Source organism: Rhinoraja longicauda, chromosome 2, assembly GCF_053455715.1.
Source record: "Rhinoraja longicauda isolate Sanriku21f chromosome 2, sRhiLon1.1, whole genome shotgun sequence".
Lineage (NCBI taxonomy): Eukaryota > Metazoa > Chordata > Chondrichthyes > Rajiformes > Arhynchobatidae > Rhinoraja > Rhinoraja longicauda.
In genome coordinates this window covers 86,301,706-86,878,421 of record NC_135954.1, presented here as the reverse complement: position 1 = coordinate 86,878,421, position 576,716 = coordinate 86,301,706, and the positions used below count along the sequence as shown (strand labels likewise).

The 576,716-nt window shown below is 41.6% G+C and overlaps 6 protein-coding genes and 1 pseudogene across 20 annotated transcripts; 5 read left to right on the top strand and 2 right to left on the bottom strand.

The window, feature by feature from the left end:
* Positions 1 to 82,480: 82,480 nt before the first annotated feature.
* col1a2 (collagen, type I, alpha 2) lies at positions 82,481 to 133,564 on the top strand. The gene is made up of 52 exons (XM_078422753.1): positions 82,481 to 82,680; positions 86,461 to 86,474; positions 86,572 to 86,592; positions 88,929 to 88,973; positions 89,224 to 89,301; positions 90,493 to 90,540; positions 93,326 to 93,370; positions 93,529 to 93,582; positions 93,680 to 93,733; positions 96,524 to 96,577; positions 96,710 to 96,763; positions 96,860 to 96,913; positions 99,358 to 99,402; positions 100,019 to 100,072; positions 100,483 to 100,527; positions 101,484 to 101,537; positions 103,295 to 103,393; positions 103,497 to 103,541; positions 103,629 to 103,727; positions 103,832 to 103,885; positions 104,003 to 104,110; positions 104,626 to 104,679; positions 104,834 to 104,932; positions 106,194 to 106,247; positions 107,903 to 108,001; positions 108,560 to 108,613; positions 109,698 to 109,751; positions 110,251 to 110,304; positions 111,377 to 111,430; positions 112,703 to 112,747; positions 112,841 to 112,939; positions 115,213 to 115,320; positions 115,909 to 115,962; positions 116,062 to 116,115; positions 117,729 to 117,782; positions 118,872 to 118,925; positions 119,027 to 119,134; positions 121,102 to 121,155; positions 121,502 to 121,555; positions 122,766 to 122,927; positions 123,019 to 123,126; positions 125,658 to 125,765; positions 125,890 to 125,943; positions 126,078 to 126,185; positions 126,290 to 126,343; positions 127,387 to 127,494; positions 127,599 to 127,652; positions 127,747 to 127,854; positions 129,445 to 129,688; positions 130,864 to 131,054; positions 131,176 to 131,418; positions 132,594 to 133,564. Exons 1-52 carry the CDS (start codon positions 82,599 to 82,601, stop codon positions 132,738 to 132,740), a joined length of 4,101 nt encoding a protein of 1,366 aa, XP_078278879.1. The 5' UTR covers positions 82,481 to 82,598; the 3' UTR covers positions 132,741 to 133,564.
* Positions 133,565 to 148,944: 15,380 nt separating this feature from the next.
* Positions 148,945 to 231,066, top strand: casd1 (CAS1 domain sialic acid O acetyltransferase 1). Of its 3 annotated transcripts, XM_078422593.1 has the most exons (20): positions 148,945 to 149,241; positions 149,407 to 149,596; positions 156,829 to 157,008; positions 181,921 to 182,017; positions 184,165 to 184,285; positions 190,939 to 190,983; positions 194,221 to 194,283; positions 200,740 to 200,784; positions 200,876 to 200,999; positions 201,084 to 201,298; positions 204,367 to 204,780; positions 205,540 to 205,629; positions 209,841 to 209,960; positions 212,493 to 212,649; positions 213,266 to 213,345; positions 214,185 to 214,286; positions 216,546 to 216,686; positions 216,920 to 216,997; positions 217,091 to 217,183; positions 225,020 to 231,065. In XM_078422593.1, exons 2-20 carry the CDS (start codon positions 149,542 to 149,544, stop codon positions 225,281 to 225,283), a joined length of 2,484 nt encoding a protein of 827 aa, XP_078278719.1. In that variant the 5' UTR covers positions 148,945 to 149,241; positions 149,407 to 149,541; the 3' UTR covers positions 225,284 to 231,065. The 3 variants fall into 3 exon arrangements, with proteins under 3 accessions (XP_078278719.1, XP_078278729.1, XP_078278736.1); XM_078422603.1 differs by lacking the exons at positions 148,945 to 149,241; positions 149,407 to 149,596 and adding an exon at positions 159,495 to 159,604 and having other exon boundaries at positions 156,946 to 157,008; positions 225,020 to 231,066; XM_078422610.1 differs by lacking the exons at positions 148,945 to 149,241; positions 149,407 to 149,596; positions 156,829 to 157,008; ... (2 more) ...; positions 190,939 to 190,983; positions 194,221 to 194,283 and adding an exon at positions 194,606 to 194,680.
* sgce (sarcoglycan, epsilon) lies at positions 225,300 to 365,675 on the bottom strand. Of its 8 annotated transcripts, none has more exons than XM_078422624.1 (13): positions 288,151 to 288,295; positions 285,322 to 285,426; positions 275,089 to 275,214; positions 273,808 to 273,965; positions 259,907 to 259,979; positions 255,698 to 255,896; positions 251,029 to 251,191; positions 246,165 to 246,376; positions 245,662 to 245,688; positions 239,904 to 240,095; positions 237,898 to 237,941; positions 237,444 to 237,478; positions 225,300 to 235,038 (listed from the first exon to the last, which is right to left on the bottom strand). In XM_078422624.1, the coding sequence occupies exons 1-13, from the start codon at positions 288,185 to 288,187 to the stop codon at positions 234,991 to 234,993; spliced, it is 1,419 nt and encodes a 472-aa protein (XP_078278750.1). In that variant the 5' UTR covers positions 288,188 to 288,295; the 3' UTR covers positions 225,300 to 234,990. The 8 variants fall into 8 exon arrangements, with proteins under 8 accessions (XP_078278750.1, XP_078278759.1, XP_078278778.1 ...); XM_078422633.1 differs by having other exon boundaries at positions 237,444 to 237,475; XM_078422652.1 differs by lacking the exons at positions 285,322 to 285,426; positions 288,151 to 288,295 and adding an exon at positions 365,577 to 365,675.
* Positions 261,824 to 262,156, top strand: LOC144606517 (large ribosomal subunit protein eL33 pseudogene; annotated as a pseudogene).
* A 117-nt stretch (positions 365,676 to 365,792) lies between the features above and the next one.
* On the top strand, positions 365,793 to 493,539 carry ppp1r9a (protein phosphatase 1, regulatory subunit 9A). 5 transcript variants are annotated; one of them, XM_078422540.1, is made up of 20 exons: positions 365,794 to 367,719; positions 390,201 to 390,333; positions 398,829 to 398,949; positions 404,137 to 404,241; positions 404,574 to 404,709; positions 408,664 to 408,822; positions 412,539 to 412,592; positions 413,516 to 413,745; positions 413,822 to 413,918; positions 417,244 to 417,433; positions 421,712 to 421,762; positions 423,909 to 424,066; positions 448,918 to 449,230; positions 449,772 to 449,856; positions 452,180 to 452,263; positions 454,500 to 454,698; positions 475,319 to 475,438; positions 481,094 to 481,117; positions 482,759 to 482,941; positions 489,834 to 493,538. In XM_078422540.1, the coding sequence occupies exons 1-20, from the start codon at positions 366,262 to 366,264 to the stop codon at positions 490,041 to 490,043; spliced, it is 4,110 nt and encodes a 1,369-aa protein (XP_078278666.1). In that variant the 5' UTR covers positions 365,794 to 366,261; the 3' UTR covers positions 490,044 to 493,538. The 5 variants fall into 5 exon arrangements, with proteins under 5 accessions (XP_078278686.1, XP_078278677.1, XP_078278696.1 ...); XM_078422560.1 differs by lacking the exon at positions 475,319 to 475,438 and having other exon boundaries at positions 365,793 to 367,719; positions 489,834 to 493,539; XM_078422551.1 differs by lacking the exon at positions 481,094 to 481,117 and having other exon boundaries at positions 365,793 to 367,719.
* A 931-nt stretch (positions 493,540 to 494,470) lies between these two features.
* LOC144606507 (serum paraoxonase/arylesterase 2-like) lies at positions 494,471 to 528,232 on the bottom strand. 2 transcript variants are annotated; one of them, XM_078422716.1, is made up of 9 exons: positions 527,809 to 527,996; positions 522,085 to 522,155; positions 519,501 to 519,556; positions 516,160 to 516,325; positions 508,070 to 508,196; positions 504,386 to 504,586; positions 499,230 to 499,311; positions 495,741 to 495,869; positions 494,471 to 495,377 (listed from the first exon to the last, which is right to left on the bottom strand). In XM_078422716.1, the coding sequence occupies exons 1-9, from the start codon at positions 527,877 to 527,879 to the stop codon at positions 495,210 to 495,212; spliced, it is 1,071 nt and encodes a 356-aa protein (XP_078278842.1). In that variant the 5' UTR covers positions 527,880 to 527,996; the 3' UTR covers positions 494,471 to 495,209. The 2 variants fall into 2 exon arrangements, with proteins under 2 accessions (XP_078278842.1, XP_078278852.1); XM_078422726.1 differs by lacking the exon at positions 522,085 to 522,155 and having other exon boundaries at positions 527,809 to 528,232.
* A 15,802-nt stretch (positions 528,233 to 544,034) lies between these two features.
* On the top strand, positions 544,035 to 556,154 carry asb4 (ankyrin repeat and SOCS box containing 4). Its single transcript, XM_078422703.1, has 5 exons — positions 544,035 to 544,212; positions 549,680 to 549,979; positions 551,418 to 551,908; positions 553,901 to 554,014; positions 555,502 to 556,154. Exons 1-5 carry the CDS (start codon positions 544,035 to 544,037, stop codon positions 555,688 to 555,690), a joined length of 1,272 nt encoding a protein of 423 aa, XP_078278829.1. The 3' UTR covers positions 555,691 to 556,154.
* Positions 556,155 to 576,716: the final 20,562 nt, after the last annotated feature.

Below are 576,716 nucleotides of genomic sequence, written 5' to 3'. Positions count from 1 at the left end.
TGCTGCTGGGGGGAATGAATGTTCAGGGTGGCTGTGGGCTGCCTATCAAGAGTGTTGCTTACTCCTTGATGGTGTTAAACTACTTGAGAATTGTTGGACATTTTTCCAAGAAATTAAAGCATTCCATGAAACTTCTGATTTGTGCTGTGTAGATGGTAAAAAAAAACAAGCCTTGGAGTGTCATTAGGCAAGATCTCTGCAAAAGGATACCAAGCCTTTGACTTTGATAGTCATTGACGGAGTCATATAGCATGGAAATTTAATCCATGCCAACCAAGATGCCCCTTCTAATCTAGTCCCATCTGGCCACATTTGACCAATATCCATCGCCACCCTTGCTTGCTTCTGCAGGTTTTTTGTGACATTTCCAGTTATGGTCAAAGGTTTCAATGGGTGTTGATGTTGGGGAACTTGGCAACAGCAATGGCATTGAAGATTAGATTCTCATTCAGGGAATAGCTCAAAGCAGGTTGATCAATTGACCATTGAACAACCCCTGCTCCCAAGTTGTCTGGGTCTTGTTGCATGTAGGTAATGACCATCATTTTCCGAGGTGTTTTTAAATGTCAAATCAACAAATAAACAAATGATCCTTTGCGGGTCATTGATGAAGCCGTTGAAGGTGGTGAGGCCTCATTTGTTGCCCTGGAGAACGACCCTCCTGCAACAATATTCTGGGGCTGGGATGATTGACCTTTATCTTTCCTGCAAAGCATGATTTCAGATAGCTTTTCCCTTTCATGCTTTTTGACTACTTTTATGGTGCTGCGCCTCATTTTTAAACTTAACTAGCAAAGAGGGCCCGTTGGGCCCATTCCCACCCCCCCATTCTCTCCTCCCCCAACCCAAATCTTACTTTCCCCACAACCCCCCTTTCCCCAAGACCTCCCCTTTTCCCAGTACCCCTATTTCCCCCACCACCAAGCCCCCTCCGGGCGACCACTTTTCCCCCCCTCCCCAGTCCCCATTCTCAGACCCCGCCACCATTCTCTCTCCCCAGACACACTCTTACTCTCCCACACCCCCCCCTTTCCCCAGCACACCCCTTTCCCCTACTCTCTCTTGCCCCCAGCACCAACAGGTCCGGGGGGGGGGGGGGGGGGGTGGTGCGCATTAGTGAAAGTTCCGGGGGGGGGGGGGGGGGGGGAGCGCATCAGTGAAAGGTCCGGGGGGGGGGGGGGGGGATAGCGGGGAGAGGGTCTCCCGGGTGTGGGAGAGAGGAGAGAAGCAAGGGGAGAGAGGAGAGGGGAGCCCATACGCACAGCAGCGCCACGCTGAAAGCCTTCAATAAATCAGTAGGAGAGTTTTGATAGATAGATAGATAGATAGATAGATAGATAGATAGATAGATAGATAGATAGATAGATAGATAGATAGATAGATAGATAGATAGATAGATAGATAGATAGATAGATAGATAGATAGATAGATAGATAGATAGATAGATAGATAGATAGATAGATAGATAGATAGATAGATAGATAGATAGATAGATAGATAGATAGATAGATAGATAGATAGATAGATAGATAGATAGATAGATAGATAGATAGATAGATAGATAGATAGATAGATAGATAGATAGATAGATAGATAGATAGATAGATAGATAGATAGATAGATAGATAGATAGATAGATAGATAGATAGATAGATAGATAGATAGATAGATAGATAGATAGATAGATAGATAGATAGATAGATAGATAGATAGATAGATAGATAGATAGATAGATAGATAGATAGATAGATAGATAGATAGATAGATAGATAGATAGATAGATAGATAGATAGATAGATAGATAGATAGATAGATAGATAGATAGATAGATAGATAGATAGATAGATAGATAGATAGATAGATAGATAGATAGATAGATAGATAGATAGATAGATAGATAGATAGATAGATAGATAGATAGATAGATAGATAGATAGATAGATAGATAGATAGATAGATAGATAGATAGATAGATAGATAGATAGATAGATAGATAGATAGATAGATAGATAGATAGATAGATAGATAGATAGATAGATAGATAGATAGATAGATAGATAGATAGATAGATAGATAGATAGATAGATAGATAGATAGATAGATAGATAGATAGATAGATAGATAGATAGATAGATAGATAGATAGATAGATAGATAGATAGATAGATAGATAGATAGATAGATAGATAGATAGATAGATAGATAGATAGATAGATAGATAGATAGATAGATAGATAGATAGATAGATAGATAGATAGATAGATAGATAGATAGATAGATAGATAGATAGATAGATAGATAGATAGATAGATAGATAGATAGATAGATAGATAGATAGATAGATAGATAGATAGATAGATAGATAGATAGATAGATAGATAGATAGATAGATAGATAGATAGATAGATAGATAGATAGATAGATAGATAGATAGATAGATAGATAGATAGATAGATAGATAGATAGATAGATAGATAGATAGATAGATAGATAGATAGATAGATAGATAGATAGATAGATAGATAGATAGATAGATAGATAGATAGATAGATAGATAGATAGATAGATAGATAGATAGATAGATAGATAGATAGATAGATAGATAGATAGATAGATAGATAGATAGATAGATAGATAGATAGATAGATAGATAGATAGATAGATAGATAGATAGATAGATAGATAGATAGATAGATAGATAGATAGATAGATAGATAGATAGATAGATAGATAGATAGATAGATAGATAGATAGATAGATAGATAGATAGATAGATAGATAGATAGATAGATAGATAGATAGATAGATAGATAGATAGATAGATAGATAGATAGATAGATAGATAGATAGATAGATAGATAGATAGATAGATAGATAGATAGATAGATAGATAGATAGATAGATAGATAGATAGATAGATAGATAGATAGATAGATAGATAGATAGATAGATAGATAGATAGATAGATAGATAGATAGATAGATAGATAGATAGATAGATAGATAGATAGATAGATAGATAGATAGATAGATAGATAGATAGATAGATAGATAGATAGATAGATAGATAGATAGATAGATAGATAGATAGATAGATAGATAGATAGATAGATAGATAGATAGATAGATAGATAGATAGATAGATAGATAGATAGATAGATAGATAGATAGATAGATAGATAGATAGATAGATAGATAGATAGATAGATAGATAGATAGATAGATAGATAGATAGATAGATAGATAGATAGATAGATAGATAGATAGATAGATAGATAGATAGATAGATAGATAGATAGATAGATAGATAGATAGATAGATAGATAGATAGATAGATAGATAGATAGATAGATAGATAGATAGATAGATAGATAGATAGATAGATAGATAGATAGATAGATAGATAGATAGATAGATAGATAGATAGATAGATAGATAGATAGATAGATAGATAGATAGATAGATAGATAGATAGATAGATAGATAGATAGATAGATAGATAGATAGATAGATAGATAGATAGATAGATAGATAGATAGATAGATAGATAGATAGATAGATAGATAGATAGATAGATAGATAGATAGATAGATAGATAGATAGATAGATAGATAGATAGATAGATAGATAGATAGATAGATAGATAGATAGATAGATAGATAGATAGATAGATAGATAGATAGATAGATAGATAGATAGATAGATAGATAGATAGATAGATAGATAGATAGATAGATAGATAGATAGATAGATAGATAGATAGATAGATAGATAGATAGATAGATAGATAGATAGATAGATAGATAGATAGATAGATAGATAGATAGATAGATAGATAGATAGATAGATAGATAGATAGATAGATAGATAGATAGATAGATAGATAGATAGATAGATAGATAGATAGATAGATAGATAGATAGATAGATAGATAGATAGATAGATAGATAGATAGATAGATAGATAGATAGATAGATAGATAGATAGATAGATAGATAGATAGATAGATAGATAGATAGATAGATAGATAGATAGATAGATAGATAGATAGATAGATAGATAGATAGATAGATAGATAGATAGATAGATAGATAGATAGATAGATAGATAGATAGATAGATAGATAGATAGATAGATAGATAGATAGATAGATAGATAGATAGATAGATAGATAGATAGATAGATAGATAGATAGATAGATAGATAGATAGATAGATAGATAGATAGATAGATAGATAGATAGATAGATAGATAGATAGATAGATAGATAGATAGATAGATAGATAGATAGATAGATAGATAGATAGATAGATAGATAGATAGATAGATAGATAGATAGATAGATAGATAGATAGATAGATAGATAGATAGATAGATAGATAGATAGATAGATAGATAGATAGATAGATAGATAGATAGATAGATAGATAGATAGATAGATAGATAGATAGATAGATAGATAGATAGATAGATAGATAGATAGATAGATAGATAGATAGATAGATAGATAGATAGATAGATAGATAGATAGATAGATAGATAGATAGATAGATAGATAGATAGATAGATAGATAGATAGATAGATAGATAGATAGATAGATAGATAGATAGATAGATAGATAGATAGATAGATAGATAGATAGATAGATAGATAGATAGATAGATAGATAGATAGATAGATAGATAGATAGATAGATAGATAGATAGATAGATAGATAGATAGATAGATAGATAGATAGATAGATAGATAGATAGATAGATAGATAGATAGATAGATAGATAGATAGATAGATAGATAGATAGATAGATAGATAGATAGATAGATAGATAGATAGATAGATAGATAGATAGATAGATAGATAGATAGATAGATAGATAGATAGATAGATAGATAGATAGATAGATAGATAGATAGATAGATAGATAGATAGATAGATAGATAGATAGATAGATAGATAGATAGATAGATAGATAGATAGATAGATAGATAGATAGATAGATAGATAGATAGATAGATAGATAGATAGATAGATAGATAGATAGATAGATAGATAGATAGATAGATAGATAGATAGATAGATAGATAGATAGATAGATAGATAGATAGATAGATAGATAGATAGATAGATAGATAGATAGATAGATAGATAGATAGATAGATAGATAGATAGATAGATAGATAGATAGATAGATAGATAGATAGATAGATAGATAGATAGATAGATAGATAGATAGATAGATAGATAGATAGATAGATAGATAGATAGATAGATAGATAGATAGATAGATAGATAGATAGATAGATAGATAGATAGATAGATAGATAGATAGATAGATAGATAGATAGATAGATAGATAGATAGATAGATAGATAGATAGATAGATAGATAGATAGATAGATAGATAGATAGATAGATAGATAGATAGATAGATAGATAGATAGATAGATAGATAGATAGATAGATAGATAGATAGATAGATAGATAGATAGATAGATAGATAGATAGATAGATAGATAGATAGATAGATAGATAGATAGATAGATAGATAGATAGATAGATAGATAGATAGATAGATAGATAGATAGATAGATAGATAGATAGATAGATAGATAGATAGATAGATAGATAGATAGATAGATAGATAGATAGATAGATAGATAGATAGATAGATAGATAGATAGATAGATAGATAGATAGATAGATAGATAGATAGATAGATAGATAGATAGATAGATAGATAGATAGATAGATAGATAGATAGATAGATAGATAGATAGATAGATAGATAGATAGATAGATAGATAGATAGATAGATAGATAGATAGATAGATAGATAGATAGATAGATAGATAGATAGATAGATAGATAGATAGATAGATAGATAGATAGATAGATAGATAGATAGATAGATAGATAGATAGATAGATAGATAGATAGATAGATAGATAGATAGATAGATAGATAGATAGATAGATAGATAGATAGATAGATAGATAGATAGATAGATAGATAGATAGATAGATAGATAGATAGATAGATAGATAGATAGATAGATAGATAGATAGATAGATAGATAGATAGATAGATAGATAGATAGATAGATAGATAGATAGATAGATAGATAGATAGATAGATAGATAGATAGATAGATAGATAGATAGATAGATAGATAGATAGATAGATAGATAGATAGATAGATAGATAGATAGATAGATAGATAGATAGATAGATAGATAGATAGATAGATAGATAGATAGATAGATAGATAGATAGATAGATAGATAGATAGATAGATAGATAGATAGATAGATAGATAGATAGATAGATAGATAGATAGATAGATAGATAGATAGATAGATAGATAGATAGATAGATAGATAGATAGATAGATAGATAGATAGATAGATAGATAGATAGATAGATAGATAGATAGATAGATAGATAGATAGATAGATAGATAGATAGATAGATAGATAGATAGATAGATAGATAGATAGATAGATAGATAGATAGATAGATAGATAGATAGATAGATAGATAGATAGATAGATAGATAGATAGATAGATAGATAGATAGATAGATAGATAGATAGATAGATAGATAGATAGATAGATAGATAGATAGATAGATAGATAGATAGATAGATAGATAGATAGATAGATAGATAGATAGATAGATAGATAGATAGATAGATAGATAGATAGATAGATAGATAGATAGATAGATAGATAGATAGATAGATAGATAGATAGATAGATAGATAGATAGATAGATAGATAGATAGATAGATAGATAGATAGATAGATAGATAGATAGATAGATAGATAGATAGATAGATAGATAGATAGATAGATAGATAGATAGATAGATAGATAGATAGATAGATAGATAGATAGATAGATAGATAGATAGATAGATAGATAGATAGATAGATAGATAGATAGATAGATAGATAGATAGATAGATAGATAGATAGATAGATAGATAGATAGATAGATAGATAGATAGATAGATAGATAGATAGATAGATAGATAGATAGATAGATAGATAGATAGATAGATAGATAGATAGATAGATAGATAGATAGATAGATAGATAGATAGATAGATAGATAGATAGATAGATAGATAGATAGATAGATAGATAGATAGATAGATAGATAGATAGATAGATAGATAGATAGATAGATAGATAGATAGATAGATAGATAGATAGATAGATAGATAGATAGATAGATAGATAGATAGATAGATAGATAGATAGATAGATAGATAGATAGATAGATAGATAGATAGATAGATAGATAGATAGATAGATAGATAGATAGATAGATAGATAGATAGATAGATAGATAGATAGATAGATAGATAGATAGATAGATAGATAGATAGATAGATAGATAGATAGATAGATAGATAGATAGATAGATAGATAGATAGATAGATAGATAGATAGATAGATAGATAGATAGATAGATAGATAGATAGATAGATAGATAGATAGATAGATAGATAGATAGATAGATAGATAGATAGATAGATAGATAGATAGATAGATAGATAGATAGATAGATAGATAGATAGATAGATAGATAGATAGATAGATAGATAGATAGATAGATAGATAGATAGATAGATAGATAGATAGATAGATAGATAGATAGATAGATAGATAGATAGATAGATAGATAGATAGATAGATAGATAGATAGATAGATAGATAGATAGATAGATAGATAGATAGATAGATAGATAGATAGATAGATAGATAGATAGATAGATAGATAGATAGATAGATAGATAGATAGATAGATAGATAGATAGATAGATAGATAGATAGATAGATAGATAGATAGATAGATAGATAGATAGATAGATAGATAGATAGATAGATAGATAGATAGATAGATAGATAGATAGATAGATAGATAGATAGATAGATAGATAGATAGATAGATAGATAGATAGATAGATAGATAGATAGATAGATAGATAGATAGATAGATAGATAGATAGATAGATAGATAGATAGATAGATAGATAGATAGATAGATAGATAGATAGATAGATAGATAGATAGATAGATAGATAGATAGATAGATAGATAGATAGATAGATAGATAGATAGATAGATAGATAGATAGATAGATAGATAGATAGATAGATAGATAGATAGATAGATAGATAGATAGATAGATAGATAGATAGATAGATAGATAGATAGATAGATAGATAGATAGATAGATAGATAGATAGATAGATAGATAGATAGATAGATAGATAGATAGATAGATAGATAGATAGATAGATAGATAGATAGATAGATAGATAGATAGATAGATAGATAGATAGATAGATAGATAGATAGATAGATAGATAGATAGATAGATAGATAGATAGATAGATAGATAGATAGATAGATAGATAGATAGATAGATAGATAGATAGATAGATAGATAGATAGATAGATAGATAGATAGATAGATAGATAGATAGATAGATAGATAGATAGATAGATAGATAGATAGATAGATAGATAGATAGATAGATAGATAGATAGATAGATAGATAGATAGATAGATAGATAGATAGATAGATAGATAGATAGATAGATAGATAGATAGATAGATAGATAGATAGATAGATAGATAGATAGATAGATAGATAGATAGATAGATAGATAGATAGATAGATAGATAGATAGATAGATAGATAGATAGATAGATAGATAGATAGATAGATAGATAGATAGATAGATAGATAGATAGATAGATAGATAGATAGATAGATAGATAGATAGATAGATAGATAGATAGATAGATAGATAGATAGATAGATAGATAGATAGATAGATAGATAGATAGATAGATAGATAGATAGATAGATAGATAGATAGATAGATAGATAGATAGATAGATAGATAGATAGATAGATAGATAGATAGATAGATAGATAGATAGATAGATAGATAGATAGATAGATAGATAGATAGATAGATAGATAGATAGATAGATAGATAGATAGATAGATAGATAGATAGATAGATAGATAGATAGATAGATAGATAGATAGATAGATAGATAGATAGATAGATAGATAGATAGATAGATAGATAGATAGATAGATAGATAGATAGATAGATAGATAGATAGATAGATAGATAGATAGATAGATAGATAGATAGATAGATAGATAGATAGATAGATAGATAGATAGATAGATAGATAGATAGATAGATAGATAGATAGATAGATAGATAGATAGATAGATAGATAGATAGATAGATAGATAGATAGATAGATAGATAGATAGATAGATAGATAGATAGATAGATAGATAGATAGATAGATAGATAGATAGATAGATAGATAGATAGATAGATAGATAGATAGATAGATAGATAGATAGATAGATAGATAGATAGATAGATAGATAGATAGATAGATAGATAGATAGATAGATAGATAGATAGATAGATAGATAGATAGATAGATAGATAGATAGATAGATAGATAGATAGATAGATAGATAGATAGATAGATAGATAGATAGATAGATAGATAGATAGATAGATAGATAGATAGATAGATAGATAGATAGATAGATAGATAGATAGATAGATAGATAGATAGATAGATAGATAGATAGATAGATAGATAGATAGATAGATAGATAGATAGATAGATAGATAGATAGATAGATAGATAGATAGATAGATAGATAGATAGATAGATAGATAGATAGATAGATAGATAGATAGATAGATAGATAGATAGATAGATAGATAGATAGATAGATAGATAGATAGATAGATAGATAGATAGATAGATAGATAGATAGATAGATAGATAGATAGATAGATAGATAGATAGATAGATAGATAGATAGATAGATAGATAGATAGATAGATAGATAGATAGATAGATAGATAGATAGATAGATAGATAGATAGATAGATAGATAGATAGATAGATAGATAGATAGATAGATAGATAGATAGATAGATAGATAGATAGATAGATAGATAGATAGATAGATAGATAGATAGATAGATAGATAGATAGATAGATAGATAGATAGATAGATAGATAGATAGATAGATAGATAGATAGATAGATAGATAGATAGATAGATAGATAGATAGATAGATAGATAGATAGATAGATAGATAGATAGATAGATAGATAGATAGATAGATAGATAGATAGATAGATAGATAGATAGATAGATAGATAGATAGATAGATAGATAGATAGATAGATAGATAGATAGATAGATAGATAGATAGATAGATAGATAGATAGATAGATAGATAGATAGATAGATAGATAGATAGATAGATAGATAGATAGATAGATAGATAGATAGATAGATAGATAGATAGATAGATAGATAGATAGATAGATAGATAGATAGATAGATAGATAGATAGATAGATAGATAGATAGATAGATAGATAGATAGATAGATAGATAGATAGATAGATAGATAGATAGATAGATAGATAGATAGATAGATAGATAGATAGATAGATAGATAGATAGATAGATAGATAGATAGATAGATAGATAGATAGATAGATAGATAGATAGATAGATAGATAGATAGATAGATAGATAGATAGATAGATAGATAGATAGATAGATAGATAGATAGATAGATAGATAGATAGATAGATAGATAGATAGATAGATAGATAGATAGATAGATAGATAGATAGATAGATAGATAGATAGATAGATAGATAGATAGATAGATAGATAGATAGATAGATAGATAGATAGATAGATAGATAGATAGATAGATAGATAGATAGATAGATAGATAGATAGATAGATAGATAGATAGATAGATAGATAGATAGATAGATAGATAGATAGATAGATAGATAGATAGATAGATAGATAGATAGATAGATAGATAGATAGATAGATAGATAGATAGATAGATAGATAGATAGATAGATAGATAGATAGATAGATAGATAGATAGATAGATAGATAGATAGATAGATAGATAGATAGATAGATAGATAGATAGATAGATAGATAGATAGATAGATAGATAGATAGATAGATAGATAGATAGATAGATAGATAGATAGATAGATAGATAGATAGATAGATAGATAGATAGATAGATAGATAGATAGATAGATAGATAGATAGATAGATAGATAGATAGATAGATAGATAGATAGATAGATAGATAGATAGATAGATAGATAGATAGATAGATAGATAGATAGATAGATTCTCTTTTCTGGTGCTAAATGGTCAGGATTTCACTTTGTCTCCAACTCAGCAAGGAGAGTCTCACCTTGAACTGACCGTGCATGGCTAATGAACTCTGAACCAGTTTCTTCATCCTTTGTCATCACTGGTGAAGGCAGAATTAATTCCCTGTAAAACACTGCCCGCTGAATTCAGAGAGTACATTGAAAGGATTACACCCTTACAAATATCACAAGGCCTAAACATAAGACTAAAAAAATCAGCTGTCGGTTGCAAGCATTAAATGAATGTTTGAAAAGTGATCGCAAAGAACATAAAACTAATGGACTAACATTTGTTTCTTCCAATTGTAGGAAACCACCGGAGGGGCAGATGCAGACATTAAAAGCAGAATCAATAAGGCTAGAGTGGTGTTTAACATGCTCAGGAAGATCTGGAGCTCAAAATACATCTCAATCAACACCAAAATACGCATCTTTAACTCAAATGGGAAGCAGGTAATGCTGTATGGATCAGAGACATGGAAAACAACAAAACACACAACAAACAGGCTGCAAACATTCATTAACACCTGCCTCAGGAGAATACTAAACATCTGGAGGAGAGACAAAGTAAGCAATGTGGACCTGTGGAAAAGAACAAGCCAGGATCCCATTGACTTAAAAATTCGAAGGAGAAAATGGAGTTGGATTGGACACACCCTCAGAAAACCTGCCACAAACATCACCCGGCAAGCCCTGAAATGGAACCCACAATGAAAAAGGAAAAGAGGTCGCCCCAGGAACAGCTGGAGATGAGTCATCCAGGCAGAAATGTCTGGGAGTGGGCTCAACTGGGGAGATCTCGAAAGAACCGCCAACAACCGAGTGAGGTGGAGGACATTTGTCAATGGCCTGTGCTCCCTAGAGGAGCAAAGGGCTTCAGAAGTAAGAATAATTGTAGGATTAAGAGCTATTCTATCTGAGCACATATATTATCAACACCTTGCAAGAAGTTCCACTTGTTAATACATTCTAAGAATAGTTTATGATAGATAAAATATAAAAGGCATTATGAACCTTTTACCCAGGGTGGAATTGTTAGATTAGAGGGCAAATGTTTAAGCTAAAAGGGGGCAGAATTTAAAGGAGATGTGTGGGCCAATCCTTCTACCCAGAAGATGTTAGCTGCCTGGAACGCATTGCCAGAGGTGGCAGTGAAGGCAGTTACGATAGTTTCTTAGTTTCTATACAAAAGAGGCTTTTGCAAAGGCACATGGAAGTGCAGGGAATGGGGAGATGTGAATTATGTGCAGGGAGATGAGATTAGTTTATCGTGGCATCATGTTTGGCACAGATATTGTGGGGTCAAGGGCCTGTTCCTGTGCTGTACTTTTCAATGTTCCATGTCAGTGTTGGTCTGTTCTACAGGTGGAACCATTGTCTCAGCATGTGCCTGGGTACACCAGGCCTGAGTTCAATTTGCCACAGACTGGGGAAGGCAGCTCTATGCTAATTTCAGCAGAATTTCAGCACGCAGAAGGAACACAGAAATTCCATGTGAGGTTAGAAATGAGAACCACCCCACAATGCACCAGAACTAGCTGCTGAGGTTCTGAGCCAGGAACCAGGAGGCCTTGCATTGGGGCTCCACAAGGGAAAGATGAAATCAGTGCAGAAATACAGTTGATTTATATCAACATACAAAATTCAGGACCCATGTTTGATTTTGGTTCTGTACTGCACTTTTTATAGAAAGTTGGAAGGATTGTTTCAGCAGATATCATGTCCCTTAAACACACCTCTTTATCTAGTTCTTCAGCAAGATTTCAACACAAACAAAAAATTTAAAAGAAACACATGCAAGCGATTAAGAAACTTCCTTTGACCCTGAATACCTGGCAGTGGGTGTAAGTTGGCAATCTGCTCTCCCACAGAAACCTAAACAAAGACCATGGGAAGCAGATCTCTATCTCTATGATCTCTATCTCTCCTGACTCTCAGTCTGAAGAAAGGTTTCAACCCGAAACGTCACCTATTCCTTTTCTCCAGAGATGTTGCCTGACTCACTGAGTTACTCCAGCATTTCGTGTTTATCTCCTCTCTGATCTCTGATTCCCTTTGATTATTTTAGGCCAGGCTGATGTAACAGTTTGAGCTGGCATGGAACAAGAAAAGAAGCTGGGACGGGAAGTTCCAGAGGAAGATGGCATTGTCTAAAAGAGATCAGTTTAGTTTGGAGATACAGTGCGGAAACAGGCCCTTCGGCCCACCGAGTCTGCACCGACCAGCGACCCCCGCACATTAACACTATCCTACACACACTAGGGACAATTTACACTTATGCCAAACCAATTAACAATGGAAGGAAACCGAAGATCTCGAAGAAAACTAATGCGGTGGGAGCATACATATTCTGTACAGACAGCTCCCGTAGTCGGGATCAAACCCAGGTCTCCTAGCGCTGCAAGCGCTGTAAGGCAGCAACTCCACCGCTGCGCCACCGTGCCGCCCAAGTTCACCAAGAGGAATTAATTGACTGCAAAGTATGTTTCCCCAAAGGCAAATGCACATCCATTTAGGAGTCTTCAGTTTAACATTGTGGGTTAAACGTTCAAAGGTGCTTGGAAATATAAGGGTTAGGGAGAGTGCTGTACACGAGATGACGCAAAGAGCTTCTTAAATTAAAACAGTCCACATTCTTCACATTATTCTTTAATCCTGTGCCTGTTTGAGTATGTGGGAGAGGGGGAGTAGGAGTCTGGAGAGAGGTGATGGGGCAAGGTTTGTGCAAGAAGCAACACTAAGCTTCGATGATACCACCAGTGAGCTGATCTTAAAGAGGAGGTGATCATTAGCTGAAAACAAAGGGGTGCTTTCTCACGAAAGAACTGGCTGCAAAACCTTCAGAAAAACCATTGAGGTTCCCTGATGCGTGTTGGGGGTCCCTAGTCCAAATGCCAACAGGCAGAGGAATTTCCAGATTCCTCAAGGGACTGAGAAATCCATGACCAACCATCCCTGTCGATTGCTGGAAGAGTAACACCAGGTGGGGAGAGAGCGAATGGAGGGGTTACTTGAAATGAGAGAAATCAACATTCATACCGCTGGGTTGTAAGCTGCCCAAGAGAAATGTGAGGTGCTGTCTTCCAATTTGCATGTGGTCTCCCTGGAGGAACTTACTGGGTCAGGCAGCATCTGTGGAGTGAATGGGCAATAGATGACGTTTAGGATTGGGACCCTTTTCAGACTGGTCGTAAATATTGCATAAACAAGGCCCATTTTTCTTTAATACGCATAGAAGTATTAAATGTAACATTCAGAAATACTAACGTATGAACCTCAATCTACTGAGAATCTGTAATGAATCAATTCCATCCCATAAGCATAGTTTTCAATCATGCAGAAGAATCCATTTAAATAGAACATAGAATAGTACAGCACAGGAACAGATAAACTGATCTTCTCCGACAGCACATAACCCATAGCCCTCCATTTCTTGCACATCCATGTGCCCATTGAAAAGCCTTTTAAACGCCAAAATGGTGTCTGCTTCCACTCCCACGCCTGGCAGCATGTAACATGCACCGACCACTCTTTATGTAAAAAACCTTCTCCTTTGCACTTTGCCCCTCTCACCCTAAGGTTATGCCATCTAGGTTATGATATTTCCACCTTGGGAATAAAAGGTTATGACTGCCTACCTGCCATATATGCCATTCATAACTTTATGTACATCTATCAGATGTCCCCATCTCTGGATGCCTCCAACTCTCCAGAAAAAAAACAATCCAAGTTTATCCAACCTGTCCCAATAGCTAAATAGATCACATTTTTGTCTTATGGCCTATAAAATTCAATCTATTTGAAGCATCCCAGGTTCAACTCTTTACTAATCCTCAATTTTTCTCTGATAACTCTTTGTCATTCTCTTCTCATTGTTTGAGTGACAAATGTAATAGGCCTATAACTTATTATTGATACTGATATTCATACATATGCTGTTTGCCCTGCCATGTAGTTTGGTAAATTCCAGCAAATTGTTTTTTTTTGTTTAGGAAGGAACTGCAGATGCTGGTTTAAACCAAAGATGGGCACAAAATGCACGAGTAACTCAGCAGGACAGGCAGCATCTCTGGAGAGAAGGAATGGGTGACCCTTCTTCAGACTAGTCAGGGGAAAGGGAAACGAGAGATAATGTCGTGATGTAGAGAGTTTTAGAACAAATGAATGAAAGATATGCAAAAAACTATTGGATAAAGGAAACAGGCCATTGTTAGCTGTTTGCTCGGTGAGAAGTTGTGAATCTGTGGAATTCTCTGCCACAGAAGGCAGTGGAGGCCAATTCTCTGAATGCATTCAAGAGAGAGCTGGATAGAGCTCTTAAGGATAGCGGAGTCAGGGGGTATGGGGAGAAGACAGGAACGGGGTACTGATTGAGAATGATCAGCCATGATCACATTGAATGGTGGTGCTAGCTCGAAGGGCCAAATGGCCTACTCCTAGCACCTATTGTCTATTGTCTAGAATGGGAACCTGTGTGACTTGGGTGGGGGATGGATGGAGAGAGAGGGAGTGCAGGGATTGGAGAAATCAATATTATACCCCTGGGCTGTAAGCTGCACAAGCAAAATATGAGTTGCTGTTCCTCTAATTTCCGATTAGCCTCACACTGACAATGGAGGAGGCCTAGGACAGAAAGGTCAATGTGGGAATGGGAAGGGGAATTAAAGTGTTTGGCAACCAGGAGATCAGGTAGGTCCAGGCGAACTGAGCGAAGGTGTTCAGCGAAATGATCGCCCAGTCTACGTTTGGTCTCACCAATGTATAAGAGTCCACATCTTGAACAACGGATACAGTAGAGGTTGGAGGAGGCGTAAGTGAACCTCTGCCTAACCTGAAAGGACTATCGGGGTCCCTGGACTGAGTCGGGGGAGGAGGTATAGGGACAGGTGTTGCATCTCCTGTGGTTGCAGGGGAAGGTACCTGTGGAGGGAGTGGTTTGAGTGGGAAGGGGTGAGTTTTTGTTTTCTTGCTTTAGATTCTAACATCTGTAGTCTCTTGGGTCTCCAACTTATTATTGATGTTGAACTTCCAACATAGCTTTCCCCATTTCTCATATGTACCTCAAATTAAAACCAGAGAAGACTTTACAATTGCATTACTTTCTGAGAAACACAACTATTTGTGCAGTAGCATGAAATGTTCAACCTACAAAATTGAACAAACTAGTTATTTTAGCTTAGAAAACATTTTTGGTGACTGAATCAAGGAAAGAAACCAGTATGATTTTTGGAAAAGGAACAATTTATTTTAAGTAAGGAGGCTTTAAATAGGCACATGGATATGAAGAGAATGGAAGGACATGGATCATGTACAGGCAGAGGAAATCAGTTTATTTTTGGCTTTATGTTCGGCATGGACATCGTGGGCTGAAGGGCCTGTTCCTGAGATGTACTGGTCTATGTTCTATGTAATACTGAGCAAATGAAGCTCTGCAAGAAATATTTCAACTGTGGTTCAAAGCTGCAAGTTCTCAAACTTTGAGTGCTGTTTTGAATCTGCAAGGAAACCTCTCAAGCTGGGTAAAATATCAAACATTCTTCTGCAGTCTGTCTCAGGTCACTGAAGCTGGTCCACTGTTTATTTTGGCTGCACTCACCATTTTTCTGCTAACCACACACTTACGTTTGGATCCGTTTTGATCCAGAAGTAAATTGATGTTCACCTGAATAAATGTATTTTCGATAAGTTTAGTTTTTAGTTAGGTGGTCGGATTTTGTAAAAGGAGTGTTCTGAAATGGGTTTATTTTTTGTCGAAAATCGTAACTGGTCGAAGAAGAAGAAAGCACAGGCGTTTTCTGACGATGTAGAAACCAGCAGTATATTCCCTCGGGTTCCAGCTGGCAGTCTGCACGGAAACAATTGCATGCACCACTTATGTAGTCGGATAGACCAAATAAATAAGCTTCTCTGTGGTGGCTCAACCGCATTGCCGAGCTGCGGCTCTGAGCAGCCTCTCCATGTGAAAAGTTGAAAAGATGCAGCGAGTACGTTGCAGCATGGGTTTTTGTTTGCGTGGTATCAAAATTGTTAGACCATCCTGTTAACAAGGTTGTGGAGAAATGTAACTGACTGATAAACAGCGAGAGCAGAACACAGCCAGTTTGAACACAGCATAATGGCTGCTGGTATGTAGTCAGGGGCCTCTCACTCCCTTTCTCGCTCAGGCTCTCAGGAGGAGGCTGACATTATAAACATATGTGAAATGGATAAGGAGTGAACAAAAGCAGCAAAGCGTTTGATGCAGTTTAAAGCGTGTTTACACAAGCTTGCGACGTCCTGGATGTGTTTACCTGTGAACCTGGCTCGGAGGCGAATGATAAGAATATTAGAAGGGAAAAACTCACATCTTGGATTTGGATCTTTGGGAGGGAATAAATTAGAAAATTACTTTAATCCTTTTAAAAAACAAAATAAGGTGGTTAATATAAAGCTAATGGAGAAACAAGGTTCTGCAGATGCTGGAATCTTGAGCAAAACACAAAGTGCTGGAGTAACTCAACGGGTCAGGCAGCATCTCTGGCAGACATGGATATGATTTCACATCTGAAGAAGTGGTCCTGACCCAAAACGTCACCTTCCCATGTCCTCCAGTGAAGCTGCCTGACCTGCTCAGTTACTAATCAAGTCAATTCAATTTTATTTGTATAGTGTAGCGACCATAGAGAATGGTCCAGGTCGTCGAACCCTCGGATTGGCCAGCGAGGTCACGTGGGAACGCGACCATGAGGATTGGTCCAGCAAACGACATCGCTGATTGGCCAGCGATGTCAGGTGCGCGTTTGGCGCCCGTTTTAGCCAGTTCGGCGAAGTCTTCAAGGAAGACAGTAAGTTTATATTGGTTGTCCTGTAACTTGTTGTTTTGATTCTGTATTCGTGTATTGCGGCTGCAATAAACTTCGTCTACAATTAGCAAGTTTCGGACTCGCCATATTGGTGACCCCGAACGTGATCTGGACGATCACCAACTGAGCAGGAACCCGACGCCTCGTTGACGATGACCGAGCAGGGCACACCGGAGTCAAGCGCGGCAGGCGTTCATCTTCCGTTATTTTGGACGTACGCACCGCAAGCTTGGTTTATCCACGCCGAGGCTCAATTCCACATAAAGAAGGTGTCGGACGATGCCACGAAGTACTTCTACCTCGTCAGCGCTCTATCGCCGGACACAACCAAGCGCATGATGCGGTTTATCATAAATTCACCTGCGGAAGACAAATACGAAACCATGAAGAAGGCATTACTGCGAACCTTCGGGTTAAATAAGCATGGTGGTGCGGCAAAACTTCTGCACCTACCGGAGCTTGGAGACCAACTGCCTTCCGTCCGCATGGCTGAAATGATGGTGCTAGCCGGTGAGCATACGGATTGCCCGATGTTTGAACAGGCATTCCGCGAGAAACTTCCCGAGGATGTCCGACTGCTGCTTACGGATTGTTCTTTTAAGGACCCCGAAGCATATGCAGCGAAAGCGGACGCGCTCATAGCGGGAAAAAACAAGGCAAATGATTCCATCAACAAAGTCTCGACATCGGTGACCACGCCACAGCGACGGAAAGATGGCGCCACGTCTCCCGCCAATTCCCCGAAAGCCCGCCAAAAAGATCCGCACAAGCGCGGCTGGTGCTATTATCACCTACGATGGGGTAACGAATCCCGCAACTGTCGTTTGCCTTGTACCTTCGCGGGAAATGCCTCGGCCGATCGTACATAGGGGCAGTTACGATTGGCCAGAACCGGCGCCTCTATGTCCATGATCGATTCACGGACACAGAATTTTTGGTAGACACCGGAGCCATCGTCAGCATAGTGCCGCCGACCGACCTCAAAACCAGATCGGGTAAGACAGGTCCCACCCTCATCGCGGTTAACGGCAGCCCAATTCGCATTTTCGGCACACGGAAGATGTCCCTTGCTTTAGGCCTCCGCACGTACGAATGGCCATTCATCATAGCCGACGTCAAACAAGCGATCCTGGGCGCAGATTTTCTCTGGGCTTTTTCACTGGTTCCTGATGTCCGCGGTAACGACCTCCGACCCGCTGCTGAAGACGAGCATGTCGCTCCGGCAATCGCCTCCTCGCCCAGCCCTACTGTCCAGGCCGTCGTCGCGGCCCCCGACTCGTATGCTGCGATTCTGGCAGAGTTCCCAGAGCTGCTCGTCCAACGTTTTGACGCACCTTCAGTTAAGCACGGTGTGGTCCATCACATCCGCACTGAAGGCCCTCCCGTTTTCGCTCGGGCCAGGAGACTACCGCCAGACAAACTGGTGGTGGCATGGGCGGAGTTCAGGAAGATGGAGGAAATGGGAATTGTTCGTCAGTCTGACAGCCCGTGGGCCTCGCCGTTACACATGGTCTCCAAGGCATCTGGGGGGTGGAGGCCATGTGGCGATTATCGGCGTCTCAATGCTGTCACCACGGCTGATCGCTACCCCATACCGCACCTACAGGACTTTTCATCTGGACTGGAAGGAGCGGTGGTGTTTTCCAAAATCGATTTGGTGCGAGGATACCATCAGATTCCGGTGCGACCGGAGGACATACAAAAAACTGCAACTATTACTCCGTTCGGGTTGTTTGAATGGTTGCGTATGCCTTTCGGTTTAAAGAACGCGGCACAGGCTTTCCAGCGACTGATGGACCGCGTGGGCAGGGGTTTACCCTTTGTGTTTATTTATTTAGACGACATCCTGGTAGCCAGCCCCTCAGTGCAAGAACACCAGGCCCATTTGCGGACCGTGTTCCAGCGGCTCCAAGACCACGGGCTCATTATTCAACCCTCCAAATGTCAATTCGGCCTGCCTGCCCTCGATTTTCTAGGTCACAGAATTACCCCTGCCGGCGCTGTCCCTTTGCCAGAGAAGGTGGAGGCTATCCGGGCTTTCCCCAGGCCTACCACAGTAAAAGGGCTGCAGGAGTTCGTAGGCATGGTTAATTTCTACCATAGATTCGTTCCGGCAGCGGCGCGAGTCCTGCGCCCACTTTTCCAATGCCTTGCAGGTAATCCGGTAGAGTTGTTGTGGTCCCCGACCGCAGAGTCGGCTTTTACGGCAGCTAAGGCAGCCTTGGCAGACGCCACCATGCTGGTCCATCCGAGCCCCTCCGCCCCCACGGCCCTGACGGTTGACGCCTCTGACGTGGCGGTGGGCAGGGTTCTGGAGCAGCAGGTTGGTGGCCGTTGGCAGCCTTTAGCGTTTTTCAGCCGGCAACTAAATTCGGCCGAGCTGAAATATAGCGCATTTGACCGAGAGCTTCTAGCTCTCCATTTAGCTGTCCGTCATTTCAGGTATTTCCTCGAGGGCCGCCCATTTGTGGCATTTACGGACCACAAGCCATTAACATTTGCTTTTTTGAAATTGTCTGACCCATGGTCGGCCCGCCAGCAGCGGCACCTGACTGCTATCTCAGAATTTACCACAGATGTCCGTCATATCGCGGGTAAGCTGAATGCCGTTGCTGACGCCCTGTCTAGACCTGCTTTTCCCCCTATTTCGGCGGTGGACTGCGAAGTGGATCCCCAGGAGCTCGCGGAGGCACAGCTCCTGGCGGATACCGTTTCGACGTACCAGTCCACCACTTCGGGATTGAAGTTGGCCCAGGTAGCTTGTGGGTCGGAGGGCACGAAAGTCTGGTGCGATGTTTCTCTTCCTCGCCCCAGGCCGGTAGTACCGCCCTCCCTCCAGCGCCGGGTTTTCGATGCCATTCATGGGCTGGCACACCCGTCCATCCGCTCCACCTCTGCCTTGGTGGCAGCGAGGTTTGTCTGGCATGGCCTGCGGAAACAGGTAGCGGGATGGGCACGTTCCTGCGTGCCCTGTCAGACCGCTAAAGTCCAGCGCCACGTCCAGCCCCCCGTACAGGATTTCGAAGTCCCGGCTTTTCGTTTTTTCCACATCCACGTGGATTTGGTCGGGCCTTTGCCTTCCTCCCGGGGCTACACCCACCTCCTCACGGTGGTGGATCGGTTCACCCGGTGGCCAGAGGCTTTCCCATTGTGTGATATCTCGTCAGCGTCTTGTGCTAGGACTTTGGCCCTTCACTGGGTAGCTCGTTTCGGGGTCCCGGCAGTTATTACAACTGACAGAGGACCACAGTTCACTTCGTCCCTCTGGGCCGCGCTGGCGGAACTGTACGGGTCCAAATTACAACCCACAACTGCATATCACCCCCAGGCAAATGGACTCGTAGAAAGGTTCCACCGCCAACTTAAGGCGTCCCTCTGTGCAAGGCTTGAAGGCCCAGACTGGGTAGACCAACTCCCTTGGGTTCTGTTGGGCATCCGGACGGCTCCTAAGCCAGATTTCGGTGCGTCGTCCGCAGAGCTGGTATATGGCTCGACCCTTCGAGTACCTGGAGATCTGTTTCCGGACACTTCAGCCCTGCTCCCTACAGTCCCATCAGCGTTAGCAGCTCTCCGGGAACGGGTGGGCTCCCTGGCTCCGGTGCCGACTTCACGTAATGGGTGTCCCATGGTACATGAACCGTCTTCCCTGAAGGACTGTGAGTTTGTTTTTTTGCGTAAAGATGCCCATCGCACCCCGTTGCAGAGGGTCTATCAAGGGCCGTTTCGGGTTTTACGTAAGGGAACGGCTACTTTCACCTTAGACATGGGCGGCAAGAGTGAACTCGTCTCGGTGTCCCGGCTCAAACCTGCCCATTTGGACCCAGATCAACCAGTCCTGGTCGGTCAAACCCCTAGAAGAGGCCGACCTCCGTTAGTTCCGCCCAGTCCACAAACCCCCATTCCGACAGTTCCTCCGGGACCTCCAGTTTCGGCAGTTCCCCTAGGACCCCCCGTTTCGGCAGTTCCTCCAGGACCCCCCGTTCCGGTAGTTCCTCCAGAACCTCCCGTTCCGGCTGTTCCACCAAGTCCGGAACCTCCGGCTCCTGTGGTTCAGGCTGTCCCTCTCCGTACTCGTTATGGTCGCGAAATCCGGCTCCCTGCTAGGTTCCGCACCTCGGGTTCTGGGGGGGGTCATGTAGCGACCATAGAGAATGGTCCAGGTCGTCGAACCCTCGGATTGGCCAGCGAGGTCACGTGGGAACGCGACCATGAGGATTGGTCCAGCAAACGACATCGCTGATTGGCCAGCGATGTCAGGTGCGCGTTTGGCGCCCGTTTTAGCCAGTTCGGCGAAGTCTTCAAGGAAGACAGTAAGTTTATATTGGTTGTCCTGTAACTTGTTGTTTTGATTCTGTATTCGTGTATTGCGGCTGCAATAAACTTCGTCTACATTAGCGAGTTTCGGACTCGCCATAATAGCACATTTAAAAACAACCCACGTTGACCAAAGTGCTGTACATCTGATTAGGTACTAAGGAAAAAAAATGAAACATACAGTAGCACGCAAACAGTTCACAGCGCCTCCTCAATGAGCCTCAAACGCTAGGGAGTAGAAATAGGTTTTGAGCCTGGACTTAAAGGAGTCGATGGAGGGGGCAGTTCTGATGGGGAGAGGGATGCTGTTCCACAGTCTAGGAGCTGCAACCGCAAAAGCGCGGTCACCCCTGAGCTTAAGCCTAGACCGCGGGATAGTGATGTTGTGAACATTCATGTAATTCACAACTAATGTTGTGAACATTCATGTAATTCCATCTCCATTGATCCAAATTAAATGATACATACTTGCAAAGATTTAACTAGAGATCAGCATCAAACTGGCTTCCATTTAAAGGAGTGCAGTCCTCCCAAGAGGACTCAGCTGTGTGATCAGCTTTGTCCCTGTGATGGTGGAGAAATTCAGTCAAGTTACAGCTGCCTCAGACCAGACATCAACTAATAAGTGCATGAGTTCACCAGTGTGGAGTGAGTAGGAGGGTGGGCCACAGCACTTATTTTCCCTCTTGCTGATATATGTTGACTTATTGAGTCTCGCAACTCACAGATCTGTCTCCCCTTTTCTTCTCTCAGTCACATACCACAGAATTTCAGAACACAAAGAAAAAGTTCCAAACCATTACATCAATTCCTTTTCTGCTTCTCTTTAACAGTGCTTAACGCAAAGAAAATGCTGTTATCTGAAAGAAGATATAAAATAAGAAAATACATTGTGATTCAGAGAATTATACAGCTATTTAACATGCAGAATGGCCCTTCAACCCACCATGTCTATGCCAACTGTGAAGCCATCCTATACTACACTATTTTTTAGCATTCAGTTCTTGGCCAAATGTGTCTTTGTAATTCCAAGTGCTCAACTAGATACATCCTAAAAGTTGTAAGAGTACCTGCGTTTTCAGACAGTATGTTCCAGATTTCATCTGCCCATCTGGACGAAAAAAACTCTTCAGATCTCCTCTAAATCTCTTACCCTCCCCCTAAACGTATGCCCTCTACTTTTAGACACGTTGCAAAGGGGAAAAGTTTCCAACTATCTCCTTAATTTTCTGAACCTTTATCAGGTTCCTTCCTAGCCTCCTCCACTCCAAGGAACACTACTCTGCCCCCTCATTACTAAAATGTTCCATGCCAGGCAGCATCCTGCAAATCTCCTTTGCATTCTTCCTAGAGTGGGACAACCAGAACTGCGCACAGTACACTAGCTGTGACCTGATCAATCTATATACTAAAACTCTCGTTTGTTTGTTTGTTTGTTCCTGGACTACAGCCAAAATGGTACACGATAGCGCAACACTTTTAGGCCGACCTTACTCACCATCATCTCTTTGGTGTTAATGGAACAAGTTTCATTGAAATCGGTGTTATATTTTTAACGTTATTCACATTTTAAAGTTGAAATCTATTTCTTAGGGATTGAGGGAGGAGGGAGGGAGGGGGGGAGGAGGGAGGATCAGTGGGGTTGAGGGGGATGGAGTGGAGGGGGGAGGAGGAAGGGGGGTGGGGAGGAGAGGGTGCTGCACCAATGCAGGAGAGGTTTTGGCCCAAAGGGTCCACTTGGTCTAGTGGTTTATAAAACTGTACCGTGACCTAGAAGATAGACACAGAAAGCTGGAGTAACTCAGGCTGCATTTCTGGAGAGAAGGAATGGGTGTCCTTTCGGGTCAATACCCTTCTGATGACTTCCCTGATCTTATATTCTATACCCTGGCTCAGTAGGCAAAATACTGATTAATAATAGAGCAAAATTCCAACAAGAATGGAAAGAGAACAAATAGGAAACCCTGGTGGGAAATAGTCATGATTGAAGGAGAAACAACAGAGGTCAGGAATACTAAGGCAGACACAAAATGCTGGAGTAACTCAGCAGGACAGGCAGCATCTCCAGAGAGAAGGAATGGGTGACGTTTCGGGTCGAGACTCTTCTTCAGACTGATGTCAGGGCAGTGGGCGGGAGAGAGATAGAATGTAGTCGGAGACAATAAGACTGGTGGTAGAACTGGGAAGGGGAGAGAGAGGGAAAGCAAGGGCTATTTGAAGTTAGAGAAGTCAATGTTCATACCGCTGGGGTGTAAGCTACCCAAGCCAAATATGAGGTCAGCAATACTAGTTCCTCTCACAGAAAAAATGAACAGATTCAATGGAACTAAACAAAATGTTCACATGGCTGAAAGAAAGTGAAAAGTAGTGGACCAAAGAAATGACTGGGATTTATTAGACAATAGACAATAGGTGCAGGAGGAGGCCATTTGTCCCTTCAAGCCAGTGCCGCCATTCAATGTGATCATGGCTGATCATTCTCAATCAGTACCCCGTTCCTGCCTTCTCCCCATACCCCCTGACTCCACTATCCTTAAGAGCTCTATCTAGCTCTCTCATGAATGCATTCAGAGAATATGGAAGATAGGTCATTGATAAGCACTGAAGATGATTTAATCCAAGATACTGTCTCCATTCTGTTGAGTAGCAGGAATTCTTGCTGATTGTTTTCAAAGAAATAACAAACTCTATTGAAAGCAGTGAGATTGATGACTTCATCCACATAAATATCAGTGAAATATTTGACAATAGACAATAGACAAATTTCACTCCGGTTGATTTCTCAGCGACGCACTGAGATCCACTACGATTCTTGGAAGACTCTTCATGATCATGCCCGCGACACCCCAGTGAACTGTCAGCGACAGCCTAGTTGCCGACAGTCGCCTTAAAATCGCCTAAGTGGGACAGACTCTTAAATTAAATTAAACAACTATGTTATTTTTATTCATTTTTCTCAACCCAAAACAATTCTAAATTCTATCTGATATTCAAGTTTGCTCGCTGTCTTTTAGTTATGGAAAATGAAAGATCAATTTATTAATGGACAGAAAGTCCACAGAAAAACATAATTAGTTTACAACACCAATTTCTTCATTTGTGCATTAGATATATTTTGCTTTTTTACATTTAGATTCAAACAGCGTGAAGCATATTTTTATGTATCTCCTAAAATGTCTCCTACACGTGTTGAATCTACTTTAGCATTTAGACGAGTGTTCAGTGGTGAGGGGACCCCAACAATTTTGAGATCTCAGCCTCATTTACATCAGACAGGTCAGCAATGTGCAACCAAGGTAGTATTTAGTGACAGCCTGCTGAACTGAAAACCCCAAATCAAGCGGACAAGGTCCTCAGCAATCTAATGTTTGCAATTGGCCAACAATCTTCAGTGATTAGTGGTTTGGTGACAGCAACCAAGGCTTTTTGTGCCACTCCCACCAAGGCCAGCATTGTGACAATTGGAGTCAGAGAGTCATAGAGTGATACAGCATGGAAACAGGCCCTTTGGCCCAACTTGCCCACACTGGCCAACATGTCCCAGCTACACTAGTCCCACCTGCCTGCGTTTGATCTATATCCCTCTAAACCCATCCTCTCCATGTACCTGTCTAACTGTTTCATAAATGTTGGGATAGTCCCAGCTTCAACTACCTCCTCTTGCAGCTTATTCCATACACCCACCATACTTTATTTTATATATTGGCTGTGCAACTAACAGGCCCAAAAATCAAAGTACTCTTCAAGGCATGGTGTTAATTACAGAGCCTTCATTTCCATTGTGAATAGAGCCTATGTACAAACACTCTACAATAGACCCTTTTCAAATTGTACACAACACAAGCATTTACTGGGCAGTGAGGCTAGTGTCTTCATTTTAAAGTTACTAATACCCCAATAATTCTTGATACAAGCAGCTGGCAATGGGGCACCAGAGAAGCAGAGCATCTGGGACTTTGGTGAGCAACCGTAATCATCCACTGGCCTCTGTCTCACCACTTCCATCTTCTCTTTATACTGGCTTCATTCCCTCGCCAGCTTTCGTCCTGATGCGGGGATACAATCAACGTCAACAATTCCCTTACCCCCACAAATGCTGTTTGACCTGTTGACTTCCTCCAGCAGATTATTTATTGGGGTAAGCAGTATATTCAATGGTCCCAAAAATTAGACCAAGATTGTGATCTGGAATTAACCAGTGGACATTCATAGATGTGAGAGGGGGATAGTAACTCCTTGCTAACATTTCATTAATAAGCAATTTTAGTGCACTAAATACCTAACAATATGACAAAGTGGAGATACTCAATGCTTTGTGAATCACCAGAAGTATCAGGCTGATTTTGGAGATTATGGCGAGACTGGAGGTTCGTTCTTTGTTGAAGAAGTTTATTGCGACAGCAATATTCGATCACAAAGTATAACGAACGAGATTACAGACAACCATTAATTCTAACTGTTCACTTCGAAGAAGTCTCCTAACTGACTGGTTTTCGGCGCCAAAACCACACGTGACGACGCTGTCCAATCAGCAGGCTCACTCCCTGAACCAATCCCTACGGTCGCACCCACACGTGACCTTGCTGGCCAATCTGAGGGTTCGACTCCCAGGACCAATCTCTATGGTCGCTACATGACCCCCCCCCCAGAACCCGAGGTACGGAACCTAGCAGGGAGCCGGATTTCGCGACCAGAACGAGTAAGGAGAGGGGCTGCAGGAACCACAGGAGCAGGGGGTCCCGGGTCGGGTGGAATGGCAGGAGGACGGCCCCGCCGAGGCGGTTGGCCGTCAAGGACAGGGCTGTCCGGATCCAAGTGCGCAGGTTTGAGCCTGGACACAGAGACGAGCTCACTCCTGCCGCCCACATCCAAGGTGAAGGTGACCGTCCCTTTACGCAACACGCGGAACGGGCCTTCATAGACCCTCTGCAACGGGGAATGATGGGCATCTCTACGCAGAAACACAAACTCACAGTCCTTCAAGGCAGGCGGTTCGTGTACCATGGAACACCCGTGACGCGAAGTAGGAACCGGAGCCAGGGAACCCACACGTGCCCAGAGTGATGCCAAAACCGACGGAACTGAAGGCAGCTGACCAGAGGACTCCGGCAGGAAATCCCCGGGCACTCGAAGTGGCGAGCCATTTACTAGTTCCGCGGACGAAGCACCGAGATCCTGCTTAGGAGCAGTCCGGATGCCCAAAAGGACCCAGGGAAGTTGGTCTACCCAGTCCGGGCCTTCCAGCCGTGCACTGAGGGCCGCCTTAAGTTGCCGGTGGAACCTCTCCACGAGCCCATTAGCCTGTGGGTGGTACGCCGTGGTGTGCTGCAACCGGGAGCCGTACAGCTCTGCTAGCATGGCCCAGAGGGTAGAGGTGAACTGGGATCCCCTGTCTGTGGTAATGACGGATGGAACACCGAAACGGGCCACCCAATGGAGGGCCAGGACCCGGGCACAAGAGGCAGCGGAGGTATCGGACAACGGGAAAGCCTCCGGCCACCGGGTGAATCGATCCACCACCGTGAGCAGATGAGTGTAGCCCCGTGAGGAAGATAAAGGTCCAACTAAATCCACATGAATATGGAAAAAACGGACCGCCGGAACAGCGAACTCTTGCACCGGGGGCTGAACAGGGCGGTGAACTTTAGCATGGCATCAAACACCCGGCGCTGGAGGGAGGCCGGCACCACCGGCCTGGGACGGGGAAGGGAAACATCACACCAGACATTTGTGCCCGCAGGCCCGCAGGCCACCTGAGCCAACTTCAACCCCGAAGTGGCGGACTGGTATGCCGAGGCGGTGTCTGCCAGGAGCTGTGCCTCCGCAAGCTCCTGGGGATCCACCTCACAGTCCACCGCTGAAATGGGGGAAACAGCGGGCCGTGACAGGGCGTCAGCAACGGCATTAAGCTTACCTGCGACATGACAGACATCGGTAGTAAACTCAGAGATGACAGTCAGGTGCCGTTGCTGGCGGGCCGACCATGGGTCGGACCATTTGGAAAAAGCAAAAGTCAACGGTTTGTGGTCCGTAAAGGCCACAAACGGGCGGCCTTCTAGGAAATACCTAAAGTGACGGCAGCTAAATAGGGAGCCAGAAGCTCTCGGTCAAAGGCGCTATACTTCAGCTCAGCCGAACTCAGCTGTCGGCTGAAAAACGCCAAGGGCTGCCAAAGGCCACCCACCTGCTGTTCCAAAACTCCTCCCACCGCCATGTCCGACGCATCGACCGTCAGGGCCGTGGGGGCGGAGGCGCTCGGGTGGACAAGCATGGTGGCGTCTGCCAGAGCCGCTTTAGCTGCAGAGGCTGACTCAGCGGCCGCGGACCATTCTAACCCCACAGGTTTCCCCGCGAGGCACTGGAAGAGCGGGCGCATGACCCGTGCTGCTGCCGGGACGAACCTATGGTAGAAGTTCACCATGCCCACGAACTCCTGCAACCCCTTCACTGTGGTGGGCCGCGGGAATGCACGGATAGCCTCCACCTTCTCGGGCAAAGGGGTGGCGCCGGCAGGGGTGATTCGGTGCCCTAAGAAATCAAGAGAATGGAGGCCAAATTGACACTTGGAGGGTTGGATGATGAGCCCGTGGTCTTGGAGCCGCCGGAATACGGTCTGCCAGTGGGCCAGGTGTTCCTGCTCCGAGGGGCTGGCGACCAGGATATCATCTAAATAAATGAAAACAAAAGGCAAATCTCGACCAACACGGTCCATGAGCCGCTGAAAAGCCTGTGCCGCGTTCTTTAAACCGAAAGGCATGCGCAACCATTCGAACAACCCGAACGGAGTGATCGTGGCAGTCTTTGGTATGTCCTCCGGGCCCACAGGGATCTGGTGGTAGCCCCGCACCAAATCGATCTTGGAGAAAACCACGGCACCTTCCAGCCCAGACGAGAAGTCTTGGAGGTGCGGTATGGGGAAGCGGTCGGCTGTGGTGACGGCATTGAGGCGCCGGTAATCGCCGCATGGTCTCCACCCCCCAGATGCTTTGGAGACCATATGCAACGGCGAGGCCCACGGGCTGTCGGACTGACGGACAATGCCCATTTCTTCCATCTTCCTGAATTCTGCTCGCACCACCACCAGCTTGTCGGGCGGTAACCTCCTGGCCCGAGCGAAAACGGGGGGCCCCTCGGTGTGGATGTGGTGGACTATGCCATGCCGGGCAGAAGGGGCGTCGAACCGCTGGACGAGCAGCTCCGGAAACTCCGCCAGGACTGCAGCATACGGGTCGGGGGCCGCGACGACGGCCTGGACAGTCGGGCTGGGCGGGGTGGCGGCCGGCGGAGCGGCGGGCTCATCGCTGCTGGCGGAGGGTCGAAGGCCGTTACCGTGGACATCGGGGACTAGTGTAAAGGCCCAGAGGAAATCTACGCCCAGGATCGCCTGGCCGACGTCTGCGATGATGAATGGCCATTCGTACTTGCGGGTGCCGAAAGCCAGGGACATTGTCCGCGTACCATATGTGCGGATGGGGCTGCCGTTAACTGCGATGAGGGTCTTACCCGATCGGGTCTCGAAGTCGGTCGGCGGCACGATGCTGACTATGGCTCCCGTGTCAACCAAAAATTCCGTGTCCGTGAATCAATCTCGGACATAGAGGCGTCGGTTCTGGCCAATCGCAACTGCCTCTATGTACGATCGGCCGAGGCATTTCCCGAGAAGGTGCAAGGTAAGCGGCAGTTGCGGGATTCTCCACCCCATCGTAGATGGTAATAACACCAGCCGCGCTTGTGCGGATCCTTTTGGCGGGTTTTTGGAGAAATGGTGGGAGACGCGGCGCCATCTTGATGCCGCTGTGGCCCGCCCGCTGATGCCGAGACCTTGTTGATCGAAATGTTAATTTTTTTTTGGACCCCATGAGCGCATCAGCTTTCTCTGCATATGCCACGGGGTCCTTAAAAGAACAATCCGTGAGCATGAGCTTGACATCTTCGGGAAGCTGCTCTCGGAATGCCTGCTCGAACATGAGGCAATCCGTGTGTTCACCTGCTAGCGCCAACATTTCGGCCATGAGAACGGATGGCAGCCGATCTCCGAGATCCGGTAGGTGCATAAGCCTCTTAGCTCGGTCATGCCTACTGAATCCGAAGGTTCATAACAAGAGTACCTTCAGTGCCTCGTACTTGTCTTCTGCAGGAGGGTTGACGATGAACCGCATCACCCGCGCGGACGTTTCCGGCGGTAGGGCGCTGACGAGGTAATAGTACTTTGTCGCGTCCGTTGAGATGTTTCTTAGGTGAACCTGGGCTTCGGCATGGACAAACCAAGATTGTGGTTGATGTGCCCAAAACGACGGGAGGTGAACGCTGACCGCGCTTAGCTGCGGTGTGCCGGGCGTAGGAACCAAAGACGAGGCGTCCTGTTCACTCATGGTAAGTGATCGGCTGGATCACGTCGGGGTCACCAATATGGCGAGTCTGGAGGCTCGTTCTTTGTTGAAGAAGTTTATTGCGACAGCAATGTTCGATCACAAAGTATAACGAACGAGATTACAGACAACCATTAATTCTAACTGTTCACTTCGAAGAAGTCTCCTAACTGACTGGTTTTCGGCGCCAAAACCACACGTGACGACGCTGTCCAATCAGCGGGCTCACTCCCTGAACCAATCCTTACGGTGGCACCCACACGTGACCTTGCTGGCCAATCTGAGGGTTCGACTCCCAGGACCAATCTCTATGGTCGCTACAATATTGCTATTAACTTTGTGAAAGCAACATTCTGCCCTTATACTTGCTGCACGTTTTATAAAGTTACAGTGCTTGCACATAAATTGCTCATTAACCTTGCCACAGAATGTTATGTCCAGTGATTAACATATTAAGTACCCTTTTAACAACGTAATCATTGTTAATGGCGGCTAATAAACCTGTTGCCCTGGAAGTACACTATGACAAATATAGAGTTTGGCTTTATCATGTTGTGAGTTTATCAAGGAGCTACAATGTTATATTTAAATTTTAAGTATAAATTTTAAGTTTAAATTTCATTTTATTGCTTAAATTTACATAGACTTATTTCTCTCTCTCTCTTAATGCAGTGTATCTTCCATATTTTCCTTTCTGCACCTGATTTAGCATGGGATGTGGGTGTCGCTGGCGCAGGCAATGCTAACTTCTAAATTTCCTCAAGAAGATGATGGTGAGTCATCTTCTTGCGACAGTGGCAGCCGTGTCGTTAAGGTATTCCAACAGCAATATTAACGAGTTGCAATTTTTTTTAAATTCAAGTAGCATCAAAGGAATTTTCAGATGTATTCAAATCAGAGTGATGTGTGACTTTGAGGCAAACTTGAAGGTGGTGCATTTTCTCATGTCCCTCGTGTCCTTTTGAAGATAGTTGGTTTTAAAACCTCTGTTCGCCGATAGGATCAGATGACCATGATTACTGGCCAGTCGTGAAACCAATAAATTGCAGAAATGGACCAGAGTTTCTATGTTATTATTATCCATGTAGAAGGAGAAGCAGAGAAATCAGAAAAATAAGGTTGACAGTAAGAAACTTCTATGTTGGAAAGAAAAACTGCAGATGCTGGTTTAAATTGAATATGGACACAAAATGCTGGAGTAATGCAGCGGGTCAGGCAGCATCTCTGGAGAGAAGGAATGGGTGATGTTTCGGGTCGAGACCCTTCTTCAGACTGATGTCAGGGGAGGGGGCGGGCCAAAGATCGAATGTAGTCGGAGACAATGGGAGAACTTGGAAGGGGGAGGGGATAGAGAGGGAAAGCAGGGACAATCTGAAGTTAGGACACATCTATCCCTTGGTGAGGGTATTTCAAGAAATAATAAAGCATTTTATCTGGATGCATCACAACTTGGTTTGGGAACAGCTCCATCCAAGACCACAAGAAATTGCAGCAAGTTGTGGACGCAGCCCAGACGATCACACAAACCAACCTCCCTTCTATTGACTTAATTTATACCACATGCTGCCTCAGAAAGGCCAGCAGCATAATCAAGGACGAGTCACACCCTGTCCACTCCCTCTTCTCCCCTCTTCCATCGGGTATAGAAGTGTAAAAACGCACACCTCCAGATTCAGGGACAGTTTATTCCCAGCTGTTATCAGGCAACTGAATCATCCTACCACAACCAGAGAGCAGCGCTGAACTACTATCTACTTCATTGGTGACCGTCAGACTTTCCTTGATCGGACTTTGCTGGTTTTACCTTGCACTAAATGTTATTCCCTTATCATGTATCTATATACTGTAAATGGGTCGATTGTAATCATGTATTGTCTTTCTGCTGAGTGGATAGCATGCAACAAAAGCTTTTCACTGTACCTCGGTACATGTGACAATAAACTGAACTAAACTAAACTAAGAGGACATAGGTATAAGGTGACAGTATGTTGTTTAGAAGGATTTAAGAGAGAATTTCTTCATGTAGAGAGTGGTGGCAATTTGGAATGTGCTGGGTGAGGAAATGATGGAGATAAATACCCTGTAAAAAAGCTTCTGGGCAATCACTTGAATCACCAAGGCATAGAAGGCAGATGGGGCTAGCATCAAAATGTATAAAGGTTGACATGAACATAGTGGGCCGAATGGTCAGTGCAGTGCCATATAATTTTGTGATTCTATATCAAAACACCATAGAGATCTTGTGAAGCTGCAGTAGGATGATTAGGTGAAATATTTGGAATCTCATAGTTCATTGTGGAGACATTTTGTCATTGTGTGAGGAAAGCTCTCCATGCTTACTGTGACCATAAGGTCATTCTGGAGAAAGCAGTGGGTGGTACAAAGTAGCCCAGGATTTGTTTGTTGAGCTAGCAAGTACAAGATTTTTCAGCATGCTTGACGTGTCCCATATGTGTGACCGGCTCAACGTGGGCCTGTTAAAAAAAAGCAAATTGATGGTGCATTCCCAGAAAAACAGTGTTACGCAGATTTACCCCACAGGAAAATGTCTTTCTGGCCCATGGACCTGATGCTGAAAAGCACTCTTCGATGTCTGTATAATCAAGGGGATACTTTGGTTGCCGCAGCAACTGAGCAAGAGCACTTGAGAGGGCTTGAAAAAGGCTTGACAGGGTTTGCAGAGGCTCCATAGGCACAATATCAAATTGAAACTAAGCATTCCTTCAAGAAGAAAATATATATATATATATATGCCTAAAATTATGGACCACAGCCGTCAGTTTAGTTTAGTTCAGTTTAGTTTATTGCCACGCGTACCAAGGTACAGTGAAAAGCTTTTTGTTGCGTGCTATCCAGTCACTGGAAAGACAATACATGATTACAATCGAGCCATTTACAATGTACAGATACATGACGAGGGAATACTTAAGCAAATGTAACGCATGATTGTATATCTGCTTCTGTGGCTAGCATGCAAATCCCAGAACTTCCTACGACATTGATACCTCTCTATCAGTTATTATCAGAGGATAAATCCTGGCAAAGGGATACTGAGCAGCCTAGAGTGGCGATAAGTGAAAAGCATGCCTTAGCAGTGGCTCAGTAGCAGAAAGGTACTGAATCTTTCCTCTCGTGCCTCCAGCCATGGTGTTGTAGCTGCAATCACTCACCTTATGGATAAGGAACAGGCTCACAAAAAACACGAGGACAGATAGAAAAAGAGACATTAGGTTTTGTCTTTGGCTTTCATTAATAGCACTATCTCCTACTGAGATAGGTCCATACACTTGGAAACCACTACAGATCCTTGAGCCATTTTAGGACCAAAATCACCCATTCTCACAATGCCAGCTCTGAGACTGTGAAGATGTGCAACTCGCTCAGTGTCAAACTGACAATTACACTTCCAAACATTATGCAACCACAGATGTCCTGTGAAGACTGCTACACAACAAAGAAGCCATGGGAAATATAAAAATAACATTTTGCGTTGTAAAATATTGATGACAATTTCTTAGTCACAGCTGAAGAATCTGCAAAAGTGACTCAAAAGGTTAGAAACAAAGAACTGCAGGTGCTGGTTTACAAAAAAAAAGACACAAAGTGCTGGATTAATTCACCAGGTCAAACAGCATCTCTGGAGACCATGGATAGGTGACGTTTTGGACCAAGACCCTTCAGTCCACATCAAACAATACCTAACTCCAACACTGTATACTGTGAGTGAGATGCTGATGAGCTGTTGGCTCTATACATGGCTAAGCCCGGTGAAGCTAAACTTAGGCAGTAGACTTGAGAGGAGGGGTGATGCCAAAGAAGACATTTCCAGTGAAGACAGAAAGAGTGATGGTTTTGAATGGGTGACAAGATGTAAGTATTCATGTTTCAAGGCCAGACAGAGATACCATACTAGAGAGGACTCATTGAGGTATAAAAAGAGATAACACAAGGTTTATCAAGGTTCATGTGGATCGTTTACAATTTACACAGAAGGGGTGCCATGTTTCTAAATGAAGATGCCACTTTAGGTCACGAGAAAGCTGCGGATGAAGTCGTAACAAAGAGCACAAGAGCTCGTAGCAAATCCTGATGTGGGTGTTCAGCCACAATTCACAATGGAGATTGGAGATATCCCAGTGATACCAGGGCCGTCTTAACGCATGGGCCTGATGGGCACTTGCCCGGGGGCCCACGAGCATAGGGGCCCATGCTGATCTGTGTATGTTAAGTGACTTGCAATAAATAAATACTACTTTAAAAATGTAGGTTCAATAAGTGCTTTTTTCGCAACATTTTCGGTCACTATGTGCTTCTCACAGCGATCTGTAAGTGCTTTTCGCAACAATGTAGCACCCTAAGTCCATCGCTAAGTGCTTTTCGGTAAGTGCTTTTCGCCGGCACGACAGGGGGGGGCTGGTAGGGAAAGGGGGCGGGGGAGAGTAACGGTAGGGGCCCCAGTACACTGCTTTGCCCGGGGGCCCATAATGCTGTAAAAACGGCCCTGAGTGATACTGCGAACGATGAGAAGGTCCCAGGAAGTGAATAGACCTGAGTTGCAGCTGAAAATACCTGACTGTTCATTCAAATAACTCCTTCAGATTAACTCTGGAAGCTTCTATAAACATTACAATCTGGAGAGCAATCAACCACCTGACTGCGCTTGAAAATCTAGCATCTTTACAGTTTAATTTCTGACTGGTTAGCACGCAGCAAAAGCATTTGACTGTACCTCAGTACGTGACAAAAAACTAAACTGAATAAACTAAACTGAACTAATTTTCACTTTTACACTCTCTGTAAAATAAAAGAAAATATGTTTACATATATGTTTATTTATGTGGAATCTGGAATTCAATCTGTACATCTGTAAAGGTCATAGAGTTGTAGAGTCGTGCCGCATAGATACAGGTTGATGAATGGGGAGGTGCAGTTTTGGTTACTAATACCACTCATTATTTACCTAGTTACAGCCTGTCATCTTTCTTCTCTTCCTTGTTCCCCACCTCATGGGCAATCATAGAACATAGAATAGTACAGGCCAGGAACATAGATTCAGCCACTATGTCTATGCAGAACATCAAGTTCTATCAGTACTCATCCCACATCAGCAACTGGCCTGTAGTCTACAAAGGCGTCCTCATCGAAATGCCTCTTAAGTTATCTGTTGATGGGCATTTGACCTTTCTTTATACCTCCATGAATTCTCTCAGGGATGACATGTCTGTCTGATCAAGAAGCCTGAATACTTAATAATCTAATCAATTATTTCACTGTTTGTAGGAGCATGGTGTGCATAACAAGAGGGGCTACACATTAAAAAAATGTCACCGATCCATGCCTCCCAGAGGTGCTGACTCCCCCTTTGAGTTACTCCAGCACTTGGTGTTCTATGCAAGATTCCAGCATCTGCAGTTCCTTGTGTGTCCACCAAAACACTTAATTTGTTGTAAATTAGTTAGGATGGCCACAGACCACTAATGGTGCTATTCAAATACTGGTCTTCTTCCTGTTCTTGTCGCTGTGATCTTCAGACCCATGCATTTCACATGGTCATTGCTTGTATGAAGTTGTTCCTAAATTCACTTTGGACTTGAATGGCAGGAAATCCCCTGGTTTCCTCCACCAAGCAGATGGACAGATCAAGCCTCATCCACTTTGTGAATACCGTTCTAGCACTTGTCAGTATTGAATGTGATCTCATTTTTGTTTACATTTTTTGGCAAGAAAATCAGTTTTCAATGTGTGTCCATTTTATTTTTGCTTAGCTTATGCAACATGGAGACTATTTAGTGCTTTCTTTGTCTGGGAGTTGTTCTCCCTCTATCTGCAGATTTCTCCAAAGTCAGCAATTTAACAGAGGGTGGATGGAAATAAATGTGACTGTCTCTCTGAAAACTCCACTCAACTCCACACATACAGCCACGTTGCGCCTCTCAGGAGAGTTCAATAGTTCAGTCTTAATTGTCAAGTTAACTCTTTCCATACCTTGCTTGATTTGAGATTGTTTATTCTATCCGTCTTTAATCTGAAACTTCAATGTAAAAATTGCAAAGAAAACCTGCTGATGGATTCCAGAGGGAAAGAAGAGAAGAATTAGCTGGCTGTAAAAAAGCAAATTGAGTTCTGGGAACCAGAATTTTGTTATTCTTTTCTACCGCGCTAAGATATTTTTTTAAGTATCATTTGTGATTAGTGGAAGAGAGGCAGCATATTTTCTGCACTTCTGTAGTTTAGTTTTAACTAATAATTGACAGTATAATGCTACTAAGTTGACAGATAATGCATTAATTTGGATAGCAAATAAGAGGAGAGTTATAGTTCACATTATTGCAACAATATGGTGTGGCCCCAGCTGTAACTTGATATAATTCAGCAGCTTAATTCAGTGGGCTGTTTCCTCAACTGAAGATAGGTAAGCGGCAGTACTTTCAAATCACTGTTTTCATTCACGCCCAGTGTCATTTCAACCAGTTTGAAAACCTTCCCACATGATCCACTGAATTTGATTTTCACTTTTTAATCATTTCAGCATGAGCTCAAATAGTATTTGCCGAAGAGCAACATCAGAGCTGCAATGAAGCTTAGGTCTGCAAACTGTAGTCACTCTAACTAGCCATTGCTTTCCAGAAGCTTTCTTGAAAACGCTCTAAGTTTCTTTTGAATGGCTTTTAAGTAGACGGTGCCTGCATACCAGATGGCCGGCAGGTGTGAAGAAAATGCATCGATTGACTGGGCATCAGTAGTTTGGAATGTTTCCAGATTCTTTTTTTCTTGAGAAGTTCTTTATTATTTTTTTCAACTGCGCGAAGAGCTCTTGGAAATTGGGATGTCAGCCAGCAGATGGTTAAATAACTGGTGGAAAACTAGACCAATGTGCCTCAGACTATGAGGAATGTGATATCATGATATATTGTGCCACGTATTAGGAACCAATGTGTAATCACTTAACCCTAACAGTCACCATTTCAAAAGAGCAAGCCGACTGCAGTAGTTGCCGTACGCTGCTGCATCCTCCACTCTGTTGCAAACATATTTGCAGTTAACAATTAAAGCTAAAAAGGTTTAAATCATCTAGAGTCTATTAAAAAAAGGTACACAATTGGCAATTAGCTTGTCCTATAAAAAGTGCTGTGGACACAGGAACTGCCAATACTAGTTTACGAAAAAAAAGACAAAAAGTGCTGGAGTAACATTCCTTAAATGTGTTCCCTTAAAGTCAGAAAACTATAAATCAATTTGCTATTTTCAAACAATGTAACTAAAAGATCTTCTGGAAAATCAGTTTGAAATGTTAAACATGCCTTCAATTTTTTTAGTTGAGATTCAGGTCTTCTAATCAGAAAATGAAAATGTTTCTTCTAGAGCTTAGTATCGCATGTAAAACTTGGGTGCCTAAATTAACGGCAGCACTTAAAGGTGCCTGGTTCCACTTTAACAAGAGCTAAAGCGGTATAGTTTAAATCCAAAATCAAAGCCTGATCTGCCATTGGAGCAAAGCAAAGTGAAATGTTCTCCCTTAACTCAGCTTCACTTAATCCAGCTCCGCCCCTATAGCTGGGTTGGGTCCAGAATCTATCTTTTCATAGATAGATAAAATTCCTGCAGGGATTCTTGCAATCCGCTGCGATATCATCTTTGGAAAGTTGGCAGAATCTGCAGAGGTTTTGCATTAATGAAAGAGGTGTTAGAGAATACCGAGCAGGCAGGGTGGAAAAGTCCGGGGCTCCAAGAAAGGGTAAATGCAGCTCTGGAATGAGCTTAGCTATCCCACAGAGAATGGAAGCTTAATATCATAACAAACTACAAGGAAAATCTGGAGTGGTGCTTTAAATATTTTTCTAAACCTCAGGAGTAAATTGTTAATGGATGATTCACCAAATGTCAACCAGCATAGGCAGACTCCAGTACAAGTATTTTCAGGTAGAGTAATAGAATCGTATGGAAAATTCAGCCCTTCGGCCCAACTCACTTGTGCTGACCCAAGGTGCCTGTCTACACTGATCTCATTTGCCTGCGTTAGGCCCATATCCCACGAAACCTTTCCTATCCAAAGCAAACTTGATACCAGGATAAACTAATCACTCAGCATGCACGTGATCCATATTCCTCCTTTCCCTGCACATCCACGTGCCTATCTAAAAGCCTCTTAAATGCCAATCTGCTTCCATAATCATCCATTACCATATCTGCCTCCACCTCTGGCTGCATGCTCCAGGCTTCCACCACTCTCTGTGTAAAAAATCTTGCCCAACACATCTCCTTTAAATTTTACCCTCTTCACCTTAAAGCTATGCCCTCGAGTCTTTAACATTTCTATCCTGGTAAAGAGATTGAGGCTGTAAGTGGAGTGATATATACCATGGGGCTCACGTTGTCGACCTCCCCGTGGTGAACCCTGTCAACTGACCTCAGTCAGGCGAACGACAACAAACAGAGACAGCAGAAGCAGAAGCAGCTTCATAACTTCTGTTGCCTCAAATGCAAGAATATATATACCTTATGCCAGCAGGTGTGCAATGGTCAGCACAGACACTGTGGGCTGAAAGGCCAGTTCCTGTGCTGTATTGCTCTATGTTGCATACCATATGTTCTGTCCTATCTGTGAGCTAGGGAAATGTTTTTTCTTGGTACCTATTTTATTCTGCCAGGCTGTTTGATGTTACGTTCAGTCAAATGATGTTAAGAGCATTCAAACTCCCCCCTAGAATTTAACCCTTTGGATTATGTTTGGACCAAAGCTGCAATGAGTTCATTCTGATTCAATGATTCAATGATTCAATAATACTTTATTGTTACCTGTGCCCAGATATAATGAAACAGCAGAACTCACTCAGGCAGCACACAAGAATGGCCACGTTTCCGGTGTGACAAAGTTACCGAACCATCCTATTTTCTGCCTGCCGCTGGGTCCCCCTTTATTCTCTACTAGACCTATTGGACCCGATGGGCCCAAACCTCTTCTGCATTGGTACAGCACCCTCTCCTTCCCCCTCCCCTCTACCCTCCTCCCCTCTCCTCTCTCTCCTCCCTCCCCCTTGCTCCATCCTCCCCCTCCCCCTCCCTCCCTCCCCTCTCCCCCCTTCCCCTCCCCCCATCCTCCCCCCCCCCCCAACCCCCCCTCCCACCTTCCCGTAACCCCCTTCCCCTCCCCCCGCACTCCATCCCCCTCAACCCCCTTTATCCTCCCTCTTTCTTCTTCTTAAAAATACTCAGTGACTTGCCCCCCGTGGTAACGCATTCCACAGCTTTGGCACCTCTGAGTTAAGAAATGTCTCCTTATCTCCTGCCCTGTAACCTAAGATTGTAACCCTTTGTACAAGATTCCCAATCAGAGACAAATATATCCTTCCCATGAACAGTTTGTCTAGCTCTAACAGAAGTTTTAAAGTTTTAGTTGTATCCCCTTCCATTCCTGAAGATTCTCGTGAATACTAATCTGGTCGATATCATCTCTCCTCACACAGCAGGTGGGAGTGAGGAAGCCTGGATGACACGAGAAATTGAGGCTCTGGTCAGTGAAAAGTAGTAGACATTGGTCAAGTATAGGCAGCTGGGAGGAGTTTAGGGGACCGAAGAGCATACTTAAGAGGGTAAATAGGAGGGCAAAAAAGAGGGCAAGAGATAGCTCTGGTAGATAAGATTAAGGAGAGTCCAAAGATATTTTATGCATATTGAGATAAAGAGGGTAACTAGAGAGAGAATAGGGCCTCTCTGAAAGCAAAGCAATCATCTATGAACAGAGCCACCGAAGATAAGCAAGGTGCTCAATGAATATTTCTACTCTGCTTTTAATGTGGAGAAAGACATGAAGATTAGGGAACTTGGGATATATAATGCTGAAGTCTGGAGGACTGGCTCTATAATGGTTGAGGATGTGCTGGACATTTTAAGTGGTATGAAGGTAGATGAATCTACTGGGCCTGATCAGATATATCCAAGGACACTGTGGAAAGCTGGAGAAGAAATTGCAGGAGCTTAGGCTGTGATCCATGAGTCATTGTTAGACACAGGTGAGGCACCAGATGACTAGAGGGTGGCTAGTGCAGTGCCTCTATTTAAGAAGGTTTGCAAGGAAAAGCCTGGGAACTATACACCAGTGAGCCTGACATTTATGTAATTCACGTAAGTAAGTTGCTGTAGAGGATTCTGAGGGATACAGATATATATGCCTTTGGATAGACAGGGTCTAATTAGGGACAGTCAACATGGTTTTATTCGTGGGAGATCATGTCTTACAAATTTGATTGTGTTTTTTAAAGGAACCGAGAATGTAGATGAAGGCAAGGCTGTACATGTTGTCTATATGGACTTCAGCAAGGCCTTTCATAATATTCCCCATAGTAAGCTGTTCTGGAAGGTTAGATTGCATGGCGACCCATCAGAACTAGCTGCCTGGATACAAATTGGCTTCATGGAGGGATGCAGAGGGTGGTGGTGAAAGGTTGTTTTTTATTCTGGATATCTGAGACGAGTGGCGTGGCGATCGGTGCTGGGCCCATTGCTTCTGTGGTTTATATATATGAGCTTTATTGTCATTCGGTACCGAGATACCGAACGAAATTACATTTCCAACAGTCACAGAACACAACAAAAAAGAAAAGAACACAAGATACACGACCCCAACACAAACATCCATCACAGTGACTCCAAACACCCCCTCACTGTGATGGACGGCAACAAAACTTCCACTCTCTTCCCCCCCGCGCCCACGGACAGACAGCTCAACCCCTACCGAGGCGACCGACACGCACAGCCCCCGCAAGGGGATGGAAGTCCCCGCGGCCGAGCCGCACCGGGCACTGAACCGTCCCGCGGCCGAGCCATACCGGGCGATGGAAGGCCCCGCGGCCGAGCCATACCGGGCGATGGAAGGCCCCGCGGCCGAGCCGCGCCGGGCGATGATAGGTCCCGCGGCCGAGCCGCGCCGGGCGATGTTAGGTCCCGCGGCCGAGCCGCACCGGGCGCTGCTAAGTCCCGCGGCCGAGCCGCGCCGGCGATGTTAAGTCCAGCGGCCGAGCCGCGCCGGCGATGGAAGGCCCCGCGGCCGATGGAAGGCCTCGCGGCCGAGCTGCGCCCCGAGGAAGAGACCTAAAAAAGGAAAGGTTTCCCCCACCTATATGATATCTATATACTAAAACTCTTGTTTGTTTGTTTGTTTGTTTGTTTGTTTGTTTGTTTGTTTGTTTGTTTACAGCCAAAACGGTACACGATAGCGCGACAATTTTAGGTCCACCTTACTCACCGTTGTCCTGTTGCAGCTAATGGAAGATGTTTCATTGAAATCGATGTTATCTTTTTTAAGTTGTTCACATTTTAAAGTTTAAATCTATCTCCTAGGGAGGGAGGGAGGGGGAGGAGTGATGGGGGTGGAGGGAGGTGGGGAGGGAGGGAGGGAGGGAGGGAGGGCGAAGGAGGGAGGATAAGGGGGGCTGAGGGGGGTGGAGTGGGGGAGGGGAAGGGGAGGGGAAGGGGGAGGAGAGGGGGAGGGGTGGGGGTGGAGGGTGGAGGGAGGGGGAGTGGAGGGAGAGGGGAGGAGGCAAGGGGGAGGGAGGGGGAGGAGGGGGGGAGGGGGAGATGAGGAGGGAGGGGGAGGGGGAGGAGGGAGGGAGGGAGGAGGGGAGGAGGGAGGGGAGGGAGGAGGGGGAGGGGGAGGGGGAGGGGGAGGGGGAGGGGGAGGGGGAGGGGAGGGGGAGGGGGAGGGGGAGGGGGAGGGGGAGGGGGAGGGGGAGGGGGAGGGGGAGGGGGAGGGGGAGGGGAGGGGGAGGGGGAGGGGGAGGAGGGGAGGGGGAGGGGGAGAGGGGAGGGGGAGGGGGGAGGAGAGGATGCTGCACCAATGCAGGAGAGGTTTGGCCCCAATGGGTTCACTTGGCCTAGTTGAGTAGAGAAGTTGGGACATTGTGTTACAGTTGTACAAGACCTTGATGAGGCCGCATTTGGAGTATCATGTTTGGTTTTGGTCACCCTGTTATACGAAGAATGTCATTAAGTTGGAAAGAGTGCAAAGAAGATTTATGACCATGTTGCTGGGATTCAAGGGCTAGAGCTATGGAAAAGATTAAAGAAGCTAGACCCTTTTTCCTTGGAGCATAGGAGGCTAAGGGGTGATCAAGTAGAGGTTTACAAAATCGTGAGGGAATAGATAAGGTGATTGTGCAGAGTCTTTTACCCAGGGTAGGGAAATCAGGAGTATAGGTACATAGTTCTCTGAAAGAGGTGACACAGGTGGTAAAGAATGGTGGTAAATAAGGTGGGAAAGAATGACACAGGTTTCAGGTGAGAGGGAAAACAGTTAATAGGAACCTGGTGGTCAAATTTTTCACTCAGAGGGTAGTGGGTGTATTGAATGAGCTGCCAGAGGAGATAGTTGAGGTAAGTACAATAACAACATTTAAAAGATACTTGGACAGGCACAAGAATAGGAAAAGTATTAGCTTAGATGGAGCTCCTTGGCCAGCATGGGTTGTTGGGCCTATTTCCATGCTATATGACTCTCTGACTCTTTGACTATGACAGACTCTCCAGCACAGGAATCCATAAGGCAAATCTTTGTTACAGTTACTCTCTGGCTAATGTAGCCTTTCTGAGTCCAGATGCTAGAACTCCATACAATAAATATTCCATGAGGCTCACCAAGGCCCAAAATAATTGGAGTAAGGAGCATTATCTTTCCATCCATCTCTTCTTCTGCACCTTTTTTCGTGCTTTCTTTGATTTGGCTGTAGATGCTGATGTTGCCATTTCAGGAATTCTGTTGTTAGAGATCTTTTTCAACATTCACGGATGTCATGACAACTCACTATTAAATTGTGGGAGCTGATTGTTTTAATGGAGGGTTTTCACTCAAGCTGTCAACTGTAAGATCGCTGTAACTTCACTATGTGCGCTAAGTAAAGGGCTTTGCTGATACTGCGCTGGAGGCAGGGTTGCACCATCAGATAATACAACATTTGAACACTATCTTACGCATGTGACCTCCTGTTACATTAATATGCCTGCAAGGGCCAGGTGGGAAATACATTTGGGTAGTTTCAAAGGGATAAAACTGAAGGGGAAAAAAAACCATAAACCTCTGTTAACGAAGCAATTTCCCATCTGCCATGAAAAGTTTGGAACAGATGCCTCATTATTGCAATTCTCTGAATTATGAGTCCAGTCACAGAATGGCTGCATTGTTGTGGGCTTCAAGGGTTGCAGGTTAGTTATGATATTGGCACTTTGATAATGTGTCCAGCCCATAGTTAATGCTGACAGGTTGCAAAAAATCATGCAAGTGTCCAGGCAGTAGGAGGGTTGTGTGCTGGCTCCATTCCTATGAACAGGCATGGGTTAATTGCATGTCATGATCCCTTATCCAGTTAAAGAGCCTAGCCAATTCAACCCCTCTGATTCAAACATCATCTCGTTTTGGAAGTCCAACACTTTTTTAAACTATGATGCAAGAACATTTAGTCTAGGAAACGTGTAATTGTCCATGACATATATTTGTGGCTTCTATTTAGCCAGTAATAATTTGTGTAATGACTTTCCCCAAAATATGACTTTTTTTTGTTGCACATCATACATCAGACCTATGTTTTTTTTCACTTCATGTTACTGCCAGGAATGGTGGAGGAGGCAAATAGAATAGGGGCAATTAAGAGGCTTTTGGATAGGAGCATGAATATGCAGGGAATGGAGGGAGATGGATCAAATGCAGGCAGAGGAGATTAATTTCACCTCACATCATGTTCAGCATGGACATTGTGGGCTGAAGGGCCTGTTCCTGTGCTGTACTGTTCTACGTTCTTAAGGCACACCCAAGATATTGAAATGCTCTTAATTTAACTCCGTTCCACCCCATTGTTAATCTCTTTTCGTCAGATTCAGAGGACTAGCTGCTGTTTCCGTTCCTAATTGTAGGTTCGCAAATTATCCGTAATCTATTGCTCAACATTTTCATTAATGATCGGAACTATCCATACAATAAAATAAAATCAAGGTATATTGTTGACGATTGTGCAGAATAGAATCAATTGTTTTGGGCTGATTTTGCACACATATGCTATAGATCAAAACTGCAGAATAACATAAATTGGCCCGGCATTATTTCTGGGCAAACAGGAAATTCCATCGAAATGGAGTCACAGACATCATAAACTTTCAGCACAAACATTCGTTCATTTTGGCTAATATGAAGTAACAAATGTACGATAAAACATCATCAAAAAGAAAGAAAATACAAGTTCAATCAATATGTTGGCATGAAGTCCTATTTCTGAAACATATATGATGAAGGTGGAGATTTTTCAAATGGCAACTTCTGTTTAGGTGTGGCTCAAACTCTCCCGACAGAAAGCAAGAGAGAGCGGTTTCAAGTTCTGGTTCAGAATTAGTCCTCCCTTCCCCCAACTCCAGTGTTTTACATGCTCCTTTGCGGAAAGCTGGTATTCAGCTGAGATTCAACCCGCTCACTTAGTAACATGCTCTTGATTCATCTCGACAGTGTACACAAACAATAAGACAGCCACATAAATAATTCCACGTTCAAGACAATGTTATATTTTATCATGACTAATATTTTCAGTTCCTTTCATTATGATTCTTTTTTGTACAGGTCAGTGTGTGACCAGATCTAATGTGATTTGTTACTCAACGATGAAAGTTCTTAACCACAGAATCAGGTCAAAGTGTTGGACGCCATCAGGCAATTACCTACCTCTATAATTTCTCACATTCAGTGGAAGAGGTGAACCTATGTTAATAATTTGAAAATATTGGTGTTCCCTCACTGTAATAAATTGGCAATTAGTCACCATTCACAATTATGCATCAGAAATGTTTTTGAATGTTTTTAAAAGTTGCCTGACTTTCAGTGTCGGTTAATGCTGACTAACAATACTGGAAAAATCCATCAGACCTCCGATTCCCCAAGAACAATAAAGCAACATCTGAGGAAGGGTCTTGACCCCAAACGTCACCCATTCCTTCCAGAGATGCTGCCTGTCCCGCTGAGTTACTTCAGCATTTTGTGTCTATAAACGATAAACCTAACACTCTCCAGATATATTTATGTGAAACTAGGTTAAGTAGTTACATTATGATGTAAACAATTTGATGTTATGTCCACTGGTACTGGCCAGTGGAGTTGGATTCCTTTTTAAAAATAATTTGTCTTTGTCGTAAATAAAAAATAAAAGAATGGATGACCTATATCCAAAGTAAAGCGATGGTCTTCAATTCACCATTTACAAACCCCAATCCTATTTTAAATCACCGTCCTAGCAGAAACAATGAAGGGGAAAGGGGTATCTGCTAATGGAAAGAAAATACGCTGTATCCCCCATGTGTTCTTGACCCCACATTAACCTCCTGAAGTCTAGCAAGAAAAGGCTAACCAGTTAAAGGAGCAGAGTCCTGAACTAAGTGGCAAATCACATTCTCTGTACGAAATTTGTACTCCCACATTCCAAAGTCGTACAAGTTTGTAGTTTAAATGTCTTCAGTAAAATATTGTCCCTACTGTATAGGACAGTGTTCGTGTACATGGTGATCTCTGGTCGGTGTGGACTCAGTGGCTGAAGGACCCGTTTCTCCGCTATATCTCTAAAGTCTAAAGTAAAGTGAAAAAAACATGTGGATATGTAGAGAATGGAGGGGTATGGATCATGTGTAGGCAGAGGAGATTTGTTTAAAGTGGCATCGTTCAGTACGGACTTTGTGGACCAAAGGGCCTGTTCCTGTGCTGTACTGTTCTATGTATCTATCTAATGCCAAATCTGAGTGGGACAGAAAAGCCACTGCCTGGTTACGTTGGTACCATGATACAGTCTTAACCATTCCCCTACCTTTCCTTCCCGGTAGATTTTTTCCCATGTGGTATCAGCACACCATTGGGATTTAAAATTTCTCAAGCTTCATATTCCGGAAGCTGGGGAAGGAGTAAATTATGCTTAAGGATTAATGTAAGAACATTAAAAAAACATTAAAAAATGGAGAAGGATCTCGACCCGAAATGTCACCCATTCCTTCTCTCCAGAGATGCTGTGTGTCCCGCTGTTACTCCAGCTTTTTGTGTCTATTTTCGGTTTAAACCAGCATCTGCAGTTCCTTCCTACACATAAGGAATGGAGAAATGGGAGCAGGAATTGGCAACCTGGCTCTCCCTGGCTGATCCTATCTGTCAAGTGTTGTTTTCCTGCACTATTCCATACTCCCTGACTATCTTAATTCCAGAAATCCACCAGGTTTTTTTTCAAATGAACTCAATCGCTGAACCTTCACAGCACTCCTGGGTGGAGAATTTCAAAACCTCATTGCTCTCTGTGTGAAGACATTTTTTCTCCTCTCAGTTTGCATTGGCTTGGCCCTTAGTCTGAGATTGTGATGCCTGGTTTTGCTTTGCTCAGCTGGGGGAAATATTCTCTCTACATTTCGCCTGTCAAGCCAGGAAGAAATACGTACATTTCAAAGCAATCTAGCATTCACCTAAATGCTAAAGAATGCAGACCAAATCTTTTTAATGCTCATGCTCTCTGCATTTGTGGTAATTAGCCTTTGATCCATAGCACAAGTATCAGACTACAACAATTAAATGTTATTCAATTAAGCTACTGCTGATTAATGTCTACGCAGGAGGCTAGAAAAGACAGATGAAATTAATGCCCTCAGGCTAATGATATATTCAACTTCCTTTTCTAATCATGGCCCTTGAGATTTTACTTTCTAAATGAGTCAATAATGGAAGGATTGACTAGTGATAATTAAAGCCGGACTAGCAGAAATACAATGAAAACAGAATTGACAAATGTAAACACAATGTTAGTCAGTGTATAGAGACAAACACCATAGAAATAGGCTTCTTGGCACACCAAGTCCTTACTGACCATCAAGAACCCATTTACACAGTTATTGGTTTTGTTCTCTCCATATTCCCGTCAACTCTCCCACATGCTAACACTATTACCATTGAGAATTCACTAGAATTCAAATGGATGTGGTCAGGACAAATAATAAAACATCTTCCTCGGATCATCTACAAATGTTGATAACCATACGGCAAGCTCCCAGTGGGTGCCACAGAGCTGTGTAATGGCGGACCCGGCAGCCGGCCAAGAGCAAGGACGGACCTGGAGCCGAAGAGAACATAGACGAGGCAACCGTCGAGGATGAAGACCCAGCTCAGAAGCCCTGAAGACCAGAGAATCGTGGGGTGAGGCGCTGGCGACTATAGATGTGAGGATTGGGCTGGTAGGAGAGGGTATTGTCTCCAACACCTTCAAGGTCGGCTGCAGGAGACACCCCCTGTGACACAGAGGTGAACGAGTGAGCAGAAGTACGTCGGGTCGTGGACTTGTAGCAGCCTGGGGCTTACCTGGTCTTACCTGGATCGGGAGCGCTCCAGTACTTTCAGCATGAGGACTGAACTTTAGACTTCGGACTTTATCTTTTTCTTTGTAAATGGCTCCAAAATAGGGCAAATGTGCATTTGTGGTTGTTAAAGGAATTTCACCGTGCTGTGCACATGTGCCAATAAAGAATCATTGAACCATTAGTTTGTTTTTATGGGGGGTGTGGGGTTGGGGGAGTTGGTGGAAACTTTTTCTAATCTCTTACCTCGACGGAGATGTGATTTTTTTTCCGTATCGTGTTTCCGTCCGCACTGCGGCCTAACGTCGAGGAGTTGGCAGCCTTTGCTGGAGACAGATTTCAAGAGCTCCACCGCGGGGAACCTGTGGACTTTAACATCGCGGAGCCCTCGATCCCTTTGGAGGGATCGGCCTCGGAGCCCCAACCGTGGGAGCTTGCGGCCTTCACATCACGGAGCCCACGGTCTCTGGTCAGAGACAGACTTCGGGAACTCCAAGCTCCGGGAGTTTTGACCGCCCCGACGTGGGAGTTTCGATCGCCCTGACACGGGGGTTTTGATCACCCCGACACGGGGGCTTCGATCGCCCCGACACGGGGGCTTCGATCGCCGGCTGCGGGAGCTTTGATTGCCCCGACAGACGGTTCGATTGCCCCGACCGCGGGAGAATAAAGTGGAAGTAGATTGGACTTTTTTGCCTTCCATCACAGTAAGGAATGTCGGGGATCCGCTGTGGTGGATGTTTATGTTAACTTTTATGTAGTTGTGTATCTTGTTGCTTTTTTTTCAAATATCTGTATGGTAATTTGCATATCACTGTACCTTAATTGGTACACGTGACAATAAAAGACCTTTGAAACCTTTGAAGTTACACAAGGCAGTGAAAAGAAAAAGACTGCAAAACCAAGATAACAGTGCAAACACACAATTAGAAAACAGGTCCATGGTGGAGCAAGAGGTGGTCCGAAGTGTCCCATTGAAGGTATAGGAGAGAGACAGGACACTTTGTTGAACGGTGCACAACAACAAGCTCTCACTCAACATCAACAACAAGTTGGTGCAAGTTGTTGGTGGATCAGCAGTGGAGAGAGTTAGCAGCTTCAATTTCCTGAGCGTTAACATCTTAGGTGATCTATTCTGGGCCCAGCATGTAGATGTAATCATGTGGAAGGAGTGCCAGTGCCTCTGTTTTCTTAGAAGTTCAAAGAGATTTTGCATGTCAGTGGATATTCTAAAAAACCTCTACGGATGCACTAAAGAAAGCATCCTAACTGTTTGGAGTGCTAGTACATAGTTCCTTGAAAGTGACATCACAAGTAGATATTGTGTGCAAAAAGGCTTTTGGCATATTGGTTTTCATCAGTCAGAGTATTCAGTATAGAAGTTGGGAGGCCATGTTACAGTTGTATCAGACATTGGTGAGGCCGCATTTATTGTATTGTGTTCAGTTTGATACAGGAAAGATGTAGTCAAGCTAGAAATGATGAGGGATAATTTACAGGATGTTGCCAGTACTCAAGGGCCTGAGCTATAGGTTGAGCAGGCAAGGACTTTACTCCTTGGAGTGCAGGAGAATGAGGGGTGATCTTATAGAGGTGTACAAAATTAGAAGAGATATCATAGGTAAATGCAGAGTACTCTTTTGCTCAGAAAAGGAAAATTGAGAACCAGCAGGCATACGTTTAAGGTAAGGGGGAGAGGTTTAGTAGGAACCTGATGGGTAACATCTATACACAGAGTGGTGGGTATATGGAACAAGCTGCTGGAGGAGGTAGTTGAAGCAGGTACTATCATACATTTAAGAGACATTTGGGCAGGTACATGGGTAGGATAGGTTTAGAGTGTAGATGGAACATGTTGGTTGGTTATAGTATTATATACTTCTATCAGTGTATTATATACTTCCATCAGCCTCCAACACTCCAGAAAAAAACAGTCCAAATTTGTCCAAGCTCTCCTTACAGGTAAGACCCTTTAGGCAACATTCTCTCCTAGATTGGACCATCAGCAATGGGCATTGATAGCTGTTGAGGGGGAAATAGTTCGGGGGACCATCAGCAATGTACCATCTATGTACCATGCAGTCCTTAATGTTTGCGTGGTCTGGACCAATTCCCCCCTCAATAGCTATCAATGCCCATTGTCTCCACATTCATAGGCAGACCTATTAAACCCTGATCAATTACATTGTCACTTGCACCGAACAGTTTCCTGGGAAATGGGCCGATGATAGTTCCAGAGAAAGCAGAGAAAGCAGCTGAAATAGTGAATAATTCACCCTGTCTGGTGATACTCAGATGTTGGCATTCATAGCAAGAGGATTTGAGTTTAGGAGCAGGGAGGTTCTGCTGCAGTTGTACAGGGCCTTGGTGAGACCGCACCTGGAGTATTGTGTGCAGTTTTGGTCTCCTAACCTGAGGAAAGACGTTCTTGCCTTAGAGGGAGTACAGAGAAGGTTCACCAGATTGATCCCTGGGATGGCGGGACTTGCATATGAGGAAAGACTGGATAGACTGGGCTTGTACTCGCTGGAATTTAGAAGACTGAGGGGGGATCTTATAGAAACATATAAAATTCTTAAGGGGTTGGAGAGGCTAGATGCGGGAAGATTGTTCCCGATGTTGGGGGAGTCCAGAACCAGGGGTCACAGCTTAAGGATAAGGGGGAAGTCTTTTAGGACCGAGATGAGAAAACATTTCTTCACACAGAGAGTGGTGAGTCTGTGGAATTCTCTGCCACAGAAGGTAGTTGAGGCCAGTTCATTGGCTATATTTAAGAGGGAGTTAGATGTGGCCCTTTTTGCTAAAGGGATCAGAGGGTATGGAGAGAAGGCAGGTACAGGCTACTGAGCTGGATGATCAGCCATGATCATATTGAATGGCGGTGCAGGCTCGAAGGGCCGAATGGCCTACTCCTGCACCTATTTTCTATGTTTCTATATAACATTTCAATTTCTTCTTCAACAGCGTCAGACTTTTACTGAGTTATAAAAATGTCTATTGAAGTGCTGCCCCGGACAATTCACGAGCCCAAAACTACTTATGTGTGCACCGGGGTCAGGAGCACCCCCCTCACAATTTCATCTGGCATTGGACAGAAAGAAACTCCACCCAATACAGAAAGTGTTGGCCTAATTGCATTGCTGCTCAATTGCCATAAAAATGTTTGACTAACATATCTTAATTGGATGAGACAGTTCTTTATTGGATGAAATATGAAAGTATTTATTTTTCCCCAAGTAAGGCCTATGGCATATTTAATATTGGAAACTGAGGGAAGGTGGAAGATGGCCACTTTGACTTGCACTGGCACAAATACAAATAAGTCTTGGCACCCTCACCATACTGCATAAATTTGCTGGCACGAATAATAGATTATAATGAAGTTCCACTGTACATAAATTTACCTTCAGTTAAAATATTGGATGGACAGCCAGCAACCACTGAGACGTTTAACAAGTGTTCAGACTTACACAAGAAATCCACTTTCATAGCAATGATGATGTCCGTGAGTTTTCAGCTCAGGTCCATTAATGCGTTCAATACCAAAATTGTGTGACACAAATCCACCCTCAAATAGCATTCCATCTTAATAGGAAGTATGCAGTAAATTTATTTACTTACTATTTTAAAAAGTTGCTAGGCCATTTGGAAAAAAAAAAGATTACAACAGGGGTGGCACAGTGACGCAACAGTAGAGCTGCTGCCTTACAATGCTTGCAGCGCCGGAGACCCGGGTTCGATCCTTTAGAAGGATGAGAGGAGATCTTATCGAAACATATAAGATTATTAAGGGGTTGGACACGTTAGAGGCAGGAAACATGTTCCCAATGTTGGGGGAGTCCAGAACAAGGGGCCACAGTTTAAGAATAAGGGGTAGGCCATTTAGAACTGAGATGAGGAAAAACTTTTTCAGTCAGAGAGTTGTGAATCTGTGGAATTCTCTGCCTCAGAAGGCAGTGGAGGCCAATTCTCTGAATGCATTCAAGAGAGAGCTGGATAGAGCTCTTAAGGATAGCGGAGTCAGGGGGTACGGGGAGAAGGCAGGAACGGGGTACTGATTGAGAATGATCAGCCATGATCACATTGAATGGCGGTGCTGGTTCGAAGGGCCGAATGGCCTTCTCCTGCACCTATTGTCTATTGTCTATTGTCTATTGATCCCGATGATGGGTGTTGTCAGTATGGAGTTTGTACGTTCTCCCCGTGATCCGTGAGGGTTTCCTCCGAGATCTTCGGTTTCTTCCCACACTCCAAAGACATACATGTATGTAGGTTAATTGGCTTGGTATAAGTGTAAAAGTGCGTGTAGGATGGTGTTAGTATGCGGGGATCACTGGTCAATGTGGACTCGGAGAGTCGAAAGGCCTCTGTATCTCTAAACAAAATTAAACTAAACTATACAGCATGATGATCGTTTTTGCCGTTAGGTTAAAGTGCCTGGCAAAATAGCAATCCAAAGAAACTGCACTATTTTTCACGTCGCAATTCCCTCAATCTTCACTCGACCTGGAGAATGATTTTTATCGTCTGGCCTCATTTCCTCATTTGCAGAGCTGCAGGCACCAGCTGTGACTCCAGGTGCATGTAAACATTCCTGGGAAGTGGAGCGAAACGCTCCATGGAATTAGAATGGAACAGGGAGAAACACAACTGCTTTGCAATGATTTAAATAAAACTTTTCAAATTTCTCTGTTTCGTCCGCTAAGCACTTGTAGTAACTGACTATCACACTGCCTGCAGCTATTACATGCAAACCAGTCTCAGAAGTGAGGCCACAAACAGGCATTTATATTTTATGAGCCTAAGTCACAGATGTTTATGGAGGATTTTTTACCAATGGGGCAGGCACTGCCAGTGCATGCATTCTGTGTGCCGATACCTGGAAAATAGGTGCAGCAAATCTAATGTCTAAGCCAATTCTAATCATATATTTGAAGCTGAGCTTAAAAATGCATGGTCTGTATAATATCAATTGAACAATTCTGTCTGGATCTCAATTTCACCACTATTTTGGTTTTAATGACTACATGTTAGTAGTCACTTCAATGTATTAAATATCAGTGCTTCAGGATACTCAGTCTTCCCATTTAACTGAAATCTGAGTAATCAGTAATTTAGTTCTCAGTTGTGCTGAACTCTAAAATGTCAGTATTCTGAGGGAAGATTTTACTTTTGGGCAATATATATTTTAGCTTTGTGCAGGAAGGCATTGCAGATGCTGGATTGCTCTAGACATGGAGAAAAAGCAGGACAGGCAGCTTCTTTGGATAGAAGGAATTGGTGACGTTTTGGGTCAAGACCTTTCTTCAGACTGAGAGTCAGTGGAGAGGGAAATGAGAGATATGGAAGGATGAGGTGTGAAAACTAGAGATCAAAGGGAACGAAGCTCAAGGAAAATGCAGAATAGATAATTGTTAGCTAGGGGAAGGTATACAATGTAAAATTTAATCAGGACAGTCAGACTGGTAGGGGAACTAGAATGGGGGAGGGATGGTGAGAGGGGGAAAGCAAGGGTTATTTTAGCTTTAAGCATTTGGGAAATATATAAGCAGAAATTGCATGAAGCGGGACCAATCGGAGTGTTGTTTCAGTAAGCCACACAGCTTCAGTGGGCTGTCGTATAATCCTGTGCTTCTGTGACTGCATCCTCATCTGAACTTTCGACTTTTTCATTCTTCCATCCTGTTTCCATAAAATTTCCATCGTGGCACTTGAAAGGATTTCAAGTTACATTTCAACTGTTGAGTCACAATTCTTGCCTATCGCATGAGCCACCTTTTCTTTAAGACAAAGCTGCTTTTAACGTTTAAAAAGCAACAATCAGCAGGACGGTAGATTAATCCAAAAGTAGCACATTGAGCTTTTATACATTTATAAACTAATATACATTTAGCATCATGTATGAAAACATGAAATTAATCAATGTTCCAGATGTACAGTAGAAACAAAATTAAATGTTTTTTGCCCATTTATTTCACCGTGATAGAGCTACAACTGCATCAAAACTCATTTATTCTGATTTATAAACTCAATAACTCTGCCATAGAGTGGCAAGAATGAATATCCTCTCCATATGGAGTTCATTAAACAAAGCTCGTCTTATGTTAACTACTATATCAGGTCTCAGATCTGGAGAAAAATATCTTAATCTTTGAATTTAACCATTTAGTATCCTTGGAAATTTTTCTCCCCAATCTTACTTGTGAAAAGTGGTGTGAGACTGTGTTACATTCCCAGTTACCTCTTGGTGCATTAATCAGGAACAATGGTCTCTGCTCATGGGCTACAAATATCATGTCAAGTTTAGCATTGTCAGAAAGCTATGCTGTATGACTCTATGAGATAAAGTCATAGAGTCATACAGCATAGAAACAAGCCAAACTTGTCTATGCCAACGAAGTTGCTACTTGCCTGTGCCTATCCAATTTCCCTCTAGACATCTTTCCTGTCCATGCACTTAGTAGACACAAGGAACTTCAGATGCTGGTTTACAAAAAAATACACAAATTGCTGGAGTAACTCAGTGGGTCAGGCAGCATTTCTGGAAGACATGGATACGTGACATTTTAGATCGGGAATGGATAGGAAAGATTTGGATGGATATTGGAGGGTCTTAAACTGAAATGTCACCTATCTATGTGTTCCAGAGGTGCTGCCTGACCTGTTGAGCTAGACTGGCATTTTGTGTTTTCTTCTATTTATATACCTGTCCAATTGTCTTTTAAATATTGTAATTGTACCTGCCTCGACCACTTCTTCTGGCTGCTTGTTCTGACCTCTCTATGAAAAGGTTCCCCCTTGTTTCCCTTTTAAATATTTCCCCTCTCACCTTAAACCTGTGCTAAAACCTCTGGTTTTAGTGTCCACTTCCATGGGAAAATGACGGTGGCTATTCACTTTATATATGTCCCACATGAATTTATTAGCTGCTATAAGGTAGTGTAAGACAATAACTGCAGATGCTGGTACAAATCGAAGGTATTTATTCACAAAATGCTGGAGTAACAGCAGGTCAGGAAGCATCTCAGAAGAGAAGGAATGGGTGACGTTTCGGGTCGAGACCCTTCTTCAGTCTGAAGAAGGGTCTCGACCCGAAACGTCACCCATTCCTTCTCTCCTGAGATGCTGCCTGACCTGCTGAGTTACTCCAGCATTTTGTGAATAAATACCTTCGAGCTGCTATAAGGTCATTCCTCAACCTCCTAAGCTTGAAGATAAGACCCAGTCTTTCTAGCCACTGCTTATAATCCAAACCCTCAAAACCCAGTAATATCCTTGTCAATCTCTTTTGCACCATTTTATATCTTATGATTGAAAGAGTGAAAGATACAGCATGGAAATAAACGAGTACATGCCGACCATCATTCACCCGTCTCACTAGTTCCATGTTATCCCATTTTTGCATCCACTCTACACACATTAGGGGCAAGTTGCAGAGATCAATTAACCAATAAACACACATGTGCTTGGGATGTGGGAGAAAACCGCAGCACCTGGAGAAAGCCCACAAGGTCACAGGGAGAACGTGCAAATTCCACACAGACAGCACCCAAGGTCAGGATCAAACCTGGGTCTCTTGCCTTGTGAGGCAGCAGCTCTACCAGCTGCACCACTGTGCCACCCACACATTGCTAATTGTGAACTTGTCATCTGGTGTCTGAAGAGGAGGAAACCATTGTCGTACCATATAAAGCTCACCTAAAGGCCCCTGAAGCTGGATGCTCCTGGTTGACTTATTCATAGAGTGATAGAATGGTACATTGTGGAAACAGGCCCTTTAGCCCAACTTTCTCACACTGGCCAACATGTCCCAGCTACGCGAGTCCCATATCCTTTGTTTGGTCCATATCCTGCCAAATCTGTCCTATCCATGTACCTGTCTAACTGTTTCTTAAACATTGGGATAGTCCCAACCTCAACTACCTCCTCTGGTGGCTTGTTCCATACACCCACCACCCTTTGTGTGAATAAGTTATCCCTCAGATTCGTATTAAATCTTTTCCCCTTCACCTTAAACCTATGTCCTCTGGTCCTCGGTTCACCTACTCTGGGCAAGAGATTCTGTGCATCGACCTGATCTATTCCTCTCATGATTTTATACACCTCTATAAGATCACCCCCAATTTCACACCCTTTGTCCCATTGACACTTCCAGTACTTTGCTGATGATGAATATGGATGGTTGAGGTGACAACTGACAGGATTGGACCTGCCTGCCTTCTATGGATGTGATGGACTGGGGCAACTTTGCATCACAGCAAATGGGTTTAGTTGGCTGGTGGCAAAGCTAGTTGTGCTGCACAAATCTTAGCACCACACCACCACGGCTGGGCGGAGGCTGAGGCTGAGGCTGAGCACATCCAGTGTGCTCAGTCAACTCTCAATATCTGATAGAGTGAATCAAGATCGGCAGGAAACAGACTTATTTAATGGTGGGGGCCTTGGGATGAATTTCTGTTCAATACATTTGTCAGGTTCCTCAGTCATCTGTCACCAGCTGCTAGGTTCTGTCTCACTGGGGGTGGCGATGTTCATGGAATCTTGTCATGGCGTCTGATGTTCAACTGACCACCACAGCACAGAATGCATGTGGCTGGACTCGCTCTTGGTCAGAAGCACCTGGGCACCCGGGCGCAACCCGCTCTGGAGACAGTGGCAGGTGGGGAGTTTGACTGGGGCGGTACTCCTGTCACACTGTAATTTTTCTGTCCTATGGACAGAAACCTCCCATGGGGCAGAAGGGCAAAAGCTCACATGATCTTGATCTTCAATGCTTATTTAAATGGTGGCACTTCTGCGTAGTGGTAGAGTTGTTGCCTTAGATACGGTTCGATCCTGACTGTTGGTGTTGTCTGTACGGAGTTTATATATTCTGCCTGTGACTGCATGGGTTTTCTCCAGGTGCTCTGTTTCCTCCCACATCCCGAAGATGTGCAGGATTGTAGGTTAATTGGCTTCTGTAAATTGTCCGTAGTGTGTAGGATAGAACTAGTGGACAGGTAATTGCTGATCAGTACGTCCTCAGTGGGCCGATGTGCCTGTTCCTACGTTGTATCACTAAACTAAACTAAACTAAACAAAAGACTGCAGTCTCTGATTGGATTTGTTGGTTGTCTCTAACTTTAGATAGTTCCTCTGTCCCTCTCTTTCCCCTCTCCGTTCCCAGTTCTCCCACTGTCTTCCTGTCTCCACCTATATCCTTTCTTTGTCCCGCACCCCCACCCCCCCCTGACAGCAGTCTGAAGAAGGGTCTCAACCCGAAACGTCGCCCATTCCTTCTCTCCAGAGATGCTGCCTGACCTGCTGAGTTACTCCAGCATTTTGTGATACCTTCTATTCAAATGAGAACGTGGCTTGGTCCTTATTCCCACCTACACACCAGTGCTGAAATCCAGAGATAAGGAAAGACCAGCCTAGGGTGCATGTCAGGATCAAGGTCAGAATGGTAAGGCTGTTGGAGATGGTCTTGTGCCAATGTACCTATGGTGATAAAGTTTGCCTCAGGCTATTTACTATTTACATTTTCAAGTCTAGAAGCTCTGTGTCATTATCAGTATGAGTAAATGAGTATCAGTGCCGCAAGGCTCGGTGCTGGGACCCCAGTTATTTGCAATATATATTAACGATTTAGACAAAGGAATTAAATGTGACATCTCCAAGTTTGCGGATGACACAAAGCTGGGTGGCAGTGTGAGCTGCAATGTGGATAAATGTAAGGTTATCCACTTTGGTGGCAAGAACAGGAAGGCAGATTATTATCTCAATGGTAGACACAAAATGCTGGAGTAACTCAGCGGGACAGGCAGCATCTCTGGAGAGAAGGAATGGGTGATGTTTCAGGTCGAGACCCTTTATTATGAAAAGGGGAGGTGCAACGAGACCTGGGTGTGCTTGTACATCAGTCACTGAAAGTAAGCATGCAGGTACAGCAGCCAGTGAAGAAAGCTAATGGCATGTTGGCCTTCATTGCAAGAGGATTTGAGTTCAGGAGCAAGGAGGTCCTACTGCATATCATATCATATCATATATATACAGCCGGAAACAGGCCTTTTCGGCCCTCCAAGTCCGTGCCGCCCAGCGATCCCCGCACATTAACACTATCCTACACCCACTAGGGACAATTTTTACATTTACCCAGCCAATTAACCTACATACCTGTACGTCTTTGGAGTGTGGGAGCAAACCGAAGATCTCGGAGAAAACCCACGCAGGTCACGGGGAGAACGTACAAACTCCTTACAGTACAGCACCCGTAGTCAGGATCGAACCTGAGTCTCCGGCGCTGCATTCGCTGTAAAGCAGCAACTCTACCGCTGCGCTACCGTGCCGCCCCTACTGCAGTTATACAGGGTCCTGGTGAGACCGCTCCTGGAGTATTGCGAGCAATTTTGGTCTCCTAATTTGAGGAAAGACATTTTTGCTATTGAGAAGTGCAGCGTAGGTTCACCAGGTTAATTCATGGGATGGCGGGACTGACATATGATGAAAGAATGGGTCGACCGGGCTTGTATTCACTGGAATTTGGAAGGATGAGAGGGGATCTTAAAGAAACATAAAATTCTTAAAGGATTGGAAGGGGAAGATGCAGGAAAAATGTTCCCAATGTTGGGGGAGTCCAGAACCAGGGGTCACAGTTTAAGAATAAGGGGCAGGCCATTTAGGACTGAGATGAGGAAAAACTTCTTCACCCAGAGAGTTGTGAATCTGTAGAATTCGCTGCCACAGAAGGCAGTGGAGGCCAATTCATGGGATGTTTTCAAGAGAGAGTTAGATTTAACTCTCAGGGCTAAAGGAATCAATAGATATGGGGAAAAACCAGGCACGGGTTACTGATTTTAGATGATCAGCCATGATTATAGTGGCTCAAAGGGCCGTGACCTACTCCTGCACCTATTTTTCTATATTTCTATGTTTCTATGTAAATGCAGCAGCTGTAATTACTGTACAACATCAAATAATATAGTAGCTGTATGATCAGATAAAATATTCAAATAGACAATAGATGCAGGAGTAGGTCATTCAGCCCTTCGAGCCAGCACTGCCATTCAATGTGATCATGGCTGATCATTCTCAATCAGTACCCCGTTCCTGCCTTCTCCCCATACCCCCTGACTCCGCTATCCCTAAGAGCTCTATCTAGCTCTCTCTTGAATGCATTCAGAGAATTGGCCTCCACTGCCTTCTGAGGCAGAGAATTCCACAGATTTACAACTCTCTGATTGAAAAAGAGTTTTCCTCATCTCCGTTCTAAATGGCCTACCCCTTATTCTTAAACTGTGGCTGATCATCTAAAATCGATATGTTAATAATGTAATGTAATGAAGTAGACATATTAGACCTCCAAGGTAAAATATTAAAGAAGTTGTCTCCCTTTCAAGCCTTTTGGTTATTTGGATTGGCAAATTATTTCGCCTCAAGCCTTGATGATATTGGCACAGGGAAATGACATGTTTTCATTTTGGTTCAGGCAAGATTCCAACACTGACGGATTTTTTTCATACTATATACAACTTGGACCAATAGTGTCAAAAAGTAGCAGAAGTAAGGTGCTAATTCTGCAGTTCTCAGCACTGTCCTGCTAGATTATGTATTAAAATTATGTGATGGCAAACAAGAACAAAGCAACAATCATATCTCCATGGGCACATTCAGGTACGTATACATAACTGGCTTCACGTGGAGTTCATGAAATTAGATTTCTTCCACTCACGCATGGATTTGGAAATTTATTCAGAGGCAGAAAATACACATCGTGGAGATTGAGACATACCCAGCAATATCTAATAACTTTCATCCTTATCATATATATACAGCCGGAAACAGGCCTTTTCGGCCCTCCAAGTCCGTGCCGCCCAGTGATCCCCGTACATTAACACTATCCTACACCCACTAGGGACAATTTTTACATTTACCCAGCCAATTAACCTACATACCTGTACGTCTTTGGAGTGTGGGAGGAAACCGAAGTTCTCGGAGTAAACCCACGCAGGGGTTTCTGTTTAGAGACAAAATTTGCCTATCGAAGTCCCAATTGTTCTGTTTTTTTTTATAATAGACAATAGACAATAGACAATAGGTGCAGGAGTAGGCCATTCAGCCCTTCGAGCCAGCACCGCCATTCAATGCGATCATGGCTGATCACTCTCAATCAGTACCCCGTTCCTGCCTTCTCCCCATACCCCCTCACTCCGCTATCTTTAAGAGCTCTATCCAGCTCTCTCTTGAAAGCATCCAATGAACTGGCCTCCACTGCCTTCTGAGGCAGAGAATTCCACACCTTCACCACCCTCTGACTGAAAAAGTTCTTCCTCATCTCCGTTCTAAATGGCCTACCCCTTATTCTTAAACTGTGGCCCCTTGTTCTGGACTCCCCCAACATTGGGAACATGTTATCTGCCTCTAATGTGTCCAATCCCCTAATTATCTTATATGTTTCAATAAGATCCCCCCTCATCCTTCTAAATTCCAGTGTATACAAGCCCAATCGCTCCAGCCTTTCAACATACGACAGTCCCGCCATTCCGGGAATTAACCTAGTGAACCTACGCTGCACGCCCTCCATAGCAAGAATATCCTTCCTCAAATTTGGAGACCAAAACTGCACACAGTACTCCAGGTGCGGTCTCACCAGGGCCCGGTACAACTGTAGAAGGACCTCTTTGCTCCTATACTCAACTCCTCTTGTTACGAAGGCCAACATTCCATTGGCTTTCTTCACTGCCTGCTGTACCTGCATGCTTCCTTTCATTGACTGATGCACTAGGACACCCAGATCTCGTTGAACTCCCCCTCCTCCTAACTTGACACCATTCAGATAATAATCTGCCTTTCTATTCTTACTTCCAAAGTGAATAACCTCACACTTATCTACATTAAACTGCATCTGCCATGTATCCGCCCACTCACACAACCTGTCCAAGTCACCCTGCAGCCTTATTGCATCTTCCTCACAATTCACACTACCCCCCAACTTAGTATCATCTGCAAATTTGCTAATGGTACTTTTAATCCCTTCGTCTAAGTCATTAATGTATATCGTAAATAGCTGGGGTCCCAGCACCGAACCTTGCGGTACCCCGCTGGTCACTGCCTGCCATTCCGAAAGGGACCCATTTATCCCCACTCTTTGCGTTCTGTCTGTCAACCAATTTTCTATCCATGTCAGTACCCTACCCCCAATACCATGTGCCCTAATTTTGCCCACTAATCTCCTATGTGGGACCTTGTCGAAGGCTTTCTGAAAGTCGAGGTACACCACATCCACTGACTCTCCCTTGTCAATTTTCCTAGTTACATCCTCAAAAAATTCCAGTAGATTTGTCAAGCATGATTTCCCCTTCGTAAATCCATGCTGACTCGGAATGATCCCGTTACTGCTATCCAAATGCTCAGCAATTTCGTTTTTTATAATTGACTCCAGCATCTTCCCCACCACTGATGTCAGACTAACTGGTCTATAATTACCCGTTTTCTCTCTCCCTCCTTTCTTAAAAAGTGGGATAACATTTGCTATCCTCCAATCCACAGGAACTGATCCTGAATCTATAGAACATTGAAAAATGATCTCCAATGCTTCCACTATTTCTAGAGCCACCTCCTTAAGTACCCTGGGATGCAGACCATCAGGCCCTGGGGATTTATCAGCCTTCAGTCCCATCAGTCTACCCAAAACCATTTCCTGCCTAATGTGGATTTCCTTCAGTTCCTCCGTCACCCTAGGTTCTCCGGCCCCTAGAACATTTGGGAGATTGTGTGTATCTTCCTCAGTGAAGACAGATCCAAAGTAACGGTTTAACTCGTCTGCCATTTCTTTGTTAGAACTCGTCTGCCATAATAGCAGAATTCCAGTATCCCAACATATCCTCTCAATACTCTACAATAAAAAGGAAGGCAGCCACTCGTTGATTACTAGGGTGACGGGTTTTTATAAAAGGGGAGTGGAAAAGTTGAGGCGGTTGGTGTCCGGCCGGCAGTTGGAAATGATCAGGTCTAAAGAAGGTAGAGGGCCATCCAGGGGAGTCCAAGAAGATTGGAGAAGGGGTCATCACTGGATGGTGAGGACTCCTTCCCATAGAAAAAGGCATGGGAGGCGGAAGCAACGGAAGAAGAGCTCCACATTGTGGCGGACCCAGAACTCAGCTGAAGAAGGGTCTCGACCCGAAATGTCACCCATTCCTTCTCATCAGAGATGCTGCCCGTCCAGCTGAGTTACTCCAGCATTTTGTGTCTACCCACTCATTAATCACACATTCATTGTTGTAAATATCCCCCATAATAGCTTTTTTTTTTCTGAGGTCCTGTTCCCTCTTCAGAGCCTGTGATTGGGTCTCACAAATTTGTGGGTTACGTAGGTAATGGGCATTTTTCAGGTAATAATCTCTCTGGAGATGTACCTGAGTGCAGAGTATATCTGCCATTATTTGTTTTTTTTATTGCAGCATTTAGGTAAGTGTGAATTATTGTGCATGAAATAACTCAGATTTTATTAAACCACATGTAAGGCAACTTTTCTTATTAAAGAAAAGCTACAAGACTACGGGAATCTCAGCAGCCTCAGCTTAGGGGACTAATTTATTCCTCCTTATGGCAATGCTAGTGGCCCTGTGGGTTTGTTACCATACTTGCTATGATCTTCGCAAAGCCATCAAAACTGCCAAGGGACAATACAGGGACAAACTTGAGTCCTCGTATCATCATTCAGACGTCCATAGAACGTGGCAAGGTCTGAATATATAACATTGCTGCAAAGCAAAGTCAGGCAACATCGCTGGTGATAGTGTGACCCTACCTGATGAACTTAATGCAGAAGGCCGACGGGGCAATGACATCCGTTCCATCAGGCTTAAGTGTGCCTCTTTCCAGGGTCACTGTTGCAGGAGTTAGATCAGCCTTCCTGAAGGTGAACCCATGGAGAGCAAGTAGTCCGGACGGAGTCCATGGCCGCATCCTTAAGAACTGCACGAACCAACTAGCTGGAGTGTTCACGGACACGGTAGTTGTGGAATTCAAATTCACTTAGTAGTCAAGAAGTATTTCAAAAGGTTTGCCCTCGTCATGATTGTCATAAAAACGTACCTGATTTGCTGAGGCTCTTTGGGGAAGGAAATCTGCCACCCTTATCTAATCTAGTCTTGATGTGGTTCCAGGCACAGTGTGTGGTGCTCTCTGCAAAGATGTAGCATGCCATTCGGTTCAGTGTGCATATGGTTGGACATTAATGGTCCAATGTTTAATTGCCAAACCATATCAGCCCTAGGGCGAACAATTGGAAGCAGCTCTTATTCCATCCCCGCTTCAAGATGGGGTTTACACACATCTCCATTCAGGCTGCATTTTCCACTCTATTTACTTGCTCATCTCCTTACTTTAGCATTAATGTCCCTACTTTTCCCTTCTTAGTTCAAAATATAATGTTTCCATTTCTATGAAGGCTCAATATCAGCACATGTACTCAAAAGACTATCAATGAATCAGGTCAGGCAGCATCTCGGGAGAGAAGGAATGGGTGACGTTTCGGGTCGAGACCTTTCTTCAGACTGAAGAAGGGTCTCGACCCGAAACGTCACCCATTCCTTCTCTCCCGAGATGCTGCCTGACCTGCTGAGTTACTCCAGCATTTTGTGAATAAATCGATTTGTACCAGCATCTGCAGTTATTTTCTTAGACTATCAATGAAGATCCCTGAAGCCCAGAGTCAGTTCTGAGAAGAATACAAGTACCATCATAGAAAAACATCAGTATCAGTCCTGCAAAGAGTGGAGGAACTTAAAGTCAGGCAGTATCTGGGGAGAGAATAGACAGAAAACATTTTGGGCTGGGATCCTTCTTCAGACTGATTGGAAAAGGGGAGTGAAAGCTGGAAAAAAGAGGTGGGAAGAAGACAATGCTTGGCGAGTGATGAGGTAGAATCCCAGCAAAAGATACTTTGATGAGGCATTTACCTGCATGTCAAATGATGAAAATAAACATTACTATTTCACAATAACCAGCACAAACAAACATATGAAGAACTTCAGTTCCACGGCAAACATGACCAGGGCACCAGAGCTATGAAGAATCTCAATCAGATCCCAGAAAATCAGCAGCAATTCAAATTCTAAATGAATGACAGCTATTTGCTGCTTCTGATATAAACGTCATTGCATAAAAAATAATTAGTACACATCTAATATAGAGAGTATAAGTATCTGTCCTAAGATGAACATCAGAAGTATTCCTGAGCATTGTACAGATGCTCACATTGAAAAGAAGATTATTTCCTGGGCCAAAATTATTAATATACATGAGAAGAACCGTGGTTTGTTAATAACAATACCCCCAACTAATCCAAGCACTCACCACAATTCTGGAAAGAAAACTGATACCAATCTTGAGAGAAACCATTTTGGGACAGTTGAGAGCTGAATTAGTGGAGGAAGATCCAAGAGCAGTTGGGCAAAGTGTGGGGTCAAGAGACTCAGGACAGGAACAGAACATGTAACACATGTAATACAAGAACAAAAGCTAAAAAATAAAGTAAGTATGTGATTAGTTGCTGAGAATTACAATTTTTATCTCTCGCTCTAAATTAGAGCATTTCTTTTTCAGTAAAGAGCTGGGAAATCAAAATGGTAAATAAAATAACAAGAAGATTTTTGTTTATATCTGTTGAATGCTATAATCTCATAAGTAGAGGCAGAGAAGGGCATGTAGAAACAAGGAACTGCAGGGTTACTCCAGAACTTTGTGTCTTTTTTTGTTAACCAGCATCTGCAGTTTATTGTGTCTATGCCTTTACTTATGAGATGCCTTTAGTGGAGTAACCCAGCCGGTCAGACAGCATCTCTGGAGAACATGGATAGGCAACGTTTCTGTTCGGAACACTTCCTTAAACTCAAAAGGAAAGGCAACTCAGAAAGGCATTTCTGCTATTTGGAATGCATATCCTACACAGCCCCAAATGCAGGAAATGTTAGCCAGAGGAACTTGAGCTCCAAGCTGTGGAGCTCCAGCAATGGCTGACGGCTTTTGTCCCCCTCTTTCCCCTCCCCTTCCTGCCTCCTTCCTCTGCAACCCCCCCACCCCCCATTCCCTTCAAACAACACCCCTCCCTCCGGCTTAACATTTCACACCTCCTCTCTTCTCCTTATCTGACACTCCTTTTCACTTCTAGTCTTTGTCTTTTATTCCACCCATCTGCCAATTGAACCCCATCACCCTCACCAACCTATAGCTTGCCAGGCATCATCCCACCCACATCTCTCATTCCCAGCTTTCTCCCCCCTAGTCCAATCAATCTGCAGCAGCATCCTAACCCAAAGCGTTGCCTGTCCATTTCCTGACTTATGTTGAGGAAGGGACTGCAGTTGCTGGTTGACACTCGAAGATTGACACAAAATGCTGGAGTAACTCAGCGGGACAGGCAGCATCTCTGGATAGGAATGGGTGACGTTTCAGGTCGAAACCTTTCTTCAGACTCAGTTACTGAGTCACCCAATCCTTCTATCTCGAAGAAGGGTCTCGACATGAAACATCACCCATTCCTTCTCTTCAGAGATGCTGCCTGTCCCACTGAGTTACTCCAGCGTTTTGTGTTTCCCTTCGATTTAAACCAGCATCTGCAGTTCTTTCCTACACACTTCTTATAGACCAGGCCTAACGCTCTGCCCTTATCAACCTTCTTGGTTATTTCTTTAAAATCTCATTTAAATTTAAAGTCTCTCATCAACCCCTGCATTTCCAAATACATTTATATCTTATCCCTCATGCCAATTGAAACTGCACATTTGCCTTCATGTAGGAAAATAACTGCAGATGCTGGTTCAAATCGAAGGTATCACAAAATGCTGGAGTAACTCAGCGGGTCAGGCAGCATCTCAGGAGAGAAGGAATGCGTGACGTTTCGGGTCGAGACCCTTCTTCAGTCCGAAGAAGGGTCTCCACCCGAAACATCACCCATTACTCCAGCATTTTGTGATACCTTCGATTTGCCTTCATGTGGTGCATATCGTTAATTCCCTGCTTGTTCATGTGACTGTCCAAATGTCTCTTAAATGTTCTTATACTTCATTGGCCATTAGGGCAGAGAACTTGGAACAGAGCCCTCAAATGAAACCCCAGGCAATGCATTACATGCACACTGCAGCCCTGCCGGACATGTTACAGTTGAACACCACCAGTTTAAAGCAGCAAGCAACCTTCTTAATGCTGTTGAGATTGCTTATAACTGCAGATTTACAAATACAAAGCTTCCCTAACCTCAGAATCTGAAGGAGGAATACAGTTTTGCATGTTAGCTCATCAAATGGATTCTGCAAAGTAATCCTCCAGTCTACATTTGATCTTACAATGTTACAGAGACTGCATTGTGAGCAGCAATTACTAAAAACTGGCCAAAGAAAACTGGCACCCCCCCTTTATTGAGTGTCCCAAATCATGGAAAGCAAGGAATTTATAAGGATAGGTTTTGTTTCTCATGCGGCTTCACAGGAAGTGGTGGTTAGAAAGTTTGTTTGTGACTGAAGCCAGGCTTTTCAATCTGCCCTGCACAGCTTAAAACCAGAACATCCCTCTTTACTGAAGGGAGTGCTGTGGCTGCAGCAGGCAGTTGATGTGTTAAGGGAGATGAATGAAATGTACTGCAATGCACATGTCCCAGGAGACTGTAGGCTCCATGTTGTTTGGGACTGCACTGATATCCCTGGTGGAGATGCTACAGAGGATGAGAACTTATCTTTCCCCGGAAGCCATTCTGCTGTTTGTGGCATTCTTATTTCTCAGCATGAAGGACAACCTTCACATTCTTTTGCTATATGGAAGCTTTTCCATCCTTGGTACATTGAAGAGTGTCCCCAACAACTTCATTTGGAAATATTCTTTCAGGAAGAGACGAATCAATGATTGAACCTAAGTTTGTAGGTTAATTGGCTTGGTATAACATAAATTGTCCCTAGTGTGTGTAGGATAGTGCTAGTTGGTGGGGATTGCTAGTCAGTGTGGACTCAGTGGGTCGAAGGTCCTGTTTCCATGCTGTATCCCTAAACTAAACTAAACTGAACTGAAGGGGAAAATATTTTCAAAATTTTGTAGCATCCTCTTGAACTAGCATATTGATTAAAAATATTTCCCATTTTATTGCAACAGCTTCATTATGTTCACTTCCCTACCTTTCTGTATTAAAATGATGGTTTTCCAATGCATCTGTCTACTGAGTACAATTGAAAGATGCTCATGCAAATGGAGTCACAGCTTCACTTTGCATGGAACCAGACCCAGGGCGGCACGGTGGCGCAGCGGTAGAGTTGCTGCCTTACAGCGAATGCAGCGCCGGAGACTCAGGTTCGATCCTGACTACGGGTGCCGTCTGTACGGAGTTTGTACATTCTCCCCGTGACCTGCGAGGGTTTTCTCCGAGATCTTCGGTTTCCTCCCACACTCCAAAGACGTACAGGTATGTAGGTTAATTGGCTGGGCAAATGTAAAAATTATCCCTAGTGGGTGTAGGATAGTGTTAATGTGCTGGGATCGCTGGGCGGCGCGGACCCGGTGGGCCGAAGGGCCTGTTTCTGCGCTGTATCTCTAAATCTAAAACCTAAAAATCTAAATCTTTGAGCACAGCAAGTCTGTGTTGTCCATCAAACACTCATTTAAACTAATCCTGTACTAATCCCATTTACACTAATAATATACATTTAGCACAGAAAACATAAATCTGTGAATTATAACTTATTATATTACATAATTATTGTAACCCTTATATGTTAACCCTTGAAATAAATTAATTGCAGGAAGTCACATTTATTTTCTCATTAATTTTATGCTATTGTGTGTTGGAATTATATCACAATAAATCCCACCCACACACAAAATCAAACTCAAACCCAAGCACAGGAAGCTCTTTAACAAGGAAGATATTCTAAGTAAGCCACGTTGTGGCCTCCTGGGACTTCTCTGGGAGGATGTGGTGGACCTGAGGTAAAATCAATTGGCCAGCATTCTGTTAACTTTGGCTATGAAATCTTTTTCCCAGGTATGGCTCAAACTGAAGCCAGATCCATGTAAAAGGTGGCTTAAGTGGACTTGCCGTGCACTCAATATAAAGAATGACACCCTATTTTCTTCCAGTTCAAAATACTGATAACTCTTGTGATTCAATTATATTTTAGCATTGATGTATGAAATTCAGTATTATTTAACATTATTGGTGGTAGTCAATGCCTATTATCACAATGTTATTGCAAATTGCATCTGTCAGTGATCACAGGACTCTGGAGTTCAATTCACAGTTGCAAGCTGATTCAGTCAGAAACCACCTTACCAATGTGTCCTCACCAAATTGCATGGACTCCTTGGAATTAATACTGATCTGTTCTTTCATTTGTCTTTGTTACACTTCAACTAATGACCCTTTTGCTTAACACCCTGCCTCAGCTCCCCATTCATTCTCAATGTTGAAAGGCAATGGTCATCCCTTCTGAATGACATGACATGTCAGGTCCACCCAAGTTGTACTTTCAACACCACTTCCTCAGCGGTTTGTGCTTGCTCTTTCAAAGACCCCCTGTTGCTAAACAAACACAACATATTTGGATTATGCACTTTCTGTTGTGCTAACAAGATGCACTAATTCATTTATGTTTAAGAGGTTAGCAACTCACAAAATAGTGGATTACGGAATTTTATGCAATTGCAGGAATGATTTAGACACTGAAGTTGTGCAGTATACATTCCTGCCTACATTTAACATTATAATTAAAATTTATGCATGGATAATATCACTGGAAGAGTTAGCCAGTTTAATTCATTGCCACCAAAGCAGAATTAATATGGTGAATGTACAGAAAATACCATTGATGCAAATACAGAACTTACAAATACCTCGTTTTTAAAAGGAACTTCACTGTCAAGAAGTCTGAAGAAACGTCATCTGTCCATTTCCCTCCACAGATGCTGATTGACCCACTGAGTTCCTCAGGCAATTTATCATTTGGCTCAAGATTCCAGCATCTGCAGTCTGTTGCATCACCATTACAATGACAATGTTGTTTTGTGTTTCTTGATTAAGTGGAAATTAGATGGTGAAATGTATCAGCCTGAAAAGGTATCAGAAATGTAAATACCTTCCATTAAAATGTTCATTGTCAAATGTGACAATAAAGGAAACTGAACCGATGTACTGAACCATGGATCTTTAAAAAAATCCAGGTTGGATTACTGACTTGAAAGACCACATGTGATTCAGTTACACCATGTGTGCGATGAGAAAATTAGTGACCATGCACTGCGACATTAAATAGTACTAAATGCCCAATTAAAAGTTGTTTCCATAGAACTCAACCCAGCTTGAGGCTCACAAGCACTGCAGGTGTTGAACGATTAAAAAGGTTTTAACTAGAAGATTGTGGCCTGCCCCATCTTTAGTTAAAGGGTCCAGCTCTACCTGGGCTTTGATGGGAACCTTTGGTTTGCATCTTCTAGATAGCTGCCTTCTTTAAGTTTTCGAAGTTAGTAGTTGTGTCCCTGCTCCCCGGCTCCCCCACGCCCCTTCCCTGCTACCAATCCCTGGCCTCACTAATCATGTCCTTAATGCCTCCTCCCCTCCTAATCATCTTCTTGTCCTCCAGACCATCTTGCAACAATAACATCACGTACATCCCCTCAAAACAACCCAATATTCTGCCACCTCCCCCTCAAATCATCTCCTTCCCACTTGTCTCTCCCAGCCACAAAATTTCCCCATCTATTAGCTTCCTCACCTTACTTTCATTCCAATTCCAAGACACCGTTCGAGATCTTCACTTTACCTGAAGATTGGAGATTATGTAAGAAAGATTATGGGTAGACTGATGGGACTGAAGGCTGATGAATCCCCAGGGCCTGATGGTCTGCATCCCAGAGTACTTAAGGAGGTGGCTCTAGAAATCGTGGACGCATTGGTGATCATTTTCCAGTGTTCTATTGATCCAGGATCAGTTCCTGTGGATTGGAGGGTAGCTAAAGTTATCCCACTTTTTAAGAAAGGAGGGAGAGAGAAAACCGGAAATTATAGACCAGTTAGTCTGACATCGGTGGTGGGGAAGATGCTGGAGTCAATTATAAAAGAAGAAATTGCGGAACATTAGGATAGCTGTAACAGGATCGTTCCGAGTCAGCATGGATTTATGAAGGGTATATCATGCTTGACTAATCTTCTGGAATTTGTTGAGGATGTAACTAGGAAAATGGACAGGGGAGAGCCGGTGGATGTAGTGGACTTTCAGAAACCCTTCGACAAGGTTCCACATAGGAGATTAATGGGCAAAATTAGAGCACATGGTATTGGAGGTAGGGTACTGACATGGGTAGAAAATTGGTTGGCAGACAGGAAACAAAGAGTAGGGATAAATGGGTCCCTTTCAGAATGGCAGGCAGTGACTAGTGGGGTACCGCAAGGCTCAGTGCTGGGACCGCAGCTATTTAAAATATACATTCATGACTTGGATGAAGGGATTAAAAGTAACATTAGCAAATTTGCAGGTGACACAAAGCTGGGTGGCAGTGTGAACTGTGAGGAGAATGCTATGAGGTTGCAGGGTGACTTGGACAGGATGTGTGAGTGGGCAGATGCATGGCAGATGCAGCTTAATGTGGATAAATGTGAGGTTATCCACTTTGGTGGTAGAACAGGAAGGCAGATGATTATCTGAATGGTGTCAAGTTAGGAAAAGGGGAAGTACAACGAGATCTGGGTGTCCGAGTTCTCAGTCAATGAAAGGAAGCATGCAGGTACAGCAGGCAGTGAAGAAAGCCAATGGAATGTTAGCCTTCATAACAAGAGGAGTTGAGTATAGGAGCAAAGAGGTCCTTCTGCAGTTGTACAGAGCCCTAGTGAGATTACACCTGGAGTATTGTGTGCAGTTTTGGCCTCCAAACTTGAGGAAGGACATTGTTGCTATTTTAGATTTAGATTTAGATTTAGAGATACAGCGCGGAAACAGGCCCTTCGGCCCACCGAGTCCACGCCGCCCAGCGATCCCAGCACATTAACACTATCCTACACACACTAGGGACAATTTTTACATTTACCCAGTCAATTAACCTACATACCTGTACGTCTTTGGAGTGTGGGAGGAAACCGAAGATCTCGGAGAAAACCTACGCAGGTCACGGGGAGAACGTACAAACTCCGTACAGACAGCGCCTGTAATCAGGATCGAACCTGAGTCTCCGGCGCTGCATTCGCCGTAAGGCAGCAACTCTACCGCTGCGCCACCGTGCCGCCCTGAGGGAGTGCAGTGTGGGTTCATGAGGTTAATTCCCGGAATGGCGGGACTGTTATACATTGAAAGACTGGAGCGAACGTGCTTGTATACTCTAGAATTTAGAAGAATGAGAGGGGATCTTATTGAAACATATAAGATTACTAAGGGATTGGACACGCTAGAGGCAGGAAGCATGTTCCCGATGTTGGGGGAGTCCCGAACCAGGGGCCACAGTTTAAGAATAAGGGGTAGGCCATTTAGAACGGAGATGAGGAAAAACTTTTTCACTCAGAGAGTTGTGAAGCTGTGGAATTCTCTGCCTCAGAAGGCAGTGGAGGCCAATTCTCTGGATGCTTTCAAGAGAGAGTTCGATGGAGCTCTTAATGATAGCGGAATCAAGGGATATGGGGAGAAGGCAGGAACGGGGTACTGATTATCAAGTCAAGTCAAGTCAATTTTATTTGTATAGCACATTTAAAAACAACCCACGTTGACCAAAGTGCTGCACATCTGATTAGGAAAAAAAAAAAGAAACATACAGTGGCAGGCAGCCAAACACAACGGCGCGGCCATCTTGAACAAAATGTTTAACTAAAGCAGAATGGTGTCCCGCGGCCGTTTTTGTGCATGATAAGCCATGACCACGGTGAATGGCGGTGCTGGCTCGAAGGGCCGAATGGCCTACTCCTGCACCTATTGTCTATTGTCTATTGTCTAATAGAGTCATACAGTTATACAGCTTGCAGACAGGCCCTTTGGCCCAACTCATTCCTGCTGACCAAGTTGTCAATCTGAGCTAGTCCCACCTACATGCATTTTCTATGACCCATCTCCCAACAAACCTTTTCTATCGACGTACCTGCCTGTGTCTTTTTAAATGTCATAACTGTACCCATCTCTGCAGTTTCCTCGTGTTCCATACATGCATTTCCCTGAAGTCTTTTTTAAATCTTTCTCCTCCTACTTTAAATCTATGCCCTTTAGTTTTAAACTCCCTAACCCAGGTAAAAGACTGTGACCATTTACCTTATCCATGCTTTCATGATTTTATATATCTCCATAAGTTCAACCCTCAGCCTCCTTCTCTCCAGGGAAAACACTCACAGCTCATCTAGCCTCTCCTTCTAACTCAAGCCCTCCAGTCCTAGTAACACCCTCTTGAATCTTTTCTGCACCATTTTCAGCTCAATGACATCCTTCCTATAACCAGAGCTGCACACAATACTTCAAGTATGGTCTCACCAACAACCTGTACAGTTGTAACATGACTCTTGTATTCAATACCCTGACCAGTGAAGGCATGTATGTCAAATGCCTTCTTCACCACCACGTCATCCTTTGTTTCCAATTCCAGGGAACTATGGACCCTATGGATCTCTCTACATCATCCACATGGTCTCTATCATTTACTGTGTAAGTCCTGCCTTGGTTTAACTTACTAATATGCAGCACCTTGTACTTCTCTGGTTAAATTTCATTCGCCATTCTTTGGCCCACTTCTGCAGTGGATCGATATCCATTGTAATTTTACATAACCCTATTCACTGCCCACTATACCACCAATTTAGGTGGCATCTGCAAACTTACTAAATATGTGAACAACATTATCATAAAATCATTAATATACATGACAAACAATTTACAGAAGCCAATTAACCGACAAACCTGCATGTCTTTTGGAGTGTGGGACAAAACCGGAGCACCCAGAGAAAACCCATGCGGTCAAAGTGAGAACATATAAACTCCGTACAGACAGCACCCGTAGTAAAGATCAAACTCTGGTCTCTGGCGCTGTCAGGCAGCACCTCTACCATTGCGCCACTGTACCGTATATCTCGAGAAGGCAGCTCTTCTCTCATGAGACCTTGAGCATTCAGCACTAGCAAGGAATTGCCTTATTCTTGTCTTCTAACCTTGGGAAGCGATAAGCTGTTTATGAAGGAATGGCACTCTTTTTGCTTACTAAATTCTTCATGGATTTTCTGTAGATCTTTCACTGGCACGAGGATACAATGTATGAATTTCAGCAGCACTGTCCAGGACATTTTCCGCATTGACTCCTTTCCCAGGGAGAAGGAAATCAAATCAACTCTCCTCAAAAAGAGGCCTTCTGTAACCTCCCTAATCCAGCAGCGTGTTGTAAGTTGTTATTCGTATTCTCAACACCAGTCTGAACAGTGCAGAAGTACAGTTCAATTTCCTTCACTGCATCGAGAAGTTGTTTTTATCCTGCAGTACAGATAGTGCAAATATGTCAATAGCAAGTGCCTGGTATCTACAACTCCTTGAATTGCCAAAGTCTCCTGAAGCATTGGTCCACCACTGGCATTATAGAAGTACTCGCTGAAAGCCAATTTTGGTAGGTCCTCCTACTCAGAGTTCTTCCCTTCCACCTCTTCTCTCTTCTGAAATGCCACCCTCTTCCGCACCGCCGCCTGCTCCTCCCATATCCCGTGGTGATTATTTCCAAGTTCCCCTATCTGAATGCAGCTACAGTAAAAGTCAGCCTTGAACCACAGCAACTATCAGAACCTCTGATACTCCAACAATGAAAGACAATGGCATAGAAACAAACTGCTGAAGAAACTCAGCAGGTCAAGCATTATCTGTGGAGGTAATGGGGTGATTAATGTTTTGGGTTAAGACCTGCAGTTTTTGTGCTGAGCTTACTCACTGGAAGTAATTGGAAATAGTTTGTTTACAAGCCCAAAGTTGGAGATTGGCTAAGCAAAGGCCTTGACCTGACTACAAACCATTCGTCAGGTCCATGGATCACTTGGCAGATTGAAGCTCTTTAGCCAGAGTTTTAGATTTGTCACAGGAACATTATTAGCTAATGGTGTGAGTGAGCTTCCATCCTCGTGCCATACGATAGTCACAATGTTGCCCTGATGTTATTGATTGTAAGTGAACTGAAGAGATCTTCGGACACTGCAGACGTTGCCTGGTTAGGATTGATGTCGGAGTATTGCTCAGGGTATAGTAACTCTGACACAAGAGCCTCTGACGCAAGAGGTTTGATTCTCTTAATGTCCAAAAACCTATGATCCCTATTGGGATGCACTACGTGACTGACCCTCGTTGGGTCTCCGGAGCAGAGAATTACAAAAGCTCACACCCCTCTGGGTGAAGCAATTCATTCTCATCTCGGTCCACTGTTGACACAGTTCCCTTGGGTATCGACACCTCAGCCAGAGGAAACATTCTGTCTGCATTAACTCTATCAAGTCATTTCAGAAATAAGAACTGAGAATGCTGGAAACAGCAGTTTAGGCAAAAATCTATGGAAAGAGAAGTGGAGTTAACATTTCAAATTAAAGTCTAGATTGATGAAAAGTGATCATTCTGAAACATTAATTCTATTTCTCAGAATGCCTGACCTGCTGAGTGTTTCCTGTGTCTGTAATCTCTTTGATTTTCAAGGCAGGCAAGAGTGTTATATGTTTAGTTGAGACCACATCTGATTTCTCTGACCTCTAGTAAATACAGGTCCGATCTGCTTAATCTCTTATTATCAGACAATCCCCCCAACCCAAAAACCACTCAGGTAAATTTTTGTTTCATTCCCATTATGTTTCAGCTGTGATCTTTATCATTGTAATATAATGTCTTTAGTCATGTATTCAAATTTTCTCAAAATAAAACCCAACAATATGGTTTGCCTGTAATCATTTCCAGTGATTCATATACAAGGCTAACCTGGTCTCCGTAAATGCCAACTCTTTCCCATTTAAACATTTACTTCTAATTGTAATTTTTTGTACCAAAGTGAAATACATCACAAGCACATTTCAGTGATTCTCATTACTTCAAACCTTCAATTTCTACAAAATATCCTGCTTCATGTATCCAGTACATTTTTGAAGGCGACAATTGAATTTGCTTTCACCATGTAGATCATTATAATTTGTTGCATGATCAAACATCGCCTTTAATCACCTTTACTATTTTGCCAATCACTTTAATCTGTCATCTTTTTTTCACGTTGAAGTGTCTTCTTATCTTCTTGGGTGTTTCATCAGATCAAAGTAAGCAGATTCCCATTAGTCATTATCTGCATTTTTCATAATTTTGAACACATCCCTCATATCATGCCTTAACCTTTTCTGCTTTAGGGAGATTAAATACACCTTTGCCAATCTTCCTCTATGACTATAATCAGCTGTGCAACCATTCGAAGGTGTTCACATCCTGCTCTTTATGTGGTATGAATGTGGATTTACAGCCCGGTTACAGCTAAGGCCATTGTTTTACAAATATAATCAGAATTTCTTTGCTTTTATGGTAAATGCCTCTATTTACAAAACCCAAGGCCCATTTGTACTTTTCACCAATGTTTCAACCGCCCTTTCCAAATCCAACATGTGCGCACATGCCCTAGATCTGAAGGTTCTTGCACTTACTTTCGAACTCTACCCGGTTTAATTGCCTTATTCTCTTACTGCAAATTACAATTTCACCCTTTGCCATATTAAATTCTAGATGTCATGTATCTGCAAATCTCCACAAGCACTTTATGTTATTCACTCGCTTCCTCCAATTTTACCACACTTCCAAGTTTTGTCTCAGCTATAAATTTTGACGTTGTTTCCTGTACATTCAAGATCAAAACCATAATATATAAGAATGTTGGTAGTCCCATTACCAATCCCTGAAGTAAGTCTCTCCAAAATCAATGGTTGGGAGTTTCTCATTCAGGAAGGATAGATTCAGATGTTTATTGTGGCATGACCTAGAGTCACAGAGTGGTACAGAGCTCCTTTGGCCCACAAATCTGCACTAGCCATCAAGCATCCCACACTAACCCATTTCATTCATCCCAACATTCTCATCAATTCCTCGCAGATTCTACTACTCATCTACACACTTGGGCAACTTACGCTGGCCGATCTACCTATTGAGCCGCACGTCATTGCAATGTCAGAGGAAACCAGAGCACCTAGAGGAAACCAAACATTCGCAGGCAGAAAGTGCAAACTCTTCGTAGATGGCGCCCGAGTTCAGGATTGAACCCAACTCACTCGACCTGTGAGTTGTGCCACTGAGCTCCAAAATGATAAAAGTCATCATGCTGGATCTTTTTCAGATGTTAACATTGAAGATGTGATTGAATGTTGCAATATTCTCTACAGTGAAGTCCACCATAATACATTTGGTTAAGTGTGATTTTTTTTTAGAGTCCTGTAAAGGGCAAGACTGAACTTCAATGAGTCTAAAGTCAAGGAGTGATTTCAGTGGTTCAATGGTACTTTATTGAACTTCTGCAGACTTCTACAGTCTTCATTCCCTATTGTCACATCAACTCAAGTTAACCTTATTGTCATATGCACAAGTATGGTAAAGTACAGGTACAATGAAAATTTTGCTTGTGGCAGCATCAAAGACGTACAGGTATGTAGGTTAATTGGCTGGGTAAATGTAAAAAAAAAAAAAAAAAAAAAAAAAAAAATTGTCCCTAGTGGGTGTAGGATAGTGTTAATGTACGGGGATCGCTGGGCGGCACGGACTTGGAGGGCCGAAAAGGCCTGTTTCCGGCTGTATATATATGATATGATATGATGATATCATGGGCATATAGACAAACACACAAAAACATAAATTATACACAAATTACATGTAAAATTCTGCAAGACAGTATAAAGAAAAATGACTGCAAAAAACAACTGTTAGTACAAAACATATTTAGAAAAGATCAAGTTCATGGCAGTGCAAGAGGTGGACCATAGCATTGCATTGTCAAGGTAGGATTAGGGCTTTGCAAGTCAGTTTGCGAACCTGATAGTTGTTAGAAAGTTGCCATTCCAAAACCTAGACTTCTCTACTCCTGCTTGGTGGTAGAAACAAGAAGAGGGCATGGCCCAGATGGTTTGGAATTTTGAAGATAGATGCCTCCTTCTTGAGGCAGTGTCTCATGTAGATAGACTTAATGGTGAGAAGACACAAAATGTTGGAGTAAATCAGCGGGACAGGCAGCATCTCTAGAGAGAAAGAATGGGTGACGTTTCGGGTCGAGACCCTTCTTCAGACTTTTTTTTCTACATCGGGAAGGCGGTGAAGGTCGGCGGTGAAGGTCGGCGGCAACGGCCCCGGGGAGGTGGTGAAGATCGACGACATCTGCAGCTTTGGTGGTCCGGGCCTGGGATCAGCAAGGAAGGTGGTGAGTGTTGGTGCTGCTCATCGTGGCAGCAATGGCATCGCGGGTCTCGGCCTCGTGATGGTGGGGAGGTCCATGCCCATGATGGACTGGCTGTACCACACTCTGCAGCCTGTATTCATCTGTATTGGATTTGCTGTACCAGGTCATGATGCAATCTGTCAGAATCTATTTTACAGTATATCTGTTGAAGTTTGCTGGGGTTTTCGGTGACATGTTGAATTTCTTTAAAGTTTTAAGAAAGTAGAGGCACTGGTGTGCCTTGTTCATGAAGACATCAACTCGCTGGACCCAGGACAGGTCATCTGACATCCTATTTACTTCACTGATCTGTCTTGCACTGTGTGGCCAAGGATAGACGGAGTGAAAAGTGTAGAGAGATAATGGCGTTGTTAAACTTCTTGCACTTTCTAATATTCTTGAGATTCAAAGAGATATCTTTGTTGCAAATGTTACCTCTCTAAAGGGTCAGCAACTGCCCCAAAATGATTGAAGAAGAATTTGTGTAAGTTTTCCTCTCCGAAGTTTTTTTTTGGACATTTATTTGAGAAGACACATTTTGATGGAGGAAGACATGACATAACTGTTTGGATTCAGAACGGGTCTATTCATAGAAGACAAAGGGTTGTGATGGAAGGGTGTTATTCTGGCTGGAGGTCTGAGCAGTGGAGTCCTTCAGGGATCTGTGTTGGGACCTCTGTTGTTTGTGATATATTTAAATGACTTGGACATAAATGTAGATAGGTTCATTTAATAAGTTTTCAGGTGACACCAAAATTGGCATAGTTGCAGAATGCTGTCAAAGTATACAGGGGGATATAGATCAACTACAGAATGTGTGAAATGTTGCACTTTGGGAGATCGAATGTGAGGGGAAAGTATATAGTTATTGGCAAGCCCGTAACAGCATTGATCTTGTGCTCCAAGTCCACTGCTCCCTGAAAGTCTCAGTACAAGTGGATAGGGCGGCAAAGAAGGCAGATGATATGCTTGCCTTTACCAGTCTAGGCATTTAATAAAAGAATCAAGTAGTCAAGTTGCAGCTTTATAGGACTTTGGTTAAGCTACATTTGGAGTATTGCATGCAGTTCTGGGCACCCTATTACACAAAAGATGTGGAGGCTTTGGAGAGGGCATGGAAAGGTTTACCAGAATGCTGCCTGGATTAGATGTTATTAGCTACAAGGAGAGGTTTGACAAACTTGGATTGTTTTCCATGGAATGTTACAGGTTGAGGAGAGACCTGAAAGAAGTTTATCAAATTATGAGAGGCATATATAGGGTTGATAGAATCTTTTTCCCAAGGAAAAAAAATGTCAAAGACTGCAGGACATAGCTTTAAGGTGAGAGGGACAAACTTTAAAGGACATACACAGGGCAAGTTTTTTACACATAGAGTGGTGGGTGTCAGAACACACTGCCAGCAGTGGTGATGGAAGCAAATACAATAATGGCATTTAAGAGGCTTTTAAGAGGCATTTAAGAGGCACATTGATATGCAAAGAATGGAGGGATGTGGATGATGTGCAGGCAGAGGAGATCAGTTTAACTTGGCATTATGTTCGGTACAGAGATTGTGGGCTGAAAGGCCAGTTCCTGTATTGTGATATTCTATTTTCTGTGTTCTTTATCCTATGTTAGCCACAATCAATGCATGGCTATGTCAAACTGAATAGAGTTTTAGCATTTCATCGTTTCATTTCAAATAAATTATTTTGGATTTCTGCTACATTTCAGATGTGTCTTCACTTCCTGTTAAGATACATTAAGTGATGCATTAAGATTCATGCTAGCATGTCAGCATTTGTTATTGCTGACATTTGGTTAGATTAAAATAGACTTGTTGCTCATCAGACTTTTCCAACCCATGTCACGATGCAGCTTTATAGGACTATGGTTAGACTACATTTGGAGTGTTGTGTGCAGTTCTGGTCGCCCCATTTGAACGTGCAGAGCAGGTTTACCAGAATGATGCCTGGATTAGGGGGTATTAGCTACAGGGAGAGGTTGGACAGACTTGGATTGTTTTCTCTGGAATGCTGGTGGTTGTGTGGAAGACCTGATAAAAATATAGAAAATGGTGAGAGGCACAGATAGAGTAGTCTGTCAGAATCTAGAGGGCATAGCTTTAAGGTGAGTGGGGGGAAAGTTTAAAGGAGATGTGCAGGGGCAAGTTTTGTTCCACAAAGGGTGATGAGTGCCTGCTGATCATGGTGACTGAAGCAGATACCTTATTGGCATTTAAAACACTTTTGGATAGGCATATGGATATGGCAGGAATGGAGGGATGTGGGTTATGTGCATGTAGGTAAGTGATGATCTTGGCATCATGTTCAGTACAGACATTGTGGGCCAAAGGGCCCGTTCTTGTGCTGGACTGTTCTATTACAAAGTTGCAAAAGATTTCACACAATGCAACCATCAACGTCCCTGAACTATTTATTTTGTTGTGGAAAACTGATTTCTTTCAAAATGAAAGTTGCCTCCTTGAAGGTTTTCTCTTTATTTTTTGGAAGAAGAGGAGGATAGAAGAGGCGGATGATCTTTCTCTGTGGATTATAGTTATTTTGAAATGAAATCCAGATGCGTAAAAAGAATGAAGAGCTGATTCGGGCAGGGACGGAAAAAAACGTAACCGCTGATTCTATCATGTGCAGGGTCGAAAGGTATCCATGTGGCGAGCTGAGAAATAATTGCAATTAACAGTATCTCGCCGTTAATTAATGCTGAAATCGTAGTCTTGCCATCGGTGGAAGTGAAAACGTTTCCATGACTCAATCTCACATCTGCTTTATATCTTTACATTTATTTTCGGAAAGATAAGAAATCTAGCCTGCAAGAGGAGGTGGCGGGACCGTCTGCTGCTGTTCTATCTGTTTGTCTGGACATGATTTTTCTTGTCGTTGTTCGCTCCAGGCTCGAGTCCTTTGTGAAGAATTCGCTGATAAAACTGCGCATCTCCGAATCAAAGTCAGGTTGCATTCCAGCTTCTGAGAACGTTTCTGAAGCTGTGGAACTAACTCCACACGTTAAAGATTGGGGTAGTTTTAATCTAGAAAACTTTCAACTGTCAACTGAGACATGCAATGCAAGAGATGGACAAAGCGTTATGGATAATGCGGGATGTTACCAAGTAACACTGTATTTTTGACGTATATATGATGTATGCATCTGATTTCATATGTATATACTTAATAGACAGAAAGGAATTTGAGTATGTGGCATATTTTACATCCCTCGGGTCCTGATAAGAGGGGGGGGGGGGGTGGGGGGCGTTCCTGATCATCTGGGAAATCTCAGACACGATCACAGCTAACACCACAGTTTATATATAATGACGATTCAGACAGGTCGCAGTTTAAAATTAGCGGTCCTCTCTGAATTATATTTCAACCCAATTCGCATTGTGAATAAAATCACTACCTATAAGCAGTAGACAGGCTGCATTTGGTTTTAAAACATATTGGACATGTTCCCTTTGGAAGATACAGCCAAACCTCCGCAACACTGCACAGCCCTCCCCTACCCCTCACGAGTATAATTGGGTTCATGTGGTGTAACTTTGGATCTGTAGTCACAATTCCTTTTTTTTTAAGGTTAAGAACTGACAGTTAAATGCACTTCCGCCAAGCCACGAGTACACTTTGGATGCATTCTGTCCGACGAGAATGAAAGGGTTACCTTTCACGAATGCACTTTAAAAGATAACACTTGTCAGACCACCGGAGCGAGGGCAACTCCGAGGGGCGTTCGCTTTTCAGTGAAAAGGATACACGGGCAAATTTAACAGCAACATTATTTTTAAAGCGAAATATGCAAGCTTTCCAGGAGTCTATTTACGTTCAGCCTAACTGAGTGAATCTAACTGTTTTCAGAAAACTTAATGTAGTCGACATTTTGCGTAGAAGAACGAAATTATCCTCATCCGTTTGTAACCAATGAAATGATTTTGTTGGTTCAGTGTCTGTAGTCAACTTACAATCAAATTGTGTCAAACCATGAAAGCTGATGTCGATCTAAATTAAAAAGGAGATTCAACATTAACCGCGTGTGTATTGTTTTTGACGACATGTATGTTTTAGCTCGTTTTATTTTAAAATACACAATCTGGTCCAACTGCTGCAGTTTTGTTGACAACGAGAGAGAGAGAGAGGTAGCATCTCCCCACCCAATGCACCATAAACATCTTCATGTCAACTCTTCTCTGCAGAAATCCGTCTCTCCAGCATATGCTGATTTGTAATTTTAACTCCGGGCGTCAGATAGCTTGCATGCAAGATCTATTGTTAAGTCGATAATGATATTTAAGAAATATAAAGTCAAGGGATTTTAAACTCTTTTCAAACTGAACGCCAGATTGAGATTGAGACGAATACTTGGGATAAGGGCGAGATCTTCAGTTTGGCATCGTCTGAGGTGGTTGTTCTTTCTCCCCGCTAATAGTGTCGACGTTTCTATCAAATCCACTGGAATTTAATGGCTGGCAAGCAGTTGCCACAGACACCCGCATTTCCCGTTGTAAGTTACCGAGATGGTGATGAACAGAGCTAACATGCACCCAGAGCAAACAATTGAACTGCCTCTGCTCCTCGGGGTTCACACGCGAAGTTGTCCCTGATTTCTGGCCTTGCCGGTATACCGCGAGTGCCGGCAGTTTGTTGACATGGTCTCCCACTGTAGAAAGTGGAACAAGTATTAAATACCCCACCACAGCCCCCTAGCGAAGTGAAGCCCGAAATGACAAAGCAGAGGGCTGGATTCAATTAAGAGTTTCTGGAATCGTCATTCCAATGATGCTGTGCCAGAAATCTCCTGGCAGGCGGTGCACATTGGAACATGCTCCTCCAATGGATCTGTTAGGGTTGAGAGTGCTGGACCATTGGGTTTCTATTGGTTAAGGGGATGTCCTGACACACAGACAGGGATCCTCCTGTACTATAAGAAGGGTACATCACGCTAGAGATTCGGCAGGAGGGTTCTGTAAAGTCTGGAGTTATCACCGCCTCTGTTTTATTCTTGCTGGGTAAAAGTCTGGGCTATTTTTCACAAGGAGTCTGCATGTCTATTATTTAGACATGCTCAGCTTTGTGGATACACGGATTTTGTTGCTGCTTGCAGTAACGACGTTCGTAGCAAGAAGCCAATATGACGACGAATGTAAGTGCCCCTTTTAAATCTGACAATGTAATGTATTTGTGTGCTTGAGGCTGCAGCCCAGTAATATAAGGCATGCCAGATTCTTTCAGAAACCCGAAGTTCAAACTGATCAAAACGTAGAGCAGTGAAACAAGAATAATAAAAGTATAAATCCCGTTATAAATCCTGTAATTGCAACGAATAAACAAGTAACCTATACAATAGCAACGTATTTGTCAAGCGCATCTGCACCTTGCTTATCTTGTACATACTTTAAGAAAATACGTTCGTAAATATGTGCTTAAATTTAATTTGCAACGAATTACTCAGAAGCGGGTTAGACTAATGTTGGAAAGAAAGGAAATCCAGCGAGTTTTTTTTGTTTTGTGGGTGGCAGTTCCATCTTTTTTCTGGTTAATTGAGCCCAGGTGACATATGACTGTGGATTTAAGCTTTAGAAAGGAAAAAGGCAGACATTGAAACTGATCGGATTCCGGGCTGGGTGAAAGGGGGGAAACTTAATGGCAACAGATGTAAGTAATGTTTTCCATGACAACGTTGAGTTGTGTTAGAGGGAAGGGAACAGGTAGTTTGTGGACACTGCCACCCCGCGGTACTGCTTTCACTTTAATCCGCTTCACTGTCGATGCAGATTACGCTATAACAGGATTTTTAAGATGTTTCAAGAATTCCAGTTTATATAGTCCAGAGTACTGATTCTTTTGTTTTAATTAACCAAGCAGTGTTTTGCGCGCGTGGGTGTTTCTTGCTCTGGTTTCCACCCACATCTGATGTGGCTGCATTGTCCCGGGAGACTGTTGCAGATAAATCTGCGATGTGTCCAGTTTGAAGGGGGGGGGGGGGGGGGACCTCTGAATACTTAGTTTTCCAGCAGTACTTTTGTCAAACCCAAAGAAGGTGTGGCCTGTGAGTGGACGAATTGGTGGCAACGTGGGAGATCTGTAGTGATAATGAGGGAATATCCGCACAATCTCAGTACAGATCCACCTCACCATTTTCCTAAAATATTTAGATGCAAAACATATGTGGTGATATTTTTCCCATTTATAACAATGTTGTTTCGAATCTTCTAATATATTAGACTTATGTTAGTATACAATATATAGCACAATTTAATTATATATATGTAATTAAATTGTGCTATAGATTGTATATTGAAGGTAATGAAATTGTGCTATAGATTGTATATTAACATGAGTTTTATGTATGTATATACTTGTACCCACCTTGGCAATGCAAGGATCCGAAAGTTAACACGTGAACTTTGGAGCCTCCTGGTGGTAATTTGAAGTATCTGACTTGTTGGCTCGGGTTGAAGTTGGGGTCTGTGTAAGGGGTGGGGGAAGTGAATCCTCACTTCGAAAGGAAAGCTGTTGTGAATTGAACCGGTTAGCTATGTAGATGCAATAATACAAATTAATGTTTGTTTGTTTTTTAATTCATAGGAATCTTTTTTTCGTACCTCTGCCAGATGAATATTATCCCAAATATTTAATCTATTCTGCGCTATCTTCAAAACATTCCAGGAAACTTATCCCTGCCTTAATTTTACAGAGCCATTCTAATTTTAAACCCAATCTTTACAGTCATGATCTTCTGATGTGCAATGTGTCAATGTTGTCTTGTGCATCCTCTAGTGCCTTCACCTGTATCAATTGGAACTGGAAATCCTATCTACAGGTGCAAAACCAAATTTACAGAATAAACTCCGACTAAATCTTTCATGAAACATCTAGCTCAATGAAGTTGGCATAGAAACTTTCTAAAATATGATTTGGCATATTTGTGAAATTGTGGTTGAATAATTAAAAAACACTCCCACCACCAATCAGGTAGCTATATCCTGTTAAACAGCAGATGTGTTTGTACTGTTAAACATTTTAGGAATAATTTGGTCTCATTCCATTAAAAGTGTTTATATTTGTACGTGTGGTTTGTGGCACCTTGTCATCATCATACCGGCACAGAGCAGGTCTTGGTAATGGTGTAGGGTGAATCAAAGTGCAGGAAATTAAAGGCAAGGTGTAGAAACCTCAGCCTGGTTGGCTGTGTTTGTGTGACAGAGATTCCCTGGCAATAACATTGATGAGTAGCAGGGTCACTGCCAGAGTCATGGTGGCAGAAATGCCACCCTGGTGCCAACTTGACCCAACAACCACAAAACTTGGATTCTTCTCCAAGTCATATACTATTCTGTTTTCCTCCAATTTATTCGATAATCAATGTCAATATATAAGATGACTTACTTGAAATATAACGTATTTGTTTGCTTAAATAATTTCCTAAACTAATTCACTTGCCTAATTTAACTTAAATAGTATTAAATATGTTCTAATCTAATTTAGTGACAACGTTAAAGATTAGAAAGCTATTTAAATGTTCTTTGTATTCTTATAATAAGTATTTACGAATTAAAGAACATTGACCAAAATATAAAGTTTTCTATAATTAGCATCCTTTGAGAAAAAATTGCTGGCCTTGCTTTTAAAAAGGTGGACTCAAGAAAGGGACCTGTTATCTTGAAGTGAAATTAATGCTGCTATTTTAAAATGTATTTATTTGGACTCACATATTTCATGATCAAGATAGCTGCATGTCATGCTATTATCTTCTATGAAATAATTCAAGGAGAAAAAAAGACTTTTTATTGATTTCTGAAAATGTTCTGAAAATTCTGCCTATTGTTTGATAAGTACAATAGTCACAATGGTCTTGAGTTGCAGCGAAAAATGAATTTCTCCTCCAATTGACACAGTTTATCCCAAGTCATTATTGATCCAAATCTGAGTTATAACAAAAACGAATTGGATATCTGTTTTCGCACTATCTGGTTCCAGAGGTACTTTAGGCCACTGCATTCGGCTTTAATGTAATGAGTGAGGAGAACTAGCCCACATATTCATCTCTTTCAACTCTTTCCTTTCACAAGCTACATTGGTTAGTGCAATGGGGATCTGAAATTATATTGGGTTCTTCGGGACCTGAAGTCCGAAGTTGAAATCCAGGTTATTGTCTTAGTCATTCTTTTGGCACTGTTGCCAGTTAAGGACTCCATGTGAACTAATTTCAATTACATTTATTCTCGGAGTAAGGATTCAGATAACACAATCACCAAATTTATCAACGAATAGCAATCATGTTTATGATGTCATAAGGACAATAATTATGAGAAGATGGGTTCACCTGTAAACATGGGGTTCAACCATATATTGAATAAAGTCTTTCTCTACTTATCACAAACTTGATCTCTGACAACTAATGCAGGTGCCTGAAAGGAAAAAATGTTCTATACATCTTAAAAAAGATCATTTTTTGACAACATGCTTAGGATTCTAAACACTGCTTCTTATAAATATAAAGTGTTCCAATTACCAAGCATTTAGTTTAACCTTTGTCTACATCACAATGTGAATATTTGTTACTAAAACATGGTTAAATTCATAAATTGCCGTAAGTGAAAGATTTTTATTTACTGAGAATTAAACATAAACCACATTTTGTCCATATCTGAAAAAGATTGTGGACAGATTTCTACCAAAATCTGAAATCAAATTTAGAATTTCATGCTGGTTTATAACAAATAGTGAACAGAGAATATATTTCATAATTTTTCCACAATCATATAGCAACTTCCCCTCTGTAAATTCTACAAAATAAACCAGGTAGCACATTTATGATGGCATTTTTTTCAAATCTGGAATGTGTGTACACAATGTATTATCAAATCTACCTTTTTATATGGCTAATCCCTAATTAATGTCTTCTTTTCTTTTTCTGCAGACAATGGAAGTGATGTAAGTGTTGAAATCATTACAGTCTAATTCATAAAAATTCAATTCAATTTTGATTTTTTCAAGGTAAAGTAATTAAATGTATTGTTTCTTATTGCAGGGTTACCAAGATGAATTGATGGTATGTATAATTAAACAATCATGTTATTAGTGACAGTGTGCACTACATTTCATAAGACATTTCTATACGTTGCTGAAATATAACTAGTCTGATGAAGGATCTCGTCCTGAAACATCACCTATTCCTTTTCTCCAGAGATGTTGCCTGACCCGCTGAGTTACTCCAGCATTTTGTGTCTATCTTCGGTTTAAACCAGCATTTGCAGTTCCTTCCTATAGATAGGAGACCCATAAATTATCCAATTTCGAGCACAGACTCACAAACACACAAACTAGCTCAATTTCCTCATTCACTATCAGGTACTTCCAGATATCAGTTGCAATACATTTCTACTTCTTTGGAAGTTCATGAGAGCATCTATATCCTGTACCCTGTGTATATTTGCTCATTAAGGAATATTGCGTTCCCTTAGATCTATTTAAACAATTTTGTTTAATACTGATTCTTTAATGGAAACCAAAGGCTGATCCAGAGGCATGATTCATACTTGCCTATTCTTACCTTACTTATGTAATCACTGTCACTCACGGGTTAGACACATCCATTCATATCAAATGCGTAATATGCCACAGGTTCCTACATTGTGCCATGTATCGTGTTTTTGCCAAATTGACAGAAACAATGAAGTAGAAAAAAACCTCAATAACAAAAATAGAATAAAGGTTGATACATGGCTAAGACCATTCCAACTCCATGTCAAAATCCTTTTGAGAGTTGGCCCACCGGATCAATAGCACTAGAACTCCCTCCAATAAATCACATCTACGTAAAGTTTGAATTTTACATCAGGTGGCTCCCTTCTTTCTCACACATTCTCTCTGGGCTGGAATGCAGGATAGCCAGCAGCACAGCCTTATGGTCAATTGCCTTCCACCAAGACCCACTGGGTGGGACCATTTAGGTTTCTTGTTTCAGGAAAAACTCCTTATTAAATTATAGACATCTGCCTTTTCTAAATCAGACCAAGCAGACATATGCGCATTCGTACCCATTGCAATATGTTTCCAATGCAGAGAACAAACGCCAATATTGAACCCCAATCAAGTATTAGCAGAGCTGTCATGAAGGAAGAATGTAATAAATTATATTATCACACTTACCCAAGTTGTTCTGGTAATTCTCCTATTATTTGGATAAATAATGGAATAATTATAAAATTCATTTTGACACTGGTCACATTATTTCCATACAATGTCAAGGAGTCATAATGAGCAAAATTGGATTAGAAAATGAAAAATAATTACCTAGTGTAATCTACACTTATGTTTTAAGTGAAAAATGGTACACTGCAACAAAAGTCTCTGAACACCTTTCGACTCTTAGCATTTCAGTGTGCATCTATTTCATTCTAACATAATTATCCACCTTTTGTAATTGTTTTCATTAATTTTCTTTCCCAGAGTCTCTCTGAAAAAATCAATTGTAAATGCATCTGCTGGTCGAGGCTCAGCAATGGCACTTTTACCTCAAATTCAGTGGTAGTTTCAAACCCCACTCCACTGACTTAATAGTATGACCCGAGCTGAAATTTCAGTGCAGCATCATTAAATTGACAGGGAAACTTCATTTTGAATTATATAAAATCCTGGCCCATCAACCTTCACAAAAATGCTAAATATTCCTTTTTATTAATCAAACTTTCAGAGGGATTCCTCACTTGTCCTGCCCTCAACTAATAACACCAAAACTAGGTTACAGAAATATTTTATCAGAAAAACCTGCTCTGGGCATATTAACTGCTTAACTAGTATTTATACAGTGCTCTTCAGGATGTATAAATGTACTATAAAGCCAATGCAATACTTTTGAAAAAGAGTCATTGTTCTCATGCATACAATACAATAGCCAAAATGTGCAAAGCAAACTTTCATAAACAGCAATGTAATAGTGATTGGATAATCTGCTTCTAATATTTTTTGGTGGCAGATAGATATTGGTCACAGGATCTTCTGCATCCACCTGAGAAGGCGTACTGGGCCATGATTTAACCTCCTGCCTGAAAGATGGCACTTCACGCAGTGCCAGTTGAGATTTATGTGTTGAAACCAGAACCTTTTGCCTCTGAGGTGGGATTGTCACCTACTGAGCTTTCCAAGAAGGGACAAGGCTATCACAAGTTTGGAGATATCATAGATTTGAAAGATATCTTATAATTGCAGGCTCTGCTTTCCATCTTTCCCCTTAAGCATACACATAATAAAATGTTATCAAAGAAATGAACACAGGAACTGTAATAGATCAAAGGTGTAATTATATGATATGATAATGTGCTGGAACTGATTAAATTATGTTTCAGTTTCCCGTCTCTAACCAGATCCAAATATTTTTGTCTTCAGGGACCACAAGGACCCCCTGGCAACCAAGGCCCACAAGGAGACAGGGTATTTATGCTTTAATTGGTTTCATTGTTCAAGGAGATTTTTTTTGTTGTAATTAAATGTCATTAAACATGTTTTGGTGAAAATATTTCTTCTCCAGAACATTATTTGATACTTCAGTTTGTTTTCAGTTGGCGTTGATTTAACAATGCCAGATGCACCATTTTAATTCAATTCTTAAATATTGACTATCCACTTTGTATTTATTATGCCTTCCAGTGCAAAGTCACAATCTACATTCTTTCTATCATAGGGTCCACGAGGACCAAACGCCAACGATGGAATCCCAGGCAACTCGGGCTTTCCTGGACCTCCTGGACCACCCGGCTTAGTAAGTTACTAGCTGATCACATTTAGAGTGGCAACAGTTCACTGAACTGAATGGAAACATATTTTGGAACTGGAGCACAATCTTTGCTGCTCTAATATTGTGCATTTAGAGATAGTGACCAAGGAAAGGTATCTCCCTTAGCCAGTGTATGCTGGAGAGGAATAGTGTAAAGTAGGACTATCCCACGCTGTGTCATCACCTGAAACAGATGGGGCATCAATTACAAGATTTGGGATGTGACGTTGCAACTTTATAAAACACTAGATAGGCCAAACTTGGAGTATTGTGTGCAGTTCTGATCAGCACACTAAAGGAAGAATGTAATTGTCTGGATTGGAAGATTTAAATTATAGGGAGCATTTGAGAAGGGTTGGTCTTGTTTTCCCTGAAGTGACGGAGGTTGAGAGGGTTACCTGATAGAGAAGACAAGATTATGAGAAGCACAGATAAGGTAGATAGTCAAGATATTTTCCTCATGGTGGAGGTATCAAAAACCCAAGGGCTCAGGTTTAAGGTGAGGGAATAGAAGGGGAATCTGAGGCGTAAGTTTTCTACACCAGGAGTAGTTGATATCTGGTGAATATCTGCTGCCTGTGGAGGTGGTGGAATTAGATACAATTACTACATTCAAGCAAACAAGGTGAAGAAAGATAAGGTCCCCCTAATGCAACCAAATAGAATTGGTGTAGATGGGCAAAAAGGCCATCATGGATGTGATGAGCCGAAGGGCACATTTCTAATTTGTATAACTATGATGCTATGAAATGCACACAAGTATATTTCCAGGTATTCGAGGCAGATGTTAGATATGGTCACAGCCCAGTAAAAAGCAACTACCATCCTATTAGATATTCTTTCTGCCTTGCTAAACTAGCAAATGAGGCTCCATCCATTGTATTTGACAACCATTGACTATGTAGAAAATGACCCTAACATAAACAAGAAGAGTTTAAGACTGAAGTTTGATTTCTCTATTCCTTTGTATGGGATAGTGTTTTATATTGATCTTTCAATTGTTAATTCTAAAATAATATGTGTCTGCATGTGTCCAGATGTGTACATGTGTTTAACGCTCTCTTCAACCAGTGCAGCCATGATCTTTAAATGTAGCAAATATTCACAGGAGTCATATAAACAGATAATGTTAAGGCCTTTCATCAAGCAGTAATGTATTTCTGTTCTTGTTTTCAGAGCTATGCTGCTCAGTACAAACGAGACGACCAGACACCAGGAATCATCGTACGTATTTATAAACTCTTCTACAATCATCCCGCTAAACTTCGGGCGAAACGTTAAGATTAGACTCTCCTTGCGCAGAAACACAATTGTATACAAATTTATTGTTATGAACTTTCTTTTTCGCTCAATAGGTGTGAGCGACTTCAAAATGAGTGAAAATACTTAAAAATAATATTCAATTTGAGACATCAAAAATGAACAGGTGCAGTTATTCAAGTCAAAGTACCTGCAATTGCTGATGCGCAGTGGAACTGTGGGTTTATGGAACACAAGCTATTGAGCGGAAAAATACTTGTAGAGGATTGATTATGACAAGAAATGTTTAGAAATGTAACTTGTAGCCACAAGGTGCCAGAATATACCAGAACATGTGAAGCTTTCAAACTGAGCGCTTGCCTTGTTATTATAGAAGTGATAATCACCCCATATGCTACAAGGAACATTATTCCATCTGAATCAGATGTTCTACATAACTGCATCGCTTTAAAATGGCCCCTTTAAAGAACAAGTTTATTGGGAAAACATTTAGTATTCCCCAGCTATATAGGTTCATGGCATGAAGAAAACGTCTTTCACTTTGCGTGAAATCCATTCCTTATCACTGCATTCTCCTTGGATGCATTTCCAGTGATTAGTTTGCCAGACATTAATTCCCACTCAGTCCAATTGACCCAGTGAAATAGATCAGTCAAGATTAAAACCACTGTGAAAACTAGAATTTTGAAATGGAAACTAGACAGGATGCTAATTATGTGGTACTTAGGCAAGTGAAATGTTGTATTCTTTCAGCCTAAAATACAAGCAAAATCCAAATGGTATCCTCTTGTTGACTCTCCAAGTGTTATTAACCCATCTTACTGCATTATTCCATATCATCATATCATATCATATATATACAGCCGGAAACAGGCCTTTTTTCGGCCCTCCAAGTCCGTGCCGCCCAGTGATCCCCGTACATTAACACTATCCTACACCCACTAGGGACAATTTTTTTTTTACATTTACCCAGCCAATTAACCTACATACCTGTACGTCTTTGGAGTGTGGGAGGAAACCGAAGATCTCGGAGAAAACCCACGCAGGTCACGGGGAGAACGTACAAACTCCTTACAGTGCAGCACCCGTAGTCAGGATCGAACCTGAGTCTCCGGCGCTGCATTCGCTGTAAAGCAGCAACTCTACCGCTGCGCTACCGTGCCGCCCACGGTATCATATCATCCCCTTTCCAAACAAAAGACTGGAGACAGTGCCCGATAGAAGATATATGGAGTAATTTGGTTTTAGTCAGTAAGGTTAGTTTTGTATTGTTTAAATTAAAACCTGACAATGATTAAGCAAGCACAACTCAAAAAAGTGAGTAATAATGAAATTATTTTGTGTAACCTATCCTCTGATTCTAATCAGAAAACTTGGCTTTAATTGACAAATCTCATTGCAACAATGAAGGAAATTTACAACTTTACAACAGATACAAAAAAAAATTATTGTTTAAGTTTGTTAGGTTAGTTTATAAGCATGTCCCAATACACATTGTCACGAGAGGCCTTTAGATAGGCACACACATCTGCAAGAAATAGAGGGATATGTATCATGTGCAGGCAGGTGGGATTAGTTTATCTTGGCTTCATTTATTTACGGCACAGACATTGTGGGCTGAAGAGCCTGTTCCCATGCTGTACTTTTCTATGTTCTGTGGAAAGCTTGGTTTGTCTTGTTGCTCACTCTTCAGAAGACTTGATCTTCATTCCAGTACTTCAACAAAGCACCTAACCTAATACTAAATGCAATAATGCTGGAATGTTAAATTGTTGGAGGTGTTTCACTTCTGATAGGAACTAGCTTTTTGGTTTCCTTGCTTCAGAGCAAAATTGGTTAAAATTTTAGGTTTAGTTAATGGAGAACAAAGCTTTACAACCTGAACAATTGTTCCTCCCCCAACCACACCATCATAAACACACAAACCTGTCCAAAAGCAAACACTGAACAGAATCAGATCAGGCAGCAGCTCTCAAGAGAAAAACAGAGTTAATTATTTCTGGTCAATGATCATCAATGAGAACCCAGAACTTCTCAGATTCTGTATCTCTCTCTGCAGAAGCTGCCTAGCCTACTGAGAATTTCCAACACTTTGTTGTCATAACAGATTAACTAGTTATTTAATCCACTGCTTGCTTTGGCGGGATAATTAGCTTCAATTTTTATCATTATAAAGCATATTGAACATAAACGTAATATATAGTGAGGCTCTACCATCTGAAACACAATCAACAATGCACAGTGAAGGAGTTACACATGGATGTAGGAAATGGAGGGATAAGGATCACATGCAGATATAGGAGATTAGTTTAAATTGATGTCATGTTTGACACAAACATTGTGGGCTGAATGGCCTGTTACTGTGCTGTACTGTTCTATGTTGTAAGTTCCTGAATTAAATCACATTTTGCATTTCCCTTTAATTGGTAGAAAATGAAACATGAAAACACTGAATGTAACATTACAAGTTAAGATGCTCTCAATTTAGTTTCACAAGCTTAGATTCATTTGTGATTTAGTTTTTAAGGATTGTTGTTTTAAACTATGCCCAACTATTTTCAAAGGCTTGCCCTAAATGCAGCTAAAAAGATAAGACTTATTACAAGTCCATTAGTTCATCAATCACTCTTGGCCGAATCAGTCATGTTTCCTTCTCTGTTGTGTTTAGTTCACTGAATATAGATATTTTTTTGTTTTAGTAGTGACTACGATATTGTGTACTAATTTAAACATAATATATATTTTTCAGGGTCCAAGGGGAATGAGAGGCCCACAAGGAGGCTCTGGTGTCCCTGTAAGTATTATGATCTCTTGTCGTAAAATCCTTGCCTATTTATAATTGAAACTATGCAACACATTGTACTACCTCCATTTTAAATATTTGCCATTAAAGTTAATTTCGAAGACTTCACTTATGATGAATTGTAATCAGATGCACGTGCTCCCTTTCAGGGTTCTCCTGGATCTCCAGGAATGGCAGGCATTTCCGGTGAATCTGGTTCATCTGTAAGTAAACACCGAAGCCGATATTTCCTTCACTCTAAATTAAATACTGGGAACCTTTAGTTAATTTTTACTTTTCTTCTTTCCTTTTATTCTTCAGGGTACAACTGGTGCTCGTGGTCCTCGAGGTGTACCTGGAAAGCCTGGTGAAGATGTAGGTATACATTATGAATGATAACAATATGAATCATAACAGCATTCTTAACTTGTGATTGCTTCTCAACCGCAAAATAAATCTAAAGCAAAGAATTAAGGAAAAGAAAGCAGGAGAAGTTCTTAGTTGGCTCTTCATGGAAAGCCATCCCAGTTTTGGACTAGGGATTCTGCTAAAATCTTTAATAACCATGACTTTGATCCCACTTTTCCTTGTTTTGCATAAGCATTGATTCCCCTGTAAACCAACAATTTGTCTCCCAGCCTTGAATATAGTCAGGAACATGCTCTCCATAGTCTCCATGCTCAACCTACTTAACGTTTCATCGTAAGATGTCCTTTTACATTTTTATTTTTAACTTCAAAGTCAAAGCATCCTGCCTTCCTTGGTTAGAATCTATCAGAATCTCTATAGAACTGAGGTGGCTACTATGAAGATAGAAATATTTCTCAATGTCATATTGGTATTATCACATTGATAATTTGTGATAATAAATTCCCCATTTCAAAGAATTACATGGCTAGTGTTGCCTTCTTAGAGATTTGTGTTCTTTTGTATTCACCTAAGTAGCGATAATTTTGGTGAACCTTTGGGATCATAGATGGAAATGGAGAAACAATATTATCAACACAAAGATAATATTCCACATGTACGATTGACGCCCCTTGCAACAAGCATCTGTGTGCACTACACATTTTCAAGCACCAAAATATGAACATAAAGAACAGAAGCAAATGTAGATCATTCATCTCCTCTTCCCTGCTCTGCCATTCAACCAAGTCATATCTGATCGTTCATTTCAGTGCCATGTTATCCCATCCTTTGTGAATCAATTTTCTGCTATACCTTTAAAGTTCCGGTGCATTAAAGTCACATTTAATTTAATTAAAATTCATAATGGGTTGCATATTTGCTTTTCTTTTAAACTAAAAGCTCTTTAAGATATCCACAATAATGCAACAAGTCTCACTGATATTGCCATTGCAAAGGCGATACCAAATTACCTAAATGTTAAACTTCTACATTTGATTCCTATGCAATTAAAGAAATAATAATAGTGATATTCAACTATGCAATAAATAACAATGACATAACATAACTAGAATAAAATACCAATCTAAAATGCACACGATTAAGAATTGGAATATCTTTCATTCATTATAAATTCCTATACTAGGATTCCTATTACAGAACTTGCATTAGTAGATTGTTAAATATTTAGCTACTTCTAAAAACTCAGTAAAAGGTTCCAGTAATTCTTCATCTAAAATATTTTAAAAGGAATAAACTTATCCTTAAATCTAGAATTAACTTATATTTTTGCCAGATTTGTCCCGATTACAGAGAAGACTTTTATTACATTACATTGACAATGTGGACAGCAAGTCATTTTCTCACTGCCCCTTCAATACCCCATGTAACAAGTATAATGTTCACGAGGTCACAGTGGGTGTCATTCTTATGCAGCTGCCCCTTGCTACTCCCTGACTTTATGATTCCCATGGCAGTATTAGCCTTTGTTGTCCTGAGGGTCAAATCATGATCCAGGCCTTGGTGCTGGAGTGATCCCTGGAAGTGAAGCAGTCCATAAGCAATGACTAAAGATAGACACAAAATGCTGGAGTAACTCAGCGGGACAGGCAGCATCTCTGGATAGAAGGAATGGGTGACGTTTTGGGTCAGTTTAAACCAGTATCCGCAGTTTCTTCCTACACGTGAGCGATGACTATTCCTTAGGTGATAGACCTGAGGTCCTGGGCACCCTGAACATCCATTCCACTGCTTCTAAATGTTGGCTATTCAAAAACATTTTAACCATTTTGTTAAAATTAGGAACTATTTAAAGTAAAGCAATACATTTATTTTTAATTCCACTTAACTGATCTAAAATCATTAAAACAGTCAATATTAATTTTTCAAAAGAATTAAGTTTTTTAAAGAATTTGAAAAATTAATATTTACTGTTTTAATGATTTTAGATCAAAAGTGGAATTCAAAATAAATGTATTACTTTAGTTTAAATAGTTTCTAATTTTAACAAAATGGTTAAAACGTAGCACTTGCAAAAGTGCAAAATGGTTGCACTTGCTATCTAGGTCAGCTATCCCAGTTAAATAGATGGGATTAAACTGAATATGGTAGCCCTGGCTGAAGCTAAAGAATGTAACCAACGCCTCAGTCAGACATGACTGAGTCCACCCCTCGACTCATTATTGAGTACATATGCACTGACATCTGATCTTCAGTCCCTTCCTAACCCATTCCTCAAAATTCAGGCAAGGAAGGCAGCAATGTCTGAGGAATATCAATAGTTTGCATTCAAACCATCCGAGGATCTCAATAGATTTGGGTCCAATGAACTCAAGTCAACTTTCCGAATGAGGGCAAAATAATGTTAGTTTTTCTCTCTGTTCTGCAAATGGGAACGGGTGATATCAGAGGTGACCATGAAGCTAACCTGAACTTGATCTGTCCAAGGAATGTCTCATTCCTAATACAGCAGTCACTGATCCGGAAGACAACATTTAGGTTAAATCTACCAGATTTTGCTAAATAACATTATTCATGCAGGTAGCACTGAAAATTCATTCACCTGATAGATATTAGACAAGTTGGAAATGCCTAGCATTTAATTGGTAATTGTTATTTTAAGCATGTATATGACATAAATGATTCATTCACCTAAATACTAAAATGATGAATTAGTTCACCTAGTACAGTAAATATATGTAAAGTGCTTCGGTCATTGACATTGTGTGAAAAGTAAGATTCCATCTTTGTTTTATACAGGGTGCAAATGGCAAATCTGGCAAATCTGGAGATCGTGGTACTGGTGGACCCCAGGCAAGTGAAGTTGTTGCATGAGGTTTATTACCATTGAACCTGAAAGCATTAATCTTCCTGTACTAACAACGGCTTGACAATGTCTTATTGTTTTGATGATTCATTGATTATATTTTTGTTTCCTCTTTATAGGGTGCTCGTGGTTTCCCAGGTACTCCTGGTCTTTCTGGCAGGAAAGGACACCGTGTGAGTTGAATATTATTTCTTTGCTACTTGATTTGTAGCAAATTACTACTCTGTGTAATTGGCCTTCATTTTATAACTTTTTCCATTTCCTTACAGGGTTACACTGGCTTGGATGGAGTTAAGGGAGAACCAGGCACTGGTGGATTGAAGGTAAGGCTGTAGCCACAATAGCATTATAGTAAAGTAAGTCCAAACATTAGTTGAGAAAACATTTAGTGATATGATATAAAATGGAAATTCATTAATCAGCTGCTGTTTTTTATTTTGCTCACAATATAACCAGATTTTATATCAGAAAATCAAGGAGAAGCCTCCTTGATTAATTATGTTAATATTTACAAAACTTTATCTCTTGTTTTTTTTGTTTGAATTTTCTACAATTGAATATTCTTGAAAAAACGGAGCAAATGAAAATCCTAATTTCTACTTATGGCGAAAAATGTAATTGAAATATATAATTGATTAGGACCAGAAAATATAATTGCCATCCATTTAGGGGGAGGGATCCCGGGATACTGCAATTGTAGACTCCCTTGTAAAGAACATATAGAAATCTACCTAGCCTGACCCTTTTATTACTAATGTTATAAATAGGTAGTTCAGCCACTTTTTGTTTTCATTGTAATGATTCTTTTCAAAGCAGATATTTGCATGTTGTAATCCGAGTACATTAATCTCTGTCATTGCATAACCTTCCCATGGAAATCTTTGTTTTTATCTCGTGCCTTTTTTGTACGTTATATTACATTTCTGAGGTTTATCATTTTGGGCAAGTTAGGTTGCAAGTCGAAAATACAATGGCAAACCTCTCTATTGGATGTTAGTGCGTCTTATTAAGAAACAATATCTTATTAAACATGTTGTAGCAAAATATTCTAAAAATTCAAGTACAATAGTTTAAATTATCATGGCAAGAGATTTTTTTTTAAAAACTTACTTCAGTTTTCTACTTTCCAAACCAATGTTGGAATGAATAAATGTTTGGTTCTCAAATGCAATCTGTCCAAGATTTCTCAACAAGACTAGTTAGTGTCAGCCTTTACATCAAATAATGAAAACTAATTTGAATTTTGGGTAACATTTGTATTGCTGAAGAATTGGAGCCTGGTTGGACATTTTACCCACAATGGGTGTACAGGGAGAACAATTAAATTAAATAACACAAGCAAAAATCAAAATATAGCACCCACAGAAAGAAACTCCTGCTCCTTGCTTACTACCATAGTCATAAATGATTTGCCAAACAATGTATATACAAACCATCTGTGAAACATTACCTCCTTAGAAGAGTCATGAAGCACTCTGTCGAGGAACATAATTCAGCTTTAGTAGTCATGCACAACCCAGTACTGAAATGAGAAGCAGATTAATAATTTTAGGCCCAATAATTGTTTCCATGACAGAATGCAACCTAACTTACACAAATCACCTGTTGGCTGCTTCAACATATACTTAAAGAAAGGAAAGCTGCCTTGCGATTTTGAAACTGCACTGAAGAGTCCAATGCAAGACCTTCTTAAAACATAACTGGACATACTGTATCTTGGGTAGACACAAAGTTCATCGTAAAACCACGATAAAAGCTTCTAGCAGACATGACTCCTGACCAACTCAGCCAGATGTTGGTTCTGAGCATAGATGTGATGTTTCACATCTTATTATTTGATAACCATCCCCATTTTATCGACACAGGTGTATTCCACAAGAACAGAAAATTCATATTTACTATTGTAAGCATATCTTTGACAAGTTATGTAAGATAATATCACAGTTCTATTGAGAAGTTCACAGTCCCCACAACACTTCACTTATTAACGTCATGGCTGATAATAAGCAATTAGCATTATCCTTGGACTTTCTGTTGTTCTGGGAATTTAAAGAGAATTATTTCTTAAAAGAACCTCCCAAAAAACTATAAATTTATCTTTACTTTTGTTTGGTAAGACAAACCTCTTCATTTTCCCATCTTTTATGCCACTCTCTACTAAATTCTCACTCCAAAGGATGGATCAGTTTGGCCTTCTGTCATGCTTTCAGACCTTTCCTCTAAAGACTATTAAGGAAGAATGAATAGAAAAATAAAAGTCAATGATGATTTCAAACAATTATTTTTAAATGAAAGCATCAGTAGTTCCCTGAACCTAAGCAGTCTGTAATATATTTCTGCAAGACTGTATTATGTCAGGCCATAGTCACACAATCTAACACTAAAATTAATAATGATTTCATCCAACATTTATATTGCCCATGAATTGAAGACATTGATTCCTCAAGGATCTTGGTTATTTTTGGTTCATCTGTGATGTAAAAAATGGTTTCTTTGTAATACGTGTATCAAATAAACTATATTTTCTACAACAAATTGCATTGCTTTCCTTTCAGCAGCTAACATCAGTAGCTGAGACAAACCTGAAAATTGAAAATGACAATATTTTCAAGTGATCCCATGATGTGTGTTATTATTTGCAGATGTTTCTCACACAGAACTGTTTGACAAACATTGCTTTAGCTAATACTTATTGCAGAACATGTATTGTAATAAATACTGTGAAAAGTCAATCTAAAACTTCATAATTCTATTTTTTAAATTCCAGGGTGAAAATGGAAATGCAGGAACAAATGGTAGCCCTGGAATGGCGGTATGTGTTGCATGTTCAAAGTGGTTTTATTAATACCCTGGGTAACCCATTATGACAGCTTTGTCAATAATAGTAAATTAAGTAAATTTTTGCAAATCATTGCTTGATTTGGTCGATTTCTGTCGTCTCCAATCTGCTCTTTTCGCCGTCAACTTACAGCCATATTTTCTGCCGCTTAACAGGACCTAATGTCCTGGAACCTCGTTGTTGTGGTTAAGCTGTGAGGTTGAATGGCCATAGGTAGCGGCCTGATGTCAGGCCGTGGCTCTATCCTGGATAGGATGAAGCCATTACTTTTAAAATAATGTCAACTAAAAAAGAATAGACAAGCCTCTTATCTGCATGTGCTTACCTTTCTAATCGTGGCTCAAATGAGCTTGCATTGCATAAGCCAGCCATGACCAGCGTAAAGCTGAGGGACTGGATGTGAAGTGCATCCACTGCTGGGCCCAGCAGCTGAACAAGGGTGAGATATTCTGGCACGAAACTTTACCCTGCTCCCTGTCTTCCAGCGTTTCTCTGTGGAATTTGCTGGCTGATGATACAGGGGACAAAGTCATAATTTCACTTAAAAATCGACGTAAAAATAAGTTAACGCTTCTTCTTTTGCAAACAGGGTCTCCGTGGTTCTACGGGTGAGAGAGGCCGCGTCGGATCTCCTGGTGCAGTTGTGAGTGTCCTGTTTCTGACTCTCCTTCTATTTAGTTTATATGTGCTCTTTGTGGAGAGCCTTATTCACCCCATGGCTGGTCAGACATTGTGCTTGGTGGGCAATCTACCCGTCTTACCCATTTTTCCAATCATTGATTGTACATTTGCCTTCCCATTAAATGAGCCGCCAACCAAAATCTTGTAATATTTGTTAAAATTAAATTTGATTTTAACAGCATCAGTAATGGAAAAGAGTGATTTGCATCTTTGTGATAGTATGTTAATATATTCTATTTTGCCATTTTTATGGAAGAACATATATGTGTCTTTCTTTATCATCAATTTCAAGACCGATAATCTGTCTTGCAGTATTGTGAATCTTCTGATTATAAGTACGTTTATTAACAATGGTTTCCTGATTAATTAAAGGGTGCCCGAGGCAGTGATGGAATGTCAGGACCTTCCGGCCCTCCTGTGAGTATGCCACTTGCATATAGTTCTTGAGCGATCTATCATGGAAACTTGCCTTTCAGCTCACTAAGTCCACGCCACCCATCGGCCAACCATTTACACTAAGCCTGCATAAATCCCGTATTTTTTTCATTCTCTCCTCATTCCCCTCAATCCCCCCATAGATTCACCTGCACAATAGGGATCATTTACTCTGGCTAATTAACTTTCCAATGTTCATGTCTTTGGGATAGCGGAGAAAACAAGAGGACCCAGAGGAACCTTATGCAGACACGGGGAGAATGTCCAAACTCAATACACACATTTCTACCACCGTCCTACCACCCCCCCTCCCCTTCCCCTACTCTGTCCCCTTCCTCAGGGATGTTCATCCCCCTGGCTCTACATTTCTCTGCTTAGTCGACATTCTCTTCTCTTGCTTTCACCTCTAGTTTTTGTCCATCCATCTGCCAATCATACCATCCCTTATTGCCATGTTTTGTCCCACCCTCACCTCTTTTCCAGTTTCCCCCCCACCCCACATCACTGCAATCAGTCTGAAGAAAGGACCTGACCCGAAACATGACCTATCCATGTTCTCCACAAATCATGCCTGACCCGCTGAGTTACTCCAGCACTTTGTGTTTTGTTCCACATTATTTACCTGAAAGTATGATGTAAAATGATGTTATCTTATAAATGACTTCCAGTGAAATTAGTAATCCTTGAAATTATTTATGATAATAGATAATGTTGGAGTGCAGTGAAACTGATTCTGAAATACTATCTCTCCAAGAGCTTATACCTGATCTGAATGATTGACATTGAATGAATGTATCTATTTTCCTCGTGGCAATGGTCTTTTGCAGCATTGATTCTAAATGTTGCCCAGGCAGATATTTGAGACACAAGGAATATTATAGCAAATTGTATTTCTAAAATGTTCACAAGGTAAATGTTGTTATTTTGTTACTTTACAGGGACTCGTTGGTGTAACTGGTCCTCCAGGCTTTCCAGGCAGTCCTGGTCCCAAGGTAAGTCAGCATTTTATATTGTTAGAAATTGTGAATTATTTAAGAATGGAGTATAATACCACATAACTTTAATTGACGTGCGGTGTTTTAAACTGTGATAACTAAACATTAAAAATCATAGTTATACTTTAAATTACTTGTTTATCAATCATTCCCATCATAAATTATCATGCATTTAAAAAATCCTTAAAGCCAAGCAACGATTTGGATTGACTGAACATTGCTGTAGAGCAGATGATTCTCAACAAATTGCAATAATTGATTTTATTGTTTAAATGTGATTTTATACAGACCTTACATTCAATTTGTTGTTGCATTGTACAATATTAAGTTGCAAATTAATTAAGTAAATTAATTCCTAACCTTTTATCTAAAGGTCACCTTCTAGATAAGCCAGTGCAAGCAAGACCAATCATTAAGTTTAATATTATGATTGTCACATAGGGACCAATATGACATAGAATTCAATCTAAGGATGTAATAGTTAATACCTCGAACATGGCCTCTATTTATTAACTGGATTTCTCAGCTACATCCAGTGTAGATTTCTGTGCTTCTTTTATAGTTAGTTGTAAGGTCACATGACTGCTTTGGTGTCACTACGTACATAGGTATTTTATAGTTACTCAGCCACTCCATGTTAATAATGTAAAAAATACGTTCATTTATGTGTAAGATAACCTCTCATGAAATTATTATTCATGGTCACCCTCTAAATGGTCTATGATATAACATGGCAAGAAATAAATATCTGCTACGCCAATCTCACAGTTTTACAACTCTTCTAAGAAAATATGCGGAAACAAGGAGACACAATGTGGTTATTACTTGAAATATGAGATTATCCAAAATGAAATTAATCATCATGGTCATATCAAAACTATTAAGAGATTATTCCAATCATAGCTTATTTCAGAACATGAATGATCAATGCCCTTAGAATGGGTAAGCTCTCTATAACAAATGGTATGTTTCTCGGGTTTGTTATTGTGAAAATGATGTGTTTAGTTTTAAACTATTGCAGGTTCGATTTTTCATCACTGAGACTCAACATTAGTCGAAGGTGCATAAATTGATAGACTGATATATAATTTTAAAGAATTGTCCAAACAAACAAAATAAAATATTCTTTTCAATTTAATAAACTAAATAATTGTACTTGACTGACATAATTTATAATGTTATTCCATTACTTGATCAATAGGTTTTAAATGAGTTGTAAGAGATTCGAGTAAATGTTATTCTTATTTGGTGGTTTAGTGCTTAAAAGGTCTAAAAATGACTTCAAACCATACAGATACAAATATGAACAATATCATTTATTCCAAAATTTATACATAGACACCAAGTTAGATAAATTAACCATTACATCCTTAGATTTGCAGCAAAATCTTTTGAGTTATATACCATTTTCTCAACACTAACTGAAATAATCTTGCATACCAATTCATGTTTTTATTAGATGAGATTCCCTCCAGTTAACTTGCCAGTTGTTTATGAATTCTAATAAAAAAACAATATAATTAAATACAGCAGAAAATAATAATGTCCAGTGGTAAGCAAGGTCAATTGGTAATATTCAGAAATCATGTTAGATGGAGAGGATTATAATAGTTAATGGCAGACATGCCAGATGATGTATCACTTAGCTCAGAGCAAGTTAAGAAGTACGATATACCTGTGATAACAACCCAGGCTGAACTCACAATCCAGGCTGAACTCACAATCTGCCTTTCTTTTATTTTCATTTTACAAAGGGTGAGGTTGGACCAATGGGTGTTCGCGGTCCAACTGGAGCTCAAGGAACCAGAGGCGAGGCTGGTACTGCTGGTGCTGTTGGCCCAATGGGTCTTACTGTAAGTACTTATGGCAGCAATACCTTTCAAGCATTTTAAGAAATGATCTAATTCAAATAAAAATGTTGCTTTCTATATTCATTCGGTTTTTTTTAAATCCTAGGGAAATGCGGGCTCCAATGGTCTCACTGGATCAAAGGGTGCAATGGTTGGTACATTCAGCATACATCTGTGGTGCCTCTTTATTTAATTTCTTAGCCATCAAATATTTGACTTGTGTGCGTTTCTCACACAGGGTTCCCCAGGTATCGCAGGTGCTCCTGGATTCCCAGGAGCCCGTGGTTTGGCCGGCCCCTCAGGTGCAGTAGGACCTACAGGTCTTCGTGGACTTTCTGTAAGTAAAGCATGCAATCTAGCAGTCAAGCAATTGCCATAACTATTCCATCCGATGGGAGGAAATGACTACTTTTGATAACCCATTCCTTTTATCCTCTTCAGGGTGACCCTGGTGTTCAAGGTATCAAGGGTGAGACCGGTTCCAAAGGCGAGCCTGTGAGTGTTTATTATTTGATGTGTTTGTTAGTTGGGCATTTTCTGTGCAAGTTTGATGGTCTTGAGATTCACTGTCAACCGTCACTCATGTCTACACGTTCCTGTTGCTAAAATCAGGGTGAAGCTGGACCTGCAGGTGCGTCTGGACCATCTGGTGAATCAGGCAAGCAAGGTTCTCGTGGTGAAATTGGTCTTCAAGGACTTCAGGGAATTTCAGGCGAAAGGGTAAAGTTAACATTAAATTTTATAAACAAAACTGCTAAGCATTCGGACCTTCAGTTTTACAAATTAAATCAACGTTACCTAATAATAATGTTTACAGTTATTTGGTGATATAAGTAAACTTGTATCTTTTATTTGCAATTTTGAGCTCGCAACATAATATGGGAATATGGGCATTGAATGTGGGCATTGTTTAATAGTTTCAGAATTCTCACAAATGTAAATGCATTTGAATAGTTTTGATCGTTTTAACTCTTCAGGAGAACCTTTATGAATGTTTTGCATGTGGCAGTCATATACGTACAGACTGGGCTGTAATTCTTTTGTCTACGCAAGACCAGCCAATGTAATTTTAATGATTATGTGCATATATAAACCAGTAAAACTGCAATAAATTGGACAATAATATTTCTGAGTTATTTTTTTATTGGCAACTTCCCAATATGTTAACACTTACGAAATTCAATGAGAATCATGGTTGAGTACACTTTCAATCTTTTATTTAATTTTATTTGTAGGGTTCCCTTGGTAACCGTGGTGGCCCCGGACGTGATGGAATAGCTGGTGCCATGGTAAACTTTGCTCTTTTAATATTAACAAATCAAGTAAAATGAACAGCATGTAACTGTATTTTCTACAAACTGTGATGTTGCCTTGCTTTCTATGTTGGTTGATGTACGAGAGATATTCGGAAAAACTCTACTTTCCTTTCTATATCGTCTCTAGGGTGTTCAAGGCAGACGTGGTGAATCGGGTTCTGCTGGTGCCAAAGGGCCTGTTGGTGACATGGGACGTCCTGGTGAAAGTGGTATGCCTGGTCTACGGGTGAGCAATACTAAAGCAACAACTGCAATAATAACCTCAGCAGAAATGAATGCAACTACAAGTTTGCACAGTAATATTTATTTTATTTACATACTTCTAATTTTCACATTAAAAACAAAACTGATATGGTATTGTAGTTTATGTTAATAAACTGTTGATAACATTTTAAAAGAAGCTTCCAACACTATGCTGTAATAAAACAAAAAGTATGTTTCTCTTTAAATCCACTATGTAATCATAATCATAAGTTATTAGCCAAATATGTTTTGCAACATACAAGGAATTTGGTTTGCCATACAATCATACCAAAAAAGCAACAAGACACACAACTGCATAAAAAATTGACATAAACATCCCCCACAGTGGCTCCTCCACATTCCCCACTGTGATGGAAGGCAATAAAGTCTTATCTTCTTTCCTCCTTTCCTCCCGCGGTCGGGGGAGTCGAACCACCTGCAGCCGGCAATCGAGCTCCCACGTCAGGGCGGTCTAACCTCCTGCATCGGGGCAGTCGAACTCCTGCGGCTTGGAGTTCCTGGAGTCGGCCGCTAACCAGGGACCGTGAGCTCCGTGATGCTAAAGACCGCAGCTCCCGCAGGTTGGAGCACCAAAGGCCGATCCCTGGCAAAGGGATCGCCCGCTCCAAGATATTAAAGTCCACAGGCTCCACGGTTTTGGAGCTCTAGAAATCCCAGCAATAGGCTGCCAACTCCACAATGTTAGGCCGCTGTGCAGACGGAGATACGACACGGAAAAAGTTGTATCTTCATCGAGGAAAGAGATAAGAAAAGTTTCCCCCACCACTCCCCACATAATACAAAACTAAAGATAAACTAAAACATACATGTTACAACAAACTAAAAATACAAAGAAGAAAAAAGACGAGGACAGACCGGTTGGCGTGGCAGCCATTATGCAGCGCTCCCTGGTGGCAAATATATTATCTAATTTATATTTGTTATTTTAGCACAATTTTTAAAAGTGTATAGCCACCGGTTTTGCTTTTGTTGTTTCATTTCTTGGAAAATTATTCAATTATGTGTTACTTTTTTATTTCTTAAAGTCTCATGACCAATTCACTTCTGCATATGCTGATGAGTTATCATCATTTGGAATTTAAATTTGCCCTTGAGGGATTTTTATAGTCTTTACAGTTAGAGAATGAATAGATCAATTTGTTGACAATCTAATGTAATATAGCTTAATTGTATTCATGATAGAATGAGATGTAAAACATTTATGCTTTCCTCACTATTTATAGGGTCATATGGGACAACCTGGTAGAAGTGGTGTTATGGGAAATCAAGGTGTTCCAGTAAGTTTTCTCACCTTACATTAATGTGTTATTTTTCAGGGTATCGTAGGTAGAACTGGCATTATAGGTGCTCCTGGCAAATCAGGTCCTGCTGTAAGTTGGTTTTAGATTTTATGCTCCCCTTATTGACAGCTTATTCAATCTAATAAGTTTGAATAAAGCATGGCAAATTACATGGGAATATTACATTAGAATTATTTCCAGACATTTAAATAATGATCAGCCATTAATTATTAGGTTTTGCTAACTTTTAAAGTAACATTATTTTATTAAAATGCTAATTGATAACGTAGCAATTTAGTTTTGGTGCAGTAACTGCAAAACTCTGTGCCATTTAGTTCTACTAACAATTACTCATTTATGATGCAATAACATTGCATACTTATTACTTAACAAAAAAGCCCATTTTAACTTAACTATTTATTAATTAATTATGTGTTCAGCACAAAAATTGCAATTCATAATTAACAATAAATCAAAGAGATAACTGTTTTGTCTTAGTAATTACCTAAAAATGTAAGAATCCACGTGCAAATCATGTATATTTGACAACTAATATGGCAATTTGCTGATCACTTAGAAACAGTTTTACAACACAGCTGAAAAGTATCTAAGGCTGGCAGAACACAAGAACAATTTCAGGAACAACTTTCGCCAAACAAAAGGCAACACTTAACAATAACTTTGTTGAGAATGTATTGCCATTTTGATATTTGAAGCACCACGTGGGCAACATTTTGAATGTTATTTGGAATCTAATGAAGCATATGTGGGATGGCACCGTGGCACTGCTGGCAGAGCCGCTGCCTCACAACACCAAAAAAATGGTTTTGATTCTGACCTCGGGTGCTGTCTGAGTGGATGTCCACATTCCCCCCAGTTCCAGCGAGTGCTCTGGTTTCCTCCAACCTCCCAAGGTTTGGAGGTTACTTAGCCTTTTCCAAATTGCCCCTAATGTGTAGACCTTGCATACGGAAGTGGGATAACATTGAACTAGGGGAACAGATGATTGAAGGTCAGCGTGGACTCAGTGGGCCAAAGGGCCTGTCTCCAAGCTGTATATTTCAATCAAACAATCAACCAATCAATTAATCAATCAATCAATCGAACGCCAGGAATTCTGAGTCAAAATAGCAATCGCTATTAGCCACCTCATTTCATCTGCAGCTGTTCATTTTGATTCCGTTGCAATGCTTGTATGTATTCCAATCTAGTCATAATTTGATTGCTATTACTGTTGCAGTTTCCTGAAATAAATCTCACTATTTCAGTCCAATATATAGACACGTATCTTAAAATACAAATCTTGCTGAAATGTAGAAATCAGTGGAAGCAATACCCATTGAATACTTAGTGTGGATAGCATCCACAATTGATTTTCATATTTTGGTGTCTGAATCATGTTTTACTACAATATATAATTCGACTTTAAAAAAACTAAAGCCGACTAATGTTTTAGGGTTATGCATTTTATCTTATGCTATAATACCAACTACTATGTAATTAAAGATGAATAACAAACGTTGAGTTTTTATCTAAATATCTGCATTGATCAATAACATGCATGGAAGTAAAATAACAAACATGCATTTGCAAAAAGAATCCTCATATCTTGTGAAGAGCATTGTTTCATTGTCTAAGATCATATATTTTAGGGTCCAAATGGTGAGGAAGGTCGTGGTGGACCCCCTGGTCCTGCTGGGCCAAGAGGTCAGGCCGGAATGATGGGCTTCCCTGGTCCCAAAGGCTCTTCTGTAAGTAACATTATTATATAATGATTAGCAAATATATACCAAATGTCAAATGTATTATTGCAAGGCTTTCTGAGCAGTCTTTACCATTGATCTACTGTTAAAGCCTTTCCAAATTAAAATTCTCTCAGTGTTGTTTATAAACTATTTTTATTTAGTTCATTGTAATATTTTCCTTACTGTCGATAAGTATGTGTGCTTTGGTTGTAACATTGATAGCTCTATTTAGATAATCAAAGGCGGCTTTATTTAGATAATCAAAAAGAAGTGGTGGTTTGTGCCTTGGTGGTCAACTTCATGCTGACCATCGTCTGGTGTGGTTTATGAGCCCCACTCTGGCATTGTAGTCCCAATCCCACTTACTTCAACTCAATTGCAGAATTGTTGTACACGAAAGCACTTTTTGGATGTTCTTCACCTGCTCTGCAACCCTCAGTAGTTTAGGGGGCAAATTTTAATTTGGAACCAAATCTTGTTAATCATGTTAAACAATGAGTTAGTCACATTAATGGCTAAAAGTTTGCTTTCCAAAAATAAAAAACTGTTTGCCTTGTCTCCCAGGGTACGGGTGGAAAACCTGGTGATAGAGGAGCTGTTGGTCCTGCAGGCCCAAGGGTAGGTTTAACGTCATCACTACGTTTCACAGAGTTTTAGTGATATGGTTTTGTTCACGCACTGTGTTAAGCCAACGCATGATACACTCAAACATCATTATCTTTGTGCACTTACATTAAAGTTTATACTTTTTAAGACACATGTAGGAATAAAAGCTAATATTTTGATATCAGCAGATGAACTACAACTCTTTTTTCCAATATTTCTCAAAAGCAGAAGATTAACACATTTTAAATAGCAAGGGTAATGGGCTTATTGTAATGGGCTTATTGTATGAACATTAAGTGATTGTTGACTAAGGACAATGCTCTTGCTTTCCAGCCTTTAAAGTCCAATCTATCATTTCAAAAATTCCTCCAAGATTAATAATGCTGTTTAAAAATTGCGGAAAGCATATTGACTTCAACGGAAATAAAATTGAATGATCAATGTTGCAAAGGGAGAAATTTCAGTCAATGGAAACAGGATTTATAAACAGTTATTGCATGGCTAAATTCAGGCTACATATTTTCCCAAAAGAGTGAATAATGCCTTGAAGTGATGGGGTAGAGTTTCAGTTTCAGACATTGAGGTTGGTGGTTAGGTTGCAGTACCTGCTTATATCACAGTCTAAAACTGAAACCAACATGAGTAAAATGGTCACAGGATGGTAGTTTCAGATTGTAGAAATCATTTGTTTGCATACACAGTGGCCAGCAAGAAGGATCAGGCCTCCTCCCCCCCCCCCTTGTTCATTGTTTCTACATCGATATGATATGTTGATCTTATGAAATAAAGTTGCTAAACCTCTTAAACAAAAAGGAAAGAATAAAGAAGATCAGAAATACATTTTCAAAATTGCCTATATCTACACCTCCAGAGAAGGATATTGATTAATTATATCTCAAGTAAAATCAGTCATAGAACATAGAAACATAAGCATCTCCTAGAACAATATTGATGAAATTAATTTTACCCATTCATTCTTACGTTTAAATTAGAGTACAGTATTAAAAATACAGACTTGACAATCTCTAAAGAATGATAATAAGGAAGGTTCATTAATATAATGATAACATTTTCCTCTGGTCACTTTTTATTTCAGGGTGCACCTGGCAATGATGGTGAGAGTGGAGTTCAAGGTGCTGTTGGTTCCGTGGTAAGTAAGTCATTACAAAACCAGAAAACACCAGAGCAGATATAAGCTTTAACATCATGTTGCATGAAAGTTAATTACCAATGCTAAACATTATTAAGTAAATTCATTTTCCTTCACTTAATAAAAACCGCAACACATTTAAAATAATTTAGTTTAAAGTCAAGAAGTAAATGAAGGATGTATAAGTTCAACATATATTTATTAAAGTGAAATAATGTTCATATTTATGCATTGTGATTAAAATATATAATGAAAGATATTGTTTTAAACTAAGAAATACTTCTCGGTAATTTTAAGTTCATTTTATATATTTTTTAGCTAATAGACATTGGTATGTAGTGAACATAAACATTGTTGATTTTTTTAAAATGTCAACATTATTACAGTATGTTCATTTACTTTCTTTGATTACCAAATCGTATGTAAAGTTTCACAACATAGATACATTGACACTTAACAACTTGTTCATGCTGATGTTTTTCATGTTATTATTCTTCAGGGTCCGGTTGGATCTAAAGGTGAACAGGGTCCAGGTGGCAGTTCTGGATTCCAGGTCTGATTCTGAACTTGAATATCTTTTTACTAACATAACATTTATAACTTTGTTATAAATAACACATTCATATAATGGCCATAAAATGGGTAAAGTGATTTTATCATAAAACATATTTGTGTTGTAAATGTTTTCATGAAAATGAATTAAAAATAAATGATTCACATTTTTGCACAAATAGCAGACAATTGAAGTTCATACATGTGTGTAGAACAGCTTGATGTTGCTGTAGCAATTAGAGCAACAATAATTGAATCAATTTTCCCAAATTTTTGTTTTGCTTTGCAGTAACTTTTAGGTTAATAATGTCAATTATATGTAACAGGTTCACTTTGTAAGTTATGAAAGAGGAAGTTCCAAATAAGTAAATTAAGTGGTATTCAGGCTGAATCGCCTCAACTAGTTGCAGACTGCAGCTAGCCAACAGTAACCTCCTCTATCTATCTGGAGCTCATCCACGACAATTAAAATCCATTAGCAACATTTCCATTCCTCCTAGAGGAATCTAAATCTAAATCTAAAATCTAGATGCAAATGGTGTTTACAGCACTATAAAAAAACAGATATTTCTGATAAATACCATTCTTTCATTGAAGTAATCTGTTCTCAAAATGACAAAGGAATATTTAAATATTGCTGAAGGGTAAATGACTGATCAGCAACAAAGATGAAAGATTTTTAAGTTTGTTAACACTAGTCATAAACTGCATGGTATCAATGCACACACATTACCATCTGCATACTTAATTTCCTCTTTGTTTAAATACTTGTTCCACTGACAGATTATTGGAGGGATTGATCAAATTACATAACTCGTGCATTATCATTTTCAGCGGTATTTTCTACTACCTAAAGCTTTCAAAATTTAGTGCAGTTACTAGGCACTGACATGCGAGAATTGTCCATTTTTATTTGTAAAATGAAAAGTCAGTTTAAAGTATTTCATAAATGTAAAACACTAAAAAGGGGCATTGTGTGTCGGCTGCATGTGATTTTGTCAACATGAAAATCTTTGATATTTGTTAGTACTCTCACCAAATATTAATGGAGTTTTTTCTCATTGTTACTATAGGGTCTTCCCGGTCCTTCTGGTGCAGTTGGAGAACCTGGGAAACCAGGTGATAAGGTAAGGAGACAATTGACAATCTATAAAACTCTACATATAAGAAATAACGTATCATTAGCCATGATCACATTGAATGGCAGTGAAGGGCCAGATGGCCTACTCCCGCACTTATTGTCTATTGTCTATCTAAATATTTGAACTTGAATGTTTTGAAGGGGAGGGTAAACATTTATCCAGCTAAAGAACTATGATAAATACTGTACAATACATTTGTGATTTATGCTCCCCTCACACATGATTGTACTGGAAATGTAATGAGTCGGACACACAGGCCTTCAGAAGAACTGTTAGATATTCATAGGCAGCCTGTTTTAAAACACCATAACTAGACTGCAGATAGACACAAAAAGCTGGAGCAACTCATATAGCTGACTTTTCAGACCCAAAAAATTACCTGTTCCTTCTCTCCAGAGATGCTGCCTGAGCTGCTGAGTTGCTCCAGCTTTTTGTGTCTACCTTTGGTTTAAACCAGCATCTGCAGTTGCTTCAAACACATAACGAGACTGCATGCAGGTTTGCTCACTTAGCTCTCATAATCATAGTTAGATAATTGTAGCCAGAATACTTTTTTTAACTGATTCCAAGCAGTACTTTAAAAAACAAGAGGTCTGATCACATTCTAGGAAATACCCTTAGGAGCATGACCGAAGGTTCACAAAAACAGCTCACAAATCTGTGATCCTGATCTCACTAGCAGTGTGTACACATGCAATAGCACTGAACAAAATACATCCACCTACATCGAGTTATCGAAATCAGCAAGTAATTAATCAATCTTTTCTGCTAGTCTTTTATCATTGAATTAGAGCTAAATGCTTTAACACTAGTTAAATTTGTGTAAATTTAACTCTGTTGAAGAAATGTTATTTAGATTGTCATCTTCACTATCTGTGTGATGGTTTAAAGAAACACACCTGTCCAATTTTCAGTGCTTTGATTTCAATAGCAAGAAAATCAGATGGATTGTCTAATCCACAGGTCTGCTCTGATGGATGGCACTTCCAGCTGCCATTTATGTTATCAAGATTCACGCTAGCCATCTTATTTTATTACTGTTCACTATATAATTTTTCAGAATATGGTCTCCTTTTTGAACCATATCTCATAAATCCAAATAGTTTAAATTTAACCAAGAGGAAACAGAGGGAAAGCACATCTTGGTTGATAGACATAGTTGATAGTATATTTGTTTATTTTTGAATTTGAAATGATATTTTCATTTGCATTGTGATGTTAAAACATCTCACTTATCCCTTTCTTATTTCATCACAGGGTATCCGAGGTGATTTTGGTAGTCAAGGTTCTTCTGGAGCCAGAGTAAGTTCAAGTTTCTTTTTTGCTTTTGACCTCTAAAATAGCTTAGCATATAGCATCATTATTACAGCAATTTCTTCATATTTCCCTGCTTAGGGTGAACGAGGTCTCCCAGGTACACAAGGCAGTTCTGGTCTTCAAGGTCTTACTGGTACCCGTGGTCCCTCAGGTGCCCCTGGTGTTGATGGTTTAAAGGTACGTTGAAAGCAAATAATTCAATTGTTGCTGACGCTTTTTTGACAACGTTTTTTGACAACATGAAAGGTTTCTTGCCTTGCATTATGCAATCTAAATACAAATGTCACAAACTGTTTATTTTGTTCCAAGTAAATTCACTCACTAGCTAATTAGTGATTTGTTACATTGTACCAGAATACTTTCACAAAATGATAGTTTGTTTTCTAAAATTCACTCTGAATGAAAGTTCCACTGCAGTTTGTTTTACTTGCTATATAATACTGAGTTTTAAAAAAGCATCATTAGCAGGCAAAAATAATTTGAAGTATATTTTCCTTTAGTCTGAAGATCACATTAATTACATTTGAAGTGAGTGTTTACTCATGGTTGCAGTAAAGTAACCACTCAACCATTTGAGTAAAAGCATATTTGTATATCATCACTGTTAAATAATTATCTTATACCCACTCAGCGATTATTGCATTTTGCAAAGACTCAGTAGTTAGGGCAATTGTGTATTTGGTTGAGTAAAGTTAAGTCCAATAATACCATATCATATAGCTTAATTTAATTAAGGAAACATATCTTAAAATATATGGAGAGTACTGGAAACAAAAAATGTATGCAATAAATCAGCACAAAACAACTGGCCAAATCAAGACTGCGACAGCTCTCATCATGCATCCCCCTCGCCTTTGTTCGGAGGTTATTCCCCGCCCCCCCCCCCTTCACTGAATTAAACTGCATTCCCAACATAGCTGCTCCATTTGTATGAAGTTAAATATTTTTTTACTTCAGTAACTCATCACCCTTTATTTCCAACAAGTTATTTGCGTGCAAAAACCATCGGCTAGTTAGATATGTTATTTTGTTGGAGAATTATCATTTCCCATAGTTTTTATTGAATTTCTTTAAGATAATTTACACACATCTTGTCATGGATGCAAAGGAGAAAATATTCAAATCTCTCAATTTTTCTGGTCGACATCAGGCAGATTGTTTTGAGAAATACTGGTAGGCTCAAGGTTTCTACACATGCAGGCACAAATACTGAAGTCCCAAACTCTCATGGTTCTTCACTTGTGCATCTACAACTGAGTCCAGTGTTGAAGTGCAAAGTTGCGGCAATCACCTCTGGTGCAGGAAGTTCCCTCCATTTAGTCAATCACATCTGGTGTAGGGAGCTCTCTCCATTGAGACAATGGAAGAGGATGTCTTCAAAGGAATGAGCAAAGTATTCATAATTTTAGTCATTTTTAATTGCTTCAGTGAAGTTGAATGTTTTTAATTTTTTAACATTCATCTTGGTCACTTTTTTAATGTTTACATAATTTTCAATTTACATAATCACAGAGGGTCATGCACCAGTGAGCCAATCATCAAGCACTAATTTACACAAAATCCTATTTTCATTCTTCCCTCAATGCCATCAACCTCCTCCAAATGTTATCACTCGCTTACACACTGGCGGCAATGTAGAGTGGTCGATTAACCTATCAACCCACCTGTCTTTGGACTGTGGGAGGAAAGCAAAGCACTCTGGGGAAACCTATACATTCACTAGGAGAACATGGAAACCACACAAACGACACTGGAGATCATGTTTGAAGCCTTGTCACTGAAGCTGTGAGGCAGCAAGTTTGCATGATGCATAACATGCCACCCTCTCATTTAATAGTTTCCCTCATGTTTTAAATGGTTTCAACTTTTAATGTTAATTTTTTTATTTAATGTTACTCTAATTTTTTTTAATTGTTTAGTAGTTTGATTCTTTAAAAAAAAATAATTAACATCTTAATGTTAGAAATATTCATAGCAATTCACAGCTTTGATGATCAGTTAAGGTCAGGGCATAGGTTAGCTGGCTGTCAACATTATGCACAGCCAGTTTGTTGTTGGCACATCCCTCAGCATTCACCCCAAGTAATTTGATTTCTGTACAGGCTGCATAACCTCGGCACTGAGGTTGGAGCCAGCTTCTTCCACCAAACACATACCAAAAGTATGCCTAAATTTGACCGGGGGACATGATAACGGCAATAATAGGCAGGTCATTGCTGCCAGCAAAATCTGGCCTGCGTTTCAGTCTTCCATCTGCAAACTGCACTGGTGTTCATCTGACTCCTTTGCACAGACTCAGCCAATTTTCAGTTACACACCTTTTTGCATATGACAACTTGGTCCTACTTGGCAATTAAAATATCTTTGTAACAAGAAGCAAATGATTTGCAGTGATTAGAATACAAAATATTAACTAACACACAGCAATGTTGTTCATTGGCCCCGATTAGGGTGAAGCTGGTGATACTGGACTCCTTGGTCATACAGGACCTCACGGTTCTCAGGGTATGCCAGGTGAAAGAGGTGGTGCTGGGGTCTCTGGCATAACGGGTGAGAAGGTAAATCTTCATCCATCTTTGGTGATGTTAATTTTCTTTTAATACTTTATAATTTTCTTCATACGCTTTATTTCTTCCTGGCTGAGTGTAAAGCTTGAATAGTAACTGTGTGGTATCCGCCAATCTGAATGAAAACTACTGTTATTACATTGTATGCTTCCTGTTGATTGCATATTTACACCTCATTCTGTGGGCAAAAACATTCATCCCGGCCAGTTCCACCAAACTCTTTCTTCTGTGGTGGCAGCACTCAGCCCTCTGATGATACATTCCAATGGCTTTAGAAGAAGCAAGTTTCACAAGAAGAACACAAAGGACCGCTGCCTCTCTGTGGCATTATCCACCAGAGATGAACGTTCGGGTCAAAATGGGTCTTTCATCCAGTATTGCTTTTCATTAACATGTTAAAGAAGCGTGAACCAGAACAAGTGCAACTCACAGCCATTGGATATTCTCCACAAATGTACAAAAGCATGAGCAGTCTTGAAAGTATTCGCTAAAAAATGTATGAGATGTTAAGGTGCAATAATAATACTTCTTAATGTTACATTAGTATCATAGTCTGACTCATCATACGTATCTTTACAGGGTGACATTGGTTCACATGGTCCTCAAGGAAACTCAGGCATGGATGGTCCACGGGTATGTCTCAGATAACAATTATTTTGCCTCTTTTGTTTTTAATGCCACTTTAGTACAAACTGCTGAAACTGATGGCTTTGTATCTCCCCTATTCTGTAGGGTGCTCCGGGTCCTGCTGGTGCTCTTGGTCCTGCCGGCCCACCTGGTGACAGGGTAAGTTTCTGAAAACCTACATCGATCAGCTCTTGTCATCTTTACCATAACAATTTCTCTTCTCAAGTTCTTGTACAATTTTGCTATCCAGGTTACAGTCAATCATCGCCTGGCGAACATAACTGTAATTTGAGGATTTTTGTGAGATTTAGTTTAAAGGTCTAGGAAACTATTTGCAATGCACAATAGATGAAGACTAACATAAGAGGAATGGAGAACAGCGGGATCCAGGAGTACTTGACCATGGGCTGCTGAAAGTACCAAGACAGTTTAGCAAAGTGATTAAGATGGCGGAAGAGACACTCGCCTTAGTGCATCAAGGCACCCAAAATATAAAAATATGGGAGGTAATCCTCAAATATATAAAGCATTAGTTATTCTACAATCTGTACAATTCTACTCCGTACAGATCTGTCCACTGTACATTTCTGGACAACATATTAGAGAGACCACAGAGAAGATTAATGTGGGTGATATGGTGGCACAGATGGGGTGACATGGAGATGTGTGGTGCTATTGCCTCACAGCTTCAGAGACCTGGTTTGAAAACTGACCTCAGTTGCTGCCTGTATGGTGGGTGCACAATCTCCTGCAAAGTACTGTGGTTTACTTTTACATCTCAAAGATGAGTTGGTAGGTGAGTTAACTATTGTAAATGTAACCCATATCAAAACAACCAAAGGGAAGTTGATATGAGAGAGAGTAAACTGTTGGGAAAATGGGGAATGGGACTGATAGTATTATTCTGCTGGGAGCCAGCATGGACTCAGTGGGTTGAATAACCTCCTTCTGTGTTATAATAAATAAGTGACCAGGGTTAGAGAATGTTAGCTGTGAGTAGAAATGACCTATGCTGGAGATGTAACTGAGATATATAAAATCATGAGATATCTAGGCAGCTGAACAATTCTGCCATTCCTTCTCATGATAAGCACAAAAGCGCACTTTGTCAAAGAATTAGGCAATATTTGGGGATCTGGAAATTACTGCCTGAAAGTGGAAACTTGTAACAAGGGTTATGAATCTTTGAAATTTGCTACCCCAAAGATTAGACTCAATAAATACATTTGCACAAAGGAGGCATATTTGTCGACTTTATTAAATCAAGAATCATGTGGAACTAGTGAGGAAATGGAGATCGGGATCAGATCAGCTATGATCTGGTGGAATGGTGCTGCATTTCTTGTGTTCTTGCTGGAAAAGAGAGTAGCATGTAGAATAGCCCGAACACAGTGAGTCAAATGGCCTCCTTCTGTGCGTCAAATTTCCATGATCATTAAACTGATGGTTCTTCTGTAACTGCCAACATAAACACTACTGGAAGGTATCACAAAATGCTGGAGTAACTCAGCAGGTCAGGCAGCATCAGTCCGAAGAAGGGTCTCGACCCGAAAAGTCACCCATTCCTTCTCTCCTAGATGCTGCCTGACCTGCTGAGTTACTCCAGGATTTTGTGATACCTTCGATTTGTACCAGAATCTGCAGTTATTTTCCTACCCAACATAAGCACTACTGTTCATTTGGATCATGGACAAGATTTTCCTGTCGTGATAGTTTCCATTGGATCACTTTTTTATTCCTGTCATCTACTAACGTACGTTTTTCTTTGTCAGGGTGAATCCGGTTCCTCTGGCCCACCTGGATTATCTGGCGCACGCGGGGCTCAAGTAAGTAAAGAATTGAACGAGATATCGTGTTCCTCTCTGTTTTGTGCTGTGGCTTAGGATTCCCTTGGGGCCTGCATGAGCAAATTAAATGACTGTTGTGTGAATGGCCCGCAAGTCTTACCCAGGGGCTAGAGTAGAGCACACAAAGAGAGTGAGGATGGTCTGGTGCCTTGGCCAATTCGAAAAGCATGGGGAGAGAAGCCCAGAGTGGGGGTGAGGTCCTGGATCAGAAGGAAGACTACAGATGATTGTTGGGTACCAATGTTCATTGGTGGTAGTTGGGGAGATGATTCTGGTTGTCAATTAGTAAGGCTTTCAGAGAATGGGTAAGGTGGCACTCTGGTTTGGTGATTGGTGGGTGTGATGTTTGAGTTATCAGCAGCAGGCTCAGATTGAGTCATTGATGAAGCGGGAGGTTCTTAGGTTATCAATGGGTATTGGGGCACATTGATGTGACGGTTTGGGTGATTTGTGGTCAGTAGGTATGAGGCGAGTGGGAATCGGGTGACATGGCTCACCAGTTGGGAGGTTTGGGTGTCAGTACAATAGGCAGGGTTAGTGGGATCCTAAAGGAGAGCTGGCAATGTAAAGGAGACCCATCTCAGTCAGGTTCCTAGCCTCAACTAGAATCTGCATGGGGCCACTTTTCAGACTGCAGAAATAGGCCGGGCATTTGTGTTAGAAGCCTGCTTCTGCAGAAGAGCACACAGATCTCTTCAACATGAATTAAAATCCCTGTGGTGGTACCTGAACATCCATTGCACGCTTTTGGACACCACCACACGTATCCAGGGTGCTTTATGCACCACTTGTTCAATGCAAGAGGGAACCCAATATGAAAACTGCAGATTACATAGTTCATACAGTGTGCCATTGATCTTTGTTCATGTTACATTTTTCATAAGAATTAAATCATGTAGACCTCAAATTGCTCCCCATATATTTTTAACCAATTGCTGAAAATGCAACATAAAACCACAATAGAATTGCAATACATTTACAATTAGTCCTATTTCTAAGACTTTTTTCAGGCTGCTCTATGAAGTGGAATATTGGTGACATTATTTGCTTTGATCTTTCTCTGCCCAGGGTGAACGTGGAGATGTTGGTCGCGCTGGTCCCACTGGATTTGTTGGCTCTCCTGTAAGTCTGAAAACTCTCCTCCAATTTATTTAATGATTTTCATTTCATTTAATACCAGGCTCTCACACATTTATGTTGTTGATTCTTTTCTCGCTGTATAGGGTGCAGATGGACACACTGGACTTAAAGGAGAGAAGGGTGTGACTGGTACTAAAGGAGAAGTCGGCTCTTCCGGTGCTGTGGGATCTCATGGCCATGTTGGTGCTGCGGTAAGCCTCTGAATCTAAGGCATTAGACTAATGAGCAGTCCTACCCCAATTCATTGACAGTTAGATTCAATCGGAACCAGAAGGGAGCTTTTTCACTCAGAAGGTGGTGGGTGTATGGAACGAGTTTCCAGAGGAGGTAGTTAAGGCAGGTACTATAACAGCATTTATAGAATCTTACAGTCATATAGGTCACACTGACCAACATGTCCCATCTACATGTCCTACCTACCTGCCTGCGTTTGGCCCATATCCCTCTAAACCTGTCCTCTCCATATATCTGTCCCAATGTTTCTTAAAAAGATACTTGAACAGGAACATGGATAAGAAAGGTTTAGAGGGATATTGGCCAAAAGTGGGCAGGTGGAACAAGCTTATATGGGGCATGTTGATTAACATAGACAAGCTGGGCTGAAGGGCCTATTTCTGTGCTGTATGACTTTATAACATACTAGACCAAGTGGACCCATTGGGCCCAAACCTCTCCTGCATTGGTGCAGCACCCTCTCCCCACCCCTCCCCCACCCCCCTATCCCCCACTCCATTCCCCTCAACCCCCCTTATCCTCCCTCCCCCCATCCTCCCTCCCTCCCCCTCCCTCCCTAGGAGATAGACTTAGACTTTAAAATGTGAATAACCTTAAAAATATAACACCGATTTGAATGAAACTTCTTCCATTATCACCAAAGGGTCGACGGTGAGTAAGGTGGGCCTAAAATTGTTGCGCTATCGTGTACCGTTTTGGCTGTAGTTCAGGAACAAACAAACAAACAAATGAGAGTTTTAGTACATAGATGAAATATCTCTTCAAAAGATAAGAGTCTGTCTTAAAAAGGGACAGAGATGTGACATGATGGTTCAGTACCCAGTTTTCTGTTACCAATAACTCCTGTTGCAATTATTAAAGCTGTAATGAAATTATGAAACTTTCCAATCCATTGAGCTACTTTTGTCATTTTGTGATACCAACAATCGTGAGATTGAAGGGTCTGAATTCCCTCAGATTAGTTTACATTGGAATAAGTTGTTGAGATGCTGATAAGCAAATTAATTCTAGTGACATCATAACTGTTCAGCAAATTATACCAAGCATTTTATTTTTCTTAATGCGTGCCTCAATATTCTATCCATAGAATTTAGCTGGTCATGGTCAGGTATAAGTAAAGATTTTGAATAATTTAATTGGTACAATCAAGCACTTTTACGAGATATAAGTAAACACATGGATAATACCTAACAGATAGATTACACTTTCTTTATGAAACAGATGCACGGCAAGTTTGCCAGCTAGAAGAAATAGTAGTACTAAAAATACATGTCACATGACTACTAACATTTCTGTTAAGGTCCTTGAGTGAAGATTTTTGTCCCAAGAGCAATCAGTCACAGACCTGATGACACATGAATTCTCTCTTGTCAGTTGGATCCACCCCAAATTCTGTGTCAGAATATTTAGAGTTCTAGAATGAAGCACAAGTTATGGCCCTCTACATATTTTGTCACTTATTATTAGGAGTTCTTTCTCATGGCATAATAACTTGCAATCATCTTCTGCCTCTACTTATTGAGAAAGTGGCACGAGCAATAAGATAGATCCACTGGAATCTGCTGCTCCTCTAACAAAGCAATAAAAGGCACAAAGTGCTGGAGCTATTGACGAGTTGGTGAATTGTGAAGCTGGAGGAAGGAATATGGGTGGAAGGGTTGGATGGAGGGGAGTTTGGGTGGGGCATAGGGAAGGGAGGGGGTGCAGAGAAAGGTAGGCAGGGAAGAAGATGAGGGGGTGGTAGTTTCATAAAATTGGATTGTTCAGTGTTCATACCATTGGGATGTAAGCAATCCAAGTGGAATATGAGGTGCTGAATATGATCAGCAGGGTAGGCCTGGAACATTGTTGGTTACATAAATGTATATTAACTGTGAACACAACAGCCCTTTATGTTAATAACTAATTGCATTTCTCTCCTTAGGGTGCTGCTGGTGAGCCTGGTCTACAAGGAGCATTGGGTTCAACAGGTCCAACAGTAAGTTAAAAAATAATTGCACTGCAAATATTTAATTGAGATAAAAGTTTAAATGTTTGGGATTGGGGTCTTAATTTAAATGTAAGGAATAGGTCATTTAGGACTGAAATAGTTCAGATAAATTTTCACTTTAGAGGGTTATGTATGTTCAGTTGATGAGTATATTTAAGATTGAGATCAGTAATTTCTTGTATACGAAGAAAATGTAGAGGCACAGAAATGGGGTGCAAAGATAATGTATAACCTGATCTCATTAAATGGTAGAACAGTTTAGTATCCTAATTCTGCACCAATTTGAATAATTGCCTACCGTTAGCTAATTTCACAACTGCTTTACTAATTCTAGGGTATGACCGGCTTCCCAGGACCCGCTGGCCTCGTTGGTGCTCCTGGTCCATCTGTAAGTCATTTAAACCTTCAATAATAATGTTTAAAACATGATAAATCTGATGTGCAGTGTTCAAGTACTTAGTGTCAATATTAGAAATAATATTGGGATATTGTATATGAGACAAGTTTTATATTTGACAGTGAAACCCACATCAAATTTCAGTATTCATATTATTAATTCTTAGACTCAAATGATTTTTTTGTTGCATTTATTACCAAAGATTAGATGTGATGGAGATTCAAGAAGATAATTTAATAGATTATTTCACTTCCTCTTCTTATTCTGGTTGATCTGTAATTCTTGACTGCCCTAAACAAGAACTACAACTTTATGTTTACTCCATTCATTACGATCTGAATCCCAAACAGGGTGAAAACCAATATCATGCAGGTGTTTGTTATAAACCTAATTTAGCTCCAGGGGTCATGAAGCAGGGGGCAAGCTGGGCCACAGTCCCACTAACTGTACCTTAAAAATCATTAAATACATGAAAGAAATGCATATTTGCATTTAATATATGTACTTGCATATTTGCATCTAATATATGTACTTAACATACCCGCTACCAAAGCAGTCCTCAAGCACATGTCAGACTTAGGTTAGACTGCTAGCTTAATTGCAATCAAGTAGAAACCTCCAGATGAAGGAGGAAATAGAAAATCATGAACTGGGTTCCTCAATGTTCCTCAAACGTTTGAAGAAGAAAAGAAAGTAAAGTTAACGTTTCAGGTCCATTACCCTTTTTCAACCTGATGCAAGGTCAAAAAGTTAAAACATTCCTCCTCTCACTCAGATTGTGTATGATCTAATGAATGCTTCCAGTAACTGCAATTATTAATTCATGTTTGTTATCTGTGAATGAATTATTTGCTATTTGCTGGATATTCCTGGAGTAAACCCTACAATGTAAAAAAGAACTTGACATCTTTTGGAATTATTATATCCATGGTGACATCAATAAGATGTATCCCACTAAGGTTTGCACAATAACAGAGCAAACAGTGTGTTTTCTAAAACAGATGTTCCTTATTCTAAATTTACAAAATATTGTTTTGAAAAACATGGTAAATTGTACATTGCTTCCAAATTTTCCATCAGTGAGGGAATAATAGAAAATATTCTATTTTATATAAAATATAAAATTTTATATAAAATATCCAAGCATCAGAAATTCTAATCAAGTGCATAAATGTATATTATTTTCCATTTGTCTTTGTAGGGTCCCCAAGGTCCACTAGGACCTGTTGGTCCATTTGGTAATACAGGCCCACAAGGTGCAAGAGGTGACTCAGGTCCACAAGGCCGCTCAGGTGGAACAGGTCCTTCAGGTATGGTTGGTTACCCAGGAGAAAAGGGTCCATCTGGTGAAACAGGAAGTGCTGTAAGCAACATTAAACTTATATCAAAAATTATTTTTTATTAGGAATGCGACTTATCCTGACTTACCCACTTGTGTTGATCTTTCTGTACAGGGAATTGGTGGGTCTATTGGTCCTCGTGGTTTACTTGGTCATCTGGGCACAATCGGTCTCCCAGGAACGAGAGGCGAAATGGGTGTCCCAGGTGCCGTTGGTCAAAATGTAGGTATAAAGTTTTTATCAACCAGTTAACAAATACACTGAGTGGTACCACGATATGTTCATATTCTTCAAGGCTCTGTTTGGAACAAATATTACATAAAATACTATCATCTTAAAGTACAATATTTAAAAATATTGCATGCATTGGCTTTATATTCGATTTGAATTTTGTTTCATCCTTTATGTTATTCAGAGAGCTGGGTGAAATAAATGAAAAGCTGCTGAAATATTGGGGATTTAAAAGCCTGTAGATTGTGTTTGAGAGGAAATGTTTGGAGAAGATTGATCACTGTGCTTAAGGCAATTAATTTTAATTAAATTCATTTGAAAGGAAGGGCAGAGAAGATAGGGAACTCCTGACAGGTTAGCCTGACATAAGTTTCAGGAAAATATTGGAATCCATTTTTAAAGACCTAAAATATATGATCAAGCAGATTTAACATTGCTTAAGAAAGAAAAATGTGTTTGATGGATCTAAATTAGAGGATGTTTCTATTCAGGGTGGATAAGGGAGATCAATTGATTTTTAATAGGCTCTTATAAGGTGATAGACAGTATATTATTACATAATCCAAGGACAAAGTGTGGCTATCTACCACAGCTGAAAGTTTTGTTAAAAAATAGTAAACATAAACTACATGGATCCTCAATTAATCTATTTTTGTTGGTAAACTGGTATTTATGGAGTAGCAGAGCAATCAGTGCTGAGCTTTCTGCTACTTATAAACCAGATGAAGAGACCAAGCTTCATGCATCTGAGTTTGCTGATAATATTGATATTGGTTTATTATTGCCACATGTACTGAGATAGTGAAAAACTTTGCATTGCATGCTGTCCAGAAAAATCATACCATACATGAGTACAATCAAACCATGTACAACTACAATGGTTAGTGCAAAAAGAGAAAGGAAACGGAGAACAGAAAAATGTAGGTTTTAAAAAAAGTACAAGGACCTCAACAAGGTAAATTGGGACCTACATCCTTAGAATGGAGAGATATGCATCAGATGCAGGCAAATGAGATTAATTTATCTTGGTATCATGTTCGGCATGGACATTGTGGGTTGAAGGACCTGTTCCTGTGCTGTACTGTTCCATTTTATGGGAGGCCAGTTACAATGCTAAATATAAAGCTAAATGAGAAAGTGAACAATGATGGGAATGCAAAGTCTGCAGTAAGTAGGTTATGTAAGTGATCAGAGTGAGTATAATGTGGGGAAATAAGATGTTATTCATTTTGCTAGGAGGAATAGTAAAATCGTTTTTTTTTCAGATGGCAAGAAGCTAATTGACATGAAGGAAACAATTAGGAAGGCAAACAGCATATTGATCTTTATTTTAAGGGGATTAAATTAGAAGTGGAAAAGCTTGTTGCGATTCTACCTGCGGTATTGGTGATAACATATCAATCTCTGAACCACAGAATAATGATTTGCACCAACCATTGTAGATTAATTCTAGGATGAGGGAGCTCTGTGAAGAGAAATGAATGTACCAGGTCAATGCTCATTCACGTTTAAAAGTTGAAACAAAATTCTCCCAGGAATTGAAGAGAAAGTGCAGGCAACTTTTTCCCTTCAGTCAGAGAGGCTGAACCACGGGACATAATCTCATGACAAGCAGCCAAGCATTTAGAACTGAGCTGAGGAAACGTTTCTTTCCCCTCAGATTGCAACCCGTTGGAATTATTATTGCATGGATTACCCAGAAATATAGACCTGAGCCATGAACGTATTGGTCAGTAATAATGTCAGGATCTAATATTTAGAGACTTCCCACATCGGGTAACATTTGAAGTTATACTCTGTAATTTAGTAAATAAAGGGGGTTTTCAGTTCAATAGTATTTTCACCAGGAGAGAATATTTTGCAGCTATTTATATTATAAGGAGTGTGGTGATATAATGGTTAAGTTAAGATGCTTGAATATTGATCAAGAGACATATCTTTGATCCATCAAGCCAGCTGAGAATTTAAATTGAAATCATAAAATTAATCTGGAAATAAAAAAGTAATCTTCATAACAAGGAGCAGGAAACTAGGAGATAATCATTAATAACCCATCTGCTCTTCATGGAAGGAAATATGCCATCTTTGCATTCTGGGCCTGCACGCGACCCCAGTCTAGCCACTGTTGAGCAGCAATTAGAGATGGACAAAAACACTAGAGGGTTTTTATCGATGAACACATCCCATGAATGGGAAAATGAAAAAAATAAACATCACTTCAAGAAATAATAGTTGTTACGTTTCACAGAGGAGCTACTGGTCATCCACCATAACTCCACTGGCAAAGTATTGCGAAGTTCATGGAGAAATGTCATTGGTACTTGTTTAAAGCAGCAGATGGCATTTGACTGGTTTTCCAGTCCTTTTCTGTTATAACCTCTGCAGAATTCTTGTGGAACCCTGCTATAGTTGGTGCTGGAATGTTCCTTATAATTTGAAACGGTTGGTGTGCCTGTCAGATAAATACCACTCCCGGTCATTCCTTGGTGATTTAACCTTATGTCTTTGTTATTTGTTTGCAGGGTATGCCTGGTGCAGTAGGTCCTGCAGGTTCTGCAGGTCCACGGGGATCCGCAGGTGCCATTGGTTCTGCTGGCATGCTTGGTCGACATGGTGAATCTGGTCGCGATGTAAGTGCACCACTATCTCACTATTGCCAACACCGACACTTTATAACCATACACCTCGGAACGGCAGATCATACCCTGCACATCATACGTATAACCTTTTCTTTTTCTTTGTTTTGTTTTTCAGGGAAACCCTGGTAGTGACGGTGCTCCTGGCCGCGCTGGATTCCCTGGAGCCAAGGTACGTGCAGTCCTAATGGCTACTCTCGGAAAGCTACTGTTCCTTGACCTAACACCACATTGTTTCTGTAACAGTTTAAGTAGATTATCTTTTCTTTTGTAGACACAAAATGCTCTCTTATTTCCATTATGCAGGGCGAGCGTGGAGAAGGTGGCAGGGCCGGCTTTCCTGGTGCACTTGGGCAACCCGGTGCTCACGGCCATGCAGGTCCAGTGGGCAAGACTGGCAACCGTGGTGAGGCTGTACGTTTGCACTTTCAGTTCTTAAAGCGAGGTCCTTTTTATGAATTAATGTAAATCTTTCATTTCATGACTTGAAAGTAAATCTCTGTTTCCTTTTGTGTCAGGGTGTTGCTGGTGCAGTTGGTCATGTAGGTGCATTGGGTCCAAGAGGTCTTGCTGTGAGTACATCTTCATGTAGCCCAACTAATGTTCATGTTTACACATTATTAGGCTGACTTAAGTTTCAGCATCTTTCCTCGTATTCCTGGGATCAGCCACTCCACCAGAATGGCAGAATTATGGATGGGGAATTCAGTTCCCACCCTGAGGGGCAGAAAATGTTTACATCGAGATTAAGGTGTAGGGTCACCAAAGCCTTGGTGCTGATATAAGCATAGGTATTGGCAGCTCTCCCCCCCCCCCCCCCCACCCCCACCTATATGGGTGGTCATAGGTTCATAAGTGATAGGAGTAGAATTAGGCTAATCGGCCCATCAAGTCTACTCCAAGTCCATTCAATTATGGCTGATCTATCTCTCCTAACCCCCTTCTTCTACCTTCTCCCCATAACCTCTGACTAATCAAGAATCTGTCTATCGCTGCCTTAACAATATCCACTGACGTGCTCCACAGCCTTCTGTGGTGAAGAGGTGAAGCTGATTCAGATGCTGCCTTATAGTGCCAGTGCCCCAGCTTTGATCCTGACTTTGGGTGTTGTCTGTATGGAGTTTTCATGTTCTCCCTATGACTGTGTGGGTTTCCTTAAGGTGCTCCAGTTACCTCCCATAAAACCTCCAAATAAGTGTGGGTTTACAGGTTGATTGTCCTTGATAAATTGTCCGAGGTGTGTAGGGAGTGGATGGGAAAGTGGGATAACATAGAACTATTGTGATTGACCCCAGCGTGGACTCAGGCTGCATCTTTAAATAAATCCGCAGACAAACACCCTGTCACTGGCTCTCCCTCCTTGACCCAAGGGCTTAAGGTAGAAAAGTTCCAGGCAAAGGAGTGCCAGTAGGGAAGTATCGTTTCAATTGTCGGCACAAGGGTCGATGCCGCATACCCTTTCTATCTACTCTTCTCCAATAGCAGCTTGAAAGCTACAAGGCCAAAGGTTGCAGGCTTATCTGGTTTGATGATAAATTAGTAGCCCTTTATAGGTTAATTTGTCCCTTATTCACGTGTTGCCATCAATTAAAAGTGTTTATTCCACTCTTTGTAGGGCCCACAAGGTCCACGTGGAGAAAAGGGTGAACATGGTGACCCAGGTTCCAGAGGCTTGAAAGGATTGAGAGGACCTGGGGGTCTGCAAGGTCTTCCTGGCGTTGCTGTAAGTAACTGTGTTGACGCTTGATCCTTCTCCCTCCCCCTTCCAACCTTTCTTCCATTGTTTTTGATAACAAGTGTTTCTCATTGATTTCCTTATCTTGACAGGGTATTTCTGGTGAACCTGGTGGTCATGGTGCTGCTGGACCAAGTGGCCCAAGAGTACGTAAAGAACCTTTGTTTCATAATTCAATGGATCAGTTGTTTGAAGAAATACACCAGCTGAAAAATAATCTGCTCTACTCATTGCTTCCAGGGTCCCTCTGGTCCTGCTGGTCCTCCTGGAAAAGATGGTTCCTATGGACATGGTGGTCCCATGGGTCCTGTTGGCCACCGAGGTCGCAATGGTGACATGGGTCCCCAAGTAAGTTGACATTTAGAACCTGGACAATTTTTTTTCATCTTTTTATATGCTGGGGAATACTTGCATTCTAATTTAGCCTTTCATAAATTCAATATGTACCAAAGTGGCTTTGAGCTGAAAAACTACTTATAACGTGTAGTCACTTTGCATTATAAAGGTAGGTAACAGCTTGTTTGCAGACAGCGATTTTCCACATATGTCAATTTAGTACTTGCTATATTATCTGAATTCAGTGATACTGGTTGAGGGCAAACTGTTGGCAGGTTAATTTCCTTTGCTTTTATTCAAAATTATATCATGAGATCTGTTGCGCCCAAGCAACAGCGGAGATGGATCCAAACATCAGCAGTGCAGCTGTACTGTTTGTGCTCAGGTCTCTGGAATGGGATGTGCACGGAGCCATGACTGGCTCCACCAGAATGCTGCATTGGTCCAACAATTCTGAGGCAATGAACCTGCGGCCTCTCCTATGATGCCAATTGTGACTGAAGGGGAGGATTGGCAACAGGATGCCTTCGCTACAGTTATTATTAAACTCCTGCCCAGGCCCACACTTGAAGAGTGATCACATGGTCCTTGAGGCACAAATCCCTTTCTGAGTTCAGTTATCAGTTTATTGTCACGTGTACCGAGGTACAGTGACAAGCTTTTGTTGCGTGCTATCCAGTCAGCAGAAAGACAATACATGATTACAATGAATGCATTTCCAGTATATAGATACGTGATAAGGGAATAATGTTTAGTGCAAGGTAAAGCCAGCAAAGTCCGATCAAGGATAGCCCAAGGGTCATCAAAGAGGTAGATAGTACACTGCTCTCTGGTTGTGATGGGGTGATTCAGTTGCCTGATAATAGCTGAAGGTCACTTTGCCCATTGTTTAAAAAAAAAGGAAGTTCAAAAGAGAAATGAAATCTGAACAATTTGATCACATAATAACCTACAATTTCCTTAGAATAGAAACCACGATGCTTACTAGTTGTTTAAAATAATCAGTCATGGTCTTTTAAATGGCAGAGTGGGCTTCAGGAGCTAGGTACTTCTGCTCCTAATTTGTTTCCATAAGGTTTTCAACAACCTGAATTTAACATCTCAACATATACTTTCCTTAGCCAACCTGATTCCAGACACAAAGGACATCAAATGATTTGGGACAAGAGTGGTAATATAGAATTGAGGTAAAGAATCAGCCATGATCATACCGAACAGCAGAGCAGGCTCAAAGGATTGAAGGTACTGCTCCTGCACGTATGTGTCTGTGCACATAAGTCCTGAGATAAAGCAGGTTGGCTAAGCTTTCATTTGCCTTGTGCAGGAGAAATATTAATCTCCCTGCTTCAGTTACTTGGTCACTCAGGTCTTTGATCTTTGATCAAAACCTGCTGCAAATTAGACATGCAATTAACAAGAATTTCAGTGAATCTCACACTTTCTTTTCCTAGAAAGACAGTTAGCAATGAAGTTAGCAACGTTTCCCTACAGAGTAAAAATCACGTAAGATCCCTGAGGAGGAATAACAGACAATGGTGTGCAAGTGATGGTCGCATAATGGGAGGCAACTGAAAATAGACTTTGAACCTTGCCCTTTCTTAGGGTCCTCCAGGTTCTCCTGGCATCCCTGGATTCCCAGGCGCTACAGGCGGTGACTATGAATTGAACAACCAAAGAGAGTACAGAGCTGATCAACCAGCTGCAACAGAGAAGAATCTTGAAGTTGATGCCAAACTGAAAGTTTTGACTAGACAGATTGAGAACATCCGCAGCCCCGAAGGCTCAAAGAAGAACCCTGCTCGTTCATGCCGCGACCTGAGACTCAGCCATCCTGAATGGATGTCAGGTATGTTCATGCAGAAAATGATATCATTGGGCAGCACAGTGGTGCAGCAGTAGAGTTGCTGCCTCACAGCACCAGAGACCCATGTTCAATCCTGATTACGGGTATCTGACCTGCTGAGTTACTTCGGCATTTTGTGATACCTCTGATTACGGGTACTGTCTGTTCAGAGTTTGTACGTTCTCCCTGTGACCTGCGGGGTTTGCTCCGTGTCTCAGGTTTCCATCCATATCCCAAAGATGTACAGGCTTATAGGTTAATTGGCTTCTGTAAATTGCTCCTAGTGTGTCAGAAGAGAAACTGTATTAACATGCTCGATGTTTGCTGTGATCTCAGTGTGCTGAAGGTCTGTTTCCACACTGTATCTCTAAACGAAATGAAATAAAAAAATTAGCAGCTTTCAAATTCAAAAATCACTGCTGATGCCACATCGCTGAACACAAAGGTCATAATACACAATTGCTGTGTTGGGACCAGTATAACACCCAGAAATAAACGTTAAAACACTATCTCTACCATTTGTGGAACTTTTGTGTGGCTCCCAACACTCTAAGATAGAAATATCCGTTTCAGTTTTGTATTTGGTATGATTTCACCAAAGAATAATAATAATAATAATAATATATTTATTTTATATAGCGCCTTAACACATGCACAAAGCGCTTTACAAATACAATTAACATAGAAACAAACAGACAAACTATCCTGACGGAAAATGATCCAATGATCCAATCTGGGCAAGATTGAAATTTGAGCATGTGGCACTCAAGAAATGGATGCCACATGAAACATATTATAAGTCAACAATTTCATAGTCATAGAGTACGGGAATAGGCCCTTCAGCCCAACTCGTCCATGCCAATGAAAATGCCCCATCTAAGCTAACCCCACTTGCCAGCCTTTCTTCCATAAACCTCTAAACCTTTCCTCTCCATTTGTGTATTTATTCTTGATTAATGCAAAGATAAATTTCACACATTGTAATATGAAATTTCCCCTTGCTAATGCAATCTTATTCTATTATGTTTTTGTATTACAACCTAAATTTAATGTTTGAGATGTAATATTGATTTATGCATCTGCTTTTATGTTCCTTTGTCTTTGTGTAGAAATGTCCCTGATTTGAGTGATTATACCAACAAGAATGTTTGATTCAATGTTAAAATGTATTGCCTTAGGTTACCACTGGATCGATCCCAACCAAGGATGCATCATGGATGCCATTAGAGTTTACTGCGACTTTGTATCTGGAGAGACTTGTGTACATGCCAACCCTGACATCGTTGAACGTAGGAGCTGGTGGAATAACAAGCATCCCCAAGAACAGAAACACATCTGGTTTGGTGAAACTATTAAAGATGGTGTACAGGTAACTGAAACCCAGATGTAAAGTGTTACATATTATTTTACAGCTTTCCATAAAGTCAGTGCTCCACAACATTCACTTAACGTTCAAGATAGATTTCTTAACATGAATATCTTTATTCCAGTTCGCTTACAATGATGAACACATCACTCCATTTGTCATGGGAACCCAGCTGACCTTCTTGCACCTTCTCTCCAATGAAGCCTCCCAGAATATCACCTACCATTGTAAGAACAGCGTAGCATACATGGATGAGGAGACCGGAAGCCTGAAAAAGTCAGTTATTCTTCTTGGTTCCAATGATGTTGAACTCCGAGCTGAAGGTAACAGCAGATTCACATACAGCGTTCTGGAAGACGGATGCACGGTAAGTTATGGTAGTTGCATTTAAAGCTAACCATACTTAAATGTGTTAATTGTGAGGACATTGCTGTTATCAATTGGATTATCTCCTAGCACATTTTTAAGGTATGGGTAAAAGAGCGAGTGAAGCTTCAGAAGCCATAGGAGCAATCTTTAAATATTGATCTGTTTACTGCTGTCGTTTTCTTCAGTATTCCTGCCTTAATCCCTATATAATATTCTCAAAATAAGGTGCCTTTTGTACTCTGCCATAGTATATCTATTATGTTTTTTCTTTTTTTTCCCTTTTCAATGCTTTAATTATATAAAGGAACTTTAGCTACAAATGCCACAATAATATCTTTATTGATCTCAACCATATTTCAACATTATGTTACATCCATCAAGCACTTAGCATTAATTTTGCATTAAATTATTTACTTTTGATAAAACCTTACTTTCTTCCCACCATCACATTGCTTCTAACCTTTTTAACCTATAAGCATGGTAATTATTCTCAATGCTTCAAGTTAAATAAGAAGGGTCATATTATATTCTGTTGATTGTGTCTCAGAAGGCAAAATATTCTTAACAAAATTTAAAGATGTAATATAGATTAGTAAAACTTAACAAGAATCTGCTAACTCCAAAAATCATAACAATAAAAAAGTTCCACAGATATGTTCAGATATTTCCCAGAAGTATGTAATCTTCAGTAATTTCTGGAAATGCATTTTAAATAGCAAATATTCAATTTCCATATAAATGTTAGAACATAGAACAGTGCAGTACAGGAAAAAAAAAGATTGAATTGTGAACCACTTAATTTAAACTAACTTGTTCTTAAGAAGTATTCTGTCAAATAAAACTTGCTTTGAATGTATATGTGAAGTTGTTAACACTCGATTAAAATGGAATAAGCAGTGGGCAATAAGGTGGTTACCCCCCCACCCACCCATTTAACATTAGCTCACACACCTGATCTCTATGCCCTTGATCAGATAGATGCCTGTTCAAAACTGCCCAGAAATTGCATATAGTTAATGGGGGTAACTCCAGAATCTTGAATAACCACATTAAAAGTGAACCCTCTTCAGAATTGTTTTATTTATTTCTAATCATTTTTAGATTGCATGTTTAGGATTTTACCAAACGTATGCATTATCTCAAAATAACATTATTCTATCTTGCTTTTAACAGAGACATACCGGTGAATGGAGTAAGACCGTCATTGAATACAGAACACAGAAAACATCTCGCTTGCCATTTATGGACATTGCACCTATGGATATTGGTGGCCCAGAACAAGAATTTGGTTTGGACATTGGCCCAGTCTGTTTCAAATAAATGAACTTGAGCTAAATTAGAATACTCTCTGCATTTTTTCTTTTATTTTTTACATTACTGACTCATTCCATGTCTTCTGCTCATCCACTTGCTTAAGTTCTGGGCTTAACGAGAAGTAGGAAATCCAAAAAAAAGGAAAGTTGTTTTCTCCGTGCAATTTTAATGCAGTTCCCAACAACTTGGAAATTTGAAGAGATTATTGCAGGTGAAACCTTGCCATAAAGGTTGAAATCAAAACAATGGAAAGTAAATAAAAGAAAGTGAAAAAGTGTGTCACTTGTAGTCTTTGAATATTTTCAAAGAGGAAGTTTAAAACCACAGCTTCCCAAGGTTTAAACTACCTCATACTTATTTTAAAGTATTAAACACATAATTTCTTTCTCAAAATTAACTGTGGTACTTGGGGTTCATGTCATTTTGTAAAGGTGCTAAGTGGTATTGAATTGTGCAAATACCGTACTTGAAGTACTAACTGTGGTGCTAACTGAATGTCCCATGCCATCAATGAATCTGTCACTTTGTGAGATCACATTTCCAGTACTGTATTAAGTTGTACAGTGGTTTTTATTTCTCAGTAAATTCCATTGAATATTACCATGGAATCCTCTTGTCTATTCCCAAATTAAACATGTGGATACCTTCCTTGCCATTTCCATCTCATTACTTCAGGTGTTCATGCTTTTAGCCATGCACTTTCACTCCAACTGAATGGAAAAAGGAGGCAACAATTCTAAAATCAAAACAATAACAAAAAATGTTCCTATTTTGTATATGTGACAAGTGAGATGTTTTAATAATTGTGAAATAAAGCATGAAAATGTTCTGAAGTAACTTGTTTCATGACTCTAGTTCATGTTACAAATTTTAAAAAGTGAAATATTCCCCCCCCAGCAATCCTTAAAGGATCAATCTTCCAAATAGACAGAGGAATAACTGAGTCAGATGTTGCCACCTTTCTCACATGGAAATCTAAATTTGACTATTGTTAAACACCCGGTAACAATATCCACTTATCAGTTACTAATCTGATCTCACAAGTTTTACTTGAGTTAAATCAGAATCTCACTATAGTATTCAATGTGAATTACCTGAAGGTGTGGGAAAAGTTGGGTCATCTATGCAGTAAAATGTTTAAGGTAGTAGTTTACAATGTCAAGACAAATGGATAACTTGAATGGTTCACAACTCTGGGCAAATAGAAAGTATTTCTAGCACAGAAGACTTCATTTTGTGTTCATTTCAAACACAACAATATTCTTTGTTGGAAGTAAGAAAATATGCATAATTTAAAATGTTAAGTTTTCATCTCCATGACCCCATGTACATTTATTATTTTATAGCAATAAGCTATTAATGTTTCACATCACCTTCTCTTCCTGACCTTTTTTTAATCTCTACCACCTCACCTTGCTAATTACTTAAATATCTAAAATTTCCTCTTTGACTGTGGCTTTTATCTTCCATCCGTTTGAATTTTCCTACTGCTTTACTTTATCAGTTTCCATATTCACCATGTACACTCACTACTTGTGTTTTCTCCACCATTCTGGTGGGAAAATATGCTAAGGTTCATCACTGGAGGGTGATCTAACAAAGCAATGCATGCTTCTAAATCAAATATCTTAGACAAGACTTGTTCCCCCCCCCCATATTCCACTGAGGGTGAAACCATCTTTTCCCAGGCCTTTTGCAGGCCTTTACTCAAAATATTTAAATATATTTCCCTTTGGTTGGAGTTTCTGTGCACAGTGGAGAAGTTACACAGTTGCAAAGATCAGAGGACCATCAGCAGTATGCCTTTTTTCATGATTAAAAGATTTGGTCAAAGCCCGAATCTTTGATGCAGGAGAATTCTAATAGTATTCAGTAGGGCTAATACAGACAATAAACAATAGGTGCAGGAGTAGGCCATTCGAGCCAGCACCACCATTCAATGTGATCATAGCTGATCATTCTCAATCAGTACCCCGTTCCTGCTTCTCCCCATACACCCTGACTCCGCTATCCTTAAGAGCTCTATCTAGTTCTCTCTTGAAAGCATTCAGAGACTTGGCCTCCACTGCCTTCTGAGGCAGTGAATTCCACAGATTTACAACTCTCTGACTGAAAAAGTTTTTCCTTATCTCCGTTCTAAATGGCCTACCCCTTATTCTTAAACTGTGGCCCCTGGTTCTGGACTCCTCCAACATTGGAAACATGTTTCCTACCTCTAATGTGTCCAACCCCTTAATAATCTTGTATGTTTCGATAAGATCCCCTCTCATCCTTCTAAAATCACCTCTCATCCTTCTAAAATCCCCTCTCATCCATCTAAAGAGCTGAATGGCCATGATTCAAGTGGGAGACTCACCTTAAGCATCAGCGCTACAGCTGCACACAGGGCAGAAGTGAAGTAAGCTAGTGTGAGCCAGCACTATATAGTAGTAAGGAAGTAGGCAATAAACACTGAACAGAAACGCTGTATCTTTAAACTAAACTTGGGTGTAGGATAGTGTTAATGTGCGGGATCGCTGGTCGGCACGGACCCGGTGGGCCGAAGGGCCTGTTTCCACGCTGGATCTCTAAATTAAACTAAACTAAAATGGGTTAAATCGTTAATGTCAGCGATATGTTCCTACCAATATGATTTACTTTCATCCCTGCCACAGAGAAAATCACACCTCGACCTGGCTCAGTGTGGAAAACAGCTTTGCATGCACTCTTTCACAGGGATAATGTGGAGCACTGACCAAAGTCACCTGCTCACCTCCAGCACCAGGAATACCAACAATTACCAAGGTTTTATCAAAAGTAAATAATTTAATGCAAAATTAATACAGGCAAAAATGAGTAGCAACAATGGATTGATGCTTGTTCATTACCAAAAGCATTTCCTTAGATTCTGTTGTATGGTTCAATTTATGGAGCTTGATTTAGTTAGGGATCATCTTTGATTTCCAATGATTTTAAAACCACTTACAATCCAATTGCCCATCTTCATCCCAACTAAAACACAGGAAAGAGTTGGGCAAGGCAGGGAAAGCATTAACAAGGAAATTCATTTCAAACACATTCTCATATGTTAATATTTATGGTGGTAATGCAGGCATTGGTTAAGTATCACACAAAAAGCAGGAAGGAGCCAACCTCGGATTCAGGGTCATAGTGTGATGACATGAACACATCATCGAATGGTCTGCATAACCAGTTGGTGATTTCTACTGTAAAACAACAAACAATACAGAAGGAGACAGATATCTGAAGGAAAATTGAGAGGAGTACCCCCCATACTTATTAAAATGTGAAAAATAAAGCCTAAGCAGGTCAGGTAGTATTCATGCAGAATAAAAGAGTTTACATTTTAGATCCTTAAAGAGCCTTTAGGCCTCAGGCCTGGCTTGCTCACAATCTTCAGAAAACTCCCAGCTCAGTCATCCACTTATTTGGAGGGAATACTGTCCCTCCTAATAAGTGTTAGGAGGGAATTCTGTCCAGCCATGTCCAAGGGGACTTCCCTCTAATTAGTCACCTTGAGGGTTTGTTCTGACAGATTCGCAAATGGAGGCTCCCGCTGCTAGATTACCATTCCCACAAGTGACCTGGTTGTACAAGTTAGCTGTGTGTCAGATTGGACATTGGAAATAGTTATTCATATCAAAGCCCAGGCTTACGTTTGCAAGGGTAATGTATTCTAGACCTTTCAGGGTCCACGTTATATCTGTTACCACTGCAAACAAAAGAATCAAGGACATAGTCCATGAAAACAATCACTTATAAAGCATACACACATAAAATGGTGCATTTTGATCGTCAGTATCTGTAGGTTTCCCTGTGTAACCTGAATTAAACTTTAGAACTGATTACTGAAAGTAGTAATCTAGCAGTAAACTAGTAGTAGTACAGCTAGGTAGTGCCCAGAAGCTAGTGCTCCCAAGTGTGTATTGGAGCATGGTATTCTCATTGCCTGATGTATATGCTGCATAAAACATTTAGAGCCAGGTTATACATAAACAATAAATCTATAAACTGGACGGCAGCAGACAACTAGGCCCATCATTAGTCCTCTCGTCTCACCTGTACTTTCCGGGTGCAGAAAAGGTTCTTTTATTTTTAAGATGTTTGGTTTGGTTAAACCATCTACTGAGGAGGCGAAAGACAAATAATTAAAATCTGAGTGTTACACAGAAACAATAAACACAGTGCAAAGTGAATCTTGACACTGATAATAAATTCTACAGTAGCCCATTATGAAACTGCACATTCAAAGTGTACAAGTGACAAAGGAGTTATTGTCACCACAGGATTTCATCCACTCTCACATCATGACACCAGCATAAACCTTGAGGCAATGCTACCACCCAGGACCATTTTGCAGGGGATTTCAACAAAGTTGAGGGTGTACCCCAACTAGAAATGGATACCCAACAAACTGGCTAGTGTTGCCAAGTGTGGCAAGCGCATCATGAATTTAATCTCAGTGTTAACAAAGAATATTTAAATATATTACATCAATTTTTGTTCCCCATTCCAACCTTTACATTAACAACCTGAAGGAATTAATTGTTTCTGTTTCCAAGGATATCTCCCCTTTCTGCATTATTATTTCTTGTCCCTCCAAGATCTGACCTTATCCTCACATCTTCAAGTTTCTATTCATTTGTTAGCATTAGGATCAAACATCACTACCTCCCACGATCCTCAGCTCCTCACATTTTCAGGCATACTATAGTTCCTCGTAAAGCTAGATCTCAAATCAAATTCCCATCTTTAGTCATAAATATATTCATAAATCTTGCCCCCTCCAATAACAGTAACATTTTTCAGATCTTGATCCCCCCCCAATACTTTCACACAGCTCCAGTTCAGGGCTTTTGCACATCCTTGAATTTCATTGATCCACTACTGGCATTTAAGATGCTATTAGATAGGCATAGATATGCAGGGAATAGAGGGATATGGTACATGTGCAGGCAGAGGAGATTAGGTTAACCTGGCATCATGTACTGCACGGACCTGTGCTGTACTGGTTTATGTATTGGAGGCAATGCCTTTACCTGCCTAAGCCTGATGCTCTATAATCCCCTTCTTCAATTCCTCCATCTTTCCAACTATCTCCCCTCATTTAAAACCTAGCTATTTGGCCAATATTTCCTCTTTCTTCAGCAAAAAAAAAAATGCTTGAGGAACTCAACACGTCAGGCAGCACTTGCGGAGGGTATGGACAGATGACGTTTTGGATCAGGACCCTTCTTCAGAGTGATTTTCTCCAGTTAAATGTTATTGAATAACATTCCCATTCAGCTTGCTTTATTTCATAAAAGGTGTTACTTCAATTCTCTCTAAACCTTTCCTATCCATGGAACCGTCCAAATGTCTTCTAAATGCTGTTATTGTACCTGCCTCAAATACTTCTGTTGGCATCCCGTTCAACATACCCACCACCTTCCATGTGAAAAAGTTGCCTCTCAGGTTTCTATTAAATCTTTCTCCTCTCATCTCTAACCTATGTCCTCTAGTTCTTCATTCTCCTACCCTGGGAAAAAGCCTCTATGCATTAGTCCTATCAATTCCCCTCATGTTTTTATCCATCTCTATAACATCATCCCTCAGCCTCCTGTGCTCCAAGTAATGAAGTCCTAGCCTGCCCAACCTTTCCTGATAGCTTCGGCCCTAGAGTTCCAGTAACATCTATGTAAACCTCCTCTGCACCAGTTTCAGCCTAATGGCATCTTTCCTATAGTCATATCATATCATATCATATATATACAGCCGGAAACAGGCCCTTTCGGCCCACCAAGTCCGTGCCGCCCAGCGATCCCCATACATTAACACTATCCTACACACACTAGGGACAATTTTTTTTTACATTTACCCAGCCAATTAACCTACATACATAGTCGGGTGTGCAAAACTGAACATAATACTCCAAGTGCAGCTGACCTCGGCTGCTATCTATCTGGAGTTTGCATGTTCTCCCTGTGACCACGTGGGTTTCCTCAGGGTGCTCTAGTTTCCTCCCACATCCCAAAGGCGTGGATGTTTGTAGCTTAATTGGTCTCAGTAAGATTGCCCCTTGTGTGTAGAGTGGATGAGAAAAGGAGTTACAGAGAACTAGCATGAACAGGTGATCAATGATAGGCTTGGACTCGGTGAACCAAAGGGCCTGTTTCCACACTGCATATTTAAAACTAAACTTGTAATGATCATCAATGGAGATCTGACTTTACTGCCACCTGGAGGCCTAAATGCAAGACATTTCTCATGCAATATTGTAGTCAGTTAATTTGAATTAATGTGATATCTATTAAATATGTTTCTTGAAATATGGGGATGGAAAATTATTTCATTTTTCATGGTACTGGTATGGTGGTTAAATAAAAATTCAAGGTCTTCCTGAGTTAGTTGCATTTGGCCCAGATCCCTCGAAACATTTTCTATCCAATAATTTACCTTTTAAACATTCTACTTGTATCTGTTTTCACCATTTCCTCTGCCTGCTCATTCCATATACCCACTGCCACCTGTGTGGAAAATCAAAGAAGCCATGAGGAAATCCACGTGGTCACAGGGAAAATGTGCATACTCAACACAGACAGCACCCGAGGTCTTGATTGAACCCTGGTCTCTGGCGCTGTGAGGCAGCAGTTCTACCATTTGCTGTCGTATAGTTCACTGTATTGTCCTTGCAGCCCCTCTTAAATAAAAGCACTATATTATCCAACTTCTAGTCTTCCGGTTGCAAGGGAAGATTAAAACATTTCTGCCAGACTGATACATGCATCAAGATGGTGGCAGCGGTGGATGGAGGAGAGGATTGATGCCAGTGAACAGGCTGTGGGCTCACCTTCCACCCCCTTGGAGGTGCTCCGGAGGTGCCCCGTTGCATGGAGGCTGAGTGGTGGCTGCGGGAGGCGAAGGAATGGCATGTTCACGGGTTAATATATCCATGGAGTAGGCCCTGAAGCACCTGGGGAATCACGTCAATCGGGCACTGCTGGAGGACGAACGGAGATGTATGTGGATTAGACACGGCCTGCAGTGGCATGGAGTGGCTGAGCAGTGGTAGAGGACACCAACAGCATCACCAGGCCATGCCGCCGCCTGCAACACCGAGCCAGTGCGAGTGCACCAGGAAATGGGCCTTTAAAGCCAAGATAAGACTTTATACTTTTAAGAACTGGGGTTTGGGGTATTTTTAAAGCGGAGATTGGCAGATTCTTGATTAGGAAGGATGTTGAAGGTTATAAAAATAGATCAGCTAGGATTGAATTGCGGAGTCAACACATTGGGCCGAATGGCCTAATTCTGTTCCTATGACTTATGAACCTATGAATTGGAAGCCCAAACTTACAGTTACAACTTTGAAAGTATGTTCATAGAAGGCACTTGTAGCAAGAGACTTTTAGTCCGGTCATTCCTTCCTCACCCTGCTCCCCTCGGGCAGAGGATATGGAAGCTTGAATGCGCGCACCACCAGAATCAAGAACAGCATCTTTGCCCCAGTTATCAGGCTTCAGAATGTTCCTTCCATAAGCTACGTACGGTACAGTCTAATTCTCCACTACCAAATTGCAGGCATTGGACTTTGTCTCTGGAACTGTTGTGCTAAAATGCTGAGAACTATATTCTGCATTCTTCATCTTTCCCTTCGGTCTACCTATTGTACTTGAGTTTGTCTTGATTGTATTTATGTATAGTATCATCTGATTTGACTGGATAGCATGCAAATCAAAGCTTTACTGTACCTCGGTGCATGTGGCAATAATAAACCTAAACCAAAACCAAGCACGTGGAAATCATGGGTATGGAATTGTGGAAATGGTTTCATTGAAGACTGAAATCAGAAAGAAAGATCACATGTTAATGTCAGGAAATGTAGGCAGCACTGTTTTTTTAGAAAGGGTTATCTGAGGAAAGGGATTGTTGGATTCAAAAGAAAATAGGGATAAAGGAACTGAGATTAATTTTCAAATTACGAAGGATGCAATGTTGATGAAGGAAATGAGATAAGTTACCTTGGCGATAAATTATATTGTGCAAGAAGATTATCAAAAAAGGGCGATGCTAGAGGAGAATGTGTCAGAGGCATGTGGTAAGTATGACTCCAAAAAAATTTGCAGACATTCAATTCCAATGCTGATACAGGCCAAAGGACTGACTCACAATGCAGAAGTGCTGCCACCCAGTGAGAAAGTGAGAGAAGTGCGCTAGGCTCCAAGTGAGGTTGAATCAACATGGTTTCAAGATCCCCTCTCCCCGGCATACTAATGGCTAATGTATGGTCTGCAGAGAACAAGCTGGATGAACGTAAAGCCAGACTAACTTAGTGAACTGAGAGACTGCTGTGTGCTGTTTCACAGTCATGGCTCACCCCTAACATACCCAACTTTACCATTCAGCCCAAGAGCATATCCCTTCACTGGAGAGACTGTACAGCGTCTTTGGGCAAGGTTAGAGGGGATCGGGTAGGCTTTTTAATCAATACCTTGTTGTGCTCATACAAGCTCATGGTCTCCAAGCCTGGAACATTTGAGTGAAGTGCTGTCCCTACCACCTGCCAAGGGAATTCACCTCAGCTATATAATGAACTGTACTCTGCTATTAATAGCCTTGAGACAAAACAACCAAAGCTTTGGTAATTGTAGCCAGACAGTTCAATCACGCCAACCTCAGTGGCATACCACCAAAGTACTACCAACCAGGGGTTGTCCCACCAGGGGCCAGAAAAACTCTCAACCACAGCTGCATATCTGTAAAAAATGCCTATTGCTCTGTTCCATGGCCATATTTCAGGAAATCTGATCACCTAGCTGTGCTTCTGCTCCTTCCTACAAACAATTGAAGCAGGAGGATCCAGTACAGAAAGTTGTTCAATGCTGGTTGGCAGACACAGATGGCATCCTACACAACTGCTTTGAGTCAGTGGACTGGTCCATATTCGGGGATTCCACAGCTAACCTGAATGAGTACACCACTGCTTGACTGACTTCATCAACAAGTGCATAGAGTAGTGCGTGCCGACCAAGACATTCCGAGTGTTTCCTGACCAGAAACCATGAATGAACCGTGGGGTACATTCCCAGGTAAAGGCCAGGTCCGCTGCATAAATGTCAAACAATCCCGAGCGGTACAATAAAGCTCGCTATGATCCCCACAAAGCCATCAAGGATGCCAAGAGACAATACTAGGGCAAACTTGAGTCCCAGTATAATCATTCAGACACCGGCAGAATGTGACATGGTTTGAATACTCTAACTGGCTGCAAAACGAAGTCAAACAACATCAATGGTGATAGAGCGACCTTACCTAAGGAACTTAATAACCTCGCCTTGAGCGGAAGACCAACAGGGCCACAACATCGTCCCATCAGACTGATGTGTGCCTCTTCCCAGGGTTACTGTTACAGAAGTTAGATCAGCCTTCCGAAGAGTTAACCTACGGAATACTTGCCTGGACGGAGTCTGGCCGCGTCTTTAGGAACCACACGGACCAACTGGGGGGAGTATTCATGGACATCTTTAAAACCTCCTTACACCATTCTGAGATACCCACCTGCTTCAGAAAGACCATTGTCATTCCCGGTGCCGAAGAAAAGCAAAATCTCATGTCTTAACGACTACCATCCAGTACCCTTGACATCCACCATCATGAAATGCTTTGAGAGGCTTGTTATGGAAAGCATTAAATATCCAGTCTACAAGCAGCCTTGACCCACTGCTGTTCGCCTACCTCCACAACAGGTCCATGCCTGACACCATCTCCCAGGCCCTATACTCATCCCTGGAACACCTGGACAAGAGAGACACCCCACCTCCTCTTCTTTTCAGTCTATCCTTCCTGAATATTGAAGATCCCTGTATGTTTAGCTCCCAGCCTTGGTCACCCTGGAGCCATGCGTCCGTAATTCCAACTATATCATATCCCTTAACTAACTGCGCATTGAATCCATCCACCTTATTTCAAATGCTCCACGCATTAAGGCATAAAGCTTTCAGGTTCGTTTTTCTTATCTCCCTTCTACCTTTTGCTTCTGTCCTCATTTTATGGCCTTCTGTCTCCTTGCATTGGGTCCCATCCCCCTGCCCTGTTAGTTTAAACATGACCTTTCCTGCACTCTCCCGTTAGCTACACGGATACGCGTCCATGTTGTTAACTCCACCCCCGCCCCCCCCCCCCCCCACTGTTTATTTTAAACCCACCAGTGTAGCACTAGCAAACCTGCCTGCCAGAATGTCGGTCCCCTTCCAATTAAGGTGCAACCCGTCCCTTTTGTACAGGTCACCCCTGCCCCAGAAGAGATTCCTGTGATCTAGAAATCCAAATCCCTGCTCCCTGCACCAACTTCTCAGCCACACATTCAGATCCCCTATCTCCCTGTTCCTACCCTCACTAGCACGAGGTACTGGAAGCAACCAGAGATAACCACCCTAGAGGGCCTGCTTTTCAGCCTCTTACCTAGTTCTCTATACTCACGTTGCAGAACCTCCTTCCTCTTCTTACCCACATCATTTGTGCCTACATACACAACTACTTCCGGCTGTTCACCTTCCCTCTCGAGGACATTCTTAAGTCAGTCTGAGACATCTTGGACCCTGGCACCAGGGAGACAACACACCTTCCTCGAGTCTCGCCTGACGCCACATAATCTCCTGTCTGCACCTCTGATAATGGAGTCACCTACCACTATGGCTCTGCCTGATGTCGGTCGAGCCTCAGCGCCAGGATTCAAGTCACAGACCTGTCCGCTGCTCGGACTGGAAGCGTCGTCTGACCCAACAGCTCCCAAGAGAGTGTACCTGTTTTCAAGAGGTATTTCCAACGAGGTCTCCTGCACTCGCTTCATCCCCTTTCTTTCCGGTTCTATCTGTCACACCTCCTGCACTCTTGGAGTGGCAAACTGACTGTAGGTCCTGTCCAAAGATACTAGAGTACCAAAATAGACCACCCGACACTGAAAACCGTAGTAGGGCATGGGTAAATTTCAGCACCATTTTAGTAGGCAGATTCTGTGTGCTAGACTGGGCAGTGTTCATAACTCTCTGCGATTCCTTCGTATATAAAATGTTTGCAAACAATTATTTTTGTTCAACTTCTTAGATAAGTTGATGGTTGACATTTATAACTATTTCTTGAAGAGTTGCTGCTTTGTGATCTTTAAACTTTGGATATACTGATTGAATATTTACACTAGAGATTCACTCTGTCTGTATCTGGCCAATTGATCATGAACTGTTCTTCTTTGCTTTCTCTGTTCATTTTAATATCACCTCCATGAGCTGGGTCTCTTTTTGTTTTACTTTAAAAAGTCATGGAAGCAGAGATTAGGCATTTGCAAAAAATAGAACTCTACTGTATCCACAATATAATTGAAAAGACATTTAACTTAATACTTAAGAGCCAAGAAAATTTCAATTGGTGAATTGATTAGTTTAAAAACCCTTGACAGCCACTAAAATGACCAATGTTGCCTGACGTGGTACTGATGCATGAATCCAATTCAAATAGACACAGTGTTGGAGTAAATCACCGGGTCAGGCAACATCTCTGGAGAAAAAGGATAGGTGATGTTTCAGGTTGGGATCCTTCTTCAGACAAGGGGGGGGGGGGGGGGGGGGGGGAGGTGAAGAGCTTGTATAAATCAGGACCTGATCTTTTCATTGGTTAGCTGATATGCGAAACAGTGCAACCCTACATATCTCACACACAAAATAATGTAAATCTTACCATGAATGACAGAAATAAAAAATGGTATCCTTGCTTATGAAGTTCATTTTTGAATGAAGTAGAATTGAAGGGGGTTGGTGCAATATACTGCTTACCCACAAATGTTTCATTATGAGATATTTACATTTGAAAAATCCATAAATCACAAAAAAAAACCCAAGAAGGTGCCTATGTTATTTGACCAACTTATTGGTTGAATTTAAATATGAAATGTTTACAGGTTGTAGGGTAATGGGCAAGGATTGTGTTAATGCAAGTAACTAATTTTTCACAAAAATGAGGGTTAGCACTATATTGCACCGACCCCCTCAATTATATGTTAAATTCAAAACTAAACTATGGCAGTAATGTAAGTTATTCATGTCTAAAACTAGCACTTCTGTATCAGTGTAGTTATGTATGCATTACATTTTATTACACTAATATAGAATGAAAAGAATGAAAAAATATCTTGACATGTAATCATAATTATTTTATTCACAATATTAGGATTTCTGGCAATAAGTTTGATGTCACTGATTGCGAATGTGTATGGGTAGGCTCTAATGAAATGTATGTGAGAGAACAGTGATCATGATAAGGAGAACTATGTGCTGAGAAGTGTGTGCATGACTGATTATATTTAAATATATACTAAACAAATAATTAGGGGAAATCACAAGAAAGAAACTAGAGAGATATAGGTGTGCGTGTGTGTATATATATATATATATTGTAGGAGCCATTTTGCAGTTATTAGTTATTTTTGCTTATTAATATTATTACCTTGTATTCTGCTGTAGTTTGGACACTATAGAGTTAATGCAATGCTTACGTAGGGGCTGGGCGGAGCCAGAGTACGGGCAGTTGGGTACGTGCTGGCAAAGTGGGTGAGCTGGGAGGTGCTGACAGAGGGTCAGCTAGAAGCTCCGCCAAAAGATTTATCAGCCATGATGTAATCGCCTGTAAGTTTTATTAACTAGAAGATTAATACAAACTGTGTCGAAGTTATATCTGGCAATTCGTAACGATCGCATAGACTATGGTAAGATATGGAAGTTTACCTAGCAATTAATAACCAGTCGATGACAAGAGATATGCCAATATGTTTATTGCACCTTCAAATAAAGACGACTAACTATTAAACGTCTGGGAGGATTTCTGTTATTAGTTGTCCGAGTTATTACGCTTATCGCTGACCCGGTCTATGCAAGTAGCAGCTTGGGAGCTAATTGAGATAGACGAGAAGCTGGCCGCTACATATATTATACATGCATATATATTATACATAAACCATAAAGGTCAAATCACCTTTACGGTTTATGTACATCATGTGAAAAATAGATGAAGAGCGAAATAGAGAGTTGCTTTAAATCAAAGTTGCTTCTGATCCATGAGAAAGAACTTTGAGATCTATTTATCTCTATCTTGCCTCTCACAAACAAAAACGCATTTATATATATATATATATGTGTATATATATATATATAATAATTTAAATATGTGCGGAGTGTGTGTTTGAGTAATACAAGGGAAAGAGGGGGCTAGGAAGGAAGGATGGGAGGGAAATGGGCGGAAACAGTAAGAAATAATAAATTCTGATAATTAAGCAGGGGGAAAACATTTAAAAATAAAAACAACAAAATGTGAGTTGATAGACAAGGTATGTTCTGCATTTTAATGGTTTCATCACACATACTGTGCCCCCACAACACTGATTACACTGCAAGACGCAGAGCGAACGACAGGTTTTGCCTACTAAAATGGCAGCCGTTCCGCTCCTTTGCGTACTACACTTCAGTATTGTAAGAAAATAACTGCAGATGCTGGTACGAATCAAAGGTATTTATTTCACAAAATGCTGGAGTAATTCAGCAGGTCAGGCAGCATCTCGGAAGAGAAGGAATGGGTGATGTTTCGGGTAGAGACCCTTCTTCAGACTGATGTCAGGGGGCGGGACAAAGGAAGGATATAGGTGGAGACAGGAAGATAGAGGAAGAACTGGGAAGGGGGAGGGGAAGAGAGGGACAGAGGAACTATCTAAAGTTGGAGTAGTCAATGATCATAACGCTGGGCTGCAAGCTGCCCAAGCGAAATATGAGGTGCTGTTCCTCCAATTTCTGGTGGGCCTCACTAAGGCACTGGAGGAGGCCCATGACAGAAAGGGCAGACTGGGAGTGGGAGGGGGAGTTGAAGTGCTCAGCCACCAGGAGATCAGGTTGGTTAAGGCGGACTGAGCGAAGGTGTTGAGCGAAACGATCGCCGAGCCTACGTTTGGTTTCGCCGATGTAAAGAAGTTGACATCTAGAGCAGCGGATACAATAGATGAGGTTGGAGGAGGTGCAGGTGAACCTCTGTCTCACCTGGAAAGACTGTTTGGGTCCTTGGATGTAGTTGAGGGGGGAGGTAAAGGGACTGGTGTTGCATCTCGTGCGGTTGCAGGGGAAAGTGCCCAGGGATGGGGTGGTTTGGGTAGGAAGGGACGAGTGGACCAGGGAGTTACGGAGGGAATGGTCTCTGCGGAACGCAGAAAGGGGAGGGGATGGGAAGATGTGGCCAGTGGTGGGGTCCCGTTGTATTGGGGTCACTTCAGTATTGAGTGGTGGCACAGCAGGCGAGGTCACGCCCTCTGAGCCACGTTTTTGCCGCGCAGCGCCGTCTGGAGGGCACGCCCTGTACTGCAGACAAGCGCTCACTGGGGCGCGGGTTCCCAACCTTCGTCCTGTTTACCCCTGGCAACATTTCAAAAGTAAGTTTACCCCCACCCTGTTTTGTTCAGTAATTTGAGTTTACACTTCTACCATAATAAAGCAACCCACAAAGGGGAATTTTAAAAATACCGTTTTTAACATTATTATTTTAAGTTCAAATAACAATGTGTTACCTGGAGTATTGTGTACAGTTTTGGTCTCCTAATCTGAGGAAAGACATTCTAGCCTTAGAGGGAGTACAGAGAAGGTTCACCAGATTGATCCCTGGGATGGCAGGACTTTCATATGAAGAAAGACTGGATAGACTAGGCTTGTACTCGCTGGAATTTAGAAGATTGAGGGGGGATCTTATAGAAACTTACAAAATTCTTAAGGGGTTGGAGAGGCTAGATGCGGGAAGATTGTTCCCGATGTTGGGGAAGTCCAGAACCAGGGGTCACAGTTTAAGGATAAGGGGGAAGTCTTTTAGGACCGAGATGAGAAAGTTTTTCTTCACACAGAGAGTGGTGAGTCTGTGGAATTCTCTGCCACAGAAGGTAGTTGAGGCCAGTTCATTGGCTATATTTAAGAGGGAGTTAGATGTGGCCCTTGTGGCTAAAGGGATCAGGGGGTATGGAAAGAAGGCAGGTACAGGTTACTGAGCTGGATGATCAGCCATGATCACATTGAATGGCGGTGCCGAATGGCCTACTCCTGCACCTATTTTCTATGTTACCAATCGGGCTGTCAGTGCAGCGGGCCCGGCTGCTCTTCTCCCATCAGCGCGTCTCCGGCTCCCTCCCTCCCGGCGCTCCGAGTCCCGAAACCTCTCCCCCTTCCTGCGCTCCTCGCTCCCCCAGGCTTGGAGCTCCGCGCCTCGCTTCCTGCAGCTCTTCGGCCCCTCCTGTTGACCCTCCCCGCTCGCCATATCCGTCAGCCCGGGGCCCGCTTCCACTTGGCCGGCGCTCAACACCTCGAGGCTGGGGCCGCCGAACAGAGCCGTGGCCTGGTCCTCCACCTCGGCTCCCAGCGCCCGGCCCAGCTCTCGCTGCTGCTCGGCCTCCGCTGCCGATCGGCCTCTCCCCGATCCTCTTCGGGCTCGACACTCCGCTCCTCGCCTTCCACCGCCTCCTCCTCCTCCAAGGCCGTCGAGCACGGCTCCCTGGGCCCTTCAGCGCTCGTTGCTTCTGCCCCTGCAGACCTCCAGGCCCCTCGGCTCGGGTTCTTCCCGGCTGCTCCTCTCCCAGCTCGCTCAACCCGGTCCCATCCTCCTCTACTTCCCCCCCCGCCGGCCAGTCGGCAGCCCTCTGCTTCTCGGCCGTGCACTCCTGCCTCCCTTCCCGGCCCCCGCGTTTCCCCGTCTCCCGCCGGCTGGCCAGACGTCTTCCCAGCTGCTTCTTGCGTCTGCGGGGTTGGCAGCCCTTCTCCCGGTTCCTCTTCCTCCGCCGGATCCTCCAGCTTCTTGCAAGAATGCACGTGTTGCATGTGTTACCCGTGTATGCTGTGAGCTGCCATGTCCTCCAGATGGCTTGAGCGACTCCGTGCGTCATGTACTTTGACCTTACGTGTTGCATGTGTTACCCGTGTATGCTGTAAACTGCCATGTCCAGATGGTTTGAGCTCGTGCGTCACGCACATTGACCTTACGTGCAATCACCCCAATGGGCGATTTCACCGGAGTGGTTCATCTTGTTACTCAGGTACCTTTGGTCCTGACCAGGAAGCTTTCGTCATCCGGGATGGGCCGCAGGACATCCAGCTGCTGCTCCAGTCTCCTAACTCGGTCATTGAGGAGCTGCACCTGGACACAGTTCCCACAAGTGTAGTGGTGAATGACACCAGCAGTGCCCCTGACTTCCCATGTCCTGCAACAAATGCACTGCAATAACATTCCTGCCATCACAAGTTTAAATATTAAATTAAACACACAACCGATACAAGTGTAGCTTCCTGGCTTCAGCCTCCCATCGCCGAAGACTCGCACTTTACCTCGACAAGGCTGTTCCCAACAGCCTTCCCTCTGAACTTAACTTTATCTAATCAAGTCAACTATCCACTCAACTAATTCGGATGTCTCAGCCAATCCACTCACTCGCTGGTCTGGATGCTGCTGTTCTGCGATCTTCCAGGTAATAATTAACCAGGTTCTGGAGATATTTGACGCAGAGCATTGTTGCAACAATGTCATGCGAGATTTTTACTTTTGACGATTTCCTGCTTCAAAAATAACATTGTTTTCGAGAATTTGCTGTCAATTTACCTTCGCTGTGACATTGTGCCACTGCTCCTTTAAGACAGTGAGGGCGTGTCCTGACAGAGTCGATTGCGCAGACGGTGAAAGTTGGCTACCAAGGAAGTGAGAGAACAGGATTCTCCATTGTATCCACCTGCTACCGGTGAACATCGAGCCTCCTTAGAATCGTTGATAAATGGACGACAACGCTTGCAATCCACCAACAGAACAGAAATTCCCATCATGGGGAGGTGAATAAACTTTTTTAATACATTTCCATCATGGGGAGGTGAATAGTGTTATTTTTTTAATTAACTATCGAATATTTTCTGGTGGTTTTGAATTAGTAGTGCAGATTGTTTTGAAATAGTCTAGCTTGTCAGCGCCACGTAATTTATGCCTTGTAATGTGAATTTTAAAAGAAAAGTTAAGTCATTCTTCATGACTTGGCGTCATTGATTCTCGATTCTGTCAATCAGTTGTACTTTGAATGAAGTTTAAAGGTGTGTTATCTGTGGATCTTGCATTCCAATCCGATCTTAGCAATCGTGTTGTGCAACAGTGGTAGAATGTGTAATATGGTCGAATTCTGCATTAAGATGGAGGGTGACACGATAAATTCAGAGACTTGGGTCTTGAACTTAAAGAAAGGAGACTTTGATGGTATAAGCTGGGAATTGGCTAGGATAGACTGGCAAATGATACTTAAAGGATTGAAGATGGAGATGCAATGGCAAAGATTTAAAGATCGCATGGGTGAATTACAACAATTGTTCATCCCTGTCCAGCACAAAAATAAATTGGGGAAGACAGCTCAACCGTGGCGAATGAGGGAAATTAGGGATAGTGTTAAATCCAAGGGAAAGGCATATAAATTGGCCAGAGGAAGCAGCAAACCGGAGGACTGGGATAAATTTAGAACTCAAACGAGGAGGACAAAGGGGTTAAGAGGGGGAATAAAGAGCATGAAAGAAAGCTTGCGGCGAATATTAAAATCTGACTAAAGGCTTCTATAGATACGTGACGGGGAAAAGATTAGTGAGAAGCAGGTGAATTTATAATGGGGAAACAAGGAAATGACTGACCAGTTAAACAAGTACTTTGGTTCTGTCTTCACTAAGGAAGACACAAACAATCTCCCAGAAATACAGGGGGACTGAGGATCTAGTGGGAGGGAGGAACTGAAGGCAAGCCACATTAGTCAGGAAATGATGTTAGGTAAACTGTTGGGACTGAAGGCAGATAGATCCCCAGGGCCTGATGATCTGCATACCAGAGTACTCAATGAGGTGGCCCTAGAAATTGTGGATGCATTGGTGATCATTTTGCAATGTTCTATAGACTCTGGATCAGTTCCTGTGGACTGGAGGGTAACCACACTTTTTAAGAAAGGAGGGAGAGGGAGAAAACGGGGAATTATAGACCAGTTAGCCTTACATCGGTAGTGGGGAAGATGCTTGAGTTGATTATTAAAGATGTTATAGCAGCGCATTTAGAAAACAGTGATGGAATTGGTCAAAGTCAGCATGGATTTATGAAGGGGAAATCATGCTTGACTAATCTTCAGGAATTTTTTGAGGATGTAACAAGTAGAATGGATAAGAGAGCCAGTGGATGTGGTGTTTCTGGACTTTCAAAAAGCGTTTGACAAGGTCCCGCACAAAAGATTAGTGTGCAGAATTAAAGCACATGGTATTGGAGGTAGTGTATTGACATGGATATAGAACTGGCTGGCAGACAGGAAGCAGAGTAGGAATTAATGGGTCCTTTTTAGAATGGCAGGCAGTGACTAGTGGGGTGCCGCAAGGCTCAGTGCTGGGACTCCAGTTATTTACAATATATATTAATGATTTAGACAAGGGAATTAAATGTAACATCTCCAAGTTTGCGGATGACACAAAGCTGGGTGGCAGTGTGAGCTGCGAGGAAGATGCTATGAGGCTGTAGGCTGACTTGGATAGGTTGGGTGAGTGGGCAGATGCAGTATAATATGGATAAATGTGAGATTATCCACTTTGGTGGCAAGAACAAGAAGGCAGATTATTATCTGAATGGTGTCGAATTAGGAAAAGGGGAGGTGCAACGGGACCTGGGTGTCCTTTTACATCAGTCACTGAAAGTAAGCATGCAGGTACAGCAGGCACTGAAGAAAGTAAATGGCATGTTGGCCCTCATAACGAGAGGGTTTGCGTATAGGAGCTAGGAGGTCCTACTGCAGTTGTACAGGGTCCTGGTGAGACCACACCTGGAGTATTGTGCGCAGTTTTGGTCTCCTAATTTGAGGAAGGTTCACCAGGTTAATTCCCGGCATGGCAGGACTGACATATTATGAAAGAATGGGCCGACTGGGCTTGTATTCACTGGAATTTAGAAGGATGAGAGGGGATCTTATAGAAACATATAAAATTGTTAAAGGATTGGACAGGCTAGATGCAGAAAAAATGATCCCGATGTTGGGGGAGTCCAGAACCAGGGGTCACAGTTTAAGAATAAGGGGTAAGTCATTTAGGACTGAGATGAGGAAAAACTTTTTCACCTTGAGAGTTGTGAATCTGTGGAATTCTCTGGCACAGAAGGCAGTGGAAGCCAATTCACTGGATGTTTTCAAGAGAGTTAGATTTTGCTCTTAGGGCTAACGGAATCAAGGGATATGGGGAAAAATCAGGAACGGGGTACTGATTTTGGATGATTCATATTGAATGGCAGTGCTGACTCGAAGGGCCGAATGGCCTATTCCTGCACCTATGTTCTATATTTCTGTTCAAATCTTTCACTTTTCTTTAACTGACTAATTGAAAATGTGACACCCGACCTTTCCATTCCTTCTTTCTGTTCTTCTTGGTAAGTTTGCTGAATCCTCCTTCAACTTGTTCTCTCAATGAAGGGTAATACTTATCCCACCTCCAGTCCCTACAATCACACAACACAAGAGGGTATGCCATAGTTATGGAGTGGTTCAGCATGGAACCAGAACATTTGATCTACCGAGTATGTCCCTTAGAACTCAAAACGAATGTAATAAGCAGGTCATCCTCAACTCTGGGAAAATACATAAGAATATGGAATGTGATTCATGTGTTTCTCTTGAACAATCCATCCTACTATGTAGTATATCCCTATCTCCACTCACTAGTGTACCACTTTCTCAGCATCATATAGTTTTTGCCTCTCATGTCCCTTTAAGTCAAGTCGAGTTTGCACAAGTATGGTGTGGTTTTGGAACAATGAAAATCTAGCTGGTAGCAGCATTAAAGCCTCTGTTCCCTCTATTTGAGCTGAAATGTAGGAAAACAAGCAGAAAGTAAAATAATAAAACTACAAAGCAAGCATATGAAAGAATAGCCTTGTTAGCACACATGAATAATAAACATGTGACATCAGAACAGAGGGTCCAGAAATAAGATCCAGGTATAGATGGATGGGGTATAATCACACGAGTAAATATGCATTTTTCTTTAACAAGCAAAAGTAACAGTAAAAGAAGAAATGGTTGGGCGACTGGATAGGTTAAACATTGATGGAAATTAATTACTGGAAAGGCTGGCTTTATCAAAGGTAGATGCATAAAAAGATCTAGACAGGATGTAAGATTGCAGGGGAAGTCCGGGGTCAAAATTGTGGAGACATAGGGCATAATCTTCCAAGTCTCCTTAGAGGAAGGGTTATTGCCAGAGGGCTGGAGACTTGTAAATATGACGCCATTGTTCAAAAAGAGAATCAGAATCTTGCTACACAGAAAGGACCCCTTTAAGCTTGCCTCGTAAATGCGAACTATGATGTCTATCTCTGCTGATCCCTCTATATCCCTTGATGCCTTTCCTATCAAAGTATCTATATCTTTTAAACATCCTAATTGTAGCGGCCTGTACAACTTCCTCTGAAATCAGCAAACTCCATCCCCACCCCCCCTGAAAAACATACACATCAGATCTCCTTGAGACTTCTCTCACCTGAAACATGTACCCTGTAGTTGTAGGTGTTCCTGCTCTGGGGGAAAAAAGAATCTTGACTAGATCTATGCCCCCCATAGTTTTATAAAGCCTTACAAGGTCAACCCTCTTTACATTCCTGTGGAAATAAACCCATCCTATCTAATCTCTTCTTATAACTTCTGCAGTTTGTTTTTTTCTTTTTGGTATCAAGGGCAGCATAGTGGTGCAGCACCAGAGACCTAGGTTCGATCCTGACTACGGGTGCTGTCTGTACGGAGTTTGTACTTTCTCCGTGACCTTCTTGGGTTTTCTCCGGGTGCTCCAGTTTCCTCCCACACTCCAAAGATGTACAGGTTTGTAGGTTAATTGGCTTTGGTTAAAAAAATTGCAAATGTGTGCTTGTGTACGAGGATCACTGGTCAGCACGTACTCGGTGGGTCGGAGACCCTATTTCCCCGCTGCATCTCTAAAGTCTACATCCCTCTATTCCAGGCAACATCCTGATGAATCTCTTCTGCACTCTCTCTGTTGTGACTACATCTAACCTGCAATGTGATGAACACAAACATACACCATACTTCAAATGTGGTCTACCCAATGTTTTGTACTGCTGCAACATGCCCAACTCTTGTACCTAATGCCTTGGCCTATGAAAGCATGTATACCAAATATCATCTCAACTACCCCTTCCGTCTGCGTCACCACTTTCAGCAAGCTAGGTACTTGCATCCCAATGTCCCTCTGCATATCAATGAGACTCAAGTTCATGCCATTTATTCTCTATGTCCTATCAGAATGTGAATTCCCAAAGTACAATACTGCACACTTGGTGGATTAAATTCCATCTGATACCACTCCAACCAATTTTCCAGCTGTTCTCCTTTATACTTAAACAACTTTCATGGTAATCTACGGCTCCACCCATTGTTGTGCAAGCTGCAAACCTACTCATCTTTTATGAGAAAATAGGTTCTCACAAAAAGAAATAAACCCAAATCCAGCAACAGCAGGCCAATTAACAATTGGTTCCCAGCCAAAATTAAGTCATTTGGACAAATATGGAATATTAAATAAAAGCCAATAGAGTCTGATAGAAGCAATTTTTTCTTTTTTTCCCCATGAGACAAAAGGTTGATGAGGGCACTGTGGCTGGTGTGTCAATCTGCTTTCAAAAAAGTTTAAGAAAGTGCCATTAATAAGCTTTGAAGCACATTTTAAGCCCACATAAGAAAGGGAAAGCAGCAGCATGATTATAAAATTGATTAGGAACAGGAAACAGATTCATGGTGAATAGTTGATTATTGATTATACGAAAATAATGCACTAACGTGACATAAAAAATAGGTGCAGAAGGAGGCCATTCAGCCCTTCAAGCCATTCAATATGTTCATGGCTGATCATCCAAAATCAGTAACCCGTTCCTGCTTTCTCCCCATGTCCTTTGATTTTGTTAGCCCTAAGAGCTATATCCTTGTGCTTACTTTAATACATATGATTTCAAATTTTATGGAAGATGCAAAACTTGTAAATTTATGCTGATGGAGTTCAATTTAGAGATCATGCGGAAACAGGCTGTTTTGGTCCACACTGACAAGCGATCTCTGCATACCAACATTATCCTACACACACTCAGGACAATTTTGACAAATTACCGAAGCCAATTAACCCTACAAACATCTTTGGCATGTGTGAGTAAACCGGAGCATCTGGAGGAAGCCCACGCAGGTCACAGGGAGAACATACAAATTCCATACAGGCAGTACCCGCAGTCAGGATCGAACCCGAGTCTCTGGCGTTGTAAGGCAGCAATTTTATCGCTTCGCCACTGTGCCGCCCCAGGCAGGCGGTTAGGAAAACCAGTTGAAATTTAAAGTGTTAAAAGTACAAAGCAAAAGGAAACAATGACGGAGTAGAATTGCAGAGACAAACACCAGTGTCTACACGTGCAGAAACATTTGAAGGTAGGATATAATTAAACTGATTGTTTCGAAAAGTGTGCAGAATCCTAAACTTCATAAATAGAGCAAAGGGGATTATTTTGAAACAATACCAAATATTACTTCAGTTGTAATTAGCAACAATTACTTCGAATTCTGGTCATCATAGGAAGGACACAAGGATGAGAACACAATAGGTGGAGCAGAAGAGGGCCTTCCAGCGTTTTGGAACCATTTTGTTGTGCCAATCTCAATTTCCTGACCATGTTAATAGTCAATCAATGTTCAAATTTAATCTTTAATATTTCCCAAACTTTAAAGTCCATTGCTTTACTTTGAGAACATGACACATGGTTTTAGACACACCAACCAGAGAAAACACCTGTCCTACACCTAGCCTGTCCATCCCAATACAGAAAGTGCAGGGAAAAAAATTAGTTGAATATCCATGAGACGCAGAAGCTGCACTGGCATGGATCGACCTCCTTGGAACTAGCTCCCTCCGCCCACGCCCCCTCCCTCCACCAACATTTCCTCGCCTCTCCACCTATGTTCCCCCTCCATCCACCCACACCTCCCACCATCCACCCCTCCCCCACCCTCCACCTTTTCCTCCACCTCTCCCTCACTCCCTTCCTCCACCTACACCCCTCGCCCCATCCACCTACACCTCTCCCTCACTTCCTTCCTCCAACTGCACCTCCCCTCCACCTACAACTCTCCCTCCACTGCTCCCTCCCTCCCTTGCTTGCTCCCTCCCTCCCTTGCTTGCTCCCTCCCTCCATCCTCCCTCCACCCTTTCCTACACCTCTCCCTCACTCCCTTCCTCCACACACACCTCTCCCTCACTCCCTTCCAGAGAGGATGAGGGAGTTTCTTCTCACAGGCCATCAAGACTGTTAACTTTTTTTTATCACCAGGGACTAATTTACTGTATTAATTTATTTTTTGTGTTGTCCTTTAAAAAAAATCTATTCTGTTTGTAATTTTAGCACAATCCGCAAGCATTGCCACTTTCATTTCACTGCACATCTTGTATGTGTATGTGACAAATAAAGTAGACTTGACTTGACTCTACCCTTGACCCCTCCAATCTGACCCTGCTCAACCCCGGACCCTTCCAATATGTCCCTGTTCTACCCTGGAGTCCTCCAATCTGACCCGGTTCCACCCTGGAGCCCTCCAATCTGACCCTGCTCTACCCTGGACCCATCCAATCTGACCCTGCTCTACCCAGGAGCCCTCCAATCTGACCCGACTCTACCCTGGAGCCCTCCAATCTGTCCCTGCTCTACCCTGGAGTCCTCCAATCTGACCCTACTCTACCCTGGAGCCCTCCAATCTGTCCCTGCTCTACCCTGGAGCCCTCCAATCTGACCCTACTCTACCCTGGAGCCCTCCAATCTGACCCTGCTCTACCCTGGAGCCCTCCAATCTGACCCTGCTCTACCCTGGACCCATCCAATCTGACCCTGCTCTACCCTGGAGCCCTCCAATCTTACCCTGGAGCTACCCCTCTCTGTGCGGTGGCGGTGATGATTTAGCGTGGCGCACTGCCGGCCGCCGGCCCTCTGACGCGCAGGCGCGATCACCGCCTCTGCTCGCCTGTTGCAGGCTCCCTCCGCGCTCGCCTCTCACTCGGTTGTCATGGAGGAGCCAAGATGGCGGCGCAGGCCTATGCGATGGGCAGACGGGAGATTAATCAACACTTCAACATCAGGAACGCCAAGCTGCTCGCCATCGGCTTCGTGCTCATCTTAACCGCCGGCCATGGGATCAACCGGAGCTACGGAGGTAAAGGCGTGGAGAGGGGAGGGGAGAGGGAAGTGGGGAGGTCGGGTGGGCGAGTTCCGGGGGCATGTGGGTGGTCCCGTGCCGTGTTATTCACTTGGCCGCCAGTCGTGTACGTTCAGACGAAGCCGGGCATCGCCGTTAAGACTGGGCCCGTAGCAGATCCGGTGGTGGGCGAGGAGGAGCCGGGGCGTGCTGGTTTAATGTTTGTGCGGCAGGTTGTGAGCCACCAGCTCGTCCTCGCTGCCCGTGCCCGTGTGTTCAAAGCGCACCCGGATCGCCAGCCGCTGTCGGTCTTCGCTGCTGCTGCCGCAGCCTTTGTGTTTCACCAAAGATAGACACAAAATGCTGGAGCAACTCAGCGGGTCAGGCAGCATCTCTGGAGAGAAGGAATAGGTGATATTTCGGGTCGAGACCTTTATTCAGATTTTGCGTCTTTCTTCGGTGTCTGCAGTTCCTTCCTGCACATTTGTGTTTCACCAACTGCCGTTGCAAGGTGTTGCTTCCCTGAGCCGGTACAACAGAAAACCCAAACGTAACATTATAACCGACACTGGAGGCTGCGGAATCGCATCGCCCCATCCAAATGGCTTTTTTTGTTGCCCCTCTCCTTTGAAAGGGGTAAACACGGACGGAGTGGTGTTCTGTCATCTGACAAAATGCTTAATGAATGAGCATAGTTTGATTTATCCAGAGGCATTTTACTTGTAATGTTTGCTGTCCAGTTTACTTTTGTGTTGTAAGGCTGCAAATAGTCGTTCTGCAACATCGTATATAATTTAAACGTGCATAACTTTAAATACTGTGGTCTAAAGCTGCAAATGTAAAATGGGTGAGGGAAACCAATTAGCACTAATTGCAGTCAAATTTCAGCCTGAAGATTATTAGCACAGAAGATTATTTGGACTCTCCTGGCCCAACAAAACTCTCCTGTGTAAAAAAAAACTTGAGCTGCTGAAGGAACTCAGGGTAAGGTGACAGCTGTGGAGGAAAATGATCAGTCTATTTCCCTCCATAGGCACTGGCAGATCTGTTGAGTTCATCTATCAGATTTTGCCTTTTGCTCCAGATTCCAGCATCTGGCACCTCGCATGTCTTGGCCTCCATCCTATCACATGATAACGCACTTATTCCAGAGAAATCAGAAAATATACATGACCATTTAGCCCACCCTGTCAGGAGATGGATATATAGCTAACCAACCGAATCCCACTTTCCTGCACTTAATCGGTAGCCGCATAGATCACTGCTGTTCAGATACACACTCAAATATTGTTTATAGACAATAGGTGCAGGAGTGTAGGAAAATAACTGCAGATGCTGGTACAAATCGAAGGTATTTATTCACAAAATGCTGGAGTAACAGCGGGTCAGGCAGCATCTCAGGAGAGAAGGAATGGGTGACATTTCAGATTGAGGTTTCGCTTGGGCAGCTTGCAGCCCAGCGGTATGAACATTGACTTCTCCAACTTTAGATAGTTCCTCTGTCCCTCTCTTCCCCTCCCCTTCCCAGTTCTCCCTCTATCTTCCTGTCTCCACCTATATCCTTCCTTTGTCCCTGACATCAGTCTGAAGAAGGGTCTCGACCCGAAACGTCCAAGCTGCCCAAGCGAAACCTCGATCTGAAATGTCACCCATTCCTTCTCTCCTGAGATGCTGCCTGACCCGCTGAGTTACTCCAGCATTTTGTGAACAGGTGCAGGAGTAGGCCATTCGGCCCTTCACGCCAGCACTGCCATTCAATGTGATCATGGCTGATCATTCACAATCATTCCTGCCTTCTCCCCATATCCCTTGTTTGATTGAGGGTTTCTACCTTCACCCACTTTTTTTAATCAGTAAAGTCCAGCCACTTGCCACCATGTGGATAAGAATATTACTTCTAAACTACCCACTAATTCTCCTATCAATTATTTTAAATTTGTGTTAAATCCTTTGTTCTCCCTTCGCTTCTCTTGACATCTTAAAACTTGCTTTTACTTTCTAGTTCTAATGAAAAGCATAACGGTTAAATTAGAGGTCTAATTCAAAGACCAAGAACAACAACAATGAGTCTTAGGCTCCACCGGGGAGGCTGTGGAATTGTAAATTTGGTTATTAATCTGGATTTTTAAAAAATCTCTTTACTGATGACTGCAAAACTACTGGATAGTTGGAAAAACCCATCTGCTTTACTGATTTTGCAACAAAAGCTTTTCACTATACCAACAAACTAAACTGAAACTATGTCCGTGTGCATCTCCAGTTCCACATGTAATACATTTTTAAAATGCTCTCTGAAATGACACAGTTGAAGAGAATATGGGGATGGGCAATACATGTTGGTCTTGACAGCAACAACCAGATCTCAAACAATTAATTTGAAAACAAAAATTCTTTACTATCTGAGAACACCAACATCTTGATCAAAACATTCTTTCACCTACATCTGCAGTATGAAAACACACACCTCTAGATTCCGTGACAGTTTTCCCCCCATGTGTTTTCAGGCAACTGAACCATCCTATTAACAAACAGAGAGCAGTCCTGAACTACTATCTACCTAATTGGAGACCCTCGGACTATCTTTGGACTTACTGGACTTCATCTTGCACTAAATGTTAGTCATGCTATTCCCTTTATCATGTATCTATACACTGTGGATGGCTCAGTTGTAATCATGTATTGTCTTTCCACTGACTGGTTAGCACGCAACAAAAGCTTTTCATTGTAACTGACACGTGACAATGAACTAAACTAATAGTCTATAAATTATTTTTTCCATTCTCCCAAGGATTCATTTTTACCTTGCACCCATATTCTCATCTATAAGCTTCCAGGTGTTGGGAAATGTTTGATATTAATGACACTTAACCTACCTCCACCAGCTCACAACTTCCTGCAGTTTCTACATGCTATCAGCCTTTTTGTGCAACATTTAGATTAAGAGAATTATAACAATGGAATTATGTTATATGGGGCTGACCACTGACTAATGCTTGATGCTTATCTAGTTTCACATGATGTCAAGCCGAATATAGAAGTCTAAGATTAGCTGCAGAACCAGCGCAGACGGAAATTGTGAAATTACAATAAACAATCAAGGTAAATGCTAGGCATTAGACATTTTGAGTACAAAATATCTTCCATGTACAGGGGGTGAGCTTTATATAGTTTTGAAGAAAACAAATTTATAGTATAATGGCCGATTGTTGATTTTTGTGTCTTTTATTGAAGGTACAGTGCCCTCCATAATATTTTGGATAAACACCCATCATTTATTTATTTGCCTCTGTACTCCACAATTTGAGATTTGTAATGGAAAAAAATCACATGTGGTTAAAGTGCACATTGTCAGATTTTAATAAAGGACATTTATATACATTTTAGTTTCACCATGTAGAAGTTACGGCAGTGTTTATACATAGTCCCCCTCCATTTCAGGACATCATAATATTTGGGACACAGCAATGTCATGTAAATGAAAGTAGTCATGTTTAGTATTTTGTTGCATCCCCTTTGCATGCAATGACTGCTTAAAGTCTGCAATTCATAGACATCACCAGTTGCTGGGTGACTTCTCTGGTGATGCTCTGCCAGGCTTGTATTGCAGCCATCTTTAGCTTATACTTGTTTTGGGCGCTAGTCTGCTTCAGTTTTCTCTTCAACATATAAAAGGCATGCTCAATTGGGTTCAGATCGGGTTATTGACTTGGCCACTCAAGAATTGACCATTTTTTAGCTTTGAAAAACTCCTTTGTTGTTTTAGCACTATGCTTGGGATCATTGTCTTGCTGTTGAATGAACTGCCAGCCAATGAGTTTTGAGGCATTTGTTTGAACTTGAGCAGATAGGATGTGTCTATACACTTCAGAATTCATTATGCCACTACCATCAGCAGTTGTATTATCAATGAAGATAAGTGAGCCAGTACCTTCAGCAGCCATACATGCCCAGGCCATAACACCCCCACCACCGTGCTTCACACATGAGGTGGTATGCTTTGGATCTTGGGCAGCTCCTTCTCTCCACACTTTGCTCTTGCCATCATTCTGATATGTTAATCTTCGTCTCATCTGTCCACAAGACCTTTTTTCCAGAACTGTGGTTGCTCTTTCAAGTACTTCTTGGCAAACTGTAACCTGGCCATCCTATTTTTGCGGCTAACCAGTGGTTTGCATCTTGCAGTGTAGCCTCTGTATTTCTGTTGATGAAGTCTTCTGCAAACAGTGGTCATTGACAAATCCACACCTGACTCCTGAAGAGTGTTTCTGATCTGTCGGACAGGTGTTTGGGGATTTTTCTTTATTATAGAGAGAATTCTTCTGTCATCAGCTGTGGAGGTCTTCCTTGGCCTGCCAGTCCCTTTGCGATTAGTAAGCTCACCAGTGCTCTCTTCTTAATGATGTTCCAAACAGTTGATATTGGTAAGCCTAAGGTTTGGCTGATGCCACTAACAGTTTTATTCTTGTTTCTCAGTCTCATAATGGCTTCTTTGACTTTCATTGGCACGACTTTGGTCCTCATGTTGATAAACAGCAATAAAAGTTTCCAAAGGTGATGGAAAGACTGGAGGAAAGACTGGGGTGCTGAGTGCTCCTTTATACCTGCATTAAGGAGGCAATTAAACACACCTGAGCAATTACAAACGTCTGTAAAGCCATGTAAACCCAAACATTATGGTGCCCTGAAATGAGGGGACTATGTATAAACACAGCTGTAATTTCTACACGGTGAAACCAAAATGTTTAAAAATGGCCTTTAATAAAATCTGACAATGTGCACTTTAACCACATGTGATTTTTTTTTTTCTCTATTACAAATCTCAAATTGTGGAGTACAGAGGCAAATAAATAAATGATGGATCTTTGTCCCAAACATTATGGAGGGCACTGTATATATATATATATAGCTTGGAGGCAATGCTGCATTTCTTTGCTAGATTCCTGTAATTTGGTTCTCCTAAGAGTGGAGGTTCAATAAGGTTGGCCTGAACTTGTATAATGCTAGAAAAATAAAAAATGAATTTGTAGGGTTGTGCAAGATTCTGAGGTGATTAACAAGAGAAATGCCATCGGCATTTTGTTGTAGATTGGAGTTAGGAGGGATTGTTGGAAAACATTGAAATTCTTTAATGTGTGTGGATGGTTGTTAAGTTCGTTCAATCCTGGAATTACCCGAAATGTCAACGAAAGTGAGCTTGAGCACAGGAACAAATGGTCATGATTCCTTTGGTGGAAAAATGGTATTTGAGGTGTAATTATAGTTTTTCTAACCCCAACCCTATGTGTTGCAAAATATTTTTATTCAGAACAGCAATGACATAGCAATGAACGTGCAGATGTACATTTTAAATAAGTCAACACAAAGAAGAAAAGAGACATGTTAATAAGAAACACTCAAATAATACACAAAAGAAAAATACAAGAATATACAGAAACATAAATGAAATAGAAATAGAAATAATAAAAAAATATATAGTAATGCAAAATCCCAAGAATCCAACCATACCATCAGTCACACACCCCACCCTGGCTAATTAAGAATGAAGACTGCCCCTACACATACCAGAATTTAACAAACCAGCCCTTAGTCCGGCAGAACCTGCAAGTCTGTAGAGTATGCTAAAAAAAGGTTGCCATTTGTGAAAAAATGTATCAGTACATTCCCTCAATATATTTAATTTTCTCAAGTTTAAGAAAAAACATTTTATCTTTGAGCCACTGTGACACAGAGGGAGGGTTAGGAGATTTCCACTGTAGGAGTAGGCGACGTCTGGCTATTAAAGATGTAAAATTAATAATTTATTTTTGCACAGAGTTTAAGCGACCTGACTCATCTGGGGTCCCAAAGATGGCTATCAATGGACAGGGCTGTAGATGTATTCCCATTACAGTAGACATTATATTGAAGTAGCCGGACCAAAAATTATGTAATCGTGGACAAAGGAAAAACATATGGCTCAAATGACAGCGTGGGCCCGAACATCTATCACATGTATCCTCCACCTCTGGATAAATCCCAGACAGTCTTAATTTAGAAAAATGGATTGTTACATAATGGACCTAAAAGAGATGCAGCTGCAAATTTGAAATGTTTCCTGAATTGATACCAAATCTTTAAAGTATTGAGCACAACAGGATTTTTGATAAACAATGAAATCTTGGTTGGAAGAGAGGAATATTGTTCTTATCAAATTTACTGTCGTGCAATGCAAAAGCGAAATCTGAACAAGAACAAAATATGCTGGAAGTGTGTGGCATGCAAAGGCATTAACATTGCAGTCTGCTGACCTTCATCAGAACTGCAACCAGTATCTGATGCAGATTCAAATCCCAGGCCTAGATTAAGACCCTGATATGCTTATGAATATTTCATCACATCAGGAAACGTTTGAAATTAGTATGATAGAAGGATGCTCTGAACAAGTAAATGACATGACGTTTCACTTTTTTAAAAAAATGCTGCTTCCCACAATGCTTTTAGGGATCGGTGTTTTACAGCCAAAGGAGAGCTTTTGAAGCATAGCCAATTTTGTTATGTTGACAACAGTGACCAAGTAATTTGTTTTGGTAATGACAAGTAATGGGATGGGTATTTATTGTACAGGACTCTCAAGATTAATCACCTGTTTTTCTTTGAAATAGTATCGCATGAGATATTGGATGCACTTGAGAAAACAGATGAGACTTGGGTATAACATTTCATCCAAATGTTGACACCACTCTCTGCCTCACTATTGAAATACTGCCTTGGTGTGTCAGTCTTGATTTTAATGCACAAATCACTGGAATCGAACACACCCACCTTCCTTAGAGAGGAGAATGGTACCAATGAGAACCAGCTGACAGTGTAAATGTGTTTAATGCTAATATTGTTTTGGAGTGGTGTTTAGTAGCAATAAATGATGCAGAAATAAAAACAAATTGTAAATGTTGAAAGTGGACAATGCTGAAAATATGAAGCATTTCAGCAAAAAGAAAGATGGGGAAAAGTATATTTTGAATGCCCACTGGATGTGAAATAAAATACCATATCTGGAACATTTTAGTCTGCTTTTAATGGGAGATGTGCAGTACATTATTTGTAAACATGCACATTTAGTAATTTAGACAGATTTCTAGTATCATTTGGATTAAGTCACTTTGGGTGTCCTACTCGGGTCTTATTAGAGTCATACAGAATGGAAACAGGCCCATTGGCCCAACTTGCCCACACCGACCAACATGTCCCATTTACACTTGTCCCACCTGCCTGCGTTTGGCCCTTATCCCCCTAAACCTATCCTATTGATGTACCTGTCTAAATGTTTTTTACACGCTGCAATAGTACCTGCCTCAACTACCTCATCTGGCAGCACATTCTATAGCCCCACCACTGTTTGTGTAAAAAAAAAAGTTCCCCTTACAATATACAATACAATACAAACTTTATTGTCATTGTGCAGTGTACAAGTACAGAGACAACGAAATGCAGTTAGCATCTTAACCAGAGTGCATGTGATGGAATAGTAAAACATATAATATATACATATATGCACAGTAGCGTTAGTGGAAATTCCGGTGAACGAGATCAGTCACTGATGGGAGGAGTGCCTGGAGGGGGTGGGGGGGTGGCAGTAATCACTGAAGCGCAGAGTTAAGTAAGGTAACGACCGCAGGAAAGAAGCTGTTCCTGAACCTGCAGGTCCGGGAACGGAGAGACCTGTAGCGCCTCCCAGATGGGAGGAGGGTAAACAATCTGTGGTTGGGGTGAGAGCTGTCCTTGACGATGCAGCGCGCCCTTCGCAGACATCGCCTACTCTGGATAGACTCAATGGAGGGGAGTGAGGAACCGGTGATTCAGGTTCCTATTAAATCTTTCCCCCTGACCTTAAACTATGTTCTTTGGTTCTCGATTCCCCTACTCTGGGCAAGAGACTCTGTTTACCCAATCCATTCATGTCATGATTTTGTACATCTCTTTAAGATCACCCCTCATCCTCCTGCGCTCCAAGGAATAAAGTCCTAAATTGCTCAATCTCTCCCTTTAGCTCAGGCCCTCAAGTCCTTGCAACAACCTTGTAAATCTTTTCTGCATCCTTTCCAGCTTGACAACATCTTTCCTATAACATGGTGTCCAAAACTGAACAGGATAACCTAAATGTGACTTCACCAATGTCATGTATAACTGCAACATGACCTCCCAAAGTCTATACTCAATACTCCTGCACACTGAGATCCCTCCCTCTAATGAACACGCATGTCCTGGACTCCTGTCAGCACACTTTTAAAAACATCCCACTTTCTGGACCTTCCATTTCCTTCAAACAACCTGCTGCAATCGACTTGAGCGAGTTCCTACGTCATACACTCAAAGTTGACTTTGCCCCAATTTAGAATTTTAACTCGTGGGCCTACTGTTTCTATCCATAGCTATCTTAACCTTAACAGAACAGTGGTCATTTATCCAAAGAGGCTCATCCACGAACACTTCATCCACTTGCCCGTCCCAATTTTCCAAGACTAGATCAAGCATTGCCATCTCCTGTATGGGGGCCTCTACATATTGCCTGAGGGATCCCTCCTGAACACATTTGAAAAATTCTACCCTGTCTAAACCTTTCTCACCGTGACATTTCCAGTCAATATTCGGAATGTTAAAATACCATACTACCACAACTTAATTTGACCTACAGCTGTCTACAATCTCCTTGCATATTTATTCTTCTATTCCCGTTGACTATTTGGGGGCCTGTAGTACACTCCCAACAAGGTGAACATCCCTGTCTTGTTGATAGATGCAAAAAGCTGGAGTAACTTAGCGGGTCAGGCAACATCTCTGGGGAAACTTTCTTGTTCATCAGCTCCACCTATATAACCTCACTAAATAACTCGTTCATAATGTCACCTCTGACCACGGCCATGACATCCTCCGTAACCAATAACACAACACCACATCGCCTTTGCTGCCACGCCTATCTCCCCTGAAGCACCTGTTCCCTGGAACATTGAGCTGCCAGTCTTGCCCCTCTCTTAACCAGGTTTGCACAATGGCTACAATGTCACAGTCACACGTACCTATCCACCCATCCATGCCCTACATTCACTGCCTTACCTGTCAGGTCTCTTGCATAGTGCAATTTAAACCAACATTCCTTCTTTTGCTCCCTGAGTTTCTTCTGCATATTCTGTCTACTAATCCTTCTCTCATCACCCTCCATACCAACTTCTAACTTCTGTATCGGTTCTGAGTAGGATCCAACCCCCCCCCCCCCCCCCCCCCCACCTTCCAATCTAGTTTAAATCCACCTGTGTAGCACTAGCGAATCTGCCTGCCAAGATATTGGTAAGCCTCCAGTTAAGGTGCAACCCATTCCTCTTATACAGGTCGCCTCTGCCCCAGAACAGATCCCAATGGTTAGAAATCTGAATCCCTGCCCCCTGCACCAACTCTTCAGCCACATGTTTTAACTCCTCTGTCTTCCTGTGCCTACCCTCATTTGACACAAATGACATAGGTACTGGAAGCAATCCATCAAACTACCCTGGAGGTCCTGCTTTTTAGTCTTTTACCTAACTCCCTATACTCATTGCAGAAATAGGGAGAGAAATTTACGGCTTAATGTTTGGGCAGCTGAAGCTGCCCACTTGGACAGTTGAAACTGCCAGCTGTTGTGTGATTTCAAAATGACAAATGCACAAGAGGCAAGTTTTTGGAGAAGCATTTTAATCTTGGAGGATTTGAGAATTAGATAAAGGATGTAGGGAGATGCAAAGTCTGAGGCAATTTTGTAAAGGTTGAGAATTTGCATCAAAAATTGTGGTAGCTGATGGAAGTCAGTGGGCAAATAAACAATGGGTAAACAAAACCTTGTATAAAATGGGATTTGGGCAGATGATTTTTAGATTAACTCAAATTTATGAATAGATGATAGCCCAAAAATTGAAGTTCAGAGGTGTCAAAACCACAGCTGTTAGTTTCAGAGCATTGGAGTATTGGGAAGAATGGAACTGGGTAAAATAATGGAGTGGAACAATGGTTCAATGGTGCGTTATTGTCACATGTGCGAAGCTTAGACGCACGGTGAAATTCTTTTCTTACAAGGAGTCCAAAAGAGTGTTGCCATACCATCCCCGATTAGCAATTGTACAGCAATAGTCCACTGAGCCCGAATGCGAGGCGCTATGTTTTGGTACCATTTCACAAGTCCAGTCCACGCTCCAGTTGTTATGAGCGGTACTCGATTCAGGCAAGCACAAGGCTGCTGCAGGCCGCCAGCCGTCGCCTCCCTTCCTCCTCTTCTGTAGTGTATGTCGTCTTGGCCAGCTTCATCCTTCTGATCTTTGGGGGATGAGCAGCGGCAGCTCTGCGGGCTCCACTTCCAGGCCACGATCCGTCAAGGTCCTCCGAGCATGGGCCGGCTCAGTAGCTGGGCCTTGCGTTCTGCCATGGTCTGTCGGGATCAGCTGCTTCCCCTATAGGCTGTGGTGCCCTCCAGGAGCCTTCAGGGCGCGGCGTCCTCTGGGAATCTTTTTTGGGAACAAACTTGATGTATTTTTGGGTGTTGTTGCGGAGGGGCACCATGTAAATAAGCAACAAGAACAGGGAACATTGTAGATACTTGATGGACTTGTATTTAAAAGTATGTGATGCCTAATATGACAATTTAGTCTTAAGCTTTTTTCTGTAGTTTATGTAAGGGAGTGATTTTTAAATATCATTCGTAACCTCAAAATGGCCATTCGTACCAAAGTCATAAAGAAAATTAGTACCTATGAATCTACTTTCTGAAGTGCTTACTTTGTGAAATTATAGTTATTCCTGATATTTACCTGTACAAGGTGATATCCAATGTAAATTGGGATCACACAATATTTAGATTATGGATATATTCAAATTGTAGATGCCAGTTGTTGGCAATTTTTAAAAATCTGATGCATTTATGAATTTTGGGGCTCTTATGTCGGGCACGTAATGTTGTGACATGCCCAGCAGAAATGAATGTAACTAATGCTTCACTATTGGGGATAGTGATTGGGATCATATTTTACAGAGATATAGTTGGTGGTGTCTCTTGCTTGCTTTAATGTGTCTATTGTGAGTAATTCAAGCAAACAGAAGAATAGGGGATTACTGGTGATGAGTAGATCCTGAGGTTTGTGGCACAATTGAGGTCTTGGTTGTCGGTCACTCTCCCTTATGGGACCAAAGGCTATACTTGTACACTGAAAGCAATGATCAATTTCATCTTCAACATCTGTCTTTGCTGAGAGGTGGCTCTCGAAGAGTCATACAGCATGGAACCTGGTCCTTTAGTCCAACATGCCCACGCCGACCAACATGCCCCTTCTACGCTAGTTCCACGTACCTGTGTTTGGCCCATATTCTTCTAAACCTATTGTATCCATGTACCTGTCATCCTTTCTTTTCCCCTCATGATCTCCCCCTTCATCTTCCTGCGCGCCAAGGAATAAAGTCCTAGCCTGCTCAGCCTCTCCATATAGCTCAGGCCCTCGAGTCCTGGGAACATCCTTGTAAATCTTCTCTGCCACCTTTCCAGCTTAACAACATCAAGATATTAAGGCTCAGGACATCAAGCAACATCAAGGCTCTCAAGATATGGGAACTTATCCACATTTTTGAAGGCCTTTGTTGTTGAAGGATGGTAATGTGTAGCAAGGCACATTGGTGGAGGACCTTTGTTTTTCAAATGTCATGTTTTAGGCCCATCCTCAGTGCCAGAGAATGAGTCAACCAATATTTGCAAGTGACGAAGGGACATTCAAGGTACTATTGGGAACCTTGAGTTCACGTGTTGTGACTGCACACATGCCTGATGTTAGAGCAGTTGTGTTCTAACAGTTGTGTTCTAGCAGCTCGGCCGCGGGGCTTTCCATCGCCCGGTGCGGCGCGGCCACGGGACTGAACAGTGCCCGGTGCGGCTCGGTCGCGGGACTTTCCAGTGCGGCGCGGCCGCGGGACTTTTCATCGCCCGGTGCGGCTCACCCGCGTGGACTTTCCATCTCCCTGCGGGGGCTGTGCGGGTCGGTCGCCTCGGTAGGGGTCAAGTTGTCTGTACGTGGGAGGGCATGGGGGAAGAGAGAGGGGAAGTTTTTGGCCTCCATCACAGTGAGGGGGTGTTTGGAGTCACTGTGATGGATGTTTGTGTTGGGGTTGTGTCTTGTGTTTTTGTACTGCTGGCTAAGTAATCTTGTTCTGAACGAATGACAAATAAAGCTATTTTGGATTTTTTTGGATTTTGGATTTGGAAAGTCACTCTTAGAATTTGCAAATCACTCTCCTATCTTGATGCATGTGCAGATGATGTGGTTTCACCTTATGGAAAATTGCAATGCAGATACATTTCTAGGAACGCAAACTCCCTGTGACACATGGGTTGTCTGTTTAAGGAGTGCACAACAACCCAAGCATATCCCCTACCAGTATCAGAGTCCACAGATCCTGTCAGTCATCTCAAAATCCAAGAACTGGAATGGAATATAGTCATCATTAATCGTAAGGGACCATTTGTGAAGATGCTTTGTATAAAGAAATGCTTGACACTAGATTTAAAAGGACTTACATTTTGTTTGTTTAATCTCTCCCTAATGAGTTTTGTTTGAAGGGGTTGAACACTTAAATCTTTTTGTGCATCCTGAAACATTTCTGCTGTAAGTATTTTATGTGCTTATATCCTAGTTTTCTCCCCAATCCTTCCTAATATCTAATTTGTTCTTTGTCATCACTGCCGCTGTTGCCACGGGTGTCTTTGATGAGGGTTATGACCATTGAGACAATGTCATCATCCAGCCGACCACAGGTTCCTTCGTGTCACAATCATCCACTTCACCATGTCGTCTTCACTTTTAGTTCCATGTTCACAGCCTGTCTATACTGTAACAATTCCTCTTCTGAAATTGTAATGCCGTCAAAGCTTATTTTCATTCATATGATCATTAAATGTTGTCATTTGTCTTGTTATACCAAACAGTTTTCAATGTTGTCTGCATCACTGATCTCCACAGTTATGGTAACAAACCTCCAGGAGGAAGGTAATTCTGCAGTTTTCCAAAGGCTGAGTCCTCTGCCTTTACCTCCTTGACTGTCGAACCTTACGTCTATCCTTTGAGATTTGCTTATTACATCTGTAAAGAATGATTAAGACCTTTACACTCTCTTCAGCATTGCAGATGGAACAATGTTGGCTATTATCAACTGTTGAGGCTTGAGTATAGTAGGCGTGTTTGCACAGGCAAGGACAATGATTCCATCTCTAGCTTCCTCCACACTATTATTTGATCTTTACCAAGAAGGTGTGTTATTTTCAATGCAGTGCCAACACTGAACTGTCTCATCTGCATTATTAAGTTTGCTCAGGAGCAGGTTCTTCCCTTGCTAACTGCAAATAAATAAATGCAGCCTTTTTGCAATCAATTTATTGACACAAACTTTTAAAACAATATCTGCCATCATATGGCTAACGTTTTGAAGCTCTTAAGTCATGTGTTAATTTTTTATTGAGATTATTTGGCCTATCCACATAGTTGTGGCTCAGAAATAGGTTGTTACTCAGAATACTCTCCAGTAATTTTCCAACACAGATGTTAGGCTCACTGGCCTGTATTTTCAAAACTTTTCCCTGCACTTCTTGAATGGAGGCATGACATTTGCCACCCTCCTGTCTTCTGGCACCTCACCTGTATTTAATGACGACTGATAAATCTCAGCTGTGTCATCTGCAATTTCCTCTCTAGCTTCCCAGTCTCCTCGTATATAATCAGGCCCAGGAGATTTGGCTACCTTCATATGCGTCAGGACCTTCAGCATCTCTTCGACAGTAACACTGACTGCTCTCAAGACACTTCCATTGACAGCCCCAAGTTGCCCAGTCCACATGTCTTTCCCCACGGTAAAAAAAAGAGGAGAAATACTCATTGAGGACCTTGCCCATCTCATGCGTCTCGTCACAGATTTGACCTCTTTGATTCCTGAGGGAGTCCCATTCTTTCTCTGGTTACCATTTTCCCCTTTACGTACATAAAATCTCTTGGGATTATCCTTAATGCTATCTGCCAGAGCTGTATCCTGTCCTCTCTTTTGCTGCCCTGAGTTCCTTTTTTAGCTTGTTCCTCAGTTCCTGAAACTCCTCCAGGGACATGCTTGATCTCAGTTGCTTGTACCTGCCCAATGCCTCCTTCTTACTCTTGACCAGAGCCTCAATTTCCCTTGTCGTCCACGCTTCCTTATGCTCACCTGCCTTGTCCTTCACACTAACAGGAACATGCACGTCCTAGATGTTTGTCAGCACACATTTAAAAACATCCCACTCTCCTGACGTTCCTTTGCTTTCAAACAACCTGCTCCAATCAACTTGAGCGAGTTCCTGTCTCATACCCTCAAAGTTGGCCTTGCCCAGATTTAGAATTTTAACTAGTGTGCTCACTCTGTCTCTATCCATAACTATCTTAAACTTAACATCACAGTGGTTATTTCTCCCAAAACGCTCATCCATGAACACTTCATCCACTTGCCCCTCCCATATTTCCCAAGACTAGATCATGCGTAGCCCACTCTCGTGTGGGGCCCTCTACATGTTGCCAGAGGAAAATCTCCTGAACACATTTGAAAAATTTCACCCTGTCTGCAAATCATCTACTTCATAACTTCATTTTCACGTTTAGTTCCATGTTCACCCCCTTTACATATTGTAACAATTCCTCTTCGGAAATTGTAACGGGTATCAAAGGTTATTTTCATTCAAATGATCATAAATGTTGTAATTTGTCCTGTTCTACCAAGCAATTTAAAATCCTGCATCACTGATCTCCACAGTTATGGTAACAGGAGGAGGACTATTCTGCAGTTTTCCAGCAGACCCACAGTACTGCTAGGTTCTCGGCCTCTACCTCCTTACTATCGAACCTTGCGCCTGTCATTTGAGATCTGCTTATTACATCTGTAAAGAATGAATAAGACCGTAGGTCAGCATAGCAGGTTGAACAATGTTGACTGTTGAGCGCTTGAGTGTAGCAGGTGTATTTGCACAGGCAAGGACAATAATCCCATCTCTAGTTTCCGCCACACTATTGTTTGATCTTCACCAAGAGGTGTGTTCTTTTCAATGCACTGCCAAAAGAGAATTGTCTCATCTGCATTATTAAGTTTGTTCAGGAACAAGATCTTCTTTTGCTATCTGCAAATAAATTAATACACCTATCTGCAGTCTTTTTGCAACTTTTAATATAACACGAGTGCTGTCAAATAACTAAATTTTTGAAGCTCTTAAATCAATAAGTGTTAATATTTATTAAGATTATTTGGCCTATCCACACAGTTGTGGCTCAGAAATAATTAGTTACTTCACTCTATTGGTTAAACTATTCCTAACACAGCCCCACCCTGCAGATGGTTCTTAGCTTTTATTGAAGTTTTGCAGATAAATAGTACCACAGGTAATACTGTTGCTACACAGCTCCTGCCTTCGAGTAGAAACAAGGAACTGCAGGGGCTGATTTACACAAAAGGACACAAAGTGCTGGAATAACTTGGCGGGTCAGGCAGTATCTCTGAAGAACATGGATAGGCGATGTTTTGAGTTGCGACCCTTCTGCAGACAGCTGAAGAAGGGTCCAACCCGAAATGTCGCCGATCTATGTAACTCCAGAGATGCCGCCTGACCCGCTGAGTTACTTTAGCATTTTGTGTACCTTCCTGTCTTCTGTAAGAAGTGTGCATGAATTGGCTACTGTATATTGACTCTAGTACAAGTGAGTGGAAGGAGAATCAGGGCAGTGCTGTTATTGATGAGAGAACAGATTCCAGGAAAATAAGCGAAGGAATAAAACTGATGAGAATGCTGTGTGAGCCAGCACAGACTTAATGGGCATAATGTCAACTTAATACAGTGCCCTCCATAATGTTTGGGACGTTGCCCCATCATTTATTTATTTGCCTCTGTTCTCCACAATTTGAGATTTATAACAGAAAAAAAAATCACATGTGGTTAAAATGCATATTGTCAGATTTTAATGAAGGCCATTTTTATATGTTTTGGTTTCACCATGTAGAAATTACAGCAGTGTTTATACATAGTCCCCCCATTTCAGGGCACCATAATGTTTGGAACACAGCAATGTCATGTAAATAAAAATTTGTTGCATATCCTTTGCATGCAATGACTGCTTGAAGCCTGCGATTCATGGACATCACCAGTTGCTGGGTGTCTTCTCTGGTGATGCTCTGCCAGGCCAGTATTGCAGCCATCTTCAGCTTATGCTTGTTTTAGATTTTTTAGATTTAGAGATACAGCGCGGAAACAGGCCCTTCGGCCCACCGAGTCCGCGCCGCCCAGCGATCCCCGCACATTAACACTATCCTACACACACTAGGGACAATTTTTACATTTACCCAGTCAATTAACCTACATACCTGTACGTCTTTGGAGTGTGGGACGAAACCGAAGATCTCAGAGAAAACCCATGCAGGTCACGGGGAGAATGCACAAACTCCGTACAGACGGCGCCCGTAGTCAGGATCGAACCTGAGTCTCCGGCGCTGCATTCGCTGCAAGGCAGCAACTCTACCGCTGCACCACCGTGCCGCCTTGGGGGCTAGTCCCCTTCAGTTTTTTCTTCAGCATATGAAAGGCATACTCAATTGGGTTCGGATCGGGTGATTGACTTGGCCACTCAAGAATTGACCATTTTTTAGCTTTGAAAAACTCCTTTGTTGCTTTAGCAGTATGTTTGGGATCATTGTGTTGCTGTAGAATAAACTGCTGGCCAATGAGCATTTGAGACATTTGTTTGAACTTGAGCAGATAGGATGTGTCTATACACTTCAGAATTCATTATGCTACTACCATCAGCAGTTGTATCATCAATGAAGATAAGTGAGCCAGTACCCTCAGCAGCCAAACATGCCCAGGTCATAACACCCCCACCACCGTGTTTCACAGATGAGGTGGTATGCTTTGGATCTTAGCCAGTTCCTTCTCTCCTCCATACTTTGCTCTTGCCATCACTCTGGTATAAGTTAATCTTCATCTCATCTGTCCACAAGACCTTTTACCAGAACTGTGGTTGCTCTTTCAAGTACTTCTTGGCAAACTGTAACCTGGCCATCCTATTTTTGCGGCTAACCAGTGGTTTGCATCTTGCAGTGTAGCCTCTGTATTTCTGTTGATGAAGTCTTCTGCAAACAGTGGTCATTGACAAATCCACACCTGACTCTTGAAGAGTGTTTCTGATCTGTCGGACAGGTGTTTGGGGATTTTTCTTTATTATAGAGAGAATTCTTCTGTCATCAGCTGTGGAGGTCTTCCTTGGCCTGCCAGTCCCTTTGCGATTAGTAAGCTCACCAGTGCTCACTTTCTTCTTAATAATGTTCCAAACAGTTGATATTGGTAAGCCTAAGGTTTGGCTGATATCGCTAACAGTTTTATTCTTGTTTCTCAGTCTCATAATGGCTTCTTTGACTTCCATTGGCACAGTTTTGGTCCTCGTGTTGATAAAAAGCAATAAAAGTTTCCAACGGTGATGGAAAGACTGGAGTAAAGACTGGGTGCGGAGAGCTCTTATACCTGCATGAAGGAGGCAATTAAACATACCTGAGCAATTACAAACACCTGTGAAGCCATGTGTCCCAAACATTGTGGTGCCCTGAAATGGGGGGAACTATGTATAAACACAGCTGTAATTTCTACATGATGAAACCAAAATATATAAAAATGGCCTTTAATAAAATCTGACAATGTGCACTTTAACCACATGTGATTTTTTTCTGTTACAAATCTCAAATTGTGGAGTGCAAAGGCAAATAGATAAATGAAGGGTCTTTGTCTCAATCATTATGGAGGGCACTGTGCATAATAAAGCAAACGAACAATCATTTCTGAAGCCTTGAATTGCTCATAACACAAGACACCCATCACCAGTTATGTGTTTGCCCATTAATACTGTGTGATTTTTTTTTGTCACAAGTCCAAAACAATCCAAAAGTGTATTGAAATGCTTCATTAGACCTTCATTAGATTCAGCATGAATCTTAAACATTTTCACTTTTTGGATGTTTTCATATTAGTAAGATTCAGAGTTAGAAACCTATTGTTCGCGCTGACCATCGAATACTTATCTACATGAATCTTACACCCATTTTATTTTCTCCATATTCTAATCACTTCTTGCTTACTGATCCACCAACATGTCAAAGGCGTGGGAGGAAACCAAGGTACCCGAAAGAAACGCAGTCACAGGAAGAACATGCAAACTCCACACAGCGGCGGTCAGGATTGAACCCAGGTTTCTGGAGATTAGAGACATCCATGGCAAATATTTGGAGTAGAACTCTGGTGTCGTAAAATTGACTACATGTAAATTCAATTAAAATTGGCTCTGTTTTTATTCTGCTGCTGTCCTAATTAATTGTTAGTTTAGTTTGGATACAGCATGGAAACAGGCCCTTCGGCCCACCGAGTCTACACCGACCAACGATCCCCGCACATTAACACTATCCTACACACACTAAGATAGTGTAACACACATTGGGGCACTTATACCAAGCCAATTAACCTACAAACCTGTACGCCTTTGGAGTGTGGGAGGAAACTGAAGATCTTGGAGAAAACCCACGTGGAGAACGTACAAACTCCGTGCAGACAGCACCCGTAGTCAGGATCAAATCCGGGTCTCCGGCGCTATAAGGCAGCAACTCTATCTCTGTGCCGCCCTGTAAAATACTGTCCCCAGGTAAGACAGCATCTGCTTAGAGAGAGGGAAACTTATTTAATGTTATGAGTTGTTTACTTTTCATTGGGGCTAGGAAAGTAATCAGTGAAGGCAAATGTAATTTATAGTGAAGGAGGTGCGGAGGCAGAGAGATCAAAAGGGAAGTCTGTCAAATGACAGGCGTAAGGAATAGTGGAGTGATACAAGTAGGAATGGTTGTGTTAGCAGCATGGTATATCACAGAGATATCTGGAGGAGGTGTGTGTTTAATAAGATCTGAAATAATGAGGGAGAATAATTTGGATTATGGAAATGAGCTATAAAACTAGATTACCTGGAAGTTGAACTGTGATGGAAGATCATGGGCTGTTTGTTAAACTTTCACTGAGCCGAATGAAATAGTACAGGAGGCCAAAGACACATGTCAGAGTGGCAATGGGATGAGAATTCAAGTGATGGACAATTGAAACCATGGGTTATGTTCCCTAGTGGCATCAAAAGATTTTACTGTGCATCTTTTTATTCACAAAATGCTGGAGTAACTCAGCAGGTCAGGCAGCATCTCGGGAGAGAAGGAATGGGTGACGTTTCGGGCTCTTACTGTGCATCTTGGTGAGTTTCGGATGTTCAGCCATGTTAATCATTATATCTTTACCTCTCTATCTTAGCCAGCAGAGCCACAATCTTGAGTGTCATTTAGTATCTCATGTCGCCAATTTTTTACATCTTCTCATTTGTTCCCTCCACTCATCTGCCTTTTTCTGCAACTAAACACATTTCATTTTTTTGTTCACTGGTTTTGGTGATGCTAATTGGCTGGGTGTTACCTGATGTGGATTTCCTCTTTTTTGCTTGAGATTTTAAACACCTGCAGTATTTTGGTATAGGATTAAAGATAGAAAGAAAGGTATATGTGTATGATATTTTGATGTCGTTAATTATAACATGTACTATATTGCTAAATTTGTAAAACTGGCTAAGAAATGAGATCCAAAATTTAAGATCAGATTGCTCAGCAAAAACATCAACAGTTATATGGCATCCTGCTGTTCCCAGAAGATTTTATTAAAGGTATTATCAAGAAACATACTGCATGCTGGAGCACAACAGATTTAGGTTGGCCACGGAGTGCAGTTTATTGTCATTCATGTTTATTGTTCTAGTAAATACAAAAGACCAAAGCTGTTAGACGATTCAAAAATATCATATAAATTAATACTTTCTATTTGAGCATAGAAACATAGAAAATAGGTGCAGGAGTAGGCCATTCAGCCCTTCGAGCCCGCACCGCCATTCAATATGATTATAGCCTGTCATCCAAAATCAGTACCCCATTCTGGCTTTTCCCCCACATCCCTTGATTCCCTTAGCTCTAAGAGCTAAATCTAACTCTCTCTTGAAAACATCCAGCGAATTGGCCTCCACTACCATCTATGGCAGGGAATTCCAGAGATTCACAACTCACTGGGCGAAAAAAAAAAATCTCGTCTCAGTCCCAAATGGCCTACCCCTCATTCTTAAACTGTGACCTCTGGTTCTGGACTCTCCCAACATCGGGAACATTTTTTCTGCATCTACCCTGTCCAATCCTCTAAAAATTTAATATGTTTCTATAAGATTCCCTCTCATCCTTCTAAATCCCAGCGAATACAAGCTCATTCGACCCATTCTTTCATCATACGTCAGTCCCGCCATCCCAGCAATTAACCTGATGAACCCACGCTTCACTCCCTCAATAGCAATAATGTCATTCCTCAAATTAGGAGACCAAAATTGCACACAATACTCCAGGTGCAGTCTCACCAGGGCCCTGTACAACTGCAGGAGGAACTCCTTGCTCCTAAATTCAAATCCTCTCGCAATGAAGGCCAACATGCTATTGGCTTTCTTCACTGCCTGCTGTACCTGCATGCTTACTTTCAGTGACTGATGTACAAGCACACCCAGGTCCCGTTGCACCTCCCCTCCTCCTAGTCTGATACCATTCAGATAATAATCTGCCTCCCTGTTCTTGCCACCAAAGTGGATAACCTCACATTTATCCACATTATACTGCATCTGACATGCTTCTGCCCACTCACCCAAGCTATCCGTCACCCTGCAGCCTCATATCATCCTCCTTGCAGCTCACATTGCCACCCAGTTTTGTGTGATCCGCAAACTTCAAGATGTTACATTTAATTCCCTCGTCTAAATCGTTAGTATATATTGTAAACAACTGGGGTCCCAGCACCGAGCCTTACGTCATCCCGCATCACTGCCTGCCATTTTGAAAAGGACCTGTTCATTCCTACTCTTTGCTTCCTGTCTGCCTACCAATTCTCTATTCATAGTTCATCTGTACGGTCTTTTAATCTTTGCCATTGCATTTTCACTGTCAACCGACTTCATGACGGGCCGCGGCCGTAGACTGAGAACGCAGCCGGAGGCCTTTATCAAGGCGCCGTGGTGTCGAGGCCTCCCGGATCGCCGCGTAGAAGCCCGGGTCGGGGCTCGGCCGGGGCCTCGCGGGTAGAAACCCGGGTCGGGCGAAGCGGCCGACGGAGCTGCGGCTGGGGCCCGGATCGGCACCACGGATGCATGAAGTGGGGCGTTGACAGCGGTGAGGCCTCGGTTGCGGCAGCAATGAAGCCTTGTGACGATGGGGCCTCAGCGGTGGTGAAGCCTCGCGGCGGCAGCGATGCTTCGCAGTTCTGGCATACTCTTGTACTGTAGTCTTTAGCAAGTTAGTTTACTCTTGAAGATGATCTATGTTTATGGAGCCAATTGGACTGGTGTTTCAACTGTTGCAGGGAGCACAATGAGAAGAACACAAAAGGTTTAGAGTGTGGAAACAAAGAACTGCAGATGCTAGCTATTACACAAAAGGACACAATGTGCTGGAGTAACTCAGCAGGTCAAACAGCATCTCTAGACACTATGGATAGGTGACATTTTGGGTCAAGACCCTTCTTCAGACTGATTGTAGGGGAGAAGAAAGCTGGAAATAGGGAGAGGCAGGACAAAGCATGGCAGGTAATAAGTTGTCACACAGACAAGGGTATTTTTGACAGGCAGATGGTTGGAACAAAGGCCAGAGATAAGAACAGTAGCATGTTTGAAACGTGTTTGAAGAGTTATGGATTGTGAAGCTGGGGGGGAAGAGTTCAGTTCAGTTTATTATTGTCACGTGTACCGGGGTACAATGAAAAGCGCTCTTGTTGCGTGCTATCCACTTAGCAAAAATACATTACATGCTTATAATCAAGCCGTTTACAGTGTACAGATACAGCATAAAGGGAACAATGTTTAGTGCAAGGTAAAGTCCGATGAAGGATAGACCGAGGATCTCCATTGAGATAGATGGTAGGTCAGGACCGCTCTCGTTGTTGATCAGATGGTATAGTTGCCTGATAACAGCTGGGAAGAAGATTTCCCTTAATCTGAAGGTATGCTATTTCCCACTTCAGTACCTCTTGCCTGATGGGGGAGGGTAGAAGAGGGTGTGACTGGGTTGAGACTCTGGTCCTTGATTATGCTGGTGGCCTTGCCAAGCAGCATGAAGTGTTGATAGTCAATGGATTGTAAATTGGTTTGCTCAATGGTCTGGGCTACGTTTATAACTGCAATTTATTGTAGGCTTGGATGGAGCTGTTCCCGAACAATGCTGTGATACATCCTGATAAAATGCTTAGTACGGCACATCTGGAGAAGTTGGTGAGAGTTGTTGGGGACATGCCAAACTTCTTACGCCTTCCAAAGAAGGTAGAAGCATTGGTGTGCTTTATTAATCATTGCTACGAAATGGCTGGTCCAGGACAAGTTGCTGGTGATATTTGCTCCTTAGAACTTGGAGCTCTCAACCATCTCTATTTTGGCACCAATGTATACCGTGGATTTGCTTTCTGAAGTCAATCACAATCTCCTTTGACTTGCTGACATTGAAGGAAAGGTTGTTGCCTTGCCAACACGCTATGAGTTTCTCAATCTTCTTCCTGTAAGGGGGGGGGGGGGGGGAATGGAGGGGATAAATAGTTGGGAGTCCAGGTGGGGCCCAAGGGTATGAAGAGAGGGGATATTGGGGAGACAAGGGGGGTTGGTAGAGGTTACCTAAAATTGCCAATTACAACATTCATACAGTTGGATTATTATCTACCCAAGCAGAATACGAGGATGGCTGATGTATGTTGTTTCAGTAACAAACTTGCAGCTTACTTTAATATATGCCCAATTTATGGACCAAAAGATCTGAAATTATGTAAGAAAACTAGCATGAAAGTTGGAAAACGTGAACATTCGTCTCCATTAAAAAAAATTCCCTATCGTTTTATACATGAATGAAGTTATCCACAACTTTTTGGCAAGGTTAATCTTGAATTTACCATGGAGGAGAATAATGCTTGATAGGAGAAGTGACAAATTATAAAAGGCGAGATCAGTGTTGAGGTGAACATATAGTATTACGATTAATTGCGTAATTTCTCATACTTGCCTAAATGACTTTAATAATGCAAAATAGTTTATGTTGATTTTAGACTGTTGTATGCTGTGCTGTTCAGCCATCCAGTTCTCTTAAACATGAATCGTGGGCATATTTTCTTTCAAGTGTTTAACAATACAGTAAACCCTTATTTTTGCGGACCCCTTTATAACTGATTTCAGTTATATCGGACTGACCTACTGACCTTCACTGCCGGACTGGGCTGCCGACGCAACCGTGGCCCGTGCCATGTCTCCAGCTGCCTCCGCCACACCAACTGCAGTTACCGTTACCATTGCCACCCCTGTGGTAGCTACCATGGCCACCGCCGCAGTTACTGCCACCACCACTGCAATCATCCTGCCGTCACCACTGCCGTCGCTGTCACCCCATCCCAGTCTCCAGGGTAGCTGCCACCACCGTTACTACTACCATAACTACTGCCACCACCACCTCAATCACCCTGCCGTCACCAATGCCGCCGCCACCATCGCCACCATCACCACTGCCGTAGTCGCTGCCACTCCCGACCCTATTTTGCTCACCTGCCCTCCACGAGCCACAACGAATGACTGTGCCGATCATTGCATCTCCCACGCCATCCACACCTGGATTTCCGGTTGTGTTCCAGAATGAGAGACAGGAAAGGGTTCTGGACCCGAGACGTCGCCATACCATGTTTTCTAGTGATGCTGTCTAACCAGCTGAGCTACTCCAGAAGTTCATGTCCTTTTGTGTATTAATCTACAACTGTAGTTGTCTGTTTCTCCAAATTATACAATGATAATTCCTTATTCGGTTATAGTGGCCGATCGGCAATAATGGACACAACCTCCCCCCCCCCCCCCCCCCCCCCCCATGGCCCGTTATAATGAGGGTTTACTGTACAATAATACTCTGATAATGCAGCATTCCTCTGTTCAGAAATGCTGATGAACTGGCATCTGGCTTCTGACCTGAAGAACGGTCTCGACCCGAAATGTCACCCATTCCTTGTCTCGAGAGATGCTGCCTGTCCTGCTGAGTTACTCCAGCATTTTGTGTTTACCTTCAATTTAAACCAGCATCTGCAGTTCTTTCCTACACATTGGGATTAAACATACAATATCGTGGGAAGGTGAAGACCATGAAGTGAATTTGTATTACATAGAGATAAAGCTAAAAGTCCAAACTAGCTTGATAATAAACTATAGTGAGATTAGTATCTTCTGGGTGAATTTGCTCTTCACACTTTAAGTATTAAAGATAATTGGATTTGCTTTTCAACAACATACTCAGGGTTGAGCGATCTTCATGTTTGTGGTACGCTAGATTAGATCATAAGGAATAGAAGTAAAATTAGGCCCATCAAGTCTACTCCACCATTCAATAATGACTGATCAATCTCCCTTCTAACCACATTCTCCTGCCTTCTCCCCATAACCTCTGACACCTGTACTAATCCTCAGCAAAATATATATTTCTTTGAATATTTTTGTAGTGGTATGATCTTTTGTAGTGGTATGATTACATCAGCAAGATCACATCAGCCTGTGTATCCATATCATGATTTCCATCATTCCAAAGCACAGAAATGTGCAGTAATTGATCACCTCTGCTTTTCCCAATGATTTTTATAACTTTGTCATCTTCAATCATTACCAAACTGTATTCTTACTAGTTACATTGGTAGTATGTTTCTTCATTGACTTTGGTCACAATTATTGAAGATGCCCTGTAACAATGTTACAGTTGTGATCTCCGCATATCTCTTTCTCTTTCATTATCTAGGTGCTGATAGCTGTGAATGGCTCCTCTCTGGTGGCCGATTCCTGGGTGAAAATGTGTGGCAACCTAATGGTTGCATGATGCACAAGTACAAAATTAGGCAAGTAACTTTGTTCTATGTGGATTGTAGATATAATACAAATTTTGATAATTGAGGTGTATAAAGAAAATCAGTCCCCGGCCTTTTAGAGTTCTTGCTTCCGACCCCTCTCCCGACTTGCTGGTGCACCAGTGAGCACCTCTCCTGCTGCTGTTTCTTGCTGTCAGCGGTGTCTTTATCGGTTCCCCTTTCGACCACTGCCGTCTGCTTCCCCGTCACTCCATCCAGTTGGTCTCTTCCCTCCCACCTGCACCTCCTGGCCTCTCAGCTCCCACTGCCTCATCCTTCTCCCCCAGAGTCGCCAACATACTCCACCTTGGTAGTGACAGCAGGGGAGAGAGGAGGGAGACCCATGGTGACCAATCTTGTCCTGCCGTTGGCAGCGGCCTGAAGAAAGCGCTTCCTATCAGGGGCTACAATATGAGCCGTGTGAACGGATGAAGAAGGGTTCACTGGTGCAGACCTGCGGCATCAGCACCTAGTTTTAAAGTGATACGACACACAGTGTTAGAGTAAATCAGCCGGCTGAGTCAGTCTGAGGAAGGTTCCCGATGTCACCTATCCATGTCTCCAGGGATCCTGACCCACTGAATTACTCCAGCACCTTGTCCTTTTGTCTATTAACCATCATCTGCAGTCACCGGCAAAAACAGACACCAGTCCCTCCGCTATGGTCCGTTATAACGAGGGTTTACTGTTAACTAACTATCTATCTGGCTGTCTATCTATGCCTCTCATAATTTTATATATAGGCACCTTGGGTGTTTGATTTTTGTGTTTTTGAAATAACAAGTGTTCCTTTAATACCAAAGCTTGATTTATCCGCTGGAATTTTTTGAATAACGCACGCAAATTTACCGCTGACAGCATAGTCACATACATGTTTAATTTAATTTTTTTTTAATTGCAAGTAAAATGCGAGATGCCTGTACTTCTATCAAGCTCCCCATAACTCCCAACATTTTAGAGAAAACAATCCAAGTCTTTCCAATCTCTCTTTGTAGCTGACGCCTCATAATCCAGGCAGTATTCTGGTAAACCTCTTTTGCATCCTCTCCAAAGCCTCTGTAAAAAAACATTTAATTAAAGACTGAACCAGAGGTCTTTGAAAATAAACCAAATTTAATATATTTCCAGAGGTATAAAATTAGTTCGTTTGGTTATACATTACCTGGAATACAGATTACTGGTTGTTATCTAAAAACTGCATGATACTGGAATTGCAAGATTATATCTATGTAACCTGTTTTACTCACCAGAGTTTAAAAGGATCTCATTGAAATGTACAGGTTTCTGAGAAGAAGTGATGGGCTGGAGTTTCCTACTTAATAATTGGTATTTTTAAGGTTGAGATGAATAGATTTTGGCAGTCAGGTCGTAATGTTGATTTGAGATTGATTTGTGTAATGCATGGAGGAATAGATTCAAAAGGCTGAACATTTAACTCCAATTCCTGTTGTTCTTATCAGGGAAAACTGAGCAGGCCGAGTTTCTTTGCCCCTTTAAAAGTGAAATTTGTGGGCTGATTGAATGGTGGTCTTAAGATAAAAGAGTCATAGAGTTAAAAAGCATGGAGTCTGAAGAAGAGTCCTAACCCAAAATGTCGTCTCTCCATTCCCTCCACCTCTTTGTTTTGCTCATGGAAACAGACTATTTGGCTCATATTTCTCTAAATCCTTCCTATGGACAGGTACCCGTCTAAATGTCTTTTAAACATTATAATTGTACCTTCTCTTCAAGTTCCACCATCATATCGTTCCATAAAGACACTTGCCGCTGTGAAAAAGGTACCCCTCGGGTTCCTTTTAAATCTTTCCCCTCTCAATCTATGCCCTCTGGTTTTAGACTCAATTTTTTATATACAATGATGGTTTCCTCTTGTATAGGAGAGAAACATTAATGACAACCGGGAAATTCTGAAATAGTATTTTTCACGCTTTATCCAGTGATTGAAATGTGGAACTTTCTACCAAACGGAAGAGCAAAGAAAGCCAACCAGATATTGAAAGACATAGTTGAGAAAGGATGGGTTGAAGCTTGAGGTGCATAAGCATTGGGATGAAGTGGTTGGTCCAAATAGTTAATTTTCCATCTGCATATTCTATATTTGACTATAATCTTCTTATTGCCTTTTTTCTTTTCTTCAGTGAAGTAAAGAGCTGTCTTATGAACAAATATATAACTTTCATTGGAGATTCCAGAATTCGGCAATTGTTCTACTCCTTTATTAAAATAATAAGTTCTGGTGTTAAAGAAGAAGGTAACAAGGTATGTTTCTGTTTTCATTTACTTTGATTTGGATTGAGTGAATATTATAGGTCAGGGTTTAGATTAATTGTTTTCAAGTGACGTTATACAATCAATACTCTAGAGTTACCATTTTGGTTTTGATTTCAGAGATTTTTCCAAATTATTCAATTTAATATGGCTATAATATAAATATAATCTAATTTTAGAAATGCATCAAAATTAATTGGACAGTTTGGAAATGTCTGTTTTCTCTGCTCTTTAACAATCAGTTGTATTAATCACCCAGGAGCAAAGAAGTGTGAAAAGTATCAAACATTAGTAGAATTATCTAAAATATAACTGGTGAATTGTGTTGTCAAAATATCCAGGAATTCTATTCTCTGGTAACTGAGTAAAAGGGCAGGGATGGTGGAGGGCAAAATTAGCTGCTGCAAGATGGATAAATTCACGGGGCCTGAGCAAGGGCAGTTGGTTGGTGGAGCCACTGCCTCACAGCGCCAGCGACCCAGGTTCGATCCAGATAGCACCCGTTGTCGGGATCGAATCCGGGTCTCCGACGTTGTAAGGTAGCTACTCTACTGCTGCGCCACTGTGCCACCAGTTGATGTCTTTTTTCCAGAGTAGAAATGTCAAAAACTAAAGGACACATTTTTTAAGGTGAGAGGGGGACTGTTTAAATGAGATGTGCGCGGAAAGTCTTTTCACATAGAGTGGTGATAGCTGGAAGGCACTGCCATGGGATGATGAAAGCTGATATAATCACAGTATTGGAGGCATTTAGACAGACAGATGAACAGGCAAGGAGTAGAGGAATGTCACGTTCATCTCGGGCAATCTGCAGTTTAATTTGGCATCATGGTCAGCACAGACGTTCATAGGCTAAAGGACCTGTTCCTGTCTTGTATTGATCTGTGTTCTAGTTATTGGATTTCTGTTGCGTCATTTAGTATTTTATCCTTATGATCTCATTCAAGTATATTTACATCCACTTTCCAATTATTAAATTGCTTTTGGAATTCTATTTATAATTTCATCCTTTTTGTTTCAATGGGAGTTTGTTAATTTTGGACTATTTAATAGACAATAGGTGCAGGAGTAGGCCATTCGGACCTTTGAGCCAGCACCACCATTCAATGTGATCATAGCTGATCATTCTCAATCAGTACCCCATTCATGCCTTCTCCCCATACCCCCTGACTCCGCTATCCTTAAGAGCTCTATCTAGCTCTCTCTTGAATGCATTCAGAGAATTGGCCTCCACTGCCTTCTGAGGCAGAGGATTCCACAGATTTACAACTCTCTGACTGAAAAAGTTTTTCCTCATCTCCGTTCTAAATAGCCTACCCCTTTTTCTTAAACTGTGGCCCCTGGTTCTGGACCTCCCCCAACATTGGGAACATGTTTCCTGCCTCTAACGTGTCCAACCCCTTAATAATCATATATGTTTCGATAAGATCCCCTCTCATCCTTCTAAATTCCAGGCCTTCAGTCTGAAGAAGGGTCTCGACCCGAAACGTCGCCCATTCCTTCTCTCCTGAGATGCTGCCTGACCTGCTGAGTTACTCCAGCATTTTGTGAATAAATACCTTCGATTTGTACCAGCATCTGCAGTTATTTTCTTATACTTCTAAATTCCAGTGTATACAAGCCTAGTCGCTCCAGTCTTTCAACATATGACAGTCCCGCCATTCCGGGAATTAACCTAGTAAACCTACACTGCACGCCCTCAATAGCAAGAATATCCTTCCTCAAATTTGGAGACCAAAACTGCACACACTACTCCAGGTGCGGTCTCACAAGGGCCCTGTACAACTGCAGAAGGACCTCTTTGCTCTTATACTCAACTCCTCTTGTTATGAAGGCCAACATTCCATTGGCTTTCTTCACTGCCTGCTGTACCTGCATGCTTCCTTTCAGTGACTGATGCACTAGGACACCCAGATCTCGTTGTACGTCCCCTTTTCCTGACTTGACACCATTCAGATAATAATCTGCCTTCCTATTCTTACCATCAAAGTGGATAACCTCACACTTATCCACATTAAACTGCATCTGCCATGCATCCGCCCACTCACACAACCTGTCCAAGTCACCCTGCAACCTCATAGCATCTTCCTCACAGTTCACACTACCACCCAGCTTTGTATCATCTGCAAATTTGCTAATGGTACTTTTAATCCCTTCATCCAAGTCATTAATGTATATTGTAAATAGCTGCAGTCCATGTGCTCTAATTTTGCCCACTAATCTCCTATGTGGGACCTTGTCGAAGGCTTTCTGAATGTCGAGGTACACCACATCCACCGGCTCTCCCCTGTCAATTTTCCTAGTTACATCCTCAAAAACTGCCAGAAGATTAGTCAAGCATGATTTCCCCTTCATAAATCCATGCTGACTCGGAACGATCCTGTTACTACTGTCCAAATGCTCCGCAATTTCGTCTTTTATAATTGACTCCAGCATCTTCCCTACCACTGATGTCAGACTAACTGGTCTATAATTTCCCGTTTTCTCTCTCCCTCCTTTCTTAAAAAGTGGGATAACATTAGCTACCCTCCAATTCTCAGGAACTGATCCTGAATCGATAGAACATTGGAAAATGATTACCAATGTGTCCACAATTTCTAGAGCCACTTCCTTAAGCACCCTGGGATGCAGACTATCAGGCCCTGGGGATTTATCAGCCTTCAGTCCCATCAGTCTACCCAACACCATTTCCTGCCTAATGTGGATTTCCTTCAGTTCCTCCGTCACCCTAGGATCTCTGGCCACTAGAACATCTGGGAGATTGTTTGTATCTTCCTTAGTGAAGGCAGATCCAAAGTACCGATTCAACTCGTCTGCCATTTCCTTGTTCCTCATAATAAATTCCCCTGCTTCAGTCTTCAAGGGACCCACATTTGCCTTGACTATTTTTTTCCTCTTCACGTACCTAAAAAAGCTTTTACTATCCTCCTTTATATTATTGGCTAGCTTACCCTCGTACCTCATCTTTTCTCCCTGTATTGCCTTTTTAGTTATCTTCTGTTGCTCTTTAAAAGAGTCCCAATCCTCTGGCTTCCCACTCTTCTTTGCTATGTTATACTTCTATTTTATTTTTATGCTGTCCTTGATTTCCCTTATCAGCCACGGGTACCTCTTACTCCCCTTAGAATCTTTCCTCCTCTTTGGGATAAATTGATCCTGCAACTTCTGCATTATTCCCAGGAATACCTGCCATTGCTGTTCCACCGTCTTCCCTGCTAGGGCCTCCTTCCAATCAAATCTGGCCAGCTCTTGCCTCATGCCTCTGTAATCCCCTTTGCTATACTGTAATACTGACACTTCCGATTTTCCCTTCTCCCTCTCAATTTGTAGAGTAAAACATCATATTGTGATCACTGCCTCCTCATGGCTCTTTTACCTGTGTCCCCTGATCAGATCAGGTTCATTACACAACATTAAATCCAGAATTGCCTTCTCCCTGGTAGGCTCCAGTACAAGCTGTTCTAAGAATCCATCTCGGAGGCACTCCACAAACTCTCTTTCCTGGGGTCCATTACCAACCTGATTTTCCCAGTCTACCTGCATGTTGAAATCTCCCATAACCACCGTAGCATTACATTTGCGACATGCCAATTTTAGCTCTTGATTCAACTTGCACCCTATGTCAAGGCTACTGTTTGGGGGCCTGTAGATAACTCCCATTAGGGTCTTTTTACCCTTACAATTCCTCATTTCTATCCATACTGATTCTACATCTCCTGATTCTATGTCACCCCTTGCAAGGGAGTGAATATCATTCCTTACCAACAGAGCGACCCCACCCCCTCTGCCCACCTGTCTGTCTTTTCTATACGTTGTGTACCCCTGAATATTCAGTTCCCAGCCCTGGTCCTCTTGTAGCCATGTCTCTGTGATTCCCACAACATCATACTTGCCAATGTCTAACTGAGCCTCAAGCCCATCCACTTTATTTTTTACACTTCGCGCATTTAAATACAACACTTTAACTTCTGTATTCACCTCCCTTCTCACACCGGTCACAATTGGCCCTGACCTTACTATCTTATCCCATCTAGAACTTCCCTTCCCATTTATTCGAGAGTCCTTTGCAATTTCTCCTGTATTCGCTTCCCCTTTAACTCGCAGGATATTTATAATCTTTCTTTCCTAAGTTGCTTTCTCTAGATGTTTCCTAAGCAGCTGGCAATTATTGCTTTGTCAAAATTATCCTTGCATTTATACAGCATCTCTTCCTTGTGAAACATCTGAAATGCCTCCACATAAAATTCCTCCCTGCACAAATAGTTTATCAGCAAGCAATCCCACAAGAGTCTCTCAAAAGAAGGTCTCACAAATAGCAGTGAAGGACAAGTCATCCATTTCTTGAGACATTGAATGGAAAAGGAGCCTTGGTTATAAAACCAAATGTTTTCTGTTTATCTCAGCTATTTTAAGTTCCACAATTGCATTCATCCTTTCAATTACCAATGTGAAAACCTTTAAAAAAATTCAATGAAAATTTAAAGCAAACACTGCAAATCTAGAAACAGAAAACACTAAACACTCAGCAAGTCAGGCAACATCTCTGCAAAGAGAAACAGTTAATGTTTTGTCAGTATCAGTTTTAAGCTGCATGTAGTGTGGGGGAGGATAGGACGAAGGACATCTCTCTGATAGGGAGTTGCCAGGGTGGCGTGGTTATAAATTGGTGAGGAAGCCATCTGGTTGACACATTAATGAGTGCAGTTCGAGATAAAACAAATAAAGGGGCGTATATATCTGTGAAATGCAGGTCAAAACTGCGGGAAATGCCCAGCAGATGAAAGAGTGTCAGAACATTAATCTATCAAACAGGTGGAAGCTTCAACAGCCTTTCACCCAGGCAAGCCTGGTCTCATCATATCAATGATATTCCATTTATCCTCTTGCTACCATCCCCACCCTTTCTGCAATGTTTTCTCTCTTTCCCAGTTTTAATGAACACCATATTTTTGTTCGTTTATCTTCTATTCTCATGGTTGTTTTGCTTAAGACCTAAGGTCTAAGATATAAGATATCTGGGCCTTCACGTCTGCTGTCTGTCCATTCATTGGAATGAGGTTGAATAAGAGTTTTCTGTGATACTCTATATCCCTAAATTCCCTTAATTTTCAGAAATCTTCTTGTCTATTTTCAATGACATAATTCACAGAACTTCACGTTTCGATGGTGGAGAATTCCAAAGATCCATCATTCTTTATGTGAAAAAAAAAGTCTCCTCATCTTAAAATTGATCCCTAGTTCTAGATTCTCCCACAAGAAAACATCATTCCATATCTAACCTGCTTAGGTCCTTCCGGATCTTGTGTTTCAATCTAGTTCCCACAACCTTCTCAACTTCAGTGGATACTAGCCTGAGCAATCCAATCTTTCCTTAGAAGACATGGTGCCCTTTCCAGGTATTGTCTAGTAATTTTTTTCTGAACTGTTTCCAGTGCATTAACATTGCTCCTTGTATAAGATGATCAATACTGATCATAGAAGCACTTAATAAAAGTCCATTAGACAATAGGTGCAGGAGTAGGCCATTCAGCCCTTCGAGCCAGCACCGCCATTCAATGTGGTCATGGCTGATCATTCACAATCAGTACCCCGTTCCTGCCTTCTCCCCATACCCCCTGACTCCGCTATCATTAAGAGCTCTATCTAACTCTGTTGAAAGCATCCAGAGAATTGGCCTCCACTGTCTTCTGAGGCAGAATTACACAGATTTACAAGAGACCTCAGTGAAACTTACTGAATAGAATGGATGTGGAGAGGATGTTTCCACTAATGGGAGAGTCTAGGACCAGAGGCCTTAGCCGCAGAATAAAAAGACGTATCTTTAGAAAGAAGAGAGGAATTTCTTTCGTCAGGAGATGGTGAAACAGTGGACTTTGCTGCCACAGATGGCTGTGGAGGCCTAGACATTGGGTGTTTTTAAAGCGCAGATTGACATATCCTTGATCAGTAAGGGTGTCGGGGTTATGGGGAGAAGGCAGGACAATGGGGTTGAGAGTGAAAGATAGATCAGCCATGATTGATTGGCCAAATGGGCTAATTCTGCTCCTATAACTTATGAACTTATGAAGCTGTCTTCAACTTCAATTCTGTACTAATGTCACCTATTACAAAACTAATCCAAGATTTCAAGATCAATTTATTGTCACATGTACCAATTAAGGTACAGTGAAATTTGAGTTACCATACAGCCATACTAAGTGAAAACCAACAAGACACAGTCACATAAAATAAAATTTAACATAAACATAATCATCCACCACAGCGGATTCCACATTCCTCACTGTGATGGAAGGTAGTAAAGTTGAATCATCTTCCTCTTTGTTCATCCGCGGTCGAGGCTTTGAACCACCTGCAGTCGCCGCTGTTGACTGTCCAAGCCCTCGCGTCCAGATGATCGAAACGGTTGATCGATGATCGAAACCGGACGGTTGAAAAGCGGCATGGAGCTCCCAAGTCAGCCTTTTCTTACCAGAGACCGCGGGCTTCACAATGTTAAAGTCCACAGGCCCCGTGGTTGGAGCTCTCCACAGTCGATCCTCCGGAGTTTTAATGGTCTTAAAATTATCTGGTTGTTAAAAGTTAATTTTTCATGTGAATATTATTGTCTTAACTATTATTTATTTTTACTAATTTCCTTTCGACAGCATGAAAATATTTCCTTCGAAGATGGAAGTAATCCATTGAAAGTTGTAAGTCCCAGTATTGCTTCCATATTTTAATGCAGTGGTTGTATAAATTTTGAGTGTGTTGACTGTTGTCTTAATAATTCTTTCCCCTCTGTGTTCTTTGCTCTCAACCTGTTTCTCAGATTTCTAGAAACAAAGAACTGCAGATGCTAGTTTAAAAAAAGATGCAAGGTGCTGGAGTAACCCAGCGGATCATGCAGCATCCCTGGAGAACATGAATAGAACATGGAGAACATCTGAAGTAGGGTACCGACCTGAAACATCACCAATACATGTTCTCTTGGGATGCTGCCTGACCCGCCAAGTTAATCCAGCGCATCAGATTTCTCAGTTGTTTTCCTTGATGACTCCCTGTCGGGTTAGCCTACAAAATCTATTTGTTGAGGTCTTAAACCTATTTCTTGTAAACTGCCAACCACCCAATTTCCCTCCCACTCTTTTTTTAGTTTCTACTGCCCCTCAGCCTTTCAAATCAGCCATCATCACCTCTTCCATTCAAAATAAACTTAGTGACTGTCCTTACAAATTATTGCCCCCTTTCCAACCTCCAATTTCTCTCATATTCTTGAAGGTTCCCAAATTTGTGCCCATCTTTCTTGAGGCTCCTGGTTTGAATTTCTCCAATTAAATTTCCTCACCAGCCACCACAATGAGAAAAGGGTCAAAATAATCTTCAGCATGGATAGACACAAGTCTATCCATTCTTGTTCTTTTCAATCCTGTGCTGTCATTGGTGTTAACATTAACTGTATACTTGTATCTTTTCACCTATGAGTTGCCTCAAAGGGCTCTCTGTGCGCTTCCACAGAATTGCCTCGGGTGTTTCCCAAGGAACCTCCTATTGCTCATCTGCAAGCATCCCCTTTGCAGCATTTTCCACATATGCTTTGACAGCACTCACTTTAATTTTGCTATGAGTTCTTTTGATCCAAGCCCTTTTGTAAAATCTTAGACTCTTTGCCTTTTTTCCTTCATTGGATGAGTAGAAATTCCTTCCAACTAAACATGAACCATCACAAACTATATTCCCTCCCTTGTTATCTGTCTAAAACTGAACAAGGGTTATCATGTGTAGGAAAGAACCGCAGATAGTGGTTTAAACTGAAGATGGGTAATGCTGGAGTAACTCAGCAGTTCAGACAGCATCTGTGGAGAAAAAGAATAGGCGACATTTCTGGTTGGAACCCTTCTTCAGTTTGAAGAAGGGTTCCAACCCGAAACGTCACCTGTTCTTTTTCTCCACAGATGCTGCCTGACCTGCTGAGTTACTCCAGCATTTTCTGTCTATCTAAGGATTATCATCTTTGATCATTAAATAAACTTGGGAAGCACATCTATATCATTACTAAACTACTTATTTCTACCTCTGTTCTATCATGTAAATCTTCCATTGCTGCAATTCAGTTGCAGCTGCACTTGTATCTTTGTCTTTTTTTTCTGGGCTTGACGATTCCAATTCATTAAAGGTTGGGCTTTCTTGTTTCACTCTCAAATTCCACTCATCCATTATCCTTGTGTTTAATATCCTACTATAGATCCTACTTAAATATTTTTTTTAAATTCTAATGTGTAGTTGTATGTCAATAATCAAGCTTTAACTAACGTTTCTTTGAAGCATCTTGGGTGTGTATTGAATCATTACATATGCAATTTCAATGCAAGTTATTATCGAACCTTCATGTGCAGATATAGTTTTTATGCCACTGTGTGCTCGAAAGGTGCATTGTAAGACTTCCTTGAATCCCCATAATGGCTGTGAATAAATGCAGTATGTGTATTCATTCAACTGCACAAAGCAGTATGAATTTGGATTGATCGGTTTCCTGCACCGAGATACTGAATATTGCCAAGCTGCGAGGGCTACAGTTGAACTCCATGTTCCAAATTAGGGAGAGCCAAGGCACATTTATTTCGCTATATGCTTTTCCTAATATTTCTGGTTGACAGACAGAAAGCAAAGAGTCGGGATAAATGGGTCCCTTTCGGAATGGCAGGCAGTGACCAGTGGGGTACCGCAAGGTTCGGTGCTGGGACCCCAGCTATTTATGATATACATTAATGACTTAGATGAAGGGATTAAAAGTACCATTAGCAAATTTGCAGATGATACTAAGCTAGGGCGGTAGTGTGAATTGTGAGGAAGATGCAATAAGGCTGCAGGGTGACTTGGACAGGTTGTGTGAGTGGGCGGATACATGGCAGATGCAGTTTAATGTAGATAAGTGTGAGGTTATTCACTTTGGAAGTAAGAATAGAAAGGCAGATTATTATATGAATGGTGTCAAGTTAGGAAGAGGGGATGTTCAACGAGATCTGGGTGTCCTAGTGCATCAGTCACTGAAAGGAAGCATGCAGGTACAGCAGGCAGTGAAGAAAGCCAATGGAATGTTGGCCTTCATAACAAGAGGAGTTGAGTATAGGAGCAAAGAGGTCCTTCTACAGTTGTACCGGGCCCTGGTGAGACCGCACCTGGAGTACTGTATGCAGTTTTGGTCTCCAAATTTGAGGAAGGATATTCTTGCTATTGAAGGCGTGCAGCGTAGGTTCACTAGGTTAATTCCCGGAATGGCGGGACTGTCGTATGTTGAAAGGCTGGAGCAATTAGGCTTGTATACACTGGAATTTAGAAGGATGAGGGGGGATCTTATTGAAACATATAAGATAATTAGGGGATTGGACACATTAGAGGCAGGAAACATGTTCCCAATGTTGGGGAAGTCCAGAACAAGGGGCCACAGTTTAAGAATAAGGGGTAGGCCATTTAGAACGGAGATGAGGAAGAACTTTTTCAGTCAGAGAGTGGTGAAGGTGTGGAATTCTCTGCCTCAGAAGGCAGTGGAGGCCAGTTCGTTGGATGCTTTCAAGAGAGAGCTGGATAGAGCTCTTAAGGATAGCGGAGTGAGGGGGTATGGGGAGAAGGCAGTAAGAGGGGAACTGATTGAGAGTGATCAGCCATGATCGCATTGAATGGCGGTGCTGGCTCGAAGGGCTGAATGGCCTACTCCTGCACCTATTGTCTATTGTCTATTGTCTATTATCACTGTAAAATGTTTGTGAATAAAGTGCAATCATAAGATTTGAATGTAATACTACCTCAGCATCCCGGCATTTACCTTTATTGATGATTTGGCTTAAACGTTTGGAACTGCTTCTTTGTTTCTACATTAATAACCTTGCCAGTTATATTGAGGGATAGTAAAAAAAAAACTTTTTCTTAGTGTTTGTATTTTTTTAATACAGGACTTTTTGTGGTACCCAGAGGTAAACAACTCCATGAAGGACTGTTTTAAGGCCTGGATAGAGGTTTGTTTTCCAAATGCTCAATTATATTTATAAATTGTATTTGTATTGAAAAATTGCAATAACCTGCATGTTCAGTTATAGTAAAGATTCTTATGAAAACATATGCTAATGGTTTTAAGAAGTGAGCTCTACATATTGAATGAATAGCTAGTCTTTCAGTTTTTTGTATTCAACAGTGTAAAGGTATCACATCTGGACTCTGGTTCTCCATAATTCATTGTTATTAATTTAACAAGTTGATTGCTACTTTACTTTTTCCTTCATTCCCCATTTCCAGGGTCTCCCACTCTCCGGTGCAGTAATGGTGTCTTCCCAACCATGCATAATCATCTCTGATGTGTCCCATCTTTAACGTCCTTCGCATTTACTCACTAAATGCCACATCTCAAATACACAGGTACAAACACTCATTTTCCTTATCTGTGCCCAGTTTAATTATATGTTTCCATACAACCTGTCAGGCACATGGCCATTCACTATTGAAAAATTAATGGCAATTATTTTGATAGTGGAGATGCAATTATCTCTGAGTCATGGGTTTCCCCAGATGTGGCATTACTATTAACAATGTTCTATCGTGGACCAACCACATTGAGACAGCGAAGAAGACACACCGACACCTTTACTTCTTGTGTAGACAGGAAATTCGGCATATCCCCAGTGACTCCTACAAAACTCCACATAGAAAGCATACTGACGGGTTGCACCATAGCTTTGTTTGAGAACACCTCTGCCCAAGAACGTAAGACATTGAAGGGAGTTATAGATTAAGCCTTACCACCATTGACCCTATCTACACTTCATGCTGTTTCAGAAAATAATCAAACACTTGTCCCACATCGGACATTCCTCCTTCTTGCTCCTGTTGGGCAGAAGGTACAGAGGTTTAAAAGCACGCACCACTCGACTCAGGAAAACTTCTTCCCCTTTGTTATCAGACTTTTAAACAGTCCTAATATCAGCTGGGTGTAAGTTTCTCCTCTACCCCATTGCAAGCATTGGACTTTTTCCATGGATCTGATGCGCTATAATGTTGGGAATTATATTCTGCACTCTGTATCTTCCCCTTTGCTCTATCTATTGTACTTGAGTTTGCCTTGATTGTATTCGTGTTTGGTGTATCTGGTCTATTTGGATAGCATGCAAAACAAAACTTTTCACAGAGCTTTACATGTGATAATTATACATTTAAACCTAAACTTTCTGACTTTTTGATTTTTACCCCAGTGTCCTGCTACTGAAGCAGCCAGTGCACTTCTTGGCATTTTATTATACATTTTATTTATTTGAAAATCTACACATACTTGTCAATTATGGCTCAGCATGTTACTCTATTCAAAATTTGAGGTATATTTTATTTATAAATACAACTTTTAGTACCATAGATTCAAACAGCATAAAGAGGAACTGTTCAGCCCATGGTATTGAAGGAGACTTTTATTGGAAATGTTCCACTGCGTTTTACACACTTATCTCTAATTTGTCCTTCACCTTCCTCTATCAAATTCTATTCTGAAAGTTGCTTTTGAATGTTTGCTAAAAGCTGCCTCCAAGAAATTTCCCACTCAATCCTGGGAGCTCTGTCTCTGAAGGCTCAAAGTGAGAAAGTACGTTTGGGTTGTTATGAGAACCTCGAGGCCATGCATCAGGAGCATACAGACACCTTGTCTAAGGAGTGGGGTACACCACTAAATACCTACCCCTGTTGCCACACCAGGCAGCGGCTACCCCATCTGTGGAAGAATCTGTGCCACCCATATTGGCTGCATTAGCCATTTCATCAGAATGCAGTTATATTATCTTACGTACCGGAGAACTAACTGAGGAAAGAAGATTTTCTCTATTAAAATCCTTCATGATTTTGAACCTCCTTTTAAATATGCTTGAATATTTTCTCTCTAAAGAACAATACTAACTTCTCGTCTTTCTGCATATCTGAAACCTCTCATCCCTATAACTGTTGTAGTAAAAATAATCTTTCATTCATTAATACCCCTGAAGATCTAATTTCCTGACTCATCTCCACCTTGTTCTGTAGGTACTTGCACATCTCTTCGGAACTCTTCAGTGAATTAACAATGTTCTGTTCACTCCAAGTTTGATTGTCAAGTATTGTGAAAACTGCTGCATTTCAGTTAATAAGCAACTTCTCCTCTTCATCTAAAACCAGAATTGGATAAATAATGAATATTGTCGTGGGATTTAAATGTTTCTTTTATTTATGCTGTCTCCGTAAATTACATTAACATGCTGTTTACATTGCAGCTGGCTGGTAAAACATCCTGAGAGGACTCAAACAGAACCAAGTTCTGATTTTGTTATAATGCTTGGTGGTCCTGAGCCCATGCTAACGTGCTTATCTATATATTATTTTGGTAAAGGAGTAAAATGATGTGTCATCTGTGTAATGAGAAAATAGACTGAGATACATATTAACTTTAAGGATGAGAGTTTTTCCATGAAGATTATGTAATGTCGATGAAGGCAGTGCATTTGATGTGGTTTACATAATTAACAAAGTCCTAGACAGTAAATTGATCAGTAAAACAAAAACCTCATGTCATATAAGGGAAAGTCACAAGTTGGATTAAAAATGTGCTTAGTGGCAAAAGTAAATGTCAGTGGTTAGCTTAAGGTTTATTGACTGGGGAGCTACAGTGGAGCAGTGCTCAGAAATGGGTAGATAGAACTCCCTGGTAATCCAACCCGCATGTTCCCATTTTATGGCATGTTCCCGTGCAAATGAGAGAGAAGCACGAGCACCCCTCCCAACTCCGAATTTGGCAGAAAGTTTCCGCTTATTTATTTCATTTCTGCCATTCCAATTTTGCCTCCCATTTTTCCGCAAAGCAGTTGGTAATTGCAATTTGTCAATTCGGCCGCTAGAGGTCGCTAGGGGTTCCGCGAGAAATCCCCGCGCCCTGGAAGTCTCCCCGAAAATGTGGCACCTAGGCTGGGCAAGGCAGCCAATCTCGACCTCATCGGCACTTCCACGGCAGATCGGTAGGTTGAATTTGCAACCTGCGGCCGGGGCTCTGGAACTCCAGCGCAGCTGGAGCCAGCACATCTATCCTCATAGCCGACTTCCTTGGCCGGCTGGATAAACCAGCAAAGCTCTGGAACCAAGAGTGCCAGAAAATCAGTAGTGGAACTGTAATGAGTAAATATTATATTTAAGTGCAAGATTATATAACTAAATTAATTAAAATAATAAAAATGTTATTAGTATACAGTGACATATTCACATTATTTTGTAATGTCGGTTTTTACTTTGAAATGCACTAAAACAGGCTTGAAACTGGTAATTTTGTGTGTAAATTTTCAAAATGTTTCCAATTTTTTGACCCCCACTGTACGCCTTGCCGAGCGCTCGGCTCTTTTCCTCTTTTTTTTTTTACCTCACATGCCTGAAAAGTATAATAATCATAGGGAATATATTTAGTGATGTCTATATGGCACCAGTGTGAAACGGCCTTTAGTGGTCAGTGGACAGGAGCTGTTCATGACTAATTATTATGTAGGGGTTCCCTGAGACATGAAAATTATTTCAAGGGCTCCACAAGGGTAAGAAGGTTGAGAAACGCTGTGCCAGATGGTATAGGAGTGATCAAAATTACCGACTGTTTTCGGATGGTCAATATCGATGTGTTGTATTGCGATCCTTGTTAGCACGGTCACAGACTCGTGCTATGAAATCCTTCCGCATGCTTAGTTGAGTCGCATATATCAACTCTTCATAACTTAGTCATACATTTTATGACCATTGTTCTTTTATTCAATACCAAGAAAATTGGGATGTGTAAGGAAAAAGCAAAATAGAAAAAACAAAACAAAACAGTTTTTTCTTTGTGTTTCAGAAAGTATCTCTGTTCAATAACCTTTCTATAAATAGCAGAATATACTCATGATAGGTCTGACATTGTACATGTAGTCCAAGAACTACAGACTGTTGGAAATAATAAACGTTTTCCACACATGAATGCAGCGTATGCGCATTTGGCGTGCATACTTTATTTTTGCTGAAAAGTTGCATTACGCGCCATATTATGAATTTTGAGGTAAAATTCTGAATTTTGGACATCAAAATTATGAATTTGTAAAATCAAATGTTGGGAGGTTCTTACCAGCTTACCTTTTTCCTTTCCACCATTCTGAGGCCCAAGACCATAAAAATATAGGACCTATCATGAATTATGATCTTGACTAATCTACATTAGGGCTCAACTCTTCCTCTGCGCCAGTTCCTCAAAACCCCCAATCACCGATCTTTCAAAAATGTATCCATCTCCACTTTAAATGCTTCTCGTGATGTAGTTCTCTGCTGGTGGAGAATTCCAGAGATTTCTTGGGTAAAGGGACCAAAACTGCACAGTACTCGGGTGTGTCCTCATCAATACAGGTTTGGAGGGATATGGGCCAAATGCTGGCAGGTGGGACTAGTGTAGCTGGGACATGTTGGCTGGTGTGGGCAAGTTGGGCCGAAGGGACTGTTTCCACACTGTATCACTCTATGACTCTAATACCCTGCATAACTGTAACATAAGTTCCCTATTTCTAAACTCCAAGACCTGAACTGTAAGTGTTCCATCTTAACTACTTGTTGCACCTGTGTTTTAAGATACCAGAGTCCTTGCAGCAATTCACTTGTATTTCTTCCAATCTAATTCTCCAACTGAAAACGAACTTGTGTTTTCCCCTTCCCGGTTCTAATGACCCAAAACATAAACCTTCCTCCATCTATAGATGTTCTTGACTGATCTGATTTTTTTTTTAAGAACTTGCATTCTGTGGTCAATAATTAAAGCTAAATGTTTGGGCATTAGTTTGTATTTGAAGTTTGTTTTTGATACCAAAAAATGGCAGTGTGGTTTGAAGTCATGAAAAAGATGTAGACTGTTGAAAAGTAGTCCTGACAAGATAATAATAATAATAATAATAATAATGCATTACATTTATATAGCGCTTTTCAAACACTCAAAGACGCTTTACAGGGATTTCTAGAACATAGAGAAGTGAATAAATAGATAAATAAGTAAACGAACAGAGAAAGGAGACAGAAGGTGAGGTGACCTTCAGTGGTTGAAGGCAGTGCTGAAGAGGTGAGATTTCAGTGAAGTTTTCAATGTGGTGAGTGAGGAGGAGTCTCTGACGGTTATGATATTATGGATATGATATTATGTTTTCTCTTGTGGGAAACTCTAGAACTCGGGGTGACAGTTTAAACATAAAAAGTCATTCTTTTAAGACTCAGATGAGGCAAAATATTTTCTCTTTGGGTTGAGAATCTTTGTAACACTCCTTTCTCAAAGACTATTTGAAGCAGAGTGAAGAAAATTAACATGCAGGAAGATTCCTGATAAGATCGTCACATTGAATGGCAGAACAGGTTAAGGACTGACTGACTTGCTTCTGCATCTAATTTGTACATTGTACAAAACCACAATGAGGAAAATATGCAAAACCCAATTAAATATCAAATAAAACAATACTCACTTGTAATCCCCTTAAAATGTTAATTGTTGTCTGAGTTATACAGACTATCTTCTTGATTTTAAAGAATCGACCTTCTGTATATTCCTTCCGCTTTGTTTTCAGTGCGAATATGTTACCAAACATAAAACTAGATTTAAGGCAAAATGTTTTATTTTAACCATAATTTTAAAAGTATTTAAGATGATTTCTACATGACCGCATTGTTATAAAAAATTCTCAGCAATTCTCAGCAATTAAATGCATGGAATTTGAGTTTGAATAACTATAATTTCATAGGCTTTGAACAGGATGGATTTTATTCCAAAAATATTATATTTTATAATCTCCACAATATCAAATGACTATTGAAAATGCATTACATCAGTAGTGATGATGTCTATATAATAATGAATGTATTCTGTAATTCTTAGTACTGATGTTTCACAGTAGTGTAGCAGTGTTATAGCTCTTTTGTCAAAATCTAACTGTGAGAGTAGATTTAGCAAGTAGTTGTGTGATTTGACCAAAGAGTAAATAGACAAGTATATAAAATTATCAATATCCTAATAACTCTTCCATTGCATCTGTAGTTAAAATATGACTTGAGATTTTAGTTGCTTATTTATTCACATATTGTTCTTAAATTAAGTTGATCTTCATTTATCTGAAATATATAATCATTTAAATTCCAAAATATTTATTTTTAGTGGGATTTAAAAGGCAAGATCAGATGTCATAGCAATTAATTAAATTAATGTTTAAAATATTTGGGTGTATTTATTTGATTGTGTGTATATTTTCTGCATGGACGTCTTAGATACTAGAATGATTTTCTGAAGTGGATCTTGTAATTTTGTTTTATTGTGAAATAATATGCCAAGATCCTTTTTTGGAATTGTAATATAATGCTAATTATATTTCTTTCGTTATTATCTCTTTATGTGACTTCGTCTGTAGAAATATAATTTTTGCTTTTCCTTGCAGGGTACTCAACCGAAGCCCCATATTATTGTGGTGGGCGCTGCCACGGTAAATTAATTTAAATTAAATTGGAATGTGGAATATTTTCCAGATTTTCTCATGAACATTACATTACAAACAAATGTTTGTTCACTCACAGTGGTCAATTAAAATTCAAAATGGGAGTATGGAAGCTCTCGCACAGTATAAAATCAACCTTACATCAATCGCACCTCTTCTGGAGAAGCTAGCAGAAACCAAAGACATTTATTGGATTCTGCAAGGTAAATCCATCTTAATCATTTCTTTATTTCTTGATGTCTCTTTTGTTTTAGTGACTTATGTGATTTAAAATAAAATGTTTTTAGATCCAGTTTATGAAGATTTGCTGAGCGAGAATAGAAAAATGATTACCAACCAGAGGATTGGCTTATTCAACGATGCAGCTTTGAGTATTTTGAACAGCAGCACCAGAAATATGGCAGCGAAAGTCAAGATTTTCCGAGCTTCTAACTTAATTGCAGAAGAAACCATGGCAGGATCTTTGGATGGCTTGCATTTACCCGAAACCACAAGAGACATTGTAGGTATCTTGTAGTAATGGTTGTGGAAGTATTTAAGATTTATTTCTGCAGTTATTTGAAATTGCGCTACATATCTGTATATATTACTAAAACTCTCTTTGTTTGTTAGTCTTCTGAGGGATGTTAGTCTGAGGGATGTTTGCCGATGCCTGTGAACCGTATATTTGTGCCCCCATCACATGATAGCGCAACAATTTTAGGACCATCTTACTCACCTTTGTCCTGGGGTCCTTTTAATCCAAGTTTCATTCAAATTTGTCTTATATTTTTAAAGTTAGAGAGATTTTAAAGTTTTAAAATCTCCTTAAACTGATTTCTTGCCATGTTCAGTGTGTGACATCAAAATGAGACCCGCCCGAGTGACGGCCATTGAGGGAGGGGGGGCTTACAATGACCGCCGGGGGCGGGACCCGCCAGACTGACATCCCATGTGGGGGTTTCCCGCCCGCCACCGGCTTCTGCCCACAGCCCCGGGGGATGCTCCCCACCCGCCAACAGGTGGACGGATAGGTAGGGTTGCTGGGCCTGGCACGGCCCTGGGGGACACTCCCCTCCGCCACTGCGTCCCACCCATGGCCCTGGGGGACGTTCCCCACCTGCCGGATCCCCACCTGGTCCACCCCTGGGAACCGTTGATGTTGAGAGAGGATGGGATGGGGGGGTTTGGGGTGGGGGAGGGGAGGAGGAGGGGGGAGTGGAGGGAGAGGGGGGTGTAGGGGGGAAGGGGGGGTGAGTGTGGGAGGGAGGGGGGAGGGTGGGAGTGGGGGCAGAGGGGAGAGTGGGGGAGTGGGGGGAATTAGGGGTGGGGGAGGGTGGGTGCTAGACCAATGCAGGAGAGGTTTTGGGGAGTTTTAAGCGCGGTTGAGGGGGGGGAGGAGGAGGGATGAGGGGGGAGTGAGTGGGGGAGTGGAGGGTGCTAGGCCAATGCTGATGAGGCTTTGGGTCCACGGCTCGCTCTGGCTGCAGCACTGGTGGCACAGGGCCGAGGTGAGTGGCACCCTCTCCCCTTCCCTGTCCCCTCTCGCCTGCCCACGGTCCTGTGAGACACACCCCGCCCGGCAACGGGCTTTTTCAGTTGGAGAGGGTTGCCGGGGGTTGCAGGATCGTCAATTGGGGGAGGGTTGCCCCAGGAGTGGCCCACAGGAGAGATTTAGACCCAACGGGTCCACCTCAGCCTAGTTTTTGATTTAATTGTTCCTCTTAAGATGGATCCCTCTCGAAAAGGTAAGCTAATATAGTTAAGTAATGAGTGTAGATTCCATTTATACCTCATGCTGCCTCAGCAAGGCCAGTAGCATAGTCAAGGATGTGTCATACCCTGGCCACTCCCTCTTCTCCCCTCTTCCATCAGTTCTGCTGTTAGATTTTTCACATGTTAATAAACTTGTTTATTAAGCAAGTAACAGGCCCTGTGAAGAACGTAGATCATGGAACTATGCAGTGCAGGAACAGGCCATTTGGCCCACCATGTTTGCCAACTATAATGCCAATTTATCATACACATCTGCCTATACATAGTTTATATTTTAACATTCCCTGTATGTTATAGACACAAAAGTTTAAGGTAACACAGCGGTACAACAGCATCTCTGGATAGAAGAAATGAGTGATGTTTCGGGTCGAGACCCTTCCCCTGAGTATGAAGAAGGGTCTCGACTTGAAAACAGAATACAGAGCTTTATTTGTCATTCGGTACCGAGGTACCGAACGAAATTACATTGCAGTCACACACCAAAAAAAAGAACACAAGACACATGACCCCAACACAAACATCCATCACAGTGACTCCAAACACCGCCTCACTGTGATGGAGGCAACAAAACTTCCACTCTCTTCCCCACGCCCACGGACAGACAGCTCGTCCCCGACCGACCCGCACAGTCCCCGCAAGGGGATGGAAGTCCCCGCGGCCGAGCCGCACCGGGTGCTGAAAAGTCCCGCTGCCGAGCTGGGCGATTGAAGGCCCCGCGGCCGAGCCGTACCGGGCGCTGAAACGTCCCGTGACCGAGCCGGGCGATGGAAGGCCCCGCGGCCGTACCGTGCGCTGATAAGTCCCGCGGCCGAGCCGCACCGGGCGATGTTAGGTCACACGGCCGAGCCGCACTAGCGATGTAAAGTCCCGCGGCCGAGCCGCGCCGGGCGATGGAAGGCCCCGCGGCCGAGCAGCACCTGGCGCTGAACCGTCCCGTGGCCGCGCCAGGCAATGTTAGGTCCCGCGGCCGAGCCACACCAGCGATGTAAAGTCCCGCGGCCTAGCCGCGCCGGGCGATGGAAGGTCCCACGGTCGAGCCGCACCGGGCGATGTTAGGTCCCGCGGCCGAACCGCACCAGCGGTGTAAAGTCCAGCGGCCGAGCCGCACCGGGCGATGGAAGGCCCCGCGGGCGATGGAAGGCCCCGCGGCCGAGCCGCGCCCCGCGCCCCGCGCCGTGAGGAAGAGACCTAAAAAGGAAAGGTTTCCCCCACCACCCCCCACCCCCCCACCCCACACATACACAGCCAAAAAACAAAAACAAAAACCATCCCAACACATCCATTCCTACTATCCAGAGATGCTGCCTGCCCGCTTAGTTACTCCTTCATTTTGTGTCTACCATCGATGTAAACCAGCATCTGCAGTTCCTTCCTACACATTTCCTGCCTATTCCTCTTAAACATCACTATTGTATGACTAATCTAAATCAGTTTCAGGCTTCCATAGATTTTGTTTTTGACGTTTTATTCTGCAACTGTATCCAGATATATTTTAGAAGCTTGCTGTTGCTTTTCATTTCTGGGTTCATTTAGATAGTACTAAACATCTTCATATATGTGCTTTTATTATTGATGCATGAATGACTTCTGATAAACCAGTAAAAGTGCAACACTATTCAAAAACTGATTGTTGTCCTGATGGGTTTTAATCCATTGATGTCTAATGCATAAAATAATATTTGACATTTCATATGATGTGCCATTGGACTTGCATTACTTGAAGCAAATAACTATTGTAAATATTATTTGAATCTGTTTTATTACATAGAAGGTTGTTTTGTGAGAAATATTAGTTGTTAATTTTACTTTTTACAGAATGCTATGATTCTGATGAATTCCTACTGCAACAAGATTGTGAAGCCCATTGATGGTTCATGCTGCCTTCCCCGGGCTCCGCTCTCTCTGATTCAGAAATTGACTGGCTGCTTTTTCAGTATTTGCATAATTGGCTGCTTAATTGTGACTTACTTTTGTCATGCTTGGCAGAGAAGTAAACCTAATGCCGATGTGGAGAGTGAAGAGAAGAAACCTGTCACAGCTTCACTTTCTACTCCTGAAAAACTGCTGTTTTCCCTTTCCAAATTAGGCCTGATCATGGGCTATTTCTTTCTCTGTGACAGAGCTGATTTATTTATGAAAGAGCAAAAGTATTACACGCATTCAACGTTCTTCATTCCATTGGTGTATATAATCGTGCTGGGAGTTTTCTATAATGATAATACAAAAGAGGTATTTTTTAAATCTTTTTTCTCACAGCATGTATCCCAGCATTTTACAACATATTACTGTACATTAATTGCTTAGAGGAGCACTATATCACATTAAGAATGAAAGTGACTTATGATTTATTTCAAAATCAAATTTATAGTTTGAAGCTGCATAAAACAAATGCTTAAAAGAACTCGGAAATATGTTGTATAGGTAAATCCTGGATACGTTACCCATTATACATTTTGTAAAATACTTGATTGGATCCATAAGTTAAAATCAAATTAAATCAAAGGCATCTTGGGTACTTTATTTTTTTTGCCACTAGTCCAAACCTACTTATGTTCTAGCAGTTATGGTATTGAATCGCTGGTTGACCATTTCCCTTTAAGTTGAAAATCTTAGTGATATGGTGGGATGCAGTAATCGAGTGATATAAGATTCATATCTGTGCATTTGCATCCAAGCTGATTAAGGAGTTAAGAAAAGACTTCAGTCTTAAATTAAGATATGACTGCAGGAAAGTTTGCCTTTGTGCAGACCTGCAAGCAGAAGAGCTATATTGTAAGGGAGGAAATTATTTTGGTTGGAGACGAGGATGGGTGAACAAATTATTGTAATGCAGCCAAATCACTCTTGAATGACAGAAACAATATTATTGGAATTCAGCATTTTCGGATCAGAGCAATTTATTCGCTGATTAATGGTGGTGCCGCGGTGGGAATTGATAACTTCAAATGCATTTATATTTATGGATTGTTTTATTCTTGTTCTTGTCAGACCACTATGTTAAACAGAGAACAGACAGATGAATGGAAGGGCTGGATGCAACTAATAATTCTGATATATCATATATCAGGAGCAAGTACTGTAAGTGTTGGTTCTTATGGATTCTAGAAATACAGAGTTGAGGCAGTATTAGAGCCATAGACATTCAGCACGGAAACAAATCCCTCTGCCCCACTTGCCCACGCCGACCAACATACTCATTTATACCAGTCCCACTTCCCAGCGTTTGGCCCATTTTAACGTTTAAACCTATCCTGTCTACCCATCTAAATGTTGCGATAGTAGCTTAACGTTGCGATAGTAGCTGTCTCAACTACCTCATCTGGCAGCTCATTCCATACACCCAGCACTCTGTGTAAAAAAAGTTACCCCTCCGTTTTCCACCAAATCTTTCCCCCCCCTCACCTTAAACCTTTATCCTCTGGTTGTCGATTCCCCTACTCTGGGCAAAAGACTGCATTTACTCGATCTATTCCTGTCATGATTTTGTACCCCTCTATAAGATCACCCCTCGTCCTTCTGCGCTCCAAGGAATAAAGTCCTAGCCTGCTCAACCTCTCCTTATACCTGTGCCTTTGAGTTCTGGCAACATCCTTGTAAATTTTCTCTGCACCGTACCAGCTTGACAACATCTTTCCTATACCATGGTGACCAAAACTGAACACAATACTCTAAATGTGACCTCACCAACATCTTGTATAACTGCAGCATGACCTCCCAACTTCTATACTCATTACTCTGACTGATGAAGGCCAATGTGCCAAAAGTCTTCTTGACCACACCATCTACCTGTGACGCCATTTTCAAGAAACTATACCAGCACTACTGGATCCCTCTGCTCCCCCTCCCCTCCCCCCCCCCCCCCCCCCCCCCCCACTCACCATCAACAACACCACAGTCACATCTGTGGAGTCATTTAAGTTCCTTGGAACCATCATCTCCAGGCACCTAAAATGGGGGGCGACCATCGACTCCAAAGTCAAAAAAGCCCAATCCTGTGGCAGCTGAGAAAACACAATCTGCCTGCCACAGGCAATGATGGTCCAGTTTGATACTGCCATCATAGAGTCTGTCCTCGCCTTCTCCATCATGGTCTGGTTTGGGTCAGCCACCAAGCATGACGTCCAGTGGCTGCACCGCATCGTTCGATCAGCCGAGAAGGTTGTTGGCTGCACCTTTCCCCCCATTGACGAACTGTACACTGCAAGGGCCAGGAAGCGAGCGGGCAAGATCATCCCTGACCCCTCTCACCCTGGCCACAAACTCTTTGAAGTACTTCTCTCTGGGAGGTGACTCTGGATTGTCAAAGCCACCACAGTCAGACATAAAAGCAGCTTTTTTTCCCCGAGCAGTAGCTCTACTCAGCAGCCTCCTTTTGCTCTGGTATTTTATTTTATTTTTCACATGCTTAAATTATAATATTTTATTTTTAATTGTCCACTGCATATCGTGTTGTTATACTTGCGAGCAAAGCTCAAAGGCAAATTCCTGGTATTTATACATCCTTGCTAATAAAATGTATTCAATTCAATTCAATTCTACAACACTCCTCAGAAGCCTACCATTCACTGTGTAGGTCCAAAATGCAACACCTCACTTTTATCTGTATTAAATTCCATCAATCATTCCTCTGCCCACCTACCCAGCCGATCAAGATCCTGCTGCAATTTTTGACAATACCACCCATTTTTGTGTCATCTGCAAACTTGTAATCGTGCCATGTATGTTCTTATCCAAATCATTGATAGAGATGACAAGTAGCAATGGGCAGTAATACTGACCTTTCTCAAGACATTTCCATTGTCTGCCCCAAGTTTGTCAGTCCCTCATGTCTTTCTCCACCATATAAACAGAGGAGAAGTACTCGTTGAGGACCTTGTGGATCCACACAGATTTGACCACTTTGATTCCTGTGGGATCCCATTCTATATCTGGTTACCCTTTTTCCATTAATGTACATAAAATGTCTTGGGACTTTCCTTAATGCTTGAGACAAAGACGCGTCATTTATTTATTTGCCTCTGTACTCAACAATTTGAGATTGGTAATAGAAAGAATCACATGTGGTTAAAGTGCACATTGTCAGATTTTATTAAAGGCCATTTTTATACGTTTTGGTTTCACCGTGTAGAAATTACAGCTGTGTTTATACATCGCCCCCCCCCCCCCCCCATTTCAGGGCACCATAATGTTTGGGACACATGGCTTCACAGGCGTTTGTAATTGCTCTTGTGTGTTTCATTGCCTCCTTAATACTCTCCTTAAAGAGAGCTCTCAGCACCTAGTCTTTCCTCCAGTCTTTCCATCACTTTTCGAAACTTTTATTGTTGTTTATCAACATGAGGACCAAAGTTGTGCCGATGAAAGTCAAAGAAGCCATTATGAGACTGAGAAACAAGAATAAAACTTTTAGAGACATCAGCCAAACCTTGGGCTTACCAAATCAACTGTTTGGAACATCATTAAGAAGAAAAAGAGCACTGGTGAGCTCACTAATCGCAAAGGGACTGGCAGGCCAAGGAAGACCTCCACAACTGATGACAGAAGAATTCTCTCTATAATAAAGAAAAATCCCCAAACACCTGTCCGACAGATCAGAAACACTTTTCAAAAGTCGGGTGTGGATGACCACTGTCCACAGAAGACTTCATGAACAGAAATACAGAGGCTACACTGTAAGATGCAAACCACTGCTTAGCCACAAAAATAGGATGGCCAGGTTACAGTTTGCCAAGAAGTACTTAAAAGAGCAACCACAGTTCTGGAAAAAGGTCTTGTGGACAGATGAGACAAAGATTAACATATCAGAGTGATGGCAAGAGCAAAGTATGGAAGAGAGAAGGAATGTATGGCGGAGAGAAGATCCAAAGTATACCACCTCATCTGTAAAACACGGTGGTGGGAGTGTTATGGCCTGGGCATGTATGGCTGCTGAAGGTACTGGCTCATTTATCTTCATTCATGAGCCAAATGCTGATGGTAGTGGCATAATGAATTCTGAAGTGTGTTGACACATCCTATCTGCTCAAGTTCAAACAAATGCCTCAAAATTCATTGGCCGGCGGTTCATTCTACAGCAAGACAATGATCCCAAACATACTACTAAAGCAACAAAGGAGTTTTTCAAAGCTAAAAAATGGTCAATTCGTGAGTGGCCAAGTCAATCACCCGATCTGAACCCAAGTGAGCATGCCTTTTATATGCTGGAGGAATCTGAAGGGTACTAGCCCTCAAAAAACCCATAAGCTAAACATGGTTGCAATACAGGCCTGGCAGAGCATCACCAAAGACACCCAGCAACTGGTGATGTCCATGAATCGCAGACTACAATAGACAATAGGTGCAGTGGTAGGCCATTCGGCCCATCGAGCCAGCACTGCCATTCAATGTGATCATGGCTGATTATTTACAATCAAGCAGTCATGGCATGCAAAGGATATGCAACAAAATACTAAACAAGACTACTTTCATTTACATGACATTGCTGTGTCCCAAACATTAAGGTGCCCTGAAATGGGGGGGCTTTGATAAACGCTGCTGTAATTTCTACATGGTGAAACCAAGATGTTTAAAAATTACCTTTATTAAAATCTGACAATGTGCACTTTAACCACATGTGATTTTTTTTTTTTCTATTACCAATCTCAAATTGTGGAGTACAGAGGCAAATAAATAAATGATGGGTCTTTGTCCCAAACATTATGGAGGGCACTCTAACTGCCAGAGCTATCTCTTGTCCCCTTTTTGCCCTCCTAATTTCCTTTTTTAGCTTGCTCCTCAGTACTCGAAACTTCTCCAGGGATACACTTGATCTCAGCTGCTTATACCTGCTCCATGCCTCCTCCTTATTCTTCACCAGGGCTACAATTTCCCTCATCATCCAAGCTTCCTTACATTCACCTGCCTTGCCCTTCACTCAAACAGGAACATGCATGTCCTGGACTCAAGTCAGCCCACTTTTATAAACATCCCACTCTCCTGCCGTTCCTTTTCCTTCAAATAACCTGTTCCAATCAACTTGAGCGAGTTCCTGTCACATATCCTCAAAGTTGGCCGTGCCCCATTTTAGCATTTTTAATTTGTGGGCCCACCCTGTCTCTATCCATAACTGTCTTAAACCTAATAGAACAGTGGTCGCTGATCCCAAAAGGCTCATCCACGATCACTTCATCCACAAGCCGCTCCCAGTTTCCCAAGACTAGTTCAAACGCTGCACTTTCCTGTGTGTTTAATATTTTGATTTCAATATTATTGACTTGAAAATTATAATCTATTGAATCTTTTATTTTTAGTTTTTACCTGTGTACATGCATGTTCGTGTACTGGTGGCAGCATACCTGTTCCAAACAGGTTATGGACATTTTTCTTACTTTTGGAAAAGTGGGGAGTATGGAATCTCTCGAATTTGTCAGGTAACTAATCCTAAATTATACATAGGCTGCATGGTGTGTCAAATGATTGTACTCGCTCTCTTTGGTCTGTTAAATCAAATACTCAAATCACTTATGAAAGATATTTGCATTTTAAAACAAGAATGTAGAAGAGTTGAGCAGGATTGGATCTGCTCCATTGTTCATCATTATCCTGGTTACTGTTTCAGTAGACTGTTCCTCTCTTCTAACCATGCCCCTAAATCTGAGCACTGAGAAATATCTGTCTCCTTCATGAATATTTTTAATTACTTGGCTTCCACTGCATCCAGACTTTGAGAATTCCACAGGTTCATCATTCCTCTGAAACGTTTATCCATATATGATGCTATCACCTCTTGCTCTGGACTCTCCAACCATTCGGAACATATTCTGTGTCTAGCCCTGTTAGAGTTTTGTTTCTGAGGGATCTTCTTTATTCTTCTATTTCCCAGTGAATATAGTTCAACCACCCCAATCCTTCCTTGCATAGCAATACTGTCAGATATCAGTCCACTAAACTTCTGTTGCATTCGCTTTATGGTGGGAACAGCTTTCCTCTGATCTAAAGACCAAAACTGAATGTGGTATCTCTTCAATGCTCTGTACAGCTGCTGAAAGTCTTCCTTGCTTTTGAACTCGGAGGCTTATGGAATGAAGCTAATGTACCATTGATTTCCTAACTGCTTACTGCTGCTGAACACTTGCTATCAATGACTGGTGAACAAGGACACTGTCTTATTGAACTTCCCTTTTCCAAATCCACCATTCAAATAATAATCTGTCTTTCCATTTTTAAAACCAAAATGGATAACAAAACATTTTTCCATGTTAAATTTTATTTATCATGCATTTGTCCACTTGCCAAACTTGCCTAAATCATATTAGAGCCTCTTTGTATTATCTTCAAGTGCAGTCCCTTCTTCAAGTCATTAATGTATATTGTGAATAGCTGTGATTTGATTCCTATAATTTTCATTGACAGAAACAACCCATTTAATCCTATTGTCTGTTTCGTGTCTGTTATCCCCTAATCCTATGTGCTTTAATTCTATACACGAACCCCCTTATGGGGATCCTGTCAATAGCCTTCTAAAAGTCTGATTACTCATCTTCACCTCTAATCTCTTGGAACTATTCCAAAGTCTAAAACATTTTAGAGGATGAACACCAATAAGTTTGTTTTTGAATGTTTTGTTTTGAAAGTTTTAATTGTTTACCAAGCATAAAGCTCTGTGGTCCTCTCTTCATCTGTTGAAGAGAACTTAATTTAGCCATTTATTCACAAAATGCTGGAGTAACTCAGTGGGTCAGGCAGCATCTCAGGAGAGAAGGAATGGGTGACGTTTTGGGTCGAGACCCTTCTTCAGACTGATGTCAGGGGGGCAGGACAAAGGAAGGATATAGGTGGAGACAGGAAGATAGAGGGAGAACTGGGAAGGGGGAGGGGAAGAGAGGGACAGAGGAACTATCTAAAGTTGGAGAAGTCAATGTTCATACCACTGGGCTGCAAGCTGCCCAAGCGAAATATGAGGTGCTGTTCCTCCAATTTCCGGTGAGCCTCACTATGGCACTGGAGGAGGCCCATGACAGAAAGGTCAGACTGGGAGTGGGAGGGGGAGTTGAAGTGCTCAGCCACCGGGAGATTAGGTTGGTTAAAGCGGACTGAGCGAAGGTGTTGAGCGAAACGATCGCCGAGCCTGCGTTTGGTTTCGCCGATGTAAAGAAGTTGACATCTAGAGCAGCGGATACAATAGATGAGGTTGGAGGAGGTGCAGGTGAACCTCTGTCTCACCTGGAAAGACTGTTTTGTACCAGCATCTGCAGTTATTTTCTTACGCTTAATTTAGCCAAATAACCAGTGTTAGAATGTTTGAATCCTAAGTAATGAGCTTCGTTTGAAACCAAATTTTCTGGTTGTTGTGGAGTTTTGGGCACCTTTTGCCTTGTAGGAACTCGACAATATCATTGTATCTTGCAGCGAAATTTTAACAATTGAGTTAAACGCCTGGTCTAGCTACATATTGCTCTTAATGGGCATATTTTAGACTTTAAGTTCATTGCCAGGTAGATGGCATTTGTGAACAGTTCGGCTTACAAAGAGTTATCGGGAACAGAACCCCCTTGTCATAACCTGGAGAGGACCAATATACATGTGGCGCCTGCTGTATTTTGATAAGAAAGCAAAACATGCTTTTTCATTTACTAGATATTCCATTTGATTAACCAATAAATGAGAAATAATGATCACATATATTCTTTGCATTAAATTGAGGTTATGTTTCAAATAATTTTTTTAGCTGGGTTAAATATTTCAGTTATGATATCTTATCACAAGAATAAGAAGGAAAATTGGAGGTGCAAGTGGTAACCAAAAGTTAGAGAAATTCTTTGAGTTTAAAAACTAAAAGGAGTATATTGGATGATATTTATTATTCAGATTTGCTACCTGCAAAGTTGTGTTTTTGGTTTGAAGTTTTATGTAATAGTAACATTTGACAATGTTGAATTGTAATCTCTGATTTGGTTTTGCAGATATTATTTCGACTGAATTTCTTAGTGGTGGTGTTGTGCCTAGTAATGAATCGACCATATCAATTCTACTACTTTGTTCCATTAGTAACTTTCTGGTTCATGGTCATCTATGCCACCCTAGGCATTTGGCCTCAAACTGGCAAAAAAGATGAAAACGGTATAGTATTTGTTTATGTTTAAACATTTCCTCTAGTCAGGGGGCTTGAGAGCAAAGTAGAGAAAGATTTGGGCTGAGAAGATATGAAATTAATTCATGTTCATTCGTTACTTTATTTTACAAACGTACAGCATCAAATAATGCAAACATATGTTAAAAAATGCAAATGTTAACTGACAAAAGCACTTGCTGATTTATCACTAATAAAATGATAATCTGTTAATATTTTGCACTGGTTGTTAGATTTGAATAATCTGCAAGAAATTTGAATTCTCCACTAAAGTGGGTTTATCTACCACACAGGCTAGTTTTTACACTGGTACTAGGGATAAATGAGTGTTGCTAAAAATGTTTCTTGTAACCTGAAATGGCACAGATCATCAAGCTTGCAACAATAAAATTGTTTAGTGTGGTGGAACTACTTAGTCTATCAAAAATGAAAAGATAATGATAATATGCACAATGCAAATGCTTATATTTATTTCCTGTTAGTTAATCACACCAAATTTTAGTTAGCACTCACATTTAATAAATGTTATTGCAGTTTTTTATAGTTTGCAACAATCTAAAATTAAGTCTGTGTTGATCCGGTACATAGTTTCTGTTTTTATTTTAGGATCCTGTTCCCCCTATTGGGAAGTGGTGTTCAAATTGCTTGGCTTGCTATTATGTATATGCCTATTATCTGCTTCTCAGGTTAGTGAAAATTAAGATAAGGAAGAACTTGCTCTATCTTTTCCAGGCGTGAAAGAAAGGATTAATTTCTATATTTGGAATCAGGGGATAAAAAGGCATCACCGTAGGCTTATATTTAACCCATCATGTCTGTCGTGGTAAATGGTCCTTTTGGAAGAGTGTACTTGTGCTTTCTTCCATTGTCTTGAGTCGTTGCACAAGTTTTCAACTTCCCGTTTGAGAAACACTGATGTGCTGAACTTCGCAAACTGATTTATTTTCAGAAGCTGCAATCTATTTTTTTTAAATCCATCTAACACAAACCTGATTGTTTCATTTAATAATATTAGCATCATAAACTGGCTCATGTCTGTCTATGCTCAGAAACTGGCTCATGTCTGTCTATGCCAACCATCAGGTACCTATCTACACTAAGCTCATTTGCCAGCATGTGGTCTATATGCATGTGGAAGAATCCCTGCAAGCACTCCATGTACCCACCACTCTGAGTGGAAAAGGTTGCCCTGCAGTTTTGTATTATATATTGCCCCTCATCTTAAATCTATGTCCTCTGGTTTTTGATTCCTCTACCCTGGGTAAAAGTTCACTCTGTCTGTACTCCACATGATTTTATACACCTCTCTAAGATTACCTCTCAGGTGCCTGCACTCCAAAGAATAAAGTGCTCGTCTGCTCAACCTCTCCCTTGAGCTCAGGCCCTTGAGTCCTGGCAACATCCTTGTAAATCTTCACAGCGCTCTTTCCGTTTTAATAAACACGAATAAGAATTCTACACACATTTTAATGCAATTAACAGAATTGAGATATCTGACAGAATATTGATTTTTTATCTATTTCAGATTACTTTTGAAAATGCTTTTTCACTGTGGCCAATTTCAAAACTATTTGAATGGCAAGGATTCCTGCACGAATGGTGGTTTCGATGGAAATTGGACCGTTTTGTACGTGACCTTATGAGCTTTCACAAGAGCAGACTTCTTGTTAAATAATACAGTGGCTTAATTTTTTGAGTACATCTGTAAATATTTACTTAACATTTTTTATTCTACCAAACACATACATGCTTGCAGTTAACTTTATAAATCATATTTGGATCACACGAATGAAGTTGTCTGAATAAAAACTCAAAATATTTTACTCCATGGGATGTGCTGCTGTCATGGCTGAGTTACTAAGAAGTGGCTCACTATCACATTCTCAAGGCAAGTTAGGAATGGGGTTTTTCAACAGTTATCCACATTTAAGGAGGACTTGACAAGAAATGGTATTTTATATGTGGTAAAAAACGTGGATTTAGAAGGCGTTATTAAAGGAACAAGTTGCAGCAGTGCATTTTATAGATGGCATTTCACAAATTGTGCCGTTGGTAAACAGTATGCATTAATATGCTGAATGGCCTGTCAGGCACGCAGCTTTATCCTGGATGGTGAAAGCTGCTTCAGCCATGATCACATTGAATGGTGGTGCTGGCTCGAAGGGCCGAATGGCCTACTCCTGCACCTATTGTCTATTGTCTAATATTATTCGAGCTGCACTTACTGAATTCCAACAACACTGAGGATTTGACAACTGTATATCAATAAATGCCAAGAAGAGTTGCTTAGTCTCCCTTGCCTTTTCTCTTCCGCACCTTTCTTTCAATGCTCCTTTGCTCTCACTCTCTCCCAATGATTCCCCCTCTATCACACTCTTGATTTCCCCCTACCTCTAAAATCTAGCCCCATCTCTTGATTCCTTCCACTCTCCCCCTCTCCCTCTCTCTCCCCATTCCCCCTCCCTCTATAATTTCAATTGTGAAACTGCTTGAAAGAAGAAAAGCATTAATCTATTTTGAGATGAATGTGAACTTTTCCCCTTTCTAAAATATGTACTTGATGTTTGCCAATTAAATGGATTATCCTGCAAAGCAAAATGAGTAGTTATAAATGGACTTGGCAATTATTAACCCATCCACAGCAGGAGTTGTGCACAAAACCAGCCCATTTTCATCCAAAATCTCCATTTATTTCCCAGATTATTCTAAAATTAGTTGACTGGTGTGTGTGTCTATAAAATATATATACAGTGCCCTCCATAATGTTTGGGACAAAGACCCATCATTTATTTATTTGCCTCTGTACTCCACAATATGAGATTTGTAACATATAAAGTCACATGTGGTTAAAGTGCACATTGTCAGATTTTATTATAGGCCATTTTTATACATTTTACTTTCACCATGTAGAAATTACAGCTGTGTTTATACATAGTCCCCCCATTTCAGGGCACCATAATGTTTGAGACACATGGCTTCACAGGTGTTTGTAATTGCTCAGATGTTTTTAATTGCCTCCTTAATGCAGGTATAAGAGAGCTCTCAGCACCTAGTCTTTCCTCCAGTTGCCTTTGGAAACTTTTATTGCTGTTTATCAACATGAGGGCCACAATGTTGTGCCAACGAAAGTCAAAGAAGCCATTATGAGATTGAGAAACAGAATAAAACTCTCTCCTAAATCCATCCAGTGATCCGGCCAATGATCCCAAACATACTGCTAAAGCAACAAAAGAGTTTTTTAAAGCTAAAAAATGGTAATTTCTTGAGTGGCCAAGTCAATCACCCGATCTGAACCCAATTGCGCATGCCTTTTATATGCTGAAGAGAAAACTGAAGGGGACTAGCCCCCAAAACAAGCAAAAGCTAAAGTTGGCTGCAATACAGGCCTGGCAGAGCATCACCAGAGAAGGCACCCAGCAACTGGTGATGTCCATGAATCGCAGACTTCAAGCAGTCATTGCATGCAAAGGAAATGCAACAAAATGCTAAACATGACTACTTTTATTTACATGACATTGCTGTGTCCCAAACATTATGGTGCCCTGAAATGGGGGATTATGTATAAATGCTGCTGTAATTTCTACATGGTGAACCCAAAATATATTAAAATGGCCTTTATTAAAATCTGACAATGTGCACTTTAACCACATGTGGTTTTTTTCTATTACAAATCTCAAATTGTGGAGTACAGAGGCAATTGAATGAATGATGGGTCCCACACATTATGGAGGGCACATATAAGTGCCTATTGTCAGATTTTTTAAAAAGGCCATTTTTATATTTTTTATTTTCACCATGTAGAAATATATATACACACAAGCAAAATACTAACTGTTCGTGTGGAAACAGCTTTCTCCACTTATGTTGATGGTCTCTTCCTTTATAGGCAGTTCTACATGGTATGTTCTTTGCTTTTCTTTACGGTGCATTAAAGAAGAGTCATCTACTTTCTGAAGGCAAAGGAGAGACATTGTTTACACCCAGAATGTCATCCTTCTTACTTTTTACATCGGTCGTTGTATTTTTGGTGAGTTTAATGTTTAAGTAAATTATCCAAGGTTATGTACTATTGCATTTTTGTTAAGTAGAGCATGTGAAGTCACTTTCTGAAATAGTTTATTGCCACTGAACAATTAGTTAATATTGAAATACAGAGCACAGTTAATGTAACTAAATAATGTTATCAGAATATATTTGATGGAAATTTGACCTTTTCTGTGCATAATAGCAACAAATAAGCACTAAATCTTGTATTCACAGACCTATTCAATATGGTGTGCCAGCTGCAAAAATAAAGCTGAGTGCAATGAACATCATCCTTACTTCTCTGTATTGCAGGTAATTTTCCTGAATTTTCAGTTGCAGGATTCAATTGGGCAACATATTTTTATGAATATTACCTACTGAATATCTTCAAAACATCTTTTCCAGATTTTGTCCTTCGTTCTTATTAGGAACATTCCTGGTTATGTTCGTTCCGTGTACAGCTCCTTTTTTGCCTGGTTTGGCAAGATTTCCTTAGAAGTAAGTAAAACCATATAATGTATACATTAACTCCGTCTTTGTGAGTTTAGTTCTGAGTGTTCAACAGTAAGTATATCATTGCACTGTTTCATAGTCAATAGGGTTGGAGAATAGGAAAATGACTAAAACATGGTAGGGGAGATTAGAAGATGTAGATGGGAAGACTGCTCGGTGAAGGAACTAGGTTTTGAGCAGTCACACAGCACGGAAAAGGACCCTTCAGCCCAAGTCATCCATGCCGACCAAGATGCCTCATCTAAACTAATCCCATTTCCAGGGTTTGGCTCATGTCCCACTCAATGTTTCCTATCCATGTACTTGTCCAAATCTCTCTTAAATGTTGTTATTGTACCTGCCTCAACTACTTCCTCTGACAGCTCATTGCATGCAGCCACTACCTTCTGTGTGAAAATATTGGCCTTCAGATTCCTGTTAAACCTTTCCACTCTTGCCTTAAAAACTAGTTCTCTCCCCTAGGGGAAAAAAATTAATTCCTTACTGACTCTTTTAACAGTTCCTCTCATAATTTCATACACCTCTATAAGATCACCCCTCTGCTTCCTGTTCTCCAAGGAATAAAGTCCTAGTCTGCCAACCTATCCCTACAACTCAGGCCCTCGAGTCTGACAATATCCATATTAATCTTCTCTGCACCTTTCCAGCATAATGGCATCTTTCTTATGGTAGGGTGACTAAAACTGAACACAATACCCCAAATGCAGCCTCACTGATATCTTATGCAACTGTGGAAGTATACCGAATTCCTTGACTGATGAAGGTGAGCATGCCAAAAGCCATTCTTGCCTTCCTTTCAACCTATGACACACTTTCAGAGAACTATGTAATTGTACACCTAGGCCCCTCTGCTGTACAACACTCCCAAGATCGTACCATTCACTGTGAAGGTCCTGCCCTAGTTTGACCATCCACAATGCACCACTTTGCACTTATCTGAATTAAACTCTTATTAGCTACTTGATCTGCTGATCAAGATCTTGATAACTATCTTCACTGTCTATGATACCATCTACGTTACTGTCAGCTGCATACTTATTAATCATACCTTGTAAATTATCCAAATTGTTGATATACAGTGCCCTCCATAATGTTTGGGACAAAGAACCATCATTTATTTATTTGCCTTTGTACTCCACAATTTGAGATTTGTAATTAAAAAAATCACATGTGGTTAATAGCAACACATTGTCAGATTTTAATAAAGGCCATTTTTATACATTTTACTTTCACCATGTAGAAATTACAGCTGTGTTTATACAAAAATCCCCCATTTCAGGGCACCATTATGTTTGGGACACATGGCTTCACAGGTGTTTGTAATTATCATATCATCATATCATATATATACAGCCGGAAACAGGCCTTTTCGGCCCTCCAAGTCCGAGCCGCCCAGTGATCCCAGCACATTAACACTATCCTACACCCACTAGGGACAATTTTTACATTTACCCAGCCAATTAACCTACATACCTGTACGTCTTTGGAGTGTGGGAGGAAACCGAAGATCTCGGAGAAAACCCACGCAGGTCACGGGGAGAACGTACAAACTCCTTACAGTGCAGCACCCGTAGTCAGGATCGAACCTGAGTCTCCGGCGCTGCATTCGCTGTAAAGCAGCAACTCTACCGCTGCGCTACCGTGCCGCCCTGATCAGGTGTGTTTAATTGCCTCCTTCATGCAGTCTTTCCTCCAGTCTTTCCATCACCTTTGGAAACTTTTATTGCTATTTATCAACATGAGGACCAAAGTTGTGCCGATGAAAGTCAAAGAAGCCATTATGAGACTGAGAAACACGAATAAAACTGTTAGAGACATCAGCCAAGCCTTAAGCTTACCAAAATCAACTGTTTGGAACATTATTAAGAAAGAGAGCATTGGTGAGCTTACTAATCGCAAAGGGTCTGGCAGGCCAAGGAACTCTTCCACAGCTGATGACAGAAGAATTCTCTCTATAATAAAGAAAAATCCCCAAACACCTGTCCGACAGATCAGAAACACTCTTCAGGAGTCAGGTGTGGATTTGTCAATGTCCGCAGAAGACGTAATGAACAGAACTACAGAGGCTACACTGCAAGATGCAAACCACTGGTTAGCTGCAAAAATAGGATGACCAGGTTACAGTTTGCCAAGAAGAACTTAAAAGAGCAACCACAGTTCTGGAAAAAAGGTCTTGTGGACAGATGAGACGAAGATTAACATATCAGAGTGATGGCAAGAGCAAAATATGGAGGAGAGAAGGAACTGCCCAAGATCCAAAGCATACCACCTCATCTGTGAAACATGGTTGTGAGGGTGTTATGACCTGGGCAAGTATGGCTGCTGAAGGTACTGGCTCACTTATCTTCATTGATACAACTGCTGATGGTGGTAGCATAATGAATTCTGAAGTGCATAGACACATCCTATCTGCTCAAGTTCAAACAAATGCCTCAAAACTCATTGGCCGGCAGTTCATTCTACAGCAAGACAATGATCCCAAACATACTGCTAAAGCAACAAAGGAGTTTTTCAAAGCTAAAAAATTGTAATTTCTTGAGTGGCCAAGTCAATCACCCGATCAAAACTGAAGGGGATTAGCCCCTAAAACAAGCATAAACTAAAGATGGCTGCAATACAGGCCTGGCAGAGCATCACCAGCGAAAACACCCAGCAACATGAATCGCAGACTTCAAGCAGTCATTGCATGCAAAGGATATGCAACAAAATACTAAACATGACTACTTTCATTTACGTGACATTGCTGTGTCCCAAACATTATGGTGCCCTGAAATGTGGGAACTATGTATAAATGCTGCTGTAATTACTACATGGTGAAACCAAAATATATTAAAATGTCCTTTATTAAAATCTGACAATATGCATTTTAACCACATGTGATTTTTTCTATTACAATTCTCAAATTGTGGAGTACAGAGGCAAATAAATAAATGATGGGTCTTTGTCCCAAACATTATGGAGGGCACTGTATATGACAAACAACAATTAGTGGGCTCAGCGCTGATCCCTGAGGCACACTATTAGTCACAGGCCTGCAGTTTGAAAAGCAAATTACCATCTATTTCCTACCATGAAGTCAATTCTGTATCCAGTTATCTAGCTCTTCCCGGATTCCGAATCAACCCAAGGGCTTTCCAAATGCATGTACATCGTAACCCTCGGAATCCTCTCCAGCCCCTTTCCTACCACGGATATTAGGCTTACTGGTCTATACAGTAAACCCATGCTATAACGGACCACATGGGGGGGGGAGATGGTTATTGGCCGCTATAACCGATTAAGGGGGTTAATATGTACAGTTCCAATGGAAAAACAGACAATAAACATTACACAATAAACAGTAAAGGACACAACATGCTCAATGCCTTGGGACGGCACTGTAGCACCGCAGTACAGTTGCTACCTTACGGATAGGCACAACATTAGCCATCCTCCAGTCTTCTGGCACTTCACCCATGTCTCACGATTATTTTTTTAATCTTAGTTAGAAGATCTCTAGCTTTCCACAGTAATCATGATCATGCTTGGAGATTTATCTATCTTCATACATCTTAGGATGTTCAGTATTTCTTTGAATGTAATATTGACTGTCTCAAGACATCTTCATTAACTTTCCCAAGTTCTCCAGTCTTCATGGCTTTCTCTTCAGTAAAAGCAGAGGAGACGTATTCATTGAGGACCTTATCCATCTCCCAGGTCTCCACATATAGATGGCCACTTTTCTTTCTATGTTGACCATTTTCGCTTCGTTCATATTTTAAAAAAAATGTATTCATCTTAATTTTATCTGCCAGAGCTATCTCCTGCTCCCATTTTGCCCTTCTCATTTCCTTCTTGAGTATGCTTTGCAATCCCCAATACTCCTCCATGGATTCTTTAACCCAACCAGTGCCTTAATTTCTCCTATCTTTCAAGGCTGTCCTTCACTCTAACAGGAACCAGTATACCTTGAACTCACTATCGCACTTTTAAAAGCATTCCACTTTTGGGATGTTCCTTTGCCTCCAAATAACCAACTCTTATCAACTTTTGCAAACTTCTGTCCATTATCAGAAAAGTTGCCCTTGGCCCAATATAGACCTTTAATGTGTGGATCAGCCCTCTTCTAGTTATAACTATCCATAACTATTTTAAAGATAATAGAACTGTGGTCTCTGATACCAAAATGCTCGTCCACTGACATTTCAGTGCCTAATTCCCTTAGAGTAGGTTAAGCTTGGCTCTCTTCCTTGTAGGACCTTCCACCTATTGCCTGAGGAAACTGTCCTGAACACACTTGATAAATTCCACACCATCTAAGCCTTTGACACAAGGGCAGTCCTAGTTTATATCTATATACTAAAACTCTTGTTTGTTTGTTCCTGAACTATAGCTAAAACCTTGCACGATAGCGTGACAATTTTAGGCCCACCTTACTCACTCATCCCTTTGGTGCTAATGGAAGAAGTTTCATTGAAATCGGTGTTATATTTTTTAAGTTATTCAAATTTAAAAGTTTAAATCTATCTCCTTGGGAGGGAGGGAGGGAGGGAGGAGGAAGGATAAGGGGGGCTGAGGGGGATGGAATGGCAGGAAGGGGGAGGGAGGGGTAGAGGGGAGGGGGTGGGTGGGGGGAGGAGCGAGAGAGGAGGGGGGGAGGATAGGGTGCTGCACCAATGCAGGAGAGGTTTGTGCCCAACGGGTCCACTTGGTCTAGTAGGAAAAGTTAGAATCCCTCACTTTGGCAACCCTATTAGATTTAGATTTTTTTTTAGATTTAGAGATACAGCACGGAAACAGGCCCTTCGGCCCACTGAGTCCGCGCCGCCCAGCGATCCCCGCACATTAACACTATCTTACACACACTAGGGACAATTTTTACCCAGTCAATTAACCTACATACCTGTACATCTTTAGAGTGTGGAAGGAAACCGAAGATCTCGGAAAAAACCCACGCAGGTCACGGGGAGAAACCTCGTGGGTTTCCATACAGACAGCGCCCGTAGTCAGGATCGAACCTGAGTCTACGCGCTGCATTCGCTGTAAGGCAGCAACTCTACCGCTGCGCCATATTAGATTTGCAGCTGTCTGCAATCTCCTAGCATATATGTTCTTCTAAATCCCTTTGACTTTTTTGAGCCTGCAGTATCATCTCAACAAGATGATCATTTATTTTATCTCTCAGCTCCACTCGTATAGCCTGACTGGATGATCCCTCAGCAGTGTCACCTCATACACTGCTGTGATGTTCTCCTTAATCAGTAAATTCCCCCTCCTTTTTTACCCCCAGTCTCTATCTTTCCTACACCCTGAAACATTAAGCTGCCAGTTCTGTCCCTCCATTAGCTTTGTTTCCATAATAGCTATAATATCTTAATCGTACATACCTATCCACGCCCTGTATCCAACTGCCTTACCCACCAGACCTTCATGTACAGGTTATCTCTACACCAAAAGAGATCCCAATTGTCACCTAATCTGAATCCGTGCATTCAGCCACAAATTCACCTGTCCGATCTTCCTATTTCTGCGCTCACTAGCATGTGGCTCCAACAGTAATTTATAGATTACCACCCTTTAGGACCTGCTTTTTAACCTTTAACTCCCTGTATTCACTCTGCAGGACCTCAAATCTTTTCCTACCTAAGTCATTTGTGCTGATGCACACGACGACTCCTGGCAGCTCCCCCTCTACCTTCAGAATGGTCTGCTCCAAGACACCCTGGGCTGGGAGTCTACACGCCATCCTGGCATCCCTTTTACTGCCACAGAATCTCCAGTCTGTCCCCTTAACTAATGAATCACCTCTCATTGTTGCCCTATCTGATTTCATCCTTTCTGTGCCTCAGAGCCAGACCCTGACTGCTGCCGCTGTTCTCTGAGTGGTCATCACCCCCTCACAGTATTTAAGAGTATATACGTTTTGGAGAATGGCCAGAAGGGACACATGCACTCCCTGCCTACTCCCTTTACCTTCTGCCACATCTGCTTTCCTGCCCTCCTGCTATACGACCAGATTTTGACACAGACTCGCTACCACAGCCACATCTGCTCCTGCCCTCACCTATCTATGAAGCTCTTGTTTTCCTGGATGACCCTGAGGCCGTCCAGCAGCAATTCCAGTTCCCTCACTATCAGTCAGGAGCTGCACCTCCCACAGGTGTAGTCCTCATGTTATAGGAAAGATGTTTGCAAGCTGGAAAGGGTACAGAGAAGATTTACAAGGATGTTGCCAGGGCTAGACGGTCTGAGCTATAGGGAGAGGTTGAGTAGGCTGGGACTCTATTCCTTGGAGCGCAGGAGGATGAGGGGTGATCTTATTGAGGTGTATAAAATCATGAGGAATAGATCGGGTAGATTCACTGTGTCTCTTGCCCAGAGTAGTTGAATCGAGGAACAGAGGACATAGGTTTAAGGTGAAAAGATTTAATAGGAATGAGAGGGGTAACATTTTCCACAAAGGGTGTTGGGTGTATGGAACAAGCTGCCAGAGGAGGTAGTTGAGGCAGGGACTATCCCAACATTTGCGAAAGACAGGTACATGGATAGGACAGTTTTGGAGGGATATGGTCCAAACACGGGCAGGTGGGACTAGTGTAGCTGGGACATGTTGGCCAGTGTGGTCAAGTTGGGCCAAAGGGCCTGTTTCCACACTCTTTTTATAACTTTATGACTCTTCGTGACTTCCCACATCCTGCAAGAGAAGCATAGCGTTGCTATATGTGGCATTCCAATTGCACTAAGACCAAGGAAGTGTCGCAAAATGAAAAACAGATATTACCTTATCCTGCCATCGCTCTCCACCCAGCCTCACCAGACAAAGCTTTTACACTTGCCCTCAAAATCAGCACTTCAACCTCAACACACAGACTCTCACAGCATGGCTGCTTGCAATAGGCTGTTTTGCTAGTGCTTGCCTTCCTTTTTTACATCACTAGGAGCAGTCAATCCTAGATACTAAGGTCAGCTTTCAAACTTTCCTATGGTGGTCCCCCTCTCATCTGCATACTTGTTGCTGAGGAAACGGCAAATAAAAAAATTCCAATAAAGTGAGAGGAGTGAATGACATGAGTCTGCCATGAATTGGCAGTGAATTGGAATTCACTCAGAATTTTTAATGTGGGTTGTTTTGTAATTTCCATTAAATTGTGGATGAAATTTAAGACAAAATTCAGTTTATGCATTTTAAGTTTTGGAAAAGTAATAAAATTTGATAATCGCTAGCAAAAATAATTGTGCAACCTGGAAAATAATGCAGGTCTGTCAAACTGACAGTGTTTACTATCCCGCCCCACTGGAATAGTTCAGGCATTAGACAATCCACTCTGAACATGGAAGTTCTGAGCTTGTCGACTGACATCATTCAGGAATTTCTCAGCTGCACTCTGCATTTGGGCTCTAACTTGTGTTCAATGGTGAAGCACAAGCTTTCAGTGTTCTGTCCACCGAACCAAGGCCAGACCCGACACATGGAGAGCAAGTCCATTCCTGTGAATGTAGAGGGGAAGGGCAAAGATTTTTTTTTTCCAACTTGCTTTTGTTATGGGCTTGCTCAGATTTCAGCCCACAATGACATTGGGTAGCTGTCAATATTGGCGGATGTAGTGGTTTCTCGATCAGCGACACGTGTGCACTATTAGCAGGCTATGGCCTCTTCTGATTTGCTTGCAGCCTGTTTTTTAAATAATTAATGCAGTTGAGCAGGTTAGTATATTCACACCAGCTTGTAGGTTTCAGCAGACTAAAATGAAGATTACAAAATGCTGATTTTGCTAACATTTTGAATCTCTTGTAAATTATATTGACATATTGTATTACATGCTGAATAATTTTCTTTTCCAGCTCTTCATATGCCAATATCATATCTGGCTTGCAGCAGATACCAAAGGAATTCTTGTACTCATTCCTGGCAGCCCAGTGCTCAACATTATCATCAGCACTTTCATCTTTGTTCTAGTTGCTCATGAGATCTCGCAGATCACCAATGATCTTGTGCAAATAACCATTCCCAAAGATAACTACGTTGCACTGAAAAGACTGCTGTGTGTGGCTATTTTTTTATTTGGGATTCTCGCATTGTCATCTTTTGAACAAATGAACAAATAACTCAAATAATAACTACTTTGATCTTCATATTTAATGATGTGACCTCAGTTTATGGAGGCAAGAGAGCATATATAGGTGCAACACTGAAATTCAACACAACAAATCTGGAAACAAGCAGTTGCTGCATATGTACATAGTGTTTAAAGATGTTTGGCTATATTATGATTATTTGGAAGTGACTTTTATAAACAATGGCATGACTACTGACAAATGTGGCATTTCTAGAAATGCTATTTCATGTGATTTTCTTTTTGGATGCATTCTACTTCTGTGGTTTTTACTTCATTTCTACATCAGGTTTTCCATATTTTCACCTTTTTAAATGGCAATTATTCCAGTTTTATGAAGGAAACATTTTACAGCTTAAATTTGATCATAAAATACCTATGAATACATATTCTATGTGATTCAATACAGCCATATTTATTAAAGATCTTAATATTCTGATGCTGAACACTTAATGTTTTACCTTTTATGGATTGGTGGTGGTCATGGTGAAAAAGAAGAGACTTTGGTGTGTTATTCACTATAGGTGCAATGGTGGCATAATTACAGCTTTAATATTTATTTGACCCTCTCATTCCAGAGGTGTGTTTGGTACTTCTAAATCTGGTGTTACATTGTTGGTAAAATAGAGCTGACTGAAAACTGCACCCACTGGTAGTGCCTGGTTAATTTTATTGTGGAATGAAAGAGAGTCGACTTGTTCAAAACATGGCATAATGTTGCTATTGGACCGAAGCAGTGGCTAAATTAAGGACCTTTGTTTTGTGCGCGAGAGAAGTGATCAACTGTGTGTAAATTAAGCTGGAACAATTCAATCATCAGTTTCAATGTTAGTTTGTGATCAAATTGTATAATTAATTATGTTGTGAGATTTTTGAGAATTGTAAAGAAACAGCAACAATGTGCTTCAATTTGATTTCTGGGTAAAATGTAAATCAAGACAAATGCATTTGCTACTATTGAAATTTATTTTAGCAGGGATAATAAAGGGGGATGCAGGAGGAGCTGAGAAATTTTATTACAAAATTATGCCTTCCTCCAGCTTTCATATTAAATTTGAACTATAGCACACAATCTGCCAGCTTTCATCAGTCTAAATCCTTTTATGGAAATGGCCAAACTGAAAAATGTGCATGTATGAAAAAAGATTCTGTGATTTTAAAATAACTTGGACTTTGATTAGTTTTGAAAAACGATTTTTTATTCTTTTAGAATACAATTCTTTTGTTTCTTTCCAGTAACCATCAGGTGATATGTAAATACCATAATGTGTTTGTTTTCACTAGCTTTATAGTTAACATAAAAACATCATGAAAATGCCGTAAACAGTCATGAATTTCTTGTAATGATCAGGGTGCCATAAATCATTACTATTTGTGTCTTTGAAATCATGGTAAAGTTGTTTTAAAATATATACTTTTCCTCACTGTTTCAAGCCCACATGTATTGGGCCTGTGATGTACTATTTTAAAATTGTCTTTTGCACATAGTTTCTTTTTGAATCTCAATATTTCTGTGTATTTCACTGCAGATAGTCTGATGTCAGACACCTTTTTTAAAACCAGACATGCGGAAACTCAATTAGTTGAAGTATGACATTAACACTATTTAAAAAAAAATTAATACGTGGAACCCATAAAACATCTTATACAGGGTCTATTTTGACATGTTTGCTTAAGAGTAATTGAAAGCAGGTAAGATTAAGGTCAGCGATATTCAAAGTAATTTTCTAAATTCAAATTCACTGAAATTAAGAATAAAATGTGTAATCTTTTTGTTCAATGAAATCTCAGGTTTCCTCCCTACATAATAAGTGGGTTAAGCCATAGCCTGGTCCATCATGTATGAGTTAGCTGATTTGGGTTAAATGTTCTGCTTTGTCTAGTTGAAAAAAAGGTGCATGTGATTGTATTCTGCTTCAGTGCTCTGTACAGTTGAATACTTTGTCATTAATATCAAATGATGCACGTGTTCGAGCACAGAACTCTGGTTCAGCACTTAATGTTTTTTGAACTGAGTAAACCATGTGTTGAATTGGAATGTTATCACAGTGCAGCCAAATTTCCAGTAATAAATCTGCACTATTATTATGTTTGTGATTGCCAGTTATTTCAGCGTTATTTTATTAAATTGCTATTTTTATTAATTGTTCTAAAAGTCAAAAACATTAAGTGAGTATATTTTGCACTAAGACTCAGTTTATGATGTTTCCCTAAATGCATGTGCGTTACAGAATGCTTGGCTTGTGGATAATTTCTATGGTCTGTATCTCTTTCAAAAGTGGGGCATTTTTTATGATGAGGCCTTTGCGTTATTATTAAACTTAACTAAAAAGAATTTGGCTGAAGAAATAACTGAACTTAATCAGATTTCTGCCTCATATAAATTCCTGTAGTTATAGAAATTCCTATGTTACTACAAGCATAATACTAAATGTATCTTTTAGTGGTTATTATTGCACTTGGAAACAATGTTTCAGTATCACCATTCACATTTGGAGTTATGTTTCAGAAACTGATCACATTTTGTAATAAATTTTATTTTTGAGATTTTGCACTTGTGAAGCTGTGACTCCAAACTCAATGGAGTTATAAGTGTTGAACTTTTTCTGAAATAACTTAGTGCTACTTATTTTTTCAAATAAAACATTGAATTTCCATTTAACATTTTGACATTTGTGGCAGATTTCCAGTGTGGTGTGAAAAATGAAAAATTATTTGTTGTATAGTGTACATCTTTAGCTGAATTGTTTACAATTATTTTGTAGCTTTCTAAAATGTTGCCTGTGAAATATTTTTTGCCTTTTTCAAATTGGATTAGTGTTGTAAAGATGGAATATCATTCAAAAATGTTGGCCCTTACTCTTCTACAGGAGGCAAATTTCATATGCATTAATGTTTGAAGATTTTTAACACATTTTTATCCAACTTTGCAAAACACTTGGTTATGCGAAACATAAATAAATTTACTCCTGGCTTGAATGTACATTTAATACATATTTCATTGCATGTTCAGCTTGTCATGGAGTGAAGAGATTTTTCTTCTGATTTACCCGAATCTCAATAGTAACAGAGTAGATCCTTATTTAATGTGGGAAATTCATTGTTCTCAGCCCTGTAAATGAAGGGATCTCTCACATTTGATTGGGATGGCCAATGTAACTGCAAAATGTCAGCATTAAACAATTCAAATGAAATCAGTTTAATAATGGACACTTTTAAAAGATTGTTATTGAGTATACTGATGAACTATTTACTGATACCCTGCAGACCACTGATTTATTAGCATTCTTGGTTCTCTGATTCCCAAATACTGTCCCTGTGCTCTTGCTACCTTAGCAATGAATCACCCAGCAGCCGTTTGTAAGGGATGATGTCAGAAAGACTGATGTAAGATGTGTGGCTGCTCAAGGATCCTGGTCTATCACCTATTGAATGCAATGGAAGCTATTATTTTCCCCATCCCTGTGTTGAATGACAACCTGGCTCCTATTGTCTTTCCCCTCGGTGCCTATTGGATGTGATGGAAGTTGCTACTTCCACCCTCATTTGTTTGGCTACACAGTACTCCCAACCCAGATATCTCTGCATGATAACAAATCAATGGTGGTTGCTGGCCACCTAGCACATTGTCTAAGAGAAATCTCCAGGCTGGGAAGAGCTATGCAGCCAACAAAGTGAGAAGAAGGAGGTGGCAACTTTCATCGCAGCCAACAGTTGGTGAGAAGAGAGCCAAGCCACGTCTCTCTGTCAACACATAAAGCAGGTGCTCTGCTTGTCCCAGCTCCTCAACACCAGCCTCCGCAATGATGTGTGACTGATTTTTCTTATGGAGTCACACAAGTTGTTTGGTGCAGCAGCATTGTCAGTTTCATGTCTCAATATGTAATACTGTAATGACCCCTTTTGCACTCATTCCATTCTGAAGAAGGGTCTTGACCCGAAACATCACCTATTCCTTTTCTCCAGAGATGCTTCCTGATCCGCTGAGTTACTCCAGCATTTTGTGTCTATCTTCGGTGTAAAGCACCATCTGCAGTTCCTTCCTACACATACGTCATTCCAGTAACACTGGAAATATATTGGTATATTACAGTATATTGGTGTAATTCAGCAGGAATGGTTGACCATAAGTTGTTTACAGATCCTACAACTTGGTCAATCTTGGGTACATTAATAAACAATATCTGGTAAAGAACAAATTTAAGGCTGGAGCTTGGTGGAGCAATGCAGAATATTGTAATTTCTTCACTTTTCAATGGGAAATATAATGAAAGTTTGTATCGCTTCTGTTTCATGTCACTGATCCAAAAACATTATTGGTTTTTTTAAATTGCAGATTAACTGCCAATTGTCAGAAAATCATGCAAACATTTGAAGCAAATCGTTTAAAAATGCAACAGACCAATTAAAAGTAATTATTGAATTATTTCCTTGGCTGCTGAAGTAGCTAGAATTGAAATTCAATCTGCAATCCGAAATTGACACTTCTTTTGAAAGAGTTTCTTTATTTTTTAATTTGTTCAATAAGAGTGACATAAATCAATAAAGCAGACATTTTATTTCAATTATAAATGTCTAGATTATTGATTCACTCAGAACCACAACCTCCTTGCTCTGCTACGCAATTGTGAAGTTTAACTGGTAAAATTGAGATAATGATTGGATTACTCGGGTAACTTGCCAGCAGCTAACGTGAAGAACTAGTAGTTAACTGCAGTACATGCAGCACCTATGAAGGGTGGAGTGATCTACCTCTGTCTGCCCTAGGATTGACCATTGCATTATCTGATCACTTATCTTTACCTCAGCCACAACTAGTGCAGACCCATTCATATGACTAGGAGCACTGATAATCTCAAGCTAAAATGTTTTAATATTAAAAACAAGCTATTATTTATTTCAATTAACATTTGTTTAATCTTTTGCCACTATTTTGAAATAACTGACTATGAATGGAAATAGTGGGAAGGTCGTGTTGGGTCCCAGGTGAAGCCTTGCTTTTCATAGTTTAGGACACTTTTCAAGATAAAATACAAATCTTTGTCTCCTGATTCACAAGTCATGGTATTTTTAAGAGTCCCATTTTATGAATAATAACCAGTGCCAAATAGGAGGCTTTTACATAGAATCTCTCGTATGCTAACAACTGATTTAATGTGCAGAACAAATGGGGCCTAATAACATTCTTTGTTACTGAATTTGAGTGAGACTGCTCCTTGTGATGCAGTTACAATGCTTTGTATTCCTGTGATGGCATACTATACTGCTGTTCTTTGTGAAATGTATGAAAATGTAGGGTATCTGAATATTTTCAGTTGTTTAATACTAATAATGGGAAGGCATATTAAATTATTGTAGCTACACGATGCTCTATTTCTGTTGCAGTTTGCCAATTATACATGAAATAATGTAGATGTACATTAAGTTACTCAGTTACTGTCTGAATATATTTTCCTTCCAATTTATGTCTAACTTTAAAAAAGTGTAACAAAGATCAGTGAATGTGTAAATTTCAGACTTGGCCTTATTCATTGATGATTTGAATCGGTGTATGAAAAGCAAAAACATCTCTAAGTATTGTACACCTAAACTATTTCTTGATCTGTTTGCACTTGAAATGTAAAGAACGTTAACACCTGCCTTGTAAAATGTATCTTTTTTTGGTATGCTTTAGAAATTCCATCATAAAGTTCATGTGCAAAACATTTTTGGGACTTGTTTCTTTTAATATGGAATGTATCAAAGCAAATTAATCAATCTATTAGGTTTTAAATAAAGACAAATTTTCATTCAAAATTCTTGTTCCCTATCCTTATCTTGACAAAATGGGATTGTACAAGGCCCTGTATCCTTGCGTCAAATGTACATTCCTAACTAGTCAAAATAGCACTAGTCCCTAGGGAATCCACTTTTTAATAAACCTCTGGGCATCACTATGGTTTAACTGGATTAAATGACTGATTTTTCTTGCAGGAGCTGCTGCCTATTTTTTTAAAAATGTTTCAATGAGGCATTCTAATGCAGAGTCCCACAATTCAACCACCTCAGCCAATGGCAAAGTCCATTTAGTAAGTGGCCTGTTGTAGGGGATCCACACCTGCATTCTCAGCCTGCCAATTACAATTATCCAGAATTTCAAAGCCCTGCAAGCTGCCAGCATCTTGCGCAATCTCCTCTAACCTCATTAACTGCATCTGGTGTTCCCGATGTGGGCTCCTCTCGGCGAGACCAAATGTAGGACCGTGACTGATTTGCTGAACACTTGTGGTCTGTCTGCCAAGGCTTTGGACTTTACTTTAGACTTCAGAGGCATAAGGGATCTCCTGGTTGCCAACCATTTCAACTCTCCCTTCTTACCTTGCTGAAGCGATTTGTGTCAGCACAGATTTCATGTACAGTAATGCTGCAGCAAAAGTGTAGTTAACCACAAAGTACCCAACAATGCAGAAACAGTATCTAAAGTGGGAAATCTTCCCATGTCTCTTAAAAGGACATAAAAAGTGCTGGAGTAACTCAGGTCAGGCAGTATCTGGAAATAATGAATAATGTTTCAGGTCGGATCAGCTGTCTAAAGAGTTCAAACCCAAAACGTCACCTTCATAAGATAGACACAAAATGCAGGATTAACTCAGCAGGTCAGGCAGCATCTCAGAAATAGATGATGTTTCGGGTCGAGACCCTCCTTCAGACAGAGTCAGGGGAGAGGGAAAACTAGAGGTATTAAAAGGTTCAGAGCCGGCACTGATGACCACAGAAGAAGGGTCTCGACCCCAAACGTCACCCATTCCTTCTCTCCACAGATACCTGCCCTGCCGAATTATTCCAGCTTTTTGTCTATCTTTGGTTTAAACCAGCATTTGCAGTTCCTTCTTACACAAATGATCTCCATTGTTGGTTGTGGAAGAGGTAATAAAGGGTTATAACTGGAATTAACAGGACGACAGGTGAGGCGAGTGGGAATGCAAGAGTTACTTAAAATCAGAAATCAATATTCATACTGCTGGGTTGTAAGCTGCCAAGTGAAATATGAGCTGCTGTTCCTCCACTTCGTATGTGGCCTCATTCTGACAGTGGAGGAGGCCCAGGTCACAAACTGTCAGAATGGGAAGGGGAGTTAAAATGTTAGGGAAATGGGAGATCGTGTGGGCCAAGGCGGACTGAGCGTAGGTGTTCAGTGAAACGAACGCCCAGTCTGCGTTTGGTCTCACCAATACAGGAGTCCACACCAAGAACAATGGATACAGATGAGGTGCAAGTGAACCTCTGCCTCACCTGAAAGGACTGTCATGGCCCCTGGTTGGAGTTGAGGAGGTATGGGGACTGGTGTTGTATGTCCTGTGTTTGCTGGGGAAAGTAAGGATATATTGTATTGTATCTGGGAAGGGGTGGTTTGGGTGGAAAGGGATGAGTGAACCTAAAGATGCTGCCTGACCCAGAATTACTCCAGCACTTTGTTCTTTTATGTAAACCAGCATCTGCAGTTCCTTATTACTACATTCTTCTAAACTAACTTTGCCCTCACTTAAAAACCGATGACAATTATTGGCGAAACCCCTAGAAAAATCCATCTTCACATCAAAGACAGTGACAATCACTGCAACACAGATGAAACTCAGAATACAATTTTTCCAGGAATCAACAAGCATACCTAAAAAAATGAAGGGCAAATGCAGGCCGAAGCATTTGCAGTCGGCCATCTTGTACTTCTGATCCCTCTGTACTTTCTCCTGCTGTCCATTCATCTGTCAACTCTCCATAATGAAACTTGATTCTATATTGTTCCCACAAACTCATTTTATTTATTTCTGGTTGTTCAGTTATGATTAAGGCTAAACTTTTAAAAAAACAAAGCTTAATTTTTTTCTCAAACAAAAAACTGCAGATATGGAAAATTTAAAGAACACACACCTAAAGCATAGAAATCTGTCATTCGGCCCAATTTGCCTATGCCACCAAGATGCCCCATCTACACTCCACATTAGGCCCATATCCCCCTAAACCTTTCCTATCCATGTACCGGTCTTTTATATGTTATGCAACCTGTTTCAACTACCTCCTCTGGCAGCTCATTCCACATACCCGCTATCCTGAAAAAGTGTGAAAATGTTATCCCTCAGTTCCTATTAAATTGTTCCCCTCTCAGCTTAAATGTATGTCCCCTGGTTCTTGATTCCCCTATTCTGGGTAAAAGACATGCACTCACCCTATCTATTCCTCTTATGATCTTATACGCCTCAATTAGATCACTCCTCATCCTCCTGCACTCCAGGCATAAAATCCTAGCTTGCCCAACCTCTCCCTACAGCTCAAGTCCTGGGAACATTCTTGTAAATCTGCTTTCTTTCCAGATTAACATCCTTCCTCTATCAGGGTGACCAAAACTGAACACAATACTCCAAATACAGCCTCACCAATGTCTTGCACAACTGTAACATCGCATCCCAATTTCTATAAATACCATGACTGATGAAGGACAATGTACCAAAAGCCTTCTTGAACACCTTATCTACCTGTGACGCCACTTTCGGGCTAATGTACCTGCAATCCTAGACCTCTCTGAAGTACTAATTCACAGGAGCTAGGTGCTAATCAATGGTTTTCCTTAACCTTGCCTGAGCCGTAGCTTTGTAATTTAAATGGGAATTTTCAGCATCTGGCCCTATCTACAAAAAGACAATAGATACAGGAGTAGGCCAGTCGGCCCTTTGAACCAGCACCGCCATTTACTGTGATCATGGCTGATCATCCACAATCAGTACCCCGTACCTGCCTTCTCCCCATATCCCTTGACTCTGCAATCTTTAAGAGCTCTATCTAACTCTCTCTTGAATGCATCCAGAGAATCGGTCTTCACTGCCTTCGGAGGCGGAGAATTTCACAGATTCACAACTCTGGGTGAAAAGTTTTTTCCTTATCTCCGTTCTAAATGGCCTACTGCTTATTCTTAAACTGTGGCCCCTGGTTCTGGACTCCCCCAACATCGGGAACATGTTTCCTGCTTCCAGCATGTCCAATCCCTTAATAATTTTATGTTTCAATAACCCTTCTCATCCTTCTAAATTCCAGTGCATACAAACCCAGTCGCTCCATTCTTTCAACAGATGACAGTCCCGCCATCCTGGGAATTAACCTCGTTAACCTATGCTGCATTTCCTCAATAGCAAGAATGTCCTTCCTCAAATTGAGACCAAAACTGCACACAATACTCCAGGAGTGATCTCACCAGGACCCTGTACAACTGCAGAAGGACCTCTTTGCTTCTATACTCAACTCCTCTTGTTATGAAGGCCAACATGCCACACGTAGCTGGCTTGCCATATTCATGGGGTTAATACTGACTATGAGCGGGAGATTCAAAGGAAAAGGTTACATACATTGCAGAAACTGAATATGCAAGCTATTTATTAATGACACAATCTAACTCATTGTTTTGGATATTAGGTAATTGACAATTTTCTCTACATGCAATACAAACATTTCCCTTTTTTAACAAAGATTAAATAAAATTAATTAAATTGCTTGCGTAATTCATGTGCAAAATGCTGCTTTTTCTATGCTGGAATAAAATGTATAAAATATATTTGTGAAGTGCAGTGGCAGTATAGATTCAAAATAATACACGTTAGCACACAGTAAAAACAGATCATGCATTTGGTCAGTATACAGAAGAAGGACAACTTTCCAAAGTGGAATCTGACATCAGGTAAATGCTTCATTCAGTTTTCCTTCCTCAGGTTTGCCATTTATCTATTAAAAAGAGAATCATTAATTAAACATGAAACCTACAACAGTACAATCAAAGAAATAGCAGCTTTACCTAATCTATTGCACCCGTCATTGAGTTCTAGAGCAGCAATACTCATCCTGGGTGTTTTCTTTTTTACTTGTCTTGGTCAGGCAAATTCCTAATTACATGACCATGATGCTGGTCCTATGGTATATGGGTTTGCAGAGAATTGTTGAGTGAATTTGTTACAAATTGCTGATTCCTTGAAAAAAATAGTCTGAATGAGCACAGAGACAAAGAACAACTTATGAATTAAAGCTTATCATTGATGGAAACCTAAACACAACTGTGAACATCAACCCCTTCTCAGGACAAAGATTTACTAAAGATAATGAGGTAATGCCACCTACCCACCCAGGATCAGGACAAATAAGGAAGTGATACAACACGGGTGGATTGGATTTGAGCCATTATGAAGCACAGTAGAGATTGATAACCTAATCTTTTATAGACCTGTGGCTGTGTCACGATGGACTTTGTCTTGTCTTCCGTCTTCTGGATATGCAACATCTGCAACTTGTGAATAAAGAAACCTTAAAGTACCACCGGACTCTGAGTGTGATTAAAAACATGGTCTAACATATGACTAAATTGCAGCAGAACATTTCACAAAAACCTAGTATCTCATGGAGGGTGTGAGATTATCGAGAAGCCACGCCAGTCTCACACTTACGCCAGTTAACTCTTAACTATCTATGTTCCCAAGTTGAGTTTGTTTTCCCATGCGAGGTCTGGCTTCTTTCACAAACCTTCCCGCCCAATGGATTGCCCTTGTGCTCTATTACACTTCAATCTTTATGGAAAGGCAAATCATCAGATGCTTCATGGACAGATTACTGAATGATAATCCAGCTGTCAAGGAAATGTTAAAACTTTGTCTCTGGAGCTCAAGCAACCATTTCCTCTTATTCTGAAAATGAAATTAGCAACAACTCACTTTGAAGTGTACAGTCAACTCTAGGCAATGCTAGAAGCCTTCAATCAAAGAGGGTTGAAGAACGAGGAAGTAATTCTACAATTTTATACAGTTTTGGACCAACAACTGCAGGACTGGATACAATTTTAGCTCCAGGAATGATATGCTTACTTTATAAGGGGTTCAATGAATTCTATTTACTAAACTGATTCTTAGGCTGCCCTTGTGAGTAGAGAAAATAAAATGGATTTATACACTCAAATTTAAGAGATTATGGAATTTTGAGGGCTGAAGAGAAGATGTTGAGAAGCTATTTAACCTAAGGAGAAGGCGTAAGCCACTTAGACGAATAAATGTCTTCACTGAAGATTATGAATCTTTAGAATTCTCTATTCTACAAGGCTGTGTGTGCTCCAAGTATCTTCAAGACTTAGAGATTCTTATCCACTAAAATAACTGAAGGGCAGGAGTTAGGATCAGAAAGTGGAAATGACATAGAAGTTCAACTCTAATCATATTGAGTTGGTGCACAAGACTTGACACCAAACCATCAGCCTCATCTGCTCCCACTTAAATTATGATATTCCATGAACTGACCCATCCAGCTTTAAGTATAAAATGCTTATCTCAATCGCCAATTAATTTTTTTTTACAAACAAATTTTACAAACTTTAAAATATAGCGTTGGGTTGATTTTTACGGTCCGTAACAACACTGTTAATATGGAAGCAACAGTAACGATTTAAAAAATGTTTTAGCCCTAACATAAAATAAGGGATTCATTTTTTATTTTATAGATCATGGAATGCTTCAAAAAGACATTAAGACGCAAGGTTGGGAAAAATGGAAGTAGATTGCTCTAGTTAGAGAAAAAGTACTGATGTATGTAGCTTACGAATTAAACCACTGTTTACTGTGCTATACTACTTTTCATTACAGCCTCCAGCCGATAAAAATGGTTTCTCAGCCTTTTGTCCATTCCAATTAAATGTTCATTGACCACGATGTTATATTTATGTAGCAATTTTATGGGCATTCACATGCTCTATAGTTAAGGGTTTTTAAAATTGTAATTGCATCATTATACAGCAAATAGTTTTTGGTCAAACAATGCAGGACAAGTCTTGCGACAATTGCAAGACAGCAATTATAGAGCTGGATATCATCGCACAGGTGGAAACATTTTGATGTATTATACTGAAGGATAGGGTTTAGGAAACAGATTTATACCTGTAATGCATTGAATTATGTCCTTGTCAATTATTCAAACAAAAAAATCCAGTCTTCAATGTTAACATTAAACTAGTTACTGTGGAACCGTGTGAAGGAGTTTAATTTCCAAAACGCTTTTGTTCACAGTTTCTATTTTGCATATGCATATTTTGCAATAGCTTTGACAGTAAGAGAACTGCTAGAAATGCATTTTTGAATAAAATGATTTTCACTTGCCTCAAATTGCAGAAATGTCGACATACAAAATTCTCCTCCAATCAGGAAAGCAAAATGGAGGAAAAGATTTGAATATGGATTAAGAACTAAACATCGTGATTCATAAGACTGTGTGCACTTTGGAAAGAAAACAAAAATTTGCTGCAGTATCAATTGCCTTATTCTTGTTTTATGAAAATATATAAATAGAATGAATGTTTACATCAATGCACAAATCAGGTGATGGAAATTTTCTTTTCCTCTGTGTTCTGACATAACTACTCTTATTCAACAAATATTGGCTGAGCCAAGCCACATCATTTCAATTTAACAACATTAATACCACCAAAAGTTACACAATTACACTGAGAAGGGTTCTTTTTTCTACAGTTCAACTTCCATTAAGATACATGGTAATCAATGTGATAGTGGTTTGAACAGGTAATGGCTGGCGAGACAGATGTTGGATACTGACCTGCACCTTGCTGCTGGGGCAGCTGTGTCTGTAATGGGTGATTCCTGGAGGAAAAAACACAGCTTCATTAGATAAAACTCAGTTAGAATCAAATTTTGCATTTGAGGTGAATAACAACTTTTGTCTTTCTTTTCCCATTCTTAAGCTTCAGTTTTCTTGGTTTTACAAATCATTCAGTGACACATTAAAGGAAACCAATCAATAAACCATTTTCTAACAAAGCAAAGACCAGAAAGAATAACGTGAAACAGGATGAATCTTTAGATTTAGTAAAGGCTAAACACTAAAATCCAAATAGTCCTGTCAAATATTTAATATTATAACTTCATTCACCTTAACGGATTGCATGTTCTTTTTTCCATTATTGATTCACTAATAACGACAAAGAGAGTTGTCCTTTCTTTGAGAACAAAAGGTTATAATTTATTGCTCTATTTCTTTGGCTCCCATTGAGGTATGAACGTCACATGTCTGGTAAAGTAATCGTGCATGATTTATGGTTATCATCAAGATGTGGCACACCTAACCACTGAAATACAACCTGGATGAAAACATGCACTCTGCATTTTGTTATTCCTTTATGTTACTAACTTCCACACCCCTCTGAGCCTATCTTTTCTTGTTTTACATTCCAATCTTATTCTCCATTTCCCTCGTACCATAATCCTTTTGGCAATGTACAACATATCTTTCTTGCCTACAACCAATGACAGAATAAATATTTTGCTCCCCTCTTATATGCCTGTCTGAACTTACTGTAAACCTGCCACATCTCAAAAGTTTTTCCAGTCCCAATGGCATGAAACCATATCTACTTCTAAAGCCACTGCCCGACCTACTGACTAGCTTTGACATAATCGGCTTTTCTTATTTTTCCCCCCCATTTACTTGGTCTCTGTTCAAACTATTGCTGTACAGTAAGAGGAAGGAAATATTTCAGCTTCATCTGCGGTTCTCTGCAATGGTATTTTACTCTGCAAGATCACCACTCAGCCGACAACCTATTTTCACGTCCCCACAAAACTAAACTATTCTTTGAAGAAAACTTTAACTTCAGATTTAGTCCATACTGTTAGCCATATATTTTTACCTTGAAGATAAATAGTAAAAAAAGTTGTCAAGAGATTAAATCAGTAATAATTAGAGAACTCCACAAGCAAAATACAAATTGCTGGAGGAGCTCAGTGGGTGCAACAGAACCTGTGGAGGCAGAGAGATGGTCGTGTACAGAGTAGAGAGAGCCAGGATAAAGAGGGGAGAGAGGGGTGGGGTATGAGCTGATGGGCGATAGGCAAGAAGATGGGTAGACGGTACCAGGTGAGGGAAGGGAGAAAGAAATAAGGAGAGGATGGATCCAAGGAAGAGGAGAGCAGAGATGGAAATGGCGAGTAGAAGTGGATAGACGTATGGACTCTTGAGTTGCCTCTTATCACCTTCCAGCTGTTTCTAGAATCATAGTCACACAGTGCAGAATTAGGCTCATTGACCCAACTCCTCCATGCTGACTAAGATGCCTTATCTCTTGGTTGTCCCATTTGCCCACAACTCGACCAGCTGCATCACTTTGCTGCCCTTTTATTGATGCAGAGTGCTGACTCAAAATTATGAACATCATTCTGCCACCACAGATGCTGTATGATCCACTGAGTTCCTCTAACAATTTTGTTTTGCTCTTTATTACAGTAGTTGCAGTCTCTTGTTTCTCCAGGAAACTAAGTGTACGATAGGCAAAGGAAGCAATAATTAAGGGTGACTCTGGCAGTTCTGCCGACAAGAGGTGCGGTTCTACTTAGATCACGGAACCCAATCACATGCCAAACGACTGTTACAAAGAAATGGATGTATAAACTGGAGCTCATGGATTGATATTCCTAAACAGCAACACCCGTTATTTAAGCAAAGCCTATTCTCTAGTTGCATAGAAATACAAATTTTCCATTCTCTTGATCACTGTTGCACTGGACACAAAAACAAATCTAATAATGCACTATTAATTAAGCACTCACTGTTGTGTCTGCATCAGTGGCATGTTGGAGGTGTCACAGTTGTCTGAATGGTGAAGGGGTGGCATGATCTCACCAGTGACGGGGTTAAACACTGGCAGTGTGGAGAGAGGCCAAGCTGCTTCCCGGTTCTTCGACATGTTTCGAAGCTCCTTGGTAGACTTCTGGATGGCGCTATGATGCACCAACTGGATGCTGAAAAACCATGAAAATAAAAATGGGCCGATTACATATAAACTTTGAAGACTACCTTTGAAGTTTTTCTTTTGTAGACAAAGCTCTATGTTGCTCATTACTCTGTCTTTGGAAATTAGTTCTGGATTCTTGTTCACACAGCAAAAGGCTATAATATTTTAATGGAAAATTACAACTACACAAGGAACTCAATAGCAAACTAGATATAATCAACAACAGCAATAAATAGTTGCATAGGTGTGTAATATATTTGGATTAAATTCTTATGTCTGTTTTTGACACAAGTCAACCTAATGACGCACGCAGAAACTGGGCAGAGAAGTGTGGTTATTAAGCAGGTTCTTCTGAGTGTTATCTTCAATTTTTATATTAAAATTCTAATTCAATTTGCTTCCATGCTTCTATGCCTGAGACCCAAAAAGGTTATAATTTGAAATAATTATATATTCCACTACAATTTTTAACTTCTGAAAGATAGAAACCACTTTGGAAAACCTTGCATGGGAGGTCGAACATGCCCTATCCTTGTACTTCTGTAAAAATTCAAATAATTAGTCACAATGTTTTTAAAAATTCACTAGAACTCTCGTATAGGCCAGGTTGGAAACTGCTAGGACTAGGAATTAAATATGCATTTAGTCTTCCTTTATGCAAGGTCATAAAGAAGATACCAGGTCAGATTTTCTTTAGATATCCTAGCTTGCTTAAAATGTGGATAAAACCCGAGCCTAATGAGTTGAATCCTAGGCAACTCTGAATAAGAGCGAGGACATTTTGGGGCCTAGACAGATTTTTAAATCTTCGTTGGTCTCAGGTCAATACCAGACAGAAAGACAGAAAATACCAGATTAGAAGACAGAAAAATGTAGTATCTTTATTCAAGAACAGATAAGCCAGTTAATTGCAGATCAACTCTAAAGTCAATGGTGGGGAAGTTATTGGAAAAAAACTTGAGGGGCAGGATTAATCTACACTTGAAAGGATGAAGATTAATCAAAGATAGTCTGCACTATCTTTGTTAGAGAGATCTTGTATGACCAATCATAGATTTTTAAAAGAAGATGTAGCAAAGCAAGGGCAGTCAAGGACATTCAAGTTAATGTAGTCTGCATCGACTTTAGTAAAGCCATAACTGCATCGACTTCAGTAAAGCCAGAATGTAGTCTGCATCGACTTCAGTACAGCAACCATGTCTGTGCTGACCATATTGCCAATTTAAACTGCACATCTGCCGACACATGGTCTACATCCCTCCATTCTCAGTCTGTTCATGTGCCTGTCTAAAAGCCTCTTAAATGTTTCTACTTCTAACAGCTCACTGGCAACAAGTTCCAGGAAGCCGATGTTGAAAACCTTGCTCTGGAATTTCCATTAAACTTTCTATTCTCACATTAAACCTTTGACCTTTAGTATTCTACATTTCCACTCTGGGGGAAAAAAAGACTATTTACCAATTTATGCCTTTTATAACTTTATAATTTTCTATCACGTCATCCCCTCAGTTTCCATCGCTCCTGAAAAAAAAATGATACAATTTTTCCAAATCTCTACTCTCTAATCCAGGCAACATCCCGGTGAAGCACTTCTGCATCCTCTGTTTCAGTTCAGTTTAGTTTATTGTCACATGTACCGAGGTACAGTGAAAAGCTTTTGTTGCGCGCTACCCAGTCAGCAGAAAGACAATACATGATTACCTTTACAGTGTATAGATACATGATAAGGGAATAACGTTTAGTGCAAGTGCGAGAGGATAGGTCTATTCCAAAACCTTCACATCATTCTTGTAATGTAGTGATCAGAACTGCACACGATACTCCAAAAGGGGCTTAACTAAAGTTTCGTACAGCTGCAAGATTGACTTCCTGATATTTATACTCATGCCCTGACCAATCCAGGCAAGCATGTTGTATGCATTCTTTACCATCCTATCTAATTGTAATGCCACTTTCAGGGAGCCATGAATTTGTATGCCAAGATCTCACTGTACATCAAGGCTCCTAAACGTCCAGCCTTTTTCCCTTTACCATCCTCTTACATTTGACTTCCCAAAGTGCAACACCTAACACCTGTCAGTATTAAATTTCATCTACCATGTCGCTGCCCATATCCTGTGACAATCTTCCTCCCTATCCGCAACTCTGACAATTAGTGTGTCATTTGCAAACTTACTAATCAGCTCACCGAGATCTTTGTCCAAATTATTTAGATATACACACACACAAAAAAAATAATTAATTATCACAAGAATAAAGAGTGGTTAATTATCAAATGTACTGGCAATAGAACAATGAAATTCCTACTTGCTTACAATAGAGGATCCAGCAGTGATCTCTGTGGAACACCACAGGTCAAAGACTTCCAATCAGAATAACACCCCTCTACCACTACCTTCTTCTATGGCTAATTTTGAATTCAATCACCATGGATCCTAAAGCCTTATCGTTTGGATCTGCCTACCATGGGGGCCCTTGTCAAATGCTTTATTGAAGACCATGTAATACGACATCCTCTATCCTTCTTCAGATGAATCATCTTTGTTACCGCCTCAAAAATCTCAATCATTTTTAAAATGACTAAGAAGACTGTCAGATTTCAATCCCAAACATTCTATTGAGAAGTATCTCAACCATTTCAAAGCAACATACTGACATTCAAAGCTGAATGTAGGATGCAGTAGAAATCCTATTCGAAAGGAGCAGAAGCTTAAATATTTATCTTTCAGTGCAGGATTCCACTTGTGTTAATTTTTTTGAAATTAGACATCTTTTGAACTCTGCCTATTTAAATCTATTATAGCCCTTTATATAAAAAGTTTAATTACTGCAAGCAAATTTATTGAAAATAATATCCGTGGGTAATTAATAGTTAATTCTTTGTTTAATTCTAGGTATATGATATCTAATACTATAGATACCATATGTTTATGCTATTTACTACACCATATCCATAGTACATTTCAAGTACACAGGACGCCAGAGAATATAAAGAATACTTTTAACACTTGTGACAAAAAAAAATTCCCTGAGGTATATGAAAGTTATGTGTGTTGCTGCACACTAATGGGCAAAAAGTCAGGAGGTTAGAAATTCATTTCACCTCTCGTGCTAACTATGCAATAGAGCAAGAAATTCCAGGCAAAGTTAGTGGAACTGTACTTCACAAGCAGGAGACAATCACAAGCAATTACTGGATCATGCTTTTAGCCAGAGGAGACAAATTTTCCCTCAGTTTCCATTTAGAAATTCCAGCGGGAATTCCATTTAGCAAGGGGCCTGTGGCAAAAACATTCTCGAGCCTAGATTTTTTGTGTTTTTCCCAATTAAAGTGGCTACAATCCATCAAAGCAATAGTTGGCCTCAGGGGTAACGTTCACTCACTGTATTCTTCACATTTTCTTAAAAAAAACATCAAAGATCTTGTGAGGCTTGTCACCGTCTTTTCAAAGGTAATTTGGGGTAGGGAATAAACGAGGACCTTGCTAACAATGTTGACAGGTTATAAATTAACATTAAAAGCCGTTTCTTTTTAAAGCAAACCTAACCCATCATTAAAGTTGCTGATATATTCTTCCACAAGTCACACCAGAAAGGATAATTTCTTCCTCAATAGATATGAACCACTCATTGCCAAGCAGAGTAATGATTTTTTTGCATTGGATTGGTGAATTCAAGGAGTCCTGCTTTAAAATGATGTACACAAGCGGTTCACATTGTCCACAGACACATTGCCTGATGAGACAATGAATTGTAATGAATAATACAATTTCCTAAATTTTTGATGCCAACAGAAAGGATTTCAGCAAATGTCACTGCTATAGTAACTGGGTGTTAAAACAAAATTGGAACACAAAACAATAAAAGGTAGATTTATTCACAAAATGCTGGAGTAACTCAGCAGGTCAGGCAGCATCTCGGGAGAGAAGGAATGGGTGACGTTTCGGGTCGAGATCCATCTGCAGTTATTTTCTTATACTACAATAAAAGGTAGACTTGGAACCACCATAAATTTTGCTGTGTGGAAGTGGAGCAAGGGAGGGGGGAGGTGGGAGGGAAGCAACCAGGGAGAGTTTTTTTTTAAAATCAGGTGCACTTGAAGATTAGTGATAGCACAGTACTATGAATAGAAAGATTTAGACTGCTTCCTAGCATAACCAATATTCATACAGAAATAGAAGACCAAAAAGAATACTCAGAGTTCGAGCAAGGTCAATGTCGAGAAAGATCAAATTAAATTTTCAACCCAATAACCTTTTGGCAGTCATTGTTTGGAAACAATAACCTTTTCTTTCTCTATCCAACTGATTGTGCCCAACTCTGAAATATTTCTTGGGAGTTTTTTCTTTTAAGAAAGATCTTCAGAATCATTTGCCAAAGTATGTTATTTTGTTCCTAATTTTAAAAGACATGAGCCATTCCTGGCAGTGTATGAGAGCAGAAGTTGACAGAAACATCTCTCTCTTCACAACAGTTGCTTGGATGAAAGCCCAAAAGCTTGAAAGTTAATTGTCTATCTCCCGTTCTCTAATTGCCAAGAGTTCTCCAGCACTTTGCTTTTGCAGCTGTTGGCACGTTGGCTTGGTGCAGCACAAGTGCTGGCAACTGCCAACACCTGGGCACTGTGCCGGCAGCAGAAACCGCAAGCAAACAGGCAGGTTGATCGTGGGAGTTGTGTTTGTGTCTGTTGACAGCTGCCATTACTCACATGGCACAAAGCGATTAGGGCACCTTTGCGTGGACTAAGTTGCTCCTCACACATCAAAGTTCCTCACTTCAGAATCACACCCACTGGGAGCTGTCAAGCACAGCAACTAGGAGCAAGTTCATAGCCCAATGGAACAGAATACCAGCTGAAGACAGTAGTGATGCTCAGGCAAAAAGAATGCTCATGAACAAATGCAAGAAGCTAAAATGCATTTCAATTACAATTACAGGCAATAGGAAATAGTTTTGCTTTAAATGAGTAAAAATGGAATACAACTCTACTGCAACAATCAAAGCAAGTAGTTCGATGTGTGTAGGAAGGAACCGAAGATAGACACAAAATGCTGGAGTAACTCAGCGGGACAGGCAGCATCTCGGGAAGGGTCTCGTGCCGAAACGTCACCCCTTCTCTCCAGAGATGCTGCCTGTCCCGCTGAGTTACCCCAGCATTTTGTGTCTATCTAAAGCAAGTAGTTAGTTTCCCTCAAGAGAAATTCATTAGTTTTATTGGGAGTAAGAATAGTGAAGACAAAAGGTGCTCCATTTCATTATACATAGGCATTATAAATATACACCTTTCTGCATTGAAAAAGCTACGGCATAAGATTCCATGTGTAACTGAACAGGCAAGAGCTCACTTGCTATGCTAATAAAGGGAGCTGACTGCAATAACTGCAATCCTCATTATGGGTCAGCAATGAACAATGAAATGAACTATGAGAAGTGTAAAAACTCAAAAGGACACACAAGGATGGAACAAATTCTGAAGCCAACAGTAGCAGATTACGGTCTGAAAATTTAAAAAAACGTGTAGCTAAAAATTGAAAATGTTCAATTTGAAACATAACAGGAAAGAAGACACTTACTCTGGTGTTTGCATGTCTCGCTTTTGCCTAGGAACAAAACAAAATTAATGAATTAAATAATAGCCATTGGTATTCGAAACATCAAAAAATATTTGCATATTGGTGGACCGACCTTTGGCAGATGTTGAGAAGATGATCATTGAAAGCACTTGTCAGTATCTGCCTGCAAGTTTAGGGTCAGAGCAACTGCACATACAAACACGTGACAGCCAAACATAAATAGACATGTAATGAAACAGACTGAAAGGCTTGAGAAAATAAATTTGCATGGATGAAGTGGAATTATGAATTTGTGCCATGATATGGACAAGTCTATGTTTTCTACCTGCTTCTAACAACCTGTGATATTATTAGTCGGAACTGAAATAGAACAAGTAAAATACTTTCCCAGTAGATTTTCCTTTAGGGTATAACATAACTGTGTTTGGGATCTTTAAAAAAAAAAGATGTACTGCTTTGAGTGTCAGTGCTTATGCATTTTGACAGAAGTGTGAGGTACTTACACTCCTTCTCGACGGCAGAACATGATGTAACCAAGGATAACAAAGAGCACCAGTGCAACAGCAACTGGTACTGCCAGTGTAATAACAAAGTCTGTGTAATAATCCTTGCTCTTCAGGTTAGTTGAAGGAGGCTTATACTCTCCATCATCAGGCAGGATACCATCTCCTCGAACCTCCTTATAGGCCTCCAAAGGATTTTTCGTTTTATCAACCTGCCACCAAATTGCAAGAAAATAGAAATGTGTCTTCATATTGCTTTTTAAAATTATTTTTCTTTAATATACTGGTGCACCACAATTCAAAACTTGTGTGACTTGACACTGAAAATTGAACAATAAATTCAAGCATTTGTTGATTTTTATTGAACCAATACTCGATTGCACTAATACGGCATTTCCACATGTGGTGCATAAGAAATTCACCTATTAACCATTTCTGTTTTCTTTGACCTTCTATTAAGTCGTAAGAGCAGAATTAAGATGGCCCCTTTACCAACAACATTGTTTTATTTATTTTAAGGTAAAGTTAAGACATATCAATCTTGGTATAAAAATGGTACCATAGTACCTCTTTGTTTAATACAACTTACAGCAAGGTAAAAATGTAATTGTTACACTTGATCATAATATTTTCATACAAGAGGAGAACAAGTAATTGGAACATTTTCCTTACACATTAATTTGGTTAACATCAAGTGTTGAAAGAATGGTGAACCCACACGGTTGCTAAATACCAGACATTTCACCATACACTTGTGCTCCGTCTGACAGGCCAACGGGATCTCCCGGTTGCTAACCATATTAACTCCCCTTCACATTCCCATATTGACCTTTCTATCCTGGACCTCTTCCATTGCCACATGCAAGCTGGTGGAATAACACCTCATATTTTGTATAGGTCCCTTACAAATCAATGGTAGGAACACTGTATTCTCTAATTTTAGGTAAGAAACCTTCAAACAACTCCCCCCTATTCCCCTCCTCCCCCACCCATTTCTCCCCTTCCCCCTTGCAGTGCAGTGGAGGACACATTTTGAACACTGAATGCAGTGCACTGGATTGATGAAAGTGCAAGTGAATCGCTGCCTCACACAAAAGATTACTTGGGACCCTGGATAGTGGGAAAGGAAGAGTTGAAAGAACAAGTTGTTTCCAACAAGTTACTCATCCTCAAACATCAAACATGGGTGGAAAATTATAAAAAACTTATTGATACTCATTCATGACCTGGATTTCGATGTGGAAGCAATAACTTCAAAACTTGTACAAACCTTGGGAAAACAGTGAACAGCGAAGAGCACTGTGGACAAGCAACAGGAACAGGCAGGTGCATGTCAAAATAAATGTATTGCATGAAAATATAAATCCATTTTGAAAGGGAGACAACAATTGGAGGTAGACACAAAATGCTGGAGTAACTCAGCGGGTCAGGCAGCATCTCAGGAGAGAAGGATTGAGTGACCTTTCGGGTCGAGACCCTTCTTCAGACGATTGGAGGAATTTATTATAAAGAATACAATCCTAAAGAGAGGTTAACTAGACAAAAAACTAAATGTATGTGTATATGAATTCTTAAATGTGAATGGAGATGTTGAGAATATGGTTAAAAATGCATCAAGGATCATGGGTTTTATAAAGTAAGGGAGTACAAACATGCAATTTACAGCAAATCTTGAAAAAGGACAGGTTTGACAGCAACTTAAGTATTGTGTCCAATAGGCTTAATGGTGGAAAACAAAGGGGAGTAATGGAAGGTTGTTTTTCAGAATAGATGATAGTTGACTTGTTGTCTGTTGGACCCAATGCTGTTTGTGGTTTATAAAAACAATTTGTATGAGAATGTACAAGGTATGATCAATAAATTTGCAGATGACATGAAAATAGATGATATTGTAGACAGTGAAGATGGTTATCATGAATTAAAGCAGGACTTGATCAGCTGTGCAAGTGGGCTGAGGAATAGTAAATGGAGTTTATTTCAGAAGAGTGTGAGATGTTGTATTCCAAGAAGTCAAACCAGGGCAGGACAATTACAAAGAACATTAGAGGCCTGTGAAGTATTGTAGAGCAGAGGGATCTAGGAGTACACGTACATAGTTCCTTGGAAGTGGAGTCACAGGTAGATAGTGTGGTGCCACAATCCCCAGGCCCTACCGTTCATCAAACCTCTCCTACCACAGATGTTAGGATAACTGGTCTGCAGTTTCCAGGGTTTTTCTTTGCAGAACATTTTAAATATAGGCACCACATTAGCCACCCTCTAGTCTTCTGGCAACTCACTCATATCTTATGATGATTCGTATATCTCAATAGGACTCCTGTAATTTCCTCCCTAGCTTCTCAATGTCTTTGGATATAACTGATCAGGCCCTGGAGATTTGTCTATCTTCATGCTTCTTAGGATATCCAGCACCTCTTCTATTGTAATATGGACATCTCCAATAACTTTCCCAAGTTACCTAGTCTTCATGTCTTTCTCCACAGTAAAAACAAAGGAGAAATATGCATTGAAGACCTTGCCCATCTCCTGTGGCTCCATATATAGATGATCGGTTTCTGAGGGGCTTGATTCTCGCTTTACATTTACCTTTTTCCCCTTAATGTACATAAAATGTATTTGGATTCTCCTTAATATTATCTGCCAGATGTATCTCCTGCACCCCTTTTGCCCTCCTAATCTTCTTGCGTATGCTCCTCAGTCCCTTGCGTATGCTCCTCAGTCCCTTGCGTATGCTCCTCAGTCCCTTGCGTATGCTCCTCAGTCCCTTGCGTATGCTCCTCAGTCCCTTGCGTATGCTCCTCAGTCCCTTAAGTATGCTCCTCAGTCCCTGAAACTCCTTGATACGCTTGATCCAAGCTGGCCCATACCTAAATCTTTTTTTCGTGACCTGACCCTCAATTTCTCTCATCATCCAATGTTCTTTATTCCCACTCTGTCTTACCCTTCAGTCTAAAAGGAACATGAATAATTTGGTCTCTCACTTTTGCACTTTTAAAAGCATTTCACTTTCAGGACATCCCTTTGCCCGCAAACAACCTACTTCAATCAACTTTTGCAAGCACCTGTCTAATAATGTTGACATTACCCAAGTTTAGAAGTTTACCTTGTGGGCCTAGAACTGTGATCCCAAAAGGTTCGCCCACCGACACTTCAGTCACTTGCCCTGCCCAATCCCCCAAGAGTAGGACAGGCTTTGCCCTCTCCCGCACATGTCTCCTTAAGTACAGCCTGAGGAAACTCTCTTGAACACACTTGGCAAATTCCATTCTATCCAATCCCATTGGCCCTATGACAGCCCCAGTCTATATTGGGAAATTTTAAATCCCCTATGACAATCCTATGAGTCTTGCAGCTGCCTGCAAACTCCCAGCATAGTTGTTCCTCTAATTCCCATTGACTTTTTGGGGGCCTGTAGGACAATCCCAGCAAGGTGATTAACCGCTTTTTGATTTCTCCGCTCAACCCACAGAGCCGCAGTGGATGAACCTTAAGTAATGTCATCTCAGACTGTTGCTATGATGCTCTCCTTAATCGATAAAGCAACACCCCCTCCTCCTTTAAGCCCTCCTCTTTCTCCTCGGCAGTGCTTGTACCCTGGAACATTAAGCTGCTAGTCCTGCCCCTCCCTTAGCCAGGTTTCCATAATGGTTAAAACATCTTAGTCACACATAGCTATCCACGCCACCTTACTTGTCAGGGCTCTGGAATTGAAATAATTACACGTAGCTATCCACGCCCCGTGTTCATTCACCTTACTTGACGTCTGCACTAACTTCCAACCTCCCACCTGCCTCACTATTTTAATGGATCCTGTCCCCCTGACAAACAAGTTTAAACCCTCCCAAATAGCACACAAACTTGCCCACCAGGATATTGGTTCCCCCCCCCCCCCCCCCAGTTCAGCAGAAATAGGTCACCTCAGCCCCAGAAAAGATCCCAATGGTCCCAAAATCTGAATCCCTGCCACTTGTACCAATGGCTCAGCCACGCATTCACCCATCGCATCTTCCTTATCCTACCTCAATAGCACATCCCACCGGGAGTAATACGGAGATTACTCCCCTCAAGGTCCTGGTTTTTATCCTTTTACCTAACTCCCTGTATTCATTCTGCAGGACCTTGTCCCTTTTCGTCTCTATGTTATTCATGCCAATGTGCAGAACGGCTTCTGGCTGCTCCAGCTCTCCCTTGAGAATGTTCTGCAGCCGCCCCAAGACATCCTGGACCCCCATGTCATAAGGCCTGTGCAGGAAGATATCCAAATTATTGTAGTTATTGCCAGCAATCAGGGAGGCAACATACCATCCTAGAGTGTAGGAAGAAACTGCAGATGCTGGAATAACTCAGTGGGACAGGCAGCATCTTTGGAGAGAAGGAATGGGTGATGTTTAGGGTCGAGAGCCTTCTTCAGACTGAGAGTCAGGGGAAACTGACTCTCAGTCTGAACAAAGGTCTCGACAGGAAACGTCACCCATTTCTTCTCACCAGAGATGCTGCCTTTCCCACTGAGTTACTCCAGCATTTTATGTCTACCATCCTAGAGTCAAGCTTGCTGCCACAGAAACTCCTGTCTGTCCTCATAATGGGCTCAGAGGCATACGGGCTAGGTGCAGGCAAATGGCACTAGCTTGCATGGGGCATCTTGGTTGGCATGGATGAGTTGGGCCAAATGGCCTGTTTCTGTGCTGTGTGACTCCTGGACAACAAACAATAACATGAACAGTATGGGCCAACTCATAACATAAATGTAACATAATAACCCCATGTAAAGATAAAAATAAATATCAAATTGTACAAGAACCACTCCAAGAAAGTGACTGCAAAATAAGTTATATAAAATCACCAGCGATGATTTCTGACTTACCAAAGACAGTTTACACCAGTCAATGTCAAACTGGGCTCTGAATTTCTTGTCACAACTGATGCTGGGTTCCATCTCCTGGCTACACTTCTGCTGATTCTGAGGAGTTTCCACCTCTCTTAGACACGATGAAAACGTCAAGTCCGTACCCACCATGACGTAAACCCTGTGCAAGAAGTTGTCCATAATTGTAGTCATTGGTAATAACCAGGAATCTACAAAGTGAGCAACTAACTATGGATGGTCAACATCTAGTAATAATTGCACTTTAAAATAGCAAATTCATAAAAACCCATTTGCAACTTTATAAAGTTGCAACTAACGGCACAGTGACATAGCAATAGAGCTGCTGCCTTACAGTACCAGAGACCCAGGTTCACGGGTGCAGTCTGTACGGAGTTTGTACGTTCTCCCTGTGACCACATGAGTTTTCCCTGGGTGCTCCAGTTTCTTCCCACATCCCAAAGATGTACAGGTTTGTGGGTTAATTGGTTTCGGTAAAAACTTGTAAATTGCCCCTAGTGTGTAGTATAGTGCTGGTGTGTGGGGATCGCTGGTCAGTGCAGACTCAGTGGGCTGAAGGGCCTGTTTCCATGCTGTATCTCTAAAGTCTAAAGTAAAGTAAAATAGCAAGGCGTTAGGAATCAAAATATATCCTTTTATACTCAGTTAGAAACATTTTACGACTATAAATCTAAACTGTAGCACTGAGGGCATTACTATTGATTTCTGGCTGCCAAAATGACATCAAACACACTTATGGGGCGAATTGCAAGAGACATTATATTGGCATTTTTTCAGCCTGAAGAATGAAGAGTAGAAACATCATGATATTAATCAGTGTACTATACTGCTCTACGATCGTGCTGCTATTCTGATTTATTCAATGTTCCACCTAGTAATCTTACTTAGGAACACTCAACAGCAGGAGAAGGGGGCAATCAATTATTAAGTTGATATATCGCCACTTACATGTGAAAGTAAAACATTTCTTAAAGTTAGTTTCTGCCAGTGTTTGTTGGGTTTTATAATATTGTGGATGCAAAAGAATAATTTTGGCAAATTCAATTATCTAAAAAAAAAACGAATGTCCCCGATATGGATGATTTATCTGGTATTTCCTCCTGAAATACACAGCGACTGGGAGAATGATTAGATGTGATACATAGTGTAAGAAAATAACTGCAGATGCTGGTACAAATCGAAGGTATTTATTCATAAAATGCTGGAGTAACTCAGCAGGTCAGGCAGCATCTCAGGAGAGAAGGAGAGAAGGTGTGATACATTGATGGGTAAGCTGTTGAAAGGAGGAAGAAAGCAGAAACAAGGCGTGAATCATCAAGAAATAATTTGGGCCACAAACAATGAACAATGCTTGTCAGAATCAGACATTTGACTGCTTAATAATAATAATAATATATAATAATAAATTTTATTTGTCATATGTAGGTTGGCACAGGGTCAACGATACAATGAAATGTATTTGACAAGACAACGGGTCAACTCAGCATTAATATTCCAAGGATAAATAAGATATTAAAAAACGGCATTAGTAAGGTAAAAAGACAATATTAAAAATAGGTAAAAAGACAATATTAAAAATAATCAACATATATGATTTGAAATGTGTTTATGAGTTCAGAAACCTGATGGCCTGATGGTAGAAACTGTTCTTAAGTCTGGTGGTACGCGCAGCCATACTCCTGTATCGTCTGCCTGGCGGTAACAAGGAGAACAGCCTGCGTGCTGGGTGGCTGCAGTCCTTGATGATGATGCGTGCCTTCCGCAGGCACCGCCGGTAGAAAATGTCCTGAATGGCCGGGAGACAGTTGCCAGTGATGTGCTGTGCCGTCTTCACCACTCTCTGCAGTGATTTGTGGCTGTGGGCAGAACAGTTCCAGACTGTAATGCAGCCTGTCAGCAGGCTCTCGATGGTGCATCTGTAGATGTTTGTGAGGATGCTGGCATTCATGCCAAACTTCCTCAGTCTTCTCAGGCAAAAGAGCCGCTGGCGGGCCTTCTTTGTTATTGTGTCTGTGTGCAGTGTCCAGGAAAGGTCCTCAGTGATGTGCACACCGAGGAACTTAAAGCTGCTGACCCTTTCAACCTCAGCATCACCGATGTGGATGGGGAGGTGTCCACTCCCCCGTTGTCTCCTGTAGTCCACGATCATCTCTTTAGTTTTGCTGACATTGAGAGAGAGGTTATTTTCATGGCACCAGCTGTTTAGTGCCTTTGCCCTCCTCTCTGTAGGCCATCTCATTATTGTCTGTGATGAGGCCCAAGATGGTCGTGTCATCAGCAAACTTTAGGATGATGTTTGAGCTGTACTTAGCAGTACAGTCGTGCGTGAACAGGGAGTACAGGAGAGGACTGAGCACACAGCCCTGTGGTGTGCCTGTGTTGAGGATCAGTGAGGAAGAGGTGTGGCTGCTAATTCTCACCACCTCGGGCCTGCCCGTCAAGAAATCGAATATCCATCCATAGTGTTGAATGCCGAGCTGTAGTCAATAAAGAGCATTCTCACATATGTATTCCCTTTGGCCGGGTGGGTGAGCGCAGTATGTATTGCAATGGCGATGGCATCGTCCGTGGCCCTGTTTAGTCTATATGCAAACTGAGGGGGTCCAAGGTGTCAGGGAGAGAGGAGCAGATGTGAGTTTTGACTAGTCATTTGAAGCACTTCATGATGACTGATGTCAGTGCGACAGGACGATAGTCATTTAAACAGGAGGTTACTGGTTTCTTTGGAACAGGAACGATGATGGATGCTTTGAAGGAGATGGGAACCACAGACTGACTCAGAGAGAGGTTGAAGATGTTAGTGAACACCTCTGCCAGTTGATCAGCACACGCTCTGAGGGCCCGCCCTGGAATACCATCCGGCCCTGGAGCTTTGCGATCGTTGACCTTTTTGAAGGACCGCCTCAAGTCTGCCATTTGTAAGGACAGTGTGGTAGTCCCCCTGCACACCTGTGGACTCATGGTGGGCGCTGTGTTGTCTGCATTGAACCAGGCATAAAAGGTGTTAAGCACGTCCGAGAGTGATGCGGTAGGCTGAACAGTGCTCCTGTTTTTCCCTTAATGACTGAGGCTGGAGATAGTTGCAACATCTTGCAGTTTGTCATCTACAGTCATGGGTAAATAAAGTCACTGAGACTCCCTGCTCAAAGAAGGCATCAGCCCCAGAGACTTGAACAGATAAAAAGAAGCTTCTAATTGGCAGACTACACTCTGCACCATCTCTGTGCTGGCAACATTTTGGATTGACTTAATGGCAAGCATCAGCACGGCTGAACTGACTGGTGTCAGTTGACATGGTGCTCCATGGAGCCACTGCAGTTCCCATAAGATGGCTTCTCAGAAACCATTGTCACTGAAATCCAGTGTTCTAAAGCGCAATTCCTAATGGAGTTGCCCATCACTTCCACACCAGAAGCAGATTGTCTTCGGCCTCTGCACAGTGCTCTGTGCTAAATTCATCTCCAACTCCATCAGACAACGAAAACATGACAGCAATTTCATTGGCCACAACCCTAATCTACATCATGGGACACCCATGTTAGCAAAAGCAGCTTAGTTTCTACTAGGTAAGAATTCCAAGGCAGAAATCCACAATCCCTCAAATCAAGTTTGTTGGAAATGTGGCAGAAGAGCCCCAAATTGAGCCAGAATTCAAAATCCTTTTGATCCCATTCCTCCGGATCTGCTTTTGTCAGGCCCAACAGGGATGATTCCTCCCGCATGGCTGAGGAAACAGCTGGGGGAAAAGAACAGCAAAGCCAAGAAATTCTTATCCCAAAGGATTCTATGGAAGATAATACGATATTATTTTATGCATGATATTATTTGATATTATTTTGTACATTAGACATTGTTACGGTATTATTTTATACATTGTTGTTTAAGGTTTGTAACTACTTAGGCATTAGGCACCTCTCTGTAACTAATTAAGGCGCTCTAGACATTCCTTACCCTTGACACGTCTCTATAACATAACACTCCTTTGCTTTAGCTTGTACCCTTGCTTTAGCCTAGATGATAAGGGTAGCAGAATCCGAAGAGATGCAGACATTCATCAATGAATAGGATTTAATGGTGGCAAGAGAAGAGATAAGGAAAAACATAGGCCTTGGGGTGATGGATGGATGTGAGGGATGAACTAGCAGGAAATAAGGGAGGCGAAATATGAAGGGATGTGAGCATTGAGATAAGGATATATTACTAAATGGGATTTAATGGTGGCGGGACAAACAGGTACTACAAAGCAATGAAGGACTGAAGAAAGGAGTGTGGGTATCAGGTAATGCAAAGGAGATAAGGTTTAGAATAATCCTATAAAAATAGGCTGCCCGGTGTACTAAGTGGGCAGTCAGATGGTTGACATCCTGATTGTTCCAGCCGTTGTTTGCAAATAAAGGCTTTTAACTTCTTGAAGAATTCTCCGTGTCATCTGCTTCATTTTGAACACCGGTAACCACGACAATTCTTATCCCAAGCCTGCATCCCAAAGTGGTGTCATCAAGAGAGCAGGACCTACTCTGATTAGAATCATCCCGTGTAATTCATCCGCAAATGCACCAGTGTTCTGAGGAAGTCAAACTTGATACGCCAGAAGCTGATGGAAAGAAGTTAAACAACTGAGAATCAGACGCAGATCAATTGAACTCACCCTTCCTTCATGTTATTGATGGGAAGAGGCACTCGCCCACCACGGTCGAGAGCCGAGGTGATGTTGATAGCATTGAGATGAGCCGGCTGCCAAACGTTCTTCACTGCTCCGAGGAAATCACCAATTACCTCACTTGCTAACATCTCTTCCACGTTCATGTTCTTCACAAAAAACTCCGCTTGATATGGCAAAGAATAATCTTTAAACAAGAGGAATTTGAGTCAAGTTAAAAACTGTGGTTGCTCAAAAGACACATCCCTTATCAGGAAACATGATGCAGCATGATGGTTGCTGAGGCCAAATGCCTCAGATAATCCTGAAGCTAATTTTAACCAATTAATTATTAGTAAGTAGTTATCACTGGCAAGATCAACATTTCTGTCCATTCCAAGATATTATATTGATCAAATGGCTTGCTCGGCCACTTCACATAGCTATTCAGAAACTAGCAAATTAGAGTATAACTTGAGTCAGGTATAAGGACAACAGATATCCCTCCTAAAAAGTTATAAACAGATTAATCAGCTAATTTGTGTTCTGCCAAAAGACTAAATGTAGTCATAAAACTGAAAATGTTTGAAACATGCAGCAGGCCAGGTAGCATCAGTGGAAGGAGAAACAGCAGTAAGAGACAACATTTTAATGTTTTCTCTTTCCATGATGCTGCCTGACCTGCTACGTTTTTTCAGTATTTTCTGCCATTTCAGATTTTCAGTATCTGCAGTTTGATTTTGAGTTTAAACAATTGCTTCCATTGATTAAAGCTTTCCTGCACAAATTTTGCATTGTAGCTGGATTTTGCAAATCATTTATTTGCAGTTGCTTTAGAACCATTAAAATATTTTACAATTAATATTTACAAGTTCAAACAAGGGCTCTTTAACCAAAGGTCAGGCATTAAAGAAATCTGCTTCCTAATAGCTTCTCTGTGTTTCTTTGTATTATTTTCCCTTGTTGCTGGATTGAATCCAGATTTTTCATTTTACCTTCACCAAATGAACCTTTTCATTTTATAACTATTTTCCGTAAAGGCATTGAAAAAAATTAAAAAAGGGAAATGTACTGTCAACATTTCAGGTCAAAACCCTTTTGAAAGAGTAGAGGGAAGATAGCCAGTATGAGAGGCAAGGGAGAGTGGGGTACGGCAAGAGCTAGCAAGCAATATACGGTTACAGGCTAGGTGGGTTATCATATCTGCCAATTTCAGCTCTCCTTTTTTTGTCAGTGATAGGACAATTTTAACATTTTCTTTTCAATAGCTCTAAGATAAAATTAAGCCAGAACCGGTTTTAAAGGACAGACATATCCTGAGCCAGGTCTTTTTTTTTGAGCGATACAGTGTGGAAACAGGCCCTTTGGCCAAGATGTCCCAGCTACACTAGTCCGACCTGCCAGCATTTGATCCATATCCAGAGCTCCCAACATTGGATTTTACAAATTCAGAATTTTGATGTCCAAAATCGGGAATTTTACATCAAAATTCATAATAGTTCATTCGTGATGCAACTTTTCAGCAAAAAAACGCGTACGCGTTGCGCTACATTCACGTGTGAAAAACGACTATTATTTCCAACAGTCTGTAGTTCTTAGACTACATGTACAATGTCAGGTCCATCATGAATATATTCTGCAATTTATAGAAAGGGTATTGAACAGAAATACTTTTTACAACACAAAGAAAAAATTGTTTTGTTTTGTTTTCTCTATTTTGCTTTTTCTTACACAAAATGTAAAAGTTATGAAGAGTTTCATTTAAAACTGCACAAACCTAATTTCATTGAAGACATACTTCCTCCAGTGGTCTTCAACAGCAAATCACAACAGTCCGTGTGTCCCCCACCCCCCACTCCTCCCTACTACCCTCCCCACCACCCTCCCCCCACTCCCACTCTACCCCCACTCCCGACTCCCCCCCTACTCCCCCTCCCCCCTTTCCCCCGCCCTCCTGCCTACTCCCCGCCCCCTTTCCCCCCCACTCACACCCTCCCCTCCCCACCTTTTCCAGCCACCTCCACTCCCCCTCCCCCCCGCCCCCACCCCCTCCTAATGCCACTCCTCCCCCCTTCCTCCACCCCTACACCCCTCCGACCCCCACTCCCCCCTCCCCCGCACCCCATCCCCTCTCAACATCAATGGCATCGAGGCGAGCCCAGCGACAAGGTGAGACCGGGCCAGCAGCGAGTCGAGTCAGGGCCAGCAGCGAGGCGAGTCAGGGCCAGCGGCAAGGCGAGGCCAATGGCGAGGCGAGGCAAGTCGAGGCCAGCGGCAAGGTGAGGCGAGCCCAGCGGCGAGTCTGTGTCAGTGACAAGGCGAGGCCAGCAGCAAGGTGAGGCAAGCCCAGCGGCGAGTTGGGGCCAGCGGCAAGGCAAGGCCAGCGGCGAGACGAGTTGGGGCCAGCGTCGAGGCGAGTCGGGGTCAGCGGTGAGGTGAGGTGAGCCCAGCGGCGAGTCAGGGCCAGTGACAAGGCGAGGCCAGCAGCAAGGTGAGGGGAGCCCAGCGGCGAGTCAGGGCCAGTGACAAGGCAAGGCCAGCGGCGAGGTGAGGCGAGCCCAGCGGCGAGTTGGGGCCAGCGGCAAGGCAAGGCCAGCGGCGAGGTGAGACCAGGCCAGCGGCGAGGCGAATTGGGGCCAGCGTCGAGGCGAGTCGGGGTCAGCGGCGAGGTGAGACTGGGCCAGCGGCAAGGTGGGGCCAGTGCCCAGGCGATGCCAGCGGCTGGGCAAGAGGCAGGGCGAGGCATGTGTTTTGCGGAAAATTGTGAGGTGAAATCGGAAGGGCGGAAATGATATATGAAAGCGGAAACTTTCCGCCAAATTCGGAAGGGTTGGGAGGTTTGCATACCCCTCCAAACCTGTCCTATCCACGTACCTGTCTAAAGGCCCTGTCCCATTTAGGCGTTGTTTAAGGCGACTGCCGGTGACTGTCTTAGTCATAGCAGAACGCCGAAAAAACGGTGACTGGATCCCCCTACGATAATGTCTACGACAAGCTACAACAACCTACCACCTAGTCGATGTCAAGCTTCGGCAAGCTACCGAAAACCCACGACCCAATTGTCGCAAGTAGAACGTCCACCTACGGCCGCACCTACGACAACCTACGACCACAGAGGCGACAACATACGAGAACCGAAGTCAACCTACGACCACCCGCGACAAGCTACGACAAGCTATGACCCTGAAGACTGAAGACAACTGAAGACAATTTACGTTTCACCCACTTTCCCTATAAAAGGGGGTGTACGGTAGGGTTTCCAATCATTCTGCATCATGACTATTTGAAAGTGATGCCATGAGAAACTACTCTGAAATACAATAACATCATACATCAATTTTCTGTCAAAATGTCAAGAATTTCCTTTATTGATATACAAACAATTTTTTTTAAAGGTTGATAAGAACATACAGCAGTGCATACAAAAATATTGTAATAAACTTCAATAAATTTCAATAAACTTCAAACTTTAAACTTCAAACTTTAAACAGAATACAAGTGCAAAAGCATACAAAAACCTAACATCATTTATGGACACATTACACTGATGGATGATCAGATCAAGTCCACACTTGGAATTGGCCGATGTCAGGTCAGCACCGGCGACAACCTTAATCACCTGGTGACAACCTGGCGACAACCTACTTCACCAGGTGACAACCTGACGACAACCTACGACAGCGTTCACGACAGGAGACATCAAGCTACGCTCATTGGCGTCAAACCAACAGTCCCCGAAAAATTTCAAGCCTTCACAAAATCCAGCGACGACCAGAAAAATGCCACGACTCTTTGGAGACTAATCACGACCATGCCCGCGACACCCTGGCGGCAGCCTAGTTGCCTAAAAAATTGCCGAACTGGGACAGGGCCTTAACTGTTTCTTGCGATAGTTGCTGCCTCAGCTACCTCCTCTGGCTTCTCGTTCCATACATCCACCACCCTTTGTGTGAAAAAGTTACCTCTCAGATTCCCATTAAAATCTTTTCCCCTTCACCTTAAACCTTTGTCCTCTGGTCCTCGATTCACCTACTCTGGGTAAGGGTCTTATGTTGGGGAAAGAAATAATGGAGGTTCTGTTAGATTATGTTAACCAAAATCCTTTAGGCAAATATTAGTGCATGCTAGTCTCTATTTTTAAACATTGTTTTGGTTTTATTCCAAAGACATTACTCTCCCGATGCAATCCATAGAAATGCAAGCTGTATTGTTTCTCACCATTTGAAGCCATGATGTTGAGAATCAAAGAATGGCGTGCAGTTTCATATGTTCTTCTGTTATAAGCAGTGATCTGCCAAAAGATCAAAAAGCAAATCACCAAGTGCTTAAAAGTAACGAACAACAATTTAAATATATTTATATTGCAATATGTAAATTCCTATGCCTCCCAGTGTATAATCTCTGCCTTGCACTTGCTACTGTATCATTGGATATTAAATTAACACACTGAAACACTAAAATACTTAGAAGGTAATTAAACAAAAGGACATAAATTTAGGATAGGAGTGAAGAGATTCAAAGGGGTTATCGGAGGGCTTTTCTCACCCAGAGAGTGATGAGTACCTTGAATGCATGGCAGGGAGTGATTGAAGTGGGGTCGTTGATAGCATTCAAGAAGTCTCAAGATGAGCACTTAAATCAATGAGGCAAAGGAGGGTATGGGCCAAGGGTAGGGGATTAGTATGGAAATATGCGCACTTGCCGGCATGTATGTGGTGGGCTGAATGACCTGTATCCATGCTGTATATTTTTGACTCCATGAAAAATATGATTAAGTACACAATGGACATTTGTAAATTGTTTAAATGGGAAAGAAATGAATACATTCATAAGTCAATTTCTACCAGCACTTTCCGTGCTGAAACAAAGGAATAATTCACTCTTATGGCGAGGGAGTATAATACCAGCCATACATCAGTAATTAAACAACTGTAGAAACCCTTCAAATGAAAAACAAGTTGGGTTTTTTTTGCAATTTGATAAGCTCTTGAATACCATTTGTTTTTTGCAAATTGTATAAATGTATCTTTCCAAACAGGTGGTAACCTTTTGAGTGAGTGAAATTATTTTACTGAATGTAAATACCCAAACAGGAATAGACAATAGACAATAGACAATAGACAATAGGTGCAGGAGTAGGCCATTCAGCCCTTCGAGCCAGCACCGCCATTCAATGCGATCATGGCTGATCACTATCAATCAGTACCCCGTTCCTGCCTTCTCCCCATACCCCCTCACTCCGCTATCCTTAAGAGCTCTATCCAGCTCTCTCTTGAAAGCATCCAACGAACTGGCCTCCACTGCCTTCTGAGGCAGAGAATTCCACACCTTCACCACCCTCTGACTGAAAAAGTTCTTCCTCATCTCCGTTCTAAATGGCCTACCCCTTATTCTCAAACTGTGGCCCCTTGTTCTGGACTCCCCCAACATTGGGAACATGTTATCTGCCTCTAATGTGTCCAATCCCCTAATTATCTTATATGTTTCAATAAGATCCCCCCTCATCCTTCTAAATTCCAGTGTATACAAGCCCAATCGCTCCAGCCTTTCAACATACGACAGTCCCGCCATTCCGGGAATTAATCTAGTGAACCTACGCTGCACGCCCTCCATAGCAAGAATATCCTTCCTCAAATTTGGAGACCAAAACTGCACACAGTACTCCAGGTGCGGTCTCACCAGGGCCCGGTACAACTGTAGAAGGACCTCTTTGCTCCTATACTCAACTCCTCTTGATACGAAGGCCAACATTCCATTGGCTTTCTTCACTGCCTGCTGAACCTGCATGCTTCCTTTCATTGACTGATGCACTAGGACACCCAGATCTCGTTGAACTCCCCCTCCTCCTAACTTGACACCATTCAGATAATAATCTGCCTTTCTATTCTTACTTCCAAAGTGAATAACCTCACACTTATCTACATTAAACTGCATCTGCCATGTATCCGCCCACTCACACAACCTGTCCAGGTCACCCTGCAGCCTTATTGCTGTGAATCACGTGAGCACTTTGTTCATTTGGTTGGAAACGTGCCACAAATTTGCTGCTGCATTGCATGTGGAACAATGGTTTGATTAGCTTCTCCCAAAGGAAATTTACAGGGCGGACTGGTCCGGCTGCCTGGCACACTCTCAATGCCTGGAAGATTGTGGTGCAAAGCTGTTTTTACAGGCTCTAAATGTAGCCTTCAAAACCAAAGAGAGCATACAGCTCTACTGAAGATTGAGGGTGTTTATTGCTGTGATGAGACCGACTTTTACCTGGGCAAGAGATGTGCCTATGTCAACAAGGCAAAGAACAACACTGTCATCCTGGTGGTAAACCAAATAAAACCCGTGTCATTTAGGGTAAAGTGACTCGTTCTCATGGTAACAGTGGCATCGTTCGTACCAAGTTCAAAGGTAACCTGCCTGCGAAGGCTATTGGGCATAGGATTCGAGTGATGCTGTACCCATCAAGAGTGTAAAGTAAAGGTATACATAAATTGAAAAAAAATAGTGATTTGGTCTAAAAATAAGGAAAATTGTGGGTAATTCAGTTACACAAGAGAAGAATGGCCAAGAGGACATCAGTTGCAGGACATTGGAGAGTGAGATCAGACTAGTGTTTCTAGGAATGCTCACAATTCCAGATATCATAGGTCAATATTCAAAATGTTTATGAGACAAAATGTGTAGCACATTTAATGCAAATAAATTCACTTTATTAAATGCCAGTTATAGGAAATTATTTCCACATAAACATGAAGAGTAATCAGACTTAAAGCAAATTCTATCACAGCCAGACCGTAACCATCTACAGCGCCACTCTTCTGATGCTCTCTGTCAGCTTAACAGATTCCATTTTGTAGAATAAACTCTTTTTTATCAGAATGTGGACCATGCAGCTGCAAGAGCAACGCTGCATCGCCAAAGGATTAAATAATTATTTTCCTGGCCTCTGAATAGTGTGCTATTCCAAGCAGGGAGAGGGATGACAGGTCATCACGACCTTTGAACCCACACCTAACCCTCTGACGAAAGCATCGACATGTGGCACTGCCTCAAGAAGAGGGCATCTATCAGCAAGCATTCCAGCCATCCAGGCTATGCCCTCTTCACACTGCATGAAGAGGGAGATAAATAAACCTGAAGTCACACACCCAAGTTCAGGAACAGCTACTTTCCTATGATAATCTTGCACAGCTCTAATCCTACCTCAACAAAGAACAGCATTGATTACCTCTTGTACTACCAGACTTTTTTCCTATTTTATTTTACACAAATGCCTTGATTTTTTTTTGCACAGTCTTTTTTCTTTTTACTGTCTTGCAGAATTGTGTGTGTAATTCATGTCATGTATGCATGATTAAAGATAGTCCGAGGGTCTCCAATGAGGAAGAAAGTAGCTCAAGACTGCTCTCTAGTTGTTAAGATGGTTCAGTTGCCTGATAACAGCTGGGATGAAACTGTCTCTGAATCTGGAGATGTGCATTTTTACACTCCTGTACATTTGGCCTGATGGGGGAGGGAAGAAGAGTGAGCAACCGGGGTGAGACTCATCCTTGATTGTGCTGGTGGCCTTGTCGAGGAAGCGTGAAGTGTAAAAGGAGTCAATGGAAGGGAGGTTGGTTTGTGTGATGGACTGGGCTGCGTCCACAATTCTCTGTAATTTCTTGAGGTCTTGAATGGAGCTGTTCCCAAACCATGCTGTACTACATCCTGATAAAATGTTTTCTCCAGTGAATCTGTGGATGGTGAGAGTTGATAGGGTTCCTAAGCTTTCTAAGGTTGGTGAGCTTTCTTGGCCATTGCTTCAATATAGGTGCAGTTAGCAAAGGAAAAAGATAAAGGAAAAGCTTATGTCAGATATCAATTCAGCGGTAACCATGTACGAGTATAGAAAGTGGGGTAGTGTATATGAAAGGAAATTGACTGATGTTAAGCTAACTGACCTGTAATTTGATTTACTCCTTCCAGTCTTTTTAAGCAACGGCACAGTCTTAGTATTCCTCCAGTTCTCTGGCCCCATTCCTCAACTTACATTCTGGTCAGAGTTCTGCAATTTCTTTCCATTTAAAACAGTTTGAGATATATTCAGCCTGGTATTTGATCCATTCTCAAAGATAAATCTCTTAATACTATTTAGTTTACTATGTTTATTCCATTTAATGCACACAGATTCAGGGACAGTTTCTTCCCAGCTGTTATCAGGTAACTGACTCATCCGACCACAACCAGAGAGCAGTGCCGAATTACTATCTACCTCTTTGGTGACCCTCGGACTATCCTTGATTGGCCTTTGCTGGCTTTACCTTGCACTGAACGTTATTCCCTTATCATGTATTTATACACTGTAAATGGCTCGATTGTAATCAAGTATTGTCTTTTTGCTGACTGGATAGAACGCAACAAATGCTTTTCACTGTACCTCAATAAATGTGACAATAAGCTAAACTGAACTGAATAAATAAATAAATTAAATAATAAAAACAAAGAGGATATGAAAAAATATTGGCAATTTAACAATTCAGATTTATTTCAGAAACAGCATGATGATAGTAATGAGTAGGGCCTATCATGGACCAAAAAGATAGCAAGAGTGGAATAGGACCAAGGGTGAGATTCGCAATGAATATTTGGCAAATATCTTCATAAAACTGAAAGATGGTGTCAATGCTGTGGTTCAACTAAAACATGTAAAATATTAGATTAAATAAACATTTTTAAAGACAAAGAATTAAGGAATTTAATTTTGAAAGTAGATCAACTGCTGTTGAATATATCCCACCCAAACTGTGAAAAAGGAAAGAAATTGAAGAACCCCATGCATAATACAGGTTCTCTAGCTGCAGAGTGGGACCAGAGAACGGGTGGAATACTCACACTGTACTATTGCTTAAATGGATAGAAGAGCAAATTACAGGCCAGTTAGCTTAACATCAATTTATTCACAAAATGCTGGAGTAACTCAGCAGGTCAGGCAGCATCTCAGGAGAGAAGGAATGGGTGACGTTTCGGGTCGAGACCCTTCTTCAGACTGATGTCAGGGGGCGGGACAAAGGAAGGATATAGGTGGAGACAGGAAGATAGAGGGAGATCTGGGAAGGAGGAGGGGAAGGGAGGGACAGAGGAGCTATCTAAAGTTGGAGAAGTCGATGTTCATACCACCGGGCTGCAAACTGCCCAGGCGAAATATGAGGTGCTGTTCCTCCAATTTCCGGTGGGCCTCATTATGGCACTGGAGGAGGCCCATGACAGAAAGGTCAGACTGGGAATGGGAGGGGGAGTTGAAGTGCTCGGCCACCGGGAGATCAGTTTGGTTAATGCGGACCGAGCGCAGGTGTTCAGCGAAGCGATCGCCGAGCCTGCGCTTGGTTTCGCCGATGTAAATATGTTGACATCTAGAGCAGCGGATGCAATAGATGAGGTTGGAGGAGGTGCAGGTGAACCTTTGTCTCACCTGGAAAGACTGTTTGGGTCCTTGGATGGAGTTGAGGGGGGAGGTAAAGGGACAGGTGTTGCATCTCGTGCGGTTGCAGGGGAAAGTGCCCGGGGTTGGGGTGGTTTTTGTAGGAAGGGACGAGTGGACCAGGGAGTTACGGAGGGAATGGTCTCTGTGGAATGCAGAGGGGAGGGGATGGGAAGATATGGCCAGTGGTGGGGTCCCGTTGTAGGTGACGGAAATGTTGGTGGATGATATGTTGGATCCGCTGGCTGGTGGGGTGGAAGGTGACAACGAGGGGGATTCTGTCCTTGTTGCGAGTGGGGGGAGGGGGAGCAAGAGCGGAGCTGCGGGATGTAGAAGAGACCCTAGTGAGAGCCTCGTCTATAATGGAGGAGGGGAAGCCCCGTTTTCTGAAGAACGAGGACATCTCGGAAGCCCTAGTGTGAAACACCTCAACCCGGGCGCAGATGCGGCGTAGACGGAGGAATTGGGAGTAGGGGATAGACTTTTTGCAGGGGACCGGGTGGGAAGAAGTGTAGTCCAGATAGCTGTGCGAGTCAGTGGGTTTATAGTAAATGCCCGTCACTAGTCTGTCTCCTGTGATGGAGATGGTGAGGTCCAGAAACGGGAGGGAGATGTCGGAGATAGTCCAGGTATATTTAAGGGCAGGATGGAAATTGGAGGTGAAGTGTATGAAGTCAGTGAGTTCTGCATGGGTGCAAGAGGTAGCACCAATGCAGTCGTCAATGTAGCGGAGGTAGTGTTCAGGGATGGGGCCAGTGTACGTCTGGAACAGGGATTGTTCGACGTACCTGACAAAGAGGCAGGCGTAGCTAGGGCCCATGCGAGTGCCCATAGCTATGCCTCTGGTTTGGAGGAAGTGGGAGGAGTCAAAGGAGAAGTTGTTGAGGGTAAGAACCAGCTCTGGAGAGTGTTGGTCGATGGGGATTGGCTGGTTCTACGGTCGAGGAAGACACGGAGGGCTTCGAGACCATCCTTGTGGGGGATGGAAGTGTAGAGTGACTGGACATCCATGGTGAAGATGAGGGAGTGGGGGCCTGGGAACCGGAAGTTATCAAGGAGATGGAGAGCGTGTGAGGTGTCTTGGACGTAGGTGGGGAGGGATTTAACCAGGGGGGATAGGATGGAGTCGAGGTAGGTGGAGATAAGTTCGGTGGGGCATGAGCAGGCAGAGACAATGGGTCTGCCGGGACAGTTATGTTTGTGGATTTTGGGTAGGAGGTAGAATCGGGCCGTGCGGGGCTGGGGAACTATGAGATTGGAGGCACTGGGGGGTAGATCGCCGGAGATGATGAGGTCCGTGATGGTGCTGCTGATAAAGGTCTGGTGTTTATCGGTGGGGTCATGGTCCAGGGATAGGTAGGAAGAGGTGTCTGATAGTTGTCGTCTGGCCTCGGTCCGGTAGAGGTCAGCACGCCAGACTACCACAGCCCCTCCGTTGTCAGCGGGTTTAATGATTAAGTCCGGGTTGTTGCGGAGTGAGTGGAGGGCTGCACGTTCAGGAGGGGAGAGGTTGGAGTTCGTTAGGGGAGTGGAGAATTTGAGGCGGTTGATGTCACGCCGGCAGTTGGAGATAAAAAGTTCTAGTGAGGGTAGTTGGCCAAACGGGGGGGGTCCAAGAGGAGAGGGTCCATTGGAGACGGGAGAAGGGGTCATCAGTGGGGGGTGGGGACTCCTTCCCATGGAAAAAGGCTCGGAGGCGGAGGAAGAAGAGCTCCACGTCATGGCGGACGCGGAACTCGTTGATGTGGGGGCGGAGGGGAACAAAGGTAAGGCCTCTGCTGAGGACAGACCGTTCGGTGTCTGAAAGGGGGCGGTCAGGGGGGATGGTAAACACCCGGCAATGGTGAGGGTTGGGGTCGGATGGAGGCAGGGGGGCAGGTGGAGGGGGAGGGGATGTATGGTGGGGGGGGTGGTGGGTTAGCAGGGCAGAGGGGGGCATGAGGACCAATGTGGGAGTACTTGGGGTCGCCTGGCTGGAGGGGGAAGGGGGAGACCCAGTGGAACCCTTGCTGCAGTTACCTGTAGTAGGGGGTGGGCAGTAGGTGGGGGCTACAGGGACTGCCTGGTGGGGGCTGTGGGCCCAGCGCGGTGCTTAACATCAATGGTGGGTAAAACCACTGGAATCCATTCTAACAGACAGTGTAGAATTTAGGTTTATAAAGGACAACATTAATCAGGAACTGTCTGCATGGATTTGTCAAGTAAAGGCGATGTCAACTCAATTGTTTGAAGGTGTAACTAAGTGAGCTAATTAGGGAGTGCATTTGATATGGTCTACATACATTTTAGCACAACTTTTGACAGGATCCCACATGGCAGGCTGGTTAAAAAATAAGTTTGTGGGATCTAAGGGAGAGTTATAAACGACTTTAAAAATTAGCTTGGATTAAAGGATAATTTTGGAGAGTATTTTTTGACTGAACGGTTGTTATCACTGTGGTTCTTCAGGATTCAGTGCTTGGTTGTTTCTTTTTTTGTGACCTATACGATCGATTTAGATTTAGATACAGGGTACAGGATACTCGATGAAGAATTTTGCAGATGATAACAAAAACTGGCCATATGGTTAACACTGAAGAGGAAAACTTTAGACTGCAGGAAAATCTAGATATGTAATATGTAATCTATGCATATCATATCATATATATACAGCCGGAAACAGGCCTTTTCGGCCCTCCAAGTCCGTGCCGCCCAGCGATCCCCGTACATTAACACTATCCTACACCCACTAGGGACAATTTTTACATTTACCCAGCCAATTAACCTACATACCTGTACGTCTTTGGAGTGTGGGAGGAAACCGAAGATCTCGGAGAAAACCCACGCAGGTCACGGGGAGAACGTACAAACTCCTTACAGTGCAGCACCCGTAGTCAGGATCGAACCTGAGTCTCCAGCACTGCATTCGCTGTAAAGCAGCAACTCTACCGCTGCGCTACCGTGCAAAGTCTTTTGCAAATCATACATCAGGACACCCAGATCTTGGTCCATGATAGGCCCTACACTTTACTATTCTCTTGCTGTTTATATTCCTGAAACAAATCTGAAACATATCAGAGCTCTGCAATCCTTCATCATTTAGATAACATACTTCTTTATTTTTCATGCCAAAATGAGCAGTTTTACATTTTTCCACATTATACTTTACTTCAGATATCTTTGTTTGCCCATTCACATGTCTATACCCCTTTGTAGTCTCCTTACATTCTCTTCACAACTTACTTTCTTACCTTTCTTTGCATCTACAGCAACTTTAACAACCACTCTCTCTACCATATCAGTTATATAAAATGTTGAGATTTTCCTTTATCATTCTTTTGGTTGTCTAAGAGCAAGGCAGTTACATTAGAACTGTATGTAACACCAGATGGGCCACAATTTCAGTACTGCACACAGTTCTGGTCACCACATTATAGGAAAGATATTGCAAAGGAGAGTGTAGAAGTAATTTACAAAATTGTTGATGGAACTGAAAACCTGTAACTATAATAGAAGCAGAAACCCCCATCACATTTAAACAATTACTGAAACCTGGTTGAGGGAGGGGAAGGACTGGCAGTTCAATGTTCCGGGGTACAGGAGCTTCAGGAGAAACAGGGGCGAGAGAAAACGAGGAGGGGGGTTGTATTATTGGTTAAGGAGGATGTCATGGCAGTAGTCACAGGTGACATCACGGACGGTTCGTCTAGTGAGGCTACGTATATGGGTGGAGCTTTGGAACAAGAAAGGAATGATCACCTTGTTGGAGGTGTACTACAGACCCCCGAATAGTCAATGGGAATTAGAAGAACAAATATGCCAGGAGACTGCAGACAGCTGCAGGTCAAATAAGGTTGTTGGAGTAGGGGATGTTAACTTTCCCAATATTGACTGGGAAATAATCACCGTGTGAAGGGTTTAAATGGGGTGCAATTCCTCAAAAGTGTTCAGGAGAGTTTTCTCAAGCGGTATGTAGAGGCCCCCACACGAGAGAGGGCAACACTGGATCTAGTTTTGGGAAATTGGGAAGGGCAAGTTAATGGTGTTTGTGGAGGGACCTTTTGGGACCAGTAACCACAGTTTGATTAGCTTGAAGATACTTATGGATAGGGACTGAGAGGGTCCACATGTTAAAATGCTCAACTGGGGTAAGGCCAACTTTGAAGGTATGAGAGAAGGTCTCGCTCAAGTTGACTGGAGCAGGTTATTTGAGGGAAAGGAACATCAGCTAAGTGGGATGTTTTTAAAAGTGTGCTGACAAAAGCTCAGGATATGTATATCCCTGTTAGAGTGAAGGGCATGGCAGGCAAAAGTAAGGAAGCTTGGCTGACGAGGGAAATTGAGGCATAGGTCAAAAGAGAGTAACTAGAGAGAGAGTGGGATCTCTCAGGAATCAAAGCGGTCACCTCGGTGTGGAACCACAGGAAATGGGCAAGGCCCTCAATGAGTATTTCTCCTCTGAATTTACCAAGGAGAAAGACAGTAGGATGGAGGAACTTGGGGCAGTCAATGGAAGTGTCTTGAGAGCAGTCAGTGTTACCTTTGAAGAAGTACTGAAGGTACTATTGTGTATGAAGATAAACAAATCTCCGGGGCCTGATCAGATATATCCAAGGACATTGTGGTAAACCAGAGAGTAAAATTGCGTGAGCCCTGGTTGAAATTTACAAGTTGTTCTTAAATACAGGAGAGGTGCCGGAAGACTGGAGGGTGGCAAATGTTGTGCCTCTATTCAAGAAGGACTGCATGGAAAATGCTGGGAACTATAGGTCAGTGAGCTTAACATTTGTAGTTGGAAAGTTACTAGAGAGTATTCTGAAGGATAGGGGTATACAGGCATTAGGATGGGCAAGGACTGATTAGGGATAGTCAGCATGGTTTGGTACTTGGGAGGTCGTGTCTCACAAATCTCAATTAGTTTTTTGAAGACGTGACCAAAAAGGTCGATGAGGGCAGAGCTCTAGATGTTGTATACATGGATTTTAGTAAGGCATTCGACAATGTTCCGCATGGTAGGCTGCTCTGGAAGGTTAAATTGCATGGGATCCAAGGAAAACTAAATGGATAGCAAATTGGCTTCATGGAAGGAAGCAGAGGGTGATAGTGGTAGGTTGCTTCTCGGACTGGTGGCCTGTGACCAGTGGTGTGCCTCAGGGTTCGGTGCTGGGCCCGTTACTGTTTGTCATCTACATCAATGATTTGAATGAGAACATATAGGGCATGATTAGCAAGTTTGCTGATGATACAAAAGTGGGTGGATTTGAAGATAGTGAAGATGGTTGTTGAAAGATTGCAGCAGGATCTTGAATGATTGGCCAGGTGGGCTGAGGAATGGTTGATGGAATTTAATGCAGAGAAATGTGAAGTGTTGCATTTTGGGATGTTTAACAAGAGCAAGACCTACACAATGAATGGTAGGCCTCTGAGGAGTCTTGTAGAGCAGATGGATCTAGGAGTGCGGGTGCATGCAGGAACCATGCAGGTGCATGCAGGAACCATACAGGTGCATGGTTCCTTGAAGGTCGAGTCGCAGGTAGATAAGGCGGTCAAAAGGGCTTTTGACACATTGGCCTTCCTCAGAGAGTATAGAGTTTAGAAGTTGGGAGGTCATGTTACAGTTGTATAAGACGTTGGTGAGACCGCATTGAGAGTATTGTGTTGAGTTCTGGGCACCTTGTTATGGTAAAGATATTGTCAAGCTTGAAAGGGTTCAGAGAAGATTTAAGAGGATGTTGCCAGGACTTGGGGATCTGAGCTACAGGAAGAGATTGAGTGGGCTGGGTCTTTATTCCATGGAATGCTGAAGGGTATTGGGTGATCTTGTAGAGGTGTATAAAATCATGAGAGGAATAGATTGGGTAGAAGCACACAATCTCTTGCCAGAGTCGGGGAATCGAGGACCAGAGGACATAGGTTCAAAGTGAAGGAGAAAAGATTTAATAGGAATCCCAATGTTTAAGAAACAGTTAGACAGGTACATGGATAGGACAGGTTTGGAGGGATATGGACCAAGCACTGGCAGGTGGGACTAGTGTAGCTGGGACATTTCGGCTGGTGTGGGCAATTAGTTCCGAAGTGCCTGTTTCCACACTGTATGACTCTAATACTTGGATATGTATTTGGGGAACTACGACATGGAAGCTATGGACCTGATGCTAGATGATGTAATTTGGTTAGGAAGCACTTTATCAACCAGAACTAGTTTAACGACCAAAAGTCACTTCTTTTGCAACAAATATCCTGATTCTTTTATGGTCTATCTCCATCCTTTATTTGGGGCAATCAGTAATTCTACACTATTTCTGCAAAACAAATGCATGAATGGTATCCACTCTCCTTTGTTTTTCTCAATCTTGATCAATATATTCTCCCAAACTAGTTTACATTAAACTCTAGTTATTTCATAAAAATATAGTCAATATGCTTATATGATGGCTGAATACTGCTTTGATGTGGAAGGTGATCATCTCACCTCTTACCAAAGGTATTTATTCACAAAATGCTGGAGTAACTCAGCAGGTCAGGCAGCATCTCAGGAGAGAAGGAATGGGCGACGTTTCGACCCGAAACATGCTGCCTAACCTGCTGAGTTACTCCAGCATTTTGTGAATAAATACCTTCGATTTGTACCAGCATCTGCAGTTATTTTCTTATCTCACCTATTACACACAGTTGTTTTGACCCTTTTTAGACTGATTATAATGCAGCCAAATGGAACTGGCAGAACCAAACTGAGTATCACTAGGATATATAATTGAATGGATGTTGTACTTTAACCTTCTTCTTGATCACATCTAATCTGGAGATCATTAATTATCAGATTTTCCATCCTCTATTTTTATAAATTATGCTTCTGACTCTTTCTCCACCTTTCAGGACTTCTTTACTTTCATTCCCATGAATTCACTTTCCAGTTACATTTATTAGAAGTCCACCAAGTCATGTAACTGGGTTATACTTTCCTCCTATCCAACTTATTCTTTAACCAGACCCAGCAAAACAAACCAACCATTCAATTCTAAATGCATTGCAAAAGCAAAGAATTTATTTGGAATTGCTTTTGCTTCCATTCCTTCACTTGAGAAAGAGTGGAAATTCTGTTCTGTGTGACAAGGTGTGTGGAAGCATCTCACAAATAGATCGGGGTGGCATGGTGATGCAGCTAAAAGAACTGCTACCTCACAGCACCAGCAACCCAAGTATATTCCTACCATCCTGTGAGTATTTTTTATGTTCTACTTGTGATTGAACGTGTTTCCTCTGCCTGACCTGGTTTTCTCGCATGAGCCAGACTCACCACTTGGTAGATTAACTGGTCAATTTAATATTGTCACCTTTATAGGTGGATGCAGAATTGATGGGAATGTGAAAAGCATAAGTAACAGGGATGAATGGGATGGTATGGGAATATTCTGAGCCAGCAGAGACTTGATGGGACAAATGACCGCTTTCTATGCCATTAGGGAATATAGAACATAAGATAGTTTTATATATCCCTTGTGGCGGCTCCCGAGGGTCGGGCCATACCACTCACGACCCCTCGGCACGGGAATGGGTCGAGCCAAGGAGGCGGACTTCGGCCGGGAGTATAAAGGTCAAGGACCGCATGACTCTCATTCCCTTTTGGAGTTCCAGAGATACAGTAAACACGCTTTCGTTAACCTTGCCTACTTGTCGTTATTTTGGCCTACTTGGCCCACTACATTGGTGACCCCGAACGGTCCATTATAGAAAAATGGACAAGACATGGGGCTCAGCCTTCGCCTCGCTGTCCGAGGGCGCTACACCGGCTATCGAGGCAATTTCTGTAGCCCTCCCTACCTTTTGGACCCACCGACCCCACGTCTGGTTCCAGCAAGCTGAGGTATATTTCCAGCTCAAATCCATCCGGTCGGATGATACACGGTTTTTCTACCTGGTTGGAGCCCTGGACCAGGACACGGTCCAGCGGGTAACCGAGTTCCTCGCCGACCTACCGACCCAAGGTAAATACAAGGTGCTGAAGCACGGTGAGACAACTTTTGTGTTGGACATGGGGGGCCGACCGGAGGCGGTGTCAATTAATCGCCTCAAGCCAGCGCACTTGGACATTGACCAGCCGGTGCGGGTTGCACAGCCTCGGCCGCGCGGGCGCCCCCCTTTACAAGTGCCTCCAACACCGCACCCGCCGATCCCCTCATCTCGACCGGTATTTGTACCCCCTTCTCCGCCCCCGTTTGTCCCTCCAGCAGTGCCCCCGCCAGCCCCCCCGGTTGTCCCTTCAGCTGAGCCCCCGCCAGACCCCCCGCCGGACGGGTACCGTACACGGTTCGGTCGACTAGTGCGACCACCGGTGCGCTTCGTGCCTCTGGTTCTGGGGGGGGGTCCTGTGGCGGCTCCCGAGGGTCGGGCCATACCACTCACGACCCCTCGGCACGGGAATGGGTCGAGCCAAGGAGGCGGACTTCGGCCGGGAGTATAAAGGTCAAGGACCGCATGACTCTCATTCCCTTTTGGAGTTCCAGAGATACAGTAAACACGCTTTCGTTAACCTTGCCTACTTGTCGTTATTTTGGCCTACTTGGCCCACTACACCCTTATATTAAAAAATAGCTGCATCAGTTATGTTTTAGTGGATCAAAATATTTATAGACTGTGTATTTATAGAATTAATCGACTGAATTTCAGAACAACAATGTTACGAACATACCTCAATTATTGTTGGTTCGTCAGCATTCTCATTGGTTGGTGATCCATAAAGTACGCCGTCACTGTATGGAGTTCTTTGAATGTATCGCAACCAGCCAGGTCTGTCTGGGTATCCTTTCAGATTAGTCTTAAATGTAATTGGATCATTCTTGGCATCAGCTAAATCAAAATGTGCAACATGTGAGCCAAGTAATTTTAAACCACAGAAAATAAAATCTGGATTTGTTTATTTCAATCACTGAATTCTATTTTGATCCAATATAGTTTTATACCTGAGAGTGCATTCCATTTAGGATCACCAAACATGGTTACTATTGGTGCAGTAAATCAGACATGTAGATAATTGATAATCTCATTATAAATTAGTTCCCTTGGTGGTTCAGTTGAGTAATGCACTGGAGCATCAGTCCTTTACTCTGCCAAATTTGGTGATCTTAGTCAAGATAGCAATTTGATAAGAGACAAATAAACTTAGTATCAACAAACAAAAAAGATAAACTCTGTTGCAATATGCACTGTAAATGTTTTCCAATAAGTTCTAGCTACCTATTGCTGAAAATGTAATATTTGGGCATGAAGCCCATAGTCATATAATCTACATTCACCACCAAGGCACTCATGAGAACACAGATGAAAGAGTCAATGCCTTAAAATTGCTGGAAGTATCACATTTCAAAGCCTTTTATTAACCAGGCAAGCATAATCATTAAAAAGGTTTTTCTTTGACACATTTCTATTTAGTTATTTTCTATTTGAATGTGATGACTTGTACTCAGCGAAGTTACCATTATTCATGTATGATTCGTGACAACAAACTGTGGCAGTCTGATCAACTGTGGCAATATTGGGGCTAATATAATCCAACTCTGCTATTCACTAGCACAGATCTGTGATAATTGTACATGTACACAGAGATTTATAACTTAAGTACATAATTATAATAATTTACAAATTGGTAAATGTTAATAATTTGTGAAAGAGTGAGTTTTCACAGAAAAACTAATTTTAATTTTTGTATAACAAGAAGCATATGTAGCCAAAACAATGTGGATTCCTGTCCAGCGTCTCATCTCCAAAGCTTTGTGCAAATTAAAATTCCATTTGAAAACCGTCCAAAAAATTATATGGCAAAGCCCTTACAAAAAAGCTAATTTGCTTCAGAGGCCAAAATTACATTTCTCCTCAATTGTATATCAGACAAACAAAGCAAATGTATAGAAAGTTTAAACAAGTCTATGGTAAGTTTAGGGCAATTCAAAGGAATCAGCAGAAAGATACTGACCAAGTTTCATTGAATAGGGAGGAAATTCCCCTTTAAAGTACTCTCTCTTCAAAACGTGCACAAAAAGAACTCCAGAAAATGGGTAATGATTCCGATCTGATTGCACTTGTGAAAAGATGGAATAAACTAAAAGCAATGAGAAAAAAATATTAATAGCACAAATAAATCAGTTATATAATAAATTGTTTTATACTCATTAGTACAGGCTGTTTTGATCAACTGGTCAAGATGCACTATGCCTACTATATCTTCAGTATTTGGTCACTAAAGGAGCTCAAATTAAATAGTAAAAATGCTGTTTTAATAATACATTAAAAGATTCCGAAGTTAAATACAATTAATCAAATATTATTAAATACAATTAATCAACTATTTTCAGTTTAGCAGCTCACATTAATATTTTTGCTAACAGCCATGTAAATCTCTCAATTTTATGCCCATATCCCCATCCAAAAGAATTTAATATGTTCTCATGAAGATAAATTCGAGTTTCACTGCACCGTAATTGGTACATGTGACATAAACTGACCTTTGAACCTTTGAAATACTAAAATGTTACTGCTATTTTTCATGTCTCTATATATGCATGTGATCTTAAGACTACATCCTTTATCTGTACACTGTGGTTGGCTTGATTGTATTTATGTGTAATTTTATCTCTGACTGCATGCAAAACAAAAGCGTTCACAGTACCTCGGTACATGTGACAACAATAAAATAAACTTTTAAAATACTAAACTATCAGGAAATGTTGCATCTTTTTACTTTGGCATTAGCAAAGTTTTTGGCAACAGGTAGGAGCAAATCATGTACATGTGAACAACTGGGAAATATAACACCTTAATGTAATGCAACATAATTTTATTTAGCATTTATGCAAAGACTTAAATACATTTTAACATCACAAACAATAATGACCTATTATAATAATAATCATTTTCATTTAAAAGTAATCTGATTAGTGAATGATCCAAAACAGTTATCCAAGGTTAGGTCAGAATTTAAAAAGGAAACAAGTGAGGCACAACATAAAATTATTGATTAATTGTTTGTTAATTTTCATAAATGTTCTGCTAAAGTTGATATTCAAGAGCTATTGGAACTGAATTCAAGGACATCAGTGGTTGCAAAATTTTCAGGGGTAGCACCAACCCATTTTCTCTCAGGCATGGAACAATCATTTGCAATCCCAAATAATGTAAAGAATCAGATTTTACAGTTAGAATGTTTTATCTTAAAAAACACCACAAAGCAGTTTCCTCTGCCTCTAAAACAATGCAAAATATTTAATGTTTACTAGACCAAGTGGACCTGTTGGGCCTAAACCTCTCCTGCATTGGTGCAGCACCCTCCTAAAACGTTACTGTATAACTATTTTTTTTAAATGATTGGAGTGTTGACAAAATAACATCCAAGAGCCCCGAAAATCTGCTAGTCTGGCACACCAATGCCCGTGCATTCTGGGTAAATGGAGCTTTACTACACAATGATAATTAAGATGCTACACAGGCATAATTCTAAAGAGACCCAAACATAAGAAACATATAAAATTCTTAAGGGGTTGGAGAGGCTAGATGCGGGAAGATTGTTCCCGGTGTTGGGGGAGTCCAGAACCAGGGGTCACAGCTTAAGGATAAGGGGGAAGTCTTTTAGGACCAAGATGAGAAAACATTTCTTCACACAGAGAGTGGTGAGTCTGTGGAATTCTCTGCCACAGAAGGTAGTTGAGGCCAGTTCATTGGCTATATTTAAGAGGGAGTTAGATGTGGCCCTTTTTGCTAAAGGGATCAGGGGGTATGGAGAGAAGGCAGGTACAGGCTACTGAGCTGGATGATCAGCCATGATCATATTGAATGGCGGTGCAGGCTCGAAGGGCCGAATGGCCTACTCCTGCACCTATTTTCTATGTCTATGTTTCTATGACAACAGGGGGAGAGTTTGGAGAATTGTACATCAAACATCACAAGTTCTCCCCAAATATATCATGCCAAATTATTCATATGTTCTATCCAAATATATTGTGTGTGAAATGTATCATTTGTATTACTAATAAATCAAAATAGCTATCACTCCATACTTTGTGAATTTATTCAAGAGATTTACTATGTGCTCACTAAAATAATGAAACAGATTACAGTCAGCATGAGCAACCCACACATATAAAAAAAAGGCTTGGAGTTATTCCTACGTGGGAATTTACAGAGGACAGTGACAGTCATGAAAGAAGAGAACATGCAATTCGAAGGATCTACCAACCCAAAAGCAACAGGCTTTCACAACCTCTAGGAAAGCACCTCAGACAAGGCACAGGAGCTTCCCATGGAATGCCATCCTAAGTCATGGGAATCACAACAAACATTTGTTCCATTGCTGAATTCAATCTGCTATACATTGGCGAAACACTGGCAAAAATCTTAGAGGGTAATGACAATTAATATTCAGCTTCATCATCATTATTCCACCATATCCACTGATTTAGATGGAGCTCTAGGGGCTAGTGGAATCAAGGGATATGGGGAGAAGGCAGGCACGGGTTATTGTTTGGGGCCGATCAGCCATGATCACAATGAATGGCGGTGCTGGCTCGAAGGGCCAAATGGCCTCCTCGTGCACCTATTTTCTATGTTTCTATATCCAAACCAATATTTCCACCAATTTCTTTAGATCAAATACAGAGCATTCCATTTGACACCCAACAAAGTGAAACAACACATTGTAATCGTTTATCTGGACCCTTTTCTTCCCCGTAAATGGTGGTCACCATGCCCAACCTTCTCTTTCTGGATAACAAACCAATTTATAGAATTACTCCACAACCTACACTGAGCAGTGGAGAGGATTTCATAATTGCCTTATGCCTTCAAATGTCTGTCTATAATTTTGTAAACACCGAAAATAACTGCCTGGTACAGGTTATCTTGACGATTGGAAATCTACTGGATAATTTATTTGATAAATGAGCAGCGCACATACACTTTAGTTGCTTTCCTCCAGTATTATCATTATTAATCTTTATCTGGAAAACAGTAATGGTACTTCATGTCAGAATCTTAACCGGCATGCTTTGATTTAAGTACTTGATGCATCATTGTTGCATTAGGTTTCAGCCCAGTCTTGCAAGCCACATATGACTTTGCAAAAGAGCTGCCAATGTCTTACGTTTGTGTGATTCACAATATTAATGAATGATAAGCAACTTACATTTTAGTGGTAAATGTAATCCCAGAGGTATTTTCAGATTACATTTGGTATAGAGTCATTTAAAAAACATATTAAGATGGATTATTAATTGAATGGTCAAAGAGTAAATTTTAATGTGGGGAAAAGAGGGAAAGGAGAAACAGGTTTGCAGAAGAAATTCCAGAGCTCATGGCTCAGGCAGCTAAAGGTTCAGCCACCAATTAAAACAAAATAGAGCACTCAGAGTTCAAGAAGGCTGGAGGGAAGACAATCTTAAAAGAACAGGAAGACACAAGATCATGAAAGCATTTCAATACAAGAATGAGAATTTTGAAATCAAAGTATTGACAGACCTGGAGCTAATGTTTACAAGAGAAGAGTATGTGATATGATTTCATAGAGGGGCAGAATACTGCACAAGCTCAAACTTATGGAAGATGACTTAGAGAGCACCCTGGCAGAAGTAGCATTGAGTTCAATCAAGACTATATCTCAGGCCAACATCCTGGCCTCACTGCTGCTGCTGACCTGCAAATCGGACTGGTCCATGAGCCACAACAGATACTGAAACACTGGCCCTGGGTGAATGTTACCATATATATACCATATGTAATCATATTTTTCATATTTTCTTATGGCATAGAGGCCATCCAGCCCACTGAGCCAATGCCAGCTGTCAGAGCATTTCCATCTCTCACATGCCAATCATCCCTCTCCAAATTCACCTGCTATCCACGTACCGCAGGGGTCATTTATAGTGCTCAATTAATCTCACAAACAGCATGTCTTTAGGATGTGGAATGATGTCAAATAATCTGGGGAAAAACCAAGCTGGAAAGGAGGAACATGCGAACTCCACACAGTCAGACAAGGTCAAGATGGAATTTGGATTTCTGGAGGTGTGCTACCCAGATTAAAACTGCCAACAAACCCAGCAACTTTGAGGTGTTTACCCTGCAATTATTTGGTTTTCAATCCCGAGCAGCTCGTTAAATTGTGTTCTCTTCTGTATTTATAATTGACTGAATTTCAGTCCATTTCACTATTTGGTAAGTTTCAATGAGGTCCCCCCTCATCCTTCTCAACTCCAGCGAGTAGAGGCCCAATGTTGTCAAACAGTCATCATACAGTAGGCCATTCGGCCCTTCGAGCCAGCACCGCCATTCAATGTGATCATGGCTGATCATTCTCAATCAGTACCCCGTTCCTGCCTTCTCCCCATACCCTCTGACTCCGCTATCCTTAAGAGCTCTATCTAGCTCTCTCTTGAATGCATTCAGAGAATTGGCCTCCACTGCCTTCTGAGGCAGAGAATTCCACAGATTTACAACTCTCTGACAGAAAAAGTTTTTCCTCATCTCAGTTCTAAATGGCCTACCCCTTATTCTTAAACTGTGGCCCCTGGTTCTGAACTTCCCCAACATTGGGAACACGTTTCCTGCTTCTAACGTGTCCAACCCCTTAATAATCTTATACGTTTCGATAAGATCCCCTCTCATCCTTCTAAATTCCAGTGTACATATACAAGCCTAGTCGCTCCAGTCTTTCAACATATGACAGTCCCGCCATTCCGGGAATTAACCTAGTAAACCTACGCTGCACGCCCTCAATAGCAAGAATATCCTTCCTCAAATTTGGAGACCAAAGCTGCACACAGTACTCCAGGTGCGGTCTCACTAGGGCCCTGTACAACTGCAGAAGGACCTCTTTGCTCCTATACTCAACTCCTCTTGTTAAGAAGGCCAACATTCCATTGGCTTTCTTCACTGCCTGCTGTACCTGCATGCTTACTTTCAGTGACTGATGCACTAGGACACCCAGATCTCGTTGTATGTCCCCTTTTCCTAACATGACACCATTCAGATAATAACCTGCCTTCCTATTCTTACCACCAAAGTGGATAACCTCACACTTATCCACATTAAACTTTCCATCACCTTTGGAAACTTTTATTGCTGTCTATCAACATGAGGACCAAAGCTGTGCCAATGAAAGTCAAAGAAGCCATTATGAGACTTGAGAAACAAGAATAAAACTGTTAGAGACATCAGCCAAACCTTATGCTTACCAAAATCAACTGTTTGGAACATCATTAAGAAGAGAGCACTGGTGAGCTTACTAATCACAAAGGGATTGGCAGGCCAAGGAAGACCTCCACAGCTGATGACAGAAGAATTCTCTCTATAACAAAGAAAAATCCCCGACAGATCAGAAATACCCTTCAGGAGTATAGTGTGGATTTGTCAATCACCACTGTCTGCAGAAGACTTCATGAACAGAAATACAGAGGCTACACTGCAAAATGCAAGCCACTGGTTAGCTGCAAAAATAGGATGGCCAGGTTACAGTTTGAGAAGAAGTACTTAAAAGAACAACCACAGTTCTGGAAAGATGTCTTGTGGACAGATAAGACGAAGATTAACTTATATCAGAGTGATGGCAAGAGCAAAGTATGGAGGAGAGAAGGAAATGCCCAAGATATGCCCAAAGCATACCACCTCATCTGTAAAACATGGTGGTGGAGGCGTTATGGCCTGAGCATGTATGGCTGCTGAAGGTACTGGCTCACTTATCTTCATTGATGATACAACTGCTGATGGTAGTAGCATAATGAATTCTGAAGTAAATAGACACATCTGCTCAAGTTCAAACAAATGCCTCAAAACTCATTGGCCGGCTGTTAATTCTACAGCAAGACAATGATCCCAAACATACTGCTAAAGCAACAAAGGAGTTTTTCCAAAGCTAAAAAAGGTCAATTCTTGGGTGGTCAAGTCAATCACCCGATCTGAACCCAATATGCTGAAGAGGGCTAGCCCCCAAAACAAGCCTAAGCTAAAGATGGCTGCAATACAGGCCTGGCAGAGCATCACCAAAGACACCCAGCAACTGGTGATGTTCATGAATCACAGATTTCAAGCGGCTACACCTGCGGTCCATTTGTCTTGTGTTTTTGTTGTTTTTTTTGTCCTAATTGTAGTTGTGATGTGGTGTTTTTGTGTTGTGTACTATGTGTGTATGTGGGGGGGAGGGGGGGGAACTGTAACATTGTAAATATGTATCCCTTCCGAACGGAGACCCGACCTTTGTTTTCTGGGCCGTGTCTCCGTTCCATCTGCGGCCTACCATCGGCCCAACTCCTGGAGCTGGCGGCCTCCAGGGCTCTGGTTCGCAGAGCCCGCGGATCGGACTTACCACCACCGGAGCCGGCCGTCTTCGGAGGCTGCGGGAGCGGCTGCGACTCGCCTTAGGCTCGGGCCGCGTGGATGCCGACATCGGGAGCTCCAGCAGCAGCAGCGGGTTCGCCCGCCCCGGATCACGGGGCTTGGGTCGCGGACATTTCACCGTCCGGCGCGGCCTAAGATAGGCCGCGGGATATTTCTCTGCTGGGCGGGGGCTTCAATGTCGGGAGCCACGACCGCTCCGACGTGCAGCAACAGCGGCAGCAGCGTGTTCGCCCGCCCCGGATCGGACTTATCATCGGCGGAGCCGGCCGTTTTCGGAGGCTGCGGGAGCGGCTGCGACGCGACGCGCCTTGGGCTTGGCCCGCTGTGGACCGTCCGGTGCGGCCTGCAACCACAACAGCCTGACTGCGGGCGAGGACAGCAGGAGAAGGGAAAGACATTGTGGCCTTCCATCACAGTGAGGAGAGGACTGGAGGAGACTCACTGTGATGGATGTTTCTTTTTTTGTGTGTTTTTGGGGTTGGGTAATTTTAATGCCTATTTAATGCTTTTATTGTTGGACTGTGTTTTGGGGGTTTTGGGGTTGTGTAATTTGAATGCCTATTTAATGCTTTTATTGTTGGACTGTGGGTGACCGAATTTCGTCCAATATTGGATGACAAATAAAGCTATCTTGATCTTGATCTTGATCTTGATTCATTGCATGCAAAAGGTGTGCAACAAAATACTAAACATGAATACTTTCATTTACATGACATTGCTATGTCTCAAACATTATGGTGCCCTGAAATGGGGGACTATGTATAAACACTGCTGTAATTTCTACATGTTGAAACCAAAATGTATAAAAAAGGCCTTTGTGCACTTGACAATGTGATTTTTTTCTATTACAAATCTCAAATTGTGGAGTACAGAGGCAAATAAACAACTGATGGGTCTTTCTCCCAAACATTATGGAGGGCACTGTTTGTTATTCCTCAGATCATTGTCGTAAATCTCATCAGGACCCTCTCCAGCACCAGCACATCCTTCCTCTGATATGGGGCCCAGAATTGCTCACAATACTTCAAATGCGGTCTGACCAGCGCCCTATATAGCCTCAGTATTACATCCCTGTATTTATATTCTAATCCTCTTGAAAGTTAGTATTGCATTTGCCTTCGTTACTACCGAGTCGACTTTCAAATTAACTTTTGGGGAATCCTGCACCACCTCCACCCTAGTCCCTTTGCACCTCCGCTTTCTGATTTCACTCCTCATTTAGAAAATAGTCTATGCCTTTATTCCTACTACCAAAATGCATGACTCCACATTTTGCTACGCTGTATTCCATCTGCCGCTTCTCTGCCCACTCTCCCAACCTGTGCAAGTCCTTCTGCAGAGTCCCTGCTTTTTCTACACTACCTGCCCCTCCACCTATTTTCGTAATACCTGCAAACCTAGCCACAAAGCCTTCAATCTCCTCATCCAAATCATCAATGTAGAACGTGAAGAGTAGCAGCCCCAGTACCAACCCCTGAGGAACTCTACAAGTCACTGGCGGCCAACCAGAAACCCCACCCCTTTATTGCCACTCTTTGCCTTCTGTCATCCAGCCAACCTGTGGATGTGGAGGAAGTGTTGGAAGGAACTGCAGATGCTGGTTTATACCGAAGATAGACACTAAATGCTAGAGTAACTCAGCGGGTCAGGCAGCATCTCTGGAGAAAAGGAATAGGCCTGCCTTAACATTCATTCCTTCCACCACTGATGCACACACTAACCATCTCCAAAATGCATTAGTTACCCACACAAACTTACAACCTCTACCACCAGGAAGGACAAAGGAAGCAGGTACAGGGGGACATGAACACCTGCAAATTCCCCTCCAAGTTGGGGTGAAGTGCACGTCCCATCTTACACCAATGCTGCTTAAGTGGTAATGGTCAAGAGCTTCATGTTCCTACATGTAAATATCAGTAACGTGGTCACAGTCCCATCACTCTGATTCTACAACCAAGAAAACATATCAATGCCTCTACCTCCTCAGTTGACTAAGGAAATGTGGTATATTTCCAATTACTTTTGCCAGTTTCAACAAATGCACCACAGAAACCATCCAAGCAGGATGCACTACAGGACTATGCCCCTGTACACCACAGAAACCATCCAAGCAGGATGCACTACAGGACTATGGCCCTGTGCACCACAGAAACCATCCAAGCAGGATGCACTACAGGACTATGGCCCCTGTGCGGACCTAGACCTTCCCATCACTATTGTTCGCGATTGAAAATAAAGCCTGTTGTGTGGGTTGGCCTTGCTGCAAGTGCCAGTCCAGTCATTGTTGATCCGGTGTCATGACTGATGCCACACCATTTACAAAATATCATCCTCATTGCTCACCCTTCCATCCAGCCTTGTATCATTATTCAACCTGCATATATTATATCTAAAGAGATTAATATTAATTGCAAAAAGTCTGACAAACATACTAAAACATAGATCTTTAAAAACAAGTCCCAGTTCTCATCCTATTGTCACCTCATAGGCAATGTGAAGTTTAATTCAAGCAAGTGTGGTATGTTGCATTTCGGAAGTTAACTGCAAAGGAAAGTATGCAGTTAATGGCATGACCTTCAGCAGCTTTGATGTTCAGATGGATCTTGGGTCCAGGTTCACAGCTTCCTGAAAGTGGCAAAAGTAGATAGTGTGGTAAAGAAGGCAAATGACCTACGTCTTTATTGTTCAGGGCTTTGAGTACATGAGTCAGGAAGTCAATATTGCAGCTTTATAGGACTTTGGTTAGGTTGCATTTGGAGTATTGTGTTCAGTTTTGGTCGCCCCATTACAGGAAGGATGTGGCAGCTTTGGAGAGGGTGCAGAAGAGGTTTACCAGAATGCTGCCTGGATTCAAGGGTATTAGCTATAAGGAGGTGTTGGACAAACTTGGATTGTTTTCTCTGGAACATCAGACGTTGAGGGGAGACCTGCTAGAAGTGAAAAAAAGTACGAGGCATAGATAGGGTAGGCTGTCAGACTATTTTTCCAAGGATAGAAATGTCAAAGTCCAGAGGGCACAGCTTTAAGGTGAAAGAGCCAATGTTTAAAGGAGATATGTGGAGTAAGTTTTTATTTAAAAGAGAAACCGCTGCCAGGTGAGGTGGTGGAAACAGACACAATGGGATCATTTAAGAGGATTTTAAGATGTGCTCATGGTTACACAATAAATGGAGAGATAAGGATCACATGCAAGCAGAGGACTTAGTTTAACTTGACATCATGTTGGGTACGGAAATGGTTCTCTGTTAAGATTCTTTTCCTGAATGGAGCTAGAAGTTCTTCACCATCCACCTGAGCTGGGGGATACAGTCGCCACTGCTACACCAGAGTGTTAACTGAGATTGTTATCTGACAGCCTGTTCCCTCAGTAGTCAGGGCGTTATATCCATGAAAATGATGATACAAATAAATTGTGTTTTTTTACTCTCACCATTAAAAACACTATTGCCATTTAGCAATTATCCTTTGGAGTGAGTTTATTTTTAATCTGAAGTGTTCGCATTGCAGGTACACATTTACTGTACACAAAATGTGGCACTGGAGCACAGTATAGTATAAATCAAATGTCATCATGTCCCTCTTTATATTTTAAATACATTACACTGAAAACAAATGCTTGTACAGTGTAAAATGAAATTATAATTAAATTGAATTAAGCCAGTAAGCATATTTAGAAGAACTCATGTTATCAAAATGTCAGTGCTTTTCCAAATAGTTAGAAAATAAGGACGACACATTAGGTAAATATTATGACAAATTTGAAGTGTTAAAGACAAAATGTGTTACACTGACTCTATTAAAAACATTTTGACATAACTGGACTCACCCTCCATCACCTTAGCAGTCTTACTCCTGCTAACGAGATAACTGTTGATTCCATTATTCTCCCATATTTTGATTTCAATGCCATCTGTACAGCTTACGAAACAGACTTTTCAAAACAACACAACATTAAAAGGGTACTTATTGCTACAATGTCAATGGCCAAGAGTATTATAAAAAGAAAATCTAAGTGGAGTGCAAGTTATGCATCTGTGTGATATTGTCCTACGAGTGGCCAGGAATGGAATTAATTTTTAGACTTTACCATGATAGACTGCATTAATTTTATATGGATTTAACACTCTACAGGTTGGTGTTGTTGACTGAAATTGGCGAATTTGAAGAAGACGACACATTTTAGCTACCTAAAACAAATTATTGGTACAACTGAGCTTTGATTCCTCAAAAATAAACACATATTGAAAAAGGTATAGTCTACATTTGGTCTATAAACCTCTTAAGAGCTTCTGAAGCTACTATTCTCCCAGAGAACTCTTCCATGTTGCTCCTGTAACTATGATGGAGTGCTGCCAAGGCCAACTCCTGTTTCTAGCATTTGTTCCATTGTGCAATGCCAGTATTAAAGTCATTACAGACATCTAATACAACCAACTAGTCTAGGACATTCACTCAGTTGGTAAGAAAGATTAGCAGTTGCGGGAAAAGGAAGTGAATGCCTTGGAAAATACTGCATCACATAACTGTCTGCAAAGCCCTGGGAGAAGAGAATAAACAGTTCTGCATCTTGGGTGATTCGCCTCACACATGGAATTTTCCAGATGACAGGCTCAAGAACTCTCACTGGCATCTCCCCAAATTTACACTCCACCATCACATTTGACAACACAGGTGGCAAGAGCAGTAACTGTTTAGCCGATGAACCCATACCACAGCAGCTTCCCCACAAAATTCCATGGCCGTTTCTTTGATGCAGAGACCACGGTTCAACATTTTCCATCCCCACCTTAGATATCATATTTGCCATCTGCCCAAGCACCAAATAGTTTAAGACTTAATTACTTTGTAAATGACAACGGTGGACAAAAAGCAAAACGAGTCAGCCAATAAAACAGATTCATCATGCTTATTTATCTAGCTCCAACATATTATGTTTTATCTCCACTTTCCTATCGTATTAGGATTATTGTGCCTCGTGTTCCATCCTTGTAGCTCCTACCATCAATAAAGGCACTTTGTTCATTGTATGAATTCGTTCACATAGAAATTTATTTTTGACTTCAGTAAAGTGGCAACTTATCAAACAAAAGCTGAAGGACAATAGTGGTGTCGATAGCAAACAATATTTGTTGAACCAGCTGCGTGCCTTTGCCATTCACTTAATACCTCTTTCATGTCTTGACTGCAGAGCATTCTACACTCAGGCATCAGAGTTCATTCTACTTGGCATTTAATGTTTCGCAAAATTATTCAAATCTATTTATGAATAAAAACCAAGAATAGATGTCTTTTTGCTAATATTTAAAATAACTGAACTTAATCTGACTTACAAGCTTTTAAGTAGCAGAAATTGCAACAGAGCTATCTACTTTTGAGAAACATTGAATTGATGTTTGAAAGATACAGCATGGAAACAGGCCCTTCGGCTCACCAAGTCCACACAGACCCGTCCATACTAGTTCTAGGTTATCCCACTTTCTCATCCATTCCCTACACTCTAGAGGCAATTTACAGAGGCCAATTAATCTACGAACCATCACGTCTTTGGGGTGCAGGAAATCAGAGCTCCGGGAAGAAACCCACGCAGTCACAGGGAGAACATGCGAACTCCACGTAGACAGTACTCAAGGTCAGGATCCAACCCAAGTCTCAGGCGCTGTGAGGCAGCAACTCGACCAGCTGCGCCACTGTGCTGAATCATCCAGATTAATTTAAAATTTGCGCCATCCTAAATCACGCTACATCTTGTTACTACTCTGCCCTTATTTAAAAGGATTGTTTGTTTTTTTTTAATCAAATATTTAGCTATAAATAATAACTATTCATTAAATATTTATTGATAACACCACCATATTCAAGAGAGAGTTAGATTTAGTTCTTAGGGGCAAAGGTATCAAAGGATATGGAGAAAAAGCAGGAACGGAGTACTGATTTTAGATGATCAGCCATGATCATATTGAATGGCGGTGCTGGCTCGAAGGGCCGAATGGCCTACTCCTGAACCTATTTTTCTATGTATGTACTCATTATTTCTGTGTATTATGAAAGTAAGATTCCACAATTATTAAAACTGTATTTAGCAATAACATGCCATTCTGGTTGAAACTGATTTTAAAAGGAGTTGATCAATGTGGGGGCGGAACAGTGCTCGGATTAATGCGAAGGGGTCAAACATTAACATTGCATCGAGGGATCACAAGCCGGAACGACGGCTGTCCTTTCCCTCCACTGATGATGCCTCCCCAAAAGCCGTCCATCACTTTGTGTATTTATCCTACATCAGTTTCTAATGTCAGACAGAGAACGGGCAATCCAGCAAGCAAAAAACTGTTGATATCTTTCACATGCCCGAGTTGGTCAAAGGAGGAGCAACGGAAGGCTCAGCAGAGAACGGTGCCCGAGCTGCTGGGAGTGCGCTGAACTCTGCTGCGATGCGGGCGGTACCCGATGAGTAAATACCCCGATGCTACGACTCCTTCACTCCCAAGGAGCCGGGGACTGGGCCATGCAAGGCTGGGCAGGGCAGTGTTAAATAACGCAAGATGAAAGGCTGGGTTGGGTGGGAAGCATCAGTCCAACGCACAGCATTCCGGGCGCTCCTCTCCATCGACAGATGGTTTCGAGGTGTCCAAGTGAAGATAGATGTATGACTCACCAAGCAACAAGGCGATGCAAAAGGCGACGCTCGCCATCGTCCTGGGGCGTGGGCGTGGGCGTGGGCATGGGCGCGAGCCTCGGCAGCAGCAGAACAACCCCTGGAAATGGAATGTAGCCCGGAGTGCCGGCCGCTCGGCATCATGGGAACAGCAGCACGATTGGTCCCCGCGATGGCTGCAGAAGAGGGAGGCTGCAGAACAAAGATAAAGCAGTGGCGGGCTGCAGAGGGAAAGGGCTTCAAGGATTGCGATAGTGGGGCTGCAGAGGGAAAGGGCTTCAAGGATTGCGACAGTGGGGCTGCAGAGTGCGAAAGTCGGGTTGCAGGGTTTGCGATAGTGGGGCTGCAAGGACTGGGATAGTGGAGCAGCAAGGATTGCGATCGTGGGGCAGCAAGGGTTGCGATAGTGGGGCTGCAGGGAGCAAAGCAAAATGAAAAGTGCATCGCAAAGAAAGGAATGTCAGTCTTGCAGAGGACAAGAAGACGACAGAGAATTGGGAAGAAATTGCAGGTAAAGGAGTAAAGTGAGGGTTTAGAGGGGTTTCAAAGAAAGTGTGGAAAGAACTTTCAAAAGGCTTGAGGCAATTAATATAAACAGGGCAATCATAAGTCAAATAATCTAAATTGCCATTGTTTTTTGTGAATGTGACGAATTCAGTAAATTATTCAGCCGTAAGAGCCATCACAACCACTTTTCTTCCTGCGCAGTTGATTTATCCCTGCTCCATCGGAGATTTCGGCAAATGTTAGTGCATCACTACACATTATTATTTTGATTAACATCCCGATTGTTCTGTATTGTAAATATGAATAACTTTTAAAATTTTAAGAATCATAATATTGTCTTCATGAATACTTTTGTCTCAATTGGTATCATGCCTATTCTTTATATTCCATAATCAGTTTTTTTAATGCATTTCAGATTTCTGCATCAGTTTGTTTCCAGTAGTTATGTTAGTTATAAAATGGATGAACAATAATCTAAAGTTAAACACTGATATGGGACTTGATCTGCTTGAACATAATCAGATATTCAAGATACTATATTCCAGTAATTCTTCCAATGTTATAAAAACTGGTGCTGTTTGAATAAAGAGTATAAATAAGATATGGGAATGTTAATCCTGAATTATCTTTCACAAACATAAATGTTTAACTTGCACATGTAGCACATTTTACAATCTTAAGATGAAAGTATTTTCACAGGTGAATAAATATTTGAACTGCAATCTCTGTTTTAATGCAGGAAATGAAATAATCAATCTGTGAATGGATCATTTCTCAGAAACAAAATTTTAAAAAATGTCCTCTTTTAACGGTATTGCTTGTCAGGACACCACAGAGAAATCCACTGTAAGATGGCATTGTGCAATCTCTGTTTGCCAAAATGATTGTTTAAAATCTTATCTGAAAAATTATGAGTGCTCTGACCTTGCAACATTCATTCAATGTGAAGCAAGAACATCCAGCTAATATTAATCAATGAAAATATGGGACAAACTCGTGTATGATGGTTGTTTCATTGGTCTTCAAAGATATAAGATCTTATTCAAATGTGGGCAAAGTTCATTAAGTAAAGTTAAGAATTATTGTTTTTGGCTTGGTTATCCCCGTCTTTACTTCCAATGCTTTCCTCTCACACTAAAGGATTTAAAACCCACAATGAGAGCAGCACTATGCAGAAGAGCTGAAATAATTAAGAACAGGAAAGATTAAAAAAATCCTTGCACCATTTCCTCTTCATAATTAATGATCTACAGCAGTTCCTTGCTTTACTTTTAAACAGTGATAGTTTAAAAACCAAAAGCTCTCACAATTTGAATTAGAGGTAGGCTGCTCAACCTCTCAAGACCATGCAACCATTTAATAAGAATATGGCGGATCTGATTGTAATTCAACTTCACTTTACTGTCTCCCTTCAATCAACTTTAAACAAACCCCCCCCCCTCTCCCCCATGTAAATCAAGTATCAATGTACTTCTGTCTTAAATATAGTCAACAGCTCTGCTTCCACCATCCTTTGAGAAAAGAAGATCCAAAGTTTCAGAACTCTCAGAGAAAAAAATCATGCTTCGTTTCTTAAATGGCATCCTTTATTTATAAACAGTGTTACCTACTTCTAGATTCTCCTTTGGAAAAGAGCCATAGAAAAATATAACCTCCACACAGGAACAGATCCTCAATGTCTGTGCTGAATATGATGCCAAGTTAAACATATCTACTTATGTGACCTATATCCCTGCATGTGATCCATATCCCTCCAACAAGTGCATGTGCCAATCAAAAGATCTCAAATGCCACTGTAGTATCTACCTCCACGACCATCCCTGGCAGCATGTCCCAGGCACCCACCACTCTCTGTATAAAATAACCTACCCCGCGCATCTGCTTTAAATTTTCCCCTCTCTGTCCTTAAAGCAATGCCCTGTGGGTCCTTAACATTTCCAGCCTGGGAAAAAAAGGCTCTAACTGTCTACCCCAACTGTGTCTCACAATTTAATATACTTTTCGCAAGTCTTTTCTCAGGTCTCCCTCCCTCAACTTCAGGCATTCAAGATGAAACAATCCAAGATTGTTCAACCTCTCATTATAGGTAATACCCTCTAATCCAGGCACTATTCTGGTTAAGGTCTCGTGCACTCTCTCCAAAGCTTCCATAATCTTCCTATAATGGGACGATCTTGAGAAACATTTGCTCCTATTCCACCCTGTCAAGACCACTCATAACATCATATGTTTCAGTTAAGTCTTTCATTCTTCTGAATATTTTTGGATGCAAGTCTGTGGGTTGTTTTCTCACCCAGTGATCCAGATATGTCTCATTAAATTTTATCTCAGAAGCAGATGGATGAATCTGTATAGTTGTATAGTTCACAAAAGGATAGCATGCAGTTAATAAATTGTCAGGAATTTATTCTGTTAAAATTCAGAATATCCAATATTTCAGGTGTGTTTCACTAATGCCCTAATGCATTAATGAACCAAAACATTATTACCACTGACAGGCGAAGTGAATAACATTGATTATCTTGTTACAATGGCACCTGTCAAGGGGTGGGATATATTTGGCAGCAAGAGAACAGTCAGGTCTTGAAGTTGATGTGTTGGATGCAGGAGAAATGGGCAGGAGTAAAGACCTGAGTGACTTTGACAAGGGCCAAATTGTTATGGCCAGATGACTGGGTCAGAGCATCTCTGAAACGGCAAGGCTTGTGAGGTGCTCCCGGTCAGCAGTGGTGAGTACCTACCAACAGTGGTTGGAAGAGGTACAAACCACAAACCGGCGACAGGGTGTTGGGCATCCAAGGCTCATCGATGCGTGAGGGCAACAAAGGCTATTCCGTCTGGTCCGAACCGACAGAAGGTCTACTGTGGCACAAGTCACAGAAAATTTTAATGGTGGTCACGGGAGGAATGTGTCACAATGCATGGTGCATTGCACCCTGCTGCGTATAAGGCTGCACACGGAGGACCAACAGCATATTAGGCAAGTGGTCATAATGTTTTGGCTCATCAGGTCATAATGTTTTGGCTCATCGGTGTAACTGAAGCATCACCATCTAATTTTGTATTCAGTTTCCTTCATAATAAATTATATAATAATTCCCACATTTTACACAATTTGCTGGCTCCCTGACCAAAGTCGTAGCAGATCGCCAAAATTTTCTTTTACCCGACAACAATGGCGGCGACAATGCCGAGATAGGTCGAGATTGCACCGTCTTCGGAAACATCGCAAAATCCCCACGCTGTCAATGCTTCTCCGGCGTCCTGATTTTCGCTGAAATCACTGACAAGTCGGTAAGTACTTGAGAGTTTTGAACTATAACATCTTGTATGGGTTACTTAAAAACCAAGCATCACTGTAACAAGGCTTAAACTGGATTTACTTCCAGTTTACTAATAGCTGTATTAAAAATTTTTTTTTTAAAGTAGTTAAGTGGATTTTTGTGAAAAGTGTGGGCATTCTTTGAAAATGTACGGGAGATGCATATCTGGTTTCTGGGTTGCATATCTTGGTTGGGAGCCCACTTTAAATGGAATGGCTGATGGCCATAAACATTGCGAAATTCCCACGCTTACCTGACCGTCAAACTGTCGCCTCCAATCTACCTGTCAAATGTCCTGACGGTAAATAAATTGGTTAAATACAAGCATTTTATGGTATTTTGATATGACTTTACTTATTTTAATATTATGTGCTTCTAAATGCATTTAAGAGAACCTATCAAACCTGGGGACAGCAGGCGACAGCGCCCGCAATAAGCAACGATACCTGGCGACAAGCCAGCTGTCGTCGAGAAATTTCACTCCGGATGATTTCACAGCAACGCGCTGAGATCCACTATGATTCTTGGAAGACTCCTCAAGATCATGCCCGCGACACCCGGCGAACTGTCGGCGACAGCCTAGTCACCGCCAGTCGCCTTAAAATCGCCTAAAGTGGGACAGGCTCTTTACTGTATCTAATCCATTTCTATCCTTTTACAGCCTTCTTAATTTCGCTTCACAACATAATTTCCTATATTTGTAATATTACCATATTTCGCAAAAATGTACCATGGGTGCCTTCATCCAAGTAATTTATATACATTTTCACAAGTTGAAGACACTCATCAAACCCTAGATACTCAAAATGTTGGAGTAATTCAGCAGGACAGGCAGCATCTCTGGAGAGAAGGAATGGGTGATGTTTCGGGTCAAGACCCTTCTTCTGCTCCACCCCACTAAACCCTGTTGCATTCATTACATGTCACCAATCACAAAGGAACTATTTGCCCAGTCTCTGTGTCCTGATTAGCCTATCAATATCCATGCCACAAATAGCATAAGCTTTTACTTTTTGCAATAACTTTTGATGAAACAGCTTATCAAATGACAACTGGAAATCTAAACCGAGTACATTCTCTGATTCATCTTTATCCTCTTTGTCAAAGCAGATATTTTTCATTAAAGGGTGTTTGTCAATCTTCAGTGTTTGTCAAGGTGCCAGCGCGACAATCATAAGATTCTTCACTGAAAAGTTTGCTGAAGCAGTCTGTGCTTAATATTTTCAGTATAGATTCAGATCAGTTTATTGTTATATACACAAGAATGCAATGAGATGTCTTGTTCGCATGAAGCTCAGAGTTCACGGTACACGCTAATGATAGATACAACAGTGGAAGCAAAACAACAACATGGTGCAAAAGTTGTAGTGTAATCTGAAGTAGTGAAAGCAAAAATACCAAAGTGAAATTACAAATAAACAAATGAGGCAGAGTTAACTGTAAGAGAATGTGGCAGCACCTCCAGGAAAGGGGTGTGAAAGTGGTGATTGGTTCATAAATCTGAAAGCAGTGGGGAAGAAGTGTGTAGGAAAGAGCTGGTTTAAACTGAAGATTGACACAGAAAGCTGGAGTAACTCAGTGGGTCAGATAGCATCTCTGGAGAAAAGGAATAGGTGATGTCAGGTCAAGACCCTTCCTCAGACTGACAGTCAGAGGAAAGGGAAATGAGAGATAGAGACGCTGATATAGAGAGATGTAGAACAAATAAAGGAAATATATGTGAAAAGGTAATGATGATAAAGGAACTAGGCCATTGTTAGCTGTGGGCTAGGTGAAAATGAGTTACAGACTGAGATCCAACAAGATGACTTTGAAGCTAGTACGACTTGGGTGGGGGAGGGATGGAGAGAGGAGGGATGCAAGGGTCCCTTGAAGTTAGAAAAATCAATATTCATATCGCTGGCCAAGCTGCCCAAGCGTAATATGAGGTGCTGTTCCTCCAATTTGCATTTGGCCTAACTCTGACAGTGGGGAAGAAGTTCTTCTTAAGTCTGGACTTCTGGGCATTCAAGCATCTATATCTTCTCCCAGAACTCCGACAAGTATGAGGTATTGCACTTTGGTATGTCAAAACAGGGCAGAACATACATTCTGGAGACTGTTGCAGAACAGTGACATCTGGGAGTACGGGTGCATGGTGGCAAGCCGAGTGGACAGTGTGGTGAAGAAGGCATTTGGTACACTTCTCATTGAGAAGGATATTGTTGGCACATCATGATGCAGCTATACAAATTATTGGTGAGACAACACTTGGAGTATGGTGTGCAGTTCTGGTTGCCCACCTATAGGAAGGATGTCATAAGTTGGAAGGGGTGCAGAAGAGATTCACCAGGATGTTTCTTGGGCTTACAGGCATGAGTTATAGGGAGACGTTGGATAAGCAGATACTTTTTCCTTGGTGCTTAGGATGCTGTGGGGTGACTTGATTGAGGTGGACAAAATTATGAGGGGCATGGATAAAGTGAATGCTTACAGTCTATTTACCCAGGGTAGATGATTTAAAGTTAGAGGGCATAGGCTTAAGGTGAGAGAGGGGAGATTTATGAGGGACCTCAGAGCCAACTTTTTAATTCAGTGGGCAGTTCATATATATATTTTTTCATATTTCAGATACAGCGCGGAAACAGGCCTTTTCGGCCCACCAAGTCCGCGCCGCCCAGCGATCCCCGCACATTAACACTATCCTACACACACTAGGGACAATTTTTACATTTACCCAGTCAAATTAACCTACATACCTGGAAAGAGCTGCCAGGAAGATGCTATAAAACTAGACACTGTTATGACTTAAAGATTTTTGAAAAGATATATCTGAATAGGAAGGCTTTAGAGGGTTATGGGCCAAATGTAGGCAAATGGGACTAGCTCAGAATTGGTCGCCATGGACAGCGTGGGCCAAACGGCCTGTTTCTGCACGGTACAGCTCCATGAATCTATGAGTGGAGCAGGGCACAGAGCATGCAGCCTTGTGGAGCATCTATCGATTTCCTCGAGGTATCCATTTGTTATGGAGGAAATGTTATTCAAATTCAAATTAACCAAGGTCTGCCAGTCAGGAAATCTGGAATGCAGTTGCAGATGGAGGCCCCATGACCAAGGCCCAGAGGTTTAGAGACAAGCTTATTCGATGTTATGGTGTTGAAGGCTGAGCTATAGTCAATGAAAGTCATCTTGACATAGGTGTTCTTATTGTCAACGTGATCCAGAGCTGTAACCATGGAGATTCAGCTTAGGAATTGCTGCTGGCTTAACACCAATATTTTCAGCTGTACAGAGTGTTCTTTGCAACCAATCTTTATTTAGCAATTTGACTGAATCTGCAGAAACCTTTGAATCAGAAGGCCTACATGTGTTAGGTTGGATTGGCTTTATGAGAGTATGTGGAAGAATAAAATCAAAAAGCTTATCAAAAAAGGAAATAAATTACTCTTGCTCAACCCTCAAATATAATTCTAAAATTCTTAAAGGAAGAAAGGAAAGTGTGACTTTCTACTTTCTATTAAGGCATAACGTTTCTATAAGGCATTAAGGTTATCAAGAGAGATGTATATACACATGGACCATCTGTAAGTCAACTTGGAAGTACCAAACTGTTTATATATAGTTAGTATTCTCCGTACACAAAGAGAAGCTATGGCAGATACAGCAATTGTCTCTAAAATGGCATGTTGAAAGTTCTTAGGCTGTACTTAAGGGGCACAAGTGAGGCTTTATGGGGTGGTCTGTGAAAATACAACAGCTCCAGGAAAAGAAAATTCAGATCACACAATGAATCAATTTTAGCTGTCTTCCAAGCCCAGCTTGACACATATAAAGTATTCTATCTGCGCATTGCACACAAGCGAACAACAGTTTTATCTGTGGAACTGCAAGTCTCAGCTTAGCCATCAGAGGGCACAGACAAACTTTGTGATCAATTTGAAAAAATGATTCCACAGAGTTCTCAAACATTACGAGATGAGGTCAGAAAATTTGCTGAGTATTTCATTTCAGTTTTGTACATTAAAGCCAATTTTTGCCCACACTGGTGACCGTCGAAGAGTTAGATGCAAGTTTGACATATCTATTGATTTTCATGCACATTGATATTGATAATTATTGGTGTTAATTGTTGTAAGATCGATGCAAGATGGAAATCTGCGCAGCTGTAATTATACAGGTAAAAGAGGGAAATTATTTAATTATTTCAGATCATATTCAAAATAACAAAACCCAATGTCTATTCCATAATATTATTATCTCTAGAGAATTCTGAATACTGGAGAGATATCTGGACCCAAAAGGTATGCTTCAAGACACACAGAAATGTCGAGGTGAATAAATGCAAGTTTTCCTTGAGTACAGTTCAGAAGAAAATATATACTCAATGAATTGATTCTTCAGTTCTCAAGTGAAAGGTTAAGATCAATTTACCAGGAAACAATTAAATCATATTAGTGAGGATGCGAGGTAAGATGTTTTCACAACAAAGCGCATGGACATGAAAGTGTTTGAAAGTCAGTGAGGAACTTCTCAATCTATGCCAGGAGGAAGGCTATAAAAAGTTTCAGAATAGCAAGAATTTGTGTCTGAAAAGGATAATTGAGGAACATCTCAGGGAGCTCTGAGATCAATCTTCAAAGCTGCAAGATCTAGGAGGTATGGGTTTCCAATCCATAATTGTCTATTGTAATATTGTTCATTTTTCTGGTAGTTTTCAACATTATTGGGATCTGCACATTCCTGGAAATAGCCAGGGTGCCACAGTGCATCAAGGAGGCACAGATTGCAGCTCAAGAGATAGCGGAAGAACTAGACTGACAGGTGGTCAGGATCCAATTCAGTAGTGAGGCATGTGGAAGGCTGGAAGTTGGTACATTAATCAATTGACAGCAAGCACAGTTGACAGGGTGGCAAGTGGCATATCAGGGAGTCAGGAAAGATGGTTGTAATAAATTGCATTTATTTGAATGTAAGGACTGACCGGTAAGGCAGATAAACTCAAGGCATACTATACGATAGAACTTTGGGAAATTGGTCTGCCAACAGTCATGCAACAAGATACATGAAACATTAAATTACATTTAATTAATTAATTAAAGTGAAATAAACACATGCAACTAAGATATTATAGCCTTTTCAGAAAGCTGGTTAAGGAAGGGATAAGAGTGTCAGCTTAATATTCCAGGATACAGGTGATTATAGAGATGAGGGTACAAGAGGAGAGCGAGATATTTTATTGATTAGGGAGAACATGATGGCAGAGATGAAATTACGAAAGGATTGTCCTTTGAGGCTATTTGGGTGAAGCTGAGAAATAAAAAGGGGATGATCACTGCAGATAGTGTCTACATGAACTTCAGCAAGGACTTTGATATACGGATGGGTTTAAACTAAACAGTGGGGGGGTGGGGTGGAGTCAACAACGTGGAAGCGTATGCGTGCAGTTAACAGAAAAGAGAGTGGAGGAAAGGTCACGTTTAAATTAACAGGGCAGGGGGATGGGAACCAATGCAGGGAGGCAGAGGGCCATAAAAGGAGGACAGAAGCAAAAGGTAGAAGGGAGATACAGAAAACAAACTTGAAAGCTTTGTGCCTTGATGTGAGAAGCATTCGTAATAAGGTGGATGAATTGAATGTGCAGTTAGTAGTTAAGAACTATGATAGACTGTAGTTGGAATTACGGAGCCATGGCTCCAGGGTGACCAAGGCTCGGAGCTAAACATTCAATATTCAGGAAGGATAGACAGAAACTCAGAGGAGGTGGGGTGGCAGTGCTAGTTAAAAAGGAGATTCATGCAATAGCAAGGAGAAACATTAGCTTGGATGTTGTAGAATCGGTATCGGTAGAACAGCGAAATAGCCAAGTGCAGCAAACTCTTGTGGAAGTTGTACACAAACAGCAGTTGGGAGGTTGGGGTTAGCATCAAGCAGGAAATTAGGGATGCATGTAGCAAAGTTACAGTAGTTATCATGGGTGACTTTAATCGACATATAAATTGGTAGCAGCGCTGAGGAGGATTTCCTGGAATGCATATGGGATCGTTTTTTAAACCAATTTGTGGAAGAACCAACTAGAGGGCAGGCCATACTAGACATGGGTATTGTGTAATGAGGAAGGATTAGTTAGTGCTCTTGTTGTGCAAAGCCCCTTTGAAGGTATGAGATGGGAATTGGTTAGGATAGACTGGCAAATTATACTTAAAGGGTTGACGATGGTAATGCAATGGCAAAGATTTAAAGACCGCATGGATGAACTTCAAAAATTGTTCATCCCTGTCTGGTGAAAAAATAAAACGGGAAAGGCAGCTCAACTGTGGCGAATGAGGGAAATCAAGGATAGTTTTAAATCCAAGGAAAAGGTACATATAAATTGGCCAGAGGAAGCAGCAAACCGGACTGGAATAAATTTAGAACTCAACAGAGGAAGACAAAGGAGTTAATTAAAAGGAAAAAAGAGCATGAAAGAAAGCTTGCGGGGAATATAAAAACTGACTCTAAAATCTTCTTTAGAAATGTAAAAAGGAAAAGATTAGTGAAGACAAATGTAGGTCCTTTACAATCAGAGACAGGTGAATTTATAGTGGGTAAACAAGGAAATGGCAGAACAGTTAAATTATTACTTTGGTTCTGTCTTCACTAAGGAAGACACAAACAATCTCCCAGAAATACTAGGGGACAGAGGATCTAGTGGGAGGGAGGAACTGAAGGGAATCCACATTACAGGAAATTATGTTGGGTAAACTGTTGGGACTGAAGGCAAATAAATCTCCAGGGCCTGATGGTCTGCATCCCAGAGTACTCAAGGAGGTTACCCTAGAAATCATGGATGCATTGGTGATCATTTTCCAATGTTCACTCGACTCTGGATCAGTTCCTGTGGACAGGAGGGTAGCCAATGTAACTCCACTTTTTAAGAAAGGAGGGAGAGAGTTATAGAATTATAGACCAGTTAGCCTTACATCAGTAGTGGGGAAGATGCTTTAGTCGATTGTTGAAGATGTTATCGCAGCGCATTTGGAAAGCAATGATGGGATCAGTCAAAGATAGCATGGATTATGAAGGGGAAATCATGCTTGACTAATCTGGAATTTTTTGAGGATGTAACAAGTAGAATGGATAAGGGAAAGCCATTGGATGTGGTGTATCTGGACTTTCAAAAGGCCTTTGACAAGGTCCTACACAAGAGATTAGCGCTCAAAATTAGAGCACATGGTATTGGGGGTAGGTTATTGACATGGATAGAACTGGTTGGCAGATAGGAAGCAAAGGGCAGGAATTAACGGGTCCTTTCCAGAATGGTCGGTAGTGACTAGTGGGGTGCTACAAGGCTTGGTGCTGAGACCCCAGTTATTTACAAAATATATTAATTTAGACGAGGGAATTAAATGTGACATCAAGTTTGCAGATGACACAAAGCTGGGTGGCAGTGTGAGCTGCGATGAGGATGCCATCAGGCTATGGGGTGACTTGCATAGATTGGGTGAGAGGGCAGATACATGGCAGATGCAATATAACATGGATAAATGTGAGGTTATCCTCTTTGGTGGCAAGAACAGGAAGGCGGATTATTATCTGAATGGTGTCAGATTAAGAAAAGGGGAGGTACAACGAGACCTGGTGTGCTTGTACATCAGTCACTGAAAGTAAGCATGCACGTACAGCAGGCAGTGAAGAAAGCTAATGGCATGTTGGCCTTCATTGCGAGAGGATTTGAGTTTAGAAGCAAGGAGGTTCTACTGCAGTTGTACAGGGCCCTGGTGAGACTGCACCTGGAGTATTGTGTGCAATTTTGGTCTTATAATTTGAGGAAGGACATTATTGCTATTGAGAGAGTGCAGCGTAGGTTCACCAGGTTTATTTCGGGGATGGCAGGACGGACATATGATGAAAGAATGGATCGACTGGGCTTGTATTCACTGGAATTTAGAAGGATGAGAGGGATCTTATAGAAACTTGTAAAATTCTTAAAGGATTGGATAGGCTAAATACAGGAAAAATGTTCCCGATGTTGGGGGAGTCCAGAAGCAGGAGTCACAGTTTAAGAATAAGGGGTAGGCCATTTGGGACTGAGATGAGGAAAAATAAAATTTCACCCAGAGAGTTGTGAATCTGTGGAATTCTCTGTCACAGAAGACAGTGGAGCCCAATTCACTGGTTGTTTTCAAGAGAGTTAGATTTAGCTCTTAGGGCTAAAGGAATCAGGGAATATGGGGAAAAAGCAGGGACGGGGTCTGATTTTAAAAGATCAGCCATGATCATATTGAATGCTGATGCTGCTGAATAGCCTACTCCTGCACCTTTTTTTTCCTATGTTTCTATGATAAGGTTCTGCATGGTAGACTGTTCAAGATGGTTAGATGATGGTATGAGATCCATGGAGAGCTTGCTTACTGAATACTGAATTGGCTTCATGGTAGGGAGCAGAAGATGATGGTGGAGGGTTGTTTTCCGGACAGGAGGCCTGTGAGGGTGTGCGTCAGGGGTCAGTGTTGGGCCCATTGCTGTTTGTTGTCCTTATCAATAATTTGGATGAGAAGGTACAAGGCATAATTACTAAATTTGCAGATTACACTAAAATAATTCTCATAGCCAGTGGAGATGGTTATCAAGAATTGCAACAGGATTTTGGGCAAGTGGGCTGGAGACTGCTAATTGAGTTTAATTCAGATATGTGTGAGGATTGTTTTTGGGTGTCAAATTAGGACAGGACCTTCTCTGTGATTCTGTGGGGCCTTGGGGAGTGTTTTAGAGAAGAGAGATCCAGGAGTATAAGCAAAGTTCCCTGAAAGTGGCGGCACAAGTAGATGAGATGATGAAGAGGGCTTTTGACATATTGGCCATCATTAGAAAAGGAATTTAGTATAGAAATTGGAAAATAACTGCAGATCCTGGTACAAATCGAAGGTATCACAAAATGCTGGAGTAACTCAGCAGGTCAGGCAGCATCTAGGAGAGAGGCAATAGAAATTGGAATGTCATTTACAGTTTTAAAACACATTGGTGAGGTTGCACGGAGGTTTGTGTTCAGTTTTGGTCACCCTGCTATAGTAAAAATGTCATTAAGCTGGAAATGGTGCAGAGAACATTCATGAGAATATTGCCATGACTCGAAGGCCTGGGCTACAGGAAGAGACTGGCGGGCTAGAAGTTTATTCTTTGAAATCCAGGGAGCTGACAGATGATATTAAATGTTTAAAAAATAAATAAGGGGTGTATAGAATCATGAGGGGAGTGAAAAGAGTGAATGTGCAGAATCTTTTTCCCAGGAAAGGGGAATTATTAACTAGAGGGAATAGATATAAGGTTAGAGGGAGAAAATTTAATAGGAAGCTGAGGGGCAACTGTTTTACACAAAGAGTGGTGGGTGTTTAGAACAAGCTGCCAGGGGAATTAGTTAAGGCAGGTTCAATACAACATCTAAAAGACAGTTGGACAGGTACATGCATGAGAAAGTATGAGGGATATGGAGTTGCAGCAAATGGGATTAACTGAGATGTAGCATCTTGGTTGGCTTGGCTGAGTTGGTTTGAAGGACCTGTTTCCATGCTGTGAGACTACATGAAAGAGTATGAAGTACAGCTTTTCGATTTTTGGGCCTTCTTGACGTGCTTACTGTGAATAGAAATGTGACCCACTGATTATTTAGATCATGGAGCTTAGGAGTGTGCCTGGAAATAAGTAATATTGCAACAGCTGGCATCCACTTTAATGATATTGTTGTTTTTCAGAGCACTAAGCCAGTCAAACATGGAAGATGAGACCAACCAGCCAAGACCATGATCCAAAGTAACCAGTGTCAGTCCACAGAATTAGCAAATTGATATACCAAGAATAAATCTTCTTGATTGCTGGTCTAACTTCAACCCAAAACTAACGAGAACCATTGATCAGAAACTCAGTTAAACCAGTCAATAAATACCTTGTTCATTGGGGTACTTTCGTAGCTGCATATTTTCTCCTATTTCCCCACAAATTCCACCGGGTGGTGCCAGCAATGGCTGCCTCGCCAATAGTCTGTCTGTCCTTTCCTTCCTTGTTTCTGTTTTGTATGTGTTAAATGTATGTTTTTTAGTGTTCTTTAGCTTGTTTTATGTGGGGGGTGGGAGGGGGGTAGTTGGTGGAAACGTTTTCTAATCTCTTACCTCGACGGAGATGCGATTTTTTCTGTATCATATCTCTGTCCGCACGGCGGCCTCACATCGTGGAGTTGTAGACCTTTGCTGGAGATCGACCGGGAGCTCCATCACGGGAGCTGCGGATTTACCATTACGGAGCTCGCGATCCTTGTCGGGGGGTCGTCTTTGGAGCTCCAACCGTCGGAGGCTGCGGGACTTTAACTTCGCGGAGCCCGTGGTCTCTGGTTAGACCCACATCGGGGACTCCAAGCCACTGGTTTGACCGCCCCGAAGCGGGAGTTTCGATTGCCCCGAAGCGGGAGTTTCAATCGCTCCGACGCAGGGGCTTCGACCGCCGGCTGCGTGGGGCTTCGATCGCCCCGACTGCAGATGGTTCGACTGCCCCGACCACGGGAGAATAAAGAGGAAGGAGATTGGACCTTATTGTCTTCCATTACAGTGAGGAATGTGGGGAATCCGCTGTGGTGGATGTTTATGTTAAATTTTATGTAATTGCGTGTCTTGTTGCTTTTTTTTTAGTATGGCTGTATGGTAATTTGAATTTCACTGTACCTTAATTGGTACGTGTGACAATAACTGACTTTGAAACCTTGGATTTGCTTGAATCTTATTCCATCTATCTCTAACTTTTCCCGGTTCTGATTAAATGTCATTGAACTGAAACCATAACTCCTCCACTCCCCTGATACTTCCTAACCTGCTAAAAATTTTAAGCATTTGCAATATTTTGCTTTTGAAGGAAAATACACTCATCGATTCAAGATGGGGAAGTGATAATGCATTCACCTTCTTCCACATCTATTCTTAAGTTTTGCAGTTATAGTTTTCCCTCTTTTGCCTCACTCCCTTTTTGAACAGCAGAGTAACATTTGTAATTTTCCAGTCCTCTGGGACCATAGTGATTCTTGAAAGATCACTCCTCATGCCTCCGCAATCTCTAAAGCCATCTCTTTCAGAACCTTGGGATGTAGTCCATCTGGTCCAGGTGACTTATCCACCTGCAGACCTTTCAGCTTCCCAAGCACCTTCTCCTTAGTAATAGCAATTCCACTAATTTCTGCCCCTTAACTATCTTGAATTTCAGGCAAGTTGCTGGTGTCTTCCGCTGTGAAGACTGATGCAAAACATGTACTCAATTTTTCTGCCATTTCTTTATTCCCAATTATACTTCTCCAACTTCATTTTCCAGCGGTCCAATGTCCAATCTTGCCTCTCTTTTACTCGTTATATATCTGAAGAAACTTTGTTATCCTCTTTTATTTTATTGGCTAACTTACCTTCATATTTCATCTTTTTTCCACTTATTGCCTTTTTAGTTACCTTCTGTTGATTTTTAAAAGCTTTCCAATCTATCTTCCCACTAATCTTTACAATAGTATATGCCTTCTCTTTTATTTTTATGCTGTCTTTGACTTCCTTCTTCAGCCAGCATTTCTCCCCTTAGAATTTTTCTTCCACTTCGGGTCCCCTTCCAATCAGCTTTAGCCAGCTCCTCCCTCATGCTTCCGTAGTTACATTTACTCCACAGTAATACCGATGCATCTGATTTCATCTTCAAGTTGTCACCTTCTGCTACGTTTTCAGCACCATTTTTAAGAATGAATAGTGGCTGTGTGTAGGTACCTTGGAAGAATGGGAAGCTGGAACAAATATGTTAATAGCTTCTCCAGCACTGACACATAATCTCAGTTTCCCAGTGATGCAACAAAGACAATGTGTGGTATTTATGATTTAATTTTCTCTCCAGAAACAAAAATCCAAACAGGCTCAGATAAACTGTTAATGTATTTCAAAAGCAACAGGAACCAACTTATGTAGTTTGGTAGGAATTCAAAATGGTAAATGTTTTCACATTCTCCAAAGCCAAATCAACTAACCATTCACAAGATTTATGCTCCTTTCGGACTGTGGATTTACAGTTAAGTAGTCAGTAGTAAGGAATGCAAATGCAATGCTAGCATTTATATCAAGAGGACTGGAATACAAAAACAGATATGTAATGTTGAGGCTCTATAAGGTGTTGGTCAGGCCGCATTTGGAGTATTGTGAGCAAATTCCTGCCCCATATCTGAGGAAGGATGTGCTGGCTCTGGAAAGGGCCCAGAGGAGGTTACAAGAATGATTTCAGGAATGAGTAGGTTAGCACATGATGAGCATTGACAGCACTGGGCCTCTGGAGATTAGAAGATTGAGGGGAGACCTAATTGAAACTTACAGAATAATGAAAGGCATAGATAGAGTGGATGTGGGTAGGATGTTTCCGCTGGTGGGAGAGTCTAGGACCAGAGGTCATAGCCTCAGAATTAAAGGGCACTCTTTTAGAAAGGAGGTGAGGAGGAACCACTTTAGTCAGAGGATAGTTAATCTGTGGAACTCATTGCCACAGAGGGTAGTGGAGGCCAGGTCAGTGGATATTTTTAAGGCAGAGATAGACAAATTCTTGATTAGAACCGGTGTCAAGGGTTATGGGGAGAAGGCAGGAAAATGGGCTTAGGAGGCATGATTGAATGGCGGAGTAGACTCGATGGGCCGAATGGCCTAATTCTACTCCTGTAACGTGAACTTGTTAAGTGTATGTGTATGCCAAGGAGCAGAAAGGTAAATGCAAAGTAATGGGGTGTACTGTAGAAATTTTAATTATTTTAAAAAACACAAAACATTTGCAATACCTCTATTCTCCTACAAGACCATTGGTGTAAGAAGGAGTAGTGTTTGGGGGTCAAGCATTCTATCCATATATTTCAATATCCAGTTTCTCTGCATTTGTTTTCATAGTTCATAAGGTCTCGGAGCAGAATTAGGCCATTCGGCCCATCAAGTCAATTCTGCCATTCAATCATGGCTTATCTATCTTTCCCTCTCAATCACATTCTCCTGCCTTGATCCCATAACCCTTGGCACCCTTATTAATCAAGAATATGTCAATCTCTGCCTTAGAAATATCCATTGACGGCCTCCACAGCAGTCTGTGGGAATGAATTCCACAGATTCACCACTCTCTAACTAAAGAAATTCCTTCTCGTCTCCTTTCAAGAGGTACGTCCTTTTATTCAGCGGCTGTGGCCTCTGGTCCTAGATTCTCCCACTAGTGGAAACATCCTCTCCACATTCACTCAAGCCAGGCTTTTTCATCCAGATTTTCAGAAGAGAAATACAGAAAAGCCCACAGCTCTTACTACATTGCAGCTTATTTGGGAAGTGAATGCCTCCAACAACATAAGTGGTCACCAGTTCAACTTATGTATAAGAAAATAACTGCAGATGCTGGTACAAATCGAAGGTATTTATTCACAAAATGCTGGAGTAACTCAGCAGGTCAGGCAGCATCTCAGGAGAGAAGGAATGGGCGACGTTTCGGATCGAGACCCTTCTTCAGACTGATGTCAGGGGGGCGGGACAAAGGAAGGATATAGGTGGAGACAGGAAGATAGAGGGAGATCTGGGAAGGGGGAGGTGAAGAGAGGGACAGAGGAACTATCTAAAGTTGGAGAAGTCAATGTTCATACCATTGGGCTGCAAGCTGCCCAGGCGAAATATGAGGTGCTGTTCCTCCAATTTCCGGTGGGCCTCACTATGGCACTGGAGGAGGCCCATGTAAATTTCACCGGTGTGGGACGAATAAAGGAATATATTATTATTATTACTTCCTCACTTTAACCAGAACACCAGTTTTTAGGTTCCTTAAATCGGATGTAGTGTGAAACCAAAGCAAATCTGTGGTAAACCACAAAAAATTAACGCCAGAGGTAAAACAGAGACTGTAATTAATCTCAGGTTACCATTGAATACAAGGTGAAGCAAGTTCCTGCAGGGCTTGTCAATCAAAAGAATATGCAATCATATAGCAAACAGCAGTTGGATACGTGGCTTCAGAGCTATTAGGTTCACAGAAAGTATCAACATTTGTATTTTATTAAACTGAAGAAAAATATTACATTGACTATTGACTGGTTTGATTCGTGATGGGAAATTAAGTAACTTCACATTCAGCTGCCTCAGTAGTGGAAACACCAGACACTGCTGATGCTGGAATATTGAGCAAAAAGTAAATTGTTGAAGGAACTCAGTGGGCCAGGCAGCATCTGTGGAGGCAATGGACAAACAATGTTTTGAGAAGGGTTCAAGATGCTGCCTGGCCCACTGAGTTCCTCTAGTAGATTGTTTTGATCCTTATTCACTCCCTAAGATGCTAGAAATTATCAGTAAATTGACCTAATCCTAAATTAATCTAACCTAATAGATTTAAGAACCAGAGATAAACACAAGGGACTGCAGTTGCTGAGCTGAAGAAGGATCCCGATCCAAAACATCACCTATTCATGTCCTCCAGGGATGCCACCTGATTGTTGTTACTTAAGCTCATTATGCCTTTTAAAGAACCAGATGACATCTGTGTAATTGCTACCTTCTTAATTGCCTCCTTGTGGAATCTTTCATCACCAAATCCTGATGCAACATTAGTTCACATGAAATAACCCCTAAACCAGTGACAGTGTTAAAAACAATTATTGTCATTTAGTTATAAAATCATACAGTTATACGGCACAGAAACGGGACCTTTAGCCCAACCTGTCCGTGCCAACCAAGTTGGATACTCAAGTCAAGTCGAGTTTATTTGTCACATACACATAAATGTGCAGTGAAATGAAAGATTACCCACAGTCCAACAATAAGAGCAATAAAAATAAGCAATAACACACACAATCAAACAAAAAGAAACATCCATCACAGTGAGTCTCCTCCAGTCACCTCCTCACTGTGATGGAAGGCCAGAATGTATTTTCACTTCCCTGCCGTCTTCTCCCGCGGTCAGGTTGTTGAATTTGCCACGTGCTCCTGGCCCTGCGAGTCATTCCTATCCATGTAATCGTCCAAATGCCTTTTAAGTATAATAATTGTACCTGGCTCTATATTTACTCTGACAGCTTGTTCCAAATTAAAAAAGCAAAGAGTGGGGATAAATGGGTCCCTTTCGGAATGGCAGGCAGTGACCAGTGGGGTACCGCAAGGTTCGGTGCTGGGACCCCAGCTATTTACGATATACATTAATGACTTAGATGAAGGGATTAAAAGTACCATTAGCAAATTTGCAGATGATACTAAGCTGGGGGGTAGTGTGAATTGTGAGGAAGATGCAATAAGGCTGCAGGGTGACTTGGACAGGTTGTGTGAGTGGGCGGATAAATGGCAGATGCAGTTTAATGTAGATAAGTGTGAGGTTATTCACTTTGGAAGTAAGAATAGAAAGGCAGATTATTATCTGAATGGTGTCAAGTTAGGAAGAGGGGATGTTCAACGAGATCTGGGTGTCCTTGTGCATCAGTCACTGAAAGGAAGCATGCAGGTACAGCAGGCAGTGAAGAAAGCCAATGGAATGTTGGCCTTCGTAACAAGAGGAGTTGAGTATGGGAGCAAAGAGGTCCTTCTACAGTTGTACCGGGCCCTGGTGAGACCGCACCTGGAGTACTGTGTGCAGCTTTGGTCTCCAAATTTGAGGAAGGATATTCTTGCTATTGAGGGAGTGCAGCGTAGGTTCACTAGGTTGATTCCCGGAATGGCGGGACTGTCGTATGTTGAAAGGCTGGAGCAATTAGGCTTGTATACACTGGAATTTAGAAGGATGAGGGGGGATCCTTCTAGATAATTAGGGGATTGGACACATTAGAGGCAGGAAACATGTTCCCAATGTTGGGGGAGTCCAGAACAAGGGGCCACAGTTTAAGAATAAGGGGTAGGCCATTTAGAACGGAGATGAGGAAGAACTTTTTCAGTCAGAGAGTGGTGAAGGTGCGGAATTCTCTGCCTCAGAAGGCAGTGGAGGCCAGTTCGTTGGATGCTTTCAAGAGAGAGCTGGATAGAGCTCTTAAGGATAGCGGAGTGAGGGGGTATGGGGAGAAGGCAGGAACGGGGTACTGATTGAGAGTGATCAGCCATGATCGCATTGAATGGCGGTGCTGGCTCGAAGGGCTGAATGGCCTACTCCTGCACCTATTGTCTATTGTCTATAAATACACTTCACCCTCTGTGTGAAAAAATGCCCCTCAGGTCACTTTAAATCTTTTCCCTTTTACCTTAAAGCTATGTCCTCTTGTTTTAAAATGAGGTTAAGACTATGGCTATTCACCCTATCTATACCCTCAAGATGTTACGTACCCCCATAAGGTAAATTCCTTGGACTCCTATACCTCAGGGAGAAAAATACAGCCTACCCACCATTTTGTCATAACTCAAGTTTTTCAGTCCCAGTTATATCCTTGTAGATCTTTGCTGCACCCTTTCCATCTTAATGACATCCTTTCTACATAAGCAATAGGAATTACACAAGATACTCCCTGCAGTTGTTTCAAAGCCTTTTACACCTACAATATGATATCCCATCTTTTGTACTCAATGCCCTGACTGGTGAATGCAAACGTGCCAAATGCCTTCTTCATCCCTGTCTAGCTATGTCCCTTCTTGGTTCAATGGTGCTTTATTTGTCACAAGTGCAACTGCACAGTGAAATTCTCTTTGCATATTTATATATGCAGGCGTTGCAATATTTTGGCGACATTCCAAAGTCCGGTCCGCCCGCATGCTCGGTCTACTGGAGCAGTAAGATAAGCTGCAGGCTCCCGCAGGGCCTTCCTCCATCGCCTTCGACCGGATCAGCCCACAAACCAAAGCCCCTCTCTTCACTCGGCCATCTTTGTGTCCCAGAGGCGCTTCATGCAGCCCACTCTGAAGGCACTGGAGGTATTAGCCTGGTTCACCATCCTACCAGCCCTTGCTCCTTGTGTCCAACGTATCCAGCTGCTCCCTTCCTGTACCACAGTCCAAGCCTTCTGGTCCTCGGGGCGGGTTCCTGGTTCTGTGGCCGCAGCACCTCGGTAAGGCCTCCTTCCAGGGAACTAAGTGTTCACAGATCAATATTACATGTGACCCATGTGCCACCTAGCTTTAAATTTCGCTTAGTGAGGGGAGTTTTGAAGAGTGGATTAGTTGGGGTATACTCATGTCACATTTTTATTTGATGCCACCCAATTTGCTGCCAGACTACGGTCATGGTTTCCTTTCTAGCAGCTTTATATAATTGGTTTGCTAGGCCATTCCCATGGGCAGTTGTGAGTCAAACACAAAGAAAGAGCAGCAGGTTATGGCGAGTCTGGAGGCTTGTACTTTGTTAAAGAAGTTTATTGCGGCAGCAATATTCAATTACAAAGCATAACAAACGAGATTACAGACAACCATTAACTCAAACTGTTCACATCGAAGTTCTCTTCCCACTGCCTGGTTTTTGGGCCCCAAAACCACCACCTGACCTAGCTGGCCAATCAGCGGGTTCGACTCTCAGGACCAATCCCTATGGTCGCACCATCATGTGACCTTGCTGGCCAATCCGAGGGTTCGACTCTCAGGACCAATCCCTATGGTCGCTACATGACCCCCCCAGAACCCGAGGTACGGAACCTAGCAGGGAGCCGGACTTCGCGACCAGAACGAGTAAGGAGAGGGGCTGCAGGAACCACAGGAGCAGGGGGTCCCGGATCAGGTGGAATTGCAGGAGGACGGCCCCGCCGAGGCGGTTGGCCGACCAGGACAGGGCGGTCCTGATCCAAGTGTGCAGGTTTGAACCTGGACACAGAGACGAGCTCACTCCTGCACCCAACATCCAAGGTGAAGGTGACCGTCCCTTTACGCAACACGCGGAACGGTCCTTCACAGACCCACTGCAACGGGGAACGATGGGCATCTCTACGCAGAAACACAAATTCACAGTCCTTCAAGGCAGGCGGTTCGTGCACCATGGAACACCCGTGACGTGAAGTAGGAACCGGAGCCAGGGAACCCACTCGTGCCGGAAGGGATGCTAAAACCGACGGAACCGAGGGCTGCTGACCAGAGGACTCCAGAAGGAAATCCCCAGGCACTGTGAGTGGGGAGCCATATACCAGTTCCGCGGACAAAGTTCCGAGATCCTGCTTAGGAGCAGTACGAATGCCCAAAAGGACCCAGGGGAGCTGGTCTACCCAGTCAGGGCCGTCCAGCCGCGCACTGAGGGCCGCCTTAAGTTGCCTGTGAAACCTCTCCACGAGCCCATTAGCCTGTGGGTGGTACGCCGTGGTCTGCTGCAACCGGGAACCGTACAGCTCCGCAAGTGTAGCCCAAAGGGCAGAGGTGAACTGGGACCCCCGGTCGGTGGTAATGACGGACAGAACACCGAAACGGGCCACCCAATGGAGGGCCAGGGCCCGGGCACAAGAGGCGGCAGAGGTGTCGGACAACGGGAAGGCCTCCGGCCAACAGGTAAATCGGCCAACCACCGTGAGTGTAGCCCCTGGAGGAAGGTAAAGGCCCAACTAAATCAACGTGAATATGAAAAAAACGGACCGCAGGGACCGCAAACTCCTGCACCGGAGGTTGGACATGCCGGTGAACTTTAGCGGTCTGGCAGGGAACACAGGAACGGGCCCAAGCGGCTACTTGTTTCCGCAGGCCATGCCACACAAACCTAGCGGCCACTAAGGCAGAGGTGGAGCGGATGGACGGGTGCGCCAGCCCATGAATGGCATCAAACACCCGGCGCTGAAGGGCGGCCGGCACCACCGGCCTAGGGCGGGGCAGGGAAACATCACACCAGACCTTTGTACCCGCAGGCCCGCAAGCCACTTGGGCCAACTTCAACCCCGAAGTGGTGGACTGGTATGCTGAGGCAGTGTCTGCCAGGCGCTGTGCCTCCGCAAGCTCCTGGAAATCCACCTCGCATTCCACCGCTGAAATTGGGGAAATGGCTGGCCGGGACAGGGCATCAGCAACGGCATTAAGCTTACCCGCAACGTGTCGGACAACGGTAGTAAACTCTGAGATGGCAGTCAGGTGCCGCTGCTGGCGGGCCGACCATGGGTCGGACACTTTCGAAAAAGCAAAAGTCAATGGTTTGTGGTCCGTAAAGGCCACAAATGGGCGGCCTTCTAGAAAATACCTGAATTGGCGGACAGCTAAATAGAGAGCCAGAAGCTCTCGGTCAAAGGCGCTGTACTTCAGCTCAGCCGGATTAAGCTGTCGGCTGAAAAACGCCAAGGGCTGCCAACTGCCAGTTCCAATGGACCAGGTGTTCCTGCTCCGAGCGACTGGCGACCAGGATATCATCCAAATAAATGAAAACAAAAGACAAATCCCGACCAACATGGTCCATAAGCCGCTGGAAAGCCTGTGCCGCGTTCTTCAAACCGAAAGGCATCCCTATGGTCGCACCACCATGTGACCTTGCTGGTCAATCCGAGGGTTCGACTCTCAGGACCAATCCCTATGGTCGCTACAAGGTTTCGTTTCATTTTCGAGGTGAGTGCATCTGTCAACAAATAAAAGCCTCACAGCAGTCTTTACTGGCACTATATATTTTAGTTCCAATTTCATAATCTCAATTTAACCTTGAGTGAATTTCAAATTGTATTCCCTTAAGTAATTGCCATGCAACAAAATGTTACATGACATGCCTGTATGAACAAACAAGAAAAAGTTAATCAAAACATTCTCACAATGAGAAAAAAACCCATTAAAGTAAAATTTACACTTCAACTATGGAAATATTGTCCACACAAAAAAACAGCAGGATGTGAAATACATCTGTTAAATGACAGTGGAGATAAATTAGTTTACTGTGATTCATTATTGACTGGAGTTTAGTCGATTTAAAGCCTGTTATTTTCCCATGTCGACAAGGTCTATTTTAAGTGATAACATTTGACGTGGTACCGATGATAGGATTTAATTGCTACATTTTGCGAGTCAGGTCAGTTGTTTACAGATGATTGTATCATCTGATGACTGACAGAAGACAAGTTATGCGATAATATCTCAGAGGGACTGCAATACTGAACATCCTGCCACATCCATTTTCTACTTCTCAGTGAAAGAGGAAGTATTTAGTAGAAACTGTAATTTAAGCATCAAATGTCTTTGCCCAGAACCTGGCATTGAACCGTGATAAAGGATATGTTGAGAGCTCTGTGCATTAACCTGCTCCCTCTTATTTCTGTTGCTATTTATCCTCTATTAATTTTAGTGTTAATTAACTAGGTCAACTTTAAACACTGATTGTTACTCTCAGGTTAATTTGGTACCTATGTGAATTTGCTTTATATAATTTGCATAATATGATTTATTACAAACAAGGTTCACAGATCACTAACATATATCACTAATTGCCCTTGAGAAGGGGATGGTGAGCTGCCTTATTGAAAGACTGTTGCAGTCACAGTTCACCAATTACCTTTTATCTTAAGGTTAGCAGTAACAACATTCACTGTTAATCGCACAATACTCCATTTCATTCAGATTCTTGAACAAATAAAGCAAAAAATAACTGCAAGAAGTAAATCGTAAACATCCTCAGGATGTTAATAGCGGGGCCCTTGGCAAAGGTAATGACATTGATTGTCACTAGTAGATGGTTAGACTCTCTCCATTGGGAATGGTCATTCCATCGTACTTTTGCAGCATCAATTATATTTGCTGCAAGTCAGCTCATTTCTGAATGTTGGTCTAGGTTTTACTGAATACATGCATTGATTGCTTCAAATGATCATATGTGAGCATCCCCACTTGTGAATTTATAATGGAGAAGGCCATTGATGAAACAGCTGAATATGGTTGGAATCATAACATTGCCATGAGGATGCAGTAATGTTGAGCGATTGACCTCCAATGACCACAGCAATATTTATCTGTTCAAGGTATGGCTACAACAACTTGATGCTCGTTGACTTCCGTTTTTCCAAGGCTGCTTGTTGTAACACTGGGTCAAATGCTGCTTTGGCAGGAAGGGTAATCACTCTCGACTCATCGCTGGAATTCAGCTCTGTGGTCCATGCAGCAATGAAGTCTGGAGCAAAGTGGTCCAGGAACTCCTGCTAATATCATGACTAGTGATTGATACATTGCTAATTATTAACATCATATGGCACATCAATTAAGCGTTCTTGCTCTCTCTCTTTTACAAGACAAAGGTGCAGGTGTCCTTCCTTGCAACATACACAGCTGCTTCACAACATTAGCCAACAATGAATAGAAAAATATTATTTCTGCTTGATTAAAGATTTTGGTGAAGGCTTAATTTCTGGAACATTGAGAACTTCCCCCTGTGAAAATACTTTTCAGAACAAGAGCCGATGCTACCTTCTCCACAATGAGCTTTTCTGGTTCTATTGGAATGTTTATTTTAAGATTCATGAGGAGGCCTGATTTTCAATCTGTTGTCCTATTATAAATTACAGGTAAGTTATCTCAGTTGAGTGGTGTTAGTACTGGTTTTCATTTGCTGATATGCAAGATTTTAACAAAAGTTTATCACTACTTGTTTGAAAACATAAGTTGATTCTTGATTTTACTTTATAATTTTACTAACACAGTTCATCAAACTTAAATTGCTTGAGGGTAACAGGAAAATAAGAGTTAAACTTTGAAAGGAGAGAAAAGAGGGGGAATTCAGATAAATTGGGAATTTAAAAAAAAGTGGTTTCTGACAGTGAAAGATGTCAGGGAAACATCCAACCGAATCAGAGAGGAAATGCAGGGATTAATAATAATAACATTTAGGCAGATTTCCTTTGCATTGGAGGATTTTCTTAAAGTTTTTGTAATTAACAAAATTTCAGCTATTTTCGATTTTAACTTATTATGCATTTGCTAATTTATTGTATTTTTCAGTTTACGATCTACATTGAAGATCAATTAGATTTTTTACATCAGTAAATACTCAGTTAATGTTAAGGTTTTCTTTTACAATCCAAGTTCCTGCTAAATTTCCAGGGAGAAACTAAAGGGCCTGTCCCAGTTAGGTGATTTTTAAGGCGACTGCCGGGACTAGGCTGTTGCTGTACGTTTGTCGGGGTGTTGCGGACATGGTGTTGCGGAAGAAGGCGTTTGGTATGCTTGCCTTTATAAATCAGAACATCGAATATAGAAGTTGGGATGTAATGTTGAAATTGTACAGGGCATTGGTGAGGCCGAATCTGGAGTATGGTGTGCAGTTCTGATCGCCAAATTATAGGAAGGATGTCGACAAAATGGAGAGGGTACAGAGGAGATTTACTAGAATGTTGCCTGGGTTTCAGCACTTAAGCTACAGAGAGAGGTTGAACAGGTTGGGACTTTATTCTTTGGAGCGTAGAAGGTTGAGGGGGGACTTGATAGAGGTTTTTAAAATTTTAAGAGGGACGGACAGAGTTGACGTGGGTAGGCTTTTTCCTTTGAGAGTGGGGAAGATTCCAACAAGGGGACATAACTTCAGAATTAAGGGACAAAAGTTTAGGGGTAACATGAGGGGTAACTTCTTTACTCAGAGGGTGGTGGCTGTGTGGAATGAGCTTCCGGTGGAAGTGGTGGAGGCAGGCTCGATTTTATTATTTAAGAGTAAATTGGATAGGTATATGGATGCGAGGGGATTGGAGGGTTATGGTCTGAGAGCAGGTAGATGAGACTAGGTCAGAGAGAGTGGTCGGCGTGGACTGGTAGGGCCGAGCGGGCTTGTTTCCGTGCTGTCATTGTTATATGGTGTTATATGGTTATATGGTCGTGAGGAGTCTCCAAGGAGTCATAGCAGATCTCGGGTCGTCGCGGAAAATTTATTCTGATCTAAATTTTTCAGCGACAGCTAGCTTGACGCCAATGATCGTAGCTTGTCGTGGGCGCTGTCGCAGGTTGTCGCCAGGTGTGGTAGGTTGTCGCCAGTACTGAGGACAGATGAATTTCATTGGCGACTACCAACGTCAACCGGCGACAGGTACCGGGATCAGGAGAAGACATGTTGCGACAGGAACTGTCAAAACCCGTCCACAGAAGTTCAGCTGCAACAGCCAGCTGTGGAATGGGGGCGGAGATCGCGAGGCTGTCAAAGGGGGGGCGGACACCTAACCATACCGACAGCAAGATCCGGCCAGACCACTTTTTAAGGTATATTTTGTAATTGTTTGAAGTTTATTTTTTTTAAAGATTTTTGCATGTAATTATCCACCTTTCATAGGAATATAGTTTGTTTGAATAAAGTAGATTTTGGACATTTAAAAAAAAAATTGGAGTCTGGTTATTGCATTTCTAAGTACTTTCTCTTTCAAATATTCTAGTTTCATTTATTTTGACCAATGAAATAAACACTGACACAGGCATTACACTGCATTTAAAAGAGAACTCTTTTCATTTATTTAGATCAATGAAGCAAACACAAAGACAAGCAATTCACTGCAATGAAAGGCGAACTCTTTTCATTTATTTCGATCATTGAAATAAAACCAACACAACCAATGCACTGCATCGAAAAATAAACTCCTTTGGGAGGGTATTGGGGGCACTGAAAAAGGGCTTGGGTTGTGGTTTTTTGGGGGCTCTCTTCCTGGTGTGGTGGACCTCTGCTTGTGGAGTGGGCTGTTTGCTGCTGGTCTTGAGGTAATGCCATTCTGCCATGGTGCGCTGCCTAGTTCGGAGTTGTAGTAAGTGCAGGTTGACGTCGGTTGTCGTAGCTTGTCGTAGTCCCTGTCGTAGTGGACGTTCTAGGTCGCGAAGACTGGGTCGCCGGTTGTCAGCAGCTTGCCGTCGCCTAGGTGGTAGGTTGTGGTAGCTTGTCATGGGCATTGTCGTGGTCATTGTCGTAGACATTGTCGTAGGGTAAAAAAATCTTACGTTTTTCGGCGATCTGCTACGACTTTGACGGTCGCCGGCAGTCGCCTTAAAAATCGCGTAACTGGGACAGGCCCTTAACTCGGTGTCATTAACAACAAATGGCTTTCATGAGTGTTGAGGATACACATTGAATGTTCGCAGTCAATTCAACCAAATGTGCTCGTGGCTGTCAAATCCTGTTCTCACCCAACAGACACAAATGTACAATGTCCAACACACTTAACTTACAATTAGGTGAAGGAACACCAGCTAATTTACTTATCTTTCCAAAAGACAGAGTGCCATACCTCAGTGTACATTCTGATAACATTACATGGTTCACTGGAGACTAGAAACTATGCTGGACTCACAGGTTTGCAGAGCTTGGTAACTGTTAAGTTTAAGTTATTCTGAGAATTGAACTTCTGCAAATCATGCATACCAAATAATTCTTTCTTGCAAAACCTCTGTTAGTAACAAAGTGTTTGAAAACAAGTAATCCTCTGGTGTTTCAGAGATGTGTTAAGAAACCAAAGGGCACAGACCTAAATACCAAGTTTGTTTTACTTAAACATTTGATTTTTACTCTCAAGCTTATATCAACCATCCCCCCAGAATATATATATATTTTTTTACATATTAGTTGGCATAACAGCGAGACACAATCACAGGAATAATGGCAGCCAATTGGTTTCTCAATGCTATGTTGGAATTCCAATGTTAGAATTCAGTAGCTGAGAAAATGTAAGAAAATAAACTGCTCAGAAACTACTAATTTATTAGGCATACCCCTCGTCTCCTAGCCTACAAGATGGCTCAAAGAAGTTCCAGTTGTTGCTTGGCAACCTTCATCTTGGAAGTTGTGAATTCCTTGGAACACAGCCAAAAGTAACACATTTGTTGTGATTCTGTCCAATTAAGCAATTCCTGGAAAAGGGAAAATTGCAAATCTTCTAGACTCCTCTATAATGTTCTGAAGTTCCTGGATTAGTGTAAAGATTGTATTTAGTACACTTTGGGAGACCTCAGACAATTACCAGCGGTAGATAGATGGAATCTGCGAGGGAATTTTTATACTTTAACGATCAAATGATCTGTCAGGGCATTTTTCTATATTTCTGACTTCCAATCCTCCCATCTGTCCTAGGCCACTGATCTTTCATTGAAGCGACATGTCTATAGTTTAAGTGCTGATGTCCCCTTCATGTTGTTATTGCTGTCCACTCTCGTTGTCTGCTTAAATGAGTCTCAGAGACCAAAATTTAAACTACTCATGAATTAGCCCCAATTATTGTTGGTTTATAGACAAGAGGAACTCATTAAAATTCATCAATCTGAATGGATACATCAATGATTCGAGTGCGAGACATTTGTTGTATTTCTTTTTTCAAGTTAATTGTATTTCCAGTTTTTCCATTAAACTGCACTGTATTTTGAGACTTCCATATCATTTGCCCCTTTCTTGAGATGCCACAAAGGTTCTAAGCTCTTGAGTATTCACATTTTCCCATTGGAAGTTTGAGGTGCTTTAACATATTTGAAATGACATGTAACAATGCATGGCCAAAAATGAATACTTATGAATTCTTGGGATCGCAGATAATGCCAGACTATATAAAATTAATATTAAAGTGGTTCCAATGGGAATGTTCTTAGCTGAAATAAAGTCCAGGTCAATCAGAATCATGAGCTTGGAAAATATATTCCTCACAAATTGTGCTGATGCAGGCTGGAGGTGGTCCAAATCAGTTGAATACTTTCATTAGCTGATCCATATAATTTCATGAGACAGAAATCAATAGATTTTTGGATTTTAAGAGTATTAAGGGATATGGGATTAGTGCAGCACATTGATGGGGAAATAAATGTTCAACCATGAATAGCAGAACATATTGTATGCAAGAAGAGAACTCTCGCTTACTACAAATATCCTGCTGATTTATCCCATGCTGATGGCGAGCACATAAATTAGTTTAGCTGAGTTTTTTGAGGAAGCGACAGATAATTGATGAGGGTAGGACAGTGGACGTTATGTACATGGACATTATTAAAACATTCGACAGGGTTCCCCATCATAGGCTAATCCAGAAGATTATGTCACAATGGATCCATGGTGATCTCATAGATTGGATTCAAAATAGGCCAGTTTTGAGGGTGAGGGTGGAGGGGTAGTATTTCGACTAGAGGCCTGTAACCAATGGTTACACATTGCACATAGATCACTGCTGGGCCTCATTTGTTTGTTTAGAAGGATGAGGGGGGATCTTATTGAAACATATAAGATAATTAGGGGATTGGACACATTAGAGGCAGGAAACATGTTCCCAATGTTGGGGGAGTCCAGAACAAGGGGCCACAGTTTAAGGATAAGGGGTAGGCCATTTAGAACGGAGATGAGGAAGAACTTTTTCAGTCAGAGAGTGGTGAAGGTGTGGAATTCTCTGCCTCAGAAGGCAGTGGAGGCCAGTTCGTTGGATGCTTTCAAGAGAGAGCTGGATAGAGCTCTTAAGGATAGCGGAGTGAGGGGGTATGGGGAGAAGGCAGGAACGGGGTACTGATTGAGAGTGATCAGCCATGATCGCATTGAATGGCGGTGCTGGCTCGAAGGGCTGAATGGCCTACTCCTGCACCTATTGTCTATTGTCTATTGTCTAAACTATAAATGATTTGGACAAAAATCTAGGTGAGCTCATTAGTAAATTCAACCAAAAAATAAAGTCCTGGAGGAGCTCAGTGGGTCTGGCAGCATCTGTGGAGGGAATGGACTGATGATAATTAATTCCCTCCACAGATACTGCCTGCCCACTGAGTTCTTCCAGCCTGTTTTTTTTTTGGCCCAAGATTCCATCTTCTTGTATATCCTGATTTGTAAGTTTGTGAATGACACAAAAATTGGCAGAGTAGTGGATAATGGAGAAGTTTATCTAAGGGTAGAACAGAATATACACTAATTGGAAATAATGGACAGATAAATGGCACATGGAGTTTAATCCAGACAAGTATAAGGTGTTGTACTTTGGGAGGTCAAATGCAAGCATGAAAGTATACAGTAAATTGCAGAACTCTTGCAAGCATCGATGCATAGAGGAATCTGGGGTTCAAGTTGAAAAATGCCAATACAACTTGATAGGATTTATCACCGTGTAACATGCACGCCTCCATCGATTGGGATGAAGCTCAGCAAGTTATGTTGCAACTGTAAAAAAAACGTTAGTAAGGACACATTTGGAGTCATGTACCGAGGTACAGTGAAAAGCTTTTTTATTTTGTTGCATGTTATCCAGTCAACGTCCACAACTCTCTGTCATTTCTTGCGGGGTAGATAGTCTTTTTCCTAGGGTAGAAATGGTGAGTACTAAAGGTTATAGCTTTAAGATGAGAGGGGAACAGCTTAAAGGAAATGTGTGTCGCCAATTTTTTTCACAGAGAATGGTAGGTTCGTGGAACGTACTGAAAGAGCAGATGGTGGAAACAGCTATGATATAAATGTTTACGAGAACACAAACAGGCGATGATATAGACAATGTGTGGGGAGATGTGCATTTTAAATTGGCATCAAGGCTGGCGCAGACATTATGGGCTAAAGAGCCTGTTCCTATACTGTGATTTTACAAGTTCTATGTTCTATATGATTAGAGCAATATTTTATTTATGGGACTTAATTCAATGGGGCTTGAATGGTTTAATGGTGCTTTATTGTCATGTGTGCAAAATGCAAACACACAGTGAAATTCTTTTCTTATAGTTATTGGCATATTCATCATATTCATAGAGAAGAACAGAGAGCATAGAACAGAACAGCACAGAAACAGGCCCTTCAGTCCACAATATCTGTGCCAAACATGATGCCAAGACTAACTCTTATTCGCCTGCACGTAATGCATATCCCTCCATTCCCTGCATTTGGGGTAAGAAACAACCCAGGGATAAACTTTCCATGACATGTGACCTCAATATTGTGAAGATGTATAGTATTATTGCTGTTTTCCAAAAAATGTTAGATCTTTAGATTCAGGTTGGATTATTAATTTGCACTAGGTTGCAATGAAATTCCTTGATTGCATAAAGCTCATGGACTCAACAGTATATGCACAGTAATGATAAACAGAGCAATACATACATGTGCCTAAATGTAGAATGGTGCAGGAATTTAGTGCAATCTGAAGCAGTGAAAAAAAAATTAAAGTACTATAATAGAATAACCAAATGAGGTGGAATTAATAATAAGAGCATGTGACAGCACTTCTGGGAAAGAGATGTGAAAGAGGTGATAGGATCTGATAGCAGTGGGAAAGAAGCTGTTCTTAAGATTGGACTGCAAAGCTTTCAGGCTCCTGTATCATCTCCCAGAAGGCAAGTGAGAAAAGGGAATGGCCAAGATAACGGGCATTTTTCACAATAGTTCCAGCCTTCCTGTTGTAATGCCATGTGAAGATGGATTGGATGGAAGGAAGTGATGAGCCTGAGACGGACTGGGCTGCATTCACTGCTCTCCGCAGGTTCAAGCGGTCAAAAGAAATTTTTGAAATTAGTGGGAAGATATGCACCGATTTAATAACTTGATGAGCAACATGAAAGAAATGTGTGGCATCTCAGTAAAGTCAAGCCAAATTTAAAACTTATCCAATTATGGTCAATTTCTTTGATAGTTTTTTAATAGGTGATTTGTAGTCCTTTGGTTGGATTTTGTCATTTATTCAAATGTTCTTTCTACATATGTATGTGAGCAGAACAAATATTTGTAATATGCTGTGGAATAGAAATACATTTGAACATCAGCCCAAGTGCATCACAATTCCAATAGATTTCAAGTTGCATATTGATATCTTGTGCTGTCATATCCTGGGTATATTGCTGGATAGAAAATGAATGAAAAAGTAATACAAAGTATTATGCTGGTCTGGCATAAACCGAAGGAATACAATTTATTTTAGCCGACATTTTTGTAAATTAAAATAAGGCTGCTGTTGTTGCAATAATGAAACACCGGCACATAAGAAGAACCTTATCCGTGAGGCATTCAATTGCAATCAATATATTTGGACTGATGCCATAACTTTATGTGAGAGTGCGGAAGAGAACTGTTTACTGAGGCCAAACCTTTCACCTTTGCACCGTGGATTATTTGCCATAAAACAAGCAGCATCACTCAGAAGCCAGCTTTACTAGTCCTTTTCGTGACCTATGGACAGTATTGAATAAGACACAAGAAAAAAAAATTTGAAACAGCCACAGATAAGCAGCATTTGCAGATTTCCTTTAATTGACTTCTCCTGGTTAAACTGTGTGCATGCGTAAACTTGACACTAGCAATTAAGAGATTACGGAAAATGAAACCACACCTTTCCGGTTATCTTGAATGCCTGCAGTAACAAGAAGGCCAAGAATTGCATTTTGTTGATGACAGACAATAGACAATAGGTGCAGGAATAGGCCATTCGGCTCTTCGAGCCAGCACCGCCATTCAATGTGATCATGGCTGATCATTCACAATCAGTACCCCGTTCCTGCCTTCTCCCCATACCCCCTGACTCCACTATCTTTAAGAGCTCCATCTAGCTCTCTCTTGAAAGCAATCAGAGAATTGGCCTCCACTGCCTTCTGAGGCAGAGAATTCCACAGATTTACAACTCTACAACTTTACAACTTGATACTTCAGTTTTCTGACAAAACACAGGTGGAACAAGTTACTAAGAGGGAAGACATTTTATGGTGGATGGGTGTCATGTTCCACAAAATGTTACAAATCCATTTGCCAAGAGATTGTCACCTTGCACATTGCTACCCATGGATTGGACAGACTAACAGTTAATAAAAATACTGAGCCAAATGAGCAGATAATTTATTTCACTGCTGTTCGCAAAGATTTATTTTCTTTCCAGTAGCTAAGATAATATTTAGGGTGGTAGGCAATGTCAACTGGCACACTCACAAAGACAGACAGAGAAAGTATTGCTGTTTACCACCTGGAGAATCCACATCTCTACTCATTTTAAATGGGGGCCAATGGTTCAAATTACATTTGTCTGGCCTGTTCCCACATTTTTTCATCCTTGATGGAAGAACGGGTTGGTGGTGTGAGGTCACGCATTTTCCTTCCCATCTTCCTGCAATGTTATTGGAGCTCACCTTTCAATTGTCATAAGGCTGTGGAGTGCTGTTGGTGTATTGATCATCTGCATTTATTCAAAAGATGCAGATGGATAATGTGAAAGTATACGCCAATAACTCATTTATCCCACTTTTAAAAACACCATAATTTTGACTGCATTTCCCACAAAATATGCAGGCCCAGTAACAGTAAGTTAATGTTCAAATTTACCGAGCACTTCATGATATCCGCATGAGCTTCCTCCACTCCAAGGAAAACAACTCGGCCTAACCAGTCTTTATTCATTATCGACTCACTCTACCCCAGCCAGCATCATCCTAATGAATCTCTTCTGCGTCCTTTCCAAAACAATCATGTCTTTCCAATACTATGGTAACAAAACCTTCAAAAATATTGAAGCTACAGCTTCATCAATGTTTCATAAAGCTGTGCTATTGCTTTGTTGCTCCTATAGTCCTATATTGCTCTTATGTCCCAACTAACGAAGGATTAGTGTCTTACATGTTGTCTTTACTACCTTATACCTGTGCTGCCACCATCAGGGATCTTTAGACTAAACTTGTACACCAAGGTTCCTCTGTTGCCTAACATTCAGGGTCAACCCTTCATTGTGCATGGCCTACTCTTATTGACCTCCCCCAATGCATCACTTCATACTTATCAGAATTATCTTCCATCGACCATTGCTCTGCCCAATTTCCCAACTGATCAATATCTTACTGCAGCCAACATCTATCCTCCTTGATATCAGATACACAACCCATCTTTGTGTGATTTGCAAATTTCCTAACAATCATAATGGCAATCGTCCACACAACCACTGTCTCCTATTATCAGGCTAGTTTGGGAACCAATTTGCCAGTATACCTTGAATCCTAGGGTGCTAACCTTAAAGACCAGCTTTCCCTGTGGGATCATGTCAAATGTCCTTCCAGAGCAGTGCAGGCAAAGGAAGGCGTTGATGAAAAGTTGAAGGATGAGAATATGATACTTACAGTGAACTGATGCACACAATTCAGACAAAAGTCATGAACCATGTCAAGTGATTTACTGGTAGTATAGGGAATACATATTTGCAGTTGGGGAATCTAAATTCAAGTAGTTAATATCTTAAATGAATTAATGCTTAAAAAAGAAAATATTTTATCCTGAAACTACCAGATTGTGGTATAAATCTATTTGGTTCACAAAGGGTGGTGCACAGGGATTCATGCTCGTTGGCTTCTCAAGCACTGGGTCCTTGCTGTGCTTTAAGTGAGACATTTATACCTGCAACGATCCCTTCTGTTCTTTCTCTCCAACTGGCAACTTTTCAATTCCATCTGGACTCTCGTTAATTTCCTGGTAATCTGCAGATCTGTCAGGAAGGCCGAGCAGGCTTTTCACGGATGGAAAAAAACTTTATTTCAAATGCTTTTAACTATGCACCAGTCAGAACACACATTCAATTTCAATTGCAGCCAAAAGAAATAATCCATCAACTAACCTATAAGTGATTCTTGATCCTATTAAGTCGAATAAATGGGCTATCTTTCAATCTGTTGAGCCCATTTTCAGCAGCGTGGTTAGGACATGACCTGGATTTTCCAATTTGATGATGCCAAGTAATGTCGAATTAGTATTGTACATTGGTGGATGCCACTCTCTGATTGCTTGCCATGATGCCAATATGCTTGGATGCATACTCAAAATCTGCCATATGAAGATTGCATTGTGCATGTCCCATTGGAAGTCTGTGCATGTGATCCAGAAGACGTGCTTTCCTGCTCACTAATCACTCTTCTCCCAACTAGAAATATCACTGGACTGCCCAATGCTTCCCCCCCCCCCTTCTTTTCAAATGCACAGCACACTGCCAGAACTCACAGAGTGCCTCCTTTAAATTCAGCTGAGTCGCTCCAAGTTCTCCACCCTCCGCCCAGGCAAAGTGGATCACAAGGTGGCATGTGTTGAGCATGAAAATGTGAAACATCTATTTTGTTGTGGCCCTGGTAGCAACTGAATATTAATGCAGTCAGATAACAACTAAGCCGGTCATAGTTCCACCACATGAAAGCCATTGCAGCATATTTTTTGGAGCATGCTGGAATTTCTGGGCACTGTAGTTAATGTGTTTATGTATGCAGAATAGCTGCATAAACTAAACTACAATTTCAAAAATTTAATTATAAAGTTTTTTGTGAACATTACTTTGTAGTATCTGCTTAAATATGTACATAAAAACAGACTAATATGTAAAAGGAAAATATCATATTAACAAAACCACCTTTGTTCATTAAAATAGTTGGTCGTGTGTTGAATTGCAATGAACGATTTTCTCCTTCACTATTTTCAGTTGCTTGGACACGTCATATAAACCTTGAAATATAACTGGTGTCATAGCAACAGCAGCACACAAAATCACGGCATTTGCATTGTTAGACAAATAAAGTGATTTGCCAAAACTCAATGCACTATTTAAAGGCAGTCTTTTAAGCTATTTCTGTTTTTTAGATTGTGCTCGGAAAGAATCCAAGTTTCCATCAATAATATAAAATAACTTACTTAGAATGCAGGGCTGATATATTTTCAAGGACAGCTGTATCAATGGTTTAAAAGATACTGCAGTATTTATAATAGTTTAAAACTGATCATTGTGAAAAAATGTGCTATTTACATCTGCTGATTATGTGTGTCATATAATTGCAGAATCATACAGCATAGAAACATTGCCTTTTGGCTCACTTCCTTGCCAACAGTGATACCTATCTACACTGATTCATTTGCATGCATTAGGCCTGTATTCCTCTATGTCTTTCCTATCCAAGGAAATAAATTATCCTAATGTTTATTAAACATAATTGTATCTGCCTCTATCACCTCCTCTGTTGGTACTTTCCAAATGACCAACACTCTCTGTGTGAAAAACATACCCCCCAGATATCCTTTAAATTTCTCCCCTCTCATCTTACACGAATGCCCTTGAGCTCTAGACCACACTGTCCTAGGGAAAATAATCTGATTATTTATTCTAAATATGCCCCTCCAATCTCTCCTTTTAAGCACAGCCCTCAATTCCAGGCAACATTTTGGTGGATCTCTCTTGCGCTTTCTCTCTTACGACCATATCCTTCCTGTAATATGACAATCAGAACTGTACACAATACTGTTTAACCAATGTGCAATTGGTTATGCTCAATGCAATTCTTATAGTGGATACGTTGATCTATGAAGACAATTATACCAAATGCCTACTTCACTGCCCTATCCAAATGTGTCACCATTTGCAGTGAGCTATAGATTTGCTTCCCAAGGTCCCTCTTTGCATTAATGCTCCTAAGGTTCCTTCCATTTTCCATGCATGTCCGATCAGAATGCCACTTCTCAAAGTTCATTACTTCAAACTGGTCTGGATGAAATTCCATCTGCCACCACTCTGTCCAGCTTTCCAGCTGATCCATGTCCTGCTGTATCCCAAAACAACCTTTTTCACTATCTACAACTTCACAATTTTTCAGGACATCCGCACTTACTAATCAGACCACCTATATTCTCTTTACCAGATATATATTATCTATATATATATATATCTATAGACTTAAACTCTTGTTTGTTTGTTTGTTCCTGAACTACAGCCAAAACGGTACACGATAGCGCGACAATTTTAGCCCCACCTTACTCACCGTAATTTAAAGTTTAAATCTATCTCCGAGGGAGGGAGGGAGGGAGGGGGGTGGAGGGAGGGGGGAGGAGGGAGGATAAGGGGGGTTGAGAGGGATGGAGTGGGGGGAGGGGAAGAGGGGGGTGGGGAGGGGGAGGGGGGTGGAGGGGGGGTGGGAGGGGGGAGGAGAGGGTGCTGCACCAATGCAGGAGAGGTTTGGGCCCAATGGGTCCACGGTCTAGTATATCTTTTATACTACTAAAACTCAGAAGAGTATATATGTTTGTAACAGTGATTTCGGCTGATTTCGGCAAAACGGTGAAACATAGCGCCACAATTTTTGCCTTAATCACCACGCTGGACGCTTGTCGAAAATGATATTTTTATTTAATTAGGTCGTGTGTTTTTTAAGTTACAGAGGTTTTAAAGTTAAAACTTTTTCCCCCTGTTATTTCGGCTGATTTCGGCAAAACGGTCAACCGTAGCGCCACAGTTTTTGCACCGCCTTAATCACCACGCTGAACGCTGGTGGAAAATGATATTTTTATTTAATTTGGTCATGTATTTTTTAAGTTACAGAGGTTTTAAAGTTAAAACTTTTTTTTTTAACCGCTTTATTGAGCCTTCAGCGTGTGACGTCAAAATGCCCATGTGACATGACCTCGATCTGCCCCCCTCCTACTGATTTATTGAAGGTTTTCAGCGTGGCACTGCTGTGCGTCTGTGCGTATGACGTCAGCACGCACGCGCGGCCTCTCCTCACTCGCAAAAAAAAGCGGAGCAGCCCGCAAGCGATCACCGGCTCCCCTCTCCTCTCTCCCCTTGCTTCTCTCCTCTCTCCCACACCCGGGAGACCCTCTCCCCGATATCGCCCGGACCCAGCGCGCCGCCGCCCTATCCGTCCCAGTAGTCCGGGCTCGGCCACGCCGCAGTAACAGCCGCGCTCCGCAGCTCCCTCCTCCTCCCCGCACGATCCGTAAGTGCTTTTCGCAGGGACCACAGGGGGGGGGGGGGGAGAGTAACGGTGGGGGCGACGGGGAGGGTGGGAGGAGGAGAGAGTGGGGGTGGGAGGAGGCAGAGTGGGACTGAGTAAGAGTGAGAGTGAGTAAGAGTGTGTCTGGGGGAGAGAGAATGGGGGGGGTCTGAGAATGGGGACTGGGGAGGGGGGCAACAGGGGTCGTGCGGAGGGGGCTTGGTGGTGGGGGAAAGAGGGGTACTGGGAAAAGGGGAGGTCGTGAGGAAAGGGGGGGTGTGGGGAGTAAGAGTGGGGCTGGGGGAGGAGAGAATGGGTGGTGTGGGAATGGGCCCAACGGGCCCTCTTTGCTAGTATATAACTAAAACTCTCATCTTGTATGTATTTTGCCAAATTACAGCCAAAACGGTACATGATAGCGCATCAATTTTAGGGGCACCTTACCATTCACCGTGCAGTATCAAGTTTTGTTATATTTAAAAGTAATTCACTTTATAAACTTTAATAAACTTTATACTGTGAATGGGGCAAGTTTCAACGTGGCAGTTACACCTGCGCAGTGCGCTCCCACTTGCCGGGCCCGTCAGCCGCGCCTGCGCAGTTGAGGGAGGGTTGCCGGGCCCGGCGGCAGCGCGCCCAGAAGGAATGAAGAGACGGAATTTGAAATAACTGAACGTCTCTTGTGCCACAACGGGAACCCAACGGGTCCACGGGTCATCTAGTAAACGATAAAGGTCCCAACACTTAGCTCTGTTGTACACTGCTTGTTAAAGGCTTACACTCAAGAAAACATCCATTTGCCACTCCCTTTGCTTCCTACTACTAAGCCAATTTCAATCCAGTTTGTAATATGCCTCAGATCCCTTGTGCCTTAACCTTTTGGACCAGTAGACCATGCAGGACCTTGACAAAAGTCTAATATCACAAACAATCTAAATAGAAGTATAGCATAAAAATAGACGACTGGAATCTGATGATGTGGACATTTTGTTTTTGGTGAAAGGGTAAAGAGAAGTTTGGATGAAAAGTACCAATAGAGAACAGTAATAAGTTAATAAAAATTTGGAAAAGTTATTGCATGGAAGTGACTTGGTGGAGATGGGGAAAATTGGAAATGGATGAGTAGAAAGAAATTGATTGGGAAATTTATTATTTTAGCAGATATAAAGACAGGGAAGAATGATACTGGAGAGTGCAACACCCAAAGGGATAGAGGTTGTCAGGGAAGATCAGCAGGAGCTGGAAGCTTAAATAAATAGTCCAAAGTGGACGGAGAGACATAGTGAGCAGACTGAGGGCAGTGGAGAAGGGGGAGGATATGATTTCCAGCTATTTATATAAGTTATTTATTCCTGTTGAATTTTTTTTAATTGAATTGAATTGTAAACATTCACCTACAAAGTACAGAAAAGCTAACAACTCAAAATGCAATTAAAAATTAGCCCTGACTAAAGCCCACAAAAAGGCCAGTGATGAAGAAAACCTGATGTTGAGTTAAACATTGCGTTAGAAATATTGAGTTAAATTAAAAATTGATATAGAGTTAAATGTTTTCATTATCTTTGATATTAGGACTTTACTAGTATGTTAGGTTTAGGTTTATATTAACATGTTAAAAGCATGTTCTGCAGTTTTGTGAACGGCAACAGGCAATGTTAACCATTCGCTTACAGAGTAGGAATACTCCTCATTAGGTGGCAATCTTGGTTCTCAGTCAGCAGGTTTTTGAAATGATAGCAGAAAATATAGGCTGCTGCATTGCTAGGAAATGCATCACTGATGGAAATGTTGGCTTATGATAATACGTGGATGTGAAAGATCACAAGCACTTTTATAGTATGGGCAAAAATCTTACTACAAAGAATTAGCTAAAGGCAAAATAGTTAACTGTGGTAAATGCCATAAACTACAAATGGAAGAAAAGGCATGAAAGTATGAAGATAATTAAATGCAAAGTAAACATCATAAATAGTATTCATAAATACATCAGCATAATAAAAAGTGTTAAGAGGGTAGTTGGGCTATTAAAAAAAACATGCGAAAAGTGTGTTAGCTGATGAAATATTTTGGTGCAGTAATTAGAGGGAATGAGGAAAATCATACTTATGGCTTAGAAAGTAGAGCAGGACTAGAAGCTTTTAAATCTTTTTTTCTCATGGGATGTTAGAGATAGATTATTATCCAAACTGAGAAAGAGGTTAATGAGGAAATAGTATAAGGATTAACCTATTATTGCAAAGTTCATTAAATAGTGGACTGGAATTTTTTTACTGGATTTCATTTTTACCAGCATTACGCCCATTTCCACCGGTACCGACATAAATTGCAGCTGACAGCTGCAACTTGCAACTATTGTAAACAGTCTCGAGAGAATTAGGAGCAAGTACAATGTACTAGATTGTTGTATTTTTCAAATTTTAAAAGGACTCTCTGCTGATATCAGGAGACCTAACTGGACATCTTCAAACTTCCTATATATTGCTGCTCAAAGTACACACAGGGTGCTGTAATTTATAGGGATTTATTTTCCCCATATTTAGTACTACAAGAGACATCATTATGGATGGGTCTGTGACCTCAGGCAGGAGATAAAACACGGACCAAGCACAAGACCCTGAGAGACTTCAGAGGCCCCACATCCGACCAGGATATGTTATATGAACAATGTGTTTACAAGCTCATGGTTTCCAAGGTTATCGTCAATGAGATATGCAAAATTTGATGCCAAGATCTTTGGCCACACTCCTCTTCTTAGACTGGTTGTGGGTGGAGTTACAGGTCATGTTGATTCTTTATTTCCTGATGCATGATCTTTCTGAGTGGCTACAACAGATTTATAGGGATTATAGGCACATGTGTAACCCTATACACTACACACTACAGCATCAAATAGATGACACAAACTCCGTAGGCAAAGAGAAATAATTGTATTTATTTTAATTTCAGTGAGGAACAGGTAAGACCTTGGGCAATGGCATTGACCAGTGATTACGATGACTACAAGTAATGCCTGACGAAACTCGTGCACATAAGGGCTCCCTTTACGTTACTCAGAGCATCTTTTTTATGAATAGGAAAGATTTCCACTCCCTCAATAAACAGGTGGTCATGAATCACATTTTAAAAATCCTCACGATGAATGCCCATGTTGTCCAGAAGGAGGAATTCCTTTATCATGAGAAAGTAGTGGCTGGAGAGATGGATCCTGGGGGAAGAGTTGCTCTTTGTTTCCCTTGTTCCTCAAAGATGTGCTCTCCCAACCAATACTATCATATCATCATATCATATCATATACATACAGCCGGAAACAGGCCTTTTCGGCCCTCCAAGTCCGTGCCGCCCAGTAATCCCCGTACATTAACACTATCCTACACCCACTAGGGACAATTTTTACATTTACCCAGCCAATTAACCTACATACCTGTACGTCTTTGGAGTGTGGGAGGAAACCGAAGATCTCGGAGTAAACCCACGCAGGTCACGGGGAGAACGTACAAACTCCTTACAGTGCAGCACCCGTAGTCAGGATCGAACCTGCGTCTCCGGCGCTGCATTCGCTGTAAAGCAGCAACTCTACCGCTGCACTACCGTGCCGCCCTAACTGCTGCAAACAGACATGATCCTTACAGATATCAGGACATTAAAGAAAAATATCAGTGGTCTCGTGGGCAGAGATTTTATTAACTATATCAGTCCAGTTCACCTGGCAGAACATAGCAAACATTAAGGAGACTTCCTCATCATGTGTTGCGAGCTGCATAATTGGACAAACAACAGACAGCTGCTGGTGCCAGAGGAAGCGCAAAAATCCGGCCTAGAGTCTGAGGAGCATGAAGAGCAGCGTGGAGAGCAGCAGGAGCAGGAGGAGGAAGGCTGCCAGGGGGAAGTCCATGCTCAGCATCCATGCCTCATGTAACTGACTGAAGGCCGATCACGTTGGGTATAAATGATATCCTAATAAGGAAATCATTTAAATATGGATCCTACAAATGATGTGACTCCCGCCCTTTCATATCCCTGAATAACATCGAAGTGCACCAAAGCAGGGAAAGCCCAGATAATGTGTTTCCTGTGCTTAATATAACACATGAATGCGTGTATCCCTGCTCTAATTGCTGAATTAGCTCAATAACACATATGTTTCCTGTTGAGAGGCATCTAAATGAACAAACTCCAACCTCCACATAAGATACAATTGCTGAGAGAATCCACACTCTGTAGGTGTGGACAGTGATGTGCAGACAGCCTGACATATCTTGTTGGGATCCTAAGATTTCTTTCAGAATTGCTCTATTGTGAGAATTTCACCCCTGGAGGAGTCACTGCTGCAGCCACCCTCCTGCCAGTTTTGCTTATGGTGGCCTGGTAGATCTCTTCCACATTATTACACTAACCTCCCAAAACACAAGACTTCCCTCCTTTCATTGGCAAGGACTTGCCTGCTCTTTGATTGATTTCCTGTGAGGTGGTTAACATGAAGAGAATTAAGTTGCATAAAATTGGAAAAGGTCCTATATTGACCCAAAATTGAGAAAGGGAATCACGTAAGTCCCACTTTAAAATGTAATTCTGATTCAAATTATTGCCATTTATTGTGGGGTCTCCAACTGGACATGAGCATTATATGCAGTCATGTTTTAGCACATCATAAATATGTGCAATCAAAAATGTTAATGCAAGAATAGTTAAAAAGGTCTAGAGCCGTAAAATATTGCATCTTTGCACAAAAGATGTGAGCCTGGTAATTCTGGTGTATTTATATTTTATTTATGTATGATTTTGACTATTAGGATAATTATTTATGAATTAATCAATTAACAAGCCAATAAATTATTAAATATATCAATATGGATTTGCGTAAGGTAAGCTGAACCTTGCTGACCTGATTGGATTGGAAAGAAAACAGTAGCCAATGTAGTTTATAGATTGGCATCACAGGACTGGAAGAACAATTTTCTAAAGTTTTGGAAATGCAGCCCATGTTTGTGTATCTCTCCTTTTAAATTAACCATTTGATTCTAGGTATAAACCGATAACTGCTGTAGTCTTTCCAAGATTTGAATATCCTTGGGTGGCATGTCCAGAATTGGAGATAGGATTTCAGGTATGTTCTAATCAGGATATAGTAATGATAAAATTCTTTACTTTGGTGCATTAAAAGCCCTTCATCCTTTACCTCTTGGAATAATCTGCAAACTTTTCAAACACACATTTTTGTTTTGTTGTTGACTATGTGAATAAAATATATCTTTACTATTCAAAATCCTATGAGGCAGAACATACAGAAAAGATTGGGATCCATCAAATCAAATGGATGTTGGTCAGATTTCTTCTAAGCTATTTTTCTTTCAATTTTGGCTTGGATTTTATCCCAGAATGGTTGGATGATTGGAAATGGCTAGCATACATGAGAAATGGTAGAGAATGAATAGTTGAAACACACATAGCATCATAAAGTCACACAGCACGGAAATAGGCCCTTAGGCCCAACATTCCCATGCCGACCAAAATGCCCCATCTATTCTAGTCCCACCTGCCCTCATTTGGCCCATATCTCTCCAAACCTTTCCTATCAATTTACTTGTCCAAATCTCTTTTAAATATTGTTATAACATCTGGCTCGGCTACCTCCTCTGGCAGCTCGTTCCATGTACCCATTACCCTTTGTGTGCAAACTTTGCAGCTCAGGTTCCTTTTAAATCTTCCTCTCACATCTTAAACCGCAGTTCTCTGGGTCTTGATCTCCTACTCTGGGTAGGTTTCTGTGCATTCACCCTATCTATTCCCCTCATGATTCATAAGACACAATCTCCCACACACAAAATCATGCTGGCTACTCCTAATCAGGTCCTGCCTTTCCAAATGCATATATATCTTATCTCTCAGAATTCTCTCCAGTAACTTGCCTACCACAGATGTTAGGTTCATTGGTCTATAGTTCCCACGCTTTTGCTTGCAGAACGTTCCTTCAGAAGCTATAATGATTGAGTACTAATCAGAGTTGTGTAACATCAGTGGATTTCTCTACATGAAGACAAGGAATACAGCTTCCTATTAAACATCCTTTATAAAAGGTTAACAATATTTAAGGTACAGTTGTGGCTGAAACAAAAAATAGTTGAAGATTACTTAAAATGGTACTTACAATTTTAAAGGCATATACATGCCCAACATACCGCTACAGTTTTCCTAATGAAAGAAAAGTAATGAACACCCAGAGCAATTATCTATCTCTAAATTTTGAATTATTCTATCAATTAAATGTTTGCGCACTTTTAAATAATACAAATTACTAATTATTTACAAACAAATTTATTTTCAATCAGCAATTGCAGTTAAACATAAATCTACATATTTTCTAATTCTTACAACGACAATATAAACTAAACTTAACAATTCTACCTATGTATCCCTGATTTCAAGAACCCCCATAAATGAGCTATTTAATTAACTCCATAATCTAACAGAGCTTAATGAGGTAGATGTAGGGTTCATGATTTTTCCTAGCTTGGGTGTCAAGAATCACAATTTATTATAGACAATAGACAATAGACAATAGGTGCAGGAGTAGGCCATTCAGCCCTTCGAGCCAGCACCGCCATTCAATGCGATCATGGCTGATCACTCTCAATCAGTACCCCGATCCTGCCTTCTCCCCATACCCCCTCACTCCGCTATCCTTAAGAGCTCTATCCAGCTCTCTCTTGAAAGCATCCAACGAACTGGCCTCCACTGCCTTCTGAGGCAGAGAATTCCACACCTTCACCACTCTCTGACTGAAAAAGCTCTTCCTCATCTCCGTTCTTAAACTGTGGCCCCTTGTTCTGGACTCCCCCAACATTGGGAACATGTTTCCTGCCTCTAATGTGTCCAATCCCCTAATTATCTTATATGTTTCAATAAGATCCCCCCTCATCCTTCTAAATTCCAGTGTATACAAGCCCAATCGCTCCAGCCTTTCAACATACGACAGTCCCGCCATTCCGGGAATTAACCTAGTGAACCTACGCTGCACGCCCTCCATAGCAAGAATATCCTTCCTCAAATTCGGAGACCAAAACTGCACACAGTACTCCAGGTGCGGTCTCACCAGGGCCCGGTACAACTGTAGAAGGACCTCTTTGCTCCTATACTCAACTCCTCTTGTTACGAAGGCCAACATTCCATTGGCTTTCTTCACTGCCTGCTGTACCTGCATGCTTCCTTTCATTGACTGATGCACTAGGACACCCAGATCTCGTTGAACTCCCCCTCCTCCTAACTTGACACCATTCAGATAATAATCTGCCTTTCTATTCTTACTTCCAAAGTGAATAACCTCACACTTATCTACATTAAACTGCATCTGCCATGTATCCGCCCACTCACACAACCTGTCCAAGTCACCCTGCAGCCTTATTGCATCTTCCTCACAATTCACACTACCCCCCAGCTTAGTATCATCTGCAAATTTGCTAATGGTACTTTTAATCCCTTCGTCTAAGTCATTAATGTATATCGTAAATAGCTGGGGTCCCAGCACCGAACCTTGCGGTACCCCACTGGTCAATGCCTCCCATTCCGAAAGGGACCCATTTATCCCCACTCTTTGCTTTCTGTCTGTCAACCAATTTTCTATCTATGTCAGTACCCTACCCCCAATACCATGTGCCCTAATTTTGCCCGCTAATCTCCTATGTGGGACCTTGTCGAAGGCTTTCTGAAAGTCGAGGTACACCACATCCACTGACTCTCCCCTGTCAATTTTCCTAGTTACATCCTCAAAAAATTCCAGTAGATTTGTCAAGCATGATTTCCCCTTCGTAAATCCATGCTGACTCGGAATGATCCCGTTACTGCTATCCAAATGCTCAGCAATTTCGTCTTTTATAATTGACTCCAGCATCTTCCCCACCACTGATGTCAGACTAACTGGTCTATAATTACCCGTTTTCTCTCTCCCTCCTTTCTTAAAAAGTGGGATAACATTTGCTATCCTCCAATCCACAGGAACTGATCCTGAATCTATAGAACATTGAAAAATGATCTCCAATGCTTCCACTATTTCTAGAGCCACCTCCTTAAGTACCCTGGGATGCAGACCATCAGGCCCTGGGGATTTATCAGCCTTCAGTCCCATCAGTCTACCCAAAACCATTTCCTGCCTAATGTGGATTTCCTTCAGTTCCTCCATCACCCTAGGTTCTCCGGCCCCTAGAACATTTGGGAGATTGTGTGTATCTTCCTCAGTGAAGACAGATCCAAAGTAACGGTTTAACTCGTCTGCCATTTCTTTGTTCCCCATAATAAATTCCCCTGTTTCTGTCTTCAAGGGACCCACATTTGCCTTGACTATTTTTTTTCTCTTCACGTACCTAAAAAAACTTTTGCTATCCTCCTTTATATTATTGGCTAGTTTACCCTCGTACCTCATCTTTTCTCCCCGTATTGCCTTTTTAGTTAACTTTTGTTGCTCTTTAAAAGAGTCCCAATCCTCTGTCTTCCCACTCTTCTTTGCTATGTTATACTTCCTCCTTAATTTTTATGCTGTCCCTGACTTCCCTTGTCAGCCACAGGTGTCTCTTACTCCCCTTAGAGTCTTTCCGCCTCTTTGGAATAAATTGATCCTGCAACCTCTGCATTATTCCCAGGAATACCTGCCATTGCTGTTCTACCGTCTTCCCTGCTAGGGCCTCCTTCCAGTCAATTTTGGCCAGCTCCCGCCTCATGCCTCTGTAATCCCCTTTGCTATACTGTAATACCGACACTTCCGATTTTCCCTTCTGCCTTTCCATTTGCAGAGTATATGAAATTTTGGAATTCTTTATTCCAGAGGAAGATGAAGGCAGATCCATTGAATATATACAAGGCCACTGCATTTATATTACAAGGGAATCAACATGTGCGAGGAGAGGGAGGAAAAGTGGTGTTGAGACCATTACGATCAAATATGCTCTTATTGAGAGTATGATTGAGGTGCCAATTGGCTTAATTCTGTTGTTGTTTATGTTCTTTTGTTCAATGCAATCCTCCCTCAAGGGATTAAGCTAGACCTGTGGCGGAAGGAACTGCAGATGCTGGTTTAAACCGAAGATAGACACAAAATGCTGGAGTAACTCAGTGGGATAGGCAGCGTCTCTGGAAAGAAGGAATGGGTGATATTTCGGGTCGAGGTCCTTATTTAGACCCTGCTAAACCTGTTCCTAGTTCAAGCCATTTAGCAGTTCTATGAACAGCAGTCATCTCCCAGACTTTATGCCCTTATCCAAGTCTTGTACTGCTTCAGTGGCACCAAGGAACTTAATGAAAGTGACTTCATCTCAAGCTTTTCTCCTTCCATCTTCCCAGTTGATCCTGACAGTGTACAGCCATAGTCCTGACACCAATCATGGCAGTCTTTTATCTTCTACACAAATCTTAAAGTCAACTTCCAGACTACTCACAACTGAGGACTGTGAATACTTCCATCACTCAGATAAAGCAAGATTACGCTTCCACTGTGCCCTAGACCCAGGACTGTTCCCCACTCCACAATCTCTCACTCTGATCTGTATTTTTGCCTCTCATGACACCGTACTCCGTAAGATTTCCCTTTCATCTCAAAGTGCCTCCTGGAGATGTTTCTACCATAGACACCTTATATTGTACTGCAATATTTGTTCTGCTGCCGAGTAAACATGTGCACAGGTCTTGCGGGAAAAAACTTGTGCAGTCAGCACAGCAAATCCCTGAGTTTTGTTAACATATCAACTATTCTTTTAATGCCTCGGTAGCTACCTATTTTTCATTCTCTTATTGAGTTATTGAAGTTTCTTTCAGACATATTTTGCCCTTGCAGCAGTATGCAGATTCAAGTGCCTTCAGGTGATAATGCTTGTTTAACTTTGTTGCAGATCTACTATAAATTATTTTAATGTATCTGACTGCATTTCTTCACTCTACAAATCTAGCTCATAACTGTACCCTGCTGGGACTGTACGATCCTTTTGGCACTTTGCGTCCTAGACAAATGGAAACTACCATCCTTTCCAGCACATGCCTTCTTCAACGACCTAAACACTCAAGTAATATGTAAATCAAGTGATGATTAAGAAATGTGAAGTCCTGAACATGCAATTGAAGATCATGTATCTTTCACAGTGAAGCCTTCTGCCATTCTGACCTACCCCTTCCTGCTTCTGGCATGAAACATCAGCTCCTATAAAATTGGCTCCCAGTGGTTATAATTTGCAAACTGGAAGATACTTGGGTTTCTTTTGGGGCAGACTGCGAGTGCGGACGGGGCCTCCATACTATGGAACATCTCCTGAGCTGTGACATGCTGCATGACACATGCACTGTAAAGGATCTTGCAGAGGCCAACGACGTGGCACTAAAATTTGCTTGCTATTGGCAAACACGTGTGATGACACAAAATAATAATTTTGGGGAAACTTCAGATAGCGGCTTTGAGCAGTCCTGGGCAAAAGTACAGAATTTTTATGCAAACTGAAGAAAATCTGGCTATGCTACCGATGTGTCACCACCAAGGACACTGGCAGAGTTAGTTGCAGGAGAGCAGGCATGCTGTCATCCTCAAAGATGAAAGCAGGTACTACTTCTCCTTGAACTGTGACTCAGCATTCCTATGGTTTTCCCTGTTGTGGGTGTAAAATCTGGAGTTTTTCCTGCAGTGTGTATCGGGGAGTTAGAAGTGTGAGCTGTGCTCTGAGTAATTTCTCAACGAAGCAAGTGAGGAGTCTGTCTGGACATGATCGAGCCTACATTTCCAAACACTCTGCAAAACCGAGTGGTCAAAAATCTACTTACAAAACATTGAATGGTCAAAATAATTTATCATTATTTTTAAGAAGAGTGTCTGGTTCAAATAATATATGTAAAATAATACAAAAGCTTAAAACATTATTAGAATTGTGAAAAGCTAAGTTATTCAAACAGTATTATTAGAAATATAAGAAAATAACTGCAGATGCTGGTACAAATCGATTTATTCACAAAATGCTGGAGTAACTCAGCAGGTCAGGCAGCATCTCGGGAGAGAAGGAATGGGTGACGTTTCGGGTCGAGACCCTTCTTCAGACTGATGTCGGGGGTGGGACAAAGGAAGGATATAGGTGGAGACAGGAAGATAGAGGGAGATCTGGGAAGGAGGAGGGGAAGGGAGGGCCAGAGGAGCTATCTGAAGTTGGAGAAGTCGACGTTCATACCACCGGGCTGCAAACTGCCCAGGCGAAATATGAGGTGCTGCTCCTCCAATTTCCGGCGGGCCTCACTATGGCACTGGAGGAGGCCCATGACAGAGAGGTCAGACTGGGAATGGGAGGGGGAGTTAAAGTGCTGGGCCACCGGGAGATCCGTTGCGTTAATGCGGACCGAGCGCAGGTGTTCAGCGAAGCGATCGCCGAGCCTGCGCTTGGTTTCGCCGATATAAATAAGTTGACATCTAGAGCAGCGGATGCAATAGATGAGGTTGGAGGAGGTGCAGGTGAACCTCTGTCTCACCTGGAAAGACTGTTTGGGTCCTTTGATGGAGTTGAGGGGGGAGGTGAAGGGACAGGTGTTGCATCTCGTGCGGTTGCAAGGGAAAGTGCCCAGGGTTGGGGTGGTTTGGGTAGGAAGGGACGAGTGGACCAGGGAGTTACGGAGGGAACGGTCTCTGCGGAACGCAGAGAGGGGAGGGGATGGGAAGATATGGCCAGTGGTGGGGTCCCGTTGTAGGTGACGGAAATGTTGGTGGATGATATGTTGGATCCGCTGGCTGGTGGGGTGGAAGGTGAGAATGAGGGGGATCCTGTCCTTGTTGCGAGTGGGGGGAGGGGGAGCAAGAGCGGAGCTGCGGGATGTAGAAGAGACCCTAGTGAGAGCCTCATCTATAATGGAGGAGGGGAAGCCCCGTTTTCTGAAGAACGAGGACATCTCGGAAGCCCTAGTCTGAAACACCTCATCCCGGGCGCAGATGCGGCGTAGACGGAGGAATTGGGAGTAGGGGATAGACTTTTTGCAGGGGACCGGGTGGGAAGAAGTGTAGTCCAGATAGCTGTGCGAGTCGGTGGGCTTGTAGTAAATGTCCGTCACTAGTCTGTCTCCTGTGATGGAGATGGTGAGGTCCAGAAACGGGAGGGAGATGTCAGAGATAGTCCAGGTATATTTAAGGGAGTATTATTAGAAAAATACTTTATTTGTGATAAGATAACTCTAACTATTCAAATAGTATTATTAGATAAATTATTTATTTGGAATAAGGAACTGTAACTCTAAATACTACTAAATGTAATACGGTGCAGTGTGCATCCCAGGTTATCTGTAAGTTAGAATATTTACCAAAGTCACAGTATGTAAGCTATCAACCTGAGAAACGAATGGCACTTAATTTGAGTAATGCTGAGATTTTTCATTTTTATGTCTTATTCAGGAGTTAATGCCCAAATTAATTTCTAAATAGTGTGTTGCCAGGCTGTTTTCCTTGGTGGCTCAGAGAGTTTTATATAACAGTTTCTCATGCTCTGTGCCTTACATTGATTTTCTCATTTTGGGCCATATCCAGCTCTTAGATGCTGGAAAATAGTTTGTATTTCTCCTTCGTGGCTGAAACTTATTTCCTCCTAACAAAGGTGTTCACTTACTAAAATAATAGTTTTATTTTAGTTTCACATTACTGCAGAGTGTACTTTATTGGCTGGGAGCTAACTCATTATTGAAGGATTAAAGTATACCTAAAAAATATTGCTTTCCTTTGTCTAGTTAATCAAAGGCTGATAACAATGCCAGCTTGGATTATACAGTGCCTATAAATGATCTGTCTTTCCATAGGCACACAATTAACACCAGGCCAGTTTGTGAAAATTGCATTTAATCAATTTGATAGAAATTTTGATGAGGTGGCATTTGATGAAAATAATGTCAATGTGATGTACATGAACTTCCAGAGACTTTTGAAAAGGTCTTATGTAACAGACCTATCAGCAAAATTGAAACACAGTTGAAGCACGTGGCATATTGATTCCATGGATACAAAGTAACAGGCAACAGAAACCAGTGGTGAATGGTTGCTTACCAGACGGGGGAAGTAGAACTGTGGCCATCCCAAGGATCAGAGTTGGAGTACTTTTATTTATGTCAATAACCTGGACTTGGGATGCAAGCCATAAAAATCATCAGTACTATAAACTGTGAGAAGGGTAGTGACAAATTGCAGAAGAATGTGGATGGTGAAATAGAAAAATGTATGGTAGATGAAGCCTAATGTGGAGAACTTAACTTTTGGTAGAAAGATGATTTAGAATACAGGACACTGCACTAATACGGCACAGGAGTCAGAGGAATCTGAGATTTTGGATGCACAAGTCATAGAAAGTAGCAGGGCAAGTTGATAAAATGGCAAGTTGATAAAATGGTAAACAAGTGTAGAGAAATCTAGGCATTATCAATAGAAACGGAGTAGAAAAGCAAGAAAATTGTGTGAACCATTATAAAACACTGGTCTGGCCTCAACTAAAGTATTGAGTTCAATTCCAATCAGCTTGTTGTAGCGACCATAGAGAATGGTCCAGGTCGTCGAACCCTTGGATTGGCCAGCGAGGTCACGTGGGAACGCGACCATGAGGATTGGTCCAGCAAACGACATCGCTGATTGGCCAGCGATGTCAGGTGCGCGTTTGGCGCCCGATTTAGCCAGTTCGGCGAAGTCTTCAAGGAAGACAGTAAGTTTATATTGGTTGTCCTGTAACTTGTTGTTTTGATTCTGTATTCGTGTATTGCGGCTGCAATAAACTTCGTCTACAACTAGCAAGTTTCGGACTCGCCATATTGGTGACCCCGAACGTGATCTGGACGATCACCAACTGAGCAGGAACCCGACGCCCCGTTGACGATGACCGAGCAGGGCACACCGGAGTCAGGCGCGGCAGGCGTTCATCTTCCGTTATTTTGGACGTACGCACCGCAAGCTTGGTTTATCCACGCCGAGGCTCAATTCCACATAAAGAAGGTGTCGGACGATTCCACGAAGTACTTCTACCTCGTCAGCGCCCTATCGCCGGACACAACCAAGCGCATGATGCGGTTTATCATAACTTCACCTGTGGAAGACAAATACGAAACCATGAAGAAGGCATTACTGCGAACCTTCGGGTTAAATAAGCATGGTGGTGCGGCAAAACTTCTGCACCTACCGGAGCTTGGAGACCAACTGCCTTCCGTCCGCATGGCTGAAATGATGGTGCTAGCCGGTGAGCATACAGATTGCCCGATGTTTGAACAGGCATTCCGCGAGAAACTTCCCGAGGATGTCCGACTGCTGCTTACGGATTGTTCTTTTAAGGACCCCGAAGCATATGCAGCGAAAGCGGACGCGCTCATAGCGGGAAAAAACAAGGCCAGTGAGTCCATCAACAAAGTCTCGACATCGGTGACCACGCCACAGCGACGGAAAGATGGCGCCACATCTCCCGCCAATTCCCCGAAAGCCCGCCAAAAAGATCCGCACAAGCGTGGCTGGTGCTATTATCACCTACGATGGGGTAACGAATCCCGCAACTGTCGTTTGCCTTGTACCTTCGCGGGAAATGCCTCGGCCGATCGTACATAGGGGCAGTTACGATTGGCCAGAACCGGCGCCTCTATGTCCATGATCGATTCACGGACACAGAATTTTTGGTAGACACCGGAGCCATCGTCAGCATAGTGCCGCCGACCGACCTCGAAACCAGATCGGGTAAGACAGGTCCCACCCTCATCGCGGTTAACGGCAGCCCAATTCGCACTTTCGGCACACGGAAGATGTCCCTTGCTTTAGGCCTCCGCACGTACGAATGGCCATTCATCATAGCCGACGTCAAACAAGCGATCCTGGGCGCAGATTTTCTCTGGGCTTTTTCACTGGTTCCTGATGTCCGCGGTAACGACCTCCGACCCGCTGCTGAAGACGAGCACGTCGCTCCGGCAATCGCCTCCTCGCCCAGCCCTACTGTCCAGGCCGTCGTCGCGGCCCCCGACTCGTATGCTGCGATTCTGGCAGAGTTCCCAGAGCTGCTCGTCCAACGTTTTGACGCACCTTCAGCTAAGCACGGTGTAGTCCATCACATCCGCACTGAAGGCCCTCCCGTTTTCGCTCGGGCCAGGAGACTACCGCCAGACAAACTGGTGGTGGCACGGGTGGAGTTCAGGAAGATGGAGGAAATGGGAATTGTTCGTCAGTCTGACAGCCCGTGGGCCTCGCCGTTACACATGGTCTCCAAGGCATCTGGGGGGTGGAGGCCATGTGGCGATTATCGGCGTCTCAATGCTGTCACCACGGCTGATCGCTACCCCATACCGCACCTACAGGACTTTTCATCTGGACTGGAAGGAGCGGTGGTGTTTTCCAAAATCGATTTGGTGCGAGGATACCATCAGATTCCGGTGCGACCGGAGGACATACAAAAAACTGCAACTATTACTCCGTTCGGGTTGTTTGAATGGTTGCGTATGCGTTTCGGTTTAAAGAACGCGGCACAGGCTTTCCAGCGACTGATGGACCGCGTGGGCAGGGGTTTACCTTTTGTGTTTATTTATTTAGACGACATCCTGGTAGCCAGCCCCTCAGTGCAAGAACACCAGGCCCATTTGCGGACCGTGTTCCAGCGGCTCCAAGACCACGGGCTCATTATTCAACCCTCCAAATGTCAATTCGGACTGCCTGCCCTCGTTTTTCTAGGTCACAGAATTACCTCGGCCGGCGCTGTCCCTTTGCCAGAGAAGGTGGAGGCTATCCGGGCTTTCCCCAGGCCTACCACAGTAAAAGGGCTGCAGGAGTTCGTAGGCATGGTTAATTTCTACCATAGATTCGTTCCGGCAGCGGCGCGAGTCCTGCGCCCACTTTTCCAATGCCTTGCAGGTAATCCGGTAGAGTTGTTGTGGTCCCCGGCCGCAGAGTCGGCTTTTACGGCAGCTAAGGCAGCCTTGGCAGACGCCACCATGCTGGTCCATCCGAGCCCCTCCGCCCCCACGGCCCTGACGGTTGACGCCTCTGACGTGGCGGTGGGCGGGGTTCTGGAGCAGCAGGTTGGTGGCCGTTGGCAGCCTTTAGCGTTTTTCAGCCGGCAACTAAATTCGGCCGAGCTGAAATATAGCGCATTTGACCGAGAGCTTCTAGCTCTCCATTTAGCTGTCCGTCATTTCAGGTATTTCCTCGAGGGCCGCCCATTTGTGGCATTTACGGACCACAAGCCATTAACATTTGCTTTTTTGAAATTGTCTGACCCATGGTCGGCCCGCCAGCAGCGGCACCTGACTGCTATCTCAGAATTTACCACAGATGTCCGTCATATCGCGGGTAAGCTGAATGCCGTTGCTGTACGCCCTGTCTAGACCTGCTTTTCCCTCTATTTCGGCGGTGGACTGCGAAGTGGATCCCCAGGAGCTCGCGGAGGCACAGCTCCTGGCGGATACCGTTTCGACGTACCAGTCCACCACTTCGGGATTGAAGTTGGCCCAGGTAGCTTGTGGGTCGGAGGGCACGAAAGTCTGGTGCGATGTTTCTCTTCCTCGCCCCAGGCCGGTAGTACCGCCCTCCCTTCAGCGCCGGGTTTTCGATGCCATTCATGGGCTGGCACACCCGTCCATCCGCTCCACCTCTGCCTTGGTGGCAGCGAGGTTTGTCTGGCATGGCCTGCGGAAACAGGTAGCGGGATGGGCACGTTCCTGCGTGCCCTGTCAGACCGCTAAGGTCCAGCGCCATGTCCAGCCCCCCGTACAGGATTTCGAAGTCCCGGCTTTTCGTTTTTTCCACATCCACGTGGATTTGGTCGGGCCTTTGCCTTCCTCCCGGGGCTACACCCACCTCCTCACGGTGGTGGATCGGTTCACCCGGTGGCCAGAGGCTTTCCCATTGTGTGATATCTCGTCAGCGTCTTGTGCTAGGACTTTGGCCCTTCACTGGGTAGCTCGTTTCGGGGTCCCGGCAGTTATTACAACTGACAGAGGACCACAGTTCACTTCGTCCCTCTGGGCCGCGCTGGCGGAACTGTACGGGTCCAAATTGCAACCCACAACTGCATATCACCCCCAGGCAAATGGACTCGTAGAAAGGTTCCACCGCCAACTTAAGGCGTCCCTCAGTGCAAGGCTTGAAGGCCCAGACTGGGTAGACCAACTCCCTTGGGTTCTGTTGGGCATCCGGACGGCTCCTAAGCCAGATCTCGGTGCGTCGTCCGCAGAGCTGGTATATGGCTCGACCCTTCGAGTACCTGGAGATCTGTTTCCGGACACTTCAGCCCTGCTCCCTACAGTCCCATCAGCGTTAGCAGCTCTCCGGGAACGGGTGGGCTCCCTGGCTCCAGTGCCGACTTCACGTCATGGGTGTCCCATGGTACATGAACCGTCTTCCCTGAAGGACTGTGAGTTTGTTTTTTTGCGTAAAGATGCCCATCGCGCCCCGTTGCAGAGGGTCTATCAAGGGCCGTTTCGGGTTTTACGTAAGGGAACGGCTACTTTCACCTTAGACATGGGCGGCAAGAGTGAACTCGTCTCGGTGTCCCGGCTCAAACCTGCCCATTTGGACCCAGATCAACCAGTCCTGGTCGGTCAAACCCCTAGAAGAGGCCGACCTCCGTTAGTTCCGCCCAGTCCACAAACCCCCATTCCGACAGTTCCTCCGGGACCTCCAGTTTCGGCAGTTCCCCTAGGACCCCCCGTTTCGGCCGTTCCTCCAGGACCCCCCGTTCCGGTAGTTCCTCCAGAACCTCCCGTTCCGGCTGTTCCACCAAGTCCGGAACCTCCGGCTCCTGTGGTTCAGGCTGTCCCTCTCCGTACTCGTTATGGTCGCGAAATCCGGCTCCCTGCTAGGTTCCGCACCTCGGGTTCTGGGGGGGGTCATGTAGCGACCATAGAGAATGGTCCAGGTCGTCGAACCCTCGGATTGGCCAGCGAGGTCAAGTGGGAACGCGACCATGAGGATTGGTCCAGCAAACGACATCGCTGATTGGCCAGCGATGTCAGGTGCGCGTTTGGCGCCCGATTTAGCCACTTCGGCGAAGTCTTCAAGGAAGACAGTAAGTTTATATTGGTTGTCCTGTAACTTGTTGTTTTGATTCTGTATTCGTGTATTGCGGCTGCAATAAACTTCGTCTACAACTAGCAAGTTTCGGACTCGCCATATTGTTACCTTTAACTTCGAAATATTCCTACTATGTTTGAGACCTCAGCAATTATACCTTCAGGCCTATGTAGAAACAAGGAACTTGCACAAAAGGACACAGAGTACAGGAGAGCTCTCCCAGCTACCTCCACCCTCCCCCCCCCCCCCCCTCCCCCACCCTCCTACAATCAGTCTGAGGAAGGGTCTTGACCCAAAACATCACCTGCCTGACCCGCTGGGTTACTCCAACACAAGGTGTCCTTCAGGATTCAACACCGGAGCCATCACAATGAACTTCTATATCTCAACCTCATTCCGGGCTCATGTATGGGATATTAATTCAGCAAAATATGCTCACACTACTAAATTATAGATACAAGCTGAGCAGGTTTAGAAGTTGTTAAGGCTTGTGTATTTCCCATTGGTGCATGCACCATAAACTGCATTGCCCTTGAGGACAATATGTAAGGAACCCAAGATGTATAAGATCTACAAGGGACCTCACATAGCTACTCTTCCTAAAGAACATAATAATGAATGCCCCATTCTGATGAAACAGCTTCTTTAGCCATTGTACACCCTGCCATTATTTACACCTAGGGAGGCCGTTTCTTCAGCCAAGGTACACTGCACCAGGGCCCTGTTTATCCCATTAGAGACACATGCTCACTGTTAACACCAACAGGAAAACCTATTTATCTTAGGATGGTACACTGTACCTACTCTTTATGTTGAGCAAGCAGTCTATTTATTCTTTGTTGGTTCGCTGCATTCATTATTTATACCATGGGAGCGGCCTGTTTATCCTCTGGTGGTGCAATGCACCCACTATTTATCCCTGGGGAGCATCTGTTTTTGCAGTGATAGTGCATTGTGTCTACTATTCATATAGAGCACGTAAACTGTTTATACTGACAGTACCCTGTGCCTCAACTTTATACCTAGGAAATAGTCTACTAATCCAATGGCAGTACACTGTTCTATTTGTATTTAGGGTGTAGTCTGTTGTCTGCAGTCTGCTGTCCAGTGACGGTACACAACAGCTTTATTTAAACATAGGAAACTGCTTGCTTAGCTAGTAACATTGTACTGTGCCCACCATTTATAAGTAGGGAGCAGCCATGGAATTCTACATTGGTACACTGGACTCAGTATTTATATTTATGCAGCAGCCTGTTCACCTAAAATTGGAGAACTCAACTTTAATTCCATTGGGTTGTAAGCTACCCAAGTGGAATATAAGGTGATGTTCCTCCAGTTTGCATGTGGCCTCACTCTGCCAAGGAGGGGGCCCAGAAAGATCAGTAAGGGAAGGGGAAGAAGAGGAGTTAAAATGGTTGGCAACTTGGAGATCCAGCAGGCTTTTGCGGACAGAGCACATGTGTTTGCCAAAATGATCGCCGAGTCTACACTTGGTCTCATCAATGTACAGGAGGTCACAGCAGGAACCTTTCCGGCCTTGTGTTGTTAAATTTGGAGCCCCAGGCCCAGGGCATGAAGCGAATGTTGGGGAAACTATTGCTGGATAGACAAACTGTGTCCTAAGACGCATTAAATTCAGGAATGTTGAAGGGCAAGGGGAGAGGGTGTGGGGTGGTGCTATCATAATTTCCATTGCACTCCCAACTGTGGAGCAGTCCATTCTAGGCCCCGGTGTAGGAGAGTTGTGTGTAGTCAAGGATACGCACACACACATGGACTACAGGGTTGAGATGAGGGAAAGTGGCAAAGTTTAAAGAAGATGTGCGGGGCAGGTTTGTTTTACACAGAGGATGGTGTATGCCTGCAACATACCTCCTGGGGTGGTGATGGAGGCAGATATGGCAGTGGTGTTTAAGATGCTTTTGGATAGACACATGGATATTTAGGTAATTGAAGGATATAGATTATATGCAGGCAGATGAACATTGGTCTTGGCATCATGTTCAGCACAGGCATTGTGGGCCAGAAGGCCTGTTCCTGTGCTGTATTGTTCTATGTTCTATATTCTATCTTGCAACATTGAACTGTGCCCATCATTATAAAAATTGGAAGCAAATGATTGATGCAGTGACAATATATTGCACCCACTATTTATATTGAATGAGCAGCCTGTTTACTGTGCAACAGTGCACTGTGCCCATTATTTATACCTAGAGAGTAAATTGTTTATCCAGTGACAATGCACTGTGCAATCTACTTATCCTGAGTGAGTAGCCTGCTTCTCCTGTATCAAAATACTAGAATCACCGTTTATACCAAGGGAGCATCTATTTATCCTACAATATATTACCAAAGAGGAGGTACAGGTGATTTAAAGTGCATAATTTTCCAGATTTAACCATCCTTGGAGATTAAGGGAAGTTAGGGAGGAAATTATAGAGGCCTTTGCAGACACATATTCATCATCTTCAACCACAGGTAAGTTCCGAAAGACTGGAGGGTGGCTGAGATTGAACTGTTAATTAAAGAGGACAGCAAAGACAAGTAGGGAATTACAGGCTGGTGAGCCTGACGTCAATGATGGGAAAAGCACTGGATGAGTTTCTGAGGGGCAGGATCTATCAGTTTTTGGACAGGAAGGACTGATTAGAGATAGTCAGCACGGCTTTGTGCATTTCACTATTCTGAGAAAATGTTTTTGAAGAGGTCGCAAAAAAGATAGATGAGGGCAGGGCAGAGAACATTGTCTGTATGAACTCTAGCAAGACCTTTGCCAAAGTCCCGCATGGTCGGCTCATGTGGAAGGTTAGGGCGCATGAAATCCAAGGTGTGCTTGGCTTGGTTTGGTTTCAAAATTGGCGTGGAGATAATTGACCTTGTGGAGGGTGTTTTTTTCCGATTGGCAGCCCATGGCCAGAGGCATGGTACGGCAAAAATTATTTGGGGTACCTGGTGGTGAGTCACTTACCTTCCATCTACTCTTGTAACTTTGAAATTTACATGGCTAATCAGTTGAATTTCTGGTTAATCAGCTTAAATTTACAGCAGTACAAATTATATTGAAAATTTAGCCATCCTAAATTATACTGATTGCTTTTGCTATTTCTTTTACCAGTAACCTATATGGCATACAATGAGTTGATTGCACTTGCAATGTGATGGTGGGTCACAGCAATGGTCATGCCATGGAATGGCAAGACAAATAATTGAATTTTCACTTATTGGAGTTAATCGTCACCTTGTACTTCTGTGCCATCAATGTTTCTTGGCACAGATCCAAGACAAAATATTGTTTAGTCTTGTTGCATGTACACGTGGTGTATTTCATTGCGGAAGTGTGAATAGAGTGGTGTGATGGAAGGTCATTGATAAGTAGCTGAACATTACCCTGAAGTATTCATGTGGTGATATGCTCATGTGGTAAAATCATGTTCACTGATGACTGGTCTCCAACAACAATTATATCTGAAATAGAAACAAGGAACTGAAAATGCTGGTTTATAAAAAATGTCACAAAGTGCTGAAATAACATTTCAGGTTGGGATCCTGGCCCGAACCAATTATGTCACATTTGCAAGGTATGATTCCAACCATTGTTGTATTTTCTTCTTGTTGCTGATTTACTTCAGGTTCAATAAGATTTGGCTGAGGGCACTGCTCTAAAAAGCGTCCGTAGCGATGTCATGAGGCTGGTATGATGTATGACTCCACAAAAGTGTTTTCTCCTTAATTCCCAATTACGTCGGCATTACTTGGGCTCCTTGATATCACCGATTGTAAAATACTGCTCTGATGTCAAAGGCAGTCACCCACACCTCACCACTAAAATTCAGCTTTGGTCCATGTTTGTGCATGATTAGTGATTCAAGATTAGTGATCAGCATGGCTTTGTCCATGGAAATTGTGAATCACAAATCGGACAGACATTTTTGCAGAAGTCATCAAGAGGATTCATGAGGGTAGGACAGTGGTGAAATTGGATATTGGTGATTGAGTTAACGTAGCAATCATGCCACTTGATAGCACTATTGATACTGCCTTCCATCAATTTTATCACGATTGCCAGTTGATGGATTGAGCACTAGTTGGCTGGGTTAGATTTGCCTAGCTTTTTGTGAACAGGACAAATTTGGGCGATTTACCACATTGCCAGGAAGATGCTGGTACTGAAACAGCTTGGCTAGTTTTAGTTTAGTTTAGTTTAGTGTACAGCTACAGCGTGGAAACAGAACATTCAGCACACTGAGTCTGCACCAACCAGCGATCCCCACACACTAACATTATCCTACACACATTAGGGACAATTTATAATTTTACTGAAGCCAATTAATCCACAACCCTGTATGTTTTTGGAGTGTGGGAGAAACTGGAGCACCCAGAGAAAACACACACAGGTCACAGGGAGAATGGACAAACGCTGTACAAACAGCACCCTTGATCAGGATCAAACACGGGTCTCTGGCACTGTAAGGCAGCAACTTTACCGCTGCTCCACCGTGCCACCCCACGCAGCACCATGCCGCCCTACAGTTCTTGAGTGCAAGCCCTCGGTAGTGTCGCCATATTGTCTAGAAAAAGTGCTTGCTACATCCAGTGCTGTCAACCATTTTTTGATATCACATGGAGAGAATCAAATTCACTGAAAATTGGCTACTGTAATGTTGGTAACCACAAGAGGCAGCTGAAATGGAACATCTATTCAGCACTCAATGTACATTAATATGCACTAATGCAGCTTCCACGCTAATAAAATATTAAAGTATTTTTTTCCAGATTCTCTTGCCAAGAATATTCTTAATCAAGCAAAATGTTACAGCATATTTTTGAGATTCTCCAACGTATTAAAGTTCAGGCAAGGGGGTTTGTAGATCATACATTCTTTGGCACACCCATGTGCATTCATAAGGAGTTGCATTAATAAACTGTTGATATTAATAGATGCTTGTAAATCTGAGGTAAAAATGGCAAATTCTGAAAATAATCTGCAGGTCAAGGAGCATCTGTAGAAGGAGAAACAATGCAGTGTTCAGGGTGATGGCCTTGCATCAGAAAAGGGATAAGGGAAAGTTATAAAACATACCTTTTTAAGTTGCAAAGATGGCGAAGAGTGAGATAACAAAACAACTCCCTATGGTAGGCTAGAGACCACAAAAGCCCAAGTGTGATGTGCTGATCTGGAGGAGATGTAAATAGAGGAGATGAAAGAATGAATGAATGAATGAATGAACATATGCACGGACCAATCTTTCATTCCAAGTGCACTATGTGAGTATAAAATACATATATATTTTATTTTACTACTAGTTGTGTTTATAAAATATAACATTTTTACATGTTAATGGCATCTTTCACAAACTTTACCAAACACTACCATTAATGAATCATTTTTGAAATGTAATCACTGTTGTAAGAGAGGAAGCACAGTTGAATTACATATGACAAGCAGTCACAAAAATCAATAATCTGTCCTTGCCATGTCAGTGAGGGATAATGTCAGTCCGGAAATAAGGAAAAACTCCCATGTTCTTCATGGAAATTTTGTTCACATGAAGGAACAGTTGAGTCTTGGTTTAACGTCATACACAAAGAATGGCATCTCCAAGAATGTAGCACTCTGTCAGCACTGCCTGGAGCATCACCTGAGATTTGTATACTGTTAGTCTCTAAAGTGGGACTGTAATCCACAATCTTGTCCCAGACATAGATTATCACAATTTACATTTTTATGTCGCATTGGATGTTAAAGATTCATTGCAAAGAGCAACACCACGATATAATAAATTATAAAGTAATTGGAAAACAGCTTGTTTCGTACAGAACTGAGCACATGATTAATTTATATCAGTCTGAAGTTCTCTTACAGAGGACTTTAATCACAGGACATATTACAGTAACACATTTCTAGTACTGCAGGATGTAAAAAGGGAAGCAGGATGTGCTGACTCAATATCATATTCTGGTTAGTTTTAGCAACTGTGAAATAATCTGAAGGTTCATCTCAGAAAACAGGACACAGTCACGGATACATAAACACAGCCACTGGCAGACATTTCGTTCTTTTTTTATGAAACCAGGATTTAGGTTTCTTTTTAAGTCAATGCAGTGCTTCAGTAGTCTTTTCCACAAATGGTTTTTATACCCTCTTTGGAGTTTAATGGTAGTAGTTTTGATCATGAAGAAGGTAGGTTTTGGCTACAGAATAATATTGATGAGAAAATTAATCTAGGAAAATGTAAAGTGATGCATTTTTGGGAGGACTAATAAGGCTAGTATGAGGAAAAAAGGTATCTTGATATCCATGTAAAAGATCCTTGAATGCAGTGTCACAGATAAATATGTTAGTGGAGAAAGCATGTTTGCCTTCACTAACATAGGACATAGAATATGAACAAAAAGATACAACTATTTACAACAACGGATAGATCACAGTTGGAGTATTGAGTGTCGTTCTGATCACCACACTGTAGCAAGGGTGGCACAGTTGGTAGAGCTGCTGGCTCACAGCACCAAACATCCAGGTTCGATCCTGACCTTGGGTGCTGTCTGTGTGGAGTTTGTATGTTCTGCCTGTAACTGCTGGGTTTTCTACAGGTGCTGCAATTTCCTCCAACATCCTATAGACACGCGGGCTTGTAGGTTAATTGGCCTTTGTAAATTGCCCCTGGTGTGTAGGGAGTGGATATGAAAGTGTGAATGGGTGCTAGATGGGAGGCGTGGACGCATTGGGACGAAAGACCTGTTTCCATGCTGTGTCTCTAAACTAAACGTGATGACTCTTGTAGAGTGTGCAGAGAAGAGTCACCAGGGTATTGCCTGAGTCATAGAGTGACACAGTGTGGAACCAGTCTTATCCATGTACCTGACTAACTGTTTCTTAAACGATGGATAGTTCCAGCCTCAACTAACTCCTCTGGCAGCTTGTTCCATACACCCACCACTGTGGATCTACCCGATCTATTCCTCTCATGTGAAAAGGTTACCCCTCGGATTCCTATTAAATCTTTTCCCCTTCACCTTGAACTTATGTTCTCTGGTCCTCGATTCCCCTACTATGGGCAAGAGACTGTGCATCTACCCGATCTATTCCTCTCATGATTTAGTACACCTCTATAAGATCCCCCCATATCCTCCTACACTCCATGAAAAAACTACCCAGCCTACTCAACCTCTCCCTGTAGTTCACACCCTCTAGTCCTCGCAACATCCTCGTAAATCTTCTCCGAACCCTTTCAAGCTTGACAATATCTTTCCTATAACATGGTGCCCAGAACTGAACACAATATTCTAAACGCGGTCTCACCAATGTCTTATACAACTGCAACATGACCTCCCAACTTCTATACGCAATACTCTAACTGATGAAGGACAAAGCGCCAAAAGCCTTTTTGACCACCTTATCTATCTGCGACTCCACCTTCAAAGAACCATGCACCTGTACTCCTAGATCCCTCTGCTCTACAACACTACCCAGAGACCTACCATTAACTATGTAGGTCTTGCCCTTGTTCGACGTCCCAAAATACAACACCTCACACTTCTCTGTATTAAATTACATCAACCATTCCTCTGCCCACCTGGCCAATCGATCCAGATCCTGCAGCAATCTCTCAAAACCAGCTTCACTATCTGCAAAACCACACACTTTTGTATCATCAGCAAACTTGCTAATCTTGTCCTGTATGTTCTCATCAAAATCATTGATGTTCATGACAAACAGCAACGGGCCCAACACCGAACCCTGAGGCACACCACTAGTCACAGGCCTATAGTCCGAGAATCAACCTTCCACCATCACACTCTGCTTCCTTCCATGGAGCCAATTTGCTATCCATTCAGCTATCTCTCCTTGGTTCCTATGCGATCTAACCTTCCAGAACAGCCTACCATGTGGAACCTTGTCGAATGTCTTACTGAAATTCATGTACACAACATCGACAGCTCTGCCCTCATCGACCTTTTTGGTCATGTCTTCATAAAACTCAATCAGATTTGTGAGACACGACCTCCCACGTACAAAACAATGCTGACTATCCCTAATCAGCCCTTGCCCATCCAAATGCCTATGTAACCTCACCGGCTCATAGTTCCCAGCATTTTTCCTGCAGCCCTTCTTGAAAAGAGACACAACAGCACGGTAGCGCAGCGGTAGAGTTGCTGCTTTACAGCGAATGCAGCGCCGGAGTCTCAGGTTCGATCCTGACTACGGGTGCTGCACTGTAAGGAGTTTGTACGTTCTCCCCGTGACCTGCGTGGGTTTTCTCCGAGATCTTCGGTTTCCTCCCATACTCCAAAGACGTACAGGTATGTAGGTTAATTGGCTGGGTAAATGTAAAAATTGTCCCTAGTGGGTGTAGGATAGTGTTAATGTACGGGGATCGCTGGGCGGCACGGACTTGGTGGGCCGAAAAGGCCTGTTTCCGGCTGTATATATATGATATGATGATATGATTTGCCCCCCTCCAATCTTCCGGCACCTCTCCTGTATTTAAGAACGATTCGTAAATTTCAACCAGGGCTCCCACAATTTTCTCTTTAGTTTCCCGCAATGTCCTCAGATATATCTGATCAGGCCCTGGAGATTTGTTTACCTTCATATACGACAGTACTTTCCGTACTTCTTCGACGGTAACACTGATCTCAATACACTTCCATTGACTGCCCAAGTTCCTCCGTCATACTGTCTTTCTCCTCGGTAAATACAAAGTCAATACTCATTGAGCACCTTGCCCATCTCCTGTGGCTCCACACAGAGATGACCGATTTGATTCCTGAGAGGACCCATTCTTTCTCTCGTTACCCTTTTCCCCCTGATGTATTTATAAAATCTTTTGGGATTGGCCTTAATGCTACCCGCCAGAGCTATCTTCTGGCCCCTTTTTGCCTTTTTGATCTCCTTTTTCAGTTTACTCCTTAGTTCCCGAAACTCCTCCAGGGATGCACTTGATCCCAGCTCACTATACCTGTCCCATGCATCCTTCTAGTTTTTGACCAACGCCTCAATTTCCCTTGTCAGCCAAGCTTCCTTACGTTTGCCTGCTTTGCCCTTCGCTTTAACGGGGATGTACATATCCTGAGCTTTTGTCAGCACACTTTTAAAACCATCCCACTTGGCCGATGTCCCTTTCCCCTCAAATAACCTGCTCCAGTCAACTTGAGCGAGACCTTCTCTCATATCCTCAAAGTTGGCCTTACCCCAGTTGAGCATTTTAACACGTGGACCCTCTCAGTCCCTATCCTTAACTATCTTAAACCTAATCGAAATGTGGTCACTGGTCCCAAAAGGCTCCTCCACAAATACTTCATTAACTTGCCCTTCCCAATTTCCCAATACTAGATCCAGCGTTGCTCTCTCACTTGTGGGGGCTTCTGCATACTGCTTAAGAAAACTCTCCTGAAGACTTTTGAGGAATTGCACCCCATTTAAACCTGATAGAGGGATAAAAATTATGGCCGATGTAAGTGAGAAACTTATTCCCTTGATAGAGAGGGTCTAGGTTTAGAAGAACAAGGAAAGGGTTTTGAAGGGAGTTCAGGATGATGTTTTTACCCAGAGGATAGTTGATATCTGGAAGTGGAGGAGGGAGGTGCTCTCACAACATTGAGAAATATTTCGATGAGTACTTGAAATGCCTAGAAGATTGAGTGATGGAAACTGGGACTAGTGTAGGTTCGTACGGAAAGGCCAGAATGAACACAGTGGACTGCAAGGGCATCTGTGATGTATGACTATGTGATTCCATGTGATATTACTCATGAGAGATGTAGGAGTATAAGGCTGCAGAGAGGTCCAGAAAGGGGAAGAATTGTATTCACAATCACAACCAACAATTATTTATAGCTATGGTTTGTACAATCTTCCTTACAATTAAATTGATATTATATGAACTCTTTTAAAAAAGTATGAAAAAAGCAAACAATTCTTATAATTTTGATAATTTTATATATATTGCTTGCAAATTTTTTGAAAGGAATTAATCTTGAATGGACAGTGCGCTTGCTGACTGAAATGTACTTAAGTCAATTTTCTCATTGTTAAAGGATTTTTATTCATTATTGGCTAGTATATTGTTTATTTTTCAGTGAAGTAGAACATTTAAAAATATATGGTATTATGGTAATTTTTCTATATGGCAATAAGGGAAATATTATTTTAAAGTCGGGAGTTTATTTTCCTAGTAATTTATTAAGTCCTCTTGTTTTTAATCTTTTTCACTCTCAAACTGAAAATCCAATTTTTGAAACAGTTCTACTTTTTTTGCAGATTTTTTCCCTGTCCAATTAATTTAACTTTTAAATCATTCTTTTTCAACTTTTAATCACTTATGATTACTTGTCTTTTGCAAAATAAAGAACTTGCAAGGTCACCAGAATTCTAATATTAAATTTGATATAGTGGTGAGTTATATCACCTTTCTTTGGTTTTTGTAAAGTGTTAAAATAGCTACCTTATGTTGAAAATAGAATAATATAGAATTGCTATGATAACCGAATGCTAATTGGTTGAGATATACTGGATATCTCACATCCTTGAAAGAACATCATAAATATGCATAATGCTGCTTCTGATTAGTTAGGAGTAATGAAATCAAACAGGAATATCTGATTTAAATTATATAATGATTTTAAAAAATAAAATATTTTTAAGCAGATAAAATTTAGTGAATTTGTAAGACTAAGTTGAGAAATCGTACAAATCTGTGCAAAGGCAATGATGGGTTTTATAACATGAAGGGTTTGAGTGAATTTCGGTCTATATTGAAATTCAAACTTGGTTGCACTCACAGCTAGATAAAATAGAATAAAATAGATAAATAGAAGACGCAGTAAAAAGCAAACTGCAAAAGGAACTCAGCGGGTCAGGCAGCATCTATGGAAGGAAATGGATAGATGATGTTTTGGGTTGGGATTCCAGGTGTGGTAGTTTGCACAGACAAAGTGTGTCTATCTATAAATAACTGTTCCTGATCAAATCTTCAAAATCGCACTTTATTACCTCAAACAAGTGCCAATGATAGTGGTTCACAGATGCATGCAAAATTCTTCACATCAAATGCATTGCATTGAAATCTAGTGAATATTATCAGGCAGGAAAATACAAGAAGCAATCTGGCCCAGGCAAGATTCTTCAATATGTAGATAGATGGTCAACAAGCTAATTTGTTTTAACTAAATAAATAAGGAATGTTGACCAAGAGCCAGAGAATTCCTCCGCTATTTTTTAGTAGGAGTTTTGCAATCATTAATGGCAGAACGGATCTCAGTTTAACATTCCCTTCAAATGCCATCGTTTCCAGAAGGACAGCAGTCCTTTAAAACTGTAAGTTTAGTTTATGAATTTAGGTACAGGGATTTAAATCATTTTAATTCAGAGAAAAGCCCACATTTGATTGCAAGCAAGAAATGAAAGTGCAGAAGAGAGATCATAATTCTTAGTTTTTTTTAATTTACATTTATTTGTTAAAACAAGTGGTATTTTGTAGCAGTGAAGCTGGGTTTCATAAAATCTTTTGCAATTAAATTAATGTTAATCGATAACAAAGTGACGATGAGGCAAACCTGGAATCATCCATTGATTTTGGAACAAGCACGTGCACAACCATATCTGAGACTTCTAAAGAGGGTAATAGACTGGAGTGACTAGGCGTGTATACACTGGAATTTAGAAGGATGAGAAGAGATCTTATCAAAACGTATAAGATTATTAAGGGGTTGGACACGTTAGAGGCAGGAAACATGTTCCCAATGTTGGGGGAGTCCAGAACAAGGGGCCACAGTTTAAGAATAAGGGGTAGGCCATTTAGAACTGAGATGAGGAAAAACTGTTTCAGTCAGAGAGTTGTGAATCTGTGGAATTCTCTGCCTCAGAAGGCAGTGGAGGCCAATTCTCTGAATGCATTCAAGAGAGAGCTAGATAGAGCTCTTAAGGATAGCGGAGTCAGGGGGTATGGGGAGAAGGCAGGAACGGGGTACTGATTGAGAATGATCAGCCATTATCACATTGAATGGCGGTGCTGGCTCGAAGGGCCGAATGGCCTCCTCCTGCACCTATTGTCTATTGTCTATTTCTGAGACAGAAATACAGAAGGATATTGGTACAGCTGCTCCTTGGGTACTGCATGAACAATGAAATTACCTTAGGGTATAATGAAATCTACAAAGTGGGAGAAGCAAGGCAAATAACATTGATTTAAGATTTTGCTTTTGCCCTAGTATGTGGCAGAATCATGTTCATAAAATGAAATTCTGTTCTAGAAACAGAAAATAGGTGCAGGAGGAGGCCATTCGGCCCTTCGAGCCAGCACCGCCATTCATTGTGATCATGGCTGATCATCCACAATCAGTAACCTGTGCCCAACTTCCCCATATCCCTTGATTCCACTAGCCCCCAGAGCTCTATCCCACTCTCTCTTAAATTCATCCAGTCATTTGGCCTCCACTGCCCCCTGTGGCAGAGAATTCCACAAATTCACAATTCTCTGGGTGAAAAAGTTCCTTCTCGCCTCAGTTTTAAATGGCCTCCCCTTTATTCTAACACTGTGGCCCCTGGTTCTGGACTCCCCCAACATTGGGAATATTTTTCCTGCATCAAGCTTGTCCAGTCCTTTTATAATGCTATATGTCTCTATAAGATCCCCTCTCATCCTTCTAAACTCCAGTGAATACAAGCCTCGTCTTTTCAATCTTTCCTCGTATGACAGTCCCGCCATCCCAGGGTTCAATCTCGTGAACCTACGCCTTCATAGGTAACTGCCTCAATGACAAGGATGTCCTTCCTCAAATTAGGAGATCAAAACTGCACACAATACTCCAGATGTGGTCTTACCAGGGCCCAATACAACTGCAGAAGAACCTCTTTAATCCTCTACTGAAATCCTCTCGTTATGAAGGCCAGCATGCCATTAGCTTTCTTCACTGCCTGCTGTACCTGCACGGCAACTTTCAGTGACTGGTGTACAAGGACACTCAGGTCTCGCTGCACTTCCCCCTTACCTAACCTGACACCATTGAGATAATAATCTGCCTCCTTGTTTTTGCCGCCAAAGTAGATAACCTCACATTTATCTATATTATACTGCATCTGCCACGCATCTGCCCACTCACTCAACCTGTCCAGGTAACCCTGCAACCTCCTAACATCCTCTTCGAAGTTCACACTGCCACCCAGCTTTGTGTCACCTGCAAACTTGCTAGTGTTACTTCTAATTCCTTTGTCCAAATCATTAATATATATTCAGACCTCCCAACATTTGATTTTACAAATTCAGATTTTTGATGTCCAAAATTCAGAATTTTACATAAAAATTCATAATATGGTAATGCAACTTTTCAGCAAAAAAAAAGTAAGCACGCCAAATGTGCGTACGTGTTGCACTACATTCACATGTGAAAAACGACTATTATTTCCAACAGTCTGTAGTTCTTGGACCACATGTACAATATCAGGCCTATCATGAGTATATTCTACTATTATCGAAAGGTTATTGAACAGAAATACTTTTTACAACAAAGAAAAAATTGTTTTGTTTTGTTTTTTCTATTTTGCTTTTTCCTTACATATCCCAATTCTCATGGTATTGAATAAAAGAACAATGGTCATAAAATTATGACTAAGTTATGAAGAAAGTTGCATTTAAAAAACTGCACATACCTAATTTAATTGAAGACATACTTGCTTCAGTGGTCTTCAACAGCAAATCACAACGGTCCATGTCCCCCCCAACCCTACTCCCCCCCACGTCCCCTCTCCCCACCATATACACCCCCCACTCCTCTCCCCTACTCCCCATTTCCCCCCAAATCCACTCCCCACCCCTCCTCCCCCATTCCCCTCCCACCCCACGCTCCCCCTCCCTTCCTCCACCCCCCCGACCCCCACTCCCTCCTCCCATTCCACTGCCCCACTGCTCCCCTCCCCCGCACCCTAACCCCCTCCCCCACATCCCCTTTCAACATCAACGGGCCTCATGCTCCGCAGCGAGGCCGGACGAGCGGCGAGAGGCAAGGCCAGCGGCGAGAGGTGAGGTGAGGCCGGGCCAGCGACAAGGCAAGGTCGGGCGAGCGGCGAGGTGAAGCGAGGCTAGTGGCAAGCTCGGGCCAGCGGCGAGGCGAGTACAGCGGCGAGGCGAGACCAGCGGTGAGGCGAGTACAGCGGCGAGGCCGGGCCAGCAGCGAGGCGAGGCGAGCAGCGGGGCACATTTTGCGGAAAAATGTGAGGCAAAATCGGAATGGCGGAAATGAAATAAGAAAGCGGAAACTTTCCGCCAAATTCGGAAAGGTTGGGAGGTCTGTATATGGTAAACAGTTGCGGCCCCAACACCAAGCCTTGCGGCACTCCACTTGCCACTGCCAGCCATCCTGAAAAGGACCTGTTTACTCCTACTCTTTGCTTCCTGTCTGCCAACCAATTCTCTATCCATGTCAACACCCTACCCCCAATACTATGTACTCCAATTTTGCTCACCAATCTCCCATGTGGGACCTTATCAAAGGCTTTCTGAAAGTCTAGATACACTACATCCACTGGCTTCCCTTCATCCATTTTACTTGTCACATCCTCAAAAAATTCCAGAGGATTAGTCAAGCATGATTTCCCTTTCATAAATTCATGCTGACTTGGACTTATCCTTTTACAGCTATCCAAATGTACCGTTATTACCTCTTTAATAATTGACTCCAGCATCTTCCCCATCACCGATGTCAGGCTAACTGGTCTGTAATTCCCCATTTTCTCTCTCGATCCTTTCTTGAAAAGTGGGATAACATTAGCTATCCTCCAATCCACAAGAACTGATCCTGAATCAATTGAACATTGGAAAATGATCACCAATGCGTCCATTATTTCTAGAGCCACCTTCCTGAGTACCCTGGGATGCAGACCATCAGGCCCTGGGGATTTATCAACCTTCAGTCCCATCAGTCTACCCAATACTATTTCTCACCTAATGCAAATTTCTTTCAGTTCCTCTATCCCCCTAGATCCTCTGTCCTTTAGTACATTTGCGAGATTGTTTGTGGCTTCCTTAGTGAAGCCAGATCCGAAGTACCTGTTCAACTCTTCTGCCATTTCCTTGTTACCCATAATAATTTCACCCGTGTCTGCCTTCAAGGGATCCACATTTGACTTTGCTACTCTTTTTCTCTTAACATATCAAAAGAAGCTTTTACTGTCCTTCTTTATATTCTTGGCCAGCTTCCCCTCGTACTTCATCTTTTCAGCCCGTATTGCCTGTTTTGTTACCTTCTGTTGTCATTTGAAAGTTTCCCAATCCTCTGGCTTCCCGCTACTCTTTGCTGTGTTATACATCTTTAAGCAATTTTAATTTCTCTAAGCAATTTTACTGCTGAGGATATCTACATTCTTGTACAAATTAATTGAATCATGGGTTGATCTTGCTATTTTTTCCATATGATGAGTTTCTATGCCACCATTTGTTCTTATATTTAAAACCAATAATATTCAAAATAAATTAAAGACAAAATAACAACCTTACACCAGCATTGCATCAGTATTGCATCAACTGTCCACTGTTTTATCATTGTTTGAGAAGAACTCGTCAAGTAATTCATAAAATGGATATCAAGCTTTTTGCAAAATGAATAGCACTCCAAGGAATCGAATAAAGATCATAACCTTGCATCAACATTGCACAAAATCAAAGCAAGAGACTGTAAAGTTGGTAGGGGTGAGCCAGACCTCTATGTCCAGGATTGACAACAAAGGGTCTGAAACTGGATCACTGTTGCCCAAAAGGACGGGCAGGTATCGCCGTAAAAAGAATACAACTCCAAGAGATGAGATCTTGGTGATTTGGGAAAGTATGAAGGGACGAGAAAGACAAGCAATGCCCTGAGAATAATTTGGAGGCAGCATGAGTCTCGAAAAGCTCAAGCACCAAGTGCCAATGCTTTACTGAAATCGATTTTAGAGTCTGAAGACCTGTGAAAAAACAACTTCTAATTTTCCGTAACATATTAATGTATTGCAGAGAAGAATACTGCCGGGGATGGCAAAGATTTTTCCTGCTTGATCTGGGATATTCCAGAAGACCTTGCACCATGTCACACATCAAAGATGGTGACCCAGTTTTTCCAACAGAAAAGAATACGTGTCTTAGACTGACCTGGTAAGTTGTCTCAACTGAATCTGATTGAGAATTTGTGGTCAATAAGCAGACACTGAGGAAAGGACTGTACCATGACACAGAAACTCATTGAGGCCATAATTCAGCTGTGGCATTGAGATGAAAAAAAACTTGTAAACTGTTAGAAACTGAATGATTCAATGCCAAATTGTGTCAAAGAATTGATAAAGAACCAGGGTGAACAAACTGTATGTAATAAAGACTTTATGGTACAATGATAATCAATAAAAGGTAGCCCTGTGACGTATATTGACTTATTATATCTGAGTGTGTGCCCGATTCAATTTATTTGAGCTAGGATGTACATAAAAGACGAAAGAATGGCCAATCCTCTGCAATAAGGGTAGAAATTCAATAATTGTCTTGTTTTTTGATTTTCATAAAATTTATTTCTGTGGCATTAAAGCTGTCAAAGCTGCAACATGGCATTGCCTAGTTATCTGAGGTTACAAGGTTACCTTGTATGTACGTTGTAACCTTGTAACCTGGTGTCAAGACAACAACCTTTCTTTCAATGTCAGCAAGGCAAAGGAAAAAGGGATTGACTTCAGGAAGCGATACACATCCCCACATTGATGGTGCCGAAGTAGAGATGGTTGAAAGTTTCAAGTTCCTCGGAGTAAATATCACCGACAACTTGTCCTGCACCACCTATATTGAAGCAATGGCCAAGAAAGCGCACCAACGCCTCTATTTCCTCAAAAGACTTAGGAAGTTCGGCATGCCCCCAACAACTCTCACCAACTTCTACAGATGCGTTGTAGAAAACATTTTATCGAGTTGCATCACAGCATGGTTCAGGAACAGCTCCATCCAAGACCACAAGAAATTGCAGAGACCATTGTGGATGCAGCCCAGACCGTCACGCAAAGCAACCTCCCTTCCACTGACTCCATCTACACTTCATGCCTCCTCGGCAAGACCACCAACATAAGAGGATGAGTCTCACCCCGGACACTCCCTCTTCGCCCCTCTCCCATCTGGCAAGAGGTATAGAGGTATGAAAATGCATACCCCCAGATTCAGGAATACTTTCTTCCCAGCTGTTATCAGGCAACTAAACCTTCCTGTCACCAACTAGAGAGCGGTCCTGAGCTACCATCTACTTCATTGGATACCCTCGGACTATCTTTAATCGGACTTTACTGGACTTCATCTTGCACTAAACATTTTTCTCTTTATCCTGCATCTGTATACTGTGGACGGCTCCATTGTAATGTATTGTGTTTCCACTGACTGGCTAACACACAACAAAAAGCTTTTCATTGTACCTCTGTACACATGACAATAAACTAAAAAGCATAGCAGATTCGCAGAACATCTAAATAGTTCATCAGATTAATTTAATAGCAAATTGCCAAGGAGAATGAGTAAAACTGTCCTTTTAGTTTTGCATTAAATTAAGCTTAATATTATTGAGTTAGAACCAGCAAGAAGTTACAAGTTGCACTGTGATATGCATTGGGCATTGAGTGAGACTCAGGACTCTATAATATGAGCTGTGTGATGGTAAAAATGCTAAATAAATGTCAATGCTTTAGGTAGAGCAGAATTTAAAAAAAATAATGAATCTTAGATAACTGAAATCAACAGTATTCAGAGATTGGTAGCCAATAAACAGATAAGATCACAACTGTTAGGTTATTTTGGACATGAAAGTATTAACTTGTTTGTGTATGGGTGTACTCCCCTATTATTCCTGGTCTGTTCTTGATTTTATCTTTCCCAGTAAATTCCTCAGTGGTCGAGATGAACTCTTTCCTCATCGTCGAGCAGGAATTAAGCCTAAGTATTCTCTTTATCTCGTGTTACTCAATTACATTGATAAAATGAATGTGTCCAGTATCTACAGATTGATTTTAATATACGAATGTGGGATAATGCATGCTACAATGACAAATCACCCGAAATGTGTGCTGTGAAGGAGCTTCTGTTAGCAAAAAATGAATGCATTAATGTGATTACTTCTCATTCACTTAACAATCCCATTTAATAAAGTTGTTATTAATTATATAGCTAGGGTTAAACTATAGAAATCCATAAGAATGTCATCTGATTTATATTCCCTTCTAACCCCATTAATCAAAAGCTTTTATCTGCGCAATTGTTTTAGCAGAGGTTTAAATATACAGTGCCCTCCATAATGTTTGGGACAAAGAGCCATCATTTATTTATTTGCCTCTGTACTCCACAATTTGAGATTTGCAATAGGAAAAAAATCACATGTGGTTAAAGTGCACATTGTCAGATTTTATTAAAGGGTATTTTATACATTTTGGTTTCATCATGTAGAAATTACAGCAGTATTTATACATAGTCCTCCCATTTCAGGGCACCATAACGTTTGGGACACATGGCTTCACAGGTATTTGTAATTGCTCAGGTATGTTTAATGGCCTCCTTAAATATGGTATTTTCATTCTTCATCCCTCATAATTACAGACTGCTGAAAAAATCTGAAAAATTATCACTCCTCCTTGTCTGTGTTTATATTTTCTTATGCTTCATAAGCAGAGTGAAGCCACATCACGAGTGTCGAATGCAATAGACAAGGTTGGAATAACTTCACATGGACTGCAGTACTGCAAATAGTGGTGAATACTGCCCAGTGCATCCCAGGTTCTCCTCACTATCAATTTACAGGAGTCGCTGCCTCAAAAAGACAGCCAGCATCAGAGATCCACTCCACCCTGGCCACACATTCATTTAACTCCTGCCATCGGAAAGAAGATATAGGAGCCTGAAAACTGTAACGTCAAGGTTCAGGATCGGCCTCTTCCCTACATCCCATCAGGCTAAAAAATACTAGAAATCTCCAAATAAGCTCTGAACTACATAGACTTGGGGGCATCGGTTTTGTCTTTTTGCACTATTATTGTTTGTTTATATATATAATATCCAATGTTCAGTGTTATATATATATATATATAACACTGAACATTGTTTTACTTGTTTATTATATTGTTTACCGAGTACAATGTTTACATATTCTGTTGTGCTGCTGCAAGTAAGAATTTCATAGTTCTATCTGGGACATATGACAATAAAACATTATTGACTTTTGACCTCACTCTCACTCCCACCATCTTGCACCACCCCAGTCGCCCTTCATCCTTCCCCCACTCTCCCCATGCTGCTCGCCCATCCCCTCGTCCCGTATTCCCTTTTATTCCATCTTTCTCCCCCCTGCACCCTTCTACCCATATCCATCACTTCAGCTTTACCTTTCACTTCTCTTCTTTTCTTATCTGACACCCTCTGGGCTCCTTGTCACCCCTGACCTTTTGTTACTATCTCCACCCATCTGTCCCTCACCTGCATCCACCGATCACTTGCCAGGTTTTGTGCCTTTTCAACCTTTCTCCTCCCCTACTCCATCAGTCTAGAAGAAAGGTCCTGACCCGAAATGTTGTCAATCCATTCCCTGCACAGATGCTGGCTGACCAACTAAGTTCCTCTTGCATCTGCTCTGTAGAATGTGAGTGGAGCTGACAAATGCCTTTTCTGTAATATAAAGGAACTGCAGATGCTGGTTTATATCAAAGATAGCTATGAAATGCTGGAGGAACTCAGCAGGTCTGGCAGCATCTCTGGAGAAAATGGACAGGTGATGTTTTGGGTCAGGAGCCTTCTTCAGACTGATTCTGGTAGGGAGGGCGAGGGAAAAGAACTGGAATCGAAGAAAAAAACCAAGACAAATCTGGGCCTGCAGCAGATGACCTCAGGCAAGGCGGTTCCCTGAAAGGGTGAATGTCGACTAGAGACAGGTGTGCGCCCAAGAGGGATACATACAGTGCATTCAGAAAATATTCAGACCCCTTCACTTTTTCCACATTTTGTTACGTTACAGCCTTATTTTAAAATGGATTAAATTCTTTTTTTTTTAATCATCATCTACACACAATACCGCATAATAAAAAACGCAAAAACAGGTGTTTAGAAAGATTTGCAAAGTAGTATACTTGCTCCATTTGAGGAATCTAGAACCAGAGGTTACTGTCTGTGTAAAGGGTGGGTCATTTTGGACAAGGAAGTTTCTTGTAAAGAAGGTTCTTTATAACAGTATAACAGTATAACAAAATTTTATTGTCATTCGGCACAAACACCGAACGAAATTTCAGCAGTCACAAGACACAGCAAAAAAGAAAAGAACACAGGACACACGACCCCAACACAAACATCCATCACAGTGACTCCAAACACCCCCTCACTGTGATGGAGGCAACAAAACTTCCCCTCTCCTCCCCCCCCCCCCCCCCCCCCCGCACCCACGGACAGACAGCAGAAGATGGTGAATCTTTTGAATTCTCTATCCTACTCCTAATTCTCAAGTTCTTATGACAAATTCTTAAAGATTCCATGGTTCTACTTCTGCATAGGTTTGCATGTGGGGTGGAACATTATTAAAAATAATAATTTATATAATTACCGTGTGCGCCGTCCTTTTTTCTACGATTTGCCCGTCATGCATTCCCTTCGCATTATGATAAAATTGAATAGGATGTTATTGTCTTAGAACTTGAAATGCAGTCATCACGAGGCTGACTGTCCAGATATATAACACTAAGGTTTCACTGTTGGAAGTTCTGATGTGATAAACAAAGTAACATCACTAAAAATCGGAAACAAAAACATTATATTGTGTAAAGCGTTGATCAGATCTGACGTGGAAAAATCCCACCATGAATAGATACAAAGTCAGGCAACATATCTTGAGAACATGGATGGGTGACGTTTCGGATCGGCTCTCTTCTTCAGACAGATTGGGGTGGGGGGAGGAAGAGAAAAGGAAAGAAATCTGAGCCAGACTACAATCCATCTTAAGAAGGGTCCCGACCCGAAACTCCACCAATCCATTTTCTCCAGTGATGCTGCCTGCCCGTTAGTTACTCTTTGGTGTAACCCAGCATCTGGATTTCCTTGTTTCACCCTTTTGACTCTTCGCACCATGGATTGTTACCTATAAATTCCCAGCATATGTTGCAATGAAGATTGTAGGTTACCGGGATATTCACCCTGCAGCGTGTTGTTGACATGTCACCCATTCATTCTTGCAGCAGGCCGCGTGGTTCGTTGGAGCAGAGCCTCCAGTCCGTCCCACGCCGGACTCCGGTGTCGTTTGCGGTTGGGCGGCGGTTGGCGACGCAGTGACGTAGCGGGCGCGCGGAGTAGCCGGGCGTTTTGTTTCGGCGAAGCGCGAGGCGCTGTCAGCGGGAACGGTCGCGTCGGCGCGTGGCCGCGGTGGCGGAGGAGGAGGAGGAGAAGAAGAAGCGGAGCTGGCAACGGCAACGGCAGCCGATCCTACTCCCAACCCGAGCCCGTCCCCCACCCGAGTCCCCCTTCTCGAGACGCCGGCATGGTAGCCGGCAGCCGCTGCTCCGCTTTGGCTTCGGGAGCACCTGTCCCGCTGTGCCCGCAGGCATCTTCTTCTCCACCGCCACCAGGCGTGACAGCGGCCGCCTGAGCTGAGACCCCCTCCCTCCCTCGCAGCAGAGACCTCACCTCTGTGCGTTCATTTCGGAGGAGCCGGCGGCGGTCGGTAGGCCGGCATCGGGGCTAAGTCACGGGTAACCGCCCCCCCCCCCCCCCCCCCCGCTCCCCAACCGCCGTCACACTTCTTCACCGTTCGCCGCTGACGGCAAACCATGATGAAGACCGAGGCTTCTGCAGAGAGATCGAGTCTCCGCAGCTCCTCTCCGCACCGCAACGCGTATAGGACCGACTTCCAGGCGCTCAAGACCACCTTCAGCAAAACCGGCGGCGACGGAGGGGCCGGGACGACGGCAGCCGGGGGCGACTCCAAGGCTAAGGAAGTGTCTCAGAAACCACCGTCGTCGCAGCAGCAGCTGCTGCGGGGAAGGAAGTATGGCTCCAATGTTAACCGGATCAAGAACATGCTGTTCCTGCAGATGGGCATGGAGTCCAGTGAGGAGAGCGCGGTTGCTGCCCGAGTCCGGGGCGGCAGAGGGGCTCCCTCGTCGCCGCACCGCAGGCTACGAGCCCGCGATGTTGCGCAGGTGGCATCCGGCGCTCGGGTCAAGCTGCCGGCTGGCGTTTGCGATCGGAGCAGTCGTACGGACACTAGGCGAGAAGGCCCGCCTAGCGGTTCCAAATTTTCCGAGACCCGTAAGCTCTTCGAGCAGAGCGTCCGCGACTCGGCGACTGCCCCGCAACCAGGCTCGCCCAAGAGGGAGAGGAAATGTCTCCAGGACCGACCGCTGGATGAACTGCAAGAGGTCCAGAGCCTCTGCTGGGATGAAGGAAGCACCGATTCATTGGACTGCACTTGCCCCACAGCAGAGACTCCGTCGTCTACTGCCCCACTTTCTGCTGCTTCTCAGAACACCGAGCTACCAGCAGCCTTGGCAACTGGCAAAAGCTTTCCGGCTGGACACAATGTCCCAAATGATTCGTCTAAAACACTTGAACTGCAAGAGCAGGGAAAGCAACAGCAGGCTGCTTCAAAAAATCCTTCTGTTCAGGGCCAACATGGAAATAATTTTGTAAACCAGGATGGTGGTACATGTTCGCCTCGGGAAGGTGAAAAGAATCACATCTCAAGCCAACAAGCTTTTCCTTCAGAGACTGTAAAATCCACTGCCCTTTGCCAAAGCAGCGCAGTGAAGGCAAAGCAAATTAAATCTGGGATTAATGAATGTACGGATAATCGCAACGGAGAATCTACTGGAGACTTGGGGAAGCACTTAAATACTGGTGCTAGTGTGAAACATCCTAATGTTGCCGATCCTCCAAAAAACGATGCAGTTGCAGCCGAAATATCAACAGCGGGTGAACATTTCCCAGAGGAAAGCCCAGCTGACCACCCTGGGTCTTCGATCATCAGTCGATCAACTGACAAAAGCGACAAAAATAAATGTTCCGGAACTGAACCTTTTGTACAGCATGCGGAAAATGAAGGCGGCGGTGTGGAATCCGGCGATGACACTGGTTGGGACCAAACTTATGAAGACTCGGAGGAACAATTGGATAGCGATGAAAACAATTACGAACCCGTTTTGGAACGTACAGAAGTAACAGGATTGTCCGATGAAGATAATGTTCCAGCCAAGAGGAAAATTAAGTTCAGCACGGATCCCATAAAAGTAAGTGAATCATTAACCTGTGTATTATGATGGCTAAACACGTTATGGATATTTTGTCGAAATAAACCGAAACGTTTATAAGCATTAGCAGTGTGGTTAACAAAGCTTAAGCATTATGTATTCTTTATACAGTGTTATCTTTGGGTTCAAAATGTTAACCATGTCTATGGGTTTAGAAGGTATTAAGTTTTATTTGTGTACAGCTGCAGGGTGATTTGACGTAAAGAAAGATTAATCAACATTTTGGATTATTTCATTGTGAAGTGAAATAATTTTGGTCTTTTTCACAAACAACATTTTTTTTGCCTATTAGTTGATCTAGATTGAAACTGTGTTACATTGATATTGTTCAAAAATTTAATCCAAGCATAAGATAACTGGTGAGAGAAGGGAATCCAAACATGTAGCCCCTTCGGGAAAATGCAATCCTTCAATCGGGATCATAATTTGCTTGTTCCAGAATTTAATAAATTTGGTTTTAGCTTTTGTAAGACATTTTCTGAACACTCAAAGTGCTGAAATAACTCAGCAAGTCAGGCAGCATCTCTGGAGAACATGTGTCCATGTTCGTTTGGACATTGGGACGTTTTGGGTTGGGACCCTTCTTCAGACTGATTATGGGGGTGGGAAGGAAAAGAAAGCTGAAAGAGAGGAGGGGCAGGGCAAAGACTGGCAAATTAATAGGTGGTTATAGGTTCTCTTCCCCCCCCCCCCCTCACAATCAGTGTGAAGAAAGGTCTTACCTGAAACATCATCCATCCATGTTCTCCAGTGATGCTGCCTGGTAACTCATACCTGCCTGCAGTTACTCCAGCACTTTGTTTTTTTTGTACACCATCTGCAGTTTGTTATTTCCACATTTCATGAAGTTTCACTGAATATATATTCATTTAATGAACATAACTCTCTCACCTGCAAATACGTATGCATGGATATATCTTCATCACAATCTTTCTATTGCTACTGAGGGAGTGCAGCGTAGGTTCATCATGTTAATTCCCGGGATGGCGGTACTAGACAATAGGTGCAGGAGTGGGCCATTTGGCCTATCGAACCAGCACCGCCATTCAATGTGATCATGGCTAATCATTCACAATCAGTGCCCCGTTCCTGCCTTCTCCCCATACCCCATACCATTGGGCAGGCTAAATGCAGGAAAATTGTTCCCCATGTTGGGGGGGGGGGGGGTCCAGAACCAAGGGTCACAGTTTAAGAATAAGGAGTAGGCCATTTAGGACTGAGATGATGAAAAACCTTTTCACCCAGAGAGTTGTGACTCTGTGGACTTCTCTGCCACAGAAGACAGTAGAGGCCAATTCATTGGAAGTATTCAAGAGAGAGTTAGATATAGCTCTTAGGGCCAACGGAATCAAGGGATATGGGGAAAAAGTAGAAACTGGGTACTGATTCTAGATGATCGAAGGGCCAAATGACCCAGTACCTGGGTACTGATTCTGGATGATTTGGCTCGAAGGGCCAAATGACCTACTCCTGCACCAACTTTCTATGTTTCAAGTATATCTAAATTTACAACAGGATGTAAATCACCTCTTAAGGATAGCGGAGTCAGGGGGTATGGGAAGAAGGCAGGAACGGGGCATTGATTGAGAATGATCAGCCATGATCACATTGAATGGCGGTGCTGGCTCGAAGGGCCGAATGGCCTCCTCCTGCACCTATTGTCTAGTAGGGAAGGACAAAGGAATGGTAAACAGAATTTAATTTTGACGTGTTGCACTTTGCTGTGCCAAATCAGGGTAAGCCTGATGAGAGTTGCAGTACAGAGTTGTGAGGAGAGTTGCAGTACAGAGAGATCTTGAGTACAGGTGTATAGTTGCCGAAAAGTGGTCAGTCAGGTGGACAGTGGGGTAAAGAAGGTCCACCCGCGGAGCGGAGGGGGGTGGGGGTCACGGGATGGGTGGATACATGTGAGGGAGGGGGATGATTGGCAATTGGGGGCAGATAGTGAAAAGGGCTAGAGGTGAAAAAGAAGACAAACGGATGTCAATTATGGTCCTCCCATCACACCAGTCACCCTACCTCATTCACCCCTCTGTATGCTTATCTCCCATTCCTGGGTCCCATATATCCCTACCCCTGGCTTTACATTACACTACTACTCTTCCCTTATTTGACACCCTTTTATTTCCTTTTCAGTTAACTAATTCTGTAAACATTCTAATATATTTACTCCCAAAACCTTGAGCATTCTCGTTTATATTTTAGTTGTGGATACAATGCTAACTTCAGAATCTGAGCACGTAAATTAGTTTTGGCAAATGATACAGACAATCATTTGCTGCTTTTTATTTTAATTTGTATTGGTTTCACTCTTGTTCTTGCTGTTGTTTGTAGTCTTGTTCTTGCAAGTTCAAAAATTACTTTTATATCATTGCATGGAATGGGGGAAAGAAGTGAATGAGATTTTGCAGGGTGCTTGGCTGAGCAAATTAGTGGCACATACGTTTTGAAATATTACTCTCAGTGAGCTCCTTTGTAAGTATTTTGTTTGTTATTTTTCACAGTCTGTTCTGCACAACTGTGCGCAGCATTTTGTGAACAATAAAGGTACTTATCAATTCTTAAAGAAAAAGGTAGAAAACAATATCAACACGATTTAAAGTTACACCCAGCTTTAAATGTAGCAGCCATAGTTTTTAGTTATCACAAAATAAAATGCATATTTTATACTGTTCACTATAAAAGTGGTTTACTGGGAGCTATAATTGCCAATGTTGTTTAGGACTTTGGTCATGAACAGTTGGAGACAGATTGGTTTCTCATATGTAATAGATTTCAAGCTAAAAATTCAATGTTTGTAACCAGAGGGGCACAGCTGAATACATTCTGCAGTATTGAGGGTGAGATTAGAATGTATTTTTTTTCCTTTTCTGCACAATAAGTACTCATTCATAAATGAACATTGTTACTTTATTTTTTACCACCATTTATGCTTATTGGCTTTAAGATAAGGGGCAGAGCAAGTTTCAGAGACAACATCACAGTCTCATCTGTGAAGTTCACTATATCTCAGCATTGTGCGTCTGCCCACTGGGACACACAAGTTATAGAAGTATTGAGGACCAGATTCAGCACATCTGTCTTCCAAATGAGTTCCTGGAATCACAAGAAAGTGTAGGTGCAGTTGTGGATTGTACTGGGCTGTACCAGTTGTGGATTGTACCAGATGGGTACTCTGCAACTTTACACCGATCATGGCTGAAATACAAGCAAAACCCCCATTTACTTGAATGGTGTTGCTGGTATTCATTTAAAAAAACTAAGACGATTATGTTGTTTGCTTATTTTTGTCACTTCATATTTGTGTACATATATATGAATCGGGATCAGGAATAGGCCACATCCTCACAAACTTGCTTCGTAATTCATAAAGGTCATACCTGTTTAGCTTGTAATCTTTACCCTTTCAGCCTATCCCAATGACCTTTCACCACTCTGCTTTGTCAAGAATAGATCGGTCCTTGGTTTATTGATTTGTAAATTGTAGATCCGCTGACAATGGGATTGTCGTTTGCATCCAACCTGCCAAGCTCCCTCAAAATCTTGTGATATGAGCCTAGCCTGCCCAATCTCTTTTCTCCTAAAAGAACTTCACATTCAGCATATTAGTTCTTTAAACTTTCTGAACTACTCCAACAAATTAAAGTCCTTCCTTATATTTGGAGATGAATTGCCCATTCTGCATGCATGTTTAATTATCAATAGATTCTTTTATTTGTAACTCGGATATTTTAAAGTGGAATATTTTAATTGCAAATTTATTTGAACTGTTTTAAAATTTTATCTGAATATCTTTATAGGATATTGTTGCCACTTGAAATGTCCACAAAATCTAGGCATTCAGCACAGCTCATCCCAAGGGTGCCATATCGTTTAAGAGCAGCTGGAGGATTAGTGCTGGGGCTGAGCATGGGTCCTGGGAGGCTCAAGAACAGAATAAAGGCTTGTTGTATTAAAACAATATGTGGGTGATGATGTTTTCAAGATCTTGGTTGCATAAAAATATTCTTGTCATGTAAAGATCAATTTTTCCCAATCTTTTTTGGAGAGGCAAGTATAAATTTCTTTCAATTGCACATGTGGTGGAAGTTATTTAATAATTATTTGCATTTTCTTGAAATTAATTAATCCAAGGTAAAATAATTAATAATGTGTACAGAGTTGCTTACTTCCAGAATCCAATAGTATTTCAGGAATCAATAGCTTAATTTCAGGAGCTCTTTTTCAAGTGTGATGCAGACATATTGAATTTCAAAGGGCAATATATTAATGGTTTTGAAGGTATCACAAAATGCTGGAGTAACTCGGCAGGTCAGGCAGTATCTCTGGAGAGAAAGAATGTGTGACGTTTCGGGTCGAGACCCTTCTTCAGGCTGATGTCGGGGGGGGGGGGGCAAAGAAAGGATATAGGTGGAGACAGGAAGACAGTGGGAGAACTGGGAAGGGGGAGGGGAAGGGAGGGACAGAGGAGCTATCTAAAGTTAGAGAAGTCAATGTTCATACCGCTGGGCTGTAAGCTGCCCAAGTGAAATATGAGGTGCTGTTCCTCCAATTTGCGGTTAGCCTCACTATGACATTGGAGGAGGCCCATGACAGAAAGGTCAGCCACCCGGGAGATCAGGTTGGTTAAGGTGGACTGAGCGAAGGTGTTGAGCGAAATGATCGCCAAGCCTGCGTTTGGTCTCGCCGATGTAGAGAAGTTGACATCTGGAGCAGCGGATACAATAGATGAGGTTGGAGGAGGTGCAGGTGAACCTCTGCCTCAGCTGGAAAGACTGTTTGGGTCCTTGGATGGTCGAGGGGGGAGGTAAAGGGACAGGTGTTGCATCTCCTGCGGTTGCAGGGGGAAGTGCCTGGGGAGGGGGTGGTTTGGGTAGGAAGGGACAAGTGGACCAGGGAGTTACGGAGGAAACGGTCTCTGCGGAAAACAGAAAGGGGAGGAGATAGGAAGATGTGGCCAGTAGTGGGATCCCGTTGGAGGTGACGGAAATGTTGGAGGATAATTTGTTGGATATGCTGGCTGATGGGGGTGGAAGGTGAGGACAAGGGGGACGCTGTCCTTGTTACGAATGGGGGGAGGGGGAGCAAGAGCGGAACTGTGGGATATAGAGGAGGCCCTAGTGAGAGTCTCATCTATAATGGAAGAGGGGAAGCCCCGTTTCCTAAAGAATAAGGTGAGGTGTTTCCTAGTGTGAAACACCTCATCCTGGGCGCAGATGCAGCGTAAACGGAGGAATTGGGAGTAGGGGATAGGTTTTTTGCAGGAGACAAGGTGGGAAGAAGTACAGTTCAGATAGCTGTGGGGGTAAGTGGGTTTGTAGTAGATGTTGGTCACTAGTCTGTCTCCTGTGATAGAGATGGTGAGATCCAGAAACGGTAGGGAGATGGCCCAAGTATATTTAAGAGCAGGATGGAAATTAGTGGTGAAATGTATGAAGTCAGTGAGTTCTGCATGGGTACAGGAGGTAGCACCAATGCAGTCGTGAATGTAGAGGAGGTAGAGTTCGAGTATGGGGCCAGTGTACGTCTGGAACAGGGATTGTTCGACATACCCGACAAAGAGGCAGGCATAGCTAGGGCCCATGCGAGTGCACATAGCCACGCCTCGGGTTTGGAGGAAGTGGGAGGAGTCAAAGGAGAAGTTGTTGAGAGGTTTTGAAAGTTGTCATCCGTCTCTTTAGTTCTTGGCTCAGGAGTTAGAGCCTGGAGACTGTGATTTCTGGGCTAAAGCTCATGGACACATTTCTTATTAGAAGTGTTGATCCAGGTTCAACATTTCTAATGTTATTGTTTTAATATTTTGTAACATGAATAATGGGCGTTGACTTGTTCAAAGCCTCTAGTTTTAAAACCAGAGCATTTTAGTTTACAGGCAAAGTTGACATCTTAAAAGAAGAGTCAAGAGTGCTTAATAGTCATATGAACTGACAACGAAACAATGAAATTCTTACTTGCAGAAATTTAAAGGGCTGGTGAACTCAATACACAGATAATATATAAGTTTAAAATATTCAATAATTAATAACCAATACTAGTGCAAAATTCAAAAGTCCTTTGTAGAACCAAAGACAGTCTGTAGAAGTTCATAGTTGCTGAGCTGCTTGTGTAGTGTTCAAGAGCACTGTGTCACAGATATATGGGGACAGATAATATTTGACAGTTGGATTTGTCTTTTTATATTTTGGTGATTGCTTGCATAACAGTTGTATGTCAGTAAGTTTTAGCGTGGGTCACTGTTCAACCTCGGATTCTGTACTCATTCATGGAGTGTACAAATGCAATAATTTCAGACAATTTTCATCTGCTTTCCTGTCAGTTGCAATGAAGCCTCGTAATGTTTAGCCTCAGAGAGCACAGTTACATTGTAGCTTAGGATCAGATCACTTAAGATATATTTTCATTATGGCGATGGGCCGTTGCTTTGCCAATGTTGAGAGTTGTCCTTTGTATGTGGAAGATGGAATGTGAATAATGTAAATGTACATAAAACAAAAATAGTGAACTAATTTGGAATTTATGATTAACAATTTGGTCACTTGGTTTTAAAGAATTTCCCAATAAACAAATCCTTTATGGAATTTGAGCTCAAATTTTCTGGATTATTTTCCAATATTTTGGATTGTTCAAATAGTTACATAATGTCTTCATTTCCGCAGCCTTAATTTGATAATTGCTGCTGCAGTGTATATCTAATTAGAATTCATAACATCAAAGAATTGGCACCAGTCTAAGATTACTTGATAAACCATCAACACAATTGTCCTTGATTGAATTGTTTCAGCTTTATGCTATTTTACTATAACAACTTCCATTCTAAATTAAATGTTCATGGTTTGTAAAAGTAATTACTATTTATTTTCCTGCATGTGGTTTAAACACTTGAATCAGTTTTTTATATTAAGTGCAAAAAATGCACTTAATCATCTAAATATTTCTTGAACACATTTTGTTGAAAGTTCAGTTCATTGATTCAAATAGAGACTGCAATCTGAGAAAGTTAGTTTTCACTCAAAGACTTTTCAGAACTAGGAGATAGAAAGCATTTTTTTCCACTTTGGCAAACTCTTTGATTTGAAAAGGTCATTGTTTCTCATCTCCATACCTGATTTGCTGAATGTTTCCAGCATTTTCAATTTATGATTCAGATTTCCAACGTCTGCAGTTGCCATTTGATTCACTTGGTTCCATTGGGTATGACTTTGTCAAGAGTGGATTACCAATCAAGCTATCTTGTGTCTGGAATGACACAGCTGCCAGATTTGGTGTGTGACATGTCGTGAACGAATAAATATGAAAGATAAATCTACTTGACCATGTCCTTGCATTTGCCACAGGTACATTTATCCATAAGTATTGGCAGGAATGACAACTGCAATCATTGACAAAAAATACTGCTAAACATTGAGGATTCCCTCCTTTGTGTTATGTGGAACTGCAGTCATATTAAATTGAATAGAACTGGCTGTCCATATGATTTTGAGGACCATTATAGGCAGCAAGAATATACACTGCAGCAATCAAAAGTTATGGAAATGTTAACAATGTGATCAGGTGGTTATTTACTTCCAGACAATCTGTTCACCATGCAAAATGTGGGTTTCACCAGGACTACTTGACAATTGATTTCTTCACAGCCTTAGTCCAATATGGATTGAAGAGCAGGATCTTGAAGGATGTGATTAACTGTCCTTGATTTGAATTCAACTTTTGATGGTGTATATCAAAGAGCTTGGGCAAAACACAAGTCCGTGGGCATCAAGAAGAAAACACTTCCAGAAATGAAGTTATTTGTAAAAAGGACATGATTGTGATTATTGGTCAGTCATCGCAGATGTAAAGGCATCTGTAGTTTGAGATACTACAATTGTTTGAGGAGTTGTTAAAAACCACAATTCCTTCCTTGGTGTTCTTATACGTAATTGCTCTTGTACTTTTACAATATGTCAAAAAGTCGAGCTCTTGGGTATTGGTAGGAAGGGCTTTTGAGGAATGCAATAATAATGTAAATACTGATTCAAAAATTGCAATGAATTGTGCTTTGTTATAAAGATTGTAAATCTTTTAAACACCAAAAAAAAGGGTTTTGGGACTTGTTGGTAAATTGTATGCGTATTGTGGAATTATAGTGCCCGTTAATAAGCCCGTCTTTCATTTTATCTGTTGTTTGTGTTTGAGCTAAACTGTCTCACTATGATATCCATTTTAATTTAGAATTCAGCACTGAGTTTAAAACTATACAACAATCTTCAGGAACATTCTTCGCTAGCTCAGTGTCAGAGACTTTCAGCACAGAATAAGGTCCTTCTGGCCAACATGTCTATGCTAACCTTTCTGTCCATCTACATTAATCCCACCTGTTCATATTATGATCATATTCTTCCATGCCTTGCCTATTTATGTCTGTTTAAATACCTCTTTAAACATTGTGACTATTTCCGATTGCAACACCATCTTTGCCAGTTACATTCCAGATATCAATGACTAAAATATTTTGCCCCTCAAATTCTCTTTAAAGTTCCATCTTCTCAACTTCAGCCCTCTTGTTTTTGATACTCTTACCATGGAAAAGGATTTTTACCATCAATCTGATGTATACGTCTCAATCTTATATGCCTCTATCAGGCCACTTTTTGGCTCTGGGGAAAGAAGCTCAGTATTTCTAATCTGTCTCCATAACCAAAGTCCTCCAATCTAGGGAGGAGAAGAGGAGGGTCATTGGTCATATGGTCAGGGAAATCAAAGGAGGTCTTTAGGGGTCAGTTGGAGGGAGTACATAAACGGATGTTCAGCCTAACTTGCCCATGCTGACCAAGATGCAATATCTGCACTAGTCCTACCTGCCTGCGTTTAGTCCATTTTTCTCTAAACTTCTCCTATCCATGTACCTCTCCAAATGTCCTTTTAAATGCTGATATAGTACCCGCCTCAACTGCCTCCTTTGGCAGCACTTTCCATAAACCCACCATTCTCCTCACATTTCTATTAAATCTTTTCCCCTTCTTCTTAAACCTCTAGTACTTGATTCTCCTACTCTGGGTAAAAGACTCTTAAGCATCAACTCTATCTATTCCCCATATGATCTTATACACCTTGCGGAGTTGGGGACAGACACACAGCTCGTGACCATATCGACGCTTGCAATAGGATGAACTCGCACGGTTCATTTTATTTATAGTGGTAAAGTCCAGCACCGCATGGGGTCTCTGTACCTCGCTGTCAGATTATGGCGTTGGTGATCCCGGGCTTGTCCCAGCAGCTTAGTCCTGGTCTTTGAAGGTAGAGTGGCGATCTCTGGCTTCTTCCTGCAGTTTGCCCCTGCCTTGTGGAGTGGCTGATAGTACAGGTTTCTTCCTGGCAGCTTAACTTTGGGCTTGGAGAGGCAATGCTGGGGGTCTCTGGGTAATACTGGCAGTCAGTGTGCGTGTGCAGGTGCGCTGGGGCAGGAAGAGGTTCTGGCATCTCAGGCTTGCCCAGGCCACTCTGACTTAACCTCAGGTGGTGGGTGTCTAGGGCTTCTTTCCTGGCAGCCTAGTCTTGGCACTGGTGGTCTCAGGTCTGTCCCAGTGGTTCAGTCTTCCTTGTACCTGCGACAGGCGAACACAACTGGGAAGGAGGTAACCCACTTTATCTCCCTTCCTCGCTCTCTTTCTTCCTTTTTCTTCTTCCACTTTCTCTCCTGCTTCCTCGCTTGCCATCTCCCTACACCCAGTCTTCCTTTCTGACTCAAAAGCCTGGGTTTCATAGAGAGTAGGCTGACAAGGTTCAAGTGGCAACCAACAGCAATAATGCTGGGAATTTGCCTCTTCTGGCCTGTCAGCTGGACACCCAAAGGGAGAGGGTGCTGTCACAACCTCTATAAAATAACCCTTCAGCTTCTATGCACTCCAAGGAATAAAATCTCAAAATGTTTATGATTTATGATCAATTTCTAATCAGATAGTGATTATTATTTGGTTTTCCAAAAATAATGCTGATTTTCACAAGATTGATCAGTTTATTCTTATGTTTGTCCTTGATAAGAACCCAGGGTATACCATATATTTTGAGGTATTTTCTGAACATACCATCTCAATGTAATAATTATGTAAAGAAATATGGAATTTGATTATTCTTAAATATTTTCTTACCAAGCGCAAATGTTTAATCAGTTTTAGGACTTTAGGATTTTATTTCCTATTTTTTTCCTACACTCTTTCCTCCTCCTACCTCTACTTGAAGGAGGAGCCAGCGCTGCCATCGCAGCTGCGGCTTGCCTGCAGCCCGTCTGTCTTTTGTGTTTTTTGTTGTTTTTGTCTGAATTGTAATTTTAATATGGTGTAGGGTTTGTATGTTATGTTTGGGGGGGGGTGGGAGGGAACGGGAACTGTAAAATTCTCTCTCCCGAACGGAGACGGGACCTTTGTTTCTGTGTCGTGTCTCCGTTCCCGTTGCGGCCTATCACCGGCCATGCACCTGGGGCTCTGGTTTGCAGAGCCCGCGGCCCGGACTCACCACCTGCGGCGCTGGCTGCCTGCGGATGCTGCAGGAGCGGCTGCGACTCGTCTCCGGAGGCTCCGGCGCGGGCCGCGTGGACGTCGGAAGCCCTCAGGCCCCTGGGTGGGGGCCGACATCGGGAGCACCGGCAGCGGCAGAGGCAGCGTGTTCGCCCGCCCCGAATCGCGGGGCTTGGGTCGGCCCGCGGGACAAGATGGCAGGGGAAGAGAAAAGACATTGTGGCCTTCCATCACAGTGAGGAGGGGACTGGAGGAGACTCACTGTGATGGATGTTTCTTTTTGTTTGGTGTTAGTTTGTGATTGTATGTGTTATTGCATTTTTATTGATTATTCTTATTGGTCTTATTGTTCAACTGCGGGTAATGTTTCATTTCACTGCACATTTATGTGTATGTGACAAATAAACGACTATTGACTATTGACCTCAGAGTAGAACAAGGGAAGCTGTGTTAGTGGTCCAGAGTGCGGATAACAAAAACGTGGAGGGTTTTGCAGCTGCCATGGTGTTGAATGATGTAATAGATATGGAAATAGGCTTGACGATAGCACAACTGAGGTCCAAATTACATCTTGTGCGTTTAAGGCTATGAATGGTTTCCTTGCCCTTGCAACTGTTATCAGTAACCAAGGATTGGAATTTATATCTGCAGATGTCTTTGATCATGATATTTAGTTGCAGGTAATAATTGCTATTATGTTTGATGGGCAGTATAACAATTTAGAGAAAGTAGAGTTCAAGAAAACTTTTAGTAAGGAAGAGCAGAGTTATCAGTTGGTTCCCAGTGGGCAGAATGAGATGAGAAATGAACGAGGACCAGATCTGCCAGGATAAAAATTTGATATGAATTATGGGAAAATAAACCATTACAACTGATTTTCTAGCTAAGTATGGAATCTAATTTATATTGTAGAATACATCTTTGAAATTGTCTGTAATTTTATCAGTACCAGTACTTCAGATAAGATGATTTAAATTTATACTGTTTCGCACAGGTGTCCATGTGCTGTTGAGCAGATATAATGCCATAGAAAGAATCACTGGAATATTGGGTTTCTAGTGTCTTCTTACCATTACAATTCCTCAACTCTATCCACAGTGGCTCATCGCTAATCTTTGCTATCTTATACATCTTTTCTTTTAGTTTTATTCCTGCTTAAAATCGGCTACTATTATCCCTGTCCCCAAAAAGCCTGCTGTCAGTAGTCTAAATGACTACAGACCAATAGCCCTTACATCGGTTGTTATGAAATGTTTTGAGAAACGTGTGGCACAACACATCAACGCCATCCTTCCTCCCAGCTTTGACCCTCATCAGTTTGCCTATCGAGCAAACAGATCTACAGAAGACGCCATCAATACAGCCCTCTACACTGCACTGAGCCACCTAGAGAGCCCGGGGACCTATGTAAGAATGCTTTTCATAGACTACAGCTCGGCATTCAATACGATCATCCCGGGCATACTAGTGGACAAGCTGTATAATAACCTGGGTTTTCCCCCATCCATCTGCGCCTGGATAAGAGACTTCCTCACGAACCGCCCACAATCTGTCAAGATCGGCCCCCACAGCTCCTCCACCATTACGCTCAGCATTGGCTCCCCGCAGGGCTGTGTGCTGAGCCCCCTCCTCTATGCTCTGTGTACACACGACTGCACTCCTATCCACCCCTAAAATTCAATCATCAAATTTGCAGACGACACAACTGTGGTCGGTCTGATCACTGGAGGAGATGAGTCTGCATACAGAGACGAGGTCTGTGCTCTGTCCAAATGGTGTGAGGCAAACAACCTAGCACTGAATACCAGTAAGACAAAAGAAATGGTACTGGACTTTAGGAGACACAGAGCAGTTCCTACCCCACTTCTTATAAATGGGGAGGAAATGGAGAGGGTCTCCACCTTCAAGTTCCTGGGGACCACCATCTCCCAGGACCTCTCCTGGACTGCAAATACTACAGTGGTAAACAAGGGGTCACAGCAGAGACTACACTTTTTAAGACTGCTCCGGAAAAACAAACTGAAGAAGAATCTGCTGGTGACCTTCTACCGCTCCACCATTGAGAGCGTACTGGCATACTGCACCATAGTGTGGTATGCTGGCTGCTCAGTTGCAGACCAGAAGGCCCTCCAGAAGGTTATTAAGACAGCAGAGAAAATTATCGGCTGTCCACTACCTTCTCGGCATTCTCGATATTGGTACTTGTTGTGTTGGTTCCTATGTTTTTTGCAATTGTCTTTGAAAGATTTGCACTGTCGCACTGTTTCAGATGTAGCACTTCTAATTTTGTTGTACTGTTCGTACAATGACAATAAAGGCATATTATTATTATTATTATTATTATTATTATTCCATCTCTAACTTCCTTTGTCAGCCACGATTGCCTCTTACTCCCCTTAGAATCTTTCTTCCACTTTGGAATGAAATGATCCTGCATCTTCTTAATTATGCCCAGAAATTCCTGCCATTGCTGTTCCACCGTCATTCCTGCTAGGATCCTTTTCCATTCGACCTTGGCCAGCTCCTCTCTCATGCCTTCATAATCCCCTTTGTTCAACTGCAACACTGACATTCCTGGTTTAACCTTCTCCCTCTCAAATTACAGATTAAAACTAATCATATTATGGTCACTACCTCCAAGCGGTTCCTTTACCTTGAGTTCCCTTATTAAATCTGGTTCATTGGACAACACTAAATCCAGAATTGCCTTCTCTCTGGTAGGCTCTAGTACAAGCTGCTCTAAGAATCCAACCCGGAGGTACTCTACAAACTTCCTTTCTTGGAGTCCAGAACCAACCTGATTTTCCCAGTCTACCTGCATATTGAAATCCCCCATAACTACAGTGGCATTATCTTTGTTACATGCCAATTTTAACTCCTGCTGCAACTTACACCCTATATCCAGGCTACTGTTTGGGGGTCTGTAGTTAACTCCCATTAGTGTCTTCTTATCTTTACAATTCCTCAACTCTATCCACAGTGACTCTACATTGTCAGTCCCAATGTCATCCCTCGCAAGTGACTGAATTTCATCCCTCACCAACAGAGCTACCCCATCTCCTCTGCCCACCTGCCTGTCCTTGCGAAAGGACGGAAAACCCTGAATATTCAGTTCCCAGTCCTGATCCTTCTGATCCTTCTGCAGCCACGTCTCTGTAATCTGTAATCTGTAATCCCCACAATGTCATACCTACCAATCTCTATCTGAGCCTCAAGCTCATCCACTTTACTTATTACACTTCGCACATTCATATAGAGTACTTTTAATCCTTTGCTTCCACATCGATTCCTATTACATTTGGCCATTCTCTCCTCTTGCTTCGTGAAATTTCTGTCCTGTTAATTCTGAGGTGTTTCTTAATTATTCCTATACTCTTTTCCCCTTTAATTCCATCCTTGTCTATCCCATTTGACCCCCCCCCCCACACACACTATTTAGTTTAAAACCACCCGTGTAGCAGTGGCAAATCTGCCTACCAGAATGCTGGTCCTCCGCCTGTTGAGGTGCAGCCTGTCCAATTGGACAATTGTCCAACCCGGACAATCCACCCTTACCCCAAAACAGATCCCAGTGGTCTAAGAATCTAAATCCGGGCCCCCTGCACCAGCTCCTCAGCCACATATTCAGGTCCCGTATCTCCCTGTTCCTGCTCTCACCGGCACGAGGAACTGGAAGCAAACTGAAGATAACCGTCCTGGAGGTCCTGCTTTTCAGCCTTCTACGAAGCTCTCTAAAGTTACGCTGCAGAATATCTTTCCTCTTCTTCCCGACATCATTCGTGCAGACATGCACTACCCACTTCCGGCTGCTCACCTTTACCCTTGAGGATGCACTGCATTCTGTCCGTGACGTTCTGTCCGTACCTCTCACAATGGAGTCCCCTACTACCATGGCTCTGCCTGACGTCGGCCTCTTTGGTTTTGCCTCACCGACTTTTCACCTCTCAGACTGGCGGTATCTTGTGTCCCGACAGGTTCCAAGAGGGTGAACCTGTTTTCCAGAGATACAACCCCTGGAGTCTCTTGTACTCCAAGCTTCCTTCCCTTCCTCACCGTCTCCCACCTTCTCTCTTCCTGTACCTTCGGTGTAACAATCTCACTGAAGGTCTTGTCCAGGCTCGACTCATTTTCTCAGATGATCCTGAGGTCATCCAGTTGGCCCTACAGTTCCCCTACATGGTCCTTCAGGAGTTGAACCTGGACACACTTACCACATTCGTAGCAGCCAGAAGCACCAACGGTGTCCCTGACCTCCCACATCCTGCAAACCTCACACTGAATCAGCTTACCTGTCATTTCCTTGTATCGTCTCACCCTCTCCAACTTTTGGCGTGGCCTCCTCCCTCAGCCTACTTGCCGAAGACTCTCGAGCCGAAGGACTCACACTTTTCTCTACAAGGCACTTCCCTCGACAAGGCCGCTCCCCTGACAATTATATTGAAACAGTTTTGTTTTCTCTTTAAATTGATAGTTTGGTGGGGAAGTAAAAGTTTAGACTGCCTTGGCATTTACAAGCCCACATGAACAATAAATTTGATTAGCTTTAATAATAAATGCAATGTCTCCCTTGTCCCAGGTAATTTTTTCTTCTAATGCAATCTGATCTGTAGCCTATATATGTCTGTGACACGGGTTCCATATTGCCATGAATGTGGAAATGAGGTTTACTTCGCTTTTTTTCGGAAAAAAAGGCCTCCATGGAAAAAAATGCAACATCCTTAGCAATTCCTGGGAATTCCTGGGATTCATCGCTGCTCAAAATGGTGAATTAGAACCTGGCAAAGTACCAAAGATCTTATTTCACGAAACATTCAAAGACTACATAAAACTGGAGCACATGAACCTTAAAAACTACATTCCAAGCTTCTCCAGGCTTATCTGTGGCAATGTCTGATTTGAACATTACATTGTTTTTCTCTTTGCCAGTTCTGATGAATGGTGTTTAATCTCAATTTTCCAGCTATTTCCTGCATTTTCAGATGTTGAAAAATGTTTTTTATCATGTAGGATTATGGATAAAGTAGATAAGGAGAAACCGTTACCATTGGCAGAAGAGATGAAGTTACAGCGCAAGGTGATTGGCAAAAGAACCAATAGTGACACAGGATTTTTTTTTAAACATTGGTCAGAACATGGAATGCACCAGAGGAAGAAACAGAGATAGATTTGACCATGGAATTTAAAAGACAACTGGATCTTTACTTGGAGGGGTGGGGTAGAAATATAAGGCTCTGGGGAGAAAGCCGGTCTGTGGAAATACCTGGATTACCTTTGTATGGAACTGAATAGACATGATGGGCAATGTGACTCTTAATATTGTCCATGTTACCTTCATGCTTTATTTTTGATCCTGAAGATGGGCTTTCCTCAATTGACTGAAACCTTCTGCTAGCAGCAAGCCTGTATTGCTGATGAAATATGTGATGAGTTGGAACAGGAGAAGGTAACCTTTTGAACCTGCTTTCCAATTTATCAAGATCATGGCTGAGATCAGATCAGCAAATGTGATTTTGCTTATAGAATCCACCCATGTGTATGGTCATGTGTGGTCTGAACATTTATTGAGTTGTAGCCTGAAATTAGTTTAAGTAGTATCATAATTTTTTTAAATGTAAACTTAAATATTTTAAGTATTGATTAAAGTGTCAGTAGATTATATGTTCACTTTCAAGTGGGTAATAAACTCAATGTTCTGATGCGGAACTGAAGGTATTGCTTAGACTAACACGGGAGCACGAGAAATTGCGAGGAAAAGGTTTGCATAAGGCAATAGTGTACAATGGTGGAGGGATTAAAATTAATATATAGTGATGCCAATTTTGTTTTGAGTGATGGGTTAGAGCAATTGAACCTCTGGATAAAAGGGACAGGCGGATTCTTTGAGGTGGGAATGATATGGAATGCTTGGCATGTTGAGAGGGGTAGTGTGGAATGCAACACTCAATAAATAGAACATTGTCTTGGCGGTAAAAATGGGCTACTTGTATTTTGACACTGAAAGGTGAGAGAGCAAGATTCAAAAAGATTATTTTTTAAGGGGAAAAAGAGTCATCTTTCTTATTTGGATAGTAGTGTACAACTTTGGTCAAGCATGTTGGGCCTGAAAACACTGTTCCATCAGGATCCTGTGTTAATGGCTAATTGATTCATGTGGAAATAATGCTTAAATTAGGATGCTTGAAAATGAGGAAGGAGTTCTGACAATGTTGTGGGATCAATAAGAGAGAGAGAAAAGTATGTGGATGTCTGCAATTAAATTGAGGTGAAAGCAAGGCTAAAGTATACAAAAATGTATTTTAAAAAGTGCAGTCCGGAGTAATCTGATGAAAGCTTTTACTGTGACACTTGAGAGAAGTTGAGGTACAATGAGTTATGAGAATGGCTTTGTCTGATGAAAAACCTGAATGTTGAGGTCAGCAGAAACTACAAGGCTGAGGGATGCCAGTAAATGTGGACTCCCTCAGAAGGCTTCCGAAATTCAGCATGTCTCCACTGACTTATCATTTTCTATAGATGCACCATGGAAAACTCTCAACTATTGTTAATCCACCATCAACGATGTCTATCGTTCCAATCTTCTCCCTCCATTTGGAAAATCAGACCACCCAGAAGTTATTCTTCTTGCATATAGGCAGCAATTGAAGAGTGCAGAGCTCATCACGGAAGACAGAGGAGCAACTTCACAACTGCTTGGCATCAGTAAACTGAGCGATATTAAAGGACTTCGCAATGGGCAGGAACTAATATGGCACAGCTGATACAAATTTTATAAGAAAATGTGCGGAAGAGCGTGTTCCCACCAAGATCATCTGTGTTTCCTAACTATAACCTTTGAATTTGGATGTCCATAATCTACTGGATTATGTCCAGATTTAAGGCAATAAAGTCTGGCAATACTGGGTCATTAAAAGAAGTCAAGACAAGACCCCAATAAGGCAATTGAGAAAGTGAAAAGACACGTTCGGTCTAAACCGGAAGACGAGACAAATATTCAGCAGCTGTGACAAGGGCCTGCATGCCATTACTTCCCATAAGATTAAACCAAATATAGCTCAAGTGCCAGCATTCCATCATTAATTTCCAGACAAACACTGTTTTCTATGCTTGCTTCGAAAGGGAGAACATCAATGTACCTTCTCGGGAGCCCCTTAATTCCCAACAACACTAATCTCCATCACCGAGGCTGATGTCAGAAGATCCTTCACGAGGGTGAACCTTTGTAAAGCCTAGCCCCAATGGTGTAAGGAGCAATGTTCTTAAAATCTGCACAAACCAACTGACTGGAGATTTTATGGACTTGTCGACCTTTCGCTACTAAGGTCCGTGGTCTCCATCTGCTTTAAAGAGGAAATCCAAATCCGGGTCCCCAAGAAGAGTAAGGTGACACGTTTCAATGATTACCTATTTCCTTGGAAGATTTAGGAGATTCAGTATTTTCAAGGTTTAAATGTCAGTTTACTGTCACATGTACCAATTAAGGTACAGTGAAATTCGTGAGGTGAGTAGTGAGTATTTTGACGCATACTCTAGGTGTACGGTAGAGAGCATTGGTTGTATCATGGCCTGGTTCAGTAATTTGGAACAGCAATGAAGGAGGCAGCTGGAAGTGGTATTCATTATCTGGTCCATCTTGGGTATTGACCTTCCCAGCATCTATGGGATCTACAGGAGAGGCTGCCTCAAAAAGGCAGCTCATATCATCAAAGACCCACACCCTGCTGACCACACTCTTGTTTCGCAACTTCTGTGAAGAAGGTACAGGTTCCTGAAAACTCTGATGCCTGACTCTGACTCAATGAGAATTGGGACGAAGTTGATGGGCATGCGAGAGGGAAGCAGTTAAATGGAAATAAGTGGCAGAAAGGATTTGGTCCAACACCCAGCAATGTGCCAGATGGCTCCTTCGTTATGTGGTTACGAAATAAGATTAATAAATTGTTGGACATTTGCGAATGGTGGGATGGTTAATACACTGACCTGTTATCCTGACATGTGCATTATGATTCAAAGTTGATTTCAAATCCCACTGCAACAACTGAGAAATTTCAATTAATAAAATAATTCCTGATTAAGTAAACACGGGAATGACCATGAAATTAGATTATTACAAACTCATTTGGTTCACTGAAGTCCTTCAGGGAAAATAATAATTCTTAATTAGTGGGGCTTATATTTGACAGTGGTTCATTGTTATCTCTTGTGAAAGAGACCTTTAAAAATTGGTTGTCAAACTTTTCTGCCCTGATGTCCAAATCTAAAGGGGATGAATGGATGAAAGAAAGCTATAATTTGTTTGACAAACCATTCATTTTTGAGAACATTCGCATTGATTGAATCTTGAACATGTTAATGATTTTCTGGGCCATGTTGTCTATCATTGGCAATATCTTGTGCAAACTTTTCTCATTGACAAACATTGATAACATTAATCAGAATCGATATGTGCGCTTTGGTGTTAAAGTTTTTTTGTGCACTTTGGGGGGCAGGAGAACTGATTAAAAGGAGTTCTACACAACTTAAAAGATTGCATTCTTTATCATCCAAAGATCCATTTAATTACTGCCAGCATTTTTTTTGGCGGGGGGGGGGGGGGGGTTGAAGAGATAGTGGTCATGTGAAAGACAAAAGTTTGCAATGGAAATAAGTCGGGGCATTCTATTGATGGAACCCTGAGGGCCAAAGGGCTGCTTTTGTCATAAGAAAATATGAAAAAGGAAAACTTGAAAGGTTTGTGGAAAGATTTAATAAGAGTGCACAGCTCATAGAGCTGCTGTCTCACAGTACCAGCAACTTGGGTTCAATCCTGACTGTGGGTGCTGTTTGTGTGGAGTTTGCATGTTCTCCCTGTGACCACATGGATATTCTCTGGGTGCTCTGTTTTCCTCCCACATCCCAAAGGGCAGGCTGGTTTGTAGGTTAATTGGCCTCTGTAAAATTGTCCTTAATGTGTAGGGAGTGGATGAAAAATTGGGATAATGTACCATTGAATGTACCATGTAATGAATGAGTGATCAGTAAAAGACATGGATTCAGAGGGCCAAAGGATCTATTTCCATGCTTTATCTCTTTTTAAATAAAAGACAAAAAATGAACAGAGATAGGAAATGTCATTTGTATAAAGTGACCAGTTTAAAAATTACAATTTGCAAAGAGAAGTGAAGGTAACATATTTAAAGAAAAATTAGGGTCATGTTAAGGATATAATTCAATTAATTTTTGATTTGAGTAACTGGAGCCCTCAAGGACATGCTTCACCAGAAATATAGGGCAGGAGACTATGCAGCCTATGGAGTTATACTGGCTCATCGTACAGCTATCCTAGAGCTCATTCGTTGGTCTTTCTCCCTTGCCTTAGAATTATTCTATCTCAGCTGCCTATCCAATTCTCTTTTGAAGTTTGTAATTTTTCTACTGAGTAGAGATTTCCCTTGCATCCCCCATGTAATTGTGGTCCAAGTTTAAAGCGTGTTGTCAGGTCTTTGAACTTTTGGCTGGAACAATCATGATCTTTTAGCGCCTCTATCTAATCTTGGTGCAACATTTACAAGGGGAACAGTCCTGCCTCTCTGTTATAACTCAACAGCATCAGTCGTCCACGATCATTCTTATAAACCATTTCACATAGTTTTGAAGCTTTACATTTATTATAAAATGCAGCAATCAGAATTGGACCCAATATTTCAGTTCTCGCCTAACCAGTCTTTTAAATTGGCTCTTTGCTTTTGTACTTTGCCTCTGAATGAATCGCGATACTTTGTCCACCATCTCAAAGTACTTTTCCAAACATACTCGTGCAAATCTTCTTTTGAAGATCATCCATTATTCTGTTAGAGTTTAGCTTCTGCTGTAGCTTAAGTTATGACAGTCCTTGTATTTCAGCTAACTGTGGGGTTTGAAGGTCATCTTGGTATTGAGCATATCAGATCTGCTTACCACCAATTTGAGTAGGAGTTAGGTATTAAGTAAAGATATGCTTAAAAACTAGAGTGATATTTTTTGATGGAAAATAAAACATTGTGTTCTGCAGGAATTTCTGGCTCATTGCAATGTTTAATATAGTGAATGCCTGATAACAGTTGAAGACTGAGCATAACCTAGGATTTTCTAGAAATTTCAAAACACTAACAGTTGTGATAAACTAGTGGCATGGCAGACCCTAGAATCCTGACATCATTCCTGTAAATCTTTGCACTCTATCCAACTAGGTTTCCTAACTATTTGCTGTACCTGAATGCTTACTTTCACTGCAAGGTCACTCAAGTCTTGTTGCACCTTCCTGTTTTCCAATCTATGACCATTAAGTTGATTATCTGTCTTTCATTGTAGAAGAAAGCTAATGGCATTTTGACCTTCATAACGAGAGGATTTGAGTATAGGAGCAAGGAGGTCCTTCTGCAGTTGTGTAGGACCCAGGTGAGACCACATCTGCAGTATTGTGTGTAGTTTTTGTTTCCTAATTTGAGGAAGGACATCCTTACTATTGAGGCAGTGCAGCGTAGGTTCATTAGGTTAATCCCTGGGATGGAGGGACTGTCATATGAGGAAAGATTGGAAAGACTGAGCTTGTATTCACTGGATTTTAGAAGGATGAGAGGGAATCTTACAGAGACGTATAAAATTATAAAAGGACTGGACAAACTAGATGCAGGAAAATTGTTCCCAATGTTGGGGGAGTCCAGAACCAGGGGCCACAGTCTAAGAATAAAGGAAAGGCCATTTAAAACTGAGGTGAGTAGCATTTAAAACTGAGAAGAACCTTTTTCACCTGGAGAGTTGTGAATTTGTGGAATTCTCTGCCACAGAAGGCAGTGGAGGCCAATTCATAGGAACATAGAAAATATGTGCAGTAGGAGGCCATTTGGCCCTTCGAGCCAGCACCGCCGTTCATTGTGATCATGGCTGATCATTCACTGGATGAATTTAAAAGAGAGTTAGATAGAGCTCTAGGGGCCAGTGGAATCGAGGGATATGGGGAGAAGGCAGGCATAGGTTACTGATTGTGGATGATCAGCCGTGATCACAATGAATGGCGGTGCTGGCTCGAAGGGCCAAATGGCCTCCTCCTGCACCTATTTTCTATGTTTCTAAAACCAACATGGATAACCTCACATTTTACCCAACTTGTCTAAATCACTTTGGAAGCCTCTTGGTATAGTTCTTGGAGTTCACATTTCTAACTTTGTTGCTTGCCAATTTGGAGATGTAATATTTAGATCCATTGTATTTAAGTAGCTAAATGGAGTTCTGGCACTGATCTCTTGCACACAACTTGTCACTGCCTGTCACAGAGGACAAATCAAGAACTGCAGATGCTGGTTTATACCAAAGATAGACACAAAGTGCTGGAGTAACTCAGCAGGTCTGGCAGCATCTCTGGAGGAAAATGATAAGTGATGTTTCAGGTTAGGGCTCTTCTTAGCACTAAAGGCTAGTCAGAAGAAGGGTACCAACGTGAAATGTCATGTATCATTTTTCTCCTAAGATGCTATCTGACCAGCTGAGTTCCTCCAGCGGGTTGGGCAGCACTTTTTGTTCTGATGTGGGGTCACGACCCGAATGTCAACTCCTGCAATTCCTTTTCGCAGATGCTGCCTAATTCCTCTTTGTTTTGCTTTGCTCTAGATTCCAGATTGCAGTCTCTTGTGTCTAATAACTGAATAACTTAAATTGAGTTGGTTTGGACTCAATTGACTAAGTATCATCTTGTACTATAACAATTATTTCCATCATGAATTTTGAATTTGTACATGAAATTCTCTGTTAGTGTTTTCTTACATTTTAAAAAAGTTAAAACATTATGACATATCAATATGTGATTTATACACTAATTATGTTTCTATTGGTTTTACAACTTTTGAGCAGATGTGCTTACAAAAAATAAGCGATCCCTGTTATTAATGAATTGTTTTTGCTCAATCATTCATTTTCTAAGTGAACCAAACACAAGAGCAATTATTATTTTTACAGGTATTCCATACTTACTCTAATGAAGACTATGATAGGAGAAATGATGACGTCGATCCAGTTGCAGCATCTGCTGAATATGAATTGGAGAAGCGTGTAGAAAGGCTGGATCTTTTCCCAGTGGAACTTGAGAAAGGTAGGAGTAAGAGCCAAGGTTTACTTTGAAATTTCCTGAACTGAGCTGCACTTTGAAGGGGAGTTCAGATTTAGGCAACAAGACCAAAGGGCCTTTATTCACAAAATGCTGGAGTAACTCAGCAGGTCAGACAGCATCTCGGGAGAGAAGGAATAGGTGACGTTTCGGGTTGAGACCCTTCTTCAGACTGATGTCAGGGGGGGCGGGACAAAGGAAGGATATAGGTGGAGACAGGAAGATAGAGGGAGATCTGGGAAGGAGGAGGGGAAGAGAGGGACAGAGGAACTATCTAAAGTTGGAGAAGTCGATGTTCATACCACTGGGCTGCAAACTGCCCAGGCGAAATATGAGGTGCTGTTCCTCCAATTTCCGGTGGGCCTCACAATGGCACTGGAGGAGGCCCATGACAGAAAGGTCAGACTGGGAATGGGAGTTGAAGTGCTCAGCCACCGGGAGATCAGTTTGGTCAATGCGGACCGCTGAGTTATTTCAGCATTTTGTGTATATATAGACCAAAGGGCCTGCAGGCTGAGCTTATAAGTGTCAGGTAACCGGCTTCAGAACATCCTAGCGAGGGAAGGCGATCAACCGGAAGTAGTTGTGAGTTTAAAGAGTTAGGAAGAAGACTGAGAAGTAGGACTTCGAGGGTGATTATCTCTGAATTGCTTCCTGTACCTCGTGCTAGTGAGGGTAGGAACAGGGAGAAAGGGGATATGAATGTATGGCTGTGGGGCTGGTGCAGGGAGCAGGGATTTAGATTTTTAGACCACTGGGATCTCTTCTGGGGTAGGGGTGACCTGTACAAAAGGGACGGGTTACACCTTAACAGCAGGGGAACCAACATTCTGGCAGGCAGGTTTGCTAGTGCTACACGTGTGGGTTTAAACTAAGCAGTGGGGGGGGAGGGGTTGACAAATTGGGAGTATAAAGATGGAGTTAAAGGGGAAGCGAATACAGACAAAATTGCAAAAGACTCTCGAATAAATGGGAAGGAAAGTTCAAGATGGGATAAGAGAGTAAGGTCAGGGCCAATGGTGACCGATGGTCAGGGCCAATGGTGTGAGAGGGGAGGTGAATACCGAAGTTGAAGTGTTGTATTTGAATGCGCGTAGTATAAAAAATAAAGTGAATGAGCTTGAGGCTCAGTTAGACATTGGCAAGTATGATGTTGTGGGCATTACAGAGACATGGCTACAAGAGGACCAGGGTTGGGAACTGAATATTCAGGGGTATACGACCTATCAAAAAGGCAGACAGGTGGGCATAGGGAGTGGAGTTGCTCTGTTGGTAAGGAATGATATTCAGTCCCTTTCAAGGGGTGACATAGAATCAGGAGATGTAGAATCAGTATGGATAGAACTGAGGAATTGTAAGGGTAAAAAGACCCTAATGGGAGTTATCTACAGGCCCCCAAACAGTAGCCTGGACATAGGGTGCAAGTTGAATCAAGAGTTAAAATTGGCATGTAGCAAATGCTACGGTGGTTATGGGAGATTTCAACATGCAGGTAGGCTGGGAAAATCAGATTGGTACTGGACCCCAGGAAAGGGAGTTTGTGGGGTGCCTCCAAGATGGATTCTTAGAACAGCTTGTACTGGAACCTACCAGGGAGAAGGCAATTCTGGACTTAGTGTTGCGTAATGAACCTGATTTGAGAAGGGAACTCGAGGTAAAAGAGCCATTAGGAGGCAGTGACATAATATGAGAAATTTTAATCTACAAATTGAGAGGGAGAAAGGAAAATCGGAAGTGTCAGTATTACAGTATAGCAAAGGGGATTATAGAGGCATGAGGCAGGAGCTGGCCAGATTTGACTGGAAGGAGACCCTAGCAGGAAAGTCGGTGGAACAGCAATGGCAGGTATCCCTGGGAATAATGCAGAAGTTGCAGGATCAATTCATTCCAAAGAGGAGGAAAGATTCTAAGGGGAGTAAGAGGCACCCGTGGCTGACAAGGGAAGTCAAGGAAAGCATACAAATAAAAGAGAAGAAGTATAACATAGCAAAGAAGAGCGGGAAGTCAGAGGATAGGGACTCTTTTAAAGAGCAACAGAAGACAACTAAAAAGGAAATACGGTGAGAAAAGATGAGGTACAAAGGTAAGCTAGTCAATAATATAAAGGAGGATAGTAAAAGCTTCTTTGGGTACGTGAAGAGAAAAAAAATAGTTAAGGCAAATGTGGGTCCCTTGAAGACAGAAGCAGTCGAATTTATTATGGAGAACAAGGAAATGGCAGACGAGTTGAACTGGTACTTTGGATCTGTCTTCACTAAGGAAGATACAAACAATCTCCCAGATGTTATGGTGGCCAGAGATCCTAGGGTGACGGAGGAACTGAAGGAAATTCACATTAGGCAGGAAATGGTGTTGGGTAGACTGATGGGACTGAAGGCTGATAAATCCCCAGGGCCTTATGGTCTGCATCCCAGGGTACCTAAGGAGGTGGCTCTAGAAATCATGGACGCATTGGTGATCATTTTTCAATGTTCTATAGGTTCAGGATCAGTTCCTGTGGATTGGAGAGTAGCTAATGTTATCCCACTTTTTAAGAAAGAAGGGAGAGAGAAACAGGAAATTATAGACCAGTTAGTCTGACATCAGTGGTGGGGAAGATGCTGGAGTCAATTATAAAAGACGAAAATGCGGCGCATGTGGATAGCAGTAACAGGATCGTTCTGAGTCAGCATGGATTTACGAAGGGGAAATCATGCTTGACTAATCTTCTGAAATTTTTTGAGGATGTAACTAGGAAAATGAGCAAGGGAGAGCCAGTGGATGTAGTGTACCTGGACTTTCAGAAAGCCTTTGATAAGGTCCCACATAGACGATTAGTGGGCAAAATTAGAGCACATGGTATTGGGGTAGGGTATTGACATGGATAGAAAAGTGGTTGGCAGACAGGAAACAAAGAGTAGGGATAAACGGGTCCCTTTCAGAATGACAGGCAGTGACTAGTGGGGTACCGCAAGGCTCGGTGCTGGGACCGCAGCTATTTACAATATACATTAATGACTTGGATGATGGGATTAAAGGTCACATTATCGAATTTGCAGATGCCACAAAGCTGGGTGGCAGTGTGAACTGTGAGGAAGATGCTATGAGGTTGCAGAGGGACTTGGACAGGTTGTGCGAGTTGGTAGATGCAGTTTAATGTGGATAAATGTGAGGTTATCCACTTTGGTGGTAAGAATAGGAAGGCAGATTATTATCTGAATGGTGTCAAGTTAGGAAAAGGGAATGTAGAACGAGATCTGGGTGTCCTAGTGCATCAGTCACTGAAAGGAAGCATGCAGGTACAGCAGGCAGTGAAGAAAGCCAATGGAATGTTGGCCTTTATAACAAGAGGAGTTGATTATAGGAGCAAAGAGGTCCTTCTGCAGTTGTACAGGGCCCTAGTGAGACCGCACCTGGTGTACTGTGTGCAGTTTTGGTCTCCAAATTAGAGGAAGGATGTTCTTGCTATTGAGGGCGTGCAGCGTAGGTTCACTAGGTTAATTCCCGGAATGGCGGGACTGTCGTATGTTGAAAGACCAGAGCGAGTAGGCTTGTTAGTCGGGAAGTGGTGTTAGGTAAATTGAATGGATTAAAGGCCGATAAATCCCCAGGGCCAGATAGGCTGCATCCCAGAGCGCTTAAGGAAGTAGCCCCAGAAATAGTGGATGCATTAGTGATAATTTTTCAAAACTCTTTAGATTCTGGAGTAGTTCCTGAGGATTGGAGGGTAGCTAATGTAACCCCACTTTTCAAAAAGGGAGGGAAAGAGAAAACGGGGAATTACAGACCAGCTAGTCTAACATCGGTAGTGGGGAAAATGCTAGAGTCAGTTATTAAAGATGGGATAGCAGCACATTTGGAAAGTGGTGAAATCATTGGACAAAGTCAGCATGGATTTATGAAAGGTAAATCATGTCTGACGAATCTTATAGAATTTTTTGAGGATGTAACTAGTAGAGTGGATAAGGGAGAACCAGTGGATGTGTTATATCTGGACTTCCAGAAGGCTTTCGACAAGGTTCCTCATAAGAGATTAGTATGCAAGCTTAAAGCACACAGTATTGTGGGTTCAGTATTGATGTGCATAGAGAACTGGCTGGCAGACAGGAAGCAAAGAGTAGGAGTAAACGGGTCCTTTTCAGAATGGCAGGCAGTGACTAGTGGGGTATCGCAAGGCTCAGTGCTGGGACCCCAGCTATTTACAATATATATTAATGATTTGGACGAGGGAATTGAATGCAACATCTCCAAGTTTGCGGATGACACAAAGCTGGGGGGCAGTGTTAGCTGTGAGGAGGATGCTAGGAGGCTGCAACGTGACTTGGATAGGTTAGGTGAGTGGGCAAATGCATGGCAGATGCAGTATAATGTGGATAAATGTGAGGTTATCCACTTTGGTGGCAAGAACAGGAAAGCAGACTATTACCTGAATGGTGGCCGATTAGGAGAAGGGGAGATGCAACGAGACCTGGGTGTCGTGGTACACCAGTCATTGAAAGTAGGCATGCAGGTGCAGCAGGCAGTGAAGAAAGCGAATGGTATGTTGGCATTCATAGCGAGGGGATTTGAGTATAGGAGCAGGGAGGTTCTGCTGCAGTTGTACAGGGCATTTGTGAGACCACACCTGGAGTATTGCGTACAGTTTTGGTCTCCTAATCTGAGGAAAGACATTCTTGCCATAGAGGGAGTTCAGAGAAGGTTCACCAGATTGATTCCTGGGATGGCAGGACTTTCATATGAAGAAAGACTGGATAGACTCGGCTTGTACTCGCTGGAATTTAGAAGATTGAGGGGGGATCTTATTGAAACTTACAAAATTCTTAAGGGGTTGGACAGGCTAGATGCAGGAAGATTGTTCCCGATGTTGGGGAAGTCCAGAACAAGGGGTCACAGTTTAAGGATAAGGTGGAAGTCTTTTATGACCGAGATGAGAACGTTTTTTTTCACACAGAGAGTGGTGAATCTGTGGAATTCTCTGCCACAGAAGGTAGTTGAGGCCAGTTCATTGGCTATATTTAAGAGGGAGTTAGATGTGGCCCTTGTGGCTAAAGGGATCAGAGGGTATGGAGAGAAGGTATGTACGGGATACTGAGTTGGATGATCAGCCATGATCATATTGAATGGCGGTGCAGGCTCGAAGGGCCGAATGGCCTACTCCTGCACCTATTTTCTATGTTTCTATATATACACTGGAATTTAGAAGGATGAGAGGGGATCTTATTGAAATATATAAGATTATTACGGTATTGGACACGTTAGAGGCAGGAAACATGTTCCCAATGTCGGGGGAGTCCAGAACCAGGGGCCACAGTTTAAGAATAAGGGATAGGCCATTTAGAACAGAGATGAGGAAAAACTTTTTCAGTCAGAGATTTGTAAATCTGTGGAATTCTCTGCCTCAGAAGGCAGCGGAGGCCAATTCTCTGGATGCTTTCAGGAGAGAGCTAGAAAGAGCTCTTAAAGATAGTGGAGTCAGCGGGTATGGGGGGAAGGCAGGTATGGGGTACTGATTGAGAATGATCAGCCATGATCACATTGAACGGTGGTGCTGGCTTGAAGGGCCGAACGACCTACTCCTGTACCTATTGTCTATTGTAACATCTGTACCATAAATGTGACGGACAGTGATCATGTAAGTGAATCAAACCACCTGCATTTGTCATTCAAACTCGCCAGCCACACCTACACATTATTGTAACAAGAGTATGCCAGGGACTTTGTATCCCACAGTGAGGGCCTTGCCTTCTGACACCTTAAAGATTTTCCAATTGCTCTCTCATTTGGAAAAAGCACATCCTAGCCATGAAGATGGATCATCTCCCTTCCCCTTTTATTTCCACTCAACAAATGTCCAACTATGATGCACGGGTCTGGTGTATGGAATATACTTTGCTTTCCTGAATGAGTGTAGCACCAAAAACAGAATAAGTGCAACACCATTAACCAGATCAAAGCTGCCTTCTTGAGGTCGTCTCATTCAACATCTTAAACATTTGTTCTCCCACCACCATCGTATTGCACAACTGTACTTTGTAAATTCCACCTGCAAAGCCTTTGGCTTTCTTTAAGCCACTATATTTCTCTAGGTGATTAGTTCTCTTAGCTCAAACTGAGTGTCTTTGAGCCCTTGAAACACATGTCTTTCTGTGCTGTGGACTCATGAAATATTTGATCCAATAGTCCATGAACAATCCATCTGCAGATCTAGCAGTATCACATAAAATACTGTTTGACTCTGTGCTATTCTTGACTTTAGTTTATTTCCAAAAGCTGTCTCATTTGGAAAAAGCACATCCTATCCATGAAGATGGATCACTTCCCTATCCCTTTATTTCCACTAAACAACTATCCAACTAACAGCATTTTCTGGGTCCTATCCAGAGAAGAGTTCAAATCCCTTTCCAGTTGAGGGGGGGGGGGGGGGTAATTCTGTTCATTGATCTAATTTTGAATACAAGATCAGTATTTATGAATGTGAAACTGCCAAGTTTTAGAAACATCTGTATAACAGATACCTGTTATAAAATAAATTTATAGTTCTCGCAGAGTCGATCAGCATGGAAGCAGGCCTAAGATAGACACAAAGTATCTCTTTGATAGACACAAGTAGGCAGCATCTCTGGAGAAAATGGATAGGTGAAGTTTCAGGTTGGGACTCTTCTTCAGACCAAAGGCAATCCCTTTTCTCTAGAGATTCTGCCTGAACTGCTGAGTTACTCCAGCACTTTGTGTCTTTCTTTGGTATAAGCCAGCATCTGCAGTGCTTTGTTTTTACATGGAAACAGCCTTCTCATTTCATGCTGACCAAAAAGTCCATCTAAGTTAGTCCCATTTGCCTGCATTTGACCCATATCCCTCTCAATCTTTCCTATCCATGTACTTGCTCAAATGTCATCAGACTGAAGAAGGGAACCAATCCAAAATGTAACCTGTCCATTCCCTCCACCGATTTTATAAAGCATGTACTTGTTCTTTTAATCTTAAACTTGGTTATTGAATTGAGTTTTAACAAAAAAATTAAGTTAGTGCTGGGATTTCACCAGCTTCCAATGACAGGCAAATGGGGGTGAAATCAGAATAATCCACTCAGCTAAAAATGGGGAAGAGATGATTAAAGGGAATGGAATTCAACTGCACTGAAGCTGGTAAGTCAAGAAGATGAAGATACAATGAAGTACAAATGTACATTGTCAGAGGATATAATATGTGAACTTTCTTCAATGCTATGAGTGGAATCAAAATTTCAAAATCAAGAAATAGGAGATGTGAAAAGATAAGCATGTATTTCAAAACATCAACACTGAGCACTTGTGAAGAAGGCAAGTTTAAGTTTTTTAGTTTAGTTTATTGTCACGTGCGCTAAGGTACAGTGAAAAGCTTTTTTGTTGCAACTGAATTATCCTACCACAACTATTGAGCAGTCCTGATCTACTACCCAGCTCGTTGCCGATCTTCGGACTATCTTTGATCGGGCTTTACCATGCACAAAACGTTATTCCCTATCAAGTATCTATACTGTAAATGGCTCGATTGTAATCATGTATTGTCTTTCCGCTGACTGGTTAGCACGCAACAATAGCTTTTCATTGTACCTCGGTACATGTGACAACAAACTAAACTGAAATACAAGTTACACTTGTAATTGATCATATTCACTTTCTCTATCTGGCTATGTAAACAGCAGAATATTTAATGTTGTTTTCCTTGATTATGTTGTTTTGTTTTCAGTAGGTTTAAAGATGATGAGTGGGACAAGGTTATTTTTAACACAGAAGCTGGTGTTTGCCTGGAACATGGTGCCAGGGTGATCATAGAGGCAGATACAATAGTGGTGTTTGAGGCTTTGGATAGTCACTTGGATATGCAGAGAATGAAGGGATTTGGATTATGTGCCGGCTTAGTTTAGATTATGTGAGATTAGTTTGTTTTAGCATCATGTTCAGCACAGATATCATGGGCTGAAGAGCCTGTTCCTGTGGCTGTGCTGTCCAGTTCCACATCTTTGAGCAAATTAATTGAGTGAAGCATACACTTGGATATAACAAGTTAATATACATGTCGCAGGGCTACCTTTTATTCATTATCATTGCAACATTATATCTTCCATGAATTATATGTCCACTATGGTTCATTATCAAGTCTTTGCAACTTTGTATCAAGTGTTTTGTGAATTGCTTGATGTATTCTTCTCAAATGATAGAACAGTGGGCAGATAATGCAGTAGTGTACTGACGCAATGCTGCTGTAAGGTTGTTATTTTATCTTGCATTAATTTAAAATATTATCGGTATTAAATATTAGAACAAATGGTGGACATAGAAATTCATCATTTGAAAAAACAGCAAAATCAGCTCATGATTTAATTAATTTGTACAAAGATGGATGTTCTATCCAAGTTAAAAAAGGTAATGTTGGATAATGAAGTGAAGCATTAACTTATATTTTCAATGTATTGTTTAAGCTTGACCCCATGCCATTTAATTATCACTGTTGCTCCACAGATGAGGATGGTCTAGGTATCAGTATTATAGGAATGGGAGTTGGAGCAGATGCAGGATTAGAAAAACTAGGAATCTTTGTGAAGACCGTTACAGAGGGAGGCGCAGCTCAAAGAGACAGAAGGTAAGAAAATAAGTATCTGCTTGTATCATTTGCCGGATTTCTTTTGTACACACAAGTATAGAACAACTTTCAGTATAACATTTATAAAACGGGTAGTCTAGATATCACTTCAAAGTTGTTACTCTTTGCATGACTTTCATGCTTAGCTATGGTTAACTACTAGACTGCAGGGCAATATAGAGTGACTTCAGTGTTTGTTGATGTAAAAGAAAGTGACCTCTTTCATTGTGCAAGTTTCTAAGTTTCTTAAATTATTGTTTAAGTAAATCAAATTGGCTGGAAAACTGTGAAAGTTGAACCTGCAAGTAAACTAAAATGATCTGACAATAGACAATGTGGGCCATTCGGCTCTTTGCCAGCACTGCCATTCACTGTAATCATGGCTGATCATCCACAATCAGTATCTAGTTCCTGCCTTCTCCCCATATCCCCTGACTCCGCTACCTTTAAGACCTCTATCTAACTCTCTTGAAAGCATCCAGAGAATTGGCCCCCACTGCCTTCTGAGGCAGAGAATACCAAAGAATCACAACTCTCTGGGTGAAAAAGTTCTTCCTCATCTCTGTTCTAAATGGCCTACCCCTTATTCTTAAACAGTGGCCCCTGGTTCTGGACTCCCCCAACATCGGGAACATGTTTCCTGCCTCTAGCGTGCCCAATCCCTCAATAATCTTACGTTTCAATAAGATCCCCTCTATCAGTGGATCATCAACTTCCTGACAGACAGGAAGCAGCATGTGAGGCTGGGGAAGCAGAATGTGAGGCTGTGAAAGCACATCTCGGACCCGCAGACCCTCTGCATAGGAGCACCGCAAGGCTGCGTACTCTCCCCTCTCCTTTACTCTCTCTACACCAACGACTGCACCTCCACAGACTCCTCTGTCAAGCTCCTCAAGTTTGCGGATGACACTTACACTGATTGGACTGATCCAGGATGGAGAGGAATATGCCTACAGATGGGAAGTGACACAGCTGGCGTCCTGGTGCCATCGCAACAACCTGGAGCTCAATGCTCTCAAGACAGTGGAACTAATTGTAGACTTTCGGAGATCGCCCTCCCCTCCCCCCACTCGCCATCAACAACACCATAGTCACATCTGTGGAGTCATTTAAGTTCCTTGGAACCATCATCTCCAGGGACCTTAAATTGGGGGCCACCATCGACTCCACAGTCAAAGGCCCAACAGAGGATGTACTTCCTGCAGGAACTGAAGAAACACAATCTGCCACAGGCAATGATGGTCCAATTCTATACTGCTATCATTGAGTCCATCCTCACCTTCTCCATCATGGTCTGGTTTGGCTCAGCCACCAAGCACGACATCCAGAGGCTGCAACGGATCGTTCGCACAGCTGAGAAGGTAGTTGGCTGCAACCTTCCCCCCATTGACGAACTGTACACTGCAAGGGCCAGGAAGCGAGCGGGCAAGATCATCCCTGACCCCTCTCACCCTGGCCACAAACTCTTCGAAAGCACTTCCCTCTGGAAGGCGACTCCGGACTGTCAAAGCAGCCACAGCCAGACATAAAAACGGCTTTATTCCACGAATGATAATTCTACTCAATAACCAAAGTCTGTAGTCTCTTTTTTGCTCTGGTTTATTTTCACCCACATGTTTAGACCGTAATGGTATATCCTTATTGTTTTGATGTGTTTATGCTTTATTTTTAATTGTTTGTTTGTGTTGTCATTTTGTGAGCAGAGCTCCAAGGCACATTCCTTGTATCTGCATACTTGGCCAATAAACTTATTCATTCATTCATTCATTAATCTCCTATGTGGGGCTTATCAAAGGCTTTCTAAAATTCCTGGTACACTACATCCACTGGCTCTCGTTTGTCCAGTTTCCTAGTTATATCCTCAAAAAATTCCAGAAGATTAGTCAAGCATGATTTCCCCTTCGTAAATCCATGCTGACTCGGACCGATCCTGTTACTGCTATCCAAATGTGCTGCTATTTAATCTTTTATGATTGACTCCAGCATCTTCCCAACTGCCGATGTCAGGCTAACTGGTCTATAATTCCATGTTTTCTCTCTCCCTTCTTTCAACATTGTTGACTGGTTCTACAATAGGACTGTTGACATCAACTTGCTTCGTGCTGATGCCTTATGGCATGGAACTCGTGGCCAATTCTACTGACATGCTTACCTGGGGAGAGGGAACGGGGGAGACGCTGATCTGTGTGATGGACTGGGCAAAAAGGCTAAGATAGGTGCTTTCTATGGTGCATTTGTACTGGTAAGAATCATTGGGGGCATGCTGAACTTCCATAGCCTTCTGAAGAATTGGAGGAATTGGTGTGCATTCTTGGCCATAGCTTCACTGTGATTGGTCCAGGACAGTTTGTTGATATTTATGCCTAGGAAATTAAACTCTTGGCAATCTCCATTTAGGCACCATTGCTGACTGGGGCTGTGATGTTTGATGGACTGTGTGGGGTGGGAGGACCAGTTGCCCCTCCTGTGCAGCAGGTGGCGCTGCACAGGACAAAGGGAGATGTTTTGTACATAGTTATCTTGGCTGTGTGGTGTGGAGTGTTCAGTCAGCTCGTGGGGTTGCAGCCATTTTCGTTGTCTTGCTGCCAGCATTGAGTTAATGTAATAAAGACTTCTGTTATAGCTTGAAGACTCTCAAGTTTTATACAGACATAGAACAAGAACACGAAAGGGGCATGTATATTACCCCGCTTTCTGAAGTTGATATCCAGCTCCTTTGTCTTGGTGACATCGAGGAAGAGATTTTTGTCTAGACACCATGTCACTAAACTCTCTATCTCCTTCATCTCATCATTGTTCGAGAACTGGTCCTCGCCAAATGGAGTTAAGAGCAAAATTTTGTTGCACAGTTGTGACTTTGTAAGGGGTTGAGAAATTGTCCTTGTGGGACACTGATGTTGATAATTATCATGGAGCATGTTTTGTCACCTATTCTTGCTGCTAGTGGTCTATTGGTCTGGAGGTTGAGGATCCAGCTGCAGAAGGGGATGTTGACTCCTAGGTCCAGAAGTTTGATGATTAATTTGGGATTATAATGTTCAAGGGTGAGCTATAATCAATAAATAGGAATCTGACATTAATGTTCTTGTTATCCAGATGTTCCAGTGATGAGTGTAGGGCCAGAGAGATGGCATCTGCCTTTGACCTGTTGCCATGGTAGGCAAACTACCATAGATTAAGGCTGTCTGGGAGGCTGTAGTTATTGGGTGCCATGACCAGACTTTAAGCACTTCATTATGGTCGATGTCAGAGTTACTGAATGGTAGTCATTAAGGCCTTGTTTTCTTTGGCACTGGAATCAGTATGGTCGTCTGAAAGCAGGTGGGAATCTCAGAATGGAATGGGGAGAGGACAAAGATGTCCGCAAATACCCCTGCCTGCTGTTCCACACAGGCCCTGAGAATACTGCTGGGGATTACAATTTTCCACTGATTCACTCTCAGAAGGTGAATATGAATTCTGCGACAATGAATGTGGGTACAGGTGCACCCAAGGCTGATGGGACAATTGATTTCATTCCATCGACCTTCAACCTAATAATGATACACCCCACCACCGCTTTGTATTACAGCAGCATGCTAACAAAAATGCCATGTTATTTAACTTAAGTATGTTCCCAGCTATCGCACCATGGAGGTCATGTCAGATGGACACTATAAATTGTTATCCAACATCTTTGGGAGAAATTATCAAAAATTGTTCCTAGCAGTAACAGATTTTTGCAAGGGCTTGGAAGTAAGCCTTGGTAGGGGTTGATAGCCTTTATTAAAGTGGCTGCAACAGAGTTCATAGTTAACAGCAGTGCAGGGATCACTGAGAAGAACATTTTTGTTTACAGTTTCTAATTGCTTCTCTCTTACCTTCTGCCCACAATCGCTTTGGATGTAAAATACCACATGATTTAAGCAAACATTCTTATTTGACTCTCCTATCACAACAATAGTACCTTTCCATTCTAAATTAGTCAGATTCCAGGTTTACCAGGCACTGATAGTTTTGAAAGCCTGGTGGCTGGAACTAACATGTGCATAGACTTGTGGCTGAGGACAGAGGGTGCTGGTTATCATTTGATAGTGCAGAAATTAAAGATAATTGGCTGTGTATGTGTGGGGTGTGGGGGGGTGGGGTGGGGCGGGGGAAACCTTTCTTTTATTAGGTCTCTTCCCCGGGGCGCAGCTCGGCCGCGGGGCCTTCCATCGCCCGGCGCGGCTCGGCCGCTGGACTTAACATCGCCGGCGCGGCTCGGCCGCGGGACCTAACAGTGCCCGGCGCAGCTCGGCCGCGGGACCTAACAGTGCCCGGCGCGGCTCGGCCGCGGGGCCTTCCACCGCCCGGTACGGCCGCGGGACAGTTCAGCGCTCGGTGCGGCTCGGCCGCGGGGCCTTCCATCGCCCGGTGCGGCTCGGCCGCGGAACGGTTCAGAGCCTGGCGCGGCCGCGGGGCCTTCCATCGCCCGGCGCGGCTCGGCTGCGGGACTTAACATCGCCGGCGCGGCTCGGCCGCGGGATGTTTCAGTGCCCGGTGCGGCTCGGCCGCGGGACTTAGCAGCGGCCGCGGGGCCTTCCATCGCCCGGCGCGGCTTGGCCGCTGGACTTAACATCGCCAGCGTGGCTCGGCCGCGGGTCGTTTCGGTGCCCGGGGCGGCTCGGCTGCGGGGCCTTCCATCCCCTTGCGGGGGCTGTGCGTGTCGGTTGCCTCGGTAGGGGTCGAGCTGCCTGTCCGTGGGCGCGGGGGGAAGAGAGTGGAAGTTTTATTGCCTCCATCACAGTGAGGGGATGTTTGGAGTCACTGTGATGGATGTTTGTGTTGGGGTCGTGTGTCCTGTGTTCTTTTCTTTTTTGCTGTGACTTGTGACTGCTGAAATTTCGTTCGGTATTTATACCGAATGACAATAAAGTTCTGTTATAACAGTAATATTCATTGCATCCCACAGCTCCATAATTTCATGATATTTTACCTTATTGTGCAACTTAATATCCACAGCCACTGATTTGGATGCTAACATTCAATATGCATATTGGTGATAATGTACATGAAAGTGAAATTGGAACTGCTTTCTTTTTAAGATTGTTATGGCTAAATTTACTGTCCAAACACTGAAATCTAACATGTTTTTATCCCCTTCGTTTAGTGTGCACAATGATATATAATTATCACAATTTTCTTGGTGATTTTTCTATGATACAGAATTCAGGTCAATGATCAGATTGTGGAAGTAGATGGAATCAGTCTGGTTGGTGTTACCCAGAGCTTTGCTGCTACTGTTCTACGAACAACTAAAGGCAAAGTTAGGTAAGGAATGTTTAATTTGCCCACTAAAGATCTTGGGTAATGTAACCATTGTGATATCTTGCTGGACAGCACCTGCAAACAAATATATGTTTGGACTTAGAAGCTTTCATTTTTAGTCTGAATTCAAGATAATTTGGAGTGATAATTTGGAACATTTTAAATTCAATAATATTTTCTCCATGTGGATGAGGCTCAAGCAGTTCAAACATAATATATAAAGTAGTACAATAGCATAGAGAGAAAATATTTTTTTCCTAATGTTTATAATATTACCACTGATTATGATGAGTAACAGTAGTTCAAAATTAAACAGAACATCGTATGTTCTTTAGATTCCTCATTGGCCGAGAAAAACCTGGACAGAGCAGTGAAGTAGCTCAACTGATCAGACAAACTCTAGAGGAAGAACGGCATCAAAGAGAACTGCTTGAACAGCACTATGCCCAGTATGATGAGGACGATGATGAGGTAAAAAATTAAGCTCACAACAGTATGGGGCAAAAACTCTTCCTGAAAGGCGGTGGAAGCAAAGTCTGAATTTTTTATGGGATCAGTTGATAAATTCTTCGAGCAACGGATTTAAATGATACCATAACTAGATGGGAATGCAATGTTGAAGTTACAATCAGATCAGCCATAATAACATTTGTAATGGAGGAAGTAGGCTTGTGGAGTGGAGTGGAGTGATCGCTTCATGATCTTCATTCTTATATATTTTTATGATGTACAGAATTGAGGGCCTAGTTATGTCCTTCCAATTTAATCCCACTCCCTGTGTTAAGGAGGCACGGGCTTAAAATAATTGATAGAAGGATAAGAAGAGAAAGGAGGATAATTGATACAGGACTGGAACTCACTGCCTGATCAGGTAATAGACGCAGAAACTGCTTTAAAGGTGTATTTAAAGAACTGTGACCTACAAGGCTAAAATCCTCATACTGGAAATTGAGATTTGGTTGGATAACTGCATTTGACTGGCAAGATACAGTGGGGTAAATGACTTGCTTCTGTTGAAGATGTTCAAGTTCAAATGTTGTGATTTATTCCTACCTTCTCCAATGAACAACGTTATGAGTGTATCTTCATTTAAAAAGGCTGCAGCAGTCTAGCAAGAAAGTGGCTCAGCAGCACCCACTCAAGGTGAATTAGAGGGTCAATAAATGGAGGCCATGAAGTAGAGTGATTGAGTGTGAACTATCTACTGATCTCTCACCCCTACAATGGAGAATCTGCCAATTTATCATGTGCCAGTTTGGACCAATTTAATTGTGTACTGAGGTACAGTAAAAATCTTTTTGTTGCGTGCAATCCAGTTAATGATAAAAGACTAGACAAGATTATCGGGACTGACTTTTAGCCCCACCAAGGGACGTGGACTTACCATCGGAGCCGATTCCTTGCCTGGGATCGACGCTCCAACCGCGGCCTGCGGACTTTAACATCGAGGAGCTCGCAGTCTCAGGTTGAGACAGACATCGGGAAGCTCCGATGCCACACAAGGTACGATAGCCCCGACACGGGTCTGCTCGCCCGGCACAGGAGAGCTGAGATTTCCCCCCCCCCAGATGCAGGAGCTTGATTGCCCCGACGAGGAAGGCCTGCCGCCAGCTACGGGAGTAAGATCATCCCATCAACGGAAGGTTAGAGGCCCCCAACCGCTGGAGGACAAAGAGATTAAGCTTTTTTTCGCCTTCCATCACAGTGAGGAATGCGGAGGAGTCATTGTGGTGGATGTTCATGTTAAAAATGTATTTTGTGTGTTCTGTTGCTTTTTACTAGTATGACTGTATGGCAAATGAAATTCCTCATATGTTGCAAAACATACTTGGCTAATAAAGTATGATTATGATGATAATTATGAAGATTACAATCAAGCCGTCCACAGAGTACAGATAAAGGATACAACATTTAGTGCAGGATAAAATCTGATTAAAGGAAGTTCAAATGTCTCCGATGAGGTAGATTGGAAGTCAGGACAGTACTTTCACTTGTGTGAGGACGCTTCATTTGCCAGATAACGGCTGGGAAGAAACTGTCCCTGTATCTGGAGGAATGTGTTTTCAAACCTCTGTACCTCCTGCCTGATGGGAGAGGGGAGAAGAGGGAGTGAGAGTAGTCCTTGATTATGTTGATGGCCTTGCAGAGGCAGCGTGAAGTGTAGAAGGAAAGGAGGTTGGTTTGCGTGATGCTCTGGACTATGTCCACAACTCACTGCAATTTCTAGGGGTCTTGGATGGAGCTGTTGCCCAACCATGCTGTGATGCTTTCTATGGCATGTCTGAAGAAGTTGGTGAGGGTTGTTGGGGATATGCCAAAATTTCTACGCCTTCTCAGGAATTTGAGGTGTTGCTGTGCTTTTATGGCCATTGCTTTGATGTGACTAGTCTGGGGCATTGAAACAGATGTTAGAAATCTAAAATAAAAACTGAAAATACTGGAAATATTCTGCAAGTCACGCTGCATCTTTACTTAAAAGATTAAAACTGTTTCTCTTTCCATGATTCCGGTCTGACCTGCTAAGTATTTCCAATGTTTTTTGTTTTTATTTTTTGCAGGTTTATAACTTTTATGTGCTTGTTATAATTTTAATTTGTGGAAAATTTAATTGGTTAATTGATTCTTTTTAAATCATCTCAGAAAATGGAAAAAGCCAAACACAATTCTCAAAAATAAACAAATGAAAAATACTGGAATATTACTTCATGTATCAAGCCACAGAGGAGAAAGGCAGCTGTCAATTTAGCTACATTTTTTACTTCTGCAGAAAATGGTGACACTACTTTTCAAGTGAAGCTGAAGACCCATGCTATTGATCTTCAAATTCTGATCACAGGCCAAAAAGATAACAGCTGTTTTAAAACTAGATATATTTTGGGTGCACTGGAAGCAGTATTTTTTAATCACTGATATGATTGTAGATGTGCTTTGCCTTGCAAATAACAGGGGAATTTGGACTTGGCATCTCAACTGTATCATTTAATTATCTCCACTTGCTCCAGTGGAGTCTTAATATGGTTGTCAAACAGAAAATTGTATGGGTCATGACCTTTCAGGGAATAGAATTGTAATATATTTTGAATATTCAGGTAACAGACTTGGTAGACACAAAAAGCTAGAGTAACTCAGAGGGACAGACAGCATCTCTGGAGAGAAGGAATGGGTGACGATTCTGGTCGAGACCCTTCTACAGACTGGTTAGGGATAAGGGAAACGAGAGATATAGGCAGTGATGTGACATGGTAACCTGATTAGCTGTGGAATAACATTTGATATAATAAAATGTAAAATAATCAACTTAATACAGGCAGATATTTTAGATTTAGAATTTATTTTACATACGCCTGGCTGCACATTCTCACTGTAATATGCCTTTCCCTTGGATGTGCTGGTTTCCTACTACATCTGATGCATACATGCATACAACATATGCAAGCGAGGGTTAGATGTCGCTCTTAGGGCTAACGGAATCAAGGGATATGGGGAGAAAGCAGGAACGGGGTGCTGATTTTGCATGATTATCCATGATCATATTGAATGGTGATGCTGGCTCGAAGGGCTATGTTTCTATCCCGGAGATTTTCTGTTAAGTTAAATGACTATTATAAATTGTCCTTATTTGTAGGTGGGTGGCAAGAAAATTAGATGAAATTTGATGAGAATGCTTTGAAAGCTGGCATCATGTCAGTGAACTAATTGGTGTCCTATGTCATGAGAAAACATGAAAAAAATTATGACTTAAAACCACACGTGAGCAGACTATGCATGCACATGGAAGCTCATTATTCAAAACTAAGGATATATTTCTTCTAATATCCGTTCAGCCCTACTTGCAGTGAACAAAGTGTTCTTTCTATGTGTTTAGGGAAGAGATTTTTTGTGAAGAGCCATTTATCTTATTATCAGACATTTGCATAACATGCTGACCTGTATTTGTAGAAAGATCAGGGAACAATTTTTTTTCATAAATGTAAATCATTCTTTTCGTAATCTCAAAACCTTTGAAATAATTTGATTGGACTAAAAAAATAATAGTACAATATTTCTAACTGGCATGCCATTGTACCCATTATAAAACATAAAAATCACATCCTGCCAAGTCTAATGTTATAATATTAATTATTGTTAATATTGCACCTATTCTGCAACTAAATAAATGTGCATTCAACAGAAAACTATTCCAACTTCATTGATTACTAATTCCCCAGTTGTTATGATGCATTTTGAAATCATACATCTGGCCAATTTGAAATCATGCATCTGGGTCAGAAGTCTAACTCTTGTCCAGCAACTTACCCACACACTAACATACACCTAAAATAAATGTACAGTTTGTTGTATCTTAAAGCCTTTTCATAGTTTGAAATGTCTTTTGTAAGTTTAGCTTCAGTATTCATATGTGCAAAACTGTGATTTGATGTTAAGACAGGAGAATATGCCACTGATGAAGATGATGATGATGAAGTGGGCTCTGTACTTACTGGTGATGAGGTGGCGATTGAAGTGTTTGACCTGCCTGAAACCAGTGATGTGCTTTCTCCCACAGAGGTGGATACCAACAAGATTGCTCACAAATTCAAAGAGGTAACTAGGAATAGGAATATGAGAGTACAATCTAATCATAAGATTTCAGAAGTGAAGAAATTGGAATAAAATAAAATGAAATAAGACTTTGAAGTAAGCACCTTAACACAAATTTGCAGAAATGTAATGATGATCGTTTATAAAAAGATGGGTTGGGCCGTAGCTGGAATTTTGTGTCCAATCCTGGGTATCACACATTGGGAAACATGTGAAGGCCTAAGTGAGGGTGAAATAGGAATCAAATCCAGCGATGAACAAATTTTAATGCTATGGATCATTTGGAGAAGCTGAAGTTGTTTTCCTTGGAACATAATAGGTTAAAAGGGATCTAATTAATGCATTTAAAATCATGAAAGGGCTTAACAGAATAGATAGAGACTGCCCTCATTGGCAAAATGTTCGCGAATTAGAAGGCATAAAGTGTCATGCGGTAAAACCTTTGTGTGAAGCAAGTGATTGGAATTTAGAATGCACTGCAACGGGAATAGTGGAGGCACATTCAATTCTGGTGTTGGAAAAGGAATGACATAAAGTAATTTGAAGGGAAAAAAAGTAGTTAATGGGAGAAAGTAGTGGGGTGGAACAAGTGGAATCTGACTAAAATACCTTTCTTTACCACATCTTTTGCATTTTTTTTTTAATCAACCAAAGTTCTTGATTACCAAAATGCATAGCTCTAGTATTCACTGTAGTATTAAATGTAGCATTCAATTTCCATGTAGTGAGTTCCAACAAATGGCAACAAGGTTTCATGTTGAGTAAGGGAACAATTCCCCTGTACATATTAAAATAGTATTTTTATCAATGCAACAGTTTGGGACTGGAATGTTAGGCTGGTTTATTGTGTAAATTTTCTCAATTAAGCTTACTGGTACTAACTGATGAGGAAAATAAAGCAATTTTTGGGTTCTCCTCATGGTCAGTTCATTTAACAGTCATATGATAAAGCCCACATTTGAGGCCCTGAACATTTGCCTCAAGGTTAGATTGTCTACATTAACACATTGTCATCAATTCAATTCAGTGATTCAATTATACTTTACTGTCACATGTACAGTGAAATTCTTTGTTTTTGCATACAATACACAAAGTATTCAAAGATCTGCCATGTATTTGGTGCCAACAAAGTTACAAAAGTACTCATTATAGTCCAGATGGACTCTCTTTGTTCTCAGTGCCCACCCCTCACTGGGTCCCTCCGTGTTCGCGGTGCCCACCCAATCAGGTCCCTCTTTGTTCTTGGTGGCCCGACCACCTCTCCGCGGCTTGTTCTCGGTGAGACCGCATCTCCCCCTCATACACTTCACCCTCTCCGTCTCTCCCCTCTCTGGTCCTTCAGCCTTCATGCCCCGGGGTGTACCTTCCGCAGCCGACCTTGAAGATTAGACACCCCCCCCCAGTCCTCCTCCTACCAGCCCTTTGTCCAGCATTAAACCCTTCAATGAATAGTAAAAGGGAATTAATTATTTAGTTTCAACAATGAATACTCAAAAGCGGGGAGAAGCAAAATCATACAACAGTGGTTGTTCTTTACAATAAGTGTTGTGTCTAACTTGAGGCTGCAATGCATTGATAATCAATGCAGCATGAGACCTTTGCTCTTTTAAAATAATCATGTTTGTGATGATGTAATGATAATTTCAGTTGTAATGACTAAGGATTTTATAACAGAATATTAGTCACATACATTTACAATGCCTAATGATAAAGACAAATAAATTACCTTGCAATGCTTGCAGACCCAATTTTTCTTCTTGGAAAATATTTGCTTGCCTCTTATGGCTTAAGTAATATTGATATTCATGTGACCTTGAATCTAAAGTTATAAATTGTGATTAGTTTACATATGGATAATTAGTCTTTCCCATTTTCCTCTTGGAGATGTAATCTATGCATCATATGACAGAATAGTTGAATTGTTAAAGCACAGAAGGAAGTCACTCTGACCTAAGCCTATATTGATTCTATGTTCAAGACAAATCCATCTACTCCCACTTACCTACTCCTCAAAACCTGGTATAATTTAAATAGAGTAATACTATCAGTAATGAAGAATCAACGATGGTTCCATTTAAGTTTTAGAAATTATATACATTGTTTGGATTAATGTTTTACTTTCTGGAATTTGCAGAAATGTTAATTGTAGATGTTATCAGGTTTGCTTACATATTTTTGCATTGTATTCACATATGCATAAGCATATATTGTGATATCATGATATTGTGTATATTGTTTTTTATATCCTTTAGATTCCTTCAATGCTTTCTTTGAACATTTTGATTTTTTTTCCCCAATTGCTGACATTTTTTTTATCACAACTTCCTTATTTGAAGATTGAGGAGTTTTTAAAGTTATCTCTTGACCAATTATTGCAAGTGTTTAATGATTTATTTAGCATAAAATAATAGCATTATAAATTAGTAAATCATAGTTCTAGAATTACACTTTGTATCTTGTCTAACTTTCTTTTGAAAGTAATTATTGAATGTGCTGTCATCAGTTCTGATAATAACAGATTAAATGATTGTCAGCTTTATTGAAAATTAATTTTGAATTTAACGTTAATATGATATCCTAGCAATACTTTTCAAGTTAAGGTAAATAAGATGAGATAATTTAATCTCTGGAAGTTGTGCTTGTACCAGTATTCTGTTTAGGTATGATTGTGCCCTGAGGTTCAGTTGATATCAGGGTGTGTTAAAAGAAGGGAATATTTTCTTAGTATAAGAAATATTCTCTCAAATTGTTAGGTACCACTGAAACTTTGGTTTCAGTTAACTTTAGCAAATGTAATTTCACAAATTCTATGGCACTATCCAAACTATTGCTGGTTGTCTTGAATACTTCTAGATGCTTGCTTTTAGAGCAGGATTGACAAAGTTCCACAGCATTTGACAAGGTTCTGTATGGTCGGCTGCTCTGGAAGGTTAGAAGGTTAGAATATAGATCACATACTGACCTTTCTGTCCTGGGCCTCCTCCACTATCAAAGTGAGGCCACATGCAAATTGGAAGAACAGTACCTCATATTTCACCCAGTGGCATGAATATTGTCTTTTCTAACTTTGTAGCCCTTGCATTCCCTCTCTCACTGTCCTTCCATCAACGTAGTCCTCTTGCTAATTTCACCCTTTTTATTCTGTCATTATCACCTCCTCCACAGCCAACAATGTACCATTGTGGGCTCCACATTTCCTGAGTCATCCCTGACTCTTGGTCTGATGAAGGGTTTCGTCCTGAAACGTCACCTATTCTTTTTCTCCAGAGATGCTGCCTGACCTGCTGAGTTACTCCAGCATTTTGTATCTACTTTAGGTTTAGAGGGAAATGGACCAAACACAGGCAGGTGGGACTAGTGTAGACAGGGCATGACTCTGAGGTCATAGACTTGGTGATAGTTGGACAACAGTTTAGTATTGAAACTTATAAACTGAGAAGTATTAAGACTAATCAGTGTTTAAACATTAATTTTGACTTTGATATAGTTCATGTCCCCAGTGTAATGTTTTAAGAGTGAACATCTGAAGAAAAGAAAAACACTGATAATGGGTGCTTATAATAAGAATAAAAATCATCACACAAGTAGCATCCTTAAATTTGTAATTGCAGTTCAGATGGAATGGTTTTAACTTTGAACCCTGAGCATTTGTTTTAAATCAGAGGTTTTTTCAGCTTTGTTGAATGTACTCTCTGACCATTTTATTTTGACCCATCTAGCTACAGATTAAACATTCTGTTACTGAAGCTGAAATTCAGAAAATGAAAGCGAAGGTAAGATTCTACAAAACAAATTATTTTGATATTTTGTTTACATTTTTCTCTATTTTAAGGTGCACATTTGTAGGTGTCCATTTTTTTGTAGAAGTAGTTGATTTGGGGAATTGTGTGGATTTTTGTTTGTTAATTGAAATATACTGTATCTAGTTGTAGATCATTTAGCTCACCACATCATTTGTATAAAGCCACTTCCAGTTAAATTGTGAAAGGACCTCCTAAACCTGGTTAACATGAAGAGTTTCTTATGGCACAAACCTAAATGAATTCTTCCCTATGTCTTCCTTTTCCTTAATTTGGATTTTTTTCCAGTGTAGAAAGCAAAGCCTTCAATTATGTTTGTTTTTGTTCTCGCCCTTCTACTACCCTTTACCCTCACACCAGAATGACAGATGTTTCCCTTGTCCTGACCTTCTATCCACAAATTCAATGGACATCTTCTCCTATTTTTAACTCCAAACCATAACAAACACATTTTGAATGTATTGAATTAGTTCATGGAATAATTCAATCACTTGAAGTATTTACAGAAGTGTTTCTGTTAAACTGGAGCTGGAGTAAAATAATCTTTATTGTGCATTTAGCTATTATTTTAACTGTGTTGTGATTCCTAATCTATCTGAAATAGTTCTTTTTTAATTTTCTCTTCCTTAAGTACAAATTTTAAACAAATAATTTTATATTGGCCATTAATGTGAGTTAAATTTCGTGATAATATGTCCAATAATTCAATCATTATCAAAATGTGTTTTAAATGCTCTAATTTTCCATGTATCTTGCACTCTTTTTAATAATTTTTAAGGATAATTCAATTAATCTACTCCCAAACCTGAATTGCATGCTAGAATTTTGATGTAGGAAACATGATCAGGTTCCTGTCCTTATGTTGATTTTTTTAACTTTGTGCTTGTGCTACCTAGCTTAAATTAGCAGATAATGAAAAAGTTCAATGGGAACTCGAAAAAACACAACTGCAACAGAACATTGAAGAGAATAGAGAAAGAATGTTAAAACTGGAGAGCTACTGGATTGAGGCACAGACCCTATGTCATACCGTGAATGAGCATCTGAAGGAAACCCAGAGCCAGTACCAGGCTCTAGAAAAGAAGTACAACAAAGCCAAGAAACTCATTAAAGATTATCAGCAGAAGTAAGAAATTTTTTAAAAAAATTTAAATATTAAAATAAAGCTGCGAGAATCATTCAATGAAAACTTATTTTTTTAGGGAAATAGACTTTGTTAAGCATCAAGATGCCGAAAAAAAGAAATTGGAAGAAGTTGGAAAAGCACATGCAGCAGAAGTTAAGAAACTTCAGGGCAGGGTAAGATTTGCAACTAAGATGACTACTCAGATTTTGGTAAATACCTTGAATTTTTCAATACTAAATATGCAGAAGTCTTAAGTTTAAATTATGTGTGTCCTGTATTATAGACTGTTCATCATTCAAAATGAACTCAGTGCCTGGACTTATAACGTCAGGAATGTTCAATGTCTGGCAGTGAGAGTGATGAGGCTAATGGTTCTGCCTACTCAATTTTTCTTTTGGATCAGATAGAACCCACTTTTGTGCAACCATTTGGAATGACACTTCAAAAAAAAGCTATTGCACCTGTACCCCCCTGATCAAAGGTTCTTAATAGGGCAGAAAGCAAGACCAAAGATACCTGAAAGGGTAAACAGAACTTTGTTTTCCGTTATTAGATTTCCAGGCCTCGGGTTCTCTGCCTTGCACTGAACGAACTTCCCATTTTATAGACAATAGACAATAGGTGCAGGAGTAGGCCCTTCGAGCCAGCACCACCATTCAATGTGATCATGGCTGATCATTCTCAATCAGTACCCCGTTCCTGCCTTCTCCCCATACCCCCTGACTCCGCTATCCTTAAGAGCTCTACCTAGCTCTCTCTTGAAAGCATTCAGAGAATTGGCCTCCACTGCCTTCTGAGGCAGAGAATTCCACAGATTTACAACTCTTTGACTGAAAAGGTTTTTCCTCATCTCCGTTCTAAATGGCCTACCCCTTATTCTTAAACTGCGGCCCCTGGTTCTGGACTCCCCTAACATTGGGAACATGTTTCCTGCCTCTAACGTGTCCAACCCCTTAATAATCTTATGTTTCAATAAGATACCCTCTCATCCTAAATTCCAGTGTATACAAGCCTAGTCGCTCCAGTCTTTCAACATATACGACAGTCCTGCCATTCCGGGAACATGTTTCCTGCCTCTAACGTGTCCAACCACTTAATAATCTTATTTGTTTCAATAAGATCCCCTCTCATCCTTCTAAATTCCAGTGTATGCAAGCCTAGTCGCTCCAGTCTTTCAACATACGACAGTCCCGCCATTCCGGGAATTAACCTAGTGAACCTACGCTGCACATCCTCAATAGCAAGAATATCCTTCCTCAAATCTGGAGACCAAAACTGCACACAGTACTCCCAGTGCGGTCTTACTAGGGTCCTGTACAACTGCAGAAGGACCTCTTTGCTCCTATACTCAACTCCTCTTGTTATGAAGGCCAACATTCCATTGGCTTTCTTCACTGCCTGCTGTACCTGCATGCTTCCTTTGAGTGACTGATGCACTGACGCACGATTTCGTTGTACGTCCCCTTTTCCTAACTTGACACCATTCAGATAATAATCTGCCTTCCTATTCTTACCACCAAAGTGGATAACCTCACACTTATCCGCATTAAACTGCATCTGTCATGCATCCGCCCACTCACACAACCTGTCCAAGTCACCCTGCAACCTCATAGCATCTTCCTCACAGTTCACACTTGCCACCCTTGTAGCCATTGACGATGTTAGAAGCCTCTTAGGTTTTTGGTAGCAAAGCAAATAGCTTTTAACCCTAATTCCTGATTCAAGCTCCCAGGGGAAGAGGACTACAGTGGATGGTCGGACATATTAATGATCAGAACTCGTACCCACTGAGGTTAAATTCCAGCATTTAGCATATCGGTGTTTCTGTAAATAAGGTTACCAACCTGTGACATGGATAGCCAAATTTGAAAGTTATTAAACCATAATGAAATACCACAGGATTAAAAATGGGCCTACCTATGATCCTTTTAAGCTAATTTGTGATCAAAATCGACCAGTATTTGACCAAAATGTAATACTTTCAAAATTTAAAAAAAACAAGAATTTTTATTTATTTATGGGACACATACTGATTTCGAAGCTCCCTTACAAAATGTCGGCACCTAAGCTACCACGTGGCCCGTAGTTCGTGTTGTTTGAATTTTTTAAAAATCGCGACGAGTGCAAAAAAGACCCTTTATAGCGCTATAAATAACATTGACAACGGGAGGGACTACAGAATGAGACATCGCTAAAATAGGTGAGCAAACTAGATTTTTATTTCATGATTTTAAGTTCTATTCATTATTAAGTATTTCAATGGAAAGCTTAAACACAAAATATGAACAATAAAAAAGGAAACAATAAATATAAAAATGGTTCACATGTGACACATTTCACACGTGACGAAAAAGGCACCACTACTCCCGTTCTGCTGCAAAAACTAAGGGCATCAGAAAACCATCTTATCGGGTGATAAATGATAAAAATCCGAATTTGGCTTAAAAACAGTTATTTAATTGCAAAATTAACATAATTTAAATTAATGTAGGCTAATTAATAAATCAGCCTAAGGATTTGATGAAATCCTGCTTAAAATGTCACAAAAAAGGCAAGAAAACACAGGGGCATATCTGATATTTTTCTTTGTAAAAACAGATTTATTTATTTTTGCTTCATCTCATTATTTTGGCTATACACCATGATCTATACTACTTAAAATACAGGATATGAAACAATGGGAAATTACATTAAATAACAGGAAAATAACCTGGAAGTTTGGAGACCTTCAGTTTCATTACTGAGTGCTGTATTTACGGAAACACTCATATCCATGTGAATGGAATAATGGATATTTTCCAACAGCTCAGTAATCTTTCTTCAGCTTTTCTTTTCTTATACGCGTTTGACGATCACCATCCTTTGTGCTAATTTACATTTCTGGGTGTTTTTTGAGAATTTTAAATTGTGTCCCTGCTTCCTTAAGTGAATTAAATTTCATACCATTTTAGCCTGGGTCTTTCTATTCTTGATTCATTTTCCTCTGACAGTCATGCTGTTTTGATAATTTATATCCAAAAATTATTCCCACATCTGTCAAGTGCTACAATCCACATTTGTCTGTAAAAACCAAAGTAAAATATTTATCAAATATTTTGGTCAAGTGCATAATTCTGAGATAATTCAGCAAGATATTTAAAAAACACCAAGTCTATGATTCTATAAAATCAAAACCAGGTTATGCTGAACCATATTATTCTACAATTATTCCTGATCTTATTAAGTTATGATCGAGAGGTTGTTACTAAACTTTGTAGCCATTAGTTAATAATAGACCATGTGATAGCATGTAGATGTACAATTATAGATTAATTTAAATATGATTTGGCATATATAATAGTTTGTTCATTTCCCTCAACACAAGCTGCCTAATGTCAAGCAAAAGGATTATTAATATTATAAGACCCTCACTTCCTTATTTAATGGATGAAACCAGTTAAATTAATATGTTTATAATATTGTATCTCACCACAGATTAAATAAAACATAATTTTCTAGATTACAGAATTGAAGGTTGAACTTCAAAAATTGACAAGAGCCAACGGGACGCAAGTGAACAACAATAATAATATCTTTGGAGAGGAGCAAGACAGGAGAACATCAATGGATACAACTAGAGAGACACCAATTGAAGCAATTGAAACCTTGACAAGAAAACAGAAGAATCACCACAACAGTTCGATTGAAGGTGCAGGTCGAGATAAACTCTGATACAAGAATGCTTAAACATTTTCTACTCTTTTGCCTGGTTTGGTGAAGTTGACTGGAATGTCTATTATTATTGATGATAAGGCATGAAAACAATATCTGAAATAAAGAATTTTCTGCTAGAAATTAAAAAACAGAAGTTAAAAAAGCTGTTTTTAAAAAAAATGTGGAGCTTGATTCATAATTTGTAGATCATACAGGTTCTACCAGTCTGAAGAAGGTCCTGACCCGAAACATCGCCTGTCCATTCCCTCCACAGATGCTGCCCGACCCACTGAGCGTTTGCTCAGGATTCCAGCATCTGCCGTTTCTTGTGTCTCCAGGTTTCTACCATGTCATCTGAGAACCTGGAATTGAACTTGGTGTTCAGAATAACAGACTGAGTATCAAAAAACAGTGAGCTAGTTTGTTCAATTTCCCAAGTTATATTGGAGTAGCATTTTTCTGGATATGTAGAAAATATTTTATTGTTTTTCTCATTTGTGGTATTGGGAAATTAAGATATAAACCATTTGCTGCAAAATATCCAACCTTTGATTACTAGCTCTGGCAGATAACATTAAGGACTCTGACAGATAACATGAAGGGAAATCACTAAGAGATTGTGTAAGTACATTAAGGGGGAAAAGGGTAACTAGAAAGAGAATAGGACCACTTAAACTAGAATGGTCTCTTCCATGCGGAGCCGCAGGAAATGGGCAAGGTCCTCGACCAAGGTCTTTTTATCAAGGAGGAGGAGTTCATGATCAGGAAATTTGGGACAGTTAACAGAGATGTCTTGAGGACAGTCTGTATTATGTTCAAGGAAATGCTGGATGTCCTCAGGGATATGAAGATAGATACATCTCCTAGGCCTGTTCAGATATATCAAAGGTCATATCTGTGGGAAGCTGGAGAAGAAATTACAGGATCCCTAGCTGAGATATATGAAACATTATTAGTCACGGGTGAGGTGCCAGAAGACTGGAGGGTGGCTAATGTTGTGCCTCTGTTTCAGAAGGGCTGCAAGGGAAATCCTGGGAACAATAGACCAATTAGCCTAACATCTGTCGTAGGCAAGTTACAGGAGAGGATTCTGAGAAATAAGATATACAGTAAACCCTCATTTTAACAGACCCCCTTATAAGGGAAAGTTTATAGATGCGATTGGAGCTGTGTCTGTCTACATATTCATGAATTTAGAGAAACTGCATCAATGTTCCCCCTTTTAAAACAAGCATGAAGCACATCCGGGAGTGATGATTGACTTGAGTTATTAGGTTTTGGTTTGTTGGAGGTGATGGCATGCAAACCCTTTTATATCTGCCGAACAACCATCTCGTATTCCAGTTCAGACCAAAAATGCCTCTTTGCTTTTCTGATGGTCTTATCTGGCTATCCTAAATGACCCTGCATTGTCAGACCTGAATGCAAAAGATCAGATCCTCAGTAGATTGCTGGCATCCTAGTTCATGTAAAGCTTCTAGTTGGGCAGCACTTGGATGATCTTAGTGGGAACTCGCTTCTCCACAGAAGAGAACAGCACCTCATATTTTGCTTGGGTAGTTTACAAACCAGCAGTATGAATATTGATTTCTCTAATTTAAAGTAACCCTTGCATTCCCTCTTTCTCTGTCAGTCCTCATCCTCGACGTCCTGCTATTTTCACTGTTCGTATCCCTTTGATATCACCTCTTCCACAGCCAACAATGGACCATTGTGGACTCCACCTTTCCTTGGTCATGTACCTTTTCATACCTCTAGTTTCCCTGTCCCCTTCTTCAGTCTGAAGAAGGGTATCGACACGAAACGTCACCTATTCCTTTTCTCCAGAGATGCTGCCTGACCCACTGAATTACTACAGCATTCTGTGTCTATCCTTGGTATAAACCAATATCTGCAGTTCCTTCCTAAATGGTAATTAGAATGTGTTTTCTTCAAACTAGCATTGTTGAAGTCCCTGGCTATGATAGGGAAGGGGCCAGGATTTGCCATTGGTGTTTGTTGACCATAGTGTGCAGCTTCTGCAATGCCAGCTGATGTCTGCTTCGGATGGTTTGCAGACTGCAGTTGTGATGATGGAAGTGAATTCCCTTAGGTGGTAGAAGGGACCATACATCATTGCTATATGTTCCAGGTGTGAGGAACAGGAGTTTTACAGACTATTTACAAGACGATTACATCTGAGCATAATGATGAGTTTACCATGAGGCAGACACCGCTGCCTCTCCCTTTTCCTGATGACACTGTTTGGTCCATGCGATGTATTGGAAAACCTTCAGACTGTAGGGCGGAGTCTGTGGAGTTGGAGGTAAGCCATGTCCCTCAGAAACAGAGAATGCAACATTCTCTTCCTTCCCTTATTGGTATAGCAATCTTGCCTTGAAGTCCTCAATCTTATTTTCTTTACACTGGCCAATACGATACAACGGTGGGCGGGAGATGCTAGTTCTTTACGCTTCAGTGTTTTTTGCAGGACACCTCAAAGATCACATTTCTGGACACGCTGGAAGGCTGCCTGGTGATTCCAAGTACTCTATTCATTGTTTATGCAGGCTGAAGGGTTGCAGATTCTCCTGCCATTGAGAACTCCATTACTCTCAGGAGGAACACTAATACATTTAAATGGACTAGCAGCCAGTCTGTTACTGCACTGAATTGTGCTGTTTCTCTTAACTTAAGAAGTTTTAAATGGTTATTTCTAATCTTGACTTGTTCTGCTGCTGCCAAAATGTTGCTATACTCCCGCAGCATTTTTTTTAACAGTTGGATTATCTGCTCCCAACATCCAGGACCATCAATAGAATATTGCAATAAGAGATTCAATAACGAGCCTCTGAATGTCAGTGAGCTGTGCCTGGACTCATTCGTAGAGATGATATTAGATTGACATATCTATGGTGTCCTGGGCCTGATTTGATCTTCCTTCATAGCTAGTATGAGTCCAGATGGTGGAGAATCACCCTTGACTCCCATTAAACTGAATTTTGATGCTGCACTCATTCAGATGATGTCCAGAGCAGTCATTCCTCGCCTCAAATCTGAAACAGAATTCCTGTAGCTATGTTCATACCATACTGTATGGAGTTTTGAAGTAACATTACACAGTGTTAGTCATACAGCATGGAAATGCCCCAACTTGCCCACACCACCAACATAGCCCATCTACATGTCCCACTTGCCTGCATTTGGCCCATATCCCTCTAAACCTGTCCTATCCCTGTACCTGTCTAACTGTTTCTTAAATATTGCGTTAGCACCTGCCTCAACTACCTCCTCCATCAGCTTGCTTCATATACCCACCACCTTTTGTGTGAATAAGTTACCCCTCAGGTTCCTACTAAATATTTCCTCCTTCACCTTAAAGCTATGTCCTGTGGTTCCCAATTCCCCTACTTTGGGCAAGAGACCTGTGCACCTATTTGATATATTCCTCTCATGATATTGTACACCTCTATAAGATCATCCTCCTGCGCTCCAAGAAATAGAGTCCTTGCTTGCTCAACGTCCCCTATAGCTCAGGCCCTCAAGTCCTGGCTGCATCCTTATAAATCTTCTCTGCACCCTTTCCAGCTTGATAACATCTTTCCTCTAACATGGTGCCCAGAACTGAACATAATACTCTAAATACAGCCTCACCAACGTCTTGTATAAATGCAACATGACCTCTCAACTTCTAGACTCAATTCTTTGACTGATGAAGGCCAATGTGCCAGAAGCCTTTTTGAGCACCCTATCAACCATGATGCTACTTCCAACGAATGATGTTTTACAGCATACATGCAGGCCATTTGACCCAACAAGTATTATTTCAGTTTTTAATATACACATTGCTAAAAGGGTAGATGCAAAGAACATTACATAATTGGAACTGTATGTTGCATTTGCTGTTTGTAATAGATTATCTTGGGAGATACAGGATGTCGGTTGCGCAGCTGGTAGAGCTGTTGCCTCACAGCGCTAGAGCCTCGAGGTCAATCGTTTGCACATTCGCCCTGTGATGACATGGGTTTCCGCCGGGTACTCCAGTTTCCTCCCACATCACAAAGACGTGCGGGTTTATAAGTTATTGGCCTCTGTAAATTGCCCCTATTGTCTAGAGAGTGGGTGTGAAATAGGGATAGCATAGAACTAGTGTGAACAGGTGATCGATGGTCGGTGTGGACTCAGTGGGCTGGTTGAAGGGCCTGTTTCCATGCTACATGTCTAAACATACATCCTTTTGATTTCATGAATATTTGTTGCTCATGTGTAATAGATGCATTTTAATCATTTACAGGAGAAACTGAGACTTCAACCATAAAGTCAACTGAAACTGATGAGATTTTCGGTAAGTTTCCCATAACATTCAGATGTATCTGCACCACTGTTAGGGGATATGGGGAAAAAGCAGGAACGGGGTACTGATTTTGGATGATCAGCCATGATCATATTGAATGGCTCGAAGGTCTGAATGGCATACTCCTTCACCTATTTTCTATGTTTCTGTTTTACTGTATTTTATGCTCAAAGATGTAAAATGTCTTGATAGATACCAAGGTTTTAAACTGCATTCCTGTAATCAAGTTCCTTTCTGATGATCAATGATTAATTAGGCACAAAGCTTTTAGACCTCACCATTATATATCTTGGTATTTCTAAACATGCCTCAGAGGTGTAATAGGGAAAGAGGAGAACTAAAAGGATGTTGAAGGGAAAGATTTTGAGATGGATTTTTAAAGTATAGGGAGATTCATATGCAGAATGAAACCTTGGATGAGCATTTAAGTTACTAGTAGATACGGTTCCAAGATGTTTATATTAGAGTAGGGAAGGTTGGCTGCTGGTTCTGACAGAAGTATACAAAATTATGAGGAGCATAGCTGTCGTAGGAAACTCTTCTCCACAGAAGAAGTGTCTAAAACAAGAGCGCATTGGTTTAGAATATGAGGCAAAAGGTTTAGAAGCATTATGTGGGAGAACATTTTCATTCAGAGCAGTTGGAATCTAGAACGCACTGCCTATGTGGATGGTGGAGCCAAATGCTCTCAGAGTAATGAAGTATCTTGATCAAGACGAATTGGCAAGGCAGAGAAGGCTATGAACAAGGTGCTTGTTGATGGGATTTATATCGGTAGTTGGTATAGACTAGGTCAGCCAATTAGTTTGTTTTTGTGCTGGATAACTAGTTTTAAGATAGGGATAGGGTGTTGTGCTTGAAACACAGAAAGCTTAACACACAAATGCAGCAGGTAAAAGGGAAAGGTAATGGAATGTGGCCCATTATTTCAAGAGGATTCATAGCTGGGGAATGAATCTACAGTAATTTGAACAATCTTGGTCACTTTATTTAAGGAATAATATATTATTTATTTGAAGGTGGTTCAGAGAATGTTCACTTGGCTGATGCTAGGTATGGAGAAGTTGTCCTAAGAGAAAATGTTAAATAGGTAGTTATTCTGATCTCTGACGTTCAGAAAAATGAGAGATGATTATACTGGAAGATTTAAGATTTTTCGAGAGGTAGATAAGGTAAATGCTGATCATTCTTGCGGAAGCGTGTATGATTCCAAACAAGGGATGCCCATTTGAGAGTAAAAGGAGAATTCATTTATCCTCGGATGGTTTTAGATCTTTGGTAGCTCTTGCCACAGAGAGCTGTGGGGACAGATTTTCTTGCTTATGTTTAAAACTGAGATAGGTAGATTTCTAATGTAAGGAATCAAGGGTTAATGGAAAATAGCATGAAAGTGGGCTTGAGGAATATCAGGTATGATCCAATTAAAAAGCAGAGGAAGCTCAAAAGGCTGAATTATCTATTCCTATTGCTGCTCATTGTGATCCTCTGGTTTTCTTCTGTTAAAGCAGGTATCTCTGCCATCTCTGCCATAATGTGATAGTTATGTTCCTAAGATACCTTGTGTTGTAGAAAATCATGTTATAAAGACAACTTTGTCAATGGGCGTAGGGGATTAGGATCTAGAGAGTTTCCGATTCATAATAATAAAGATACTTTTACCACAATATTTTCAAAAATAAAGGTCTTTTCAATAGCAACCAACAGGGGAGGGAGGGGTGAAGAGGGAGGGATGGGGAGAGGGGGAGGGAGGAGGGGTGGGGGGGGGGGGAGAGGGGAGTGGGGGAGGAGAGGGTGCTGCACCAATGCAGGAGAGATTTGGGCCCAACGGGTCCACTTGGTCTAGTCATCCTCTATATTTCTTCTTTCCCTTTCCTGAGACTCTCTAAAGAAGGGTCTCGACCCGAAATTTCACCCATTCCTTCTCTCCAGAGATACTGAACTCCAGTTCCCAATTAAAATTGCTTTCTAACCTACTCGGCCTGCATAATGCAAATTATGTCCCATAATTTGTCACTTCTATTTTATCCGATTCTTATTATAGGAACATATTGCAGAACCATCTGTACATATTAATTAGCAACTGTCCACTAATTTCCATTTGTTTGCTGTAAAACTGGAATCTTTTGTATCATTACAGATTTCAATGCAGCTGTCCCTGAAACAGAAAGATTAGATAGTAAAGTCCTAAAGGCTCGAGTTAATCTTTCAGCCATATCAAAGCGACAACGACCTTCCAGGTCTAGACAACATGACAGTGTTAGTTCAACTGATGGTGATGATAGTCTAGAACAAAAGGTAAGTGCAGCACTTTCTTGAACGATGCTTCAAGGTCATTGATTTGCCATGGAAACTGCTTCACCATAAAAATTCAGATTTCTTAAAATGGATCCTGGTATGAAAAAAATCTATATATTTAACATTATTTTCTGATAATTATTTTAAAGAAGTAGAATGAACACTCTCAATGAATTTGAGTGGCTACATTTATCATTTGAAGGCACAACTTTTTGTTAAATAAAAATAGTATTTAGGTTTATTATTGTCACATGTACTATTTATTTATTCGTGTCATCACACAACTGTTGACCAATAGCGAGCAAATTTTAGTGCCACATCGTTGGCCTCTGCAAGATCCTTTACAGTGCATGTGTCATGCAGCATGTCACAGCTCAGGAGATGTCCATAGTCTGGAGGCCCCGTCCGCATTCGCAGTCTGCCGCATCTTCAGTATATCCCCATTTCAGCATGTTCGATTTGCTCCTCCCCATGCCTGTCCGCAGTCTGTTGAGACTGCGCCAGGTTATCCACGGTTGGTCGGAACCTGGTGGGAGTTTCTCACAGGGATTAATTGGGATCAGAGGGCCATAGCAGGAGCATTCTCGTCGCGGTCCCTGAAGATTCCACAAGTATCTGCGAATCCTGCTACCACAGCACTGTATCCATCGCCACCAACTACTATTCCCCGGTCTAGAGGCAATGCCACTTGTACTGAGGTACAGTGAAAAGCTTTGTTTTGCATGCTATCCAAACATCAGATATATCGTTTGTGTGTGTGTACATGTGTGTGTGTGTGTATATATACACCAATGAACCGAAACTTTATGACCACTGACAGGTGAAGTGAATAACATTGGTTATCTTGTTACAATGGCACCTGTCAAGGGGTGGGATATATTAGGCAGCAAGTGAACAGTCAGTTCTTGAAGTTAATGTGTTGGGTGCAGGAGAAATGGGCAGGAGTAAAGACCTGAGCGACTTTGACAAAGGCCAAATTGTTATGGCCAGACGACTGGGTCAGAGCATCTCTGAAACGGCAAGGCTTGTGGGGTCCTCCCAGTCAGCAGTGGTGAGTACCTACAGACAGTGGTCCGACGAGGGACAAACCACAAACTGGCGACAGGGTGTTGGGCGCCCAAGGCTCATCGATGCGCGAGGGTAACGAAGGCTATCCTGTCTGGTCCGAACCGACAGAAGGTCTACTGTGGCACAGGTCACAGAAAAATGTAATGGTGATTAGGGGAGGAATGTGTCACAATACACAGTGCATCGCACCCTGCTGCGTATGGGGCTGCATACGGAGGACCAACAGCATTTTAGGCAGGTGGTCATAATGTTTTGGCTCATCAATGTTTTGGCTGACCGGTGTATATATACACACACACATATATGCACACACAACTCACTTAAGTTAATGCTAGCATTGACATTCTTCAGTTTTGGGATTTCATGTTTCTGATTTGACTGGCAAAATAGAATTTATAGTGCTGAAATCTGAAAATCAATTATCTGAAATCATTGGAAAAGTTGAGATGGTGGTCATTTCAGAATTCAAATTAAAAGCACAATTTCACATCCATTTGTTCAGATTGGAAAATCAGAGAATGCATGTTTCATAGAATTTTACATTGCTCATGTTGTGAATCACACCCATGTTGCCTCTGAGGGGTATATATGATAAGTTTTAGAAACATAGAAAATAGTTGCAGGAGGAGGCCATTCGGCCCTTCGAGCCAGCACCGCCATTCATTGTAATCATGGCTGATCATCCACAATCAATAACCCGTGCCTGTCTTCTCCCCATATCCCTTGATTCCACTAGCCCCTTGAGCTCTATCTAACTCTCTCTTAAATCCATCCAGTGATTTGGCCTCCACTACCCTCTGTGGCAGAGAATTCCACAAATTCACAACTCTCTGGGTGAAAAAGTTCCTTCTCACAGTTTTAAATGGCCTCCCCTTTATTCTAAGACTGTGGCCTCTGGTTCTGGACTCCCCCAACATTGGAAACATTTTTCCTGCATCTAGCTTGTCCAGTCCTTTTATAATTTTATATGTCTCTATAAGATCCCCTCTCATCCTACTAAACTCCAGCAAATACATGCCCAGTCTTTTCAATCTTTCCTCATATGACAGTCCCGCCATCCCAGGGATCAATCTCGTGAACCTACGCTGCACTGCCTCAATTACTAGGATGTCCTTCCTCAAATTAGGAGACCAAAACTGTACACAATACTCCAGATGTGGTCTTACCAGGGCCCTGTACAACTGCAGAAGAACCTCTTTACTCCTATACTGAAATCCTCTCGTTATGAAGGCAAATTTCAATTTACAATTTGAAAGGGAGAAGGGAAAATCGGAAGTGTCAGTATTGCAGTTGAGCAAGGCGGACTATGGAGGCATGAGAGAGGAGCTGGCCAGAGTTGACTGGAAAGAGACCCTAGCAGGAAAGACATTGGAACAACAATGGCAGGTATTTCTGGGAATAATACAGAAGGTGCAGGATCAGTTAATTCCAAAGAGGAAGATTCTAAGGGGAGTAAGAGGCCACTTCTGTCCCAGCACAGATTTTAATGGTCCTAAACCTTGAATCCCTCTCTTCTGCTCCAGTTTCACAGTTATGCATTCATCTGCTCTATCTTCCTATCCCAAACCTCATTTGCATGTTGTGCCAAGAGTAATTCAGCGGTTTTCACCCTTGAGGTCCTACTTTTTAACTTTCTGCCTAACTCTTTCCCACCATTGACTCCATGTACACTTCATGCTGCCTCAGCAAAGCAGCCAACATAATCAAAGACTTGTCACACCCCGGTCCCATTCCTCCATCATCCTGGTCCCGACCAGCAGAATGGACAGAAGCTGGAAAGCATGCACTGACAACTCAGGAACAGCTTTTTCTCCTCTGTCGGGCTTCTGAATAGTCCTTCCATAAGCTTAGGGTACTGTCCAATTCTCCTCGACTCCATTGTGGATGTTGAAATTTGTGAACAGAATTGGTGCACCTCAATACTAAGAGTTATATTTTGTGCTCTGTATCTGCCCCTTTGCGCTATTTATTGTTCGAGTTTGACAACTGTATTTCTGCAAAGTATTATCTGATTTGATTGGATAGCATGCAAAACGCAGCTTGTCACTGCACCTCAGTACATGCGACAATAATAAACCTAAAACTCCCTTTGTTCACACTTCAGGACTTCATCCTTTTTTTACCTATGATGTTGGTACCAATGTGTACAACAATATCTGGCTGTTCGCCCTCCCCGTTGAGAATGTCCTCAACTGCTCAGAGACATTCTCGACCCTGCCACCTGGAGGCAACACACCATCCTGGAGTCTTGTTCATGGCCGCAGAATCTTCACACGATCTCTCCAACTATTTGAGTCTCTTATCACTGTAGCTCTCCTCAACCCCATTCATCAGAGGTAGTCATTGTGCCACAGATCTGACTGCCGCTGCTGTTTTATTGTGAAAGGCCATTTATTTCCCCCCCAACCCTTCCTCCATCCCTTTAACTGTATCCAAAATGATACACTTCTTACTGATGGGAATGGCCGCAGTGGAATCCTGCACTTCCTGTCTGCCCCTTCCACTTTACCTGGAGGATGAGATTTTCGTCCACACAGCTATTTTACCATGGGTCCTGTTGTAATTGGTTTAGTTTAGAGATACAACGCGGAAACAGGCCCTTCGTCAATCCCCGCACATTAACACTATCCTACACACTATCCTTGGGTTGTTGTCATCCATTACATGCATGACAGGTGACTTTTAGATGATGGTCTCCTTTATGACACTCCTTCGGTCTCCTTTATGACATTCCGGGGATTTAGTGCGAGCACGCCCCTGCTCATCCCTCAGTTCATGAAACCCTGCCGTCCGTCCTTGAAGAGGATGTGGGGTAAAGTGTGCTATTGTGGCGGCGCCCGGGGGCTAGGCCATTCCCTTGGTCATCCCACTCGGCACTCAGTGGACGGAGGGGATGAGGTCACTTCCTGGGTCAGTTCCCTTGGGTCAGGTGGTCTGGGGCTATAAAGGGTTTTGGGTGTGTCGACTCACGAGTTTTTAGTGCGGTGTATGTGTTCGTTGCGGAATAAAGTATTGCTACTACTTACCTGGCGTCTGGCCTGATTTCTGTGGTGACCGCACCCACTATACTGGTGACCCCGACTTTCCTTCGCAAGTCGCGATGGACCTGAACGCTCCACTACCCGACTCTGCCAGTCAGCAGCCTCTGGACCCTGCCGCCCGCACCGCTCTCCACGCCGTGGCAGTGAGGCTGCCTCCCTTGTGGACCGACGACCCCGACTTCTGGTTTGACCAGGCCGAGGAGCAGTTCGCCCTGCGGGGCGTAACTGCCGACGATACCAAGTATTTTCACGTAGTCGGCGCCCTCGATGCGTCCACCTCGCGCGTGGTCCGACCCTTCCTCCGCGCCCCCCCGGCGACCGATAAGTACGTGGCCCTCAAGGCCTTCCTCCTTCAGCAGTTCGGCCTCTGCGAGGCTGAGCGGGCAGCCCGGATCCTCCAAATGCCGGGCCTGGGTGACCGCCGGCCGTCGGTACTACTGGCCGACATGTTGGTGCTGCTGGGCGACTACGAGCCCGGGTTTCTATTCAAGCACGTCTACCTGATGCAGCTGCCGTCCGATCTCCGCCAGCAGCTCCTCCACGATCCGTTCACCGACATGCAGGCGGTGGGGAGGCGCGCCGATGAGCTCTTGACGGCCGACGATGATCCGCAGGTAGGGGCCTCGATTGCCCGCATCTCTGCCGCTCCCCGACAGCCTTCCCGACGGTATCCGGCTTCAGCCTGCAGTTCCCCCACCCACCACTGGAGGTCGCTGGTGGTCGGACCCGGGGGCCGCGCGCAGCCTGCCGGCAGTTCCTCCATAAGCCGCTGGTGGTCGGATCGGCCCGCACAGCAGCCCGTTTTCACGGACGCCAGCGGAGGGGGCTGGTGCTATTTTCATCGGCGGTGGGGCCCTTCTGCCCGTCAATGCCGGCAGCCCTGTTCGTTCCCGGGAAACGCAGGGGCCGGCCGTCAGTGATTGCTTCGGCGGCCGGCCAGATTCATCGTGTGTTTGCGTGGGACCGCCGCTCCGGGGCTCGTTTCCTTGTGGACACCGGGGCGGAGGTGAGCGTTGTTCCCCCTTCGCGTGCTGACCTCCGCAGTGGCAACCGCGGCCCCCTCCTCGCCGCAGCCAACGGGACTTCGATCCGATCATATGGGGTGCGCACGATCTCCCTCAACTTCGGGGCAGGCAGCTTCTCGTGGCCATTCGTGATTGCGGATGTGTCCCAGCCGTTGCTGTGTGCGGATTTCCTACGGGCACATTCCCTGCTCGTGGACGTTAAGCGGCAGCGTTTAGTGCACTCCGTCACTCTGCAGCCCATTTTCCTCCGCTTGGGCGACCCGGTCGTGCGTCCTGATGGGCCCCTGTCGTCCGTGGACACTACGTTCTCATGAATTCTGGCCGAATTCCCCGATATCCTGGGCCCCCGGTTCCACTCCACCGCCCCGAAGCATGGGGTGGTGCACCTAATTCCCACTACTGGACCGCCTTTGTACGCCCAGGCGCGGCGTCTTCCACCGGACAAGCTCCGTCTCGCTCGGGAGGAGTTCCGCCTTATGGAGTCACTGGGGATCGTGCGCCGCTCAGACAGCCCGTGGGCGTCCCCGCTCCATATGGTCCCCAAGGCAGACGGTGGTTGGCGTCCTTGCGGGGATTACCGCCGGCTTAACGATGCCACAATCGCCGACAGGCATCCGGTCCCTCGCATTCAGGACTTTAATGCACACCTGGCTGGGGCCACGGTGTTTTCCAAGATCGATCTGGTGCGTGGCTATAACCAAATTCCAGTCCACCCCGACGAAGTCCCCAAGACAGCAATCATGACGCCATTTGGCCTTTTCGAATTCCTCCGCATGTCGTTTGGACTCAAGAACGCTGCGCAAGCCTTTCAGCGGCTTATGGATTGTGTGTGCCGTGGTCTGGAATTCGTGTTCGTGTACCTTGACGACATTTTGGTGGCGAGCCGCTCGAGACAGGAGCATGCTGCCCATCTCCACCAGCTATGCCAGCGCCTTAGCAATCATGGGCTTGCCATCAACATCACCAAATGCCGTTTCGGGGTGTCATCCATCGATTTCCTGGGCCACCACGTGACCCCGCACGGGGCGCTGCTGCTCCCGAACAAGGTGGACGCGGTGCGCCAGTTTCCACGCCCGATCACCTTGCGGGGCCTCCAGGAGTTCGTTGGGATGGTGGCTTTTTACCACCGATTTGTGCCGTCTGCAGCCCGGATCATGCGCCCGCTGTTCCACCTCATGGCAGGCAAGCGCAGGGAGGTTGAGTGGACCCACGATGCGGTGACGGCGTTCCTACATGCTAAGGAAGTCCTGGTTGCGGCCACGATGCTCTTGCACCCACGGACGGATGCACCAACCGGCCTGACGGTCGACACTTCGGAAGTAGCGGTTGGGGCGGTGCTCGAACAGCACATGGATGGGTGTTGGCAGCCTCTCGCTTTCTTCAGTAGGCACCCCAGCGACGCACAGCGGAACTACAGTGCCTTTGACCGCGAGCTCCTTGCCCTTTACCTTGCGGTCCGCCACTTCCGCTATTTCCTCGAGAGGCGTACCTTCACCGCGTACACGGACCACAAGCCCCTCACCTTGGCGTTCGCCAAGGTGTCCGACCCGTGGTCAGCTCGCCAGCAGCGGCAGCTGGCTTTCGTCTCTGAATACACTACCTCCATCCGTTTCATCGGGGGTAAAGACAACCGGGTGGCCGACGCCTTGTCTCGACCCGCGGTCCACGACGTCCTGCAAGTGGCCGATGGCATCGACTACTCAGCCCTGGCGGCGGCCCAGTTGACCGATAGTGAGATGTCCGCCTACCGTACCGCCGTTCCGGGCCTGAGGTTGGAGGACGTTCCCTGTGGCACTGGGGGTGCGACGCTGCTTTGCGATGTGTCCACCGGGCAGCCGCGCCCAATCGTGCCTGTTGCCTGCCTGGTGTTCGAGGTGCTCCACGGGCTGGCCCACCCTTCCATTCGGGCGACGATGACCCTCGTGGCTTCCCGTTTCGTTTGGCACGGGTTACGCAAGCAGGTTGGACATTGGGTGCGCACCTGCATCCCGTGCCCAACTGCTGGGGGTTAACCTGCACCGCACCACATCGTACCATCCGCAGGCGAACGGCCTGGTGGAGCGTTTCCACAGCCAGCTCAAGGCCGCTCTGAAGGCCCGGCTCGTTGGCCCAGACTGGGTTGACGCATTGCCGTGGGTTTTGCTGGGCGTCCGCTCCGCCCCCAAGGAGGACTTGGCCACCTCCTCGGCGGAATTGGTGTACGGGGCTCCGCTGACGGTGCCCGGGGAGTTCGTTCCCTCCGCCCAGGGTCAGGCAGAACAGCCCTCGGCCGCCCTGCAACGCCTTCGGGAGACGGTGGGCTCGCTGGCGCCGGTGCCGACGTCTCGCCACCGTTCGGTGCGGTCACATGTCCCTTCCGCCCTGCAGGACTGCCCTTTTGTTTTCCTGCGTCGGGATGCCCACCGGACACCCCTTCAGCGGCCTTATGAGGGACCGTTCAAAGTGCTTGAGTGGGGCTCTGCCGCCTTCGTGTTGGACATGGGGGGTCGTCCTGAGACGGTCTCTCTTTCGCGGCTGAAGCCGGCGCACGTGGACGTTAGCCAGCCGGTTCTACTGGCGCGGCCTCGCCCTCGGGGTCGTCCCGGCCCTTACCCCCCGAGTTCCCGCCGTTGCCTTCCCCTGGCGGGGTGGTTCCGGTTCCTGCGCCCGCCGTGGCGCGCACGCGGGCTGGCCGTTTCGTCCGTCCCCTGTCCGTTTCGTGCCTTCGGTTCTTGGGGGGGGGTCCTGTGGCGGCGCCCGGGGGCTAGGCCACTCCCTTGGTCATCCCACTCGGCACTCAGTGGACGGAGGGGATGAGGTCACTTCCTGGGTCAGTTCCCTTGGGTCAGGTGGTCTGGGGCTATAAAGGGTTTTGGGTGTGTCGACTCACGAGTTTTTAGTGCGGTGTATGTGTTCGTTGCGGAATAAAGTATTGCTACTAGTTACCTGGCGTCTGGCCTGATTTCTGTGGTGACTGCACCCACTACACTGTACCACTAGCTTTAACCGATGGTGACCAGGTTGTTTGCTTCGGTCTAACAATCTGTGGCTCCCATTCATGCCAGGGTTCAGTAGCGGATGGTTCCCGTCCAAATTGCAACTGGCTTTGGGCAGCTCCTCGTCCTGGATAAGAACTCATCCTATCAGATACTATTGAGCTGCTTCTTGATCTTGGAGCGCCAAGTACACTGAGTTTTGTCTTGGCTGCTGCCATTTTAGACTCCAGTTCCAATCGTTCTATCTGTCTTTTCAATCGATCGCTCTCCCTTCTCCAATCTTCTTCTAGCAGTTGTCTTCTCTTCTGTTCTTCTTGCAGTTGGCATCTCCGTTCTTCTTGCAGTTGTCTTCTCCGTTCTCCTTCTTTCCTCTGTCCTTCTTTCAGTTGTCTTCCATTCTTCTTCTTTCCTCTGTTCTTCTTGCCTCTGCTATTCCTCTACTTGGCCTTCTAACTTCTCAATCTCGTGCTTCTGTGCCATGAAAGCAACTTGCCCTGCAAGAACAGCCAGTTCCAACTCAACCTTCCTACGAACAGAAAGCGTGGAAGATGCACGCGGTTTGATGCTCAACTTAAAGGTCAAAATATTTGAAGTACTATCTCCAGGTCCGATGGAGTCTGCGTCATCGCCACCCTGGCATAAGGCGCCCTCAACATTGGAGGTTACGGCCTCATGACCTACTTGGCTTAGCCATTCAACAACATCTTGGTTAAATCCATCGAGATTTTCAACCACCTGCCGCATCCATTTCTATTGCTTATCCTGGTCTTCTGGTGCTAACTGTAGCAGTCTCAATGTTTCATAGATGCTGTAAATTTTGTCCTTGACGTGGTTAAGATGATTCAGATTGTACTGCACCTCTTCCTTCCTGATTTTATTAGCTCTTTGATATTTTCCATGGTCGTCTCAGCCATCTTATATTTACGTCTCTTCAGCTTCTCATTGCTTTCATAATCCATGTCTTTGCCAATTTGAGTAAGCTTAATGGCCCTTTTTTCCACTCTAGGCCGTGTTCCACTATCGCCACCTTGTGACTGAACATCAGATTTAATTTCAGACATTCTGAGCTTGTTAACGAAAGCCAGATGTGCTTTCTTTTCTTTATCTCATAGGTATTTTTTAAACAAGACTTGGTAACCAGGGACTCCCAAGGTTGTTGCTACGCTGTCCGCATTCTAAGCTCTCGATCATTCGAAAGCAGCTTTTGTTATCTCACACAGAAAAACCAATTTAAAGCAGACTACGATTTCTGCTGTTTTTCCCATAGTCTCTATCCAAGAGCTAATTCTCTTCAAATAACTCTAAGAGACAGATATAATGCTTCAGCTTCTGTGAACTGCTTGGTTAATTCAGCGGTAAGAAAGATTTTGGCAATAAATCTCACCCTGGTCAGTAAACTTTCGTAGCCTTCGTCTCTTGCGAAGACAAGCTTTCTGAACTTTCCAAAGAGTAAATTCCAATAAATCGTTCCTGCTTAGGCAGATTTTACGATGAATCACTCCAGTTCAGACAAGATCTCACACTTCGTCTCTTGCGAAGGCAAGTTGTAACTGAACAACCCAAGGAGTAGATTCAAGCTGATTGCTTCAGCGTAAGACGGAATTTTACGATGTAGCGGCCAGCTTCTCGTCTATCAATTAACTCCCAAGCTGCCACTTGCATAGATCGGGTGAAATGATAGGCTTAAATGACTCGAGCAAATATCAATAACAGAGATCTCGACGTTTGAATTAGTTAGACAATTTATTTGAAGTCGCAATAAACATATTGGCATATCTCTAGTCATCGACTGCTTATTGATTTGCTAGGTAAAATTCCATATCTTACCACAGTCTATGTGATCGATACGAACTGCCAGATATAACTTTGGCGGAAATCTGTATTAATCTTCTTGTCAATAAGATCTACAACTGATTACATCTTGGCTAATGAATCTTTTGGCGGAGCCTTTGGCTGAACCTTTGTCAGCACCTTCTTGGCTCACACACACTGCCTGCACGTACCAACTCCCTGTAACTCTAGCCCCGCCCAGCCCATATGTAAGCATCGCATTAACTCTATAGTGTCCAAACTACAGCAGGATACAAGGTAATAATAATAATATGCAAAAAATGACTAATAAACGCAAAATGGCTCCTACACTCTAAGATAACAAAAACAAATCTTCCAAACGCTGTTTCTTGATTAATTGGTCTTTATTAAAGACCAATCAAATTGGTCTTTGATTTTTTTTTAGCACAAATCAAAAGAGTAATTCATAACTTTTCGTTTTTATCAACTGTTTCTTGCCAAGCAATACAGTAAAGATCATTACCGCGTGGTCGGCGTGGTTGTGGTTATGGCTGGCATGAGTGTGGTTGTGGCTGGCGTGAGTGTGGTTGTGGTTGTGGCTGGCGTGAGTGTGGCTGTGGCTCATGTGGTAAAAAAACTATTCTCTCCATCGTCCAAGACTAAGCTGACCCACAATCTCTGTGGCTACGCTAGCCTCCTCAGAGGCAGACACTCCCCATTATGTATCAAATCACACCCACAAGCATGCAAAAAAGACAGAAACTAAAATTATTACACATAGCCATAATACAATGACAGTAACTAATTTAAGCGTAAATGGCTCCTACACACTGGCCCCTAATTGTTCTACGTATATAACGAAGCAATTACCAATAGATATTAAAAGGAGCTATAAAAGCTTAACATATATCAAAAACATAACTAATATGCATTATATGTTGGCATTCAAACTTCTTTAGTGATTCTTCAATCTTCTCCTTCACCTTCTAGAAGCAGGCATATCTTGGTTATCGGTCTTACCAAGATGTTGTCCTTAGTCTGAGGTCGTACAGTACGCACAAAACCTTTAACTCTGGCATGATCTCCAGTATTTTACGAAGTTGCGACAGCATGTGATTCTTCCTCTATGTCCGATCTGTTCATGAATATGTCGTAACTGCAATGTTGAAATATGAAAGTCCTTCGAGAGAATAATAGGATGCTTTGCTTCTTCAGGCATCGCTAGTTTATTTAGGCGGCCATCTACTCTCAGAAGTCCTTTATCCAGTATTGGATCAAGCCTATATAAATGACTACTTCTTTTAACACCATGCTCACCAGCTTGTAATATTGATAACTCTTCCTTGTATTCTTGTCTTTGACAGAAAGAGATAACTGCATTTTCTGCCTTAAAAAGATCATCTGGACATAAACACTGTCCTCAGTATGATGCCTTAAAGATTTGCATGTCTTTGGCAACCTTTTCTTTCAACTAGCTAGGATCTGTTTCAAAGCTACTCATAGCAGCCCGAGTTTCCTTTCTCTTACGAGTCCACTGCAAAAGCATTGTCTTTACTTTAAGAAACCAAGCTACCACAGCCTTCAACTTATTCCATGATGAGAAATGGGTAATTAAATAGTTTGTTGAATCCAATGGATCCTTGATAATGGCGTTCACTGAGATGCCTTGCTTGATCTCTGGATCATTAGCAGAGCTTTCAGTTTCCAGGTTAAACTTTGGCCATTCTCGGTCTGGTTTACAGAGAAACTCTGGCCCATTGATCCATCACTTACTGCTTAAGAAGCGGTCTGCTGTTAATCCTCTAGAGGCTTCATCCACAGGATTTTCCTTGGTATTAACATACTTCCACTGTGATACATTAGTAGCATCCCTTACAAAGGAGATCCCGTTTGCTACAAATGTTAGGAAGCGTTTGTTTTCATTGTTGATGTACTTAAGCACTGTCATGCTATCAATCCAGAAGGTAGATTCCTCCAGCTTAAGCTGCAGTTCTTTTTGCAGCAATATGTCAATTCTGACAGCTAAGACTGCGGCTGCAAGCTCCATTCTGGGAATCGTCATCTGCTTCAATGGTGCCACTCTGGCCTTCCCATTAAAAATGCAACATGTACTTCATTGTTACCATTTTCCAGTCTTAGATATAAAACAGTACCATAACCACTTTCACTTGCGTCAGAAAAGTGATGCAGCTGTGCATATTTGATTCGACCATAGTTTGTAGGCTTCATACACCGGTCCATTCTGAACTCCAAGATCTTGTCGAGATCTACTAACCACTCTGTCCATCGCTGAGAGAAGATTTGCGTTATACTCTCATCCCATCCAAGTTTCTTCTTGCAGAGATCCTGCAAAATTAACTTGGCTGGTAGTGTAAATGGTGCAAGAAATCCCAAAGAGTGGTAAACAGAACCAATCACGGACAGGATGCCCCATCTTGTACATGGTCGCTCCTGAATTGAAATTCTGAACTTGAATATATCTGTTTCAATGCACCAGTGCAATCCCACTGCTCTCTCCATAGGTAGATTGTCTTTGTCCAAATCCAACTCCCGGGTCTCCTTGGCTCTGTTATCTAGTGGAATGGTTTCCAATACAGCACGGCTGTTGCTGATCCATTTTGATAACATGAATCCTCCCTTGTTGCAGAGGGAAGTCAGATGTTTTACCATTTGGATTGCTTCCTGTTCCGTAGACATGGATTTTAAACAATTGTCCACATAGAAATTGCTCTTTATTGTGTCACTTCTACTGGAAAGTGAGATTTATTGTCCTCGGCCTTTTTCCTCAATGCGAAGTTTGCACAACTTGGTGATGACACTGCTCCAAAGAGATGTACCTTCATCCGGTATTCAACGAGATCTTGGTGTGCATCACCATCCGGCCACCATAGGAATCGCAAGTAGTCGACATGCTTTTCCGATACCTTGACCTGATGAAACATTGCTTTGATATCCGCCATCAAAGCCACCGACTCTTGTCTGAATCTGATGAGAACTCCGATGAGTGAGTTCGTTAGGTCTGGACCCTGCAGCAGTTGATAGTTAAGTGACTTACCGTTAAAAATCTTAGCACAGTCGAAGACCGCTCTTAAAGTTCCTTTGAATGATACACCCTATGGTGTGGGATATACCAAAGCTCTCCATCACTTTGATTTACCTGGTCTTCTGGCACCCTTTCGGCATAACCATTATCAATCATCTCTGTGAGGAAATATGTATATTCATCATGAAATTTCGTATTCTTGCCAAACTTGCGTTTCAGATTCTGAATGCGTTGTTCTGCAATACAACGGTTATTCAGCAGACTAACACTTTCTTGTTTGAAAGGTAAGTCTAGGCAATAGTGTCCTTCTATCATCCTTACTGAGTGATTCATAATTTCCAAAAAAGTTACCTCTTTGGACATTTTTTCTGATTCCTTGCTGGTTCTTTCATTGAAGTCGTGATTATATTACTTGGTCAACAATTCCTCTAGATTTACAATAGATATTCGATTGACGACAGCAGCCGTATGGTTCTTCGTTTTCCTGCCTTTGTTGTTCCTTCTCAAGGAGCCATAGATAACCCATCTGAGTAGGGTTCTCACAGCAAACGGCCATCCCCTTGACTGGTAACAACCTTTCTAGGTTCTAATGCCTTCAAAGCATTCGTTGCGATAAGTAGATCGATATCAGAATTTATTTTAGGTACCTTGATATCTTTCAAGTAAGGCCATTTTTTCAAGTCTTCTTGCTTAGGTATATTTGGATGAGAAACGGGCATAGTCTCATGTGTAAACACATCAGGTAATTGTATAAAATTGTCTTCCTCCAGACTAGATATTTCCACACTTGTGATATGATAACTATCGTAGCATTTCTGATCATTTATGGTATTCAAGAGAAGCTTAATCTTTGCTCCTGTGATGTCCAGCCTTCTCATCAAGCTTTCTGTGCATAAGGTAGCTGAATTTCCACTGTCCAAAAATGCGTATGTTTGCAACACTGTATTCCCCTTGCTGCTCCTTACCTGTACTGGTAAGATGGAGAAAATACAGGTTTCTACCCCGGCCCCAATATGTGCATTTATCTGAGGTGAGGCAACAACATCACTCGTAGCTGGCTTCTTTTGTTTCATTTGCTCCGACTTCTCGTCCGTATTCCTCTATTCAATGTGAAGTAATTCAAGATGATCTTGTTTGCACATAGTACAAGTTATCCTACTCTTGCAGTCTTTAACCATGTGTCCTTTCTTCAAACATCCATAACAGATTCCTTTCTCCTTCAAGAAGTTAATTTTTTCTTTATATTCCTCCTTAAATTTTTGACACCATCTTATAGTGTAACCAACTTCATTACATGACAATCAAAACTCTTGTGGCTTAATGGTAGATGCATCTCTTTTCATTCTGTCCTTCGTTTCTACGGGTATTATGGCGGCGGCAAAACTGCTTTCTTTAGGTCCTGATCTTCCCTTTGTTTTAGTAAAGGTAGAGCCTTTGATATTTGCTGGTTTCGGATCTTGAATATTCCCATGGCGTAGGTTTGACATTAATCATACCTCTTTCCATGAAGTTCACCAGGTCAGGAAGCATAGCCTCTCTTTCGTCAACCTCCTGTATCAGGCCTACTTTATCTCTCCACTTTTCTCTAAGCCTATCGGGCAGTTTTGGAATGATGGCCTTCATATTACTAACGACATTCATTTCTTCCATGTGGTTGCTATTTCTCATCGAATGACAACAACCCCTTAGAAATATTGCAAACTCATGCAAAGCCTTCACATCTTCCTCTTTGATAACTGACCAAGCGAAGACCTTCTTCATGTATGCATTAGCAATCTTCTGTTTGTTACCAAAATGCTCTTTAAGCAACTCTCTTGCCGTTTGATAGCCCTCATCTGCAGGCAAATGTCGACAACTTTTAACAAGCTGGTTCGAATATCCGCTTGTGTATTGCTCCAGAAATCGTAAGCAATCTTTGTGACTAGTAGTTTTCATTTCCACTCCTTCTTCAAACGCTATTATGAAAGTTTCATATTGCAAAGGATCACCATCACATTTAGGAATTTCCATTTGGGGTAAGGTGGAAGAAGGATTTTATTGAGCTAGGAGCTCTCTGATTCTCATTTGACACCTCACCAATTCATAGAATTCACTTTGAGATCCGGGTAAATTTTGTCACGAGTCCCATGCCCAGTTGTTTGTCTCTGGCTGGGCGCAGGTGGCTGGTGAATAGGCCTCTGAGAAGAGTACTGGGTTGGCTCATTTTGAGCCTTAACAGACATCCCAAAGATTGGTTGCTTCGGTCTAGCATCCGGTTGCTTTGGTGAAGTTTTGTCGCCCATCCACTTACTCAGTGCCAGTTCTGCGTCACGAGACCAGACTGGCTCTGGCTGTGGGTTGACTTTAGCTGCTGTTTCTGGCTTAGTAGCTCCTTCTTGGACTAAGGAACTCTTCTTCTGAGATACTCTCGAGCCGCATTTTGATCTTTGGCCTTCCAGTATATCCCTCCTTGCTCCGACAGCTGCCAGCTTCGTGGTTATTTCCAGCCGTTCCTTCTCCCTCTTCAGCTGTTCTGCCTGTCTTTTCAGCTGTTCATCTCGTTTCTCAGCCTCCCTCTTCAGCTGTTCTGCTCGTTCCTCAGCCTCCCTCTTCAGCTGTTCTGCTCGTTCCTCAGCCTCCCTCTTCAGCTGTTCCGCTTGTCTTCTCAGCTGTTCTTCTTGTACCTCAATCTCATATTTTTTCTCCAAGATGGCAGCTTCTAGCGAGAGAGCAGCCATCTCAGCTTCGGCTTCCATTTGAGCAGAGACCCTTGTAGTTGAACTGGCTACAGAACCAGATTTATGTCTTGATCTTTGCGTTGAAACGTTCGAGACACTCTCCTGAGGTGTAATTTCTTCTCCCACTTCAACACCTTGTTGCATCGCACCTTCTACTGTCGAGACAACCACTTCTCCACATCTGCCATGAAACTATCGAAAAAATTCTACCCTCTGTTGGAACTACTGAGTGTGTCATTCTAGTTCTGGCTTGGTCTGTTGTAACCTCAGTATTGATGTTTTGTTTTTCTCCAACCCCATGGCATAGGTTGAGTAGTTGATCCAGACCAGATTGTACAATATTCGCATTCTCATCTGATTCCATTAGTTCCTTCTGATATTCAATTAATTTAATGACCTGCTTCCACAACTTGCCTCTATCCTTCTGGCAGCTTTCCAGGTAAGCTGTTTCTCCCTTCTCCAAAAGTTTGACGTTTCTCTTTCCATATCTTCTTGATTTTTGCTCCGCATCTCCTTCCTGTGGCGGTTCTTCATACTTACCTGATGGAAGATCCATGATGAATTGGTGCTTCTCGCTATGTTCCATAAACACCAGAAGAATTAAAAACAGAATGAGTATGTTTTCAAAACACATCATTATTTTCAAGGCTGCGAAAGCCTTCTTGCCAGTATCTATGGTAAACAATCGCTAGCTGAGCACCTTATCTTGTAGAAGTTCACAACATCGTTATTTTCAAGGTCGCTCTGCGAGTTCGGTTTTCTTATCTTCTCATAGCATAAACAAGCTTCCTGTATCACAACAGTAGCTCTGCAGAATTTTCTCACAGACTTTTAAGTTTTTAAACTTCTTAACTTAAAATTACGACTAAACAGTTGTGACTACTCACGGTATAAGGTCAATGAAGTCTTCAATCTTCCAATGATCCAGGTGTAGACCGTGTCAATTTGCCTTCGACCGGCAGATTCTTTGTTCCAGGATTTCAGCTCTAATCTCTGGCAGAGATTCAGCTTCTTCTTCAGTTCCACTGTTGAATCAGATTTTACTTGTAGAACAGTCTTTCTTAGATTCTTCTCTTAGAAAAGTTTTTTACTAAGATGTAATGGCAGTTTCTATACCTTCTCAAAGTCCAACTTCGATAGCCATTACTGCTCGGGGATGGAATGGAGGTATAGCTTACGCACACACCGCACTCTAAGATAACAAAAACAAATCTTCCCATCGCTGCTCCTTGATTAATTGGTCTTTATTAAAGTAGCACAAATCAAAAGAGTAATTCATAACTTTTCATTCTTATCAACCGTTTCTTCTTCAAACAATACAGTAAAGATCGTTACCGTTTGGTCGTGGTCGGCGTAGTTGTAGTTGTGTCTGGCGTGAGTGCGGTTGTGGCTGGCGTGAGTGTGGTTGTGGTGGCTCACGTGGTAAAAAAATGGATTCTCTCCATCCTCCGAGACTAAATTGACCCACAATCTCCGTGGCTACGCTAGCCTCCTCAGATGTAGACACTCAATAGACAATAGACAATAATCCCTCCTCATCTCCATTCTAAAGGTATGCCCTTTTATTCTGAGGCTATGCCTTCTGGTCCTAGACTTTTCCACTACTGGAAACATCCTCTCTGCATCCACTCTGTCTAGGCCTTTCATTATTTGGTAGATTTTAATGAGACCCCCCCCCCACAATCCTAAACTCCAGCAAGTACAGACCCAGAACCATCAAACGCTCCTCATACGTTAACCCAATTATCCGTGGGATCATTCTTGTAAACTTCCTCTGGACCCTCTACAACACCAGCAAATCCTTTAGAATATGGGCCCAAAGCTACTCACAATATTCCAAATGTGGTGTGACCAGCACCTTATAGTCTCAGCATTACATCTTGGCTTTTATATTCTTATTCTCACAAAATGAATGCTAACATTGCCGACCCAGCCTGCAAATCAACTTTTTGAAAATCCTGCACCAGCACTCCCAATTCGCTTTGTACCTCCAATTTCTGAATACTCTTCCCATGTAGAAAATAGTCTACACCTTTATTCCTTCTACCAAAGTGCATGACCATACACAGTTTGTTATGCTTAATTCCATTTACCACGTTGTTGTCCATTCTCCTACCCCATCCAAGTGCTTCTGCAGACTATCTGCTTACTCAACACCGCCTACCCCTCTACTATCTTCGTATCATCCACAAATTTGGCCACAAAGCCATCAATTGCATCCTGCAGATTATTAACATATAACATGAAAGGTAGCGGATCCAACACCGACCCCTGCGGAACACCACTAGTCACTGGCAGCCAACCCTTTTATTCCCACTCTTTGCATTCTGCCAGTTAGTCAATCGTGCTAGTGTTATGCCTTTAATTCCATGGGCTTCAATCTTGTTTAGCAGCCTGACATGTGGCATTTTATCAATGGCCTTTGAAAATCCAAGTGAATAACATCCACTGACTCTCCTTTATGTACCCTGCCTGTTCGTCCCTCAAAGAATTCCAACAGATTTGTCAGGCAAGATCTCCCCTTAATGAAACTATGCTGACATCAGCCTTTTTTATCATGTAATTCTAGGTACCCTGAAACCACATCCTTATTAATGGACTGAGATCTTATCAACTGCTGAAGTCAGGCCAATTAGTCTGTAATGCCCTTTCTTTTGCCTTGCTCCCTTCTTAAACAGTGGAATCACATTTGCAATTTTCGGTCCTCTGGAACCATTCATTCCTGTTCCCAGTGATTCTTGAAAGATCATTTGCAATGTTTCCACAATCTCTACAGCTACCTCTTTCAGAACCTTGGGGTGTGGTCCATGTAGTCCGAGTGATTTATTCACCTTAAGTTCTTTCAGTTTTGTAAGCACCTTCTCCTTAGTAAAAGTGACTGCACTCACTTCTGCACCTGATTTTTTGAATTTCTGGCATGTTACTGATGACTTCCACTGAAGACTGACACAATAAATTTATTTGGTCCGTCCGCCATTTATTTGGTCCCCACTACTCCAACTACTACTACTTAAGCATCATTTTCATGTGGTTCAATGTGAACTCTTGCCTCTCTTCTATTCTTTATATTTCTGAAAAAAACATTTGGTATCAATAGACAATAGGCCCTTTGAGCCAGCACCGCCATTCAATGTGATCATGGCTGATCATCCACAATCAGTATCCTGTTCCTGCCCTCTCCCCATAGCCCCTGACTCCACTATCATTAAGAGCTCTATGTAACTCTCTTTTGAAAGCATCCAGAGAATTGGCCTCCACTGCCTTCTGAGGCAGAGAATTCCACAGATTTACAACTCTCTGAGTAAAAAAGTGTTTCCTCATCTCCGTTCTAAATGGCCTACCCTTTATTCTTAAACTGTGGCCCCTGGTTCTGGACTCCGCCAACATTGGGAACATGTTTCCTGCCTCTAGCGTGGCCAATCCCTTAATAATCTTATATGTTTCAATAAGATCCTCTTTTATATTATTGGGTAGCTTACCTTCACATTTCATCTTCCCTCCCCTGGTATTTAAAAGCTTCCCAATCCTCTATCTTCCCGTTATCTTTGCATATTATACATCTTCTCTTTTGATTTTGTGCTGTCTTCGACTTCCTTTGTCAGCACTGGTTGCCTCATTCCCCCCTTAGTGTGTTTCTTCCTCTTTAAGATGAAAAGATCCTGCATTTTCCAAATTGCTCCCAAAAACTCATGCCAATGCTGCTCCACTGTCATTACAGCTAAGGGCTCTTTCCAATCAACTTTAGCCAGCTCCTCCCTCATGCCTCTCTAATTATTTTTACTCAACAGTAATACTGATACAACAGATTTCAGCATTTGTCTCTCAAACTGGAGGTTGAAATAATCACTGGAGTTTGTTCACCCTAAGCTCTCTAATCTGGTTCAATGCATCACACTAAATCCAGAATTGACTTTTCCCTTGTAGGTTCAATCACAAGCTGCTCTACAAAGCATTTATAGGCATTCTACAAATTTCTTCTGTTGGGATTTAATACTAATCTGATTTTTACCAGCCTGTCTGCATATTGAAATCTCCCATGACCACTTAAACATTATCTTTCTTACATGCGTTTTCTATCTCCTGATGTATTTTGTACTCTACATCCTGGCCACTTTTCAGAAGCCTGTATATAACTCGCATCAGTCTTTTTATCCTTGTAGATTTATAATTGTAGCTACAAGGATTCTCTATCTCTGACCCTATGTTGTTTCTGGCTAAGGATTGAATTTTATTGCTTACCTGCAGTGTCACCCACCCTTTCTTTCCGATAGGATGTTTCTCCTTGGATGATCAGCTCCCGGCTCTGATCCTCTTTTAGCTCCGACTTTGTGATGCCCAAAATGTCATAACCGTACTAAGGCCAGTATGAAAATGAGGATATAGCTAACATCTGGTCAGAATCTAGACTAGAGGGTGAGATCCAAGACAAAGCTGTGACACCACATCTTGACCTTTCATAACAGCTGGATCAAAGAATAAGGACAAACTCAGAAAAGCAATAATGGGGAACTAAGAATAAGGGATGAGTCATTAGTGGCTTGTACTGCACCAGTTAGAATGAAAATGTTTGCTAAAGCAGACTTAAGTTGCATATATTCTCACCAACATGAAGAGGATCAAACTGTAGGCAGTAGTTTTTACACCTTTCCCATTTTCATGCATGCTTGTCATTTGTTTTCATGTGTTCTTTGCTTTTGTTTCGATGATTGTGCATGTTGGTTGACTAAACTGATGTATCAGTTTATTTACAAAGATTTGGGAATTGGACAGTAAAGTGGATTATGCATACAATACAATATAATACAATATATCTTTATTGTCATTGTACAGGGGTACAACAGGGGCATAACATCAGGCATGATCTTATTGAATAGTGAAGCATATTAAAGTGAAGAGCACACCTGGCAGGAATAAGGCAACCCTGGCTGATGAGTAATATTGATCGCCTAGTCAGTTTTTGGTAGCTAGAATCAAGAGAGTCCCTTCACGGGCATAAGGGATGTAGGAATACACTTAAGGAAATTAGAAAGACAAAACAAGGAAGATGAAATTTTTTCACTTAACTTTTTTTTCTCTTTTATTATATTGTTTACGGTGTACTATGTTTACATATTCTGTTGTGCTGCAGCAAGTAAGAATTTCATTGTTCTACCTGGGACTTATGACAGTAAAACACTCTTGACTTGAAATATTCTTGGCAGGTAAAATAAAGGAGAATTCTAAAAGTTTATATGTACATTAGGAGCAACAGTCTAGTTAGTGAGAGAATATGTGCTTTAAGGGACAGTGTGGTAATGATCCTTGCCTTGGGTCGTGACCCTTGAGTGGTAATGACACTCACAATCATTGAGCCATGAGGAATGAGCAAGGCCTTTCATCTGTATTTACTATGGAGAAGCTCATGGAAGCTGCGAAATTCAGGAAAGGATAATGTTGTTCTGAAACATATTATGAAAGTTGCTGGGCTTGAAGCACATATAATTGGATAAATTCCCTGGCCCTTTCCAAATATATCCTATGATGTTGTAGGAAGCAAGGGAAGAAATTCCTGGGGCTGTGCCTGATTTTATATCTTCATTAGCCACAGGTGAAGTACTAGAAGGTGGCTAATGCTGTGTCTTCATTTTAGAAGGACTGCAAGAACAAAGCAGGAAAATATAGGCCGGTGAGCCTGGCAGCATGGTGGGAAAGTTACTGGAAGAGAATCTTAGAGTCAAGATTTATTTGTATTTATAAAGGCAAGGACTGAGTATGGGTAGTCAGCGTGACTTTGTGCATGGGAAATTATATTTCAAATTTGAAATTGTTTTTTGAACAGGATTGTTGAGGGCAGAATGGTAGACATTACATTGGTAGCCTGGTCTGAAACATTGGTTCACGTGGGATCAAGTGGACACGAAATTGGCTTGGTGGAAGGATTCAGAAGGTGATAATGGAAGGTTGTTTTTCAGATTGGAAGCCTGTGACCAGTGGTGTACTGTGCAGATCAGTGTCCCCTATTGTTTGTCATGTATTAATGATTAGGATGAGAATGAAGATGTCGTGATTAGTAAGCGTGCCAATGCCTCTAAAATTGGTGGTATAATGAAAGGCTGCAGCAGAATATTAATCAATTGGGAAAGAAGACTGGAATAGCAGATGAAATTTAACTCTGACAAATGAGAAGTGATACTTTTTGGAAACTTAAACCAGGCTAGGATATACATAATGAATGGAAAGTGTATTTGAATGGAGAGCTTGGGGTAAAAAATGTATAGTTCGTTGAAAGCGACGTGAAGGTAAATAGGGTGGTGAAGAAGACAAATGGTACCCTTGTCTTCATTGGCCGTGGCACTGAATACGAGAGTTGGTATGTCATATTACAGTTAGACTACACTTGGAGTATGGTGTACAGTTTTTGTTGCCACACTAAAGGAAGGACATAATTAAGTTGGAGAGGGGCAGAAAAGGTTTTAAAAAGATGAGTTGGGCTGAAGGACCTGTTTCCTAGAATACTATGAATTTATGTTTTCAGGGACCATATAATTAACTTAATCTATTTCTTATGCTCCAAAATATAGGTTTTTTGGTAATTATATTTTCCTAAAATGAATAACATGATGTTCTAATTTATTTTAACAATTTATACTAATATTGTAGGTTTAACGCTTTCTCTTTACTTTTTGCTTCTGCGTTCTTATTTATAAAATCTGAAATAGCTTTTGTCCTTTTAATGGTTTTATCAACATGTTTTTGTTTTGAATTTGAAACATTTATGTATCTAAATCCCAAAGTCTGTCTATTCCTTTTAATGTTTTACTGTTAATATGTATGTCCTCTTATTCTTTGTCCCAAAATGCATCACCTCACATTTCTCAACACTAAATTTCATCTGGTATGTATCAACCCAATCTACTAATGTGTTTGTCTTCCTGAAATTGATTTCTGTCCTCTTCGTGTTATCCGCAATTTTCATTCTTTGTGTTATTTTCAAATTTTGATATTATGCCTTCACAATTAAAAGCAATTTAAAAGATTTAATGGTAGCAATACTAAGCCATGATGGTCGAGGAGGGTACTATTGGTTATATTCTGAAGAGTAGCATTGAATCACAAATGTCCTCGTTTATGTTTCTTAGTCAGATTTTGTCCACAACATTTAACATGCATTTAATTTTTAATAGGAAGTCTATTGAGTAATATGTTTAGAAAATCCACAAAACACAATTTTATTTCAATTCCTTAGATACTTTTATTTCCTTAATTTTATTAAATTCAATAGGTGCAGCTAGCTTTCAAATTATGGAGAGCTGTAAAATTGTTGACAAAGCACATTTTTAAATTGGGAGAAATCCATTTGATGTGTTGCCTTTAAAAGTGATTTTGGTGACTTGGCCATTCACTGCCCTTTATATATGTATCGCATTTAAATAAATGCCCCCGAGGCCCCTAAATCCTTGATTAAGCAAAATTATTATGTAATTGACTATGCCAAAAAGCACTGAAGAAGAAATTTAACTTCAAATTTCAGATTTGAGAGTTTCTGTGTCAGATTTAGATTTGTGATTTAACTGTTGTATATAGATATGACTATTGAGCTTTTTCGTGAAATTCTATTGAGTGTATGTAGTTAGATACTACAGAGCACTATTTGACCATTCAATCTTGTTTTGTGACTCTCGAAAATTATTCCAGAAATTTCAAGTTATCTGAACATAGGCTCTGAATTTCCTCAATTGAATTTGTAGAAAAAAAGTATAAATGTATAAAGTATAATTGCATTTACACTAAAGAGTACAAAAAACAAATTTTCCTGTTTTTTTTCATTGATATTGCCTGAAGTTTCCACATGAAGCTCATTTTCCAGTGCTGGAATGAAAATTTGTATGAAACAATTGTAAATGTAGTTCCATCAACACTGAGTAACTACTTGTGGCATGGATACTCTTCATACATCTTTCTATTGCTCTTCCCATTGAATAATTGTTAGAACAGTCCTTCCGGAAGATGATTCCAACTGCTCATTTCTTCATGAAAGTGTGGTGTAGTATACAAACATTAGGTGCACTAATTCTGTCAAGATGACATGTGGAGTATGTCTCTTAGATTTTTTGAAATATATGCAAACAATCAAAATTTATCAATTTCAATAATTCTGTGTAAAACAGAAAATCAATTACATTTTATAGCCTGAAGAAATGATGGACGAGAAGGAACAACACAATATGTTCATGCAGTTTTATACTGATAGTTCTAGGAAATTCCAGGTCAAGAACTCTAAACTTCATTACTTTTCATTTAATGTTTAAGGTATTTCAAATTGTATACCAATTGTTTACTTGAATTTGTGAAATATATGTTGAACTCCCATATTGGCAAGCCCCATATTTTCTATGGCCAAAGATGCCTGTTCAGTGGGGAACATGTACATTTTTATTCATGATACTCTTTGTAGATTACAGAGAAGCATGTGGTAATTTTTCTTCATTTATTTTCTTTCTGACCAAGTGGATCTTATTGTGGTGATCACAAAATCAATGGAATTAATGATTTCTATTCATAACACCACACAATAAAGGTTTCCCATCTTTATCTCTGGTTGCCATACTTTTGGAGGTTATGATTAAGCCAGACAGGATGCAGAAAAGTTTCACAAGGATGTTGCTGGAGGGCCTGGTGAAAGGGATTGGATAGGCTGAGACTGTTTACCCTGGAGCAAAGGAGGCAGAGGGGTGATCTGATAGAGGTTTTATAAAATCATGAGGAGCATAAATAATGTGGATGGTCACAGTCTTTTTCCCAGTTAAGAGAGTCTAAAATTAGAGGGCATAGTTTTAAGGTGAGAGGACAGATTTAAAGGGAATTCGAAGAGAAGGTTTTTCATACACAGGTTATATGGAACAATCTGCCCAAGAAAGTGGTAAAGATTGCAACATTTCAAAGACGTTTGGACAGCTTCATGGATAGGAAAGGATTAGAGAGATATGGGCCAAATGCAAACTAATGGGACCAGATCAGGATGGCATTATGATCGCATCGACGAGTTAGATGAAGGACCTATTTCATGCTATATAGCTCTGACTCTGGAGTTCACATCTATATTTCTGCACAGAATTCAATTGTTCCCATTTGCTCCCATGTTATGATCTTGGATTGCCATTTTCTATGCTTTTCAAAAATTCATATGCCTTTTGTATTTCTCCCTACACAAGCCTACAGATAGTTTTGGAAGCCCTATGCATATTTCCAGATCTCCTTTGGGAACGTCTTTGAGGACATGTTCACCGGCATCAGATTCTGGAGCATCATCATTGTCTCCAGTAGTCAGCAATACAGTCTTCACGTTTGATACTACAGTGGAAAATCAAATTCTGGGAGACCATAACCATCAACCACCATCAGAGGACTCTTCTCAGGATACTGTGGGAGGGACTCCAACTTCATCGCCTTCAAAATCCTGCCACATTGCCGCTTTGCCTCCATTGCATCATGTGGACAACCATAGCAAAATGAGAAAATCTGCAGGTAGATGAGACCCACAATGTCCCTGAAGATCTAACATTTGCTTTGTGAACTTATTATTGTGATAATTTAAGTTGCTATAATTTTAAGAGAAAGCTGATAATTGTTTAATTGGCTGTATTGTATCAATTCAATTCTATTTTATAGAGATGATAACTAATTTTAAGTATTAAATTGGGAAAGTTATCTTATATGAATGTGACTGTAATTTTAAACTAGAATTTTGTGGTTTCCACTTTTGATAAGTTTTGGACATTTTCTTGGTATTATTCTTCTCATTCTAAAAAGAATAAATGGAAACTTGCAGCAGTGGATTATGACGCTCTAGGCACATATCCTAAAATTGACCAAATCTGACTTAATAATTTGTTTTCTTGGTCCATTGATTTCTAAGGGCTTTATTTCACAAAATGCTGGAGTAACTCAGCAGGTCAGGCAGCATCTCAGGAGAGAAGGAATGGGTGACGTTTCGGGTCGAGACCCTTCTTCAGACTAAGGGCTTCGTTATTGTGCCTTGCATCTAAAATAGCATTTTTTTTTCCAGATGACAGCAGAGCTGTTTCTTCAAAGAAAGTCAGATCTTTTATTCAGAAAGAGAGCACAAAGCTTCAAAAGTTTCATGATTTTGGGTAGGTTTCTATTTCTATTTTCCAATTCATATTATAGCAATTATTATATATTTTAAATCATCTGTTTAAATTAACAGTGACAATAGGGTCTAAGTATCTTACCTCACAAAATATAAATGGAATAGGTGAAAGAAAGGTTGATTTATGTGAGAGACTGTTTATAACTCTCTAAAATCTTTTGCAGTCATGGACAGAGCAGAATACTTAAGTAAAAGGACAATTACAAGATGTGCCTTTAGACATGAATCAATGCAATTATGTGCAAATGCGACAAGTAATTAACTAAGTTGTATGTTGTCCTTGATTGCAAAAGGATCAGAGTACAAGATTATTTTTTTTTAAAGTTACATTGGGCCGTGGAATGACGGCAACTAAAATCTTATGTGCCAGTCTAGTCGTCTTCCCCAAAGAAGGATCTACTTCTGAAAGAAGGTAGTGTCATAGGTAGATAGCGTTCAAAAAGGCTTTGGGCACATTGGCCTTCATCAGTCAGAGTATTGATTATAGAAGTTGGGAGGTCATGTTGCAGTTATGTAAGATGTTGGTGAGGCCGCATTTAGAGTTCAGTTCTAGGCACCATGTTATAGAAAAGATGTTGTCAAGTTGGAAAGGGTACAGAGAAGATATTTAGCTTAGTTTAGTTTTTTCGTTTAGAGATAAAGCGCGGAAACAGGCCCTTCGGCCCACCGAGTCCGCACCGACCATCGATCCCAGCACATTAACATTATCCTACCCATACAAGGGACAATTTACACTTATACAAAGCCAATTAACCCTCAAACCTCTACGTCTTTGAAGTGTGGGAGGAAACCGAAGATCTCGGAGAAAACCCATGCAGGCACAGGGACAATGTACAAACTCCATACAGACAGAACCCATAGTCGAGATCGAACCCGGGTCTCTGGTGCTGTAAGACAGCAACTCTACCGCTGCGCCACTGTGCCGCCCATACAAGGATGTTGCCTGGACTCGAAGGTCTGAGCTATAGGGAGAGTTTGAACAGGATGGGACTCTATTCCTTAGAGTGCAGGAGGATGAGGGGTGATCTCTTAGAGGTGTATAAAATCATGAGAGGAATAGATCGGGTAGATGCCCAAAGTAGGCAAATCGAGAACCAGAGGACATAGGTTTAAGATGAGGTGGAAAAGATTTAATAGGAATCTGAGGGGTATCCTTTTACACACAAAGTGGTGGGTGTATGGAACGAGGTGCCAGAGGAGGTAGTTGAGTCAGGGACTATCGCAACGTTTAAGAAACAACTAGATAGGTACATGGATAGAACAGGTTTGGAGGGATATCGGCCAAATGCAGGCAGGTGGGACGTGTAGATTTCTCTAAGTAACGTATATCTTCACATGGAATGTGAAAGGGCAGTTAGTATGGTCAAGAGGGGTTTTGCTGTTAAATGAAAGGAGGGATATATCATTGGTACAGGAAAGTGGAGCTAAAAGGAAAGGATTCCCCTCTTATTGAAAAGGCAAACAAGTGTGTGGGACTAAATCTGTTATTTTTATATTCTTACTACTAACAGAAGCCTCTGTTGGAAACTCCTGTCACAAGAGTTTAGGTTGGCCCTCCCTGAAGCCCCCTTCACATAAAAGATAATCGTGGCTAATATTCACCACGATCTTATTCAGATCCCTCTCAACCCCTGGACCACTATTCATCCTCTTCTCCATCATTACACTATGCTTTTCTGAAGCAGCATCTCTCCAGCATCGGGTAGAATGCTGCTGATATTGTCGATATGTCTTTTTAAAACCAAGCTCCCAATCACATTTGTGATATTTAGTATCTACTAGTGAAGATTTTATAATAGATCAATAGTGCTGAAAATGACATCATGTGTCTTTACACCAGAGAAATAAAACAATGTGAACTTTATGGGATTTTGTGATACGTTCGCATGACATATAATGCCATTTTATCGCCCTGCACCTTGAGAGTGAAGTGCATGCCAACACAAACTTCCATTCTCCCCCAACTCACCTAAAGTTCCGGATTCTTTCAACACCCTTCGGTAATCAAATTAACTCTGGAAAATCAATTTGCTGAGTCTTATCTACAATAATACTTGGCATCTATATGATACAACCTCTACCCTAGTCAGAAATCAACTAGCTCCTTATTGCAGCTTTGTTCTTGTTTGATTTCAATTCCAAAAGTGGGACATTTTAAAAATATTATTTTTTTTTTTCTATCTTATAACTTCATTTTCAGTTTCCTTTTTTATCAAAATTATTGAATAATAACCATGAAAAATGAGTTTTAGTGATCTATGAACATCTTCAAACCAGATTGTAACATGGCCAATTTATTGCAGGTTTCCATCACAAAAAACTTCAAGTAAAGGGAAAAAACAGAAGGACAAAAGGAAAGAAGCCAATAGACTTTCATCTGGAAGCAGGTATCCTGCAGTGCACTTCACCAAAGAGTTTGGAGCATTTTCACCTTCTAGGTTCCCTGAAAAATGATCATGTCATTTCCTTTTTTAAATGAGAGAATTTTATCAAACCATGAATAGCACTGACCATGTCCTTTGGGAACAGTTACTGTTTCAGACTTTCACCGAGGATAATTCTTTTATTCAGGAGGCAGTTCCTTAAAATAATCATGAAGTAAAGGAGAGAGTAGAAAAGTACATCTTTGGAAGTTAACCATTTGTTGAGCACTGGTAATAGTGAAAATACATACTTTGGTATCAATGCATTTCTTTTCCATACAAAAACATTGCTGTTTTTATCTTGCATCTTGACTGCATTTTCCTTCTGAGATCGGTAAATTTAATGTTTAATGTTCAGTGCCTCCTGAGTTTTTACATGCATAAAATATATTTTTTTAGTTTATTACAGTATCGAAGCATTCTATATTTCATTATTACACCAAATGGTGAAATTAAAGCTGTTTCAACCAAGTATAGATCAGATCATTGTGCATGGTTGATTGGAGAGACAGTTCAAAGTACTTTCTGTGCATTGGTCACTGTTTTTAAATCAACAAAAATTGCAAGTGCAATTGCAACAAAAATAAAGGATGCTGGATGTGCCCTGCATGTCAGGCAGCATTACTGGGCGAGAATCAAAAGTCGATATTTTAGATCAAGGACCCTTCATCAGACCTAAAACCTAGCCTTGCAAAATAAGCATTTATTTCTTCTTCTTGATAAGTAACGCACAGTTAATACATTATTTATTTTGTTCTTAATATTTTCAGAATTATTATTTTGTCAAGAAAATACTGGTAATAAAAAAAATATTTCTCCATATAAGTGTTTAGTGACCAGCTTTGGTTTTAATTGACAAAGATTGAAAATCTGGATGAAACCTTTCTATGCAGTCTATTGATATATATCTAATATCTTTTCATTTTAATATCTAATGTTAAGATATTTGCATATATCTCAAGGCTGGTAGAGGACCTCTGAAAATGATTTGTGTGACCAAAGCCTGCATTTATTGGACATTATTATCATTATAGACAATCACCTTAAACTTATACCTGCTCGTTTTCGACTTGCCTACCTTGAAAAAAGACGCGTATGTTATGAACCCTATCTATGCACTTCATAATTTTATAAACCCCTATATTGTCACCAGTCATTTTTTTATGCTCCAATGGGAACAAACCCAGGCTATCCACGAACTGTACACTGTGACGAACTGTACACTGCAAGGGCCAGGAAGCAAGCGAGCAAGATTATCTCTGACTCCTCTCACCCTGACCTTAAACTCTTTGAAGTACTTCCCTCTGGAAGGTGACTCCGGACTGTCAAAGCAGCCACAGTCAGACATAAAAACAGCTTTTTTCCACGAGTGATAGTTCGACTCAATAACCAAAGTCTGTAGTCTCTTTTTTCTCTGATTAATTTCACCCACATGTTTAGACCGTAATGGTGTATCCTTATTGTTTTGATGTGTTTATGCTTTATTCTTAATTGTTAACTGTATGTTTGTGTTGTCATTTGTGAGTGGAGCACCAAGGCACATTCCTTGTATATGCATACTTGGCCAATAAACCTATTCATTCATTCATTTATTCATTCAATTTCATGGAGTGTCAGGCTATAGAATGTCATAGAGTCAATCAGATTGGAAACAGGCCCTTCGGCCCAACTTGCCCACACCGACCAACGTGCCCCATCTGTACTAGTCCCACCTGCCTGCATTTGGCCCATATCCTTCTAAACCTGTCCAAATATTTTTTTTAAGATTGGCAGTACCTACCTCATCTGGCAGCTCGTTCCATATACCTACCACTCTTTGTGTAGCAAAAAGAAGTTGCCCTTCAGGTTTCTATTAAATCTTTCTCCTCCTCACCTTAAACCTATGTCACCTGATTTTTGATTCCCCTACTACTGGTAGTAGTAATGTTGCCAAGAAACTGTGAAAATGTTGGTTCTTGAGAACTCAGAATTGCGACCAAAAATTCAATTCACTTAAAAAGTTGCTTTAAATAAATTGTTGCTCGAAGTAACTTAGTAGAGCAGGTATCTTGCAGATTTGAATGTTGGGAAATAGCCTGAAGAATGAACGCCTTTCCCCTCTGTAATTGAAACAGTGGAATGCAGCATTTATTGGTGAGAGAGAATCTTGTAGAAACTTTAGAACCTTAGATTTGTAACATTCTTTTACTTGAAATGGCAGGTTCGCCAATGATGCGCTCGAAAGCTCAACAAGCAACCTTTCAGCAGGAGAATCATCCTCCTCCATCCCACCTTGTGTACTTTTATCCTGGTTTGGAGAAAGTGGTAAAAGATACCACTCTTCCAGCAATTTACCGTCCCCTGGCAGCTCAACAGGACCATCTTCCGAGAGCCTAAGCCCAGAAAAACAGAGATTTAAGGTAATTTACAATTTCCTTTGTGTGTGCATAGAGGATCAAGTAAATTATTCAGCAGTGGTTAAGTCTTAGTTGCACAATATTTAGAAATATGTAGGATATTCAACAAGAATAATTCAACAAGAACATTTAATTGTTTAATATTTCAAGTTTAGCTTTATAAACACAGTGTATTAAATGATTTCCCATTTAATTAACAAATTAACATCTGAAGAGAAATGACACCTCTTATTTTCTCTAATTCAGCACTGCTATTAAAGATAAATTGGCCCAGAATTTGCTTGATCCAAATTATCCAAATTTCCATTGGATTGTACAATGCCAACCAACCTTTAATCAAAACTTTGGAGCCTTCCATACCTGAAATTGACTGAGTCTCATACAGAAAGCTAATTTCACTGGTTCTCTGTATCCTGGGGACAGACAGTAAAGTCTGAGTGGCAACTTAATTTCAAATGGAAGTTGGCATAATAAACCTCCAATTGTACCACCTTCCTTTTTTAAAAAAACAATTTTAAATAGTGATTAATTAAAAGGTGTTGCCATACACAAATCACTGAAAGTTCCCAGAACGTTAGGATGGTAAATGGTGTATTGGCCTCTATTGCAAGTGAATTTGCATACAAGAGGAAAGACATCTGACTGAAATTAATTCCCACCATGGGGAGACTGAAGCCTGAATATTGTGTGCACATCCCGTCTCCTACCTAAGGAAAGATGTTCGTGATTGAGAGTTTTGGCTGATTAATTCCTGGAATGGGGAGATTGTCATATGTAAAGAGAAACAGAAGATTGGGCTAATGCTATTGGGTTTAGAAGAGTGTGAGGTGATTCTTTGAAAAAAGCAAATTCTTATGAAAATTGTCCAAAATCAATGTTGAGAGTTTCAATACAAGTGGTTGAACATTCAGGACTTGAAATGAGAAGATGGTGAACAATGAGATTTCTCTACCAAGTGGGGTTGAGAAAGCTCAGTCGCTGAATATATTCAAGATAGAGATCATTACATTTTAATATTTAAAAGAATCAATGAATGGAAGATTACTGCAGAAATGGTATGCTGGGTAAAAGACCAGCCATGATCTTATTGAATAGTGGAGCAGATTCAAGAGACCACTTTTATTACTTATGTTGTTATAGTTCTAATTTAGTGTTGGATGTCATTAAAATTCATTCCAAATCAGAAATAAATACAATGCAGATCTCAGTGAAAAAGAAAAATATCTTTTAAAAATACCAACAAAGTTCTGCTTCACCTCCAGTTTTGTCTGTAAAATTTATCTGCTTTGAGTTGCCATAAATGCAGGAAATTTGCTTTTCTGTATGGGGCTTCAGCTCTTTCAGTAGGTTAACTGAGCACTAATATATAGCACTAATAAAGTGCAAGTGGTTGAAAAACGATCTGTATGGTCAATCTGAAAAAATAATGTAAGTTATTTGGACATGAATTTCCTCAGCAAAGCGGTGTCTCATCCAGTTTTCGGGTGAAAGTTCGATTGAAAAAGAAACTGTTGCCCAAAATATGAGATGGCAGAACTCTAAGATGCAGGTGATCTAGATGCCCTGATGCATAATTTGCAAGAGCCTCGAACGCAGATAGAGAGCATGCAATTGGGAAAAGTGACAGACATTATCTCAATTGAAGAGTTTAGTCAAAGTTGGCGAAGGTGGACTGTAAAAATATCAAATAAAATGGTGGACAAGCAAACATTTCATGAACTGATTCATAACTCCCAGCAAAAATATATCCAAATCAGGAGGAAAGATTCTAAAGGGTGGATGATTCAATCAATCATGAATTGCCAAAGAAGGTAAGTTATGGTGTCATAGAGAAATACAGCGTGCAAACATGCTCTCCAGCACAACTTGCCTAGGCCAACTAAGATGCCCATCTAAGCTTGCCCAAATTTGGCCCATATTCATCTAAACCATTCCTATCCATGTACCTGCTCAAGTGTCTTTTAAATGTTGTTATAATATCTGTCTCAACTACCTCCTCAGGCAGCTCGTTCCATATACCTGCTCCCCACTGAATGAAAAAGTTGCCCTTCATGTTCGTATCTGGCCCCTCCAACCTTAAATCTATGTCCTCTAGTTTTTAATTCCCCTGCTCTGGGTAAAAGACTCTGTGTATTCACCCAATCTATTCTCCTCATGATTTTATACAGAATTTTTGCACAGAATTATGGAAGTATAATATATAAGGTTTACCCGAGGCCGATTATTGCTTATTGAAAACATTTTATTTACAGGAAGGGTGCGGAGGCTTTGGAAAGGGTGCAGAGAAGGTTCTCCAGAATGATGCACGGATTTGGGGGTATTAGCTATAGGGTGAGGTCGGACAGACTTGAATTGTTTCATCTTGAACGTCAGAGGTTGCGGGTAGACCTGATAGAAGTATGTAAAATTATGAGAGGCATAGATCAGGTAGACAGAATTAATTTTCCAGGATGGAAAAATCAAATTTCAGAGGTCATAGTTTTAAGTGGCGAGGGGCAAAGTTTAAAGGAGATGTGTGGGGCTTGTTATTTTACACTGGAACACGCTACCGAAGTGTTGATTATGGTTGAAGCAGATACTTTAGTCGCATTTAAAAGACCCTTGGATAGGCGTATGTCCGTACAGGAAATGGAGGGATAAGGATTATGTGCAGATAGATAAGTGATGATCTTGGCATTGTGTTCAACACAGACATGCCAGGGCAAAAGGGCCTGTTGTTGTGCTGTACTGCTTTATGTTCAATGTTAAAGAGTCTAACATAGTGAAGGGAACTTAAAGATTATGTTCGGAAAGGCAACAAATCGATTAGGAACATGACATAGCCAGCTGGAATAAAGATAAACACGAGGTTGTAAACCAACTTGAGGGCAATAAAACTGATTAAAAAATGGAGGTGTCCTTTATTTCACCCATTTGTCAGACAAATGGTAGAATGGTTTTCTAAACAATAGGAAACAGGTTTAGAATTAACTGGGGGGAGAAACAAGGATGAAAGACTGCAAAGAAACGTTGATCACTGATGAATTATTTCAAAAATGTAAAATCCACATGTGACCATTGTGTCGTGAGATTATAAAAATGCTGTGGGTGCTACAAATCATTGAAACACTGGGTTCCTTTCATAGTGTTTCCATGATTAAGGCCTTGAATAAACCAACTTGTTTGAGAAACTCACCACTGCTTCATGAGGTGCTAAAAGACTATCCCCTACTCCCAATTCCTCCGTCTACGCCGCATCTGCACCCAGGATGAGGTTTTCCATACTAGATCATCGGAGATGTCGTCATTATTTAGGAAACGGGGGTTTCCCTCTTCCATTGTAGATGAGGCTCTCACTAGGGTCTTTTCGGTATCCCGCAGCTCCACTTTTCCTCCCCCTCCCCCTCCCCCCATTTGCAACAAGGATAGAGTCCCCCTTGTCCTCACCTTCCACCCCATCAGCTGTCGCATAAAACATATAATCCTCCAGCACTTTCGCCACCTCCAACGGGATCCCACTACTAGCCAAATCTTCCCATCTCCACCCTTTCTGCTTTCCTCAGAGACCGTTCCCTCCGCAACTCCCTGGTCAACTCATACCTTCCCACCCAAACCACCCCCTCCCCAGATACTTTCCCCTGCAACCGCAGGCGATGCAACACCTGTCCCTTTACCTCCCGCCTCGACTCCATCCAAGGACCCCAACAGTCTTTTCAGGTGAGAGAAAGGTTCACTTGCACCTCCTCCAACCTCATCTACTGTATCGGCTGTTCCAGGTGTCAACCTCTGTACATCCGCGATACCAAGAGCAGGCTCGACGATCGTTTCGCTGAACACCTCCGCTCAGTCCGCCTTAACCTACCTGATCTCCCAGTTGCTCAGTACTTTAACTCCCCCTCCCATTTCCAATCTGACCTTTCTGGCCTGGGTGACACCCAGTGCAACCCAGTGACACCCAGTGCAAATTGGAGGAACAGCACCTCGTATTTCGCTTGGCTAGCTTACACCCCAGCCGTATGAACATTGACTTCTCTAACTTCAAATATCCCTTGCTTTCCCTCTCTCTCCATCCCCTACCCCTTCCCAGTACTCCCACCCGTCTTACTGTCTCCGACTACATTCTATCTCTGTCCCGCCAACTCCCCTGACATTAGTCTGAAGAAGGGTCACTACCCGAAATGTCACCCATTCCTTCTCTGCAGAGATGCTGCTTGTCCCGCTAGACACAAAATGTCCAGCCTTTTGTGCCTACCTTCAATTTAAACCAGCATCTGCAGTTCTTTCCTACACAGTGCTTCATGAGGACTCTTTGTGTCTGTCTTGATCTGAGCCATAATTCTGAGCAATAATAATTAATATGGCATGAAAGCCAGATTCAGGGTACAGGTTAAACGCACAATTCACTCCAACGGTCTTAACGATTGTATCAAGATTTCCTGACTCTTGTAGTCAATGAAGGCAAGTATAAAACATGTTTTCTTTACCGTCAAGTCATTTAGTTATAACAAACAACAGATGTCTCAGCACAGATCCCCGCAGAACTCCACTAGTTACAGACCTCCAGCCAGAATAACGTCTTTCCAGCATAATCCTTTGTCTTCTCGGAGAATCCCATACATCTTAATCTTCTGGATCAGCCTACCATGTGCAATTTTATCAAATGCCTTACTAATATCCATGTAGACAACATCCACTGCCCCACCCTCATTGAATACCTCCTTGAAAAGCTTGATCAAGTTAGTATGACATGGCCTGCTGCAGACAAAGCCATGCTGACTGTCTCTAATTAACATATTCATTCCCAAATAGGAGTAAATCCTCCTCCTAAGAATCTTTTCCAATACCTTCCCTGCTACTGATGTGAGGCTTGCTTGTCTATAATTCCCTGAATTTCCTTTCTTCTTGAACAGAGGAACAACTTCACCTGCTGTCCAGTCCTCTGGGACCTGGCTTGTGGCCAGAGAAGATGTAAAGATTTTTGGCAATCCTTCTGCAATCTCCTGGCTTGCCTTTCTTAATAACCTGGGATAGATCCCGTCAGGGCCTGGGGATTTATCCACCTTTATGCTCTTTAAGAGCCCCACATCACCACCTTCTTGATCCCAAACTGTCCTGGCATATTAGTATTCTCCACACTGATCTCACTGTCCTCCATGTCCTTCTCTTTGGTGAATACAGATGCCAGGTATTTATTTATTATCTCGTCTATATCCTCTGGTTCCGAGCACAAATTCCCTAATTTGTCCTTGAGAGGTCATACTTGTGCCCTGGTTACCCTTGTTCCTCTAGTTTATAGTTGCCCTCATTGTGGCAATGGAATAGGATGTTGACTTACAGGGTAATGTGGGAAGAGGAATTGAAGTAACCTGCAACTGGAAGCTCAAGGTGGCCATTGGGGAGGGAGCATAGGTGCTCTGCAAAACAGTCGCCTAATCTACCCTTAGTTTCACTGACGTGGAGGAGGCCACCACGAGCACTGTATGTGATAGACCAATTGGGAGCACGTGCGTGTGAATCTCTACCTCTCCGGATGTGTCTAGGTTCCTGGATGAATCTAGTCAGTGAAAAGGCGTAAGGACAAAGTTTGCATCTCCCATCTTTGCAGGTGAAAATGCCAAGGGATAGGGAGTGATGAGGGAACCATGGAGAGAGTGATCCCTGTGAAAACCAGAAAGGTGGAGACAAGAGAAGACCTGACTGATATTGGGATTCCATTGCAGCTGGTGGAAAAGGCAAAGGATATGTGCTGGGCGAGGAGGCTTATGGGGTGAGAGGTTAGAAACAGAAACATAGAAACATAGAAAATAGGTGCAGGAGTAGGCCATTCGGCCCTTCGAGCCTGCACCGCCATTCAATATGATCATGGGTTGAGAACTTTTATCTCTATTCTATCTAAGGGTGAGACATTGAGGACAAATATTAGAACATGGTAGAAGTATGGGTGAGAGACTTTTCATCTGTGCTAGAGGAGAAGGCCTTTTCCTGAAAAAGGAGTATAGTCCACTGTAGAATGCCTCCATGCTCCAGAATCCAGCATCTCTAATTTCTTGTGTCACTAGTACTGTCTATACCTTAATGTCAGAGCTGCAAGGACAGACAGTGCCCTCCATAATGTTTGGGACAAAGACCCATCATTTATTTATTTGCCTCTGTACTCCACAATTTGAGATTTGTAATCTTTTTTTAAATCACATGCGGTTAAAGTGCACATTGTCAGATTTTAATAAAGGCCATTTTGGTGCCCTGAAATGGGGGGACTATGTATAAACACTGCTGTAATTTCTACATAGTGAAACCAAAATGTATAAAAACAGCCTTTGTTAAAATCTGACAATGTGCACTTTAACCACATGTGATTTTTTTCTATTACAAATCTCAAATTGTGGAGTACAGAGGCAAATAAATAAATGATGGGTCTTTGTCCCAAACATTATGGAGGGCACTGTGATTTCTATTTTTCTTACTGTATTAATTATTTTAAGATTGAGAAATTAGGTCACGCACTTATCTGGTTTACACAAAACTAAACCATAGCTTGCATGTATTCTATAATTATCAAAAATGCAAATCCTGACATAGATAACAAAGATCTGCAATATTGTGTACTCTTCAATAAGCATTTAACATAAATATTCCTAATCAGTTTGGATAGTATTTCAGTCAGTTTTTTTACATTTCTTATCAACGAAACAGGATTTCTCCAATAGTTTCTTTCCCACTAAGTTGTTGTATTTGACAGTTGTTTCCATGGTGGCGAGTCGTCATTGTGCCAAAACAAAGCTGCACTGTGCCAGAATAATTAACTTTTACCCTATTTGTTATCTTGATTGATTAAGAATGAATCTTGCCAAAAAAGTACCCAGCCGATCAGCAAAATTAGCTCCAGCACATAATTAGTTATCATACTTGCATTGCTGCCATCCTGTCTTGAGATTTTACACTAATTAAAAAAACATTGGCTAATTTGTTCAACAAACAAGGTGCAGGGCAAATCAGCTGGTCAGGCAGCATCTATTGAGGGAATGGACAAATGGCACTTTGGGCCAGGACTCTTAACGCTGGATCAATGTTGTAGGAGAGCAGGTGTAGATGAAAAGGTTGAAGAGATGGAAGGGTGGCATGGCATATCCAGGAGGAGCAGGAGATTGGGGCCAGAAGAAAGGGTCATCACTGGAGCTGGGGGAGGGGAGAGGAGGGAGGAGGAGGATTCTTTGCCAAACTGTTAGGTGTGGAGGCGACGGAAGAAGTGCTCGACGTCATGGCTGGCTTGGAACTTTGACCTCATTGAGGTGTCACTGCAGGAGTACAGAGGTAAAGCCTCTGCCAACGACATTCAGCATTGGAGAGGGAGAGGTTTGCGGAGGATGACAGGAGTAGTTGCTGAGGCTACACATTGGGTCTGAGGGGGGTGGAGGCTCCGAGGAAGTACCGTGGATAGTGGAAAGGACCTCAGAAGAGCAAGGGCTGTGTGGGATGGTGTAGCAGTGGAGGGGCAAGGGTGCTGGCATGGTCAGCTTTGGAGAAACAGCAGTGCTACTCAGTGTTGATGTCAGGGGTCCAGCCTGCAGGCAGCTAGGGATGCTATAGGACTTGGCAAAATAAGCTGACCAGAATGCAGACGGCTAGAGGAGCTGTGGAAGCAGGCATTCTGAAGATGAGTCCCAAACCAAAAGGTTAGCTGTTCATTTCCTCCGCAGATGCTGCCTGACTGACTGAGTTCCTCCAGACCTTTGTTTTCCTCAAGATTTCAGCATCTACAGTCTCTTATGTCTCTAATCTAAATTGTTATTTTGCCGACGTGAAAAACAGAATAACTGATCACAAGGCAAAAATGACACCCAACATCAGATTGTGTGCAGGATTCTTATTTTCAACCAACTATGCATTCTGCAATATCAATTGATTGTTGGTCTTATTTTATTGCTTCTGGTTTTAGTTGTCCAAGTACACGTAGTATTGATTACGGCTGCACTCATTTTTCATCCTTTTATCATTTCTTTCTAAATGCCCACTGGTCATGACCATCATTCTTACATTATTCCTATAATGTGGTATGAGCTTTAGTTTATGATACATTTTTGTTAATGTTGAAATAATTACATTTGTGGTGGGATATTCTTTAATTCATTCATCCGTAGCAATGGATTTAAGGTGTGTAATCTGTAACAATGTGAATACAGTAATAGCCTTATCTGCATACAATTAGTTTCAAGGTCAGTTTATTGTCACATGTACAGTGAAATTTGAGTTATCATACAGCCATACTAAGTGAAAAGCAACAAGACACACAGCCACATAAAATAAAAGTTAACATAAACATCCACCACAGCGGAAGGTAATAAAGTCCAATCTTCTCCCTCTTTATTCTCCTGCGGTCGGGGCTGTCGAACCATCCGCAGTCGGGGCCATCAAAGCTCCCACAGCCGGCGATCCGAAGCCCTCGTGGCGGGGTGATCGAAACTCCCACATCGGGACGGTTGAAACTCACCGCGGCTTGGAGTTCCTGAATCGGTTTCTAACCAGGGACCGCGGGCTCCACGATGTTAAAGTCCACAGGCCCGCGGTTGGAGCTCTCCACAGTCGATTCCCGGCAAAGGGATCGCAAGCTCCATGATGGTAAGTCCGCGCTCCGCCCATGGTTGAAGCGCCAGGTCGGTCTCCAGGAAAGGCCATGACACTCCATGATGTTAGGCCGCAGTGAGGACGGAGATACGATGCGGGAAAAAATCGCATCTTCGTTGAAGTAAGAGATTGATAAAAGCTTCCCCCAGCCCCACCCCACACATAAAACAAACCAAGGAACACTAAAATATATTCTTTAACACATACTTAAAATAACAAAAACAGAAGAAAGGACAGACAGGCTGTTGGCCACCCATTGTTTTAAAATTATGTTAGAATGGAGATGTGGTTGAACATTTAGACTGCATGCTGAAGCATACATAGCAACTATGAGATGTATGCTGAAGTATTATTTAATTCTAACCATAAAAATGTGCAAAATAAGGCAGTGTAACTAAAATAAGAATGAGGCTTCTACTTTTAGTGCAGATAAAGATCCAGTGCATTGTCAAAACTTTTATCAGTTGAATTAGATATCAGTTCAATTACCAGAGAAAATATGTGTAAGAAAGAACTACAGATGCTAGTTTAAACTGAAGACAGACACAAAGTTGGAGTAACTCAGCGGGACTGGCTGCATCTCTGGAGAGAAGGAATGGGTGACGTTTTGGGTCAAGACCTTTCTTCAGACCAGAGAAAGTATGTTGCCATCTTCAGCCATTGCAGATATATTTAATCCCAGATTATACTTTTTGAATGCTGAGGCACATTTTTCTAGTATTCACTATGGAAACAAAATAGCAATGACTGACTCTTGGAAGTTTCTGAATTCCACAATTAAGACAAAACACTAATTCTATTTATATTATGTTCAAAATTGATAATGTATCTTGTCTTTGTATATTTGACTGCATTGGAAACTTCATTTTGCTCATTTAACTTAACTGATCTTTTGGAACTGAATGACCTGGAATATATTTCCCATATTGTTTGCATGAAATGTAAGTACTAACCATGTCCAGTATAACTTATTTTCTCTTGAAGTGGCTGATCTGTGGTCAGCATATTTTTATATTTTAGAATCAACCTTGACCTCTTTCAGGAAAAAAAGATCACTATTCTTCTCACAGACCCTCAGCTAACATCCATTTATCTTTTCATAATGTCACCCTGACTCAAATTGTATTCTTTTTCCCAAAGATCCAGAAGGTATTGTTGTTGCACAGCACATCACACATCTTCACTTACTGCTTTGAAATCCTGAAATTTGATGTTTGCCCTCCCGACAGCAGAGGCACTGCTGTGGCCAAAGATATTTACTCTTTGTTATATTTAATATTATATGGTCAATCAAGTCTTAGTAGAATTAATTCTCAGGAGAAGATTGCAAAATATTACCCTTGTCCATGAATGAACATGGCAGGAATATGCAAGCTAATATAAGAAAATAACTGCAGATGCTGGTACAAATCGATTTATTCACAAAATGCTGGAGTAACTCAGCAGGTCAGGCAGCATCTCGGGAGAGAAGGAATGGGTGACGTTTCGGGTCGAGACCCTTCTTCAGACTGATGTCGGGGGTGGGACAAAGGAAGGATATAGGTGGAGACAGGAAGATAGAGGGAGCTCTGGGAAGGAGGAGGGGAAGGGAGGGACAGAGGAGCTATCTGAAGTTGGAGAAGTCGACGTTCATACCACCGGGCTGCAAACTGCCCAGGCGAAATATGAGGTGCTGCTCCTCCAATTTCCGGCGGGCCTCACTATGGCACTGGAGGAGGCCCATGACAGAGAGGTCAGACTAGGAATGGGAGGGGGAGTTAAAGTGCTGGGCCACCGGGAGATCAGTTGCGTTAATGCGGACCGAGCGCAGGTGTTCAGCGAAGCGATCGCCGAGCCTGCGCTTGGTTTCGCCGATATAGATCAGTTGACATCTAGAGCAGCGGATGCAATAGATGAGGTTGGAGGAGGTGCAGGTGAACCTCTGTCACTCCCCCTCCCATTCCCAGTCTGACCTCTCTGTCATGGGCCTCCTCCAGTGCCATAGTGAGGCCCGCCGGAAATTGGAGGAGCAGCACCTCATATTTCGCCTGGGCAGTTTGCAGCCCGGTGGTATGAACGTCGACTTCTCCAACTTCAGATAGCTCCTCTGTCCCTCCCTTCCCCTCCTCCTTCCCAGAGCTCCCTCTATCTTCCTGTCTCCACCTATATCCTTCCTTTGTCCCACCCCCGACATCAGTCTGAAGAAGGGTCTCGACCCGAAACGTCACCCATTCCTTCTCTCCCGAGATGCTGCCTGACCTGCTGAGTTACTCCAGCATTTTGTGAATATGCAAGCTAATCATCCTTTGTCCCCATTTTGCCATTGTCTGTACTCTATTTTGGTGACTTATGGTAGGATGATCCAGAAGATTAAAATGGATAAGATCCACGGTGATTTGGTAATTTGGATTCACATCACACATTGGCTTACTCACAGATGACAGACGGTTATGGTAGAACGATGTTAATCTGGTGGGAGATCTGTGACCAGTGGAGTTTCTCAGGAATCTGTGCTGGGACCTCTGTTATTTTTCATGTATATCGACAAATTGGAGTATGTTTTCAGACAACACCAAAATTGGTGAAGTTGCAGGCAATTAAAAAATATGTCAAAGTAGGCACCGGAATATAGATCAACTGCAAAAACAGATGGAGAATTGGTAGATGAGGTTTAATCCAAGTAAGTGTGATGTGTTGCACTTTGGAGGGTTGAATGTAAGGGAAGGTACACAGTTAATGGCAAGACCCTTAATAGCGATGATGAACAGAGAGCTCTTGTCAAAGAGAAGGCACAGCTTTAAGTTGAAAGGGGAAAAATTTAAAGGAGATATGCAGGGTAAGTTATTTTACAGAGAAAGTCATGGATGCTGTGACAGTGCTCCCTCCCTTGGATGCTGATGGGATTCCTATCACTGGCTGACAATCCAGGAGAGGTCAATCCTCAGCATCATTGGTAACAGCTGATATTGGTTTGGCCACCTGAACGGCGTCAACCATCTCCCCAAAGCCCAGGCATTCTGGCCAGAGGGGAGAGGGAAGAAGAAAAAAAATGTCTCCCTGCTCTCTGTGTTCCCCTGTCAAAGATTCGAGGAAGACTGAGCCACCGTAGTTCAACCTGAGCTGCCGGGAAGAAGCACTAAACCTCCAGCACCTATACTGAGGGTAACACTGAGTGGCTGGGGCAAGCCCGAGACGCCAGTGCCTCGTTATGCCCATGGAAAACGAGGGACTGCACCCATACAGAGGCAAAGACTGAACTGCCAGGATACGTCTGAGACGGCCAGCTCCTCCTTTTGAGGCAAGGATGAACTGTCGTGGGTAGCTTGAAATTTCAAGCACCACCACATATGGCATCCTGACGACAAAGGACAGCACCCCCTTGCGGAACCGGTCTTTCTTTTCACTGTAAATAAAACCTATCACATTGGTTCAGCCTAACATGAGTGTCGGTGTGGTCACTGCTGAAGCCAGTGTCATTGCCAAGCCAGAGTGCCTGGAACGTGCTGCCATAGTGCCTGGAACGTAGATGCAATAGTGTCAATAAAGCGACTTTTAGATATGAATGGAATGGAGGGATATGAATCTTGTGCAGGCTGAGGTGATCAGTTCAACCTAGCATCACGTACGGCACATTCATTGCGGGTTAAAGGGCCTGTTACTGTGCTGTAATTTTCTATGAATCCCCTGTGTGATTTGATTGCAGAAAAAGCATTCATCTATATCTTCGCCCTTCAACCTATTCTAAGACTATTTTCAACCCATTTATAACCAATAGGTTATTTCTGAGGTTATTGAATATGTTCACCTCCCAGCAGACCACGACGGCAGACGCTTCACGACAGGCCGTGGAGAAGCCGAGGCCAGAGCCTCGCAGGCCGGAGCCTTGTGGGTCGGAGCCCGTGGCCGATGCTGTCGACGGAGCCTGGGTTGACGGAGCCCACGGCTGGGGCCTGGATTGTAGACACGGAGGCATCCGGAAAGGACCTGGCAGTCAGTGAGAGGTCGGTGCGGCGGTTGATGATGGCATAGACAGACGAGGATGGACCACGCAGAAGTGAGGACACCACTGCTGGGGGAAGGAACAATGGAGGACCCGGCATGGGGGGACCACCATGATGGGGGGAGAAGAACATTGGAGGACCCGGCGTGGGAGGACCGCCAAGAGGAGGGGGAAGAACAATGAACAATGGAGGAACCGGCGTGGGTGGACTGCCGTAAGGGAGGAGGAGGGGGGGTAAATCAAAGGGAGACCTGACGCAGATACTTTGTAACTTTGTAAACGCCCTTTATGTGGCGATATTTACATACCTTGGGAATACAAGCAAAGAATTTTACTAACTTTGTGTGACAATAATGCATTCATTCATTCATTCAAAAATAGCAGGCAAACGCATAAATATTAAGCAAATAAACTAACTTTTATTTAAATGGCAAATATTGCCCAATTTATCTTCTGAGTAGTGATAGCTACCTGAACCAAAAGATAGGGATTTTGATTTAATATCTATATACTAAAGCTCTCGTTTGTTTGTTTGTTCCTGAGCTACAGCCAAAATGGTACGCGATAGCGCAACAATTTTAGGTCCACCTTACTCACCGTCGTCCCTTTGGTCCTAATGGAGGAAGTTTCATTGAAATCGGTGTTATATTTTTAAAGTTATTAATTTAAAGTTTAAATCTATCTCCTAGGGAAGGAGGGGGGGGAGGAGGGGGGATAAGGGGGGGGGGAGGGGGGGAGAGGGGAGGGGGGAGGAGAGGTTGCTGCATGAATGCAGGAGAGGTTTGGGCCCAACTTGGTCTAGTACCATCTAAAAGTCAACAGTTTTGCCAATGTGATATCACGATCCTAGAACAAAACTGAAATATCAGCCTGTGTTGTGAAGAATTCGAAGGAATCAATTACAGGTTATTATCAATATTTTTGTGCATATGTCCTTGAATTCAAGTTCCTCAGTTGACTTTCAACACCTCTGCAAATCAAGTTTTACTTGATCCCAAATTATGTTTTCATCCTTTATCAAAACTTGTAACAACCTTTGACTTTTGACTTTTGGCGACTTCTAACCTTACACAACTTGTGATGCTGCAAAGAGTCTTGTAATTTTCCAAGCCACAGGCAATTCATACTCTATCAGCCAGCCATTAAAAATTAAAATGAATTCAAAATTTTACAATACCTTTATTTCCTTGCTGAGAACCCCAGTCTGGTTTTATTAGTTTGCATTCTTAGTTTTATTATTATTGTACTGAGATACAGTGGAAAAACTTTTTCATTCTATCCAGACAATATATAACATACAGGAGTTTATCAGGTAGTGCAAAAGAGAAAATAACCAGTGCAAAGTTCACAATGAGGTAAATTGAAAGATAAGGAATTCATCCCTATCATATGAGAGGAGTGTTCAAGAGTCCGATAACAGCAAGACATAAACTGTTCTTGAATCTGGTGGTAAATGTTATCAAACCTTTACATTTGCTGCCCAACTGGGGTCGGAAGGAGGAATGACGAGAGTGTGAGTTTTCCTTGATTATGTTGACTGCTTTCCCGAGATGGCATGAAGTATATATGGAGTCAGTGGCTGGTTTGTGTGATGTTTTGGGCTGATTACACAACTCTAAAAATGTTTGCAGTCTTGGGCAGGGAAGTTGCCTTACCAAGCTCTGATACATCTGGATAGGACGCTTTCTACAGTGTATCTGTAGAAATTTGTAATAGTTGTCTGAGACTCACAGTACTTTACTGGCAGATGCATTGGTCCGTCGGAAGCAGTGGGATTAAAATTCTTGGATTTCCAACTCATGAGAGACGCCCCGCTGTCATTCGACTCCAGGTACATCTACCACAAGAACAACAAGTCGTCATCAGAATCGATGCTGGTCAGCTGGTGAGAAATGAGGATATCACGAGAACAACTTTAACTGAATTCATGGAATTGTGTTCTCGAGATCAATTTGCAAGAACACTGTACTACGCTGATGTACCCCAATTTTACACATGGAACAATAAGAAATGGCTAAGAAGGAAGTTTGGGAAGATAGTGGAAGATCTTTGAGGTATTTTTGAAGCCAACGTCTGGGACGAGTGTATACCGTTTCTCCAAGATGTGACCTCTACTACTTGAGACTGCTTCTCCGTCACGTAAAAGGGCCAGTAACCTTCGATTCATCGAGGACGCATGACGGACATATTCTTCCTTCCTTCAAAGACGTCCGCATAGAAAGAGGTTTGTTGCAAACTGACGACCATTGGAAACAGACGATGGAAGATGCTGATCGAACAAGACTTCCCGAAGCAATGAGAGATTTGTTTGTTTTGCTGACGATTGCTGAGATCAACTCTTCCCGACAATTATGGGATCGCTTCAAGAATTCAATGTCTGAAGATTGCCTTCAAAGAGAACGGAGAACAATCGATGATCCAAATATCATGATTGATGAGAAGCATCAATAGACAATAGACAATAGGTGCAGGAGTAGGCCATTCAGCCCTTCGAGCCAGCACCGCCATTCAATGCGATCATGGCTGATCACTATCAATCAGTACCCCGTTCCTGCCTTCTCCCCATACCCCCTCACTCCGCTATCCTTAAGAGCTCTATCCAGCTCTCTCTTGAAAGCATCCAACGAACTGGCCTCCACTGCCTTCTGAGGCAGAGAATTCCACACCTTCACCACCCTCTGACTGATCGGGCTCTGTTGTATATTCAAGGCAAGCTTGTGAATTACAACAAGACACTGGGATACTTTCATGTGCCACTACCAAGACATGGAAGGATGAACCTTGATGGTGACAATCCAGAATTGCTGAGTGAACTGCAGACCTGAACAACAGTGATTTGTTGAAGAGAAGAAGCCTCTGCTGAATGCCGAGCAAAGAGCAGTGTATGACCATGTGTGCAGCTGCTTGGAAAGGAATGTTCCTTCAATGTTTTTCATTGATACACCAGCAGGAATGGGCAAAACAATTCTCACCAATTTGATCCTCTCCAAAGTTCGAGGTCAAGTTGATGTTGCTTTTGCTGTAGCATCCTCTGGTATAGCAGCTACATTGATGCCTGGTGGAAGAACTGCACATTCTCGATTCAAGATACCCATCGAAGTGACCGATAATACAATGTGCAACATTGAGAAGAACTCCAATGTGGTTCATTTAATCAGAAGTGTGAGACTGATTGTTTGGGATGAGTGCCCGATGATTAGGAGGGAGAGCTTTGAAGCAGTGGACAGAACTCTTCGAGATCTATGCAAAAAGAACGACGAGCCTTTTGGCGGCATTCTTACCTTTTGTTTTGGTGATTTTCGCCAACTCCTTCCTGTTGTGAAAAGGAGAAATGATGCTGATGTTGAAAATTCCTGCATCAAGAAATGTTATTCACATTTTAAACTTTAATAAATCCCTTTTCCACTTGCTGTGCCCGTCAGCCACCCATGCGCAGTAATACCTCCATGTTCGACGTCACAATGGAAACCCGACAGGCGGGAATGGCGGCGCCGCCAGAGAGCCCCTAAGAATGGAGGGAGGCGATAAGGGGGGATGGAGTGGGTGACTGGGGGGTGGGAGGGGAAGGGGGGAGTGGGTGGAAAAGAACAGGGGTTGAGGGGATGGAGTGAAGGGGGGAAGGGGAGGGTGCTAGACCAATGCAGAAAAAAACAACATTTTAAAGAAAAATCACTATTTTCATTGAGATTTAAAAAAAAAAATTTTAAGCCATTTATTTTAAAGAAAAAAGTGTGATTTTTTTTCCCCATATCACAATGGCAACCCAATGAGTTGTGGGCCCAACGGGGATCCACTTGGTCTAGTTAATCATAACATTGGGGGCCACAGGGTCTGTTCTTGTGCTGTACTACTCTATGTTCATAGCATTAAATCATTTCTCAACAGTATGTTTGAATATCGTGGCATGCTATGCCCATTGATTTCAGAGCTTATCTCGTGTTCATATGAATTTTACTCAAAACCATAAAATGTACGAATGTAAAGAAATGCTGGATAGAAAGGTACAAAATTGGCTTGATGTATATGAAAGATTGCTGTTTCAGATTAGAGCCCTGTGAGCAGCAGTGTGTTGCAGCGATTTGTGGCAACACCGCTAGACAGTGGGGATGGTGGTATTTGTTACACTTGCCTTCATCAGTTAGGGCACTGAGTACAACAGATGAAAGAAACTGCAGGAATCTTGAGCAACATATAAGGTGCCGAAGGAACTTAGCAGGTCAGGCAGCATCTGGTGGGGGAATGAACAGGCGACATTTCGAGTCAAGACCTTCAGGCTGAGTGGTTGCTGCCTGGAGTGGTGGAGGCAGATGCAATGATAACATTTAAGAGGTTTTTAGACAAGCATGTGGATATGTTGGGAATGGGGAGATATGGATCATATGCGGGCAGGTTCGATTAGTTTATCTTGGCATTGTGTTTGGTACAGACATTGGGGGCCATAGGGCCTGTTCATGTGCTGTACTGCTCTATGTTCATAACATAAAATCATTTCTCAATCAAGAAAGAGTGGTATTTGAAGTAAAGAGAGGACATTTTCTAGCCTGAATACAAGTAATATACCTGATCTTCTCCATGCGTTGCTAGGTGTAGGTTTATTGTCACGTGTGCCAAGGTACAGTGAAAAGCTTTGTTTTGCATGCTGATACAATTGATCTGATATAATATAAATAAATACAACCAAGTCAAATTGAAATACAGTAGATAAAGTGGAAGATACAGGGTGCAAAATATAGTTCTAAGCATTGTAGCACATCTGTTCCATAGACAAGGTCCAATGTTAACAATGGAATAGAGCTGAATTGGACAGTAACCTAGCTTATCGAAGGACCATTCAGAAGCCTGATAACAAAGAGGAAAAAGTTGTTCCTGAGCAAGGAGAAGAAGGAATGACTAGGATGGGACATTATGTTGGCTACTTTTCTGAGGCAATATAAAGTGTAAATGGAGTCAATGCATGGCCGTGTTTGTGGTTGGGCTACATCCTAACTCTCTGTAATTTCTCGTCGTCTTGGGCAGTGCAGTTCCCAAACCAAGCTGTGATGCAACCTGACAGTATGGTTTCTATGGTGCAACTGTAGAAATTTGAAAGAAACACAGGAGGCACGCTGTATTTCCTCAGGAAGCAAAGACATGGATGTACCTTCTTGAATGTCACAACATTGTGGTTGGTCCATGACAGATCGTTGGTAATATTAATGCCAAAGAACTTGAAGCTCTCAACCATTTCCATTTTGGCACCATTGATGCTGATGTATTCCACCATGCTTCCTAAAGTCAATATCTTGCCCCTTCATCTTGCAGACATTGAAGGAGAAGTTATTGTCCTGACATCATGTATTAAGTTCTCTAGCTTCTTCCTCTATTCCGACTTGTCATTGTTTGTGATCTGGCCCACCAGAGTGGTGTCATCTGCAAGTTTATATATGAAATTAGAGCTGAATTTGGCCATGCAGTCATGAGTGTTTAGAGAGTATAGTATATACTCCCATATAGGGGAATGAGAATACATCCTTGTAGGACAGCGGTGTTGAGAGGTATTGTGGAGGAGGTGTTATCACCTATCTTCACTTCTTGTGTCTGTAGATCAGAAAGCTATTAAAAAATTGTGGTATATATGGAAGATTTCTCTGTTCAGTCCAGCTCAGGTCTCCTCCTTTACCTTCTTTGGTATATTAATGCCTGTATTAATGCTGCTTCTTTCTCACATAGTAAATTATAAAGTTTCAGCAGCTGTGCAGCCTTTTTTCACCTTGCATTAAAATTTACATGATTCTTCTCCAACTTCAACTTCTCCATTTCTGTTTCAGGATGTGGGTTATCTACCTCATGCCAAGTACTCCTGCATGTAGCCTGAATTAACTTCCTCCCCTACTGTTTCCTGCAAGGATTCCATTCCATTCTCAAGTCTCTGACTTTGTTGTGTCTATTCTGGTGACGGCCAGCTATGTTTTTCTGAAATGTTGTTCATAGAGCCACAGTTATACAGCATGGAAACAGGCCCTTTGGCCCAATTCATCCATGGAGCCAAGATTCTTTTGTCATAGAAGTAATTTACCATTCCACCCTATCATATACCGACCCTTTTATTCTCCACTCACCTATCTCTGTACTTGATAAAACTCATCACATTTCCAAACTTTTCTCATTATAATGAAAATGTAAACACATTTCATCTTAATAAACGCTGTCAGAGCTACTGAGTATTATAACGTTTAGTTGTTTTGAATGAGCTTCTCTTGTTCATCTAGTTGGTTCCAAACTCGGCTAAATAGCTTGAGATAGTTGTAGCTTCAAAATATGGATTTAAACTCAGTTCAAAGCAAAATTCACCTGGGATGTCAATAGATTCTGATGCAAAGACACAAAAAGAAAGAATCAGATTTAACCAAAGGTCCTAGTCATAGAGACACAATCTCCCATGTACAAGATCATTCTGACTATTGTTAATCATTCCCTGTCCATTCTTGCTGACCACTGATGTTAGACTCACTGGTCTATAGTTCCGAGATATATCCATATTAGTCATCCTCCAGTCCACTGACACCTCACCCGTATCTAATGATGATTTGTATACTTCGGCCAGGGCACATGTACTTTCTTCTTTAGCTTCCCACATTGTCCTTGGCTATCAGGCCTGAGAGATTTATTCTACCTTCATTCGCCGTAGAACTTTCAGCCCCTCCTTGACCGTAATTCAGACTGTCCTCAAGACAGTCCCGTTAACTGTCCCAAGTTCATCAGTCTTTAGGTCTATCCCCACAGTAAAATCAAAGGAGAAATACTCATTGAGGACCTAGCCCATCTCCTGCTGCTCCACACAGAGATGACCGCTTTGGTTTCTGAGAGGCCCTTTTCCCTCTCTAGTTTCTCTCTTTCCCTTACTGTACTCATAAAATACCTTTGGATTTTCCTTGATAATATCTGCTAGCGCTATCCCTGCCCAAGAGAGTTGTGTCAGCAGCTCAGTACATCACACAACCCAGCCTCCCCACATTGACCATCTATTCTTCATGCTGCCTCGGGAAATCAGCCAACGGAATTGAGCATTGACAATGCGCTGTAGTTATTAGATTGCATTTCGTATTCCACAAATATTAGGATATTATTGATTTTATTTGTTTTTCACCATAATATATCAGAAACAAAGCATAAACATGCATTAGGTATACCCACACCTTCTTTTACTTTTTTTTGTCGCTGTGCACCTCTTCATATAATTTTCAAAAATTGTACTTTTTTTGATAAAACTTTCAAAAGATTGTCCAGAATAAGCTCGTGAATAAAATGCCATCAATATGGCCATCTTTTTTAACCCAAGATTACCATTATTTTAAAGTTTACATACACAGCTTTTCCACAAAATGACACCTTGTTCTTGGAGTCATTAGGCATAGGAACATACCATTCAGCCCATCATATTTGTGCTTACAGTCAATTACCCATTTGCTTTGATCCTGCATTAATCCTATTCTCACATTCTCATCAATTTCCCCTTGGATTCTACCACTCACCTTACACACTAGGAGTGATTTATAGTGACCAATTAATCTACCCACCGACACATGTACAGAATATGAGAGGAAAGCAGAGCACCCAGAGAAAACCATGCGGTCATTGATAAAACATGCAAACTCAATACAATTGGCACCTGAGGTCAAGATTGTGTCTAGCTATCTGGTGTTGTGAAGCAGCAGTTCTACACGCTGTGCCACTATGTCACATACTTCTGAAGCTCCATAAGAAACCAAAATAGGCAAATTTTTCATTTTTTTACCAAAATAAAGTTGATATTCTCATCTAATAATTCATTTATAGAATTCTGTTTCCATTTCAAAGCTGCTTTGCTGCAACTAGTTTGAGAAAAAACATGTTTCTCCATTTTCTAATTGACTGTGAATCCTGCCCATCCATGTTTGTTTCCCTTTGGCTCATATCTTTTGTTTATTTCAGAGTGTGCATTTGAATATTAATACTTACTATTTTAGGTATTCAGTTACATCTAATTTAAAGAACTTATTACCATTCAGAATCTTTGATTTGCAGAATTTCACCTACATTGATGACTTTAGTCCCAGTAGTACAAGTTCTGCTGATATGAGTGGATTTGTTGCAGATCCAAATTCTACAGGGCGCTCACACATATTGGCACTATCCTCTGATGAAGTAAGTAAATTATGAATAGAAGTAAAATTGAAATACTTAGGTTTGTTTTATTATGGATCCAATATTAAGAATAAGGCAGGCATTTTTATTGGAGAGGTGGTTTACTGTATTTTCTTTGCATCTCCTTGGGGATGAAAAATGTATCTGCTTCCAGTAGTGTCCCAAAAATGTGTTTTAGTGATAATAGCTACTTGGTGTGATTGTCTCTGAACATGCTTTCAATCCTGTCGTGATATTTTTCCTTCATTAACTCACCAATGAGGTGCCCATGTTATAATCACTACCTTATAGGCATTCAAAAGCAATGAAATAACATTCTTCCTCAAATTTGATGTATTTTAACCTGGACCTAACTGTATTGTAACAAGGAGAACTGAATTGAATCCCAGGTAGACACAAAATGCTGCAGTATCTCAGCGGGATAGGCAGCATCTCTGGAGAGAAGGAATGGATGACATTTCGGATTGAGAGCCTTCTTCAGACTGAAGGGTCTCAACTCAAAACGTCACTCATTCCTTCTCTCCAGAGATGCTGCCTGTCCCGCTGAGTTACTCCAGCATTTTGTATCTATCTTCAATTTAAACCAGCATCTACAGTTATTTCCTACACATGCATTGAATCCCAGTTTGCTTTTACCCATGAGAAGGGAAAACTGAGTCTCTGATGTTAAAATTGATTGAGGAACTGAATTGTACTTTGGATTATAAGATGAGACTTTCGCTGTTGGAACTAAATTTAATTCTAGGCAGATTAATAGGATGACATAGTTCGTGGTGAAACGATTTAAGTAGGGCATTGAGTAAGATGATGAACATAATTGATATGTAAAATGGAAAATTTCAAGTAATAGACCTTTTAAGTAATTTTGGACTTTGGATGACTTGAGGAATTTTAACACCCATATATAAGGGAAGAGGAATTAATATTTCAAAACGGATGTTCAGCAGCTGTGGCAGGGCTTGCACACCATCACTTCGTTAAAGGCGAAACCAAGCAGTAGCTCAAGTGACAACGATGCATTATTCACGGACAAGATCAATGCTTTCTATGCTCGCTTCGAAAGGGAGAACATCGATGTACCTTCTTGGACCTCTACAGCCACCGACGACGCTGCAATCTCAGTCACCAAAGCCGATATGAGTAGATTAATTGTGAGGCCAAATCCTCAGTGTCCAATCCTGATGTTGTAACCTGACTGCGTCCATAAAACACTCGCTGACCAACAGGCTGGAGTTTTTGCACCATCCTCAACCTCTCACTACTAAGGTCAGAGGTTGCCACCTGTCTTAAAATGACATCTGCAATGCCCGAGTGCAAGGTGAAAATTTGCCAACCGGTATAATAGATCAACAAGGGATGTGATCCTGCTGCCTTTCCATTCTACACAGAACCATTTGTACAATTAGAACACGTGGGTCAACCTGTTATTCATGTACAACAGTTTGGTGTTCAACACCATTGCCCCTCTAAACGTATCAGCAGTCTCAGAGAACTGGGACTCTACTCATCCCTATGCAATTAGATCCTCAACTTCCTCATCAGCAGACCACAATCAGTATAAATCAGCAACGATACGATCTTCTTAATAACCATTAACACAGGAACAGCTCAAATCTGTAGATTCAGTCCACTGCCCTACTCTCTCTGTACCCATGACTGTAGCTAGACACAGCTCCAGCACCATCTTGAAATTCACCAATGATACCGCCATAGGACGAATTACAGGTAACAACGTACAGGAGGCAAATTAATAATCTAATTGAATAGAGCCAGAACAGCACTCAACATCAGCAAGACCAAATAACTGATTGTTGAATTCAGGAAGCGAAAATGGGATCCATGAACCTGTCCTCATCGATGGGATGGTGGTGGACAAACTCAACAGCATCAAATTCCTGACGTGCTTAGCTCTGGAGATCTGTCCTGCCCCTTGCACATTGATGCAACTACAAAGAAAGCTCATTATGGCCGGTACTTCCTTAGTAAATTGAAGAGATTCCAGATGCCACAGAATATTGTATCAAATTTCTCCAGATGTATGGTAGTGTATGTACGGACTGGTTGCATCAAGGGCTGGTTGAATAACTTAAATGCCCAGGAACATAGGAGGCTGCAGAGAGCTGCAGACATTGCCAAGACCATCACGGGTACTAACCTCCCCACCATTGAAGGGAACTACAGGAAGTATTAACTCAGAAAAGCAGCTGATACCATCAAAGACCACATCACCCTGGCTATGATTTCATTTTGCTACTACCATCAGGAACAAGGTACAGGAGGAGCCTGAGAGCCGTGACCTCCAGGTTCAAGAACAATTCTTTTCCAGCATCCATTAGACCCTTGAACACTGCACAACACTAACCACAGCCTCAGTAATTAGAGATGTTGTCTGACCTGCTGAGTTACTCCGGCACAGAAACATAGAAAACATAGAAACATAGAAAATAGGTGCAGGAGGAGGCCATTTGGCCCTTCAAGCCAGCACTGCCATTCATTGTGATCATGGCTGATCATCCACAATCAGTAACCCGTGCCTGCCTTCTCCCCACATCCCTTGATCCTGCTAGCCCCTAGAGCTCTATCTAACTCTTTTAAGTTCATCAAGTGAGTTGGCCCCCACTGCCTTCTGTGGCAGAGAATTACATAAATTCACAACTCTTTGAGTGAAAAAGTTTTTTCTCATCTCAGTTTTAAATGGCCTCCCCTTTATTCTTAGACTGTGGCCCCTGGTTCTGGACTCCCCCCCAACATTGGGAACATTTTTCCTGCATCTAGCTTGTCCAGTTCTTTTATAATTTTATACGTTTCTATAAGATCCCCTCTAATCCTTCTAAATTCCAGTGAATACAAGCCCTGTTTATCCAATCTTTGCTCATATGACAGTCCTGCCATCCCGGGGATTAACCTCGTGAACCTATGCTGCACTGCCCCAATACCAAGGACGTCCTTCCTCAAATTAGGAGACCAAAACTGCACACAATATTCCAGATGTGATGTCACCAGGGCCATGTACAACTGCAGAAGAACCTCTTTACTCCTCTACTCAAATCCTCTCGTAACGAAAGGCTAACGTGCCATTAGCTTTCTTCACTGCCTGCTGTACCTGCATGTTTACTTTCAGTAACTGGTGTACAAGGACATCCAGGTCTCGTTGCACTTCCCTTTTTCCTAATCTGACACCATTGAGATAATAATCTGCTTCCTTGTTCTTGCCGCCAAAGTGGATAACCTCACGTTTATCTACATTATACTGCATCTGCCCACTCGCTCAACCTGTCCAAGTCACCCTGCAACCTACTAGCATCCTCTTCGCAGTTCATACTGCCACCCAGCTTTGTGTCATCTGCAAATTTGCTAATGTTACTTTTAATTCCATCATCTAAATCATTAATATGTATTGTAAATAGTTGCGGCCCCAGCACCGACTCTTGCGGCACTCCACTCGCCACTGCCTGCCATTCTGACAGAGACCCGTTTATTCCTACTCTTTGTTTCCTGTCTGCCAACCAATTCTCTATCCATGTTCATACCTTACCGCCAATACTATGTGCTCTAATTTTGCCCACTAATCTCCTGTGTGGGACCTTATCAAAGGCTTTCTGACAGTCCGGATACACTACATTCACTGGCTCTCTTTCATCCATTTTACTTGTCATGTCCTCAAAAAATTCCAGAAGATTAGTCAAGCAGGATTTCCCCTTCATAAATCCATGCTGACTTGAACCAATCCTTTTATTGCTATCCAAATGCACCGTTTTGTGTCTATCTCAGTAACTATAATCTATTTATATCTGAATTTATACTTTGGTGTGGTTGCACTGCAGACTTTTGTTTTGCATTGTTATGGTTTGGTTACCTAGTATTGCTGATTATTAATTTATTGCAATGGTTATTTTACATTTATTTGCGTGTTATGGCATTAATGGGCCTATTAAGCTGCAGCAACTAAGAATTTTATTGTTCCATTGCCAGTACATATGCCAATTAAACACTCTTGGCTCTTGGTTCTCTTGATCAAATTCGGTAGGATATGAAACATGATATAAACATGCCCACTACAACAGTTGGGTGGAAGGTGGATTGAAGGAAGGGCTTGTACAGATATCTTGAACTTATATCTGTTGGTCAGGTTTCATTAGGCCTGCATATACTGAAGGTAGATTTCCACCTCAAGCTAAGAACAGCAGGAATATTTTGATCAAGTTCATCTACCCCAGTCTTCATGATCTAGTTCCACTTTATGAAGAAGGGTCCTGTCCCGAAACATCATCTGTCCATTCTCTCCACAGATGTTGCCTGAACCACTTGAGTTATTCAGCACTTTGTGTTGTGCTCCAGATTCCAGTATCTGCAATTCCTTGTGTTTCCACTTTATGTACTCTGTTAATACATCGACCTTAAGACTGAAGTCCTCCCATAATCTGAAGCTCCCTCCCTTCAACATATTAAAGATTCCGACCCTAAACATTCATTCTTCCCGGCATCATGGATATAATGTGTACTATTTTCAAAGTTACTGATATAGGCTGCTTAAAAAGAACATATCAAATCAAAAATCTCTACAACCAAGAAACAGAAATGGCCCAAGTGCATAGGAACGTCATTACCTGCAGGTTCACCTTCAACTCAAATACAATACTGATTTGGAAGTATATTGCTATTCCTTCCCATTGCTGGGTTTAAATCCTGGAACTCCCTACCCATTAGCATTGTCAGGATAATTTCACCAGAAATTATCTGGTGAAGAAGATAACTGGTTAAAGAAGATAGCTCATCATCATTATCTTCTCGAGGGAAGTTCAATGGAGCAATCAGTGTTGGCCTTGACAGCAAAAGCCTCCTCCAAAAAAAAGAATATCTAAGAACGTCTTCCTCAGTAACCCACAGGATTCAAAATAAAAGCACCTTTCCACCCAATTCTAGGCAGATGCACAGACCACCTCCCTCCCTCATCTCTGTTCCTCTTATGCAGGCATTTCCTGCCTAGTAGTTGATCTCTCAATCAGGGGAACAGATAATACAAATACAAATAAAGAAGTGAGTGGCATCTTGGATTACACCATTATACTTGCATTTCTCAGACCTAAATTTGGCTCTTGGCCTGTTCACAAAAGGAAGATGACATTATGTTGAGCAAAATCTCCCTGGGGAGCTTTATTTTATATTAGTTCCAACTGTACTGAAATTGCTGGTATAAATAATAAGAAAGCCACAATTGCTATAGTGACTTCAGTTGTCTGTAACCTGATGCATACACAGTTTTAGCTTTTTTTAAAAAAAGGACCACCAGAATAATACAGTAATAAAATAGATTTGATCTCTCTTTAATTATTGGTCTCATTCCTGGAGACCAATGTTGCCACCTAATCAACATATTATGCAATTCCTAATGTAAATTCAACATCCTGGATATATTTAAGATGTGGATACTATTACAAGGGTTGGAATCATGGAATGCAATCGGAGTGAAGTGATTTGAGCAGCAACAAAGCAAGATACTTTTTCATTGCTGCGACACATTGTTCATCTCATTACATTTAAAAAGTACATATTGGGCATTATTTGAGAAATAATAAATTATATTAACATTTCTTTGCATCATTTTTTATGTTCTGAAATATTTTTTCTTAATTTCTCTTGTTGCTAACTCGGCAGAGCCTGGATATGATAGATGATAAGGTGAGATGCTTGAAATCATGTTTGGCCTGTTTTGTTTTTAATTTTACCATCTCATCATTAACCTAGTGCACAGCATCTTATGTAAGCACTCTCTTCAGATGTCATCTGATAGTTAAAAATATACCTAATAAATAGCTCGTGGTTTTACTGTTGGGACTTAAAGTACTTATAAATTGTGACTCAGTGAATGTTTTTTTAATCTAATAGTACATTTTCTATAGCATTTGAAAATAATATCGGACAATAATACCTAACATTTGGAACACATCAAAGAAATTTCCAAAATGTCAAACCTACACAACACATTTGCAACAATTTGTCACTTTATATTAAAAGTTTAAGTAGCATATAACATATTGGGTGAATTTTGGTCACCACAATCAAATAACAGTACCAATCATTCAGTGTCGTGCCCACTGATTTTTTCTATATTATTTCACTAACATTTAAGACAAGTCAACAATGCTAACAAAACTTTAAACAATTTGGTTGTATTGGTGATTCCAGGAAATTTCAATTGGAAAATATAATGCAAGGTACAGAAAGCAGATTAAACAGAGGAAACTTAGACGAGAAAGAATATAGTAAGTAAAAAAGGGAATCTTAAACTTCAATTAAAGTCTGAAGAAAGATACCACAGTTGTAAGAATTTATCATGAATTAATATCAATGCACCATTTAACCATTAAGGTTTATTCATTCCATTTTTTTCTGGTACATATTAATGTTTATATTTCATAGATGTATATATGTACAGAAACCCACATTGTTCCATGTATTTCATTACAAATTTCCCATTGAGAGATCATACTTGAACAACATTTGGAGAAGTAAGACAAGTTGTATAGCAACTTCCTGTTCTTGCATTAAACTGAACGTTTGGTTACCAGACATTACAGTCTGATTTAAGCACTAATAACAGTGAGCACTGTTGGGCTTTATCTTTGTCTCAAAATGAGATTCTAGTGTGAGCATTTTTGTGAAGAAGCTTTGTTTCGAGAAGTATTCATCATATTAACCAAAAGAAGATATTGGCAGAATAAAATGTACGTCCTAAAAGACCACAAACTGATAGATGAGGAATATCTATCCTGGCAGTAAAGGCCACAAGATTTAACAAAATCAATTGGAAATGTGATTAGGAGTGAGGATTCTTGAGGCGTGGGGGGGAGGGGTGGAAGGGATGTGGGAGGCCGTTGCCCTCTTGCAAGTGATGGCTTAAAGTCAACGTTAGAACAGAATAAGAAGGCTGCAATAACAGGGATGTTCTTGCCTTTATTTTAGCTCTCTCTTCTCTTTGCCTCGACCCCTCCCCACCACAGCATTATCCAGATAGAAAAGACAAAAAGATTAATGGCTCATAGCAGAGATAAGTGTCACAGCAGAGATAAGTGTCACAAATATAATAGGTAGTTGTTGAAAGTACACAATGGCCGTCAAATATTTTGCACTGCTTTTGATAGATTTCAGCATGCACCATTTGAACTTCAGCCAAAGAGATTTCAGATGATATGTTTGTTTTTGAAAAATCAGAAAAAGTCGAGAAGTTAAAAGGAAGTCAATTTCTGCTGGTAACCTTAAGTTTAAAGATATTGGTAACATCACAATCACTACTATAAATTTATGTTTTTACTTTGAAAGATTCTTGATGAAGGACAGTCACCCAAACACAATCAATGGAAGAATTGTTCTGTTTTGGATTGGACCACGCATCAGGTTTCTCATTGGCTTATGGGACTAAACATGGAACAATATATTCCACAATTTGTTGCCAAAAGCATTGATGGACAGCAGTTGCTCCAGTTGGATGGAAACAAACTGAAGGTAAGCAAGTTTTCGAAGAAAACTTACTATTTTTTGGGTTGCCTTCAATTTAAATATTATAGTCCAACCATTAAAAATGTTTAGGAAGAAACTGCAGATGCTGGTTTATACCGAAGATAGACACAAAATGCTGGAGTAACTCAGCGGGTCAGGCAGCATCTTTGGATCGGTTTTGGCTCGGAACCCTTCTTCAGACTAAAGGATGGGGGGGGGGGGGGGGGGGGAAACTGAAGGCATGAAAAGGCCAGAACAAAATAGGGCCGGCAACAGTCTTCAGGAAGGGTGGCCCAGTGTTGGCTGGGGAAGATGTACTAATAACAGGGATACAAGGATGCAAATAGTGGAACTAGTAGAAAGATTAGGGTAGAAGAGACAGGTGGGGCGAGGAGAAAAGGAATGCAGGAGCTACTTGAAATTGCTAAATTCTTTTCTTGCATTCTTGCATCATGGCAATACCAAATAGATTGAAGTGTAAGAAAATAACTGCAGATGCTGGTAAAAATCGAAGGTATTTATTCACAAAATGCTGGAGTAACTCAGCAGGTTAGGCAGCATCTCGGGAGAGTAGGAATGGGTGACGTTTTGGGTCGAGACGGTCTCGACCTGAAACGTCACCCATTCCTTCTCTCCTGAGATGCTGCCTGACCTGCTGAGTTACTCCAGCATTTTGTGACCAAATTCATTGAAGCTCACAGGCCTGACTTTCTCAGAAAGATAGCCCCAAAATAGGATCATGCCTTTGGTAAAAGTAAAGAAATTATGTTACAAACTGAATTTATACCTGTATTTCATTTGGTGCTACAAATTTGTTGGAAAGTTTCCAACGCCTGACTGAGAAATTGTTAACCTGTATTATGTATTTTTAAAATAATGCTTCTAGCCAAGTTGTTCCAATATAGCCATAGCACTGATGTATACCTGTCATTAGAAAAATTGTACAGGGATATCCAATTCATTTTTTAAAAAAGGAACATTTTATTCTAGGCAATTAACAGCCTTTCAACTTGTGCTCAACCTTGTCCAAAATATTGGAAGTATTATCAAAAGTTATATTAAGCAGATTTGTTCAGCAATAATGTAAATCCACTTTTGGTTCTGCCCTCTCTACGGCCATGGCCCAAATATGGCCAAAAGGGCTGAATTATACATATAAATTTACTTAACATCAAGGAAGCATTTAACTGAGTGTGGAATCAAGAAGCTCTATAAAACTGAAGTTGAAGGAGTCAGGAGAAACTTTACAATGGCTGGAGGAAGGAAAGAAGATACATAATAGACGCTGCAGTAGCCACTTGGCTCCTCAATTTTGTCCTACCATTCAATATGATCATGGCTGATTTACCCCAGGGCTCAAATCCTCTGTCCAGATCCCACAGCCCTCAATTCCCCCTATCTTTCGAAAATGCATTTGCCTCCACTTTAAATACTTTTAGTCAGCTAATGGTGCACGGCAGTTTAGGTGTGACCCTGTAGAATTGTAACAAAATTTGCCTATTTCCACATTCCAATCCTTGTGCAAGTCGAATATGCCCTTTGTTCAGGCGTCAGGTGATAGGTTGCAAGGAACATTCTTGCCCCTGATGTAGGAGATTTGGAACATGAGAATTTGGCAAGTTTGTAATATGTTTAACCCAAGAGCTTACATACTGGGAAGCAGATTGGGAAAAGAGGCAAGGTCAGTTCCAATATTCAGGGCAAAGCACCTAACAGAAAGACATATAGCTGGGGTCCATGCGGTTGCCCAAGACCACTCCCTTGAATTGAACAAAGGTAGAGGAGTGAAAAGAAAAGTTGGTCAGGGTGACACCAAGTTTCACTAGGAGAGGGGTACTGAGGGTTCACCTACAATTGTGAGTGTACGTTCGACACAAATCACAGCAGTTTTAGAAGGTGAGGCGATGCAGTGGTAGAGTTGCTGCCTTACAACGCCAGAGACCCAAGTTCAATCCTGACGACGGTTGCTGTTTGTATGGAGTTTCTACGTTTGCCTAGTGACCATGGTGCCTTACCAGGGGCTCAAACACGCTGGACAAAGTATACACTAACATCAAGGACTCATACAAAGCTCTCCCCTGCTCACCCCTGGGACAATCTGACCACCTTTCACTGTTCCTGATGCCAGCTTACACACCTCTCATCCGCAAGACCAAACCTGTAATAAAGACAGTCAAAATATGGCCTGAGGAATGCTTTGAATGCACCCACTGGGACCTGTTTGTACAACAGGCTACCCATGGCAAAGAGGTAGACTTGGAGGAGTACACATCCACTGTGCTCTCCTACATCAACAGCTGTGTGGAGAATGTCACAGAGGACAAGAAGATAAAGATGTTTCCTAACCGTAAACCGTGGATGAATAAAGAGGTACAAAATCTGCTACGGGCACACAACAATGCCTTTAAATCCGGGGACACTGTAGCAGACAGTGTTGCCAGGTCAAACCTGAAAAAAGGCATAAAAAGGGTGAAAGACCTCCACAGACTACGCCTGGAAGATCACTTCAAAAGCACTGACAGCAGAAGTATGTGGCAAGGCATCAGGGATATCACTGATTACAAGAGCAACCCTGCCTGCCCCACAGTGATGCCACACTGGCCAACGAGCTCAATGCCTTCTATGCGCGCTTTGAAACCGGCATCAAAAACATGAGTGGTAAAATTCCGGCCTCGGAGGATGATCAGGTGCTCACACTGAGCACACATGATGTACAGCGCGCGCTGCAGAGGATCAACCCACGCAAGGCTGCAGGCCCGGACGGAGTCCCAGGCCGGGTACTTAAGGACTGTGCTGAACAGCTTGCTGGGGTATTCACTAATATCTTCAATCTGTCTCTATCTCTGGCAACGGTCCCGAGGTGCCTGAAGTCTGCCACCATAGTGCTGGTGCTGAAAAAAGCAAGCATCAGCAATCTGAATGACTACCATCCGGTTGCCCTCACACCGATAATTATGAAGAACTTTGAAAGGTTGGTCCTCTCCCACATCAAAGCCACCATCCCTGCCTTACTAGACCCACATCAGTTTGCATACAGAGCAAATAGATCTACAGAGGACGCCATCTCTCTGGCTCTTGATACCGTCCTGACTCACCTGGAGAGACAGGGCGCATACGTGAGTATGCTATTTATAGACTATAGCTCTGCCTTCAACACAGTCATCCCCATCAAGCTCACCTCCAAACTCCACCAGCTAGGCCTCAGCTCGCATACATGCAACTGGATCCTGAATTTCCTGTCGGAGTGCCCTCAGGCAGTGAAAATGGGCCTCCACCTATCCTCCACCACCATCCTGCGTACAGGCACACCGCAGGGTTGTGTACTGAGCCCCATCCTCTACTCCCTCTTCACACATGACTGTGTCCCTGCAGTCGCCACCAACACCATCGTCAAATTTGCGGATGACACAACGGTGATCGGGCTGATCTCCAATGGCGATGAATCAGCCTACAGAGCAGAGGTGCAGAAACTGGCGAGATGGTGCTTGGAGCACAACCTGTGCCAAAACAACAACTAAGACCAAGGAGCTAATTATCAACTTCAGAAGGTCACGGAATGAGGAATACGCTCCAGTCCTCATCAACGGGGATGAAGTGGTGAGAGTGTCCAGCTTCAGGTTTCTGGGCACACACATTTCACAGGACCTCACATGATCCACCAACACCGCTGCACTAGTCAAAAAAGCACAGCAACGGCTGTTTTTCCTGAGAACACTAAAAAAGGTCGGTCTGCCACAACAGCTTCTGATGACTTTCTACCGCTGCACTACAGAGAGCATACTGACATACGGCATCTATGTGTGGTATCTCAGCTGCAAGGCAGCAAACAGGAAAGCTCTTCAGCAGGTCGTCTGCAGAGCAGAGGATCATTGGGACACAGCTGCCAGCCCTGGAGGACATCTACAACGCACGCTGCCTCAGGAAAGCCACCAGCATCTACAAGGACTCCACACACCCATGCCACCGTCTGTTTGAACTACTCCCAACTGGCAGACATTACAAAGCCGTCTACGCCCACACCTCCAGACTAAGGAACAGCTTTATCCCGAGAGCTATAGCTACTCTGAATCGGTCCTGCTGAGAGCCCGCCATGATCTGTCTCTGCACCCAGGGTCATCTGGCACAACTGACCCCTGCATGAACCTTTTTTTGCACTTTACCTTTTTCCCCTTTTTATTTTTCCTTCCCCCCCCCCCCCCCTCCCCTCCCCCTTTTGGTTTTGTTTTCATTTTCGCCGTGATTTATTTATTTGATTTGATACATCGATATGGAAGCGACATTCAAAATCTCATTGTACTTGTACAATGACAATAAAGGATATTGTATTGTATTCACAGTGGGTTTTGGCCGGGTGCTCCTGTTTCCTTACACACTCCAAAGATGTACAGGTTTGCAGGTTAATTGGTTTCTGTAATTGTAAAAATTGTCCCTAGTGTGTAGGATAATGCTAGTGTACAGGGTGATCGCTGCAGACTCTGTGGTCTAAAGAGCCTGTTTCTGCTCTCTGTGTCTAAATTTGGGATGGGCAATAAATGAGAACAGCATTGCATTGTATTATTGAAGAAAAAGATTTTATGTAGTCCCTTGCATTAAATTAAAAACAGGTATGTTTCATAGAACGGCACGGGCGGCACGGTAGCGCAGCGGTAGAGTTGCTGCTTTACAGCGAATGCAGCGCCGGAGACTCAGGTTCGATCCTGACTACGGGTGCTGCACTGTAAGGAGTTTGTACGGTCTCCCCGTGACCTGCGTGGGTTTTCTCCGAGATCTTCGGTTTCCTCCCACACTCCAAAGACGTACAGATTTGTAGGTTAATTGGCTGGGTAAATGTAAAAATTGTCCCTAGTGGGTGTAGGATAGTGTTAATGTACGGGGATCGCTGGGCGGCACGGACTTGGTGGGCCGAAAAGGCCTGTTTCCGGCTGTATATATATGATATGATATGATAACTAATAACTCAATTCTGCAGCCTGGGGGAAAGGTACTGAAGGTGTTAGCCAAAATTTGAAATGTATACAAATGAGTAAGGAATCAATCGTGCATAATTGTCATATGCACTGGGAACAGAACAATGAAATTATTTCTTGCTGCAGCTTAATTAGCACATTAACGTAGCAACACAACAAATAAATATATGGCAAACAATAACACAATAAATTATCAGCTATACCAGGTAACCAGTATAATAGTGCAAGCCGAAGTACATGGTGCAACATTATACAACGACTATAGGGATTTGGTGATGAGATAAAGTTGTGCATTGTGATTCTAGAGCCTGATGGTTGATTGCATGGGGAAAACCCTGTTCTTGAACCTGCAGGTCATGGTTGGCAGGTTTCCTATACCACCTTCCCACTGGTACCAGTGAGATGAGAGCCTCATTATCTAGGATTTGATGTGTACCTTAATTGGGTTGCAGAGAAGTAAATAGTTATTGTTGGAATTGTTTGCATTAATTACAGGAATCATCATTTGATGAGATACTGTATTGGTCCAATACATGAGTGGGAGAATAATGTCATTTTGCTGATTTTTGCAAGCCAACTCATTTTTTGTTACCTATTTTTAGATGTTAAGAGGACTTGGGTTTGGTGCAGGAAAGTGACATTGAATTAAAAATCAACTCTGGCTTTATTAAATGGCACAGCAGGCATAAATGATTAAATGGACTCTTCCTGCTTCTAATTGTTATGTTTTCTGCTGATTGCAGGCTCAAACCCAGGTATCCCATTTATCGAATAATCAGCTTGTAACTTGGCCAGAACAGAACCAAACAGATCAAAAGCAGAAAATGTTGGCCACATTCAGCAGATCAAGTAGTGTGTGTAAAGAGAATGCAAGTCTGTTTATTATGGGGTGGTGATTCTTTTTCAGAAATGCTGATGAATAACATTTCAAAAGATGCAACAAGGATAACTCGCAATAATCACGCAAGAGCACAGTTCACTTGTATTCTCTGAACAGATGCTTTCTAATCCACTGAATGTCCCTATTTTTGATATCTATGTTTGATATCAAGATTTACAGCAGCTGCAGCATGTTGCTTTTTGCCTCATAGGATCTGAGGTTTATATCTGTTAGGTTTGGTAATCTGATTATGTCAGATAGATCCAATGTCCACAACGACACTGTTCATTAGCACTGATAGAACATTAGAATGTCAACTGTGTTTAAAGACTGGATTCTTCCAAGTCTGCTCCAGATAACACCAAAGATAAACACAAAATGCTGGAGTAACTCAGCAGGACAGGTAGCATCTCTGGAGAGAAGTGGGTGATGTTTCGGGTCGAGATCCTTCTGCAGACTGACACCATGTCAGTGCCCTAATGTGAAGACTAATCGTGACTCTAAAATTGTGAAAGCTTGCTCACACTCTTTTAATAAGTAGCAAGCTATTTGTTTGAAGATGCTGGTCCACACAGATGCTGCATGACCCAATGTAATTGTTTTTTGCTCCAGCTATTTTGTTTTTATTAGATTGGAGTTCTTTTATCTCCACTCTTGCTAACTTGCACCTTAGTTATGTGACTAGGTATCAAGAGGAGGAAAGATTTGATCCTAACAGAGAAATGAGGATCTAACTTGCAGTGATGTTATTTGGTAATGTTTAGAAGGAAGAGATACACATTTGTCCGCCTTCAAATAAGGTACTTGATGTCTTTTGAATATTTGACTTTGAAGTTTTACCATATATTTTCTTGATATTCTGTCCTGGCTAATAAAGCCTTGATTTCTTCTTTTCTCTGTTTTGACAAATGATTTATTTCCAAGAGAAGCCTCCATCTCTTCCGTTCACAAATGTGCAATACTTTTATGCCCAGATACAAAGCAGAATGCTCAATCCAAATTATTTTGATACACCTCATTAACTGTCATCCCCAATATTGTTTCAATGCAGGTATTGGGTATTAATGTTTCTCAAGATCGAACCATCATCAAAAAGAAGCTCAAAGAGTTGAAATCATCAGTTGAGAAAGCTCGTAAAGCACAGCAGAAATTGCAGAAACAAAGGGAAAAACAGAGAAAAAAGGAACAGGAACAGCTTCTGAAAAAGAATAAAAAAACAAGCAAGTCAACATTTGTAGCAACCGAACCTGACACTGAGTAAGGCTGGTAGGAGTTCTGACTTTAAAAAAGACTGAAGGGATTTTAATAGATTCCCAGACTGCTGCATCCTGTGTACAGTTTTGAGAGGTATGCACATAATCTCATTTTACAACCACCTCAGAGTTAGTTGTCTTTTGATGCCATCATTCAAGGACCTGAAAACAGCAGATTTTTATTATTGTTAGTTTTCCAATGCATACATTGGCTCGTGTGTAAGACTTCGGCATAACTTCTCTGCATTAAAATTATACAGCATGAAGCCTAATAAACTGTTAAAACAACTTGTGGGAAAAGTGATCAACTTTAAAAAAATGTTTTTTTAAATGGGGTGGAACTTGGCCTCTGCATGTCTTGTCCCAGAATTTTCATATTTTAGAAAACTAAAATACACAGTATCTACATTACATACAATTATTAAATGTGCTAACCTTTTTCTCAGCAAAATATTTTCTCTTATTAATCAAAGACAGCCCCAAATACCAATTTTGAATCATGTATTATTGCATTGAAATTCATTGCTTTGAAATTCTTGGTAGAAAGCCATGGTAATCCAAAAACCCTGAAATACCTGAGGATATAGCTTTGGATGCGGGCAAATATGTATTTTACTCCACCAATAAGCAAGTTCTTGACATGATTTTTTGAGTAGAATATTATTGCACACTCCATTTTTCTTTATATTTATTACAAAAATTTCATGAGTTTCAATATTTAATTTAAAGTTACAATGATAAATGACACGTACTGAAAACATTTCAAAGAGAAAAATAGATTTGAAATAAGCAGTTAAGATAAAATGTTTTGATTTTTAAATTGTCACAAATATTATGTGGCAAATGACAAAACTATTGGGAGTTTATTTGCTGAGGATCCAAGGCATGGTTTGATGTAGAAAATGTAGGAAAAAATGGTTAAACAGACAGCAATATAAATAATATCCGATCACTGTTATTCTATAGTCACAGATTTTTTTTGGAAATTCCACCATAAGTTGTAAGGTTTATTTATGCCAATTCAGCAGTGATAGCACATTACGACTTTGTGATTTGATTGTTAAGGTAGGTACAAGTAGGTATTGTCTGCATTGATAGATTTGCATAAGATAATTATGTATTTGTGTCTTTAATGATTTGGAACCTATCCCATTTGACTGCGAAGATCATATAATACCACACTAGGGTTGATGAGGTATTGATTCCTCATTTGGATGTTAATCTGCCAACCACACATGTATAAATAATATATTTCCTTAACACCAACATTTTAATTTTTAGTATTGCCATGTATTCTTGCTCATGATTTGAGGGATAATGAAGGCTTTGCTGAGATGATCTTATTGGAAGCATTACTACTTTGGAGATAATTAAAGAATGCCCTCTCATGAAATATAGTTTAGGACGTGATATACGTATTTAAAAATCAAATTTGCAGTCCCCTTTGAATATTTTTGAATTAAGCCTGTTCGGTGTTTGGATTATATAGATTTGCATTTAGTAGAAGCTCTGAGCATCATTAATGAAAGCCTTAAAAGGTGTCATTTTCATGTCTTCTCTATCACAATGTAGTCTGTGTATTTTGTTTATGATCACAACAGTTTGTAATTTGAGCCAGTAGTTAATATTTAATATAAGTGTGAGCAACATCAAACATTGAACATATTTTTATATGAAATTTTGATAATGTGGCATTATGCACTTTCATCACTGTTTTAATTTTCATTTTGCTGCTTTGAAAATATTTTGTGGCTGTCAATTTTTGGTTCTCGTGCATTAAAATTAAGCAGCAAACAAGTATGGACATTTAATTCAACAGTTATTGAGGGTTATTTTCCCATTTAGAGGTTTACTGCAATTTTGTTTGGCACTGATGGGTGATAATGATCTTGTGTTGACTAATTAAACTGTTATTCCAGAGATTTATTAGTATTTACTAGTCATAACAAAGGATACATTCGAAAGAATATAAATGTACCAGTTATACTAGGTTTATAATTTGTACATTGCCTTGAGCTGAACCAAGGTGCTTAGATACAAGTGCAGTTTAGCCTACTGAATTGTTCAGCCAAGTGGTTTGATGTACTGTATTTCTTTTACATCTCTGACCACTAATGCATTCGGGTTTCCCGGCTATATTTTTATCCTACATTTGAAATAATGCCTTCCTATTATTAACAAAAATATATATTTTCAGTTATCCTTTCTTTGCTTCCTTGCAGTGCCCATTCAATCAGGTAATCTGGCCCCCAACCTACTAAAACTAAATATTAAAGCCTGAGAAGAAAATAAAAATAATGCCAAAAGTGACATTTTACATGATGCTCTACAGATGCCTTTCATCCATTTTGGTCAAAGGGAAGGTCTATACCCACTCTCCAATTTAGATTGCTGCAATCGTTTCACGTCAGTCTCATCTTTCCTAGTTGCAGTAATGATATTTTACCATAACATTTGTTGCAATACGTTTTTTGTGCTACATGTAAAATGTTCAATATATAAGACTAAGCATCAAGTGTCAAAGTTTAATGACACCATTATGTCAGATAATTTGTCTTATGTTTTTACACAAGCAAGATATTGTATCACTTACCATGAATACTGGATAATTATTCTTTATCACTAAATTGAAAGCTGCAGAAACATATCTAACTAATTGCTGAAGTTATAATCACCATTCTGTAATTAACTGAATCAGTTGGTCTGGTATATATTGTTTTTGGAGATATTTTGAGAATATAGATAACTACTTTCCAGTTAAATGCTGTGAAACTGAGGGGGGGGGGGGTACTGAAAATCAACTTTACATATAATTAATAAATACCCAAAACAGTGGAATGATTCTAGCAAACTTCTTAGATAGAGATAGTAATCCACAATAGGACCTGTACAGAAGGGAGTGTTTTTTGATATATAACGAACTATTAAAGTATGTTGTATTGGTGTTTTTGCTATTCTTAATTGTGCAACAGTTAATTAATTGAAGTAATACAGTTACATGTAGCTGAAGAATGACTGGGCAGCTAACTAAAAAAATGCACTGAGGATGTTGAAATTGTTTTTATTTGCTGGATCTACTTAATTGTAAGATAAGTACCAAAAGATGAAAGAATTTACTTTGAATTAAATGTGCACAAATAGCATAGCTTGACGTCTGATTTGAAGAGCTATTCAGTGTTCCTCTTCCTGCATGAAAATGAAAACAGTGCCATGCCTGAATTTAGTCTGTGCTAGTGATGTATTAGATTCCTATGTTACGTTTACAAACTCTCATTTTCAATGTTTTATTTTAATGTTAATGACTGATGGGAGTTCATAATGACTAGTATGTTTTTTTTTAATTTAGAAAAGCCTGTGAAACTATTTGGATAAATGTAAATAAACAACTTGCCAATGATTAAGCACTGTTGTCAGACAACATGCATTAAACATAAGTGAAAAGTCTTAACAATGGTTTCTTTATTATTTCACTTTAAAAATTGATTATTCAGGGTTAAACAACAGATTATCAAAAAGTTATTTTTCCAAGCACAGCATCATCTTAGAGGTGTATGCTCAATATGGCATTATCCTAATCTTTACAGCGCTATGGCTGGACTTGTTTTTTCACAAGTCCCAGAATAAATATTTCCTTACATTATTCCCTAAATAACAACCTTTAGTTACTTCGGCATTTAAACTCAGAGTGAAAACAATCTTAATCATTGGTTGTAAACGAAATATTCCTGATCAAAAATTTGTCATATCACCCTACAAATTAAATGCCCCAGATGCCTTAAGTGGACAAATGTCCCTGCTAATACTAGAACCCTAAAAGAATTTTAGCCCAAACATACAAGTCAGTTTTTCCCCAACTGAAATCGGGCATCTTGGAACAGCATTGGGCAGAGTGATATTAATAAATCATTTGATTCTGTACAAAAGAGGATATTTCTAACATGTATAATGCCAGGTAAAGCTGCAGCTGTTGTTGTTAGAAGTTTTGTTATATTTTATGCAAGAGCATTCTCTCTTCTACTTGTTATGGAATAGTGCATTTTAAATTGTTTGCTTTAAAGTAAAATTCACTTGGCAGCATCAGTAACTCTTAGATACAGTATGGCAGGGAAACATGCAATGTGTATTCTGAGTATGCTATTATTGTTTTACCCACAGTGGATTGTTGTTCCTGAAAGCCTATCCCAAACAAGACTTCAAACTGCTCCAAATATTTTCCCTTGTTATCTAGGGGGCACTCATCAGGAACAACAATAAGCAACCTGTGACCTCCCTCAAATCGAAACCCCTCTGCTGTTACCCAAACTGAGATTTGTGTAATTTGTGATGACAGCATCTCAATGCAAGGAAATCCAACACTATGCAAAAGAAATCTAAAAATATTGCACTTGGAATTTTGACTTGGAAAAAAATGACCAAAGGCATCGTGAAAAGAAGGAACTGATATGCAAGAAATTTATAGAGCATAGTCGATACAATACATTGGTTATTACAATTTTTGGTTTATTAAATACAAAATACATAATTGAATTCACAAATCATTATTGCATTGATCAAAAAAAGGAAGTTTTATATGTCCACACCCAACTAAAATTTGAATCTTTTATTAATATAAATTCTCAATTAAAAAAATTCCAATGAATCTTAGTTATTAGAACAAATGGGAGCTTTTTATAATCTGCAAACAATATTGTGCCTTCTAAGTGGAAACAGTCAAACATTACTTTTGACAAGCAGTATGGAACATTTATCAATCAACATAAAATTACAATTAGATATTTCATGGTTTCTTTACCAAAGCCTTTTATACATTTCACAATCATGTTTTTGGTCATTGTAAAGTAGAAGTCTATTATGTGAAGTTTCAAGTGAATTATTTTTTAAACTTCCTCCTATCATTAAATCTAGATCAATGTCACCTTGTACAGCAAAATCATTATATAATGGGAAATAGAGAAAACGACCACCTACAAAGATCTACTTAAGAATTTGTTTCTATTTCAAACTTAATTGGAAAAATTCTCAAAATAGGTAATATTTTACGAGCGAACACAAATTATCTTATGACCTATATCATTTCTATGTTACCAAAATTAAGATACCCTGAATTGACAGTTTTATAATGGGTTCAGAAGTGTAATTCACCACAGTTTGGAAAAGCATCCTTTCATCCAAAGTTATGAACGACCAAGCTCACAGCAGAGAGCTCTGTGAAAAATTGTGCCAATAAGCAGTTTATCTTTATAAACAGTGGCAACAGATGTACCTTGAAGTACAGTTCCATTGTTCACGTACACTTGGGTCACTTTAGGGTCCTTAGAAAGAATATTTTGAATTCTAATTACCTGTGTGCAAAAAAAAAGTTAACTGAAGCAGTTCAATTGATGATTGATAAATAATCAAAACCAAACTTTCTTGCCTATTTAAATGTCATCAGCCTGTAGCCCTTCTGGGTTTAAGCTGAATTTATGTTCTTATTTTGTCAGTTTAAAATGTTAAGAGATTTATTCAGAGCTGCATTAAAATCAAACTGATTATTATCCCTATATTTTTAAATGTCCTTCAGATTAAAATACTCTTGTGACTATAAAAAACACCTCAGATTTGGAAAAGCCTAATTAATTACATGTGATTTAATAGCAAAAGTCTTTTCCTAGAAAAGCTTAGAAATAGAAATGGTAAAATATTGAATGTTTCAAATAACAAACCTCAGATCCTGGAGGATTTTCAGGATTGTATAGTAACATTTTCCAGGCATTCCAACAACCACCAGTCCAAATATCTCCAGTTTTAGGATCCACCTCCAGGTTGTCTGGAGGAACTTCCACAGTCAAACTCTTCATGCACAAGAACCAACATTAAGATTAAGTAAACAATTAGAAAGTTATGATTGCTAAAATATATGCATTCTACAATACATTGTGAAAGTGAATTTGCTTTATCGTCATGAATGTGCAATCTGTTAAAATCAGTAAAAGTACTATACTAGAGAATAGAATTAATTGCGACATAAAACGGCATCAGAACAATGCTGATAGTAATTTCTGCCCTCTTTTTACAATTTTGTATAATCCATCTAAACGTTTATCTATGGGAATCTGCATAACATAATCCAATCACTAAAAATGACTTTATATTGGGCAAACTATAACACAGCGGATTTTGGGACAGGATCAGCCTTGCTATGGAAATTATCTCATGGAAGTCATGAATTAGGAAATACAACAGGCACTTTTGATTTGACCATATCTTGGCAGGAATTCAGAATTAGCCATTGGTAAAAAAAGGACACTATATGAGATGCATCCAATTGTGGAATATTTGGCTTATTTAACTTACTATGCATATAGTGAGCCATTAATTAACAATGATAACATTCTTTTGGGTGTTCCCTAATGTATGGGTTTTACTATCTTTACATGTAGCTAAATTTATAATTCCATTTAGATTGTAATTTTCTTTACGTCACTAAGAAAATAATTTTTCAGAATTCAAATTCATGACTATTCAGTCATAAAGAGAAGACAAATATCTGTCTTTTTCCATTGGGAGTATTTGCATTTAATGGTGTTGAATAAAAAATATCACAGTAGTAAACAGTTTATAAATTGACAAAAGATTATCAACAAGTACTTGAATAAATCAGATTTTTGGAATACCATCAATTTGCAATGTTATGTCTTCTGTGAACTTTGTAACCTTGTCTGCAATTCCCATACTGACCTTTCTGTCCTCCACTGTCAAAGTGAGGCTAAACACAAATTGGAGGAACAGTGCCTGATATTTTGTTTGGGCAGCTTACAACCCAGCAGGATGAATATTGATTTCTCTAACTTCAAGTAACCCTTGCATCCTCTCTCTCAGTCCCCCCCCCCCAATCATTTGTTCTATGTACCTTTTCATATCTCTCTGTTCCCTCTTCCCTGACTCTGTCTGAAGAAGGGTCTTGACCCTAAACATCACCTATTCCTTTTCTCCAGAGATGCTGCCTGACCCGATGAGTTACTCCATCTTTTTGTGTCTATTCTCAGTAAACCTAGTTCTTTATGAATGTTCTCAGCCCTCACTCTCATACAACCAAAGATCTCAAGGAGCTATCCCTGGTCCTGTAATCTCACCTGTGATTAGTGACAGTTCTTTTACTATGCAGAGATGAAACCCAACTGTACCTGTATCATAGGATAGGGGTGGCACAGTGGTAGAGCTGCTGCCTCATAGTGCCAGAGACCCGGGTTTGATCCTGACTATGGGTGCTATCTGTACAGAGTTTGTACATTCTCTCTGTGACCACATGAGTTTTTTTCCGGATGATCTGGTTTCCTCCCACATCCCAAAGACGTGCAGTTTTGTAGGTTCATTGTCCTCATGTGTTGGATAGAACTACTGTACGGGTGATCGCTGGTTGTCATGGAATCGGTAGGCTTTAGAGCCTGTTTCCGTGCTGTATCTCTAAACTAAATTAAAGGTTGCCACAAAATTCATTGGCAAATATAATTTAATCCTGATAAGTGTAAACGGATACATTTTGAGGGGCGAATTATGGTGGAACATATACCGTAAATGGTATTGACCTATTAAGAAACAAATGGAACTTGGTGCACGAGTCCAAAGAACCCTGAAGGTGGCAGTACAGATAGGGTGATGAAGGCAGCATGGTTACCTTCATTAGCCAGGTTGTAAAGAGCAGGGAACTCATGGTGAATAAGCCATTGGTTAGACCATACTTGAAATATTGTGTGCATTTTTTTGCCACACTCTAGTAAGGGCAGGTTTAGAGGAATATGTGCCAAACACAGGCAGGTGGGACTAGACTAGAGTAGATGGTAGATGTTGGTCGGTGTGGGCAAATTAGGCCAAAGGGCCCGTTTCCCCACTGTATGATGTGACTGAACTGGAGAATGTGCAGAGGAGATTGACCAGGATATTGGAGAAATAAGAGACTACAGATGCTGGGGGAACTCAGCAGTACAAAAGTCTATGAACAAATGCTTCAGAACATTCTGCTTCAAAAATTCTCTACAAAAGCACACCTCTCAGCATTCTACATAAGAGTTCAGATGCTGTATTTTTGCCTCTGCACCAGCATGCATCTATGCAGAAAAAAGAGATTGCAAGTACTAGAATCTAAATAAAAAATAGAATGCTGGAAGCACCCAATGGGTTAATTAGCATTTGTGAAGACAAAAGATACAAGTCAATCTTTCTGGTCGACATGGAGGGGATTGAGGCGAGCAGGTCACCGGTGGAGACCACACTGGGAGAACAATAAGTGTGAGAAATACATCCTTTGAAGGTTACTACAATTTTTCTCATTTACAATATTTGTCATTTTTGTGTTCCCCACTTCTTATGTCAGTCCATTACTGTCCTTCAACTATCCTGTTCTGATTGTTCCTCCAGCTTCCTTTTCCCCTTTTAATACTGAGCTTAATACCCAGCTGTTTAAATCAGGCATTTTGTTTCCCATCCCAATACTGTAACCATTTCTGTGATTGGCCTTTAATTTCTGATTTGTTATATCTCTCAACTGCTTTGAATGTTTTTCCACATGGGTAGGTTACCGTACCATTGCAGAACCAACACAAATTTGAATTAATTGATCTCAATTGAACTCTTTCCCATCATTGTTCAGAGGGCACAACATCTTAACAATATTCGCCTACAATATTTCTATACCACTGTGATGTTGTATTTATCTAACAATGTTCCCAGCTGACCTTTCTTCCTCCCAGTTCAGGCTGTTATAGGAATAATGGATCATGACCAGAGGTTATGGAGCACCTCGACTATAGTTAAATCAAACAAACTGCCTTTTCTACATCATCAATTGTATCAAATACCAAGACAGTGCTATTGAAAATTGAGGGAGACAAGGAGAGGACAGAATTAGTTTACATTTTTTAATTTTTTGAAATGTTATTTGATTGGCATTGCTACTAAAATGTTAATATTAACTGTTAATAACAGAGATACGCTGTTAATCGGAAAAAGCTGTTAATCCTCATGGTTCTACAGGGAATGGCAAGCATAAATGACAAACATTAAAAATCAATTTGGATAGTAAATGATTTTAAAATACACGGAATTGTCAGATTTCATCCTGACTGCAGCTTATGTATTTTGGCACAAAACATCATGTCCCAATGTTACTGTCTTAAGACTTTGGTTTGAAACTAAGAATTTTTTCACAGACTTGCCTTTATTGGAGTTAGAATATGGTTTGGATTAATTTTCATAACTAGGATTCTACGAACTCCAGTCTCTGCAAGGAAAATGTGCCTAAATTGCAAAAGAAACAAAACTGGATTTACATTGGGGAAATCTTTACTCTCAAGACATTAAAATTGAGATATTAACAATGCAGTATTGATTGGGAATCATCTATAATTGTCAAGAGTCAGGAGTGTTTTATTGTCATATGTCCCGAACCGGAACAATTAAATTCTTACTTGCAGCAGCACAACAGATATGTAAACATAGAACTCTGTAAAACGCATAATAAACAACAAAAGTTTAGTATATGTAGATGCACTAAAAAAAAAATCAAACAATAATAGTGCAAAGACAAAAATAATGCCCCCAAGTCTGCGTAGTTTGAAACTTATTTGGAGGTTGTAGAGTTTAATAGCCTGATGGTTGGCGGGAAGAAGCTTCTCCCGAACCTGGACATTACAGTTTTGCAGGCTCCTATACCTTAGTACAGGTAGCATAAGACAGTTTATATCTTCCTCTATTTACCAACTTTCTTTGACTCAGTGACTATTTCTTTCCTCCCACTTGTGAACCAACAGGTGACAAATGTTCTAAGTATGTAGTTATTATCAACTGCAAGAGCAATGACAAATTTAGGATAGTGTCATAAAACAAGAAAAGTAATACAGACAAATGTGAAATAGTACTAATAGATTGGAGAAACAAACAGATCTAAAGATTCTATGTGTAGGAAAATAACTGCAGATGCTGGTACAAATCGAAGGTATCACAAAATGCTGGAGTAACTCAGCAGGTCAGGCAGCGTCTCAGGAGAGAAGGAATGGGTGACGTTTCGGGTCGAGACCCTTCTTCAGAAGAAATGTTGCTTGACCCACTGAGTTACTCCAGCACTTCGAGTCTTATTCAGGTTAATGATCAAGTTGTATTAACCAATGTTAGGCCAGCTGACCATGTGGAATAGTAAGAAACACAGAACTGGAAATTAAGAGTATCATGAAGATGAAGCTTAGAATCACCACGAAAATAGTTGGGAAGGGAACGTAGTTTTACAATTCAAGGATGGTGAACTTTGATGGAAGTTTGTCCTCTTAAGTAGAGATATTGTAGAAATGCCAAAGTCTCAAAATAGGTGGAGAAGACCCAGAGAAATACAGCTGGATCAGTGAAGAAAACAATTCAGAAATTGTTCAAATTCTGAATATGGAACAAACTGGTTACAGCATTTTCATACGATATGCAGCAACTGACAGAAGGAATAAACTTATTATAATAATAATAAACATTTATTTTATATAGCGATTTTCCAAGTGCTCAAATACGCTTTACAAAAACAGTCATGACATAAAAACAAACAGAAGAACTATCCTGGCGGAGAAGCGGCGAACAAATAGCGCCAGCGTCCTCTCACGTCAGGGTCCGGCAGTAGACAATAAAAACACAAGACACACAATTACAATTTTAACACAAACAGCCATCACAGTGATTGCTCCAGGCATACCCTCACTGTGATGGAAGGCAAAGAAAAGTCTTATCTCCTCATCCTTCTCCCGTGGTGCCACGAGACGATCGTGGCTCCTGACTTTTGAAGCCCCCACCGGGCGATGGAAAGTCCCAGGGCCGAGCCGAGCAGGCCGATGAAGGTCCTGAGCCCCCACCGGGTGATGGAAAGTGCAGCGGCCGAGCCACGCAGGGCGATGAAGGGCCTGCGAGCGGGTCGATCAAACCTCGCGCTCCGGGGCAGTCGAAGCTGCTACGGCTGGAGCTCCCGAAAGCTGGTCGCCAGCCAGGGACCTGCGAACTCCAGATGTTGCGGTCTGCAGGGCCCACGGCCGAAGCCTCCGAGATGGTAAGTCCAGGCCCTGCGACCGGAGTCGTCAAGGTCGATCCCAGCTGGAGGCCGCCGACTCCACGGTGTTAGGCCGTAGCGCGAACTGAGATACGACACGGTAAAGGTCGCATCTCCGTTGAGGAGGAGATTAGAAGAAAAGGTTTCCCCCACCCCCACCCCACCCCCCACATATACAGAGCTAAAAATAAATCAAAACATACATTTAAACGATAACAAAAGACAAAAAAAAAAAAAAAGACAGAGACTGCCGGTGAGCCGCAGCTGCAGAACGCAGCCACGCCCCCACGTGACGCAGGAGTCAGCCCATTGGATCCATGCTGGCTGCCATCAAAGTAATCCTTTACCATTCCCATTCCATTACTGTCCCATTCACCTGTAGTCATATTACTTATTGTCTTATCACATGACTATTTTGTCACTTATCTACACCAAAGCCAATTAAGCTAACATATTGAAGAACTAGATACGATCATTACTTGCAGGAAATGTGACTGCCCTATTTTCCAAGGCAGAGGAGGTCAAAAACCAGGTGGCATAATTTTAATTTCATTGCTTGATGAATTACAGGGAAAATGTGAAAGAAAATCAGCCATACCTGGTACGAAACCGAATTCACTGCCCGAAAGGGAGCAGAGTCAGAAGTACTAAAAACCTTTAAAAAATACATAAATGTTCACTTAAAGAGCAGTGCCCACAAACCAAGTACTGAGTAATGAGGATGGATTTTTAAATTGAAAGATACAGCATGGAAACAGACATTTCAGCCCACCGAGTCCACGCTGACCATCGATCACACTAATTCTTTTATTTAATTTTCTTATCCTATCCTTGCGCATTAGAGCCAATTTTACAGAGGCCACACAACTTACAAGCTTTGGGATGTGGGAAGAAACTGGAGCAGTCCAGGGAGGCCTACAGGGTCACAGGAAGGACATGCGAACTCCACACAGACAGCACCCTGAGATGAGGATGGTACCCGTGACACTGGTGCTGTGAGGGTTGCCCAGCTCATTTTTTGAACAGGACAGATACTTTAGGCTGATTGGTCTCTTCCTGTGTTGCAAATTGTCCAAGAATCTATATTTTGGAAGTACATAAATTCATATCCTAGAAGCAGAATTAGGCCACTCAGCCCATCAAGTCTACTCCACCATTCAATCATGGCTGATCTATCTTTTCCTCTCAACCCCTTTCTCCCACCTTCCCATTACCCGACACCCTTACTAATCAAGAATCTGTCAATCTCTGTCTTAAAAATATCCATTGACTTGGCCTCCATAGCCGTTTGGCAATGAATTGCACAGATTCACCACCCTCTGACTAAAGAATTTCTCCTCATCTGCTTTCTAAAGGCACGTCCTTTTATTCTGAGGCTATGGCCTCTGGTCCTAGACGCCCACTAGTGCAAATGTCCTCTCCACATTCATTCTATTCAGACCTTTCATTATTCGGTAAGTTTCAATGAGGTTCCCCCCCCCCCCCCCCCCCCCCCCCATCCTTATAAACTCCAGTGAGTTCAGGCCCAGTGCTGTCAAACGCTCATCATATGTTAACACAATCATTCCCGGGATAATTCTCTAAAACCCTGCTCTCCACCCTCTCCAATCCTTCCTGAGATAAGGGGCTCAAAACTGTTCACAATACTGCAAATACGGTCTGACCGGTGCCTTATAAAGCCTCAGCATTGTATCCCTGTTTTTATATTCTAGTCCTCTTGAAATAAATGCTGGCATTACATTTTCCTTCCTTACCATTGATTCGACTTGCAAATTAACTTTTTGGGAATCCTGCACCAGCACTCCCAAGTCCCTTTGCACCTCCAATTTCTGAGTGGGAGGGGAAATGGGGGGATGAGAGGGGATGGAGTGGGAGGAGAGGTTTTGGGGAGTTTTAAGGGGGGGTTGAGGGAGGGATGGAGTGGGTGGGGGAGGGGAGGGGGAGGGGGATAAGGGGGTTTGAAGGGGGGGGATAAAGTGGGGGTGCTAGACCAATGCAGGAGGCTTTGGGTACACGGCTCGCTCTGGCTGCAGCGCTGGCGGCACGGGGCCGAGGTGAGTGGCACCCTCTCCCCTTCCCTGTTCCTCCTCGCCCGCCCATGACCCCGGGGGACACTCCCCGCCCGACAATGGGCTTCGTCAGTTGGAGAGCGTTGCCGGGCCCGCAGGATCGTCAGTTGGGGGATGGTTGCCCCAGGAGAGGCCCGCAGGAGAGATTTGGACCCACCTCAGTCTAGTAAATGGGAGGTCCACCTCAGTCCAGTGGATGCTAAAATCTTACCAACCACTGGTCAGGCTAACTGCCCAAGAGTTTCCACTCTTCTGCTTCGCTCCCTTCTTGAAGAACAATGGAGTAATAAGTGCAATTTTCCAATCGCCTAGAATCACTCCTGACTTTAGTGATTCTTAAAAGATCACAACTAATAAGTACAAAGAAGAAGATATAGCAGAAGAGTTTCCAGATATGGGATTGTGGCAAATTCTGCACAACACACTTTAAGAATGTTGGCTGGGTGGTCAAGAGAACAGATTATTTTTAATTTTGTGCTTCAGTTACTTAGAGAGGTAACTGAAATACATATATTTTGGTTTACAGCATGGAAACAGGCCCTTCGGCCTATCAAGTCCACATTAGTTCTACCTTATCCCACTTTCGCATCTTCTCCTTACACACCAGGAGCAATTTACAGAGACCAATTAACCTGCAAACCTGCACATGTTTGGGATGTTGGAGGCACCTGAACCAAACCAACACAACCACAGGGAGAACATGTATACTCCACACAGACAGTACCCAGAGGTCAGAATCAAACCTAGGACTTAGCAGCTTTACCAGCTGCACCTACCTAACGATTTCTGGAGGCAGGATGATACATAATTAGTAACTTTAGGTAGAAGCAAAGGAAATGGAGAAAGTGTTCGTTTCTTGTCGAAAAAGATTGTGTAGGCTCGCAAAATTTTTTTTTTTAATTGCTGCATGACAATGCTTGCTGCTTACGCATGATAATCAAGACAAATTTTCTAAATGAACCAAAGTCACATTGCTACTTCATGAATCTATAGTTAATGTAGGATGATTGAACAGGATGTTATTGACAATTCTACGTAACACAATCCAAATTTTGTAATCCATCCACTTTCAGGCAAGAGAAAGTTTGTGTTAAATGAGATTAAAATCAAAGACTCCATTTGTCTGATTAAAAATCAAACCTAAAACAAAAATAATCCACCATTCAGATACCATAACGTTAAGAGTACTCCACTGCAGTCAGATAACGAAGAAAAATACACTCACTTTCCATCAACAGAAATATCAATCCCATTGAGAAGTCCATATCCTGTTGCGACGACTTTTACCTCAAAAGGACTGTAGTAAACAACATTGCACAATGAAAGGCCCAAAAAAAACTCGAGGATCTTCAGGTAATAATTAGAGTAATAATGGTCATTCGTAGCATAGAAACTCTGAGAACTCATTGCTACAATATCATTCACACTGGAGGAGTAAAAGAAAATGGAAACCATGAATACATTATCATTTATACATTCATTTTGTAATATTTTTCTATCTTAATTTCCAAATTACTCAAAACACGTTAAATTATAGCATCATATCTATATTGCTAAAAAAAAGCTAAATTGTACTGGAAAGTAACTGAGATTAGAATTTTCTGTTCTATTAACCTTTCAAGTGAAATTTATGAGTCCATTGAAATTCATGGGTCGTCCTTAAATACAGGACAGGTGCCAGTGTATTGGAGGGTGGCAAATGTGCCTCTTTTCAAGAGGGGTTACAGGGAAAATTCTGGGAAATATAGGCCGGTGAGCTAAACATCTGTAGTTGGTAAGTTACTGGAGAGTATTCTGAGGGATAGGATATACAGGCATTTGGATGGGCTAGGCCTGATTAGGGACAGTCAGCATGGTTTTGTACTTGGTACGTAGGGGAATCGAGGACCTGAGGACATAGGTTCAAGGTGAAGGGGACAAGATCTAATAGGAATCAGAGGGGTAACTTTTTCACACTGAGGGTGGTGGGTGTATGGAACAAGCTGCCAGAGGAGGTAGTTGAGGCTGGGTCTATCCCATCATTTAAGAAACAGTTGGACAGATACATAGATAGGACAGGTTTGGAGGGTTATGGACCAAGCGCAGGCAAGTGAGACCAGGGTAGCTGGGACATTGTTGGCCGGTGTGGGCGAGTTGGGCCGAGGGGCCTGTTTCCACACTGTCTCAATCTATGACTCTATGATTCTAAGTGCTACAGTGGTCATCATTTATAGTTCATTTAAACCTATGTTGGAACCAACCACACTTTCAATTTAATAATTGATTTAAAGATTAAATTTAACATATTTAGTGACAAGTTAAAGGGAAAGCATCTTATAAACATGCAACTAAAGACACAGGGCTATTTTCATCCATATCAAGCAGCAAAAATAGCTCAGTAACACTGATCACAACTGTTTTAAGGGCTGCCCATCCTGATTCCTGTCATACATTTACACATCTTAGTGCCCCTTCTTAAAGCTGTTGCTCCTATAGCACTACTCACTGATGGAAGTAGTGTACTAGCCCCCCTTAAATTTCTCTACTGCAGAAAAGAATGTAAATTAAGAAATAATGGAGGCTTTTAAGTAAGATATATTGCGATTATCAAGGGCAATTTTAATCATATTGATTGGACAATTTAAGTTAGCAAGGATGGCCATGAGTATGTTGATTGTAGACCTATATCTTGAGGAACAAACCTGACATTGTGGGCCAACGGGCCTTTTCTGGTGTTGTACCTATGTTCAATTTTTTCAGGCAATTTTAGACCTATTAGTGTGTTAACAGGTGGGAGTAATTAATAATATCATAGTGAAGTATCCCATAGCAAAGAACATAGTACCACACAAAAAAAATGTCCTTTGGCCCACAGTGTCTGCGATGACAAGCTAAACTAATTTCCTCTGCCTGCATGTAATCCATATCCCTCCATTCCCTGCAGATCCATGTGCTTATCTAAGAGCCTCAAACAGCACTATCATGTCTACTTCCAGAGTGATCACAACATAGTAGACTTTCGAATTTAGTTTGAGGGTGAGAAACCTAGGTTTGAAACTAGTGTTATCAATTTAAACGTTCAATTCCAGTCTGAAGATAGAGTGAACTGGGAAAATAGGCCGAAAGATAGGATATAGATCAAGATTGGCAGACATTTAAGTAGATATTTCATGAATCTCAACAATACTCCAGTGAGAAGCCTATACCATCTGTGACCAAGAAAGGAAGTTATAGTAGGTATTGAATGAAAAGGCAGACATCAATGCAAAGATTAGTAGTAGGTCACAGGATTGGGAATTCTTTAGAAATCAACAGAGAATGACTCAAAATAATGATAAAGTAACACAGTCATAGTCATGCAGCACAGAAACAGGATTGTCGACACACCATGTCCATGTCAGCCTTTGTACCTATCCACACATATCCCATTTACGTTTGAGAGTTCTGTACATCTGTGATGATTCAAGTACTTATCTGGATACTTAAATATTGTGAGAATACCTGCTTCCACCACCTCTTCAGGCAGCAGATTCCACCCTTCAACCACTCTGCAGAAATACTCATTTTCTGATCCATTCTGAATCTCCTAACTTTCTCGCTATAGAACCCCCACCATATCCATGCCCCTCATAATATTACATAACTCTATCAAGTCACCCGTCAGCCTCTTCCGCTCCATTGAAAACAAAATCCACCTATGCCGTCTCTCCTTATGACCGAAATGCTCCATTCCAGACAGTGTCCTAACAAATCTCTGCACCCTCTCTAGCACACTCACATCCTTTCGGTGGTGTGGTGATCAGAATGCATACAGTAATCCAAGTGTGGCCTAACCAATCTTTTATAAAGCTGTAACATGACGTCCTAGCTTTTGGTAACTCCAACACCCAGGATTAAAAGAGGCTGCAGAAAGTGGTGGGCATTGCCTGATTCATCATGGGTAATAGCCTCCCACCATCAAAGGGATCTACGGGAAGCGCAACTTCACGGATGCAGCGAATAGCAACAAAGACCCACACCACCTTGGCCATGCTGTCATCTCCCTGCTAAATGTCTGTCAATCTTGATCTATATCCTATCTTTCGGCCTATTTTCCTACCAAGAACTATTCCATTCTCCTTGTTTCAGTCTCATTTCCTTCTGATCGAACAATGATATTAAAGACAACTCACACGAGTGAGTGGTTCTCAATTTCCAAAAGGCAAGTTGCAAAAAAAGAATTAGAATCAAACCTAACCAGAAATTATTCATGTTAACAACTGAGAATGGATAAGAAACTGACTGAAGCAGGGAAAACAAATCCATCAGGTTGGAATTAATGAAAATTTGTGGATGAATTGTATGGATCATAACTATTTCTATTTTTACATAATGATCTGAATTCAGAAATTATATATAAAATGGTCAATTCTACATCAGCACAAAACTAGAAGAGGCAATGGACTCATTTACAATTCTCAGTATGCGACTCGGATCACTGCCCACTCAATTTAATCTAGGTGAATAGGTTTAAAAGGATTTTAAAAGGTTTGAAAGTTTAAAAGGATCAGATTATAATACAGCACAAATTAATGTTCTCTACATTCTCCACATGCTTATACTGCCAAATTATCCTCACAATCCCAAGTTAAATGAACAAAGTTAAAATATATTAATTGTTAAAATAAATCCCAATAGTAACAACGTGTTGCCTGGGCTGCATTCAACACACATGATGTGAAAGAATGGGATAAGAGTCTACATCTTCTGTGGACTCTCCAAACCTTAGATGGGCATTGCAACATTTATATAAGCAATCGTGTACATGCCAATGTCCATTAACCATTCTTCAGTCAAACTATTATTGACTCATCTTTATAAAAAGAAATTTCTTATCGTTCCAGATTGCTCATCAATCAAAAGTGAATTAGTTTACATTCACACAACGTACTTGTTTAAAAGATTGTGTCGGATAGTCTTTAAATGGGTCAGACTATAATGTTCTTCGTCAAATTTAAAAAGTTCCACAGTGCTGTCATGCTTCGGATGATTCACAACAAAAACGAGAATAGTGCCATCTAGAATTATAAGAAACAACGTTAATAGTTGTAGGAAACTTTTCCACTTATCAGAGTCACTTTTCCAATTATCAGAGTCAGCCTCGTGAATCTTTTGTGGACTGCCTCCAATACATTATATCTTCGGTTAAGGTGACCAAAATCATGTTCAACATACTAGTGAAACCTCACCAGTATCTTATTCAATTGTAACAGTACTTCCCACCCTCTTGCAATAACGACCAATATGCTGTTTGACATTCTAACCACTTGCTGCACCTACTTGATAACGCTTTTGCCATTGGTACACAAGAAAACTTACTATCACCTGTACTTCATTCATCAGTGAACTTTCTCCATTAGATAACAGTCTGTCTTTACCTTCTCTTACCAAATTACATACCCTTACATTTTTCCACATTAAACTCCAGTTGTCAAGTTTTCACTCACTCATTCACACTTTCCACATCCAATTGCACTGTCCAAATATCCCTATTGCAACAGAACCTACTTGCATACCTTACACTCTGCCCCTCCTCCATGTCACCTATATAAATGGCAACTAAATGAGGACCAAGAACTGATCTTTGGAACACTCCACTAGTTACATCCTTTAACCTCAAAAAAGATCTGTTTATACTGTCTCTATCCAATAAACAAACTTCCATTCATACTAAAAAAGGACACAGTGCTCGAGTAACACAGAGGATCAGGCAGCATCTCTAGAAAACATGAATAGTTGATGTTTTGGGTCTAGATTCTTCTTCAGACTAGTGGAATCAGTCTGCAGAACAGTCCTAAACTGAAATTTCACCTATTCGTCCATGTTCTCTAGGGATGCTGCCTGGCCCACTGAGTTACTCCAGCACTGTGTCCTTTTTTTGTTAACCACCATCTGTAGTTCCTTGTGTCTTCCCATCCATACTACTGCTCCTAACACCACAAGATTAAGACAACCAGGCTCATCAAAAAATATTCTTTAAATGTTCAACTGAATGGATAATGGAATTGCAGACAAAACAGTTATGGATGTTCATAATGTATTGAGGTTAAGAATGCAAGAGGCGGTATGGGGAAAAAACAGACGATGGACACGAGGCCTCTATAAACAATTGTGTAGGAAGGAACTGCAGATGCTGGTTTAAACAGATTAGACACAAAAAGCTGGAGTAACTCAGCAGGTCAGGCAGCATCTCTGGAGAAAAGGAATGGGTGACATTTCTGGTCAAGACCCTTCAGACTGAGAGTCAGGGGAAAGGGAAAAGAGAGATATAGCACAAATTAATGAAGGATATGGAAAAAAGTAACGATGATCGAGGAAACGGTCCATTGTTGGCTGTAGGCTTGCTGATAACAAGTTATACAGACAAAGAAACTCACCAGGATGACAGTGAAACTCGTACAACAACTAAGGTGGGGGGAGCGGAATTCAGAGAGGGGATGCAAGGGTTACTTGAAGTTAGAGAAATCAAGATTCATACCCCTGGGTTGTAAGCTGCCCAAGCGAAATGCAGTGCTGCTCCTCCAATTTGCGTTTAGCCCTACTGACAATGGACAATAGACAATAGACAATAGGTGCAGGAGTAGGCCATTCAGCCCTTCGAGCCAGCACCGCCATTCAATGCGATCATGGCTGATCACTCTCAATCAGTACCCCGTTCCTGCCTTCTCCCCATACCCCCTCACTCCGCTATCCTTAAGGAGGCCCAGAACAGAGTGGTCAGTATGGGAATGGGAAGGGGAGTTAAAGTGTTTGGCAACCGGGAGATCATGTAGATCAAGGCGGACTGAGCAAACGTGTTCAGCTAAACGATAACGCTTGGTCTCGCCGATGTATAAGAGTCCACACCTGAACATCGGATCCAATAGATGAGGTTGGATGAGGTGCAAGTGAACCTCTGCCTAACCTGAAAGGACTGTTAACAAAATCAAAGGAGGAGGTATAGGGACAGGTGTTGCATCTCCTGCAGTTGTCGGGGAAGGTATAAATAATCGTGTCTATAAATAATTGTGGAATGATTTTAAATCTAAAATGGAGAAATCCAGGTTTATATTTCACTTCAGCATAATTTCCATGCTCTCACCTTGTATGTATGTTTACTGACCGATTTACAAACAAAACAGACGGAGATGCTCAGTTTTTATAACAGATGAGTTTATTTTCATTACACTAGGTTGAAATGAAATGCCTTGTCCATTTGAAGCTTACAGAGCAGAGTATACATGTAGCAATAAATATAATTACAAGTGCAAAACAGCAGGATGGCACAAGATCAGTGCAAACTCTGAATAGTGCAAAAGAATATTAAAGTACAATATTGAAATAACTGAATGAAGGAGAGTTAAGAGTAAGAGCCAGCACCTCCAGAAATGGGGATATGAAAGAGGTGATTGGGTTAAGAGTCTGATAGCAGTGGTGAAGCTGTTCTTAAGTCTGAACATGTGAAATTTGAAGCTTTGATATCTTCACCTGCAAGATAGAACAAAATGGGAATGGCCAGGATGGCAAGACTCCTTTACGATACTTCCAGCCTTCGTGATGCAACGCATAGTGAAGGAGGTATCACGGATAGAAGGAAATTACGTTCCTACGATGGACTGGATTGTGTTCACTATCCTCTGCAGGTTCAGAATGATGGATCACAAAATTTACCTCTGTGCACTGTACTGTACATCCTTGTTTCATCAAATGTTGAGAGTTCCTCATAGAAACAAAACTTGCACTACTTGTAAAGTACTTCTTCCTGCCATTACTTTTATTGGATTAAACGTGTTAGCAGAGATCCACCATTTCTTACCAACAAACAAAAAAGCCACCAAAATAAAACTGAAATTATGAGAAATGTAGCTGGTCCACTTTCCACATCTCTCTGCAGGGCCCCACATGCTCCCTGTTCTCAGAGTCAAGCTCCACACAGGGAAGGGTGAGCAAAGAAACACCAGATGATATGCAAATTTCAGTGATGAGGCAGGATATAGATGACGTTTCAGGTCGAGACCCTTCTTCAGACAACTTTAGATAGTTCCTCTGTCCCTCTCTTCCCCTCCCCCTTCCAGATCTCCCTCTATCATCCTGTCTCCACCTATATCCTTCCTTTGTCCCGCCCCCCTGACATCAGTCTGAAGAAGGGTCTCGACCCGAAACGTCACCCATTCCTTCTCTCCTGAGATGCTGCCTGATCTGCTGAGTTACTCCAGCATTTTGTGAATCAACAACACTATAGTCACATCTGCGGAGTCATTTAAGTTCCTTGGAACCATCATCTCCAGGGACCTTAAATGGGGGGCCACCATCGACTCCACAGTCAAAAAGGCCCAACAGCGGTTGTACTTCCTGCGGCAACTGCAGAAACACAATCTGCCACAGGCAACGATGAACTAATTCTACTGCTATCATTGAGTCCGTCCTCACCTTCTCCATCATGGTCTGGTTTGGCTCAGCCACCAAGCTCGACATCCGGAGGCTGCAACGGATCGTTCGCACAGCTGAGAAGGTTGTTGGGTGCAACCTTCTCCCCATTGATGAACTGTACACTGCAAGGGCCAGGAAGCGAGCGGGCAAGATCATCTCTGACTCCTCTCACCCTGGCCACAAATTCTTCGAAGCACTTCCCTCTGGAAGGCGACTCCGGACTGTCAAAGCAGCCACAGCCAGACATAAAAACAGCTTTTTCCCCACGAGTGATAGTTCTACTCAATAACTAAAGTCTGTAGTCTCGTTTTGCTCTGGTTTATTTTCACCTACATGTTTAGACCGTAATGGTGTATCCTTATTGTTCTGATGTGGTTATGCTTTATTCTTAATTGTTAACTGTATGTTTGTGTTGTTGTTTGTGAGCGGAGCGCCAAGGCACATTCCTTGTATATGCATACTTGGCCAATGAACTTATTCATTCATTCATACATACACACATACACACACACACATATTCAAAACACAAACAATAGTAGTGCAATAATAATAATAGTCTATTGTAGTTCAGTGCTTATTTAAGTTTGTAGTGTTTAATAGCCTGATGGCTGTTGGGAAGAAGCTGTTCCTGAACCTGGACGTTACAGTTTTCAGGCTCCTGTACCTTCTTCCCAATGGCAGTGGTGGAATGCGTGTGTGGCCAGGATGATGTGGGTCTCTGATGATGCTGGCTGCCTTTTTGAGGCGGCGACTCCAATAAATCCCTTTGATGGTGGGGAGGTCAGAGCCAGTGATGGACTGGGCAGTGTTCATAACTTTTTGCAGTCTTTTCCACTCCTGGACGTTCAAGTTGCCGAACCAGGCCATGATGCAACCAGTCAATATGCTCTCTACTGTACACCTGTAGAAGTTCGAGAATCTTTGACATACCAAATCTCCTTAATCTTCTCAGGAAGTAGAGGCGTTGATGTGCTTTATTTATAATTGCAACAACGTAACAATATCCTGTTTTTATATGTTGTACAAGAGATAAATGTTACCCAGGACAACTGCGATATTCTTGTTCTTCCTCAGTCTACTATTCAGGGAACTATTTATTGGTTCCACTTCAGACCAGAGACCTGGATGTCCAATAGTACAGCTCTCACTCAATGCAGTGGCCTCAAGTGCATTCTCAATGAAACAGTGGCCAAATCACCAGCATGCAGGTTCATACTGCAAGTTTTCAAAAAACTAAGAGTTTACAAGTCTACCGATCCAGGCGAGAAAAGGAAAGAGTATATGAGTTGCAGCAAGAATACAGCTGGGCTGTAAATGGTTTAGACTGTAATCGACTTCGCCAGAGAATTCAACCATTACATGCTTACCATCTGTGCCACTGCTCTTTAAACTTGCCCTCAAGGATATGACACAGGCCGCTAATTCATCAGGACCCACTCTTTAAGGTGAGAAAATGACTTATAAAATAAGTTTTAAACTAAATTAAAACACATGGAAACCTTTCCTCATCTTCCTCCCAGTCACTGATTGTCCTGTTGATTTCAGTGGCTGGAATTGGTGCAGGTTGAATGTGCAGCTTTCCCAGCCCAAGCACCAAACCATGGAGTCCAACCACAGAGTGACGGATGGATAAGGTACGGATAAGGTTTTATTTTCCTTTTGTAAATTTCCCTTTGTCTAATGCAGTAAAGATGACAGAGCAATATTATGCTGCTCCTGCATGATGTGGAAATTTAGGGGGACTTCCAGTGTCCCTAAGAACTGCACCTGTGTGAGGTGTGTCCATTTGCAGCTCCTTACAGACCCCATTAGGGAAACGAGCAGCAGCTGGACATCCTCAGAATCATCCGAGAGACTGAATAGATCATAGTTTAGTTTAGCTTATTGTCACGTGTACCAAGGTACAGTGAAAACCTTTGGTTGCGTGCTAACCAATCAACAGAAATACAATACATGATTACAATGACGTTTAGTGCAAGGTAAAGCCAGCAAAGTCCGATCAAGGATAGTCCGAGGGTCATCAAAGAGGCAGATAGTAGTTCAGCGCTGCTCTCTGGTTGTGGTAGGATGATTCAATTGCCTGATAACAGCTGGGAAGAAACTGTCCCTGAATCTGGTGTTGTGCATTTTCACACTTCTATACCTTTTGCCTGATGGGAGAGGGGAGAGGGGAGAAGATGGAGTGGCCAGGGTGCGACTCGTCCTTGATTGTGCTGCTGGCCTTGCCTAGGCACCGTGAGGTATAAATGGAATCAATAGAAGGGATGTTGGTTTGTGTGATGGCCTGGGCTGTGTCCACAATTCACTGCAATTTCTTGCGATCCTTGATGGAGCTGTTCCCAAACCAAGCTGTGATGCATCCTGATAAAATGCTTTCTATGGGTCATCTGTAGAAGTTGGTGAGCGTTGTTGGGGTCATTCCAAACTTTCAAAGCCTTCTAATGAAGTCGAGACGTTGATGTGCCTTCTTGGTCATTGCTTCAATATGGGTGGTCCAGGAGAAGTTGTTGGTGATATTGACTCCTAGGAATTTGAAGTTTTCAACCATCTCTATTTCAGCACCATCAATGCAAACTAGGGTATGTGTACCGCTTCGCTTCCTGAAGTCGATCACTATCTCCTTTGTCTTGCTGACGTTGAGAGAAATGTTGTTGCCCCGACACCAGGACACGAGGTTCTCAATCTCCTTTGAGTACTCAGTCTCATCATTATTTGGTATCCAGCCCACAATGGTGGTGTCGTCTGCGAATTTGAAATTTGAATTAGATTTGTACATGGCTGCACAGTCGTGGGTGTACAAGGAGTAAAGAAGGGGGCTGAGAACTCATCCTTGCGAAGCCCCCATGTTGAGGATTATCGTGGAGGATGATTTGTCCCCTATCCTCATTGATTGGGGTCTGTTGGTCAGGAAGTGGAGAATCCAGTTGGAAGCAAGATTAACAGCATCAATGTACAGAGGGATCTTGGGGTCCAGGTCTATAACTAGCTGAAAGTGACAATGCAAGTAGATAGAGCGGTGAAGACGGCATATGGTATGCTTTCATAGTTCGAGGTATTGAGTATAAGAGTCAGGAGGTCATGATGCAGTTTTATAGGACTTTGGTTAGGCCTCATTTGAAGTATCTGTGCAGTACTGGTCGTCCCATTACAGGAAAGATGTGGAGGTTTTGGAAGGGGTGCTGAGGAAATTTATCAGAATTATGCCAGGATTAGGGGGTATTAACTACAGGGAGAGGGTGAATAGATTTGGATTGTTTTTTCTGGAACGCCAGAGGTTGCAGGGAGACCTGATGGAAGTACATACAATTAGGAAAGGTATAGATAGGGTAGACAGTCAGAACCTTTTTCCCAAGATGTCAAAATCAAGAGAGCATAAGATAAGAGGGGCAAAGTTTAAAGGAGATCGACAGGCAAGTTTTTTTTTTTTACACACAGAGGGTGGCAAATGCCTGGAGCATGCTGTGGGGGTGTGATGATTACAATACTGGAATTTAAGAGACTTTTGGATGGCCATGTGGATAAGCATAGATATGAACAGGTACATGGATAGGAAAGGTTTAATGTGGACAGGTACATTAATATGAAAGGTTTCAAAGAATATGGGCCAAACGCAGGCAGGTGGGACTAGTGTAGATAGGGTATGTTGGTCGGTGTGGGCTAGTTGGGTGAAGGGCCTGATCCATGCTGTATGTCTCGATGACTCTATGTATGGAATGAATTATGTGCATAAGATTATAAGGCATAAGAGTAGAATTAGGCCATTCGGTCCATCGAGTCTGCTCCACTATTCGATAATGGCAGTTCTATTTTTTCCTCTCAACTCTTCTCCTGCCTTTTCCCTATAACCTTTGACACCCTTAATAATCCTATCAATCTCTGCTTTGGCCTTCACAGCCGTCTATGGCAATGAATTCCTCAGATTCACCACCCTCAGGTTAAAGAAATTCCTCCTCAACTTCATTCTAAAAATATGTCTTTTTATTCTGAGGCTGCACCCTCCTGCCCTAGACTCTCCCACTACTGGAAACATCCTCTGCACATCCACTCTATCGAAGCCTTTCATTATTTGGTAGGTTTCAGAAAAGATAAGAGTCAATAAGCAAGTATCATGTTTGGCACAGACATCGTGGGCTGAAGGACCTGTTCTTGTGCAGTACTGTTCTATGGCGGTGCAGGCTCGAAGGGCCGAATGGCCTACTCCTGCACCTATTTTCTATGTTTTCTATGTTCACATCTGTCATGCATCTCAGTGGAAAACTTGCCCCACTGGTCACGATGAGAAGGGCAAGGAATACACTGAGATTAAGAAAGACTTGGGTCCAGTCAAGAAAGAGCTGATTGGGTCCATTGGATGGCATCACTATTTTCTAATTACTTGATGTTTCACCAACTAGTATCCATTACTTCTACTACTGTCTCAACTTCAAACAACAAGTATCAAAAGAAATACTGCATTAAATTGGAAATCTATCCAGGACTTTCCGTAGTCAGTTTATTGCTGCATGATATTTTCTCAAACCGGAATTCCCCCTCCACCCCTCCCAGGTGAACAATAATCAATGACACCTTTACCTTTCTCTACGTATGTGCTCAACCCATGAGGGTTAAATGATTCCACATCAAACCCACGACTGATCTTCAGTTCATCAGCACTCAAGGTTGGCTTGTTCAGATCCACCAGGAAAATCTGCCCGGGCTGATCAGGGGCAAGATTAGGCAGTAATGGATATTTCAGCCCCTTAAAAGCAAGAAATAAAGAACAGGTTTTGTCTTGTTGGAAGCTCTAAAGTTACAAAAACACGTACATTCTTAAAATTTTAAAGTACAATTAATCTTTGCATATTATTGCAGAGCAGGTATTTTGCAGGAGCCCTCAGGCTGTCTCTAATAGATAAAAGCATAACTACTTATTGTAAGCTATGTACTGGAACTGGGCAGTGTGATTAAATCACAATTCACCTAGGAAGCAATCAATAAGGTTTATGCCAAAGCGGAATATGGTGCAAATATTCATTTAAACTATGGCATTAGCCAATCTATCTTCTGCTATAAATTAAATCATAAACTTCCCTGAAAGCTAATGATATTTTGAATTATTCTTAAAACATTTGATCAATTTTGCATTAGGGAATAGAATTATCCAATGCTATTTGTTAAGAGGGCAAAGCATGAAAATATTAAATTCTGCTATTTCCATGGAATTTACAGAGGGAAAGCTCCTTGTTGGTCTTATGTCAGCAAAATACAGATTGCTGATGGGATTCAGCCTTCTTCAGACTGAAAGAGGGTTCTGACCCAAAACATTGTCTGCCCCCTTCCCACCACAGATGCTGCGCGACCTGCTGAGTTCCCCAGCAGGCTGTTTTTCGATCAAGATTCCAACATCTGTAGTTCTTTCGTGTAAAAAAATAACTGCAGATGCTGGTACAAATCGAAGGTATTTATTCACAAAATGCTGGAGTAACTCAGCAGGTCAGGCAGCATCTCAGGAGAGAAGGAATGGGTGACGTTTCGGGTCGAGACCCTTCTTCAGACTGATGTCAGGGGAGCCGGACAAAGGAAGGATATAGGTGGAGACAGGAAGATAGAGGGAGAACTGGGAAGGTGGGGGGAGGGACGGGGGAGGGACAGAGGAACTATCTAAAGTTGGCGAAGTCAATGTTCATACCGCTGGGCTGCAGGCTGCCCAAGCGAAATATGAGGTGCTGTTCCTCCAATTTCTGGTGGCCCTCACTATGGCACTGGAGGAGGCCCATGACAGAAAGGGCAGAGTGGGAGTGGGAGGGGGAGGGGGAGTTGAAGTGCTCAGCCACCGGGAGATCAGGTTGGTTAAGGCGGACTGAGCGAAGATGTTGATCAAAATGATCACCGAGCCTGCATTTGGTTTCGCCGAATTACGGAGGGAATGGTCTCTGCAGAACGCAGAAAGGGGAGGGGATGGGAAGATGTGGCCAGTGGTGGGGTCCCGTTATAGGTGACGGAAATGTTGGCAGATGATTTGTTGGATACGCTGGCTGGTGGGGTGGAAGGTGAGAACGAGGGGGATTCTTTCCTGTAGTTCTTTTTATCTCTTTCGCTAGTTCTTATGGCAGGTCAGGTTTGGCTCGGGATTGCATACCCATTGTTTTCAACTATTCATTTAGACACCAGAAAGGAGTGAACGTGTAGATCCAAAGGACCTCTACAATAGGAATTAATAAGGAAAGAGAAGCGGAATAAAAGGAAATTGTTCAAAGCAAATAATACAACGGAATTAACACCATTTTTTTAATCTCCAAGTTTGCAAGCTTATAATACTTTTCTTTAATTATGAATTTAAGAATCCTTTTGAATTACAAAGCCAAAGCTATGAACATTAATTTGACAATAGTTCAGTGTTTTATTTTGGTTGTGGAGCAAGTGCCTTGGCCGTCTGTCAACTTGTGTGGACAGGCCTTGGTCCCAGATGCCCTGCTGATCTCTCACAATCAACAAGTTTTGAACTTCAGAGTTCTAATATCTACTCTAAATGAACAAAGAGTTATATTGATTATTTATATTTGTGATTTGTATTTATATTTGTGAATCTTGGAATCATCTTTGATCAAACCCTCTCCTTCGACAAACACATCAAACACATCACAAAGACAGCCTTCTTCCACCTCAAAAACATTGCCCGTCTCCGTCCATCCCTCTCCTTCACAGCTGCAGAAACCCTCATCCACGCCTTCATCACCTCCCGTCTGGACTACTGCAACAGCCTCCTCTATGGCTCACCCTCAAAAATCATCAGTAAACTTCAATACATTCAAAACTCCGCTGCCCGTCTACTCACCCACTCCCCGATCCGTGACCATATCACCCCCGTCCTTTACAAACTCCACTGGCTCCCCATCCCCCAGAGAATCCAATACAAAATCCTCATGACCTACAAAGCCCTCCATAACCTGGCCCCATCCTACCTGACTGACCTCCTCCACAGGCACACTCCCACCTGCACCCTCCGCTCTGCTGCTGCCAATCTCCTGTCCCCCCCCCCCCCCCCCCCCATCCGGACCAAACTCAGATCCTGGGGGGACAGGGCTTTCTCCATCGCTGCTCCCACCCTATGGAACTCACTACCCCAAACCGTCAGAGACTCCTCCTCACTCACCACATTCAAAACATCACTGAAGTCTCACCTCTTCAGCACTGCCTTCAACCACTGAAGGTCACCTCACCTTCTGTCTCCTTTCTCTGTTCGTTTACTTATTTATCTATTTATTCACTTCTCTATGCTCTAGAAATCCCTGTAAAGCGTCTTTGAGTGTTTGAAAAGCGCTATATAAATGTAATGCATTATTATTATTATTATTCATTGTAATATGAATTGATTCCCAACGATCAATCTGAACTTGTGTGCTTTCAACTGAACTTTATAGCTGAGGACAAACATTATTGAGAAACAATATGGATCCGCATCAATAGAGTGCATTGCCAGCCACGTGCCTGAGGCATTGCTCTTATTCCTTCAATCCAAATTCTCTTTTAAAGGAAGTGAACTAAAGTAAAAGAAGCCTATTGAATTTCCAAATCACATGCGCAATGGCTTATGAAAAGTTTGGTTTGATTTTCTTTGGTTTATTATTAGTGTCACTGTGCCAAAGTACAGAGAAAAACGTTGTTGTATGTATTGTCCAGGGAAATCATACAATACACGAGTAGATCAGGTGGTGCAAGAGAGAAAATAAACAAGCGTTCAGAATATACAGAAAATAGTTACACGGTGAACATCCTACCTGAACGTCCTAAAACAACATTCTAAACATCCTACCTGAATGTCCTAAAACAAAACTTGAAGAAAAACTGAACATCTTGTGTTTTCAAATCACTTCCAATTACAGTCTTTTGCTGAAACTAATCAATTGTTAGTTAGATATTAAATGCTGACTCACAGAGCTGATGAGCGCCAACCCTCCAGGAAGAATGCTAATATCTTCAGACCCATATTCTGCAACAAGAAGACATTACATCTCAGTTATTATTTGGCAATGAAGGAGAACCAACAAAACCAGGACACATTGGTCTATAGAATATGCACAATGCAGATGTAATAAAGGTACAACTAATTTAAATAATTCAGCAAACATCTTGGCTTAAATATAGAGCTTAATATTTTTCAGCAAATACCTCAACTAGTACTCAACTAGCAAATACCTCAACTAGTACTTTTTTGATGAGGTAATGGAAAGAATCAATATAATGGTATTTTTGGACAAGAATACGTGAAAAAAATGCCTCACCCCAAGCCTGTCATCAAAATCAAAGCCCATGGAATGCAAGGGCCAGAAGCAGCCCAGTCAGAAATTGTATTGAGAGTAGCAGTGAAAAGCTGTTTGTCACACTGGAGGGAAATACACATTGGAGTATCTCACGAGTTGGTACTAGGACAAATAATTTTAGTATATTAATGATTTGGAAAGATAGTTAATATTCATTGTGAAAAAATCCTCACAGGAGTATTTCCAGCAATTTGTGTTTTAGACAATAGACAATAGACAATAGGTGCAGGAGGAGGCCATTCGGCCCTTCGAGCCAGCATCGCCATTCAATGTGATCATGGCTGATCATTTCAGAATTCGAACAACTGTGGCGTTTGAGTTCAATGATTTGTACTTTAATGTACAAGGAACAATTCTTAAATTGACAAGAGACTCAAAACTCGAAAGTATGATGAAGAAAGATTAATTATTTTGTGGTGATGGGTTTTACATATATACTCAAATTTAGCAAATGTAAGTGAATTTGAGCTTGGAAGGATAAATCTCTCAGAAAATGTCTATACAGATGCTGGAAGAGAGATCTGGGGCAAATATAAATGTAAATATGTGCGTATCTTCGAAGATCAAAAGGTTTGCATTCTTTTTTTAAAATGAGGTTGAAATCCAAGGTTTTAAAAAACAGAAGATTTAGGAAAAGAAGAGTCTAAGACTTGGAACAGAGCTTAAGAGTGACCTGTAGGATGCAAAGATATTTCAAGAAGATTTTGAAAGTTAAGCAAATGGGCAAATAAATGGCATATGCAATATAACACAGACAAATGTGAAATTATCCACTTTGATATGAAAAACAGAAAGGTAAACTGTTCTGCAAATCGCAATAGCAAGATATTCATTGTACCTCTACGTCACCATGTTTGTGCATTTTAACCTTGACTTGACTAGACAATAGGTTGGGATATATTGATATCCAAATGGATCTGGATGTTCTTATACACCAGTCACTGAAAGCAAACATTTCTACCTTGACTATTCACCTATTAACATCCATAATTTAAACAGTCTACAGATTTTAACCATCTCCTTTTAGATTGAACGTAACTGTCTCAGGTATTTGAGTTGGTTGGTATTGTCAGAGACACTAAATGCCTCCATTCTGGATTACATCATCATAAATACTGGGTAGTTTCAGGGAAGCTTGATAATAATTAGGCCACCAAGCAGACATTCCACTTGGGGTCGCCCAGAACGAAAAGGAAGAGTATGTCTGTTGAGGGTAGACACAAAATGCTGGAGTAACTCAATGGGACACGCAGCATCTCTGGAGAGAAGGAATGGGTGACATTTAGGGTCGAGAACAGGACTATATCTGATTGATCTGAAGCTGCCTGGTTTTTGCTATAGTTTACAAACATTAATCATATCATTTAACTGCAGACCTTAATCGTGCCCTCTCTACAGAAACTATATCTTTTGTTGGGCAAGGATGTGCGATCTCACCTTGACCCTCATAAATGAAGTAAAAAAATCATTGCTCCTGTCTCAAAACTGCTTGATATATAATGAACATGTGCTTTCAGTGACTAATGTTCAAGGACATCCACGTCCCTTGCATCCTCCTCATATCTCACAATCCTCTGTTTCACATCAGAGTCTCAGACTCTTCTCTTCCCTGAACTTCTGCTTTTGACGCCTTTACATTTCAATACCACTTTATTTTAAATGGAAACAGTTTTTCTTGGGCAAAAAGAAATCAGGAGTGACTCAGTGGGTCAGGCAGCATCTGTGAAAAGAATGGATAAACGATATTTTAGGTTAGGACCCTTCTTCAGAGTAGTGATCAGACCCAAATCAGTCTCAAGAAGGCCACTGACCCCAAATATCATTTGTCCACTCCCTCTACAGATGCTGCTTGACGCGCTGAGTTCCTCCAGCAGTTTGTTTTTTGCTCAAGTTTCCAGCATCTGTAGTCTCTTGTATCTCAAGGCAGTTTTCTTGATCTGTTCACTATCCTTCAAGGATCTGCATCCATTTACATTCACCCAAGATTATTGTTTCCGCAGATGTGTGAATGCTGTCTGGGAAGAGTTGCTTTCTTCTAAATTGAGATTCACTAACTGTCGCTAAATTTGCACATTCATGTAAAATCCATCATATCAAGCATAATAATTCTGGTATAATGCATCAGATGCATGAACATTTGCTTTTGACAACTTCTCATGTTGAAGCTAAGACGAGCAAATAATGGAACACTACGTACCAATTCCTTTGATTAGATGGCAATTGTCAGGTTCAATTTGTGCCAGATCTTTGAACACGCCTAATTTATTGCTGCAAAACAACAGAAGCAATAGAACCTGTTTAGAAACTTGTTATAGGCTGGGATCAATTTGAGGGAAGAGGATTAAATGTACCAAATTTCAATGGGGGCACAATTTGGGGATAGTGGTCAGATTTAGGTTAGCCATAGAAAAAGAGAAGAAGTAATCCAAAGTAAAAGTAAAAAATTGGAGGATGGCCGATTTCCATGGGATGAGAGTCGATCTGGCCCAAGTGAATTAGAAATTAAAACTTGAAAGGAAAATGTACAACAGAGTAAAGGAAAAGGAAGTCCAGGTGCCGTTTTGGGCATAATCGCACAAGGAGACAAAGAAAGGCAAACAAATGAGTTCCTTGAATAATAAAAAAGGTAGAGTTGAGCTTATAGGACTTGGTATTACAATCCCTACTGTAATCGGCACCTTCTTAATCTCTTGAGTGGGGGTAGGGGTAAAGACTTCATTGGGGCCATCAGGTGGGCACCCTCTTTCCTTGGTGTTTCGTTGATAGGCCAACGACACCTCCAGAAGGCTCAACTTTGATACCTGGCATCCCAGGTGCGCTCCCCTCCGTTTTTACCCCTGTTGCTGTCATTTTACAGCCCAGTTGGAGTCTTTCCTCTTCAGCCACAGCCAGTTGCTGCTTTGCTCGGCAGCCTCTGACAGCGACCTGACGGCTTGCCGGAAGGCCTGTCCTCGGACTCCCATTCCCTTCAGGAGTCTGGTTGTTGACATGGCTACAAACCCTCTACAACCAACCTCTACAGGGAGCACCTGGGCATGCCAGCCGCGTTGTTTTGCCTCGGCTGCTAAGTCTGAATACTTCAGGCATTTTTGTTCATGCGCTTCACCAACTGCAGCCTCCCAAGGCACAGTTAACTCCACGATGTATAGGGTCTTCTGTGAGGTTGACAACAAGATCAGGTCCGGCCTGAGATTAGTTGTGATGATCTCTGGTGGAAATATGAGCTTCTGATCTAGGTCAGCCTGCATTTTCCAGTCCCGGGCAGTGTCCAGGAGGGTCGGTTCCTTTCTTGCAAATTGCTTCTCTGGAAGTTGTCCTGCTCTTACAAAATGGGTGGTTTTCAAGAAACCAGGCGTTGGGGGAGGGAGGGCATTGGTGGTAGTTCTCCTTCCTTCCAAGGTAATCGCCAGTGGTCGCAGGAGCTGATTGTGCCTCCATGTGTAGCGGCCTTGTGAAAGACTGGTTTTGCAACCAGTGAGGATGTGCCTTAATGTTGCTGGGGTTTGGCAGAGAGAACTTGATGGATCTTCTCCAAACCACTGGTTCAGGTTCTTGGGTGTGGGAAGAACATTGTAGATGGCTCTGATGATGAAGCTAAGACTGCTTCCTTCCATCTCCCACAGATCCTTCCAGTTAAGCCTATGATGCTCCAGGTTTTCCCAGGTAGTCCACTGGCCCTGTTTGGACTTTGAGACTGCCTTTGTGCATCTCTCTGCCTCCTCTTGCTGACGGATCTCGACTTGTCAAGAGTCCAATCCCATCTCTTCCCTGCTGCACCTGTCCGACAATGTCTCTGTGCCTGAGAGCAGATTTTGCTTGCTGTACAGCCTCTGATGGGGTCCACCTCCTCCCAGTTGCCAGTCTGGGAGCAGCCGCTCGTACCGTATCATCTTGAGACTCGGTCAGGGTCATGTCCAGCCTCACTTTTGTGCATTTGTATTCTTCTGTGAGACTAGAGACAGGCAATTCCAGAGCGCTGTGTCCATACAAGCCGATATTGCTGAGGTAACGCGGGAATCCAAGCCACTTCTTGATGTATAAACTGACTGTTCTCTCCAGCTTCTCGACTTTGGGGATGGGGACCTCGTAGACCATCAGAGGCCACATCTGACGGGGGAGCAATCCAAACTGCAGGCACCACAGTTTCAGCTTGCCAGGAAGCAAGGTCTTGTCGATGCTGGCAAGGCCTTTGATGGTTTCTTCCCTCAGTTGGTCACACTAGTGTGAGTCTTTGAGGCTTGCATTGTACCATCGCCCGAAACTCTTGACTGGCAGCTCTGACACCATCAGAATGGGTGTTTCATCAATGAGGAATCTGTTGTCTACGATTTTTCCTCTAATGATGGATATGCTCTGGGATTTGCTGGGTTTCAACTTCATCCGGGCCCATGTTATGTTCGCATGAAGCTTTTCCAGCAGGCGCTTGGTACATGCAATGGTTGAGGTCAGGGTGGTCGTGTCATCCATGTATGCGCGAATAGGAGGTAGCTGCTGCCCAGACTGCAGCCGCTCTCCTCCTACGACCCACTTGGAAGCTTGGATGATCACTTCCATCGCCATGGTGAAGGCTAGTGGGGAGATGGTGCAACCTGCCATTATTCCCACTTCCAGTGATTGCCATGATGTTGTGTATTCTGTTGTTGTAATATAGAATTGCAAATCTTGGAAGTAGTTTCTGACCAGGTTTGTAAAGGTCTTTGGCACATGGAAGAACTCGAAGGCTGTCCAGAGGAGAGAATGGGGAACAGATCCAAAAGCATTGGCTAGGTCCAGAATAAGACGTGCAGATCTCTTTGTTCCCTTCTTGCAGACTGGATTTGTACAACAGAGCAAAGGAAAAGGAAGTCCGGGTGCAGTTTTGGGCATAATCTCACAAGGGGACAAAGAAAGGCAAACAAATCAGTTCCTTGAATAATAAAAAAGGTAGAGGAATATAAAGAAGAAAAAAGGCTGTTAATGACAAGTGTCAGAATGCATATAGTAGTGAGAACAATTATAACAGAAATAGAGGGTGAAAGAAAACCAAAATATGAAACAAAGCACATATAAGAAACAATGCACTGCCAACCTAAATGGGGATCCAAAACTGTGCTTATGGACTTATGAATATTAAGATGGGAGTTCGTAGAGGAATAGGACTTACTAAAGACAAAAATGGGAGCATCAAAGGCAATTTTAAGGGTCTAAAAGAGTACTTTGTATATGTCTTTGTGAGGGAAGAGGGTACTTCCAAAGTAATAATGAAGTAGAATGTTGAAACACTAAATACAATTATAAGTAAAGGTTTTAGAACTGTTGGAAGACTTAAAGTAAGCAAGTTATCAGAATCCCCTCTCACACGCCCTCTCCTTCCCTGCCCCCCCCTCTCACACACACACCCCCCCCAGTGCACACACATTCCTCCCACCAACCCGGCATCCTATTCCTTTCCTCTCTTTCACACATTCATGTCCCATTCCAGAGTTCCACATTCCCTTTTTATCTCTTCCTCTTTCCACTCCTCATGGTCCCCTTCCACCCATATCCCTCCCTCCAGCTTTACAATTTACACCTCCTCTCCTTTCCTTATCTGACAACCTTTTATCTCCTTTTCATCTCCAGCCTTTGTCATTTACTCCAATCATCTCCCCACCCCGTCTCCCCATCACGTGTTTCTACTTTTATCTCGCCCACACATCCCTACTCCAGCTTTCTTTCCCCCCAACTACAATCAAGCTGAAGGGTCCCAACCTGAAAGTTATTCCCTCAACAGATGCTGCTTGACAAACCGAGTCCATCCAGTATTTGGTAAAGGAACTGCAGATGCCGGTTTACAAAAAAGGACACAGACTTTTGCAGACTGACTGATCAAACAGTTTGAAGAAGTGTCCCCACCCGAAACGCCACATATCCAGGTTCTCCAGGGATGCTGCCTGACCCCACTCAGTTATTCCATCGCTTTGTGTCCTTCCTCCAGCACTTTGTTTTTTTGCTCAAGATTTCAGCATCCGCAACTTCTCGTGCGTCCAAGTTATCAGAATGTAGAGGGATGCATCATAGGATATTGAGGGACGTACAAGAGGAAATCAAGGGGACATGCAGACCACAATCCTTCACTGTCTTTAGATCATGATGGTATCAGAACACTGCAAAGTGTGAATTTTTATGTATTTGATGGCATTGGGCCTGTACACAATGGAGTTTAGGAGGATGAGGGGAAACCTCATTGTACCTTCAGGAATAGTTAAAGGCCTGGATAGAGTGGATGTGGAGAGGATGTTTCCACTAGTGGGAGAGTCTCGGACCAGAGGCCATAGTCTCAAAATAAAAGGATGCACCTTTAGAAAGGAGACGAGAAGGAATTTCTTTAGTCAGAGGATGGAGAATCTGTGGAATTCATTGCCACAGAAGGCTGTAGAGGCCAAATCAATGGATATTTTTAAGGCGGAAATTGACAGATTCTTGATTCGTACAGGTGCCAGGGATTATGGGGAGAAGGCAGGAGAATGGGGTTGAGAGGGAAAGACAGATCAGCCACGATTGAAAGGTGAGTGGACTTGATGGACTGAATGGCCTAATTCAGCTCCTATCACAAATGATCTTATGAAATGACCTCATTCTGCTCCTGCAACTTACAAATTTATGTACTCTCTCATTCAAAATCAATAACGACAAGCGAGAAATTATGGGTCTGTTATCTTAACCTTGGATTGGCTAGGTAACACACAACTAAGACCCAGGGTAAATAGTTGTTTTTTGGACTGGAAGAAGATATACGGTAGTGTTCCTCTGGTGGTGGCCCACAGTTTCTAATTTTGCAGAATGTGAGGCTGGAATGAAGGACTGTTCTAAATGTGATGCCCTTGCAGAATCAACAAGCAGAATGGTTTTCCCCCATGTTGTTCATCGCTCCCTCCAAATCAATAACACCAAATAAAAATCACAAGTCTGCAGGTGCAGAAAATCTGAAATAAAAACAGGTTACACTTGAAGTGGCCAGAAGGTCAGATTTCCAACAACTGTGGGGGAAAAAAGTGAACGTTTCAGATTTTTGTAGAGAACAGTAGAATATCTCTGATATTCTAGGTTCCACGGGGGTAAGTTGCAGAGGTCGTCACCCTGTCATTCGGTAATCAGAGGCAAGCCAGAGGATAGACAGGTGGGTAAAATGTCCTGAAATCCACAGAAAGTGATATTGTGCCAACCGATGGAGAAAAACGGAACATTTTCTACTTTTGAATACTCAATAGCACTATTAAACCAAGAGTACAGTAACGACCCGCTCGCCCCAGGCAGGACAAGTTGTGGAAGACGGCGAGAGCCGCATATCAGCAGCAACAGGGAACGGCGATCTTTTTTTTCTCGACTGGTTACTTCATGCGTCAATTTGATGAAAGAATCATTCCTCTTGGACTGTTAAACCATATTAAAATGCAATTCCTCTGCCACTGGTTGGACTGGTTCTCTACATGAACCAAACTTCTTAAGGGGGTGCGGTTATTTAATAACAAAACCTTTCCTCCCCTCTCACTCTGAACAACTGAAGTGAAAACAGTTCAAATGTATGCAAACTGCAGATCCATTTCCAAATAAAAATCACAAATCTGCAGGTGCAGAAAATCTGAAATAAAAACAGGTTACAATTGAAGTGGCCAGAAGGTCAGATTTCCAACAACTGTGGGGGGGAAAAGTGAACATTTCAGATTTTTGTAGAGAATAGGAGAATATCTCTGATATTCTAGGTTCCCCGGGGGTTAAGTTGCAGAGGTCGTCACCCTGTCAAACAAAATGTTTTGACTGCACCGATGTTTTCACGCTGTGGCCTTTGTCCGCTCAGCCGGCAGCTGAGCTGGTGTGCGGACCGCGGACCCCGCAACAACCCCGCTCCTGCTGACGGCCTTAGGGGGGGGGGGGGCCTGAGAGAAAGATCCGCACTACTTACCACACGTCCAGGAAAGGGCTGGCGAGAAGGGCGAGGAGAAGCGCGAGAAGGGCGAGCAGCGCTTTCCCCATGGCCAGGTACCGTGAGGACTGACTGTCTGCGGAAGCAGCGCCTCCAGCCGCTGTGAGTCAGACTGCATGAGCCTTGCAGGTTCTCTCCGCCCCTTCGCCAGGTACTTTCCCTGGTGCAATCGCGGGAGATGTAACACTCGTTCCTATACCTCCCCCCTCACCTCCTTCCAGGGACCCAGCAGCCCTTCCAAGTGAAACGTGTTCATATGCACCTCCCCCAGCCTCGTCGACTACTAAATATCAAATTATATATGAAATATCAAATACTAGGAAGGCATGGCTTGAAGGTGAGAGGGGCGAAGTTTAAAGGTGTGTGGGGGACAAGTCTTTTTACACCGAGGGTAATGGGTGCCTGGAACACGCTGCCAGGGCTGGTTGTGTAGGTAAATACCGCAGAGGCATTTAAAAGTCTTTTGGATAAGCATATGGATATGCAGGGAATGGATTATCTGTTGGCAGGTCAGTGTTGGATTTGGCATCATGTTTGTCATTGACATTGTGGGTTGAAGGGCATGTTCCTGTGCTGTACTGTTCTAGGTTCAATGAGTGAAGGCAAGTAATTAGAGATAGGGGGGAAAAGAGAATGAGGGACAATGTTTTCACACACAAAGTGGTGTACACAGTGCATTCAAAAAGTATTCAGACCCCTTCACTTTTTCCACATTTTGCTACGTTACAGCCTTATTTTTAAATGGAATATTTTAAAAATATATCATCAATCTACACACAACACCCCATAATAAAAGAGCGAAAACAGGTGTTTAGAAATTTTTGCAAAGTAATTGAAAAGAAATAACTGAAATATCACATTTACATAAGTATTCAGACCCTTTACTCAGTACTTCGTTGAGGGACCTTTGGCAGCGATTACAGCCTCAAGTCTTCTTAGGTATTACGCTACAAGCTTGGTACACCTGTATTTGGGTAATTTCCATTCTTCTCTGCAGATCCTCTCAAGTTTTGTCAGGTTGGATGGGGAGCGTCAATGAACAGCTATTTTCTGGTCCCTTCAGAGATGTTCGATCATTCGAGTCCAGGCTCTGGCTGGGCCACTCAAGGACATTCATAGACTTGTCGCAAAGCCACTCCTGCGTTGTCTTGGTTCTGTGCTTAGGGTCATTATCTTGTTGGAAGGTGAACCTCCGCCCAGTCTGAGGTCCAGAACACTCTGGAGCAGGTTTTCATCAAGGATCTCTCTGTACTTTGCTCCATTCATCTTTCCCTCGATCTTGACTAGTCTCCCAGTTCCTGCCACTGAAAAACATCCCCACAGCATGATGCTGCCACCACCATGCTTCACCGTAAGTATGGTATTGACCAGGTGATGAGCAGTGCCTGGTTTCCTCCAGACGTGACCATTGGCATTCAGGCCTAAGTGTTCAATCGTGGTTTCATCAGACCAGAGAATCTTGTTTCTCAGTGTCTGAGAGTCCTTTAGGTGCCTTTTGGCAAACTCCAAGCGGGCTTTTACTGAGGAGTGCTTCCATCTGGCCACTCTACCATAACGGCCTGATTGGTGGAGTGCTGCAGATATAGTTGTCCTTCTGGAAGGTTCTCCCATCTTCACAGATGAACTCTGGAGTTCTGTCAGAGTGACCATCGGGTTCTTGGTCACCTCCCTGACCAAGACCCTTCTCCCCCGATTGCTCAGTTTGGCCAGGCGGCCAGCTCTCTGACGAGCCCTGGTGGTTCCAAATTTCTTCCGTTAAGAATGACGGAGGTCACTGTGCTCTTTGGGACCTGCAATGCTGCAGAAATTGTTTTATACCCTTCCCCAGATCTGTGTCTCGACACAATCCTGTCTCGGAGGTCTACGAATAATTCCTTCATCTTCATGGCTTGGTTTTTCTCTGACATGCACTGTCAACAGTGGGACCTTATATTGACCGGTGTGTGCCTTTTCAAATCATGTACAATCAATATAATTTACCACTGGTGGACTCCAATCATGTTGTAGAAATATCTCAAGGATAATCAATGGAAACAGGATGAACATAAGCTCAATTTTGAGTATCATAGCAAAGGGTCTGAATACTTATGTAAATGTGATATTTCAGTTACTTCTTTTTAATTACTTTGCAAAAATTTCTAAACACCTGTTTTCGCTTTTTTTATTATGCGGTATTGTGTGTAGATTGATGATTAAAAAAAAAGAATTTAATCCATTTTAAAATAAGGCTGTAACGTAGCAAAATGTGGAAAAGGTGAAGGGGTCTGAATACTTTCTGAATGCGCTGTAGATGGAATGAGCTCCCAGAGGAAATGCAGGGTATGAGCTACATGCAGAGGTTGGACATAAAACATAGAAAAATAGATGCAGGAGTAGGCCATTCGGCCCTTCGAGCCAGCACCGCCATTCAATATGATCATGGCTGATCATCTAAAATCAGTACCCCGTTCCTGCTTTTTCCCCATATCCCTTGATTCCTTTAGCCCAAGAGCTAAATCTATCTCTTTATATTGAAAACATCTAGTGAATTGGCCTCCACTGCCTTCTGTGGCAGAGAATTCCACAGATTCACAACTCAGTCCTAAATGGACTTATTCCCCTCATTGTTAAACTGTGACCCTTGGTTCTGGACTCCCCCAACTTCAGGAACATTTTTCTTGCATCTAGCCTGTCCAATCCTTTGAGAATTGTATGTTTCCATAAGATCCCCTCTCATCCTTCTAAATTCCAGTGAATGCAAGCCCAGACTTGGATTGCTTTCTTTGGAATGGCAGAGGCAGTGGGGGTGACCTGATAGAAGTATATAAAATTATGAGAGTCCTAAATAGTGTAGACAATCAGAACCTATCTCCCAGGAAGGAAATATTAAATACTAGAGGACATGGCTGTAAGGTGAGAGGGGCAGAGTTTAAAGATGTGTGGGGCAAGTGGGTGGTGAGTGCCTGGAACCCCATTTTGTCTAGCACCTGAAGAAACTTGCGGTGAACAAAGATACAAATATATCTGCCAGAGCTCCAACAATCTCCTTGTGTTGCAGCCGATGTACAGTGGTCACCCCACATAATATAATTCACACATAGGCACTCCTCAAAATTTAATTGGAAACAAACCACCTCTGATGGCAAAGGACTGAAATGAAGTGGTATTTAATACGAGAAGACAGGTCGCACTGAAAACATACCTACCCATTGGCCCCAAATGCTGAAGTAGAAGACAGAAAGGTTATTTTAATGCAGTGAATAGATGCAAACAAGTGGTCACTACCTCATTATTATGCACTGAAACTTTAGTGTTTCATTTAGTCTTTACATTGAAGAGCAGTTCTGTAAACAGTTACAGGAAAACATGATTTACTGCATCTCACTGCCTGGTGTTTTTTTTTTTTTTTTTACTTTATTTTTATTATTTTTTTTTTTACATACATACAAACACAAACTAAACAAACATAGGAGATGCATATTGAATGTAAATACCCTTACTTTAAGTTCCCAAAAACGGAAGAGACTCGAGTCCCGGCATTGCCTGTATTAATAATGACCATCTTTTATCAAACATGTCTGTTGTCAACTGTAACCTTGCTGTGATTTTTTCCATTATATACACATTTTTTACCCTATCTCTCCATTGCATTATGCTTGGAGGCTGTGGTTTCAACCACGAAGTTGTTATCGTCTTCTTTGCTATCAGCAGCAGGATTGTCAGTAAATGTTTCGAACTCTTATCTGTCATACTGTCAGGAATTATACCCAAAATGTAAAGTGCTGGTTCCAGAGGGAAGTTAATGCCCATAATCTGTTTAATTTCCTTTTGAATATTCTTCCAGAAATCCTGTATTTTTGGGCAATCCCAGAATATATGAGTGGAGTCCCCAACTTCTCCACACTCCCTCCAACATAAATCAGTTGTATTACTATATTTCGATGTAATGAATGGAGTATAAAAGTAACGCATTTTAACTTTCCAGTCAAATTCCCTCCATGTTGGGCTCTTAGTTAGTTTATGTCCCTCTTTAAATGATTCCTCCCACCCTTCTTCTGATATTATGATATTCGCTTCCAGTTCCCATTTTTCTTTGATATGTAAGTTGTTCTCTTTGGATTCATGTTGTAGTGCTTCATAAATTTTTGATATAATCCCTTTTTTTGACTTGTCTTCCGAGAACCCCCACAACACTTCCTCTAATTTAGATGGAGTCTTGCAGATGTTCTCCCATTCCTGATGTTTCTGTAAGTAATCTCTTAGCTGTAAGAATTTGTAAAAGTCATGAGCAGGTAAATTGAATTCTTTTTGAAGTTGTGTGAATATTTTCATTGTTTGTCCCTGAAACATTTGATCTATGTATATTAGCCCTTTGTCAGCCCATCTGTCAAATCCTGAGTCCATGGTAGATGGTACAAAGTCTGGGGTTTTTGCTATTCTAGTAGCCCTGCTTACCGAATTTGACAGCTTCAGCTTCTTTCTTACTGCTGACCAGATTTTCATTGTTACCCTAATCCACTCGTTGCCCATCCTGAGCCTCTTCAGGGCCTTCTCGTTTAAAAATGGGAGTGATTCTAAAGGCAAATTTTTACAAGCGTTTTGCTCCATCTCCACCCACATTGAATCTTTCTCTTTAGTGGTCCACATGATTAAGGCTCTGAGTTGCGTTGCCCAATAATAATTTCTTAAATTAGGCAAGTTCAACCCTCCCTTTTCTTTTTTGCTAAGAAGCGTCTTGTATTTAATTCTTGCTTTTTTACTTTGCCATAAGAATTTCGATATAATTTTATCCAGTTTTTTTAGAAAAGCTCCCGAGATCATAATAGGCAACGATTGGAACAAAAACAACAGTCTTGGCAATATATTCATTCTGACTGTTTCTACTCTTCCCACCAGAGTCAACGGTAAAATCTCCCATCCAGCCAAATCATCCTTTATCTCAGATATCAGTTTCCCATAATTAGCTTCAAATAGCTGTGCTGTATTCGAAGTGATAATTATACCAAGGTATCTAAACCCTTTTTTGGTCCATTTAAAATGGACTTTTTCTTTAAGTTCCACTGGACAATCTCCTGAGAGCATCATTGCTATTGATTTGGCTTCATTTGTCAAATATCCTGATATTTCACCATATTCTTTTAGGTTATCTAGTAGAGCTGGTATAGACGTGGAGGGCTCCACTATGTATGTTAATAAATCGTCCGCAAATAATGACGTCTTGTGTTCTATGCCCCCTTCATCTTTTATTCCTTTAATGTTTTTATTTTGTCTTATTGACTCTGCTAACGGTTCAATACTTGCAGCAAACAGTAGCGGGCTCAGGCAATCTCCTTGCCTGACTCCTCTTTTGAGGTAGAAGAAGTCTGAGCAGCAGCCATTAATTCTGATCCGTGATTTGGGATTTTTATAAACAATTCTTACCCAGTCTATAAACGTTGAGTGAAACCCAAAAACCTTCAATGTTTGATATAAAAAGTTCCATTTCACACGGTCAAACGCTTTTTGTGCATCTAGGCTAAGCAGCATGGTAGGTCTGGGATTATTTTTAGCACATGATATAAGATTTAGTGTTCTCCTGATATTGTTAGCCCCCTGTCTCCCCGGGATAAACCCCGTTTGATCTGGCTTGATTAATTTAGTTATATGTTGTTGCATTCTCTGTGCTAGTATGCTTGTTAATATTTTTAAATCATTACAGAGCAAGCTGACCGGTCTATATCCCTCACATGAAGTCGGATCTTTGCCCTCCTTATGTAATACGGAAATTATGGCTTCTGACCAAGTATCTGGGCGGTTTCCTGTTGATAGCGCATAATTAAAAACTTTACATAATTCTGGTGTTATGTCTTCTGCAAAACATTTATAATACTCCCCTGAGAAGCCATCTGTACCTGGGGATTTGTTACTTTTAAGGGTTTTTATAGTATCGGCTATTTCTTGTGACGAAATTGGTTTTATCATTTCAGATGCTTCTTCTACCTTTAATGCTGGTAAATGTAGTTTTTTGAAAAATTCTTGTGTTTTGGTCTCAGTGAGATTAGATTCTGAGTCACTGTATAAGTTTTTATAATATTCTGCAAAGGCCTTTGCTATCTCTTTTGGCTTAGCCATAATAAAATTGGAAGTGGGATGTCTTATTTTTGTAACTATTCTATTTGTTTGAGCTTTTCGCAGTTGGAATGCCAGTAACCGTCTTGCTCTGTTACCCATCTCATAATATCTTTGATTTATAAAACGAAGAGCTCCTTCTGCTTTATATGTTAAAAGTTCGTCTAACTCTTGTCTCATTTTTTTTAATTCGACGAGAATAGAGTTGTTTCTTGTTCTTTTATGTTCTAACTCCAACTCTCTGATTTTACTTTCTAGCTTTACACTACCTCATTATTATGCACTGAAACTTTAGTGTTTCATTTAGTCTTTACATTGAAGAGCAGTTCTGTAAACAGTTACAGGAAAACATGATTTACTGCATCTCACTGCCTGGTGGTTTTAACCTGAAATTAATTAACAAACTTTTCATGGGGAACCTCTAAATTTTAAGGTATTCATAAAGCATTTACACAACTGGAGCATTTGTGTACATTTCACTAACAGACAGTCCAAGTCCTTCACATGCTAAGAGCAGAATATTGATTTTGCACAGGAGCGGAAAGCTAATTACTGCATTTTAAATTCTTGGTCGATTTAAATTCACAAACATTAACAACATGGTAGTTTCACACCTCTCAGACCAGTCACTGCACAACACATTTGAGTTCTTTTTAAGGAAGCAGAAAGTCTCAATGCTTCAAGTTAAATGTCAGCCCTTGTGTTTCTTGTTAACTGTACTGTAAAAAGGCTTCACAGACGTCTCAGCATTATGCATCATTAAGATTTTTTTCAGCACCCCAGAACACTTTTCTCGGGGCCAGATAATCCAGTTGCTGAGCATCTCAAACTATTTCCATGTACTCTTTCCAGGTGCAGTGCTCAGCAGTGCAGGCAATGTTATCTGAGTGTCGTAACTGGACAAAGTCTACTTTGTCATACCGAGTTCAATGAAGAGTTCAGTGCCAAAGTGCATGGAGGAAAATGTTATTCCTTTGACATAAAATGTTTCCACATGTTTGGAAGAGGCCATCGTTGTGAAGCAATCAGCAAGAAATCCAACAGGGAATTCTTTGCTCAAAGAGCGGTGAGAATGTGGAACACATTACAATATTTTCAAGCAGAGACTCTAGAAGTATACGAGAGAGGATGGTGTAGGTAATTATGCTGGTGGGCCTAAATGAGGCAAGATATGAGGAGGCTAAAGTGGAGTATATACCCCCAACATAGGCTGATTTTCATCTGTTTCTGTGCCATTTGTCTTATGTAATGTAATGTAATGTTATAGGAAAGATGTTGTCAAGCTGGAAAGGGTAGAGGGAGTATTTCCGAGGATGTTGCCAGGACAAGAGGGTCTGAGCAACAGGGAGAGGTTGAGTAGACTGGGACTCAAGAGGTGATCTTGTAGAGGTGTATAAAATCATGAGAGGAACAGATCAGCTAGATGCACAGAGTCTTTTGCCCAGAGTAGTTGAATCGAGGAGCAGAGGACATAGGTTTACGGTGAAGGGGAAAAGATTTAATAGGAATCTGAGGGGTAACCTTTTCACACAAAGGGTGGTGGGTGTATGGAACAAGCTGGCTGAGGACATAGTTGAGGCAGGGATTATCCCAATGTTTAAGAAGCAGTTAGACAGGTACATGGATAGGACAGGTTTGGAGGGATATGGACCAAAAGCAGGCAGGTGGGACTAGGGTAGCTGTGAAATGTTGGCCAGTATGGGCAAGTTGGGCCGAAGGACCTGTTTCCACACTGTATCACTATAACTCTAATACACAGAGATGAATAGAAGACTACACCATTCGACCTACGTCATTGTGTCACTAATATCAGCATCTACTTTGATGTCAGCATAAAGAATGGCTTACAAGCCAATCTAAGCAGAGAATCCTCCAATAAAATAATATTCCTTGAGTCTATTACAATTTAGTTCCATTTTCTATTCAATTCTGATGTTTAGAGTTAGTTTTAACATTGTGCTCACAAAGACTGATTACTTTTACCCTGATGTATCTAAAAATGAACATTCCCATCTATGGAATCACAATAATTCAAGATTTTTTTCTGCACTCTTGCTAGATAATGTGGCGTTACCACACATACTAACTTTTGACACAAATCATTAGTATCCATGCAATAATATTCCTGGAAACAATCCCATAATCATTACTGAGTCTCTGACACCATACAATAATGTGTAAACCTAGTCTCAAAATCCATTTTCAAGGTGGCAAGTTGTAACTTAGGTTGTCACCAAAATATTTTTCACTACAACCATTTCAAATGCTAATCACAGCATTGTTTCCCTTATCTGATGCATGAAAGCTGGTACCAATCAAAACCAGCTCACCTGTGCTTTGTTCACAGGCCAACTTTGGTTTATAATAATTTCTGTACTTATGTCTTAGTTTATTATTATTATTGTCACATGTACTGAAGTACAGTGAAAAGCTTTTTGTTGCATGCTATCCAGTCAGCGAAAAGACCATTCATGATTACAATCCACAGTGTACAGATACAGGATAACGGGTATAACACTTAGTGCATGATGAAGTTCAGTAAAGTCCGATTAAAGATAGTTTGAAAGTCTCCAATGAGGTAGATGGGAGGTCAGGACCACTCTCTAGGTGGTGAGAGGACAGTTCAGTTGCCTGAAAACAGCTGGGAAGAAACTGAATCTGGAGGTTTGATTGATAGTATCTTTGTATCGCAATCTGTTTAAGTGTCCCTGAATTTTTCACATTAGTAGAAAATTCCTGATGTCACAGAAAGACATAAGAGTTAGTGAACATATGTAACAAAGCCAAAGATAGACATAAAATGCTGGAGTTAGCGGGACAGGCAGTATCTCTGGAGAGAAGGAATGAGCGACGTTTCGGGTCGAAACCCCTCAGACTAAGAGTTAGTGGAGAGGGAGTCAAGAAATATGGAATGGTAAGGTGCAAAAATGACAGATCAAAGCAGATAATGCTAAGCATATGTAGAATAGTTCATTGTTAGCTGAGGGGAAGGTGACAACAAGGCATACAGTCAGTAATATTTAATGAGAAGGACAGTAGAACTAGTTGGAGAACTAGGATGGGGATGGTCAGAGAGAGAGGGAAAGCAAGGGTTACTTGATGTTAGAGAAATCAATATTTGTAACTGCTGAGTTGTAAGCTGCCTGAGTGAAATATGAGGTGTTGTTCCTCCAATTGTGTTGGGCCTCACTCTGACAGTGGAGGAGACCCAGGACAGAAAGTATTAGAATGTGAGGGGGAGTTAAAGTGTTTAGCAACTGGGAACTGGTTTGAGCTGCTTTGCCAGCTTGATGATAACAATCTAAAGAAGGGCCCCGACTCAAAATATCACCCATCCATGTCCTCCAGAGATGCTGCCTGACCGCTGAGTTACACCAGCAATTTGTATCTTTTTTTGATGATGTCGCTGTTGTTAGACACCACAGGTTTCTTTTGTGTGGCACCTTATTACACATCACGCCCAATAAGAGGAAACACACCACAGAATCCTCTTGATGTGTTTCACCGTTTCCATGAGGCCAGTGGCACACAACATTCCTTCCCGACCAATCAACATATCAGAACCAGTATTTCTTTTTTTTTAAATTAAAGATAATATATGACTGTTCTGCTTGTATAAACAATTATTTATTTCTTACTCTCTATTCTCAATAAGTACGCTTTAGATAAATCTATCTTCTCGAGGAGTTGAACTTGCAGGAACCTGCTCTAATCAGTCTTATAATTATAATAATAATAATAAAATAATAATAATAATAATTTTATTTTATTTATCATATGTAGGTTGGCACAGGCGCAACGGTACAATGAAATGTATTTGACAAGACAACGGGTCACCTCAGCAGTAATATTCCAAGGATAAATAAGATTAAAACGACATTAGTAAGGTAAAAAGACAATATTAAAATAATCAACATATATGATGTGAAATGAGTTTATGAGCTCAGAAGCCTGATGGCCTGATGGTAGAAACTGTTCTTAAGTCTGGTGGTACGCGCAGCCATACTCCTGTATCGTCTGCCTGACGGTAACAAGGAAAACAGCCTGCGTGCTGGGTGGCTGTGGTCCTTGATGATGCTGCGTGCCTTCCGCAGGCACCGCCGGTAGAAAATGTCCTGAATGGCCGGGAGACAGTTGCCAGTGATGTGCTGTGCTGTGCCGTCTCTGTAGTGATTTGTGGCTGTGGGCAGAACAGTTCCCGTACCAGACTGTAATGCAGCCCATCAGCAGGCTCTCGATGGTGCATCTGTAGAAGTTTGTGAGGATGCTGGCGTTCATGCTAAACTTCCTCAGTCTTCTCAGGAAAAAGAACCGCTGGCGGGCCTTCTTTGTTATTGTGTCCGTGTGCAGTGTCCAGGAAAGGTCCTCAGTGATGTGCATACCGAGGAACTTAAAGCTGCTGACCCTTTCAACCTCAGCATCACCGATGTGGATGGGGAGGTGTCCACTCCCCCGCTGTCTCCTGTAGTCCACGATCATCTCTTTAGTTTTGCTAACATTGAGAGAGAGGTTATTTTCCTGGCACCAGCTGTTTAGTGCCTTTGCCTCCTCTCTGTAGGCTGTTTCGTGTCGTCAGCAAACTTTAGGATGATGTTTGAGCTGTACTTAGCTGTACAGTCGTGCGTGAACAGGGAGTACAGGAGAGGACTGAGCACACAGCCCTGTGGTGTGCCTGTGTTGAGGATCAGTGAGGAAGAGGTGTGGCTGCCAATTCTCACCACCTGGGGCCTACCCGTCAGGAAATCGAATATCCATCCGCAGATGGAGGTCTCCAGTCCAAGATCAAGGAGCTTGGGAACGAGTTTTGAGGGAATAATAGTGTTGAATGCCGAGCTGTAGTCAATAAAGGGCATTCTCACATATGTATTTCCTTTGTCCAGGTGGGTGAGCGCAGTATATATTGCCATGGCGATGGCATCGTCCGTAGCCCTGTTTGGTCTATATGCAAACTGAAGAGGGTCCAAGGTGTCAGGGAAAGAGGAACAAATGTGAGTCTTATCTGAAAAAAAAATAGTTTCTAAATGTGCTTTGGAATGATTTCAGAAGGAATATCATGTGAAGAGAGCTTTAAAATTGTATGAATGCTGGCCAACAGGTTGTACTTCTGTAAGAATTAATTTCATAGCTTAAAAAAAAACATTCCACATGACATAATTTTTTTAAAGATATGTTCCAGTTTTTATGCATACACCATATAGGTCAATTGATTTAATTTGAGCAGTAACAGCCTGTATTTTCCATGACTGTTTAAATACATTTAACATAGTTTGTTCCTGCTCACACAGCCATTTTCCAAATGAGTAGCTCAAGATTAATTCAGGCTAACAAAGAACTTGGTATATTGCCAATCCCTATCAGCAGAAAAGGAAAACACACTAATGTTGATGACAAATATAGAAACAAGTAATAATTGTTCTTGCACATGTGGGAAATAGATTGGATTTAGCTTGAAAAATATGCGTCCAAGAATATATTGAGCAAAGGACTACAAGGGAGATATGAAAGACAATGGAGATACCTTTTAATTGTTATTACACTTGCATGATCTCACACTTCCCCACATTAAACACCATTTTCCAGGTTTTTTGCCTAATTTCCCAATCAATCTATATCTAGCGCAAAATCACAAAGTCCTTATCACACGTGCCCTTCAAATTATTTTTGTATCATCAGCAAATTCATAAACAACGGAGAGCAATTGCTGGAATAGTCAACATCTAGATACATCCCTCCAGCCTGAAAACTGCCTATTTATTCCAACTCTTTGTTTTTAGTTTCTTTTAGTTTAGTTTAGAAATACAACGCGGAAACCGGCCCTTCGGCCCACCGAGTCCGTCCGCACCAACCAGCAATCCCCGCACATTCACATTACCCTACACGCACTAGGGAGAATTTTACATTTATAACCAAGCTAATTAACCTACAAACCTGTACGTCTTTGGAGTGTGGGAGGAAACCGAAGATCTTGGAAAAAACCCACGCAGGTCACGGGGAGAACATACAAAGTCTGTAGAGACAGCACCCATAGTCAGGATCGAACTCGGGTCTCTGGTGCTGTAAGGCAGTAAGTCTACCACTGCGCCACCATCCCACTCCTTTGTCATTGTTTTGTTTTGTTACACTTAATATTTCTTGATGGTTGTAAAATAAATGGAAGTGGTTGTTTTTTCATTTCACTCTGGGTGAAATATACTATTTAATGCTGCATAACATTAAAAAAACATTGACACATAATTGAATTTCTCGGTAAAAGGAAACATATTATTAGAGGCATTGTTTACAGTTAAAGTTCAATGCTTGTGTTTTTAAAGAATTTGGTTTACAAATAAGAAACAAATACTCCCTATATCAACATAGAAACATGGGAATTAGGAGCACAAGCTCAACATTCATCCATTGAAGCCTGCTTCACCATTCAATGTCATCGTGGTTGATCATCCAAGTTCAAGACCTTTTTCCAGTTTTCTCTTGGCATCCCCTGATCCCTTTAGTATATTTAACTTCTTGGATTTATGTAATGATTTGGCTTCAATTGGCTTCCGTAATAGAACGTAATCTCCATCACAATATTACATCGCTCACCCCCTCTCATTCGACTGTGGTACTTGGTCCAGGACCCCTTTACCGTCGTTGAAGATTCTTGCAACTCGTCTGTTCAATCCAGATTGAATTTTGTAGGTTTCTGTTATATCCCTTCTCTTTCTTCTAAACTCGAGCCTAATCAACCCAACCTATGTCACTCCAGCTTCCCCAGGGAATATGTTTTTGTATGGCCTTGTGGTTAAATCTAATTTTCAAATTTAAACGTCATAATTTTGTGATCTAACATCTTGCTTTTCTTAACGGTTTTTGTTTTAAGAAAAGCACAAAAGATTGATGGAATCTCAGCCTCTGTAATGTTGTTTCCTGAAATATGGATTGCCTATTCTGAAAAACTGTGTACACTGAATATGCTTAAATTGCAGGGTCTTCTTTTGAAATAAACTAGTTATTGCACTGAATTATCAAGGCCAATCCATGCCATAAGAGGTTTTACCCTGAATTGAATATTCGAATTTCTACATCCCGATTTAGACTCCATGAACTGGATATTAACAGGGACAGCTTATGTAGGCCAAGAGAGAGCAGAGTTTTGAATGGGAAGCACACGTCTGAAGAACTGTAACAAGATGCATCTGCTGGTCCCAGAAGATTCTCCAGCCAGAACTTAGCCCAAATTACAGGTTTTGCATCCAATCAAGATGAGAAGCCGGTACCAGTCCCAAGTAACCCTGATTCATGATCCTAATTCCAGTGGACCAATCTCCACTGGGAGAACAGCTTTTGTAGACTGATCCCAATCCCAAGAGTATTTGTTTAGTTTAGAGGCACAGCACAGAAACAGTCCCTTCGGCCCACTGTGTGTGTGCCAACCAGTGATCACCACGCATTAACACTCTCCTACACACTGGAAACAATTTACAGAAGCCAATTATCCTTCAAAACTGTAGGTCTTTAGAGTGTGGGTGGAAACCTGGAGAAAACCCACATACACACAATACCCCATAGTAAGAAAGCGTAAACAGGTGTTTAAAATTTTTTGCAAAGTAATTAAAATGAAATAACTGAAATATCACATTTACATAAGTATTCAGACCCTTTACTCAGTACTTTGTTGAGGCACCTTTGGCAGCGATTACAACCTCAAGTCTTCTTGGGTATGATGCTACAATGTTGGCACACCTGTATTTGGGTAATTTCCCCCATTCTTCTCTGCAGATCCTCGCAAGCTCTGTCAGGTTGGATGGGGAGTGTCGATGCACAGCTATTTTCAGGTTCCTCCGGTGATGTTCGATCAGGTTCAGGCTGGGCCTCTCAAGGACATTCACAGACGTCATGAAGCCACTCCTGCGTTGTCTTGGCTGTGTGCTTAGGGTCGTTGTCCTGTTGGAAGGTTAACCTCTGCCCCAGTCTGAGGTTCAGAATGCTCTGGAGCAGGTTTTCATCAAGGATCTCTCTGTACTGTGCTCCGTTCATCTTTCCCTCGATCCTGACTAGTCTCCCAGTTCCCGCCGCTGAAAAACATCCCCACTGCATGATGCTGCCACCACCATGCTTCACCGTAGGTCTGGTATTGGCCAGGTGATGAGCAGTGCCGCTTGGCATTCAGGTCAAAGAGTTCAATCTTGGTATCACCAGACCAGAGAATCTTGTTTCTCATGGTCTGAGAGTCCTTTTGGTGCCTTTTGGCAAACTCCAAGAAGGCTGTCATGTGCCTTTTACTGAGGAGTGGCTTCCATATGGCCACTCTACCATAACGGCCTCATTGGTGGAGTGCTGCAGATATAGTTGTCCTTCTGGAAGGTTCTCCCATCTTCACAGAAAAACTCTGGAGCTCTGTCAGAGAGATCATCGAGTTCTTGGTCACCTCCCTGACCAAGGCCTTTCGCCCCGATTGCTCAGTTTGGCCAGGTGGCCAGCTCTATGAAGACTCCTGGTGGTTCCAAAGTTCTTCCATTTAAGAATGACGGAGGCCACTGTGCTCTTCGGGACTTGCAATGCTGCAGAAATTGTTTTATACCCTTCCCCAGATCTGTGTCTCGACACAATCCTGTCTTGGAGGTCTACAGCCAATTCCTTCATCATCATGGCTTGTTTTTTGCTCTGACATGCACTGTCAACTGTGGGACCTTATATAGACAGGTGGATATCTTTCCAAATCATGTCCAATCAATTTAGATTACCACTGGTGGACTCCAATCAAGTTGTAGAAACATCTCAAGGATAATCAATGGAAACAGGATGAATATAAGCTCAATTTTGAGTGTCATTGCAAAGGGTCTGAATACTTATGTAAATGTGATATTTCAGTTATTTATTTTTAATAACTTTGCAAAAATTTCTAAACACCTGTTTTCACTTTTTTATTATGGGGTATTGTGTGGAGGTTGATGATAAAAAATTTTTTTAATCCATTTTAATATAAGGCTGTAACGTAGCAAAATGTGGAAAAAGTGAAGGGGTCTGAATACTTTCTGAATGCACTGTATGTTCAATTATCCATTTTCGCAAGCCAGAATTTCATGAATATAGCGCAGTTGAGGATTAGTTATGAACAAATAAATTAGCAGCAAGAGAAGGCCTCTCAGCCCCTCAATCTTGTTATATCATTCGGGAAGATCATGGCTAAATTTAAAACCTCCATATATTCTTGCTAACCCGCAGTATCCTTTCATCCTTCATTTGTCAAGAAGCAATCTTCAGCCTTTCATCTGATTGATTGAAGAATACTGCTAAGTGTCTTCACATCTTCCCCCCCATAAAATGGTGTAATTCCTTTGCTGACAAGCATAGAACTGAACCAATCTGCTTAAACTTGCATTTGCGTTCAAGATACAAGATATTGCTGTTTCTGGAAATAAGCAATTTTTAAAAAAATAATGTATTTCAATCATCAACAAAAAGAAATACTTAAACTTCCGAGATAACAATACAATACAATGTTCACAGGATATAATAATAGGAAGCAAGATTTGATGACAAAAATGTGTACTTCATGAAATATATTTACTACTATTTAACTTAAAGAATGCAAAATAATTTATCATTGGAGCTCAATTAAAAAATATATATATATCATACTGATGACCTAGAAAATTACTTGTGTACCTGACCGCTTGCCTTGTCTGTCTGTGATGTAGCTGATTGCAGCCGTTCACAGGATGCAGAGGCAAGGGTAGAATTCTGTTGATGCTGTAAAAATGTTATGAAGGAAGTAAACGCTGCAAATAGACAGCAGCTGTTTCAACTTGGTGACCTGCCATCGAGGGTCCTAAAGTCGTCCTCAAGGGCCCCTTGTTTTAGGAGATGGAAACCCTGATGGCTACAAATTATCCTCGTCGTTGTGTGTCTCTGTTCGTGTGTTAAGACCAGATGCGGACAAGGTCAGAAAGTTTGGCAAAGCTTGCGAACTATGAAAACCTTTATGAAAGTCAGAACTATAAATAGGAAGGTCCACATGATTGACTTATAAGATTACACACATGGTGCAGTCATGTCAAAGTGTTTGTGTTGCCAGTTTATTGCCAGCCTATTTATACATTAGGATTTTGACGCTCAGCAAGCTCGGTGTTTTGAACATGGAAAATGAGAGTTCTCAGGCCAAAGCTGCCAGAACACTCAAGGAAAGGTTTTTCCAGGTCTTGCTGAGCAATGATTACAGTGCATTGAAGGAGATCCTGAGGCAAAAGAAGATAGATGTTGATACGGTTTTTGAAGTGGAAGATGAAGACATGGTCCTGGCATCTTATAAACAAGGTACATATGTCTGAAGAAGGGTCTCGACCCGAAACGTCACCCATGCCTTCTCTCCAGAGATGCTCCTTGTCCCGCTGAGTTACTCCAGCACTTCGTGTCTATCTTCGGTCTAAACCAGCATCTGCAGTTCCTTTCTATACAGAAATTGAACATTTGTCTGGAAAGGCTAATAAACTGGGTAATTTGCATTAATTAAGGTCCATCAAGCTGCATGAATGCATTCAGATTTTAAAACTCCTACAAGAGACTGGAATTTGTTTTCAAAATTTTGTTTAAAATAGATGTTTGGGTAATTGCTATTATTAGTCATTAATTTAGTAAGGTTGTTAAACTAAATATTTACAAAGAATGATTTAGTTGTCTTATTACTTCTAACAAAATTATTACATTGATAGCTGCTTTGTTGATTCCATAAAACCTTTGTAAAGTCAATTCACAATTACAATCCTGTTCCCACAACTAGTAAAATGTGAAACATCAAAGTTAGTGATGGGAACGCATAACGGCCAAACAAGTATGTAATTGACCTAAAAAATTCAAAGATTGCTGAATGTAATTCAACTGGTTAAGCTGCATCTCTGGAGAACATGGATAGGTGACGTTTCTTTCTTCACACTGATTGTAAGGGTGGGGGGTGGGAGGGGGGAAAGCTGAAAGAGAGGCAAGGCAGGCCAAAGTGTGGCGGGTAATAGGTAGACACAGGTATGGGGGAAGTGGGGGGGGGGGGTGATAAGCAAATGGTTGGGACAAAGGAGGGAGATTAGAACAGAAGGCGTGCTACAAGCAAATTAAGGAGTTGGGAAATGTGAAGTCAGAGAAAGGAATGCAGGAGGAGGGGGAGGGGAGGAGAGGTGAGGGGGGGGGAGAATTTGAAAAATGGTTAAAAAACAGGAAATCTAGTAGGCATTGGTGGATCAAGCACAAATGTTACAAATGTTCAGCAAATGGGTCGCTGAGTCTACACTTGGTCTTGCCGATGTAACTTGTAACATGTAATTTTCCAAGACATCTCAGATACTAAATGCATTTTTATAAAGTGTTTCAAACAGTTTAGTACCTCCACAGCTTCATATAACAGGGCGGAGACTTATGATGGAGTGGGGTTCAACTGAGGGCAGTGAGACATGGACAATGACTGTTTTCTCCAAACCGTTTCTTAAAATACAACAGTGGTCACACTGGCTTAACATTACAATGGCTTTAATTCACATTATGATACCCTGAAGATGTGACTGGTGTAATTTCAATACAAGTCCTTCCTTTATTATGCAATATTTACGTGCATGGCTTTTATAGAAAGCTCTCAGAGTACGGGTGCATATACATGACGAAGTTTAAACCAAACCACTATCTTTTCCATAAGAGATGGGGAGGGAACTGGCTGTGGAACATCTTAAAAATATGTGAACTGAGGTGTGAAGTTTTATCTGTTTTTTCAAATGTGCTACTCCTGAACGCAAATTCCAAAGGAGCCATTCTCTTTGACAGAATGGTCACCTGTCACCTCAGTCATGCAGCATGGAACAAGGCCCTTCAGCCCAACTAGTCCATGCTGAACAGGATGAACATCTATGCTAGTTCCACTGCTGACATTTGGCCCATATCTCCCTCAATCTTTCCTATCCTTGGACATTTCCAAATGTCTTTTAAATGTTGTTATATTTACTGCCCCAACCACCTCCTCTGGCAGCTCGTTCCATGGACCGACTGCCCTCCGTGTGAAAAAGTTGCCCCATAGGTTCCTATTAAATCTTTCCCCTCTCATCGTAAACCTATATCCTATGGTTTTTGACTCCCCTGCATTGGGTAAAAGATCCTGTGCATTCACCCTATATACTCCCCTCATGATTTTACTGACCTGTATAAGATCACCCCTCAGCCTCCTGCGCTGCAAGGAATAAAGTCCCGCTCAACAGTTCCCTATAGCTCAGCCCCACAGGTTCTGGCAACACCCTCATAAATCATCTTTGTACTCTCATTCTCATCCAAACCGTTGATATACACCACAAACAGCAATGGTCCCAGAACCGATCCCTGAGACACACCTAGTCACAGGCCTCCAGTCCAAAAAACAGCCCTCCACCATCACCCTCTGCCTCCTTCCATGAAGCCAATTCTCCATTCAGTCGGCTAACTCTCCCTGGATCCCTTGTGATCTAATCTTCCAGAACATCCTACCACGCAGAACCTTGTCAAATGACTTGCTGAAGTCCATATAGACAATGTCTACAGATTTGTCAACTTTACTGATTACTTCTTCAAAAAATTCAGATGGATAAGCCATTATCTTCCATTTATAAAACTACAAGTTGTTAACATCCTTAAAGAACCAAGTTTTAATGTAATTTATTTCAAGGTGTTAACAACATTTAGGAAGGAAACAGGATATTCAACAACATTTTTCCAATTGAAAGTGTTTAGAACAAAGTTTTAATGTTATCTTAGATTTGACCAATATTTTTTGCCTACGAAATCTTTGCTTCACAATCACATTCTTCACCGGATGCGTTACTCTGAGTGTACTCTGAGTGTAGGCGATGGCTGGATGGTCAGGAAGGGAATGAGCACAAGGGTTATACATACAATCTATATATAATATGCAGTTCATGTAATCCATCTCCTGGTGCCTTACCAGCAACGGTTCCAGTACCTGATTACAATGTCTTCCTTTCCCCAGAAAACTAATTTTGTGTAAATAGCTTTACTGCAACATCATTATTGCAGTTAACCAGTTCTACAGTTATCAGAAGTTTTGATTCTTTCAGTGACCCGCTATTTATGAACACTATTCCATCCCTACAGAACAATAAATAAATAGGCATTTATTCACAAAATACTGGAGTAACTCAGCAGGTCAGGCAGCATCTCGGGAGAGAAGGAATGGGTGACGTTTCGGGTCGAGACCCATAAATAGGCATGTTTTGCTTCATTTAACTAACTCTTAATTCTTCTTAAAGGCATTCCCGTAAGGCTGAGGATGACTTACTTCCACAGCGTGGAAGAGGCCTGCATGTGAATCCTTTTAATGTGGGTTGAACACTGAACAGTAGCTGCAATGTGGTGTTGACAGAGCAAAGTCTTGATCCAGCGGCACAAAGATCAAATACAATTGGAGACAAACCCTGCCTCACAACCTTAACAAAGTTTCAAAGGTTCAAAGGGTTCAAAGATCTGTTTATTGTCACGTGTACCAATTCAGGTACAGTGAAACTCGAATTATATCTACTCATACAGAATCAGTCCACACACACAATTGCACAAATCCTTTTCCACAATTCAGTCCCTCACCAATTTGTCATTATGTCCCTGATATCTCAGCACCCCTCCACCTAAGCCACAGTTGTTCAGAATCCACGCCACAACCCCTCTACCCCTTACTTAGTCCACCCTCCCAATCTCTCACGTGTCCCTGTTCTCTCCCCACCAAGCCTTTCCATTCACCATACTTCTATCATGCATTCACTCTCTGGGACCACCTCTGAACTGTCAGCAAGCACACACCACTTTAGTCCTAGGCTTGAGGTTCATCCATGGGTAGCAGGCCAGCAAAGGTTATTCTCCCATTGCCACCAAGCATAATCCTGGAGTTTACTTGGTGCAGGAAGGGAATTCGGATGCAAGTCTTTGCAAGTCTCTGCTACAACAGTCGAACATGTGAATTTTGATGCAACGTGCATTTACAAGGAATAAAAACAGAAAGAAACTCAAAAGGTCAGGCAGCATCTGCAGAGTAGGAAACAGAGTTAACGTTTCAAGTCGTTGACCTTTGATTACAAAGAGGGAAATTTAGAAAATGGGCATGTTCTCATTTGCAAAGACGAGATGGAGTGAACAAAGATATGCCTGCAAGAAATAAAAGCTGAATGACAAATAAGGAGTTAGTGCCAGTGGAGAGAGGGTGATGAAGTCTTGTTGTGTGCAGAAAATCTGAAAGTCTGAAGAAGGGTTCCTACCTGAAAGATCACTTGTCTATTCCCTCCACAAATGCCATCTGACCCACTGAGTTCCTCCAGCACATTGTGTTTTGCAGAAAATATTTTGGTTCTCTTTGTCAAAATAAAGGGCAAGCCGTTTTGGACAGAAATTAGGATAAATTTCTTCGCTCAAAGAGTGGTGAATCTTTGCAATCTTCTACCTGAAGGGTTGTGGTGGTTCATTCACTGATTATAATCAAGATCAAGATTTCCAGTTATTAAAGGAATCAGCGGGTATTGGAAGAGAAAGCAGGAAATGGTGTTTTATGTAGAAGGTCAGCCTGATTTTGTTGAATGTTGAAGCAAGTTCGAGACGCTGAGAGTTGAATTCCTGGATAACTTTTGTATATTCTTTGTATTTATTAAAAACATAATTTTTTTTTGCTTTAATATTAAAGCCCTTCTAAAGAAAGTTTGGACAGGCAATTTCCAAAGAAAGCTGAGGCAAAACTTAACATGAAATATCTGCTTCCCCAGCAGAGGTTTCAAAAAGAAAGCAACATAAATTTAAAGTAACTGGTAAGAACATTGGAGGGAGAAGTGAATTACACTTTGCATATACATATATATATTTCAAAATTCATTGGTTTAAAATATTGATATTCCCTGCTAGAATGCTGTAAAAATAATATCATAATCTAATCTGTTACAGAAGTGAAGATACAATTTGGCTGCACAGAAATAGAGATAGTACAGGTTTCTTTTTGTTTCTCTGCTCCTAATACAACCTGTTGCCTGTATTCATTTTATTTTTTTAAAAGACAGAAAAGGAAAGGAAACTTTAAGAATACTTTTCAATCTTACTTCAAATCTTACTTAAGGGTAGCACAGTGGTACAGTTGGTAGTGGTGCTGACTCACAGCACCAGACCCCTGGGTTCGATCATGACCTTGGGGGCTGTCTACGTGGAGTTTGCATGGTCTCACGGTGACCAAGCAAATGTCATCTGGGTGCTCCAGTTTCCTCCCACATCCTGAAGATGTGTGGGTTTGTTGGGTTCGCGTTATTTGCCCCTTGTAAGTAAGGAGTGGATGTGAAAGTGAGATAACATTGAACTAGTGTAAACCAAAGATAATAGAGCAGAGCAAGATAGACCACTCAACCCTAAAAACCGTAGTATGTCATGGCGTCATTTTAGTAGACGGAAACCATTTTAAAAGAAAAATAACAAAAATCTGTGAATTGATAGGTGAGATATATTCTGCATTTTTATGGAATCATCACACATTATGTTCCCCCAAAACACTGATTACACGGCGAGAGGCATAACGGACGATGGGTTTTGCTTACTAAAATGGCTCCTTTGCATACTACACTTCAGTATAGGTGATTTCGACGGAGTGGTCTATCTTGCTCCGCTCTATTAACTTTGGTGTAAACAGGGTGACTTATGGTTGACATGGATTCAATGGGCCGAAGGGCCCGTTTCCATGCTGCATCTCTAAGCTAAACTAAATGACTATGAAATTAATGTTTTTGTTTCCCTTTTCCAGGTTACTGGCTACCAAGTTACAAATTAGGGACATCCTGGGCAGCCAGCCTGCACTTAGCCGTGATGTTTGGTGACCTGGAGATGATTACAATACTACTAAATCATAACGCCAGTATAAACTACCAACCAAATGGGAAAACGCCTTTACATGTTGCCTGTGAGGTGAAAAACAGGGACTGTGTTAGCATTCTGTTGCACCATGGAGCTAATGTCAACTCATTCTCACTGAGTGGACATACACCGTTACATTTATGTAAAACCAAGAAGTCCATTGCATGTGCAAAACTCTTGATCTGGAATGGTGAGCTGCACCAAATGGATTTTCTTCATGACATTAAAAAAACGATACAAATATATTTAAAATTACAACAAAATAAAATGTATAACATTTGAGTTTTATCAATACATTTTAGGATCATTGTGAAGTTCCCTTTATTGTCCATGCAATCTTCCATCTAGGGTTCAACTAGTGAATTAGTGAATGAGTGATATACATCAGAGATTTACAGCAACCTACCTTTCTATTGACTAGATAGACTTAAAATGCTGGAGTAACTCAGCGGGACAGGCAGCATCTCTGGAGAGAAGGAATGGGTGATATTCCAGGTCGAGACACTTCTCGACCCAAAACATCACCCATTCCTTCTCTCCAGAGATGCTGCCTGTCCCGCTGAGTTACTCCAGCATTTTGTGTCTATCTTCGGTTTAAACCAGCATCTGCAGTTCCTTCCTACACATTTCTATTGAGTAACCTTGACTGCCTGTTTTCTAGTGTCATAATTCGGAACAGGTAATTCCAAGGATAAATGCAGATAATTGAGCCAAAAATCAGATAATTCCATGCATTTATGGCTTAGACCATATTAGACACAAAAAATGATAGCTTATACACCAAGACATTTGTAAAAAGATTACTTTTTCTAGTTTATAAATTTGCCTGTATAAAATTAAACTCAGTCTAATTATTTAAAAATCTTCCCTTCTAGAATTAACAGTGAGTTTACTGAGCAACAAAGTGGATTAAAGTCACAGAATAATTGAAACTTAGCAGCAGGCCGTAGCCCATACTGATCATGATGCAATTGTCTGTGCTTATCCTATTTACCAATACTTGGTCCATAACCTGTGTGTTGCCAATTCAAATGCTCATTTAGATACTTATTAAATGCTGTGAGAGTCTTTGTTTCCACCACCACATTTTCAGGCATTGCATTCTAAATTACAATCACTTTCTGCGTGAACAGTTTCTTCCTTATATCCCCACTAAAATAATTATATCCAAAGCATATATCTAAAATAAATATATCCAAGGTTTATGCCAAATGTAACTAAGTTCTTTGGGGAAAGAGTAGCATTGGTATTTTGGAATTTGCCAACAGCTGCAGCTTATGAGGTGTGTAAAACAGGAACACAACACAATAAATAAATTAAAAAGAACTGCAAATGCTATGAATCTGAAACAACAGCTAACATTATATTATGAATAGAACACAGATTTGTCAGCAAACAAAAGTAAAACAGGCAGGTTAGTATTTGAAGTCCAGACTTAGTGGCTATTGGAGGGTTTTATCTACCATTTCACATTTCATTTGTTAGTGTTTTTGTTGAGTACTTCCAGAGTTTCTATTTTAATTCAAGAAATTAAATCCATTTGTGATACTTTGATTTTATCGGTTGCTTTGGCAAGACGCCAATGTTTTGAAGATGAAAGGCAATCTCTCACACTTGATTTTTAACAGGCGCAAAGTTGAATCTTCAGGCTGAGAATGACTATAAAGAGACACCGCTGCACATAGCCGCCCGCTTCGGTGTACCTGAACTGGTGGCACTTTATGTTGACCATGGAGCCAATGTTGACAGCGTCAATGTCTATTTGGAAACGCCACTCATTGCCGCTATTTACTGGGCACTAGAAATGAAAGAACAACGATACAGCATAAACCATCATCTGATTTGTAGAATGCTAATAGACTATGGAGCTTCTGTAAATGCTCAAGAACAGGATTTTAAGACTCCACTTCACAAAGCTGCATGGAATTGTGACCACCTTCTTCTACAGATGTTGTTAGAATCAGGTGCTTTTGCTGGTTCAATGGATGTTAATGGTTGTGCCCCACTTCAATACCTACTGAAGGTGACAGCAGTACGACCAGCAGCAAAACCAGAGATTTGTTATCAACTGTTGCTAAACCATGGGGCTGCAAGGATCTACCCTCCCCAATTTCACAAGGTAGGAATGCAAATTGGGAATTAGACAACATGTTAATAGGATTGTTATTGTAAATACCTGTTGAATTATTATTGAGCGAAGTTAACAGAAATTAGTGTTTTTACACATACTTCATGCGTTTGTAAGGTGTTAGTTTGACTCAAAAGTCAAGTGTCATGTGAGAAAATATAAAATTGTCCATTTTGGCAGAAAAATATATCTTTTTATCATATCAATAGCACCTATATGGTGAGACCATGCAGGCTTTTGAAATGCAGTGTATCCTGGGGCAAAGTTCACAAAATACTTATTCAGGTACAGCAAGTGATTAGTAATTAGGAAAACTAATAGGCTTGATTATTATTTGGGGAATTGATACAAGAGTATGAATGTTTTGCCTCAGCTTTATATGCATTGATGAGACCACATATACAGCACTGTGTACAGCACAGCTTATTTAATGAAGATGCATACTACAGGTTGAACACCGATTTTCCGGCAACTATAATCCAGACAAAATTACGAGAGCTCAGTTGAAATTCCCTGAGTGACCACAGATGGCATTGTAAACTAAATGTGAATGGAATGACTTGTCTGTCGACCCATCCTCAACTCCCACTGTCTTCCAGGCCGTTTAGAGCCCTGGCTTACGATACCACTCCCGACTCACACGGTGAGCCCGTCTCACCTGCTGCTGCTTCTGCCTTTTGGCAGTAGCTTTATCTGCTACCCGCTCAACCACCGCCACCTACTGGTCCTGTCACGGTCCACACAGCCTCTTCCACCCCCACCCCTCTGGAGGAACTGAGGGGGTGCCGGAAAATCAGTGTTCAACCTGAAATTAAAAATCAGAAAATGTTAATTAGACTAACACCTGGATTGGGGAGATTGTGTTATGAAGGAGGGTTTGGAAGATTTAGAAGTGGACATGGAGAGGACGTTTTTTCTTCTCGGAGAACGTAGATCTAGAGGCCATTTTTAAAAAGTAAGACATTGGAGAGTTTCAGTTTTTGAACACATTTGAGTTTCCTAACACTTACTTGCAATGTTTTGAGAGTAGTAACAGATATTGTTCAGTGCAAACTGTTTGATTTAATGTGACTCTGATATCTGTGTTGTTTTGGCTGCATTAGGTCCAATTACTGTTGGCATGGGCTGCTTTTTTTGTTAGCCGAGGTTTGATTATTTGGAACATTTGCTATTGGATTGAACTTACAATAAACTGGCTTTGCATCTGGCCTGCTGTGAATGCTGGCAATGTATTCTATTGTACTTGCGGTGGTTTCTCCAAAGATGAGGTGTTGCACTTTGGCAGGTTGAACGTAAGGGGAAAGTATACAGTGAATGGAAAGACCCTGAACAGCATTGATGTACAGAGGGATCATGGGGTCCAAGTCCATAGCTTCCTGAAAATGGCAACACAAGCAGAAAGAGTGGTAAACAAGGCATACATTATGCTTGCCTTCATTGGTCGGGCATTAGGTAGAAGAGCTCTAAAAGACTTTGGTTATGCCACATTTTGAGTCTTGCATGCATTCTTGGTCGCCTCATTACATGAAGGCTTTGGGAGAGGGTACAGGAGAGGTTTACCAGAATGCTGCCCGGATTAGCTACAAGGAGAGGGTGGAAAAATTTGAGAATATGAGGAGAGACCTGATAGAAGTATATAAAGTTTTGAGAGACATTGATAGGGTATACAGCCAGAACTATTTCCCAGAGTGGAAATGTGAAAGATTAGAGGGTACAATTTTGGAGGCAAATACAATGTTTAAGAGGCTTTTAGTTAGGCACATGGATGCGCAGAGAACTGAGGGATATTTATCACGGCAGGCTGATGAGATTAGTTCATCTTGACATCATTTTCGCCACAGACACGTGGGCCCGTTCCTGTTCTATAATTCCATGTTATATCATTATACCTTTCCAATCATGAACCAATGAGCAACTTTGAAGCAATCTTCATTAAATTAAACCAAAAGGCTAACTGAGAGTACTTCTTTTGTGAATGTTTAGGTTCTCCAATCATGCTGTGCCAGTCCAAAGGCGGTTGAAGTCCTGGTCAATTCTTATGAATCAATTCATTCTACGTGGAAATGGAGAAGTGTTATACCTGATGATATTTTAGAGGTAATTCTGTTTGACTTCTGTTTCCTGTAAATAATCCCAAATTTACCAAGAATGATCAGATTAAAGACAATGGTGTCTGCGAGGTTGACAGCAGCAAGCCCAACACAATTAAATGCATATTTACCTCTTGCTCAGTATTAGACAGAAATTGAATATTTAGCTATATTTGTGTCATTTTGGAATAAAAGTGAAGCTTTATTGATGTTAGTGACCACTTCGACCCCACATTACCGTCAATGGAAAAGTTATGACTGAGTTGAATTTTTACCGGACTTGTCAGGTGGTGGGATTAAAAATGGGTGAAAGTCTTTAAAAAATCATTTCCGTTCTGCTATGTAATTGTGATGCTTCCCACTGTGTGTTGTGCTTGGTTCAAATTTGGGTAAATATGCTTCATTGCTTTGTGGAGATGAGGAACGCAGAACCAGATCTATCTTATTTGTTTGCTTGGTGTTAATTTTTTAATGGTCTGTGGCGACTCTGATTATTATCAAACAACTGACCGGGAACGCAAACTCGACAGCTTGAGCTCACTAATTTAAATGAGATGAAAATCAACCTCTCTTTGATACGAATGGTCAATAGCTCTGTTAAATTACAAGCATTGCCAAAATGAAAGTTCACATTGGCATTTTAACCATTTTATTGATTTCTCCTGCTACCTTTAATGATTTAAGATCCAATGTCCCTGTGTTTCTCCACATTCATATTATTCTTGCGTCTGACCTGCTGAGTTCCTCCAGAGTTTGTTGTTTTGCTTAAAAATTCCAGCGTCTGAAATCTGCAGCCATCTACAATGTTTCGTGCTGTGTTCTTTTTCTATTTATGGCTATTGATATAGAATAAATTTAGGATGACTATTCAGTAAACTGTCCGACTAGTAGATTTACAGATATGAAATAATTTGCTAGAAATGAAGTAACACATGCAAATTATAAACATGTACTGCCAAACATACTTGTAATGAAATAAGATGGCTGCATCACATTCTGTCCATTTCAATTTAGTTAGAACAGAGGCATATATAATATCTCCTGTGTCACACTCTGGCAACACGTAATTACAGGTAATCATTGTGATCAAAATTATTATGCTTAAAGTAGTGACAAAGCAAAATTCAAATCAAAAGCTTGTGATTATTTGCAGGAAATATAACGTAACAATCACTTATCAATAAACAGGTCATCCGAGTCATCCTCTTAAATCAGGAAAATATTTCCCCTAGCCAAAAACCACAAACCATAGAACAATTAGAAACTAAGTATGGGGCAAATGCAACAGCCCCATTAAGTCCAAACAGGCATAGAATATAATGAAACAAAAGCAGGAAACATGAACCTGAGAGCACACTTTGCGCAGAGAACTCCAGCTTGTTCTCCACCCACTCTGCCTCTCCCATAACTGCATCACATCAATCACCTCCCCATTTGGTAACTTTTGATCTATAAAACCAGTCTGTGACCCACAATGTTCCTTTTATTTTACAGCAACATTCAGCGTTTTATAAATCTCTGTTCGACGTCTGTGGAAGATCGCCCCGTTCTCTGATGCACTTGGCTCGATGTACTATTCGGAGCGTGTTACGAGCAAGGTGTTACAGTGCCGTGCCAAAGCTTCTCATCCCACATCGAATTAAACAATATATTTTATTAGAGCCAGAAGGTGTGATATACTGAACATCAGAATTCCATTTTAACTTTAATGTATGTTCACACTTACAAATATGTTAATGAAAGTTTTAATCTTCACTGATTAACATTAAAATCCTCTTCAATTAAATCAACACATTGAACACATCTAAGGGCACTTGTTTTGCGGTTAGCAACAAAGGAAGTGTATTTTCCTGCTGCGATGCTTTTACAAACTTTCTGTGGGCTTTTGACCAGGAACATAAACTAGAAGGCCTCAGTGAGGTGATCTTCTGTAACAGATCTGTGATTTGTGTGAGCAACCAAAGAAACAATGTGTCTCTTCCAATGTGAAACTTCACCGAACCACGTAAAAACTGGGAAGTATAAATTAGGAAGTGTATTTCTCAATTAAATCATGTGTAGAAAGCTTAATACATAAAGAAAAGAAAGATGGAAATGAGAGAGGGAGTAAAGCAGGCGAAGAAGATTTAAATTACTTCAAATATTAGTTTAGTTTAGAGATACAGTGTGGAAGCAGGCCCTTCAGCCCATCACATCCACGCTGACCATTAGAGTTATAGAGTCATTGAGTGATACAGTGTGGAAACAGGCCCTTCGGCCCAACTCACCCACACTGGCCAACAATGTCTCAGCTACCCTAGTCCCACTTGCCTGCACTTGGTCCATATCACTCCAAACCTGTCCTATCCATATACCTGTGAAGTGTTTCTTAAACGATGGGATAGTCCCAGCCTCAATACCTCCTCCGGCAGCTTGGTCCATACACCCTCCACCCTTTGTGTGAATAAGTTACCCCTCGGATTCCTATTAAATCATTTTGATTTGATTCCTATTAAATCAATGGGAGACCATTGATCTCCCATGCACTAGTTCTATGTCCTACACACTAGGGGCAATTTACAGAATCCAGTTAACCGACAAACCTGCATGTCTTTGGAATGTGGGAGGAAAGCGGAGCAGTCTCAGAAAACCCACGCAGTCACAGGGAGAATGTGCAAACTCCATACAGACGGCACTAGTGGTCAGGATCAAATCCGAGTCTCTGGCGCTGTGCGGCTGCAATTCTACCGCTGTGTCTCTGTGTCACTCTCAAGTTTCTTTAAACTCTCCAACAATAATTAAAATTGGAAGGAGTCAGACTCCAAGCATGTAAAAGTAATTTTCCGATGCCGGAAATATTGCGAGTTAGATTTGGCTCTTAGGGCTAAAGGAATCAAGGGATGTGGGGGATAAAGGAGGAACAGGGTACTGATTTTAGATAATCAGCCATGATCATATTGAATGGCGGTGCTGGCTCAAAGGGCCAAATGGCCTACTCCTGCACCTATTTTTCTATGTTTCTATGATTATATAGTGTAAATGCACAGTGTTTTACCAGAGTAGGGGAATCAAGAAACTTGGACAGGTGGGACTAGTATAGATGGTAATCATGGACAAGTTGGGCAGAAGGGCCTGTTTCCACACTGTGTGATTCTATCTAAGACTCTAAATTTGATAGTTGCTCCCCCAAAACATCGAATTCTCGTGTCCCTGCTCTCCCACTTCTCCTCCAGCCCAACCCTCTGCCTTCTCCAAGATGACCTTTAATCCATCTAGACACAAAAAGCTGGAGGAACTCAGCGGGACTGGCAGCAATTCTGGAGAGAAGGAATGGATGATGTTACGGGTCGAGACCCTTCTTCAGACTCGACCCGAAATGTCACCCATTCCTTCTCTTCAGAGATGCTGCCTGTCCCACTGAGTTACTCTAGCTTTTTGTGTCTATCTTCGGTTTAAACCGGCATTTGCAGTTCCTTCCTACACCTTTCATCCATCTAAATTTTTCTCAGAGGCCTTTCTTAAACCACAGCCCTCTGTAAGCATTTCGAACATCCCTTTCAATATCTCTCTCCTGATCTCAGTGTCAAGCCTTATCACAGCAGCAGTTTGGCCTATTTTATTACAATGATATTATAAAAATGCAATTTGTCGAGGCTGCGGTCTTGTGATTACAATGTAATTACTTAATTGTGGTAACTATAGAAAGGTCTATCCTCTGTGCACTATGCATTTATTTGCATTGTTCATTCATTTTACAAAGATAAATATTCACAAAAATCTACATCAATAAAGCCATTAAGAGGCATGCTTTTCATTATTATTGTAACTATTTAAATTAAATTATAAACCATGTTATCTCCTAGTTTCTATTCTTTCCTCCTCTATTTACTTCCAGGTTTTATTTGCTGACAAACCACCTATGTCAACTTTCATTAATTAGTTGAAATGTACACTCTTTTGTCGTTCTGTTCTGCTATTCACAGATTAACATTCTAACACCATCGGGCAGAAAAACGTTCTGTTGCCTCACTCCACAGATAGTTCAAAGTTCTGAGGGGTACGGGAGAACACGGGATGTGTTCTTGGGCTGGTGCTGCCAAAAAAAGACTGGACTGAAATAAATTGGTGATTAGACTTCAGATTCCTTCCTGGCAGTTGAGGAAATTAAGTTTAATTAATTAAATCTGAAATCAAAAGATGGCTTGAGCATACAGGTGCTTATGTGTAGGGAAGAAAATGTGCTGCCTTAACTTGGTGGCATGCATGTAATTCCAAATCCACAGCATAAAATAGCATTTGCACACCAATCCCATTCAATTCTGCAGAGATCTCCTCACATATCTTAGCACTATTCAACTTTTGGGGAGCCATCTCATAGACTAATCATGCATTGGGCAAAGTGCAGTGGAACTGTAGACTTTTAGCCCAGTGTTCGGTCAATCATTGACAAGCAGGCAAGTGCAAGATTACCAGAGAGAGAGAGTGATGTGGTGTTGAAATACATTGAACATGGAATAGCAGAGCCCAAGAACAGGCCCTTTGAACCACAATGTCTGTGCTGAACACATTAGCCTCGGTACAAAAATTTCCCCAAACCTGCACATTTGGACCAGAGCACCAGGGAGAAACCCATGTGATCACAAGGAGAACATACAGACCACACAGACAGCACCCAAGGCCAGGATTGAACCCTTGCGCTGTGGGGCTGCATCACTACCTCGCTGTTGGAGATACATCTACTTTTTTTAGGAATTACTTCAACAACAACAAAAAAATCAGTTTGAAAGTCTAAAGAACCTCACAAAGATGACTCTTATCAGACAGCATTTCACAGTCATCCTCTCAATCCTGAAAAAAACAGAGCCACTGCGCCAAGAGTGTGTAACTGGCCTGAATTGACCACGATTAGCACCTGTGAAGACTAAATACAACTAGTAGTAACAGGAATAGTCTGATTCAATCTTAGCCTCGGCACTACTTTCCTGCTCCCTTCCCATAGCCATCAACTCCCCTATAGTTCAAACATCTTTCAGTCTCTTTCTTAAATATATTCCATGGGTCTACCTCCATAGCTCTTTGGGGCAGATAATTCCACATATTCAGGATCCTCAGAGAAAAAATTATGCCTGATTGCCACCTGTAATTGTTTGACCATTTATTCTAAAACAATATTCCCTAATTTTGAAACCCCCTACAAGGGGAAATATCCTTTTAAATCCACCTTGTAAATCCCCCTCAGTGTTGTATATTTTATTAAGGTCACCTCTTATTCTTTCAAAGCCGCTGAGGAGAGGGCCATCTTGCTTAATCTCTGTTCATGTGCCAATATCTTCATCCCTGGAGTAAACCATTATTCAATTGCATTCCTAATCACTTACAGTGCACGCGCCAGCCTATTGTGATTCAAGAACTTTGCAGTGGGAGGAATTGGCTGCGCCTAACAGCTGCGGCTCTCTGGCAGTCTGTTGTCTTTTTTTCTTTTTTTTTGTTTGTGTCGGTGTTGGGATGGTTTTTGTTTCTGTTTTTGGCTGTGTATGTGTGGTGGGGGTGCGGGGTGTGGGGGGGTGGGGTGGGGTGGGGCGGGGGTAAACCTTTCTTTTATTAGGTCTCTTCCCCGGGGCGCAGCTCGCCCGCGGGGCCTTCCATCGCCCGGCGCGGCTCGGCCGCTGGACTTAACATCGCCCGGTGCGGCCGCGGGACGTTTCAGTGCCCGGCACGGCTTGGCCGCTGGACTTAACATCGCCAGCGCGGCTCGGCCGCGGGACGTTTCAGTGCCCGGTGCGGCTCGGCCGCGGGACGTTTCAGTGCCCGGTGCGGCTCGGCCGCTGGACTTAACATCGCCCGGTGCGGCCGCGGGACGTTTCGGTGCCCGGGGCGGCTCCGTCGCGGGGCCTTCCATCCTCTTGCGGGGGCTGTGCATGTCGGTTGCCTCGGTAGGGGTCGAGCTGCCTGCCCATGGGTGTGGGGGGAAGAGAGGGGAAGTTTTGTTGCCTCCATCACAGTGAGGGGGTGTTTGGAGTCACTGTGATGGATGTTTGTGTTGGGGTTGGGTGTCCTGTGTTCTTTTCTTTTTTGCTGTGTCTTGTGACTGCTGAAATTTTGTTCGGTGTTTGTGCCGAATGACAATAAAGTGTTGTTACGTTATGTTATGTTATCCCTTTTGTAGTCTTACTCCATTGAAATAATAATTTGCTTATTATAGATAACTATTTTCCTACATTCTATTTCATTTGTTCCCACTCACTCAACCTCTGCAGGCTCTTTGAGTTCTCCTCGCAACTTGCTAATCCACCCATTTTATTGGCGAATGTGTCTACAGCGCTATTACATGGCTACTTGGTCCACTAAAACAGATTGTAAATATTTAAGACTGATCACTGCAACATACCATTAGTTGTCAAGTCATAGAGTCATAGAGTGATACGGTGTGGAAACAGGCCCATCTGCCCAACTTGCCCACATTGACCAACATGTCCCAGCTACACTAGTCCCACCTGCTCTTCATTGGGCCATATCCCTCCAAATTTGTCCAATCCATGTACCTGTCTAACTGTTTCTTAAACGTTAGGATAGTCTCTGGCTCAACTACCTCCTCTGGCAGCTTGTTCCATCCACTCACCACCCTCTGTGTGAAAACGTTACCCCTCAGATTCCTATTAAATCTTTTCCCCTTCACCTTAAACCTATATCCTCTGGTCTTCGATTCACCTACTCTGGGCAAGAGAGTCTGCGCCTCTACCCGATCTATTCCTCTCATGATTTTAAACACCTCTGTAAGAACATCCCTCATCCTCCTGCGCTCCAAGGAATAGAGTCCCAGCCTTCTCAACCTCTCCCTATAAGCTCAGACTCTCTAGTCCTGGCAACATCCTCATAAATCTTCTCAGTACCCTTTCCAGCTTCATAACATCTTTCCTGTAACATGGTGCCCAGAACTGAACATAATACTCTAAATGCGGCCTCACCAACATCTTACACAATTGCAACATGACCTCCCAACTTCTATACTCAATACACTGACTCATGAAGGTCAATGTTCCAAAAGCCTTTTTGACCACTCTATCTCCTTTTGCACTCCTAGATCCCTCTGCTCTACAACACTCTTCAGAGCCTTACCATTCACTGTGTATGTCCTGCCCATGTTAGACCTCCCAAAATGCAACACCTCGCATTACTCTGTATTAAATTCCATCAACCATTCCTCAGCCCACCTGGCCAATCAATCAAGAACCTGCTGCAATTTTTCACAACCATCTTCACTATCTGCAAAACCACCCACTTTTGTATCATCTGCAAACTTGCTATCCTTGCCATGCACGTTCTCATCCAAATCATTGATACAGATGACAAACAGCACCAAAACCTGAGGCACACCGCTAGTCACAGGCCTCCTGTCTGAGAAGCAACCTTCCACCATTACCCTCTGCTTCCTTCCATGAAGCCAATTTTCTATCCATTCAGCTATCTCTCCTTGGATCACATGCGATCTAATCTTACAGAGCAGCCTACCATGCGGAACCTTGCCGAATGTTTTGCTCAAGTCCATGTATACAACATCTACATCTGCCCTCGTCAACCTTTTTGCTCATGTCTTCAAAAAACACAGATTTGTGGGACACGACCTCCCACGTACAGAGAGAAGGAATGGGTGGCATTTCGGGTCGAGACCCTTCTTCGGACTGAGTCAGGGGAGAGGGAGATGCTGCCTGTCCCGCTGAGTTTCTCCAGCATTTTGTATCTACCTTTACTAGGTGAGTTCGACCTCTACACTACCAATAAATGCAATATCATCCACTTTAAAGAAGCCTTCTTAATTGGCATCCATTCACCATCTTGAATATTCACCTTCCCCTCAATTAGAGCTGTGTGACTGCAGTATCCATCATCTATAAAATGCACTACAACATCTCACTAGGCTATCTTTGATAAATCTCCCAAGTCCTGCATTCTTCAGGGCAGAAAGTTGGATGGAACACCATGCATTAGAGAAGAGCAATTTCATCTGTATTGCCATTCATTGATAGTCTGTCTATTATAAACTACATGATCTTACAGTCCAGCTAATTCCAAAGAAATGTTTAAGAGAAGTCTACAAAATGAAGCACTCCCTATGTTTGGCTGAAGAAGTGATGATGTAGCCAACTGTGCTTGTTGCTCAACTCTGGCATTTGACTTTGCTGTGTAGGAAAGAACTGCAGATGCCGGGTAAATTGAAAGTAGACACAAAATACTGGGGTAACTCAACTGGACAGGCAGCATCTCCGGAGAGAAGGAATGGGCGACATTTCGGGTCCAGACCCTTCTTCAGACATTGCTGGGTGTGTTCGACTAAGCTGCTGAGGGCAGTAGAGAGGATCAGAACTCTCCCATCTTCTCCACAATCTATAAATGCAACACGTTGCGAAAATAAATTAACAAACTAGACTAAAATATACTTAGCAGATGCTTTTATAGTCATTACCATCAATCTAACTAAAAATGAAATTTAAAAGCTAAATAAATTGGCTAATAAATCACAAAGCTGTTCAAATTATTTTTAAATACCACACATTTGAATGCAATCTCTCCCTACTTAAAAAGATATATTTTAGCTAATCTAATGAATTGCCTCTACATCCTCTCAGTTCGTTATCTTGGGTACTGTACTATGGAATCACGCCAGGCAAGAATGTCCTGATGTAATCAGCTCATCCTCACAGGTCATAATACAGTTGATGGCACTGAAGTAAAGGTGGTTGAAAGCTTTAAGTTCCTAGGAGTAAATATCAGCAGCAATTTGTTCTGGACTAGCCATATTGAAGCAATGACCAAGAACGAACACCAACTTCTTTACTATCTGAGGGGGCGTAGAACGTTTGGCAGGTCCCCAACAACTCTCACCAACATCTACAGATGCGCCATAGAAAGCATTTTGTCGGGATGCATGATAGCATGGTTTGGGACCAGCTCCATCCAAGAATGCAAGAAATTGCATAAAATTGTGGACGTAGCCCAGACCAATACACAAACTAACCTCCCTTCCATTGACTCCATCTATATTTCACGCTGCCTCAACAAGGCCACCAGCATAGTCAATCTCACCTTGGACAATCCCTCTTCTCCCCTCTCCCATCAGGGCAAGATGTACAGAAGTGTCAAAACGCACACGTCCTGATTCCGGGACAATTTTTACCCAGCTGTCATTGTGCAACTGAACCACCGTATCACCAACTAGAATGCGGTCCTGACCTACCATCTACCTCATTGGAGACCCTCGGACTATCTTTACTCGGACTTTACTGGACTTCATCTTGCACTAAACATTATTCCCTTTTTCATGTACATGTACACTGTGGACAGCTCAATTGTAATTATTATTATTATTATTATTATTTCTTGTCATCACACAAGTGTTTGCCAATAGCGAGCAAATTTTAGTGCCATGTCATTGGCCTCTGCAAGATCCTTTACAGTGCATGTGTCATGCAGCATGTCACAGCTCAGAAGATGTTCCATAGTCTGGAGGCACGGTCCACACTCGCAGTCTGCCACACCTTTAGTATATCCCCACTTCAGCCTGTTCAATTTGCTCCTCCCCATGCCTGTCCGCAGGTGGGAGTTTCTCAGAGGGATCGATTGCCATGTGAGTGTCTTCCGGAGATTTCTCTAGCCTCTCTTCCCAGAGTTTGAGCCTTCTGGACGATGCACTGCAGTCCAGGGGATGGACAGAAGAGCAGAAACTTCTGCGTGATTTCAAACGCTGAGGTAGCAAAGGGTGGTCATGTAGGGGGTGTCTTTCATCCTCTGATTGTCTAAGGTGTTCTTTTTGACTGGCTACAGCTCTTCTGATTCCAGGAGGTGCAATGCCAGAGAGAAGGTAGATGTTGTCAGTCTTGGTAGGTTTCATGCATCCACTGATGCAGTGACAGTTTGTTTTTAGCACAGGATTAGCTGAGGCAGTGGAGAAGCAGAGATTGTAATCGATTGTAATCATATATAGTCTCTCTGCTGACTGGTTAGCATGCAACAAAAAGCTTTCTCTGTACCTCGGTACACATGACAATAAACTAAACTAAACAGTAAAACACTGAAATCAGGTACCATGATGACTCTGGTGTTGGCAGACTTTCAAGATTATTGGCTGCTATTCCTAATAATTCCCCCAACAACCGTTTAAGTTCGTTTTTTTAAGATGTTACATAGTACTATAATAAGTTTTAGAGCCCTTGTGTTTAAAAACGTCAAATAACAAGATTATCTTATTCAATTATATTCACACTGAATTACAATGACTCATTTAGGCAAATGACAATTAACATTGATTTTAAGTTATGCTTGTGGACAGCAGGATTACATTTACACCGACCGTACAGGATTATGCTGTCTATTGCATGCAAGAGTCCTAGATGATAAGGGTTTAATTCACGACCGGTGCCACGAGGATTTAGCAAATGCATTAGGATGTATTATGATCACAATACATATAATATGAAAAGCTTTTGTATCCTTGTATAAAATTCTCTGGAACTTTGAGTCCTATTTTTGACCTCTGTGATGATGGCTTATGTAGAACCTCTGGTAAAAGATTCAGAGAAAAGGTATATCGATCCTTAATTTTAAAGCTCTCAGTGATCACAATAAGCTTGGAGATCTGGAGATCAGATACGAGATATTTGAAAACGAGAAAGGGGCTGGATGTTGTCTGTCTGAATAGTCCATAAATTGCTTCAGCCTGCGGGGAAACCCAGAGGCTTTAGTTATACGTTACAGCTGCAATGAAGTTATATAAGAGAGCTTTTGATCTTTGTAACGAGTTGTCAGGTCGTGTGGATTCCTGGCATTCTTCTGACTGTGTCTGATACAATCAAGTGCAAAAGGACATTTGATAACAGCATAGATCTTCACACCTTCCTCAGGCAGTGGAATCCAGTCCTAAATTCCACTGTTTTCCTCTGTATGTTGGGAGAAAACAGGCAAACATCTGTCAACCCTTCCAGGTACCAACTGAGGTACCAAATGATGCAGGTTACCTTTCTACTTCCTAGCTTTTTTTGACAACGTTCAGCCAAAAAATGCTGCTGCAACTGCTGTGAATTTTGAACCACAATGTTTTTGAAGAAATATGTAAACTGCGATATTTAGCTAATGCAGGCAACAAACTGTTCATAAATGTTCCTCAGTTGGACCATGACATTGTCCTCCATTTCTGAATCATCTCCACACTGAACAACGCAAATGCAGTCACATTTCTGAGATTTTCCTCAGGAATTAGCACATCCTGTAAGTAAGAAGACAATGAAACCAACTGCTGTAATTTTTATAGGTATCACAAAAAGCTGGAGTAACTCAGCAGGGTCAGGCAGCATCTCAGGAGAGAAGGAATGGGTGACATTTTGGGTCGAGACCCTTATAAGTTGGTCCCATTTTAACCTATGAAGGCCAAAGCAAATTTTACACACAGTCACTCCCTTACATCTCATTGTTTAATGCTAGACCTATTCTCTTACATGTGTAAAACCTATTCTCAAAAATTGTTCCTATGTTTCTCTTCAAATGGTTTTGATAAATAAAGTAGATACATTAACTTTCTTGGATGAATTCTAATTTATCCCACTGTATTGCTTTTGAAGTGCAATGATTTTTATCTTTTAAATAATACAAACCTTGTTTGCGTAGGGGGCAAACCTTGTGCCAGTGAGAGAAATTGGACATTACAAACTGCAGAGTGTTGATTTGAATTAAAATGATGCTTTTAAAGGGTATGGTGGATTTTTCCTAATTCGTCTGGGCATTCGACAAGTGGAATAGGAGCAATGACAGTAATCAGAAAAGGGCTCTGTACTTTTATTGAGCGCTTCAGTTCAATTTGCATTGTGTAAGGTCAAGCTAATCCATTAGGCTCCCTTGAGTCATTTCTAATGGCTGTGATTCAGGTTCAGGTGGCAGGAAAATAAAAGCAGGTGCTAGGAAGGTCAGTGAAATTGTCTCGACTGTGAGCAGCTACTGATAATCTCCAGTAATTACTTTCCATTCCCTTTCTAAACATCTAACATTAAAGTTTTTTGTTCACATCTGTAGTTCCTTGTCATTTACTTTATATTCTTCTGGATTAAATTGAACTGTGAAAAATTTACTTCATTCACTCCCAAGTTGTAACTAATAAAACACAATGGGTATAAATTATCATTAAAAGCTACATATTTAATTAGAAGAAATAAATAAAACAAGTATTTGATAATTAGTGACATTTGTTTGAAATTATACCCAAAGTCTTTAAGAATAAATTCATGATAACATCCTAAAATAAACTGAACAACGTGGTATTGACAGGCTGAATGCATATGAATATGTTTTAAACAGTAGGACATGTCCCATTCAGTATTTGGACTGGATCATGCAGGACAGGCCAATGCCCAAACTCACCAACTGTGCTGCCCCACTGCCCACAGTAACATCTTAGATTAAGATGGTTGAATAATCCTTGCATCCCAGAGGCATCACTAAAGCTGCAATGAGTTCATTGCTGTCGAAGGCTTTTGACCTCATTTAAAATGCCACTGACAGTCAGAACTGCCCATCACATTATACTAGGATATAAAAGTTTTAAAATATTTATTTCAATATTTTAAAAAAACAAATTAAATTCAGTACCAAAAACTTGCTTTCTACCAGTTATGTTAATTACATATGCTTCAAGCAAAACTATTTCATACATTGAAATAAGCAGTCTGGACTGCTGGATTTACATATAGATGTGCAATCTTCCATGGATTATTTGAGGTATGGTTTAACATTATTTTAAAAACTTGTGCATCAGTATTAAAATTTGTAACTAGCATAACCCCCAATATGCTGCCCTCTGATGCCCAAAAATCGGGATGGAGCTGAAAACTGAATTCAACTGTAATCCCTCAACAAATTAATAAACTGCTTCCACTCACCTGTTTACCTTACGTCATTACTGTATATCTGCACCATCTATTGATTTCATAGAAAAATGGAGGTCTATATTTTGAGCCAATGGCTGAGCGTGATAAAATGCAATGAAATGGCAAGTTTAGACTGCACCACAGAAAAGATAGGGCTTGGATTCCTAGCACAAAATGTACTGAATTGTGTTACAGGTAAAGAAGTAATCTGAGGGATCAATAGTACCTGTGGCTAAATTTCACACAGCCAAGTCCCACAGACTGCCATTATGTAAATGACTGGATAAACACTTTTTTTTACCAGTGATGGTGGACAGGAATACATTATTGTGTATCCTTTCTCATTAGCAAAATCATGTTGAAAACCAAAATGTTGGAAATGTGAAACAGAAATGTTAGATCAGCAGGTAAGGGAACATCTGTAGCTATAAAACAGCATTAACCTTTCAGGCTGAAGATTCTTTTCAATACTGGGAAGGAGTGTTCTTTTTCTATATGCTCCACTCTTCCATTTTCACCAGCCGTTCTCCTTATTATGGCTGTTTCCCATGCAGATGTAGGAAGGACAATTCCTGCCCTTTCAGTCTGCCTTCAAATTCTTATTTCTGAAACCCAAAAGCCTTTCCATAAATACTTACCAATTATTGGTCTGTAGTCTAATCATATTCTGATAATGTTGGAATCTCATTCTTTTCTATTTCCTTTCCACACCCTAGTGAGCAAAGCCTGTTATGTGACATGCTAATGAGGTCAAATATGCTATTGAATGCTAAAAGACCTCCAATGAGGCAACTTATAAAAGTAAAATTTATTCCTAAACAAGTCTATAGTATTTCAAGGCTTGTCAAACCAGCCACATTATGATGCTTTGATTTTGTAATACCAGAAAAATAAACTCCCAGTTTTTGTTTCATTTTGCCCTGGCCAGCAAAACCAGCCTTGATTACTTACCCTTTATTACCCATGAATAGGTAATAGTGAACCAACATCTTCAACCACCACAGTCCTACTGATGAAGATAATCCCACAATGCTTTTGGTTGCAATGTCTAGGATTACAACAAAGCGACAATAAACAGTGATGGGCATGATTTTTCTGGCAACATATAGGTGATGCTCTTATACATGGCCAATGCCCTTGTCTGTCTCAATGGTAAAGATGTGGACTTGGCAAATTCTGTTAGAGCAGCCTATGCAAGTAACGACAGTGTGTCTTATAAATGGTACACACTGAAGCCATGGGACGTCTGGTGGTGAAGGAATGAATGTTTAAGATGGTGGATATATTCTGTGTTGAAGCTGAGTTCATCCAAGAAAGTGGGGGAGCATTCCATCACACTCTGATTTGTGCCCTGTGGAAAGACTGAAGTGTTGGGAGATGAATCCCTTGCCACAGGATTCCCAGTCTCTGACTTGCTTTTGCTGACACAGTATTTATGTGACTGTCCCAGTTGAGTTAATAGGCTGTTGGTGGTGAGTGGACTCAGTGATTCTAATACCGCTGAATATGAATAGTATGTGGTTAGTCTGAAGCTAGGTGGAAATGGGGTACTTTATTTCAAAGCAACCTTTGATTTTTTAAACTACGCAAAGCGTGAAATACTTTTAGCTGCCAGTAGATCACTAGAAATAAAATTTGTTGCTTTTCTACTTGTGGACTTCTACACAGCATTGGCAATATTGAAATCAATTGCAATCTTATGCAGAGACATCAAAGAAAATGAGGTTCTACTTCTGGCAACTTAACACAATTTGAAAATAATATATAATGTAAACCTGGCAAGAAAAAGACACAAGAAACTGCAAATGCTGGATTCTCGACCCAGTGAGTTACTCCAGCACTTTGTGTTTTACTATGGAAAATACACTACTGGAATCATTTTAGGATTACTACCAATGTGTTGTGTAGATGATATCGTAAACAATTTATGATTACATAGTACAAGGCCGAGTACTAGCAGATACAAGTTGCTCGACATAAATTATAATAGAAATCCTTCTATGACCGAACTAATACAAATTACAATCCCAGGAAAGGATTCTAGGACTGTGCCATTTCAGTGACTCATGGTCACTGATCAGCTAAACAAATGTACTATTTCTTGAAAATCTGAACCATAAACTGATCGCAATTTACTTAGGTTGAATGGTGTTGCAACACCAACCTGTCGCTCAAGATCAACAAAACGAAGGAATTAATAATTTAATCCAGAAAATAATTTAATTCAGGAAACCATGTGCCAATTTTCATTGGTGGGTCAGCAGTGGAGAGATATAGCAACTTCAAAATTTTGGGCATAAACATTTCAAATGACCTGTCCTAGCCCAGTGTGTGGATGTAATCATGAAAAAGGCACGCCAACACCTCTAATTTCTTAGAAGTTTAAAGAGCTATGCTATGCCACAGAATACTCTAACAAACTTCTACCGATACACTGTAGAAAGTATCCTGACAACTTGTATCTTGGCCTGGTATGGCAATTCTAATGTCCATGAATCTGAGAAACTTCAGAGAGTGATGGACTCAGCCTCGTCCATCATAAGCACAGTCCTCCCACCCCCCCCCCCCCCCCCAATTGAAATCGTCTGCATAAAGGCACTGCCTTAAGTAGGCAGCATTTATCAACAAAGATCCCCACCATCCGGCCAATGCCCTTTTCTTGCTGCTACCTTTGGGCAGGAGATTTAGAAGCCTGAAGTCCCATACCAACAGTAATGTTCATTCAAATTCTTGAATAAGCCTGCATACCCCTAATTCTAACTAAGCAAAATAATACTATGGACTCTCCCTTACAATTAGCATGGACTTATTTTAGGTGCCGGAGCTGCCGCTGTTAAATTCCCCGCTAGTTAAAATTCCTGCTGTTTATTTTGGCTTTTTTGTTACGGAGGTGCCGGAGCGGGGCTCCGGTGAGTTCCAGCAGCACTGCACCCCTGGGTGTGTGGCCTGTGATGCTGCTGCAAGCACGATTTTTATTGTACCTCGCTGTACATGCATATCGCAATAAATTTGACTACTTTGTAGCAGACCCATGCTCAGTCTCAGTAAATTAGTGAAGAAAGATATGAACATTAACCTTTGAATACACACGTATGTATACATCGCCTGCCTACAGAGGCTCAATGGCTAAGAAGGAATATCTTCCCACTGGAGTGGAACTAATCTTGAGGGATGATTTGGGAAACTTCAATATTCAAATACATGGACATGCATGAGGTTTCTCCTGCATTCGATGAGATTGTGACTGATCTGGTTGTATCCTTATTCTACAATGCTTCCCCTCCTGAACCAAGGTCATCCCATCTTCAGTAAATCATTGGGATGTTTTCAATTAAACAGAATATTTGAGCTTTCTTGTTCCCAGTGGTGAATAAAGCCATATTGGAAACCTTTCGGTGAATGTCAGTGAAGTTTGCCCTCTACTGGTGAGGCAAGTTACCACAGGAAATTTAATAGTTTGTAGAAATATTTAATTAATTGTCAGTCGGTGATCATGTTGCTTCAGTGTCATCAGTGTTAAAACACGTGCAAGTCAATAGAGGGATGCAACTAAAAACTTCCAGATCATTTTTGGGTCACTTATTTTCAAATTTTGTACAAAATACTTTTCAAGTATAATCACTACTTTCTGTAAAATTCAGCAAATAAATAATCAAAAGGAGCTTATTCAATAATTAATTGATCTCCCACTTTTGACCAATGAAGGAATCACCTCATTCTTGCTGTCGTGTTTAGTCATTCATTTCTCCTCAGTCATTTCAATAACAATGGATGCCAAGCTTCTATTTATATCTATAATGCACAGTAGCCATTCCCATTTGTGAACCATCAGTGCACTCACAATGCATCCAGCCAACCTTGAAGACTCAGGGGTGCCTATTTTACACAACAGCCACAATCTGCCTCAAATTAAAAGAATGAACAGATACAATCTACACTCAACTCAACTTTCTTTAACACATACAGGGGGACGTCGCGGGGCTGGAAACTGGAAGTGTCCTGAACTAATTCTGCTACCACCATCATCTGTTGTACAAGTGACGGCTCCCACTCGTTGTCGCCGGAAGCTTGCGCCCTTTTCAGGACAGACGATGACAGTGATGTGACATTTGAAACATGGATGATGGACACGAAAGAAGAAGAAGCAATGCAGATTATTTGATATGCTTTTTTTTAATGCTTATCCTAAGGGAAACTTCAATGGGCTTCCTGAATGGAAAGAGGACGTTTTATCAATTGCTATTGAAAATCTGGTTTTAGGTTTGCCTGGTGATGTCCTGTGTGAGCTAATACATTGGACACTCCTGTGGTGCCTAGTCCATCGTAGGCACAGTCCCCCCACAATGACCCACATAATATCATGCATGGTGAAGGGAATCTGAGTTTGCATGGAGATATCTATATTAATTACGGAGATGATTTGTTCTCCATGATAGAATCAGAGAACCATTCTATTCTCTGATGGAATAGAATCTGACCACTACAGATTGGGTGAGTTGGTTATCATTTACAATGTAGAGAATAGACCGACCAGAAGCAAACCATGTCTCAGATCTATGCAATTCCTTTCGTATTAACTTCCTGAACTCTCGCTCTCTCCACCTGACCCTCAGCTCATTGTACTCCATTACTCCTTTGACTAATGGATCCACAAATTTGGCAGGTGCATTGTGAATGGCAGAAGACCATTGGAATCACGTCGGATATTAAACCCAACTAAAAAGCTGCTCCTTTGTTCCAACATTCCCTCGCTAGTTTTCCTCTGCAAAAGATATTAATTTTGTTGCAAGAACATCAATTCCAGCGATAATGGATGTCTTCTGATACTTAATGTTGGCGGACTTAATGCTTGGTAACGTCTTGCTATTTAATAAAATACCAGCTAGTTTGTCAAATGTAAGTAAATATAGATTCATACATTCAGAGTTATACAACATGGAACCAGGCCTTTAGGCTCAACTCATCCAGGTCGACCAAGATGCTTATCTACACTAATATAATTTGCCTGCATTGGGCCCATATCCCTCAAAGCCTTTCCTACCCATGTACCTATTCAAATGAATTTTAATATTTGCACTCATTCTTGCCTCCATAACCTTGACTGGCAACTCAATCCATATACCCACCAACCTCGATGTGAAAAGGTTGCTCCTCTGATCTCCTTTAAATCATAATGCTCTCAGCTTCAACCTATGCACTCTAGTTTTAGACACCCTTAACCTGGGGAGTGTGACCATCTACCCTATCAATGCCCCTCATACTTTTATGCCTCAATAAATGCGCCTTCAGCCTCCTTTGCTCCAGCGAACACAGTCCCAGCCTATACAATCTCTCCTTATAACTCAAGACTTCAAGTCCAGGTGACATCCCTATAATTATATTCTGCACCTCTTATGAGGGAGGGTTGGGAAATCCCAATCACCTTGCAATCCTAGAGTTCATTTTATTAATGATAATTACATGGGTTTGATCTTTATGGTAAATTAACATTTTAAAGAACATATTTTGATATTTTTGACAGCTTCATGTTTGTAATATGATTTTTTTTTGGTGTTGTGACTTAGGAAGGCAAATCAAGCCACCATAGGAGTTTGAGGGTCAGAAAGAAATAAAAACACAAACGCTCCTTCGCCCTGAAACATTGACTCTGTTTCTCTTTCCACAGATTTCCACAGGTTTGTCGGTTAATTGGCTAGGTATAATTGTAAATTGTCCCTGGTGTGTGTAGGATAGTGTTAGTGTGCAGGGATCGCTGGTCGGTGCAGTCACGGTGGGCCGAAGGGTCTGTTTCCGCGCTGTATCTCTATCTAAACTAAAGATGCTGCCTGACTTATTGAGTATTTCCAGCATTTTCTGTTTTTATTTCAGATTTCCAGCTTCTGTAGTTTTTTGAGTTTCAAAATGCAAAACCTTTTAATAAAGATTAATGCTAATGCCAACTTTAAAATGCTGTGACTCATTCTTATGGGTTGCAAAAATAACACATTACTCACAGGTAATTTTTCCACATGTTTCCCCCGAGCTCCAGTGCAAACTTTAGCAGAATTGTAGAGCTGGAGAAAATGGTTATTTTATATAATTTTGTCTTGAATTCCAGAGGTGAGGTAAGAGAGGCTGACCTCAATATTATGGCAGCACTTGACTGGTCATTGCATCAAGCTGCTTTACTCAGTTAAGAAGTGGAGAAAACCCTTCATTGGCTGATGTTTTAACCAGCACAAAAGATCCAATGCAGGACTGAGGCAGGTGAGCAGCTGGAAGTCGGTATGGCAGGTGATGAAAGAAAGTTCAGTGTACAGGATAGGCAGAAAGATTACAAGAAGCAAGGAAGGAATGTTCAATTGAACTCCATTTATTTTAATGCAAGAAGCCCGTCGGATGAACTGAGGTTGTGGAGAGTGTGATTGGGCCCAGTTACTAGACTGCGACTATCATAAAGTCATAAGGAATAGGAGTAGAATTAGGCCATTGGGCCCAACGTCTATACTGTCATTCAATCATGGCTGATCTATCTCCCCCTCCTAACCCCATTCGTTTGCCTTCTCGCCGTAACCTCTGACACCTATACTAATCAAGCATTTATCTATTTCTGCCTTTAAAATATCCACTGATATCCACTCCACGTGCTAAGGGCTTAGTCAGGGTGGAATTTGTTAAATGTATTCAGGAAGGTTTCCTTGGGCAATATCTAGAAGGCCCTACAACAGAGAGGGTAAAGATTGATTTACTCTAAGGAAGGGAAAGTGACTAAAGTGTTCATGGGCGAGTCTTTTGGGACTAGCGACCTCTGTTCTATCTATTATATTACTAAAATTCTCATCTTGTAAAACTCTCATCTTGCATGTATGTTCCCGAAATACAGCCAAAACGGTACACAATAGCACAACAATTTTAGGGCCACCTTACTCACCATTTGTCTGCGGTGTGCAGTATCAAGTTGCGTTATATTTTAATAGTAATTCACTTTATAAACTTTAATAAACTTTATACTGTGAATGAGACAAGTCATTTTGATCTAATACTTCCATATTCGGCGTCACAATGGGAACCCAACGGGTCATACATGAGATCGCCATTTTGAGATCTCCATTTTGATCTAATATGGCGTCACAACGGGGAGGGTTGCCGGGCCCGGCGGCGGCTCACCTGCACAGCAGTGCTGGGAGGACCGGTGCCTGTCCCGGCGTGCCCTGCACCTGACCTTCCTCCCATGGTGCAGCACGGCGGCAGAGAGGTCAAAGAAGATGGCCGCCGGCAGGACAAACATGGTCAGCGCCTTGTGGCCGCTCTCCTGCTGCTGGCCGCCATGATGGCTGCCCGGGGCTGGGGTGAGTGGCTCCCTCTCCCCTTTCCTCTCCCCCCTCGCCAGCCTCCGGACTGGGGGGAGACTCCCCAGCTGCCACAGCCGCGGATATACCCTGGGATCTTGCTGTGCGCTTTTGGAGTGGGGGAGGGGAGGGTGCTAGACAAATGCAGGAGAGGTTTGGACCCGACGGGTCCACGGGTCATCTAGTTAGCTTTAAAATTGTTATGGATAAAGACAGGGCAGGACCACATAATAAAATTCTGAATTGGGACAAGGCAGATGGGAGCAAGGACGCTTGGATGATGAGCGAAATTATGGCTCTGGTCAGGAAAATGAAGGAGGCATGGGACAGGTATCGGCAGCTAGGTCACGGGTATCCCTGGAGGAGTTTCAGGAACTGTGGAGTGTACTTAAGAAGGAAATCAGAAGTGTCAAAAGGGGACAGGAGATAGCTCTGGCAGATAATATTAAGGAAAATCAAAAGATTCTAGTAGATTAAGGATAAGCACTGGTTGAGATAAATGAATCAGCATTAGACATGGGTGAGGTGCTGGAGGACTGGAGGGTGTGCCTCTATTTAAGAACAGCTGCAAGGAAAAGCCTGAAAACTGTAAACTAGTGAGCCTAACATCTGTTGTAGGCAAGTTACTGGAGGGGGTTCTGAGAGATATGATATACATGCACTTGGATAGACAGGGGCTGATAAGGAATAGTCAGCATGGTGCCTTACAAATTTGATTGAGTTTTTTGAAGAAGTAACCAAAAGGTTACTTTTGGGCAAACATTTTGTCTATATTATCTATGTGGACAAAGATGGTTAAGAAAAGGATCTTAATCAGCTGGTACATGGTTTTCTAAAAATGGCATTGAAGGTAGTTAGGGTGCTCCAGAATGATTTGATACATTGGCTTTCATCAGTCAAGGTATTGAGTCAAGGTATTGAGTATCTGGCATATCTTCTAGTTATTATTTTTTTCTGCCTTTCTCCAACCTTCTTAGCACTCTCCAAGCAAGTCCGGACTATACATTCTCTGGGGTGTTAACCTCCTTCCTAAAGAGTGGTGTCCAGAAATGAATACAACAGTCCAACTACAATGAAGACACAAGGAACTGCAGATGTTGGTTTACCAAAAATGAAACAGGACTGGAGTAACTCAATGGGTCAAGCAGCATCTCTGGTGAACATGGATAGGTGATTTTTTGGGTCAAGCCAACCTAACCAGTGTTCATAATACAGAATAGAGTGTAGGAAAGAATGATGTTGTAGAGTTCCTCCAGAGTTGGTATAATTTAAAAAAATGTATTAATGACTTGCACTTAGATACATGGATCATAATTTCAAAGTATGCCGATGATATAAACTTGGAAATGCAGTCAATAATGAGGACATTCATTGATTTTAGGATGAGATAGGATGGTAAGAATGAAACATGCATTTTGGTCAAAATTGAATACACAGAAACATAACAAGATCATATATTTTGATAGCAAGAATGAGTCAATATAAATTAAATGAAACAATTTTATGGGGGATACAGGAACAGAGAAATGGGGTTACTGGTATACTCTACTGCATGGTGTGCAGCTATAGAGTTCCTGCCTTACAGCACTTGCAGCGCCGGAGACACGGGTTTGATCCCGACCAAGGGTGCTGTCTGTATGGAGTTTGTACATTCTCCCCTTGACCGCATGGGTTTTCTCTGAGATCTTCGGTTTCCTCTTTTCTTTGTTCATTTTCAAGACCTGGACATCAACGATAAGGGCATAATTTATTGTCTATAAGACCAAGGAGTCGGAGAATGTACAGTGTGAGGGGAAAAAATATGTATTCCCAGTAAGATTTAAGATTCTGCGGAGAGTGTCAGACTGAGCAAAAGGAAGACCAGGAGCTGAGGCAAAGCTTAAGGTGGAGAGTAAGAAGGGGTGGAAGAGGATGTCATAGTGGCAGGAGAGATGTTTGTGGGGACAGGGTGGAGAAGATGAACTGGGAGTTATAAGGAGATGTGAGAGGGGTCTAACGAGAAGGTCGGTTGGGGCAGGATGGTAGCCACTAGGTTAGAAAGAAGACTAAGAGTTTGGGAAGAAAATCTTAAGGAGAGAGTGAGATAATCAAGAGAGAGGTGAGTTGAACCAGAATTGGCAGTTGGTGATGAAAGGATCAGAAAAAAGGTTGGACGAAGGTAGCTTTGGAAAAAACGTGGATAAAATGTGGAGAGGTGGAATCAGTGATAGATTTGGGGAGCTGTGGAATCAACAGAAGGCCCCCGCAGGGAACATTAGGAGGTGTGGGATATTTAAAGAGAGAGGGATGGGCAGGGAACGTACCTGTGGTTTGAGATGCCTACAGCTGTACAGGCTTGTCGACAGTGGAGCTCGGAAAACAGGAGCACACCTTAATGAGGAACAACACACCCAGCTGAAGTCTTCTCTGCCAGACTTTCTGGCACCAACTCGAGTTGGCTCAGGCCCTGTAAGTACCTGTGGATAAAGATTGCGCCTACTTTCTGTGCCCATAA

Bases quoted from the DNA above. Each gene is read 5' to 3' on its own strand.
- col1a2 (XM_078422753.1), top strand. From the start codon at position 82,599: ATGCTCAGCTTTGTGGATACACGGATTTTGTTGCTGCTTGCAGTAACG. The intron at 96,764-96,859 runs GTGAGTTGAATA...ATTTCCTTACAG, and splicing joins CTGGCAGGAAAGGACACCGT to GGTTACACTGGCTTGGATGG. The intron at 112,748-112,840 runs GTAAGTTCAAGT...TTCCCTGCTTAG, and splicing joins AAGGTTCTTCTGGAGCCAGA to GGTGAACGAGGTCTCCCAGG.
- casd1 (XM_078422593.1), top strand. From the start codon at position 149,542: ATGGACGACAACGCTTGCAATCCACCAACAGAACAGAAATTCCCATCA. The intron at 184,286-190,938 runs GTATGTTTCTGT...TCCTTTCGACAG, and splicing joins TTAAAGAAGAAGGTAACAAG to CATGAAAATATTTCCTTCGA. The intron at 216,687-216,919 runs GTGAGTTTAATG...TTGTATTCACAG, and splicing joins CATCGGTCGTTGTATTTTTG to ACCTATTCAATATGGTGTGC.
- sgce (XM_078422624.1), bottom strand. From the start codon at position 288,187: ATGGCGAGCGTCGCCTTTTGCATCGCCTTGTTGCTTG. The intron at 273,966-275,088 runs GTCAGTATCTTT...ATTTTGATTTAG, and splicing joins TCCCTATTCAATGAAACTTG to CTGATGCCAAGAATGATCCA. The intron at 246,377-251,028 runs GTAAGTCAGAAA...ATTTGGTGGCAG, and splicing joins ACTGGTGTAAACTGTCTTTG to GTTGATAAAACGAAAAATCC.
- ppp1r9a (XM_078422540.1), top strand. From the start codon at position 366,262: ATGATGAAGACCGAGGCTTCTGCAGAGAGATCGAGTCTCCGCAGCTCC. The intron at 475,439-481,093 runs GTAAGTAAATTA...CTAACTCGGCAG, and splicing joins TGGCACTATCCTCTGATGAA to AGCCTGGATATGATAGATGA. The intron at 481,118-482,758 runs GTGAGATGCTTG...TTACTTTGAAAG, and splicing joins TGGATATGATAGATGATAAG to ATTCTTGATGAAGGACAGTC.
- LOC144606507 (XM_078422716.1), bottom strand. From the start codon at position 527,879: ATGGGGAAAGCGCTGCTCGCCCTTCTCGCGCTTCTCCTCGCCCTTCTC. The intron at 519,557-522,084 runs GTACGTAGTGTT...TTCTTGTTGCAG, and splicing joins CCATCTAATCAAAGGAATTG to AATATGGGTCTGAAGATATT. The intron at 495,870-499,229 runs GCAAGTCTGTGA...TTGTGCATGAAG, and splicing joins ATATTCTAACTCCAATAAAG to AGTTTGACTGTGGAAGTTCC.
- asb4 (XM_078422703.1), top strand. From the start codon at position 544,035: ATGGAAAATGAGAGTTCTCAGGCCAAAGCTGCCAGAACACTCAAGGAA. The intron at 544,213-549,679 runs GTACATATGTCT...TCCCTTTTCCAG, and splicing joins CCTGGCATCTTATAAACAAG to GTTACTGGCTACCAAGTTAC. The intron at 551,909-553,900 runs GTAGGAATGCAA...GTGAATGTTTAG, and splicing joins ACCCTCCCCAATTTCACAAG to GTTCTCCAATCATGCTGTGC.